At 37.4% G+C, this 576,716-nt stretch overlaps 2 protein-coding genes and 1 long non-coding RNA gene across 11 annotated transcripts; 2 read left to right on the forward strand and 1 right to left on the reverse strand.

Annotated features, from left to right (window-relative positions):
* Window positions 1–30,150: 30,150 nt before the first annotated feature.
* Window positions 30,151–139,097, reverse strand: TDRD3 (tudor domain containing 3). Of its 5 annotated transcripts, XM_055801473.1 has the most exons (16): window positions 138,881–139,097; window positions 94,943–95,027; window positions 91,708–91,773; window positions 86,599–86,646; window positions 84,119–84,279; window positions 81,850–81,991; window positions 76,192–76,263; window positions 75,505–75,654; window positions 74,674–74,814; window positions 68,347–68,503; window positions 67,855–67,980; window positions 56,259–57,097; window positions 54,149–54,274; window positions 48,981–49,046; window positions 34,367–34,503; window positions 30,151–30,397 (listed from the first exon to the last, which is right to left on the reverse strand). In XM_055801473.1, the coding sequence occupies exons 1-15, from the start codon at window positions 138,919–138,921 to the stop codon at window positions 34,384–34,386; spliced, it is 2,340 nt and encodes a 779-aa protein (XP_055657448.1). In that variant the 5' UTR covers window positions 138,922–139,097; the 3' UTR covers window positions 30,151–30,397; window positions 34,367–34,383. The 5 variants fall into 5 exon arrangements, with proteins under 5 accessions (XP_055657448.1, XP_013155398.1, XP_027643906.1 ...); XM_013299944.3 differs by lacking the exon at window positions 86,599–86,646; XM_027788105.2 differs by lacking the exon at window positions 86,599–86,646 and having other exon boundaries at window positions 91,708–91,769; window positions 138,881–138,896.
* A 163-nt stretch (window positions 139,098–139,260) lies between these two features.
* On the forward strand, window positions 139,261–159,263 carry LOC114012435 (uncharacterized). 2 transcript variants are annotated; one of them, XR_008746776.1, is made up of 5 exons: window positions 139,261–139,927; window positions 140,307–140,379; window positions 150,131–150,197; window positions 153,050–153,163; window positions 154,904–159,263. It is a non-coding gene; the product is annotated as an uncharacterized LOC114012435 (long non-coding RNA). The 2 variants fall into 2 exon arrangements; XR_003554866.2 differs by lacking the exons at window positions 150,131–150,197; window positions 153,050–153,163; window positions 154,904–159,263 and having other exon boundaries at window positions 140,307–140,481.
* Window positions 159,264–212,452: 53,189 nt separating this feature from the next.
* On the forward strand, window positions 212,453–458,480 carry DIAPH3 (diaphanous related formin 3). Of its 4 annotated transcripts, XM_055802327.1 has the most exons (30): window positions 212,453–212,942; window positions 224,524–224,556; window positions 236,415–236,588; window positions 242,214–242,318; window positions 249,798–249,928; window positions 254,918–254,992; window positions 255,076–255,145; window positions 255,524–255,660; window positions 256,118–256,223; window positions 271,082–271,192; window positions 271,622–271,740; window positions 271,891–272,007; window positions 273,237–273,355; window positions 273,492–273,556; window positions 274,169–274,273; window positions 276,572–276,910; window positions 277,879–277,993; window positions 317,500–317,532; window positions 320,265–320,360; window positions 321,253–321,347; window positions 328,157–328,258; window positions 348,557–348,796; window positions 353,892–354,021; window positions 367,758–367,882; window positions 376,702–376,866; window positions 382,008–382,143; window positions 396,418–396,513; window positions 396,949–397,008; window positions 453,228–453,273; window positions 456,977–457,197. In XM_055802327.1, the coding sequence occupies exons 1-30, from the start codon at window positions 212,787–212,789 to the stop codon at window positions 457,068–457,070; spliced, it is 3,495 nt and encodes a 1,164-aa protein (XP_055658302.1). In that variant the 5' UTR covers window positions 212,453–212,786; the 3' UTR covers window positions 457,071–457,197. The 4 variants fall into 4 exon arrangements, with proteins under 4 accessions (XP_055658302.1, XP_055658299.1, XP_055658300.1 ...); XM_055802324.1 differs by lacking the exon at window positions 453,228–453,273 and having other exon boundaries at window positions 456,977–458,480; XM_055802325.1 differs by lacking the exons at window positions 317,500–317,532; window positions 453,228–453,273 and having other exon boundaries at window positions 456,977–458,480.
* Window positions 458,481–576,716: the final 118,236 nt, after the last annotated feature.

Below are 576,716 nucleotides of genomic sequence, written 5' to 3' on the forward strand. Positions count from 1 at the left end.
AAAAGTAACTAGGTATATTAGCTAAATTACAAGGTAAGCCAGTATAAAAGACAGTCTGAACATAGAATAATGTATTTATAAATAAAATATAGAAATTGCCAAGAATTAACACTTTTAAGAGCAGCTGAAAAGTTACAATAGTCACAGAAGTCCATTTGCAATTACTGAAATTTTCAAACGTGTGCTGCCACATCTAACTCATTTCAGATGAAATGGAGGGGTATAAAAAGCTATACCAATTCTGCACACAAAAACAGACCACTAACTTGCTTTCATGCGCTTTCCTGCAAAATCACTTGAGCTTTCTAGTCAGAGTATCTTCCTAAAGCACTTGGCTCCTTAAGACCCACCAACCACCTGAAATCTGAAAAGAAACTTAAATCTGTTCATGAATTAAATTGAGCAATGATTTTATTTTAACTCTAAATGAAATTAAAAGCAACACGACAGAGAAAGAGCAAAGCAGCCAACTTCAAGTGTAGTCACTTCCCTTTAGAGTACTTCTAAGTAGCCGGATTGTACTGAAGTACTGGAATAATACTGAAGTATTAGAAACTGAAGCACAGTAAAGGGAACAATTCCAGAATAATTGCCATTATCTTTCTAAAGCTGTAATCAGTTAAGAAGCAGTGAAGATATTTAGCCAACCTCACTCAGAAATCAACACAAAATTCAAAATGTAATGATCAACACTAAATTCTGAGTTGCATTTAGCACGTCATTTGCTTGATAACAATATTGAAGGCAGTGATTAGAAACAGACATAGGGGAGCGCAGGAATGAGTCTTGTGCCCCCCTCCCTCCCCCCCATCTCTAAACCCTTTCTTCTGCTGCAGGGAAGCAGCCCTGCATTGCACTGCAGGCAAGAGCTCTAAAACTGACATAGCTATTAAAAAGGATTACTCCAAGTGCTGGGGAGCCCTCCAGTGGGACAGAGTTATCATGACGATTTCTCCACTGCCTCTGGCTCCAACTTGGAGTGAACTACACTGATGTTTGCTGGGCAGATGAACACTCTGGGGAGTCAATCTCACCTAGAACAATAAGCATGTTGTTCCAAACCATACGGGCAATTGTCCAGCACATGTAGAAACCAGCATGGAAGAAAAATGAAAGAAAACCATCCATTTATATTAAAGCTACATGTCTGCGAGAAACACAAGCTCTTTGGTTAAAGCATGTCTTTGAGTTATGAGAGCCAAGTTCAAGCCCCAGACCTACCATGGGGTTAAGCAAATCATTGTCTGATCTACTACAGGGTTAGGGCAGACCCCCCTCCCAGTCCCCACTGCCCCACCCCCACTGAAGGATGGGGATCCAGCTACACAGGGTAGGTTTTTAAATAAATACGTTCAAGGCAGTTGAAGCCAGACTGCAAACATGTATAACTACACAAATACTACAGAAGTTTCAAAGAACAGACAGACAGCTCTCCTCTGGTTCCTCTGTGAGTCCTGGCCTCATTTCCCAGCTATTCCTGCTGCATTTCTCAGTAAAGGCCATTAACTGTAATGACCCAGAGCAGCATCATGGAAGACAGAATTTTTTTGTTAGAAATGCCTGTGGATTAATGCAACATTGATCAGCATTGATCAAAGCGTGGATCAGCTGCTATAACCCTCCGGCATCAGGGCACTTTATGAAGCCTCAGTTGAGGTCCTAAGCCACAAGAGATATCTCCAGCAACAAGGGAGATTTCCCTAAGAGAGATCAAAATACTGTATCAGTCAGCTGGCATTACCAGGTAAATTGACAAGTGTTCACAGCCCAAGGACAAGTGCTCCTATGAGGGTATTTCATCACAAAGCAAATCTGATACCTTCTGGTTGCTCAATCTGTTCCCATTCAACTTCGATTTTGCTTCATACTGACTGCAGCTTTGGGAAGTTGTGTCTAAATATCCAAGAACAAATTAGGTCAAAGAAATAGAATTTGAGATTGTTTGCTTCTCACGTGTTTGGAAGCATGCTATTTTCATAAAGTAGTCCATGCAGTAGCATCAAGCTAACTTTTTTGTGCTCCATTTCTTCTGTAATTCCATAGATTTCAGTTTGACCAACAAGTTCTGTAGTCACTTCAGAATATAAAGCCTTCCACTAGCGTACATCACACAACTTTCAGTCCTCATGCAGACATTCTCTTGACTTTAACGTAAAGTACAAGTACATTCAAGTGGCAACAGAAGTAAATCTCTGTCTGTTGTTGCAGTTTAAATTGCACAGTTTACAAAGTAGAAAAGCATATTAAATTGTTCCTGAATGTTATATTTCTAAAATATATACGATTGAGCCTGGCTCAATCATTTGCATTTTTTTGTAAAACATTGAAAATGTTGTTAAATTCTAAGAGCAAAGTGGTGGAACATTGGCATTTCAAAAAGGCGGCAAAGACTAATTACTAAGAAGTCAAAGCAAAAATATGGGTTTGTTCTGTGCTTTCATTCTCTTCCATTCAGCAAGAACGAGAGCTGATTGTACTAAAATATTACATTAAGCCTTGAATTTTCAAAGGTTGAAACAAGCTGTTCAGTGTTTAAATGCTCACAATACAGGAAAAAGAGTGTAATCAGCATAATTACTGAGGAAGACAAAAGAAGATTTTCTTTCACTGATGCCAAACAAAATATAACTTGTTCAAGACAAATGGCTGCATCATCACTGTATCAATTTACTAATATTAAATTAGAACACATAAGATCAAATTTATATAATTAATCTCTTCCAAAAAGAACCAAAACCCAAGGAAATACAAAAATGTAAATTATAGGGGGAGAAAAAAAGAGCCTTATTTCACTGTACAACAGGAACTTCCTATTTCTTATCATATTCTCACTACATGCATGTAACAACACTCTTGCCCATAGCTTTTGCTTATAGAATAATTAATAGCTATTAATGGATGGTTATGCTGCATAGCTTCCCATTGTTACTGTAATAGAAGAGTACTCTAATATACAGTAGATTGTTCTAATAGAAGACTATACTTTAATGGAAGAGTATTTAAAATAGAAATTAAGGTAAATACATGCATTATTTAAAAGAAAGATATAAACTTACTAACTAGTTAGTTTCCAAATTAATCTCACAATAAGAAGTGTCTGATTAGTTTTAAAGAGTGACTTCTCTGCAAAGGAGGGGAACTAGGGCAGTCCAGTTCAGCCACCAGACCCAGCGGGAAATGAGCATGCACTCACATGTAAACTCTGTAGCCCTGGGGTAAAAACCATCATCTAACCATGGATGAAATGCCAAAAATGTTTAACTTCATTAAGCTACTGAATATACCTGTCATGGGTAGAGATCAAGAAAGGGAGATTTGGCATAGACTGGTTTGGTCCTTTAAGGACCAACTGGGCATTTCAACAAAAATTCAGTAGCACCTGGTGAATTCACGTGATATGTTCCTGAATGACATTCTGGTTTTACCCGTTTTGAGGTCTGTACATAGAGATGTCCTGCGCCTACAAAATATAATTACCATAAGGAAGTAGTTTACCATGCACCTAAGGTTCAGACTCTGCCTGCTGCAAATATAGGAAACAACCCACACCGAAACATTTCTTGGACTAAGTGGAGGAATCACAGGCCTAATTCAGTAAGTATTTAAGTTTTATGAGCTACTAGCATGAAAATAATCATGTAAGTAAGAAATTTCTTAGACAAAAATGTTTCTAGAAGCTAACTGTAATTATCAAAAATCTACCACTCTTTTGACAAACAGAATGGCTTTTCCAGACTTCATATCACTAAAATTTAAATTCAAATGGATGCTTGCAGCATCATTTGTTAAATGTTTTTCAGACAGAAAAGAGAAAAATAATCTGCCTATTTAAAAAAAAAAAATTAAACATAACACAATATGCCACAAAAAAAACATAGTGCTGGGTCAAACACTGAGGATGGTAGTCATCTGACAAAGCACAGCATTCCCCCAGCTATACATCTGATCCAAACTGTTGTTAGGTGGTAACTCCCTTGCAGACTGAATGGTTACATCATATGTTGTCTTAATACTTCATCAATTTACTAATATTAAATGGAGTCCTGTTAGTAGGAGCATTTTGGAAATGCTGGTGCTTTCACTGGATGAACTGCTCTCTGAAAGTCCTTTAAGGTAGATGAGATGATTCGTAGTCTTGAATACGCCGAGTTTCCAACTTTTATTTGTTATACACAGTAAACCAATATATGCTAAAGTGATTCTGATTTAATCCCAGATCAGGGTCAGGCAGGAGCAGGAGAGAGGCTGCAGGGAATCAAGTTCTGGGAGTGCATGAGGCCATCATTATGGTATAACTCATGTGGAAACAGCTCGGAGTTGATCTGTGCTCTTATTTTATTCATGACCTGCTCTGCCCCCCAACAGAATAATTTGGTCAAAAAGTTCACTTGGAGTCTTCTCATTTCAAAATCAGCAACAAAACAAGAAAGAAATGCATAACCTCAGGGACTGTCAGTTGGTTAAACTGCTTTTGCTATACTCACTTCAACGGAGTGATGAAAATTTACACCAGCTGAGAATCTGCCCTGATTTGTTTCATTTACTCTTGAAGTCTTTTATAAAACATACCAAGTTCATGTGGTAATTTTCCCCAAACTTTTGAGGTCAGTTACCCCTACCTACTTCTGAACATCTCTTTGAATCAAAATGGGAATTATAGTGTTTCTGTGCATGGAAAGAGATCGATTCCTCCTAATTTTCAAAGATTTCAGTGAACAAAGTAATGATTCTATCTACTGTGACACCCCACAAATAAACATAACAGCAGAACCAGTGCTGTTGCCAGTTGTTCCACAGGAAGCTATCATCCTTACTAACAATATGTCAATATGCTTAATTAAGGACTAGAAAGCCAATGAAAGCTCAAGTTCATGGCAGGTTTTTAACCCAAAATTCACAAATGTGTGTTTGCATCCCAGGATACAAAGGAATTAATTAAAACGTAGCAAGGCACACATAAAGAAAAACTACTTTAAGACAAACAGTGATATAACCCATGCAAAACCCACTTAAAAATACTAAGTCATTCTACTAGTACGTACATGGAGAACAGATTTTCCTATTGAACGGCAAGGGGGCAGAAGAAAAAGAGGATAATAAAAAAAAATATAAACCTAGAAACTTATAGAAGCTCAGTCTCAGTGAGACTGACAAATAGAATTCTCTCTATGCTATAAAAATATTTTTAAAGTAACATGCAGTTTTCAGGAAAAAAATAGGAAACTTTCTTAGGTCTAGAGATAATGACTGATTTAGGCAAATGAATATAATGAAAAGCTTTCTGCCAAAACAAAATACAGTTTTGTGTTTTGTATCACCTGTGGTGACTAGCATTTTACTGCTTAAATTACATTACCTATAAACAAATAATCATCAGTGTATCAAAGGCAAGAAAAAAATTTCATACAGACTGAAACTGCCTTTAAACTGCAAAAGATTCTGGAGAGAGCTATGTCACACACTGCTTCATAACCTTCTGTAATACCCCTGGATGTGGATTAGAAAGACTTCTTGGATTAAGGACAGCATCTCCTAATGGAGTCATAGAATCACAGAGTGATTTGGGTTTGAATGGACCTTAAAAATCATCTGGTTCTAATCTGTTTCCATCACCTTCCCCTAGACCAGGCTGCTCCAAGCCCCATCCAACATGGTCTTGAACGCTTCCAGGGATGGGGCATCCACAACTTCTCTGGGTAACCTGTTCCAGTGTCTCAACACCCTCACAGTAAAGAATTTCTTCCTCAATATCTAATCTAAATCTACCCTCTTTCAGTTTAAAGCCATTATTCCTTGTCCTGTTGCTACAGGCCCTACTAAAAAGTCTGTTCCCATCTTTCTAATAAGCACCTTTTTAATTATTGAAAGGTTGCAATAAGGTCTTTCCAGAACCTTCTCTTCTCCAGGCTGAACAACTCCAAACTCTCTCAGCCTGTCTCCATAGGAGAGGTGCTCCAGCCCTCTGATGAATCAAGCTTTTTCACCGTTAGTAAACACATCCAAACCCTACACCCTTCTGAAGGTTAGTAACCTTCTTGTGATTTCTAACCTGATTTTACCCATGGAAAAATGAATACATCTCTGGCCATGAGCTCCCACCTCCCTCCTTTACCACCTGACCTTTATTCCATAACAATGCTCAAGTGACAACTATCAGTGGTGGTTGTAAAGTAATAGATGCTCTGGTCATGGCGACTGCCTCTGACTCAAAGTGGATTCCAGGGAGACTGATAACACCACAATAGCCAAGAGTTAGTTTGAACAATGCTCCCATCTAACAGTGCTGGTCAAGGTCCAACTCAAGCCAAGTCTGAAAGAAACTAGCTTCTGTACTTGGTATGCAAATATGACAGTGAGTCAATTGCCTTACTCCATAAATAGTGGACAGCCCGGGGCCTGTTGACCATTCCTGCACAGCAGTGGGCTGCATGACAGGATCTCCCCTGAGCAGGGACACCTCTCAAATTTACTCCTGGAGGCTGAGAGATTCCTTGCTGCAACACGTTCTCAGTAAGCAATTAATAGCATGCTAAACTTTGAAATCTTAGCAAAGGGGTATAAAGGATTGCTAGTGCACATTTAACCCTTTAAATATAAACCATTGACCAAGTCTGAGACTAAGCCTGGACCCAGCCACACCTAAAGTCCCCTCTGAGAAGGAGTTCAGGGCACAAGGGGGTCCTTTCTGAGCCTCATGACTCAACAGGAGGGTCTCCCAGACAGTTTTGTCTGACCCTGTCCTCTGTGCAGTAAATAAGTGTACCTCACCACTGAAACTTTTGAAACCACTGTCACATATACCATCAAACTTTGTTAAATTGCTGTTTTATAGCAATAAAACCATTGCTTCCTTTTTTTTTTTTTTTTTTTTTTTTTTTTGGTGTGTGAAGTCCATCACTCATTCCACAACATCTGGCTTCTCTTCTACCATTCTCCTTTAACACATTTCCTAGCATTTATCTGGATACAAATCAGACCTTCTATTGCTAGACTGAACAAACTTATTCCTTTTTACTTGTTCTGGAAAGATTGGCTCTCCATTCCCAACCTAGTACCACTTTCCTGCAGCTTTTTGCATTTTGAAATAACCTGAAGTCAAGGTGGTTATATGAGAGTAAATCTGTAGTAGAAAGAAATAGGAGATGGTCTATGGCTGGGGTCCTCAAACTTTTTAAATGGGGGGCCGGCGCGTGGATGAAGTGGCAGGCAGTCATCTGCGGCTGCTTGGTTTCCCCCCCCAACCCCCAGCAGGGAGGGGGGGGGGATTCTGTAAATACCTGGGGCCAGATTGAGGACCCTGGGGGGCTGTATCCGGCCCGCGGGCCGTAGTTTGAGGACCCTTGGTCTATGGTATAGACTTAATGGCACCTGCGTGCCCTAGACTATATTTGCTGCTTATACGGGGTGAAATAACATTGCGCTAATAACTTGGCCTCTCTAGTCTCATTGTTTGTTTCTTCTCAAACTGCTTTATTATTAATTGCAAAGAACATATCAAAATAAAATTGGAATGCAGAAACTAGTCTGTGCCAAAAAAACCTCTCCCTAACTTCAAGGACATTTTGCCATTAGCAAATGCCTCATATAAAACTAAAAATAAATGCATGGACTCAGCTTACAAAACTGAATTTCCAGCACCCTCCTCACACTGCCAAACCAGACAAGGGCAATAGAGCCTAGGGTGCTCTGTTTCCTCTCCCTGAAGGTTATAATTGCTTACACATTAGCTTATGCTTCAGGAATTTATAGTGTAGAGTGATAAACTCATCATTATTTCTGCCTAGCTTTTTCATTTTTCCAGTTATTCCTGGATTTACATGGAAATGTATACCAACACACATAATTTCATATTTCATTGGGCTGATCCCTGAAGGCTTATAATTTTATATGTGGCAACATATGTGAAATAACCTCAAATGTCACAGCCAAAGTCTCAGGTCTTCTTATTTTTCTTGTCTTCTAAAAGACTGAACTAAATTTTGCAGAAAATGTCAAAAACACACGAATGAGCACTGTTGCTAACTAGGGTTCCACCACTAGGTCAAAATCTACCATGTGAGAAAGGCAATTTCAACCGCAGAGACAAAACATGGCAAGCAGACTTTACTGAATTCTATAGTATTTTCATAGACTGAAGGACTCAGATTTTAACCAGTCTCAGGTTGAATCTTTCCTATTTGTTCCTACCAATATGAGACAATACAGTCTAGATTCATCCAATCGAAAAAAGTTACTGTCTTTACCAGTTCCCTCATCACATACTTGCAAAACCGCAGATGTGATAGGACAAAAACATTAATTTGCACATTAGTAGCAATGACTAAGGAGATAGTAACCACTTATATCAACTTAGACAGCCTTACTATGCAACAGGTAACAGCCCTAGACTTAGAAAAATGTTCACAATTTTTCAGTTAGATAATTTGCTGACTGCATTAGTGGCAGTATGGCCTGAGAAGGCTGGATCTCAGTCAGCACAAGCATCAGGATTATTTCTTCATGAGTGTTTCAGAATTATATACTAATTTAAGTTGAAAGGGACATGAGAAGGTCATCTGGTCTAACCACACATGTGAAGCTTTGCCATTAGATAAGGTAGCTCACAGCTTTATCCAATTGAGTCCATTTTAAGCATCTTGCACAACTTTTTAGAGGTAACCTATTCCAATATCTGATTGCCTTAACTATGATTTTGTTTTTCCTTAATGTCTAATTAGGATTTTCCCTGAGGAAGCCTGTGTCCTTTGTCCCCCCCGCCCCCCGCCATCCTTTACTTGTGTACTACTTAAAAGAGACTGGCTCCATCTTCTTTATAGAAGGAAAAAATCCTCCTCCCAGTATATAGCTGAAGACATCAGTTTATGCACAGGAAATAGGGAGAAAGGTGAACATCACCATTTTAACACTTGTGACATGTCAGAATACTGAAATAGTCTGTTATCCAAGAACTGGAAAAGACAGGTTCAACCTATGAATAAAAATATGTGTTGGTGATCTTAAGCTAACATCAGTAAGATTAACCTTCTCAAGAATGGGAAAACATTTTGTTGAGATAGAAAGCCCTGTAAAATGTTTTTATAAATGGTTTAGACTGGCTATCTTCTCTCTGTGAACTCCAAAATTATATTTCCATCACATGAAAAGTGAAAAACAATGAAAAAAGATTTAAATGATTCACTGAACTTTGGCATGAACATTACTGAGATAAAACTCATACTCTACATTCAGTCAAGCCTTAATGACTTGCAAATTTTTCCCCTGAAGGAACAGTGATTGGATATAAATTTAGAAAAGGTAAAGGGATGTGATTAAAAAACAAACTACAACAGAATCAAATTACAACAATGTGGAATCTCATTGTATGATGAAATGTAACTACCCTATATACACTACTCAGCATGGGAAGAAGAAAAAAAAATTGCATGGTTCTTCATCTCAGAGGAAGCACAGTATAGATAGAAAAGTCATCATGCATTGCAGAACAGGCAAAATCCATCCCTGGAGTGAGTTACCTGAGCTCTTTCTCAGTCTCCAGATGGATTTTATTAAGCCTTCTATTTCATTCTGCTCAAATGATACAGGAAAAACTTAAGTTTTATTCATTTCAGAACCAGCATTATTCTAGAGCTTGCTCTGTACAAAGAGTAACAAGATCCAGTGTGTGCTGTGTGGGTGGCTTGAATACCGCCTCTGTGTCTGTTTACAGACAGTTGGTTAAATGCAGAGACTAATGAATTGGAAAGTACCCTTAAATTATGATGGTGATTCAGTTTTAAGGAAATAGGTACATTGAGCTGAAGTGACGTATGCAAATCTAGAAGAATTTAATTTCATTTTCCTATTTGATTTCAGCTCACCTGTCTCTTTAATGTCTCCCCCTCCCTCAGTATTTCAGTAGACATGAGGTTTTATGCCATATTATCTCCATCCCAAACCTAACCCTAATCTCAAAACAACATCCCAGAACTAACTCTGCCTTACCAGAACATGAATCTATCTTAACCCTGCAAAGCTTGCAGGATCCATCAATAAATCAAGTTCTTCAGATTCTGGTACCCCTAAACTTTATCCCAGCCCTGACTATTAAAACTATTACACTGGCTCCTGTCCATCCCAGGTCTAGTCAGAGGTCACGTGCCCCCTATCCTAGCATTCTGAGTCATCTAAACTTCCAGGTCACCATGATCCCAAGAGGGAGTGTGCGCCTCAGTTGGGCTGGTCATGTCCTGTTCTTCATGTATTACCTGCATTTCCCCCTTCCTTCACCTTACAGAGAAGACTCACACCTTCCTCTATTAATAAAAAACAAAACAAAACAAAACTGTACATATATATCTATGTTTTCTAGAGGCTGAAAGTTGTCTGCACATGTAAACATATACACAAAGGTGAAGCCTACATTGCTGTGGAGAAAAGAGGTCTGGGGACTGATCCATAGCTCTGAAGTCAAATGGCACTGACTGTCTTACACCTACGCACTACACAGTGCTTGTGGAAGAGAGGGTCCATCTCTCTCTTTCTCACACCCATCCCTCCTGTTATTGTTCCAACCAAAGAACTTACTCTGAAGTCACTTGCTAGGTCTCCTCCTGTAACTTCTCCTACATTCTATAAGTTTACTTCTGCTACCCACCTTCCTCTGTTCACAGCCCTGTGTTGTTTTTCAAATGCTTTCCCTTCACCTATCCTAATCAGAGCTGAACTACTGAGCTTTAAATGTTTCACACACACCCTTGATTCCTTTCCTGTTGATCCTTCCTCATTATCTCATTAGGTATCCTTGTCCCATCATTCCTCCTTCAGTGCAGCCAGAGGAGCTAGCATCCATTTTCCTTTTCCCTACACCTACATGGTTATAATTCCCTTAAATAATTCTCCATCATCTGACTGAATTACCTCACTAGTCACTCTCTTTTTCCAGATTATGTATGGTATGTTAAACAGTACAGATCTATTTCATAACACCTTATTATGACATTCCTCCTTTTGGAAAACTGATTATTCCTGTTCCTCACTTCATGGTCTTCTAACCTCTCCCAAAGGTACATTTTTTTCTGATAGCAGCTTAGTTTTATGAAGGTTAAATCAGGTCAAAGATTTGTTTTGACTTCCATGTACACTGTGTAACAAGATGATATTTAGTTATGCATTTGTTGATTTTTTCAAACTTACACATTTAAAAGATGCAATACACTAATGTAGTAGAGAAGAAACAGTACTTTGTAGAGGGAGGTTAAATCTTGTGGAAAGAAATAAGATGGTGCAGGGCCAGGGGGAAGAGTGTGAAGAGAGATTTGTTGACAGATTTTTGAAGACTAATAATGGATAATGCAAGAGCGGTTGTCACAGAGATGTTGCAGTTGATCCAGGGGTAGGTAGGGATGCCTAGGTAAGTACAGGGGTAGGGCTATCCAAGTCTTGAGACAGAAGAGTCTGGAAAACGATCTTTAATATTAACTATTTGTTGTAGTATTCTACATTGTCCATAGCAGTAGTATAAGGGTCAGAGCTGGTAAAAAATAATGATATTTGGTTATTTTTGAGGTATACACATCAGAGATGAGAGAAGACCTGCACGGCATATTGATAGTTCTTGCCTCAATTCTAGCCAAGAAAAGATGAGATCGGTAGTCTGCGAGGTTAGGCTCTTATAAGTCTGGAATGGAAGAATTAAATGTCCTGGTGAATCATGCACAGCACACAAGCTAAGATGACTTACACCACCAACAAGGACAACTAACTGGGACAGATCACTCTGTCTGGTCATAGTAGTTGTACTCAAGGAACAGTTAGGAAACTGCTGCAACTTTTGAGGATAACCCAGATAGAAAATAGGGTAACATAAATGCCTTATTGCAAGGCTCTTCAGAGAATTGCGAATTAGAAGATATAAATTAGAAAATTAGATTATGGTCAGAATTGTGGCTAGGATGGGAGGGGAAAAGCTAAACTCCCTGCACATCATTAATCCAGCCCAGTGAGCAGTTAGAAGTCTGTATAATGGCAGGTGTTCTAGTGAGAAATCTAGCTAGAATTAAGCTAAAATGGGATTAAGATTTGGGCCACTGTGAGTAAAAAAAAGTTAGATCCTCCGAGACCAACATGGCTAGAATGAAAGAAGGTACTGGCAGAAACAAGGCTATGGTTACTGATAACCTCAGATGAGGACAGCATGTATTTCAAGTATGGGTATTCTAGGGGTTCAGCTGAATTAAGATGAGTGATAGAAGCCGGACAGCTAGGTGCTTACACTGAATTGCGCACACCTTGAAGCTGACAGCTTCTGCCAGGGAGGGAGAATGGCTGAGATGACTGCTGATGCAGGAAATGCACAACAAACCCTAGTGTTAAGCCACAGAGTCAAGGTTAAGTGTATCTTAACCTTCAAGACATCTGGGAGTCTGGTAGCTCAGCGAATTTCACAGGGGTCAGAATGAACTTGAGAACGGTACATTACCGGGCTGTTTCAAATCTAATTTGGGTAACTCCTAGTTTCCAGCCTACGTGTATTCACAGCCAATTTATATTAATTTGTTGTTGCAGTTAGTTAATGATCTAGCGATATAGGAATCCCTGTGCCCATGTCCAAGTTATTATGCAATTAAAACCCACTTCTCACATAAATAACCTTGCCTAACTCTTCAAACCAGATGGAGGGTCTGTGTGGGTCTTACAGTCTGTGAAGGTTATTTCGCAGCTGAGCCATCAGCTTTACCTATTTATGTTAGTCAGCAGAGCCATTCACCTTTTCAAGACCCATCTAGTAGGTTAATACACTCTATTCCATAACCCTAATTCCTTTCTGTCATACCTGAGGAACAGACCTTTAACAATCTCCTCCCCAGCATTACCCCCTTCTGATTAAAGGTCTGTATCTTCAACAAGAATGCACCTTCCTCTTCAATAGGTTGCTCCACTCAATATATTTGCCAGTTACATTAAACTTGCCCTTGTCTCTCTAATAAAAATGGAAAACTTGACAAACTGAAAAAAAATAACTAAGAGCACTAAATCCTGCTGTACATCCAAGGGAAAACAAAAAACAAACCCACACCACCAACAACAAAACCACAGAGTTCCTAGCATGCGCTCAATCGACTGACTCACAGTCATATTGGCTGAAACTGAAGATCAGATCCAAAGCTCCAAGGGTTAAACAGTAAGGTTTTGCTCAGCCATGTCTCAGGGCATGCTCGGGCAGCAGCTGTTAGAAATAGAGAAGAGTAGATGGGCTTGAACAGCAGTCCATCTCAGATTCTTCTGACTTAATTGGAGGCTTTCTGTGTTAGCTCAGGAATGACAACACCTATGATGGACCTGGAATAGGAATGCATAATCACGCAATTCTCCTTCCAGGCATAATAGTACAGCCTCCTTCTACGGACAACTTCCAGTACCTAGAGAGAGCTGAGAAGAGCCGTATGCCACTCTTCTGACTCAGCCCATGGCTTTTATTTTCTGTGGGCACTGACCCAAACAGAACTTGCCAGTTAAGAGCCCCTTTTTGTTATTACAGGTCAATCTGACAAGACTCCATAAGAATCAGTGTAAGTTTTTTCACATAAACATGGAGTCTGCACATAGCAAGAGGGGCTACGGGAGAAAAAGAGAACGTGAAGAATGAAGGATGGAATGCCAGCAGGTCCAAGCCCAGCATTAAAGAATTTTACTCCACTTGCCACAAAACTTAAGGACAGGTCTAATCCTGTGTAATCTTCACTTTATTTATATAAGAAAGTGAACCTGTCTCTCACACACACTCTTTCACACTATTTCTTTTTTCCTAATGCTCTCAAACCTCTACCTTTAGTCAGTCAACCTTACTGTAAATCTCTTTAAACTGTAATTGCATCAACGCCCAGTTCTGGGGTGCTCCTTTGTCACAGGAATTCCTGGGGAAACGGCTCCTATCTGAGGAAATTATTTGTACATTCATGCTCCTGTAATTTACTTTCTGTCAAATTAGACTCTGAGTTTATGAATACTGTGATCTGTGTGTGTAGGAATTCAGATCTTAGCCTGTGCGCTTGCCACCCCCAGCCTTAGAGATCTCATACATCTAGGCACCGTTTGACTGATTTTCCACAATCAGTTTCTTTTTTCACTCTGTGTACCTATAATCCTTAGTCACATGCAAAAGCCCTGCACGTAACAAAAAAACATGCTACTGAAGCCACCAGCACTGTATAAACCCATGTAGTTTCCAACGAGTATAGCTGCATGGAGAAAATGCAAAATTACTGTAGTATTTCCATGGCATGTATAGATTATTTGATTTTCCCTGCTGTATCTTGCATTGCTGCTTACCACAGCAGCAGGGGTGAACAGCTTTGTTGTGAGGTGGGGTCTAGTCCTTTCTGTAGCTGCCTCTATCAGGAAGAGGTATCTATCACATCAGAATGCATTCAAGGAGCTACTCTGGAGATGTGGTAAGGAACAGCAATTGAGCCAGTAATATAGGAATACTACTGAGCTGAAAAGCCACCTTTCTGCAGGTCCTCTCCTGTTCCTGAGAAGAGAGTGCAGGAGTTATCCCCCTGAACTCCCTGACATTTTGAGCCAAAGAGTGAAAGTAAGCATTAGCTGTGATACACACAGTGCTGCCTGGGGCAAAGGAAACGAAACCCTATGTGTCTGTGATACATTAAACAGCAGGGTGCATCAAAATGCACCTGTACATCTTAATTTTTTGTTCTAGCCAAAGAACTCCATATACCATGTCCCCCAGACTAACAAGTACCACCCTGCACAGATTTATACACTGGCTGGTTGCCTTGCTCCCCAGACAGCTGTGCTTCTGAAAAGAAACCAAATTATCTGGTAGGGGAGAACCTTGGTGAGAAAGAGAGGAGGTGAAGCTGAGCTCTGTCTCGTGGCAGTGGAGCTACTATGGCCACTCTGCAGAGCAGAAGACTATGCCTGTATCTGAAAAGGGTATGCTGCCAGAGGTACTAATTAAACATCTGAAAACTCACAGCAATTCATTATAGTCACATTGATACAATCAGCAAACTTCCATTTGCACGACTTGGTTCTAACTGTAAAATTTATTAAATTCTCTCCCTTTGAATGCAGACAAAAAAGGCAAATTAAATAGAAGGTAAGGTTTTCCCTGCAATATAAAAGAAAATTTGAACAGAGAGCCAGTATTAGATGAAAACAAGAGAGGCAATGGGAAAAGCAGTCCTTTGCTGTGGAACTTCACTCTATTTTATAAACCAATAAAAATACAAATTAATAGATTCCTTGTGCAATTAAAAAGGCAATAGGACAGATATATTTCATCCTCACAATCCATTTAACCAGAAACTTCTGCACTGTTCTGCGAGAAGTACCTTCTAAGGACAGAAAGAGAAGGAATGCAAAGAAAGGCAAAATTTTGTGTAACAGAAACCCAGCAAATTATCCAAACTGTACATGATTCCTGGAACTAATAACAAAGAAAGATAAACATACTTTTGGAGTAAGAGGTACTGCTCTATTAAGAGAAAAAGACAGTAATCTTAAATACAGGATCGACAAAGCAACTAGCAATTACACTGGACTACATCAGTTCCTTCACATCACATTACAAATAGAACGTGTTGAAAAAAACACAAGGAAACAAGGAATATAAATCATTCTATGAAAAAAACATTATGACAACTCAAACTGAGACCTTAAAGCAGTATTATACACCTCAGCTGGACATAAAGACATTCAACTGCAAGTATTTATTCACCATTTTGTCCATTATTGCCTGCAATTACAATCTTGCCTTTCACAGAAAGGTACCATCAGTTTAAGAGGTTAAACCATGCTGGAAAGTCAATTAGCCTCCACTGCTTCATCTTAGCTTTCAGGCTAACAAGAGGCCCAGTGACATGGGGAGTGGGGAGCAGAAAATTCACAAATACCCATTTTAAGAACCTCCTCATGGGCATCCACTAGGACATTCTGCCCCATAACTGAAATGGCCAAGGAATGAATGGCCTCCAACTACAATCCACCTGTGAGTTCCTATGGCTAGGTCTGTACAAGCAGACGTCACCATCCACCACATGCTTCTAGTGTCCCTCGCTGGACAGTCAACGTAAACCACATTGCTAGACCTTCTTCAATTCACAGAACTCTGTCTTAAAAGTTCAAGCACTTCACTCAGTCAGTATCAGGTTATAATAAATTTATCTGTGAAAGTCTAAGCTCTTCTCCCAAAACTTACACACTCAACAATCAATCACCTCCATGTGGATGCTTTGGGGATTGTTTCTTTGCTGTCAGGAAGATCTAGAATGCTGACTTCACTCCTAACGTTCCCTCCCTGGGATGGGAGGCAGGGAGGAAGAAGGGATGGCTCTCAAGGTAGCCATGAAGACATGACTGTAGTTCACAGATTCCAACTCATATTTGCCAACAAACCATTAAATATTCTTACTAAATGCAGCTCTGCTAATCAACAAACTGCTTATAAATGACAACAAAGGATACTAAACTTCCTTGAAAATAAAATGCTGAAATAATTCCTTGAAAATGCAAATTAAAGGCTGAAATCAAGACCAATTTGGAAAAGACAACTACTGTACTTGCAGTGATGCAGTGAGGACAATGACTATGTTTAGATAAACCATAAACATAGACTCCAAGGATCTGGGAGGAGCTTTCAAACAGATCAGCAGACACAAGCCTGTTAAGGTCATAGATTGAACTGTGAGCATCTCTGGTTAAAATACAATGCAGTGCAATTTTAGCCAGCATGGATAGAGGTGTAACATACCGCATTTATTAATGAAAACAAACATAACCGAAATCAGAAATAAAACCAGTTAGGTTTTTTTCATGCTTTTGTACCTTCTGTTTCAAAGAAGTTTGCTCTAGAAGTCAATGCTTCTAGAGAAAGCCATTACAGAAACATAACGTCTGAAAAGGAAATTGCAGTTGTCAGTCACGTTCCTCCCCATCGTTGTAAGCAGCATCTGCTTGAAATTATCCCTAATAAGCAAGTTGTATTCTTAAATTTCTGCACAATCTGAAAAACTTGATTTAGACATTTTTCATTCAGAACTGGAGGGATTCAGTTTAAAAGACTGCCTGGATGTTTCTCAAAGTAATTACCAGTTCTTGAAGTAATTACCAGAGAATCACTGTCAAGAGGTGCAAAAAATTCAAGTAATCAACATAAGCACATTGAAGAGTACACATCACAGGCAGAAGTTTAGATATTCTTAATGTAAGTATCACTGAAGAATTAAGATCCAGCTTTTACTGACTCCAGAAAGTCCTTTAAATCCCCTTCCCTCAAAGATGGAAAAGCAAAGCATACCGTGTGAGGAGTTTTGAGACAAAGTCTCTGTATTTGCCTGAATGCAAGTGCTTTCTGTCAAAAAAACCCATAATTACCCCTTTCTTCTACCCGTGAAAATACAGGCTATCCTAAGCTCTCACATTAACAGGATTCAGCTGTCAAGGGCAAAGGGATTTTTCTCATTATATGCAGATTCAATGGTATTCCTTATGCAGCATTCAGATGCTCTGTAAGAAGGAATTTTAGGTCTGGATCCCTCAAAAGGATTCAGGATTATAATATTTTTTTTCAGGTAATGAAACCTTTCAATTGGAATACAGAATGATTAGATGTTTAAAAACGGAGCTTTGCTGTAGAAGCTTCCAAATAACAAAACCTTAACCATGTGAGAAAAATAATTCATGCAACCTGCAAAAAACTTCGCAGTTCAGGGGTGTTAATAAGAACAGGAATGATTCCTTTCCAGTTCATGGAAACCACACTTTTTTGGCAGTAGGCAATGCACACATGAACACATGTATTAAAGTCATCTTAGCTATTGGTAATTACTCTAGTCTTCAATACATACTGACACAGAGTGGTTACCGAGAACTAGAATGAGCAAAAATTTCTCAATTTCCCATGTATCTCGGGGTGGGTGGGGTGGGGTGGGGAAGAGAGGAGTTTTGTATATTTAGAATAAGCACTTACTAATTAAAAATATAAAAAGAAATTAGCATACAGTGCTTCTCCTCATATGAACACTAATTTTGAATATTATTTTGTAAGTAAAACATTAGAGAAAAATATTTCTGTATTTTGCAAGCTTATTTAGTGAATCTGTCAGCATTCATAATCAGTGACACCTTTTCACTCTGTTTTGAGCACAGCACATACAGAAAGCTCATTTCAAATGTTTTATTAGAACATATATTTCAAAAGCCACAAAGGCAAGAAGCCACAAAAGGATAATGCAGGAAATTGTTTTGGTTTCGTTTCGTGTGTTTTATGTTTGTTTGATTTAGGAAAAAAAAGTTATCTACTCGTTACTGTATCATAGAAATGTGAGCTTTGAGCTAGTCTAGCTCAACATACAAATTCCATGAGCTTCCTGTCATTCAAGCTGACCTCCCAAGTCGAGGAATACAAGTGCCATTAAGGTTTCCTTGCAGAATCAAGCCCTAATTTTTATTATATAAATAAGAAAGTCTCTAATTAGTGTTTCTGTATATCCTGGACCGACCTTAATTTCAGACCTAAATTAAACTGATTTAAAACTGAAATTTAGGGATATCAGCATACAGAGAAATCTTAATCCCTAGGAAAAGTATCTTATAAACCATAGTGAATATCAGAATTACTTTAACAGAGAAACAGAAAAGCCACAATTCAAAACAAAGGTATCAAACCAGAGTAAAAATAATGTTAGAACTTATGCTAGAACCCAAAGCAATTAAATATTATTTCTGAAAGCAACGATTTTTATTCTCATATAAGTAACAATTTCAACAATATATCTGCAGTTTTAAAACTGGTTTTGAGACAGATACTTGCAATTGTGACACTAATTTAGTATGTTTTTACATTACACCATATAGCCTTCCAATACAGTAATTTTCCTGCACTGCAAAAAAAATGTCTTCAGTACATGGACATCGTTTTCTAGGGATTCAAAACTCTGTTCTGCTTGTAGAGGGTTTAAAACATTTTTCTAGTGCAAAAGTTAATCCTTAGTGCTTGTTAGAAGAAATGCAGTTCTGCATGGCTTTAAAAGAGCACTTAAGCCTATTAGCACAAACCTGGATTCCTGTAAAATGACTGACAAAAATGCAAAATGTGGGCAAAGACAATGTACAGAAGTAGCACAGCAAATCAAGAATATGCAGAGCACACAGAGATGAATAGCATTTCACGTCTGGCTGCTCTAGATTTACCATTATTTGCTGTAATAAAAGTAGCAGCAGTTTCTCTGTTTTCTTTCTCAGGTACAAGATGAGTGAAATACAGCCAGCATTCACTCCAACCGACTGCCAATTTATATCCTAATTGCGATGTAAAATTGTAAGAATCGCCAGGTAAAAGGTCCATTGACTACAACAGGCTCTGTTGACAGCAGGATTGCTTGCCTGTGTAGAATTAAAAAATAAAACTAAAAATAAATCATACTAGGTTAGTACAATCCACACAATGAAACAGGGTGAGTGGGGCAAGACAAAAAAATGTCAGCTCTTCTTGGACAGCTGTTACCATATAGACAAAAGTATGTGAGGTGATGTATGGGCAGAATTTTCACTGGAAAAAGGTTGCATGGAGTACTGCGTTTCTTACTGTGTTTATACAGTAAGGAGGAAAAAGGGGGACGTGATGTCCGTTCACATTCTCTGCGTCAAACAGTAGCACAGACCCCTGTTTTTCCATAGTGCAGAGGCAGCCACCTCCAACCGTCTGGAGCAGGGCATCTTCTAACACTTCCTGAAGGTGGTGAGCCAGCCTGTTTCAAACATTGCCCAGCAAACATTCAAGAACAAGTCCTTATGCTGCTCATACGGTAGAAGACATGGACACATGACACAAAGACATGAATAAAAATCATTCTGTTTTGGCTATACTGGTACAGTAGCAGTGTTTATATACTGCAATCTGGTCCCATAAGGGAAAAGGAATGACTCTAAATGATCATAAATCTGTAATAGGAGTATTTCTACCAGTATAATTAGCTCTGGAAGGAAAAAGTATACCCTTATGTGATCTAGTTATTAGGCAGAGAACACATTTAAATGTATTCTAGGCCCAGGTTTAACTGTGCCAAGATATTTATAAAGAACTCTGTTCTAGAACAACTGCTAGGCTCCAAGTCACGCATTTCCCTAACAATGTAAATATTAAATGAAAGGCCTTAGGTGAATGAACAATGATCTTAATCACGCTCAATGGACCATAGTATCATAATTTGATCTTGCTCATTACGTATTACTTGGCATTAGATAAACTGGAAGTACTTTTTGAATTTGCCAAGCACAGCTGAGGTATCTCCTCTATAACCCCTTCTATTAATCAGATATAAATGTTGACTTTTATATCATACTTTGGGTTATTTATCTTCACAGCATATCATAACTCATAATAAATGAACTCGCAGTATAAATCTCCATGCAAAGTTTCAAATATAATAACCATTTTTGTATTTGGTACATTCAAATAAGCAGATGGAGGAACTGAACCAAAAAAAAGCTCAATAAATGTAGAGTCTTCAAAATGTACTCTCACATAAATCCTCAGGTGATGCTTTAATTCTGCATTCCACAGGCAAACTCAGAGGAGGAGATGTACCTGAAGTGATGTGGCAATCTAACAGAAAATAAGATATTCTGATCTTTCAGATTACTCTGTAACCAGCACAGTCTATGCCAGGTTTTATGGGATAAACAGACATGTTACAGCTCCTGCTAGTAACTGTTAGCAATAAAACATACCCATTGAAAGCAAGTCCTGGAGAAAATGAGCATTTATTTTTCATTAAATGGGCGCTTCAGGATATGCTGACCCTTTTTTATTTGTCCAGTTCCAAGTTTCTTTGAAGGCAGTTTGGAGACCATGCCAGGAGCTACATGTTCCTCAGGTCCTGCTGCTGGGAATAGACTCATTAGTCCAGCCTTTCTGTTGCCAAGTCAGTGTTCGTCAGACTTTGTTCATCTTGTGCTCAAGGCCAGCCCTGCTCCTGACACTAAGACACTAATTTCTATTCCACACTGGAAACACAAGTAGCGAGCACAGAGATTTTACTCTGACAGCATAGACCATTTTGCTTCTGGATGCCACCATACTACATAACTTATTGCTGTCAGCAGATGGCTTCCCTGCCCTACTTCAAGCACTCCAAACAGCATATTTAAGATAAAGAAGTTGCTTCATACTGATAACATCAACATAATAAGCAGCCTCTTCTTCCCCAGGCTCAGTTACTACTGTCTGAGTTTCTGTGTCAGGTGTACTCAATTCTTCACCTGTCTTTATATTCAGGGTGGAGTTTAACAAGCAGTCAGGTCAACACCTTGTCAAGAAACATCAGCAGGTTGACACAAAACTCCCAATATCTGCCAGCAGAGCATGGTTTTGCTCTGAGCAACAGTCATCTGGCATACAAAGAGTATGAGTCAAACTATTTTAGAAACATATTAGAGCAAATTCACAGTAGCAGCATTAGATCAGCCAGGCTTATGAATTATACAATCCAGGCCATTCTTTCTGTCACAATTATATCCTTACCTTTGCTTTCTTTAAATTATTTTTAAAATAGCCTATTTTTTGATCTTCCTAAGATTGTACAAGATGAGACTTCGTAAGATGGAAAAAATGCATGGAAATTGTAATTAGAATAATAACTGTCACATGGCATGCTGCAGCAAAAGGTACTCCCTGCCATATAGTCTGACTGCAGATCCCCCTTACTGAGCAAAGGTTTCACTTGTCTTTTGAAGCACAGATCATTACTGTTTGACAAGCCCCCAGTTAGTAATAAAAAGAGGTAATTATTTAACTAACTAAGCCTTATCCTACCAAGTTCCTTTGTAATCCTTTAATCCAAGGATTAAGGAGACAGAAGATGATTCAAGGACCTGAGCAGTCACCAAGTGCTGATACGCTATGTCTTTGCGGAAGACCAACAAACCTACTGGCCTGGAGGTTAGTAACCACAGGAGTACCACAGAGGTCTGCCCTGGGATCTGTCCTGTTTAACATCTTCACCGTTGACCTGAAAGAGGCTATGAAGTAGTTACTCATAAAGTTTGCAATGATACCAAACTGGAGGTGGGGTGGGAAGAGAAAAAATTATATGGTTGAAGACAGGGCTACCATTCAGGCAGACCTAGACAGGCTGGAGGAATGGGCTGACAGGAATCTCATGAAACAAAGGACAAATAAAAGGTCCAACACCTGGGAAGGAAGAACCCCTTGTAGTGCTACAGAGGCTGGGCACTGACTGACTGGGGAGCAGCTCTGTGGAAAAAGACCCATGGGTACTAGTAGACAGCAAGTTGAATACAAGCCAGTGATATGCTCAGGCAGCAAGGCAGGTGAACAATATCCTGGGCTGTATCGACAGGAGCACAAGCAGCAGATCAAGGGAAACCATCATCCTTCATCACTGAGGACTCATTAGACCCCACCCTAGAATATCACATACAGTTTTGGATTTGGCAATATAAGGAAGACATCAATAAATTGCAATGAGTTCAGTGGAGAACTATACTGCAATGATCCTTGCTCCCTGAAGAGAGGCCCAGGAAATGGGGCTTGTTGAGCCTGGAAAAGAGACAGCTGCAGGGGATCTAGCAGCAGCCTTCCCGTAGGCAGATTTATCAAGGCAGGGCCAGGCTCTTCACAGTGGTGCACGGCAGGAGGACAAAAGACAGTGAGCAGGCATTGAAACAGGACAGGTTCAGACTGTAAGGAAAGACATTTTTCCCCATGAGGGCAGTCAGTCAAGCACTGTAGCAGGCTGCACTGAAAGGTTACACATCTGCATCCCCAAATGTTTTCAAGACCTGACAGAATAAAGCCCTGCGCAATCTTATAACCCTGTCATGAGAAGGCTGGCCTAGAGATACACTTCCTGAGGTCCCCTCTAACCTGAGCTGTTCTGTAATATAGTCTTTTTCCCTGATCACTAGAAGAAAGGCACACGAAACTACAAGTTTAAAGCATTCATCAATTCAATGAAGGCACATACAGCTGAACAAATTACTGCACACAGTATAAGCCTGAAGGACCACGTAAGTCATAGAACCTTCTGTGACAGCATGCTGCCACACCACAAACGGTCATCGAAGGGGATTGGCAGAATATTGTTCTTCCATGCCTTCATTCAGCATAGTTCACAACTACCCCAAGGGTCAGGTAAGAGCACTTTACAGTCAAGGTCAATGGCGACAGAAGCACCAGTGTGTATAACTGAATACATTTAGGCTGTAATTAGAAGATTTTTAGCTTTCTGAGGAATTTAATTCTCTAACAATCTGGTAATAGGAGTAATTGGGGGTAACAGCTAGAGCTCCTTCAAGAGCTAAGGAACTTTACGAAAGAACTAAGTTAATCAATCTCCACAAAAATTAACAAAGTTCTTATATGCAGAGGACTCAGGAGATTCCTATTTGCTATGTTGAAGGAATGTCTGGATAAAAGCCCACAGCCTATGTGATGAAAGTCAGAACTGCCTTAAAAGTGTGGCATTGTAATGTAAAGTAGTACTGACAAGCAGTCTTTGATGAAAGGATCTGAGACAAAAGTACATAGTAGTATCAATCCTGCCTAGTTAATCCCCTACCAAAACCCTTTTCCCTGTTTTACAGTACTCTGTTTTGCCTTTTTTTTTTTTTCCCCTAGGAAAAAGCAACATAGCGAAACCAAACCAATTTTCATTACTTTTCTGCATTACGCCGGCTTTGAATTGTAGGTGTTATGTTACCTAGGGAAAAGGCACAGAAACAGCTAATGCAATGGTTATGAGTTTACAGACTACAGGTCAGAAATGGCCCAACTGAACAGCGTGGTTCAGGTAAACACTCTGGACACACATTTTTCTTGAGATACATATGGATGACCCCATGCACACTTGTTCCACAAAGAGAATGTAATTGCACCTAACAAAGAAACAATGTGACTCACCATTCACTAATGTTTCTCTACAGTAGGAGGTACAAAATTACTGGAGGACACATCAATGTTTTGGTCGGATAAGGACACAAATTCAGTTACACAGATTGGCTAGGGTTCAGCATGGCCCCCCAATTCCTCCGTAAGAGGCTATAGGGCCTGCTCTTACTAAAAGATCAGTGTCCATTACTATCAAGGAAATAACAATGTGTAGCTATTGTTATTTCTAACCATCATCGAAAAGAGAAAACAAATAATCTAGTGGCAGACTATTTTTATTGGCCTACTAGAAAATAACAGCATCTTACCTACCACCTTAGGTAAACAGTGTTAAAGGCCTTCTTAACATACACATCAAAATAATGACCCTATTGCAAAACAGAAAAGTCAAACAAATGGCGCAACATGGATGACACATTCAAAGAATCTTAATTTTTATATTATTTCTGTAAATTTATATTATTTCTGTAAATACTGTACATTCTACCCATTCGTGGCTGCATTTCAAGATGCTAAGTGCTTTGCAGATGGCATACTTTATTTGGCAAAAATGTTACTGTATCACCACTTAAAGTTATTTTTCCCACCTCTCATGTTCTTGTTCAAGTACACACAACTCCAGTTTGCAACATGTTAACGATGTAGCATTCCTCCTTAACAACTATTTAACCACAGTGTCCCAGCATCTTCCATGCTTTCCAAGCAGAGTACAGCTGCTCACATGGTTAGAAGGAACTCATAAACCACTGTCAGTAACCTGTCTATCAACTTCTATCTGAGATTCCCAACTGCTGTCTGGCTCCTTGCAAAGCGCTGTGAGAAAGCTAGAGTGCCAGAGGCAACTAAAGCCAGGTTTCTCATAGAGTACAGAGACTGAACGAAATGCTGGGGTCGGTTCTCTTCAAATATGACATTCTATATCAGAATTTTTAAGACCTTTAATATTTTTGAAAAAATGCCATATTCCACAGCCACCGAGCGCAAAGGTTCTTGGCTGATGTGCATAGCACATTTTCACATTTCATGACTCTTGCAACTTTATTTCTTTCTATAGATGCAGTAGGCATCAACTTCTTTTTTTAAGGTCTGTCACATTTTCAGTGTTTTATGTAGAGCTGCAAGAATTTATTCGTTATTTTTCCTTCTGAAAATGAGAGTTCAAAGTTAGGCAACTAAGTAAAATGGAGCAGGACATGTTGAATCCTATTGTCATTTCTGCAGCTGTAGTACGCTGAAACTTAGGTATAACTCCTACTCCTGATTAACGTCTGCATGACATTACCTCAACTCTGCCATGTACAATGCTAAATAAAGTTTTGATATACATTTTAATCCACCCAAGTGAAGTAAAAACCACACTTAATAGCTGGGCATCAAGAATACCTATTATTGGGAGCATTTGATCATAATATACCCAAGGATACTGATATGTCAAAAGCAGTGAAATGCCAGAGTAGATCATCTGCCTTATCCCATCAATTAAACTGGCATTAAATCTTTTTTTAATTGGGGGCATATCGAATTCACACATTAAAATATTTCACTTTTGAAGAAAGCTATTTCACTCATTCAAATAGCACATGGAACACTTGCATATGCTATTCTAGTCCCTTAGTATAAAACCCACTCAATGTTTAATTTGTGGCACGTCAAAATGATAGAGCATTCCTTATTTATTCTGCTTTTTACTTTTATTATTATTGTAAACAAACTGAATTCCTTTTCTAAATAGCTACACAAAAATAATCAGCACAAAATTGATGGTAGAGATTTAAACGTGTGCACAGACATGTAAGATTACAGCTGTTTTAGCAGAGGCATAGCCATTTATCTAGTCACTTACAGAATATACTTGGGTTGAAGACTACATTGACTGTAAACCAAGTATAAAATATTTATGTTCTTTAACCTTTGCAGTTTAGAAATATATGGTATAAAAGCAAAGCAAAGCATTCCAGATCTCATGACATACGTAATTTTCAGGCAGTTTAGTATCTTCTGCACAGTACTTATCTATGCATCCATTTTAAGATAGAAATAATTAGTCAAGCTGCATGAAATATTGCAAGGCACTATAATGACTGCAAACATTTTCCTTAGAAGCAGTTGCAGAATTTTTTTAGAACACCTATAGTGCTATGTTGCCATTATACACCTAATCATTTGCCTTCCCACAGTTTCTATGTATTTGAATACATGTAAAGATTTATTTTTAATATATATTAGGATTCACTTATACAACCATAATTTTGAGAATATAATTATGGCCCTCAACAGCCCATGTATCTGCAAGGAAACTGACTTTTTATGGTCTCTCAACCTTGTGAGGAAAATTAAGTATTGATGTAATTTTTATCTTCACTTTTAAATTATTTGTAATCATTCCCAAAACAAAATTGGAATTTAAAGCCAGAACAGACGAATAAATGCAACTGATATGAAATTAATATCAAACCCAAAAAGGCAATTGGGAGTCTTTTACGAGTGCTTTGAACAGTATTACCAATACAGAAAGCTTTTCATAGAAATATCATAGAATGGTTTGGGTTGGAAAGGACCATAAAAATCATCTAGTTCCAACCCCCCTGCCACAGGCAGGTTCACCTTCCACTGGAGTCCAGGCTGCTCAAAGCCCCATCCAACCTGGCCTTGATGATGCTATGAGAAGGTACCTACATATCTGGAGTACCTTCTGTAGTGTAGCTGCTCTCCTACAATAGGTTGCTCTAGAACCTTTCAGAAACAAAAATAAAAACAAGAAAACACCTCAATAGTTGTGTATCAAGTAAAAAGCTAAACCAAGCTAGCCAAATTGTGCAATTAGTCATTCTTGATGCTTATACAGTTCTCAAGAAAGTTAAAGATTTTACTGGAGCTGGATCAAGTCACGTGATGAAAGGACAATCAAACTAGGATTCTTGAAGAAGCATCTACAGACAGTAATTCTGAACCATATGTTCCTCTGTATGCACAAGCACTGGGGATTTTTCTGTATGAAGTCTCCTCTAACCTCAATGCTATAAAGGGACTGTTTAAGCTATGCTGCCAATTCTTTCAGCTACCTGGCTAACATTAGACCAACCTTCATTAGCTAGCGTGGCTGTTTGGGAGTTCTCTTCCAAATGAACCTTCAGATTTACGTCAAACTAAATCTTTATCTTCCATTAAGCTTTTACTTATTCTGTATCCAATGCCAAGTGCATCTCATGGGTAAGATTTGTCCTTCTACCACCCTTCAATACTGCCTTGGAAAGCCATATTCCCAACCAGTTCCATCTGCATAAGGCTCAAGTCATTACAGAGAGATTCTGCAGAGACAATTCCAGCAGTTTCTTGGAAGAGCGACCTTGACAAGCGATCCTCAAAATGCTTTGTACAGTTGTTGCCAGAGACTTAATAAGTGCCTGTTAGTGACAAAAGGAAAAGCTATATTAATATATATTAAAAATAGGTATGAATATCTATCAAGATGTTAATCCAAGGAAGAATTTTAAATGAAAACAAAACTCTGAAAACACATAAGAGAAACACAGAACATTTCCACTCTTTGTTTCAAAATGATGTTATATCTCAACGGGGGGGAATAAAATTTTATTCAATGATAGCATTACCAACTTGGCACATTGGCACATAACTTTTAGAATAATTTAAATCAGAAATTCTGCCTTTTTTTAAATTCCTGTTATCTAAAAATGTTGTATACAAGTCCAGGGACAATGAAAACATCTCATTAAAATTCCATTCCTAAATTCAAGACAGAAATGCTCAGAAGCTGTATCTATTACCCTAGTGAGGACAGCCATGGACCAGGGACCTACTGGTTCACAGGTCAAGAAGCACAGATGGCTCATGTCACACCTGCCAAGGGCAAAGGTTCTTTATGACAGGTTTGTCTTAGAAACAGCTAGTCAAGAACACTCCAAAATAGACTCAGAAATCAAGCAAGCTAGTAAATAGTGTGGGTGATCAGGATCCAGTGCTCCTCATCAGCCTTTTTTCTTTAACCACATGGATGTTGCCCCACAAAGTTCAGGAGCTTTCTTTTGACAACCCAGAAGTTAATTTTTACATCAGTTTTGAAGATCTTCCTAGTCATGATTACTTTTCCTGGACATAAAAGCTAAATAAAGTTGTTCTTGTGTATATAAACTCTACTACATTGTGACTGACAAATTATTATATTTGTGGTTTTGATGGATTATGCAAATCAAGAAAATAATCTATATACATACCTAGTTCATCATCATGTTGTTTCCAGATACAAGAATCAATGAGGACAAATATATGAATTCTTGCTTTTCAGAACACATTGATACAAATAGTTTTTATCTACTCAGTCACTGCTCTTCAGATCCTAAATAGGCAGAGCTTTTAAGAGAAGTTATTGCAGAATCGTAAAGCACACAAAACCAACAGGTCTCTTCAAGGAAACTCTCCAGCTGTTTGCTTACTCTGGCTCTCCAGTTCCTCAGCACCAGTGAGAAGACCAGGACCTCATCTCTACTGTTTTACAAAGAAAACCAACATTCTTGAATATTTAATTTGCCTAGAGACAGCTGCAGATACACGTAGCAATTTCAGAATGCCACAATCACTACATAGGAATGCTGCATTGGATTGCTACAGTCTTAAAATTTTCTTAAGTAGGCTTTATTTTTCAAAGTTCACTACATCAGACTGCATTTTTCTGAATTTTATGATTTAGTTCACAGCAAGTATGAAATCTCAAAAGAACACCAAAGTTATTTTGACTTCACAAGTTGCTTTGGTACACTGATTGTAGGGCTCGTTTAGCGCACAGTCTATTTGCAAAGAAAAATCAAAACTGCTTTTTCAAATGAAGCTACGGCTGCACTGCTTTATGAAGCTGAATAGCTGCTATCAGTGGTCTCAGCAATAATTCTGGAAGTAAAGCATCCAACATCCAATGTATTAGATCTACAATTTATTTATTTTCTGGTACAATTTAGCAGAACTCACCAGGATGATTCATAGTATTTGGAAAGTGGTTTCTAATTTAAATCTAACAAAATATGTTGTCTGCCAGTTGACAGTGAAGGACTTAAACATTATACAGCTCATGGTTTAAGCTTCTAAAATTCTTTAGAATTATTAGTGAGTTGCATTATAATTCTCAAGAAGCCGCTTAGGATCCACTAAGGCAGCAAACCATTTGATTCCTTACTATCCTGAAAATATTTATATGATGGGTAAGATTTGACTGCATTCGGACAGTAATCCACATTATGTACTGCAAATACATTCAATTACATCCTCAATATTAAACTTCTTTTCATCCAAATAAACGGGGTTCTATCCAAAAAGAATTTTGTAAGGAGCACTCAAGAGAGAAATTCAGTAGAATTAATTGTACAATTTATACCAATGTCAGATAGAATTCTGTCTTTACAGAACTACCTCAAAACATAAGTGCTATTTCAGTCTTAAATGGTCAGAATAAAGCTTAGAAGGGATTTGCATGGTACATAGATCTTGAGTGCTTCTATGCTAAAGATATAGTGAAATTTCAGCTATTTGTCATAATCACTTAAGTCTCAAAGATACAGCTTGGAATGAAAAGTAGTTTGACATAAGATTCTTTCAAGCATCAATGATAAGTGAAAAAAATTCTAATTCTATGAAACAATAAAAACAGAATTTAAAGTTACAAGAAAGTTAGAACCTACGATCCAACAGGTTGCAGATGTGTGCATGTATACACAGATTTACGTTTAAAATACTCATATGCATCTTGCATTATTTTTTGTTTAAACTAATTTCCTGTACCTTCTAGAAACATTTCTATTTCTGTAATATAAATATTCCTAAAAAGAAAATATGTACCTAAAATTATTTAGAAAATGACTACTGAAACGGATATTTTTTTTTCTCCCCTTCAACTTTTTAGTCACAGATCATGAAAAACATTAATAGGCAAACTTGTAATTTGGCCTTTAGCAACTTTGGAAAATAAACATGGAAAACAGTCAAAACCTATTCAGAATTTCACTGTACAATAATCAACTGAAATTTTTTAACACGTTTCACTAATGCTAGCCTCAAATCTAAATTAAAGGCCCAATCCTGTCTGCTTTTGAGAAAATATAAGTTTTACTTTTACTTTAATAGAAACAATATTAAAACCAAAATCAATTCAAAATGAATAAAAATCATGATACATTAGTATTATATTAACTAACAATGGAGGCTCAATAAAAGGAATGCAAGGCAAAGAATAGAATAGTGCACTGTGGTTTTATTGATGGCAGCAATGACAATTTGCCTCTCACATGTAAAAAGTATTCAGCTTCACATAACTAACAACTTTTAAAAAAGTCTCTTGTGATGTCAGGTCCAAATTCCTTCTGCTCACATGAGCTTTCTTTGATCCACCCCTGTTTACTTGGAAAAAGACAGCAATTCTTCTAGAGTCTTCAGCAAGTTGGAGCTGCCAGTGAATCTCTCCCCACTGTGAGGTGGTTTCTAAATGAAAAAAAAAAAAAATACAGTAGATAAGCATAAAAACTCTCTGCTCTTTGTGCAACACATGCTTTACTGTTCATTCATCTTCTTCCTCCAAAAGAGCAGGTATCTGCTTTTCAGCACTCACAGAGACACAAGTCTTTAAAAGCATAAATCAGAAGGTTGCATTTCAATGCAATAAACACAATCAGTATAATAAAAAGAAAGAATGCTTTCTAGCAATGACTTCTCACAAAAATTGCAGCTTCTCCAGTGGTAAAGACTTCAATACAGATTTTATAGCAAGTGTGACAAGGTGTAGATTAATTCTGCCCTGTTGCAAAGGAACACCCAAGAAACAGATAACGACCAAGCACCCGTAAGTTCACACTCTTCAGTTCTTTCAAGCTCCTCCAAAAGCTACGATACTTCAAAACACTCCTTTCCGATTACTTGTTCCCCCTTCTTTTTCATACTGTCAGGACATTCTATACAGGAAGTGTAAGCTCAGGATGTATTTTTATTATTGTTAGATTCTAATTCTTATATCTTGATTCTCTAGGAGGAATATCTTATTTTACAGACCTGTTTAAAGACAGTATTTAACTCATACCCTAAACAACCTAGACTGAGTTCAAGGGCTCTCAATGCAGTACTTTAATAAAATTCTGAGTTAATGTTCTCTGCTTCACACTGCTGGATATTAATAAATGGTCATTTCTAGGTCAACTGCAACCGTGGTGGGGCACTGACTAGCCCATACTTCTCTTACTTCACCTTAACATGACTACTCTATTGCTCTATCTTCATAATAAACACCAAGTGAAGACTTCCTGCAAGTCTGCAGCAATTGTTCTTAACTCAAGCACAGAACAGTGTGGCATGAAGCCCTTCAGAAAGACAAAATCATAAAATGGTTTGGATTGGAAAGGTCCTTTAAAAGTCATCTAGTCCAAACAGCCTGCCATGGGCAGGGACACCTTCCACTAGATCGGGTTGCTCAGAGCCCTGTCCAGCCATCAGGACTGAACATTTCCAGGGCTGGAGCGTCTACCATCTCTCTGGGCAACCTGTTAAATATTCCACCACCCTCATCATAAAAAAATTCTTTCTTGTATCTGGTCTGAATGTCCCCTCTTCTAGTTTAAAACCATTACCCCCTGTTGTTTTGACTGGAATCTGATAAAGGAGCTGATTAAAATAGCCAGATTTAGCAAATCATTTTAGTATCAAATACACAAATACTCTAATTGATTATATATTAGCTACTTAGAGTTTCCACTTAAAAGTTCAAGACAATTAAGTTATGGCAGCCAAATAAGACTGCACTGAATGTTTAGATCTAAAGGGAATGAATATTCCTATCAAGCACGATTTTCTCATGATGAATTGCTGTTTATATAAGTATATAAGTATATATATATATATATATATATATATAATATATAAGTATATATATATATAAGTAATATATATATATATAAGTAATAACTACTTAAGGTATGTATAACTCCTACAATATTTGCTATTTGTTTTGCAGAAGATAAAGTGCATAATATTCCAAAAAAGTTAAGACTTACAAAAGTAACCAAAATTTACCAGGTTTAAGCTAATGCTGGTTGTACACTGCACAGGGTAAATTCAGTTTTGGATGGCAAACTGGCACTATCTAACTTTAGCAGATGTTGAAGTAAACAGTCCTGGGCCAAAAAAGGACACAAGAAATACCTCATCTCTTCAACCGAGTTTTAAATTATAATGAAGATAAGAACATATCTGAAAATATTGTCAATAAAAGATGCACTTTTTAAAGTAAGTAGTAGCTGAAAAATTATGTTCAGCTTCATTTTCCAAAATACACCTTAATTATTCCCCGCCCCCCCCCCCCCCCCGATAAAAAGAATCCATTGCTACTTGCTGACACTACTTACCACCTGAATTTAACACCTTTATCTGGAGATGTCTGACAGAAAACAATAGTATTTGAACTGGTGCAGGGGAAGGGCTGTAACTATTTTTTATGGTAGGTAGGTTTTGATACTGAGTCTGCTATCCATTTACATCAGGGTCCTGTTAGAATCTTCAAAGCAAGGTATGAGAACACCCGCAAGGAACAACCACCTGTGCCTTAGGTTGTTCCTTACTTGCCAACAATTTGTTTGCTCTTCTTGAGATACAGGAGTTTCTATCACTCTCTCTCAATATCTGTTTTCTCCCCTCTCCCAGGTGACCAAGGCCAAAACATAGCTTTCCAGACTTATACTGTAATATTAGAGACATATAAAAAATAGTACCTAAAGACACAAAAAAATCTCCCTCGTTTTTAACTGCTGTGTATCCCGAGCCCATTTCATTTGGCTGATCACACTGACACTCCTCTGAGCAAACTGAGCTGGTTTAGAGCTCAGATCAGTGCACATGCCAGAACTATTTCTGCATAAATTATCTCATGACATGTTTATTGATACTGATTGATACACTTAAAATGAAAAAAATCAACTTATATGTGCAAAAATAGAATAATTATCACCTTGTCAAGAGTCAGGAATAAATTTTGCTCTTACATTGCCAGTACTCCCCAAAATGAAAAAGGTATTTCAGCATATGATTAAAAAAGCAAAATCATACATTATTGCATGTCAGAAATATCCAAAGCTGCAGAGATCAGAAGCACCCTGAACTTGGAAGACTAGAGCAAGGTAAGGAATGGATCTAAAAAGAGCTCTGGAAAAATAAACTGATGAGGTGGGGTGGGGGAAATGAACAACAGATTCAAAACAAAGACATACTGTAGATGTAGACCAAATAGCCTGCAACTTTACAAAGCTTTCTTTATTCAGGATAAGCTTTTAATCAACATTTGAAAAGTAAAGATTTAGACAATCCACAAGTAAAATGAAAGCAGTACAGCATGCTTGATTCTTTTAGTAAAATAATTATACTGTTTTATCTGAATGGCCATTTTAGATTTTTGAATGTTCATCTCAGGTGTATTTTCTGAGGATATATATTCCCTTCATTTCTGCTAATCGATAAAGTATAGGTGCAAGTATACCCTTAGGATTCAGAGTATTACAAATATTCCTAGGCCTTGAGCTTGCCATTGAATGAGGAGGTACACAGATTTTAGATTTTAGTGTTGCAAATTCTTCTTCCCATGTTAAGCAAAAGAATAGAAAGACTATTCACAGAAATGGCTCTTCAGAATTAGAATATGGGACCCTGGACAGAGACAGACAGTATGGCGTTCAGCAGGGACTACACCTGCTTATTTCAGCAAAGTTGGTCCAATGTATGTGAAAGAGAGATTTGCTACTGTTCTCAGGTGAAAAAAATATCAAGTAAAAGCTTGCTGACATGAGTCCTTACATAAAGCAAAGTTAAAAAGCTATTTGTCAAAGTGTTTTTATTGCCCTCTTCCCACAGGTGTGTTAAGACTCTACCTACAGCCACAAAATCCAGAGAAACAGATATCCAACTTCTATCATAAATACACCAATATCCCCAAGAAAAAATTAGAAGCAATATGCCAAACATATCTTCCATGTAGGTGATCACAAGTGGTTTCTAAATTAAAAAGACACAACCATAAAACTTCCACTTAAATTATGAGACCTGGATTTATTATCACTAAGTCTCCACTGGTGTAGCAACCACTGCTCTGTGCTTGTTCCTTATAAAGAGATTACTACTATCAAAGAAAGTACGTCACACGTGTGCTTAATTTTTTTTTAATAAAGAGTAAGTTTTTTCTAGGAATTTTAAGTTCTCTCTTTGCTTGCAAAATGGTGATTACAGTAATTTCTTTGATCAAAATATTCATCATCTGCAACCCAGTGCTGAGGGTTCTTGTACAACATACTGGAAAAGTTGCAGAAAGTTCTCTCACAAACTCCACAAAGATTGAAGAACACTGAAGTACAGAACAATCCAGATCTACTTATTTTTAAATCTAAACCCATAAATAACATGTCAATATTATATATTTACCTTTTATTTCTTATTTATTAGTTTCTAGCTCTTGGGGGTTGATAAAATTGTTGAGTAGGTCGTGTGGACCGTCTTGGCTGACCATCACCTCCTCTGCGGAATTCTAGAGTTTGCTCATATGTTTCTTCCTCCTCCTCCTGCAGGCAAACAGCATTGTTTTAAATGGAATAGTAGGAAAATACATTATGCATACATACAAACACACAGAGCTCCCCCCCCCCCACACACAAATGAATTCTTACACACATAGCAACTGCTATTTCTGTGTTGATGACCACTTCTGAAAATAATTGACATTATGGGAGTGGGTTTTTCAAGCCTAGGAAAGCTAACAAGAAGGAGAATCTCAAAACTCAATCCCTAGGGCAGAACTTATTAAATATTTGCAGGAAAAAAGCATATATATTAAAGTAAAATTATTTTCAAAGAGTCATACAGACAACAAACTCAAGAACCAAGATAACCTCAATAACATGCCAGAGCAGGAGAAATACGAGCTTTTGGGAATTTAGAAATGAGTGGGAAATGAAATAAAAGAATTAGGAAATGGAAATGCAAGGAACAGCATCTGGCAATATGCATGCTAGAAACACAGATCTGAAGCAGTAAATACAAATCTGTGATGCAGTAATAATGAAATAAGCGTACAAGTATCGTGGACAGCAATTTAGGCATGACTTTGCTAAGTGCAGCAGTAATAAATATAACCTCTAAATAATGAGTGGAGAGATAATTACATACTTCAATATGGCATTCATTCCAAGGCATCTCATTACCAGAAATATATTGACAAATTACATGGAATTGAGAGATAAAACCAACAAAAATAATCAAGGCACTGGAGAGTGATTTACAAAGAAAGATTAAAATAGCTCTGTATTTACTTTGGTCATGAAATAGTGAAATGAAAAACATTCCTATCGTGGATTATTTGAAGGTGGTGCACATTAAAGGTAGAGAAGAATTTTAAAAGCGTTAGAGTTGATAAAAAAAAAAACAGGAGGAAAAATTATAGGCTGAAAAAAATTCAAAAAGTTTCTGAACATAAGTATGATTGTCAAATGATGCCTCAGGGAAACAGTTATACTTCCATTTCTTTAATATCCTAATACTACATTGTAGCAAAGACCAGGTAGGTCCAGAGGGAACATCCTGTAAGAAATCAAAAGCACTGCGTATGTATTTCTTAATTCCCTTTCATTCACAACATAGGAACATACAGGAACACAAACCAAGAACATTAAATGATTCATTAAAAGTTCAACAATTCCAACACCCAGGAACTGTCTTAAAGACTGCAACATGCATGTAACAGTGAACAAGTCACAGCAGTAAAATTCTTACTGTAAGAGACAGAAAGGAAAATCTGCAGCCTAAGTTTCTTTCTGTCGTGAAAAGTCAGATCTTGCTCAAGAAATGTCTCTTTCTGAATCAGCTTGAATATCAATAAACATGCATTTTAAAAATAACAGTTACAGACAACCACATTCCTCATGGTATGGTCTCCTATTTACATGGCACATTTGTGGTCTTGGATATATTTCCAGAACAACAGATTAAGCCCTACTACAAAGAGTCTGCAATAACTGTAGAAGAAAACAGATTTTCAGCATGATTTAATACAGCATAATTGATTTATATCTTTTAGTTTCACTGTAGCCAAAGGCCAAGAACCATGGAATTCTGCCATGAAACTTCTCTTCTCAGTGTACCTCTTTTACTGCTTGCAGCACTATCGATTCCCTTATATAGAGGTCTGGAGACACTGATTATCCAAAAGAAAAAGAAATAGAAAAGCAGATGTCTAACAACAACAACAAAAAAATACCCACTTTGCAATACTGTTAGCCCTAGTACAAACCCTCAGCTTAGTATATGAAGTAATCTCCCATCAGTGACAATGCAAGCTTTTTTAACGTTTTAACACCAAAACGTTAAAAGGTAAGCTAGATGCCTCAAGTGTTCCAAGCACCTTTAGCTCCTTCAGTATACTCTAAGAAATGCGAATACCTGAAAATAGTTCCATATTATTTGCCAAAAGAGTAACAAAAGATGCAACTGCAAGTTTTCTTAAAATTCTTTGCCAGAGCTTCATTCTAACATAGAAGAGCTCACTCTTCAAGAATAAACTGGTGAACTTTTACGTGCTCAATATTTGGATTTCTCCAGAACTGTAAAACTAAATGGCATATATGCATAACTGAAAATTTAGCAATGCATACCAGTGTTTTCAAGAGACTGCAGCGAAATAGGCATGAATCTTTTCTTTCTAACCTTGGTAGTCTTTGCTCAAAAAGAACAGAAATTAAATAGTTTAGTGCATCACCTCCCACCTCTAACAGCCAACCCCTTTCTACAAATAAGTGTATCAGAGTAAATTTTTAGAGCAGCAAATCTTTAACTCTCAAAAGTTAATGTTGTTACTTTGAATTCAGTAAAATCAAATTAAAACTAGAATTTGTCTTACACATTTGTATTTTGGTGTAGCTGTCTTTACACATAGAAATGAAAGCTTCAGATTGCATTCCAATTTAAATATTTTTATTACAACAGGCAAGAGTGAAATGTGAAACCACATTAACTTTCTTGAGCCTCTGAATGAAATGAAAGCAAGCAATGCAGCAAATAACAGTAAGAATAAATTAGCAACAGAACACCTTCCAAATGTTCCCCCATACTTCTCTATATAGGCACAGTGGCTCCCCACACAGAGTTACTGATCACCTTGTTTAAGCCTGCCATCTCCACATCAGATGACACATCGTCATTTGCTTCTTGTGTCTCATGTATTCACATTTAATCCTAATTGGATTTAGCAAGGTGTTATTTTGGAGAATGTTAAGACATATATTTATTAAACATTGTTTCTTGTTTTGCAAGTACTTGCGTTTCTTTTCTTCCACCATTTCTTGATCACTGACCCTCAATCCACCACCACCACTGATCTTTCATCTTTCTTCTGTTGCCATTTTATTTTATTTCCATTTTAAGGATTTTTTTTTTTTTTTTTTTGGGGGGGGGGTGTCACCTTCATCTCAATTCACTTTAAAATCTCTCCACCCCATGCTCAAAACTGCAGTCTCTCTTCTGGAACAGCATCTACCCTTTGTAGGCAAAACTTACGATCTCTAATGTTCACTTCCTTGTTTTTTCTGTTCAACCTAAAAACTTCAGCTGCCTACATTTTTTCCACTATAACCTTGCAATTAGGTCACACACCTTGTCACCAACTCTATTTTTCCAATCTTTCTTGCTGCTTCCTTTCAATTTATCAGTTACTTGTGATTCATTCTAAATTGTTCCATTTCCTACTTCCTTATCCATGTAAAATCTAGATTACATTTTATAAAGCAAAGGTGGCCACAAACCTCTCTCAGATCATCTCCATTCTCCTTGTATTACCAGTAGAGGTTTCATATTAGTACATCACTCCAAAAACTTACATATATTATCTCCATCTTTCAGCTTATTATTCATTATTTATCTAATATTCCTAGATCCAGGATTGAGTTTTCTAGTACTTGCACAATGCCCACTTAGGACTCTGTACCCTGAGATTAAATGATACCAACTAAGCACAACTGCAAAAGACAGCAAAAACTGGCGGATCCTTCGGAAAAAAAGTAAAGTTTTACAGTGCAAACAATGAACCGCACAAAGAAATTACTGCAGTAACAGGTCAGAATGACAAAGAGAATGTGGAGAAGGACAGCATTCTTCAGGTATTCAAAAACCATGGCAATCAGGGAAGCATACGTCACTGGGAATTTCATCTTCTATTCACATTTTTTGCCATAAAAATTTGCTGTTAGTTTGGAAATTTTTATTCCATCACATAAGACACACAAGAACTAAAGTGTAAAATGGGTATATATGCATGCTCAGTGCATTTTGGACCCATATATTCTGAAGAGCTTGTACCACCACCACACTTTATCAGCTGAATGTAGTGAATCAGCAAGTAACTTCAGTCCAGCCAACTGACTACCACTGTGCTTTTACATAAAAAAATTCAATGGATTCCATAGCTGCAGAACAAAGTTATAAATGCAGCATTTAAAATACTTTAACTATTAATTTACTCTTAAAATTAACAATATTAGAGTAAATTTATATTTCATTAAAAACTCTCTCGTTGAATTTCAGCTACAAGACTTCTTTCAGTGCATTCAAAAGAACTGTTCAGAAACTTTTTTTTTAATGAGTCCTTGAAGTACTTACTGTATAAATTCTGAGAACAATCAATAGGTGAATGACAGTAAAGAGCAGGACAGAAGTTACGCATTATACAAAAGCTTTGCTGAATGTTCTGCTCACATACACTGAGGCTGTGGCTTGAAGTCACAGGTGAGCAGCTCCAACCGTTTGCCACCTGCAGACTAGTTACCTCTGTCCATTCCTGCTTATGAACAGAAAATTCTGCTCTATTCCATGGCCCTACTGCTAAGGCTTTTCAATCATAGCTCTCTGTGGGCTATTAAGGGATGAGCATCAGAGCTTGTGCAAGGAGGCATGAAAGAGTAGAGTGGGACCAGGAATCATGGGACAAAGAAGAGACAGAAGGCAAAGTAAGCAGAAGACATTTTCCATTTCAGTAATGTCAAACTACTGTTTCAGTTTAAAAGCTTTAGTTTTCATTTCACTCACGTAATCAATGCATGAAAAACTTGCTGGACTCAGTAAAAAGGAAGAGTGTTGGCTTCCTTGCAAAATGAGCTTTGCTTTCATGTGCATTTCAACTCCCATTTCCCGGTTCAGATTTAATGCCTCTTTGCATTGCCCACTATGCTGGCAACAGCTGTCTCCTGCTGTTAGCACACCAAGTGATCTCTTGTTTTGCTGGTTAAATTCCTCTCTTAAAACTTGCTTCTTTTGCCTTGTCATCCAGTGTTGATCACCTTGAGTACTTAATTTTTTTATTTTTGCAGCTTCTACATACCTGCACTTGTATCAATCAAAAATAGACTAAGATTTTACAGATGTATAAAAAAAAAAAAAAGAAACTAGACAATTAAATTCAACTACACTATGGCCATATGGAAAAATTCATGTTTACTAGAAAAAGCTAAACTTAAATATTTAAACTGCAATATATTACATATCCTATTATTTATAAGGGGGGGGGTGGGGTGGAATCACTGGCTAAAGTGTCTACAGTATTTCCTTAAACTTTTACTTTATCTGAATACTTAAATGGATTCTTCAAGCTCCATAATAGCTAAGAATGAAAATGGGATGCTGTGAAAAAAAGAAAATTTTTCATTTAAATAAAGTAACATTTTTAATATTCATACAATCTTAGAGCAGCTTTAGGGCACAATTTCAAAAATTACTATCAAATGAGGTGTGAAAATTCCAAGTAAAATAGAAATTGCCAGTAATACAGATTTTTCATTGTGACAAGAGCATTTTTGAAGTGTCTATTACAGAATAATTCAACATATTTGGTCTTGATCCATTTTCCTTGCAAGTTATGCTTGTTACTTAAAATATCTGTTCCCCTCACAGTAATCTTCTTGCAGAATAATCTTTGTGAGAGTGCAGATGCTCACATTTTTTTTCACAGTACACAACACATTTACATTAGACTGGGCCTACAGCCATACAAATTTCTGGGTTAAATTGTGAGTGAGAAGACAAGTGGGATTCAAGGTTATACTGCTAGACCTGCACAGAGCTGACTCCTCACTGCTGTCCGATAATTAAACTCAGCCCTATTAATGTGCCTTTAAAGGAGTCAGGGCAGAACTACATTTTTGGAAAAATATACTTATAGTATGCTCACATATCATGTAAGGCATTGCAGCAATGTATCACTGATGGCTAAAAGTACACATAACCAACTGTAAAGACAGCAATCAAAAATGTTAGTTTTTAAAAAATGTTATAATAATCATATGATAAAAGGGTTTTTTAAATTAACCTTTTAACATACCATTTAGAAGGTTAATGATATTAATTAACTTGCCCAGATCTTCTGAAGTGTATCAGAACACTACAATTAAAACTTTTGTAACTAAACAAAGGAATCAACTATGTTACACCCTCAAATTTACAACCAATTCTGACACATGGGCTGTAGTGCCATAGACAGTTGCACCAATGTAATGTCCTGCTACTAAAACTGTTTTTCTTTCTCTTCTTCAACTTTTTCAACACTCTTATTTATACTTTTCCTCTCTCTTTCTTGCTCACATGTACAGTTGCAATTTTTAAAGTAATGCAGGTTCAAAAGGCAGGAGGGTCAGGACTAGGGAGGAAGAACTGCTTGCTTCTCCCAGAGCCAACAGCTGCTCATCGGCTCAGTCCATGAAATCATACCCCTAAGTCACTCTTTTCCCTTAAACTTATCTTATGGAATGGGAAATTAGTCTGCCCTTATTCAAATGTTATGGGTGTGTGAAACAGATTCTGATATTAGAACCAATTGATTAAAAACAACCAAAAGTATCTCTGAGGAGGATACTTACTTATAAGCTGAAGTAGAACTTACACCTTCTTACCAGAATGCATGTGTATTTGCTTTTTTAAAAACACAAAGAGTTAAAACAAACCCTACTCAGGACTTTTTCATTTTTAAGTTAACCCCCACACATGATAATCCATGTCCTTCTAACAGAGAACCATTTTTATAGTATAGAGTTCATTGGTTCTATGTTCTATGTTCTCTTAGTAAACATGACTTGCTCTGATTTTTTTAAAACTTAAAAACAGTATGACAGTTTTTAAAATTTAAAATCATTGCAATGGATTGTAAGGACATTTAGGACTTAAAATAGGTTCTCCAGATTTCTAATTAATTTTAAATTATCCTAAAGACCAAAACCATTAGCTTCTAATAGAACTGGTAACTTTACATGGCACCTGTGAAAACGAAGTGAGAGAAAGGCAGAGATAATTCAAAAATAAAGGATCAGGTATTTCTTCATTCTTGAATCACGAATGAAAGGGGAAAAAAAAAAAAAAAATCACACGAGATATGAAAGGCCATATGCATTTTTTACCTCCCAAAACCAGAACAATGACATTCAAGCTACATTCTTTCTTTCTCATTCTTTCTCCCTTTCTCCATATACATATTTCTAGGTTACTGAAGTGACAAAGATCTAAAATAAACATTTTATCTTCTGTTTGGTGTAAGAAATTGTTTGCTATTTAGACTATTCTTAGAAAAGCGTATAGAAGACGTACAGAACAACGTCTTAAATTATTTAAATGCAAAACAACAATCCCAAAATGTAAAGAAAATGTTTACACGTGCTTTTTCAAATTTTTCTCTCTCATATTGAGAAAGTACTGTTTTGGCGTTGATTTCTGGATACAACCATCAAGTTGGTGAACTACAGGGTATTTAACCAATAGACTAACCAGGTTCTACTGTAACATGGAAACAGTTGCATTGTTCTGAAACAGCAACAAACAAAACAGGAAGAAAACAAAAATATTACATGCATGACGTGATGGGGCCATGTTTGGCATCATTGTCTAAACACATTTCTTTTTACAAGCAACACACTTCTATCCTGAATTGGTAAGAATCTGTAAGGTCTGCTCAAAAAGAAAATACCTTGATTTTGAAGTAAATTTTATCCATACCTTTTAAATCAATCTAATTTTAAATTTCTGTAACAGTACATGCCTAAGGCAGTATGAATTTGTCCACTTCCAGTAAGGAAGCTCAACTCCATAAGCAGTAGAGACTACATCTGACTTCAAAGATATTTCTTACCAACTACACTGATACACTGGCATTATTTTCTGTCTGTAAAGGATATGCAGGATAAACAACTGTAAAGGATATACACATGTATACACTACATTTATAGTATTCCATATGTAACTTGATTTGACTTTTATGTCAAAAGCATCCATAGCTTTGCTGAAGCTTTTAGCTTTAGCTTTACTGTAGCAAAATACTATAGTATACTGTAACAAGACAGTGGTGACAGAAATAGCAACATTAAATGTATTATGGAAACTACCCAGAGATTTACTGCAAAATCTTAAAGAGAACTTTAATTGTCTTGAAAATGATACAATTAACTTGCTGGATAGTACTGTATGATTTACTAAAAACCTCCTGAGACTTTGAACTGCAAGTATATAATTATCATTTGTTGCCATTCCATATGCAGCCAGAATAATTCCTACCCATTTATGTAACATTTTATACCATAATAGTGCCATCTTTCTCTGTTCTACTGCTTCTCGAATTGTATGGGATTTTTAAGTACCATACAAATAAGACACAATACCTTCTAGTGCTGTACATCGCCTTTCATGCAACAGAGAACTTCAGTTAATGGTTATCCTAATGCAGGAATAATCAAATCCAAAAGTTACTGACAATTCATTAAAACAAACTTGCTGAAATGTCATTAAAAAAAAAAAACACACACACACAAAAAAAACCAACAACAAAAGAACCAAAACACATATAAACCATTTGTTTCCCCTATTTACACCTAGAAAAAGGAACTGATCCTTATGAGGGTGTGTCTTTGTCTCCACTGAACACATGCAGGTCACAAGTAAATATGTTCCTAACTACGGTATGTAAAACTAGGTTGTATGGAGCTATGCCATAGTATCAGTTGCTTTTTCATTTTCAAAACAAAAATTTCAGGATGGCACAGTTTTTTCTTTACGCCATACACAAACTAATAGTAAATCTTTTGACTTTTACTAACCAAACATCAGAAGTCAAATAATTTTACATTTTCTTGACCAGTTTTTGTAAAATTCTACAAAGCATTCTTCAATGCCAGCAATTTATCAACTAAAGCCTTATTACACGCTCATTTAAGATACTAAATTTATAAGTGATTCAACAATCCTGAAAAAGTTAAGACATACACTATTAACATTTTTGAGTGAAGCAATAAACATTAGATACCAAGTGACAGAAAATTTGTAATTCTTCAGAAAAAAAAAATAATCAAGAAATGGAAAATAGATGGATGGACAAGAAAAATAATAAAATACTCTAAATCTGAGATCACTAGAAAAAATAAGAGTTAACTTGTAATCAGACATTTCTTTATCTTCAACTCTGAAAACAAAGCACTCATTTGTTTTCTAACTAGACTACATTCCAACCACATTTCCATAAAACTAGGATAATGTAAGCCTTGGGCAAGATTATCCCACAGACATTTTGCTAGCATATCTGTTCACCTTAAGGATATTGCATAGGTTATTCATACTTGCAGTATTCCCTGTGGCACATAATAAAATAAGCGTACAACTCTTCTTGTGAGGTTTGTACTTGAAACAAACATACTCTCCTGCAAGTTGTCACTATGTTCTCCATACAGAAAAAAACAATTAATTTTAAAAGTTCCTTAGAAATACGTATTTAACCCATTCACAACATATCCCTTCTATTAGTAATAGCTTTTACACTGAGTAGTATCAAACTAACATTTGAAGTTTTATTTTCCATAATTTCTAAAAGAAAGGTAGATACAATGAAGGGAGATCTATACAAATAACACACAACCAGCAGATACACTGAGCTTTCTCAATTCAGGAAGAAGAAAGCCACAAACTAGAACAGGAAATGTTTTCAACAAAACACATAAACTTAGTAACATTAAATCAGTTAACTATAACCACTATAAGGAGTTATGTGCCATAAGGAGTAATGTTATTACGAGGAGTAATTGTCCCACTTTTCAGAAAGGAGCAGCAATATAAGGATCCATCTCTATCCCTCCTCCCAACTGTCAGCTGTTCCCCCTCCCCAACATCCCCAACTTTTTTTTTTTAAATAAATAAAGTATTCATCCAGTTTTTGAGAACATCAATTTTGAATGAAAACCTCTGGAAAGATCTAGTTTACACTCATAATACAGATAGAGTCCTAAACATATAGTAAAAATGAACACTTGCGCAGATTGGGGAAAATAATTCAGCATTCTCTTCCTTTGCACTAAAGAGCACTTGTAAGCAAAACCATCTGCTTCCATATGGGGGGTGTGTGTGTGTGTGTGTGTGTAGTATCTGCTCTATTGCTGGACTTATTTTACTATGTAATAAGAAAATTCCATCAACAAAAATTTCAGAAAGAACACTAAGTAATACTACGAGAAATTATTTAATGCTTTGCTGTTAGGGAACGAAAACATAATCAAAACCTAAACAAGCAAGCAGTGACATCTGGAAACTGTTTAAGTGAAACAAAATGCTGTGTGCACACTTACTCATGACAAAATTTGGCATACAAATCCCCAAAGTCAAGCACACATACGTATATCCAATAAACAAATGCTATGTGATTTTACTTGTGAATGATGAGCTGTACAAAAAAATTATGAACTACAACATGGTAAAAGATATTTAAGTAAATACACAAAAAAAATTTAAACAAGCAAATATATCACAATTTCAATTAGAAAACAAAACAAAACTGCTTACAGGTACTGCAGGGACACAGCAATTTTGGAAAGTCTTAAAAATGAAACTGCTCATGAAGCAACTCAGAATGGCCCCATAAAAAGACGGTATCTTAACTTGAAAGTCAGGACCTCTACATTAAGTATATGCTGTATGCTTACATATTTTAAAATAAAATATGCTAAACCACACCTATTTTTTAATTACTAACCACTACTTTAAAAAATAAATAAATAGGCCATGTAATTCTACAAGCTCTACAACAGGATCAAGAGATTATGATGGGCAAAATATGCTTACAAACAGTAGGAACTTTTTAAAATGCTACAGGTTAGAAGAGTTGGTGGCCAGTCACAAGTGGTGTTCCCCAGGGCTCAGTATTGGGATCAGGTCTGTTTAATACCTTTATCGATGATCTGGACAAGGGGCTTGAGTGCACCCTCAGTAAGTTTACATATGACACCAAGTTGGAGGCGGGGGGGAGCGTTGATCTGCTCGAGGGTAGGAGGGCTTGACAGAGGGATCTGGACAGGCTGGATCGATAGGCCAAGGCCAACTGTATGAGGTTCAACACTGTTCAAGTGCCAGGTCCTGCACCTGGGTTCACAAGAAGCCCATGCAATGCAATCAGGCTGGTGAAGGGTCTAGAGACCAAATCTTATTGTGGAACAGCTGAGAGTACTGGGGTTGCTTAGCCTGGAGAAAAATAGGCTTAGGGGATACCCTATTGCTCTCTACAACTACCTGAAAGGAGGTTGCAGTGAGGTGCGTGTCAGTCTCTTCTCCCAAATAACAAGTGATAGGGCAAGAGGAAATGGCCTCAGGTTGTGCCCGGGGAGGTTTAGACTGGATGTTAGGAAAAATTTCTTCACTGGAAGGGTGGTCAAGCATGGGAACAGGCTGCCCAGGGAAGGTGGTAGAGTCATGGTTCCTGGAGGTGTTTATAAGACATGTAGATATGGCGCTTAGGAACATGTTTTAGCGGTGAATGTAGCAGTGTTATGGTAATGGTTGCACTTGATGATCTTAAAGGTCTTTTCCAACCTAAATGTTTCTATGATTCTAAAGCTCTAAAATCTAATCTTCAACAAATTTTTATGTCTACACATAATTAGTCAATAAGTTAGGAACAAAGTAAAAAAAACCAAAACCAAACAACCAAACAACAACAACAAAAAAGCCCACAAACCACCAAAATGAAAACACAGCAAGCTTCTCCATGTATAAGAAAAGCAATACATAATGAAAGTCACATACACATAGCAATCTACTCGCATTCACAGTACTTCCCTCCTTGATATGGAGGGAAGTCCTCTTCCAGGTCAAGAGATCAACTTTTGTTGAGTAGCTCCCCCCTTTAACTGTCCTGGAACTCATGGGAGACTCAAAACTCTCACTGGGGACTCTACTTCCCTCCTCTCCCTGGCCAGCGATGAAGGAACTAATATGACTCATACTGTAATTTCCAGTGGCTGGGCCCCAAAAATGCCCAGCAGGGAGGATTACTAATGTAACCTAATGTGTGTCAGACATCAAGAGGAGGCTGATTACGAGCACAGGGAAAAGAAGCAGGACAGGAATGGGCCAAGGAAAGCAAGCAAACAGAAGCCCTACCAAAGTTTGTGTTATATCGTGTAAAATTTTACTTCCAGTGCTAGCACTCAAGAAGGTTCATCATCACTGTCACAGAGTGAAAAGGTTCACTGAAGAAGCTCCATCAGGGAAAGAACAAAGGTTACCACAATAGCTAAACACCACTGGTTTCCTTTTCTCCTACATGCCATTTGACCCACAATGCAGGTCCTATATGGACAAATGCAATGTAGGGAAAGAACAAAAACATCCAGGATATCAGAAAACTGATCAACCTGAGGAGCAAATTAAAAAAGGAAACCAGATACTGTGATTTAACTACACAAACCTTTTCAGCAAAATATTTCATATCTACTGAAATGAACCTACATGAAATAAGCTCTCAACATTTCTAGTAAAAAATCAGAAATAACATTTCCAACTAGGTACTAATAGAAATGCTTAGTGCGTATAGGATAACAAAGAACAAAAACAAAAAGAAAACCGATAAATGTGCTTAATAAGCATGGGAGAACCTTAAACAATCTTTCTGAGCAATGAAGATATTCCCTGATACCCTCCTGCATGACAGCATGTCCAAAGTCAGAAGACCCTATGATTTTTGATGTTCAGTATGTGGGACATACACAATAAATGCATAAAAGCATGGAAAAAACCCAACAAACTTACACAGCCATCACATATTTATTGCTTTCCTATTAACCACCCCTGCCCTCATCAGAGAAATAGGTATTCCATTTTGGCAAAGAGCTCTTCAACACCGTACTTAATCTTTAAAAGGAATATATAATTAATCTCAAAATCTTTAACATTCTAACACCCCCACTACTAAATAAAAAACAAGTTGTCATTTCTATGCTTATAAAAAAAAAAATGCATCTTGACTAACTTAGTAAAGATACCGAATGCTTTGTGTAAGACTGAAGCAAATATTACTTCTCTAAAACTTTGAAAATCTAGATATACCAACCAAAGACAAGCACATTTTGTGGGAAAGATGTCAGATCAAAACACTTCCTCTTCTATTTATGCTCTCTAAAGATATTCTAAGACAACCTGATAAATTGCTGCTATTTGACATGAACTATTATGCGTAGCTGAAACATCCACATGCACTTATTTAATAATAGTCTATAAATGTCTCTCCTGGGACATGGAAGAAACCTGCAAATGACATTATTAATATGAGGAAAATAAAGTATGAATAGAGGCCTTGTCATTGTTACAAACCTCACAAAAAAATTACTCTAAGAAAGTAAGCCAACAGAAGCAGAAAACCACATCTCTAAAAATAACCAACCCACCCCCAAACCTCTAAAACCCCAACCAAAAAAAGTAATTAGATGTGCTTTAACATTTATGAAGAAAAACCAAATCACCTTTCTGCAAAAAACTGTCTTCACAGTCAACTTTTTTTGTTGTTCTTACATTATAGAAAATCTCTTGTTTACAGATATTATTACTGGTAACACCTGCAAGTCATGAAACAACAACAACAACAACAAAAAAAAACCAACACCCAAGCATCCCAGACATTAACTATCTCTGCACATGGAAACTTCAGTACATTGAATAACGTGTCTATGCAACAGGCACTGTATACTTAATGAGTAAGATCTGGATCATATATACACACATAACCCACTACAAATTAGGTTTGTCGTAGCTTCTCTTCTGCAATATCAAGCCAACATTATCATGACTCTCTACCTTACAAAGTAACTAGTCAAGAATACTATGCCAATTCCTCCAGTTTCCTCTTTAATTAATACCCTTTGAATTAATCTATTAAAAGCGGACAAAATCGGAACACTGAAAGGTGAAGGAGACAGGGAAATCAGAAGAGAAATGGTGATGGCACAAATGGTCCAGACATTTTTACACATCTAACTTATTTTATATACTCAACATATTCAACCTCAACACACTCAATACAATACAATCCAAGCATAAAATCCTTCAGAAGTATCAAAACGTGAGTCTGAAGAACTTTCATTGCATGACAACAGGACCAAACACTATTTAAAACAGGTTAAGCTATGCTATCTCAAAACAAAACTGCAAGTCACTTTAAAGGAAAGTGTTTTGTGAGGAACAGTTTCTCTCAAAATAAACCACCCAAGAAGCACATATGCAGTCTCCAAATAATGAATCATCATCATATACAATTACATTTAATAACAAGTGGGTGGGTGGCGGAAAGAAGAATAACTGTAATGCTCCAAGCACCCTGCTTTAACTGTCACAAATTATTTCAGTAACTACAAACTCCAAGAAGAATGTGTCCTTAATCTAATTTGAACATCTGGCAATAATTTACAATGATATTTCATAGTCTGATGAATACAAAATGCTCAAGTGGAAGACACAAACATATTTTGCACTGAAAATAGAAAGCCACTGTTTTATGTCCACTTAGCATGAATTACCTCCTCTCAACTGAAATTTGTCTGCTTTTAGTTTATTAAAAAGTAAAATGCTTTTCCTTAACCATCTTTAAACATCAGTTATAACATTTCAGCTAAAGGCCAGTAACTTTCAGAGGAACATGGAAATACCAAGCTAAAGTCTGAAAATCTATGTAGTTTCTCAGACGACAGGAGTGCTAAAGAAAAATACTTACTAGTAGTTTATCAGGGTAAGTGCTTTCCACAATGCTTGTCTCCAAATACTGCCTCTTAAAAGAAGGCTGGGGAAACAAATATAAATTTGATAAAGAACTATCCTAACACAACCTGAATGTTAATTCTGTTTAAAGGCATGTATGATGATGCACTGCAAAATATGTGATGGAATCTGAAGCAACATTTCTAGTAAGTGAAAAAAGCCTCTGGTGAAGAATATTAAAAAAAAAAATTAAAAAATGTACAGGATAGACTATGAAAAGTAACTTTTCAGCCTGGCAGAGAACAGAGGCAACTGAAATCACCACATATTGTTGAGATGGAAAATGAAGCACATCTCAACAAAATGACTGCCTAAATCTGAAGTGTTTTTATAAAGAAGACAGAAAGATAGCCTTTTGTGGAAACTAAATTCACACTAGTAACTTTTTAAATTCACACTAGTAACTTTTTAGATTAAAATTAATTAATAAATATGCACTAGCATTCAGAACGAAGAGTAGTTTGAAATACTCAGCCTTCATTTAATTCTTTTAGTCATTTAGTAATTATGAACTGTAAAATTATTCTAGAGATTTTCCTAACAGTATAGAAGCCAAAGCACTAAAGACATCAATTTCTTATCTGACCCAACCATTTAGGGACATTTTTTCTACAGTAATCTTAGAACTGATTAAGCAGACTGTACTATTCTCTTTCAACAGCCTTGGTTTTAGTATACTCTGAGGGAACAGGCGCTAGATAAGAGATTCAACCAAGACAATTTACCTACTGGACCTACTTAATTATTCAACGGGAAAGCATTCCTGCTTGACACAACACAAAAAGATGATAGTGTGATGCCAAGGCCATCCAGGCCTTAGAGCCATAAAGAAATGGCAAGTAAGTATTTGCCTGCAATAAGTCGAGACACTGGAATGGATTATAAACCGCCATAAAACATACAGGCAAGCTTTTCCCCAGAAAATGTAAACCTTTGCCATTTAGTGGTTTTCAGTGTTGCTCTTAACATTGCTGCAGAGAGGTTTGAACACCTTCAGAAAACTGACAGGAGTTTAGTTCTTCACTTACCTGAAACAGGGGACAGGTATAAGAAAGCCCTGAATTATAGTTTGATTTAAAGTAATTCAACATCTGTAGAAGGTCTAAGAGCTCTGTGAGGTAGATACAAGGCACAACGTTACCAAATTTCAGTTCTCAAAAGTCTGCTGTCATGAATAAACTGTAATCCAAGACCCTTTTCTATTTTTCTTTCCTCAGCTCATTCTTTACTGGAGGAGTGGGTTGAGGAAAGCTTCAAAGTGGATTTTCAGTCTCCACAGACCAAAACAAATTATAGAAGAAACGGGATTATGTATAATACTTCTATCTTACATAAATTTTTGCCACCTTACCTCTTTAGGTAGAAATACAATGCAAGATATAGGAAGAGGAAACTAAGCTAAACTACACGTTTGACTTCATAATACTTTTAAGTGAATTACTGCAAGTGGAGAGTTTATATGCATTCCATCTTTTTGAAAGCAATCAAAATAAGGCCATTAGAGAGAGAGAGAGAGAGAGAGAGAGAACTACAATCTTTATTCCTTTCATAAAATCATAGCAAACAAAGAAAAGAAGGGTAATTGCAGTGTCAACGGCAGAACAAGTCCTACCACGTGACTAAGGAAACACAGAATGGAAAAGGGAATGCAAGGACTTGGCTTTGGGGGAAAAACGTCACAAGATAAGCGCTTAAGACTACACACTTTCATAACTTAGTAAGGAAAAAAACCCCTACTAGTTAGAGAATAAAACTAAGACTTAAAGTTTATAGTATTATCTTGACTTTATTTATTTCTTTATTTCCACAGAACAAACTATTAAGTGAGTCAGGAAGGCCCTTAACGTTCCATGCTTTTTGGTCGTTAGTATTATCTTACATATTTTACAAAGGAAAAAACAAGCAGTTCTTATTTCTACAATGGCTTTTCAGTGAATTTTTCATTGGGGTTATACCATTTTCATTAAGTGGCCTCTGCTACATTGAGAGAAACAGGAATACAGTATTGTAGTGTTACATCCAAGATACTTAGAAGAACTCTAAAACAGTGGCATCCAAATGTAACTTTATTATTAAAAATATTTATGAACTGCATACCTGAGACACATTTTGCAATCACTAAGAAAAAAAATAATCAGTTTTAGTACTCTTAAATATATTTATATGGGTATTGTACATGAGTATTAAAAAATAAATCCCCACTAGCTTTTTTATTTAACTTATGTAATAGAAAACTTTATCTTCTGTACTTCCAGCCATCAGAAAGATAAGTAGCAGCATATTAGGTGTGAGAGGGTCTGAAACCTTATAGGACTCGGGGAAAACTGTGTGATAGACAATATACAATTATCAAGGAGTCTTAAAATCACCTAGTAACATTTCTTCCATTAAAGGGGAAAGTACAATGTACCCTGAGAATATCAGGCAGATTCAATCTACAGTCAAGGAAAAAAACCAAAATAAACCCACAAAAAAACCCGAAGAAACCTCACCAAAACCACAAAACTTGTAGTAATGCAGTACAGTTCAGCATTAAAAAGACAGGAGGAACAGAAAGAAGAATGTTAACTAGCAGGGACTAAAGAGAAAACAAGATTATATTAAACCCACTGATAACGTCAAGGTTTTTAATTAATTTACCATTTTTAATAATTGTCAGAGTTGCCAAAAGTAGAGCAGAAGCTCACATGCTTAAATAATAGGTCATGCCATCATCAAAGTAATGTCACTGTGATATCTTGGATATTTTTCAAGTGACTAGTTAAGCAACTTTATGTTATGCTTTTCTTTTTTTTCCCCTTTGCTTCCTCCCAGTGGCATACTCTTATCAGTTTATATTTGTTGGGGAAAAAAATTAAATTCAATACATGAGTACCAGAAAGCATGCTGGAGAAAACAGTAAAAAATAAGCAGTTTAACACAGACAAATTTATGTCTTTAACTGAATTCATTTAGTATCAAGAACTCTTTCAAAAAGGCATCTGAAAAACTGGCAATATTAGGGCATTACAACTCACATACAGTATATTTCTACATCAGTAACAAGTCTTCAGTAGAGACAGCTAAGAAAGACTTAGCTATCTGGAAGAACTGAAATAAAACTCAGCATAACACTCCTAACAAGTTCATTGCTGCTGATAACATCAAGCAGTGAAAAAAAAAGTAATTATTCAAGTCAGTTCAAAATCTGTTTTTTTCTCTTGTAAAGAAGAAGCCACAAAGTTACCTAAATCTTATGACAAAGTATTAAGCAGCATGAGAACTTAATTTTGCATTTGTGTGTGCTATCAAGATTTACATATTAACATGAACACAGACAGAAATGTGATCAGAAGTGTTCAGCTTAAAAGATAAACCTGAGTATCAGAGCACGACTCCAAGAGGTGATTAAGAACTGCAAATGCATGATAACAACTAGAGTTAGCATGCAAACACAAAAAAGTGAAGAGCAAGTTCCTAATCAACTTTCTACTGCAAAAATCCTACAGCTGCAAGGATCTTTCAGCAACAAACCAGCAAAACCTTGGAAATAAACCATAAAAACTTTTACTGTGAAGATGTTGGTTGGCATTTATCTCATATAACTATAATGATCTCAATTTAGTTGTTGGAATTCACCTAGGCTCCCTTGAGAGAAAAAAGAACCTTGAGAAAGGTATCTTTCATTTCTGAATGGACTGAAAGGTCCTTGGAAAATCCTTATTTCTCCCCAGTAACAACTGGGGAAGCCTCAGTGACTAGATCAGGATGTAGCAGATGTTAGCACTATGTTAACTTCATTGGCAGAATCTCCTCTCCATACATTGTCCCACCATCTTCTATCAGATTTAACAAACTAACTCTGAAATAAACAAGCCTGGAGGGAGCCAAAAAGAGGTCCATCTCACTTGACTTATCCTGTGGCTACATGACTGATGATCCAACATAGGTGGAGAGGAAAAAGGAAGAATATGTGGTCAAAGACAGGCAGAAGAGGCAGGAAGAATAATCACTGCTCCAGGTTGGCACCTTGCTACTAGACCAACAAAGTCATAACGCCAGGCCAAGTTCTTAGAATGTGAGAGCTAACTTTTGGAGGGTTAAAATAAGTAAAAGCAAATCCTCAAGACTGTAATCAAAAACATGAAGAAAATGGTGATTATTAACCCAGATAAAGGATCAAAATAAGTACAATTATATAGAAAAAATCTAGCTCCTTACAGCTCAGCTAGTGGGATAAAAAGAAGGAAAAAGGTAAATTATCATAGAAACAGCAATGCATCAGCTGGGAAGAGTTTCAGGTATCTTTAATACAAAATGGCCATCTGAGAGCTACTGGCGACAATACAAGTTAAAAGACCACTGGCAGAAACAGCAGTTGACTGTTCAGCCTCTGAAACAGTAGTAACATGGTGGCATGATCCAGAGGTAAGAAATTAAAATAAGCACAGTCAACTCTTCATTAAGGAATCAATATGCAAATATGAGTACTTTTTGTGCAGCTCTTTAGTGTAAAAGTAAACAAAGAAATGCGCACTCATTTTTTTAAACTAAAATGTACCTCTATTTCCATGACATCCACAGAGCCTTTTGAAATTTCCAACTTTCATAAGGCTAATACATTCTAAACCTCAAAACAGATTTTGAGGCGAGCACCTCCACCACAATATTTGGCAAAGTCGTCATTGAAACAAGCATAAAATCATGACACAAAATAAAGTGATACAGGTGTCTTTTAGCCATACATAAGCACGTAGTAAAAATCTTCAGAATACATATTTTAAAAGACTGTTTTCTAACCTTTACAGAACAGCATACATGAACTAAAACAGAAAACGGTGTTAGATAGAGCAAGCAACAAGTTTTAGAAAGAAGATTTTCATAAAATTGTTTTGGCTAACAGGTCAATTATTCATTTTCAAAACATACAATTGAAATTTATTATACAGGAAGAATACCAAATCACAATACAGTTCTATGCAGTTTCATATAAACAACTAGAAGTTGAGATTTTGTTCATGTATTCACTTAATTATTACATGCAACTAGCAATCTTTGCATGAGTAGGCATATATTTCTGAAGGGTTACAAATTTTGTACAGACTACGTAGTTTGTATTTTTTAATACAATTTTTTATCACATACCCACGTGTCTGCATGAACAGGCCTGATGTTGCTGAGAAGTACCTCTTCGTAATTTCCATAATCACTGAATTTAACAACTGCAGTTGTCCCAGAAGAATGAAGAGCTTCAATTTCTGCCCGATAAAACTTAAAAAAGAAATTTTCAAAGGTCAAAACTTGAAATATCACAAACAGCTTAACAATAACCTTGTTTATATGTGTGTGTGCATATATGTGTGTGTATATATGTGTGTGTGCATATATATGTAGTCTTAGTATTATATTTTGAATAAGATTTGTACCAGATATTAAACTAGAAACATTAAACTTGCACACAGTAGACTGCAAGGACACAGCAGAATGTATTTAGAATACTCACTGAGAAAATAGGCAGCTTATGAAAGCAGACTGACATTTGAAATACTTGTTTTCATTTCTCAGCGATGAATTGGTTCTGCTTTCAAACACAAATGCTGTTGTATACAGAGAACTGTTACTCTAAAACTATCTTAAAATACATGCATCAATATGTGCCTACCAGCCATATACACTGCATATACTAATACATACCTATTTAGCTCATAATAAAATATGGTAAACATGATAGAACTGCCCCATCAAAAAGTCCTTTTTCTAAACACAAAACTTGGACTTTTTTGACATTTATGCAAACATAAATCAGCTTTCTTGAAGATGTTCAATCACTTTTATGACATTGAACAAAATAAATTGCTGTCTCCTAACATGGTTAAGCTCGGTACTGAATTTTATCACCTCATTTCAAAGTTGTCCTAGATGTGAGCAGCAGCATTTATTGTAACTACCAAAACCCAGTAACTCTCAAAAACCCCTCTTTTATGTGATGAATACTTCACAGGTAACAGTCTGGGATTACCTCATATCTAGTTATTTTGCAAGTTTCATACTTTCCAGAATTTAAAAAACCTATCTCACAGTAATGTAAATATGCTTCTCAAAACAGAAAACAATTCCATTATATGCCATGGTATTTCACACTAATCCATCCACCCAAGCTACATATTCCTATTTCAGAGTCAACTTACTGTATGTTACCATGATGAAAATTTTCCATATCTTACCATCTGTTTTAGTCATATAAACAAAAGAGAAAAATAAGTCATGCTGCTAAGCTATCTTATATAAACACTATCTGCTTCTTGTAAAAAACAAACAAACAAACAAAAAAAAAACAAAAAAAAGGAGAAAACTTAAATAAGCAACATAAAATAAGCAACAACAAAACAAGAAAGAAAATGGCGGGAGTAAAGCTATTCAAAGAATAATAATATTTAAGGTAGTACTCAGAATATCAGAAAGGGTCAAAAACTGAAGAAAGTATCCATGAGTGACACAGAACTCCTGAACAGATAGTAACAAATCAAAAAAATTAGCCTAAAACTTTTTTAGCAAAGGAGAAGATGAAAGGAAAGTGTCTGGCTCCAACAGAAATCTTATTACTTGGAAAAACAGATGAAGAGGAAGTATTTAAACTTTTAAAAATCATTAAAACAAAACTATCGTGTAGCATAACTCATTTGTTTCACAAATTCTTCAGCTAAGAATCTACTAGGAAAATAAGCCTTTTGTTGTTTTATTTCAATCATTACAGAAGGGAAAAGAAGGGAGGGTTTTTTAACAGCCCCATTCCTGCAGACTCTGCTCTTTCCTTTTACTAGTAAAGGCTGTATGCTAACTTATTCTAGAAAAAGGCGTTACACATTTAACTATTACAGACTATTCTAGATAGCACACCATCCCCTTTGTTGTTCCTTGGAAAACAATATAGGCACCTAGATCCATATTCATCCCTTCAAAATTTCAGCACTTCACTTACAAGCTTAGTCATCCCAAAATCAAAAATCCACCTAAACGAGAGAAACAATCACCTTCAATCAAGATGACTTAATTTAAGCACTTAGTTTCATGCAATGAATATAAGCGACATACCTGATAAATAAAATTAAAAAATAGAACAAGAAGCTAGCCAAGAAGCACACCACATACCTATGAACAAAACCTATGTCACTGCAGTAGCACGCTGTCTCCCACACGTACGTAAGAAAACATTAAAGGTACAATTTGAGGTACTTCTCATTTGACAAAGGCATACCTTATTGTCTTCCCAATAAAGGGCAAAACATTCATCCCCTGGTCTCCAGCTTTTTCCATATTCCATATGAATTGATGATTCTAGTATTTTCTCTGGTTTGATGGGCCCAGATCTCCTCTTGGGACCAGTGTTGTAACACAACATTTTATCATCAAAAGATGGGATCGTAGCGGGTCCTGATGATTTGATAGGTCCTACTCGTCTTCCTTTCTGATGATGCTCAGTATCTCCATTTGGTACAGCATTAAAATTATCAGTTCTACCAGGATTTTGGTAATCATTATTAACACCAAAATGCTGCTCACTTTTTACCATAAAGGACTCACTACTAATTGTTCGTGCCTTCCTACCACAAAAATTTTCAGAATTGTGTATTTGGTTTTCCCTTTTCCCACGTTTCTGGTTATTGTTGTCTGTGTTATCTTGAGCAGCAGAGTTCTCCTTGAATTCTGTGAAAGACACCCCTTTTCCTACTCTGTTTTGCATATTGTTATCCCTTTTTTTGAAAGTAATATCGCTCTGGTGAGTGGCTATGGGATAACCCAAATCCTTCGGCCTATCATTTCTAGAATAATGTCTGTCACTTTTATTTTTTTCATCTGTCCAATGTTCTAAAGAACTGTGCCTTTCAGGACCTCTGTTTCTTGGTAACCCAACACTTTCAAAAGCCTGCCTTGAATTTTGAATATCCCTTTGAAAACGAGGGGGTTTCTCATTCCTTGGCTGTCTCATGTCATTGCGAGACATGTGTCTTGAATGATTCTCTTTGATGCCATTCTGTTCTGCATTCATAACTTTGTGCTGTACTTGATGTGGTTGCTGAAATAGCAATTTTGGTTCTACAAAGAAAAAAAATTTCAATTATTAACATATGTCACACAAATATATTTTAGAAATACTGTTTCAGATGCTAACTGATAAAGTAACAGGATTATTTAGAAAAGTATGCAGTGTTTACCTTTGCTAAATTTTCTGTGTACCATTCCATTTCTGTATCACAGAGACATTTGAACTGTAATTCCTAGTCATTGGAAAACATGCACTACTGTGGCCTGTACTTAGAACCAAACCACTTAACAGTATGAGAAAAGCTGAGCATAGATTTCCACATACTCATTTCTCCATACATACATCAATAACTCACTTGAGTAACAGTTGTTTAAGACAAAAAAAAAAAAAAAAATCAACATGGAGAAAGGAAGAGGGAGGAAAGTGAGGAGAAAAGAGTCATACTTTTAATCTGAATTGAAACTTTCTATAAAAATAACTTGTTAACAGCTGTTCAGCATAAAAAACAATTGCAAGAAATAGACATGATAAAATGAACACGGTTGAAAAAATACAGATAACAGGAACAGTAACGAAGCCCAGAACTCTGGAGAACTTGATCAATGCGACATAATGGGAACTGCTCAAGCATTACCTTCAAGAAATTCAACCAGATGGACCTCACGAGAAAAAGCAAACCTGCTATGGGATGCTGAAGAAGAAGGGAACTGCGGGTATATGTGAAGCTTTTTATAGAACTGTATTTTTTTAGACAAGTATGGGATTATTAATGGGGTATTTCGGTGAAGAACCAAATGAGAGGAAGGATCAAGATGAACCCAGGAGGAGCAAGCACGAAAAAATGAAGAAGGAAGGAGATTAAACAGGACAGAGGAAAGTTGCAAATAAGCAGGCTCTTGCTCAATATACTTGCCAGGCCAACTCCTGCACATTATCACTGTAGCCTGTCTCACCTCCTTATTAAATTCTGTTTCTAAAAATCTTCTGTGTGATTAATTTCTCTATTGTGTGCGTGAGAGGACACATTTTTTAATCTGCTGGCAAACTTGAGACAGGATAAAATGGTTTAAGTTGGACAAGAAAGACCTGGAAGCTGAATACTGGAAAGACCATGGGTCTGAAGGCCATCTACCAGACAGACCACAGGTCTGGGCTCAGATACTGGACAGACCTACGTTACATACACTCATGTAACCCTCCTGCAAACTTCAGGTCGTACTAGCTAAGCTGGTCAAGAGGCATCTGAGGTGGGTACCAGAGATCAAGGGTCTTGGGGCCAAGAAAGACTCACATGAGTGTGCGCACGTGCATGGCTGTGTATGAGATCGGTAACAGACTTTGAACCTGATTGAAACTGAAAGCATAAACCCATTAGAGTGACTCAGGTTTGTAAGAGCAATTTTGTGTCATGTGGGTGCCTGCAGCTGTGTCCTTCTCTTGCCTGTGCCCGTCCATGGCAGTTGGCCATGTATGTATTGTACGCATGAGTGTGGGGTGTGTGCATGGGCCTGGTGGGACTATGTACTCAGCTCTGCTACCTGGCCCTCAGTACACTCCTATGGGTAGGAAAAACTAAGAACTTTAGTTCACATGTTACCACTAGAAATAATGAATGCTGATCCTCGACAACAAATGTATAAATTTTCCTACCTACTTGCTACATGGTAAGAATTAAAAAGCAAATTTTAGCCTTAAAAAAAATACTTCCAAGCATCACATTATTAATAGCTCACAGAATGCTTATCAATTTGACTAAATTGGATAATGGGAATCTAGTTTTATTTTTACATACACTTGATTTACCCTAACTTTTAGAAGTCAAAAACGTTTGACTAAAATGACCGAGTGGCAGGTTTTTTGTGACATAGGCATACATGAGGCTTAGCATGTTTGTAATCTTGACAAAAACATATCTTACTGTAAAATTTATGATTTTGAAACCAATAATGTTTTTAATGCATGAATACATGTGAATGTGTATTACTCAGAAAGACCCAGGAGTTTCATAAATATTTTCTTTTTAAAAATGAAAATATGACTTTTTGAGTCTTGTAACATTTAAATTTCTTTTTTTAGATTAAATTCTTAAAGCTTAAAAATACCTCCATCTCTTCTTTACAAATGGAACATGAGAATACTGGGTTTTTTTATTTATATTTCTAACTTTTCTGTATCTTCATTATACTTTCTCACTTCTGTATAATACATACCAATCTTCTAGATTTTCTATCACCTAGAAAGGTTTATCTTCCTAATGAATTAAAAATCTTCCTTCATGACATTCGTAATTTATACCTCTTCTCCTCTGATAGTAAAATCCTTGGACTTCCACTCTTTCTATTCCCAGCCTCAACTCTCATGTCTTAATGGTAATGACACATGAAATGATTGAACTGTTTGATGACCTCTGAATGTTTGCTGTCTTGTATACACCATTAAAGAAAAATGTGCATAAAATTCTAAAGTACTTCATTATAAATCATCTTATTTAATATTTTAATATCAAAATAATTAAAGTCACTCGCACAGGGGAAAGTTGCTCTAACGGTAAAATTAGAAATGAGCAGAAGACTAGACTGGGCATGTGAATACACTGCTAGGTGGCAGGATTTCAGGACTGGCTAAGAATTTAAGTGTCTCCTCTCAAGGGGTGTCCTTTAACCATCTTCTTAATTAAAAAATACTTTCTGAGCTGAGATGGATAGTCACCTCAGACAGCATCTAGTACATACAAGGACTCGGAACAACTTCAAGACTTATTCCCAAAGCATGCAGAGCAGTTGTAGTACTTCAATTTAAAGCCTTGAGGAAACACTGAAACATACACATATTCTTCTATAATTGGAAAAAGTTTACTGAAATTTCTATTCAATTTCACAGCATGTAGTGATTTTAGCTGTTGCCTAGGCACCTTAATGAAAATAGGTAGTTTTACTAGACACCAAAAAATCTGGATATAATAGATCTCCAAGCAACCTGCTTCTGTCACAGCTGCAGAGATTATCTCTTTCTACCCTTCTTCCACCTCTTTGACCTGCTTTCCAATAAGAAGTTATAACCATTCTCAAATGAGACAGTATTTTCTGTCTTTAGAAAGGCAATATTAATCTTCAAAATCTAGAAAGATGTAATTAAGAACTAAAATGACATTCATCTACTTAACAAGGATTACCTGTAAAATAGGACTTTAAGAAGTTTCATTTAGTTATAACCCACTATTCCACAAAGCAGCATGGAGAACTAAAACAGAGTAACTGCTAAGAAAAAATAACAACACATTTAAACATCGGCATGAATAACTCCACACAAAGCCAAGTAGTTAGGACGAATTCTTATTATCTCCTTTTCCCAGGCAACAGAAATTTTAGCAGTATGTTAATAGAAAAGGCCATCTGTTGCACATCTATTTTAACAATAAATTTCTAATGTATCAGTTGCAGAAGTAGGACTATTGGATGATCAAATAAATTATTTCTACTCTACATAATGTGATCATAATATAAATGCAACAAGGGGACTTTGAAGTGTGTTGAAACTTTCAGTTACAGAATTTTTGTTTAATAGTATGGGAAAATTAAAGTAATAGTAAGTGTTAGCACAGAAAGAAAGCAGAGAATTTCAAAACAGTGAACATGAGCATCTTTTTTTTCCAGGTCTATTTACTGTGACATCCAAAAGCTGCTCACAAAACACCTCACATCTATTCTAACCTTAAGGTATGTAAAATCTAGTAAACTTATGTTTTCCATGAAGAAGATGATATTGTGCTAAAAGCTTCCCAGGGGAATACATCACACGCAACAGTCTGGAACGAGGAGGACATGCTAACCGACTGTTTAACATTCAAGCACAATCCATTCCAAATGAAAACTGCCAAATAACAGTAAGCATTACTTTGTCAACAGTAGTCAATGACAAAAACCCAGAGATGAGAAAACTACAGATTCTTCTTGAATTTGTGCTGTTTGGCCTGATCACCAAGAAACTGAAGGGAATCTACAGCTTCTTCAACAGAAAAAGTTAAGTGATGAGAGATTGTCTATTGCAGCTACTGTTCTTTGCTTCTACTTCTTCTTGTCACACCTCCTATGAACCATTGCTAACGTTCCCAGAAAAGCAACAGTTCCTACAGGGCAGTAACAAACAAATATTAATTTGGCATTAAACAAGAATATATTGTACGCTACTCTGCCAAACAGCAAGACGCATCAGCCAGTCATCATCATTGTAACTGGACATTCGGGAACGCGGCTTGAAAAATCAATTTTGAAATTAATGACAAGGCTTTTATCATCTACTTGGTAGCTTTAAGATGACTACTAGCATTTCTCAGTTTGAAACCATCACTCAGTTGTTATACTTATTTTAGCTTTTGTATGTGATGACCCAAGAAAACCATACAGAACCAGTCACATTCCCCTGCTTACAAGAAATCAGCAGGACCTGCTGCAGTTGGAAATGCCAGCCAACACAATTTAAAAAGAACTGCTCTATGCACAATGGAATTTAAGTAGTACGGTTTCCTGTCCCTCTCTGCTGTGGATTTTATCATGTTCAATAACATGGTTAAAACTCAGACAGTGGCCCTTCCCACACCGGTGGCAATGATTTGGGTTTCTCCTTACAACTTGAATTGTATTTTTATGAAACTTTATGGAAGCATGTCTTTGAGAGAGCTACCCCACAATGTCAGTACCTCTTTTGTCACATATCTCCTGCAGACAACACTGGTGGCAGAGAACATAAGGGTAACTGCAGCAAAATCAGGTGAGATGCTCAGATGCAGAGGGAACAGAAGCAAGAGTCTATGTGATACTGATGTTACACAGCATCATTCAAACCACTACAAAACTATGGTCTGCAGTTATGGGATGCATATTTGAAGAAGAAAACTGACCAATTAATTTCTTGAGAAAAGAAAAAGTAGTTTGAGAAAAAAAGTCTTTGACAGAGGCTAAAAAAGCTCAATCCACACAGCTGATGGCTAAAATATAGGTCAATTATGTCTTATACATAGCTACTAGGAATGCAAATTTTGATAGCTGTCTATACGGCAAGAAAGACAATATTACACAGCAGTTAGAAGCTGAGTATAGAAAATTCATATCAGAAACGAAAATATTTTTTTAATGCTCATCTTTAATTGCTGAAACAATTAACCTTACAGTAGAATTACTTCACCACCACTAAATCAAAACTGCATGTCTAAATTCCTCTTCCAGTCAAAGCCTAGCTGATGGAGCAAGAAACAGAGACTACAGCCCATGACTTTCTCCCTTCAACTGAAATGGCCCTATTAACAGACTACACAGACATGCCACCTCTCACTTGCTTTTTCTGTGACCCTGTTAATGCTGTAGCTCGCTGCACAGGAGGTTCAGTTTAGCAGAAAGAGCAGAAATGTCCACCCCAAGCACAGCCTGTCTCCTGCGAGAACTGAAGAGGCAATTCTGCACAATCTGAAACTGAAAAGTTTTTGGCCTTCTATGTGCTGGGTCAATGCTCTAACAAAAACCATTGTTATGTTTCTCACCACATACCACATTTAATAACAAATAAATATACAATTACTAAAAAGTTAGTCTCTGAGTCTTTCCAAGATGTAGATGACTTCCAAAACCTTTAGCGGCTTTGGACCCTGAGTGGATGGAAGCAGCATCCTGTTCTCAGTCCCTAAGAACAAAAGAGAGCAAAAAATTTCTAAAACATGCCTGGTTCTCAGCATTTCGTCCATTATTCTTTATAGTCAAAGCTCTCAGCACTGTTTTGTTCTTCCCAATAATCCTTGTGTTTACTTATTTAAACTGGCACAGATGGATGAATTGTTCCTCGTAACAGAAGAAAAATAAGAGGATTAATGGAAAAAATCTTTTGTATTCGGTAGCAGAAATAATCCAAGTGCAAGCAAAGGCAGCTAGTTAACAGCAATTTTGTCTACTGCTTTTGTTATCTCTCAGAGTCAGCAGGTTTCTCTTGCCAACCAAAATTGGAACTACTTAATTTCAACACAGAAATATTTTCATTGGTGACACCAATCATTCACAGTTAAAAATAATCAAATAGATACGCAGTATAAAACAATGGGTTTGTTTGTTAGTTTTAATTCTTTGCATTTCATTTAAATAAAGTACGTTTACTATACGCAATGTTTTACAATTAAAGAACTAGCAGATCATGGAGCCAGGTATTTAATAGTTTTGACAGATGTAATTACTTACAATAATTAACCGAAAACTTTGAAATCAGGAGATGAAATGTAAAAACCCCTCACAAGACACTATGTACAGGGCAAAAGACTAACATCTTACTTTATAACTATTTTGTACTACTTTTTTTTAAAAAAATTATCTTCTTTTCAGACACTATCCCCTCCAGATCACACAAGTAATTTTTGAAGAAAAGGTGGCTTGACAAAGGATTAAAAAATACTTAGCTCAGCTCAGTGAAACTGTCTTTTGTTTTTGCTTCCACACAGACTCAGTCATTTAAGAAGAAAACAACCTCTCCAAAGTGTAAAGAAACCTAATGCTTGCAATAATGATTCAATTTTAACCATCACGGGTAATCATATGCTCCTAATCATATATATGGATTAGTGTGATAGTAGAGGTGTACTCATTTATTCAAAGTCACTATTCCTATATAAAGGCCATATCTCTGAATATTTAAAAAACAAACCTGGATTTAAGAGACCATATGAGACAGCAAGGGGCCAAAAATACTGCAAAAAAAATCAATCAAACTTCTTTTACATTCAGTGGAAGCTGTACTACACTACACATAAATGCAGAAAAACCTGTCTGCCTGGGCCCTCCCCTAGTAGAGTTACTCTGTGGAAAAATCCATGAAGAGACCTTACTCTTGACTATGTAATGTTTCAAATTTGTTTCTAGAAGTTTCCCCGATGTGCCTTTAATTTTTGACCACTACTTTTATAATCCTAAGACAGAACTACATTTCTACTGTTAACAACCGACAGGATAAAATGTAATCAAAAAGGTGTTCGTAATACATATCCTGTTTTCTGCAAACACTGGGATGCAGACTTCATGATGAAAGAGTTCACAATCATAAGTATCATCACTGTGCAAACACCATTAATGATCACATCATCGCAGTTTGCATGGAACTTAAGACAACTAACAAATAAGAACTTGAAGGAGACTACAACCACAGATGCATAAAAAATTGCAGAAAAATAACACTTGCAATAAGTGATATTTAAGATGTGTTTGAATTAACCAGACTGCACAGGTTCTCTCAAACCTAACAAAGGAAAAAAGCAGTTTTAAAGACACAAATAGCCTGCAATTCAGCATATGCCTATGTATTTCTTGAAAAAATCCATTTAAAGTAGACTACAAGATAAAAATAAAACCTGACATACACAGGCACAATCCTATAGGCTACACACATTCAGTAAGGGAAATAAATAAAAAAAAAAGACAGCCCACTGACTTCCAAATAACAGAAAGTACAAGAAGGTGTATTATTATTTCTTCAGATGGAAATAAAAAATATGACAGAAATACTAAGAAATATTCAAAAACAATTAGAACACTTTCTGAACGCTTAAAAAATAGTATTTTTGAAGAAGTTTGGGGGGTTTTGGTTTTGGCTTTTTTTTCTTCAGAAAAGTGTGACTCGGGAATAGTACACCAGGCTGCATACTGATCATTCAGATAATGCTAAAAAAAACAACATAGTGTTAAACAACACAACGCCAAAACCCTTGTGTCATGTTAGGAAATATACCAGAACTTCACCAACTGAAGGAGTACAAAGCCTTTATAAAGTTCTCATAGAATTATGTTTTTCTTCTTATGACATTTATGGAATCTTTTTATTTAAGAGGGAAAGAATACACAAAAGCAAAGTATAATTATCTTTAAAACACAATATTGAAGATTATAAACTGAAGCATAACACTGTTTTTTACACCACATTATGTTGGCTAGATACATGTACTAAAACCCAAAGGATCATAAAAGTTCCCCTAAGCAAACGCTATCAATCAGTAATATCATTTTAAAAGAAGCAATTCACTCATTTCACAATTCTTGGTAAGCTACTATAACTTACTTATTGTTGGTAGTTTTGTAGTAAGAAAGGCATATAACCACAGTGATTATTTCTATTATTTTTTCTTTAAATGTCTTTCAGTCACACATAAAAGCATTCTTTGTCTTTCAATATAAGCACCAAATTTATTCAAAGAAAAACCAGTGTCCATAATGTGAGAGAAAACTCTACCACCGTTTTCATTTTCTGTTCACTGTAAATATCTAACTCAACTTTGTTAAGCAAAATGAGTTGCCAAAAGATGTACTTCAAGCATAATTCCCTACACAGGCTTTTGAAAATGTGATTATATTCATTACCTGAAGAGTTCACAAAACTGCATCAGCTAATTCAGAATACTGGTGTATTTGAAAGGGATTTTCTTTAAGTATTTTAAATTTCTGAGAAATACAGTGAAGACTCATGACAAATTTTTAATCTACACCTAGCTGCATTTCATAAAGAAAGCCATAACTTGTGGATACTCACCATAAACAAACTATAAACAACATACGTAAGAAAAGGAACACTATCATAACTTTTTTGTTCGCTTTCTACAAACTGTTTTAGTAAGACCTAGACCCAACTAAAACATAAAACATTTAGCTATTTAAAATCACTTATTTTGCATGCCAAAAAAGACACTGTTGCAATGAAATACAACCTAGGTACAGCAAAAATATAGTATTTACTATCAAAAAAACCTATAAGCCAACATTTAAAAGCAAATGCTTTTCTGTTGTCTTATAACTTAGCATGTCATAAAAATGTTTAGTAAAATTTGAATGGCTCACAGCGCACCTAATTCTACCAGCTGCAGCAAGAGGCCCCTGGTTTGATAGCAGGCTCACTAGCTCCTAAGCCCACCTGCCTAGGCAAGTTTTCTATGACAAAACATGTGTAATTTTCTTTGTTGCTCTTTCCTCTTTTTGTGGATAAAGGTATCCTCTGCACAGCTCCAAGAACTGTATTTCTGACTGCTGCATTTCCTTCCATTTGAATATGCTGACCTTTAGTTGCTACACGCTGCAAAAAATTTTCCGACTAATGCAAAATGCTACAGTGCTTATTGCAAGTAGCAACCACAAATGTGCAGCTTCAAAGCTCCAAAAGATCTAACAAAATAATTCTTGAAAAAAAATATGCTATGCATTTAATGGAAAGCGAATGGTCCTAATAATTGTCACAGAAAACTGGGGTTTTCATGCACTGACAGAGCCTACGTGGCTTTAAGTTCTCATTTCTAATCAGAACATTCAGCAATGACTCTCAAACTCAACTAACCTTAATTTCACTCCTAAAGCAAAAAAAGACAAGTATTTATACAATTTTAATACATATAAGCTACAAACAAAAATAATACATTCAACAAAAGATCTGTCACACACTAACCAGAGTGATGGGGATGTTCTATTTCCGATGCAGGTGCCTACTGACATTGCAGCCATTCACACCTTTCCCAACAGGGCAGCCTGTTCACTTTCCTTTACTACAAGCTTATTTTCCACTTTCTCCATGTTACTTTTCTTTTTAAATCCCAAATCCATTGAAAATATGCAAAGCAAGAATTTGTTATTAACAATCAACAAAGAGTATTTTGGGACTTAAGTTAAAAAGTAATCATGTATAAAAACCAGTCATTCCTTAAATGCACTCATTCTTTAAATGTACTCATTCTTTAGACAACTCCAAAATACCAAACGGTTCATATAAACTAATACGAACTTTTTCCATCCTTTATGAATATATGTCATTTTATAGGGGAAAAAAAAATTACAACTCCATCACAAAACCTTCATGTTAAATAATGGAAGCAGATATTTTCATTTCACGTTGGCCACTGAAACACCTCCAAGGCCATACCCAGAAGAAAAAATTATCTCCATTTACTACTCAGCTTACTGCGAGTAATATTACAGCAGCCTCTTGAGACCTCAAGGTGCATGGAGTTTCCTCTTTTTTTCTTTTAATGCATCTGTCAAAGTTTCCAAAGTACTGAATAATTTAGACCTAAACAGGCATCCTGGTGCATAGACTACACTCTCATATGGCTTCTTCAGAAAAAAAGTAACTAAAAGGACATTAAAGAAAAATCCCAGATCTTTTGCACTCAATCTGAGGGATTATTTGACTTCCGTCTTTCTAAAATCCTTCCTTTCCTTCAGTCCTTACAGGTATTAAACAGGAAAACCAGGTGGGAATGTGCTTAAGTATTTTACAGCAGCCAAAACCCTCCATGCTCTCCCCCTCCCTCTTCCTTCCCCCCCACCCCCAAGAGGAGGAATACAAAAACAATTAAGCTTACCACAATTACTAGATTCTTAAATGGGCAGCATGCAAAATATTCTGTTTATAAACTGAGGAAGAAGGACTACAATTATGGCTTTTATCTTTATAAACTCAGCAACAAAGAAGTCAATTAAAGTTGCAAGAGCTTTTATCAAATTAAATTAATCAACTGGGATTTATGTCACCTTATTTCAAAATTACTGACTTTCAGACATCTAAGCCTGAATCACACACTCTTAAGCTCTTCTGTAATCAAGACAAGTATGAACGACCACAGTGCAATTTATTTGACCTTTCTTCAAAGGATAGTAATAGCTCTCTCTAGCACTCGGGTATTTTTACAGCCAACTGCGAAAGAAGCTCTAAGAATCCTCTTTTTAGATGACAAAGTTAGGGAAAAGTATTCCACTAACACTGTCCAATATTGAATGCAGACACATTACTTTCAATAACTTACCCTCTACTGTTAGAGTACCCATTTTGGATTCCAAGAAATCAAACAGTGTGCTTGGTGCAGATGGTCTGGCATTTCCTAGCTCCTCTTCATCTTCAGGTCTTATTCGGCCTCGGCCCTTTCCTTTACCTGTAAAGTAAAGCAAAAGTTATTTGTGAGTGGGGAATGAAAAAATAAATTTTAAAAGTGTATAGACTTTTAAATTTGATTTCTGAATTATATTTTCTATCTTTAAAAAATTCTTTCATAGACAAAACAGATGCAGATATTCTCCATTTAAGGCTATTCAGATCTACGACTTCAAATTCCAAAAATCTGACAAGGCCATAATACACAGAGGCTTTTTTAAGTATTTGCTTTCAGGTTTGCAAAGCGTTCTAGCTTGCAGGAAAAAACCATGCAGATACACCCTTCCACAACTATGGTAATAATCCACCATACACAAACTCCTTTGCTCGTAAACACTGTTTTAAAGCATTTCATTGCAAGTTTTACCTCGAGGTGGTGGTCCCTGAATGGGTTTTTGTTTACTGCTGTTCAGGAGAAAATTTAATGCTGCCTCTAGGCTGTTACTGTTATCCATAAGTGCCTGTCTTGCTGCTTCTTTGCTGAAACCCATCTCTGTTATGTGTTTTAGAGCCTTTTCATCAACCTGAAATAAAAGTTACACAAAGAACTGATCATAAGATACAACACAGACTCTATAAAACCACCAGATTTTACTTTAATTTTTCATTATTTTTAACTGAAATATTTTATATTTCATTGTGATAAATATTTAAGTTTTTACATAAAATCTTCACATATGATCTTTCATGTGCAAACAACTTGCTAGTAGAGGGTGTTTTAATATTATGATGATGATGATTAATTCATCAGTTCTTAGTTCTAATATTATGTGGTTTCAAGCAAAATTTTCCCCTAGACTACCTCTTCCTCTGCTGTACACAGGAATAGTACAACAGGCTAATATACTTTCTCTGAGATGAAAACTAAAAGGAATCTCACAAAGTAATACCAGTATAAAAACTAGCTATTTGTTCCTGTTTGAATGCTTTCATAACTTTTACAGACAATTATCTCAGTTATACACTCAGGTATACACTTCTTAAAACATGCAGAAAATGTAATTGCTAAAGGTTCTGTAGAAGAAAGCAAAGAAATACAAACAACTTCCTCAGGAAAACAAACTTTCTTCTTTTAAACGGTGTAAAGCATGACGGCAAGAGGCAAAGCAGGAATCAGAGTAGTAATTACAGAAAATAACCTTACTTCTGCACTGTGCTTTAAAACACTGAAGCAAGAACTGCCTCTTTCAGTGCAGACAGACCTACATGCAGTAAACATGAAATGGGACTAGGCCCTCTGTTCTGCCTCATTCCACACCCAAACAAAACTATGCCAGTTATTAATCTACAGCAACAGTTGCAACCAAATACATTCTTAACTCAAGCCCCATAAATAACATTTTGCCTACAGGTTCCAAAATAGTTATATTGTGACCTTCCCCACCCCCCCCAAAAAAAAAACCCAACAACAAACCAAAAACACAATGGAAAAACACCACCAACTCCCAAAAACACCCACAAAACCAAAAAACAACCAAACCCAACAGAGTCTAACCTCCAAGATATACAACCCCTTCTTTTTCCCACTGCTTAGAAGAACACGAAGTTTAATTGCTAGAATGAATTAAATTACAATCGTATGACAGTTGTATAGCAAATAACATTTAGCCCTTCCTGTTGAATTTTCTACAGACTTGTGATGTAATTTCTCCAATTACGATTTCTCCTGATGTTTTAATACATTCACTTTTTGTCTTAATTCCTGCTACACACTGTGCTCTGGGACAACAGACAGGAGAAGGTCTCCTTTTCGGGGCAGAGACACAAAATCAGTGCTTGTGGTTGCTATATCTATACAGAGGTACTTCAATACAGTAAGCCACAATACGTAACAACTCAAGTAACTTTCCTAACTATGCTTAGCTATGCAAGAATCGCTGTAATGGTGCACGGCACAACTTTGCAGCACTTGACTACAACTCCCACGTGCTCAGCAATGTTAACTCCAATGCTTTCACGTAGCCGCCTTCATTCCCAAACTCAACAACACTCTTAATTTAACTGTTCAAAAACTAAGTAAAGGAATAGCAATTTAAAAGGTCTTTGAAGATCAATAGGGCAGAAATATGACCTCAGCGTCTACAGCAAATCATCATCCCACTTGAGTCTGACTTCAAGTTGCATAACTAATGTCTTATTTTTAATAGGCCATTCTCGTAGATTCTTCTGTATGGCAACAAGGGTCCAACTGAGAGTACTTGCTCAGCAAATCTGCTTCACTCATCTTTGTAGGTATGCAGCTGGTTTGGATGAGAACCTCTAGCCATTACTCCTGCTCCACCTCCTTTCAATGGTGGAAATTCTGTGCATGACAGCTACATTCAAAGACCAGTAGGAACTGAAGACTCATAGATACAGTACCTGTACTCTCAGCTATGGATTAAAAAAAAATCTTGGATAGGTCACAAATGGAGACCCAAGGGAATGGCAACTTCCCAGATACAAAGACTGTCTGTGAAAAAAGGTAGCATCCTAAGTATCTTTGGGTGTCAAAAACTCTCTCTTCAACTTCATTTACACAGCACAAAACTTGTTTCTCCTATACAAAACTGGAAAGGCAAAGAAAACTGTAGGAAATATCCTACAAGGATTATTAAGAGAGGAGGATGATTGACCTCCACAGTCTATTGTCTGCCTATGAATAAAAAGAGAAAAATCACATCTTTATTTCTTGTTTTGTAGGTATAGCGCTTCAGGTTTCTTGGAAGGTAACACACCAAATGGATTACAAACATTTAACTGTTTCCAAATACAGACACAAGTCAACAATATACATGAAAGTCAACATCAAACCTATTTGATGTCACAATTCTAAAATGACAAAGTAAGTTATCCATTGCTTTAAGATCTTAAAATCATTAGTTTGAAGACAGCTTTCTGTACAGGCTTGGTGGGTTCACATTTGCTTCTTTTAAACAGCACCTAGGTATGTTAAATGACTTAATACTAAGTTTTGATAAATTGAAAGTATTACCATTTTATATCAGTAATATAAGACATTACTTACAATGTAACACAAACTTCTTGCAACTCATAGAAAAAACAAAAGATAATACTTTAAACAACTAATTTAAATGGGGAGGGGGGCACGGTGTTGCAGTTGGCATTTTTACCTGTTTGGTTGTTGGGTTTTTAAATCTATTTAGGTTGAGACACAGCTGTCAAGAATGTACCGGGCAGAGGGATAACTAAATGACCTCTTGAGGCCCTTTCAGGCTGTGTTTCTACAATTCTATATTGACATTTCTGAGCACAGTGCTGAAGGCAGCACTGCTGGAGGTTCTCCTTGCTGTGAGATGACAACAGACACTATTAGGACAAAATTGTAACAGGCAGTTACTGTTCCTAAATATCTTTTCTTCTCATTCTTAAACCTTCGTTAAAGGTAAACAAGTTGAAAAATATTCAACAATAAATTATATTTATAATTAATATTTTAATACTGGTTCACTGAATTACTATATTGTTGTGATAGCTCTTTCAGTCTTTCATCATTCAAATCAGAATCATTGTTATTACATACTTGGAAATTCCTCTCCAGAGTTGTTCTTGATAAAAATATTTCCTCCATCATAAACTTTTAGATTACTGAAGTAATCAAAACAATCATCAATAACTTCTCATTTTATACCCACCTAATTCAATGCAGTGATCCCAAAGAACACTTCTCAGTAAGTATAAAGTTAAGAAATACATTGGAAGGTGATATTTCGGGTTAAGGGGAAAAATTCAGATTCTCCAATGGTAACCTGCCTTACTCAAAAGGGAACAGTACTTGTTACCATGTAAGCATGACATTCTCATGTCACAACAGTATTTCTACTTGGTCGTTTTAAGTGTCAGAGCACCACTTGGTTTTCTTGATGTCAAAGCAACAGTTGAAAACAGATTCTTAAAATAAATATTAAATTAATTCAGAAGAAAAGCTACATTAAAATTAATTAATAAATCACAGAATGGTGTGGGCTGGAAGGGACCTTAAAGACCATCTGGTTCCAACCCCACTGCCATGGGCAAGGACACCTTCCACTAAAGCAGGTTGCTCAAAACCCCACCCAGCCTGGCCATGAACATGTCCAGGGATGGGGCATCCACAGCTTCTCTGGGCAACCTGTTCCAGTGCCTCATCACCCTCACAGTAAAGAATTTCTTCCTAATACCTAATCTAAATCTACCCTCTTTCAGTTTAAAACTATTACCCCTTGTCCTATCACTAATATTCCCTGGTAAAAAGTCCCTCTCCAGCTTTCTTGTAGAGCTCCCTTAGGTACTGGCAGGCTGCTACAAGGTCTTCCCAGAGCCTTCTCTTCTCCAGGCTGAACAACCCCAACTGTCTCAGCCTGTCTTGATAGGAGAGGTGCTCCAGCCCTCTGATCATCTCTGTGGCCCTCCTCTGGGCTCACTCCAACAGGTTCATATCCTTGTTATGCTGGGGGCTCCAGAGCTGAACACAGTACTCCAGGTGGGGTCTCATAAGAGTAGAGTAGAGGGGGAGAACCACCTCCTTCGATCTGCTGGGCCACACTTCTGATGCAGCCCAGGATATGGCTGGTTTTCTAGACTGCAAATGCACGTTGCCAGGTCATATTGAGGTTTTTGTCCACCAGCAACCCCAAGTCCTTCCTCCCCAGGGTCACTCCCAATCCATTCTCCATCCAGCCTGTACTGATAGTGGGTGTTGTCCCAACCCACATGCAGGACCTTGCACTTGGCCTTCTTGAACTTCATGAGGTTCACTTGGGCCTAGCTCTCTCAAGGTCTCTCTGGACAGCCTTCCTTCCTTCCAGCATGTCAACCACACCACACAGCTTGGTGTCACTGGCAAACTTGCTGAGGGTGTACTCCATCCCACTGTCCATGACACCAACAAAGATGCTGAACAGCACCAGATCCAGTACAGACCCCTGAGAAGCGCCACTCGTCACCAGTCTCCACTTGGACATTGAGCTGTTGACCACAAGTCTTTCAGTGTGACCATCCAGCCAATTCCTTATCCATCAGGTAGTCCACCGACTGAATCCATGTCTCTCCAGTTTCGAGACAAGGACATCATGTGGGTCAGAGTCAAATGTTTTGCACTAGTCAAGGTAGATGACATCAGCTGCTGTTCCCTCATCCACTAACACTGTAACCTCGCTGCAGAACTCCACCAAATTGTCAGGCATGATGTGCCCTTAGTGAAGCCATGCTGGCTGTCACCAATCACCTCCTCATTTTCCATGTCCCTTAAAATAGCTTCCAGGAGAATCTGCTCCATGATCTTACCAGGCACCAAGCTGAGACTGACCAGCCTGTAGATTTTCGGGTTTTCCTTATTTCCCTTTTTAAAAAACGAGGATTATGTTTCTCCTTTTCCAGTCCATGGCAACTTCACTGGACTGCTACAGCTTCTCAGGTATGAGGGACAGTGGCTTAGCCACTTCATCCACCAGTTCCCTCTGGACCCTCTGAATCCATTTCACCAGGTCTCATGGATTTGTGCGGCTTCAGTTTCCTTAGTTGGTCTTGAACCAGATCTTCTCCTACATTGGGCAGTTCTTCACTCTCCTAGTCCTTGCCTTTTCTTTCCATGACTTGGGCAGCGTGGCTGGAACACTTACCAGTGAAGACTTTGGCAAAAAAAGTCATCGAGTACCTCAGCCTTCTTCATATCCCAGGTAACCAGATACCCCATTTCCTTCTGGAGAGGGCCCACATTCTTTCTGCTCTTGCTTTTATCACCAACATACCTACAGAAGCTTTCCTTGTTGACTTTGATGTCCATAGCCAGATTTAATTCCATCAGGGCTTTAGCTTTCCTAACCCGATCCCTGGATGCTGAGACAGTTTCTCTGTATTCCCCCCAGACTACCTGCCCTTGGTTTCTGCTCTCTGTAGGCTTCCTATTTGTGTGGAACTCCTTGTGCAACCATGCAGGCCTCCTGGCTTTTTTGCACAACTTTGCTGGAACACACTGCTGCTGAACACAGAAGAGGTGATCCGTGAATATTAACCAGCTTTTTGGGCACTTCTTCCCTCCATGGCTCTATCCCATGGTATTCTATCAAGCAGATCCCTGAAGAGGCCAAAGTCTGCTCTCCAGAATTCCAGATAGCAATCTTGTTGCACACCCTCCTCACTGCCCTAAGGATCCTGAAGTCCACCATTTTGTGGTCACTGCACCCAAGGCTGCTCTTAAGCTTCACATTCCCCACCAGCCCCTCCCCGCTGGTCACAGGGTCCAGCGTGGCACCTCTACTTGTTGGCTCCTCTATCACTTGGAGGAGGAGGTTATTGCCAAATCATTCCAAGAACCTCCTAGATTGCCTATGCCCTGCTGTGTTGTCCCTCCAACAGATATCAAGGTGGTTCAAACCCCCCATTAACATGCAAGACTGTTGAGCTTATCTAAACAAGAAAATAAAACTATACTGTTATGTCCTGTTCCACACACACTACTACTTTTCTTTTGCAAGGACTTGGTTTTAGAACTTACTAGGTAAGACATCAATTTATTATTACTTGATTTTTTTTTTACAAAAAATCACATTGAAACTCATATATAACTCAGTAAAGTATAAAAATACCTTAAGTATTCCAAACAGACTTCAAACTAAATTGAAAGGTCAGGGCCTCTTGGTTTTATTTTTGTTATATTTGTTTTTTGTTTCTTAACAGTACATGTTTAAGGTTCCATTTAAGTCTTCCACCTTACCAGTTCTCGGTAGACACCTTCATTCTTTCCCTCAGGTTTTGTTATCTTCTCTTTCTGGAACAGTTCCCTGTTTCGATTCCCTCCAGCACTCACACTGAGATTACTTCTGCTACTACCACCACCTCCTCCAAATGTCTTAGTCTTCAGAGAAGCACAGAAAAAAAAAACATTTCAGTAAACAGAAATTATGAAAATAAGCCTTAATATTTAGCTAGTAGCAAAAGTGCAGTAAATTTGATGCAGTGATATTTTTATGATTATACTTGCATCAACAAATAAAGGACTAATTTACACATACAAAAAAGATTAATTTATTAGGTAGGTATTTTTTCCCCCTATGCCCAAATGAGGCTGTAAAAAGGGTATATAATTCTAGTTTTTATGACTTCCCAAGCAAACCTTGGGAAAAATAAACTAAAAAGAAAACCAAGGAAGGGCATAAAACCCTGACATGTTAGAACTGAACTTCCTAGGTATTCGTTCTGACTGAATGCAGGGAATCATGAGGTTTTGAGAACTGAAAAAAAGCAGTTGAAAATCAATAACCTGTATTTATTACTTAACTCTCTTTAGCTAAATTGTAAAAAACACTTTTTTTAATACTTGCACCAAATAAAAATCGTATCTACAATAAAACATTTAATATACATTTATTAGCTTTATTAAAATAAGAACATACTCATCAATCCAAAGGACACAGTTTGATTCCTCTTTTTAAAGATATATGTAGAATTATAAGAATGCAAACATCAGAAAGCTCTTGTCATTTAAGAAATACTTAAGAAAAGATCAATCACAGTAAGTAAAATGCTGTAACACATGCATTCTAACCTCCTTGCTCTTTGCTACTTCTGCAATAGCAGCTGTTCTCTGCTTTTCAAATTCATCATTGTCCACAACAGTTTTTACAGTATTTGTCATTTGCAGAGTCTTTCTGCGATCAAGCTCTCTACTGTCCACTTGCACATGAGATGCGCATTTCTGAAAAAGCAAAAGAAAGTTTGAATTCACTCTTCTGCCTACCCTCAATTGAAAAAAAAAAAAAGGATTACTCTATTACAGTAGCACAACTTTATCTAAAGAACATGATAATAAAAGCATACACCTAGGACATCTAACATGCCTTAGCGGAAAGCACACTCCTCAGGTCCAATAGAAAGGCCAAAAAGAATGACTAATGTTTTAAGCTTAGTTCATGGTGTAGCTCATATAATTCTTGTAAATAGCTTCAGCATTTAAGGAAGGACTATGTTACTGTCTACAAGATCTGACCAAAGAATCAAAGGCTCCACATACTAAATAAATTTTAATTTGAAATTGAGAGGAAAAATGTTAAATTTTTAAATAAAATAGCAAATTGACAAGGATCAACATTTTTTTTCAACAGGCACATTTTTTAGATCCAAGTCATCATGACCTAAGATGTACTGATAGTCTTTATCTACCTGGAACCAGGTCCCCTAGATAACATGATACAGGGTATTTTTGCAAAATAGCAGAAAGAGAAGTACACTGTACCTGTCCAAAAGGTACAAAAGGGGGAGGGCCACCTTCTGTCCCAATGTTACTCCTATTGTGTTTTGCTAAGCTCTGTAAAAGAAAGTTGTTGATTCATAAATTGCAAGATAAACATTTTCAGCATAAAAAATAAGGATATACTGGAAAACCTGGAGCACTTAAGGATAATGCTGGATGAGGGGCAGGGAAACAAAGAAAGTAATGAAAATTTGCAAAGTCACATACGCAACACATACAGCAAGTGCAGAAAAACCAGCTATATACCAAAATCTACACTAACAGAACAAAGGGGCACACAAATAGGCATCAGATGTTCCTTTACACAGTGCCCAGTGAACTTGCTGCCACTAGCCATTGTAAAAGGCGTAGTTCCAGCATGTTTAAAAAGAGATTGGACCAATTCAGCCTAGAGAAGGCTCAGTGGGATCTTGCCAATCTACACAAATACCTGAAGAGAGACTGTAAAGAAGATGGAGTCAGACCCTTTCCACTGGTGCCCACTGACAGGACAAGAAACCATTGGCACAAACTGAAACACAGGAGGCTCCTTCTGAACATTAGAAAAACTTTTTTAACCATGAGGGTGACTAAGTGCTGGCACAGGTTGCCCAGGGAGGTTGTGGACTCCCCATCCCTGGAGATATTCAAAAGCTGCCTGGACACTGGCCTGGGTAACAGGCTCTAGGTGGCCCTGCTTGAGCAGGGAGGGTTGGACTAGATGACCACAGAGGTTCCTTCCAACCTCAACCATTCTGTGAAATTCATGAATTCATGCATAAGCAAATACTGAAAGGATTAGTCAGGATTGTATCCCCTGATAAAGCATAATACAACAATTCTGGATGCCAAGGCTGTACAAGAGCTCGGGCTGTGTGCTATCCTTAAAAATCATGTCTTTTTGACACTGTTGGAAACAAAATGCTGTGCCACTAGGAGATTTCCCCTATGGCTTTATGAGAAATACAGTGCCTGTGCTAAATTGATCAGCAGATCTTTGAATCTCAAAGAACGTAACAATAAACATAACAATTACTGATACATAAGAGCTACAGATGTCTCTAAACTCTTAGCCACAATCAGGTAATTGGTAACATAGGCCTGAAAATAAAGCATTCACAATACAAATTACTAGTTGCCAACAGTAAAAAAAAAAAAAAAAAAAAGAAAAAAACAAACCACAAAACAGAAAAACCCAAAAAACTCCATTAAAATATCTGTTCATAGTTGATACACTTTTTCTTTCTTTACAAACTGTAGCAACAGCAGCAACCTGCAAGAGTGAAATTCACTGAAATCAATATATTGGTTATTTTGTATTACACAAATATTTTGTTTCAAAAGTGGAAAAAGGAAGAACAGGGTTCTTAATGCTTCAAAATTGCATTCCGTATAATGCATCTCTTTTATCGGGTTCTTAATGCTTCAAAATTGCATTCTGTATAATGCATCTCTTATCATCTTCATTTCTTGTTGTCCCTTCCTTGCCCACTAGGATACGCATGCATGATTATATACTTCATTTACTACACCCCATCAGCAGAGAAAGTTTCGATTACTTAAGACTCTATTTAACCATTTACCTATATATTTATTATCCTGATGTAAAATTGATTTAATTCCATCAGGTGAGAGCTGTAGTATAAATGTGAATATGCTTTAACCCAATATTTTAAGAAATTCTCACATAGTATGGGAGATTAATTTGGCTAATCAATACCCAAATCAAAACTTCTGGTCCACTTTTTGTAAGTTAACTACTTCCATTCAGGAACCAAAGGCCATTTTCTATATTAGTTATGGCTCCTTTCAAGGGTCAAGAAAAAAAAATAAAATAATCATAAATCATAAAAAAATTCTGCTTTAGTTTCAATCACATCACTTGAAGTGCTGCCTTAGAATTATGAGCTAACCAAGGGCTGACCACTGTAGCACACTCATAACCTTCTGTAATCTATTAAATGAAGCAGCAGGGTTCAACAGTGATTTCATGGCGAAGCCGCTTCGCTGACCCAAGGTAGGCACGCTAGGTCCAATAAACCCTACTACACTTTTTGTTTTGTTTGGATCTAGAGAAATGTAGGCAATTCTGGAATAAACTCCAGCACTGAATCAAATTATAATAAAAATATTTATAAGATAGCCTAAGAACTCAAACATTTGATCATCGTTAATTCCTCATGTCCTACAATCAGGGAGAACATGTTTAAGTTTAAGGTCAACCTTTATTTCTTTTCTTTCCCAAATCAGAATGAAGGAAACACATACAAGAAAAAGACTGTTTCAAACTACTGCTCAAACATGTAATTTGACAAATAGCTAAAAAGCATTTAAGAACAGACTCCATATTTACTAACATTTAGCTGTTTTTGAATCATATATTTGAATCATCAAATAACAATCTATTGCATAAAATTGTTATCCAAAATGAAAGAACTCTGCCTAATAGTAAAAAACAGCCTTGACACCTTCCTCTCAGGTAGCCAGCTGAGAAGTGAGAACAACTGTTCTGGAAATTAAATTTCACTTTGCACCAAATAAAAAGCAAACTGGCAACAGTATTTTTTTAACCTTATGGTTAAATTTGCCCATAGCACAGCAGCAGCAGCTACCACTTAGAATAAACTCTTTTAAAATACATTTAGCATGTCTTTCCCTTTCTGCTGTATTTCGATTGTGACATTAAAAAATTTTCCGAGGGACTCTCTTAAGATACAAAGGCTTACAATAGGAGACTGAACTTATAGATATTATATACTGTTATACCCTCAGACTTTCTAATATGAATTTTGAAGTATACATAAACTACCCCCTTTTCCCACAAGGCAAACTCAGTATTTAGCCTCACCTTCACTAAAATTGAAGAATCATTAAGTATACTAGAGAACTTTACTTTCAGATAAAATGTGATTTCACGGATTATGCATTTTTAAAATATAAAAGCCTACCAGTCTCCCCAATCATCTCAGCAAAATTTGCTTCAACCTTCACTTTACATATGACCTCCTATTCTGATTAATAGCAATACAAAGTACTCTTCCTTCATAAGAAGGGTGCCAGCAACCTCTTGCAGATATGGATCCTCACTGACTTAAATTCTTACCGACTAAAACACCAATCAACACCAGAAAACTATGAAAGACAAGTTATTTGGAACTATATTCGCACCTAAAGAAATCCATGACATATTTCCTTATATTTCCAAATAATCTAGAAGATCACACAGGAACATTCTCATTAACTCCTTATTTATTGACCATCACTTAAACAGCGACACTTAAAAAAATCAAAATTTCTAGGCAAGAACTAGCTTATGGTAAAATTGAATGCTACAAGGAATACCACATTCATTCCACATGCAGTGTAATAATATCACATTCATTCCACATGCACTATATTTTAGCGTGAGTCTCCCATTACTAAAACTTGATTCTTCCCAAAAGCAAATTTCAAATGTCATTCTGAATGGAACAAAACGGTAAGGTAATGCAACTACACAACTAGAAGCTGACAGGTAGGTGCAAGGGTAATAATTTAAGACTGGATAAACAACTTCAATTCTAAAGTTCTGCAATACTATTTGACTTTATAGCACTAACTTTTTTACTAAAAGACATTTATTTCATCACCTACACAAGAAGCCCAATTAACACTTCTCAGACACTGTAGTGGAGAGAAAAAAACCTGGCTTCAAAACAAGTAATTTCAAGTAGTCACCCAAATACAATTTTTCTTTATTTTTATGCTACCACAGTTTAGCATTTCATTTAAGCTTCAGTGGCAAGATTAAACAAGGAGTGGCAATGTCCTAAGTTAAATATCATCAAGAGTTGACAGTCTTGCTTATTTGTCAACCGTTTGCCTCTGTAAAGCTTTCTGAACAAGACAGAAACATAGAGTTCATAAGGAAACTGCTATGAAAGTAGCACTTCACTTCTATAGATTTGTTTGAGCCCTATATGCCTAGCTGTCAGTCTGGATATAGAACTTGAACTACGATTTCCAGTGGTCACAGTTCACCTGTCCAAACTGATTTCTTGTCACCCACAAGTTTTCTGACACAGCCACATTCATGCTGGGAACCTGACCATGTGCCGTCAGCTGGGCAACGAGAAAAAGAAAACAATACTCTGGCAAATTGCAAGATGGAACCAGAGAATTGAGCAGATAGCAATAAGCAATAGTTACCTTTCTATACTTAATGTTACCAGAGTAAATCAGTGAAAATTTACTTACCTCTCTTTTAAACATTACATAAAGCCAACAGAACTGGCTAACAAGTGTTGAGAGTTGCTGTAGTCAGCAGCACTCCAATGTTATTAAATTATTTGCTTTCTTGTAAAGAACATGTTTCAAATTATTTCTTGACATTGACCTCAAAAACAAATTAATATGTATAAAGTAGCATTCATTTACTGAAGACTGGAAAGAACAAAAATGAGGACTGTCCAAATTATCACCAAGAAAGCTAACTGATTCTACTGACCCTTCCCTTACAAATTATATGTCATCCTTCAGGACACATTAGTTCTATGTGTGTCTCTCCTGTCCCCATCAATCTCAAAACTTAAGTGTTTTTTGACTGGAGAGAGAACTCACAAGACTTTAAAACCAATAAAATGGGATGTTTCTGCTGTTGGCCCCAGAAACTTCTTTTTAATCAGACAGCTTCACTTAAAACCAGGAATGTTTTTTAAAAAGTATTTTCAACTACAAAAGCACGAAAAGGATGCCAGAATCTAATAGAATGGACACTGTGTAACCCAAATGTTCAAACAGATTTTGGGCCAGTTTGCTCAAATTTGTAAGATGCAAACAAACACCAAAGATGGCTAGCCGTAACAAAAGCAACTTTGCCAAACTCAGCATCACCAACAATAAAAGTAGTACTTTACACAGAAATGACCATCATGTTCATAAGCAGCTACTCTGTTCTGGAGATGCGGATGTAAAAATAGAGAGCTATGTTTGGTAGTAGTAGTGAGAGTTCATCTGACAAGTATTTAGGATTGATGGCAGCAGGGTCAAAACTTCCTGCCCTAGGAATTTGTGAGGAAATGTATGGAAAAGTCTTCCTGCAGCAACTTTTGTTCTATTGAAACAGGAACCAAGCTAAAACAGAGCAAAGATGTTTAGAAGTATTTATAGCTTTTTGAAAGATGTTATACCCTCCAATTTGTCTCTCTAATCACAAATTTACCTAAAGAACTGATAAAATCTGCAATACAGAATTCATACTTAAGGTTAACAACTTCAATGCTTTCCACACACTAACTGTTATTTTTTTGCCTCAAAAATACAGAGCCTGCAGATGGTAATAGTAAAAGGCATCACACCATATTTTGGTACTGAACATACTGTTTAGGAAAGCAACCACCCATGACTGTAATAAAATAAATTTTATACATTTGATTAATGTTTTCAGTCCCTGCAGACTATGAAATCAATCAGTTCCCACGGAGGACCACTTATCATTTCCTCATTTGCAACACTATACATAAGGCCTAATTTACATATATTTGGCTGCATCCCTAAAACTATTGGGACAGTGAAGTTCCAAAAGCTCATCATATGAAAATTCACAGTCAACACATTAAGGTTGATATCATTAAATGTAATATGCATCCTGCAAGACAAGCATTTCCAGTGGTGTTACCTCACCCTTTGTAATTCCCACTTTTCTATCAGATGCTCCACTTCACCTCCAAGAACTGCTGTGTTACTGTCATCCAACAGCAAGAATCCATTTCTCACTTCAACTATTCCTGAAAGCTTAACTTTTGTTCCAGGTGGAGTGTTCAGGCTAGAAGCAGAAACAAAGCCAAATGTTTCAAATACAGTTATTAATATTCTGCTACCAAAAACATACAGAAGTCTCTCATACTTCCAACATTGTCATATTTTATAATAAAAAATAAGCATCAAAAACCTTTGCAATAATTCCTTCAGTATGCACAGTACTTTTCAATAGCTTTATTGGAATACTTCCTACTCATCACACAAAAATGCCATATTGCAAATTAGATTCTAAGAGAGATTAATGTTTGCAAATTGTCTGTTTGGTTAAAATCCAATTTAACAATACCAAATGAAGGATATGACTAGTTTAGACTAACAGAAGATATCTCAAAGTTAGTTGTCTACGAGTAAATTCCTCATCCTAGGTTGTATTTATAGTTAATAAATAGAGGATCTCCAGACGGTTAATGATCTCATTTGTTTTAGCTGTTTAACTCAGAAGAAAACAAAGAGCTGTTAGAAAAGAAGCTTTCTATACATTACTAACAGCCAGGACTGTACCACAATAAATACAAAAAGTATGCATCTTGCAGTGCTGCTTCTCTCATTACTCTATCATTTTAAAACATATGGATGCTCTCTGTGGTCACCTCCCAAAAGGAGGCGCCTTGCCTTCTTGTCATGTGAATCTACCCAGTGAAAAACAACAGCAGATGCATAAAAGAATCACACATCTCCAACCCATAATTGGAAGGTAAGACAAGCAGCACAATCTGGAAACTGATTGTTCTTGTGAGAAACAGGACACAGTCAGATGTAACCTTTCAACTGAGACACAATGAGCTCTTTAAAATATGCTAAATCTGTTGTTGGAATCACAGGACCATACCACATGGTGAGGAACATTCACAATGGAGTAAGCCAATTTCAGCACCAGTGGCATTAACCTTAGCAATATTAATGGCTTTTCACTATTGTTCTGATAAAAGCAAAGAAAATGAGATTGTAAAAATTAGACAAGACAAGAAATATAGAAAAAATGAAAATTGTGCAAAGGAGGGGTAGGGTAAATGAAAACCCTAACCATTAAGAACTTTCCATTGGAAAGAAAACTTCAGGGTTTATTTATTTAAAGAAACACTATGTACTGAAACAGCGTATTATTCCATGTTAACAGTCTAACTTCAAACCTGAAATAACCACACACAGCAGAAATTAAATTTCTGTACAACATTACTTGAAAAGAGCTCACACCATTACTAGAGTGATGAGTTCTCTGACTTGTTTGAAATTTTATCTAAAACCTTTTAAATTATGTCTCCTTCTGGGTTTTGTTCTTTATTTTGTGATCTAGAATCTACTTACACAGGAGCCTGTTTGCTCTTCTCTTTATATTCACATTGGAATATGATATTCCAAGTTCTGCTGGCTGAAGCTAAAATTAAAGTATCATTAAGTGTTCTACCTTTTAAGACAGCACCACACTAAACTGCAAGCTGGCTCCTGCTGAGAAGGAGCATTTTAATAGTAAAATATGATATTAAAAAATGAAGTGTATATCTGTATCTAACTGTTGCAGCTAGCAGAGAGAGGAAGATTATTTTTTTTTTTTTACATTGTCATCTGAACTAAAGCAAAGTGCACCGTGACTCCAGAGACTAAACACTATAAAGAGAATTTTCAGCACCTTCATAACCAAACACACAAAAAATCCCCATCTTCAACAGTGATTAGTGCTCTTAGTCTTCACTTTTAATTGAAGAAATATTTACTAATTCAACCCAAGTTAAAGCTTTGCCCATGGTAAAGCAGCACTAGTTGCACTAACTTAGGTATGTCAGATCTGTGACGTTCCTGCTACCAAAGTCAGGCAAAAGCTCTGCTACTCCTAAAAACTGGGAATTTGGGTCAAGTCTGCACACACTGAAAATGCTGCAAGCTGTGTCAACACAGACTCAGCAGATAGCTGCAAAAATCCACTTTCTTCCATTATGTACTTCAGCATACACGGTATTGTATATTACATTCATATACACCTTTGCATGCTGAATTCAAGGTCCTCCTTTATGTACAGAATTTGAGAAGGAAGCTTGTTTTGCCGAGCAATTTTTTCCAGATATCACTAAGACACTTTCATTATTTAAAGGACATTTAAGTATCACAGTAAAATTTGAAAAGAAACGTTTTTCACCTTATTTTTGACATGCTACTGTATTCTATAGCTGTGCAGCTTGTGTGTCCGTCAGTCATCTGTAAACGTAACATTCTGGGAGCAGCCTGAGATTCTTCATTATCCTTTGGTGCAGCAACATTGCGTATTTTCTGTATTTGCAGAACACATGGCCCTTCCAGCTACATATGCAAAGCAGAAAAGACAAAACTGTTAACACCATTAAGCAAACACACTGTAATACCTAGACACACTAACAGATGCCCCCAGGCAAAGAGAAGTGTAATTTGATCAGGCAGTCATGTCCAATATCTATTACTCATACACTATATATTCTAAAGCATAACAAAACCAGCTTTTTTAGAGACACAGTTGTGATACTTCATACATCTCTGCAATACCAATTACGGAAAAAAGTTAATGAAGCTGAGGCAAAACAAACCAACCCACAAATATTATCACTTCCAACATACTATGCAGTTCCAGTAAGATTTCACATGCTGTACCACACTGTCTCATTGACAAAACGTTCTAAAGAAAGAAAAAAAAAATAGGCCTGAAGACTGGTTGCATCAAGCATGCATTTCAAGTACAATCTCTTTGTAAACACTAAGTAGAAACACAGCTTCTTCAGAGGTGCAATCAGAACGTAAGAACCTCAAGGGACGTCACCTAAAAATGCAGCATGCTCCACTTTACACACCACAGTTTATGTTGAGAAAAAAAAAAACCCACAACACAAAGAAAAAGCCAAAATGAACTGACCAATCCACTTCACATTTCAGTTATAGCTGAGTACAAAGTAATTCTAATCCCCATGAGAAACAAAAATGAATAATCTGTTACTGCTCAAGTGATTTCTAGTACTGAAGAGACAGCAGAAAAGATGAAAAAGTGCACATTTCATCAGCTTCTTCCCTTTGAGAAACAGAGCAGGTAGCCCAGAATAACGCTAAATGAGAGCAGATAACCAGGAGGTAAACATACATAAAGAAAAAAGAAATTAGTAAAGGAACAGAAGCAGTGAAACTAGATAAATCAGAAGATAAGGAAACAGAAACTTTATTTAGGATGAGAACAAAAGAAAAAGGAAAATACTTTGGAATATCAACAAAGCATGAAATTGTACTAGGAGGAGGAAGAAAACAGTCACTAAAAGGAGCAAAAGCAGCATCCTACAAAGGTCACTTCTTACATGGTTTTGTGATCTTGAGACAATAGCCAGTAATATAAGCTAAATTTTCTGATTTTCCTATTCTTGACACTTTCAAGTAAATTTAAAATTTGAAGGCACCTGCATTGTCTATGACTTCAAATCAAACCATGGAAAATACAGTATTGGGATGGAGGATTACTCAAAAGCTGAAGAACTCCTTTATTTGGAATCTACTGAAAATTGAAGCTTTCTTATCTTTTTCCTTCAATCCTGAATGTTCGAAGAAAAGAGCATAAATAAGAACAGCAGTATTTTTAGTAAATGCTGACTGAACATTATTTCTTTCAATAACAATTAAAAGACCAATTCTGTTTCTCATACACATTGAAATTTTTTCCCCTTTATTTCAACACAAGCAAAACCAGATAAACTAAAGTATACTATGAAAACAAGTTTCCGTCCTCTATCAATTAACTACAGCAAAGCCACCACACAAAAAAATTCCCTTTAAATTTTTGTATGGAAAGATTCTTTCTATAGTAGTGAATGAACCACAATGCCACAGTCACTAGTTGCTTCAACAAAAATTTATGCTTGTCATAAATTAACACTAATAGTTTTTAACATTATACAATGTCTTCAAAGATGAAGAAACACTAGGCAACTAAGAAGCATTTCTAGTTAACCAAACTAGGTTTGTCAGCCAGCTGAATAGTAGCTTTACTACAGTGGCAATTTCTTTCACAAATGTTGAGCAGGTTCTAGTTCTGGATACTTGCTTTTGGTTTTAAACAATTGTTTGGTAGATCCCTTAAAATCTGGAGTGCAAAGATACGCAGGCTAGGCTAACTATGAACATACAAGCCAGTACATTCAGGGCTTTTTGTCTGCAGCATCAAACATGCACTACAATAAAGCAGAGCTGTGCATGCGTTGAGCTTGGACAGTAGGTTCTGCTTCCTTAACACAGAAAATTACATGTCACTTCGGAAAATAGGTGTAAAAGAAGAATGAAAGTGTGTAGTTTCCTCAAACGTACCACATTAACACAACTATTTTTATAGACTTAATCAAGACGTTAGAGCATCAACATCCCCCAGTTCCAATTCAGCTCATTTCCCCTCTCACCACATAAAATGAGCACATAGTGACACCATAAACAGGAGTCAGTCTTCCTGCAGGAGGAGGACAGCCATCACTGGATTCCAAGTGAATCCAGAAGGCCTATGCCAGTCCTCCTTGTGTGGACTATTTTAAAGCACCATTGTGAGAATCATGGCAGGAAAAAAAAAAAATAAATTAACAAACAAAAATCAGATCAGTTATGGTCAACAGGTAAACTTACACATTTAATCAGAGTCAGCCAATCTGAAACTTCTTCAGCAGTCAGGTGCTGAATGTCATATAGAGAATGGTGAGGCAAATTTCTAGTAAATTACCAAGTATCTTAAGTAGTAAGGCTGGTTCTATCCCAATGATTAAGGTTTTGTGTCACTTCCCATTATAAAAATGCAACTTGCAGTTCCCTTACTAACACTTTGAATAATTTGAACAGTTCATACAGTTACGTTGAATACATCAAACAATTTCTACATCAGCTAGGGTCCAGCTCCTCCCTGCAGGAAGTGGAAGAAAAAACATGTCACGACATCAGCTAGATCAATTTAATTCCTTCTCAGAATGGACAATATGTTTGGATCATGATTAAAATGGGTTCTTTCAACACTTCTACAAGCCCTACCCTTTAAAAAAAAAAGGATTTCATTTGACAAAACTGTAATAATACCTGGAATGAAAGGATATGTGTTTTGTAAAAATTAATGGTTTTATAAAGATTTGTACATTTTACAACGTTTTGTAAAAGTTAATGGCTATTCAGCATATGAAACAGATGAGAGGATGAAAAAGTAATAAATTAAATTCACAGATACAGAAACCCTAACGAACAGCCCATAATGGAGACAGTAGTGAAGTCCAGAACTCTTAAAATACTGACTGATGGACCACTGCAGTGTAACTCAATGGCTCATCGAGTCTAATCTTTTCATGGATCTCATAGAAAAGACCAAACTTCCTACAGGATGGACACCAACGTTAGACACAAAGGGGCACAGACGTGATGATGGGACTGGAACATCTCTCCTATGAGGAAAGGCTGAGAGAACTAGGACTGTTCAGCCTGGAGAATGCACAAAGCAAAATACAGGAAACACTTTTTTACTCTGAAGGTGATTAAGCACTGAAACAGGCTGCCCAAGAAGATTGCAGACTCTTCACCTTAGAAGACACTGAAAAGCTGTCTGGACATGGTCCTGGGCACCCAGTTCTAGGTGGCCCTGCTTGAGCAGGGATGTTGGACCTGATGACCTCATCAGGTCCCTTCCAACCTCAACCACTCTGTGATCCTGTAACTGTTCTCTTATATACAAAACTGTATTATTGAGGTAATGCCTTCATTCTAAAGTTCCAAATAGTACAGCTGCAGCTTGCTCTCTCCAGAAGTATCTTCTAACGGGACCAGCAACTGCACACATTAAGGCTGGAATGCTATGAAAAGCAGTTCAGATGACTAATTAATAATTGTTAAAAAAAAAAAAAACAAACTAAAATAAAAGAAACAGTAGAATAATAAAAGAAATATTATGTGCCATAAAAGAAGCACTAAGCTTTAACTACTTAGAGTCTAAAGGATGGAAATAAGAGTACATAACATAGGCTAAATGAGTTGAGGAATGAACACTAGTTTTATCCATCATTAATCTCATAATTAATGCTCTGTCTCCTTTTTCAAGGTGAAAAATGTAACAATAATAATAATAATATCTTATACTACATAATGCCATTTATACTGTAGGTTTTACATTAATGTATGTGAAAACTGCTGGGTAAATCAGAGTCTGAAACGTGAAACAGCAGAAAGAGGGATAAGAGGAATGACTAGAAATAGAAGTTTAATGTCATTGAGACATACCATGTCACCTTCCTCTTTATCCACAAAACCTAGCAGTGCTAATTCCAGAACATACATGACTCTTCGAAAGGGGAAAAAAAAGAAACAAACAAAACCAAAAAACACACAAACAAAAAAACCCACCACAAAACCAGAAGCAAACAAATATCTACATATCATATGATAAAATATACTCAGCTCTTTCTGGACACAGGTTAAATTAATTAAAAGATCATTCAGTCATGCAGTTAGCTTATAAGCTACTTCAATATGAATAAACAAATCTAAGCACATCATGTTCAGAAAAAAAGTATTTCTGAATTACTAACTACACACACGGACTGGAGGGGACTAACTGATCAACAGTTGGAAACATGGAAATACTACCTCTTTCTACAACGAATCAATAGCCTTTCCAGGAAATCCAGGATGTCAGTAAAACTACTTTGTAGCAGTACTTTCCAAACAGTACACTTACACCTGCCTCAATGCCTGCCAATTAAGACATTACAGCTCAAAAACAGGAATTAAGCAACTACTGCCATCCTTAGAATGAGGGGAGATGCTCCAGATAAAGCTAGCCACAAAATATCTATAAGCATACTCGCCAATGTGATCAACGTAGAAAACAATGTTCTAATAAATCTATCTCTTTAGATCTCTACCTTAAAGATAAGATCTCATGCAATGCCCAATAACTGGTGAGTAATTTTCAACCAGTTTTGCAATATAGCAACTAGACTATATTCTACTGTTTTCAAGACTGTTATTGGACCATCTTCTATGGGCACTGCTTTGACACACTCGAAGTGTGGTCTGAAACCAAAAACTAGTCAGCCTCTCACAAATATTTAGCTTATTGTATCTAACATTATTTACTTTTTCTCAAAAATCATGCCTTTTTAAAAGCTTCTGAAGTAGGCATTAGGAGCTAAGAACACAATCAAAACACTCATCAAGGTGAAGAGCTCAAGGCCCACAGCTTACCTAAAGCTGGCAAAGAGCTGTTTCTAAAAAGACTACAACTTAGTTTGATCTGTCAGCATTACCACATGCATAGTCTTGACAAAGCCATCTCAACTAGAAAAGAAACAAACAACTAAAAATGTATAGGATAATTTCTGACACTTGGAGTTTCAAACACAGTTACATCAGGAGATCTGTTATAGCAATCACTCTCACTGGACGATAAAGATGAGCACCTCAAGATTGGAGGGTTGTTTGGTTTTTTTTAAATGCTAGTCAGTTGTAACTGGAACAGCAAATCTGATCATCCCTTTAACAACAACAAAATATAAAAAATGCACACCTGTAGAAAACCAAAATCCACATTCAAAGAGACACTAAAAGGCAACAAAGCACAGTTAGTTGTACTAAAGTAATGAGACAGAAATTGGGAGGTGTATGAGTAACCTTAAACAGGAATTAGAATCACTGGTAACTCATGTTGTAACTGCTTATCATCCATCTGTCAGTACTCTTAGCATGTCTCTGAGCTCGGAAAGGAAATCCTTTCTGAATGCTTCTTCTGCAATGAATGTTTCCATTGTAATGAAACATAAATACTCAGAAGAAAATCAGTTATGCCTTAAAAGTAACAGCATTACTAAATCATATATTATAACTTTATAGCCTCCTTTGCATTTTTATTGCATTAAGAACACTTAACATGTATTTATAGTATATAGCAGCCATCTAGATGGAAATGGGAGGGTTCAGCTTTTTCAAATCCTATGCAAATGTGGCCATCTTGTGGCTAATGCTGGTAATATTGATTTTTTTAAAACTACGTAACACAGACAAATGAGTGAATACAACATTTCTGTGTATTGAATACTGAAGTTAATAACCACCTATAAACGGTCAAACACCCACATCGTTTCACACTAGGACATCATCTCAGCTTTTATGCAAATATTTGCCACTAATACAAAATAAGTTATTTTCTATGCAATATGGAAATACATATGTTCTCAAGTTAAATAATACTGAACCTAGTCTTGGATGACAGGAAAAACAGTAGCATGTAATTTATATTGTTTTCTGAAGCATTGCTGAACCACAAATAACTGTTTTCTACTGAGAGATTATATTTAGAAGTTACTCCTGTCTCAACCGTATCCTTACTTGCATATAAAGCAAATACAGAAATATGTGTTGGTAAATGACAGTAACATAAAGTATTTATATACATTGCAAGCTTAATAGCAGCATATATTAAGTAGTCAGATTTGCTTAATTTTACTTAAAAAAGGAAACAGGAGTTAAAAAAAAGCAGAGTCAGTACACTAGCAGTCTGGACTAAAAACTATAAATAAGAGACAAACACTGACTTTTTCTGTGCAATCATTACTTCTCAAAACCTGAACTATTATCATCCTTCAGCAAACAGTTTGCAGGTGTTTGTTTTGATTTGGGCTTTTGGGGGCAGGGGAGGTTGACTAATTTGCTAAGATCTGTGATCCAAATAAAAACAGTAATTTCACTAGAAGTTCACATGTAAAAACTCCTGGCTCCTTAATGATAATGACAGATGTACGTCTCTAGAATTTAAAAATTGCCATTTTTTAAACAAACATTTCTCATTAATGAAGACCATTAGGGGCCATAGTTTTCTTCTGTTCTGTTTCCTCCAGCTTCTCAAAATTCCTGCCCCTGTTGTCAGAAGTCATTACCTAAGAGAAAAAAAAATTACCCTTTTCCTTGTATTTTCAGTCTTCAATGATTAAAAATGGAAAAAGCCTGCAAGGACTGATCTCTCTCAACTATCTGACAAACTGGGAAACAGAAATACCTTGAACCAAACTTTCAAAAAAGTTTGGATTGGATCAGATTCCTGCAGCATTCAATCTTCTTATCCAGTCCTCCGTCTCCATCAATTGTAAGACAATCCCATGTGGAAATTTATCCAGCTCCATTCAGTAATGGTCCCTGTTTTCTTATTTAGGATCCTACATATATACTGTTTTGTACTGTCAGTAACAAAAATGAGAATCCTCAAAAGGACACACAGTAACACAAGGAAGCACATACTCTGAGGGGACAGCAGCAAACTTAACAGGGATCCTATAAAATTAAATTGATTTTCCCACTTTTTCTGAGATGTTCAGTTTTACAAAATAGAAATTTATTTCTTACAGCTGCTTGGCTTTTTCTAACCTGCTTTGCTGCCCTCACAAGAACAAAGGAGAGGGAAAAAATGAACTTCTGATACCATGTCAAGATCAAACAGGTTAAATAACCTTTGAGTGATAAATCAAGCGGCTAGGATTCTTGACATTCATTTAAGCATTTCAAAGCTGAGAAATAAAGAAAGAGTCCTTTCTTTATGAAGCCTAGTGGGCAAACTAATATGTTCATATATTTATCCTACAACATACTCAGGTATTAGTTTCTTTTGTATATGAAATGATGACAAAACCAGACTAATGCACCAGAGAAGGTTGTCATTACACAGAAATCACAGAACACAAAAAAAAAAAGTTAAGTAAAAATATTGTCTACCTTTTCCACCTTTCCGCCATTGATGTCACTGGGGAGGAACTTCTTGCCAATCGTTCTTAAATCTGTCTGAAATTAATATAGGAGACAAGAGAATATTAACCCAAAATACCCTGTTTAAAAAAAAAAAAAAAAAAAAAAGGAAAAAGAAGGGTATTTTTCTTCTATAACGCCAACTATTTCTTAAAAAAAAAAAATAAATCACTAACTGCATATGCTGCAAAAAAATCAATTAAAGAGTTCACAGAATTAGTCTTTTACCTTTTTAAATTAATTTTTGTTTTAAGCACATTTTCAAGGATGATTAAATGCTTTTAATAGAGGAAATGAAACAACTAAGTAACGTTTTATTATTAGACATAGCTCCAAAGTTTAACTGGAATAAACTTCTTTCTTCACTCTCCATCTGGCACTTACAGAAAAGCATTTTTAGTCTGTATGGTTTTACATATGCAAATCCTTCAAAAAGATTTAGATGATTTTTGCAATTATACCTGGAATAAAAGCTTCAATTTTATTTCCATTAAATGCTTTTTAACTGAAATGTCTGATTACTTCTTTTCAAGTGAGGTAGACAGCTGCACGCCATTATTCAGCAACTGCACAACGTAGCCACTGACAATATTAAACTAAAGAATTTGTATGATTGAACAAAGGAATCTCTACAGAAACACTTTTCTCACCTAACACTTTGGACAAGCATACCAATCAGGGCGATGTGTGACAAAAGGATGCACTGGATGGCTAAAAGATCAAACATGAAAATAGGAAATGGAATAAAACCCAATTAAACTTTACACATTACGTTTTTACTGCATTTACATGTGTTCCTTTCCCCTTCTCCTCCCCCTTTTCATACTAATTGTTATTAGAATTACTATTATTATTTTGTGGGTTTCTCCTATTTTAATTATTAAATTGTTCTTACCTCAACTCTCAGAGTTTACATGCCTTCCCAATTCTCTACTCCATCCCTCCAGGGGACAGGGAAGTGGGTGAGTAAGCAGCATGGTACTCCATTTCTGGCTGGTATTAAACCACACAGCACAGAAGTGCAGCCTAAATCACCAGTGTTTTCTAAAATTTTCTAAATTTCATTACTTGAAATAAGCCTGCTGTTTTAAATATGACAGGCTGGTGCAGACTACTGTACTGAAGGTGAAAACACTCCTTATTTATCATGACCATTAACACTTCCAAAAGGAGGGCTAAATGTAATTACTACTACAGCTTGTACACTAACTTGCCATTAATATATACCAATGGACTGCTGTTTCAGCATTCCAATCTAGAGCTGAGCAGTGCTACATTTTAGTATCTAAAACATCATAAACAAGTGGTTTATTCTGTTTTTCAATGAGAAATATTGGTACCCTACAACAAAAAACTAAATGTAGGTATGGTCTTCAAGTGTATTTACTCTGAGTAGCTCCGAATAGCACACATGCTCCTATAAACTGTTCCCACATGTTCCATATGCATATAATTGACCGGTCTCCAGCAAAATGCTTTGCAATCAGCAGCAGAAGGGGACACAACTTCTACAAAGTCTTTGCAATATTTTATACAAAATAAAAACATCTGAAGGACTGGAAGTACATTCATGTCTATTTCATACTCATTTAAGCAATTCACACAGAAAATAAAAGGTCAGTTAACATTTTGGTTTCTTCCGCCTGAAATGTGTCTCTAGCAGTCAAGGAAAGAATTTGTGAATTTCTAAGAAGTGGAATCTAAATTCACTGAAATCCTGCCATTCAAGCCACACTGATATTCCCTAGTTACCTAACAAGCAACTTAATCTTCTGGGCATCAAAAAAAACTGACTTAACAAAAATTTGATAAGCAATTAAAACCGGCTTTGGAGTACTTGTGCAACATTTCTATCTTATTTTAATTATCCACCAAACAAACCTGAAATACAATACATATATGTATATATGATTATGTTAGTGCTTGTTCCAGCATATAATTTACATGTTGGGGAAAACCCAGCATGTATTTAATTTTTATTTTTTTTTTTATAAAGCAGTAATGCACTCTCAAGATACATATAGCCATGCAACTACAGTCCAGAAACCAAATGCTTGCCCTCTGCATGTATTCTGTTACATTCTTTACATTTTTGCATTGTAATTTTGCTTTACTTCTTTTCAAATTCATTACATGAATTTATGCAGGTGTACATACGAGTGACTGAACACAATGCTTCAAAGAATAAAATAAAGGAGCAGAGGGGATACTCTTTCCAAAGCATCATCTCAAGCCAGCAGCTTGGCTGAATCTCAAAGATGAGCAAAATAATCTGTAACAACTCTCATCCACAACTTCGTTAGGAAAGAATACTTTTTTCAAGCGCTCTACTATGTTATTTTTCCCCTTGGAAAATATAAGTCCATATACAGCGCATACAAGTTGTAAAATTTTTGAGTATGGATGACTAAGAAGTTTTAAACAAAGAAAATGTAAAATTCTCAAAAATCTCCTTCATAATTTTGATATAATAAATTAAAAATAAGTAACAAATGCATGGATTGAGTAGCTGCCCTCTTTTTATTGTTACTGAAAAGGAGCAGACTTACTAGTGTGTACCAACAATGTATATACTAGAACTATGAAAAACAGGAATTCATATGCACACTTGTCGAGTCCTTATAAGTATTAAGGTTTATTGCTTCTAAGTTGTTTCTCTATATTCTATATTTTTGTATTTATTTGTAGGCAGGAACAACTATTACTAATCCAGATTTCTACAGTAAATAAAAAAACCTGTTTGTAGTTACATAAATATGTACACAACACAGGAAAATTCACCATTAGTTTGAATATGCTTTAACGAGTATAACATTCAAAAGTCAAACTAAGTAAGGGTGTTTTATTCATCTCCAAAAAATTAATATTTTGTACTACAATTTCATACTCCTGTCAGTACATAGCACTTCTGACTTTATTACTGCTTTTACTTCAACTTTAGATTTACATTTCATGAACAAAAAGTTTTTTCCTAGTGCAAATTACATTCATTTTTCTCCTCCAGGCTTCACAGTTTGGATTAGGTGTTAATTCCAAATAAAATTCACAACTCATACACACAAGGAGAAAGTATATGTATTCTGTCCTTTCTGTAAATCACACAGACAACAGTACACTTAATTAGCTACACAAACCTACACTTGAGCCATCAGATATATCATTTTTAGCATGATTTGTCAGGAAAGTTTTCACAATCATAACTTACATTAAGGGCAACTAGGACAATGTCATTCGTATTAACTTTTTCAGAGGAACTTATGCAAGCTTCAATTCCTTCATCTGAAAGATACCTGTTAAAGAAAAAAATATTACAGTATCACATGATGTATCTTATTAGGAAAACTTTTTTTCTGTATATAAGATTATGCCTCTCTATCTTCTGTGCTGGTGAAGCACAGATTTAAAAATACTTGGAAAATTACTTCATGTAATCAGTTTCCTTACAACAAGATGAAATCGAGTAAAAGATTTCTTATATAATTTCTAAACAAAAAAACTAAAAAAAAACAACCACAAAAGCTCTACTTACAAAGTAACAGAAGGCATCATTCCATTATTTCAGAGTAACACTGCTCTCCTCATGCCCCTCCGCTCCCCCAAACTACAGGAAACTGGTTACAAGATCAACTATTTGTGCTTGATTTCATTTAAGTGTTATAATTTCACTCATGCACTTCCAAGAAAAAAAAATCCCCGTCCCACACACAACAAACAACACAACCACATCTTTTTCTAAAGAGCAAGACTGTATGGTTAAGCCCTCAAGGGCTGGGGCACCTAACATTGCTATCCTATAAAATTTATTCTTGCTTGCCTAGGCTACAAAGACACTCATATAAATGGAAGCACATTATAGTGGATCAATACTGTCAAATACCATGAAAAAGTTAAAATTAGAATAGAACATCTCCTCCACAATCACATTTGGAAACAGCATTTGTGACCCTTGTGGTGGTAGTCCAGGATCAGTATCTTTCTGCAGAAATTCTGTAAGCATACAATAAACTTGTTCATATGAAAACCAAGCAGGTTTTAAATGGATTCAGCTAATCAATTCACAAGGGCTGACCTATTCAAACCTCCAAAAACACTTGGAAATAAAAGGAAGATAATTTTAACTTGAGTGGTCAGAAATTGTGACATTTGCTATTCGAAGCCCCAGTCTTCATTTTTATGCAGCTGGCAATCTGCCTTCTCTGTATAGCTCTTCATTTTATTTAAATATATCACAGCAATCATTAAATAATTGGTATTTGCTAGATACTCAGTCTGAAACAGAGTACTTGCCCAAATAACATTTGAATCACTACTTACCAAGAAATCATTTCCCAAAGAATAGAGGAATGACTTAAGAAATAAAGCTTATTATACATTAAGAAATATTTAAATATTCATGAGTGCTTCAAGACATATTTCTTTTAGAAAAAAATAACATCCACAGTGTAACTTATAAGCCATGCAAAACATCTGAAGGCAAGTACACTTGATAGGCCCAGGTAACATTAACATCACTCTCTCAAGCTCTGCCAGTGTTCCCAGACTATCGATCCCAGGTGGGCTCTAACCCAGACACTTGATGGGATCGAACGTTCAAGTCAAAGTCGGACACTGACATCTAGCAAATCCTGAGGGACTACACCACCATCACCATCGCGCACACACAAACAAAAAAACCCCACAACCCAAAACCCACATGCATGGAATGAGATATCTAAAAACGTAAGAGGAAACCATCCTTTTTTATATATAAAAGGCAGACACTTGAGAAGAATAAGGTGGCAAGATTTGGTAGCTTGCATAGGAGTGCAGGATTTCCCAGCTGAGTGACTCTGAGCTCGCTCGAATACTATGACCTGTGAAGATTCAGGTAACTACTGTGAACTAGCAGATCTTGTTAGCTGGAGTAGGAAGGTAAAGCAGAACAGCATTCCCACTCTGTGCCAGAGAAAAGTAGAACAGATACATTCAACAGGCACTATCCTACTCTAAGGCTTCAACTGTGGTTTAATTACACCAACAGACCTCCTAGAAAGAGCAGCATCGTAGCTCCACAAGTTAACTTTTTGTCATCTTCAGCATAATATTGAAGACAAGTCCCACACCAGGGGTTAGGGGCAGTACAAAATCCATAAGCTAAGTTTTAGACTGTCAGGCAAGTCATGGAAAGATTTCTCTTCTGCTCCCAACGTAAATTGAGTCATTCTTCAATTCTACCGAAGCTAAAGGGATTGCACTTCTCTTACAGTTACTTAGCCTGGTATTTAGATGTAACAAATACTGTTCTGCAGCAAGAAAAAAATGTTTTTAAAGAATGAATAAACAAGAATCTGACCTAAAATTAAGTTTTCCCTATATAGGACAAGATCAATTCTGCTGCCACTAAATTCACTTCTGAGTCATGTTTTTACTTTCTCACTTCAAAGTGAAGACTGAATCACAGCTGTCAAAATCCCACTCTACTTTAGTCAAAATTTTCAGTTTATAACTTACATATAAATTTATATTTAAAAAAAACTTTCTGGTTTGTTTTTCTCATTACTTTGGAGGGGGTTTTTTGAGACAGAAGGATAAAAAAAAACCCACTGGAAAAGACTATTCACTTCTGACTTTGTGCCAATTTAAACAACAACGCTTAGCAGAAACATTGCCCACCTGACAGAAATCCCTGCCAATGTAACAGAGGCACCAATCATGAAATGCCATTGGGGACATCTGTTAGTTTGATTTGAACAAACACTAAAGGTTTTCAGCAGAAGATCGATTAATATGGTTATTTAAACAGTCTTCAAAAAAGCAAAATCTGTGAACATCAAAGTGGGTGGGATATTTTATAGTTTGGGGTTGGTTGGTTTGGTTTTTATAGATACTTGTTACATGAAAGCATAAATTACTTGAATGCATAAGAACAGGATTAGAATTATTTTCGGTAAAAAAGATCAACAACTATGTCAGAAAAATTATGCTGAAGAACTTCAGAGAAAAAAATGGACATTAACAGAACTTTCCAGTAGCATGTCAGGTGTTGCTTCTGTGCAACAGGACATAAGAGTGCAGATTTCATCAGGAATTGGTGGGGAAACAAACCACAACCAGAAAACATTGCACAACAGAATTAGCCACAGTATAGAGCTCTCTTTTAATAGAATCTTGGAGCTAGTCTACATCAAGTCAGTCTTTTCCATTTTGCCCTAATAACTTTCTTACACAGACTATAAAGCAATGAGTACTCAAAACATGTTTACATTTTCTTTACAACCTTACAGAAAGTTCTAATTTAAAATAAATTATTTTCTCCTCACTGTCTGTACAGTCTCTCCTACTAGACCTACCTAAATTTTAGTTTTTAGTATTTCCTGCTACAGGCCCACAAATTACTTGGAGGGGGGGGAATAGTATTTTTAGGAATTTGTTTTATTATAAGTTTATTTATACAGAAAAACTTACATGTGTATCTCTAAGTATGGAGAGGGAGTTACAACAAGCACAAATAACTTTTCATCTGGCATGATCCTTCCCCCCCACAACATACAGATCATTGAATTAGAAATTAAAGGAAAGAGACCCCTTTTCTATCTGCTCTTAATAAGGGCATGTGATATGCTGAAGGTAGGACCTTTACAGCCACTCAATCTTTCTGTTCTCTGTATTAGACGACAGAAAAAAATTCTGACCCTGAACAAAACCAAAGACAGGAAAAACCTCCTCCAGAATCAAAGAGAACAGCCCTGCAGCTGTGTCTCTATTACATTCATTTAAGTACCTCACATCTACATTACCCCTTCTATCCATTTCGCAAAATAACATGACCTATCACAACCTTAGATAATGAAAGGTGAACCACACTGTGATCCTATTACATTAATCCAACATATTTCCTATTGCCAAGGGGTAGGAAGCAATCCTAAACCACCCACAAACCAGAGCACACTGCTGGATGCAGCTCATGAGCTCCCAATCCCCAAGAGGTACCCTGGTCGTACTGTACAAGCAGTGTCCTCATCAGTTCTTGCTCTCCATACTTCTTTTAAGGGGTAAGGGGGCACGGGGAACAACCTGGCACAGAAACACTGCTGCCACAGTCAATAAATATTTCCCTTTGTCCTTCCAGTACACAAACATATCAGAAATATGCACTTCTGCTTAAGGTGAAGGAGCAAACAAATAAATAGTAAAATAAATGGTGAGAAGCACAGAGTGAGAAGCAGCCAAGCTCCACAAAGCTGTCAAAGGACAGCCACTAGCTGACCACTGATACCTTACACTGATAGCAACAAAACAAATTATTTCCTTAACAAAATGCAGATACTACTACCCTGGAAGATGAGTCAGAAAGACTTAAAAAGGGGACAACTGTGTTCCAACTGGCAGCTTAATTTTTGGCTCTATCCACCAAAATCTTAAGCATCCTGAAGAGAGGTGTATATTTTTTAAGATTTTTTTTTTTAAAAAAGTTTAAAGCCACCACACAAAAAAACCTTAACACACACACACACACAAAACCACACGGAGGATTGGCAACTACAGCAACATACACTGCAAGCACCTTTGGTTTCCAAGAAAAAAAAAGTACTCACTAAACTTCTTTGTTGCACGCATGTTGTTTTAAAACAATCTCAAAAGCTATAAATTGAGATAATGCAGACAATTAAATTTATTTCAAAGGAATTAAAGCAAGTAATGCTGCATGAGTCACTGAGGGATTTTGTGACCTTAGAACATTAATACAATTAAAAAAAAAAAAAAAAAAAAAAAAAAAAAAACACCACATTAGTTTACAACCAAATAAGCACAAAGCTGCTGCAAATGGTTGAGATGGTTATTTGTGGAGCATTCTATCGAGAGGGGAGACCAGAGGAGAGGGGGGGAAAAAAAGTGTTTCTACTGCAATTCTTCCACGTTATGCTTGCTGAAACCTGAGGTATCTCTCACCTATTCCCCCCCCAGCTCCACTTGTCTGAGACATGTAGCAGTACAATCCTCTTAGCAACAGCTTTTGTCAGAAGTATGTCTCTTAGAAAGTACCTAGTTTCTTACCTTCAAAGTAAGCATTAAAACAAAGCCATTAGTAATGAATCAGCATTTTTATGTGAACAATTCACATAAAAATCCAGATCTGCAATTTTTCTGTCAACATGTTCTGAATAAGCTTCTATGAAAAACAGATTACAGTAATTCTTCCTTTGTAATACACAGAAAAACATACTACATCAATGACAGGGGAGCTGTTTGCCCACTGCTCCTTGATACCAAGTATGATAGCAATTTAATAACCCCCTTTGGCACATTCTAGGTATGCACATTCTCCTTTTTGGTATTTCCCATTGCTAAAGGCTGTAACTCTCTAGTACCAATTTCACCTGCACCTCTCTACTTCCCTCATTTTATCTTCTACTTTACTTCATCAAGAACAGATTAGGCCTGACACGGCCCACACAGACAGACTGCTGTACTGATACATTATTACCAACTATGTCTGAAACACTGACTGAATTGACCCTATCGAAGGAAGATGTGGTGCTTGTCTGTTCTGTACTGCTGGATCAAATACTTCATCTGCAGACAAACATGCACATGTACACACACACACACACACACACACTTTAAAACATTTAAACTAACTTTATTCTAGAATCAAACCTACCAGGTAAACAACTTGCCTAATAATATTTATTTTTCACAACCAACTTTGTTGAAAAACTTGTTTTCTCTATTTGTAACTAACAGTTCATGCACAAACACAAACTCTCAATCTTCCATCCTTTTTCTATCCCACATTAACTTTTCTAGAAATACTCTGTAATTTTCTCCTATCGTCTCTACAATTAATATTTCTTTTAAGGAAAAGCTTTGTTTAAGGAAAGAAATAAATAAGGAAAATTAACATTAATAAACCTTCTTATAAAATTTACTATTTCAGATTCACAGCTCTTCACAGGATAATTGTGATATTAGCAGAAAAAACAAACTGAACTAACTCTACTTTTTTTAATTCTGTGCCAGCCACATGGAACAGTGTAGAAGTTTTATAGCACATTTTATATAGCTATTTTCAACATGTGTATACAGAAATCAGAACGTTCCTTCCTTTACCTCACCAGTCACACACATTTCTATACAATCCCGTCATACAAAAGACAAAGTTTTAAAAGGAAAAAAAAATTGCAGAGAGCGTTCAAGTTTCTCATACTTGGTGACACCACAAAAGAAGAGAGAACAGTTTTAGCAATAACGCAGAGTACAACGTCAAAGAATGCAGTAGTAGGAGGCTACCACTGGGTGCCAGTATTGTTCCATAATAGAACAGCAGCTCCTATATTGGCTCTTCGGGAGTTCTCTTAACAGGGTTTCAAAACGTTCTGCTGAATTTCAGTTGTATAGAGAAATTACGCTGCAGTGTTACAAATTTTATTGAGGGGCTATCATCAGAGTTGTTTAAAAAAAACCAACACATTTTAAAATACTATTATGCTAGATATGAAAATCAGGTTTTAAAGAAGGTTTCTTCACACCCTATAAGCTGCGTAACAATACTGGGAACGCACCTGAAACCGTTCCCTCCAACTTCTGAGCTTTTCATTTCAAGAATAATGTAGTATTATACAAACTACCATATATAAAAAATACTTAAGGGTAAAAAGAATAGAGAAGATTTTAGAAAGATTCAAAAGACCTGCCAAAATCAGGGCCAACTGCTCCTTTATATGCAAAGCAAACATCTGTAAGGAATGACAAATGTAGATTCAGAGGCATTCTTGGCAATTTTGCTATTAATATTCTCACATACAGAAAAGTGGTGTTTTTCTTAATATCTAACCTCACTACATTAGCTTCCGTTGCCTCCTGTTTTCTCCACAACTGTGGAGAAGTGAGTGTGCCTTTCATTTTTGCAATCACATTTGAAGACTTACTTCCTATGCCTTGTACACCTTGCGCTGTAACTTGTACATCTGGTATATCTTTCCCTGTATCTTGTACTTACACCAATGATTATTGCTATCCAAGTGCAGTTTTGTCCTATTGCTTCTCCAATTCATCAACAGCACTCTGAATTCTGTCCCTGAGCACTCACAGCTTTGCATTCCTAAGGAGTTTTTTCTGGTGTTTAACCTTAGTACTTCATGCTCCATCATCCAGATGTTCAAGAAGAGTTTCAAATAAAACTTGACCTAGAAGATGCCTTCATGCAGCCTCAAATTTTGATAGTGAATCATCCGTATCCATTCCTTCTAGTACAGTCAAACCAGTTTTATAATTGCCTTATTAGATTACTAAACTGTTTCCCTATGTCACTCCTTAAAGATGCAATACTAAAATATTAAGATAATGTATTATATCATTATTAAAAACTCACTAAGTTTTAAGTGGAATTATGCTAGCAAAAGCTTATTTGCACCATGCAGAAGGAATACTGAGAATTACATAAATTTGGTTGTAACTAGGTAAGCATTTAGATGAACAGACACCAAGATACTTAAGTCCATCTTTAAAAATATTACTGACATTCCTAAAACTGATGCACAGACACTACAATACACAGTTGCCCAGGCAATTAACCTTGCATCCCACCACAGCTACTTAACTTTCCACTCCTAGGGATAAACCACTTCTTTAAGTTCAGTCTCCAACCCAGGTCAAGCTGAAATCCCAGAAAAGAATTCATAAAATATCCATTCCCAAACTCACATTCTCACAGGTTTAGCTGACAAAATTTAAGGCCTAAACCTCTCTCAGATGTCTATGACACTTGACTTTCAATAAAAACACCAGCTAAGAGAGCCTCCCTATTTTCAGAACGAAACAATAAAAGGGCGAGTTGGGCTTTTTTTCACATTACATAGTAAAAACAGAACATCTGTCATTACTGCCCCACCTCTTTTTTTAAAGGTCTGGAGGCAACCATGAGTTAATTATCTAGCTGTAAAATCTATTCTATCAGTGAAATCATGACCTAAGGAAAGCACAGCAAATGCTCAGAGCCAAGGAAAAGGGTTTTTTTAAAACAACAAAAAAAAAGTGCAGTGCTTTAAGCAAAACCAATGCATTAGCTTTTTCCCTAAGTTACTTCTACCTGAATCTTTCAGTAGGAATGGGATAAAGACCAATAATTTAGGAGCGTTACAGTCCTAAACTGCATTTAGTCCAGCCAGCATGGGTTTGTGAAAGGCAGGTCCTGCCTGATGAACCTAATGTCCTTCTTTGACAAGACAACCTGCCTAGTGGATGAGGGTCAGTCTGTGGATGTTGTGTATCTGGGTAAAAAAAAGCAAAGGTAAAAGCCTTTGACACCATCCCCCACAGCATTCTCCTGGAGAAACTGGCTGCTTGTGGCTTGGACAGTTGTAATGGATGCTGGGTAAAAAATGGCTGGATGGCCAAGCCCAAAGAGTGGTACTAAATGGAGTAACATCCAGCTCACAAGCGGTGTTCCCCAGGGCTCGGTATTGGGGCCAGTCCCGTTTACTGTCTCTATCGACAACCTGGATGAGGGGATTGAATACACCTTCAGTACGTTTGCAGACAGCAGCAAGGGGGGGGGGGGGACACGACTGCTGATCTGTTTGAGGGCAGGAAGGCTCTGGGTAGGGACCTGGACAGGCTGGATTGATGGGCTGAGGCCAATTGTATGAGGTTCAACAAGGAGAAGTGCTGGGTCCTGCACCTGGGTCACAGCAACCCCACACAACACTACAGGCTTGGGGCAGAGTGGCTGGAAAGCTGCCTGGAGGAAAAGGACCTGGGGGTGTTGGTTGACAGCCAGCTGAATATGACCCAGCAGTGTGCCCAGGTGGCCAGGAGGGCCAACAGCATCCTGGCTTGTATCACAAACAGTGTGGCCAGCAGGACTAGGGAAATGATTGTCCCACTATACTGGGCACTGCTGAGGCTGCACCACGAATACTGTGTTCAGTTTTGGGGCCTTCACTTAGGAAGGGGCACTGAGGTGCTGGAGTGTGTTCAGAGAAGGGCAACGAAGCTGGTGAAAGATGTGGAGCACAAGTCTTATAAGGAGCGGCTGAGGAAACTAGGGTTGTTTAGTCTGGAGGAGACTCAGGGGGGATCTTACTGCTTTCTACAACTAACTGAAAGGACGTTTTAGGCAGGTGGGGGCAGATCTCCTGCATAACAAGTGACAGGACAAGAGGAAACAGCCCCAAGTTAAGGCTTAGGTTGGATATTAGGAACAATTTCTTCACTTAAAAGGGCAGTCAAGCATTGGAACGGGCCACCCAGGAAGGTGGTAGAATCACCTTCCCTGGAGGCATTTAAAAAATGCCAAGATGCGGTGCTTAGGGACACAGTTTAGTGATGAACATGCCAGTCCTGGGTTAATGACTGAACCTGACAATCTCAAAGATGTTTTCCAACCTGAATGACTCTATGAAACACATGCAATACTGACCACCACAGAATTTTTTTCACAGAAGAACAGCAGAAACTATACTAGTCCAGCATCAGACAGCAAGGCCCGATGCAAGCACTGACTGCACTTTTCCTTCACGAACCCTGTGCTCCCCACCCAGCCTACCTGATCTTGTTGCAGAGCCAGTTCCTTCACCTCCTACCAACAGCTGAGAGGCAAAGGGTCAGGACATCACTGCTCTCCCTAACAAGCAGCGGTTTTCCCCTCTCCTACAATAATATGGGACTGGAGAGCTGTCTTGTACCTGGGTCAGTAGGTCCTAAGACAGGATTTGGTGGTAAGGAGATTTCTGCTAGGGGTTACCAAAGACAGATGGCACCCCGGCACTCCCTGCAATACTTCAAGTGCTTCAAAGCCTGTATTTGTGTCATGATTTTTTAGTCACCTTTACTAATCCAGCTTCTCATCCATTCCAAAAAAAACAAGGACTATTTTTATACAAAAGCCTGACTAACCACTTAGAGTTTTAGAGTTATTCTTTAGCATGTTTGACATGCAAACAGAAGTATAAGTCTATTATTAGGTTAGCCTGACAGTCCGTCGTTCTCTCTCACACTTACATATACCCCCACACCATTGTTCTCTTTGATTACTGGCACATGTATTTCCCACCCACCACCCTCCGTGAAATTACTCTGTTCCAAAAATTAACTACTAACAGCAAGTTTTCAGCATATTCTTCATGAAGTTCTTACACAGAGAACATGCATTTTAAGACATTTTAACACTTACATCAATTGTTGCTGTAGTACCTCCCATAGTGTGACATGTAATGTGACACATGCTTTTTCAAATCGTTTTCTTCTACAAGAATCCTATTGCTGGGAATGCAATTTTTTTTAAACGCAAAAATGTATACAACTATATTATGAGACTGTCAGCACATCTTTCACAAGCATTTTGCAACAGAAAAACAGAAAATTTTCTGCTTGAACCAAACATAAAACTTTTAATACCTTTAACAGCCAAGTTACCTATCTCCAATAATGCGACCATCAAAAATCTCACTCTATGCTTGCTCCTTCCCAAATGCAATATATTTCAGTCACCAAATGCTTTATCTAAACTGTGTAAGCAAAACTAAAAACCAGAATCAGTGTCCACTTACAATCTCAGTTCCCAACAGAAGAACATCAAATAATCACTTGTAACACCCTGAACAAGAGTCAGGAATCTTAAAAATTAGATAATGTCTCATCACACAGTACTACAAGAGGCTGGTTTGAGGACACTCACCGTTCTTCTCCAAGCAAGTGACTGGGAAAGGGAAAAATGCATGTGGAGGAGCCTTACTTGAATAGACGAGAAACTACTAAGCAGGGTACTCTCTGAAAGGGCTGCGCAGCTGTGGATTTACTTCATTATGCTTTCGAAAAGCTCAAATTAGATGGCCTTCACCGAATGCTGTAATGCTCATGTCTTTTCATTGGCATCTGTAAACAGGGTAAGAAATCACTGAAGGACAGGATAAAAGCTACAAATTAAGTTGTCAGATCTGCATGTGGTAGATTTTAATAAATTGTACAGCTGCACTTTTAGAGTATTATTTGTGATATACTTTTAAATTGCATTAGCAGCACTGTAAGTATAGACAAAGGTAACTACCCTCAAGGCTTACAGAAGTAAACAGCCAATCTATTTTCAACTTTAAAACAACTGCAAAAGCTACTGATAAATACTTTGACAGGTGGCATATATTCAAAGATTAGCTAACAAAATATGTATTCTTTCATACTGAAGATATCAAAATCTGAAGCACTTGTTAGCAAGTAGGGAATGAAGTGGATGAAAAGATTAAAGAGAACAGAATTTTCCAAAAGATTGCAACCAGCAGCTGCTTAGCATCAGTCTAGAAGGAACTTTTGCCTGTCTCACCCGTGACTGTATTTCCACTTCTTCAGTCCTGCATGAACACAGGAGAGACAGAGCATAACTTCCTCTACTGTCAGTAAACAACCAAGTTCCGTAACTCAGGGGTAACCATCAATCACATTGAAATGCAAACACAGGAATCATTTACTTTACAACCATGAATGTAAGAGTAGGAGTGTCTGAGTCAAACAGAGAACTTTATTCTGCTTCATTGGCTGCATACCATCTTTTTATTATGAAAATTAGAAACATATATAGCTCTTGCTTCACCATGTTGTAGTTAATATATAGAATCTTATTGACAGAATGAGTTGCTATCAAGTTCAAGAAAACAGCCAAAATCTCAGCAAAAACAGGCTTAAGATACTATAAAAAATATTTTTTAAACTGTGAGGAATTACTATTTCATTAAGAAAAAGGTTATGGTTTTGTGACTTCCCAGAGAACCTTATTCCAAGACCATTACTACTGATGGCTTAAGCGTAACAGTAAAGGGTAGTAAATTTGGTATTTAAACCCTCAGATTAATGGACATGCTTCAAAGGAAAAAGAGAGGTTAATTATACAAACCAAAAAAAAAGTCAAAAGACAGACTCACAAAAATTATTCTGGAGAATCAATTTAAGAAACCTGATAGATGACAAGGCTGATATATGACTGAGATACAAAGTACTGATAAAGAAAGAAAAAGCTGCAGTATGTAAGCTCTTTTTTTAAATTATTTCTAAACTAAGTATCTACAACAGAGATTCAGAAGGTTTCCAAACTAAAGCTATTGCTGAAATATGTAGCTAAGCAAGTTTCTCAAACTGGTATTACCGTATAAAAGGTCTAGAATAAATACAGCAATGAGAACAAAACCCACAAGGACCAGCAAGTATGCATCCAAGAGCTCTACAACACCCAAAATACAAGACTACTGACATGCTTTAAACCAACACCTCTATCAGAAGAATGGAAAGCAGTAAAACATCACACAGTATTTTTAAAAGTAGCAATCATGTGAAATCCTAGGACTTACATAGACCCTTATGATCAAACTCATATAAACTGTAACAGAGACTTGGATCTGTAGGCTCATGAGAACCCTGTGAGCTTTCAGGTGATGATGATACTTCTGGCAGATAGATGTCCCACCCACAGGTATTAGACTTCTCTGAAAGCTGAATAAAATTAGCAGAGTGGGGAAGAAGGCAGGGAGGAAGGGGTGGACAGACTTGCTAGAAGAGCTTTGGCAAGATCCTTCACCAAAAGTTCTTAAAGAAAATAAATTGTTAAGGCACAAGTAGAAAGAATAATCTCTTCTCATATACTAAAACATGGGAAAGGAAGAGTATGAATACAACCCCTCTTCCAGAGGATTAGTTAACAGTAGATATATTCCAATGGTCTGCACTGCCTACCACAAATGTTAAGACAAAGCACTGGTTAGCAAAGTGGCAACTGGTGATGATTATACATAGTTCTAGATGACACCAAAATCTAAAGCTCACTGCCCTTTGTGACCATAGGATAAGAAGTCAGGTGAACTTCAACATTAATAAACACAAAGTACTTTGGAAGGAGAAAAAAATAACCATAATGTAACCTGCTGAGTCCTGAGCTCTAACACAGTTATCATTCACGAAAAATATGCAGTCATGTGATTATTTTCTTGGCACTAACTCATGACTCAGTAGCAGTCTAAAACACACCAAGAATATCAGAATCTTTTTTCAAAACAACGTAAGACACAACATTATAAAACAATGCAAATTGAATCAGAATTACTAAGTAACAGTGCGGCCGTACATAAATTTCATTATAAAAGCTGAAACTTACATTTAATTTTTAACGCAGACCTCCACCACAGGTCACGCAGTGCAGCACACAAAACCCAAAATGGCTGCTGAACCTTCATCCTTGGACTTCAAGACACCGCTAGGCAAAGCTACAGCTGACCTGATCTAGAGTCCTTGCTGAACCAAAAGCTTTCATTAAGGTGACTTTCAGGGATGTCATTCAATCAACATTTCTATTATTTCAGGAACTCAACCCAATTTGCAACTACACCTGAACACTGCATTTTAATATGCAAATATAAAGGCTTAAACAACCTAAAGTCTTTCTGCCTTCAATTAATGCATTTTACTTATATTTTTACATATAAATGTATATAAACACAACGTAAGTATTTTTACTTTTAATTCCATAGTTTTAATTTCAACTGGAATTTTGGCATAATTTCACAGATGTTGTTCTAGACCCTTCAGGTCCTGTGTTCTTTCATACCTCAGAGCAAAAGCTATTTAGCTTCTATGAATTGATTTGGTAATTCTTTAGCAAATAATTAACATACACATTTTAAATTTCTCTTAATGTAATTCTTACATAAATGTAAAGTCAGTTGCTAACACTGGTAAAAAGAGATAAAGATACCAAATCCCTGTTCAGAATACATCTAATACTCTATGTGGTACACGTTCCACCCTTCTGAGAACATGAAGTGTAGTCATAGGTTCAAGGTGTTTCCCTTCAAATATTACATTTCTTTTGTAATTTATTGTCCTGATTTACTAACATTTATAAGACAAAGCAAACAGTTGATACGTATGTGGCCTCTGTGTAAGCAAGATGATTACATGACAGATTACAGAGCTCAGCTTTCTATAAAAAGCCATACAAGAATTAACCAAGACAAGCTCCGAGCATATACAACACAGCTAATGAAGTGGTAATTTACTGTACAGGAATTTAGTATGTATTTTCATCAACTAATGACTTGGGGAGGAGCTGAGAATCAATAATGCCTCCAATACTGAAACAGTTTTGTAAGAAACTACCACACAGATAAATGGAGGCAACTGAGTCTTTGTGTTACTGATATTGATTTGGTTTTTCCCCCAAAATCAGTCACAACTACAAGTTTTAAGCGTTATATAACCACTTTTAAGAACCTGCATGCAATTTTGTGACTGATACTTAAAGATTTTATTTGGCAGGATTTTTTTTAAGGCTGCTTTGCTCAATACCTGGCAGGAACACAGCAATGCATTCTGGTCTACCAACATGATCAGTCATCCAAAGTTAAGATATCACCACCACTTAGTTGACTAAATGATAGAAGTCTACAGTTTGGTGACACAGAGCATCCCTGAAACCACCATCTTTGATGGCTCTAGTTGTGTATCAGCACTGAAAAACTTGACCAGACGCAAGCCCTTCACCCACAGAAATCATTCTTTTTTTCCAGACAGGCACAACATAAAGACAGGATTAGAATAAGGATGCGGAGAAAGATGATAGTAAGGCTACTTAGTAATTAACTGTTACCTACAGTAACCTGATAAATACGACATTAAAAAAAAAAAAAAAACACAACTGACTGGGTGTAAAACAGCATGAATTTTAAGTCATCAGTCATCATCTTGCTGTTCAATTTCATCTTCATAAGCATGTATTTGTCAATATGTAGTTCCAGAACCGCCTTGGTTATTTCAATTTTTAATCAGTTTAGTACTGTTGTATTTTCCTCCTGCACTCAAACTGATGTTACTGCCTTCTAAATTCATGTGATTTATAACGGTGTTTTTCCAACTTGTAAAATGAAGGTAAATACAGCATTTATAATATTTATGCCAAATTATTACAGTAAGGTACAAAGTGAGGCTGTGATGCTTCTGGCATTTTGCTGCATAGAAAACCCAAGTCTACCATCAGACAACCACCAGTTCTCAGCCAAAACAAAAAGAAACTTTTAAAAAATTGAAACACAAAGCATGGCAGCAAAAAAGTAAATTCCACTGACCATACCAAAAATTCATACAAAGGAAAAGCAGCTCCAACAAACACAGGGTTTTTTTCCTTATAAAATAATCACTGAAGTATTTGTTATTGCTGAAGTCTATTAACTGTTTTTCAGAAACACTTCCTAATCATCAAAATCAACTTTTTTATTTCAGTCTTCTGAACTGCAAAGCAAATACTGGGAAAGTAACTGAGTTTATCATCAACACTAGATAAAAACTGCTGCAAAAACCTTATTACATGTTTTGAGATTTCACCTTACAATGACTGCTACAAAAGCAAGGATCTCTGTAAATGCTCTCCTTTCTAGCCTGCCAGCGTTTTGTTCATTTTGTCTCCAAATAGTGACCTTATAGGTATAGCCACTTTTGTCAACACTTTTAATTAACCCACAAGGATGGTGTTTCGTCATTTATCTAAAGTAACTGAAGCTTTAAGATAAGCATACATAGCACCTTCAGTGGCAGAAGAGTTCATTCCTATTTCTTTCCCTTCCCTATCTTCCTCCTTCCCATGGATCTAAGCAGTTATTACTCTCAAACTGAAGGACTGTAGAAAAAAGGTAAGCTGATCTCATGTAACAATATGCAAGACGACATGTAAGGTAACAGGCCTTTACAACAAAGATGTGACAACTTTTGAATAGGCAGTTCACATTATTCTCAGAGAAAACAGCCACAGTATAAATACGTTTCCTTGAAAGTACACAGTTCTCCATGTTACTGCAGTATAATTACACTCACATATAGAGGATTTATATGCTAGCCTATAAATCATATAGTAACTTACCTACTCAACACTGTTTTTATTTTTGGTATTGGTCACATCAATCCTACAAGCAAAATAAATTTACCCAAATATACTTTGTAGAGGTAGGTGCAAAGCAGGTGTAGAAGTCGGGTGTGTTTCTTGACCACACTTCAATCAGTACTGCCCTTAAAGTATTATAGACAGCTATGAGAGAAGAAGATAGTTTTCAAATATTTCAAGACCGAATTTCCTCGGCTTCTTTTTTAAACTACCCAACTCTTTTAGCCTTTCCCTAAAAGTTCATGTTGTTTTCTGGTTCTCTCTTTTTCTCTCTTTCCTTCTCCCTACCCACACAGCTTTTACACAGTGCTGCACCCAAACCGGATACTGACTCTAGCTAATGCCTTACAGCACTGACCAAAGTGAAAGAACATTTTCACATATCTTACAAACACCATATTTTAACAACCACAACAGTTGTTGTCTATACCTCAATCAACAGCATGATACTGCATCATACTATGTATGGTGTGTAACAAAACAGGAAAAACCCTCAAAATATTTTTCTGCAGAGCTGCCTCTTACGAACCCTATGACATGCAGGTGACTAATCCTGCCTCCACTACAGCATAATCTGCACTAAACCTATTGAGATAGATTGCCTTTGTTTTCCCTTCCATTCCATACAGTTTTCAAAGCAGATTTTAAATTCTAAAGACTTGCCATTGAAGTGCTTTCAAGCCTTCAGGTCAGATATTGTCTCATATTTTAAGCAGTCCCCCATCTCACAAGCAACTGTGTCTGCTGTGTATAAATTTACTACATTTTCTCTTAAGTACCTAAAAAAAACCCAAAGAAACAAAAGCTTCATTAAAGATACAAGACAGTACTGCTTTTCCTTGTCAAAACTTGTCATGCCTTGTTTCTTTAAATTTCTGTTTGTAGTTGCTTGTCATCCTATTATATTTGTTTATAAAAACACTGAAAAATTATTAAACTATTTACAGAATATAATGTTAGCCTGAGGGTTTTGAGAATTTCATTTTTACAGGAAAAAAAAAATATCTAAAGGAGCAGTACCAATGGCTAAAGCCCATGAATCTTTTCTACCAGTGTTCTTCTGGTGCCACATTTACAAAAAGCGTGAGGTGTGAATCATTCAGTGTTACATCTAGTGAAAAGCAGGCGTTCTGGAGGTAATGTTGCTACCCAACTGCAGGCCAACAATTTTAATCTAAACCTGGATGGAGATAATCCAGATGAATAGATCAAAGACACAAAATGAGAAAGGAGGAGTACTTCATACAGTAAAACCCTAACCTTAATCTGTTCCTTGTGATACTACTTCATTATAGTGGGAGAGAATTCTTTCTCTTCTGGAAAGAAAGGCCTCTTTCTCACACCTAATTAAATCAAGTAGAAAGGGGGGGTGGGGGCTACACGACAACACAGGACACCAAACATTTACCAACTCTTCTCTCAAGAAGATTTTTCTTTATTGTTCAGATTTTTTGAGAAGTGCTAGCATTCAACTATGGCACCTGAAATTTAACTGGAGTCAGTTTACACTATGCTTTGCAGTGTTTACAGTCCTCCCATGGCATCCTGGATCACAGGTCACAACGTTTTACACTTAAATGTTGCTGGTTACCACTCATGTCATAGGTCAGATGAAAGTGAACAGACATCTACTGTAACTTGTTCCTGCACATGACACTATTTCAGCAACAGACACCTTACTGATACTTACATATGCAATGATTCAGTCATGCAGAATCTTAAGGTGAAAAAAGGATTTACTGTCTACAAGAGGAGTTTCTCACACTGCCTTACAGTGGGGAAGCTTCTCAGCAACAACTGCTAAAGGCATTAATTGCATAGTTTGCATGTAAGCTATCTAATACAGGCAGAGTGCTATTATAAATAGGCCAGACTTGTTCCCTGGAGACAGTGCATGCTGATTTGAGATGGGTTGCAAAGGTTAACCTACATGATTTGGCATCAAGACTTGGATGCAGGCTATTCTTGTTTTGGGATGGCAGCCAAGTAGCTGTTGGCAGCATCTTACAACTTTTTTGCCTTGACAAATTCAGGTGGCTGCACCAATAATAGCGAAGAATGAATCTATCTTTTCTGGGGAGGGGGTGGGGAATTATGCCTATCTGTATATCCTGGTTTCAGCTGGGATAGAATTAGTTTCCTTCTTAGAAGTGAATGAGGGGCTGGGTGGTACTTAGTTGCCATCTGGGGTTAAACCTCTACAGTAGTGAAATTCAGGGCAAAGATTATCTGGAAGCTCTCAGTGGCAGTCCCAATCCTTTCTATGGAAATGTGGTAGCTTTGCCATCAGAAGAGCAGCCTGCAGGTAGTTCAAGCAGCTACAACCACCTTCAGTTACACTTTCGTTATAAAAGGTAGATCTATTCCCTTCTTTCATTTAACAAAGCAGTGTATTTGTGCTATAAAATATCTTAGCTAGGAAAAACACTTTTGTGACCTTTTTAGGCAATTCAGCACATTTCCCCAGCCCCAGTCCCTACAAACTCCCCAGGAGGTAACTGTGTTTTACTGGAAGTACAGAGGCTTCACAACCTTCCTGAAGTACGTTTGTCAAGCTTTTTAATCAAGTTGTATGAAATATGCTGGTTCTAATGTGCCCTCTTACAGCCTATGAAGAAAAATGCTCACTTGTTAGCCCAAGCTGTGTTACAGCAAAGGGCTATTTTTATTCTCGTCGTACTAAATCAGGAATGGAATAAACTAAAAGCAAGTTAATTTTCAGCATACTGCCAACAGCTTTGCATTGCTGGATATATGCACCTGTATACCGATGTTTATCTCCTTCTGCTAAGTACAGGCTAACATCATGCTGTGGCAAAATATTTCAGAACACAATTTCCCAATTGTACACACAGATGGGGCATTTATTAAGATTTATCCAATTCCTAAAGCCAAGACACACTAAGCATAGTATTCACATTTGACTCAATGTAATGAAAAACTTCCCAGACAAAACCAAGCTACTACACCACAGAAGGAATTCAAACAATCAGTAAGAAAAACTCCCAGACACCAAGAAAAACTTATTTCATCAATCAAATAACACATCTCAAAGTCTTAGGCATGATCTTCAAGGAAAGAGTGCCCCTGCTTCCACCTTTTCTTCCCTCTGTCTACTGGGTGCTAAATTCCCTTCTCCCCATCCCTACACTCCTGAGATCTTGAGTATAAAAGCTTAGCTGCTGATCCAGAAAAAACGTATCTACACTGATCTGTGTTTACCTTACATTTTGGTCATTGCTAAAAACCAAAAAGATTCTGAACCCAAAAGATTGTTCACTTTTTCCAAATTCATTACCTTTCCATATAAATCTTGATTCCTTTTATCTTTGGCCCATCATAGCTACAGAAAGACTACTACTGTAAATTAACAAAAAAAAGAAAAACATCACTTTCAGGCAGTCCACTGGACAGCAATGCCAACATTGTAGCAATTGTTTTTAGACCAATCAACTGTTTTCCAAAAAAGAATCTCACAGTACTTTTAAAGGTATCTCACCTTTACCCTCCTATAATGTTGTTCCACATATGCTAGCTGCAGACTGTGAATGCCCAATGAAACAACAGTTAATGGCTAAGTCACAACAAGCAATCAAGTTCAGCAGCTAGTAGGTTCCTTCATAATCTGCAAAAATGTCTTCGGGTTGACAGTAACATCCTGATCCCTGAATTGTAAGTCAACACTACAAACAGCTGATCCCCTCCAACCATTTAAGGTTACTGTAACTGCTGTTGAAGAAACTTAATTTCCTTCTACAGTTCTTCCTCTTGATGAGAGAACACATCTATGATGGCTACCAGTATTACAGCTAAAATAGTAAACTGGAAAAAAAATGGGTTATAACAAAATACAAGGTTTCAGAGCACTCAAAAAGTAAAAATCATACAGGATGAAGAAAAAAAAAAAAAAAGAGCTCATTTCTGGTCAGAACTTAAACTGGGGTGGATCCAAACCCAGGAGAAAGACAACAAAATGCCCTTACTATTATTGACAACCTGTAAGATGTGTTTTCAATGCAAGCATACAAGAAATAGTCCCCTCTTTAGGAAAGGATGTCCAGCATACAACAAACTTGACATCTAAGAATGCAGAGACTGTAAAACCTTAGATAATGCTTTGCAAGAAAACAAAATTTTTTTTGAAATTTAATTCAAGTCAATTCTTATTTTCATGTGAGTTCCCCTGGAAATACTCTGCAGGATGGGGAAGAGACACAAATGGGTGTCCCGGTACCAGAGCAGCTTTCAAAAGCCCCAAATAACTACATTTCTCAGACTTTAATGCTTCTCTGATATTTTAATACTGCTAAGTGTAACCTTCAGCTTCACATCCAGTATTCAGTATGAAATCAAATTAATTTTTATAGAATTACAGCTGAGATAATTCAGATCACTTGTTGAAAACTACTACAGAATTGACAAAAAAAACATTTTTGCTCATTGTTGTGACCCTGTTTCCACCTGCCACAACCCCAATTCAGGTAACAGCCCTAAGTTTTGGAGTTACAGTTTTATATTTCCCCATATAGAGGTTAAAACAGGAACTACACTATCCAAGTATTTGCCGCAATATAATATGGATGACTTATGAATTTAAGGTTTTGTAAAATGCCTAGCATTACCAGCCTTTTCTGAGGTAGTCAGAACCACAGCACACATTTCCTTTACAAACTTTAAGGTGTAAAGACTTCCAGAAGGTTTACCAGCACAATTATACCTGCTTAATTAGAAGTGAAACTTTCCCATTTAGATCAATCTTACGTTGTCTTCTATAACTACAGCAGAGAAACAAACAACAACAAAAAAATCTACATCTAAGCAGTGAAAATGAACTGCAATACACTAACACAAGTACAATTAAATATTCCTACATAGCTGCTACTGTATTAACAGTGTAACATCACTAATGACAACCCACAGCACAGTGAGCTACAAAAAATTTGGCACAAAGCTGTGGTGGGGTGAACTATCACTGCCCTCCTCAGCTGGGCAGGGGAGAGAAAATGTCATGAAAGGCTCATGGGTTGAGATAGAAACAGGGAGAGACCGCTCACCAATTACTGTCATGGGCGAAACAAACTCAACTTGGAGAAATTAGTTTAATTTATTACCGATCCAATTAGAGCAGGGTAATGAGAAAAAAACCCCAAATCTTAAAAACACCTTCACATCTCCCTTCTTCCCAGGCTCACCTTCACTCCCTATTTTCTCTACCTCCTACTGCGAAAATGGCACAAGAGGACAGGGAATGGGGGTTGTGGTCAGTTCATCACACGATCTCTTACTGCTCCTTCCTCCTCAGGAGGAAGACTCCTCACACTCTTCCCCTTCTCCAGTGGGGGTCCCTCCCACAGGAGACAGTCCTCCACAAACTTCTCCAACATGAGGTCTTCCCACAGGCTGCAGTTCTTCATGAACTGCTCCGGCGTGGGTCTCTTCCATGGGGTGCCATCCCTCAGGAACAGACTGCTCCAGCCCAGGCTTCCTTTGGGGTCACAGCCTCCTTTGGGCACTCATCTGCTCTGTGGTCCACGGCATGGGGTCCTCCATGGGCTGCAGGTGGGGATCTGCTCCACCATGAAGCTCCATGGGCTGCAGAGGGACAGCCTGCCTCTGAAGAACCATGGTTCTTCACCACAGGCTGCAGGGGAATCTCTTCTGCTGCCTGGAACACCTTCTCCTTCTTCTTCACTGACCTGGGTGACTGCAGGGCTATTGTTCTCACATGTTCTCACTCCTCTCAATTGCTGTTGTGCAGTTTCCCCCCCATCCCATCTTAAATGCGTTGTCACAGAGACTCTGACACCATGGCTGATGGGGTTAGCCTTGGCCAGCAGCAGGTCCATTTTGGAGCCAGCAGGCAGGGACTCTGCCAGATACAGGGGAACCTTCTAGAAGCTTCTTACAGAAGCCATCCCTGTAAACCCCCTGCTACCAAAACTTGCCATGCAAACCCAGTACACAAACCGTCATACTTTAAGTCAAACATGCAGGAACTGTAACAGGGCACGTTGCATGTTTTTTACAAATGAGAAAAGACCGTATTTACCAAAAAGTTATGTTTGTTTTCTATAAATAACTTTAGTTCTAGACATTTCCTACTTTTGGCAGCTAATGGTAATTAAGAAATCATGCAAAAAAATTTAGTTCAGACTGGAGATGTTACTTTCCCCAGGGAACTGGAGCATTCAAACACTATCAGAATATGTCAAAAATTAAGGTAGTCCGGTAACAGGCATCTTGAAATCTTTACGTGGTCAATTTAAGTGAGCTCTCTATTAAGGTACCTACCAGCACTATCTGAGACACCATCAGCTCCCAGCTCAGATGCATACCAGATTCCTGTAAACTGTCATACCTACCAGCCCTTAATCTCAACTGGCATTAGACACTTGCCTGTTGAGGCAATCTAACAGAGCCCTCGCGCCTACAGGACTTGGCATTTTGCTCGCATGGTCACGCAGTCCTGTTCGCTTACAATGAAAAAACAAAGACTCTGCCACAGCTGCCATCTACAAAAGACCAGTAGCAACATCTCTCTACCTCACAAAAGCAGTGAAGGGGAAAAGTGTATTTGAGGTAGGAAGCATTCAGAGACAGAAAGTGGATATTTTTGTGACCTAATTCAGAGACTTTTTAATTACTAACTAAATATTTGAAGCAACACAGTTATTACACGACATGTTCAGAAACACTTCAAAGACCACAAAAAAACCTACACTCCTTGCTCTGTTCATTTTCCTCCATGTCCTCCAAGGAAAAAGGCACATGAAAAAGCATATTTATTTTATATACAGTGATTTATTACATCTGTTGTTATAATTAAAAATGTAATTAAAAAGCAAAAAAAATTAATATTGTCTACAACTGTTAAAAAAAAAATCACTGGACTGTATTATACATCCATCTTAACTATAGCTACAAACCAGGAACAAAGACATACTCCTTTAAAAACATCTCAGGTGAAAGGGAACATTTTAGGAACTACCGATAACCCTCTGAACTGGGTGGGACTCCAGAACCAAAAGGTGAAGGTGAATCCAAACCTCCAGAGCCTCAAAGGCACACAGTGAGGGTCAACTTACACTTTTAAAAAATTTATATATAGAGTCCAAACATTAACCTAGCACTAACCAAGTCCACCACTAAACCATATCCCCAAAGTGCCACATCTACACATCTTTTAAATATCTCTAGGAATGGGGACTCTGCTTCCCTGGGCAGCCTGTTCCAATGCTTGACAACCCTTCTGGTGAAGAAAATTTTCCTAATATCCAGTCTGAAGTTCCCCTGGCACAACTTGAGGCCATTTCTTCTCATCCTTTAAGTTGTTAATTGGGTGAAGAGATCGACACCCACCTCACTACAACTTCCTCTCAGGTACGTGTAGAGCACCGTACGGCCTTCCCTGAATCTGCTTTTCTCCAGGCTAAGCAACCACAGTTCCCTCAGCTGCTCCTCGTAAGACTTGTTCTCTTGACCCTTCACCAGCTTTGCTGCTCTTCTTTGGACATGCTCCAACACATCCATTATTTTTATTTATACTTGTGTGTATATATATGTATATGCATACACACACACATATAAAAACTACATGGGTAGAAACAGGATGAAGCAATCTGCAACTGAACTAGTGCTATCTGAACAGTTCTGATGAGATTCAGTGACCCTCACTGCAGAGGGTAAGCTAGATATTTGAATCTCAACGAGCCACTCTGCTCCACTTATAATCACCACAGCAATTTATCTTTCTTATCTTGGACACCTAGCTTAGAAAGAGATGAATGGCCTTCTGGAGGTAATTATTTCTGTAAATTTAATGGAGACTTAAAAGTAACCAGCTCAACACAGGCACCTCAATTTTAGACAACTAAATTTGGACAGAGAATTAAAACTCGTGTCTACTGTTGGAGCATAACTCCTAGACTACACGTTCTTGACAACAGGCACCAAGACAAGAGCTATACTTTCTGAAGCACAGGCTAAGATTTACCCAATATTTGAATGCAACTGCAAGACAGGCTTTCAGTACATCAGAAAAGAGAAAGCCTCTGCACAACAGAGGAAATGTTGTGCATAATGCTAAGGAAAAAAGACTCTCATCAGAAATAACAATTAAAAATATGTATATATGTAATCAACATCATCTGAGAATCCCAAGAATTCCCCTACTTTCCTCAATATTGAAGATAAAGTCCTTAGGAGGCAGTACACCTGTGCTCCCTGCTCTGTCCTCTAACAGGAAGAAACAGCTACTACACAGTCAGTCTTGTAGAGGTCTTTCCCAAGAAGTTCACAAATCATTTGACCATCCTCCATCAATGACTAACTTGTTGGCTCATGGAAATTATACAGATTGATCTGGATGATTTCAGGGACGCTGCTACTTCATACTCTAAGATACTTTTACACCTATAGCACCACTGGCCGCAAGCACGCAGAAGAGAGACAGTGTAAGTCGGGATAACTGAATGACAGCCCTTCTGGAAATCACTATCTCCAAGCACACCCAGCACTGCAACCCTCACATCCAACACCACAGTTACAGCCATAAACTCCTTGCATAGCCTGGCCTAGAATATTTTAACACCAGATAGTAAATGACTGCCTCAACATTAAAGGAAAAAAAAAAACAAAACCAACATGACAAGCACATAACACACATAATAGCAATACCTCTGAAAATCTGCTATTGCAGGGGGTCTGTTTTCAGAAGAAAATTGCCGTTACTTTTTCAATGAAGAGACACCAACTTAAATTTCCACTTTGTGTAGCGCAAACTTGCCACAAATGGTATGCAGCCAGTCAACAGCAATAATGCAAAATCTTACAAACTCTACTGTTTCATCCTATAAGCACCATAAAAAAAGTCTTCCATCTTGCACTTTCATGATTTTCTCAAATTGATTTTATAACTGTACTTTCACATATAGATAGAAAATTCAGTAATAGAAAAGTAAAGCTCTCAATAGCTTATCTGATGGGATATCTTGAAAATCTACAGGTTGCTTTCAGATCCTATGTATTACTCTACACAAAAATTACACTAAAGACACACTAAGGCTTCAAAGACAATACCAGAAAAGAGAAAAGACAAACACTAAAGATCAAACTAGGTTTCATAAGCAGTCTTTGTATGTGTATTTACAAACACCACTCCAGGCACAGGCAATACCATAATATACAGTCACTCTTATTTTCTATAGCTACTAATTGTAGTCCATACAATATACAAAATTATGCCATCCCTTAAGATTTTTTTTTAATTAATCTGAGGATACTGTCATGAAAGAAACCAAGTGAGCAATACCAAATAATTAAACCTGCCTTCAAAGGCTTCTGTAAGGTGAGATGGCGTTACCTTCCTTTCACAATATGGAATTAAGCTCAGTTAAATTTTAGTTAAAAGTGTCAAAAAGATAAGCATTAAGTTTTAATGCCCCACTTGAAACAACTACACTTGTTTTTGTCTGACAAGTTAGCATTTTCATACAAGGTAGAGGTATGCACTGAATGTACAATAGTCATAACCTCTGCACTTCTGAAAATCCCAGTTCTAGCTTTCCTAATCGCTCTGTTTCTGTCCTAGTTAGAATCCCCACCCTCTCATTTCTCTGCCCCCTGTATCCAATGCAAAGCAATTTTCTCTCAATCACTGTCCAAAAGTAAGAAGATCCTCAGCAAAGTGTTACAGAGACACTTAATAACATGCTCAGGAAGGCAGGTAAAGAGTACTTCAATTAAGTATGCTCAGACAAAGCAACGTGGCATCTGGGTTGCCATTTTGCTGTTCTGGGAAGACCAAGCCGAGCAGCATGCATGACACATCTGAGCGACAGCATGCCATCCAGAGGGAGGACCAGCTCGAGAAGTGGGCCCATTTGAACATCGTGAGGTTCAACAAAGGCCAAGGTACTGCACCTGCGTGCTGGTAATCCCCGGTATCAAGACAGGCTGGGAGATGAAGGGATTGAGAGCAGCCCTGCAGAGAGGACTTGGTGGATGAAAAGCTGGACGTGAGCCAGTAACACAGGCCCAGAGCCCAGAAAGCCAACCACATCCTGGGATACATCAAAAAAAGAACGGCCAGCAGGTCAAGGGAGGCAATTCTGCCCTTCTACTCTGCTCTGGTGAGACAGAGAAGTTAAATTCACAATTCTGTTTTCTGACTCCCAGGGAGAGCAACCTGACTAACTTAGACTTAAGACAAGTCGTGGTGCCTCATCATAGAGTGGGGAAAAAGTAAAATTTGCAAAGCAATGCTTAGGACCATCATCTTCCTTACTTTGAAGGCATTGCCTCAAATGAAGTTAAGATTCATTGAAACTTCCACTTTCTATGAAAAGAATCTCCTTCAATTTTGTTTCTCTTATGCTCTGCATGATAATTATCTGCCAATAACTACACAGGCCCTGTAAACTAAATCGTAAGAGAAGAACGACCCTGTCAGCCATTTTTATTTTGGACAAATTCTGATAAAATCCTTGCCGCACCTGTTGAAATTTTACCTACCTCACAAGTCTTTCAGGAAATGGTCACTTCCAAACTCTTCAATTACGAGCTTAGTTTCTGCTTCTAAAAACATGAATGGATTAAAAACACTTTACTGTGGCTGCACATTCTTCTAGCAAAGAATAAATGCAGTGGATAATTGTACAACAAATAACACTGTGCACAAAAATTAGAACAAAAATCATAGCACTGCATGAACATTAGCATCTTTCCACAGTCTCAGTGCTAGGTATCTGAGCTTTTGTCAATTTTGTCAATTTAATTTGTTAAAATACACAGGGGGTGGGGGGTGTGTGTGTGTGTAAGACTGACTCACTAAGCCTATGGGGTCATTTGCCTGAGATGTTGAGGCAACTCTAGAGGAAGTTTTGATTATTTATAAAACACAGAATGGCATCAAAGACTACAGACTATTTCACCACAGTGTGTATTACAGATTCACAGACAAAGCACTCTCCTGCAGGAGGCAGACTACCTGATTCAATTCCCCAGGGCCTGAGCTGATATCCATTTCACCTATACTGAAACACTAGCTGCTGAACTAACAAGCACAAGGAGAGACACTTTTGCCAAATTTCTCCTCCCTCCTTTTGTATTCAATGTTGGGAAAAAGCAAACACTTCACAGATTGGACAAACCATTTCACATGAAGTCCAGTTTCTTAATTTTTGTTTTAGTGAACAAATCCAAAAGTTTTTAAAATGCAGTTTATTTCCATTACCCTTAGAAAACATTGCTTATGTATTATGCAATATGCCCAGCAGCCCTGTCACACCAATGAATTCTAATCACGCAGGCCAATTTCAGCCAAATTTGACAGAGAAACAGTAGTCTCAAAGATGCTGAGTTCCCCTAAGTTCACAGAAATCAGCTGCTGGGTAGAAGCAAGACATACAAATTAGCAGTTGCATTGTGGAAAGGGGAAACAGAACTTGGCGCTCTTCCATTTCAAGCAGCAGCAATCAACTGGTCAATTGAAGCACTTGCTTAGTTCCAAACCAGCCATAACACATGCTGATCCTTGCCAAATGGAGAGGGATGTGAGAGGAAGACAAATGTGTTCTAGGGTAGGACAGATCACAAGAAGGAAATGAAGGCATGATAGTACCCAGGCACTAGAGAACACCAAGGGCACTCACTACAGCAGGTAGTCACAGGAGTCAAAGGGCAAAGTTTACAGTAAGTTAGCTTTAGGAGCAGAGAGCACAAGCTTGAAGACACCCACACTTTCAGATTTCCATAGCTCTCAAAAGCTTATTTTCAGCTTGGTTTTCATTTTGTTCATAGAGTCAAGTAATCATATGATGCTATGAGCCAAAACCAGACTATTTACTTTCTTTAATGCAGGTTACTTAAGTTTATGCCCTAATATTCTGATTAAGAAATAGTGAAAATCAAGTGTGTGTCACAACAATTAGGAAGTAATATTAAGCTAAAAAGTACACAGTGAAATATACATCTGCGCTCCATAGAAAAGTATAATTCACCGTACACAATCAGGTCAGGACTCCAACAGATGCAGGAAGACAAGCAAGAGCCAGCTGAGATAAGACTTCTTAAGGAATAACCACCTCTCAGCTGAGAGGCAGTAATTGATGACACTGTTCCTCTACTAAATAGTAAAACAGGTATATCATCCTCACAGAAAGAGACAGCATGATAAAGCTAAAGCTTTTTATTCTGCATGTTTAATGAAATAGGAATATATCCACATCCAGTCACCAAGTCTCCCAGAAACCTGTGCAAGCCAAGCTCTACCTCTTAACTGCAAATGACTGTCACACTCCTACACTCATTATTCTATCCAAACTGGCAAGTATATACTGGGCTAAAAAGCACCACCCAAAGGCCACATGCCTGCAATTTTGAAACTTGCATGGAATTTATCATGCATTAAATTTAGCTTAGTAAATTGTTACTTAACTTGGTTTGGGAGCCAGGAGACTGAATAATACCACATTTGCATCACATGAAATTTTCTCAGTCATTTGGTACTTTCCTCTATAATGACAGAGATTGAATGATCAGTATCTGCAAAGTATCTCCCTTCATTTTCCTCCTTCTCCTTGTCAGATCACTTTTTTTCTAAACACTCCCTCCTTTCGCAATCCTCTGTCTTCTGTCTGCCCTGCTTTATTTAACAGTAACAAAGCAGATCAAACATACCGACACCTTTCGTTTGAAGATTAACTATGCAGAATTGGCTTCTTCACCATGAAAAAGACTGAAGAAGGGATTTAACATACCCATATGGTTGCAAGTGACATTAAAGAGATAAAAAGGGACTGGTTATTCACTGTCTTTAAATTAGCAAGTGGGAAAATCAGCAAACTTAGGAAAAGGGTGCTTCATACAGCATATAAAAGTTGTTATTCACTACTCCGTGGCTGCTAACATTTTCCATAAGTTCAAAAACCAATTGCACAGATCCATGCAGAAGAAATTCATCAAGTCTTATTTAATAGAAATGGAACATTCAGCTAAAGAAATTGCTGAAACACAAATAGTTAAAAGCTGGAGAAACATTCTGAGAAATAATCTCTGCATATTTGTCACACTTTAAAGCTTCCCTACAAACATCAGTTATTGGACTTGATTAGACGCACAGTACTGGGACAGAAACTTTGATCAACACAGCAAAGGACAGCACAAGATCATTCAGTGTAGAGACAGCAAGGAAAGATGTGCACAGCAAAAGAACATTTTAAGTTTCCTGGATCTGTAGCAAAGTTTACTCAAAATACAACTTCTGCTTAAAATGAAGATATCGTTCATCTTTCGTATTAGTCTCCATTTCACAAATTTGAGAAATCAGAAGTTTAAGTAGCTGCTAAACCAAAAAAAGCATTCTAGCAATGGTTCTTACTAAGTACTTTCTGTATACCACATTTCCTGTAATCAAGTAGTACATTACAGGTATTTTTACTATACACCAGCATAGCTTGTGCTAGCATAAGCTTGTCAAAATTATATTAACATAATCACTTTACAGCTTAAAAGAGATACACAACTTTCCATCAAGAAAAATATAACAAATAATTTTCATTTTTTCTTCTGGGGAGGGAGGGTGCAGGGGATGACAACGCTAGTAAAAACTGAACTATGTAAGAAGCACCACTGTAGCAGTTCCTTGGCCAAAAGTAAGATCATGGAGCTCAAAGGTAAGCGTCAAGCCATGTGCCTTGCAGCCACTGAGGCTGTGAACTGGCTGGACAGAAGGCAGCTCTGTGGGTTCATGGCAGAGAACAATCGCAACACAAACCAACGTGCCCATACAGCAGTAGAGACTAACAACATACTGGGCTGCATTAGCAAGACTGTAGCCAGCAAACCAAGATGGCGATTACTCCCCTCCTCCCAGCACAATCCCACATCTGAAATAGTGTCCAGTTTTGGGGGTCCCTATTATAAAAACAGGCCCCTGCAATGTTTTGGGGGCTGGAGCCCATGTCATAGGAGAAGACACTGAGAACGCAGTTTCATTTGTCAAGTTTGTTCAGCCTAAAGAAGAGCAGGCCAAAGGAAGAACTCATTCCTCTCCCCCTGGCCCCACTATCTGAAGGTGGTTTAAGGAGACAAAGCCAGTTTTGAGAGGTGTAAGGTTGTCCTGGTTTCAGCTGGGATGGTTAATTTTCTTTTTAGTAGCTAGTACAGTGCTGTTTGAGCTCTGATGTGAGAACAATGTTGATAGGACACTGATGTTTTTAGCTGTTGCTGGGTGATGTTTATACTAAGTCAAGGGCTTTTTGGTTTCTTGGGCCCTGCCACTGAGAGGGCTGGAGGGGCACGGGAAACTGGGAGGGGACACAGCCGGGGCAGCTGACCTGAACCAGCCAAAGAGGTATTGCATACCATGGGATATCATGCTTGGTATATAAACTTGGAGGGTTAGCTGGGAGGGATGTCGTTGCTCAGGGACTGGCTGGGCATTGGTCAGCAGGTGGTGAGCAGTTGTACTGTGCATCACCTGTTTTTTTCCTTTTCCCTTCCTTTGGATTTTACCCTTTTTCCTCACTTTTCCACCCTAATTGTTATTATTATTACTGTTATTGTTAACACTGTTGTTCTTACCTCTTTATTCTGTTTAAATTATTAAATTGTTCTTATCTCAACCCTAGAGTTTTACATTCCTTTCTGATTCTCCTCCCCACCCCTGCGGGGGGGGGGTGGGGGGTGGGGGGTGGAGAGCAAGCAGCTGCTTGGTGCTTCATTGCCGGTCGTGTTTGGTTGCCAGCTGGGGTTAAACCACAGCAAAGGTGAAATGATAAAGCATAAGACAAATACAGGACATAAAGGAGAGAAAAACGCTCCCAAAAAGTGGCTAAGCACTGCAGCAGGCCACCCTGGAGATATTCCAGGCTCAACTAGACAAAGCCTTCAGCAAGCTATTCTTACTTCAGAGTAAGCCTTGCTTTGAGCAAGGGCTACAACTAGGATGGCCTCTCCAGAAGTTACCATCTATAAAAAAGTTTGCTTGGACATGTTGAATAACTCAAAAGAGAAAAACCTGGCATCTTTGTAAGAATTAATTCCCAAAAATGCTTTCTCAAACAAACATTTTGCACAATTCTCCCAGTAAGGATACTTAAAATGTTGGCTTATTGAGACTGGAATATGTAACATATACTATTCATAGATATAAGTAACAACAGGCTATATTTTTAGTTGATCAAGTATAAATTTGATTTGGTTTAATCACCTTATTTAGCTTATCAACTACAGTCATGAAGGAGACTTGTTAATATTTTTCAAGCAAGCTGTAAAAATCTCACTTTATTACCACACAGAAACAGCACTGAACCATAAAACTACAAAATTAAACTTGGAAACACCATTAATTGGTATTTTGTTACTAAAGAGTGTCTTCCATATCAGTGTCAAAGACCTGGACTACTGCTTCAGGACACTTCATATTAATTTCAGAAATAGTAGAAGCTTAACATCCCCAGTGTTTACTGACTCACAAAGCAAGATTCTAAGCAAATGCCCTCAGTTTTATTTCAAATATTTAAAATAGAATTTTATCACTGAAGTCCCCAAGAATAGTTGCTGCAGGTACTATTCTTACATAGCTCTAACTAAAAAAACATAACTTTTCAAAATGCCCCAGCACATCCCTCCCTCCCACATATCAAAATTGACAAAACCCAACAAATAAAAAAAGAAGTTAGAATGTGCTCAGAAGATAAAGGTGAGTATTCACTACTAAAACAAAGAAAGTATATGCTGTAACTGAAAATGCTAGGCAGAAAATAATTTCTTTTGCAGCTGTGGTCATCGATGCTTAAAATACACACATCCCTATTACTATTATTGAATAATTTTAACTCAGCACAGCAAATTTTTCTGCATAGAGAAGTTATTTTCAACCCAGCAGAAGTGGCACATTTTTTTTATTCCACTTTATGCTAAAATAGCTATTTCTACAGCCCTTGAAAACTAGATTTATAGCATATTTACAAAAAAAAATACTCAAGCATGTGAAGGCATGCACACCCTTGCAGTGTAAAAGAACACACACTAAAACTACGACATTTTACAATTAATTTGAAAAGTTCTACAGCTACAGAGATTCATAGATATCTAAAACTAAAAAAATACTACTAGATCTGTTAAAGGGCTTCCAAGGACTGCTTCCAAGTTGCAGTCCATCACCCGTACAGTCTCATACAACCACTGACCTACAGACAAGTATAGGTCTGTAAAAAAAATTTTGTCAGCCATACTACCACAAAACCAAGTTAGGTATCTATAAATGCAGTTTGAACACACAACCAGAAGCATACTTTTCCTAACCGGTATTATTTTTTATTAAAATGCTTGTTGTTATAGCAGCGAAGTTTTACTAGAGCTAGTATTTTTTTACTAGTATTTTTTCAAAGTTAGTAAGAATTAAAAGACTAGTTTGCACAAGAGAAAAGATGCACTGCACTTCAGTGCTACCGCTATAAACAAAGAATAAAAAAGCAACATGGTAAGATACCAAATTATGTTCCCTTTCATATGGTTTGTTTAAACATTCCTTGAGATAACAGGTAAAAATCAGGTGTTGAAGTAGTTCCTTTATTACTAGGACTTATTTTCATATTCTTTGGTTAAATTAATATTTTCAATTTACTATTTAGCATTATGGCCTCAGGAAAAGGAAGGATTTAAACTAAGGGCTAAAATACTCCAGAGATCATCTAACCTCCTAGACAGGCAACGCGTAACAGGAGAGCAACATACAGCTTTTATTTTTCCTGCTTTTTTGGAATGATGCTCTAACTCAGTGGTCCTCAAACTACGGCCCGCGGGCCAGATACGGCTCCCCAGGGTCCTCATTCCGGCCCCCGGTATTTACAGACCACTCCCCCCCCCCGCCGGGGGTTGGGGGGGGGGGGGGAAACCAAGCAGCCGCAGATGGCTGCCTGCCACTTCATCCGCGCGCACCGGCCCCCTGTTTAAAAAGTTTGAGGACCCCTGATCTAACTCAAGACTACACTTCCTTTCCTTCCTAAGGCAATCACAGAAACATTTAATCTGACAGAACATTACTTTTTTCTAGGCAGCCAGTAACTGGAGGTGGGGGGAGGGGGGAAGTCAGTTTTTACTAAGTTACTGGAAGATAAAAATTATGTTATTAATTTAAGAACTGAACAACAGTGGAACACAGTAATTATTCTGCACAGAACAACAAAAATGAAAAAATTACAAACTCAAACCTAAAGAAGAAACTGGAAAACATTGAAGAGTGGAATACTGCAATCAAGCACTAAGTTGCCCTCCCTATTTCAATAGCATGAAGAAAATATGATCATAGCTAGAACAGAACAGCAATTACTATTCTAGATTAACTTAAGCTTTTTCCATTTCTTCATGTTATTATCATATGGCAACATGGTTAGGTTAGGAACTGAAAAATAAACAGGGGGAAAAAAAAAAAAAAGACAAGACATGGTAACTAATGAAGTGATTAGAAAGATGTTTCCTCTTCCCTTCTCTTCCCTATTCCCAAACTTACGAGAAAAATTACACACTAGTAAAACCCTTCAGAGCATTATCCAAGGAAATCTTTTTCCATCTCAAAACCACACAATAGAGAATCTTTTTGCCTAAGCGTCCACGACCACAATGAGCATCAACTAATTTCTGTAATAGATGTGTGATCAAGGCTGAAAACTTGGTGGATTGACAAAACTGAACACCTCAAGCATAAAAACCGCTCCAAGTTCTTCTTTCCTCATTTGCTTATTCCACAGGGATTCTCTCCAGTTTAGCCAATCCTTCAAAATAGAATTCTGAAATGTATGCAAGAAATGTTTCAGGCCAATTTCACAGTGAGAGACTTCATCAGCCATTAAAAGAAAAAATTACAAGTCTTACTATTTAATGACACAAAACCAGTTTGAAATCATTATATGCTACACATTCAAGAATAAATTTAACTATTAAAGCTCAAAGTGGTTTAGCTTAAAATATTAATTATAAATATTGATGCATACCATTCCTTCACTTACTCTGATTTTCCCAGTTACAAACAATCTGATATTATTTGGTATCTAAAATTGCAGATAGCACTCAAGTGAAAAGTTGCAGAGGTATTTGGCAAGTACTTGCCACAAGGCTGAATTACAAGCTGTTTCTCAGACTGGCTGAGCTGCAACTCTCAAGTCTATCAATAATTACATGTGTATTACACAGATGTACATCTGTGTATTATATGTTACATCTGAATTTAAAAACACAACTCTGAATAAGTTTTTTAAAACCAAGAATCATGACTGTGCTCATTAAACGTTCTGTTTCCAATGAAAAGCAGCTTGATGGATGGTATTTTTTACATGAGGATCCTCTCAGCATTCCTTAGCAGCTCACCACTTCAACACAAAATATGCCTCATTCAGAAATCACCACTCTGCACAGTCAGAACCAGACCCTTGAAAATCACCGATCTTCTCCTCAGCTCCTTCACCAACTTTTCCCCCCCCTCACAGTCTCCTCCAAATAACACTTACATGGGAACCTTAGCAGCACTTGCAAGTACTTTCAACTATAAAACAGAAAGTGTTCTAGGAAGTTGAAAAACATAATGCTTCACTAGCGTTAACATTCTAAGAAGTAATGTAGAACTGAACATCTCTGCTTTGTATTTAAAACTGTCTTGGATACAGCATCACAGTTTAACAAGCAAAAATATATGTACTTGGAACCTCCAAGTAAGCTTAATTGCGCTGATGCCTTTTGAAGTCTCCCCTACTCCCACTGTACAATGACCCTAACAGTAATTATGGCAACACCAACCAAAAGAAAGAAGTGTAAATGTGCTTCCATAATAAATGGTAATTTCTATTCCTATCATTCCATCAAACAGTATTACATAATAAGATGATATAGCTGTTGAACGTTGTATTTTCCCCACTCAGTATACTGCCATCAATATCTGAGCTAAGTGATTTCGCATCTTCACAAAATGGGAAAATAATGTTATTAATGCACTTGGTAGGGTCCTGGATAGCATACACTTTTAGCCCATGTTTTAATGGGATATCCTGATTTACATCTATGTAAGTATTTAAATGTTGAGATAACATACTGTATTTTGCAACAGTAGAAGAATACAACAGATTGAAATTTCAGCAAATTGAAAAAAATGTTAACATCAGTCTCTACAACTACTTAATAGAAGAGATTTAGTGTTAAGTACACACAGTGTTATCCAGCAGCAACAGCTGCAATGCAAAATTGTCAAACTTCTCCAGGTAACACACAGAGATGTGCCCAAGATAATCTCACCAATTTCAAACTTTGATAAGATAAGCTTTCAGCAAGCAGCACTGCTGTAATACAGCAGATGCCAGAAACAGCCCCTACAGTCAGAAAGTGCTGGACAAAAGCTCTTGCGTGCTTTGCTCCTTGACATTTGCTACTCCCCGATTCATAACAGGCCACAACAATTGAACATGCAGAAGTCACTACAAGAAGGGTTTTCTTCCTTCACCTAATGAAATACATAATTTTTTTTGCTCAGATACAAGCTGTGAATACTGTTTCTCACTCACATTTCCCCAGGAAAATATTGGTGGCCACCCTAAAGCACTAACCCGAACACAAATAATTCTAAGGTTGGGACCACGCCAAAGACACAGCTGCCATGCCACTGAAGAGTATCCTGAAGCTGTCTGAACACACATGGCTTTTTCTGCTCTGGCTTTCAACAGCTCTTTTTCAGACATGACACAGCAAAAGCAGCTCCTGGGCGTTCCTGAAGCACTATGAGACAAACAACAGAAAAGAAAAAGGTAGTCTTGACCACACTCCCCACACAGCACATTCTGACAAAGAAGCAATTTCAGCAGTCTGTTCTCTAACTCCGAGTAAGTCTTTGCTTGCCGTCCATTAATGCCATCACTCCTATTTCTAAAACCTACGTTACATTTCTCAAAGTGAAGGGCTGAAAATTATACCAATGCAAGAATATCCATCATGCTTCAATTACTCACCAGTATTACAAAAAATATTTAAACCAGTAACTTACTTTTTCCTTAAATGTGCAAAGCAGCTCAAAGGTTGTACATCAGTCCTGGAGCTGTCCGGTCTTCCTAAATTCTGACACCTGACAACTATAAATTACCTTAAGTACATAAAATTTTATTAGAAATATTCACATACCATTCATCCCCCAGAGAACCTTTCCTTCCTTCTGTCAGTTGTATTGGAATTAAATATCCTCCTTTTGCTCTAAAGTAGAAAGTGTACTACTCCTGAAAATATAAACAATACGCACAGCTTCGAGAACCACTCTTAAATTTATTTTAGTTACGACTATCACAGAATAAGCAATCTATAAGAAATTAACCAGTGTATAGGATTTTTAAAATGCAACATTTCTAAGCATAATTCTACCTAAGTTATGCTTCAGAACAGCTTCATACTTCTATACCCCTACATGATTATTTACATTAAGTTGTGTTTTATCCAGCAGTATCACTTATACAAAATATGCACATATAAAAACCTACTGAATATCAGTTCATTATCAGTATGAATGACAACAGCACCTCACTCCAAAATCACCAGCTACCCTCCCACCAGCCTGTTGCTTGGGGATTCTGGGTCTGGGAAGTGTAAGCACATAGAAACAAAAGACAGGAAAAAACCCAATCTGTCTCAAGAGTCTCACAACACGACTTCAGAATGCAAAAACTTTGCAAAGAACTTCCTCCTGAGACCTGGTTCATCTATATTCCAACATCTACTCCAAATGCCTCAAATTTCCACTCTCCAGAAGGTACAGGCTTTCTAACTAACAATTTAAATCACCAGGAACACACAAGTTAAAAAAAACCCACACCTACTTTTACTTCTGCTCAAATAGTAGAGATACCATCAGGAAAACGTAGACTTCCTAAACACACTGCTACTTTTTTTAACTCACTCTTCTATTGGGAAGTTAACTTGAGTTTGTTGGAAAAGGCAAATAATAAAAAGCATGCTGCTATTCCATCCTGCCTAAGTCCTCTCCAATCCCTACCAAAAATCACATTTTTCACATGCTCCACTTACACTATACTTGGAAGCCAAATCTGTGGGAAGTAAATCAGCCCAGAACAGTCAACCACAATTGTGTAATAAGCTCCTTGTTTAGGTGATGATATCAGTTTACCAATAGACAAATCAATAGAAAATACTGTGAAACTCAGCAGACATCTTCATCTCAGAGACACTGTGCACTGTTTAATAGGAGGTCAGTCAAAGAGCATGAGGACAAAAATAAGCAGGCAGACAGAAGGAAACTACTATGTCATTGAGTCAAATCCATTAAGTGACACTTATTCTAATAAAGTATTTGCATCTCAAAACCATGGGAAAGCCTGTGAACTATAAGTAAATAATTTCTGAAACAAGGCTCAGTACATACAAAATCTCTCTGGGCTCCAAAAACGAGACTAGCTATGGAAAGCCTGCACACTCCTACAGAACTCAGTGATTGGAGAGAATCAACCTGAGGCAACCTGTATCAATAAAAGTAAGGCCACTGAAAAGATGGATGTTAAAAAAAGGTCTGTAACAATTTAAAGGACTTTCAGCTTTCGATGTGTTGCAAACAGACTACACTTTTGTTCTTTCCTCATTTTTCTTTCTTTTATTGAGTGGTTCACAGTAGCAACATCTTCATTGCACAATTCTACCTATCAAGGACATCTTACACTAGCGCTCCAGCTTCCTAGCAGATTATTCAGGGAAACCAGCAGGTGCAGCCTGTGTCCCAAAAGTTGATGCATAAATCAATTTGCAATCTGGCATAATGAGAGAAGAGTCTTCCAGCAACTAATGAAAACCTGAAGGTTGGAGTTGCAGTAAGGCAGTGGAAATGGCAGCTGAGACTGAGTGCATAGGGGACTATCACACTTGCTTTGTCTTTTCTCTCTGCCCTGTTTCCAACAGTCTTGTTCATTTCTCTCCAGATTCCCACTCCCTCTTCCTACACCTCCAATCAAGAGTAGAATACCCTTTCTTCAGCAGAAGTACCATGTGAAGACACTTACTTAACAACGTAAAAATAAGAACATAAATGGTGCTTTTACTCATGCAGTCTACATCTAGTCTAGGCCCACCTAACACAGTTCTCTTTTTTTCAAGGGTGGCCAGAAACAGATGATTAAGTAAAGAACGTAAAACATGGCAAATAGCAAGAAGTGCTGGAAGAATTCCTAGCTTCCAGCCATTTTAAGAGCTGGTAGTCCAACTCCATTGTAAAGCTCAGTATTCAGCACACCTATCCCTACCTAAGACTTTGCCTCATTACAATTTTAACCCACTTATATTTTCTGCTCCACAATATCACGTGGCAATTAAGTTCCACAATTTAATTACACACTGCTTGAAAAGCTACTTTAGCTTTCATCGGTTTGCAGGTTTAATACAGGCCCAATTCTTGTCTAAAGAAAAGTAGCTGTTCTTGCTTTCTATTTGTCATTTCTGTATGAGCTACAGATTTTGCAGACCTCTGTCACCTCTCTCCTTATTGTTCTGTTTTCCATACTAAAAACCTTCATCTTCCCAGCACAGAGGACCTTCACATCTCTCATACACTTTTTCACTGTCTATGAAACCTTTGCTGTGCTGAGGTGATTACATTAATGCACACTGTTAATGATTTGGACACACCATTAATATACATAATGACTTAACGATTATTTTATTCTTTGTGAATAATTCCCAACAGCTTTCTGACCACTGTCCTTCTCTGAGTAAGTAACATTAGCAAATTTAGAACTCATCTCTTCGTAGATAGCTTTGCACTATTTTTCCCTGCATGAGCAACAGCTGGCATTCACCATACTGAACTACATTTGGATGTGCAAACACTAGGCAATGCTATCCTAAGATTTTGTTGCAACTACCCAACCAATTTAGATTTTACCAACCCCCACATATCAACAAACTGCTATGGTGCCACAACACTACCATTCCTTAAGACTATTTTTTAAGATGATAAACCTCTAGATCCCAGCAGAAATATACTGCTAAAATCCTTCCATCATGAAGCAATTATTTATTTATCTAGTTTCTTATCTTTTAACCAACTGTACTAATCTACAGGATAACCTCTTGTCCTTGGCAAATAAACTTTGGTTGAGGTCCTCAGTCATTTTCAAACCAGTTTGCTACTAGTTTTGGTAAGTGCTCCCTAATTCTAGTGTTGGAGCACTCAGTGAGTAATACTCTTGCAGGATTTGACGAAAGTTCTACTTCCATCTTATGTACTGCCTGCAAATTACATAAACTTCACTAAGCTCTCCCCCTTCAGTTTTCTCTTCTGCAGATTGAAGGGTTTCAAACACATTAGTCTTACACCTCCTTCCATCTCCTTGTTTTAGCTATACTTCTTCACACCTTTTTAACTATTAATTACAACCCTAAATCTGTTCCTTGTAAAAGCTGGGACAATACCATCTGATACCAGTAATTTTTTATCACCTAGCACCTTCTTTAAAAAAAAAAATTAAAAATTAAAAGCGGTATCTGCATTAGTTTCTTAAGCTTGTTTCCCTTAACAGGAAGTAAAACACTGGACCTTTTCTGCTCCTCCAGAGTGAAAATGACAAAGAATTCAGGTTCTAACCACCCATTATTCACCATCCAGCAAGAATACAAACAGAACAGACCAGCTGCCAGTAAAGGACACACCTGAGCAAACAAAAAATGCATGATGCAGTGTTTTGTTTTGTACTGGCACTTTGAGATTTCACTGTACCAATCAAACATCACAAAACAGTGTACATGACAAAAGGAGTATCAAAAACCTCAAAACATATGCTTCTCTCCTATGAATCACTGTGTTATCCCTGTGTCTAAGGAACATCTTGTATCCAGCCAGCCTAGGCTTGCCTCATATGCAGGCACCAATTTCAGCAGAGCTTTCCAAAGATATTTTAGTAGAACTGCAAAAGAACACACAGGAAAAGCAGATGATCTTGCAGGATCCTAGAACTGACTACTGTGCCAAATTCCTGCTGCACTCTTAGAAAGAGGTGTTAGATTCACCCCTGTGAGCGCTTCCTAGCATTTCCAGGCATGCACCGGCTTCCTTGGATCACATCACATGATTAGTCCTACAAGAAAACAAGTCTGAACAGACCAATCTTAAAAATTTGAAGTTATCAAGTATGCAGCACACTACTTGAAATACTTAAAATTTTGTTTAAAAGTTTAGTATACACCAACTATATAGTTTTTAACTTACAGAGTATATAAAACCAAAATTACATTGATATAAGCGTTTTCTCATGGATTACTGAGCAGTTGTTTCCAAACAACCAGTACAACTCCAATTCTTCTTCATCTCTGGGAATAGCTTTTCATAGTTGGAGCACTGTTTACATCATCTTCAAAATATTGATCTTTTATAAGACTACATGATTCTGCCACAGATTTACTAATTTTTATGGCACCACACACTGCAATTAAAAATTCTGCACTACTTTACAAGGATCTCACATGTACACTTATTTGTACTAAATAATTCTTTAGTTATCCAGTTTCCATGTCTTGCTTTCCCACATTCAGAGATCAATGAGTCACCAGGCCCAAGACATGCAGAACCACAGGCTAAACCTGCTGTAGGACATGGCATATTGTGTATTTTTGGACAACATAGAGCTACTTCCACGTAATAAATTTCCATGTCCTACAAAGTTCTAGGACACTGAAGAGGTCCTGGCTTGTCATATTCTCTTAATAATTTTCTTAATAAATGCCACCTGGGAGACTTAAAAAAAAAAACAAACCACAAGTTTCCATTGCAAGCCAGTGAGAAGTGTTCTGGATTCATTGTTTACATACTTCTAGTATGTATTTTATTTATTTATTTATTGTTTCTTACTTTTAGTAAGAAAACTGGATTCAGTAACTCAGGTTTTATTAAGGTCTCTATTTTAACGGGAACACTGGGAAATTGATTCCACAATTTATGAATGTAACTGTAACAATACAAAAAGGTACTTTTCTCTGCCCGTTAGCCTTCCTCCTCATAAGTGTCTGGTAATTAAATAAAAAGTTAACACAGAACTTCTGTTCCAAGACAGAATGCCTTTTTCACTGCAACGTAATACACTTTATCTCATTTCTGAAGTCAGAGCCAGTATCTCATTCCAACGTACAGTATAGTGCAGAATGAAGAGCTAGCCTCAAAAAATGCATACTTTTCAAAACAGCTGCAAAGACATCTCTTCAGAAAAATTACAATTCTGCATGCAGACTACAGGGGTCTTGTACCATCTTCATGAACCACCACCACCACAAACAAAAAAAAAATTATTTACTTGAAAAATAACTTGACTTTGTATTCGGAATCATAAAAAACAGAAACCAATTCCATAAATTCACATAAACAAGTGTCTATATTAACTCTTACCTTTAAAGATTTAAGAAAAAGTTATAGTAAAATCCAATCAGTACAGGCAGTATCTTGCAAGCTAGCAAATTTGCAACTATGGAAGAACAACAGTTTCTTACTTGGTTTGAAATGCTAAGCAGTGCTTCTGCAGTTTAAATGGGGACAGATTTTAAAGTATAAACTCAGCTTCCTTTTTGTACTAGAAAACATACCATTTTGAGATGAGGTGACAGCACCAGTGACAACCAATTTTATACAAAACATGATTTAACCACCAGTGTAGTCAGGCATAGTCAGAAATATACTACGTTAAATACCACTGAAGGATTACTCATGCATGTGTTAAATAACTGTAAGACCTAACAATAATATGAGAAAAGTCATAAGCATAAGAGCAACAGCAAAAGAGTTAAAAAAGTATGGGTGGGTGTATAGGTTTTTATTTTTTTTTAGAAGTGCATGAACAACTAGCTAAACAATATTCTTCAAGCATTCTTCTTCCACTTCACCTCACATTCCTCAAAAGTATATGCATTCATTCCCCCCTCTTTCATACTACCCTTCCCAACTTGGGCAAGATATAATTCCAGTGGACCTGCTAATCAGCCCATTACTTGCCCAATGATCTTTCCTGCCTGTCTTTGGGTCACAGCCTGCAGTACTGCAAGAATAACAAGTGTTTGTAGCCGTTCAAGAGTATATGCCCCTAAGGGAAAAGGCAAACACTGTGGAATAACAGATCATTTTAGAGACGCCTCATATTTGTACTGCCAAAACCTGAAACTCATTTACCAATGGCACTCGTTCAACAGATTAAGCAGTAAAACAACTAAGAAATGAAAACTGTGTGCTCAGATTTTGAATATCATTAGAAGGCAAGAAAAGAAAACTATGAAAATAAAAATATTTTCTATGGAAAGCTTTCTCCGTTTCAGAGAGCTGTTAAGTATAGAAGAGAAGGGGGGGCAAGTTTAAAGTTACTGTCAAAAATTCCCTTTAAATAAGCTAATGTTATGAAAATTTGCATAGTTACAATTCAATTCACCAATACCCAGGAATCACAAGATTGTGCACTCTAGAACTGCTTACAGCAGTTTTTTTGAAACATGACATGCTAATCTAAGAAACAGACCTCAAGACACCCATTTTCTCAATCTGATTAGTATTATCACAAAGTAACACTGTAGAAGCTAGGTAAATAAACATTATAACCAGCCAGTCAGAAGAGGCGATTACCCCACTGTATTCAGCATTGGCACAGCCTCACCTTGAGTACTGTGTGCAGTTTCTGGGCCCCACAATTTAACAAGGATGTGACAGAAGGTACTTGAACGTATCTGAAGGAGGGCAACAAAACTGGTGAATGGGCTGGAAGGAATGTCCTGTGACAAGCAGCTAAACACTCTGGGTTTGTCTAGTTTGGAAAGCAGGAGGCTGAGGGGCAACACATGGCTCTCTACAGCTTCCTGGGAAGGGCAAGTGGAGAGGGAAGGGCTGAGCTCTTCTCCCTGGTTTCCAGCGACACAATGCGTAGGGATGGTTCAAGGTGCATCAGGGGAGGTTTAGACTGGATGCCAGGAAGCATTTCTTTAGCGAGAGGGTGGTCAAACACTGAAACAGGCTTCCTAGAGAGGTGGCCGATGCCCCAAGCTTGTGTCTGTGTGTTTAAGAGGCATTTGGACAATGCCCTTAATAGTATGCTTTAATTTCTGGTCAGCCTTGCACTGCTCAGGCAGATGGACTAGATCACCATTGCAGGTCCCTTCCAACTGAACAATTCCATTTTATTCTAAATCATATAACGTCTGTTTTAATCTTTTACAACTTCGCCATACATGAAATCACAATCCAGGAGAACCACTAAGTTACACAGCAGAGTATCCACAAAATACCATTGGAAATAACTATGCTTATTGTAATTTGAGCAGTTTTTCTCAAATACAGACAAAGTAAGTAATTTTGTGTTTTGGTAGTCAGTGTTGACCTTTTGTTTTGGTGAAAGACTTGTAAGTAGTGAAGGAAAAAAAGACAAAATGTTGACTAATAAGCAAATTACTTTCATCAATTAAAAAAATTAAAAATCAATTTCCAACAGTACCAAAACACCTCCAGAATAGCAAATAAGAGTTTGCACTAGAAAAGCACAACTCACTGAAACACATTGTTCCAAAACAGATAGTAGGCCCAAAGATTAGGACTCGTTAGAAAACAACTATGTGGCTGTATGTAATACAAATACCACGTGCCCATTTACTCAACTTCACTTTTTTCACCTTATCTTCCTTGATGAAAAGAAGCACAGTGCAATCAAAAATAACAGCACTATCGAGGAAGCACCAGGCCTCCTGGCATTTGCTATGAGCGACACCCAGCCGAGAGGCAGGCCTGGGGGAGAGGGAGAGGCAGGCCGCAGCGCGGCCTCGGCCGGACCCCACCGAGCCCCGCAGGCCCCAGGGGATGGCTCACGGCCCCGCCAGCAGGAGCCTTGTCCCGCGGTGGGGTGACCGAGGAGCGCCCCTCTCCACAGAGCCAACAAGAGCGGCCGCAAGCAGCTCCCCGCGACGAGCAGAAGCCGCTCCAGAGACAGGCCTCAAGCGTACCGAGGGAGGCAGCACCCCCGTCCCACGGACACCGCGCCTGGCTCCAAGCCGGGGCTCGGCCGAGGATGTCCCCTCACCCTTGCAGGCTTCAAACACAGGAGAACCCACCCACCCAAACCCCGCCGGGCTGTTCGGACTTAACCACAAAGCTGTACTTCGCCCAGCTGTTTTACAAGTACAAAGATGTACTGGCCCCAGGGGTGGCAGACAGGCTCCGGCAGCAGGGAAGGCCGCGCTGCAGCCGAGGATGCCCCCACTTACCAGCCCGACTCGGACAGCGCCGCTCTCGTCCTGTCGGCCATGGCGCCTCCTGCTGCCGCTCACCCACAGACCTCGGGGCCGCCGAGGCGGGGCTGGGCAGGCGTGGGGCCGTCGGGCGCTGCAAGGAGCCCCAGTGCTCGGAGGGGGAACTCGGGGCCTGCTCGTTCCCCCGGCCCTCGGCCCTCTCCGGGCGCTCAGCCCGGCCAGCTCCGGCGGGGCGGGGAGGGGAAGGGAGGGGAGCGGAGGAACGGAAGGAAGGGGCGGAGGCGGCGCAGGCAGAGACGAACAAAGCCCGCGACCGGCTGCTACGGAGATGAGGGAGGCGGCTGGAGAGGCGGTTTTGCCGCCTGGCTGGAAGCCATTGCTGCCATGGCGGTGAAGGGAAGGAGTGAAAGCAGAGGAGGAGGCGCCGCAGGGCGGGGAGGCGGCGGCGTGCGGGCCCTGCCTTGTGCCTGCGGCCGGGGCTGCCCCGGGCTGCCCAGGGGCTGCCACAGCGCCGGGGACCCTCTGCCGCCCAGGGGTGGTGGGCAGTGACCCGCCTTCTTGTGATAGCGGGAAGTTTATTTTAAACGCGTTTCATTTATAAGTAATGTTTTTGCTGCTAACACGGTGTAGGGCAGTAGTCCTCCATGCCCTCAGAATGGGTGTTGTGGCTGAGGAGGGATTTGGGGCCTTTAAGAGTGGCAAGACACAAAGGCTGTTCCTGTGTTTCCTTAATGTTTTTCCCTAAAACACTGGCTACTGCCATAAGCGTTTATTTTCGTGATCTGCCTTTTTAACGGGAATGAAACTTCAAAAGAATAGCGCTGTTTCTGTACGGCCTTTGTAAGTCCGCGGTTCCCTCAGGCGCCAGCACCGGGCGGGGCGGGGTGGCCGGCGGCGCGTGCTGTGCTGCCCTCCCCTCCACGCTGCGCCCGCGCGCGCGGGAAACTGCCAGAAGGTGAACGGGAGCGGGTCAGGAAAGAAAATGCCTACCCGAGCCTTGGTGCTGAGGGTGTCTGCCTGCAGCTGAGGGCAGCTACCTTCCAGAAGAGACGGTTTGCATCGGTGAGTCACCTCCAGCTCCTTCTGTAACCCCCCTGGTACCAAATGTTAATTCTTTTTTTACTGCACTGAGGTTTCAAAACCTAGGTGGCTGCAGTGTTTGTCTGTTAAGGACATATTTTTCTTCACGGGGCATTCTTATCCTTCGGATGTTTCAGTTTTCATGCAGCACCTTCAAGTCAAATCTTGTAGGTTTTCTTTTTTTTTTTTTTTAATCCATCTGAAAACTTTTCTTTGCTATTCTCAGTAGAAAGTGTTCATTAATTTTATACACAACAAGGTGTGCTGGCCAACACTGGGTTTGGTTGTTTTTTTGTTTTTGTCTGTGGGTGGTGTTTTGCTACATGCTGCTAATTCATTTTATTCTCTTTTGCATCTATAGATAACATACTCTGGGACAGAGGTTTCATCACCAGTGTGTATGGTGTTCTGCATGGCTACTATTTTACAAGAAAGTACACATTCCTTTTTTATATCAATAATTAAAAAAAGCTTGGCACATAAGAAGAAAACAAAACATGTATTGGTCAAATTAAACCGAGCAATGTCTAACACTACACATACCCTTGAAGCTTTTCTGATCTGGAGTCTTAAGAGTGATAATGTAGTCTAACCCTAAAATAATACATTTCCTCTTAGAAGACTGAAGTATGCGATCTTTGCCAGTAAAATCTCAAAACAATCAGTATCCCATTCAGGGAAGTTTTAATCCTCATGCTGGTTATTAAAATAAAAAAATAATTAAAAATAATAATTACCAGAGGGAGCGTTATTAATTGGGAAAGTGCAACAATGTTTTTTTGATGCAAGCTCATAGAGAGCAAACACCAGAGCCATGTGCACAGAGTCCAGTAAACTGAGCCAACCCGGCCACCTGTATCGTTCTACATTGAATAGCCTCATCACTTACTTGGATTTTCAAAGGTTGTACAGTTATGTATCATGGCAAGGCTGCAGGTGAATATGAGCTTCTAAAGGAATAACATGAAAGAGAACTAATATATGAGCCCTGAAGTAGCCCTACCGTATGTCTATAGCAAAGAAACCCTTAAATTAGTGCTGAGGAATACGCTGAAGTTAAGCAGAAGAACCATGCTAAAATGTTAAGTGACCAAGTCACACCCTTGTTGAACATTTAACAACCATAGCAGCTGCTGACATGGAAGAGTACCATCAGGTAGGTGGGAATGTAGTGGCAGTTCAGGCACTTATACAAAAAAAAACCAGGAATAAAAGCACCTGGCATTTGGATTCTGACCAGGCTGCACATTATATTATCAAAAAAAGGTTTGTAAACATTGTAACTTGAAAAGGGGGGGGTGCCCATACAGCCAATTAGTAAGGGATGGAGTATGACCTAAGAGAACATAATGAAACTTATGGACTTCATGTATTACCTCATGTTAAAGTCATGGGAACTTTTGCTTACTTAAATCTTAACAGAAGTCACCAGGCAATTACACCAGTAATTTATGCCAGCTGTTGCATCTATGGCACAAAACACCATCTATAAAGAAAATGTAGTACTCTGCACTGTCCTTAAAGGTCTGCAGTGCAGGCATTTGTTCTAACAAATTAATAATATGTAAGCTGAGGGGGGTGGGGGTGTGTGGAGAGATGCACATCCTTTTGTACATGAGAAGTCCCCATTAATATGTGTTTCTCTTGCCACAAAGGGCATTGCCTGATCTTTGCTGTTTCTAGCTGCTGTTAGCTGTGCTGCACAGAGGTAAATAATTAGCCCCACTGTAAAACAGATGGTGATACAATGCCTGGCCAGGCAGTCAGAAAACCACAAATTGGAGGCATAAGACCCTCTCTACCAACTGTTTGTGGTAAAACATTATTGGAGTTTATCTCCATATCCATTGCCTGTAGAAGAAATCACACTGCAGAAGCTAATGGGCATCAGAGTACCCGGGGCTGTACAGGGACTAAGCCTAGGCTCCAGCACACCTGTACGGGGCTCTGTGCCTCCACAGCTTTCTCTGAAAAATGCATGTTACTCAAGATGAATCAGTGCAGCACTGTTCACAAAGTTCAAGTGGACTCCTTCTGTCCAAACCGTAATCTAGTTTGATGTGCTTCCCTCAAAGTTGAAAAGCTTTTTCCAAGTTTTTTTTCCAAGCATCTGTTTCACAGTGTTAGCCATGGAAAAATGTGAGGTTCAAATCCAAGATCTATGAGAAACAATTAACACTGCTAAGTTTCATATATGGCTTCAGGATAATTCGCGATACACAATCGTTTTTTGTAGTACCTTTAAAAGATGTCAATACCAGCCAAAAAAAAAAAAAAAGTAATTTTTAGTCATTGGGATGGTTTGCACAAAATCATCTGCATGCATGGCTAGTTGACAGTTCTCTCTAAAAATGCTACATGCGTAAATCAGCTATGTTAAAATTTAAGAAATGCCTCAACCAGTTATTCTACCGATGACACGCAGAAGTGTCATGGAACAGTGAGGGCTGGCTGCATCTTAAGGGAAGACAAGCCAGGAGTGGGACGCAGTACCATGTCAGGCAGGAGGAGCGACAAGTCCAGGTCAGACAGGGCCAGAGACAGTGGCCAGGGTCAGACACAGCCAGTGATAACCCAGCATGGCCACCAGGATGAGACAAGTCTAACCTCAGCCGTACGCCAAGTCCAAGTCAGGATGAAGGAGGTACCTGCCTGAATGCACATGTAGCTGTGACGCAGTGATGATGTAGCCTAGGTGGGGGCTGGCAGTAAGGCCACTGCTGAAATGTAGCTCCCACGGGAACGGAGAGGTAGGGCCTCGCTTTTACCTTCTGTGCAACAAGTCTTTGTGGCAACAAAATTGACCATGAACCTGACCAGCTAAACTCATTGACTCAGCTAACTAAACTCCTAGAAGGGGGATATGCTCCGGGCCCTGAGAATGACAGTTCTGCTGCTGTATTAATGTATGAACAGGTCTAATGAGAAACATACTCATTTATCCATGGTTTGTCTCTGAAGATGGATTTTTCAGTGTTTCAAGCAGAAACAGGCTTAATAGTAACAGCGTTCTGAATCATCCAAAAACCAGGCATGAGGCTTAACAGCTCTGGTACATCTTTTACAAAGGATTTCAGCTTTCAAGGAATACTGGAGAATTATCTCTATTGATCTTCCCCTTCAAAGAAATAAAATGTATCTAGTACTTGGTATCTTCGAAGTCCTGTGCATGAAGCTATTTACATTTTAATAAGGTCTTCTTAAATCAATAAGATTGTTTCATTAAGTTTTAGATCTATTAAATTTACCTTCTAGGTATTATATATGTTCAAGGTATGACATGGCTATTTACGAAGGTAGAAGGGGTAAATGGGGAAAGATTGCTTAATATGTAATCTTAAGCATGCTAACTGCAAGTATGCAACCATGTCCAATAATGTAACTTGAGACCAAGGTAAGCAGTAACGACCCTGTGCTGGGCTCTGCTTCTAAGCTGTATTTAATTATGCAGTACAACTTGTTTTCTATTACATTCAGATTATTAATCATCAAAGTCTGAAGTATTACTATTTAATGCTGTATGACTATCACTTTGCTTGCATACCTTGTTATTTATCTGCTTTACTTATTAGAAATGCAGGAGGCTAAAAGCAGAAATTGAATTTGAGCAGCAGCTAGCTCCTGTTGTTTATTTTAGCAAAGAATAACTAAATCCTGTAATTTCTTCACAAAAATCAGAATATGTACACCATGTCATCCACTGACTGAGGGAGACAACCCCTCCTCTGGAGTACCGGGTAACGACAGGCATGTAAAAACGTGCCCAAAATGCAGTTCTTTACTGCTGCTCATGTGACCTGGTGTTGCAAGGAGAGGTAATTTCCACTAAGGCCAAGGCTAGTATTTTTGTCAGGCTGCTCTAATGGCTTTTGTCATCTGACTGTCTGCTTCTGGAACCATTCAGTTTGACCACACTCCCCAGTTTCTCCTGCAAATCACTAAGTGCATGGCAGGCCGTGGTGATCTTGAAGGTATAGTCCAGACTGGTGATATGTCAGTCACAAAGACAGCATCACTGCTGTGAAGACAATGACTGAGGCACTGTGGTTGTTGGAATGGGGGCATTTATATATGGCATGATGCTATTGCCTGGTCTGTGTGTGGCTGCTTATCAAAATGTGGACAGTTCGGATCTGAAAGCATGGATGAACCACAGCAATGATCACTAGGGCACAATGGATCACTAAGGACAGCAGAATGTTATCTCGTATAATTGTGACACAGGTGGGGCCCCTTAAGGGCCAGCACAAGGGCTTATGTTTGTCAGTAATTCCGGCACAGCTCCACCTACTAGTCCCCTGGACACTGAGTTGGTAAATAGCCAGGGAGCAGAGCATCAAACAGCATATGGCTTCGCAGACTTTCACCAGGCTGCAGTAAACATCCCAGCCCTGAACAGCTGCGCCTCCTCTCTAACAAGATTACTTTTAAGACACTGATACCTTCTGGACTGGATGGAAATCTGGAAATAAGCATGCTGCTGTCAGGGCTCTGAGTGCACCGAGAGGCTCTGCAGCTTCTCCCCTCCCCACCCCCACCCCAAGGGGTTTGGCTGTCCATGCTTTATTCCTGTGATATGTGATATGGCACAGTTGTAGCCTTGGATAAGGCTGCTGGGGAAAGAGCGATGTGAGAAGGAGCTATGGGAAGCCTCAAGGGGGCCTCCTGACTTTTGCTTGGTAGCTGCGTTGAAGCTCAGGCCTCCATCCGTGAGACTTGCTTGAGGTATGTCTGTGCCTGGCCATGTCGCTTGCTGATCCTGAACCACTGATCTGACATGCTGGCTTGACCTTGCACTTGTTTCATCACTGAAGACATGTCTAGTAATCTTGAATATTGGCTGATCCTGCTCACTAGCATGGTACCTGCTCAGGTACTGTGGGATTGTGTCTGCCTAGGTGGGATCATTGCCTTGCTGTTGCCCTCAGCTCCTGGCTTCCTTCCCTTGTGGGGCATTCCATGCTGCTGCTTCCTGAGAGCTCCTACCCCAGAGCCATCAATGTGGTCTGTTACATGAAGAAGTTACTGTCCCATTGGCAGTCAGTTCATGTCTGAAATCAGTACACATGATGTAACTGAACAAAACTCAGTAATACTGGAGGGACTGCTAAAGGCCAACTGCTATCCATACAGTCACTCAATGTATAAGACAGCAAGAGTGGCCTCAAATAGAAGGAGAGCAGGTAGGGAATGCCTGGTCCATTCTGCATACTTCTGCTTCCCTTATGCTTCCTCTGCCTTTCAAGTTGAATTTGTCATTGTATGTCTCTGAAATTAAGGTCAATACTAATGAACACTGCTGGGCAGAACTCATGAAGGGCTGCATGGTGAAATCATGGTATATATATGAGCAGATGAATTAGGGAAAGCACTTGGAGGGCCTTCTCTCCATGCTAAACCTGCTGAACATGCTAAAGGCCTTGTGGAATAGGTGTCATGCAAGAGGACACCTTGCACAGTGTCAGGTATCTCTCAGGGTGACATAAAATACCTGAAGTGTGGGCATGGATGGAACACCTTTGAGTTGCCTGTCCAGCCCCAAGGATGTCCCTGTTAAAGCTAAGCCCGTTCCTCTAGGGTAGGGTAGCCATACTCAAAACACTGGAGGTGATGGAAGCCTGTAGATCAACCCTTCAGAGCAGTACAGACATAGACACCATCGTCCTGCAAAATACACAAACAGAATACGACCTTAACTGTAAACATAGATTAGATTGAAGAGTACAGCTGCGCAGCAGAGCAGCGACTACCTATTATGCAGCAATATATATGGCTGTGTAGTAACTCTGTATATTGGTTTTGCTATTATTACTATTAAAAGCCATAAAGTTTTAATTTTGTATATCCACAATACCAGAAGGCATCATATGAACAGTTCGGGGTGTAAATGATCCAGCAATCTGTGTCAGCACTTGACTTAATTGCAAGGTGGGACAAAAAGACTGAATAAATACCGTTTTCTCATGGAAATCTAAAAAGATTATTTTTGGATTATTAAAGATTCACACTGTGGTTTTCCTCAAGTGCTGTCGTATATTTGTGCTTGAGGAAAAGCAAGTTACTGGAAATCCATGCCAGGCTCCAGCTAAGCAGTTGACTTTCTATCTGTGATTGAATACACACTAAACAGGCAAGAATGTTTCTGTGTTATTTCCTGGCAGTGAAAATACACTCTGTCATGCATCTTTCCTATTCAGATGTAGCAGCTTTTGCCTACCGCTGCTTTTCCACAGTAGTCTGCAGGCCCAAACCGGCGCAGTTTGGACAAATAACTGAATATCTTAAGAACTTTGAAGAAGCAGCAAAATTAACACTTATATTAACAAACAGAAAATTAACAATCAAATGCAATAACAGACATTCTATTTACTGGCCTTCACTTATGAATGATTCAGTTCCTTTCTTTTCTGATTCTGCTTTTATTTATGTATCTTTTCTGTCTCTGTTGATTTTGGTTATTATTCTGTCCTCGGTGCTCCTTGTTTCCTGCCTGTTAGCAAAACAGGAGAAACAAAAAGAATATGAAAGAATCATCAGATCTTCATAGCAGATTTATAATCTTCTTTCAATAAAGAATTGGGCCCTATATTCTGAGTAACTGCAGAACTATGAAAGGAATTACAGATTCACCTTTAAAGCACCCATCTATATTGTAAATTTTTAAAAGGAAAATAATCTTTTTCCAGCTATATGTTTCAGGTAACTTTTAGGTTAAATTCTGATGTTCTCAAAGAATGAACAAAACCAGTAATGCTAGAGCCCTGAGCAGCTTCTCATTACTTCCAAGTATACACTTTGAGCTTCCTTGGCTTGGTTATTTATCCTGAGTGCCTAAGATATTTCAAACGGAGTCCATACGGCAATAGGGCATAAGAGTAAAGGGGAGCACCTCAGAGACCAAAAAAGCTGCATAGCCTGAAATCCACAAGTGGACTTCTGTTGCCACAATTGTTTTAAAAGCTGGAATTCCTTTAATTCAGTACAAAAGCATAAGTTCACTTTTTCCACAGTCTACAAAAAAATCCTGATTCAGTTCAGAAGCAGATATAAGTGCAAATTCAGCAAGTAGTCTATGCAGAATCCAACAGTTGACAGCCTGGGAGACACAAATACACTCCAGAAAGCACAGTGCTGTCTGCCAAATTAGTGAACCGTTGAGAACTGGCACTCACCATGAAAAATGAGCAAAAGGGGGGTGAGGGGGGTGGGGTGGGTGGAAGGGAGAAATGAGAGATCAGAAGAAAAAGTTCTAGAGGAAGGCCATAAAAAATTGAGAGAATAATGAAAAATTGGCAACAACTTGGGCCACAGCCTAGAGCAACAATTTGGGCCAGCCATGTCAACTGAAATTCAGACCAGTAAAATAAGATGCAATGAATGAAAATAAATTCTTATCATGAAACAATAATACATCAAGTAATGCTGCTAGTAAGCAAACCAAAGTAGATGCAACAGAAAACCTTATGGAAAGGTCATTAAGCACTCCCTTTTTTCTTCTCACACAAATTGCCTTTTGGCACAGAGGCTGAAAACAGTTTTTATAATTTTCTATTTTTCCCTCATCTGGCCACAAAATCAGAAATAATCAGTACTCTGTTTCACCCTCTATGAAATTTGCTGAGGCATTCCTTTAATTATGTTTACATATGCTTATGCTTGTGGAGCTACCATATGAACCAGGTACCCAGCTGAAAAAAGGGAAACTCAGAGGGAAGAGGTGCTGAGGTTTTTAACTTTAAAGTGGATCTCTTCTGATCTGATGCATATTACAGTCCTGCACCAGTTGTGTTGACATAGGGGTAGAAATTAATTAAGTCAGCGCTGATGCTGGAGACAGTATATCATCAAATCATTGCCTCTCTGGAAAAAAACAAGCCCATTATTTGTGGAGCAGTGTAGCTGCAAATTAAGAGGTGTGAGAAGAACACATAACTGAAGGCCATATGAAAGGCAGATGTGAGAGGGACAGGAAATGTGTGTGTGGGAAAAGCATATGGGAGACAACAGAGGGATGGGAAGAAGAGGGGTATAATGTGGTAGAAACAACTTGACCAACTCGGTGGCCATTTTTGTAAAGCCTAATTAAAACTTTCAAGTTTTGTTGGGTTTGTCTATTTTCAGATTTTCTTCAATTACTGCTGCAAGGCTCAGATTTACATCAGCAGAACACAAGCATGGGCTGACACACTTTTATTGCTAAAAATGAAACAGTTGTTTCCCATCAAAGCACAAAAAGCAAAACTGTAGAGCAGAATCTACCAGCAGTTTTTTATCTATTTCAGTGCTTTGCAGCCACATTCTCTTAGCCTTAGAAAGAGGGTGGCTTGCTGTTAACAAATACTGCCCAAAGCAAAACACTGAGCAATCTAAAAGAACCCTTTATACCTATTTTACATATTTCTTTCCAAACATTTCCTAACAGCTCCAGTTAATGCATTAAGGTGCCCGGTCCTTACTGGCTGCACAAATCAGTCTTTCATGTTGACGCCATCAGTATTACCCTGGTTACATTATTAGAGTGGCTTAACCTGGCAGGTGGCTTAGCAAAATGCCTAGTGCCAAAACAATCCTAGCATACAATCTACACTTTTCTGTCAATCAAATTATTATATTTCATGCTCTGTTGTCTAGATTGTGGTAGGGTGGGGGTTTTTTGCTTTGTTTGTTGTCATCGTTGTTGTTGTTTGTTGAGTTTTTTCCTCTGTAAAAATGCTATTTTACCAACTGCAAAATTGCTAACAAACTATTTTCTAAAAAACCCCAGTGTCCTATACTCCAGTTTCATAGATCTAAAAATCTCAATACAGTCAACGACGGGGGGGGGGGTGGGGGTGGGGGGTGGGGGGGGTGGAAGCACCTTCCGTAAACCACAAAAAGCCAATGTAAGTTTATATTTATAAGTGCATTTAAGGTTGGGCTTCAAATCTGGAAAGATCCCATACCAGCTGGAGGCCGGCCAGCCTTTATTTCTTTGAGAGAATTCTTTGGAAAATGCAAAGCTCTGTATTTTTTTAACTGATGGTTTCAAAACTAAGATCCTGAAGCTTTGCAGATAGATTCAGCTGTAAACAGTTGTAGTTGACAATACCAGAATGATTCCATCATGGAATGAATATATTTGGCTACCATGTATCCAGACAAAAGCATTTACATACAAATGGCAAAATGTTCCACAGGACTTAAAGCAACATGCCTTTGTGAGAGGACAAAGAGGAATACAGAAATAAAAGTGAAAGCAGAATGGGCAGATTAAACTTTGGCATTTGAGCAAGGCACTGCTAGCAGTTTTTTGGATGGAAGCTACCAGCCTTTGCAAATCACAAACTAATCCAAAGCCTTAATACCTCAGTTGATACTATTTTAGTCTTAATTCTAAAGATACTGTAACTGTTATATGTGCTACATGCTGAAACCCTTTTTTGTTCCCTCCTGTTTAGTGGGTAACAATGCTGAATAGCAAAGAGAGAATTTTCATTCTTTACACTTTTACACTGCTTGCCAAAATGCATTTTCTGATCTGAATATACAACAATGTAGTAGCTTAAATATCAATACTTAAGGTATAAAGCCACCCTGGAGTGTGTAGAAGTTTCATAGATATTTTGTAGGTTCACCTGTATCGTATTTGCATATATTTTATGTTTCATCTCCAAAAACATTGATGTGTTGTGTTTCTCAGCATGTGTGTATCTCTCCTTTCTCATGCTGATTTCACTGCTCTGTACCATAGCACTTAAGTTTAGAGACTCCGAAGCCTTGCTTAGATGTAACTCAAATAACTTGATGCAATGCAGGGAAAAGCTGAAAAGCCTTCAATATTTAAATAGAAATTTAAGTTTCAAGTGTAGTCTAAAGGCTTCAGATCTCTTAACCTCCTTCATCAATTAACATATCTGCAACAGTTGGGTTTTGATCCATATTTTCAGAGAACAGTAATGCTGCTGATACAGCATTTCCAGTTCAGTCACTGAAGCAGTTTTCAGAAGATAATTTAAAAAGTACTCAGTTGACAGGATGTTTCTTCAGGGAACCATTGATCACATTCTTAAATTGCAACAGAACCAGAGATAGTCGTCATTTTCATTTCAATATCAAGAATGCCTTAAGTGATGATCACAGCTAACCCATATTAATGACAACCCTTAACATTTAGAAACTCTGTCTATTCAATATATTTCTGTGCAGAGTAACAAGAACAGATGGATACTTCCTTAACACCTGCTGCTGTGGGAGTCTTGTGAAACACTTGCAAGTAAGAAATTATTACTGCTATAAAATGTCTCGGTTTTATTTGTTTAGAGGATTTCTATAGAACACGCATACAATTTATTTTAGGTTTCTCAGCTTAGGTTGTGCTTTTGGAAAGCTGAGGAAGTATCACTTACTGAAGGAAAGCTTATTTCTATGCCTCATAAAAAACGTTTTAGGATATAAATTGAAGATTTACTGCAAGTTGTTGTATAAGGAGGCTGAGGGGTGCACATGATATGCTACTATAGAACTGATGGAATAGCTCCAGGGACAAAAAGCCCAGTCCTGCAAAGTGGGAGGAGTCCCATGAAAAAGAGAGGGCTTTCTAGAGGAAATCACAGCAAACTGAAGCCTAATGCTTTTCTGACTAGGAGCATCACAGAAAGATGAAGTGCAGAGATTTTAGATCATAATTATCTTAATAGCTTTCCTTGGGTGATTTAAATGTTTCTCTGCTTCTACATGTAGCCAAAAGGAGAGAGACAAATTATTTCCTAGGTTTGGAACACTCTTCTCTGTTCTCTTCCGAAGTTATATACATCAGATTTATTTATTATTTGTTGTAGAGAATTTCATATGTAGTAGATTCAAAAAATAAAATCTAAGTTCAAAGGCTGTGAAAGTGGCATGTTATTAGGGATTGTAATCCACCTAGATTATTTAATGAATTTTATTTTCATTATGCCTAGTGATCAGAAATTCTCTTAAAAATCCAGTTATTTCCAATAGGAGATAGAACCCAAGTTATCTTAATTTTTTAGCTTGAATTGGTATGTTTGTCTTCCAACTACAGAACTTCTATATGTTGTTTTACTGATTTCACCATTCACTGATCTAAGTCTTATCCCAGTGTACATACTGATAGACTATGATCATGTAAGCACTGACTTTCCTGTTGGCTAAACTTATTAAATAAAACTTACTAAGTTATCTTCTGGCTTTAAGGTATGATTTCCAAGCTACCAAACTAAAAAAGATTCAGAAGAAATCTGCAAGTATTTGCTGTATGTTTTTAAAAACTAAACAGAAGAAAATAGTGTTATTTCTCACTCATCTCTGCATTAATGCCATATATAAGCATACAAATACACTTCTCAGGTTTCTTGTTAGTTTATCTAAGGATCACAGCAATTAATTCAGACACTTTAGATATTATGTTATCCTGCCAATTTACATGCATCTAGGATAAATCTTGTAATTTGTTTTGGCTCCTCTGTCTCCTGAACACAAAGATAAATTTGCTGTGTGTCTAGAACTTGAATTCCAAGAGCTGAACACTATATTGTGTTTAATGCACAAGTTTATATGAATTGTTTATCTACTCTGGGTGATTAAGAATTTAGGTCCATGACTTTAGGAGGAGAAGCTTGAAAGAACTGAGTTTGTTTAGCCTTGAGAAGGCTGGGGGAAGTTGTTGTCTACAAATGCCTATTGGGGGGTGTGGAGAAGATGAAGCTGGACTCTTATTGAGGGTGTGCAGTAAAAGCATGAGATAGTGTGAGCACAAACTGCTACAAAGGAAATTCTGATAAAATACTAAGAGAAAAAAACTACTCGTATTGAGAATAGGCAGCCGCAAGTTGCCCAAGGAGGCTGAGGAATCTCCACACTTATATATACTCAAATACTGAAAACTCAACTGAACAACCTGAGCAACCTACCAGACATACTCTAAATGGTGGATTGGACAAGGGTCCTTCCAGAGAGAAGCTCCTTGCAGTCTAAATGGCTTTAACTGTATGCCTAATTCATTAGCTCTGCTGGCCTTACTCAGTGGTGGAACCGAAGTGATGCTGTAATTTAGGCTCAAAATGCAGACCTTACATGATGCCTGACGACAACAACAGGGATTTTTATCAGGGTGCTGATTCATACAAACAAAAGGCTGTTCTGGGGACAAGAGCTGAATGTCCATCTCACCCATCTATCGTAGTTCTCTTGGACCTCCCTGTCTCTTCTGCATGAACTAAACCACTTTACACCACAACCTTGTAGGTTAAACTAGCATCAATTTCAGTTCTTTACAATAGACCAGTTTTAGTTCCTTATACTAGACCATGCTGTTATTTCCAGCAGTGCAGTAGTAGTTACTTCATAAAACACTGACTTCTCCCCACAGCATGTGGAGGGCAGATGGCTGAGAGGAAAAGGAAGCATGGGCAAAATCTATTTCTGAATCAGGAGCCTTCTTTTTTTCTTTCATTGCAACTAAAAATTGGTACAAAAAGTTATGTTCTTGACGAAACGACAAGATGTGCCAAAGGTAAATGTTACTGAGGTTGCTTATCAGACATGATAAGCAATGTGATGTATATAATATAGTTAACAACTTAATTTGTACCTGTTGTGTTCAAACAAGTCATCCTATTATCTTTACTTAACATTCTTTTACACCCAGTTAAACTAATCTAGTGAAATACACATACATAAGAATTAGGCCTTTGATATGATCAGTAAATTAAATTAACTTGACTCCAGGAAGAAAAAGATAAGAAAAAGCCTGTCCTTACAAGAAAGGTCACAAACAAAGAATGGAAAGAATGCACATTTTAAAATTCCAGAATATAAAGAAGTAATGGCCCGAGGGGTAAAGGACCTGCATTTTCTGTAAGTTTCTGTCTTTCTGACAGAATTCTTTTTACTTGACACTTTACTGTATCCCAGATTAAGGTCACTTTCTTGTTATACGTTCTAACTTGGTATACTTAAAATGCTGCACTTTTATTCCAGAAACCAAACATACTGTATTGTAGCAAAAAGTCCAAAATAAACATGTTAATAGATTGAACTACAACTACATTGGCCAGTGTTGTAAATAGACACATCTTCTTCCCCATTATCCTCTCCCTCCAGTTCGAGGCTCATGTCGAAGACACATCCCTGTATTGACAGGAGGAAAAGACTTCAGAAGTCAATACTTAACACATTGGGGAAGACAGAAGATGAAACCATGAATGTATGAGCACTGTGAGTTACTCAGTTAGGGCTGTGGATATGGAAGAATTGTCTTGCACTGGGGTGACAGCCTGGGAAGCGTTTGTTTTCCGAAATATACCTTTTGACTTAAGGAGTGTGTCTCCTTCTGCTAATTCTGCTAATTTCTTCTGCTAATGCCAAGATCAAATACAATTGAGGAAATGCATGTGCAAAACTAATCTCAGAGCTTTTTACACCTTCTCTTTCCAAAAGCCAGTGTTTTAGCTTAGCTTTCAAAAAGTCCTGTCTATAACATGATCTGCTCACGCAAGTGGGAAGTTTTAAATCGTGTGGATATGTCCTGGAAAGGGTACGGTTAAGTCGAAGTCAGGCAACTCAACTGGAAAAACAAACATTTTCTGTAGAGGAAGAAATGTCCAGTAACCTTGAAGACTGTCAGCAGTGACTATGGTGAAGTTTGTCAAGTTAATTCCTTTGAAATATTTCTGCTTCAGAAATAAAACAAAAAAAAAATTCTTCCACTTTTTGAGTGGATGCATGATTCACCCGCTGGCATCCAGCTTGAGCAAAAGAAGACATAAACTTACTTAAACTCTGTCTTTTCAAGTGTTTCTGTAGACTGTCTCAGGTGTTTCAGATTGCAAGTTTGGTTTTCTTAACTGTGTAGAACAATTTGGTTTTCATTCTTCACAAATGATAATCACTCCCAAACAGCTTTACCAGAACCTTCTCTTGCTACCACACCTCACCCACACCTTCTAACAGTCTTGCTCAGTGCCTCACCCTATTGCTACACAACTTCTCCCTTTCTCCTGAGCAGGGAACCACAGTAGTTTCACCTTTGGTTATTCATCTGAGAGTCCTTTGCAAGTCTATTGCTACTCATCTGGTTCATCTCTGTTTTCTTAATCAAAAACAGAGTTTAATGTAAAACTTTGGATGTTATTTATATATCTACTTGAAGCTCTAGAGTAATTACTGCAGAGTAAAAAAAAAAAAAAGAAATGCAAATATTATAAATCTTGCTTTATGTTTGGGGGCTGTACTAAACATAATTTGCCAGAAAGCTGCATCTTGTGTTTGCATAGTGTTTATCAGCCTTCACTATTTATAACAGATGGAACTAGGGCATTGTGAATGTTTCTATTAAACAGTAAATGACACTGCAACATAAACACAATATTGTGGAAGTTTTGTCTTGCAAATTAAATTCTAAAATCTGGCAGATAGCTTACAAATTTAAAATCGTCTTCTCTTCTGTAGACTATAACTATAGCAGATATTCATTGCCACATGCTCATTGAGGGCAAAATTATTGTTTCATACTCTGAAACACAGGAAAGGGAGGGTAATACTGATAATTCCACAGGGGCCATCACATGGATTTCATGAGGGACTATCACTTATGAAAATAAATGAATGGTCAGGCAACAAGAACAATCTCTCCTGGCAGCTAAAGAAACCTCAGTCTCATTCTGACTCTTAGGCACTTATGCACCACCGCACTTCTGGTTAAAATAGTTTTCCAAACTGATTTTGTTTTAAGTCAATAGACAAAAAACCGGTGTAATCACAACCATCCCACACTGAACAAGTGGCCATTGCTGACCTAGCAGAAACATCCTCTTCCAGTGAATAACGTACTTACAAACCTCAGACTTTGACCATCTGTGAATAATTGTTTACTCATGGGCATTTATGCAAGTCCTTCAGCTGGTAACCATCTCCTCATCCAATTTCCAACATCATCTTTTTTTTTTTTTCTCACAGGCTGAAGTGTCTTTCCTCGTGGGTCTCCATAGTACCCATCCTTGTTACAGGTCCACCCAAGACTAGAAGTAGACACTCACTCATTGCCTATTATTTCTGCCTTCATTTATTTAAACAAGCAAACAAACCAACCTCATGTGTGTGAATAAAACCATAGTACCATCGTATAAGAAGTGCCAACAACCAGTGAGTCAATGTGTTCAAATCCCCCAACCCTCATTAGTTTATAACCCTTTTGACAACTAGAACCTGGTTGTTTATTCATCTGGTTGGCCTAGATGGCCAAAAAGTGGCACTATCATCTTGTAGCTTCACTCACATAAGAAGTTATATGAGTTTCCACCTCCAAACTCTTGCAGAAGTATTAATCTGAGATCCTATTCACTATAGAGTCCAGGCTTCTAATTACTGGACTTACATAGGATTGTGTTTTATCTTGTCTGCCCCATTTTGTACCAAGAAGGTACAAAAGAGAGACACAGTCCTGCAGACACCAAGGTGAGAGAAGGAGTGAAAGGAGGTGCTCCAGGTGCCAGAACAGAGATTCCCCTGCAGCCTCTGGAAGAGACCATTGTGGATCAGGCTCCTGACAGGAACTGCAGCCCCTGGAGAGCCCATGCAAAAGCAGGTTTACTCTGAAGGACTGCAGCCCATGGAAGGACCCTTGCTGGAGCAGGAGGAAAGTGTTATGAGAAAGTGATGAGATGTTACAGACTGACCACTGCTCAGGGGTGGGGGCAGTAGGTAGAGGAGTTGGGAACGAAGGAATGATTTGGAGCCTGGGAAAAAGTGGTGTGAGAGTGGGGAGAAAGTGGTTTATTTTATGTCTTTTTTCTTATCATCTTACTCAATTTTAACTCTTGATATTAATTTTTCCGAGGTCGTCTGTTTTGCTTGTGATAGTCATTGGTGAGCAATCTCCTTGTGCTCATCTTGACACATGAGCTTTTAATCTTATTTTTAGCTCCTGTCCCACTGAGGAGGGGCAGTGAGAGAGCAGCTGGGTGGGAGTTTGAGTGCTAGCCATGGCTAACCCACCACACCAGTGTATCATCTCTATGCCATCTTTAATTTGATCTCTATCAAATGAGTCCACTCAAAAAGTCACAGTTATAAAAAATATGTGCATGCAATTTTGTGTTCTCTAGCTAAGCCCATGAAAGATTTCACTTGCCATTTTGTGGGTAAACCTGGACACTCCAGCAAAAGACACATCTATAAACCTTACCATTTTTTGATTTCTCAAAGCTTATCCTCAGTGGGTTTCCTCATTACTCATATTTCATTACAGGGCCGGGGTGGAAATGAGTCCCATTACCCTGAATAACTTCTAAAAAAATAGCTCTGGTTCTTTCTATATGTTAAATCTATAAGATGTATGCATAAGTTAGCATTTATTAAGATGTGAATATATAACCACAATTACATTAATATCTTGTCCACGAGTCCCTGAAACGTTGGGGGAGCATCACACTTGCCAAGCAGAGCTAGGCAGTCTTGGGTAGCTTCCTGTAGCTTTCTGCAGCTCAGGCTCTCTGCCACTGTCTCCTCCAACTGAGTGTGATTACATACATGGCTTCATCTGGCATTCTGACAGTTCAAGACATCAGATAATGATAAATTTAACAGTCCTCTTAGTTTCGGGAATCAATATATAAGAGGTAGTATGGCTGAACTTTGGAGCTAATGTAAGTGACATCAGTATAAGACAACACAAGGAATACTGCAAGTGGTATTAGATATTTCAGCTTAAGTATCTTTAAACTTTCCAAAAATATTCACAGTATCCAGAAGTGATTCTAGTGGATCTGAGGCACATGCAGTGTTCAGTCAAGTGGATTGCCCACGTAGTCATTATGAACACATCTGATCCATAAAACTAAGATTCCTAACTGACCTGTATTTTGCCTAGTGACACCTAATTATTTCAGCTATGAAATCTATAAGGCAGCTTAATATATTTTTTAAACTTTTCTTTAAAAAAAACTTTTATCCAATTTCAGAATAGCATTAAACAAATATGGCAATTCAAAATCTGACAAGACGTTTTTATTAAAGCAGTTGGGGTTTATACTTTTGAAATTGTCTATGGCTGTTGTCTAAGATTTTTTTGAAAAGTAGTTCTTCTATATCTGTGATAGTGGCTCATCTATTGTTATCAACCAAAGCCAAAAGGTTCAACACAATGCTAAAAATGAAGTTACAGTTTGTACCTGAGTTTCTCCAAAAAAGGTTGTGTTTTTTTAATTAAAGCGCTCCCCGTGTCTTTATATTTCAAGTTTAAGAATTCCATTTTGCCTGTGAGAGTCTTTTCTTTCTGAAACTTGGCATGACATAACTATGAAAATATTATTAATCTGTGTTGTACATATTCAAGTCTCATCTTTTCCATTACCCCAAAGTACCATAAAAACATAGGGGAGGTATATATCTTAACTGAAAAGCTTAAACTTAATGTTTTGTTTCACAATTCAGCTATTATGCAGGACGCTGAATGGCTTATAACTCTTTGGTCTTTAACTGATACAGGATCACAGCTTTTCTAAAGCTGATGCGGATAGCAAGGCCAGCTATTTCATTCAAGCCAAACAGGGAAACAGTTGCATTTCTGATTGTTTTACTAATGGCAGACAGCAATGGAAATTTAGAACACAATATTTCAGTTGGAAGGGACCTACAATGATCATCTAGTCCAGCTGCCTGACCAGCTCAGGGCTGACCAAAAGTTAAAGCATGTTATTAAGGGCATTGTCAAAATGCCTATTAAACACTGACAGGCTTGGGGCATTGACCACCTCTCTAGGAGGCCTGTTCCACTGTTTGACCACCCTCTTGGTAGAGAAATACTTCCTGGCATCCAGTCTAAACCTCCCCTGATGCACCTTGAACCATCCCTACACATTCTATCGCTGGATTCCAGGGAGGAGAGCTTAGCACCTCCATACTTCACCTCCTCAGGAAGCTGCAGAGAGCAATGAGGTTGCCCCTCAGCCTCCTGTTCTCTAAAGCACACAAGCCCAAAGTCCTTATCCACTCCTCATAGGAGTTGTGTTCAAAGTTTAGATGAAGTGGCAATACATAACCTGTTTTGAAATTACTGTGTATGCATCTGTGTACACTAGAAGGAAAACACAGGAAACAACAAGAAAATTAATTGTTGTCAGAGAGCAATCCAAACCAGCGAATTCAGAGCAAAGTGTTATCAGGTGAAAGGTATGTCTCCTGGTTTGTATTTTCCACCATATTCAGGGAAACAGAACTTCATGTACATTTTCCTCAAATAAACAAGATTACAGCAAAGACATACCTGATTGAAAAATCATTTTTTTTTTCTGAAAAGTCTCAAATATTAAAATATAAAATATATTCTGTGTAGAGGAATTATAAAGGAATGAAGGCAGGTTAATTAACATTGATAATATACCGCTGTGGGCTGGCTTCAGGTGCGGTGGGTTGGCTGACGTGGATAATATGCAGCTGTGGCTGGTTCCTGCTAAGTAGCTAAAGAGCTGTAAGGGGTAGGGAAGAAGAATACTGGGTGAAGGGGGACCCAGAAGAAGCAGAGGGAGGAGAAAGAGTACCTCAGATGTGGGAGAGGCCCCAGGAAAAGCAAAGTGAAGAAGGAGGAGGCCTGGATGAGGAGGGGCTGGCTGGAAGAGGAGCCTGGAGAAGGAAGACTCCAGATGCAGCAGAGGCAAGAAGCAGGGTGGATGGGCCTGAAGAGGATGGAGAAACAGCACAGACAGTAGATGAACTTTTGAAACCTTGTGGGGGATTGGTGCCTGTGTCGAAGCAAGGTGCAGGAGCTACTTACTGAAGTTAACCTGGTATGGGATGGTAAAAGCCTTGTTGTAGCTGGCTAGGCTTGATAGTGCTGTGACATTTCTATACTTAAATACTATATTTTTCTTGTAAAGTAATTTACCCCAAGCAAAACAGATGAAAGCCATTTTGTCATGCAGAAATGAAGTAATTTTAATTTAGTATTATCTTGATCATTCTATGATATAGCTATTCCTTTTTACTGGATTAATGTTTAATTGTTAAAATCAATCCTGTCAGAGGTAAAAGAATAGAATAGCTTTTCAAAGTTTACACTTCCCTTCTTATCAAACTAACATGTTAAAAAAAGAAAAACTTCCCAAGTTCCTAATGATAAAACATAAAGTGCATAGGGTATTCTGCTGGAATATGGGGGGGAAGCCTTGTTCCTTGCTGTCATGGTTACTGGTATTTTTAATCAAAGATGGTCTAATTTAAAGTGTGTGTTTGAGAAGCCTTGTCTGGAAATCGGAGATCTGTTCCCTCTTGAGTGATTGTCTTAAGCAAAGCCCAAATAAAGGTTTGAGGTTCTCTCTTCTTCCATGTGATCCTTGTGTGCCTAGCTATACAATGGTACATTGGTCATGACTTGACCATATCTGAAAATCGGGGTATATTTAGGGGATTTGGGTTGAGTCAAAGGAATGCCTGCCCATGTGAAGATTGCAATGGAGCATGAAGTGACAGGGAGGAACCCAGCACCAACAAATTTAAGTGCCTAGAGGATTAGACCAAGGTTGAATTTATTGCTATGGGGGATGTACTGAGTTTGCGTCATTTGAAAATTATTTAGCTAGACTAGATTCCTTCTGATCATGTCATTTTTCTTCAGATGTGCCTATTGATGTAGGCAACTACTGCCCTCTTCCCGTATTTAAAATCTGTTTATGACTTGTTGTACAATAACAGCAGTCAAAAACAGAGTGGCCCCAAAATGCGAGGTGATGAGCTGTGTGGCTTAGAGGTGTTGCTGAGACAGATTAACTCTCCTGGAGTACAACTGACCCACCTTCTGGTCGATTTTTTCTTTTTTTCCTATGGAGTGTGGCAATGCAGCAACCACAGTGAAAAGTTGTGATACAGGGAAGTAATACTGTGACATCATCATTCAAATGTCACTAAGACAAATGTCACCCGGTTTAGTACCCGGAGACCACAGAACTCTAGTAGCAATGCTTCTGTGCTTCCCTTGGCAGCTGGGGAACATCTCTCACCTTTCCCTGAGGAGGAAAATCTATGACAACAGCTCCGAAGCATGCTGAGCTTGAGAAAATCTGTCTCTTTAAATCTGCTTTACCAGCTTTGCCCATCAGAGGTTTCCTTTTGCATCAATGGTGAAAGCTAGGAACCACATTCAGGTCTTCTGAGGTCCATTTGCAGCTACCCACCTCCTCCCTGTATTCGCAGCACAGACATCTCGCATGCCTTGCATCACTCTACTTTAAGTAAAGGCTGGGCCTCTGCTTTTCAAACACCATGAAGATGTAAAAGAAACAGTCTAAATGTGGCCTTAAGTTTCCTGGGGAGTGAAAGAGACTTCTGCATCACAGTACTGCTTTGGAATATGACACTTAGGCTCAAATGACGGTGCACATTTGAAGATTCTTCAAGTCAAAATTAACTGTGTCCAGGAAGTGAAAATTTGGCTTCTCTCCTACTGTACAGGAAATCGCTACAAGCTTTTTTCAGGGTCCAAAACTAAAACAGAGTTTGAGTTCAGATGCAAGATTGTAATAAAAATAAAACCCAGGGATATTCTTTCTGAAAACAAATTTCTAAGTATGCAAAGTACAAACATTCCAACATGCAATTACATAAACTATTTAATTTTGCAATAAACCTCAGTAAAATATTAAATTTTTAATGTTCCTTTATCATAGAATATGCAAATAATTACAAGTCTACATTTGCCAACAATAGATGGCACTAGTAATTCCTGCATTCACCACAACATTATTTAATGTTAGTGTTTTAACATATGCAAACCGAATCATAACTGCCTAAGCAATATAAAATGATCAGCTCTGCTCTAAAACATTTATATAGATTTTTTTTCTCATAGCAAAACAGACAGTTATGATGGCAGGAGCAACATCTCAAAAATATTTTACTACTTAAAATGATTTATCTTAACTGGGAAGTAGGAAAATATTCCACTCTCAATTACATTGGTGTAAATCACAATGTTCAATGCCGAAGAATAAGAAGAGGATTCTGTTTATTAGCACCCATAACGCCTGTTGTGTACTTACATAGGAGCAGTAATATTATTTTTACCTTTAATTTAAAAATCAGCAAAGTAATTTTAGACATAGGTCTACCTTAGAACAGTGCAAAAGTCACTTTTAAGTGGACACAAAGCTTTCTGGTGTGGTTTTTTTTTTGGTTGGGTTTTGTTTGGGTTTTTTTTTTTGTGTAACAGGAACATGCCTGCGCCTTCAGGAGAGGAACCACATGGGTTTTCCTTTACGGAATCCAGCCTCAAGGGCTAGTTAGTGTGAGAGGTGCTGCAAAAACACCACGCTAAGAATGCTGCTGTAGTTTATGAGGGATTTGGACTATGACATGCACACCTTAACACAGCCCTAGGTTAGACAACCAGGCTGTTATTTAGCAATGCCAGAAGGCTATTAATCTCTGTATAAGATGATATATACGCTACATTCCCTATGTTCTTTAGCAAGGTGAAGGTAGGATTGAAATCAGCTGACTAGCAGCTGGTGCGAGAAGACTAGGCACAAGATTTATAGGTCTGAAGTACTGAACAGAGCACAGAGGACAATTTACTTATGGCATATAAGGATTCATGTATTAGCAAATCAATCTTCTTGTGTCTATGGTTTCCATGATAGAACAATTCTTCATTAGCATGTGGATTGTTGAAGTGTCTTTGGCAGACCAAAAGAAAAGGAGGAGGGGGGCAGGAATGTGGACTTCACATGAAAACGGTTATTCGTGCTGATATTACAGAGATGTAAGAATAACATCGGGATGACTGATCTCTGTCTAAACTGGAATAGCCACAGGCTATTTGCCATCAAATGTCTTCCTTAGTATAGACCAGCACCAGCTTAGATCTTCACCGTCATTACAGGGCATTATAATGAAAACTGCTTTGTAAGTCTTTAGGTGGTAAAAAACATGACTTCAGAAATGAAAAAAGGTGTGATGTAACAGTGTAGTAACTACAGTTTCAGGTTACTTTTGCCATTATTCCCCCACTCACCCATTATCAAAACGCACTGTTGGGCATCACAACTTAATAACTGTTGAATCTCAGTGACAGTCCTGGGAGGAAAGCGCCATGAGGTGAGTCAGGGAGTCCTGCATGCACCTCTGAAATATAGTCCTCCTTCTCTAAGTAATACAGAGAGTTCATTGCATGTACTGTGGCAAATATCCAAGCTTCATGCAGTGTTGAACTTTAGATGAAGTCAGCATGTTTGTAACAGCCAGGCTTAATCAGTCCCATTGTTTCGAAAAATCAGCTCTAAACAGACCTTAGAAATAACCATTCAATTTCTCGTTTAATATCTTTATTTTTAATTGGCTTGTTGCATTCTTTATGTGCATTGAAATCCTAGTATGCTAGCTCCTGTGGGAAGATAGTACTCAGCAATTTGAAGTCATTAGCCGCTCTGAACACTGGGGATCTGGTTCTCATTTATGTTACAGTCGCTTTATATTGCTCAGGCAATAAATTGCATTTACACCCAGTAAATGAGCAACTGGAGTAGTGTAAAGTAACTTTAGCACGAACGAGAATTAGGCCCAAAACCTTCGAAGTTTTTATAGCAACTGTGTTATTCATCTCAATTGGTGAGACAGGGATTGATTGACAAGCAAATAGCAACACGGTATTACCTACTTTGGATGAAGAATTGAGCCAGGGATTAGAAAACTCCAATTCAGTGAAGGAAATCAGACTGGCTATTAAAATCTGAAGTCCAACAAAACACTAAGGCCAGATGGTTTCAGCATACATTTTTACAATCAGCTAAGTATAAAAGATGAAATAGCTCCCCTGCTAGTTAAAGTATTTCAAAATTATTTACAGAGGGGAATTAATGCTAATGAGTCGTGTAGCTAACTCCCTACATACCAGACTGAAAATTTACCACCCTCAAGTTTAGTCCCAGCCAATGCACCAGAAAGTTTCATCTTTTGAAAATGGAAATAGGTTTTCCTTGTTTTACCATGTACAACTAACCATTTCAATTTCACATTGAAGAGGCTTAAAGGGAAGTAGGATAATAAGGGACAGAGCTAATACCAGAAACGTCCTCAACCTGAAGGTTATTTTCATTGTAATTCCCACAGCTGGAAGATTTACTGATAAAACATAACATACAGTAGAAGTGTATTATGGAGAGGAATGATATTAAAGGTATATGCAAGAGTGGTTCAGGGGAATACAGACCTCTTATCTCTAGGTGAGTGGCTTGAAACCATGTTGGGACAAAATGCAGATTTCGCCATTTGACGATCCTGTGAGGCAGCCACTGACAAGATAAAAGTACTAATGGGCCACCTAACTGCATGTGTAGGTGAAAGACTGAGAATATTCTGTTCTCTTTACCTGAACATATTTATCAACCATTTTCCCAGACATAATTGAGTAGAACTAACCCAATCAGGACTTTATAATAAAGAACAAAGGAAAGAAAATTACCCCACTATGGACTTTTAGTTAGCTTAGCCAACTCAGTTGGTAGAACCATGATTTTATAAGGACTTTTTCCATTGCATGCATATAAAGGAATACAATGTACTCTGTGGCTATTAATTGAAGATTGGATAACATTCCTGATCCTTCAAAAAAACATTGATTTGGGGTAGGGGAGAGCAGAAGATTAACGTTTCTTTTCAGAATATTTTTTTCTTGAAAACAAGAAACTTGACTAACCAATTAGTAACTTGGGTGTTCTATCACACAAAGAAAAGGTGAGATAATTAATTTTTTTATCACATTTAGAGCGGGCTGGATATCTGATGAGTTAGATGAACAGCCTTGGGTGAGACACTTCTTGACGCAGATGCTAACTCAGATCCAGGCTATAAGCAAGTGTTGGTATTTCAGGACTCCCCATTTGTTTCCATGGTATAGGAAAAATACTCACCCCAGCCCTGGTCTGCTCTCCAGATGCTGAACTAGTGCAGTGAGCTAGCTCAATGCAAAGGGGGGTGTGTGTGTGTGTGTGTGTTGGGTTGGGTGTTGGTGTTTGAGGTGGAATAGAGTCACCATTAACTGCCTTAGGCCAGCTTTCACCATGTGGCCCATAGAAGAGATGGGTTTAGACAAGAGAGGATTTGGCAACAGCATTTGGATATAAGGTATATTGAATATGTCACATCCTCTCACCCACCACATCTGGATCTATAATCCCTTTTCTTCAGCCTGAGAACCTAAGTCAGTAAACTGCAGTGTCAAAGTAGGGTCGACACTATCTTTTCTCTCATTTCACTGTTACAGCTGCATTTTAGCTACTGCTGCTTGTTTGGCTCAATTAATAGAGGCTTAGAAACACAATTTTTTGCTTAAGTTTGAGCTGTAGCTATCCAGATAAGTGAGACTGTTTGGCGCACACTGTTTGGCCTCAAAATGCCACACTGACTAGATTAACTTTCTTCAAATTTAACAACAATGAACTTACCACCAGTCTATCTATTTTTTGTTGTTGTTTTGTTTGTTTTGATAAAACCTTAATTTCAAATGAAGTTTCTGCAGTACTAAATGTAGAATTCCAAATGGGGCCCATTTTCCAACAGCCACTATACAGCTGTAGCTTCTACTACTACCTTCTAAATTGATACAGTGCCTTTATTGGAAAAAAAACAACTACAGTGATCAGAGTGATTTTTAGCAAGTGGCAAAGGATATCTACAAAACCAACTGTGTTGAAATGTCATCAGGTGCAACTGGGGAATGCAGGAATGTGACATATTTATTCCTGTAATCTCAGAAGTGTTTAAATGTAAATACAAAGTGTGTGTGTACAAGCTTATATGTTTTTATATATATATATTTATTTATATATATAAGTATGAAAAAAAAAATCACAAACTTTGCCTCCAAGCTGGTTTTATTCAGAAAAGTATTGAACAAATCTTAAGGACAGGACCTGCAGCAATGCCTTAGTATGCATTCAGGGTTTTTTCTGTTGTCACTCACAAGGGGATTATTACTTCTTTGAATGTATCAGCCCTGTCACTCCCAAGGGTCCAGCTAAAGATTGCTGTGAACCTGCTTCCCAACAGAGGGACTTGGTTTTGCATTTGGTAATGTGTCCCATTCTAAATTAATGCAGAATTTCTGTATACAAATTTAAAATTAAGCTTTTGTCTCACTAAGTGGCACAGGTAAAGTAGACTGAAATCTGAATGAACAGATTTATATTTCTCTCCTCTCCACAGATAAAAATCTCACTAATAATTGCACTCCCTTAACTGATTCATTTCTCTTAGGTACAACTAGCTTATCATTTGATCTGTATTCTCTCTTCCATTAAACTGCAAACAATTTAAATATACGGCTTGATCAAGGTCTTTTCAATTGCTCATCTTACAAATAGAGGTAATCCAAAATGAATGAGACCTAGAATAAATTTCTGCTATTAGTCATATATAATTACAGCCAGACAAATGCTACTTTTTTCTAAGACTGCATTCTGGATCTGTGCTAGCAACACAGGTTAATATAGCATTCAATTTCTGCTTTTGCTTTGTTTCAATTTGACTTCAGTTACAATTCTGTGGTATATAACAGCAACTGACCTAACCACTTCTATATTCAAAGAAACTACTATCAGATACATCATTTTAATAGTCTGGACTTGGAGGAAGGTCAAGGCATTAAAGCTTCTGCAGAAATCACTAAATGATTTTAGCCTGGGTGAGAGAAAACAAACAAAAAAACCTCAGTTGTACAGAGAAACATGTTTTTAAAATACATCTTCAGAAAAGGTAAGAGGTTTCCTTCTGGTCATTTCCTGAACAACCCTCTCCTGACTTTCCCTTCATTGAGTTATTCTCCTTGGCTTTTCAAACTCTTCTTCAACCTACCCGCATCTTCAATTTTGAAGTAAGTCTGATGTCTCTAATACCAGACAGCTCTGGATTTTCTTTCTTTTAGCACCAGCACTGCCTAAAGTGGAAAAAAGGAGAAAACAGAAAGAAAAAGCAAAGGGGTATTACTGAAGGAAATTGAACTTACATTTGGAGGGAAGTTGTCATCATGAGAACTGATGGCAGCTAGGTTCAGTATTAGGTTTCTACCACTTCCGTGACTTATGCATGGGCTGCTAAATGACTAAAGGCCAAACAGCAGGACGTACGAGTAAGTACTGAGCAGCACTGTTGTACCAGTTATGGGTCCAAATTAGCAAAGCTCAGCTAACAGCTGATTCACTTGTGTCAGTAATAAGCAGAGTCACTGAAAAGCCTGGGGGAAATTCTCTAAAATCCACTTTATAATCCAAAACATGAGATATAATTCCTGACAGTAGCAGCATGCACAGCCAGCAATCAACTGGCACTAACTGCAAGGAATCGCACATGTGCAACCCCTTGCAAACAGCAAATAAAGGCACATTCCTCAGCGATATCCACCAACGATAACTGTCATTAATATTTACTGCCTAAGTTAATAACAAAATCATGTTAACTATTAGGAAAAGTCCATTTCCACTTCTATGTTTTCAGTGTACCTCAGCTTAAATATCTTAACTGCACGCAGTATTGAAACCCATCAGATTCTAGTGCATCTTCTGAGACTTGGTTAATCAAAATCTTTTTTTGTATAAAAATTCAGTAAACTGGAAAGTAGCTGTTCAGGAAAATAAAACATTTGGTATATGCTGCTTCCTAAATCATGGAGAGGAGGAAGAGGGGAGGAAAAGGCATTAACAGTCTTGACTGCTGGGGCAGTCACATTTAGGGCTGTGAGCAATCAGGGGCTGATTCTGTTCACAGTGATGTTTTAAGGTCTACAGAAGTAGAAGAATGAAGCCATCAGAGCAGTAACTTTTCAAAACTAAGACATGAGACTTGTGGGGTGAATTCAGTCTTCACTCTGCACTGTGGCAAATCAAGTACTGTTATCTCACCAGCCCCCAATATATTGTCCCTTTTCCATGAGAGGGGATTTCCTACAAAGCCATTTGTATCAGCTGTTTCTGTCTGCTGATCTCTTCATTTTCACTGGAAACACTTTCTCTTCTCAACAGATAGAGGTTTCCTTCCTCTCAGTTCCTTTCTTTTTGAACATTTTCATTAGAAGAATGAGAAATAACTGGTACGCAAATACTGTAGCTGATCCTACTTTCACTCTTGACATGCAGAAACAGATACAGTTTGAAAGAACAAATTAGTTTGTACAGTTTTCCTTATTGCATATTAAAAAAAATGGACAGCAAATATAACAATTTAACAAACACATTAAGACTGACATACCATTACTTACTAAACTAAAACTGTGGTATTACAACCACCAAATTAAAAATATCATTGCAAATAAAATCAGCAAGTTGATGGTGGTTTGATCTAGATTATCAGATTAATCCAACTAGGAGTCAAACCCAGTTATAAGGCTGAGACAAGAAAAAACTAATTTTTCCTAGTCCTGTGTTGTGAAAAAAATAGTTGTATCTCAGTTTAATCCAACTATTTTGTTTCCATTTTTTCCATAGAAGTAGGGATTTTCTGACAGTGATTCAACTGTTGTGACTGCTTTCACAGAGTTATGTGTAGACTGGATATTCTCAAGGAAGTACAGAGACCAAATAGGCTTCCTTAGCTACAGTTTCACTGCTGTTTTGCCGCCTTCTTAAATGTCATAAGTGTTCTAGTAGCTATTCCTTTGCTATTCTTATTACCTTCCCTATTGCACATAACATAAAAAGTAAGCAACAGAAATAAAACAAAATTTACTGCAACAGGTTGCTACACACAACAGTTGCTCCAGCAAAGCACTTCTGTAACTTTAGTAGCACTTGCTAACATGAAAGACCAATTTGGTAACTCATTTTAAGGTTTCAGAAAGTATTATCAGAGCTGTTTTTTCACAAGCACATAAACGCATTCTTTGCGCTTTCACGCACCGGCAGAACAAGAAAGCAGTATTCCTTAACATGAAACAGGAAAAAAAGTAATAGAAGGATACACATTGCATTTCTTGGTCTTGAGATCTTTGTTTTATGCAGGTGCTGCATAGAATAGCTGATACAGTAGCTTGCTTAAATTTTTTGAAACCCACATGCATCTAATAGAAAGCAGCAGTTTTGTCTACCTGGCAGAGCCAGGCCAGCCGGTTCTCACCTACACTTGCAAAGGGTGCAGTACCCAAGAGGAGAGAGGGACGCTTCTTTTATCTGTTTTAGTTAAGGGCTACATATCCATCTTATGTCTTTGATCACCTCTAGAAGTGATTGTCTTATATGCAGTCTTTGATAAAATTGCTGGGCTTCTTAAATATCTGATTAAGTATCTCAACCTTCATACCGGGTTGTATGCTCTACATACAGTTGTTTCGCAGTTGAGAGGCTGTAGAGCTGAGATCACTTTGGGGTCATAAGCTACACAGGAACCACCCTTGGAAAAATTCCCTCTTGCATCTGCTAGTGAGGTAAGCTTCAAAAATGTTACGGATAACTTCTCCAATAACTGGGGTCTAACTAGCCAAACTAATGTCAATCCCCCAAAACACAACAAGCAGGAAATACAGTGTGGACATACTGAAGAAGCAGCACAAGAGTCAACCAGTGTTTGGCATGAGATGGAGCTGAGAACAAAACAGATCCAGTCTCCTCACTGTGCTCTCTAGCACCCTCTGATCAATGGTTTCTGGCACACAGCCCCAGATCTGAGCTGACTCTCTGCTCCCAAAGTGCTGCTGAGGAAGTTAATAAACCTCCCGAAATTCACAGCCCTGGGAGGAATAATGTGAAGCGGTGAGGGTAGCTCTGTGGCGTTCAGCGGGGTGCTGGGACCGAGCCAGAGCAAATGAGCCCAGCTGATTCTGCTGAGGGACAGTTAATTGCCTCTGAAACATGCACACCAGGACTCGCTGTTCACTGTAAGGAGCAGGCTCAGGCTTGTAGGAGTCATTAATTGATCAATCAGCCGTGGAGCTGTTGCTAAAACGGCTTTTGACTTACTAGTGCTGACCCTGGCAGCACGGCGGTTGTGCTCATGCGGCGCTGTGCCTGGGCCTGTAGGCTCTGCGGGTCTGACCCAGACCTGCACAGAGCCAGCTGCCGTGCCCCCCTCCCCCTGCCAGGGCAACCCACCAGCTGCACACTCCCCCACAATAACCGAGGGTTAAACATACCGGCTGCATGCAAACCCCAGGCAGAAGAGGTGGCATAAGTCTTTCTACCTTCTCTTATCAAAAAAACTGTATTTGAATAATTCTTTAAAAATTACTAACGACCTTGTGAACTCCCTACACTCACACTGATTCATCTTTTTACCAGCAGATGCCAGGTCATATATCTTTGCATGAGGGAAATATGTTACAAGATCTTATCAAGGGGCATTTCCATGATCTGCTCAGTAATTTGTTATCTAAGCAGAAATTGCTTCTACAGCTTCTTACACTAAATTTTATTTAACATCAGATAATTCCACTTAAATGTAAGGTATTTCTTTAACAGACAGCTTTTCCCCCATTCCTCATGGACTCTTTAGCACTTGCATTTACTGCAACTGCTGGTAGCAAATTTAATAGAACTGCTGGCAGCAGTTTTTCAACAGAAAATACTTGCCTGCAAGAAACCTCTTCCTCATCTCCTTTCTGTTTTTTTCTTATTTAGGAGGACAGGAATTTAGTAGCTTCCTCCATGCTTTGCAGTTCTTTCTCTAGACCACCTGCTGGAGTTTGTTACAGCTCCGCCATTACACGTATGACATTTATTTCTGCAGAATCTTCCTTAAAAACTGTGTCTATGGTTCTATTAGATGGAAGTAATTCCATATTTGCAGTCTCACTGACATGAAATTCGATTAATTTTGTATTATGATCAGAAACATGGAATAGATTTGATTTTGCAGGAAGTTGACATTTCAGCCAAGAGAGATGTCTGTTATACTGATTTATCTGATTAGGGCAAAATACTGTGAAACATTTTTCCATTATGGTACTTATCTGCAAGACAGAGATTTCTTATTTATGTATCAGCAGAGGGAAAGCGCTTTGACCTAGGGATTAAGAAACTGGATTGTCCCCTCTTCACATTGCTATATGTCTGTGTACCTCAGAAAGCTTACTGTGTAGCAAATGCTCAGACTTTTCATTAGAAATTTGGCAATTAACACCCCCAAATTCATCATAAAGTGGCACTGCATACTAACTCTTTGCTAACGTTTTGGCAGAGCTGGACAAAATCCCTCTCTCTTTTATGGCAGACTGGAGCTTCACCTGCTCTGGCAGAGTCCTGATGGAATGAACACAGCAAACAGGAATTCAGATATTTGCTAGGAGGGCTGAAAAGAATTCAAACTCTGCTGATGGCCTATGAAAATTAACCCTGTGGTCATATAATAGTCATGACCCCCTCCAGTTTTCTTTTAGAATATGTGTTGTTTAATTTGTATGCCTCTTGGTATAGGACTTCTAATTAAGCAAGTATAATCTGTCAATGATGGCATCACATGCTAAGCGTATTTTTTGATCTCATTTATAAAATATTTCACTTCTATCACTTTAATAGCATTTCACACTTTATTGATAAGTCTTATGACATAGTGGCAATATTGGAAGTTGAGAAACTTATATAGTGTATTGGTATTTGAATAACAAAGCAAACATTGTGAATCTCTGCCTGCCTTTTATGCCACCTTCCATTCAAGGATTATTTTCTTTTGTTACAACACTTCCATGAGTTTCCATGGGATTACACAAGTATTGCAGAAAAACATGGTCTTTCATTATTTTCCATTTTGGTCTAGGCAATTTGGTCAGTTGGGGTCAGCTGTTCCAGCTGTGTCCCCTCCCAGCCTCTTGCCCACCCTCAGCCTACTGGCCTTTGGAGGAACGGGGAGAAGGTAAGAGATAAGAGACAGCCTTGGTGATGTGGGAGCACTGCTCAGCAATAGGCAGTGCACTGGCAAGTTATCAAAACTAGTTTATCCCCAGATGTGAAGCACAGTGCCATACAGGCCTCTATCAAGACAGTTAACTCCATCCCAGCCAGACCTGATACAGTGAGCTTCTTACCGGCTTCTGTATATGTGAAATCTCCTATGGTACTTCCCAAAAGATCTGATGTTTCCTTCCTTCTGCTACAAGTTTCCTAAGGCTGGCAAGCATTCAATGTCTGCATCTGTGTTTTCTTACTCACTATGCCACTAGGTATATATTACTTCACTTTCAAAAGAATGGCTTATATTTATTATAAGCAATTTAATATAAAGACAAAGATTTATTTTTTTTCCTCAAGCCAGACTGTTTGCAAAGATCATGAAAGGATACTTTGGATCTACAGCTCTTCACGCATTTTAGGAATTCAGTTTTTACAATCACCTGTCAAAGATAACCGTAAAAGCTATAACCTATTAAAAAAGAAAACTTAAGAGACAAATTTCTTTGATATGGCAAATAGTTCTTGGCAGTGAAAGAAAGAAGCTGTGATGTGAGCAGTTCTCTTATTTTGCTTGTTATAATAAATGTCATCCTACAGATGGAATCCAAGCAGTAATTCCAAAAATATTAAATTATCTACTTTAAAAAATGAGTCAAGTGAGTCCTCCCTTTTTAAAGACTGTGAAAAATAAATTATCTTTTTTTCAAACTTGCCAGTAGAGAAGGGGATAAGCAGGAAGTACAACTGATCTCATCTAAAGTCTTACAGTCAAGAACATTTATTACAGGGTAAGGCAGAAAATGAGAGATGCTTATAAATGAAATCCAACTGTCTCTGCAGATGCATTTCACTGAAATACTATTCAAATTGAAATTTTAAAACCTGAGTTTGGAAAGCATAAGCCATGCTAAAATAAATCTAAGCTGATATATTCATTTGTAACAAAACGAATGTGACACATCATGGCTATGACGATATGTAATTTCACCCTGAGAATTCGGTTTTCAGGGGTGATTTAATTTTCTTTAAAACATTATTGAAAACTACAAGACAGATTAGAATAAATATCCTTGCCTCATATGGATATTAATTTTGACAATGTTCACCCTACAACTGAAATCAATAGGCAAATCCACTATTTGCTAAGTCATCTCTGATGGAAGGTGTTGATACATAATTATTTAAATGCTCAGTAGGATTATCACTGTAATGTTTAAAGACTGAGCAGGAGATAGGATAAAAGGTAGGAAAGTCAGATGATTTATACCTGCTTCATTATATATTTTTTCTGGCATTAATACAATCCACAAGAAGGACGCTAACTCAACCTAATGCTTTCTGTAAAGTTTGTACATAAGGTATAAGACATGGTAAAGCTAAACTGCAGTGAGAGGTGTGTCCATGGTATGGAGCTGTTTGATAAACGCTGTTGCAGTATCTGTCTTAGACAGTCCCCAAACTGTGCCTATTAAAGTCAGTGTAAATTTCTTACTGCATCTATAAGCAATGGAGAAGGCCTAGATTCTTTACACCTACTTTTACAATCTGCTTGATACTCTCAGATACAGTACTGTCCTCCCTACAATTGTGTGCGTTTATGCAAATGCACACAGACACACATGCAATTAAGACCTAGATGTGGGATTGAATTTTGTGCCTTCACACTCAGATATCTACCAGAATGAGATACTGTGCACCTTTCAAATGACCGGAATGTATAGTCTTCATTAACTAAGCTTCATTAAAATCACAGCTCCAATATTTTCCTTCAGCAAAGCATTTAATCCTGTGCCAACTTTAAGCATGTAGGTAGTCCTGTTGAGCTGACGGTGCTCCTCACATGCTGAACTTAAGCATATACTTAATTGCTTGATTTGGGGCCAGAATCCTGAGAACCCAGTGGTAGGGAGCTGTGGGTGGGTGAATGCACTCTGCTAAGCCAGACACTGCTCAGGTTGTAATGGCTTAATTCAAAACTCCTTCTTTCCAACAGGCCGAAACTTTGAAGAAGCCAAAAGTTTGTGCGGTTGTTTGAAAGGATCATCATGGCTCAAAACTGGAGACAACAGGGGGAGCGAGGTAGCAGTATGGACTGGATATAAACCAGAAAAAAATAGGATCAGAAAGAACAAGAAGATTATGAGATACAGCAAAATGTCAAAACTAATAAGAGGAGATTTCAGCTACCCAGACACAAAGGCACAGGGACACAATGAGAGAAATAAATCAAGCAAGTCATGTACTATATTCTCAATGTATTAAAAGGTGGCAAGACGAAAGTTCTGACTTTCAACAGTGCAGCTGTTAGGAGACAGAGGTGGAGGACTCACTAATGACCATAATCCAGCTGGATTCATTACTGCAGACTGAACCTGCAAGAGGAATAAGAAACCCCCGAGGACTTTGAATGTAGAAGAATGGGGAAGTGCTGGAGAGGATCCAGTGGGTTAAGTGTCTAATGGGGGGAGTGGGAGGAGGGAAGGACACAGAGGAAATGGAAACTGTTCAGAAAGCAATTACTGCATATCCAAGGGTGATGTGTATTATCCAACAATATGTACACTAGGAGGAGAAAAAGAGCATAGCAAATAAACACAGAATTGAAAAAGATATTGAGAGATAAATAAAAAAGATACATAAGAAGCGTAAAATTTCAGGTGCAGAGGAAGAACAGAAAATATATACAATTAATTTAAGATAAAAGAAAGCAAAGGTACAAAAAGTGCAAGCAGATAATGAAATGAAGATAGAAGTAGACTAATATCAGAGTATATGCCTAGCATATGAAAGAAAAACTGCAAAGAAAGCAGCAAGTTTTCAGGGTGAAACCAAGGCAGCATGATAGTATGAGCTAGTTCAAGCCTCAATCCTCATGGCTCATTTTAATATTACTGAAAGGGTTAAAACAATCAAGAAATTGGCAACACTTGCTTTTAGACAAAGTTTTCTCCATTTACAACATACCAGGAAAGGGACAATCCTGATATCCCCATCTCGCAGCCCAGCTGACATCAAGACAAGTAAATTCACAGCATTATCCCAGACCTTCCCCCACAACCTTTCACCTTTCCCACAGTGCCCCAGTGAACAAAAAGTAACTGCATATCATCCTTAGCAGTACCTATATATCATCCTTAGCAGACACTGCACAGTGCTTATAGTTGTGTCTTCCATTGCCATTCCACCTCCACCTTGCACAAGCCAGAAATTGAAAAATATAGGAAGCACTGGGTTTGAAGAGTTCTAAACAGGATACATTCACACTTTCAGGCCAGTTCCACTATTACAATCATCATTAAGATGGGAAATGTATTTTGGGTGTAATTATGTTTGTTATGGATTTGAAGTCATTGCATCGTTGCCATTGAAATTATATTTCCACTGGGTTTGCTTCTTTACTATGGGTGACATTTTAGTGCCTTACTTCCATCGTAAGTCCTATCAAAGTAGGGTAAAAGTTGTCCTATCAACTTACAGTCTTCAATACTTCTAAAAGTTGGCTTCTACGCGTGACCTCTCAAGCAGCTTGGCAGAAATCCTGCAATGAAGATGACTCTAGAGGCTTGTTCTTGTCCTGTGCTGCCATCACCATAGCTAAGCAGAATTACTTAAATGATTTTTAATTCTTCAGCTTTCAGATGCCTTTTATACTGTCCAGGAGGCAACTTAGGCTACATCTATGTGAATATGTAAGTTATCCTGGGAACATTTTTTCACACTGAAACCTGGTGCAAAAGGGCCCACCTCCACAATGTTAAACTCTTCATCCCTCAAAACCAGGACAGCTGCATGCAAACTCTCTATTGAAAATGGTCCCATAGGTTCTGAACTGTGCCTGGGAAATTTTGGAGAGACAGTTAGTTTGCCTGGGCCAAAAACATTCCCAGAAGCATCCTGAAAAATATAAATATCTACAGTTAAGCTGCCATGCCAGGCAGCGTTCCTCAATATTACTTAAGACTGTTGACATGGGCCTTTGTGAAGAACTTCGTTCTAAAGACACTTCTCCTTCTGTCGCTCTACTAACTGAGGAAATCTATGGACACTTTCCTCCCCAAGTCAGTCTTTGGCCTCTTCTCCACCCCCCAGCTAACAGTCTAAGCTCATACTACCAAAATAAGGCAAAGCAGGATGGTTCAGGTCAAAGGACTTGTAATTTCTTGGAAGTATTATAGTTTACAGCATTAGGATCTACAGTCTTTCACATCTACTTGGTAGAGTCTCATAGGACTGTATTAACCTACTTCCTAGGCTTTTGAGCTGCCCAAAGTGATGTTCCTAGAGCCAACCCTTCCTACGTAAACATGTTTTCTCTGTGGCAACATATTTCTGCCCCAAAACTACAATTGTAATTTAAAAGCAATTGGAAAAAGCATCAAAAAAATAGACAAATATCCCACAAAATCACCCCACCCCTATATTAACAAGTGAAGTCAACAACAGAAAATCTTTGGCGAAGAGCAGAAGGCTATGTCTCCTAATTTCCTCCTATATTTGAACCACAGTAATAAACTGGATAGGACAGTGTTGTTACTTTAATGACTTCTGTTTAGATGTTTCATTTTGTTAAGCAGATTTTCTCCAAGATTTTTCATTCAAGATTCTGTACTGGTTTGGAAAGCAAAATACAACATAGCCAAAGCCAGCAACGTTAAATGACAGGTGGCAATCGGAGCAAGGTTGTATAATTTGCAAAACTGTTCCAGTAAATCAAATGTTGCATTTGGAAATAATAGATAGGAGGGCAGATACTTGCTTATCACCATTCATAGTGGAAGTACAACTGCAGCTCCAGTTCTGTTTGAGATGGTGCAGCACACAGTGGGATACAGACAGAAAAGTAATAGTCAGAGATGCCGCTTCAAGCCACAAGAGAAATCATGGATTGATTTAACAGACACAAAAAGCCCTTGATATTCATGAGTTTCAGTAAATGCTGATAAAAAACTTCTGATGTTTAACCCTTTGTAACTGAGGGTTGGTTTTGTTCTTGCTGCAGTATATGTGCACACTCTTTTGTGGAACAAAGCTAGTGAAAACATCCACTGGGGAAAAAGATGAGAACCATATACACCAGGTTTTGTAATGTACCACTTCTGTACAGTGTAGTGCAATTAATTCCCTCATGACAGGTTCTGAAATGAGGAAATATGTAAAATATGTATAAAATATTTGGACGTATTTTATTATCTCTGTGACAACAGAATTCTTGTGCTCAAGCATCTCCAAGTTCACCCTGTTCATTCAGAAAAATAATGTTTGTCTCATTAGAGTTTTCTTTAAGACAAAACAAAACCTGAAAGCAATCCAGATCTCTTATTTTAAAATTGCAATGTTGAGAAGAAATCCAAACTTGTACTTCATTGATGGTTATACTAAATTACTTTGTTCATTTGCTTACATATAAAACATGTTCACTGCAGTTCAACACATGAGAAATCTAATGTACAGAGAGGCTGTTGCCTTTTATACTACTTTAACGTGAAAAAAAATATATGTAATAGTATAACACAAATCTATTGATCTCAATCACAACAAAATACATTTGACTAAAGATATCTCTGTTCATTGAATTGTGAGGCTATAAACCAATGTGTGTATGTACAGTCCTTTATAATTCCAGTCAGTAGCACACATACTGTATAGAAATGGGTCTTCATTTTTACTTGCTGTTCTTTAAAGTTCTACATCTGTAAGAATCCTCAGTAACAGAAGTAAAGCACTTAAAGCACTCTGGACTCCTCTGCACCTTCAAGCAATAAATAAGTAAGACCCCAGCCCTGAAAGTTAGGCTAAAACCTTGCTCTTGCAAGGACACCTTCTGATTTCAGTAGTGTTTCACATAGATCAAGTTTAAAGATAAAGGTTTAAATCACTAATTGCAATAATTTGCCCATTTTATTTGCATAACTCTTTTTGCTACAAAGTACACTGAATTTCACGACATGGAAAACTAGGACATTTGGAATAAACTTTTTATTTGATTTTTTTTTTTAAACAGTTGAACATATATTTTATTTCTTCAAAAGAAAAGCATTTGAAAAAAAATACTTTGTTAAAACTGTAAGTATAAAAAATATATTTTTCCTGAAAGTTTTTTGGGTGAACTAAATTATACTGGACATATATAAATAAAAAAAAAAGCAAAGAAGAACGTGAAAATATATTACTAGTGTAATTCATCAAAAACAGTTGACACTTCAATCTAATCCAGAAATGAAAACACAGAACTTTATAGAGTTATAGGAAGTAAGCAATTTAAACATACCATGGCACAAGGTCATCTAACAATAAAGCCAGGAAGATGTTCTCTTTTTATTCACTCTCCTTCACTCCTTTAATCCTTCTGAATCTATCAAGTACAGATTAATATAAATCTTTTTAACAGCCAGAGGTGATCTTCAAATCAGATAATTAATAGTAGTGGTCCAAGAGTTGTATAACAGGTCCATCTTTCCATTTTAATATAAAATGAAAGAGCATTGTATGTAACTAAGCTGTCACTCTGGGAAAGGTTTCTTTTTATATAATAGAGTAATACATGTCTTAACTAATTAGCTTATTATTTTAAAATGTAATTTTTGGTAAAACTCACTGAGATAGTTCATCTTCCTCAAAAGGGTGCTGATGTGGAAAAAACCAATTTTCAGAATACACTCACCGCTGCTCATTCAAAACACTCACTTGCCAAATCATTCCAAAAGTAGTCAAAGCTAAATCTATGAGGCAGAGGAAATACACTCAATTTGTTTTGGAAGTAAACCTCCAAGGCCATTTCATAAGCAAAAATCATATTCATGTCATACAGATACTGTGGTTAAGTTTAGGATTCCAATTAGGCCTGTAGAGCTTTCAATACTCTAGAAAAAATTACTTCACTAATCTGTATGTAAATACTTCAGTAAAACCACTGAACAGTGATCAAGTTCAGTATTAACATCAGAAATTACAGATGGCACCTGAAAACATACTGTCTAGAAGAATGATCTGAGTTCAAGCAGATGAATAATCTTTGATTTCAGCAGCCTATAAGCACCAAGGAAACAACTGCAGTGTTGTATCCATTAAATCTTAGTGTTATATATAAGAAAAATGCTGAATATTGAAATACAGCTAGTGGTCTGGCGACAGCAGGGTAGGTGGTAGACAGTCTGCTGAAAATGGCAGCTTGAAGAAGCTCATGTTAGGACTATCAGACCTATGCTGTACAGTTCAAATTGGCAATTAAGATACTACCTGTGGTTGCACTTCCATTACAAACTGTTAAACAAGGAAAAAACCCCACCTAAATAATGCCTCTATTTCTAATGATATGGTTGTCTTACTGAAAGCATGTTTAGGTAGATGCAACAGCACATTTGCTTGCACCAGTGGGCAGAATTAGCAAAATACCCTGTTGAAGTCCTATCAAGAGACAAAAGTAGTTGTATTGGAGGAAGGCACAACCATCCCCACTCTTTCCAATGTGTTTTGTAGCTCCAGAACATATGAACTGTCACTTCTTTACACCACTGCCTACCTCCCTGTAGACCAGCATTGTTCTGCCTCTGGACTCAGCTTTCACACAGCAGCATAGAGACAAGTCAGCTGAAATGGGCAAGTCCATGGTAAGAGCTCATGACTCTTCCTGTTCTTGCTTCTCTTCCTTGGCTTCACTGTCTTATATTGAGCCTTATGGATGTGCAACACAGATTTAGACAGTATAACTTTTAGACACACTCGCTCAATTGGCATGTAAGTTAGGTATGAGACATATGGGGCAGGATTCAGGGCCACACCATAGATACATAAATACAGGTGACTGACTACCTAGGCACTAGATACATAAGGTCTCACCTAGGTCAACAAAGGTTAATTTGGTGCCCACACATAGCTGCTCAGTTTCATTTTAGATGGGTGCCCTAAGGTCTCAAAGACATCATCCAAAGGTTAGCAGATGTAGTACAGAACTTACAGGAGATCCTCAATTGCAAATGGTATTAGGAATGGCAAATGGTATTGGAGCAGTACCCTACAGTGTCTCAAATGACACTGTATGCCTATGTGTAAGCAAATGTGTAAGCAAAAATCAGTGCAGTCAGTGATGGGTGATCTATTTAATTTATCCTTTGGCAGGCACCTGAGCTCGCCAACTTCCCTTCTACCTTCCCCTACTGCAAAATAATTAGAATATATTTTTGATGCTGTCTTATGTGCAGCTAACATGGAAATATTACTCCCTCTTCCACTCTCTGATTTCCAGCAGATGAACATTTTTTAAAGCCTCTTCATCTTAAAATGAGGATCATTCTGGTAATGGGTTCATAGTAATGTCACATTTCCCTGCCACTCATAAACCTTGTCACTGTACAACCTATGACCTAAACTGTACTCCAGAAATAGTGTAATCACAAAAAGAAATGGCTCATCCATCCACAGTTCATGATTGTTGGACCTTGTTGGACCATGCGCAGCATAAAGAGCAGGAAGCACCTGAGTTCAGTAAGCGTACTGCCCAATAAGGCGATTTTCACATAGGGACCTAGAAGAAAAAGGAGGATGCTCCACTGTTCATGCAAGCTAATTCTAAAATGGTTTTAAATTGCAAAGTACTAAGAACCTGGGGCATTCTCCTCAAGAGCCGAGCTGCCACGTCTCTCACTGCTGTGTCAGAGTGGAGGTAGGGACGCAGGGAAGAGCTTTGGGCAGCTCTGCCATTTGGATGGTCACAAGAGACCTCAACATGCAGTAGACGCCAGAGGACAGGACATATCTCTGCAGCAAAGATTAAGAACAAAAAATTAATAAACAAAAGTGAGTAGTGGAAAAAAGTATTTCCTGTCACTTTTCATAGCTTAAATTAATGAATAAGATATTTCTCTAACTGCTGTTGTGCCTAGGCATTACATATCTGGTAATTTTTGGTATGACCTATGAAAGAGCTGAGCAGGAGGAGGAGAATGTCATCATAACCTTCTGACCCGTTTCAAAAAAAGGGTTATTCTGTATGCTGTCAGTTATGTGGGATTTAGTGTGAAGATAAGCTGGGAGCGAAGTAGGAAAATGGATACTGCAAACAGCAAAGCCAGAGGGAAAACTGTAATATAAAAGCCAACAAACCTGTGCATGGACATGAAGGTCCCTTAATGTGCAAAAAGCAAATCTAAACCTGATGCCAAAGTCTAGTGCCATCAAGTGTCAGTTATCATGGTAATTAAGCAAACCCGATGAAAGTGGAAACGAGCAGGAACCAATCTACCTTACTTAAATACTAACAGTATAGACAATCCCATTTGGAAGAGGACCAATCAGCTGCAATCTCTTCTCTGTTTTCTCCCATCACCCATGTGGCAAAGGAAATGTAACAAAACATAGCTCAGAAGGTAAAACAATTTGCACCCACAGATATGAGATAGGAAGACCTGTATAGTCACCCTGTGATGTGGGAGAAGAGGTCTCTGTCATCCCGTAATTTATATCTGATAAACAGAGACAGGAGAGATGGCAGCCAGGAAGCACACAAAATATATTTACCACGAAGTACAAATTCTATTTGCCATTATATTGTAACTGCCTTCAGCTGACTTCAGTCTTCTCCAACTGGAATTCACCCAAACAATACAGTACAAAGTATTTTATAAATGTCATCTAGAACTGGAAATTGTGGCACCTATCCATGGCCAGTATGCAAGGCATGTGTGATGGGGATGACCATTTGTCTTCATGAAAACCATTTGACCTCAATATGTTACAACAGGTTATGAAACTGCAGGTTTTTAATACTTTACATAATTGCCCAGATTTCCCTGTGATTCCAGATCTTCATTTTGAACTCACTATTTCATAAAAGCACAAAGGGAATTTAGCTTGTCAAGTGGCTGGTAAAGCTGAAAATTAAATATCATAAGAAAATATGTCTGGGGTAGACCTTTCTGACCCAAACTTCTCTTTTGCCAGCAGAACAATTTGTCTTACCAGTCACTGTATGGGCTTCATCAATTGTACAGCTGATGTTTTTTCTGGAATTGCATCAAACAACCCAGCACATCGATCAGGACGTTTTTAAATCTCTGTACTTTGACGCTAAATCTACAAGTTCCCTTTTCATGTGCACTCAACAAATAGACCTTGATAAACTCATAACATACCAAACCAATGTAATGGATTTTATCTTAAAGGACCTAGAATAATTAAATGTGACTGACTTGTTTCTGAAAGGTTTCTGAAAGGTTTCCTTCAGCTCTGCCTCAAGGATGTGACATATTTGCTGGTTTTTCTCAGTTTTTGATTTCTTTTGCTTTGTCTGGGAAAGCAATGCTGTTATATATCACACAAAGTAAGGAGTGATGAGTGACAAAATCCAGCAGAGAGAAAGAATTCAAATAAAAGCGTTTCGTATCTTAATCTATACAGGATTTTGCCAATAATGTAAACATTTAAAGACTTGGGAGATACCATTAACCAGGATTTGTCTTCCTAAAAGACTAGAAATTGTCTTTCCTTCTAAAAGCAGGAGAAATTAACAAAAAACCTCATTATCATTAGTAATGGAAATACAGGGTAAATTAATGCAATTACTTTACTGAAGAAAAATTGTGAAAGTCGAAGTCTGGAAGTGAAAGACACAAAATTCATGCTTGTCATGGTTTAACCCCAGCCAGCGACCAAGCACCACGCAGCTGCTCACTCACTCTCCCCTCACCCAGAGGGATGGGGAGGACAATTGGAAATGAATGTAAAACTCAGGGGTTGAGAGAAGAATAATTTGATAGGTAAAGCAAAAGCCGTGCATGCAAGCAAAGCAAAACAAGGAATTCATTCACCACTTCCCATGGGCAGGCAGGTGCTCAGCCATCCCCAGGAAAGCCGGGCTGCAGCACGCTTAACGGTTACTTGGGAAGACAGATGCCATGATGCCAGATGTCCCCCCCTGCTTCTTCTTCCCCCAGTTTACATACTTAGCATGACACCATATGGTATGAAATATCCCTCTCACTAGTTCAGGTCACCTGTCCTGGCTGTGTCCCCTCCCAGTTTCCCGTGCCCCTCCAGCCCTCTCGCTGGCAGGGCCCAGGAAACTGTAAAGTCCTTGACTGAGTATAAACATGACCCAGCAACAACCAAACCCACCAGTGTGCTGTCAGCATTGATCTCACATCAGAGCCAAAACACAGCACTGCACCAGCTACAGCTACTAACAAGAAAACTACCTCTATCCCAGCTGAAACCAGGACAATACTGTTGTCCATTTTCCCTTTTTACATTTGTTTAATTTCACCTTATGGGTCTGCATAATTATGTGGTTTCTGCCATCACTGTATCCAACAACCTCCTAAATACTCTCAATAGTGACCAGGACAAGAGGCAATGGGCATGAGGTGAAACACATGAAATTCCATCTGAACACAAGACAATACTTCTTTTACTGTGACGTGATCAAACACTGGCACAGGTGGCCCAGGGAGGTTGTAAGGTCTCTGTCTGTGGAGATATTTACACTGTGACTGACACGGACCTGGGCAGACTGCTGTACCTGACCCTGCTCTGAGCTGGGAGTTGAACTAGATAATCTCCAGAGGTCCCTTCCTATCCAAATGATTCTGTGACTCTGAATCAGTCGAGATCTTCGTGTTACAGACTGCAATACAGGAGAACTGACACTGAGTTAAAATACAAGTTCTACAAACATAGGCAAAAGTTTATCTGAAATTCTATATTGTGTATTTTTTATATATATACAGGAAATTGTAACAGATATAAACAGAAATGTAACTTTTGTGGGTAGAGGTCTATGAGAGATAAAACCAGCTAAAATTGTGGTGAGAACACTTTTCCTATGTAGGTATCAATTTTTTGCCAGATATCCTAAATCCTGTTTTAAAATCAGCTATTATCAAATAGAAGCAATTTATCTCTTTTGTAAAGTTAGGCAAATAATCCGTTCAGAATTAACATGCAGCTTCTATCCCCAAGAATATTTTGTAGGAAATTATTTTAAAATAAGATTCAAATCTTTATAATTAAGAAGGGCAAATACATTAGTAAGGATAAAGGGATACATTTCTCATCTCCAAGTTATGCAAATTACTCTGTGATTTTTTTTCATTTACTTCAGAAACAGCAGAACAATGGTTTTTTTTTCACACGCATGACAATCCTTCTCGTTTATGTGCTTGACACATAGCAATTGAATATTTATTCTTACATGCCCAGCTAATGGCATCGAGACTCTAAGTGCATATCTTTTATTTAAGTACAGTCACCCTTTTAAAACCACAATGTTTGTAAATATTTTGCTTTACAAATAGCCTTTACACAGCTCTCAGATTTCAGCCTATTATCATTCAAATAATTTGCTAGGTACATAATTACAGGTGATTAAGGGGACAGCTTTGCCACAAACAAAATTTCCTGCTTCCTTTTTGCCTTTGCTTTTTTTGACCACATGCCAAATACTGGACTAGCCAAATACCAAATAGGTTTGAACCCTGCTGTTAACAGATACATCAAATAGTTTTTATGCCTAGAAGAGAGCTATACAAATTCAGTTTGTTGTTGCCTCTCTTCCTTTTCACTGAGCTAACATAACAAGGAAGAACCACTTGATAATACAAGATCGGGCTAATCATCATTACTGCACAGTGTGTATACAGCACACTGAGACTCTCCCTGTGCTCCGTTGAGGGATTAGACAGAGTATGCCCAGATAACACAGTGCAGCAGTGTAGGGAGATGCCTTAGCTAGCTCAGAACAGGATGAGGGCAAGTAACTTGCTAATGCAGCTTCACTGCTTTAAATAAGCAGTTCCTCTATAGACAGGGGAGCTCTACACACTCCCTGGTTTTCTAGAATATGTTCCTGCACCTGTCATACCACCTACCTGATGGTTCTCATGCTGAGAGGCACATCCGGGAAAATGCTTCACAGGCTAAGAGATAGGGAAGAGGAGTTTTGCCAGGGAGCTGTGGGTGGCAGAGCAAGGATTGGAATCTGTAGTGCTGTGGCCAGAGGAATGCAACGGCAGTTGGGAGGGCTAAGTAGTGCAAGCAGATGATACAGAAGAAATGTGCGGGTGCTAGGCATCCATTTAGCCTTTCTGAAGAATCCTTAGACGTAAAACTGTCACTGTGATGAACGATGGTCTACTGCTTTTTCTTTTTGTGCTCTCTCCCTACCTTCAACTACTGTCGTCTCAGCACCACGCTATTCCCCATCCTTGTTGTTTGTCTCTTGGGTGCCCTCACTGTGCTGCTTTTACAGGCTCCCCAATAACATGTCTTCCTCAGATGTACTCTTTATTTCCAAAAAAAAGGGAGCGCATTTCCTGTTCTGGTATTTCTACTTACCAAAACCCCACACCAATAAGCTCACATTCATTTCTGCATATGATGTCCAAAATTCATTTGGCTTTAGTAACTCTCCATTTTACATACCCAAAACCACACCTATATATTGGAGCAGCTGCCTAATTTGCACTACTATAGGGAAACATGATAGCTTTTCAAATGTAACTGATCTTATGTAATGATAGAAATATCGGAAAGGTTGATCCAGGGAGGACTCCCATAGACTGCATTTTCTCGGCAATATCACTTTCCTGGAGTCAGAAACCTTCATTACAGTCATGGCTAACAGGCAATATTTCTTCACACTGAAGGAGTACACTGTTCTGTTTCTTAAGGTATAGAGCACAAGGGATGGTGGAAAGACGGATGGTGGAAAGACAGAAAGAGTCCCAAGTAAATGAGTATTTTCTACTCTTTGTCACAAAGCTTTGGAAAAACTAAAAACAGATATTGAAAAAAAAGGTCTCACACAAGAAACAACTTGCTCTTAGTAATTTGTTGCCCTTTGGTTTAAATCTCAGATAGTAAATGAAGAAATTTTCAGGTATTTGTACAGAAAAATGAAGGCAAGTTTGAAAGAAAGACACTCTTAATGATACTTTTGTTAATGCTGCTGGTATTAGTGCCAGTGTCCCAAGCTTCAGGATAGACTAGCAAACTCAGTAGGTCAAGGCATGTACTTTATGTACACACTAAGACTGCATAGTTCAACTGATGACAAGGGCACCTACTCCTTTGTGAAGCAGACTGAATGCAGCTTGTTACAGAAAACACATATGATTGTCTTAAAGGGAGACATTTTCCTTTGTCACACACTCAGTTCACCTGAAAGCCACTCAAGGTGGAAACTGTGACCATTCTGCATATGGCTATAGATGAGATCACAAGGCCCCAGTTCTGTAAAAAGTTCACATAAATAAAAGTAATGATGTGAATAGGCCCACTTAAATATAAACATATTTTTCATGTGCAAAACTCCTTACTTTATAAGTAAATAAATACTTGATCTACAAATAATGTGACTAATGATGAGAAGCATTTGACAAAGATCTGAAAGCTCAGCTTTCCTTTTTTTTTCTCCAGAGGTTTTAGAACAGAGGAGTTACTTAAAGTGAATCACTCTAGTCAGCAGTTTCCAGTAATATCATGAAAACCATACTTTAAAGCATAACCACTACCTAGATTGCCATATTCGTCAAACCTTGGCTAACTAGCTGACAGAACTTACAAAAGCTACTGGGATTTCTTGTTAGCTTACTTTTCAGCTCCCTTTTGCAGATCTGTTTGGGTCCATGCAGCTAACAAATTTCAAAATGTAAGCAGAGCTGCTGAATAACTTGTTGTCATGTGAAACCAGAAGCTCTTCTATGTGCCTGAGAGAGAAAGGATTCTCAATTGCTGAACAAGAGTTTACATGAGACACAGAAACCACAGCACCACTTGCAGAACATAAACCTACATGTAATATCCTACCGTAAAGCTACATGTAATATCCTCTGCAAACTTACCTAACACTTAAATCCAGAAGTCAGCAAATGAAAATATCAAGTGCAAGAAAGGTAAAACTCATTGTACATGATGAAATATTCCAAATTATATTTATTTATATATATGTGTGTAAATACTGAGATATTTTGAGATAAATTATTTCACAAAAATATACTTAAAAAATTAAGTAAATTTGAAAATACACCATTTCAGTTTTTAATCTTTTTTTTTTTCCCAGAAGACCTCTAACTTAGAGGAAGTTTGCAGCTAAGCAAGCCTCAGAGTGTAAAAGAAAGACAGAAAAAAGAAATCTATGACTGTGCAGACATATTGGGTCCACGTACTACCTCATACATATTGGTGACTGCAGAAGAAATCACCTCCATGCAAGAGTGGCTTTTAGCCTGGGGAAGAGGATCGATTGCCACCAGAACATTACAACTTTCCATAAAATCTTTGAGGCTTATTCCCTTGCTGCACAAAGAGCAGAGAGTACATGTGTCAGAACCAAGACCCACATCAAAACAGGATGTGCCATATACACTAAGACCAGATATACATACTGGAAAAGGAAATATGTTGACCTGGCATAGCAGCCCTCATTTGCCTGTCCTTTTTCCAGTCGCATGAATACAGAGGACTAGAGTGACTGCTGCCTCCATAATGAATCTATCTTCACTCTTTTTTCAGAAAGTGTCAATAAAAAAAGGTTAACCTGATACTAATCAAGTAGTGGGCTAGTACTGTATTCAAAGCATGAGCTCTCCCTATTTTGTTTCACAGAAGCTAATCAGAGAACACTGACTGGTAACTATTTTTGTTTAATTCTGAGTGCATAAAGCAAAGTAGCAAAGGTGAAGATATTTATGTCCTTCAAGACTTTGGTTTTTGTGGACTTTACTCATCTTCTCCAAATCGCCATTGATCTCATGTCATCATCTCAAAAACTCAATAGGACATTACTACCTAGAACAAATAGCAATTGCACCTAAATACAATTAATCTTGTGAGTGTCTTAAAATGCCTTGGAAATAATGGCTAGGCTGATCATTAAAAAGGAAGCTGGATCATCAGAATTGTAATGGCATCATTAATTAGCATCAATATCTGGTATTAATTCTTAATAATAAAAGCAATCATACTGCTTTTAAGTGGATAATAATTTTGTCAATAGTCAAGTAACAGATGTTAACCAAGGGGCATATCCTGGCACATTTTTACTTGAAATACTTTCTTTCTGAAGTCTGCATTTGTGATATTGCTGATTGTTTAAAAAAATACATTCAACTCACTATTACGCTTATTACATGCTATTTATTCACTGCATAATTATGGAGAGTAACAAGGAGGTAACATTTTACAGACAAGAGCTACTTAATGCCTGTGGTGCTATGGCAAGAGAAGTATTGCAGGTCTCTCACTCAGAGGAAATAGTTATGTCTAGTCAGCCAGTGACAGAACTAGAGACCACGTATAATTCTGTGTTGTAGGTGTGGCGGGTTAGCTGCGGCTAACAGCCAGACGCCCACCCAGCTGCTCACTCAAACCTCTTCTCAGTTGGACAGGGGAGAATATAGGATGAAAAAACTCGTGGGTTGAGATGAGAACAGGGAGATGGCTCACCAATTACTGTCACAAGCAAAACAGACTCAATTTGAAGAAAATTAATTTAATTTATTGACAATTAAAATAGAGTAGGGTGGTGAGAAACAAAACCAAAACCTAAAAATACCTGCCCCCCACCCAACCCTGCCTTTTTCCCAGACTTCACATGACTCCTTCATTTGCAGTTCCTCTATCTCTCCACCCATGAGTGGTGTGGGAGGATGGGGGAATGGGGGGCTGGGGTCAGTCCGTAACAGCTCCTCTTTGCCGCTTCTTCCTCCTCACACTTCACACTCTTCCCATGCCCCACCATGGCCTCCTCCAGGGGCTGCAGAGGAATTTCTGCTCCTGCCCCTGCAGCACCTCCTCCCCCTCCTTCCTCTCTCACTTTGGTGTGTGCAGGGCTGTTTCTCTCATATTTTTCCCTCAATCCTCACTGCCCGTGCAGTGCTTGGCCCTTCTTAAAATATGTTTTCCCTGAGGTGGCACCCCGGTGAGCCCAGCCGTGCCCTGCGGTGGGTGGGCCAGAGCCAGCTGGAACCGGCTGTGCCCGGCCCGGGGCAGCCCCAGCCGCCTCACAGGCTGCCAGCGCCTCACTAGGGACACCCAGTACAGGATAACACCAGCATATGTGATGGGCATCTCTGCTCAAGGGGAAAGGAGAGAATCAGTCTCCCAGCTCCCATTCCCTGGTACGATCCATGGTATCTAATTGTACAGATGTGAGAAAAACAGAAGAGAGATTGAAAACACAAAGCCTGTCCCAGCTAGATTCAGATCCTGCTCCTCAAAATACCCTTCTCAGAGGGTCATCCTAGTTCCACCTCTTTTTCCTTGAGCACCAGAACCTTAGGGAGGGTTGAATTTATCTTCCCGTTTCAAAACGTGTAGACTGGACCAGTCCTATCCTGTGAAGAGCAGCATCACCTCTAATGCTTTTCAGCAGGTGAGGATGCTGCTGCCTTCACTGAGAGCTATGGTGTAGACCTATACTTTTCCCCATGTGTATACTTTCTTCTAGTGCAATGCTTTGCCAGGGCTGGTGCTAGCTTGTCTGCTACCATGCTTATTGCAGAAGAAAATAAAGATTTAGAAAATTTTTCCCAGTTGTTATGAAGTTCTGGTGGAGATGGACCCTAGTACCCCAAAGGTAAGAGCTCCCTCTGATGGAGACCACTGTATCACATACTCCTACTGAATCTGCTGTACCTGGGACTACAGGAAACAGGTATTCAATCTGTGTGGCTCAAGTTCTTCTTCAGGTTTCCCTCCTTCAAGTAATTCTCCGCATTTAGAATTTCCCCACCCCCTTCTGCCCCTCACCTGACACCTAATGCTCACCAACTATTCTACAAGTGAACTGCTGTAATTAATTTTACAGAAAGAAAAACTGCAGAAAAAGTTCAGAATTAGGAGATTTGCGACAACTGGCTATGCTTATTACCTATGGAAATATAAATGCCCAAAGAAGATAAAATTCTCATCATAATAATTGAGAAATGTGAGAGAAGATCAATTTACAATTCCAGTAGTTATTAACTAAACAATGCAAGTGAGGGAATAAAAATTCACATGAAATAATTAGAGATACTAAGTATTCTTGAAAATCTCAAAATACGTTTTAAGAGTGAAAAGTTCATGCTTCCCCATAAAATATTATTATGAAAAAATGATTTCAATATTAAAATCCTATCAGTGCAATGCATATGTCATTTTTTGTTGCTGTAATATAGCTTTTTACAGTGATCAATTCCCAATTATTAGCCTGAAAAGCATCTCAACAGACAGAAATAGAGATGAATACCTCATTGCTATACAGCCAACATTATGTACTTTCATCATTTTTTCCTTTTTCTTCTGAAGGAGGAAATTAAACCTCTGCTTATAAGATTTAGTGGTCCTTCAAAAAACAAAGCCATTAGAATGAGTGGCACATGATCAGAAAAAGCGTATTCTGAGTGTCTGAGCAGTTAATAAGCTGTTGGACTTTGAGATATTAAAACAATAAATTTAAAATACAAATTCATGAACAAGAAAAGTTGTAAAGTGTGTAGGCAAGTGCTCTATAGGATTCCATTTATTTGCTTCATGACAGTGAGTCCCTGTATATTATAGTTCAAATCAAAATCCATAATGGAGACAGAGAGAAAGAAGGTGGGGGAGCAGGACACTGCTTTAGAGGACAGGCTGTAAGAGGGCACAGATAAAGTAAGGAAAAAGAATAAAATGGAATTAAGGTGTCAGACTTCACCTTGGTCATTTTGCTTGTATGTCTCCCCTCAGCCTATCAATTTGCATTTAGCTGTTGGGTTAAGGATTAATCTCTGAAGTACATATAACATCCACCAGTTACTTTTATTACTTATTCTTCTATGTAAAAAGCATACATACAGAGCAGGATTAGTCAATCATGTTGATGTTGCTTGCATTATAAAAATCAGATACCTGATTGCATTTTCCTAATTCATTATTATCACACAGAGTCACTGATGATCATGGTATCATACTGGGGAAGGCAGTATAGAAAAATATTATACAAAAATATTCCTGAAGAAAATGTCATCAAAAGCTTTTTTAAAAGAAAAAAAAAAAAAAAAAAGGCATGGATGGATATGAGCAGTTCGTTGCTTTAAAACTTTGAAACTAATGAAACAATGTTTGTCAACCAAATCAGTGGGGTTCTAAAATACAAGCTGTTCAACAATTTTCAAAAATATGTAGACTTCACAATAGAAGAAATAAATCTTTGGAGGAATTAAGGAATGATAATGAGCTGAATTTGCAAGTGTTACCCAGAAGATACCCCTAGATGAGATGAGAGCATGAGAAAAAACACAAAAGGTGCTTGTTTGAAAACTTTAAAAGTAAGCAGTGAATATAGGTTTCACTGAAGATTAGAAGGAAACTCTGAGGGAGGATAATCAAGGTGATAGAAAAGATGCAATAACAAGTTAAATATCTTTCCTGAAAAAAAATGTCAATTTCAAACTCTTTCTCTTTTTTGCAGGTACATTCTTAACACCAGAACTCCTCCCAGCAATAGTAAGGGGAATGAGGCTCTAAGATTGGTAGTGACCATGTGAAATTACTGCCTCTTTAAAATGTGGGCTAGGGGGAAGGTTAATTAATTGGTGAAAACCAAACCTCAGTAATGAAGATCACAGTACTCAATTGCATAACATTGCCTCAGAAAAGGGCTTCAAATTTTCTTCTTCATCTATGGGAATACAATTGCAGATTATATACAGTTATTACTCTCTAATAAATAAAGCATCAAACAAAACACAATGAAAAATAAATGGATCAATTGCTGTGTGAGGTCAAAAAACCTGCTTTACCCTTTGACTTTAATAGTATTGCACTGGGTGCAAATTAGGATTCGTATTTGAATAATTCTGTACCAGACAGTCAATTTGTATGATGAAAATAGAACTTGCCTACTCAATACTCTATTTACAATTGCAAATGAAGGATAAGATTGATAAATCATCCAATTTCTGCCAACTTTACACAAATAAGTTACCTATAGGCCAGAATTAATTTGTTGCAATGACATTGCAAGGTCAGGAGTTCTAAGAAAGTATTGTGCTAACCCCTCCACAAAGGGATGATGGCAGTCATCTATTTGTCCTCTGGGTTTTAGAACTGATGTCTTTAGCAAGTTTTTTTGACATGAAAAGGTGATGGCAGGCCAGAGGAGGAGCTTCTGAACCAGCAGTTTTACAGTGACCTGCATACTGAATGGAGAAGAGCAGTAGTTGTATTCCCAGTATTACTGCTGGTTCAAAGACTGTGAAAATGGAATTTAGTTAACAAATCTGGATCCCCACATAATCTCACACGTCAGGTTCTTGTGGGGAATAGGTGAATATAAAATTCCTATCTGCATTATTCACATGTAATTTTAACATACACTTTTCACCTAGGAAGTCTGGTCCAATGAATCACTTGTCTTATCTAGACTCTTCTACCTTAAAGGTTTTATGAAGAAATACGAAAAAATACAAAATCTCTCTGCATGAAGAGGAAAAACAAAACTAAATAAAAAGTTAAAGAAGAGAGAAGTTTTTCTTTAGGTACTGCCAAGTATCAAATTAGTTTCTGTTCATTTGAAGACTCATTTTGTATTAACTTTTCTTCTGACATTACAGGAAACAGAACTTGCCTGAGGCTTCATCCTTTAAAGACTATTTCTAAGATGTTTTGCCTGTAATTGTTAGTTGTCATGAGGTTGCCTTGCTCTTGGATCACAGTTTGTGAAGAGAGAAATCTGAACAAACATATTATTTTTAAAACCATGATGATACAAGATAGCAAAATGTCATTCATGTTCCACTTCTGCATAGTGATCTTTTCTCTGCATACATGAGATATATAAATAATGATATGCTTAAAGGGAAAAATATGTATTTGAAAGAAAAAAAATCCCTGTTCGAAGTTTAAAATGCAAAACAAACCTTATTTACCCAAAACAGAAATCCATATCAATCCCTATGATTTCCTTGCCTCCAGGCTGTGATGGAAAAATGAAGCAGTTAAAAGAAAAATAGGAAGTTTTTTTAAGCCTGCTTGGAGCATTGAGACTGAAGGACAGTAGAGTGGTAAGACTTACCAATTAATCCTGATTCTGTTCCTTACTGGACACACTGACAAGTCAGTGAGGATCTGTACACACGGCTCTTAACTGAATTTATGACCAAGTAATGAAATTGTTGACCCTGAACACAGCTTCTTCTAAATACTGCTGAGGAGCAACTGTTTGTTAGTAACCATAAATAGTAATTTTAGAAAACCATATTTCATGCTGTGAAAAAAACCCCAAAACCCTAAGTATGAGACTTACTTTGCACCTGTCACAACTTTAAAGTTAGAAGGAAGCAATACTGAAGTAAGTGTTCAGGTTCCTTCTATAGTCAATGTAGAGAAGTGTGGGCTTCAAAACACCCCTAAAGGGAAATTTCAGGCACCTTATTTTGGGGTCTAAAACTAAGTGCTTAGGAGCATTTCATGACTTACCTGTGGATTACATTATTATTGAAGGTAGCACCTTGTAACTCATTTTGCATAGTCTGAGAGACGCAAGAAGAGGAAGGCTGCCTTTCTTTCACTTTTTCAGCGGAGGACATCCCAAGGCAATCTGACTCAGACACAACTTACCATCCTTCTAGGAACATTTTCTCCAAAAACACATACTCTGGTCAGCACCTGTGAAACTGTATGAAAGAATATTAATACAAACATAACCAAATAGTTCCAGCTGCAAATAGAGCCTTGAATGAAACCTTTGTTTTCTTCCCACTGGAACAACTAACTAACCAAATGTGCAGGTACCAGAGGAGACATGCCACCCTTCGGGCGTCAAACCACAGCAAACTCACAGCTGTGTTGTTTACTGTTCCTTTAGGCAATTAGGGAAAATAGTTTTGTTTCTGAGCAGTGCCAGAGAATCCTCACTTAGAAGATGGGTATGATATTATGCATTCTTATCTGACATAATTGATGAAATATTTAGCTATGGCTTTAGCTATCCTGCACAATTAAGACCGATAGCTGAAAGTAATTCCTTTATAAGAGCTGTTAGGCCAGTGAAGATTATTAAATATATGAATTGTCTCTATAAAAAGCAGACTTCTATGAGTGGAAAAAATAGTTCCAAGTCTTGTATTTTTTTTTTACCTTAAATAAGGTATCTGAGAAAGCACATTTGAAAATGCTAGGGCTTGTGCAATATCATGTAACTTTTCAAATTACAAGTTACGAATTTATACTGCAAGGTTAAACATTTTTTTGTAGCTTTTCAGTCTGACAGTACAAAGTGCTAGTTATACATGACATAATGAAGTCATACAAGACAGAAATGAATTATTCATGAAACTGATCATACTTAGTCTGAAAAATTTTGCATGTTTTATTTTGAATGTATTATTCAACATAAGTGCAAAGAAAAGCTGGGAACAAAATGGGTGGAAGATCTTCACAGAGAAATAACCCAAACCACATGAACTTTTCTAACTGACACCATTTCTCAGACTGGTGAGGCTCAATCTCATCCTTTCAAATTCAGATCTAACAACCAGCTGTTGTTTGAGATAGTTAGGACGACAAAGTAGTCTCTTAGCATGTTTGAGATGGATATAATAGCAAAATAAACTGTTAGCATGCTGCAAGAACTTGAAAAAAGGGACACAATAGATCTTTTTCTCAGAGCTACCATATTGTAGAATATAGAGCATCTACTGAATCTAACCTCCACGCCTGAACCTTATGATGACACTTTCTTCCCCTTTAAAATGATACCTGAATTACTTGTGTCTCTATCTTTAAGTTAATATAGAAGAAAAAAGAATATTAACTAAATTATTCCCAAATTGCTTGGTGAAACTTGGTGGTTGTAAGGTGAGCAAACAATAAGTTTATCTTTTTCATATAATGTCATCACATATTAAATCTATTTATTTCACTATTGAAAGTGAGGGCTTTTTCCAATAGAGGTGACTCTTCAGTGATTTCTGTGCATGTATTCTTTCTCTGTTCCTGAACAACATTCCATTTATGAGACAAAAAAAGTAAAGAACTGTTTTATGAATTCAATTATAACAATGGAGGAAAGAATGAGCAAAGCAAAATGTTAGAGTAGAAAAATTTCCTTGCAATGGGCAAGGCCCTACAAATACACCTAGTGCACTTGAAAGTATAATTTTTGTTCTCTGTAATGAACAAAAATGCATAAGGCAATTCAGTCCTTTAGAGGTCTGAATTTTGTCTGCTTTGATATGAATACTGTGACAACTGTTTGGAGTGCTGTTCCTGATAAGAAATAAAGTGAAGTAGGAGAAGGCATTTGAACAGCACAGGGATAGTCACACTTGTAATGATTAAACACAGTTTCATGCAGAGTAATTTCAAAAGCAACATCATTACAAAGGGAACAAAATGTATTTTTACAAGAGCTTTATCTGACAACACTATTCTAATATTAGTAACATGCTAGTTACAAAGTCTGTTTTGATTGTTTATACAATCTACTATCTGTGCCAAATAATTGCAAAACTAAGTATAAGATGTTTCTGCATTTGTATCCTTTTCCTTTCTCATCTATATTCTCAATTTTAAAATGTTTTGAAGTTACTATGTTTACTCTTAACTTCCAAAGAGAAGGATCATGTATGAGTAGAAAGCAAGAGTGGGAAGGTGAACCTTAGTGGACTGAGAAGGAGGTATGGAAAGTCAACAAACTGCAGATTTTTGAAGACCCAAAAAGGCTAAGACACCATTCTAGGGAATAGTTTCAACATGGGTTTGTTTCAAAGTTCTCTGAATCACTTTGCTGTTTCACCTCACACAATCACATGCTAGTGATCTGCAATGCAAGAGGAAAAACTCCATGCAACAGTACAGGCAGGGCTAGAAAACAGTTTTGCTGAAAAGGACCAGCGAGGGAGCTATCTTGATGGTCCATAAGTTCAACATGAGTCAGCAACGTGTGACAAAGATTAACCATGTACCAGGCAGGCTGCATTAGCAGCAGCTTAGCCAGCAGGTCAACAAAGTTGATTATTTCCCTTTATTCAGCACTATGGTGGCTGCATTTGAAATACAGTGATCAGGTCAGGGCTCCCCAAGATGAAAGATGTCAAAATAAACTCCAGTTGGACATAAGGAAAAAAATACTTCCAAAGAGGGGTTAAGAATTGGAACAGGCTGCCCAAAGATGGTGTGTCATCTCCACCGTGGAAACATTCAAAACCCAGCTGAGCAAGGCCCTGAACAACTTCAAAGACCATTGAAGCAAGCTCTCCTCTGACCAGGAGTTGGGACTAGGTAACCTTCAGAGGTCTTTTCCGACTGACTTACGTAGTGAACTATGAGGAAATCCATTTTCCTGCTTATCCACAGAGCAATTACAACGCCATAATTCTGCAGTCATTTTTATGCAGCATAGACCAGCTGAATAGATCCATTCCTATTCCCTTGCTCAGCCATTCATTCCCATCCTTGTATGAGCTCCTCGCTTGTGCCAACATAAAAGCTTGTGCTTCCAGGTGGTAAACTAGGCAGAGAAACTGGTCCAAGTTAAAAATGGAATGTTTATTTCGCTTGCCCCTCTGCCATCACCTCCCTTTGTCCAGCACAACTGTTTGTGTGAGTGCAGCAGCAGGAAAAATAATCTGGGGAAGGCTGAAATGCCTCTTTTGGCAGCTTCAGGAGTTTAAAGTGATGGTTAAACTACAGCATAAATTTCTCTAGCTTATTCACAGCCAATGCCCTTCAGCTCTCTTATAATAAACTGTTCCTGTGGATATAATCTCTCCTTGTGCTTTCTGCTCAGTTAGCTCACCTCAGCTAGTGAGCTGTGGCCTCTGTGGCATGTTACATCTGCTGTGTGATATTAACCATGCCATAAGCCAAATTTTCAAAAGTGTCAAACAATTTTTCATCCCTCATTTTTTAAAATTCCTTATTTACAGTGCATTAAGAACCCCATGTGCACTAGAGGTGCTCTAGCTTTATTAGCTACAACATTACGACAAGATTCAAACCCAATGAAAGTGATTTAAGCTGGAATTTTTTCTTTAAGTGGAGGAACCTAAAAGGACTAGTCACTGAAAATATTGCTCTTAATCACTGTGGTCCATGTCTCTATAAGCATAGTAACTCTGTAACTTTAAATGACAGTATGAGAAAAAAGATAGTTTTGGGAAGTACCCAGACAACATGGTGATAAAAAAGCAAAATGCTAAGGGCTATTACAAGTGGCCACCACCTCCAGCAGCTCCAGGCCTGGGGATTCTTTCTGCCCAGCCACTGGAGCCCAGCCTGGGGACCCGGGGTCTCTGCCCAGGCTGAGGGACATGGCTGATGCTTTCCCCTTTGGTGAAGCTGAGCACATTTCCCAGACACACACAGACACAGACACAGAGGACACAGAGAGGGTCGGTCGCACAGATAGCCGCACAAGGCACTGCCCCAGCAGCCCCCACGTTCAGGTCTCACACCAGACACAGGCACAGGCAGCCACGTCCCCGCCTCCTCTGGGGCTGGCAGAGGCAGAAGGTCACTAGTGCAGCACACATCACACTCTCCAGGTTCACAAGCACACGCATGCTTGTGGATCCTCTGAGCACTGCCACAGCGCCTCTGCCCACCCAGCACCCCTGCCTGTATCCCAGCCCCCCTTACCCACCCCATGGGTCCCCAACCCACTGGCTGGCCCAGGGCGTGCTCGCTGCACACACGCAGCACTCACACACTTGTCCCACAAGCACCCCATGCCCGTGTCACTCCCTGAATACCAGCACAGACCCTCTGCCTGCCTGACACCCCTGCCAGGACCCAGGGCCCCCTACCCTCCGGCTGATCCAGCTTGGAGTTTGACAGCAAATCCACACGCACCCCCCACACGCACCCGGTTGAGAAAAGTACAGCATTTAGGACTGAAGTTTTTGCTCAGCCACAGATTCAGTGTGCAGCCACTGAGAAGTCATTTGAACTACTTTAGATCTCAAAGGTTCCTTTTTCTCTGAGACAGTGGAGAGCCTGCCCCCGCTTCACAGTGCTGTTCTAAAGATCAACGCACTTGAGTTTTGAGGTGGTCAGACATTTGAGTCGGAAGGCCTAAAAAAAAAAAAAAAAAAAAAAAAAAGGGAGAGAAAACTTTGATGAAGATACTGAATAAAAGCTCTCTTCAAGCAAAAGGAAGGAACACGGAAGATTCAAAAAGGCACCTTGCCTAACAGGTTCAAAGCACCGAAGAGGAGGGAATTCCTTTTAGCTAGCCTCAGTCAGGTGCCCACATTAACAGACTATCACAGAGGTAAAAAAGAATCAGCCTACATAATGTTCAGAAAGCAATTTATGTTACGTGTCATTACTTGTTAGAGGCACTTCTCCAGCCACATCTACAGTAAGAAGCCTTCCCTGGTCCAGGTGTACGCTGACACTCTAGCAGAGCTAGACTTAATGCACATACCAACCTCTCATCTACCACCGGGCACTCACAGAAAAGGGGTGCACATCTGGGGAGGACAGCCACAGAACATTTCAGTTATCCCCTTATTTAGAAGGCTGCGAATGACATTAAAATGAACTACACTAGAGAAGTGTAAACACAGCCTTTGTTTTTACAGCCTTCACTTGCATTTTCATAGTCACTATGGATCTATATCTGAGTAAAAACTGAACATGGGTCCTAAACCCCTTTCCAGGAACGTATTCATATCCTTCGTCCCATGAAACACTACAAAACCCAAAAGCTTCTAAGAATTTCTGTTCTTAGTCTAGGTTGCCTTGGTCTGTGCACATACTAAGACTAGGTTAGGATCACCGAGAAAAGCATGCACACTACCTGCCTCTGAAGAATAGGAGATACTCACACTATCACCCCTGGCTCTTAACCCTTCTCTAGTTCCCTTCTCATATGATTGCTGTTGGCTGAATGTTCAGCGTAGTCTGTGGTTTTCAGTTTGTGAGTTGTCTAGGATTTCTCTACCCCTTGAAAGAGATTTAGGGGCTGCCTCATGAGAGCACAGGGGGCCTTAGTGATTAGCCTCCTTACTTGGGTAGCATAAATCTCCAAGCAGAAAGGCAATTGAGAAATAAGGTGTATAGCACTACAGGACTTCCTACTGTGGCTGCTACATAATGACATGACTTCTCAGAAGCTTTTAATAAATTCAGGGAAAATTGATTGCAGTGATTGGTGCCCCAGAAGGCACAATGAGTTTTATAAGGAATTTTTGCAGACTTTGGACACCTTGGTCTTCCTATGATACTCAGATATATTCTTACATTGATTTAGGCTAATTTCCATTAAACCTATCCCTTTATAAAGAAAAAGAATATTATATTTTATTTGAGGAATAAAATATACTGAAACTTCAAATTCCCTTACCATGTAAGCAATTCAGTTTTCTTTGTTTCTTTATTAAGATTGTTTAGGTTGGACATGTCTTTCCAGTAGGCATCTCTATTAAGGTTGCCTACCTATGCCCAGTATTTAGCAGCTCCACAGACTTTTAGAGTTTGTCACTTGGCTAACATTGAAGGCTTTAAAGAAGAACATAGCAACTCAGAGGAACACTTTATATTCTCTAACCATTTGGTAATGCATAGGTGTAAAAACAGTTTTAAACTTTTAAAAACTTTTTAAAGACTTTTAAAACTGCATTACTAGTCTTCACTTCCTCTTTTATTGCTTTCAGCTAATCTTCTGCTGAATACAGAGAGTAAGCTGGTACAACGGGAAGAAACAGAAGAGGACTCATGAAACATATGGACTACATTTTTCAAAATTAGGCATGATCTAGTGTGTATTTCTAAATTACGCATATAGAAACTTAACAGTTGGTAACCGATCATGTGCAACAGCAATACCTGACTTGTACTGCACAGCAAGCATTGGATCTGTGAATTATCTGCATCTTTCAAGTTGTATCTAGCTTTTAAATTCTGGCTCATATATCCATTTACTACAAGTAACAGTAACAAGTAAATGATTTTTACTCTTCTTGTTTAAATGCTACTTACCCAAGGAAAGTTGACAGACATTTTTACATGGCTGTGTTAGCTCCTTTCCTATCCATCTACAGACATGTATTCCATAAATACAAGAACAGAGGGTACCAAAACCAGTTAACATACTGGAGTATGAAATGTTCTCTGTTGGGGGAAAAAAAAAGAAAACTCACAGACAGCTTGTTTATGACTAGAGGAGTGTAAACACACATCTATTTTATTTAACTCAGTAATCCTCTGACACAACTTGTGTTGTGTTTGATCAGCAGGATTCTTGTTCATCTTCCATCATAGAAGTATCTCTGTTTTCCTCAGGGGTATTGACAGCTGGCAGCAATCAAAGCCATCTAACTGCCAGTATCTCATTTAAAGGGAATGACATTCAGCTACAAAACTCAAAAATGCCTTTAATTCACTGTACGTTACTGTGAATCTAAATGAAAAAATCCATCCTTTCTTAGATAAGGAGACATTAAGACCCTTTTTTCTAGGGAAAGTTTTGTTCATTAATCAGTAATTCAGAGGTATGTAGCACATGGCATCACTTGCTCTTGAGCAGACCACAGACATACGGCCGCCTTGTCTATCATAATCTACTTTGGATATGTCATCTTGGAGTGATGAAGTCATCATATGAAGTCATCTTCTTTAGAATTATTGATTGGTCTACCTGTGGCCTTTCAAACAGAAGAAGCATATATCATCAAATCACACTTCACTAACAAATCATTCCACCTGTCTGGCTTTTCAGCCTGTTTATGGCAAGTCAAATGTAAGTTATCCCATAATGTGCTGGAGTACAGTCCCGTGTAATTTTCCTTCTTACTTCTATCTCATTTTCTAGGATTCTCAAAGAAGAAAAGTCAAACCAACAAGGATTTTAATGACAGAGGTAGAAGGTGGAAGAACTTTTCCTGAGAACTGCAAATGGTATCAAGCTCTGCCAGAGTCTTGTCCTGACTTTGGAAAATGGTGAGAGTTTTGTCTCCTAACCTGGCATATATTAAATAGCCTGGAACTACCAAGTGGTGTTCCAGCAGTTCCCAGCCTGTCCCAGTGTCAGGTTCTGATATAGTGTGGAAAATCGAAAAGGCCAACCTGAATGCCCTATTACTCTAGAGAACTTTATATATTCCTGTACTGACAGACTAACCAGGATTAGTGACAGGACTGGCACAATCATTTTCTGTGACATACACACATTGCCACCACTTATACCTTCTGCAGAGTAGTGAGGTCAATGTTTTTTTACCTAACATGCTGGTAATTGTTCTGGTTACCAGAATATGAACAGATGTGTCTCTCTATCATATGCCTATCATCTTTTTTGTCCTTCAAGTCTGTAGTGTCAAAGCACTGTTGACCCTCCTTAAGCCTATTTTGGCCCTCCTAAATTCAGTTTCCAGACAAATGCTAGCTACATCATGCTTTTATGTATTAATTCTGTATTTTCAGCTGTGTATTCCAGCTTCTAATTTCAATCTGGATTTTTATCAGATGTCTGTCTTTCCTGGCATTATACATTTGGCCTCTGCATCACTCACAAATTCTTGTATATTTTCAGATTTTTTTTAAATGCATCCTTCATGCTTTCATACTTGTGTGGAAGGCCTCATTCTCAGTAAGGCTTCATAGTGTATTATCATGATGAAGTTATTTTACAATTAGCTTGAGTTAATTAAAAACTATGAAGCATAACAAGTGACACAGAACCAGATATAGTCAGACATCGAGGACCTTCTGACTGTCTTCCTCCTCATTCAGCGCTTAGATGGCAATGTAAATGTTCCTTAATTTTTTTGTTTTCCTTTCACAATCCAGGTGAAAGTCCTAGTGATCTTTCACATGTCCTATTTTTCAACTCAGACTTTTTCCTCTACCATTTATTCATTGTACTTATGTTCAGCAGCCACAGTAGGGCAAAGCACATAAATGAGATCTTGATGAGTTCTAAATGCTTCTCCATAACAGCATAGAAGTTATTGTAGTTACTTCTTTGGGTCCCTAATTCAAAACCAGCCATTTATAATGACAGGTCCTAATTCTTCACATTTCTCTCTCTCTTAACATGATGTATTTACTATACTCTGAAGAAATTGATTTTAAAAAGCAACAAACAAAACAACTTGAATTTACAGGTCAGGTCAGTTCAAAAAGTTGAATATACCTTCTATTTCATATTCATTGCATAACCTACTGGTCAGACTCACCCAGCTGATGAACTATAAATTATGAGTCTTTTTTTGTGCTAAAAGTCCACACTGAAAGAGATACACAACACCATGAAATGCCTGAAGCTATGAGTTTTCCAACATCAAAATGGGCAAAAGACCAATTCTGGGTACAGAATTCACATTGACTCAGCTTGTTTCCATGGAATATTCTATGAAATAATTTATCCAGCAAAACCTTGGAGTAGGGGAGTGTTGGTACTGCTATCTACTCACACCCAGAATAAATAACTCCATTGATCCAGAAACTGACTACATTTCTTGCAGCTATAAAAATTAATCAAAATCTTATCTGTACGCTTTTACAATACTAATTTTAAAATTGTGATTCCTCTGCCATTTTTTCTTGTATCTGTAAGCTTTCCCAAACCTATTTTGCAACAAGTTAAATTTTGCACATAGGATTAGAAGTCATGCATAGAGCAGTTAAATAATAGTTATGCATTTTTTTTCCCAGTTCCATTTCTGATCCTCTTGTGCATTTTTATACCTTGGTATTGTAGAAGGTCTGTGCCTTTCTACAGTTATCCAAAGCTGACTATTTTATCAGTCAAACCCTAGGTAAATCAAGAGTAGAGAGATTAAAAAATGTCATTACTGCAGCTGTTTATTATTTTTCCCTTGAGGTGACATCAGATATCAAACCCCTGCAGCTTAAAACTGAGCCAAGGTATATACTGCAGCAGGTTGACTTCAGAATATTAAAAACTCCTGCAGGCTATCAGCACAAGGACCAGTCAAAATCTTTGCAATCATCCAGACATCTTATTTCACACTACACAGAGTTGTGTGATCTCCAAGATGTTAAAAATCTTAATTTTAGCTTGTGAGGAATGTTGATCCTATCACCCAACCACAACAATTCTGCATTTCATCTGTAACTGTCCGGCTAATATGTAGTTACTGAAACAAGGTTTTCACTGTGATCCAGAATATTACAGGAAATCAAGAACTGTCATTTACAAAGTGTAAAATCAAACAACTTTCTAGACATTGTTGCACACTGTCACTGTAGATTAATGTGATACATCTCCTAAGTGATTGCAAAGCCATGATTTACATAAGACGGGATCTGAATAATATAGCTTGTATAAACTCCCCATTTAAAAGAAATTGTTATACAATAACAGATTTTGGTTCTAGATACACAGGGCAAGTTTTTCTGTGTTTCCACCTAAAACATAAATGGATAATTATATCCATCCCCATCTCTTCTTACAAGCCATACTAATAGACATGGGGTTAAAACATTCAGTTCTGAGGTTGTGCGCATTTATAGTTCAAAGCTATAAAACACCAAAAGACTGAGAGTTTTATTGAACAATGTGAACTATAAAATATGGAAATTAGTAAATATGGTGAACATTGACAAATTACAACAAGTACTTAGTGATCTTTTTCTCCTATTTGAAGAGTGGTATGTTAAGTTTGGAAAGTGAGTAATTTTTATTCTGAAATATCTGGTGAATTTTGCCATGCAAATGGAGGCAAAAACTCAGAGGGAAAGCATAGAAATCAAATATAGCTTAGGTGTTCTAGTTTTTGCATGTATCAAGCTCTGTATATTAATCAAGATGTTTATTATTCTAAAATGCCAGGGTCCTAAAGCTGTAAGTGTTTTGAATGAAAACAAGGTAATGCCCCAAAAGCTTGCTGTCACGTTGCAGAGAGATGGGAGATACAGATCAAATCAGAAGCAACACCTAACAGTGAGAGGCTGTAATTAAAATCTACTTTTCTGTGGGCATACTGGCAAAGGAGAATTCTAAAGAAAGATTCAAAAAGGAGTAATTAAATTGCTCATGGATGCTTACAGATGACTTATTCATAGAGTGAATGCCATCTAGGGAGAATGCACAAAGGTACCTGTTGAAATCTAACAAATTAATGATGGGACTGCTGTCATGTACTGATTAGAGAGTTAATTTCTTCATATTCCAAAATTTCCAAGGTTGAAGGAGAAGTTTTGAAAGTCACGAAACCCAATATATTGTAACACAAAAGTGAGGGGGAAAAGATGAAACAGAACGACTGAATAAATTTTGTCAAGAAAATGTGCTAGAACATTATAGGATGGTAGCAGCATCAATCCTTTTAATCACTGTCCAAGTAAGTCTACACAATGGGAGAATATGTTTGCAACTTAACAATTCCCACAGTTTTTGAAGAAGTTTAATATCCATAATGATAACAGACCGCAGCAAAAGGAGTAAGGGAAGTAGTCATTAATCCTTTTTGGGAAAAAAAAAAAATATCTGTCTTCAATTTTCAGACTATCAAAAACTATTGTCAAAGCTCTGCTGATTATCTTGGAAGTATGATTATTCAAAGTTTTATTCTCTGAGGATCACAAAAGAATTTTCTTGTTAATTCCAAGGAGTTCTTAACATTACTATTTAAATATTTCTGTTTTCTGAATTAATATGAATATGTCTAATAAAATCTAGTGAAAGAAGGTGAATTTATTGACTGCAAATGGCTGAAATCCCCAGAACAGTTTGAGAAAATGAGATTCACCTCACCTACCTTCAGCATATGAAAGGTACTCATCTAGTCTAAGCCAGTACTGAAGCATCTTCTATAGTCAGTGAAGACAGAGAAGGATCTCCAGAGGGTCTTCTTTCCATTTGCTTTAGATTCATATTATAAGAGTGGATGAACTGCCTTTCGTAGGTGCTAGTTTCTCTCCACTAGCTAAAATGAGATTTTAACTTAAGCATTATTTCATTAATCATAGAAACAGGTTAGCTTAGGTCTTTACTTTTTAGATTGCCCTAAACTGAAGACTATGAAATCTCCCCTATGTGTAAATGCTACAAACTTCCCAACCTGTCCTGTGACATGTTATTTGTGTTATGGAACCATAGTACTCGGAATGCTTTCTTATTTCAGGTGTACTGACACTCATCCCCAGTATCATTACTGACTTGTGACATGCAGTGCCACAGGAAAGTCACATCACCTACGTAGAACTGGAAGTAATCATTACAGGAGCAAGGGGACTTACAATGAATGACACTGCTGTCAGGGGGTGGAGGGTTCACAATATGCATAAGCAACGCAGGTTTATCTGGGATCAGTACCTTTTAACACTCAGTTCTCAGCATCATTCCATACATAAGCCTGCCTGTTGCTCTTGCTGTTGAGCTCTTTGCCCCACACGCTGCTCTTGCTTCTGTGCATGCTGTTCTTCGAGAATCCTGTATCTTGGTGCTCTATTCTTACTTCTAGTGAAGAATGCAAAAGAGTTGATCGGTGTACTGCTCTTAATCGTGTATGCTTTGAACCACCTTTGGGACAACATTCTTTCTGTTTCCATGTTGTAGTTAATCTAAAGCTGTTTTGAAATTACATATCATCCACCCAAATCACATATCTGGATTATCACAGCTTGGCTGCCTTTATTAATCCCCCAGTACAGTCAGCATCTGCAAGCTTGTGCAGGTCTTCATATTCCTTCTCTCTAATGGACGAAAAGACGTCTCTTTTGACATTTTCTAGCTGGAAAACATGCATCTATCTGATGTCCAGATTTTAAACTCACACAACATAACGGTAAATGACAACTTTATAAGCACTTAGTAGGGTACAGTGATTGACTCCCTGATGACTCCCTACTTGGATTTTTAATCTTGTCAAAGGTTACCCTAACTTCTTTGAGGAGATTTCCTCTTCATTGGTACCAGCACGGTTGTTCAAAACAATGGAAAATTAACTCATGAATGAAAAGGAATGCTGTTTTGTAGATAGATAGGGATAAGGAATTATGGGTTTTTTCGAAGACTTACGGACACATAATAATGGAATTTTTTAAGATTAATGGTGGCTGCAGAAGTAACAAAGATCTTGAGCCTCACAAGGCGACTCATGGGATACACAAACAGGATGGATTCTAGCACGTACCACGCCATATTACAGCAAAGAGGACAGACCTTTACTCTGCCAGATATGAACCCTGCTGATCCTGATCTGCAATATGACTTCCAAGCTTCACCTGGCTCACCACTGTGGACATACCCACTCACCCCTTGTTTGTGTCTAACCCTCGTTACCTTCACTGGACACGATCCTGACCCTGACTTTTGGCCTGACTTCCTGGCTGGACCTCAGGCCTTCCTCATCATTACAAAGTGGCCTGATGGTCTGGATATTGTTTGAACCTGGCTACCATCCCTGGGCTGGTCTTGCTTTCCTTGCCTGGGGGCAGTGGGATGGGCCCTGGCTAGTGACGCCCCTTGTCCTACTGGCCGTGGTAACTCCCACAGCTTCCCATCCCTTAGGGAGAGCTATCCCTCACTATGCCCTGACATTTACACAGAGGTTGAGATTTTTCTCTCTCTAATTTTTTTTTATTTATTGGGTAACTGAAACCATGTCAACTGGCCTGTGTTTTTCTTGGCAAATATGTTTGGTTTCAGAAGTCTTCATTCCGTCAGGTTGTGGTACAATGAACCAAAACCATCCTGAGAGGCTATTGTCAACTACCGCCAGCTGAGAGGCACTCCTGTGATGATTACAATTTCTCCTGTCTGCCTTCCCTCCCAAATCAAATACCTGACAGTTAATTACATCTCTTAAGTTCTACAGGATAACCTCTGTATCACAATTCAACATAATCATCTCCCTCGTTTCTGCAGAAATAATTTGTAAAAGTAAAGGAAAGCATGCGTTTTTCTTAACCAACAGCTTTTGTTTATTATAACAGAGGTGAAGGAAAATGGAAACTTGCAAAGTTTGTTCTGATTCACTCCTGTCATCAAACTGCCACTTCAGAAACTTCTCAGAAGAATCTTAGCTCAGTAGCTATGCTGCACTGGAGGAGTACTTGTGATACAAAGTACGCCTTCCAATTACGTTCTTCATCTTCCTATGGCAAAAGCCGAAGCTTCTGTATAACATAACAAAGGCAGCACATTGCATTCTGTAGAAGCACATGACTACGTGTGCTAAAGAGCCATTAAAAATCAGCTTGTTCACTGAAACACGCCAAGGAAGAGAGGATCAAAAAGTAATACACAGACTGGATAGCAACAGAGTGACTTGTATTTCCCACAGAATTGCTGATTATGTTTCACATAGAATATATTTCAGGAATTTCCCAAAATTATTTTTTATTTTTTAAATGAGAGGAAGCATTTTTCTTAATGTACTGTACAGTACTTACTGTATAACTATAGAATATTAAGTTGCAATAAGCATGATATGATTATGTCCATTATTCTTGCAACAGGAAAAAATAGAATGAGAAACATAAAGATGGATTAGAGTAAGAAAATCAGTCAGGAGAGAAATAAAAGCTATACAAACAAATTATAGTCAATTTTGAGACTTCCTCGATATATAACTAACTCATAAAAAGCATTACATATGCACATACATATATGTGTTTATATATCTCAAAAATTAATCACCTGTGAAAATAAGGGATTTTTGAAAGGAGACAGTATCACGCCTTAGGAGAAAGTGATATAAATTATCACAAGTAAAAATGAAAGGAAGAATCTTGGAAAGTGAATTTTAAAAATCAGACAGAAGTATATTAAAAAACAAAAGCTATGAGGAATTCAGAGAGTTATCAGGAAGTAGTGGAAAATAATTACATCCCAGCATTCTGACATAAGCCTTAAAAACTTTATAGTAATGCCCTGAAAAATCTCTATGCCTGATCACACTACTATGGACCCCTGTAGTCACAAAAAACTTCATCTCAGCTGCCTCCTCTGGAAACTCTCTTGGGTAAAATTAACTGTTTGCAATAATTTTACTAGAACCATTAAATAGCATAACAGTAGAATAGACAAGGTTTGAGCAACCCAATTCTTTAGGTGGCTCTGAAAATCACATATGAAGTATAAAATTATGTAGCAGCCTTTATTGCAGCCCATGATACTCAGACCACTTACAATTTATAATTTATATCAGCTGTCAGGCTTGGCCTAGCCACTTCAACTAAAGTTAGAACTGAAGATAATTGGGCCCATAATTAAATTACAAACCTGAACTTTATAATAATGTAGTATGCAATGTATCCTAAATAGTGCCACAAATCACATTTCCAATATCCTCATAAAGATCCATTTGATGAACTGTATAATGGACTTCTTTACTGTTTTTTCCCATCTAGGCAGTATCTTGAAGGTGGCATATTAAATTTCCTCAGCTGGATGAGAGGCTAGCCTAAAATATTTTGTGAAAAATTATTGGCAACATGTAATCCACAATAAATTGATGAAGCAAACTACTTTCCTACTTCTTATATCCTCATCTTTAAAAGGGTGACTTTGAAAGCTCAAAAAGGAGAATGGTGCTATTCAGACTACCACTACTTCTGGAAGACCTTAATATAAATTCTAGCTAGAAAAGAGGCACAATAAATCCATTGCATGTAAAATTTTGTTTGACATTTCAAAGAGCTATGACTGATAAAATCAGTAACAGGTTTGTGACATATGCTGTCTCCAGGGATGTCTTTCTCACCTGTACATTCTTGAGTAGACAGCTATACAGCTTTAATGTCAGAATTCTACTAAAATAATTTGCTTTGTTGTTGTCTTCAGTAATAACTCCCATAGAATAATTAAAAATGTGTAAACATATTTTAAAGACAAATCTCATTGAAAGCTTCATTTCAGCCTGAGTCCTCTACTTACAACTTTTTTAAGTGCCTGGAACTTACTGCCATGCATAACTCAAAAAGAACCCTGATGTCCTTTGTGTTTCTCCAAAACCTGAATATTTTTTATAACTGGTAAAAGATACATATTACATTGACACATAACATTAATACTTAGCATTGTGCAGGTGTGACTGACCAAGATGCTTAGCAATAAAGAATTGGGATCAAAGTCAACAAGCTTCTGGTTTCCAAAAGTATTTCTGTTGGTAGCAGAAATGAATTGCAAGAAATGTGACCATAATCCTTTTTTTTTTTTTTTTTTTAATGAGAAAAGGAAGAAAACAACGGTTTTCAGAAGATGCTAGTTCAGAGACTTTTAAAAGACAAGAAATATATGTGCCAAGAGGTCTGACTAATTCAACTTTACAAAGTCTGTGATCCAAATGCCTCAAAGCTACCTGTCTCTACAGACAATTCAACATAGCAGGTAAGACAGCATTTTCTTTAATTATGTCCTGTCGTAGGGCCTTACTTCCACCTAAAATATTAAAAAAGTATGAGACAGTAATTATTATACACATACTTGTCTGCCGTATTACCAGTGAATGATGGTAAAGAAATGTTTTAATTACTTCTGACTGTATATCATACACTGGGCATTTAGATGATAGTAGGAGCAGGGTTTTTTTAAAAGAAGCATTTTAAGACAAGTAACATCATACATTCTTAAAGCATTGCATGAGTAAAATGATCTTGTTACGAAAAAAGAACCCAAGGATTCTCAACAAAAATTACTGATTTTTGGGGGTTAGCCTAAATGCAGTTCTCAGATTCCCTTTAAGCAGATTCATAACAAACAGAAGTTTTCTTGATGACAATCTTAAGCAAAGGAAAAATTCAACCCTTTATGAAAAGACTATTAAACCCCAGACTCCTTTTTGTCACATTTTAGTAGCCTTTTAATTCTGTAACTGTTCATAACTAAGCTCATAACCATAACTGCACATCAAACAATGACTAGTAGCTTTTTCCTTTGTAAGAACTTCAAGCTAGTGTCTTATCAGACTGTAAATTTCTAGTTGTTTCCTTTTTCTGATTGATAAAAATGATCTTCCAGCATAGAATTCTAGCTATAGATTTTCATTTTTCCTAGCCTGTGACCCAAACACATAGCAGAGATGACATATTCTAGTACAGTGGCAGTGACAGTGACTGAATGATAACAAAACCATGTCCAAAGAGACACAAGAATTCTAGCTGTTTGTTTGGGCTTTTGGACAGTTTAGAAATTAAGTACCATTTTCTTCAGTACATCTTTATTATTTGAACAGAGCATGAACTTTCTAATAACTTTAATTTTTTTCATTTATTAGTATGATAAACTTGTTTACAGGTTCCTTAGCAAAGTTAATAGACTAAACTAGACTAGAAGAATTTGAGTTTTTTATCTACCCATTATATTAATAATAGAATAATATGCTTTGTGAACCATCCATGCTGTGAAAATTAAGTAATATCTTATCCATAGGTTACATTTAAGGATATTATATAGCAATACATTTAAATTATTACTGATTGCTTTTGCAATATGAAAACGCAACTGTTAAAAGAGCTTCTTAGATGAAACAGCATCAATTGTCTCTATGAGATGAAGACAGGCCGTGCTTTTCCAACCTGATTTTAATTGGCGTTATGAGATAACAATCCTGTAACTTGGTGTAACTACTTTATTAACTGTTTGAAAAGGATGTTAAGAAATATGTAAGACACATATTCAATTGGTATGACTTACGCATAGCTATGCAAGTTTGAGGGATTTGGGATAAAATGGCCTGTTTGGCATTTTTCATGAGAGAAAGAAGAAACCATTTTCCTGAAAAGACACATTGATCTGCCATTTGCCTTGCTTCTGCCAAGCCACAGGAACCATGTCTCTGCAAGGTTTTGCTTGTTAGAATACTTAAATAGGGTTAGTATTAAACTTGTATGATTGTTGTATAAAATCAACAGCAATGCTCACAAAATCCTTCATAACTTTTATGTGACAGTTTAAGAGGATGAACCTAATAAAAGAACAGTTAATTGTTTTGTTTTATTGTGGGAAAGAACTATGCATCTCCAAATGAAATACGGAGAACTGCCTAAACTCAGTCAAAAGCCAGCTTACAAACAATGCACACAGGGGTTTATTTGAAAAACTGCCTCCATGGAGCAATGAATATTAGGAAAGCATTCTTTTTTTTTTTTAAATTTTTTTATTAAGACTTGAGTTACAGTATATATATATATAAAAAGAGATGGAACAATGGGAAGAGCCTAATTAAATCCATCAATCTAAAGGACTAGCTTTGCAAATATCCATATGTTTAACTTTATGTACTTACTTTGTCTCAGACTTTTATAATTGAAAAATTCTCATTCCAGAACAAAACAAATGCAAAATTGCCAAGCTATATGCATACCCTAGACAATATGCATGCTATGACTAAGTATAATCTCTGCGCAATTATAGTATTACTGATTCATTTCTTTCTCACATTTTTTTCCTCAGTCATGATTAATCTTGGCCAGCTAAGCTGCTGGAAGAGTGTATTTGTTCTGTGAAGCACCTAATAAGCACAAGAGGAGTAGTATAAAATAATAATAATTGATCAAAAGTACTAACATTTACTTTTGGCTTAGTAAAACTGTCTGATAAATTATTCCCTTTAGTGTTTCTCTATTATTGCAATACAGGGCCTTGAAAGTGATGTATTGGCAGAAGCCATTGTGTTCTACCACAGTGCAATTAGGAAGTCCATTTAAACAGCTTTATCATATGCATACATAGGCTGATTAATTTTCTAATCAAATGTTCCAGGAAATCATTAACCATGACATTAAACAGTGTTGTGCTAATTATACTCTCCACAAAGAATTCCAATATAAATTTACAAAACATCTATAGAAATGTGCCAAAGGACAAACAGTTTAACCTATACAAATAATTCTAGCATCTAGTCTACATATCCCCACAGCTCCCCAGCTTTAAACCCCAGTCCTGGAAAGGTTCAGTTTGGGGCTGAATTCTGCTACACATCACTGGAGCTCCATGCACCGGTATTCATTGTGTTCTGTAGGCCACACAGGAGGATCAAGATCTTTATTCTTTTGTTGTCATTGCATTGGAATGAAAGCCCCTCAAATTATGTGGAAAAAGTGAATGCAATCGTTGGAGGGAGCATTTTATTTTCACTGTATTCAAGACAACACAAAATGATAAAAACAGTATTGAAAACTGAGCATCTTTCTTACTGAATGACATAAGGAAGAAAGAAACCTGTTCTGTTTTAGAAAATAGAGATATAAATGCTAAGTGTTGGCCTTCTTTTCCTTAATGATTTATAACACTGAAATGTGGAAATAGATTTTCCCCTACCCAAGTGTCCAGTTTGCACCATTATTCTAACTAATGTTAATTTAACATAAATGCAAGATATTGATTGTAGCAATTAGGATTCAATTACTTTCTAAGGCATATAAAATTTGCTAGTCTATAGCATAATGAAATCTCTATTTGTGTATTTCCCCATAAACCAAAGTCTTGGAGGTCTCTCTGCAGCAGAAAACACAGACTGCATAAACAAATACACAATGTAGCATGCCTGCTCCTTTGGCTTTGCTAGCACAGTTAGCACCTCCTCTGCAAAGTCTGTGTGGGTCACAAACCGAAATCCTGGCCTGAAGAAGTCGATGTAAGTAGTCCTATTGCTTTGATTAGGGCCTGAGCGTCTCCTGTGTTCTGCTTTCTTAACACAGCACCAGGAAAATGGGATAAGACTCTTATTATAAAAATACATAAAATATAGGAAAACGTGTATTTACATCTAAAAAATCAGGGCTCTAAATTTAGAAACAAATTACACAAAAACAGAGGAACCAGTTTTCACCTAGGCACGGAATTGGAATTTTTAACCAAACCAGGTTTTGGAAAACGGCACCCGAGGGCCAGCAGGTGAGGGGCTCGTCCCGCCCTTCGGCTGCGTGATCAGATCCTTTAGACCAGGGGTCCTCAAACTTTTTAAACAGGGGGCTGGCACGCGTGTGAAGTGGCAGGCAGTCACCTGCGGCTGCTTGGTTTCCCCCCCAAACCCCCCCGGCGGGGGGGTTCTGTAAATACGGGGGGCCGGATTGAGGACCCCTGCTTTAGAAGAAAAGGCAAGACCTGGGAGACAAGGAAACAAAACCTCCCTGAAAGGGCAGAAGGCATATCTTGACCCCTCAGGTGGAGGCAGCTGTAGCTCAGCCCACCGGGATTTCCCCGTGTTCCGCCGGTGTTTCACAGAGCGACAGAGGCAGACCTCCTCCCCTCAGCCTGAGGGAACAGCACCCTCCGCCCTGCGAACGGTAACTGGGCCGCGCACTCGCTGTTCGCTGGAAGGGGAACCGCCCTGCCAGGGCGGAGCGTAGCCGCAGCGGCTACGTGGCAGCATGAACCTTCCTGGGCGGCCAAAACAAAACAAGACACCCCAGACCCTGAGGAAAGCTCTTGTACACCCACCATACCGGCCCCAGAGGCGGCCGCTCTCCCCGCCCGCGCGGGGGCCGCGCAGGCCCGTCTCCCTCCGCGGCTGGGGGCCGCGCTGCTCCCTGGGAGATGTAGTCCGGAGGGTTGGAAGCGGGGGCGGGGCGAACAAACAGGTGCGGTCACTGGGGTTCCTCGCCGGCGCCTCGCTGAGCACAGCTGATTCACCGCAGATTGGCAGAAGGCCAGCCAACCGGGAAACGACATTTCCATTCTCCCGCTGTGGATTGGCTAGCTCTGGCAGCCCGGGGCGGGACCAGCAGTGGCGGGACGATTCGGACGGCGGGACATTCCTGGACTCTGACGGGCGCTGGGGAGCGGCCGTTAGGAGCGCGCGCTACTGCCCCTCTTCTTCGCTCCGCGCTGCGGCGTGGCGGTGTCGCGGCCGGGGGCAGCCGCCACACACGTCCGCGCCGGGATTAGGGATCTTCGCTAAATCCTTTGCTGCGCTGAGGCGGCGGCTTTAGCCCTGAGTCCCCCTCCTCCCCCCGCGGCGGCCTGCCCGGCCGAGCCCAGCTAAGCCGCGCTAATCGCAGGCGCCCGGCTCGGCCAGGGCTGCCGGACCTGGGCCCATCGCGGGCAGCGGTCTGCCCTCGTCTTCCCTCCCCTTCCCCCCTCTCCTCTGCCGGGCGCCGCCATGGAGCCGCGGCAGCCGCGGCCTCGTTACCGCGCCCCGTCCTCACCGCCGGGTCGCGGCGGGTGGGAGAACAAGGGGCTCCGTCGGAAGGCCCCGCCGGGGACCGGGAGCGCCGGCGGCTCGGAGGAGGCGGCGGATGGCAGGAAGCCCAAATTCGTAAGTACGAGTCGATCCCAGGCTGCCCCCGTCCCGGCTGGGGCGGTTGCGGCGGGGCTGCCTAAGGTGTGGGCCTGTCTGCGGGGCGCCCCCCCTGCCGGGCCTGTGCCGGAGGGGCCCGGCGGTGCGGGGGGCCCGGTCGCCCGCCCGGGGCCGCACCGATCTGGGCTGCACCGACCCGGAGCCCCCTGAGAGACAGGGGGCCACGTGGGCGTACGTGGGCTACTAAACGGCGCCGTTGACTTCAGCTGGGCTTCAAAGAGCGAGCCAGCTTGCTCCAGCTCGCCGCTTCTCTGCGTGCCTGGAAGGACCTGGCTTCATTTTGCAGCAAGTTTTCACATCTGTCCTCTTATTCATAAAACTTTGTCTTACTCGCTGTTTGACAGCTGTATGTGTAAGGGATACAGAACACGCTTCTAGCTCTTAAATGATGTTACTTTGAATAGACCTGGATTTTTTTTTTTTTTAGTTTTGGTAGTATAAAGTGTATTGTGGAAAACTGAGTCTTTGCTTTTAAGGGATATAGTAGTTCTCACTCCTAGCCCTGCTTTTACAAACTTTGGCCAGCACACCAAGAAATTGTGAAACTCGCAATGGCTAATCATTGTCCACAATGTGTCAGTAAGATGTGCTCTAACTAAAAAACACCCAGAAATGAACAGATACTGGTTGAACATCAGGACATTTTCAGGTATTAAAGCTTGGACAAACATATTCTACAGGTCTTGTATCCACCACATGCAGAGCAAATGCATCCCATGGTTATGTTTGTGATATACATGTTAGTGTTTGTTCAGCCAGCTCTGAGCCTACCTGCTCTAAGCTTTATTATGTGCTTGGAAAATAGATACTATAACATACAGTAAATTCTTGATTCTAAGGCATCTTTGTGCAATATTCAGTACTTGAGTGTCTGGCAGTTGAGTGCGGGTTCAAAAAAGTTAGTTTGGTATCACTTACCAGCTGTAGGTTGGCCTAACCTATTCTAGAAGGTCATAACTTGCTCCTTGACATCCTGTTTCCTGGGATCCTGTTCATATTGTGGCTGCACAAACAGATTGCTGTTTGAACCAACTCCTTGTGCTTATTTTTGCATGTTACTAGAATGGGCATATAGGAAAATGTGACCAAGAGCTGTTTGCTTGTCTTCATAAATGTCTGTATCTACTGGGGGTCCGTGCATTTTAGTCATGCAGGTGACACGGCTGGACATGCTTTTGTCTGCCCCATCTGAAAAGTTGGATAGTGTTACTGGTGTATGACTTGATGGCTGGATTATTCCAGTGGTGACTGGGAGACATGGATTTGTGTGTGTTTGAGACTGACAAGAGTGCTGAGTCAAGAGGTTTTACTTACTATTGATATTGTAACTGCTGATTTTTTTATGCAGATAAGGTATGCAATAATCTTTTTCCCCTAGCTGTGTTAAAACAGAAACAGGGTGTTGCCATCATGTTAATTTTTTTTTTTTTTTTCCTGACCATGTGTTAAAATAGAAATACAATAATTTATAGGGAGCACAACCCTGCCAGATATGTGATGCCATTAAGATTTTTCTTAGATGAAGTCTGCTTGGTTTTTCAGTGAAAGGAGGCCTTCTCTTTCGTGGAGAGGAGCTTGTTTGGTACATGTGTACGCCTCTCAGACTAGGCAAGAGTGGTTTTGAGCATGTGTGGATGTGGGCATCAGTTGACTGGCTTTTTGAGGTCAGTGTTGATTTTTGAGTCAGCTACAGAAAGTAAAGGCAGTTGAATTTGGGTATCAACTTAGCTTTGTAGGGAATAGGATCATCATGTAGATGTTTGTGGTGGTTTTTTTTTGTTTTTTTTTTCATTTTCCTATCCCTGTTCCCCCTGCCCAGGTTCTGAAACTCTTTAACCAAGGATGACAGAGAATATCCTTAATTTATGAGAATGCCTTGCCAAACTGCAGCTTTCGAAAACATTTGACGTTAAATAGTAGCCCTGTTTCTCTTTTTTAAGTAGTGTGGTAAAGCAAAGATTTTGCGCTGGGGTGTTGATAGGTGATTGAAGAATGATAGTTCTCCAAACCTGGATTGCTTTCTAGGTATGCCATTAGCTCGCTGAGTGACCTTGTTAACGAAAACCGTAACAAGGAAAACTCTCCAACGCAAATGATAGTTTAGAAAGCTGACATTGGTTTATTACAGCCCTAGGTTCACGGGGGATTTTTCCTCCTAACATGCACACCAAGTTACTCAAGGGTACACATTATATACAGTAGAGTACTTGCATATTCACAATACCTTACATACTCATTTTCATTCCCGTGTAAGGTTTGGTTACAAATTTCCCTCTTCTAATACAAATTGTTACACATCCTCAGATAGCACTGCTGAAGTTTTTAACTAATGAAGCATGCTCCCCAAGTAGGGGTTTGCCTTCTTTCTGGGGGCTGTTTGAGTTTGGGGGTCATGATCTCCCATTACCACAATTACCTTTGTCCTACTTTCAACTAATTTTCTGTGGGTTGATACACCTTATCAGCTTGTCTCCTCTTGCAGCCAGAATTTTCTCACTTGGAGGCTTCTTTCTGCATAATGTATGTAACAGTGTTCTTTTCACCATCCGTTCTTTGTTTCCCAAGGATGACTCGCGTGCTTAGAAGTCCTTTCATTCATTGATTTTGATGACTTGAGAAGGTGGGTCAGCTTGACCTAAACTTTGTCCACGTATTTGTTTAACATATAGTTAAACACTAAATTAGAGCTCCATAACTCGGGTGATTAGGCAACAACCTTAAGAAGAATCAGAAGTGAATATTTCTTGAATAGAGTTTAGGATTTTGTCTCTGTCTTAATGTAAACTGCTGTGAGTGGTATAGTTTACAGGTGTGATCTGTGGATTTTAGTGGTTACTCTAGAGCAGCAGGCAGCTCCATGCCATGAAACCTAAGGAGCTTCTGTATGTACTAGACTGCAGCTCAAATCTGTGGCTTGTCCTGGCTAATAGTTTTTGTTGAGAAACATACACAGTACAGGCAGAATTACTTCAGTAGTTGTAGATACTGACCAGCTTCTTTGATTGGGGTAGTTCACTTGAAGGGTAGGATGTTACACTTTTCATTCTGTTGCTTCCTAAATTTCTACCCTAAGATACTGCAACACAGAATATTTATCACTCGGCTATTAAATCTGAAGTTGGTAAACTCTCCTTCCTGTCTTCCTCCTGTTATCTTACAAGACTGGTTTGGTTTTTTTGAGAGCGAGATGGTATATCTTCCCTCAGAAAATGGGGGGATGGATTGAGTGCACCCTCAGTAAGTTTGCAGACAACTCCAAGTTGGGTGGGAGTCTTGATCTGCTGGAGGGCAGGAAGGCTCTGCAGAGGGATCAGGATAGGCTGGACCATCGGCCAAGGTCAATTGTATGACGTTCAACAAGGAGAAGTGCTGGGTCCTGCACTTGGGTCACAGCAACCCCATGCAATGTTGCAGGCTTGGGGAAATGGCTGGGAAGTTGCTTGGCTAGAAAAAGACCTGGGGGTGCTGGTTGATGGCTGGCTGAACATAAGCCAGCAGGGTGGCCAGGAGGGCCAACAGCATCCTGGCTTGTATCTGAAATGGTGTGGCCAGCAGGACTAGGGAAGTGATTGTCCTCCTGGACTCGGCACTGGTGAGGTCGAACCTCAAATACTGCGTTCAGTTTTGTGCCCCCTCACTGCAAGATGCACAGCAGTGTGTCCAGAGAAGGGTGCTGCAGCGTGTCCAGAGACGGGCAATGAAGCTGGTGAAGGGTCTGGAGTACAAGTCATATGAGGAGTGGCTGAGGGAACTGGGGTTGTTTAGCGTGGAGAGAAGGAAGCTCAAGGAAGACCTTACTGTTCTTTGCAACTACGTGAAAGGTTGTAGTGAGGTGGATGTAGGTCTCTTCTCCCAGATAACTAGCGAAAGGGTAAGTGGAAACAGTCCCAAGTTGTGCCAGGGACGGTTTAGACCTGATATTAGGAATAATTTCTTCACTGAAAAAGGTGGTGAAGCCTTGGAACAGGCTGCCCAGGGAAGTGGTCAAGTCCCTGTCCCTGGAGGTATTTTTAAGATGTGTGGATGTGGTGCTCTAAGGACATGTTTTTAGTGGTGGACTTGACAGCGTTAGGTTACGGTTGGACTTCATGATATTAAAAGTCTTTTCCAACCCAAATGATTCTATTCTGTCTGTGTTGAGTTGTTTGCATCTAACTCTTACTGTACTAAATGTTGAATATAATTTTGTTACTTCAATTAGTTTTGTGTCAGAATACATAAAACTTCCCTCACCCCTTTGAATTCTCTGCAATCCAGTCTTAGATATAGGTTGTAGCCTTTTCTGTGCCTGGGTTACTTGCAGTGCCATACTTCATGTCACCTGAGTTGTTTTTGATCTTTTGTATGTTTCTCAAATGTAGATGAATCTGTCTGTTATATTCAGTGAACTCAAGTCATCCAGATTGTATTAGTTTAATTTTCCTCAAGTGTGGAAGGCCTGAAAAGAAGTTGCAGATTGGACCCTTCCAATCAATGCGACATACTGATCTGTCACAGCAGATAAGCTAATCTGAAAGATCGCTTGAATCCCTGACAGACCTCGAGGTGAAATTGGATTGCCGGTTGTCAAAGTTGACATCGTTAATATGTACCTTCTTTTTTAATTTTCTTTTTTTTTTTTTTTTTAATCTTCCAGATAAAATTCTTGTTTAGCAGGAGGAAAATCTCTCTTTAAAACCTAGTTCATTTGGAGGGAGGAGGACGAGTCTTTGGGCTAAACAGTTGTAGTGGTTGATTCCAATCAAATTTCATCTTGAAGTACTGCCTTTCAGAGTAAACTAACTTCTCAGATGACGTGAATGAGTTGTAAGCCTCCGTTCCCTCTGTTCTTTTACAGAATTGTTAAAAACTTTTTTTTTTTTTTTTTTTTTTAATAAAGAGTGATGGCTAATTTTGAAGGATATACCAGCTTGACTTTGTTTAGCATGTCCAAGGTTTTGGAAGAGTGGAACCCTTAAAAGGGTGAAAGATATTCTATGGTACTGTGGTACTTCAGTTTATTGAAAGCTCTTACCTTCACCCTTGAGGTTTAGGACTTGGTAAAAACAGGAAATGAATTGAAGGATGGCAGAGGTGATACCTGTTTTCTATGTGTACATTGACTGGGCAAGAAACTTTTGAAATCTGTTCATGGTGGTGGTGGGTGTTGTAAAAAGCTGTTGTTTGCCACTTCCTCTCCTTGGGGGTATGTGTGTGTATGTGTTGGTTTTTTTTTTTTTTTTTTTTTTTTCTCCTTAGAAATATTTGGATATTATGTAAGTGAGTGGTAGAATATGTGATTTTTAATTGCACTTCACTGAGAGTACATCTTGTAGATGCTAGTCCTCAAAAGATCAACTCCAAATTCTAGCTCAAGGTAAAGGTGTTTCTGTTAATTTCAGTATACTATGACCTGTCTTCAGTGACTTTCACATTATGGTTTTGATTAAATTCTTTATGAAATGTATGAGTCAAGGAAGCTTTCTTGTTTGCATCTATCTGTTAAAAATAGATAAATTAACATTTGCATTTAACAGTGTCTGTAAATCAAAGAAACATGTAGTTAAGAGCAAAAGCACTTCCATTTCTCTGGCATAGAGTAGAAAGGTAAGATCGATCTGTGTCAATATCTTTAATTACAAAGTGACTGAATTATTGCTGCAGTTATGCTGCAGTGTAAGACCTTGAATTTAAATTAGCGTTTTAAAGAAATGATTGTTGAACAGATGTTACCTAAAACACTTTATTGCAGCTTTGTAAAACTGTGAATTCCTCATGCTGTTATTTTTGTTGGCATGAATTAACACTGTGGGTTATGATATTAAATTTTAGTGCTCTGTTCTGGCACTTTGTTATATAATCTTACCTGTAAGCACCAATTTTGAGTTTAACTCGTCAATGTCTAAATAATATCGCTGTGTAGAAACTGTCATGTTAAGATAATTTTGCCCTGATTGCTTTTCAGACTGCTTTCCAAGCAACAGAAAGTGTGTGATAAAGCCATTAAATAAATGCTGAAGTAGTATATTGGAAATTAAAAGTAGGTAATTCTGTGGGGTTATGCAGCAGTTTCCAAATTGCGCTTACAGATGGAGATAGCAAAATTACTGAGGAAATATGACAAAGGAGATCCTAAAGTAAGAGCATTCACTGTAGTCATCCAAGTCACATCTCCTCCAAGTCTACAGGTTTCCTTGTAATCCCTGCTTTTGTCTTCTGGTTGTGTTTCTGCTAGAGAAAAGCCTTTGGGGAAAAAACAGCTAGTGTTGAATCTTTTTGGTGATAGAATTAATGGTAGTGTGTGATGAGTTCTTTCTCGTTTTCTAATTTAAAAAGGTACAGAGGAGATTATGTGTTTATATGTACATCCTTAGTTTTCATTTATCTGGTTTCAGCATTCAGGCTGAAGTTGGACAGTTTTTCTAAAACTCACTGCATCTTGCTTAAAACTACCCTTTTTTCTTTTTTTTCTTTTTTTTTTTTTTCTTTTTTTTTTGTTTTCTTATAGCTCTAAGATCTTAATATATCAAAGGCACTGCATATGTATGTGGTGGTTTGGAGAGTGTGTTATATGTGGTTTTGTTGCTTTGTTTTCTTCTGCAAAGGAGATAAAAATGGAGACCCCCAAGAGGATTTAGATACCAGGCTGTGGGATTTTTTAGTTTTTGTAAATGGAAGCGCTTCAGTGTGGTGGAGAATGTGGAGGACATTCATGCTGAAATTCTTTTTTAGCTTCCTGTGATCCTGTTACTTCGCATGCCTAAAACTCCTTTCATATCGGGAGTGTATGGCTGGGTACTTGTCTCTGTCCTGATTCTAGTTATGATCAACAAATCAGACTTTGTCTGCCTCTCTGGCATACCAACAATGTCCATCCCTACCAGGCATGGTCTGAGTTCATGTACCAAACATGCTGGTTTGATTCCGAAAGTCAGACAAGCAATGTCACTCTGTGTTTATGTGATAGTGAAAAGAGTACTTGCGGAGAATTTAGATGCAGCCATTTTGCTAGAGTGCCAAAACTTTTTTAGATGATACAGACTATACCCTATATTGTACTAGGGTATTGTTCATTGTGCCCAAGTCACACTGAGTTGTGGTGCTGGTGGAAAAAATGCTGAAGTCATGAGACCAGAACCCCATGTGAGAAGGTGACATTCTGCTGAATTCTGGTCCTGTTTGCTGGGACTACTTGTACCACTTTTAGATAGAATTAGGTTTATCAATGTGCATATGCAAAGATAGAGAAATGAATATAATGACGTAAAAGACCCAACTAGTACTGTTGATCGAATTAAGTGGCATTTCTCATTTCTTTGTTTTATTTCACTCTGTCTACTGGGAATGGACTGGGGTAATTACGTAGACAATGACTCAACCTGTTAAACTCTGTCTTGCAGATTAACTTTCAATATATGCTACTGTTCGTATATGCAACATAAAACCATCATCTTGTGTATGACAATAAGGCTTTGTACTGTGAATATGTATGAAGCCAAATAGCATTTGGCTTACTTTCCCTAGCTGAGTGGTGCAGAAGTTGCATCACATGTGGCTTCATAATATATGACCTTTTCAAGAGACACAGTACTCTTTCTGTTTTGTGAGTTTGTTTCTGTTGCTGTGCATGTGTTGTGAACCTCAGTTGTTGTGTTCTGTTGTACCTTGCGGTGTCTAAGGCTGTAAGTATCTTCAACGTTTTTGAGATCCGGCCTTTTGACAGCTTATCAAGAAAACTGTAAAATACACTGAATGTATGTTTAGGTCCTGTGTCCAATGAAATCAGCTATTTATCAGTATGCTTGAGGGATGTAATCTTCAATAAGAGTTAATTCTATTTCAGATTGCTTGCTTTCTTCAAAAATTATACATCTATACACTTCTTTTTAATTGTGACTTAGCTTTAACTAAACTGCTTCTACTGAATTGCAAAACAAAATGTCATCTTCCTCTGTGTCCCAGACTAAAAACTAAGCTACCCTGGAGAATGTAACTTCAAAATGTTAGCTGTTTATAAATATGTTTCTATAGCTGAAGACTAAGTAATGGTGATACTTCTGCTTTTCCAACTGTAGATGCTACTGATAAATCTGGACTTCGGAAGTATCCTAATTAACTCCTTAATCTCTTCATGGTTTTGTATCTCTTTGACTAGAAAACTGGATATTGATGTACTTAAAAACAAATGAAGGATATTTTAAATATTGAGTATCTACTTTCTACATGATAAACAGACTAGAGCAGGGGTCCTCAAACTTTTTAAACAGAGGGCCAGTGCACGGATGAAGTGGCAGGCAGTCATCTGCAGCTGCTTGGTTTCCCCCCCAACCCCCGGCAGGGGTGGGAGGGGTGGGGGCGGGGGGGTCTGTAAATACCGGGGGCCGGATTGAGGACCCTGGGGGGCTGTATCTGGACTGCGGGCCATAGTTTGAGGACCCCTGGACTAGAGGAATACTCGTATGTAGCTCCTCTGTTCTCAAAGCAATAATTTTGTTAGTCTGAAGTAGTTCATAGAAGACACAGAATAGAATATTAGTGTTTTAATCCATTGCAAAGCAGTATTCTGTAAGATTATATAATGTTTTTAGCAGTAACAGAATACTACAGGAATATTACTTAACCCAGATATATTTACTTGCAGCCCTATGTTTAAGTCTACCTGTTCACTTGAGCAGAATGTCTTACTAATGTGGACTGATATATCCAGGCCTGAAAATAAAAGTATGTTCCTGTGGTATTAACACGCTTCAACTTATACCTAACTGTGGTCTAGTTATTTTTTCCCCTCATTAGAAATGTGTTTGTCTTGTTTGTTTGGCCTGGCAAGAATGAAACTATGCTCCTGTCCTTCAGTCACAGCACCCATCTAATGTTAATTGTTAATGTTAAAAGACCCATTGTGGTAAAATTTACTTATTTCTTGTGTTGGTATTTTTCTTTTTTTAAAGATTACCTGCAGTGTTCCACATCTCTGTATCCCTGAGTACTGCATAAGACCAGGAAAGCTGGCAACTGTTTTACATTGCACGGCCTTGCCAGAAGATAAGGACTTGGTGAGGGAGAAGGGAAAAAGTTCTCATGTTTTAACCGCTCTTCTGACTGAGAGATATTATAACATAAAATTCCTGGAGTAAGTCTTTTGAGATGTCTTACTGCAAGTCAGATAGCCCTTTAATATTAGAGTGTGAAAAGATCTGAACATTAATTGTAGTCTGATTGAAGTTTCTCCTCCTTTATAAAGAAATCTCCAAATATGTCACCAGTGTTAATAGATGAGTGCTGTTTAAGTAGGTTCACTTCCTTGTAGCAGACCCCACAACATTGTCTGAAAGGGGTCGTCTTATGCTGGTGTTTTTAGACTCCCATACTGTAGGTAGCCAGTAAGATGAAGACTTAAAAGACTTACATCTTATATAGAGTTTTTTTGTACTATTATGGTGTTCTTAATTGGTTGCGTGGTATTTCCCCCCCAATTAGTCAGATGACCTGGGTCATTGAGGTGCTCTGATATACAGAATGAGGAACTTTTCACCCTTTACCACAGTAAATTCCCTTGCTGAATTTCACAGGTTAATTGAAAGGTACAACACTGGCTTGAACTATCCCGTTAACTTTTGCCTTTTTCAAAGAACAAAGCCAGAATCTGAAAAATATTGCCTTGACTCCATGGATGATGTTGGTGTCTTGTACAGAGCAGTTGCGGAACACCCAGCTTCTGTTCCTAAGTGGAAGTGAACCTGATGTTGTGCTTCCTGTGTCTGTGCTGTGGCATGCGCATGCGTTTGACATGAATCTTGAAGTTCCACATCAAAGCATGTAATACAGAACATTTTCATTCTAATCAGATTACTCTGTCTCTTGCCACGTTAGAGGAGCTTCACAGTGGTATCTGCACATTGCTTAAGGCATAATGATTTAAGTCATGTGTTTGAAAAAGGAATAAATTTTTATGTTCTTTGCTACTAAGTTGCAGTGTAAGACCATATGCTTGTTTTTTTCTCCTGCAGCTTTGATCGTTTAAGGATAGAGGTACTACACCAACAACTTGCTAAATGTGAAGTTGTGAGCTCTTGCAAATGACAGAAACTAACACTCATGCTGTCTTTGTAGCTGTTTAGCAGAATGCGAAGAACATGTCATAAAACCTAGCTCCACAGCTGTGTGGGACTACTCCTGCAGCAAAACACCAATGGGAATACTGGGATACAGATTTTCAGTCTCCTGACTGGACTGAAATATTTTCATTTTGTTGTTGTTAAGCTATTTATTAAAAATTCTCATCTATTAGAACATGGAATGGGATTGTCATAAAAGTTCAGTACTGACCTAGCTTCTTTTTTTTCTTTTTTTGAATTTTTGATGGTAGCACTTACACTATGTCACTGTTTTCCTCACATGTCACTGAGTGTTTTCCTTACATGTCACTTACTGTTTTTTAATTTCATAGCCATTCATCAGATGCTTCTTCCTCAGTTTTTTTGACAAAATTCAGAGTAGAGCTGTCATGGGGTAACATTTTACTTAACACAAATTGTTCTTCAATTTTGAGGGTCAAGCCAGGAAAGATGTCATAAGTAATGATGCCTAAGTGTTGTTGACTTGGTGAAGACAAAGTAAGAGTTTCCAAATCTGATTAATTTGGATATAGTCATTGACAATCGCTGTGGCTGCTGCTAAGCTTTGTATACTAGGCAGTGAGAGGAGTCTAAGAAATAGAAGAATTCATCTCACTAAGTATGTGACTTCACATTCTTCCCATTTCCCTGTCAAGTCTGTTCTCAGCCTCTTCATAAAAATGATAAATGGGATCTCTGCAATGCTGACTCATCACCACTGTTCTTCAGTGCTGCTCTTTGGTTTTGTGCAAGAGCTGTGTGTCTTAGTGCTTGCAGTGTTTGTAAATGTGCCATGGAGAGCAGAAGAGTTGGTTCAGTAACTGTTGTTTCACACAGCAAGTGATCATCTATAGAATTTTGGAATCATTAATAATAAATGCTTATGTCAGTTTCTACTCATGACTTCATGCTCTGCTTCTTCACATAGAGGGTAGTCAACAGTCTTGATTGTTTGAATGTTGCAACTTGGCGGCTAGTTTGAACTGCTGGGGAACTCCATGTTCTTCTATTGATTTTAGAATCTGGATCGATTCCTTGATGGTTTGCTCCCAGACATTTTGAGAAGACACAAGTATAGTAGCTGAATTACGAACATGTCTTCTTTTGTAGTATATTTAGCTATAAAATATAATAAACCACAACTCATTTCAAACTGTGCTTGATTTATATTTTTCTGCTATTATTCTGCCGAAGGATAAGATTACAGGTTTGTTTGGTTGGTTTTTTTTATCTACACTGTACTCCCTGTGTAACTTGCTGTGTACTGTAAGCCAGCAAAGTACAGCTTGCCAAGACATTTATTACTTCAAGTGGCATGATTCAACACAGTTTAACTCGCATCTTATTTTGAATAACAGCAACTATAACTGAGACTTGCTTTTTTTTTTGTTTGTTTTTTTTTACTGCACAATTGTGACATAACTGGTTTCCTGTTTGATTTACAGCACTTAAATATCAAGACATTGACAGATGATGTGGTAAGATAACTTAAGTTTTGCTTTGGCTGTGCTAAGCTAATAACCTTATTGCTAATGCAATACAAATAACCTTATTAATACAAAAACTGTCTTAATTGTGAAGTTAATTTAGTTCATTAGCAAAGTCTCACTAAACTGTTAATTATCTGTAACAGTGGGAGAAGCAAAAATCTATGGTTGGCTTTGAAGTATGCTCTAATCATGGCTAAATGAGCTTGACAGGTAATTGTGTCAATTTACATGCAATATAGTTAAGATATCTGATCATGTGTTTAATGCTAAAGTTACTTAGGCTGCATGGCTAGCTTAAAATGCTATGTTTAACAAACTAACAGCTGCTTGTAATAATTATTAATGGGTTGAAACAATGTTAGGTATATTCAGTGTCATGGGAACACTTTTCAGAACTTTGTCTCTTGAACAGCTGATGAGTTTCTGTATCACAAAGCAGATTTTTTTTTTCTTGCTGTTGAAGTTACCTATTTCATTGTCTGTACTATTCTTTTGTAGGTAAGGATAGTTTTTCTTAAAGTGGATCATTTTACAAGGTCCTTGAATTTACCTAGGAAGTAGGCATCTAAAGATCAGCTGTAAAGACTTCAGTGCTGTACAGAGTTCTTGCTGAAGTACATTTGTGTGTGAGTGCTTAAGTGTAGAGAGTTTTATGCTGGACAGCATGCAACACACTTGTGCTAAGAAACACTGCTGTTTCCTAGCTTAGGAACCAAAGGTCTGGTTATTCTTGATTAGGTATGTGAAGTTAGTAGCGTTGAGCATAATGCCTCCACTTATCATTCCTAGATTGACTTAAATCACCTGTTGCTATTTCTTTAGCAGAATTTCATGGGCTGGAAATGGTTATTAAAAAAATTGAGTCTGATGGGTTGATAATACAACCTTCATTCTATAAGCTTTATCTCGGAGAGCTGAGGAAATGTTCACAGTTCTATCAAAGCAAAAGTATTTTTTGGTAACCAGAACTTAATTTTGGTCGTGTTATGTAAGGGTGTAGTAGCCGTTTGTGTGCTGTGGTGTGTATGTTTGGTGGGTGCGGTTTGTTGTGGTTTTTTTTTGTTTTGTTTTTTTTTGTTTTTTTTTTTTTTGTTAAAGAGGCTAGCTCACTGCCTTATTGCAGTTGTCCTTTCCTTAGCCTATTGGACTTGTCTAACTTGTAACGGTAGCCACTATAAGTCAGTAGGTTTATTGCATTTACTTCCAAAAATACTGAAATAAATTGATGCAACTCATATTCTCCTGTGTGTTCCCCATCCACCAAGAATAATTGTTTCAAATGAAGACATGGGCTTTGTCCAACTTGAATTCTCCTTCTTTCCTGAGTAGTTAATGTTCTACTGATTCTTTGTCGTGTGTTAATATCAGTGTCATGATTTAACGTCAGCTGGTAACTAAGTGCCGCTCAGCCACTGGCTCATTCCACCCTCACCCAGAGGGATGGGGAGGAGAATCAGAAAGGAATGTAAAACTTGAGGGTTTAGATAAGAACAATTTAACAGATAAAGCAAAAGCTGTGCATGCAGGCAAAGCAAAACAAGGAATTCATTCACTGCTTCCCATGGGCAGGCAGGTGTTTGGCCATCCCCAGGAAAGCCGGGCTCCATCATGCATAACGGTTACTTGGGAAGATAAATGCCATGATGCCAGATGTCCCCCCCTTCCTTCTTCTTCCCCCAGTTAATATACTCAGCATGACATCATATGGTATGGAATACCTCTTTGGCTAGTTCAGGTCACCTGTCCTGGCTGTGTCCCCTCCCAATTTCCCATGTCCCTCCAGCCCTCTCGCTGGCAGGGCCCAAAAAACTGAAAAGTCCTTGACTGAGTATAAACATGACCCAGCAACAACCACAAACATTGGTGTCCTGCCAACATTGTTCTCACATCAAATCCAAAACACAGCACTGCCCCAGCTACTAAGAGTAAAATTAACTCTATCCCAGCTGAAACCAGGACAATCAGGGTGTTACAGTAGGCTTTCATGACTGAGCTGTTGACTTCTTTTACTAAAATGACCAGCAAAATGTCTGGGAGATTGAGATGTGCCATAGTATTTGAGCAGATTTTCCAGATGTGAAATTGTGTTTACTGAGTATATAAATAGGGGGCAGTCAAAAACATGTGAACTTGAAAATTGAAGGTGGCAGTACTTTTTGTCCTACAGATCTGTAAGGCAAAGTGAGAAAGACACCTAGAGGAAGAGCCAAGCTATAAGCAATACTGTTGCCTTTATGCCGTCAGCCAGGAAATGAAGATTTCATACCTGTAGTATTTCACATCAGAACTCTACTGAAAAATTGTGCTTAGTGATCATCAGTGTCTTGATGGTCCATATATATATGTATATGTATGTGTGTGCTTCTTCATGAGAATGGGAGCAGGGAGAGGGAGAAAGAAGACTGCAGTACTTCTAGTAATGCAGTTCAGGCTAAAATGTAACAATTCTGTAATCCTGTCTCTTCATCATGAGGTATCAGAAGTTGTGATACCTCATTTATGGCAAACAACACCTTTCATGTAGTCGGGACTTTTCTCTGACACTGGGTTGCCTACTTTTTTAGAATAAAGATTTTCCTGTAGTGCAGTGACATCCTCTAGTTGTATATATGCCCTTAACTTACCTTGGGTGGAAGTTTTGGTGTTCACCTGATGAAGAAGACAAAGAGCCAAGCCAATTGTTACAATGTAACTTTTTGATCTGGAGCCTTCAGGTTAATTTTCATCACTAGGAATATCCTGGAGTTTTGCACAGGGATTTGGGATGGCTACAGAGGACAATATTTTACTGGTTTTGTCTTATGAAATCAGTGTAGGTTGATGTGGTTTGTACAGCTCAAGAAACAGAATTCTGTGAAGAGTTACAGTAGTGGTTCTTATTCTTGTTTCAGGGGCATCAAATCTGTTTGCCTCAGCCCTAACGTGAGAGGATTTTGCATGACTTGATTTATATGCTTTACATGTTCCAGACATCACTGTTCTTTGTGCTAAACCAAAGCACAGGAGTCACAGAGCTAGTGCCAGAAATGTCAAATCCACATGGTGTGCTGCAGCTGTTGAGTTGATATGTTAACTTGTATCCAGATTGATGTAGTTTATGTGTAATCTGGTAAGCCCTGTCTCCAAGAATGAAAAAAGAAAGGAAAAGCCAAGGAATCAAAGGCTGTGATGGACAAAGGAACTTTAGTCCATTGTATCTACACAGTCCAGTGTAACTTCTACAGCAAAGCCGCTGTACTGTGCTACTGTTTACCTTGAAAAAGGATAGCTTTGTTGTTAATTCTTGTAAGATTTTTTTTTTGTTACTTTAGCTAATGTTTCAGCTATAAACTAATTTTGCTGTTGTTGTGAAAGTGGGCCTCTCATATCCTGAATAAATGTAACTAATTCTTCCATCTGCTCTCTGTTAATTTGGTACAGCTGCTATTTTTTTCTAAATGCTGGGATCCAAACACCACAGTAAATACAGTCTAAGCAGTATTTATAAAGAAATATAGCTTATATTTATAGTGTTTGTGTACTTAACAAAATTTAGGTTGCTCAGCCAGTGATGAGACGTTTGATTAGGTCTACCACTTCGAATATGGTTAGCATCCCTTTCCAGATCAAATCCTCCGGGCTAGATATGGGACAGTGTGCACGGTAACTTAACTTCAGAGATCTAGAAGATGTTGCACAGAAGCTTTTGCTCCAAATATGGGCAATAGGAAACACACTTTATATGCAAAGTAAAAAATACATTTTTAGTCCCATTTTATGTATCTAATCTGTATATAATACACAGCTGTTTAGTCAAGTTGCATTGATACCAGCATTCGTAGTACAAATTATCTCAGTGAAAGTCACATTAAACTCTGTTGGAAGCTGTTCTCCAAAAACCTCCTAGTACTTATTCTTTTTTTTTTCTTTTTCTTTTTTTTTTTTTTTCTTTTTTTTCTGGCATTGTGCTTACTGTTCTGTTTTCTGTTTGGGTCTGAGGGCTTCAATCTGGATATGGGGAAGAAAGGTAAAACCCAGATAATGTAATATTCTGTCCTTGATGTAGTAGCCTCTGCTGCTAGATAATTTCCCTTATTCCCCACCCACTTCCGCTCTGTGTTTTTACGTAAGACCAGCCATGCTAGTCAATTCAGCTTCATTTGTTGGTTCCCACAACATTCAGAAAATTAAGGTGTTAGCAGCATTCTTCGGAAAGTTACTGTTATCTCCTGTGTTGTTCTAGGAGTTATCATCTGTAAACTGTTAATCACCTTCCACCTAAACTGTTCAGTTAAGTGGAAACTGAGTGTAAGCACCACAGTTTTGAGAGTTAAAACAATAACTTGAAGTAAAATATAATCGAGAATCTATTGTGGTATTTGGTTTTTACATTTGGTTCAAATTCAGCAACATAAAGCAATTAAAACTCTGCTTTTAAATAGAGCATCTGTGTTTATAAGAATGATACTGACAAGGTGTCCTGCATGTGTCAGTTTTGTGTTAAATGTGAACAGCCTCAAAGATGGATAGCCCTTTGAGAATTCACTTAGCTAGTCTTGTTCCCTCATTAGTGGCTGATGCTATCAGGTTGTTCCGTGGATGTCCCATTCTCATCTGATAGGTTGTCCCCTGTTACTGAGAAATGCGTTGAATGAAGGTTGGAGCAGAGCATTGGCAGAACTAGGGAATTCTTTCAGTGATCGTGATCATAGTTACACATGTATGTGGTAGATTTTATTTTTGAGGAGTTTATTAATATAGAGATAAATGATCTAATGTGTGAATTAAGAGGGGGAGGGGAGGGAGATGAGGGAGACAGGATGGCAGGGAAGTAATACCTTTCATTCCTGCATGCATAGCAGCTCTGTTAGGAGGTGATGTCTTGGTAAGCTGTTGAGCCAGCGGTTAGACTAGCAATAACTAATCCATTGATTCCTGCAGTATCAAGTGTGTACATTCAATAGACATCATTGTTTTACAGAAGAATGGTATAAGAAATCTTCACTAAGATCAAAATGGGAGCATAAATGTATGTACTTTTTAGGGATCTGATCAGAAGGTGTGATGAGCCAGAAGGTTTGTATTGTGGATCTCTTCGTAACTTTGATTTTCAGATCCATCGTGTGTGCATAAAATCACTTCCTTATTTTCTACGCTCTCAGTGTAGTGATAGAGCCTATGAAATAAGAACTAAATAAAACTTTGCCATTCATCCTGTGACTGTTGTTTCATTTTAGCTCTTACAGCTATTACTCTTGCTATCAGTGAATCAGGTTCTGATACCCAATTTGCAGTCAGTCCAAAATCAACTCTGAAGGGGTGAATACTGCTTATCAAGAGTTGTCATTTTACGTCTTTCCTTAGTGTACTATATGTCGTGGCTTTCTACATATTTTGGGAGTGCCTAGAATACCAATAATAGTTTCAAACAGTGAAGAAGATAATTGTATAATGCTTGATAGCAGGTTTGTGGGTTTATAGCCTACTTAAACTCAATGATCTTAAGGGTCAACCAAGATGACTATGAAAAATTCTAGCATTTTTTTTTAAGTAGCAAAAATTGTTCCTACACTAACAATATCTGATCTTACTTGCAACGTGGCTCTGAGTGTGTGAGCCTTGTTGGGTAAAATAAATCCTTTGTTCTGTGAGGGAGGGGAAAATGTAAGAGAGAAGATGAATTCTGTCACCCAACAGACAAGGCTGCTGTAACTCCATGCCTGGCAGGTCCCACCAGTAGTGAGGCTGAGAGTGTATTCCTAGTAGGCACCTGCGCAATCACATGCATGCAACATGCATGTATGTGCGTGGCAGGCAACAAAAGTCAACACAAACAGCACAGTGGGTGTCATCCTGTTGTACTCTTTGGCTGATGAAGTTGAAGATCCATTGGGGGAAACATATGATGTGAATCCCTCCAACAGGTGGGCTCACAAGCTCACTACCTGGTTGCTGGCCCCCAGATCCCAGTCTTCCATGTGGCTGGCACCTGGGTACTGTGAGACCCTGAGCCTGCAGGCTCACTTCGGTTGCAGACAAAGACCTCCTTGCTCATGGATTCATGTGTGTGTGCATACACAGATAGAGCTCTTTGGCAGCTGGTGGGGCTCCCCTGGCCCCTCTGATAGGCAACTCTCCTTGTGGCCTTGTCTCTAAGAAACACCGACGTGCACACACAGACAAAAATCTCCATTGGTCGGCTAGGTTTCCCTTCAGCTGTGTGGAATTGAACTTCCCCAGTGGCCTCCCCTTAGAGACTCTTGGGCACAGAGAGGTGCGTTTCCCAATTGACACCTACTCGCCCCCAGACCCCTGAGCCTATGGTCTCTCTGGCAGCTATCCAGAACTTCATTATTCCTTCTTTAGCCAGCTTGTCTGTCATCTTGCCCTTACAGATACACATTCCCCACTTCCAGGCCATTTTGCCTTTTCACTAGCTGGTCCAGCTTGATAGTTGCTAGTGATCATTTGCTTGCCACCCTCACTGATTGTAGTTGCTGGCACCATGGACACAACTGAGGTCCTACCCAAGTTTGCTGGTACTTAAGTTCTCTTGCTCTGGTCTTTCCAGTTGCTGAGCTGTGGTTCTTCTGACTCGCGGTCTGATCCGGTTGCTGACACATGGGCCTGCATACACACACGTGCACATGAAGTAGAGGGTCTCACCTGGGAAAATAGTTGGAAATAGGATATAATTTAAAGATAGGACAGACTGTGCTGGTTTGGTACAAGGCATAGCCAGACAAATGTGCCAACTAGCGAACTGTTTAGACACAACTGGCCCTTTATTCTATCATGTGTCCATGCTTCTTCCTCTTCAAATCACTGAGATCCATCCTTTTCCCTGCCTTTGGTTCTTCTCCTAAACATGTAAAGTAAGTCTTGCACAAAATATTTTTCCTCTTCATCCCATAATATGTCTTATACCCGTAAGCAGTAACCCCTCAGTGTGAAAGGTGTCCTGGAGAGCTGATTGTGTTGGCTTATGGTGTGGCTGTCAGACCTGGACCACAGGTCAGAGGTTTTGCTGGGGTAGTCTTGGGATGAACCTAGACAGCACATCCCTTCCTCGGAATCAATAATTTGGGTTCCTCCTACCTGCTATCGTGCTTCTGTATTTATCTGGGCTTGTGGAGATAAGCCTTTGATGAGCTAATGGTTCCTGTGATGAGACCAGTGAAAGTATTATTTCAGTTCCACCACCCACCATTCTCTTTCTGTGGTTTTCTGTTTGTGTGCAGATGGACTTCTTAGCACATAGCCTTAAGAGACAGTCCTATCCTTTAGTCTTTATCCAGCTGCATACATCTCCTTTCCCCTTTTCCTTCATAAGGATTATGGGCATTGAAGAAAGCTTTTGATGCGTCCTACCTGTGTCATTTGCTTTCTTTTGAGTCATTTAATGTGGCTCTGTTGAAAATATATTCATTAAAAATTAAATCTTTATAGAATTTGAATATTGCTCTGATGATACCATTTGAAATAAGCAGTCATATTTTCTTGTACTTCTACTAATAAAAAGGTGTAGCTCAGATCTTTTTGGCATTGTGTGCACAATGTTTTATATTTAAAGTCATGTGAGAACAACATCATTCAATAATCACTTGGCAGACAAGATGTGTGAGACAACTTTTCCCTGTGTGGATGCTGTCAGCATTGCTCCTGTGTATATACAGTAATTTGCTTTGTACCTTATATGTTGCTAGAGCTTGTCAGTAGGGTTTAGCTGCTGTACTTCTGAAGCTGTAGTTCAGGAAGCTTTGTGATGGAGCAAAGCAGTGGAAGGAACACTACTGTTAGACAGTTTTAAACCCTATTACAGTGCAAAGGGGCCATAATAATAGTTTCTACCAAGGAGAATCTTCAGGCTGGTAAATGTAAAATGTTACGAAAAAGCAGTCTCATGATAACTCATTTTGAGGTGTTGACCATAGTTTATTCACTGTGTTTCACTTCTGATGTTAAGAGTTTTTCAGTTGCCTTGCCATTTTTGTTTCATAGAGGATTCAGATTGGCAGAATAAACTATACTTAACAGATGCTCCAGTCTCTGGAAGTGGGAGGCATAAAGACATAAAAGCTAAAATATATGCAAACAGCCCATTGCTTTAAGTTCATGAGAAAAGACTCCTGGGGGGATCTAGTCTTAGGAATGAAAATTGTGTGAATTATATTTTTAATAGTGTCTCTGATGCCCTAGTTAATTTTTGCTTATCTTTTCCCTCCTCTTCCTCTTCTTTCCCACCAAAGATACCAAACCCGCCCCCCCCCCCCCCCCCCCCCCCCCCAAAACCCCACCCACACCAAAAAACAACAAACCAAACCCAAAGCTAACCAGACCAAACCCACCTGCATTTTGACCAGAAGGACTTAGGACTGTCTTGGTTAGATTTTGCTAACAAAATTGTGGTGTCTCTGCATTATTTGTAGAATTATGCTTACCTCTGGATAGGAAAATCTTTCTATCTTTGAAAGTTTTTTTTTCTTTTTAGTTACTTTCACTTCTTTCAATATCACATAATTTTTAAACTTAAGATGACTATGGAGCCTATATTGTGGTTATGTGAGCAGTTCAGGTTTTTTGGTTTTTGTTTTTTTTTACAATTTAGAATAGTTTTTAGTGAATATTTCACAAGTATTTTTATACTCTAATTATTTTACTATTGTTTCTTTTTAGATTATCTGTCTGAAATACAGTTTTCCTCATCTTCAGTAACACTGTGCTGTGATGGTAGAAATAGATTGTTGATTGAATTAATGAGGTGGTTAGAGATTCCTTGTAATGTTTTCATATAGTGTATTAAGAGTAATTCTAGCTTTCTCTTTTGAGTGCCCAGAAGTATTTAGTTGTACTCCTATTTTCTTCTTATTGCCTTTGAACTCTTAACTCTGGATAATTGACTCTGAGTTCCATCAGTGCATCAAAACAGATGTTAGGAGAATTTCAGAGACTTTACTGTGGAAATAATTTTCTATCAGGAATATACGAAACACTTAATTTTTTGGTTAATTTGAATGTTGGCCCTATAAAGACCTTCAGGGAAAAGTTTGTCCATTTAGGGGAATTCTTGTCCTAAAGCACTGTTCCTGTATGGGTCTATATGTATTTATTGGTAAAATTAAAAAAAGGCAGACATCTTTAGAAAAGGTAGAAGATCAGACCTGCTTTAAATTGTAGTGACACTTTGTAGCAAAGCTAACTAATTATTCTTCATTGGTTAGCCTGAATTAAAATGTTTTTGATGTAGCATGGAAGATTATTGAACTATATTTTTGCTGTTTCCTCCTCTCTGGACTTGCATTGCCAGCAGTATCAGTAATAGATTTCATTACAGCCAAGCAATGAAATTTCTGTTCTTTTTGTATTGTGCTTTCTGTGGACCGTGAAATTATTCACCTATATGGAATATTGAGAGGTGCTAACTTTTTTGAAACATTATCAATGTGTAATTCAAGAGAGAAGTGTCTGTAAAATACCCACACTGTACTGCTGTCCAGGTCTTGTTGTGAATTTCCTTTTTTTAATGTATGGAAATCTTATCTTTAGACTGCATTGTTTTAAAGTAATTTTTTTGACAAATATTTAAATGTGCTTATAATCCTAGTATCTCACTTTGTCTTCCATATTCTACCTGATGAAATATATTCCAAGAGTGTGCTTCCCTTGTTTGGGATGAGAGGTATAGGATATGGTAAATATGGGGAATATGAATTTTATGGTCTAATCTGTAATGTTGCAAAACATCTGCCATACAGTCTAGCATTCAAGAGGAGCTTAATAAGAAAGCATAAACTAAAAATGTGAACAACTTAAATAATCGCTTTTCAAGGTTCTTATCCCTGAATTGGTGTTGCCTGTTCCTAGTGGAGGAAGAATAGCTCTGGGACTGCATGGGGTATTTCATGGCAGAGACTAGCGTGGTTCTTCTGTCTGGCCAGAACCTGCTATTGCTGCTGCTGCATGGAGCAGGGGAAGGCAGGCAGGACATGGGGAATATGGACTATAAGGAAGGGTCTGAAATCTTGCAGGAGAGATGCAATAAGAAGTGTAGGGCACACCCCTCAAACATAATTTAGTCAATTCTTTGCTGACTGAACCATGGGCTGAAATTTTTTTTCTCAACCAATACGTCTTCCTTCTACTCCTGATTCAAGTCAGTGTACGAAGAATCTTCAAATACAGTGGTTTGTTTCTTAGGTTATGTACTTGATAGCTAACAGCAGGGCATGGAGAAGCTACTGACTAACTTGTTTTTTGGAGCAGATGTGTTGCTTTTCATCAGTGCTCTGTGAAAGCCATTATTTGAGAAGAAAAACCTCTTATGATTTTTTTTTAAAAGATTTCAGTCCAATTGAAGTTTGCAGTCTGGCTTCATTCCGCCTTGCTTACCATATACTTCTGATTTTTAAAGACATAAGGGAAATTGCTGTCTGGTCAAGATGTAAGATGGTTTTTGCCACTGATGACTCTATACTTTACTTCTAATGTTGCTACCCTCCCTTTTGCTTTTGTTACATTCTCTTTCTTCCTCGGTCTTGCCTATGTAATTATTCCTGTAGTGTGCTTTCCTCATTGCCTGCTGGTTTGATGTGACACTGAAGGGCCCCATCATAGATGCTGGGCTCTTTTATGTTAATGTTATTTTAATTTTCTGCTTTTGCATGTTCTACAACAATGTGTGAGTGGCTTACAGTCTATTTCTGAGTTCCAAAACCTGTTTCTTTTCAGTTTTGAACAGGAAGGATTAAAGTCTTACTGTTTTTCCTCTAAACCTCTCTTCATGTATGTCTCAGTCGATTCTTGCTCTGACTAAAGTGGAACACTTGTACCCAATTTTTGCTACTAATTTTCTTGGCGCTCTCTGATCTTAATTCCACAGACAATATAATAACTTTACTTGTCATTTAGCTTGGTAACTTTGATGTATTTATTAAGTGATACCTCAAGATACTTATCTTCAAAACATACTGAAGCCTCGAATTATTTTTTTCATAGTATTTCAACAATGTAAGTCTATTGATATGGTTGAAGTCTTGTCTGAAATCTCTTAGGCATCAAATGCTGCCATAACTTCCTTCTGTGTTGATAAGCATAATATTGCTGTTCACATCTGTTCAAAAGGCTGCTACAAAGATAATTAATATTTAGCACATCTCATTGAGTGTCAGCTGCTTTTGTGCTCTGTTGGTCCTTGCCCATATACATTAAAATACATAAGCTGTAACAGTGAACATGTTTAAAATTTCACTTAGTAAGTTGTTATTGAAAAGTTGATAAATATGTAACCATTTAAAACCCCCCCCCAAATCCAAACCACTTTTTCAAAGACATTTTTTTTGGCCCTTGAAAGGGTAAGGTCAGAGTGATTATCATGTTAGTGATAAATCCTAAGGATTATTAATGAGTGTATCCTACTTAGCTTTATTAAAGAAGCTGATGTTTTTTATGCTTCTCTTAAATGACTTTCTAAAGAATTGGAACACAGAAAGGCACTAAGTTTTGGATCATATTTTCATAATATGTTTTTTCATAATATGATTAAAATATTTCATATTTTACACGTAATGGTTGGGAAGAACACTTCATAAATTGGTTTTGTAGATATCTTTTCCTCCAAACTTTCTCTAAAATTCTCATGTTCTGCATGACTTCTCCATAATGTAATGGGATTCGGGTCTGTGAACTGAAGTGCTAGACAACTGACTGTTACATGTATCTTTAGGAGAACCCTTCCAAATTAGGCAGTTAAATAACAGGCAATTTACCACAGAAAAATGAGGATGTTTTCCTTCTAAGAACACCCATTTTAATTAGGGTTACATAGAATGGAAACAATATGTGATATGTTATACCTTTTCTGTTTTCAGTTGGATAGATTTGCCAGTATAAGAATTCCAGGAAGTAAAAAGGAAAGGCCTCCTCTGTTGCATATGAAGCAGTCACATTCTATGGAGTCGTCATCCACACCTATGGATACGGAAGATTTTGCTCCAAAACCCCTGTCGGAAAGAGAAATCATAGCATTGTTTGAAAAAATGATGGTAAGAGTCTTATGCTGATTTCTTTTGCTTAAAGAATGCCAACATGGCTAACTGACAGGTGGAGCCTTCTTTTGTGCATGTGTTCTGATCTTTACCTGAATTATTGTTGTTGTTGTGAGTTTTTTAGGGTGTTTTTCGGGGGATGAAGTCTTTGAGTTATTTTGACAAGGTTTTGCTCTGAATATACTTAAAATGGAAACTAGAAGTTTCTGGTTATTAGAAGTGAGTTTATGCAACCGATTTTCAGGAGGAACAAGAAACAGGGAATCCTGCTTGTTTTCAAGATGATGTGAAATGTTTACAGAGGGATTTTATGCCTTTGAATTTCACGACAGGGTTTTGTTCTGAACTTATATTCCATGTCACTCTGGCACAAAAAAACCTTAAGATTCTTGCCTCCAAAGCAGTATTTGTCTGCACATGCAGTCTCAAATTTGCTTTCTTCCTTAGCTGTCATTAACTGTGCTACAAAAGAGCAGTCACTTGCTGGAAAGATCATGTGGCATAGTTACCACCTCAGTAGGTTGAGGTTTTTTGTCATGATGATGATGATGATGATGACATTTTGGGCAATTGAAAACTAAACATGGAAAAGCCGTGAGGGAAGAGAGTGACTGCAATCTGAAGAGCACAAGAAGGCATTAAAAGAGGAGTGATGTCCAGATTACTATTTCTTTCTCTACCTCACAGCAAGTAACAAGTAACTTTTGAAACACAAAGGGACAACCAGATGCTGGGATGTGGAGGAAATTAAATGTGCTATGAGAGAAGTACCATTATGGAATTTTTATTTCTTAGTACTCAATAATGTTATATTAGTTTTGAAGGTTCTTTTGCACCACTATTGAGAGCTATGACTGAAAGGTAGTATTCAGTATTTTCATGGTTAAGCTGATGAAGGAGGGGAGTAACTTACTATATCAACTTTAGTATTTGTACTTGTTCTCACATAGTCCATTTTTCTTGGTGTGCTTTGGTGTCTAGGGTATTTTACTTCTGTTAAAAAATTCACTGTGAATGGCAGTTGCTCAAATGTTTGGAAATGGGAGAGTTGTTTGTTTTGGTTTTTTTTAGAAGTTGAAGGTATGCCTCCCTGTGCACGCTCCCTGCTACATAACTGTAGGTTGTATTTCTTTACCATCCCACAGAGATTCTGGTGTAGGATAGTGTGTGATGTTGAGACTATGTTTTAAAAAATGTAAACTTTCAGTAAATCCTCAGAAACCTATTATTGTGTGTCTAGGTAAACAGAAATTCTTATACCCTTGGACCCTGAAATAATGAATTCCAATTTTGTAACTACTTTGCAAAAATATGACGTAATGATGACATCTTGGATAATGTGAATGTTTTCCTATTTTCATTGAATAATGAAGCATTTCAACTGTCTTTGGTAAACTACTTTATCAATGTTATTTTAGCTATAACATGTAATCCAGAAAGAATTCTTCAAATTATCTACACTTGAATGGTCTAGAATAAAGCTAGTTTTGTCACAGTAGATTACATAGTTATTATATATTATATCCTCTAGTTTGCTGTTCTGATCAAATTAAGTGATTTGGGGGGTAGGCCAGTGAATAATTTAAATGTTGTAGCCAGGCTTTTAGAACTAATTTTGCACAAAATAAAAATAGTCAGGTGAGCAGTTTCCAAATTCTGAAGTTTCACTGAATGTGTTACATGATACTTTGGGTTTTCCTGGATGCATACTGCTTCTTTCTCTCACTCTTCTATGTAGTGGTATCCTAAGTGGTTTTGATGGCAAAAATTATGAAATTGCTCATAAAACCAGATAGTTAAACCTAATAATAATAATAGTAACTCTTATTTAGCTCCTTTTGTTTCTGTCAGTGCTACAAGGAAAATATCCATATGAAATGACTAATGCACATTTTCCAAAGAGGTATTGCTCACCTGTAGAATAACTTTAAATGATTTAAGAAAAAAAATATAAAATAATTGACTGGAAGTATTTTATAAACTAAGCCATGTCTGATGTACCCCTTTTACCATTGAATATTTCTAATACGTAGAAATCAATTGCTTCAATGATTTTTCATTTGTTAAAAACAATGTAGAAATTACTTCTTAGTGCATGCACAAAGACAGTATTTCCTGTAAATAAATCAGCCATTTCATCTAGGATTATGGAATGTAGTTTGTACTGATAGGTTTCTTACTTCTCCCCCTTCTCTTCCCCCTTTCTTTTCTTTTTTCTAATGTGATTAGAAGTTAGGTATTTCTTGCAGGAAAAACAAGCCCTTTGTTTTCTCTTTGTTGTTTAAGTTGAAGGTTTTTTTCAGAAAACTTAATTGCAAGACTGCAAAGTACAAAACTGCTTTAAACAGAAGAATGAACTTTGCAGTAGCTACAGGCTAATGTGGAAAGCTTTATTTTTATTTGCTTTTCTTCCCCTTTAGGTAGGATATACATGCATTTCAATGTTGTTACAAAAAAGCCCCAAACTGTGGCATATTGCAGGCAAGGTACTGAAGATGTGGTAATTCTCAGAAAACACTGAGAAAGATCTAGCCATATATTTTTGTGAGACTTAAAATGGAATACTTTGGTTTCAGTGTTCTTACATTTCTATTTATGTAGGTTTTAAAAATACAATTTAAGTATTAAATAAAATACAGCTACTCTTATTTAATATACAAGTAAAGAGTATTTTCATTTGAAGCCAGTGTTGCTATACAATTCTGTCCCTGGGGAAAGGAATCCTGAGGCACAGCATTCCAAAGACTTTTATTGGATCTTGAAGGAAAAACCCAAATTTATTTGGTAATGTCAAGCTGGGCTTGGGTTTAGTAAATCATAGTATGGGTTGTTCTATGCATATCTCCACGGAGGTGTTGCCTGGTAATAAAAATAGGCATAAATATATTGTTGGGCATTTAATAGAATTAATGAATTAAACTGAAATGTTACATAAAATGAGAAATACCTGTAACAAGATAAGATAACAAATGAAAGGCTAGAGGGAATACTAACATTGTAGCAATCTGACTTGATTTCAATTATACCCCCCCCATCCCCCATTTTAAAGCTAAGGAAATGTTTTAGATAAGGCGTAAAGATTTCTGAGCAGTTGATGAGAATTTTAAGTTGTAGTATTTTTCTGGCTCTGAAAGAATTTGTTATTGAAAAAATATTTATAAAAGTTCTTATTTTAAATGCCTTTTAGCAGTCCCCAGATCTTTACTGATAATATATCTATGTCAGAATTAATTGTTGAATTGTAAAAGTCTTGGCTAGTTGTGTAATTAAAGACTGAATGCTTGACTAGTAAATTAAAATATTCAGATTTGTTGTGTAACTGTTTTAAATTTTAAGGTGTCCACCTGACCTTTTAACTGCATGTTTAACAGCCTTCATGTACCCTTCCTTTGAGCAAGTGGTTACTTTAAGTTTTTGATTTTGAAATACTGAAGACACAACTTTTTGTGCTTGATGATATGTTCTTTCTCATAAAAAAAAAAAAAAAAAAAGTGCAGTGACATTTGTAAGCTTTGACAGAGACAGGTAAATATTTTTCACTTTTCTTCTAAATGGTGTGTACATACCAAAAAAAATTCCAATTTTTTATGTGTCTTGGAAGAAAATGATCTCTTTGCAGATAATACAAGATCCCAACTGTTTTTAAAGTACCTGTACCTGTATTTAAGCCTGTTTTTTTTAATTATTATTATTTTTATTTTAGTATGGATATTCGAGTCTGTCCACCATTTTTGGATCACACCAGGTTTCCCATCATGAAGTAAATCATAGTAGTTTCTTGTTTCACTTTCATCCAAGCAAAACTAGAAAATGCAGCATGCCCTTTCAAGATAGTGTCCCTGACACTTGATTTAGCATGTGGCAAGTTGCAAAATATTCAGGAATGCGTGTGTCTTTGTGGACTGCTGGAATTTTGGTTTAGGCATAAAGCAAATAGTTTCTCTATGAATTTTTTGATGATAGAAATGCAGTATTTTGAAGAACAGAACAATGAGAAAAGATGAAGCATGTGTAGCCTTCTTTCTTCCAGCCTGTTTAGACAAAGTTGTTTTGCATTTGTTTTCAGATGTATGAAGTAACACCAGTATACAAGTTGCCAAAGAGGCAAAAGATTGTGTTGTTACTGCTTGAATAAAAGAATTTTTTACAAGCATCCTGTACTTATTTGATACCAAAAATATAAAATAATATATTGTATATATAGTATCAAATATAAAAATATGCTATAAATACACTATATAGTATCAAATAAATAATAAAAATACTCATTTAATAATAAGTAAGAATTGTAATAATTTAAATGCATACTGGACTGAAGTGAGGAACTCTTTCTAGTCCTTAAGGAAAGGAAACAGTAACATGGTGGGTGGGGTGGGGTGGCGTGGGTGGCTGGGAATCCAGAATCTACACAAAATTGCCCTAATTGTATTTTGGAAGAAGTTCAACTTAAGGGGTCAGTTGTCTTCTTGCAGCTCAGATTTATGCAAAACTAAATGTTTCTAGGAACTGTCCTGGATTTTGTGCTATTCATTAGGAAAACTAGTGAAACACAAGGGAAGTAAAGTTTTAGTGTAGTATAAAATGTTGGTCTTCAGCTTTTTTTAGAATTCTAAGGTTATGAGTTTGTTTGCTCTTTGTCATTAATTTTTGCTTAGGTAAAATAGCTTTGATATCAAGATGGTTACCCACTGATTTTGTAGCATTGTTCCTGCCAAAGCTGCTGGGGATTCACCTCGTGAGTCTTAGCTGAAAATAACAAAACTGTGGTAATCCTGGCTGAGCTTGGGTGACCATAGTAGTACTGTATGCACTTGTATGTGTGAGTGCTTGAATTGTTTCTTAAAGCAATTTTTATTTATTTAAACCTCTAGTGTAATAGGAAATGTCATTTCTCACAGATGTGGAACTGATTGCAGTGATCAGAGCATTTCTAGGCAAGAGCAGTCCCTGTGTCAGAAATGTCAATGAATAGCTGCTATGTGGCTTTGAATGTAGTTCTGCATCTGTTCTTTTTGACCTCTGCATTTACGTTGGAATGAATGAATTGTGATGAGGTTTTGATAGCAGTTAAAGCTGTTGATTTAATGATGAAATCATCGAGAATTTGGCCCTTAACCTTTTGCAAAGGTGAATATTATTTTGGAACCAATCTCAGTGCAAAGCAGATTCTGCTGCCTAGGATTAAGTATTTGGGAATTGAGGAACAGAATTATGGATCAAATGCATATATCACTAAAAAGATCTTTCTAATAGACCAGTTTGAGTATGTTTATAAATTATTTAGGTAGTGTTAAATAACTCTTTTATGTACTTTAGTTAGTGCGTGTGAAACTCTCCGTGATTTCTAGGAAGACATTATGCTAGCAATGGTTGTGATAGACTGGTTTATCCTGGCATACTTAACTGTTTTTGTCTGAGTTGCTAGGGAAGATGGATAAGGATTTTATGGTTTTGAGTGTCATCTAACTTATGAAAAGGTTGTATAAGAGCTTTCAGTTGCTCAGATTCACGTTGTAAGAAATTTTTGTGTCTTAATTTTGTAAAAATAAGTTTCATAGTTAAACAACTCTGTCATTGGATGGCATTTAAAATTACTTTTTTTCTTCCCCCTCCCTATTCTAGGAAGATATGAATTTAAATGAAGACAAGAAAATGCCACTGAGAGAGAAGGATTTTAATACCAAAAAAGAAATGGTGATGCAATATATTAGCACTGCTTCAAAGTCTGTAAGTAAATTTCTCTGAAGTACACAAAAAATGACCTAATGTTTGATTTATTTCCTATTGGAGGGAAAGGTTTGACTAACTTGTTTCTCATAAATGCAAACATTTTTAAAGGACATTATTATGTTGTTATTTTAGAAGCTGCAATGAAAGATACTCACTTGTACTTGAGGTGTATCTTCTGTACACAGAGCAGAACAGCATTTCTTTTTGCTAAAGATATGCGGCTATTAGTGGAGATGGAAAGATTCTCTAGAAAACTTCTTGAAAATGTTTGATGTGAACCTTTTTTCTTCTCTAGCTCTGTTTAAAAAGAATTCCTTTACTTAGCCTTTTTTATACTTCAGCACAGAATTAATGTTGTGATCCTATGTAGTAGTTGATAAATGAAAGTGTTGCACATGAACCCAATTAGTGTTCATTTTTTAGTTCTAGTGATAATTACTGATTGCTTTAGAGAAGTGCAAGGGGTTGTATACTGGGCAATTTAAGGATTAAGTTGACGTAAGAAAAACCGCTTTGTTTTTGCAAAGTGGGGACTGGCTGCAGTGCTAAATGCTGCAGTGCTAATACTGGTCTCAGATCTTTTGTTTGTTTTAGGATTCATGTATTTGATTCTCTGATTCTCACTGCTCCATGCACGTAGAGATACCAGTAAAAATTGTCCATATGTAAGTATAACTAAATACTGAGAAAAGAAGACATTAAATATAGTAATTTAAATGAGGTACACTTATTAGTGTGGTACGCTAGCACTTTTAGGAAGGTAGATGTCTAGTGCAGGACCTAACTGTCTAGAGATTGTTTTAAGATGAGCTTATCAAAACTAAGTCCTTTTATAGCATGAAAGTTCCTTTACACCAGAAGATTAAGAGGTATAGCCTGGTTTTATTTTTTTAGAGATATTTAATGGGAAATCAGGAAGCTTCAGGCTGGTAAATCTCACAACATTCTTGTAGTTTCTCAACGCAAACCAGCGTGTCATTCCCACACACTGTTGTCTTGCTTGTTTTCATAAAGCCCTCAACAGCATATTTTCCCTTCCATTCCCCTTCTCTGGTGCCAGCCCGTGTATCCCCCTTTCTGCTGTAGGAGATCACTGAAGAGTAATTTGTGCAGGGAAACTCTTGTCTTTACTGAACTCTGTTTCTACTGTTGTGTCCTTACTGGAAATGACATTCACCCATTGTATAACTGGGAGGAGCAGTTTCTGTGATGCAGATTCAGCTGTTTGATACAGTAGTGCTGCAGACAAATTCAGCTTGGTGCTGGAGCTACTGGGATGGGAAACTCATTCTGTCACCCTTGCAAAATCTTTGTTCCTGGCATGCTCTTTCATGCTTTAAGTGTGTTGGACTGTTCCAGTGCCTTCTCAGTCTAGGGAGAATAGTGTACTTGGTTAATGTTTTGGTGTACCTTTGATTTCATAGAAGAGTGTCATACTTATTCAGAAGAGCTAAAGTGCCGTATAGCTCCTAACTACTAAGTACAACTAATCCCATCTCAGATGGCTCTTCCTATGAGTGCTACTGCAGTAACATCTTTTGATAGTTCATACTTCTTCAGCTTTAGGGAGACAGGTACTAAGCTATATTGTGTTGGGACAAATATTCTCATTCACAATTGCAGGTTTCATTTAAAGCAATTATCATTAGCAAACCTATTATAATTAAGAACAGAGGCTGCACCTCTAATAAATTGCTGAAAATGAAGCAGCCTCCAGTGATCAAAGTGGACTCCACTACAGTCAAAGCTTCATCATTGACCTCAGTATCAGGGTTTCTGTTTCTTAGAAATGCACAACCCCTTTCCAATATTCACAAAGTACAACTCTGTTACTGATACATCTAGAAATTATGCTGGGTTTGGTGGGGCTGTGCTCAGGTGCTTATTTATATACAGAATACTGTGACCCGCTTCTGTGTATGCATGCGATATTTAGAATGAATGCATCTTTTAAGGACTCAAAGTAACTTCAAAGTAACCAGAGTTCTACTGATGTGCATCGTCCAATATTCATTTCACTCCACTTTGCTTAGAGACTTATTAAACAGTTGGCTGAAAGTATGCTTCTGTATATACGTTTGTCTGTAAGTATGCTCTTAGCATCACTCTTTATAACAAGTTCAGGGGCTCCCTGTAGAAGAATTGCTCAGAATAAACAGTCTTGGGGCTTGGGATACTAGTAGTACTTGCTGGAAATTTGAAAGGTAGCCAAACATATGCTTGGAAGTATCATGCTAGTACTTTCTTGTTTTCTTGTAATGTATAGTGCTTAAATGAAACCTTTATTTCTTCCCTTAAAAACATTATCTTAGAGGTGTCTATCGCATATATAAACCATCATGGCTAGGAAATCCTAAATGAAATTTTTGCCTGTTGTGCTGTCATGTCTTATTTATCAGAAAACAGCGGGAGAAGGGAACAACAGTTGTAGTTAAAGGCTATTATGTGAGTGTGAATTCACATATATCAAAAGCAGTGTGGTTCTGTTTTTAGAGATTATGTCCAATGTATTTTCTGTGGTTTTTTGTTTGTTTGTATTCTGTTTGTATGCATTATTATTATTTGAGGTTAAAAGCTATCATATTTTTAAGTGCTATATAAACACAAAGTTGTTCCAGCTCAGAAAAGTTTTAAAAATCAGTTTCCATGTTATGGAGTTAATACTCAAGTGGAAGTAAAAGCAGTAGTTCTATAATGTTACTCTGCCATAAGTTTTGCTGTTCTGTATGTTGAACACACGCAAACTGGGGTTTTAAAGTGAGTTTTCTTCACAAGATTTCATTTACATTGTGCAGCTTACTCCCTTGTAATGTTTTAACTGAATTAATTAATGCTGACTTCATACTGCATCTGCTCACAGACCAGTTGTTCTTCAGCTGAGCAATTAAATTTCTAGAGGCAATGATGCCTCAAGATATTTCCTGTTTCTCAGTTAACTCGAGCGTTTTGAACTTAAGCAGCTTTTCCCATGCTGAAACATAGCTAATATAATCAGTTTCACAATTGCTACCAAATGCAGCCCTCATTTTATTTAAGCACTGGCAGATGTATCATATTCTTACTATGTTGCAAAACCTTGGTGTTAACTATGAATAAGTGGTACTTGGTACTGTGGGTGTGTTGTACAGACATTCACAGTTTATTGGCATCTTTTGCATATGGTAATGTTCAGGTGGGCAACTGTTGTTAATGTCTGGATGTTGATGTGGCTCTACATTGCTTGTGACACTGTCTTCAGAAAGGCCAGATGAGACTCTCTGAAATGTCATTCTAGTGAATTATAGTCTGGCTGGGCTTTTGTCCCATGTGACCTTTCCACTGTGCACATTGTTATTGATTATATGAAATTACTTTCCAAATATCTTCTAACCATCTTAACTATATGACTGTTGATGCATGGAAAGAAAGCAAGTTTACTGACTACTTATAAGTATTTTAGTTATATCCAACTTGGTCAATTTTACAGCAGGAACTACTGTGGGAAGTCACTGGAAATGACAGTTTCTCCACCCAGGATATTAATCCATATGCTTAGGCATACAAGTAGTGCTTATCAACTAGTCTATGCACTGCAGGAGCTGCCAGAAGAATTTCTGGGACTTTTTGAAATTTCCAGCTGGAGAGCTCCTGTAACGTTCAGTTAAATACTCTGTCATGAAGGCTGCTAGGAGTTTGTTTGGTCATCTTGTCTCTAGTCCGTCTGTTATCTCATCTGTGCAGAGACCAGCTGAGAAGATCCAAGATCACGTAGGGAACTGTATATGCTGCATATGCATGTAGGCACCGCCCTGATCCCCTATTACACCACAGTTGTAACAATTTCCCCCTCCTATTGCAGCTGTAACTCAGTTTCCCCTGATTGTGCCTCAGGAGTATGTCTTGTCTACTCTTAAAATGTTTGCGGATTGTTGCAACAGGATGGATATGCTCTGTATATAAGCTCTTGAATAACCAGAGAGAAACCTTTGTTGCCAATTGTGTGCTTAGCCAGTGAATTTGTAGTGTTTTGGGCAACTCATGGTGAAGTGGCTTTTACATTTAATATTTCATCAAGTCTGATGTTTAGTTCTTAATGTTATGAATGCTTTTTTGTTTTCTTTAGGATCTTCTACATTTAGCTGGGAGATTCTCTCCAGTTATTTTTTCATTCCTCTTTAGACATAGCTGTGTCAAAGCTGTAGGGGAGCTGAGCTTTCTTGCCTTACGGAAGTGCAAGCAATTATATCATCTTGGTGAGGAGCGTAAATTGTTTATGGAATAAGTTTGCCAACTAGATGTTTTTTGAGGAGGTAGTGTTCTGTTCCTGACATTTGCGGCGAATGAAGAGACAGGATGCAGCTTGATGCAAGCAAATGTCAATTTATTGTACAGAAGCACGCGTTTTTATACACTTTCAGAAGCTGCGCGTTTTAAACAGATTGGTTCTTGAAGCTAAGCATTGCATACTAGGCAATCCCTGACTGGTGGTTAACTACCATCCGTTAACAGCAAGGTGTTACCTTTCCTTGGCGCCATCCTTGGCGCCATCCGTCTCCCGCTCCCCTGTGCTCTGTAAACATGCCTCATCATGTTAATTGTTGTCTAGACAAGCTCGAGCACATTCCCCTCAGCTAACTGATTGCCATGCATGGTCCTAGTTTCCAGCCCGCTCCTGCAGACATTACCAATGCATGCTGTTAACTCTTGGACCCAGAGAATATCTAAAGACATTAAAGTTAGTTCCCTTGCTGTGGGGCCTTTCTTACTTGAGTATTATGTGCCTATGAACTAAACACAGAACATGAAAGAAAGCTGAAAACACTGAGTTTCTTTTTGTCTGTGGGAACATTAGTTGTTACAGGAGTGGGTTTTTTTTTTGGTGTCTGGGTTTCCTAGGTCTCTAATTATAAGACTCCCCTCAACCCTCATCCCTTCCTGGCCATCTTAAATACTTTTTTGTGGAACAGAGTTATTGGAAGTGACTCTAAGTAAATAGGTATCTCCACTGATTCAGAGGCATGTTTGGAATGACATTCCATGTACCATGTGTACCAAAATACAGCATGATATGCTATATTTTCAGGGTGCTTCCAGGCAGTAGTCTGTTTTTTGGCATCTGGAACATCTGTTTCTCAAGCCTGAGGAAATATAGTTGGAACAGAGGTAGTACAGCTCCTGCAATGTTAAGTTATCACAGAGTCATAGAATAGAATGATTGAGGCTGGAAGAGACCTCTGGAGATCATTTTGTCCAACCCCTTATTTAGTCCATTTTGTAATATCTGACAAAGGAGACTGTACAGTCAGCCTGGGCAACCTGTTCCAGTGCTTGAGGAGCCTCATGGTAAAAAGAAACCACCAAGAGGGGAGGGGGGAAGTTTGTGTTTGTCTTGTTTAACCTATTTCCTCTATTTCAATTTGTGCCTCTTGTCCTTTCACTGATAGGGTTCCCCTAAGCCTTTTCTTCTTGGGGCTAAACAATCCCAGTTCTACCAGCCTCTCCTTGTACAACAGATGCTCCTTTAATTGTGTCCACAGCCCTTTCTGGACTCGTTCCAATATGCCCATGTCTCTCTCATGCTGGGGAGATCAGAACTGGACACAGTACTCCAGATATGTCTCGCCACCACTGAGCTGAGGAGAAGGATCATTTCCCTTGACCTTGACTTCACTATGGTCAACTTATCACCCATCAGGACCCCCAATTTTTCCTACAAATGTGCTTTCCAGCTGGTTGGCCCCAATGTGTTGGTGCATGGGATTGTTTTTCCCCAGGTTCAGGTTTTGCTGTTTCCTGTCCCGGAAATTCCTCTGCCCATTTCTCCTGCCTGTTGAGGTCCCTCTGAATGGCAGCACAGCAGTCTAGTCTGTCAGCCACTCTTGACAATTTTTAACTTCACCTCTCTGCTAGAAACTATTTCATTATCTTATACTTCAGGAGCAAAAAAGTTTATTTTTCAACACTTAATCTACCAAAGTGAAAAAAATCTCTGTAAAGCTCTGTACAATAACATAATGAGACTATCTCATCATTTACTGTGGATAATTTCAAGTTGTTATTGCACTGCAAGTCTAATTCCCTTCAACTTCTGAATTAAGCCACTAGATAATCAAGTATTATTTAGCAACTCTCTTTAGTTCTATATGACAGAATAGCTGTGCTTCTGCTCTCAAAAAAAGGAGCCTTTCCAATGAAGTAAGTCAAATGTACGTTGCATATGCCATTGTAGACCTCTTTTTTTTTTTTTTTTTTTTTGTTTTGTTTTGGAATTCAGGTATGTTCTGTAGAAAATGTATCAGTCCTTCATGTCATAAATGGGCATTAGGTGGAGTACATTTTTTATCACCTCCAAAATTTTGTCTTTGCTACTACTTAAAAAAAAAGGGGGGGAGGAGAGGGTATGAGGATACACTTCAGAATAGGGTTAATGCCTCTTAGATTTGCTATTTTAGTTGTAAATTGGAGAGCTTCATTAGTTCAGCATAAGCACTGCTTTGTTTAAAACAATGGAAACTATATATCCTCCAGAAGAATCATTAATATCTTGAGTTTATTTTAAGCAACATTTGGTAACACAGATACAATGATGAGTCAAAGCTGGTGTCTTTCAACCTGTATTGCTAGGAACATAAAATATTTTTTTGCAAAACTACTTTTGCAGTGCTGCATTAGCTTGCTATTGCATTTTTCCTTTCCATCTACCTGTTCTCTATGTCTCATTTGCCTCCCCACCTGCCAAGAAGAGCAAAACCCAAAAACCAAGGCAATATCCAAATGCGAAGGTTGAGTAAGTGTTATTATGTTATTTCATCAAGTCACATTTGTATTGCACTGCATTCTTACAGATGGCAAACACAACACATGAGGAGCTGGGATTTGTCTTTAGAACTTCAGTGGTTCTAAATAAGTCTTTATTTTTTTTTTCAATTTTTATTTTTTATGTTCTTTTGCTTTAGCTTTTACAGCTAAAGCTAGTCTGTTTTTATAATCCCACCCTCATATACTCCTTGTCTGAAGGATGCAAGGGAAAAGCGTTTTGTAACATTATCTGCAAGAACTCAAGCTGCTACAATAATATCCTGAGTACTCTACTGGTGCACTTGTTCTTCCCTCTGTGTTCTCATATGACTGCAGTCACCCTTCTGGACACATGCCCTGTGATCATTTCAGAGCATCTCAGAAGTGTTATTTTTTTGTTTTTTTTCTTCTGTTGAGTATTGAAAATTAAGCTGTTTGCAATGCATAAACAAAATCCATTCATTACAAAAATTGTATTTCACAGAGCGTGCGTGATACACTTGTACGTTTGATGCCTGCTGCTTTTGATTACCGATTATGAATTTGTTCCTAAATTGATAAATGAAGTCAGAATTTAGCATATATAGTAGATGGACAACAAACAGTTACAGGTTTGGGTACCTGTTCCTCCCCCCCGTTTTTTCAAGGAACAGAAACGAAGACAAAATAAAAAAAATGAATGTATTTTCTGTATTTCAGGGAAGTCTCAAGAAGAGTCGGAAGATTTCACCACAGGAGTTTATTCAGGAATTGAAATCTGGGTCAACAGATGAAAGACTAGTCACTTGCTTAGAATCTCTCCGTGTGTCCTTGACTAGTAATCCTGTCAGGTAACATCATTAACATGTATTGCAAAGATTAATCATATTCTTATTTGTTAATGGATTAAAATTAATGGATCTGTAGATGTATGCCACAAGGTTTTGCAGTTAATGAATATGCATGCATTAGTGAATGATTATACCTTTTTTAAAATTGATAATGTATCTTCTGTAGATCTATTTCTCAGTAGAGTATCTGTACAAGGTAATACTAAAAGAATGTAAAACAAGTGCAGTGAAGAGCAGTTTACCTTGTTTTCTAGTGCTAAATAGTCAAAAAGGTACTTTTATTTTCGAGATTCTCTCCTTAATCTTTTAACTTTGTCAGAGTAATCAATAATGGGAGATAGGCACCTTGGGGTAAGTTTGTTAGCCAGAAAACATTTCTATTTTTAATTGTCCAGTGTGCATCTGGCTTGGCGGAGTTGTTGATGTGGGTTGTGTATGTATTTTCTGTGTAGATGTTTGCTTCTTTCCTTCTATTAATTTGTTTTTGAATTGTATTGTCTTATTTAGAATACATAGTGGTTCACATGGGAAGAAACATGCTTTACATTAACCTGAGTTCTTCTGACAGAATACTTTACAGAAGATACATTCCCCATGAGTGCAAAGCTACTTTTTGATACAGTGTTGCTTTCCCTTTGTTTAAAAAAAAAAAACCAAACAAACCCAAAACAATAACCCACAACCCCAATTTTTTTTTTATTGACACCTTGATTTTTAACAAAGAAAACTTTTCTTGTGAGTATGCATTTGGAGACAGAAATGCAGAATGTAAGAAACGTGTAAACAAGTTTAAAGCAATCTCTCCTATCTGTTCTTGATATGACTGGATAGTTTTGTCTTTCTGTATGTGATCCCCTTTGCTGCCCCTTTCAAACATGCCAAGAGCAAAGTTAATCCCCCTCCCCCCAAAACTGATACAAACCAAACCCCATGATCTTGGTGAGGTACTAGTTCTGTCTGACAGCATAGTAAAATGTGGTAGAACATGAAGGAGTGAGGAAGGTGGAGAAATGGTATCGGAATAAGAAATGTGGAGGTCAATAGGAGAGTGGTGTTGGTCCACAATTAAGCCATTTGATAGAGGATGCAAGTTGAACCAGACTATGATGTTATAATAGAGCATCTGATCAATACCAAAAGTGTGGTGATCAATATTATCTGGAAGAACAAAGCACAGAAACTTAAAAGTATTATAGCATAATAAGAAATTTTGGACTAGGTAGGTTTTCCACAAATGTTTCCGTTTGAATAAGGAAAGGTTTAGAAATCTAAGGATATATGAGTACAGGGAAAACAGTAAGTGCTTTTGTGTATAGAGAAAAGGAAAAAAGAATGTTTTCATTTTTATAAGCTTAGTGCATTTTATGTCAGTCCTTCAAAGCATTGTTGATATTGAAGTTTTACATTGATGCTTTTGAGAGATTTGTACCAATAAGTTAAAGAAACTACTATTTCTAGATGGCAACACTGGCTTTAACTTTGTTCAGCTAAATATAAACTATGGTAGATAGAAAATTTGACAGTTGAACCTAAGTCCTAACTTGACCATAATTTATTAGAATTTAACTCCAATTTGAAACATTAAACAGAATGTAAGAGACAACAGAAGAGAACTGTAATGTCTGGATTTTAGTGAGACTCATTATTATGTTAATGGATGTATGACCTAAGAATAGGTCTGAGTTTGAGAGGTTAGAATTGGAAGGATAGTGACTGTGGCTTGTAAAAACATGAGAGAAGAACTATTTAAGTAGGCAGCAGTTTTATAAAAAAAATAAAATAAAAATATCTCTACTACTTGACTGTAAATGCATTTTAGTCTACAAGTCAAAAGAAAGGTCACAGCCAATAGAACTTACAGGTTCTGAAACAGGGCTTCTTGTTTATTGACTGGTGTTGAAAAAGACTGTTAAGATAGAATTCACTAGGCTTAATCAGAGCATTAATAGCCTTGATAAAAAAACTAAGGTTTTTCCATAGGGCTTACGTACAAAAATAGTAAAAATGTAACTGTGGCACACTGTTCTTCATACTGAAAATTTGTGGAGTAAATATTTGTAAACCACATCCCCTTCTTTCTAATGAGTAACAACAATTTATGTTGATTGGATGCACATACTGGTGACCCTGATTTTCCTATCAGCAACCAGACCTTTAAGTAAGAATTTGCTTTGACACATAAATACTGAACTCCAGTCCAGCTGCTATAAATCCATGATTATTTTTATCTCCAACTTCATCTGATATGGACAATGAGAAATAGGTGATGAAATGTTGGGATTTTATTTTGTGCATGTATACTACTTAAGAATAATTTCATGCTGTTTTAACAGGATGAGAATTAAAGTTAATTTGATCTAGCCTGACAATCTTCACATTTGTAGGCTGTGATCTTTTTGACAATATATAATTTAGGGGTTTTTTTCTCTTTTTCCAATTACTATACTTTAATCAAGTTTTTAGTGTTGTTGACATTACAGTTTCTAATGCAAGAACTGGTTCTACAACATTGTTTCCAATTAATCCTTTATGTAAAATGTATTTTTAGGTCACAGAGAATATCTGAATCGAGTGATATTGATTAGTTTGATCCTGTTACTTAGAAAAATATATTGAACTGTATGGCTTACTGCAAAATGTAGTGTTTATTTTCCACGAGTATAAAAAGAAAGCCTCAACAGGAAAATGTGTCCACTGAACTTGGTTAGTATTCTTCAGGTAAATAAATGGGGTGTTTTTACCTCCCAGTTGCGAACACAATTCATCAAAAGTGGTTCAGTGATCTAACTTTACATAGTATTACAGATAACTAGTTATCTACAAGTATTTCTTCTCCTTTTGTTCTAATACTTGCAATGGAATTAGCTTTTTTCATTACGAGGACATTTTTAATAAATTGAAAATAGGGGCACTGATAACTTGGTGTTTTCAGACTGACAAAAACCTGAGTCTTTGCTTTGGATAGCGTAAGTAATCTTTGTTCAGCTGTGGAAACGGAGGAAATGGCAGTAATAATTCAACAGTATTTTAGGCACTTGATCATTATCAGCATCCTCAGCTGCTGAATTTATGACAAAGTGGTTGTGCACAATTCTGTCTAACACAAAATGTGCTAAGAAACATCTCATAGCATCATCTTTAGGTCAGATATGGCCACTTATACCAAAAACAATTGATAGTTATTTGCCTAATCTGTTTAAAAACACCCATCCAGTAAGGAGAGAATATATTTCATATATATTTTACTTTTAGGATAAAAACATATAAAAGCATCTGATCTGATTCTCTCTTCTTATAATTTTAAGTCCGTCATAGTTCTATATCTAGCAGATATGAAGAACTGTTTAATCCCATTATAGGATGGGATTGGAAGTACTATGCATTTCAAATGAGTGTTGCATCTCCCTTGTGTTATTTCCAGCAGAATAGCTTATTATTTGTCACTGGTAAGGTCCCACCATTGTTGGAGTATCTAATTATTCTGGTTACTAATCAAAAGTGGTGATAAATACATTTTACCCAATATGTACAATGGCGTGCAAATAGATGTAACAGAACAAATGGTGAGTGGAGAGGCTATAATACAAATAAAGTGAATGTTCTAATTCTTTTACTAATTCTGATCAATGTCTTGATGTTGAACTTCTGATGCGGCAGAGCGGATGCTTCCTTTTTCTGTAAAAGACTTTATTTTGTTAATACATGACAAGAGATTTCATCAGCTGAAGTTTTTTTGAAGAAACTATTAGTACTACAGCCACAACAGAATCTGTATTTTGATGATGAAGATAATGAGAAGTATTACATGTTCATCATGCTAACTGTATCTGTTCTAAATAGAGATGGTTTTGTAATCACTTATTAGATAAAATTAATACTCTAATTTAGAACTGGGAAAGGTATTGAAGAGATACCCGTTATGAAATAATTTTCTGTCTTGTTAGCCAAAGACAATAAGAAATCCAAGGACTTGTCTTAACAGCAGTAGCATGGAAAGCATGGAGCTGTCAGGAAATATTTCTGCCTCTTATGGAAAGAGAAAAGTATTCACGTACTTGTGAATTAATTCCATAATGGACTGTTATAACTTCATCCTTTATAAAAGGAATTTCCTGAGCAAATACTCTACAGTTTTTCTGCTGTATGTGTGTTTTTGTTGCTTCTGCAGCCAACTTCTTCCAGTGGGATTTTGTTAGAAGTTTGAAATTTAAAATATCTGTGCCTGATACAGACATTGAAGTTTAAAAAGCAAATTATTCTTTCTGTTATGACTATGAATGACAGTGTTGTCCATGAGCTTTAGGGTTAGATAATTGACCAAACATTCTAGTTTCAGCAAGACCAACATCTACTGTCAAAGGCATGGCTGCAGTACTGCTGCCACTCATGCAATTACTTGTATTTGCCATCAAGGAGTTTTGAGCAATAGTAAACAGAACTGTGAAGCAGCTGTCTGGTAGAAACAACATGCCAAGGTTTAACCTCACCGAAAGATATCTTTGGCAATAGCTGAAATTTAAAATGTCTATTGTGTTTATGTGGAGATATTCCTATGTATTAATATCTCAAGTAACCACTTCTGCAACTGCCTTAGGTTTTCCCTTCCTTCTCTGCCATTTACGGTTAGATTCTGACCTTTCCAGGAGACCCTAAAACAGTATGCAGTAGGTATTTGTTTGTTTTCTTTCCTTATTTTGCAAGGGGTTTTTAATTACAGTTCTGTGCCAAAGAATGCTTAACTGTTAGTTTAAAAATTACAATTACTAAATTTAATGGCTACTATGATTTTAAAATCTTTTTTAGTTTAGGGTTATCTAATTGTGTCAATGAGTGAATGTAATGCCTCTTGATCTTCTGTTGAGTAAAGAGTTGATTTTGGGTTTTAAAATGATCCAGTTATATTGCTTTTATTTATGTTGACAATTTTCATTCATTTTCATTAGTCTTTGAAATATCAAATTTTTTCATGTCTATTTTCTTCCTCCCTAGCTGGGTTGAAAACTTTGGCCGAGAAGGTCTGGGGCTGCTGTTGGATGTTTTGGAAAGATTGGTTGAGACAAAAAAGTAAGGATGATTTCATATCAAATTGTCAGCTGTTGTTAATATGTAAACATTGTTTAATTACACTAAACTTTTCATCTATTCAGCCAGGACAAAGTTGTGAAGAGGAGTCAGCATAAGGTTGTACAGTGTTTGAGAGCCTTCATGAATAATAAGGTATGGGATTTTATTTAATCTAGAAATCTAAATTACTACAGTTCAATTAGATAATGTACATGATCAGTGGGTATAAGCCTGTGCAATCTGGAGAAGAGGTGTGCTGGTCAGCTGTGGTTTGAAGTTCTTTCTGCTGCCACTTCCCCTCTGTGGAAATATACTCAGAGAATAGTGTAAATTTTTGATGCTGATGTATGCCCTTATTACAGAGTAAGTGACCCATTTTGGACTTTTCTGTCACTTATTTTTTTTAATTAAGTCTTTGACAGCCATTTGAAATATTTACTTGAGGGAACTGTTGCTGTCTTTTGCTAGACGTTAGACGCAGTCATTTGGACTCCCTCCAACTCTCCTTACAACTGTTCTTCTGTTGTTTAGTATGGCTTGGAAAGAATTTTGGGAGAAGAGAGGAGCCTTCTGTTGCTCATCAAAGCAATTGATCCCAAGCAAACTAACATGATGACGGATATAGTTAAACTCCTTTCTGCAATGTGCATTGTTGGAGAGGAAAACATGTAAGTACTGTCTTTAGCCAGGAATAGGTAATTTTATGATATCCAAAACTATAGTTATACCTGAATAAAATGCAAAAATTCTTAACTTAGTACAGATATTCCTTTCAAACCTATATTGTCAGTTTTCAGAATAGCTTTGTCTGTGATTTTTGTTATGGTCATGTTAGTAAGAGTTTTCTGTTTGACATGTGGATGTACTGGTTAGGTGGAACCAGTTATGCAGCCATTCTTTTGCTTAAAATTTATTAGCATTACTTTTAAGGTATCTTAACCATTGTAATCCAATAAGTCATTTTTTGGCTACAAAAGTCTCCAAGGAAACAAGTAATGCTTAAACCTCTAAATTTATACACAACAAGTCGAGGCAGGTGAGTGCCTTGGCAGCATGGCTCTTCAGATAACAAATGAACAGCAAGGTTAACTATCTCCTGAGTGGAATGCTTTTATTTTCTTTCAGCCTTGAAAAAATTTTGGAAGCTGTAACAGCAGCTGCAGAGGAAAGGAATATTGATAGATTCTCTCCTATTGTAGAAGGTCTTCAGGATAACTCAGTTCAGCTGCAAGTAAGCAAATTTTCTTCACAAACCTCTGCAACAAGTAAAAATAAGATTACTTGTTTTTCTGTATTGAACAAACCATTACAATAAAAAGGAGAAGGGATACTGTTTCAAATAAGGGTCAATTTTTGGAATGCTGTCTATAATGTTATCTTTTAAAATGTGGTGTGGGAAGATTCAGAGCTGAGAAACACAGCAGTGTTGAAGATTAATTTGTTGATTTCTACTCACCCAAATCTTACAGACTTTGGGAATTACATTTGTATTGCCTTTGAAAATAAAGCATATGTTAAATATTCAGATGCAAAAATATTATCTCATTTCTGGTGAAATTTGTTGAAACTTAAAGATTAATAGTAAAAAAGCAACTTTTTAGACAACTGCTTTTTATAATTAGTGTTTAGATCAGCAGGAAATCTGTCCCTCTTTATGGTTTCAGAAAACTGCACCCATAGAGTCTGAGGAAAGAAATCTTTCCCTTATTTTCAGTTTGCTTCAGTTGGATATAGAGTTTACCACAGATATTCATGAAGAATAGTGCATTTCAATGGTCATTATAAATCATTTGTTAGAATATAAATATTAACTCACTGATTTTCATGAGATTCAGTTGAACTGAATGCTGTTCATATTTGTTATTCTCTGTGAATATTACAAAAATGTTAAAAGTTTGAAAGAAAGTTTGTGTTGCTCCAGTGTCACCTTTTGTATTAAATAGTCCATGCCTGACAGTAAAGATTACTGTTTGTTTCATCTGGGTCACAGAAAGCCTAACCATAAAGAAATATTGGAAGGTGGAGAGTAATTTGTAGTTGAATTATGCTGGTACCGATGGGATTCTCCTTTGAAAACTTGTTCCTCCTTTTTTATTCTTTCTTTCTTATAATGATAGTGGGGTTTGGGATGGAAGGGACATTTAAAGGTCATCTAGTTCCAATCCCTGTACTGTGAAGGGAGCATCTTTCGCTAGATCAGGCTTCTCAAAGCCCCATCCGACTTGATCTTGAACACTTCCTGGGGCATCCACAACTTCTCAGGATGCAATTGGCTCTCTGGGCTGCAAGCACATATTGCTGGCTCGTATCTAATTTTTCGGTATCTCCAGGTCCTTCTCTGAAGGGCTGCTGTCAACCTGTTCATTGCTTAGCCTGCACTGATGCTGGTTATTGCCCCAACCCAGGTGCAAGAAGTTGTACTTGGCCTTGAAACTCACGAGGTTCACTTGGACCTACTTCTCCAGCTTGTCGAGGTCCCTCTGGATGGCATCCCTTGATGTGCCCATCTTCAGCTTCCTAATATGTGATTTCATGTCTCTTCATTCTAGAATAGAGCTTTTTACAGTTACAGTTACTTATTTAGCTTTTTTATTTGTAGCCTCTGAATAAGTTGCTTTCTAACCCTTTTTAGTAGTCTAGATATTAACTTATAGTATAACTTACTGAGTAAACAGTCTGTCTTTTTTACCCAGTACTGTGAAAAACACTACCAGAACACTTTATTTTCTGAAGTGCATTCTAGAATACGTATTCTAGGAGTGCTAAACTGAGGCCAAACGATTATCATACAAAAGATGGAGGCAGAAAATTATTATTTGACATGAAATCAGTTAAATTCAGTTACTTTGATTTGACAAAGAAATAGTTGTCTTCTGTTTCTTTTATTTGTTTGGTTTCTTTGGATTTTTTTGTTATAGTGTGCATAGGTATCTTTGTGTTACCTGCCCTGAGCAAGAGATCTGATAGCAAGACTGGTTTTTTTTCTTCTTTTCTTTAAATCTTGCTGTCATAGCCATAGTGCGAATCAGTTACTGTGATAGGATAAGTTCAGCTTTGAATTACTGCTCAGTTTTCTGGCAGTAGGAATACATAGCCATGGCGTAGTTTGCCAGGTGAGTTGACAACTGAGGGAAGCACGATCCTCTAATATTTTTTTTCCTTTAATCTTGTAGGTGTTTGTTTATCTTGGCATGGATTTATTACTGAGTTAGAAATTTTTGACTGTAAACCAAATCAAAGAGTTTATGGATTCTCTAGTTCCTTCCTTTGCTTCAACCTTGAAGATTTCTAAATGCCTGTAATACATATAGCACTCCATTACCAATGATGATAGTCAGAGTTGCTTAGGAACCTCAGTCAGTCAAATTCAGGGTCAAGTAAGCTCTCCCCCAAGTAATAATTTTTATTGACTGGAAATGTAGGTTATTTTGTTTGTTCTTGCGTTTCATTTGTTGTTTGTTTTTAAAAGTGTGTCAGGTTGGTATTGGCTTCATATAGAAGATGTTGCTTCTGACTTGGCACAGAAAGATTGTCTTCCCCCACTCCTCCCTTTATTTGTTTTTTTTTCTTTAGAATTTTTTATTTTGCTAATGTATTGAAAGTCATAGTAATTGCCTTTAAGGGTCAAAAAAGAGACTTTATATTGGCAAGGCTGGAGTGGGACTGGAAAGGGGCAGTAAGGAGAAATGCAGAGTAATAATTTTTTTTCTTTGAGCAGTGGCTGGGAGGCTCAAACTACGGTTATGATTAGCCAGGACAGGGAGAAAAAGCTTTGAGCTCCAGTTGTACTGGGACTAGAAGGGGGCTGCAGAAGGAAAATGTAGGCTATAAGACAACAAATTTCCTGTTTTCCATGGCTTTTGAGTCTGCATTTTCCAGACTGGACATAAATTTCTTGTAATAATGGATCCTTACCTTAGGCATTTTTGCAAGAATCGTTGCTGTTCTTCAGTATTAAATTTAAATATATGATCTCATTTATTTCTGTTCTCCTTTGGGGTCTGTGTTTCATTTAGAATTTGAGATTAATGTTGTTCAGTTAACCAGTTCATATTCAATATTTTTTTGTTGTTGTTGTTGTTGCATGTTTTAACACCCTTGAGATAGTAGGCAGTCTGGATTTGGGCCAGATGTGCAAGCTTGGGCATGTCAGTCTTTCAGGACTATAACATTTGGCTCACTGCATTTGGGGCTTTTTTAACATTTGCATGGTTTTTAAGTCCTCAGTTCACTTATTTTAATTGTCTGGTTTACTTTGATATTGGGTCATGTTAAAGTAAAAAAAAAATTGTTATTATTGATCAACTTGAAAAACAAAAATATGAGAAGTTTGATATTAAGTTATGCTCATTTTTATTTATGTTTTAGTACATTAAGGTAAAAATGGCTAGATATTAAGAAAATTTTATTCATAGATATAATCAATCAAAGAATTAAAGAAAGAAGTCCAAATGCAGAAGTTAATTTTAATGTTGAATAATGGTAGTTCAGTGTCTCTTTACATTGGCTGAGCAGCTTTCTTCTTTATTTGGCATGAACAAGGGTATCAGTCAATTTTAAAAAATATCTTTATTTGGTAGGGAGAAATGGTTTAGATCATAGAAATTATGTAGTCCAATTTCAGGATATTGTATCTAACTTAAGAGCTAGTATTCTCTATAGAGCATGTAAGAGTTTGAAAACTTCCAGGTCCTTCACAGCACTTACATGAGATACCTAAATTTTAATAGTATGAAGGGTAGTATTTCTGTGACTGTTCTTTACTAGCTTGTAGGTATTCAGTCCTGAAATTAACCGCACTTTGTTTTGAGTGCCAGGCTTCCAAATGTGATCCTGAATTTTTGGGAGTTGCATATATTTGCATGTAAAGGAAAAAAGTTATGTACAAATCCCTTTGCTATACAGTTCAAAAAGCACAGGAAAACTTCCTTAAAAGCAACCCCTTCATTTGAAGCAACAGGTAAATTAAATTAATCTATGTCCTCCCCTTGTCCATGATGGGTACCAAAATGTGCATTTCAACCTTCTGTCTTTTTAAAAATTAAATAAATTTATAAGGGTCTCTAAGTCTATTAATATGCCTGGCAGAGTAAACTGAAGATGAACAGATAGTAGCTCTTTTGGATCAACGTTTAGGAATAGCCTTCAGAAATTATAATCCTTCGTGAACAGTGTTGGTAAGCAGCCCCTTTAAGAAACAGGTAGATACCAATATTAATGGTAGCTGTGACAGTTGATATTCAGGGAAAAAAAGTCATAACTGATTAACCACTTAAATCTTTCTCACAAATATAAGCACTTTCATGTTTACCATTTACAGCGACACTCAACTCCATTGGTGAGATACCACTGATGAGGTAACTGGAACAGTGCAGAAAACTTCAGCCCGGTTGTTAACTGTACAATAACAACTTTTATTTTTCTAGGACTACTGTTCAGATACTAAACAAGTACTTTTCTACTAGTTATGCCTTGTCATGATTCTGCTATATCTCCATTTGGTATTTGATTATCCTCTGATACAGAAGATAGGAGCATTGTTAAAACTGAGAATTTACTCTAAATGTTATAATTGTGACATTTAAGCTAAACATATTAATTTGGCTTTACTGAGAGTGTTACCTGTATTTCCTGAATATAGGTAACATTTCGCTGTTTCACTTGCTGTATCTTATGTAGGCATGGAAACCGTTAATGAAAGTTCTCTCTCTCCACCACCACCATGACCCCCCAAGTTAAACTTGTATTTGAACACATTTTTTTTTCATTAAGCCTTTTTTTTTTCCTTTTTTGGACTCCACAAATACTTTCTAGATTTCCTTTTTTAAGACCAGAAAAATCAAAGTTCTTCATGTGAATCAGTTGTAAACTTTTATAAGAATGACATTGACCTGGTGCTTAATTTGACAGTGTTTTAATGAGACAAAAGTTTACAGTTGTCAATTACTTGGTGTACTTGCCTTGATTATCTGCTTGATATGCGTAGGCTTGTTTTGTGGCGGTTCAATTTGACATTAACAACTGACCTTTTCAATTTTGATTTGACTAACGTTTCTGTTACTTATTGGGGCCTTTTACATATTCAGCCTTTATGATGACTTTTGTATTTTTAGTGGAAACTCTAGTATCTACTTTTTCCATTTGTTGAAAGCAAAGGATATTCTCCCTCTTGTCTTTGAGAAAATCCAAAATTATGGAAAGCATACTTAAATGGTTTTGATTCAAGACAAGATTGGTGATTTTAGTTTGAGAATATAACTATAGTCAGTAGTACTACTGAGTTTCTGGTTTTGTTAAAGTAAATGTACTTTATCATCTTAAGCCTGTATTCAAGAAAATGCATACAAGGAAATCTGGTACCTTGTATATTTATGACAACAACTGAAAAAGTCTAATACTTTGGTTGTTCAAGTCACAGGGGCAGGAAATACAGCTCTTCTGACAAAACCCATTTTGATGTATTTAAGACAATGATGAATACAACAACAAATTGTGTATTGCCCAGTTCTTCTCATTCTTCTCATAGAATCAAACGAATACTTCTACTCTCTAATCTTCATCTTTCATCACTGTTCCTCAAGCAGGTGTTTTAACTAATAGAAGAGTGTTATTCTTCTGTACAGTTCTAGTTGCAGCCAGCTCCTTCAAATTTTCCAGTTAGAACTGAGAAGAGGTATGATGTTGAGGGAAAGGTGCAATTCTGACTTTTCCAATTAGATTCCTGAAAAAATTGAAAATTTACCACTGTGGAAACCTGCAGGTGTTTCATGCCTGTCTAAGGAGAAGCACTTTTGTGAGAAAGTAAAAGGCCTTGTCTATTAATCAGCAGATTACGTTCTCTGTTTTTAGTTGTCACGGAATACCATTTCATCTCTCTTTTTAATCTAATAATATCAGAATGTGAGATGGTGTGGTCTGTGATATTTTGGTTAGCTGAATCACTTAATGACTATTGGCTGTTCTCTGCTAATGAGATCCTTTCCATAACTGTGTATGTAATAGGATGAATCAGAGCAAAGGTCACCTTATGTGGACACTGATAATAAGTATTTAAAAGCCATGTAAATATACATGTGTGTTGATGGTACATCTCAAAGTCATTACTAAGAATTTTTGTTATTAGCAAGGGTAAATAATTGATGAGCATCAATATAGTGTCTGTACTAAAGCCAAATCTGCAGCCAGTTTAATGCTGGCAAGCAGAATTTAACTAAATACACATAATCTTTACAGCCTTTTTTACAAATGCATACTTGCACTAAGAGTAACAAAGTGAAGCAGAAAAATCTTACTGCAGTTTTGCTTATTTAAATGGGCAATATATGGGAGAAGATGATACTTACCACATAGTATTGATTGTCTTGTCTATGCAAGGAAAGTACTGCTCTGAGCTGATGAGAGATACCTGACATTTTCCACCAGAAGAGGACCAGGTATAGTCTGTCTACTCTTCAACTGGGAAGAATGCAAGTTTAAAATACAGACTGTGGAATCCTCAAAAGAATGTATCTTGTAACTTGATAGGTATCCCTGGTTAGAATTGTGGAGGATTAGAATTTGAAGCTGTAATTTCTCACTTAGCAGAATATATCTGATTGCATTGGTCTAGTTCCTCATGGAGGAAAACATTCAGAACTTTGAGTTCCCAGGCAAAGTTCTTCTCTACCAAAAATAATATGTGTGTATCCATCAGCATATGTTGATCTCTTAGATAAACATACTAAGTCAAATATCGTAATTTCCCTTCCATGTGGTAGTAGGGTGTTAAAAGCATTCCAGACGGAATATATGTGCAGATTCAAAACCCCTCTGAAAACTAACGTGGTGGACTGCACTTAGCTTCAGTTCTTTAGGAATGAAGAAGGGAAGGAAGTGTTTAACTAAACTGCCAGGTGAAGTGAAATGTTTGCTCTTCACTTTTCCTTGAAGAAAGGAAAGTGCCTCTACACACCTTCACTGCATGCCTGTTGTAAACAGCAAGATACTCTCAAGATGTAATTACTCTCTGGGTTTGAGGTGCCCCTCAGGAAACAGTACTTAGAAATTGCAGTCCTCAGCACCACGACAGAATTTTAGAAGATACACCAAGAGAGCTGTGTATTACCGTATGCCTTTTGCTGTTGGACCCTGAAATAATTTTACTTTTTCAGGCATTTTCTCAGGGGCAAACGGACAAAATACCTCCACCTACAGAATCTAGAATTCCTTATGAATTGGTTTTGGATGTAGACCATTTGCCCAGAATGTTTTGCTTGCAGATTTTTGCCGCCTTAAGAAGATAATTTACCTATATTCACTAAACCTCATACTACCTCAGCAGAAGTACCTCTTCATTTGTTGAAGATGAGACATCTTTTGATGACACAGCTTTCCCACCTTGTGTCCATGCCTGCAAATACAAAAGACTGTCAGTCTGTTTATGGAATCTTATCCCAGGTAATTGATAGTAAAAGCATGTAGTTAGGGCCCACTCAGAGTGCAAGCAGTGACTGATAGTTCTGTTTCCCAAGAGCTGACATTTATAGAGTTTTCAACTGGAGTGTCACGGGCATTTTCCTTACATGTTACGTACTTTGAGAATTGTCAAGGAACGATGTTACAGTTGGGATAACTGTTCTTCAATTTTTTCTTAATTAGGAACGTTGAAGACAAATAATTGAGTGGATACTCATTGGAATTGTGTCTAGTATGAGTGCATTTAGAAACAAGCACTTGAAAAGAATTAGTTATCTGTAGCTTCCTTTCTCCCTTGAGAAGTTCTTTCAACTCTTTGGACGCTGTTTTCTTTTTGGTTTGACCCTTTGTTAGCAGAATTAGAGAGTGAACGGTCTCTTTTTGTGGAATAAATTACCATATCTGTTATTTCTATTGTGTTTCTTTTGATTAGTAGCCACACTTCAGAAGCAGGAAACAAACTCGCTGTTTGGCTTTTGTTATATTTGAAGTCAGTAGTACTTTCTTGGTAGTTTAATAATTCTAAATATCAATCTGTATTTGAATGTTCAAAATTTTTTAACCATGTTGTTAAGCGGTTTTAGTACTACTCTAAGATGAGAAAGTCATAATCTGGGATTTCTAAACAAAGGCCACATACCCCTATCTTTGTAATTTAAAAAAAAAAAAAAAAAGTCATGACAGACTTTATTTTTTGTTTTTCTGAGGCATTTTTGTGGTTGAGACTTTCTTCCTAAGCAAATAGACACAGATAGAGGTAAAATACCAGACTTGCTTAAAACTTTGTAAATTGGGAGCAAAGACCTTTCTAAGCCAGTGGCAGATCTTTCTCTTTAGCAATGTAAGACACTGAATAGGATTCAGTCTGCAAGTAAAACAACCCATCAAGCATTTCAGCTAGATATCTAAATTCAAGTAAACTATGGAAGTCCAAAGCTCAGTTTAGTTGTCTATGCATGAACTTCAAATGTCATTTTAGATGCCTTTGTAGATATGATGTGGTTCTTTTAGGAGATTCCCACCCTTCTGGATTGGCATTTGTAAGCCAGATGTGAGACGCTGCAGCAGCTGTAATGATACTCTGTATACTTTGTGTTCATGTTTAAACTGATGAATTAGGTCCCTAGTCAGTAAAGACAATGGATCCTGGAGTGCCCTCGTCACTCCGTGTGCGTTGCAAAGAAGATCATTTAGAATCCAGAATGTTAAAGAAGAAGCTTTAAGGAAGAATCTAGGAGACTACTGATTAACAAGAATGGGAGTTTAGCTATCTATATAGCTACATATAGATATCTGTCTACATATGGGCATCTACATGCAGGTATCTGAAGCATGAACTTTGCTGTCTTGGTAAACTCTCAAGAATTCTGGTTGAGTTTATTCTTGTGCATTACACAGATAGTAATTTAACAAAGCTTCCTAATTTTTCTTAAATTGGCTTACTGTCAAGCATAGGGTAATACTAATATATTGGTTTTCCAACTGCAAAGTTTAGGATAGCAAAAATTTTCTTTGCTCTTGAATCGTCCCTGGGTTATTGCTTAAAACTGCTTTTTAATAAGCCAGTCAGATGATGATCATCAAGTTTAAGAGGGCTATTTTTCTCTTTATCTTGGTTTTGGTGCGTTCCGCCAAAATCTAACTTTCCGGAATGCAGTGTTACTAGACTGTTCACAGGCTTGTTTCCTCTTCTTGATAGAATTTATCACATTTTTTTCCTTATGGGTTTTAGGTTTGCTAAGCAGGTCTACCTTGCTGTAATTTACTAGTGAATGAACTGATTTCAAATTACTAACATCATGCCTGATTTAAGTATTATATGCTAACTGCTATACTTTATAGTTTCATTTGGAGCATGTTTTAAATGTTTGTGATCTAGTAACAACAGGTTCTTTGTCTTTATCATCAGTCATCTGTAATTTTTAATCTTTTTTTTTTAAGTTTTCACAAAGTTAACTACTCAAACATAGATTGCTTAGACTTGTGTTTACTTCCTCTTGTATAACCTTTTCTCATTCTGCTTTTTGTAGACTTCTGTTTGGAATTTTCATTATTACTTTGTCTTTGTATTCCTTTAGAAATAGTTCACTACATAATCCAGTAGATTTTTGCCTTGTTTATTCCAGGAAAAATAAAGTATGTTCTGGTTATGAACTACAATTGAATTCCTACTTGATTAAATTTGACTAAAGTACTAGAATAACAGTACTTTTTACTGATGTGTTTATTGCTTTCCATTGTTGTATCTTGTCTCTGTTCTATTTGAATAGCACATGTACACATGTACTTGTTGGTTCGGCAAATTAGAAGAAAAAAATTGTTTTTTTTTTTTTGGGGGGGGGCAGCAATTACATCTGTAGACATCCTTTCATCTAAAATGCATTACTTTCTCAATGATAAAACTGTAGTTTGATCAGGATTTTCACAGTAGCATGCTTTGTTCAGTCTCTGATTGCCTCTTCATTGGTAGTTTAAATCAAGTGCGATAAATGCCGATTCCTAACTTAGTAATTCAGTCACATAAAGTTTTGCATGAAAATATACCATATTTTAAATTTCTGATAACAATGATGAAGTTTCCAGTTCTGTTGTAATCACACAACGTGGAGTTTGAATTTATTTGAAACGTAAATGTAACCTTGCAGTGCTGTCTTTATTACTGATGGTATGATAGTGTTGTCCAGTGAAGTCTGCAATCATTGAAATGCCTCACTGATGGTAACAAGAGTACAGGTGTTGATAGCATCTGTCAGTGTACAGAATTACTGGTTTTGAATGGCAGAGCTAATTCAATCAAGAAATTGCAATTGAATGAAAGACTCAGTACCTCAAGGAGATAAATAGGTAATGGTGTAACAGTTTTCAACTAAATAAACTCAAAATTAAGGGAAGAAAAATTTTTGTCGTGGCTGCTGAAGAAAAAATTCAAGTACTGGTGAAGCGGATCCATACCAAAGCAAATGCAAAAAGCTTTAAGAGTGAAGAATGCAGTCCACGCTTATCTAAGTGTGATAAGATTAGAATATATTATGTAAGGTATTGTTGCACTACATTTTAATTATTTTAGTTGCCTGCACTTTCTACCATTTGGTGCATCCAAATTCTTCACCATATTTTGACACTGCAATTTGTGCAGTGTCTGCGTCTAAAAAATACACCTCCTATTCAAAGCGAAGAATTTGTTTTAGGTCTAAATGAAGTCTTAATAGTCTAATCAAATTAGTCTCAGCAGTGCTAACACATGTCTTTCCTCACATCCCGTGCCTCTACTTCCCTATGTTGCATTTTAATTAGGATCATATTACTATCTGCTAGTTATATAAATGTATTTAACAGTAAACTTTATGCCACAAGCTTCTACAAGGCTAGTGGGGTGGTAGTCATTCTGTTACTAGACAAATCCTGTTGCAACTAAATAAGCCGAAACAGAGCTCCAGGCAGGCAAGCCAAGTCTCAAGTTAGGAAGCATGTTGTGTTAGCTTAACACAAAGCCTGTAGCATGCTACTAACAAAAATAGCTGGGCTGCAAGGCCATGTGTTCTGAACAATATTGTAAAGGACATGACAGAAAAATATTGAATATGAGAAGCTTTTTCAGTGTCCAAAAAGACTTGGTTGGGCAACAGGAAGGTCCTAATTTATTTTCTGTTGGATGCTGTAAGGCAATTACTGGAAGGTTTTATTCAGTCCACTTCTGAAAAGTGGACTGGACATCTTAGGCAGTTTGAAATTTTTTGTTGGTGTGTGGGGTTTAACTGTAGGCAACTCTTCAGAATTTTCCTTTAATTTATCTTTTGGTATTTTTAGTTTTGGGTTTTTTAGGGTTAGTGCCACTTTTTGTTACCTAGTGTAGAGCAATGCTTCAGTAGTAACAAACTACTAGAATAACTCTTAGAAATAGTACATGCACAGGAACAAGGTTTAGGAGTAGTACAAAGGTTTTGTTTGGATTTATTTGAAGAAAATAAATAAGTTAACTAATATTTTCCTTTTAGGTTTCTAAAATACTGTAGGCACACGTACAGAATCAAATTGCATAAAATTAGGGAAATAACAGATTTCAGGGAGAAGTGTAAATAAGAATTGTTCTGACAGGCACTAACTACAAAGATGAAGAATCCACCGTGTCATTTAAAGGCCCAAACTGTTATAAATTTAGCAGCTTTCCAAGTTGGCTGTTCAGAGGAGAATAACTGAGGATCGTTTCTTATTTATGATATTAAAGAAGCCCTGAATTTGAAAGATATTTTTCAAGGAAACATACCTTATTTAAGACAGAATGATTAAGATTGTGGTCCTGTTACCTGTATTCCTATTTGAGTTCTTTTAAAATTGACTGCCAGTAATGTAGTGCCAATATCTTTCTGAAAGAAAAGTACCAGAATTCCTCTTTAATATGTGTAAGGTTTTTCTTGTTACTCAATTAGATGATGGTCTAAGTGATCTCGCTGTAAAGAGTATGGAGAAAGGACAGGAACAGGCTTTCATTGCCTTGTGGTTTCTAGCTTTAGAAGTGCTTTACCTTTTTTTGTTTTATTAGTATTTTTATTAATTTTTTACATGTTACAAACTTTGCTGGCATAAAATATAAATACAGCTTTACGGGGGGAGGGAAATAAAAAAGTAGCAAGGAAACATTGCTTTGATAGACCTTAATACAGCCAAATAATCTTTAAGCCCTGAAAGCCTTTTTTTTAAAAAAAAAATTTAAACAAAAAATTTAATACTATTTTGTAGTTGGCTACTTAACATGCTGTTTTGTAAATTTTTTCTAAATGGCTTTGACATTTTGCAAACTTTTTTATTTTTATAAACTTTTATTTTATTAAACTTTTTTATTTTTATTATTTTATCCAGACTTAGACCAATCTGAGCATTCTTGTCTGTTACTTGAACCTTTCAAACACCTTCCATAGGTTTATGAAGCAAAACTTTGATTTACAAAGCCATGAGCCATGTTGCATTTTTTCATACTGTCCATTTATTCAACTTGCATTTTTTACATTACTCAGTAATTTTGTTATCTATTATACTTTTAATATATTTGCAGTGTAGTAAAGTCAAGCTTGCCAGTCTGTAGTTGTCCAGATCTTCCTGAAAACGTCCTTGTAAATATCAATATTATTTCTGACATCTTCCTTTTCTTGGGTGTCAACATGCTTTTCAGGATGAACTTCAATGCTGTAGCAAGTACTAAAGTTATTTTGTCCTCAGTTTCCTTCAAAACTCTAATATTTGAAGAGTGAATACTCTTTTGACTTCTTATTGTTGGCTTTCATCTTTAAGTTCTGTTGCCAGCCCCTGAACGTGTTTGTGTGTCTGTTCTACTTTGGGAACATCTCTCACACACCAGTAGAACATTTGATGAAGTGTTGCTATGGCTTTTATTTTCTTTGCGTACTCCTTTTCACTGTTGTCTTTTACTGACCCTACAGATTCTTTGGTTGTCTTCCTTGTTTCGTTATCTTTGAGAAAAAAGATGGTTAATCAGAGATGCTTTTTGCAAATTGTCCCTCAAACTTATTTTTTATTCTTTTTTTTTCTCTTTTTTTTTTTTTTTTGTCGTCTTAATACAGACAGCTTCATGCTCAATCAGCTGAGGTTTTGAGTCATCCCCCTACCTTGTGTTGTTTTATTTTGTTTAGTTGTCATAACTTGAATAATTGTCCTAGACTGGAATAAGTTACAGAAGTCTATCTTAACATTTTTATGCAGTTGATTTAAATAAGTGAATTTAGTGTGCTTTGTCCTATTGTGTCAATAAAGTAAAAACAATGCTTTTCGTTTTTATTATTATGCAGATCTAGGTATTTGCATGTACTGAGTTTCATAGAAGTTCTGAGGGCGTAGAACTTAATTTCAGCTCTTCATTCAAGTAAGAGGAATGATGAAAGCTTACTCCCTCCTATTACTGTTGGAAAGTTATTGATGCAAAGTATGTTGCATGACAGAGTAATGTAAGAATAGATGCTCTCATGGCAGTTTTTCTCCAGGAGAGGTGTCAGATGGGTTAGTATGGTGGTTTCAACCACACCATGCCACAGCACCGTCCCTTGAGTATTCTTGTCCTCTTCAGCATCTCCAGAAGTTGGAGAGATGGTCCTAACTCCTGCTGCAGAGTTGTGGAACCCTTGGGGGTTCTCTCTTCAAGTGACTCCAAATACCTCCATTTATGGGACTGGGTGGAGAATGCCTGATGCTTCATTGGGTCATTGTAACACTCTGTCCCCAACAACCTGCTGGAGCTCACAGTCTGCTTGACTTGATTTTTCAACAGCTTCACAGCTCTCACATTCATTAACAGGCTGTTTACACTTGTTACATCTCTGTTCTTATAACTAAGCTATTCCCTTCTCCTACAGTGTTAACTTGAAGTTAATCTATGTATACTAAGAGGTCTAAATTATGCTGATTGCCATGCACCCCCAAAACAGTTCAGCTAAAATAATATATAAAACTACTTTCATACTTGTATTTTTTTGTGGTAGGATAAATGTAGAATCATGGTTGCAGTCTGTGCTACCATTTAATCTTAGCATGTTCCTCTTGGAAACCTAATAGTCCTGTTGTTTCTTAAAAGTAAATCAAAGTAGCTTGGCCATCCAGTTCTTCTGGTGGCCGTATGTAAATTCAGCACTTGGAATTATATGTACTTTGAAGATGACTGATGCTTTATGTTCCTGGTATTGCCTTTTGCCTGAACACAGCATGCTACATCATCATTTTTTTGACAATAAAAGGCTTTACAACAAAGAAAGTATGTGAAACAGATTGCTTTAATTGTTTACATAGTATGTTAGGCCAGAAGACAATCCTAATCAGCTTTTAAAAAAACCCTTACAATGCTGGAAATACATGAATAACTTACTTCATGTGCATTGAAGCAAGATGTGCAAACAATAAAGAGTAAAAAAAGGAAATAATGGCTGTTGTCACCCTTACTTATGATTAATAACAAGTTGCCATTGTTCTGAGGACTTGTGAATCTGGTCAGTGGATTCCAGCTGCTCCTTGCTCTGGGTTTTCAAGATGAATCGGTTGATTCTTCAGAAGAGAGACTACTCACTAGTTGATTTGATGCTTACTTTTGAGCTGAAGTACTGGTTCCCATGAAGTATTCTATCACACTCAAAATATTTAAAAAGGGAAGATTTTTAAAAAGAGAAAGAAATCCATTCTTTTCTTCAGGCTCAATTTAGTTTAATCAGCATTTTTTCTTCTGTTTCCCACTGTTTACACAGACTTTTGCCTTTACCATTTCTATTATGTCACTAACTTTTAATGTATATATATAGATAAATATTTATTTACATTGATTTTCCTGTGTTGAGAATTATGTTATCAAGGTATTTACTATGTGCTAAAGTTCATTTACTAAAGGAACTTGCTCTTTTTATAAAATGACAAAATTAAATGGAGTGAGAAAATATTTCATTTTAATGGAAATTTGTGAACTAGTGTTTGGTATTTATAACTCATGCGGCTGATAAGAAATTTAAGTATCTTAATTATAAGATTATAGTAGATTGATAATTAGATATGATGCAATGTCTGGTTAGTGGTTTGTTATGTCTTTTTGACTGATGCATATTGAAATCTGAGAAATAAAATAGTTTAATATTTCCTCTGTTATAGGTAGCTTGCATGCAGCTCATCAATGCTCTTGTTACGTCTCCTGATGACTTGGATTTCAGGCTTCACATCAGAAATGAATTTATGCGTAGTGGATTGAAAGAGATATTGCCAGTAAGCGTCTTGTAGTCTGTCTTTGCATTACTATTTAAATTATTGGACTATTTGAGCTTGAGAGAGGGAATGGGACAGCAAGTTCTAATAAATTATTCTCAAAGGCATTTTATTAAGTCTGGGTGTAAGCAGTTAGATATGAGAATCAGTCTTAACATAAGAATGAAAAGGTGAAGTGTGCACTCTGAACTTTATGCCTGTTCCTCAGCATCTTAGGACTTTGATTTAGAACATGTGATGTGCTGTTGTGCAGACATTTGTTATGTCAGGCTGAAGTTGTGTTCACCTTTTGAATATTTAAATTAATTAATGTATTGTCACTTTAAATTTTAAAATAGCGTAGACTTACGGAAGTTATTAGAAAGATAAGGTTTATTTACATATGGAAATGATAATTTTGCAAGCCTTTCTGCTGTTTCTTCTTTGCAGCAATTGAAATGTATAAAGAATGAAGCACTAGATATTCAGCTGAAAGTGTTCAATGAGCATAAGGAAGAAGACATGATTGAATTCTCTCATCGTTTAGAAGATATTAGATCTGAACTAGAATATCCTTTTGATATTAGCAAGAGAAACATGAACAAAATAAAGTGTATAATGGACATTTTTCTGGTATAATTCCTGTTTTAAAAAGTTATCAGTCAACATTTGACTGAAATATTTTTTTTCCTTACTGTTATTCTCCTTAACGCTTTTACTGAAGTAAATGATGTTTACAACATGGTGTGGAATACAGTTAAGGACACTAGTGCTGAAGGATATTTTCTTTCTATTCTCCAACATCTTTTGCTGATAAGAAATGATTATTTTATACGGTATGTTTAATGCTATGTTAAATGTTAATTATGGGTTTTGTTGTCATTTAGTCATTAATAGAACATTTCTTCCATAAATTTAATGATAAATGCAATTTAGTCTCTTTCTGTGTGGACTGCAATTCATAAGTAATACTTTGTGAACTCATGTTCGAAAGTATCAGCTTTGAATAAAAATGCTGTCTATATATTTTGTCTCTTCTGCTTAGGCCACAGTTTTCTATATAAATAAAGAAAATTATTTTTGTTGAGATCTGAACCTTATTGACTGCAAACATAAGTGATTCAGGACAGGTCTCTTAATCAGTTATAAATCATGGTAGTAGCATTGCAATTTTGTGGTGTATTTGAGTCAATAGACAAAACCAAGTATGCACAAAAGAGCCCTTTGTACAGAAATCTGACCATAGGCTTATTTTAGAGCAACTTTTGGTTGGGAATTGAGTATTCTCAATATACATTATAGGTCAGTGTGAACTTATAGGTGTCTCTTAAATAACTTGTCAGATAAATTACAGCAAAATAGTTAATAAAATGTTAGATGTTTGAAGCTGCCAAATAATTTATTTTCTAAAATCTGCTTGTGTTGTTTTTGAGGAAACACTGGAGGAACCAGATACAAATTAATAGGGAAGGAAAGTCATCTGTTTTCTACATAACATTCTGCACAACCTTGTTTTCAAGCAAGGTCTAGTACAGGTGTACACTTAAAGGTTAAGAGTGTTTGCTGACGTGGGTACACCAGTGCTAGACGTCTTCTACCTGAAAGGTTTTGAATTCACAGCTTGAATGTTCTGGGCAAGTGAACTAGCTGTCATATCCCCCCAACATTTTAGAAAAAGTTTTTTTCCATTCCTCTTACTGAAGGAGGGCTGTAGTACATCTATAGTTAACAACAATCACAAAAACAGAAGGGGCCAAGCTGAAGGAATAGCCTTCTCTTTACTGGGAGGAACAGGAAGGTTTCCTTCCTTCCTGTATTTCCTCAGGGGGAGAGATGCAGAGTTTATAAGAATCATATATCTTTAGGTCCACTGTTTTTTTCCAGTGTTGTGTAAACTGTTCTTGTGTAATAAACTGCCAGATGTATTTGTGCTTTGAGTTTTGGGAGTTGTACCTACCCTTCAACCATATAAATCAGTGCAAATCTTTTGACCTTACTGTGTTCATAGATTTAAATATACATTGATAAATAAATATGCTGTAAAATAACTTATCTCTGTCTTTAGTCCACAGTATTTCAAATTAATTGAAGAGTGCGTGTCCCAGATAGTGTTACATCGAAGTGGAACAGACCCAGATTTCACTTACCGTAAAAGATTAGATATAAATTTCAGCCATTTAGTGGGTAAGTACTATGTTTGGAAGTGATTACAGCATCAGACTTATTTGTATTTTCCAAAAAAACAGCTTAAAATTATGCACATGGTTAAGAATCTTCTGTTCCCTTTATATGTGCATGTGTGTTTGTTTATTTTTTCAAGATATTTGTGTAGATAAAGCAAGATTAGAAGAATGTGAAGAGAGAGCTTCTGAACTTTCCAGAAAAGTAAGTAATTTTTAAGTTACGTGATCATAAGATGGACACAGGGAGTTAATTAATAGTTTCATGAATGAACGTGGCATAGTTTCTAACTTCAAGTTACCAGTAGTTCTACGCTTAAGTGGGAATGTGGATGTTTCTTGTGGCCTAGGAAGCATAGAAAAGTGGTGTAAAGTAGTTAACCTTAATTGAGTCTTTCTGTTATTTATTTTAAGGTTTCATATACAAATCTCCCAAAAATCAGCTGAGTATTTAATTTGAGCAGTTACCAGTTTCTTCAACAAGATAAACAGTGGGAGAATAAGAATTGACTCATTTGTATCTACAGACTGTATTACTGTGCATCAGGATTTTTAAGCTGCTCTAATTCCAACTCAAAATACATTAATACTTGATGCTATTTCATATAGTAAGGACTTGTAGTGGTAATAGAGTTAGTATTTCCACTCTGGATATATGGATATAGTGGATATATGGAAGTTAAAATAGCAGATACGTTATCTGTGTCCTTAGTATTGCGTGAGTTTTAACAAACACAAAAGGAAATGATGGAATGTGAAGAAACTATGCTGAACTGACTAGTATCAACAGTTGTCTTTTTCTCTTTTTCTTTCTTAGCTCGAAAAAGATTTTGTAGCTCACCAGGAGACCCAGGCCCTATTGCAAAAAAAAGAAGAAAGAATCAATGAACTTGAAGCAGAATTACAAGCTTTTAAATCACAGGTATAAGACAATTTAAATGAATATATAAAGTATTGTTTTTGAAAGGGACTTTGTTTTGCATCTTTTGCAGATTCTGGTGATAAAGTTGAGGATTTTTTTTCAAAGTATCCTTGGTATTGATTATTACTGACTTTGTTTCCTTTATTTCTGTTTAGTACAAAGAATTTTAGTGTGACATTAATTAGCTGTTTGAGTTCCCAGATGATCCTTTTTGTGCCTGAGCTCTGTTAATTAAACTAGTTTCTTATGTTTCATTTGGATTTTTCTTTCAGTGTCATATATTTCCAAAGTAATTAGCCACATAGGGTAATAAGTCTTATGCTTTTAGATTAGCATTCATCACTGTGATCTTTATCCCCCCCCAAGAAATTATTCATTTCGCAATTTGCTCTGCTGAAGCCTTACCATGGATATCCAGCAGTGAAAGAAATAACCTGTGGCTGGATAAGAACATTTCCTGATAATTTTTCAATTTTCAAGCATAAATAGATATTTTAAAATGTGATGAGAGAGGAACAGTGCAGATTTTTGAGAGTAATACTTGAGTTGACCTGTAACCACTTTGGCTCTAAAATCTGAGTGAGAAGACTGTGTGACCAAGTGATTTTTCCTGTGTCTTATTTCCTGCCATAAGAAGGACAGTCTAAAAATGGCAAAAGGCAGACAGCAGCAGCAAGACATGCATATAGGAAGGTGATAAAATATATGTTTTGATCATAGAGGGTTTTTTTTATACTTTAGAGCTTGTTTGGTTTTCTTAGTGAGGAAAATTAATTTAGCTGTGCTTTGGTCTGTTTAAAAGTATTCTAATTCAGGTTTCTGGTCAGAATTAACTGTTAATATCAAAGTCAAACAGGCTTTAAAAAAAGCGATTACAAAAATCGTTGCATTGTGGAAAAGTAATTTTAGTGAGAGCTGTGTATCATTCGTTAAGAAAGCATTTTTATGTGTATATCTTGAAAACATACTTTTTGTCAGTGACATAGATTTTCCCTCCTATTGTATTCTTTCTCTAGTTCACTGTATTAAATAAAACTTTCTTTTATATGCAGACAATAACATATGATTATGCTCACTAATTAGAATACCATGAATTATCCCACTATTAATGGGACACTTGGGATGTTTCGTAAAAGTCAAGTATTTGATTGCTGCAGCTTTAGTACTCTTAAATCTGTCTTAAGAGGGATCTTTGGTTTCCATATGATGTCAGTTTCTACTTAGCACAATACTGCCTCCTCATATGGCTGTTTTTCTCCTAGTCTCGTTCCTTTACTCATTTTGTTGTATTTGGTATTTGTTCATGTATTTCTTTTGTTATTAGAATCTAATTGTTCAGTGTCATATTGTCAGTGTAAACAATGTGTTGAGAAATGCAAAACAATACTACCATTGTGCATATACTTATTTGTATTTATTAATATTCAGCTATTTTCTTTTAAGAATAGTAAATCCTTTACTTATTCTATTTCCCCTCGTTTTTAAAAATAAAATGGACTGTTTCAGATCATAATTATTGTTGAAAAGTTAATGCTATCACCAGTGGATATTTATTTATTCATTCATTTATTTATTTATTTATTTATTATTTCATTGGTTTTGTCAGGTGACTGTTTATTGTTTGAAGGCCTATGATAGAAATTCTTCAAATAGTAGAAATAAAAAAAATGTTTTTAGACTTACTAAATGCTAATAAGACTATCTTGATACAGTATAGATGACCTTGGTATATAGAATAAGAAATCTGTGTGTAACGCAGCAGCATTTTTTTTGAAAGAATTTTTTTTCATCATTACTTTGTGCTTTCAGTTCTGTAGAATGAGAATGCTGCTATATTGGAAAATATCTTTTTTTCAACAGAATTACTAATCTCTTCAGATTCTGCTCTTATGTCCTTGGAATGTTCCTCTGTAATCTTTAGGATAAGGACATTAGAGGCTATGATGTTATTTTTTTAATTTGAGCTCAACTGTGGTAGTCTAGATAAAATTTCATCAAGATACCTATCAGACCCTTCTTAGATCATGATCAGTGAAATAGGACAAGCGGGATGTAGCATTTCAGTTTGTCGTTTTTGGCATACGCCCTCCTGGTCTGAATATCTGCTTCAAATGTTGAGACTTTCGATTATGAAATCAAAAGCATGTTGGCTTCGTTATAATTCATATTTAATTGTCCTATACAAGAAAAATGGCACTGACTTTCAACTGGCTTGCTGGATTTAAACTATAAACTATGATTGTTATAGCATTTTGTTGATAAAAATGTGAAGCTGAATAATAGTACTTTCCTTATCAGTATGGCTCCTTGCCACCTGGTTTTCTACCATCCACATGTGGAGATGCATCTGTCATTCCACTGGAAGCTACAGGACCACATCAACTTCTGTTACCGCCTCCACCACCACAGCCTTCTAATGGAGCAATTCCACCACCACCACCTCCCCCTCCTCCTCCTCCACCATATTTTAATGGTTTGGGAACTCCTCTGGCTTTTGGTGGTGCTCCTCCACCACCGCCTCTACCAGGCCTGCCTGGAGCACAGCGGTTTCCACCTCCATGTACTTTGCCATTTGGAATGAAGCCTAAAAAAGAATTCAGACCTGAGGTTACCATGAAAAGACTCAACTGGTCCAAGGTAGTACTGTTTAATGATAAATACTTAATGTAAAATCTTACATAGAGATTAGGGTAAATAGATTGTCAGGGTTAAGACTATATAGAGCAATTGATACATTAGTTAAAATTATGCAAGATATGAATACTTTCTGCCTTTTAGTTTTTATTGTTTTCCAAAAACTGTGTTTTATTAATTCATGAGTCATCTGAGCAAGCGTCTGTTGACTTTCTGAGATGCCTAGAAAAGTCAGTTCTGGTCTAGAATAATACAGCCTTTGATAATAGCATGCCTCTTGGGTCCAACTACGCCTTGTCTTTTGGCAAACTGTTTATATTGCATCAGTCTCTGCACTGTACTGATAGCTATACTGATTCCAAACAAATGTCTTGCATCTGTCTAGCTTGGATTGTGGGAAGAAGCGTTACAGGTCTCTTCATTTTTCCTTAAATGTATTTATGTAAATTCAGTGGTTGAAAAAGTATAGAGCCCTTTTATTTTTTTTCTTCTCCGTTGTGACAGGATCAAGAATGCCAGGACTAGGAATCTACTAAGTTTTGGAAACTATAATTATTTAGACTAAAATAAGTCAGTAAAAAGATTTTCAGAGTTTTATGAAGCAATCAAAGCTACAATCTAAAAAGTAAGGTACTTAATATCTAGTTAAACTAGCTATGTTTAGAGGCTGTTCACCCAAGTTTTAAAACTAGACCAAAGATCACTTGCTACATTTAGACCTTAGATAACAAAGTATGTTGTCTGTATTGCTTTGTATTGTTAAAATCAGCTTGTCCAAAAGCATTTATTGCAATAATTATTATCTTCAATTAGAAATATATTAACAATTCTAAAGATGAGTTAGATACCAAATCTTCACATTTTACAGAGCTCTTAAGTGTTTGATTTGCCTTATACTCTACAGAGCACAGTCTCTGTATAGCATCAAAATAATTTTATTGTGAAGGTTTTGTTTTGTCTCTTGCTTGTAGATCAGGCCTCAGGAAATGACAGAATCCTGTTTCTGGGTTAAGGCAGAAGAGGGCAAGTATGAGAATGCTGACATGTTTTGCAAATTGGAACTTACGTTTTGTTGTCAAAAAAGGGGTAAGTAATTGATTGCTTTAATTATCAGCTTTTACAGATACCTTTAAAATTCTTGGGGCTTATATATATATATATATATATATGAAAAAAATCAGAATATAACAGTAATGTTCTGGTATTTAAGTGGAATGTTTAAAGAAAAAAGTTTGAAAAACCTGGACTGCTTCATGAAAATTGTCTTGCCTTGCATTGGTAAAGAAAACCGTACCAAAACGCCCCCAGAAATACTTCTGCATAATACATACTTTTATTTAGTCACACTTGAAAAAGTATTTATAAGATTTTGTCAGTAGACCTTAATAAAATAGTGTGACCTGATCTAGAGTCCAGAAGATGGTGTGTTTACCCTCAGAATGCATATGGTAATCCATATGTTTTGGTTACATGAAGGAGGAGAGTTTTTAATGATTTTTTTTTACTTTCTGATAAATCTGTAGCAACATAGACCTCCTTTGCGGTTTTGCTTAGCTTCTTCAGCTTTTAAAACCTTTTGGAAGAGCAAAATATTTGAAAATATTCCTGGCTTTAAACATTTTCTCCCTTTCTGGAAGTAAGTTGTCTCACTAGTAGGTTAGATTATTCTGCTCCATATATAAAATATATTTCCACTATTATTTCTTGACACATTTCTCTCCCCACCTTGATTCGTATCAGAGACTTAATACTTGGGGGCAGCCTAAGGGATGTAATGATTAATTCCTTTTCAAATTGAAAAGGCATTAATATTTTTTGTAGTTTGTTTTACAAATTTTGCTTTGATATTTTTATTTAATATAGTGCGTGGCATTCTCTAGTTTCTTCTTCAAGGTGGGGTGGGTTTTTTTTGTCGTCTTGTTTTGTTTTGGACTTCTTTTAACAATAACCAAGAACTTTATTCTGCTTTTGTCAAAGTAAGATTGGTATTTCTACTAAGATGAATATTGATACTTAATAACATTAAGAATGTTGTACAAACATAATAAGGAAAGAAAACCTCATAGACCATAGACATTTTTGCTTGAATCTATTAGAATAAGTCTAAAAGATAATTATGATGCCTTTATAATGTTAGGAGAATTCCCAAGAATGTTTGCTGAATTCATAGGTTGGAAGTTTAAAAGCCACAGGAGGAAATACTGTTTCCTGTGTGTAATTAAACAGTAAAATTTGGGAAACAAGAGGGTGTTCAGGCTAAACATGCTGATGGCTCATAAGAGGATTATGAATCTCTGCAGACAGCGAGAACATTAGAGCTAACAAGATTAACATACCTTCAAAGTTTTAACTGAATGGACTGAATACATTGTTTTGATAAAATCTAATAGAAGGTAGTTATTGGATCTACAGTTGAAAAATCAGTGAAGTATACTTTTATACAAAATGGGGGGAAAGGTTATTAAAAGGCTGTAGCTGGCAGAGACAAATTAAAATTTTTTTTACAGGTGGAGCTTACTGCTTTATCTTTTTTATTTTAAGTTTTTCTAATCTCATCTGATGTGGATGATACAACTCTGCTCTCTTCTTAATTTTTTGAAGGAAGTGTAGACACTAAATATTTATTAGAACATCAAGTAGGTGTCTAAAGGGCAACACGGAACTAAATTTCATCTTTCTTCGAGTGAGTGGTTTACAGAATTTTTCATGAATGCCTAAACACATAAACAGACAGCACCAGGCATCTCAGTGTCTCTTATTAACAGCATGAACTCTAGTACAAAAAGGACAGCAAGTGACTGGTTTTGTTCTTGTGACCACAGAGAGAGGGGTTGCATCTTCATAGCTTATGCATAGCTTACTGATTATAACAAAACTTGCCAAAGAAGTTGGAGATACCCAGTTTTCTTCACTTCCCAGTTTTGAAGGGATTTAACACCATGCTTTCTAAAGTAGAATCAACAAACTATTCACTAGACTCAATTGTCTCAAGGAAGCAGTCTTTTACTATTTCTAAAGCTTTGTCTCTAAAACCAGAAAGATGAGAAGTTGAAAATGATTCTGTACCCAAATGACGGCATGCAAAGAATGAGCTGGTTTCCACTCTGTTGAAGGGTCTGCTTATGAATTGAAGTTGTGTAAAAAGAGGTGTTTGATTGTGGAAGCAGGGACCAGAATGTTCAATGATACTTTGAATTTTATTCTGATTAAGTAAAATCAGATTGAAGTACTCAAATATGCAGTTGGAGCATTTTGCCAGCTGATGTGCCAGAAGTATTTCAGTGTTGATCCAGAAGAGGAAGTCTTATGTCTATGTAAATAATCCATTGAGGAATTTCTGCTACAAGAAGGAATACATAGCACTATAGAATAGATTTGAAGCTTTAGCAGATGTTTGTATAGAAGTTATAAACGATGTTGATTCTGAATGGGTATTGAAGCAATTGAAAAAACTGAAGATATTATGGAGGTATGAAAGAAACATTACTGCAAGAATAAAAAAGTAAAAGAGGGTCTAGCTTCAGAGTGTAGAAAAAGTAGCGAGTAGTAACATGGAGCAAAGACTGCTTGGATGAAAAAAAATCACTCTCAAGGATGTCTGGGGACACATCAGAGACATGTCCTTGAATCATGGAATTATTTACATTGGAAGGGACCTTTGAAGGTCCATTAGTCCAATCACCTTTGTAAAAGGACCAATCTAGTTCATCAAGTTGCTTGGGGCTTTGTCCATATAAGTTTCAGATATCCCTAAAGATGGAGATATATGGATGGACAACCTGTTCCTTTTTGTCACCATTGTGGTGTTTTTCGGTTTTTTTTCCATAACAGCTTCTTGGAATATCTCTTGTTGCAACTTGTGTCTGTTGCCTTTTGCTCATTGTGCACCTCCAAGAAGAATCTGGTTGCCTCTTATTTGTAGTCTCCTGTTAGGTAGTTTGAGACAGCAGTGAGAATTCCCTTGTCCTTCATACTTCTCAAGACTGACAGCTCTCTCAGCCTTTCTGTCTGCATCTTATGTTTCAGCACTCTAATCATGTTGATTTCTGTTGTACTCCTTCCCATATAACTGTATTTTATGTGAAGTGGGGAACCCCAAACTGAAAAAGTACTCCAGATCGCTCTCCCTGGGAGAGAATGGGACTAGAGGGAAATAGTCACTTCACTGATGTGCTGGCAGCAGTCTTGGTAACTTACTGGAGGAAATGTTTTCACTGTGCTGCTTGTTTAATAATAATAGTGATGGTGATAATAATGAGTCTGTTTAAGGGTTATGGGTGGTGTGGGGTATTTTCTCTTCGTTCTTTTACTTGTTAGAAAGCTGATTTTGTCACTTTAGAGAAACAACCATTTTGTGGCAGCAACATGTTTTATAAATATTAAAACTTTGAGTTGAGCTGGAACAATGAGAAGTATCAAAGCATCAATTGCTGATGATATTCTTTTAGCAGCTTACTGAAGACAAAATCTAACTTTTTTATTAACTCAGAATTTATTCTAGTCCAGAATAAATTTGTAATCTTAAAGAAATCTAAGCTTATACATGTGAAAGAAGTGGGCAAGGGCATATTTGAAAACCAACTCCTTTGTCATAAAACTGTATAGGTTTACTGCTACACAGGAAACGTGGAAGAAGAATATTAGTTTGGAATCTGGAAAGACAGGTCAGTGTGTGGATGGAATATTTTCAATGTGAACACTTGAGAAAAAAAACCGATTGTGACTGAAAAATGTACATACATTTAAAATATTTGCAAGAAAACATGAGACTTTCTTGTGAGATGCCCCAAGAAACAAACAAACAAAAGATTCTGAAACCCTCAAATCATTAGCTTTGTGTCAGCAGCTAAAAGAATAAAAATAAGAAGTGAAATCACTGCCTTAAAGACATCAGTGCGAAAGTAAGGTATGCTCCACAGTGCTCTCCCTGACTGAGAGGGGAAGAATAAAAAAAAGTAATTGAGAAGTTCTGAAAAGAAGGTGATGAATGTGAATAGTTTGCATGAATGATCTTTGGTTTTCTGATAATTTTTCATTTTAAAGGCAAAAAGAAGGATTGGTGTGAAGGGTAGTTAGAGATCTGAAAGAGAAATAAATAATAAGAAATATCAAGTGTTTTAGATTTATCAGGATTATAGTCATGGATGCAGATCACTGAAGAAAATCTGTGAAAAGCCTTTTTGGCAACAATGGTATCAAAGGAATCTCTTACTATAATTCTTTGAAAATATTAAGCTGAATATATGACTTAACTGGTATGTGAAATACTGAGTAGCAGAGCTAGACCAAACCTTATGTGTGCTTTTATATTATCTTAAGCCTAAGAGGTAAGATGAATAAACAAAAATGCTCATTATTGAATGACAGCCACTTTATAATAGATGTTCTGGAAGCCTGATGGAAAGACAATAATCACTGGTGTATGATGTTAATATGCTGCCAACTTTGCCAGAATGATTAAGCATACAGACAGGGGAGTGGCACTTCGCATAAAAGATAGTGTGAAGTGTACTAGCATGAAAATCTCATGGCGGGGGGAGGAAGCCTACCATACAAAACCTTGTGAATGGAAAATCCTTCTAATAACATAGTGTTACACTGTATTAATAGCTCTCGGATCAGATTACGTTTGTGATGATTTTGTAGCAATAAACTGTGAGATTTAACTACCTGCATAGGGGTTGAATCAATTCCTCATCAGGATGTTATGAGAAGGTAAAGCTTTGGATGCAACTAATGACTGTTTCCAATATTCCTGTAATCAGTGTGAAAAGGAACTGTTGTGGAAATGGGCTTGAGTCACACACACGACCTAGGAGGTCAGAGTAGGGGAGGAGGAGGAGGTGAGAATGATCACTCTTAATATTGTACCAGGAGAGAACAATCCAAGTAAATCTATTACACAAGTATTCAACTTCAGGACAGGGAACTGAATGAAAGGTGCAGATGGTCAAGCAAGTAACATACCCATGCCTGTTAGCAGCCCAGAGGCTATTCTGAAAATGCCATCTTAAATACTTGAGTAAACTTTGTGTTGTAGTTCAGGAAAAAAAACTCAGCTGAAGCTGTGGGATAAAAATTGCATGTGGCTCAGTAGGAAAGTTAAAGACAGTATCACAAGGAAAACGATAGCATGAAAAATGTGAAAGGACTGCCCAAATGAAGATAACAGGAAAACTCATTATATATAGCTAGATAAATGTAAACAGTCTATTCTTCATATATTCTTTTGGAATTCTGAATTTCTTGCAAAGGATTCATCAGCTGATGTTGAAAAATGCATTTAATATTTTGGAAATGAAGTTAGCTAGGGAATTGGTGGCACCATTTGGTGACAACTTCAAAACTTCAGATAAATTCAGGGGTAGTAGGTCCAAAAGAAATAGGAAAGGATGTATTGGTAGGAAGACAAGCTTCCTCTTTTGGGAAATGAGGAGAATGGATTGTAAGTAGTGATAAGGCTGAGATAGCATCTTTTTAAGTAACATCTCTTACTGCAGCTCTTGGAGAGAGTGTGCCAGGCTTGAACGATCACTGGTCAGACCCAGCAGGGCATTTATTAGGTTCTCAATCATGGATATAAGAGGCTTGTTTGCTTGGAGTAGCTTCAAGCTACTATGTTTAAGACTTGCGATGCTGAAATAAGGTAAATTTTTAAATGCAAATGCTTGGTCCTGTCACCTACAGAAGGGAGAAAAGTAATGAAGCATCTATAATAAATGTACTTAGTTTGTGGAGGTACTTTGAAGAGCACTGATGTGGAGAAGATACAGCAAGAAGTTGGTGGAAGTTTGTGAATAAGTGTAATTAATGTAGTGAGACTGTAGTAGTTACGCTCAATGTGGGATATGTGGTCAGGGTAGCTCAAGAGAATGAGCTATATGTTGCTTAAAGTCGTCCTTCAGGTGCTTGAAGTGATTTGCCAAAGGTGATTCAAAGACTTAAGAAGTTGTATGGAGTATACAAGTAAGCAAGCTCTAACCAAGAATAAATCTTTGAAAGTACTTAAATACAAAGTTACAATTTGGTTCATGTATGCAAGATATAAGAAAGGTAGTAATTTTCTGAAATACATACTTTATAATTAGTGTACTGTGTTTATAAATACCTTATTGATAAGTTTGACTTGATTGAACAAACTTTTTTTACTTATGTTTAAAGTGTTAAAGTCCGAATGAGGATTAGAAACTGCAGACTAGACATACAAGAAACCACTCCTAAATTCTTCATTATTTTTTGCAATATGGAGATATCTGCAATTAATGGAAGATGGCATGGAAAATTAGAAATTTACTCTTCTTTCTTTTCTAGATATCAAAGGGAACTGATTTAGTACACTCCAGAGAGAAAGACTGCATGTGCACGCTCTTGTGCGTGCTCCACCCCCCTTCTCCCCATCAACTAGGACAGATTTTCATCCTAATCTTATTGGAGATGGCAGTGTCTGATCCCATAACACCAGAGCTCCTGTCAGACTTGATTATTCAGAAATAAAGCACTTCTGTGGGAGTGCTATCTCTGTTGGCACTTGTCTTGAAAAGTCAATATAGCTCTTTAACTTTTTTCTTTTTCTCTTTTGATCCCCGTCTCCCCGCTGCCCTGTATACTCTGTAAGAAAAGCCGTGAAGGCCTAAACTGCTATGGTGCCAACCAAGCCTCAAACATTTTAAACCAGGAAAGACAGTAAATGCTAGCAAGAAGGTCAAATCAGCAATATAACTTAGTTTAGTGCTGTATTTGATGTGCCTCAGCCTACCCAGCATATGGAATAGAACTTGTGGTCAGCCGCCTGTATGATTAAGTGGAGACCAGTGTCCTCAAACTTCCCTCCTCTGGAGGAAGATTTACACAGAAGTTGTTCCAAACTGTGCTCATTATAGAATCTTAGTATTACAAACCTGTAAGACTGCCAAAAATATAGTCTGGTAACTTCTGCTAATAATATAGCATTGAGTAACTCAAGTTACCTTTTAATGTAACTGTGTACAAGTAGAAGTAAAACTTGCAATGTGTTTAGGTTTGGCTGCTTTGCAGTATCACCCTAACTACCCTTTAAACCAAAATTATTTTAAAAGGTTTTTGCACATAGGATGAAAAAGGAAGAAAAGTTTCTTCTTGAAGAATGCAGCAGTAAATTATAGGCATTTCTGAGAGACAGCAACCAATCACTTTTCTAAAGAACTGAAATGTCAATGGTATTTTGCAATTTCAGTATATCATTTTTCCATGGAGGGAAAGGATGGTATATTTACTGTTGCATCTGTAGTAAATATGTTAGTTGTGTCTATTCTTTGCAGATATAAAGATCTCTGGTCTTATCTTATTTACATATTTGTATCAAATATATTTGTTCTGTACAGATTGATAAATGAATATGCTTCTGTGGTGTGTTGACCCTAGCTGGCTGCCAGATGCCCACCCAGCTTCTCTCTAATAAAATGGAAAAGGTCAAACATAGAGTTAAAGATGGAGAGATCACTTACCGACTACTGTCACAAGCAAAACAGACATGATTTGGGGAAAATTAATTTATTTAATTTATTTTTTTCTAATGTCCTATCATGGATGGGAGAAACCTTCAGTTGTTCACATTGCTAGATGTATTTCAAAAAGTGGAATGTGAATAACTCCTAAAACCTGACTTTTATATCCAGATAACTCCATGAATATGTAGCAAACAAAAATTGGAAAACCCAAAGAGGACATGAACATATAAATGGCTGGAATAGTCTGACAATAGCATTTGTTTTGTAGTTTGATTCTTTTTGAAGCTATAATTTGTGGCATCTTTTTCCCTTTACTCTCTTTCTTAGGATTTTCTTAGGATGAATTCTTCCTTGAATTAATTATTACTTATTAAATGACTGTGTCATCAGTACCTTAATCTGAGTACGTAAAAAATATCGGTAACATCAGATCGTTATTCTGGTAGGACTGTAGAAAAGAGGCAGTCTGTCAGGAAGTGTTATAGTTTTAGAAAAACTTGTTGCTAGAAAGGGTTTGACTTGTATTTACAGTTAGGAAATTTTTGTCAGACAGTGGTCTTGTTGAAGAGTTTGTTATAGCACTTGTAACTAACTACTTAAGCACATATTATTTTTACCTTAATTTTAATTTATTTTAACTTATATTAACTTTATTTTTTTGCTTTACAGCAGAATTGTAGTATGTGTTATTACTAGGTGATAGGTTCTTACCTTCTACACACAGACTATTTATTATTTCCTATCAGCTTCAAAACAGATTGAGTGCTTTCCTTTCTCCTCAGTGAAGTGCCTTGAAGGAGTAGCTCCTGTAGTTCACATTTACCTTTCTCTTTCAAACAAGTGATTCTTTTTTTTTTTTTTCCCCCTCATAGTTGATTTCTACCTAAAATGCAGTATTAGTCTGCAGTCAACTCACGTTTGATGAAAATATGACAGTATATTCAGGCTAACAGAAGCTCTCCCTCCACTCCTGTTTTACAACACTGTGGTAGGAAAAGCATTTGAGGGGTTTATGTTTTAGAAGCAACAAGTGTTCCTTTATTGATTTCTGGTAGAGAATATTTTAACAATGTGAATAAGTAAAATCTTAGAGGACATACATACTGCTTTCATGTGTCCAGAGAAGGAAAAATGTCTGCTCTTTTGTAAGTCCTTAACCATAAATACCAGTGGAATAGAAAAACAGGTTTGGAACTTAAAATGCAAGTTAAAGGAGATCATCACAGTGCCCCTGCTCAGTCTAATAACTTTGTTTATTTAATGGAAAAAACTCATTTCAACAATTTATATGTTTGTCTGTATACCAGCAAGGATCTTGCAAGAATTAATTTACTAGCATTTTTATCACATGTGGCATAAAACTCTATATACCTGCTACGAGCCTATTTGCATGGATTTTACCTCCTTTTTAGTTTTCTTACATGTTTATGCACTAAATGCTTTTGATGAATTTCTAGTCTAATTACAAGTTTTTATATCTGACTAAAGGTAACGCTATATTTGAGTGTAATAAAATCTTCATTACAGCAGTGCTTTTATTGTAGCCTTTTTTCATTTTGAGCTGAGAAGTAATTTAAATGCAAGAAGAGAAATGATTAACAAACCTTATTTGGCAAACCTTCAAAGTCACTGTTGATGAAAATTATTAGCATTTAAATTTCCATAAGCACTACTTTTTTTCCTTTAGAAAATCTACCATTTAGTTCCTCAATGAATGGCTTGATTCAGAGAAAATTCATTTCAAGGACAATTCATTTTTAAAAAACAAACCCCCAAAAAATCAAATGAGATTATGTATTTAGTGGGACAGTGACTTCCAGTTAGGCAGCTGTTAGACAGTATTTGGGTAGACAGTGGTATGCCATGCAGAATATAGCAGTGTATTTGGCAGAGCCTTTGGTTCTGTTTGCATTTGATCTGGTTCTGCTGGAACAGTATTTTAATTTATTCATATGTGAAACGTGGTTATAGACATCTTTTTTCCTTACTAAGATTACATATTCCACTTACCTACATAACTTCTTTTCTTAATTAAAGCAGGGTCTTACATAAGAAACTGTAAGTTGCTTACTTCATGTGGACATTTGAGAAACAGACTTCTACTGTAGGCTGCTGTTCTCCTCTGTGATCTCTACATGATAAATTTTTCATACAGTTTCTTCATTCTAAATAGATTCCTCTAGTCTGTAAATATTTTGCCTTGGTAGTTTCCTAACAGACCTTTTAAGGGGGCTTTTTCAAAACCTTTTATGAAACAAGCATCAACATAAAGGATGCATATCTTGTAAATATCCCCTGCCCATTAATAGCAGTCAGATTTTGAAGGTTATGTAGGAATGGAGAGAACTTAATTGATCTGAATTGGTAGAATTTTTGGGGGTTAAATTAGATTTTTAACAAAATATTCTTTAAAATAGGATATGATCTCGTTCAGCATTCTGAAAATTTTTCTAATAGGACAGAACATGTTTGCATGATGTATTATGATTATTGTCTGACACAATAGTTAGTATTTACAGTGAAACAATAGTTGTGTTTTCAGATACTTTCTTCTGGATCAGTTTGTTACTTCCAGTTTTGTTTAAATTAAGAGAGTGAAGACACTGGACAATATATTCTGTAGCTTTTAACACCTCCTATTTCTGTTTTGTGGCTTTGCTACCCCACTGTTTCTACTTTTACAAGTTAGTGGGGCTATTCTTTTTAACTCACAAGATAGTTCTACAAGGTTACTCACCTCTAACAGCACCTGAGTACTGAAACTTGGAAACCTTATCTGCTGTATTACTCAGCTTAACAGTTGTTCCTGCTGCACAATCTGACTTGTCCTTTGGTACTGAAGTGCCTCTTAAAATGATAAATGCGTATGTATAGCTGGCAAGCATAACAAGGTAGAAAGAGCCTACTTAGGGTGACTGCTTATCTTTGCAGTTCCTTGGTTATGTGGTGTAATGCCTTGTGGCCCTTAAAATTTGGCTGTGATGTACTTCATAAAGTGCAGCAGGATGTTGGTTTTTGTTGTTGGCATTTCAGTGTAAGATCTTATATTGGGTCATCTATTTGAAACAGTGGGAAGATCGAAAAAAGCAACTAAATGTTCGGCAAGTTGTTTGAATGAAAGCTGCAATCAAAGCTGACAAAATGGAGGGTAGATATAACTGGAATGGGTGAAGAGAAATTGGGATTGAATGCTCAGCTGCACATTGGGGGAGAAATCTTGCCATGTGGAGTTCAACAGATCTATAACACTGCTGTGAAAAGAAACAAACCTGGATAGGTGTAGCTAAAACCAAACTGGATCATCCTAACTGCAAAAAGCCAGGAGAGAAAGTTTATTGTTAGTAGTAGTCTAGTTGTATGAACTAAATTGCTCTTCTAATGCTCTATAGAAGAGAAACAGTAGTGATAAATACAGGATTGGACTCAGTCAGACTTGAAAAAGGGGTAGATAGAATCCATTTGCTGCTGCCTGTTGACTCTCAGAAGGCACCTGTCAGTCTTAATCAGCAAAATAGTGGAAAAGGTAGTGAGGAAGTGGGGACAAATGGTGAGTTAAACTGTGGTGTGCAAATGCATGCTTTATAATAAACAGAAAGAACCTGAATAACTTGAACAAAAATAGGTTTTTTTTGAGGACTGAATACCCATATACACTGGAAGCAGACAGTTCTGATCTTCAGATTACTGTTGTTGAGAGAACCAGGGAGTATGGACCAAAACTGCAGTCCAAGTATGAAGCATATTTGGGGCTAAATAAAAGCCTTTCTGAAACAACAGTGGCAAAAATAAGTCAGTATGAAAAGAGCAAGAGAAATTAAGGACAAAGGGTTTCTTGTGTCAAGGGGATGTTGTGCTGCTCATTTGTCAGGAAAATACTGTGTTTAATTTTGTTAGAACTTGTGCCTACCTTTAGGGTGAAAAAGAAATTATTTTATGCGTAACTTCTTTAAAAATACTACATTCATGGTATTTGTCTGATGGGCCAGCTTCAGTAGGTATGCTAGATTTTCTATTATCTATTTTTAATACAGAAATATGTATCCTTTTGTAGTGTGAGAGAAGATAATTTGCAGTGAAGTTACACTCAGTTTTGTAGTATGGTGTGGTATTTATGTGTGCTCTAGCCAATAAAGATGAGAATTCAGTTGCAATTCCATTGTCACCATCGTTTAGTCTATGTTGAATAGTATGTGAGATGCAACACAGTGTTTTAGTGAGAATGAATGGTGCAGTTCTCTCCCACTTGCTTTTTAATATAATGTTCTGAAATGCTGTATCTTAAAGCTTGCTTACAATGGATGCTTTCTCAGTTTGAATCTTTCTCTGTTTACGATTGGCTGATCACTTCATTCCTTAATGTGCCACAAGAGTGTCTCATAGTACAGTAAATGATCTGTATTACTAAGTATCTATTACAGATTTGGTGAAAGATGAGAGAAAACTCTTAAGAAATGCAAACTTTGGAAGTAGCATCTGTTATACTTTTGTAATAATGCTGAAGAAACACTATTGTGTAATTGAAAGATACATAGGCGTACTTTCAACTAGAAGACTTTTTGCACTTTTTTGGAAAAGCAAGGTCAATGTTATTTCTTGCAAGTTTGTATTTTTTGTGTAATAAGCAAGTGGCATCTTGTAACCCAGAACCTAGTTTCCTTGTTGATTCCTGTTCATGTCAGTTTTCAGTATTTGTCTTTCATATTAGGAAAATATTTTAAAGAATGTTTTTATTTTAAGAAAATTGTAGTGTTTTCTTAGCTGTTTATGTAGAATAGTAAGCTGAATAATAAATCTTTTAGTATATTTAAATATTTCTAAGTACTTGAGCTGTGAAGTAATGGAAAAGGTTCTTTTGTGGGTTAGAAATCATATACCTAAATTAATACATTTACTTCACTCTTTTTTTTAAGTTTTTTTTTTTTCTTTTTAGTTTTTGGTAGCAATTAAAAGCATTTAATGTGCAAGTTGTGAACTACTGTTCTAAGATCAGAACACTGATGTGTTCTTCGAAAATTGTGCTGTGGATTCTGATATAGTCTCCAGTTACACTCTCCACTTCTGAGGAAAAACGTAAAGTGATTTGTACACATTTAGTGGGCATCCTGTTTGTTGACTTACAGAAGTTGGAACTTTTTTGTATTAAAAATAATTATAATTGTGTATTAACTAAACAAATGGGTTTTATTTCAGATTATGATTTCAGGATTTATTTCAAATTTCAGAGTTGGTAACTGCAACCCTCATTACATTTTATTTTACTGCATGTCTCATGCCACTAAGTACAAGTACACAGCATGCACCTTTTTGGGGGTTTTATGGTGCTCTGTCTTTTTTGAATAAGATAAGTAAATTCATTTGTTATTTTGAAAGGCTGTAGTTAGTGTTTTGTTAAGGTATCTGTGGCATTTTAGTGTTCTTAGTTATTTAATTTAGTTTCAGTTTTCCTGGAAAACTTGCTCTTGACTCCAGCTGTTGCTTGTACCTGTGATGTTATGAGCAATCATGAAAAATATACTGTAAAGTATGGGGAAACTGATGCAAAGGCAATGTGCAGTACAAATGCAAACATGAGAAACAATGAAGTTTCTTGGAAATATTTTTATCAGGTAGTTTTGCATTTCTGACTACAACATGTGAATATAATTTTAGGAAAATCACATGAAAATAGTATTTATTTTAAATTGTGAAGTATTTTAATGTAGATTCCTGGAAAGAGATAGGAGGAAGCAAGTACTATTTGCACAAAATCAGCCTGGAGATGTATGACAGCAATGCTAGTCTAAGCTTGCTTTGAGAATGAAGTAGATGCTTTTTGTTTCAATATCTTAGTTCTGGTACTACAGTATATCAGACTTGCAGTAATCAAGCAAGTTTTACTGCTTTTAATATATAACTGATTTTTCACATGGATTTCATTGGAGAGAAAAGATCTAAGCTGCTTGCAGCTTTTAAAAAATTTGAAAGGTGCACTACTATCGGAAGTGGCACTAAGAACACCAGATGTTACTTTTCTCTCTCTCTTTTAAGTCTGGAAAGAAGATATGTTGGCATTTTCTGTAATTAACTATATCAACCTAAACCCTTCTCTCTGCGTTATGTTCAGATATACATTGATGAATACATCAATCAATCAGAGAAGTTCTAATGGCTTGTCTCCCTTATAGATTGCTATTGAAAAATATAGTTTTCTGGTATTAGGAAGAGTATAACAAAAAGAAGCTATAACTTCTGTTTAATGAGCATTGTACGTGAGAGTCTCTGTATCTCAAAGAAAAAAACAATTTGATACCTGAATAATCTGGTGTCTAGAGGTATGTGATACCATTTCCTCATACTGTAGATGCCTTTTTGAGTATATTATGAATACAGAAATTTTACCTTTAAAGATTTTCTGATAAATGAACTTGTGACTACAGATACTAGATGGTATTTGCTTTCTTTTTTGCTTTTGTTAGGTTTTTTCTTTTTTTTCTTTTGATAGTTTTCAGCTTTCAAGGCTTTTTTCAAGAAAAGCAGAACTTTAATAGACAATCTGTAAGGTCATAAAATTAAATAAATGATCATTGACTCATTTTGTATGTTTTTCTCAGTACTTTTTATTAGTTTTTCTTCTGTATTAGACCTGTCCAATATCAATAGTTAAAATGGGTGCTCTTCTGAACAGCCTTGAATAATTGGCTTATTACAGGGTATATTAAAGCATATAATCCAAATGAAGGTATGCTCCATTTACCTTTACTTGCAGTCTTGTTATGGCTTTAGACTAAAGAATTCAATATTTAATATGATGTGCACACAGAGTCTTAACGGTATAGCTCACATGCTTAGACAATATACCCTATAATAGTGTCATCTTTTTCTTGACACACAATGCACTGAAATTTCTAAAACATCATTAAGTATTCCTAATGTCCTATTTCAGCCACTGTTAATGAACCAGGCAACTTTTAAATCCTTCTAAAGTGATCTCACATTTTGATATAAGCTGTAGTGTGTTAAGTAGAAATTTCTTATGCTAGAATATGTTGGTAAATCCAGTTGTTTCCAGCTTGAGTGTATGAGGTCATTGGATCTCTAGGCCTGTAGAAGGCTCATAGGAACAGCTATCTTTCAGAGCTGTTTAACACCTCCAGCCCACCAAGAAAAACAAACCAAACCAACACACCCCCTAACACAACAAAACAATCTACAAAACACCAAAAAAACCCCACCCCACCTGCCTTTACTTGCCATCTGTAATATTTAATCTCTTTCACTATTTGATTTTTAATACTATTTTAAGATGTACTTTGGAAGTAGGTTGAAGTTATTAATCAGATATTCTAGCAAAAATTAAGACAGAAGTCCTTAAGATAAATTTCTGATGTTTACCAGCTTCAGCCAGCCTAAATTGTATGAAATGGCATTTAATTTTATAAACATTTTGTTGTTTAAATGTTTTCGGCAATATTACTCAAGGCATCAGGAAGAGTAAGGAGGCTGAGGTGAGAAATCAGGTTTGGGTGACTGAATTACCTTCTTGTTCATTTCTACTGAGATATGACATACTTTTCAAGCCTTTGAGACAGTTTTGGTCATGCAAAACTGATGACTTAGATCTGAACACACTCACAAAACTGAGTTAAGAGTATAATACTGGTGATTACGCTGGGCCCAAAAGTTGTATGATGTTTTTGGTCTGTGGAACATGAAATCTGGAATTCATTCTCTACGTTAGATCATGGAGTTGTTCTTGGTATTCTAGTGCAGACCCTTCTGGAGTGAGAATCTGTCTTAACATCTTTTGCTAAATGCTGTAATATACTTTAATTAAAAGTGAACTAATAATCCTACCCCCTCTCCCCCAATAACTGTCTGAACAGTTATTAAAATAGTAATTATTACTTTCAGCTAGTAAATGGTTTCAAATGGCTAAATAATTATTAAGTGTATTCAAATGCTACTATACAAATAACTGCTACATCAGGAAAAGGTTTTATGGTAGCTATTAAGACCAAAAAATTTCTTGCTCTTTTTTTCTGTAAATCGTGTGCATTGTTATCTGATCTTTACATCTAAATAGTCTAAATTTAGACTCTTCACTTACTTCGTTTGTAATGTTCCCTTTTAGCTTTTGTTTTCCTGTATGAATTGTTGACAGGAATTGTTTTAATTTTTGCTGCTGGATCTTTTTTTGATGTCAAGACACTGTGGTTTGAGATCAGCTTGAGACCCCTCTTCTTTTCAATAGCATCTTGCTTCTTTCTTCATTTGATTTGGTTTTTGGTGTCAATCTAATGTTGCTATGCTGTTTAATAGAATAGAAACTCTGGTTCACCATACAGGCACCAAAATGTAATTTCAAAAGGGAGTACTGAAATTCGGGAGAAAAGTGTACCTTCCTGCTTAAAAAAAAAAAAAAAGGATAGACTGAGTCATCCCTTCAGTTTAACGAACATTTTAGAAACTCATTGTTAGTGTTTGTTCTGAAGTGCTCAAGCTGTTGTCAGAAAGTTATCTTTGATATGCAGTGTATGACTGAAAGCCTAGTATTTGTGATAGTTAATAAAATCCCATTGCAAAATATGCAAAGCTATTAATCTAGCTTATTGAGGAGTTACGGTACAGACTTGTGCAAGGCAGTTCTTTATTCTTAATTTTTTTTCTACAGAATGCAGACTATGTTGTTTATGTTCACCTATTAACAAGTTAATGCTGTTGCTAATAGCTGGATTTATTTATTAAATATGGCAACTCTATCTGCATGGTGATTTTGTGTGACCTTGATTGACACTGGCTTTAGTTATAGAGCTGTATAACTTGTTTATCCTACAAGTACTCCATTGTGCTTTAGAGATTTGTTGTTCATTAAGATTTATCTATTACACTTCAGAATTAATTAATTTGTTATTTGTTAGTTTCTAGCTACTTTGAAAGATATATTGATGCTGCTTTCAGTGAATAAATATTCTGGGTTCAGATTTTTCTCAGAAACTATTTTGACAGATTTTTATCAAGTGTAACTTTCCCTTGTGCAACTAGGAGCTCACCTGTAATGTGATCGCTATGTACATTTTAAGCTTCATATGCCAGATCAAGTTCTTTCACAGATTTTTCTCAGGAAACTGTATATGCATGCAAATATAATCTGGGTTTCAGAGGGAAAAGATACTTCCCTCTGTCTTGGACATTCAGGACTAAATGATAAGCTGCTCATGGTACGATAGCTATGCACTTAGTGTGTTCCCTTTGCAAACTGTCTGCTTTCTCCAGTTTGTATGGTATCGGTATCTACTTCCACAGTGCTAAGTAGTGTAATTTAATTTAGGTGGAATACAACTTTCTTTTAGGGAGGTGTATATGTGAAATACCAACATTCCCTTGTTAGAGCAAACCAAACTTTTTTTTGCTTTAAAATTTGCCTAATTCATGTCTTGTATTTTTCTTTAATAGCTATTTTCAGGGGGTGAGGAGCGGGAGAGTGGAATTTTCCTGAAGCAAAGTTTATGCTTTATGAAACCACATTTTGTGTGCTAGAATAAATATCAGTACTTAGATAGTTATTAAATTTTAATTATTATAATTGGAACTTCTATTGTTCATTTCTGGTTTTTAAACCTCAATCTCTTACTATGAGGAAACTACATATATACTTGTAAGAATAGGTAGATCAAAATTATATCTGTTGCTATTACTCTTGCTGTTTGATTTAAAACTAATGTAAATGTGATAGTTCAGTTACTTAGGTCTAAGATGGTAAATTTTCTGGGGTTTAGCATTTGTTTAAATCTGCATGATGATTTAATGGCTGAGATCATTTAAGTTAAATACTAAAATAAAACAGTAAAACATTTTTGTCACCTTAGGTCTTAAGGGGTTAAAAAGAAATGAAATACTGATTATTGATTATGTCATCTCAATACGATTCTGTAAATTTTATATAAGCAGTCCTTTGATAGAGAATAAGGTTATTCTCCTAACAGAAGCTCAATGAAGCTCAGGAATTATAGTTTGCACTGTCATTTTCTAATAGAAATAGTAATGGTCAGGTAAACGTTTCTGACTCAGCACTACTTTAGATTTCTCAATAAGTTTTCAGAGTATATTTCTGTCTTTGTACACATCATTCTTTAGTTTCACATATATTAATGTGAAATTGGTTTAATGTCTCGTATTGCATTCTTGCATCAAATCTTTTTGTTCTGCATCCAAATACTTTTTTAAAACTACTTATGCATGCCATTTTCACTTTCTGCTTCTTCCTGTCTTCACCATAGCAACCAGATTCTTGGATCTTTTTTCAGCTTGTAGTATGTTTTCTAATTCTTTGACCTTTGTATATTTAAAAAAGATTCCAAACTTTACTCATCTTACATTCTTACTGGAAACAGATCTTAATGTCATATTGAATAAATTACTAATTCATGCTTCTCTGTAAACCTTGTAACCTCTGCTTTTTTGATATACAGATATGTATGCTATGTTTTTAGAGACTGTGAAGTGAAGAATCTTTTTTTTCCTTCCTCTTTGTGTTGCAATTTAGAACTGTGAGTTCAGACCTATTTCAAATATCTCGTTAAAAAAATTCTAATATTTAGTATGTGTTGAAAGGAATGGCTACGCAGCTTTAGGTAAAGATTTTTTTTTTCTTCCTAACTCTACAACGGTAACAGTATTTAAAACATATTTTCCTATTGTAGTTAACCCATTTGAAATATACCCATAGAGAGGTACAGAAATACTACCTTTATAGTTCGTAACAAAGCAATATCATCTTAAACCCAAGTATTGGTTCTTCTTAGAAAAGGCTTTTATTGTGGTAGTTTCCAGAATAAAATGATAAGGTAATAGTTTGTAGATTTCTCTTAACGCATGAAAAAGAATTATTTATTTATTTTTTCATACCAGCCTTCAGATAAAATATAGGCGATTGTTTAAAAATAATTAAGCTTCTATAAAAGTGTAATATTTTGTTGTTTCCATTTACACTAAAAGCTTTCCATTGACAAAAGCATAAATTATGTCTGTAAGTGCCATGTATAGTCAGTCTAGATCTATGTGTTGGTTTTAAATTTAACTGGACAAAAAATATTTTAAACATTGAACAGCCATTTCATTATTTATTACTTGTAGACTATGTGCTTGCATCTATTTTCAGAAAGTGGATGCAAGAAGGCAACTCTGTGGATCATTTTGATGGTGAGATAGCTTTAGTAAGTACAGTTATCATGTTAAGTCTCAGTGGACTGATAATAAGGCAAATTGTAGATGTAAAGTCCATGTCACAGCCACTTAGTAATGAATTAATTATGTTGGTACTGATGATCAACAACAACAGAAATGTCAACGTTACAGAGCTAGAATAAGCTTGTGGATTTGTAGTCTCGATGTCCTGGCTTTGAGATGCTGTTGCATATAGATAATTTTAGGAATTGTAATGTCCCAAACTCCAATATTAGGGGACTTAACTTTTGAAACATTAGTGCTATCTTTTTGACTTCTAACCTAGCGGCTGTTTCAAATACTTGAAGCTTTGTGGAAAGGAATACAGCTAAAAGAACTGGAAATCTTCGGAAGCAGAGTTTTACATTTGTTCGGTGTCTAATACAGTACAGTCCTGGTTATCTACTAAGTTAGTATGAACTGTTTTGTAGTAGTCATAAAAAAACTGAAAGCTCTACTTTGAAGTGGAAGACTGCTGTGTAGCCTCATTGCTTCCTGTTACAGAGCAGTGTAAACACAGCTGCGTTTCTGTTCAGGTTGACTGGGCAAAAGACATTTGGATTCAGCTGCTGAATAAGTTTGACAAGGCAGCAGCTCCCTATTTTCTTCCTGAAAAACAAAGTCTAAATTTTGTAAGTGGATAGAAAAATCACAAGTTGGAATTACTGTGCTGATGTTGAATTTCGATTGGATCGATGAAACCTGTTCTTCTAAAGCGTCCTACCCTAATTATAAAATGTGACATGATGAATATTTTGTTATGGCACAGTAATGCTGCTTCTGTTCTTAGCCTGATTTTAGTATCAATAAGCCAAGTTTTCTAAAGCATGCTAGAAATAAGGAAATAAAGAAGAGAACTTTTTCTTTAGACGTTTATGGTTTGAACTATGAGCATCTCCATCCGTGTAATGGAGGCAGACCAGTGGATTTGGCTGTGGGCAGAGTTCAGGCTGCTTTCTTCCCTCAAGGTGTTCAGTGTTTTGTACCTCTGTGCTAGCAGAGAAGAGGGAGGGTAGGTTGGGAGAGGAGCTGACAAAGAACCTTCAGTGCTGATTGCATAATGTTTAGAAGTCTTGATTTCTGAAGACAGAAACCAGAAAATTCTCCAAATGAATACATGGTATTCTCCCATTCTTCTCGCAGTTGATTTTTGGGTAACGTTGGGCCATTGTGTAGATGCTGCCATGACACCTTTTTTGTTTTCACATGTGCAGTTTTTCTTTCTTGTGTAGAGAAATGTTCATCCATCCAGAATGCACAGATACTATAGATACAGTTGTGGGGTTTTTTGCAACATTTTTTTTCTGTTGTATTTTCTTACTGAAATTCCCTCCCCAAAGTCTGCCCAGGTAAAATTGTGGTGAGTATATGTGTTCACATCTTTGGATGCACTTGAAGTCCAGTGGAGCCCTAATAGAGAAGTTTATTGTAATGGAGAGACAAAAATTGCATCTATCTTTTCCATAAAACACTGTTAGCATTGATTTGGTCACGGTCCCGTTTTCTGGAGTAGGTTTGGGAAGTACAAGAACCTTTTGAATTTACTCTTTCCACAGTAAGCATTACAAGTGCGAGAACTGTAGAGAAACAATACATAAGTGGACAGTAAAATGTTTAAAAAGGGCAAATTTGGGGTGGGGTGGTGGTGGGGTGGAACAGAACACAAGAAAAACAACAACTGAAATGGAGATTTCTAAATACCTCTACATTCTTGCCCTTATGTTGGTCAGGTTAAACAGAAACAATATGGTGTGCTTGCAACCCAGCCATCATGATCATGTTAAATTCTGGGGTGCAGAGGCCCCAAGAGCTTCATTTGCACTTTTCAAGCATTGTTACGAGGGAAATGGGTGGGATTCAGGGTGAATAAGCACTGATTGCCATATGGAGATATCTTTATAATATAATGGGGTTGTTGGTTGCTCCAAGTGCATTTATGCTTTTATCAGCTACTCTGTTGCTGATATCTCTAAAACATCATATTGCTTTTTGAAAGAGCTGTATTTATTCTGTTAAACTCCAGGATGCTATTCCAGGAAAATGATGGTGTTATGAGTAGAGCATCTCATTGTCCACAGTGTGAACGTCTATATAAACAACTGTTTGAGAGACAGTACTTGTCAGTAATTGAAATTCATTGAGACATGTTATATAAGTGTAGGTAAGTAACCTTTCTATTCCCAATTTTGCAAGGATGAAAGTAAAGATCATGTATTACATTTGTATGGCAACATGTCCAGCTTTGGGGAAGAACATCTGGAAAGGAGCACGGTGACTTACTGTGTACCCTGAGAAATAGCAGGGCCAAAAATAGTATAGTATACTTGTGCTTTTATGCTAGAAACTGCAACTGTACATGTATGTCTGGATAACAGATCTCAAAGAACTTCAGTTACTGGCAAATTACTTTTTTTTTTTCCATAAAGTAATACTGGTGTATTACAGTATAGTGATATATGTATCACATATACAGATACATATGTATCACACACATAGTGCTTTTTTACTTGGTGCTGCCTTTGGGAGGTGGGTGCTACAGAAAATAATTCATTGATAAACAACTTGTTTTAAACTCTACTTGAAAACTTTCCTGCCTCCTGAAGGATGCTTACCACTGTTTGCCTGATGCAGAAAAGAAAACGAGGTCTTGTGTTTTCTTTAGATTTGTTTCTTTTTAATGATACTTGTCCAACTTTCTCTTTGGAATAGACACATTGCTCTGTCTGCCGTACTGTCCTTATGTATGCTCTTTCCTATGGCAGTGGGAAATTTTCATTTAAATATGTTGGTGTCCTGGTTTCAGCTGGGATAGAGTTAATTTTCTTCCTATTAGCTGGTGCAGTGCTGTGTTTTTGATTTGGTGTGAGAATAACGTTGATAACACGCTGGTGTTTCAGTTGTTGCTGAGCAGTGCTTACCCTAAGGCAAGGGCTTTTCAGTTTCCCGTGCTCTGCTGGTGAGCTGGGGCACACAAAGGGAGCAGGGCCAGGACAGCTGGCCTGAACTAGCCAAAGGGATATTCCATACCATAGAACGCCATGCTCAGTATATAAACTGGAGACAGTTGACCAGGAGCCTCCAATCGCTGCTCAGGAATTGGTTTGGCATCGTTCAGAGTGGGTGGTGAGCAATTGCATTTTGCATTGCTTGATTGTTTTTTTAGAGTGTACCCCCCCCCCTTGTGTTGAATCTTTGGGTTGAATTCTTCTCTCTCTTTCTCAACTTTTCACTGCAGTTGTGGTTGTTTTTTATTTTTATTATATGTTACTTTATTTCAGTTATGAAATTGTTAATGAGTTTTACCTTTTTTTCCGATTCTCCTCTCCATCCCACTAGGGGGAGTGGTGATGGAGGGAGGCAGGAAGTGTCTGTGTGGTATTTAGTTGCTTTGGGGTTAAACCATGATAGTTGTGTTGTTTGGTTTAAAAAAAAAAAATAAATCTTAGATAATTACCTTCTGTATAAATTCACATCACTGTCTGTTGGTGCAGTCCCATGTATTAGCTTGTTCCGAAGTGAAGAATTTGGGCAGGATATAGGTTTCTATGAAAAGGACTTTCAACTGCAGGGTTTTTTTCTGCATCTGAAGCCAGACTTGCTATTGAAAATCTTCATTCCTTTTTATAACTTTTCTTTCATCACCAAACTTATTTATTTTTTTATCTTACCAAAAAAAGTCTAGTAATTTCTGTAGATATCTGTAATTAAACACTAATAAAAAGGAAAACACATTTTTATCATGAAAACAGCCTTCTAAGTATGAATAATTTTTAAGAAATAATGTTTCTCTAGATATGGAGATTTTTCTGTTGATGAAATGGAGCACTTCCATTTTACCATCTTCCTCAGAAACTGGAGATAAGAGTACAGAAAGTTATCTTTTGATTTTCAAAATGTTTGAGTTTTGGGGCAGGAAAAGCAAGAGATAGTGCAGCATTGAATTGATTCTTGTTGAAGAGTTGGGGTACATTATCAGCACACAACAGTTTGTTAACAGGGATAGATGTCTGAGAGCTCTTTAACATATTTTTAAATAGGTAATCTTGTTAGCTTTTTTTTACTATCAGTATGTTACAATAACCATAATCTGGACTAGGTGGATTATAGTATTTTGTCACAGAAAGGCAGAGATATTGGTTTTTCCACTGATATCTCCTTTTTTGAATTAAAGCAAATTATATTTTGAGTTTTGAAGGAGGAGACTGGAAAATTGGGAGGTAACTTTTTTTCTTACCCTACAGAAAGAACAATATTAAGAAAATAAAAAGCTCTATCTTCCTTTAGCTTGTTATGAAATTCAACTGTACAGCAATGCTTTCCTTTGTGGTTTAACGCTGTGTACTTGATCTGAATTCTTTTGTTATGTTCTGAAGTATGACACTGTTTTTCTTTCAAAGGTGTACAGTAAAGTTAGTATGAGGCATAGTATTGTAAAGATGGTTTGTAGTTTGGGAAATGTATAAATTATTTTTGCGTTTTTATTAGCATTTAAATTAGATAATAATGAATGGTAAACTAAGCTGCAGTTTGTATCACATGACAATTTCATAAACGTTATATCTTCTGCTGAGCTGTGAGCTCACATATTTCAATATTTCTCATGTGATCTAGAGAAATTTCTGTCTTAGAAAATGCAATGCAATTGGGTCATTAAAGCCTAAAATATGTTAGGATTTCTTCAGTTGCTAATGAAATGTCTTCTTTTCAAAGCTGCTGGACAGGACAGATAATTTTTAAACTAATTGTAATTCACTGAGGCACCCTATAATCTATAAGAAGGTTCACCTCTGCACTGTTCATGTCCAGCTGTTGTCTTGAACAATTATCAGCAAGTTATTGTTCTGGTATGAGCCATGTCATGCTTGCAAGTGAGATAAAAAAATTAATGAGGGTGCATGAATGCCAGTTGATGAAGGTTAAGTAGATACAGTTACGCTTTACGCATTCTTTACTATGAATGTTGAGATTAAGGCAATGTACTCTAATGAGACCACACAAAGAAATGTGCTGATTGACAGCGCTTGATTTAGAAATGAAAAATGTTGTGTGAAGCCATATTTTTTCAGCCTAATACTTGGGTTGTTTGTGCACATAAGGACTTTGAATTTAACTTGTATTATGGAGCGTTATTGTGGTTTTTTTTTCCTTTATTCAATTATACAAATCCGTTTCATTGCTTTGACTAGGAAAGGTATATACATATTTTTAGTGATGATTGCAAGAGAATCATGCATCATTATGTGGTTATAGCAAGGGAATACTGAGAGGTTTTTATTTTTGCTGGGGAAGAAAGGCTTATTGCCTTTCTATAAGTTAAATTCAAAAATCTCTTTGTGTTGTAGATTTGTTAGTCCAATGTCAATGATATGCAGAAATAACGAACAGTTTGTCTACAAAATTATAATCAAAGATATAGATTTTTTTTAAAAAAAAGGGGTGTATGTGTCTGTGTCAGATAGAGCATATGAAAAGTAAATTATGTTGGACAGTTGCTAAAATCTGATTTCTTTTGAGAAGATAATTTTTCTAAGCAAAGTAAGTGTGATAGATTTAACCTGCACTGCAGTTGAATTACCACTGTGCCAGTATTAATGAAAAGTGGGATTAACTGCAGACTTGTAAAACAGGAAAGTTCAAGAGGAGGTGTAGAATATCAAAAAAGGATGCATTGGTCTGAGGCTATTACTAGAGTATCTGAAGGAACAGTTTTAGGAATAATTATTTATTAAATAGTTTCAGTGATTGGTTGCATATTTGAAACTGTGATGGCAGTTTGGAAGCACCCTCAGGTAGTAGGAGGTTAGGATGTCACAGATAAGAATGATGGATGAGTAGTAGAAGCACAATGAAATTTGGGAACAAAACCCAATACTGAAGTACGACTGGCAAATTTTGCTGTTACTTTTAAGTCCATCAATTCTGAAATAATTCTTTCTAGTTAAGTGCATTTCAAGCCGTCTCAAGATATTTATGCTGCATATATGATCTACAAATTAAGAACCATAGTAACTTTTTTGTACAAAACCCCTTAATCTGTAACTTCACTTGTCTGTGTTTAAACAGAACCTTTGACACATAAAGGAATTTCATCATGTTTAATTCCTCGTTCATGTTGCTAAATGCTACTGTATTGAACAGCGTGCTACTTATTTTACAGTGTCTGTGTCTGATGCTGGGAGGGAGCTGAGGCGCGGGGGCGGGTGGGCAGGGAGTACAGAGAGCCACTGTAGAGGAATAGCAGCTAGTAACCTTTATGTTAAAGTTTTGTATCAGTCATTAAAATGTTTCTAATAAGAAATTGTGTACCCTTGCTAGCATCCATCTGGTAATACTTTATTATAGAGACCTATAGTAGCTGACTGACTACTTAGAAAGTGGCAGAGTACCATAGAGTGGCACTGGTGTTTGTGAATGGGAAGTGTGAGTGCGAGTGTACCTGTGTCACAAGCAAACAACCTGGTAATAAATAATCTCAGAAAGTGGCTGTCTGAAATCAAATAACACTTCTCCAGTCCATTCAAATGCATTTGATATTGTATAAGAGCATAGTATCGAACTTGCCTTACCTTGTGGTCAGGGTATCAGAGTCTAAAATAAGAGGTGCTTATGCCCAAAATTTAACAGTGTAAACACAAAGTTTAGGTTAGTACTACAACCTGTGCTTTTTTTACTTGGGTTTATGTACATGTATGTATGTATATGCATATATCATTTGTATACAAAAAAAGAAAGGAAAAAAAAAAAGAAGAAAAAAGGTAAGGGAAGAAGAGCAGAACAAATACTGGATTTCACAGAATTTTTTCCGGTAGTGAAACATCGTCGTTAATATGTTTACAAGTCACGCTTTGTAACGTGACTTTCAGTTCTACTGTCCCAGACTCAAGACAGATTAAATCACAGATGCATAAAAGCTGCTGGCATCATCAGGTGAAGAGATTAAATGGATTTGAAATCTTTAATTAAGAAAAAGCAAAGATCATGTTGAGTGCTGAGATGTTTTCTTATTCTTTTAGAAGAGCATTAGGAAGGGAAAAGAACTATTTAAACCAAGAGAAATAGGTATAAAATAGTCATGAATAAATTTAAACTGCAGATTGGTTCCAGTCAGCTAGATCAGAGAGGTTCAGGTATGCTTACCTTGTGAATGCATCTTTAAGAAAAAAAGCTCAGTATTTTGACTGTAGACTGAACAAAAATATGAAAAATGTATAAGTTGTGCTTTCATATGGCAGCGACTTGGTCTCTGGACCATGAGAGTTCCTATCTTACATTTATTAGATGACATTACAGTTAGTATTACTGTTGCAAAACCTTACAAGTAAGGGATAGACTTGATTTCCTTCATCTTCTCTCCCATCCCCATACGCCACATAAGGTAAATGTTTATGAGCAGCAGATGCAGCAGTAGTGCGTGAGGGAGGTGCTGGACTGCAGACTGCAGGATGGGAAATCCCCAGTGATTTGGCTGTTTCTTGACGTGCCTCCCAGGTTTCCCGGCTTCCAGGGGTTGTAACAATGAATAAGCAGTCTTGCTCTGAAGGTTCAAATTCAAGCATTTGATGTGCAAGTCCACTGTTACTTTCAGGTTGCCATTCACCGTAATGCCATCATCTTGGAGATCTAGAGATGCTGCATTGCGTGGTTATGTACTGGTGTCTGGTATCTTAGGTTGGTAGAAGTGACCCACCCATCTAGATCTCCAGGCATACTTCAGGGTATTTCAGGTGCTTAGAGATACTTCAAGGACTGGTGTGAGGAAGTGCTATTTATTCTCTCTGATGTCCTTGGTCTCCCACTGCCTGTGTAACTTGGCAGTCCACTGCTGACCATGGCTTCCTCATTCAGTTTCATTCAGGATACGCCAGGTCCTCCCTAGTAATCCCAGTTTGCTGTTCTCTCCCCTCTACCCTTTCAGTTTGGATTCCCGTGTATTCCTCTTTCTTCCCACAAATTAATAATCAGTTCTTTGTCAGTTTAATTCTGCCCCTGCCTTTTTGGTATGTGAGGCACTGACAGTGCTATGAGGTGACAGTGATAGCTTAGTAAGTTTTTTGTCCCTCTTGTGTCAGATCATTCGTTCCTGCTCTTGCAATCCCCTGTCTGTTTTGCTGCCGTGTCCTGTTTTTTTTGTGCAGTCACTTGATGAATTAGATTGAAAACCTGATCCAGTGTTTCCCTGCTGGAAAAATCTTGAATTGTTTTAAGTTGAGATTAGAGGTTAATAAAAGAACTAAAATAATATCAGAACACATAAACTACACTTTGAAAATCTGTGTTCAGCAAAAGTACTTACAAAAGCATACTGTATAGTGCGATACGTGTTCTGTGATGAAATTACTTTTGTGTAATAAGTAGTATAAAGTGTCTCGTTTGTGAGAATACCTTGAGTATTGTTCATCCATAAGGATATGTGGTAAAATGCTGATTTTGAGAGCTGAGTTGCTGGTAAGACTTTAAAACACTGCATGGATTTATGAAGTGGTATTAAAACCATAGTTTAAGGGAAGGAGATGAGATTTTAATGGAATCTTTCTTCTGTCAGAAGCATGTTCAATTTAGCTGTACATATAGATGGTACTTGTTAACTTTACGTCCTACAGTAACAAAGATCACATCAATAATGAAAAATGTTTATGTTATTAAGTTGTTACAGTGTACTGTTATGAGAGAAACAACCCTGAAGTCAAAACAAATGTTTAATTGAAAATATGTAACATTTGTTTATAATTTAATGTGGTAGTCAGTTTAGTGATTTTTTTGTGCCTTATTTCAGTTACAAGTAAATCTGGTGCTGCTAGATGGGGGTGTGTGTCCATCCAATTCTCTTTTCTCGTTTGACATGAGTGTTTACGTGGCTATGCAGTGAGCTGAGCAGGGAAGTGGCACAACTGAAAACTGGCTTCTGGCATTCACTATACAGGTAGAAGTACGCTCGTCAGTATAAAGTGTCGGGAGAAAGGGTGGAACAGCCTCTTTGAGGTGCAGTGCCAGCTTCTGCTCAACTGGGATCATGGGATAGTGCTTTGTGAGCAACTGAGCAGATGCGTCAGTTCACTCATGCTGAGGGAAGAGACCTGAGTTACGCTTTCTGCTCTGCTCCTGATTACATGGTCTGCCCTGCTCTGGTGCCGGTTAGATTACTCCACAAGCTGTGCACACTTGCTACTTTGATAGAAAACTACCCACTATTTTGTTTTTTGCTTGATAATTTTTCTGTCCTGTTAGTGAGTTGAAGACGTTTTTGAAGCAGCCTGATTATTGTGTGAGCTTTTCAGAAAATATAGGAGCATACAGCCAAGAGAAAAGCTGGGTGTGTGAGGGGAGGGATGGACTTCCCATCTATTAGCGGCAACGCTGTACTATGTCTGCATATTGTGATTTGTGGAATCATAGAATTGTAGAACAGTTTGGGTTAGAAGGGGCCTTTAAACGTCATCTAGTCCAGCTCCCCTGCAATGAGCAGGGGACATCTTCAATTAGATCAGGGTGCTCAGAGCCCTATCCAGCCTGACCTTGAATGTTGCCAGGGATGGAATACCTACCACCTCTCCGGGTGACCTGTTGCAGTGTTTCAGCACCCTCACATTAAAAAAAAAAATAATATTTCTTATATCTAGTCTTAATCTCCCCTCTTTTGGTTTAAAAACATTACCCCTTGTCCTATCACAAAAGACCCTACTAAAAAGTCTGTCCTCATCTTTCTTAAGTATTGAAAGCCTGCAATAAGGTCTCCCTGGAGCCTTCTCGAGGTGAAACAAACCCAAACCTCTGAGCGTGTCCTTGTGGAAGAGGTGTTCCATCCCTTCGAGCAGGTCCAGAGGCAGGCCACAAAAATGATCAAACAGGTTCATGTCTTTCCTGGGCTGACAACTCCAGAGCTAGATGTAGTACTCGAGGTGGTGTCTCACCAGAGCAGATTAGAGGGACAGAATGTCCTCCCTTGACCTGTTGGCCACACTTTTTTTGATGCAGCAGGAGATACAGATGGCTTTCTGGGCTGTGAGGGCACATTGTTGACTCATATGCAGGTTTTTATCCACCAGTACCCCCCAAGTCCTTTTCTGCAGTGCTGTTCTCAACCCCTTCATCCCCAGCCTGTATTGATACTGGGGGTTGCCCTGACCCAGGTTCAGGACCTTGCACTCGGCCTTGTTGAACTTTATGAGGTTCACATGGGCCCAGTTCTCAAGCTTATCGATGTCCCTCTGGATCACATCCCCTCAGCAATGTCAACCATGCCACTCAGCTTGGTGTAATCTGCAAACTTGTTGAGGATGCACTTGATCACACAGTCTGTGTCATTGATGAAGATGTTAAATAGTGCTGGTTCCAATACAGACTGCTGCAGGATCCCACTCATCGCTGATCTCCATCCAGATATTGAGCTGCTGACCACTAACCTCTGGGTGGAACCATCCAACCAGTTCCTTATCCACCAAATAGTCCACCCATCAAATTCATATGTATCTAATTTAGGGAGAAGGATTTTGTGGGGGACTGTGTCAAAAGCCTTACAGAAGTCCAGGTAGATGACATAGAGGTGAGGCTGACAGGGACCTTCTTTCTAACCTTTTTAAAAATGGGTGCCATGTTTCCCTTTTTCCAGTCACCAGGGACTTCACCTGACTGCTGTGACTTTTCAGATATGATGGAGAGTGGCTTGGCAACTACAGTCAGTTCCCTCAGGACTTGAATGCATCTTATCAGGTTCCACAGAATTATGTATGTTCAGGTACCTCAGATGGTCATGAACTTGATCTTCTCTTACATTGGAAGGGACATTGCACCCCTAGTCCCTGCCTTGACGTCCGTCCACTTGAAAGGTGTGTGGGAGGAGAGGTTGCTAGTGATGACTGAGGCAGAAAACTTGTGGACTCTCAGCCCTCTCCTCGTTCGTTGTTACTAGCTTGCCAGTTACGTTCACCAGTGAGGGCACACTTTCTTTCACCTTCATTTTTTTTGGCTGACATACCTGTAGAAGCCCTTCTTACCATTCTTTGCGTCCTTGCCAATTTCACCTCCATCGGCACCTTGTCCTTCCTGTCTCAGTGTACACAACTGGGCAGTGTCCCTATGCTCTTCCCAGGACACCTGTCCCTGCTTCCACTGCCTGTGCGTTTCCTTCTTACCCTTTAGTTTGACCATCAGGTCTTGACTTAGCCATGCCAGCATCTTACTGCCTTTCCCTTTCTTACATCTGGCGATTGAGAGCTGTTGCAGTCTTGTGGAAAGTGTTCTTAAAGATCTGCCAGCTATGTTCTGCAGTCTTGTCCCTGAGGGCAGTGTTCCAGAGGGTCCTATTGACTAAGTCCTTAAAGAGCCAGAAGTTTCCTTTCCTAAATTTCAGGATGCTGACTTTACTCTTCACTTGAACCATATCCCTCAGGACTGTGAATTCCACCAGTGTGTGATCACTGCAACCCGGGCTGCCTCCAATCTTGATGTAGCCAAGTGGCTCACTTGTGTTGGTGACCAGCAGGTCCAGTATTGCATCCCCTGTACTAGGGCTGTCTGTTACCTGGCTTAAGATGTTATCCTCAATGCAGTCCAGGAGTCTCTTGGATTGCCTACAGCTCACCATGCTACTTTACCAGCAGATGTCAGAGTTGCTGAAATCCCCCAGGAGGGTGAAGCTGCCTCAGTGTTTCATTTGGTGATTTGTGTAGTTTTCTTAGTACAAAGTAATGCTCAGAAATCTTTTTTCTTACACATAGACACACATTTGGTGTAAATACTTACTTTTAATTAAATGGGTGGGGAAATTTACACAAGTCAAAGAGTAATTTAGAACAAAGAAATCTGTGGTTAAGGTAGCATTTTTTTCCTAATGATGGTCCAAGTATTTGGGTTTGAAGTGAGATCTGTTTAACGTGGCTTAGATAGGAAAACAGTATGTCTTTCTCAATGTGAAATGTGCCTTTGTGTATTTTAACCAAAGGACTTTTTAATTGAGATACACTAAGTAGAGTGTTTCATGTCTGTTATAAAATAAGCTCTTTGCTAGCAAACTACTACATCTCACAAAAAATGCTTTCAGCTTTGTCAGAGATTGCTATCTGAAAAATAATTGTATTCCATATTTATAAAAAGGTATTTCAACTGTAAATTTATAGTGAACTTCTTGAGTACCTTGCTAAAACTCACTCTGGAGCTGTAATCCTCCAAAATATTTTCATCTTTTAGGTTGGTCTAGCATATGACTTTAAAGACCAGCAGTAGTACAAAAAAGTTAATTCATTAATTTCCTCTATATGCTGCATAAAACCAAGATTAAAAAAGGAAGTTGTTAACATTTATGGATGTAAAAATGTACATATTATGTCTTAACTGGAAAGCATGCAGTATGTTCAATAACAGAACTATATCAGACAAGCTCTGTCTAAACCTCTGAGGGCAATTAGGTAATTTGGAAGTAATGGAATCAATGGTCATTGCATGTTGTCATTATTTACATCTGAAGGCATTCTTTTTTTAATTTTTTAATTTGGAAAAGTATTCTGACTTGTCTTTCCTTTGCACAATTATAACTTTTCTTGCTATTTAAATCAATGTAGTGAATGATAAAGATTTTTTCAGTAATGATTTTGCAGACTACTGTAATATTTTAATATTTTAAATTTGCTTCAGAATTTCAAATTTTAGGGGGGGGGGGGGGGGGAAGCTTTAAACAGGAAATGCAGGAAGATTCCGCTAACTCTTTAGTTGCTTACTCTTTTGTTGCCATACTCTGTGTTCTACAAAGTTGAGATTTGGGAACCTTTTTTTGTTTGTTTTTCCCCTTCCTTTACATTCTGTTTTGTGTGGTCCACAGATCAAAACTTGCAAAATTGTAGACTTTAGGCACTTGAATTGTTGTCTGTCTTGGAATTTTTATAATGGAAAACTTCACACTGACTTTGAGGTGAATAAGCAAAAGAGACCATGATAAGATAATTATTCTAACAAGACAGTCAAGAAGAATAGAGAAGACTTCTGCAGAACTCAGGAGGAGGAAATAAAGTGTTAAAATATATTGCACTATATATCTTTTTTTGGTATGGGACATTGTTTTCTGGTCACAGGAAGTGTTATAGAAATCCTGTTTTTAAAATCCTACTTGACTGGAGAAAATTACCTTGGGGATCTTGTCAATCACACAGTGATAAAGTAATAATGACAAGGATAAAGTAATAATGTGCAAGTAACTTGGGATTTAAGTTTGTCCAATGACTCTATGAGTGTGCTCTTGCTTTCTGTCCTGGTTTTGGACAGGACCATGCCACTTCTCTCTTGTGAAATTATTTCTTACAGCCAGTTTTCTATTGGAGTGTTAAGCGAAATGGGTAATAATAGGGATGTTTGAAAGACACGCTCTACTTCTTAGCAGCTTCTTTGTTTTTAAGAATTTAAGCTTATATTTCAGTCTGTAAGTTCCTAAGGTCTGCTTAAAGGGAACTGTAGTCATTAAGTCAACCTTTAAGTGTGTGCTTTTGAATTAAAAGCCTAACTTGAATGAAAGTGGTGCTTGTATGAGAAACTGAAGGCAAAAAAGTTGAATTGCTTTATGTTCAGTGCTGACTTTTGGTCTTTGAAACTCAAGGGCTGAAAAACATGTTTTAAATTGAAAGTAAAGATTGTAGTAAATCACTTTTGACAGTGTAGTGAACTAAGGTATAAATGGGATAAAAGATATTTTTACTTATTCTTGTGAATAAATAATGATAAATACTAACAGTTTGAAAAATTGCACAGTAAGATCTAAAATTAGTTTGTACCTTGGACTTTGGTCTAGGAACAAGTAATTGTCCAACTTTTAAAAGCTATTTCGTGAAGCTGAAAGAGTTTTGGTATCAAGCAAATAATGAATTGTTCATTAGGAGATTTAAAAAATCATAACTGTTTAACTAGTAGTCTTACTTGTAAACAACAGCAGCATAGTTAGGGAAATACAAATACTGCAGCATATTAATGATATTTAATATACCACGTAATATCTATAAGCAACAGAAGCCACATCTTGGAGTGTCTCTCATTCACATTTTACTTAAGCTTGTATTTAACATACTTCAGTATGTTTCAAATGCTGTTCTAATTTTTACTGCTTTACGGAGTTAGAGCTAGGGTGTTAAAATTTTCATACTAGTGAATTTTGAACATGGCTAAAGACTTAATAAAAGTGCAGTGCAAAAGTATGATTTACTGCTGCTTATCTGTCTTCAAAGAAAAAAAAAGTAAGTTTGAGTAACACCCCTCTTCTTACTTACAAATGCTGAAGCTTAGAATGATTTCTGTTTGTTCAACAGTTATGTTGCCTCCAAACTGGTCTTTGGCAGGAACACTGTGTTGGAGGTTGAATCACAACCTGCATGGTCAATAGAGGAAGTTTTAGGGTAGGTCGATAAAGTGGACAGTAACAGATTGCTAAGACCAGCTGGTATTCACCCCAGCTTCTATGGGTACTGAAGGATGAAAAGCTGAGATATGACCTGTGCTGTATAAACTGTTATTTGAACTTATGCCAGCATCAGAGGAAAGGAAACAAAGTGAAAAATGTGATGACAGTTTTTAAAAAAGTTTCTGGAGTTTGAGGATTGACAGTTAGCAAAGTTGATATCCACGGTAGGTATATTGTAGATAATCACTAATAGAATTAGTTAACAATTTAATAAATTACTGTTACACTGGCAAAATCTTCTCAGTCTCAGTAATGGTTGAAAGCAAATAGGATTTTGGAAACTGTTAGGAAAGAAAAACAAAATAATAATAAGTAAGTGTCACTGTACAAGTTCAAGCTGTGCCCACATCTTGCATACTTTGTGTAGGTTTGTTTCCTCTTGTTAATAAGAGGTATAGTAGAGGTACAGCAAAACTGATCAGGATTATCAAAAGAAGTAAAATAAATCTTTCTTTGTACAATGCATAATTAAGAATGGGAATGCTGTGCTGGAGGACTTCATCAGTGTTTAAAATTTACTAGGTCTTAAAAACAATTACACAAATGCATGGAAGAACAATCTGTTGAGGATTATTACATGAAAAGATTTTGCTCTGGAATTGGACAGCCTCTGAAAGGCAAGTATATGGAGACTTGCAAAGAAGTGTATGCTTGACTTGTGCTTGTACTTTTTCCTGTGCATCTTATTGATCCCTGGAAGAGGTTGACTTTTGATCCAAGAGCATAGCTGCTCTTATGAAGAGTATTCTGGAGGCAAGCAGTGTAGTTATGATTCTAACTGCTTTTTTAACTGGATCTTGCTCATTATGTTGCCTTGTCCCACTTAATCTGACCCATGCTGGCTCCTTGTCCAATAGTTTTGTGTGATTCTCTATCTCCTTTCAGATATTGGACCCAAAAAAGTGGAGCTGAACAGTTGTCATTCCATTTCACAGTGTATATAATAAGATTATGGTGCTTCTTGAATCAACTGTCCTTATCTCAGGTGTAACTGCAATTGGGTCTTGTTATTCTGCTTTTGGTAACTTCTGTCAAGTGACGGATCAGCCTTGTAAGGCCGAAGCAGCTAGGTCTTGATGGTAGGAATATATCTTAAAATGGGGAGGTCTGAAAACAACATAATTATTATGTGTTTACAGGAGCTAGACTCTTAACTTAACTGCTGGGAACACCAGTATTGTTTTGCTTTTCCCTGTTCAGCAATCTCCGTTGTAGTAGAAATTTCAAATAAACCCCTTTCCCCTCCCAGGAAAGTTAGTGAAGTTTTCAATCCTTCCAGGAGTTCTATCAGTCTTAACTTGAAACTTTCGGTTCTAGTAGGGAGCCAAGCAGGTGTTCAGATTGTAACTAAAAAACATTCTTCTGATTTGTATATGCTGTGTTTGTGAGAGGGTTTTAGATAGTTACTTCTTAAGAAATAGGATTTGAGAGCTGATTTTTTTCCTTCAGAATTTTATCAGCTGCCATTAAAAAACGTGAGAGCTTAATGTCTTTTTTTTTTTTTGTGAATGAACTAACGTTATTTAGAAACTGTTTAGTCAGTATGATAACATGTTTTCAAAATAAAATGAAGATTGTATTTCTGCTTGTCCTGGTTTCAGGTGAATAGAGTTCATTTTCTTCATAATAGCTAGTGCAGTGCCGTGTTTTAGATTTGGTGTGGGAATCCTGTGGTCGGGGACTTTTTGGTTTCTCAGACCTTGCTGGCAGGAGGGCTGGAGGGGCCCGAGGAGCTGGGAGGAGACACAGCCAGGACAGCTGAGGCAAACTAGCCAAAGGGGTATTACATACCATGGGCCGTCACATTCAATGTATAAATTGGTGGGGGGGCTGGCTGGGGCTGCTGATTATTGCTCTGGGAATGGCTGGGCATCAGTCAGTGGTTGGTGAGCAGTTCTATAGTGCATCACTAATTTTTTTTCTTTCCTCCCTTCCCTTTTGATTTCATTCCTCTCCCTGTCTCCCTCCTTTTCATTATAACTGCTATTATTATTATTATTATTATTATTATTATTATTATTATTATTATTATTATTGTTTTGGTTTTATTGCAATTGGTAAACTGTTCTTATCTCAACCCCCGAGTTTTACATTCCTTTCCAACTTTCCTCCTCATCCCTCTGGGTGAAAGGGGAGTGAGCAGGTGGCTGTGTGGTACTTAGTTACCAGCCAGGGTTAAACCATGACACTGCTTTAGAAAGCTTGGCGATTTAGTTTAGCTACTTGGCTAATTTCCAAAAAGTGTGTGTTCATGGTTATAAAAGAAGACGAAAGGTGTGGAGGCACTACTAATACAAATCTGTGTGCTTATTCACATGCTAGTTCCTGTTGTGTGATTGGTCAGCCTATGCCTGTTATTGCTGTCTTCCTTCAAAGAAGAAACTTATATATACATCTTAATTACCTGTTGCTTTTTTTAAATCTTGGACTGCCTATTCATGTCATGATTGTACAGTATTTTAATGGGCAAGTTGCATGTGCTGGCAATTGTAAAGACTGTAAACTGAAGTACTTATTTTTGTGCATGTAATGTGATGTACATACAGAAAATTAAAGACTTTATTAAATAATATAAGAGGTGCTATGTGCTAAAACTATCTGAAAAGATGTTCCAGATTTTTTGTTTTTATTTTTTACAGTGCTATTAAGAAAAATTATCAGTATATTACGCTTATTTTTGAGAGTTGGGGAATGATTATATTTACATTATATATGCTTCAGTTGGTTTTTTTTATGCAGATTATGTAATCCTACAAGTTTAATGGGATGGGTATTTTGTGGTAAGATGAAATACTTAAAAAATAGGCTGATTTGTAGAGAAGCTTTGTGTGAAAGTATCTATAAAGTAAGTCATTGAATGTATTTAATAACTGAATATAGAGGCATATTCTTCTGAATTACCTTGCATTAGTCTGTTGGAGATAAAATGCCTGATTACATTTGTACCTTTGCTGTTGTCAGTGATGCCAGTTCCTATGTAACTTGGAGAAATGTTGTGGTAAAATCTTCCATTTTGAATGAGTTACCATGACGCATGAATTTGAGTTATCATAACGCATGACTGAGTGATTATGCTGTATACATGAATTGTGCCAATTCAACAGTACCATTTTCAATATAGGAGCAACAGTGCACGTGTGCATGACTGAACACGTTTGAGGGAGGTAAGAAGTGACAATCTCTTACAAACTGCTCAGAAAACTTGGGAAATACTCACTGTTGCAGCAACTACCTTTCCAAAGATAGGAGTTACCAATGAACAGAAATTGTCAAAAAGGAGAGGCCTGAATAAACAGCAACTTAGGATACATTGGCAACCTTCCATTATGTTTTCCACGTAAGTGTTTTAGTGAGCATGAAGAATAGCAAGTACCCATACTTTCTAGGAGTTTGCAATGAAACTTAATGTAAAGTAATGGAAACACTTTTATTTTCAAAGCTGACAGTTAAAACTGTGAAACATTATTTATATTCCTATCATAGTTAATACCTTCTTCATACTGATTTTTCAAGTTTTGGATATATGTAGATGTAAAATAAGATGGAGTGTGAAAGCTTTTTCATAGTACTTGAAACATAGTCCGTACCCCATTAAAGGGCTGGGTTGGATTATTAGGGGCAACGAACAGTCCCCGAGGCTAACATTTGTGTTGCTACAACCTTAGGCTGCTCTGTTTGGAAAGAGCATTGACCAGCTTCCTGGCCTCTCAGCATTCAGGCATTCTTCCTACTGATGTGGGCTGTGCCCAGTGTCCTCATTTATGCTTGTTTTTATTAAAAAAAACCAACAGGTGTTTTCAACAACATTGTAGAATGATTTGGATCTAGTTTAGAATTTCTTTGCTGTTTTGAAGCAGATTGTCACAAATAACTGCTGGTGAACCCTGCAACTCAGTATGGAATTTTCAAGTGGAGTTGATTGATTGCACCTGTGTAGTATCAGTCTAGGAAATAGGCTTGCCGGTGTCCTTTTTCGGAGGCTAAACTTTTTGTTGCTTTGTTGCATGTCATATTGCTGAATGGTAGTTGTGGAGCAAAACCCCATGTATTCCTTGTCAGACCTCTGATTTCAACAGTGGTGAGGCGACACCTGCAGCACTGCATCCAGCTTGAGGCTCCCCAGTAAGAGAGAGACATGGACATCCTGGGGAAGGTCCAACAAAGGGTTACAAAGATGATGAAGGGACTGGAGCGTACCTCCTACAAGGAAAGGCTGAGAGAGTTGGGACTGTTTAACATGGAGAAGAGAAGGTTCAGGAGGATCTTACCAATTTATATAAATACCTGAAGGAAAGATGCAAAGAAGATGGAGCCAGGCACTTTTCAGTGGTGCCTAGGACAGACAAGAGGCAGTGGGCAGAAACTGGAACACAGGAGGTTCCTCCTGAACATGACAAAACACATTTTTTTACTGTCATGGTGACTGAGCACTGGCACAGGTTGCCTGCAGAGGTTGTGGATTCCCCTTCCATCCTTGGATATATTAAAAAGCTGCCTTAACACAGTCCTGGGCACCTGCCAGGTGACCTCCAGAGGTCCCTTCCAACCTCAGTAGTTCTGTGATTTATAGGAAATTATTCCACATTTTTGCTCTGAACAATTAAGAACTTTTTCAGCATTTTCTATTTGGCTACCACCTCATTTGCTGTTAAAGATCTCTTTGATTCCAGATAACTTTCTGGGGATAAAGAATGCATGTCTTTCACTTGAATATCCTACATTATGGGGTACAAGCTATCATTTACTTCTAAAGAAAGGAGGTAGGCATCTGCTTTCATAACAAGATTAGGTACAGGTATATCCTTTGAACCCGTGACCCCAGCCTTGCTCTTTCATTTTTCAGTGAAGACAGACTGCAAGATGACTATTGTCTTAGCTAAGAGGGTAGGAGAGGTGCAAGGTCTTGTATAATTTTCTATACACTCTGTTACAAAGTGATACAATAACTTTACTGGGTGTTCTTTAGATTTCTGTGTGATGCAGTTTTCAAGTTTCATCTGAACTAGGAATTCAGGCTTTTTAAAACAAAAATTTACACCTTCAAGTTCCTTTTGAAGCCTGTATTTCAAGGGTGTTCTGTTTTTATTTAGTATGATAATATATTTTAGAAGATTTGTTTTTCTTTGCATACAGATGCACAGACATGATTTTTCTTACAACAAAGGTAATGGGTAGCAGGTTATATCAAGTACATCAAGACCTGTGGCAGAAATGGGAATGTGTATAGCAATTCATGAATGTAGATTATTTCAGTGGCACCTACCAAGAATGTAATTGTTTCAGAGATCTGCAGAGTAGCTACATAAGTTTCAATCCATATTTTTATGAAATGCTATTCTGTAGGCTTCCAACTGTGATGTCGTATTTGTAAAACAGTCCTGTCACCACTTCCTTCAGGACTCTTAATTTCAGTCAGGTCGTCGCCACAGATGGAAGTAGTTGACTACAGTTGAATATGTGTATGGACACGTTTGATGAGACAATAAAAGCAATCTTTCCAGTAGCTGAAACTTCTTTTTGAGGTATTTGTCCATCTGTGCACTGACAACCACATCTGTTAATTTTGGAGTCATGTCCATATGGATGTGGCATCATGGAGATAAGAGGAACTGTGAATGATGGGAGATTAATTCTATGTGTTTCAAAGTGCTCTAACGCTTTGTTTCCCAGCCTGAGAGGGCAGAGCAGTTGGAGCACAAGGTGAGGCACTACTGACTAAAAATTATCTGCTTCAGATGCTGGGGCCATGTGTATGCCCCCCAGTGCAATAGATGTGGCATATAGGCAGAACTTGAAAGGATGTGTCATTCTTGATACGTAACATTCCTTTTTAGTTGTATAATGCCTGAAATAAGATGTAATTTTGAGAAAGTTAATGGTTTATTATGATGGTCCAACTTCTGGTGCCGTGAGAACTGTTTGTGCATTTTTGAGATGCCTTGGTTTAATTCTTCTCTTGTTAGTACATCATCTTACATCTATTTCCCTCAGTAGTCACCTCTTTTCTGCAACAGCTGCCCACTTTCACTAGGCTGCTTTCTCTTTTTCCAGTCTAAGCAGATGTTTCACATTTTCTATCTTCTGTATATTTTCCTCCCTGCCCCAGTGCCCTCCCCAGATAAAAATCTAATTCCTTATTTTCTTTGATTTCCAGTTAGTCTAGATATTTACTTCCCCTGTTCAGATCTTTGTATTAATTTGTTTGCTTTTTTTCACCCCAGTGCACTACTTCCCCTTTTTTTCTTGTTGGTAATAGAAAACAGTTTTCTCTTTTCTTTGTGTTTTTTTGGTTGTTGTTGTCATGTCCATCCCCCTGTCCCCCACCCCCCTTCTAAGTTAATAAGCTAATGAAGTAAAAATTTCTAGAGGCACTAGGAGGTATCACAGTTTTCATTGGAAAGTGCAACTTTTCCGATAGGGAAGACAAATAATATATATGCTCTACTTCTTATTGCTGCCAACTACATAAGGATGTGACCTGAATTCTCCTGAAGAAGTATCACGTAAGTTTGCAGTAATTTAGTTTGTTGTGCAGTTTTATCACTCTGCATACAATCCCTGCACGACTGCCTGAAGTATATATGTTCTGTGCTTATACATTTTTCTTCAGGATTGTGATGTCTTAAGTATTGCTGTAACATTGTGTGTAACCCCATCCTCAATGAAAATTCCAGAGGGAATTAGCTAGTTCATCTGCAGCTTTTTTTTTTTTCCCCTGGATTTGAAAGTTGGGAGTTAAAATAGTGCATGATTTGCTATTTTTTTCTTTTTTTATGTTTGTATATCTGTGTATTATCTCTGTTAGAAGACTTGTAATAAATAAACATTGCTTTCTAGTGCTGGAAAAGCAAACATATTTGTATTTTTTTCTACTTCACCCCTGTTAGTATCCAGTTCAAGGCTGTCAGGGCAAGTTTAAGTAAATGAATATATTCAGATAATTTAACTCTTTTTGGTTGTGACTATTAAGGAAATTGTTTTGTTTCCTGTAAAATGATGATTTGCAGAGTTCCAAGATAGCTGTAAAATATTACTGTATTTTCATTATGATTCAGATGAGTAAGACACATGGAGTCTGTGCTACAGAGATGTCCAGGTCTTCAAATGGAATCTGCATTTTTAGCATTCATAAGATAGGCAACTCAAAGTGATGCTTTTAAGAATCACTGTTTTCAGCATGTAGCTGTTAAGAAATGTCAGAGGTCAGTTAAGGTGTGTAACTGCAGGAGAAAACAGTTGTGTGATCCTGAGATCCATAGCCCCTGACATGCCCTTCTGGGTTCAGCAAGGCCTCTTCCTAAAGCATAACCAGAAAAAAGTGAAGCTTTAGTGGTAACCTCCTTTTGATCCAGCAGCTCAAATGTCTTTCTGTTCCTTTTGAACAGGGTACTGAGTTCTCACGTGGGTGGTTAAAACCTACTTCTTTTGCTTTCATGTGCATAGTGAGCAGAATGTCATTTTTCCAGGGACACGAAAATGCTAACCTTTCTGTTAAATCTGTGCTAAAAGAAATTCAAGGCCAACTGATTGTTGTGGGTAGGGTGAGGAGAAAGGCAAAAGAGGAGGGTTGTGGCTCTGTAACCTATTTGCTGGGAACTTGCCTATCAGTCCTGCTTCCAAGGTCTGCTTTATGTGTTAGCTCAGTAATTTCACTTTTCATAATACTAGGTTCTTTTCCGCATAGTAACGTGTCCTCAAGAGGAGCATTATGTTGCCTAGCAAAGGTAGAGTATTAAAACTGGTTTAGAAGGTGATTCAAATTTGTGTTTCTGCCAACTCAGAAAGGACTAGAATCTGGTTCCTTCAGTCTCTATGTGAGGTCTAAGTTCTTATCTGTGGTACTATCCTAAACAACAAAGCTCAAAGACCTCAAGAGGTCATTTAGTCTGTGTCCTAATCCTAGGCAAAATTTATTGCGCTTAGAAAAACACTTTTTGAGAATGACATAGCTCTCAAAAGATCTCTCTTAAAATTTAGAGATGTAATTTCTGTTTAGGGAAATCCTCTTGATAGTTCATGTTACATCTAGTTTTGTCAAGTGAGCTAGCAATTTTAATCCTATGTCATCTTTACAATACTTCTCATCTATATCTAACTCCTGAAGTCAGTAGCATATGTTTGTTACAACATATTTTCTACTCCCAGATAACTTGAAGGATGTATAACTTAATTTGGAACAATCTTACTGTAAAAGCTTGGAAACTAATTTAATTTGTGAAATATTATACAGAATTAGATAATAGTAATACATTGAGTGAATAACGTTTGACAGTGCAGATTTATGCTGGGGAGAAAGAAAGAAAAGGGAAAAAAGGAAGAAAATAAAAAGGACAATCAGATTGGATTTAAGGAAAGATTAGGGTGGTTTTGGTCTTCTTGTTTGTTTGCCTAGTAATTGCAGTGATTCCTACGAATACATTACCAAGCCTATGCTGTTAGTTTAAGTGAAATTTGTATGACAATGTGTGAACTATGCGAAAATAATTCAACTTACATAATACATTCCTATTCATATGAATTATTTTCTGAAAACAAAGAATAAGCTAAAATTTCCAGCCATGTTAATGTATGTTTATACAATCACTTCATTTTTGTGGCATTTTATAATAAGGTGATTACATCATAAATTTAAAATTACATCTTTTTTTGGAAGAGATAAGGAAAATAGTTGTATATTCATTTATATTCTTAGATGAAGAACCAACCCAAAATTTAAGCATTTTTAATGAGCCAGTTGTCTTTAATAATTTTGGTGCATATATTTAGACAGAAGTGGTCACAAAAATGCTTAAATTTTGGGTTGGTTCTTTATTGCTCAGTGTGGAGACATACTGAAATATCTTCTTTAAGATTTGTTATTATTAAAATCCAGTTCAGGATGCTCACCTGGCCGGGGTGACTGAGATATGTTTCATGGTATTTTAACTATGTCTTTTATGACCTTAGGCCATTTGTACAATTAACGTCAGCATCTTCACTCAGTTTCTCTCTATATACAAAAAACAATCCTGTTCTAGAAGGCTAACATGCTGACAAATTTCACTGAAGAGCAAAAATATTGAGAATGCAAAGAAAAAATGCAAAACCTGTGTTTTGTTTTTTTGTCTGTATGTTCTGATACATTTTTTCTTTGTAAATTCACTACACTTCATAGCAAATATCTTTTCTGAATTCATTAGTGTTTTCTGTTAATACTAATGGTTAACAATGAGTGTATTTATGTTTACTTTGACAGTGAAAAAAGAGGATGAGGATTTGGAAGAAAAGAAATCTGTTAAGAAACGAATCAAAGAATTAAAAGTTTTAGACCCAAAGATTGCACAGAATCTGTGTAAGTAGTTTCTGATTTTATGGCAAAGTAATGTTCCATAAAAATTTCTTTCTTGTCCAACTGCCTGGTTAGCACTTTTTGTTTAAAATGTGAGAATTTGTGCGTAGTTGTGTTAAGCCCAAATATGTGAGTTAATACAACTGAAACATGTTTTAAAAGACCCAGAAAAGAGTTAATTATCCCCTGAGATTATTCTCTTATGTATATATTGAAGTACAAGCGTACGGCTTTACAACTATTTATCTATTTATATTTTCAAAATATACATCAAGCAATGCTTCCTGTCCCCTGCCCCTGGCAAGAAAGACAATAATGTCTACAAGATATCTGGCCATCTCTTGTATACTTTATAGAAAGAAGGCAATACACAGTAATGTGCAGTAATATGCAAATAATGATGCTAACGTTTTGGCAGAGAGGAGTGCTGTAAAGAATAGGTTCCTAAATTGTGGCAGAGATAAAATAAGAAAAGATTGTATTACAGTGAATGAATAAACACTGTTTATAAGAGTATTTTGGTTTTTAACTGTTTATATGGTTTTGGCTGCTAATGGTGCTTTTTAAAGAGAAAGCTCTGGCAAGACCATTGAAGAAAAAAATGTAATTGTCACCTCAACACAAAATACCATAACAGCAGGGATTATCCTGCAAAGTAGACTTGTCACTGGCTGCTTATGGAGGTCTTCCGTGATGCTGGATGTTGTGCATAACAAATGGATGAAGGCCAAAATTGTAAAACAGTAATTAAAAATACATTTTAAATTGTTATCTCTTATCTGTATTAATTTGCATACTGTTTGTTAACCTGTACATGCTATAGCCTGTTTAATTGGTGTTTTGTGAGAGAGTTGTCATCTTGCTTTCTTCATTATGTATTAAATCTTTGTTTTAGCAATTTTCCTTGGCTCTTTCCGAGTGCCTTATGAGGAAATCAAAATGATGATATTGGAAGTAGACGAAACACAGCTGTCAGAGTCCATGATTCAGGTAAGGAAAATGACATTTCAAATCTGAATATTTCAGGGTAAGCTTCTCATTAAATAGAAACCTGTAGTTAAAAAGCCTCCTTGTGGTGACGCAAGTAGAGACGGACTCAAAACCACTATTATCTGATTGGCTGGGGTCAGACAAAATGGACCTTTATTATTTTTACATATTGCTTATATATCTTAGATAGTACCAGGTGGCAGGCGCTGATAGGCTTTCTGTCGTCTTCTTGCTTGCTGTTGCCATTACATCCGTATGCTTCGGTTTTAAGTTCCGGGTTTTCACATCCTGTTTACATACTTGACATTTTTGTGGCTGTCTTAAAGGTACACGACTAAGTCTTCAAGGTCAACTAACTCATCTGCAGATTCGCTGCAGACCCCCACACCTCCTAACATAAACTTTTGGCTAATCACTGCAAGAAGCTTTTTTTCCTGTGAACTGTAGGGGATTTTTATATTTGTAACACTATTTTTTTAATGAAAGGAAGTGAATTTAGATTCTCTGTTTTCTGCATTCATATTGTCCACATCTAAATTGAGGTTTTTGTTTGGTATATAATTGAACAGCATATGATACTCTGTTTCTTCCCTAGTTGCTATTTTTCTCTTTAATTTGTTTCTACCTCTATCTCATCTGTTCTTCTGGTTAAAATCTGTTACACAAATCTGGCACAAATCTGTTCTTCTGGTTAAAAACTAGATGGCAAAAGGTTTGGTGTTTGGTTTGGTTTGGTTTTGGTTTTGTTGGCTTTTTTTTTGTATTTTTTTTCCCGTGTCCTGTTAGAGTTGTTATGATCCAGGATCTTGCCTTAGGGCATCCACAGTGACCACTTGTCTTCTCTAGGGTTGATTTGGATGATGTTTTCCCTTTCTGTATTATTTTATTCAAAGCACAAAATCATTATGGTTCTGTGTGGAGATGAAAGAAACTGAAAGTTCCTTTTGTTGTTCTATGCACAGTGTTATTTAAGGGTTGTTAAGTTGAAGAATGTCATAAAATAATTTAAATACAAATACTTCATTATAGAACCATGGAAAAAAATAATTTGGAAGGGATGTCTGGAGGTCACGTGATCCAAGCCCCTGCTTAAAGCCAGGTCAACTAGACCAGGTTGCTCAGGGCCTTTTCCCATTAAATTTTTAATATCTCCAAGGCTGGAGGCTCTGCAGCCTTTATGGACACCTTTTCCAGTGTTGAACTACCCTCATGGTGAAAACTTTTTTTTTCTTGTTTATCTAATGGGAATTTTCATTGTGACCTTGGCCTTCTGTTGCACATCTACAAGAGGAACCTAACTGCATCTTCTCTGTACCCTCCGGTTGGGTACCTGAACACCACATTAAGTTCCCCTGACACTTCTTTTCTTACAGTTCAACAAACCCACTTCTCTTCTCCTCACCTTGCCTGTTGTGTGCCGTGTTCCCCAGTCATCTTGGTGGGCATCCATTAGATTTTCAAAGTTATGCCTTTAGACTAAGATTGTCTGTCTTTTGGACAGGACTCCTACATGTTGTGATGAATATCAAGTTATTGCTGTTGTGGCTTATAAATGTCAATTTAAAATAATTAGTATCAATCTACTAGTAATGTGGCCTAGCTTTCAATTACAGAGAATTTAAGTAGTCAGTCTCTACAGTTTACCTGGAAGTGAGGTAGAGACATGGATACTAGTCTCTACTCAAACATGCAAGAAAGGTAAATTTAGATTTTTTAGAAACATGCTTTTTGCAGGGATGTTGATTAGTGAAGAAAGAAATACAGGTAATAGTGAGGCACAGAATCAGTTCTAACCCTATGGCTCTTTGAGATTCATATGTATGACTTGTACTGCAACATGTAGCAATTTGTACTCAGAGGTCAAAATGAAGCAACTTTATATTTGTGCGCTTAGCTTGCAAAATAAATTTCCAACATATTGCAATGTCAAAATAAGGTCCAGCTGAGGAGGCTATGCAATGTTTAGAATGCTGCTGTTCTTCCCACAAGAGGGAAGTTTAAAAGATCTTTAAACATTGAGCTAATTGGACTTGACTTTCCTTTCTTCATTGAAGAATGAGATGTTTTCTCTTAAACAATGTTTGAAGTAACAAACATGAGCTGTCATCTCCAGTGATGGTATATATAATCATTATATAATTCTCTGTATTTTGTTCAAAGATGCTGTTAATATTGGCACTGAAACTATTACTTTGAGGTTATTAGCATGAACAGAGTGACTTACACCTCTAAGCTGTTTGTTTATTCTAGTTTGCACTTACATCACTTTTTCAAGGTTTTTTTCATGCTCAGAAGAAGTATGATTTGTATCTTTATTTTATTTTATTTGGAATAGTAGTAAAAATTCTCTAAAATAGCATGAAAAGCTGAGAGATGGAATATGCTATGTTGTTATGTGGCATAGTAGTTCATATAGTCCATGCTTGCTCTGAGACTCTTTCCCATGCTGTTTGACTTCAGCAATGTTTTTCAGTTGTGAAAATTTAGCTTTTTAATGAAATTAGGTCCTCAACAATATCATGAAGCAGCCTGTATATACTAAATAAATATTATATATCAAAATTATGGAAAAATGGCATCTTGATAATTTTTATACATACTAATTAAAGAACACAATACTTTTTTTTTTTTTGCGTCTAGGCGCCGGGGAAAAACATCATCAAACTGTTAATAGGTAGCTAATTAATGGCATAATTTTATGTGAACATTTGGCAAATACTCTATCAGTTGCAGTAAGTTAGGAAGAAAAACTTTACTTCCATTGAGAATTGTTTACTACTTTTTCCTCCTTTTTACTAATGTGGACTATTATTTCCATTTCAATGGTATATAACTTGGGATAAAGAATGTCTAATTTCCTGTGTATTTAAAACAGCTAACACAACCTAACCCCATCTTATTCTCTATGTAATTGGCATGGTTAACAATATTAAGAAATACTTCTTTGACACTATGCTGATAACCTTGTGGCTCTTTTAATTGGTATTAACAGTAGAGTAAATTGAAAGTCAGTGCATCCAGTAACATCTCTATATAGTTTTTGGCATCAGAATTGAGTCTTAAATATTTTTAGACAGCATTTGAGTCATCTTGTGTTGCTTTTGGAAGGGACTGAACGATTTTACTTAAGAAAAGGGTAAGAAAAGTTTAACAGCCAAATGTGAGGTGAGGAATAATGTCCTACAAGAGGACAGTGATGTCAGCAGCTACTTTGATTGAGTGAAAGTCAGCGTAATAGAATACAAGTAAAAATGCTCACAGTATCCTGTATGAGCACAGTCATAGGTATAACAAGGCATACTCTTAAAAGGATGGCAGGTCCCACGTATTGGGGATTTTTAAGGCATATAAATGATTCAAGAGTATAGATTGCATTTTTTTGACAAATGATTGAATACTTGCAAGCCTAAATCAAATGGAAAATTCAGTAGAACTTAGGCTCCAGATTTACTTTGCAAATTTGGATCTAGTCATTTTTATCAAATGATTTCATCCAAGTTTCTTGTTTCTGGGTAAAACAAGCCTGTAATAACTTTGAAAAGGGGACCATCTGAGTTTAAACTCAAAAAAGCATTTAAGACACCCATCTTCCTTTGGAAGTGGTAATTTGCTTCAAAAAATTGATATCTACCTTCACATATGCCTAGGTTACTAAATACATTTAATTATCCAGTTATATGACTCTTTCTGCCTTTAAAAACCTTCACAACTACGGGTGATGGCCACGCTATGAAAATATGGTGCTGTGTTTCTTGATTCTGAGAAGAACAAAAGCATACGCAGGTTTGCAAGCATATGACTATTTTTATTTATTTATGTAAGATACCTCAGATAGTATGGTACTCCTCCTTTCCAGAAATGTATTGCTTTCATCAATTTTGTGTAGCTTTAAATATTGCTCAGTGTGTCTTAATGTCACAGTTTCTGAAGTTAGAAAATTATTCTTAATCCTACTCTTTTTATGCTTAAGAAATAAAATATATTCTCTGCCTCTCCTCCATCTCCCTCACTCCCTGCTTTTCCCTCTCTTCCTGCCCCTGCCCCGTTAGAAATTAAATCTAGTTCTGAAAGATGTAAAAACTCCAAAAGTCATATAATCCAGATGATCATTCACTAATTACTGGAATGTTTCTTAGTCAAAATTCTTTCTCATACTTGATCTCTGATATTCAAAATATGTTTCATCTCTAGTAGTTCAAAAACTTTATCTGAACACTATAAAGCTGGCTTTGATATCAGCGGCTTCTTAATTTGTTTGTTTGTGTTTTTTGGTTGTTTTTTTTTTTCCTGACACTCAATATTGAAAACATTCATACAGCACTTGACTATTTCTCTTTTTTGAAAGTTTTGTGGGCAGTTTTTCTGTATGTGAAAATTATTTTACCATCAAACAACATTTTAATCTCAGTAAAGTTTAAGGAAATGTAGTATATTATAGAGGTGGTTATATGGATGTTGTATATCAAGATGATAAATAAGTGGGTTATAAATTTCTAATTTAAAATATATCTTTTTATGCTTTGTACCCTTTCATTTTTGCTCAATGTTACTGATTTAGTGCTGGACATCTTCATTCATAATTAACAAATGTAATCTTTTTTACAAAAATATTTTCCAAATGTAATTAAGTTAAGGATATATATGACTACTGTAATAAATCTTTCATGTTGAAAGTCAGTCTGGCCATGTCCAAATGAAGCTCCATAAAATTTATGTTTATTTTTTTTTAAGCATCATCGTTCGCACATTTTTAATAGTTCTCCTATTTCCCTACCAAAATCCTTATCAGAGCACAGACACTGTATTGAAGCAGTCTACTCTTTAGCTATAACTTACTCTTTTTTTGGTTTATTTAGACTTTTGCTCATAAGTCTATCTTTTCTTATTGCCTGACGTAACTTTTGTGATAAACTACTTGATCCTTTGCATATGACAAAATACTGTAAAACAAATGACTTGTCATAGTCCTGAGAATCAAAGTAGGGTTTCAGTTCTTAAAATAGTAGCTAGTTTTGCACTAAAACAAAACAGTGATAAAGGATTGTCTAGGTCTTTTTATCCTCTAGAAAGAAAAGGTTTGATAAATGCTAAACTATCATAAAATGACAATTGTTAAAACAGCTAAAAGACTTGAGTTATAAAAAATTAAAAGTAGTAGTATTAAAACAAAACATTCAAGCTGCTTTTAAAAACTTTAACACTTTGGATACATCTGTTCTTTAGTTACAACTCTAGTATTTTAACTCTGTAACAAGAGGAATATCTATACTGCAATCCAAGGGTGCTATTGCAACTTCAATAAACACATGGAGTTAGCTTTGAATTAGCTAATACAGCTTCTGAAGATAGTATAGCCACTGGGTTGGCCACCAGTTTAAGGATATTTTTGGGGTACTAGTTGGAGTTCAACTCTTTCTTCTTAAGTTAGGGAAGTATGTTAAGCGAAGTGTGGCTATGACTTTTCATCTCTCTGGCCCTGGAGGGAAAATCAGTATGTCCTAACTGGCTGAATTTCCTGTAGAAGAGGAAATTAGGAACTTTTGTGGTTAAAATCAAGGTTTTTTTAAGACTTTCAGATGGAGATCCTGTTCGCTACCATAAGTAAATTCTTTTTTGTGGATTGTATATCACTAAAGCTATTTATTTGAAGAATAATAAAACAGATTTTGCCTTAATTGTCGATCTCTGCCATTTCCATCAAGTAATGGGGAAGTGATGGAGTTAATCTTTCTGATAATTTCTTGAAATATTGTACTAGGTGGTGAGATAGCTGTGTTTGCTAGATCTTACTCATTGACAGAAGTATTGAATCTTTATTTCAGTTGAGAAAAGTGATCTTCCCAGTAGACCAGGGAGTGTTTTAAGAAAGAACACACTCTCTCGTTCCCTTTACTATGATGGAGGCTTAGCTACTGAGTAACCAGGAACACAAGTCATAATCTGAGAAAGAAAGCAGACTAGGGGGACCCCAACTATTATCTAGTAGTTATAGTAGTTGTCTTGGGAAGGGACAGAACTGAGCTACTGACTCAAATTATATACCATAATTAAATATTTGAGAAGCTCTCTACTTCTAGAACCTCAGAATAGCCATTTTTAGGCAACCTAGCTGATTGTAATTACAGTGGGAATTAGGGGCCTAAATTTAAGTGTCTATACATAAACATAGGTGTTGAAGTGTTCAGGAACCTCCAGGGAGTCTGAGGATTCTTCAGCTGATCAGATGGAAGTAGCATGTTTAGATTCCCTTACCTATGTTCACAAGACATTCACTTGTGTAAATGTTCAGGCTCCCCCTGGACTCCTGAATTCAGCTGAAGCTGAGTCCCACCTCTGAATTCCTACTTCTGGCAAGTTTTCAGGCTAAGTAGTGTGTAATGGGTTAAAGCTGTTGTTTTGAAATACTAGAAAATAAATTATCAATTTTCAAAATACTTTTTGTCTAGCACTAATAATTCTTGCCATCCTATAGATGGATATGTTACACTTGAAATACTTGTTCTATTTGCTTCTTGGTGTTCTGTTTGCATAGTTCCTATCAAGCATATTCCTTCTTTAAAAATAATGTTTAAAAGAAGACTACAGAAATGTTTGTGGAATCAGCAAAATATGCTTGCTAGCAGTATGGACTCACTTTTTACGCTCTCAGTTATGTTAATTTGTGTGTTGCCCATTTACATTCTGTCTTCAGGGAGGAGTGTTGTCTTCGGAGTATATGGTAATGATGTATATGTAATACCATTTGGCTACAATAATACAAGCAACATAGAATCTGAGCTTTTTTTAATCTATTTTATTTTTCTTGATAGAATTTGATAAAACATCTTCCTGGACATGAACAATTGAATGCATTGTCCAAGTTCAAGAGCGAGTATAATAATTTATCTGAGCCGGAGCAGTTTGGAGTTGTGGTGAGTTCTGTTTTGTTATCACTTTTTTATTGTCCATTCCTGAAATACAGTTGTGATATAATATTAAAGAAACAATACCAGCTGCTCCTTCAAAGATGTGAGGAGGTTCCAGACTGGCAGAAGAGTACAAGTGCTGCCTTTTAGTTGACTTTTAGTTGACATATCCATGGATGTGGAAAGCCTGATTGTTGGAATATGATTGTTGGAATTATTTGGGATTCTCTTTCTCCAAAGAAGTAATTTAGTTTTTTGTAAAAAAAAAAAAAAAAATAAAAAAAAATCAGTAGTATTTTCTGTGGCAAAGTTTCACTGGGAGACACAGAGCTATTTTTGAATTTCCACAACTAAAATAGTTTGGCTTTACTTTTGTTTGCATTAATAAGTCTTAACTTTTCAGTGATGTTTACTACACTAATGTTTTTCTTTCTATTCTCCATGTATATTAGAAGAAAATACTGTAGTTATTATCATGTTAACATATTCTGTCTCATTCCTCCTATGTTTTTATAGTACGTTTTGTCAAAGGTACTTGTAATCTTTTTTTCTATTCCCAGAAGGAAAATGCATTTATAATATCTCCCAGGTTGAATTAACAAAGGAAGACTGGAAGAGAGAAAAGAAAATGCTGCTAGTTCAGTGTTGGCAGTTGACGCTTTTTGTGGAAATACAGTTTGGAAATGATTTCTATATAGCTCATAATTAATAATTTTTAATTATTTAATCCAAACACAGAATAAGGCTATTTCTTGAGTGCATATATCTATATAAAGTCTTTGATTTCTTTCTCATCCACTCCTAGCATTTCAAGCTAAGATGGTCATTCTTAGCTTCATCTTGGAGGATTTACCTGGGAGAGAATAAATCTTTTAGTTATCTGTGGGCTTCAGGAGAGGGAGTATTGTGTCTTTGTAACAGTAGGCACTTGCTGTTGGTAATTACCTGTGTGGGTATCAAATAGCTGTACTTAACTACTGGAAAAGCTGGAGTGCATGTATGGGATATAAGAACAGCAATCACTATTATGAATCAACTTAAGAATCGTAGAATCATTTGGGTTGGAAATGACCTTTGAGATCAAGTCCAACCATTAACCCAGGACTGCTAAGTCTGTCACTAAACCATGTCGCTAAGCACCGCATGTAGGTGTTTTTTTAATACATCCAGGAACGGTGATTCCATCACCTTCCCGGATTGCCTGTTCCAATGCTTGACCACCCTTTCAGTGAAGAAGTTTTTCCTAATATCCAATCTAAACCTCCCCTGGTGCAACTTGAGGCCATTTACTCTTGTCCTATCACTTGTTATATGTGAGAAGAGACCCCATCTACTTACAACTTCCTTTTAGGTAGTTTTAGAGAGCACTAAGGTCACCCCTGAGTCTCTTGTTGTCCAGGCTAAACAACCCCAGTTCCCTCAGCTGCTCTTCATAAGACTTGTGTGCTAGATCCTTCACTGCCCTTCTCTGGACATGCTCCAGCACCTCTGCATCCCTCTTGAAGTGAGGGGCTCAAAGCTGAGCACAGTATTCGTGGTGCGGCCTCACCAGTGGCGAGTCCAGAGGCACAATTGCTTCCCTTGTCCTGCTGGCCATGCTGTTTCAGATACAAGCCAGGTTGCTGTTTGGCCACCTCAGTGCACTGCTGGCTAATGTTCAGCCAGCTGTCAACCAAGACCCCCTGGTCCTTTTCTTCTGCCAGGCAGCTTTCCAACCACTCCACCCCAAGCCTGTAGCATTGCATGGGGTTGTTGTGACCCACGTGCAGGACCTGGCACTTCTCTATGCTGAACCTCATACAGCTGGCCTCGGCCCATCAATGCAGCCTGTCCAGATCCCCCTGCAGAAGGTTGGTCTCGTTTTGAAACACCAATGCATTGAATTGGTGCTGGTTACAGATGTGACATAGGCAGTTGTCTTTGAATATAGGTACTTGTAAACCAAGGCTAGTTCTGAAGTGATGCTTTTGCTGAAAGATGTTGACCCTGTTCATTTTCCATCCATCTTAACAAGAATGACAGATATTGTACATCTAATGTAATGTTGATTTCTATGTTTTTGGGAGTCTTCTAGCTACAGTTTGGAAGCCAGAAAAAAATTAGGAACACCACCACGGTTTTTAACACTTTTATTTATTTTCCAAGGTTTTCATATATAGTTTTCTGATTAAAGCCAAATTATCAATTTCTCTTGGTCCAAATGTCTTAGTTACAAAAGGTAATGAAATATTTTGGTTTTAATTTCTTGTTGAGATTATATCACATATTCAAGGGATCTATTTATAGTTCATCCCGATCTTAACCTTACTTTATATGATTAAATTATCACCACTCTGAAAAGGTTATTGAATAAAATCCTTAGAAGTATTCTCCGTCAACAAAAAAAATCTAATCAGAATATTTGTTGTTTTATGAGATGTGAAACTAATGCTTTCAGAACTTCTGTTGCTTGCAAAGAACAACAAATGTCTAAAATGAGAGAAATTATTACCTTTTCACTTGTTTTGATGTATGTGTTTCCTCAATTCAGCAAATAGAAGTAATTTCACAAAGGTAGGTTTCACACTGGCAAGTTTTAGGTTTATTTCCAGTGTAGTTTATATTGCAGAGCTTTAGAAAGAGAGAAACAGGTTAGCAGTTCAATCTACCATGTCCAACTGTATTTAACTTTTTGGTAGTAAGAATTGGTAAGAGGCTGTGATAATGATTATTATGTTGGAAACTGTTCTCCAGGTGGAAATTTTGGTTTAAATCTGTAATTTCATAAGTGAGAGTTCCTACGTTTATTTACTCAGTTGTGCTAATCAACATAAAGTTAAGATGCATCAATATATTAATGTCTGTTAATAAAGAAGCAGAACCAGAAACCACCACCACAAGAACAAAAATCTAAACTCCAAAAGAATCACTGTAATAATTTAAAAAGATAATTTACATTAACTTAAATTGTACCTTCTGACTTGTCCGATTCTCTTGAGATTTTCCATGGTTCTGGGCTTTGAATGTTTTTGTTTTCTCACTTGCATATTATTTCTCATTCTTGAACATGAACTACTACTGCAGCTGATGTACAGCAGACATTAACTGGGCATGCTTGGAAAATATAGCCACATCTATGGTATAGAACGCCTCTTATCTGATAGAAGAGATAGTCTCACTTTCATCTTCCCTCCGCAAATTTCTTCAAAACCTGTAGGGTGAAACAGCTATGTTAGTTTCTACAAACTCCTTCCTTGTTCTCAAAGTAAGTCTTCATTTAAATGCCATTAAAAAGTCTGATGAAATTAGTAATCAAGCATACTAGGTTTAGTCTGGAGTCTTGCATGTTCAAAATGTAACTAATACATTGTAATACATACATTTCCTAAGAATATATTTCTTCATAGGCCCATATCTCAATCAGTATATGAGATTGGTGGTGCCTTAGGAATGAAATTTCCTTGTGTAATGAATAAAAGCTGTTGGTAGAGTTCCTGGCTCATTTGATCTAGAAGTTAAAATGTTTGGAGAAGAGTTGATGAAGGGCAAAAGGAAGGGGGGATAAAGATCGGTTAGGAAGAGTGAGTATAAAAAAGCAAATAAAGCAATCTCTTCCATTTCTGCCTCTACCATAGTCTTTTAATATAAATCTGGCTGACTCAGACATTTAGATAATGCTGTGAAATAGATAACACGGGATAAGAGGAGAAAGATAGTAATGAAATATTTTACAAAGACTTTGTCGAGTTCTATTTTCTGTTTTTGTTTCCTGTGGTATTTGGTGCCACAGATGGCAAGTCTTTCTGTGCTTGTCAGAACTGGACCCTCCATGTAAATATTTTGGGGTTTTATATTTAAGTTTTATGTAAAAAACAAGCATTAGTTTTTTTTTTTTAAAAAAAAAAAAAAGTGTCTGTTCTGGAATTTAGCTTTATAAATGCTGCACTAATATTAAAAGTTCATGGTTTTCCAGAAAAATTAATATTAGATAACTGAAAGAGTAGATTGCTGATGTAGAGAGATTTATATGTATCAGTCTTACTGAGAAAACTTCAAGTGCGCTGTTCTGAATAAAGTAGGCTAAATACAATGCTTGTCCCTGATAACCTTGTTTCAAACTCTGTCTGCCAGGACGACAGAGATAAACATGTCTAAACTCAGCAGCTTCATTTGAGTCCAACAAATTGCCGCAAAATGCCAGTAAAGATGGATTCACATGAGTAAATTTGACCATAAACTGGACTGGCTGAGGAGTAGACACCTATCTGACCATGCCAAATTCTTCTAACAGTAATATGTATGTAACTGTTTCATTGGGAAAATACTTATACAGGACAATTACATGCAGGGTTATGCATTTTAATTGAATTTGTAAAATACAGAGTTAAGTAGCAAGCATATTTTCTACTTTATTATCAAGAAAAAACATTGATTCAAAAAGAGGTATTTAAAAATGAATTCCACATAAGCTAAAGCTTGCTTTACTACTTTTATTTTGTATTTGAACTTCACTCAGCTGACAAATCTGGTTTTTGCTCTTTAACAATGCCAGACTTAATACAATTTGGCATACTAACAACAGTAATAAATTTGTAATTTAGTGTGTCAATTTTCCAATTGATAGGAGCCCTAATACTAAATATGAGATGTCTTTTGGAAAGAAACTTGCCTTATGGGGAAAAAAAATGTTTAATTTTTGCTGTCATTAAACCATTGTAACAGGTGTTATTTTTAATTTTAAAGAATAATCTCTAGTTTTAATTCTTTCAGAAAGACTCCTGTAGTATTTGAGCATTTATTAGCAGTATTTTTAATACCATATTATTGTCTATGCGAACAGTATTCTCACTATTTTACAACTATAGAATTGGCTATCCTGATCAGTTTTGTCTAAAAAGGTACTTTAGTTGGCAAGCAAAAAGAGGTTTGCTTAATAACCAGCCAACATTCTGTGGTCTAACTCTTTTCTGCTACATGTGTTGTTATGAGTAATAAAATTTCTGAACATAGTTACACACATTTGTGATACTCAGTTCAGTCACATTACTCCTTTAATTATTCCCATTTCAGCACTACCTATGGGTTACTTTGTAAATGAGGTTATATTTTAAAGCACCCCTGCAAGTTAATTAAAGATTTTCTTACATCTTAAGTAATCAATTTTAGTCCACTGTCCATTTGCTGTGTGTTCTGAAATTTGGTAGTATTTAAATAAATGTAAAATTATCTAGTGTAAGACATTGATTGACTTGTATTGACTGACAAGATGCAACATTATTGGTAGACATTTTTAACTGTTAGTTATTTCTTTCAGACAAACTTAGTCAGTTAGATGGGACTGTCAGTGTGATGAGAAGAGTTAGACCAGTAGCACTATAGGTCAAGTTTTGCTGGACATGGCCCAACTGATTTGATAATTTTTTCTTAAAAATTTAGGCAGTGTGATAACTCAGTAAAACATTGCATTAAATAATGAGTTCTTATATCTCAAGAGTTGGTGGAGTTTCTTCCCTGAAGGAACAACCAGGTTCCCACTGAACAGTGCAGGTGTGTGTTTTCCCTAGTTTTCCATGCAAAGCATTTAAAAACCCCCAAACAAACCATACAAAAACCAAACAAACCACCCCCCCCCCACCACCACCACCCAAAAATACACAAAAAAACCCCAAATCCTGTCATTAGGTGCAATTCTTTTATTGTCACTCCTTGTATGCTTCTAGTAGAGATGACTTCAGAGAACAAGCTACAATCACTTTTTAACAGGAAACATTCTCCATTTCTCTTGGGGGGAGTTTTGGAAAAAGTTGGTCTTTTTTACTTTTTGAATATTGTATGCATTTGCTTTTCATCAAAGTTCTTCAGTCTTGTTCAAGCTCTTCTATATTTGGTTTTATTCTGGCTGGGGAGCAGGCTGAGAACTCATTTCTTTGAGAACTCCTATTGGCTCAGATAGGAATCTTCTCAGTACAGCTGGTTTTAGTTTTGGTTGTTTTTTTGCTTAAAAATACTGGTTTATGCTTCATTTTTTGCTATGCTTTTCAAATTAGGAGAATCAAACTTAAACACACAATACAAGACTTTCAAGCTTATCTTTTAGGTGAGTAGTGTTGTGTTGTTAAAGTATTTCAGAGCATTCAGAGATCCTATGATTAACGTTCCCCTAAAATTGTGATTAACGGAATGACTAAACTATTTGTCTCCCAAGGAAGAGTCTAAGTAGTGAATAAATGGTTTATTAGTCCTTGTGTGATAATGAAAAATTTTGTAGTGGAAACCTTCCTTTATCTTTCTGGCTTAGAATTCAAATTCAAGATTTGGTACTCAGGAAGAAACAGCTAGACATGTACCGAGATACTGGCATCCTGAGACTGTTACAGTATTGTATGTTTTACTTCAACTAAAGTTAATAAACTTTTATTGTTGGCCTAAAGACATTGAGGTCATGACTCTAAACAGTTCAGGTTCCCTTCATGAGTGTGGCTTGTGGTGGTGCTTTTTTTTATTATTATTTTTTTTAATTTTATTTTGTAGTGACTCTATAGGTTCCTTCTGTGATTTCTGCAATTATTCTCTTCTTTTTACATTATTTTGCACTTTCATGTTTTCTGTTCATTCAGCAGTAAGTATAAAATAAATCCTTTATTAACCTTATCTTCTCTTCCAGACTTTAGGTTTTCTTCAGATAAGCTACTTTATTTTCCTGGACATTTTTTCTTTAACTTAGTCCAGGCTGTTGTCTCAGAACACAGATATTATCACCTGTTACTGTGGAGTTTGGTGTTTGATGTTACTGGGGTTTTTTTTATGCTTGCACACATCCAGGAGCTATTTTATGAAAGCTATTTTAAATCTGTTCATCTTACTAAGCACTTTAACTTAGCTTCATAGTGTTATCTTAAGTTGATGTTGTTTTGAGTGTGGTGTGTTGTTGCTCAGATTCTAGATGAAGTATGCTTGTACTTGTTCAAATTTAAATATACAATTGCATTTTGTTTTACTGTACGTCTGGTTTTGTACTTGGTTTTACTTAGTGCTAAAAACTTCCTCCTAAAGGAATCTAACCATATTTTCTTGGAGGTTTCATTGATTATGACTGATACTGGGTGATATATTCTATAAAATTTATTATTGGGGAAGATTATCTTTGTGTTTAGAAATGAGTAGTCATATGACAGCCTGCTTGCAATGTCAGACCCATCCGAGATGAATGGGCTTTCGGCTAGGTGGTTATCCTGGTAGGTGACTGTTGTTTGAAGATTGGATTTTTTGGTGGTTTTAATTTTTTTTTTTGTCCTCGTGCTTTCTCCAATTGGCAGTATAAGTATTATGTCACTTGAGGATTTAAAGCATAGAACAGTGTTGATTTGTTTTGCAGGTTTTTTTTTCTACTGAGAAAAAACCTATTGGTTTACAGAATATTATTTTTTAATTTTGGATTGTAGCCTCTGTCATTGTATCAAATAAACAATATTGACATTACTAAATTATCTACTCCTTGAATCTCATTTGTTTTCAGTGAAGTTGATGTAATAGTTACTAGTTAGATTTATTAATTGTGACTGATACTTTAAATGTAGTTTTCTGTTTAATGGATTTTCGTTGACGAGCTATTGCCATACCACTGTTCAAGCCTTGCTTCTGAGTACAGGTGTATAATTGGCTTTCGTCTGAAACAAAACCCAATGTATTTGCCATCAACAATGATGCTTTGCATTTCAGACATCTTTCTCCAAAGTCTTTTGTTCTTATGTAGTCTTACCCAGCCCTAGAAGTTTTCATTATACCTGGGGTATACAATATAGCCTATTTCTTCAAGTCTTTTGCATAAGAGATGATAAAGGTACTGAAACACTGAACTATTTTGCTAAAATTTACTGGGCAAAGAAATAGCTGAGTTCTTGAGGTATACTGATTAAGTATCTTTCTACTACACAAACAAGATGACAAAACACTGGAGAACCATTGCATTCCTTTTTGAATTTGTCTGTGATTCTTCCTTTTCTTTGTATTCATAGTCCAGGAGTGAACTGGAAACCACTAGCAAGCTTTTGAATATTGTAAGAATGTGGTAATTAAACTCACATCATGTATCTTCTAAGTTTTTTGAGTATTCTAGTGAAAGAAGAATTTTAATCACAGAAATAATACATTAGAAATAAATTTTGGGATGCCAAGCCAACAGTTTAGATTTTTTTTAGAAGTAAAATGAGAAGTAATAACAAAATCATGATTTATCCCAGTTTAAGAAGGTATTTTTGCTAAATAACAAATGAGATTTCTGAAGTAAATGACTGGACTCTGGAAATCATTGTTACAAATAAAGCCTTTTTTTAACCTCGCATTTTTTTGTTTGACGTTTCTAAATCAGGCCTGGGCAACTGTATGTTAGCTACAAAACTAGTATTTATTTAACTGCACTTTTTGTGCTGAACTATGCTACGTATCTTTTTTTTTTTTGCAAAAGGTTTGTAAAAGAAGATTGGGCATTCGTATAAAGAATTTCCTGCCCTATTAGAGCAGCATAAGGTAATTCCTTTGTTTGTATGACAAAAATTGAGGAGGAAATTTTCTGTAGGACAAGTCTCATGCTTCAACCATCTGCAGTATTTGTGTCTGAAACACCTAATATTTGACTCTTATGTCCATTGATTCAGGTAACAGTTGCTTTTCTCTTACTTTCTGATGATCCCAGATTTTGTTGTCAGCTCGATTTACAATTTTTAAATCTTTTTTTTTTCTCTAATGCAAACAGTTTGGCATTTAGTTTGTCTGTCTTTGCAAAATACTTATCTTTATCTCAGTTTTTTTGACAGGTAGAAACACTTTTCCATGTACTCTTATCTCCATTCATGCTTGCAGTAACTTCTTTTTCTCTGATTTTACTTCAAAACTTGGTCCGTTGCATACTCTTTAGAATACATCTCACCTGTCATTTAGACATTCACTCTGCTGTATCAATATATCCCATGACTCTTATCCAAATATAAGTGTAGCTATATTCTTACTTATCTTTATCCCTGTTACAGCAATTGTAGTTTATCGTTTTCTTGTATTCCAGTGTTGATTATGAGCTCTTTGCTGGTTTTTGTCCTTCTATCTTCATCATTTTTTGTATTTCAATTTTCTTCTCACCTTTACTCTCTAGCTGGTAAAAGTTCCTTACCTTAATTGTGTGGAATTCTTAAAGGCTGGGCTCCTTCAGAAGTGCATTGTACAAAGGAGTGGTCCTGTCTGTGTCTGGAATTCTCAATTGCTTCTTCCAAAGATGGAGGCCTACTAGCCTTGAATGTATTTATTAGTCCTGTTGCTGTGTCCTTTTACTGAAGCCCTGACAGCTTCACTGTTTCTGTTTTTGCTCATAGTTCCAAGAAATACTGGACAATTCCCTGCCAGAAGTTGAAGGATTTCTCTTATTTACTTGCACACAATTATATTGTGTGCTGTTCTAGCTGTTGCTTGATCATCTAGAGTTTCAGCTTCCTTTTGACTTTAATGGTTTTGTCTGGGTAGCATAAGATTATGTCTGTCTTCAACATTGATGACCATGCATCGTGTGTCCAGTTACAGCTGAGACAGAAACCAATATGCATGCATAGATGTTTTAGCTGTGAGGCTGGTTGCTTAGATAATGTTTGTTTTTTCCCTGTTTTAGTACAGCTGTCAGGTATTGTGTGGCTTTCCAGGAGCCACAGGGCCTTTCTCTGGCTATGTGAGCTAAACCATCTAACGTTCCTTCAGTTCTACTCCATTAGGGTATGTTTTTTCCTTTGGAGTCCAGGCATGGGCGGTGCTCTGTCTTGAGTCCACTGTTGACACACCTGGGGACAGCTCAGCTTTTCTTCTCTCTTGCTTAGGCCTTCTGAAGCTCCCATCTGACTGCCAAGTGAAGGTGCTGGTAACTTCAGAAAAAAATAATGCTCATTTAGATATTCTCTTGAGAGAAAATTAAAAGGAAAACACCACCATGGGTGATCTCAAGAGTAAAAAGCAGGTAAAATAAAGGGATTTAGACCATGGAGGTACAATTCATCTTCACAGGAAAATAACTTGCGGATGACAAAATAAAAGAAAAATATGGATATGTAGGAGATTTATTGGTAAACATGACTTGTAGAGTAGCTTTTCCAAAAGAACTCTTACAAACCTTTTTTGACAACAGATTATTGTGTAAATAGGAAGTCTAAGTTAAATGCTCTTCTGAGTTATTGTTAACAGTTGTGTAGGACTTTTTGAAAATAAGAACAAAGAGAACGGCAATCACTTGCTCAAATCATAATAAAAAATGTGATCCTATATTACATTGGTATTAATTTCAAGCAAGCAAGGTTAGGACCTTTAAAGATATATAGTGTGAGAAAAGAAATAATATATATTTATTTGAGAGACTACTGAAGAGTTCATTATAATTATTTTTAATAAAGCTATAATACATATGTGATTCAACATTTGTTCAGTGCTTTTTGAATTCAAGCGCTAAAGATTATCTTACTGTTCATCTGTATTAATTAGATCTGAGCCTGGGGATTTTTTCTGAGATACTAAAATTGTAAGCGTCATGAAGCAACTGATAAGGACATCTTATTGCTTGCTTGTTTGAAATAAACTTTCTGAACTTTCTTCTAAGTTGAAGGATAAATGCAAGAGAGAAGTTTACAGTAACTAAAGCTTTGAAGTTTCAGGTTTGCATGGGAAAATGAGCCATAGAAAAAAATCTCTTTGAGATTTTATGGAGAAGGAAAAGGGTTTTTTTATGTACAAAATCTTGATATAAATTGATTTTTACCTGCTTGGTACCTTATAGATTTAATTAACTTGTGATATCATACCCACATTCTTCAGAGCACCACCATATGCATGTCCAAGCATTCTGGCCAGGATCACAGAGGACAAGTGACTCTGAACAACTTATTATGTCTCTGTCGTTGTTCTTGATTGGTGACAGCATGCTTTTTTGGACAGATCTTACAAATGATCAGAAGTCATCAGTTGCTATGAGGTTGTCTTTTCTCAGAATCTCCCATCTTCAGCTTCTTGTAAACCTTGGCCAGGTTGCCACCTAGTGTTCTCTTTCCCTTGTTTGGAATCTATGTTTGAAATACATACTTACAGTTTGCTGGTGGGCTAATAAGTAAATGAATAATCATAGGGTATCTTGAGTTAGAAGGGACCCATAAGGTTCAACAAGTCAAACTCCCTGTTCCTCACAAGACTACCTGACACTGGATTATATGACTAAGAGCATTGCCCGGATGCTCTTTGAACTCTGACAGACATGGTACCATGTCCACTTCCCTGAGGAACATGTTCCAGTGACCAACCACCCTCTCAGTGAAGAATCTTTTCCTAATGTCCAGTTTGAACTCCCTTGGTGCAGCTTCATTCCATTTCCTTGTGTTCTATAGCTACCCTCCTTGAGGAAGTTGTCAACTGCAATAAGGTCACTCCTCAGCCTTCTCCAAGCTAAGAAACCAAGTGATCTCATCCACTCCTCAGGAGTCTTGCCAACAAGACCTTTCACCATCTTAGTGTCTCCTCTGGACACACTCTGAGAAGTTTGATGTACTTCTTACATTGAGGTGCCCAAAACTGCACACAGTACTTAAGGTGGGGCTGCACCATCATAGTGCAGAGCGGGACAGCCAGCTCCCTCAACCAGCGAGCTATGCTGTGCTTGATGTGCTGCAGGACACAGTTAGCCCTTTTGGCTGCCAGGGCACACTGTTGGCTCATATTCAACTTGCCACTGCAATTTGCTGGGAATGGTGTCCTATGAAGAAATACAGCTCATTCTATTGACCCTTGTGCTGCTGTGTTTTCTGCTGCGTACATGCGTATGTTTCTATTTGTACTAACCTTACTGTTTCTGTTAAAGAGCGATACAGCAGGAAGGAATCACATCAACCTAATGATGTAGCCAGAGCAAAAAGGGCTTTTGGTATGCTATTGGCCTGTGCAGAATTGCACTTTCCTAAACAATTTCTGGCCATGGTTTTGGACATAGCAAGAGATCTCATGAACTGTGCATCCAATCATATAGTTGAGGACTCAAGAATAAGGCAGAGGCAGATAGGCTTATTAAGACAAGTTATAATGGTTACAAAGCACATCGTCTCCTTTTCATCATGGGGAAGATGGATCAGCAAGCACATTATAGGGAAGCTAGGTACAAGCATGTTCCAGCTGTTCAGAACTGGTATCTAGCAGGCATCTCAGCACCTCTTGGACCTGACATCTCAGGGCTATTTTGGAGACACAGAGGTGCATGGTCATGTTTGGTCCCATATCCTGTGGCTCCAGCTCTTTGCCCTCACCTTCCCTAAGTTATTTTGGGATGCAGTATATATAGATGAGTGTCAGAATACTGAAAATATAATTGATTCTTTAGAGAGTTGGATGCTGTTATGATAGGTTAGGCTTTATTGGTGCTCCAGCTAAGTATGGTCTATAACTACAGTTCCCCATTAACTCCCCAGCAGCACACATCCACCTCTCTCCACACGTCTCTCCACTCTCTTGCCCACACAACGACGTTAAGGTTTCAGGCCTATCCATGCCAACCTATGATAATTGCCTGTTGCACCAGGAACTGTTCCCAAAAGTAGTTTTGGTTTGGTTATGCTGCATGGAGGGAGCTGAATCCAGTAGTAAACATGTAGGCTTAGCAGTGTCTGTAATCTTTAGCGGTGTATAATAATCCTGCACATACTTAATCTATTAATATGGATTTAAATCCATAAATGTAATTCCATTTAAAAAATAATAGTTTTGGTGTTCTTGTAAACACTTCTGATGTGAAAAGTTGCTAATACTTGTCAGGGTGCTATTGGTGGACATTTGACCTTGGGTAAGGCACCCGTACAGTCTCACACCTGAGAAGAGTGTCTCAAGAGCCGTGTGTGATAGTTTCTGCTTCATTTCTTCTTTTAAATCTTGAGATGTTTGGAAATACTTTCCCATATTGTGTGGGAATGGGGAAAAAAAGAAACAGATTTTTCCTTGATCACTTTTATTTACTCAAAGATAAAAATGAGGGAATTTTGAAATATTGTTTCAGAAATAATTAATGCCCAGACCTTGTGAAATACACTGATAGCTAACCCAAATAGAATTCGGCAAGCAATACTCATGTGGCTTCACAGCTTGTTCGTTGATGGATGTGTTTTTAATGAGTTCGTACCAAAGGAAAAGATTTCACTAGAGTAAACTGAAGATTAGAGTGAGGCCTGATGAAGGCTGGTTTGTCTTAAATAATTCAGCAGACACTTAAAATGATCAATTCCATATTCAGCTGATGGTTTCACCTGTATGTCCTCATTGAGGATAACTGAGAATGTATTAATGATCTTCACTGTTGCCTGGAAAATATCATACTACTGGTGTATCTGCATAGGGGGTACTCTGCCTTTCCCAATACTTTATGCTTGGCACAGCCATACCTGGGGACATTTCAGTTTGTTTGAAATCCTGAAGCGGTGGGGAGTATCTGTGATGTGTGATATTTTGATCGTGTTAATTTCTGTCTGTAAACCTTACCTTCTTCTGTTGTCTTCTAAAAGTCATGTGTATCTGCTGCTCTGCCTTGTCAGTGTTTTCTATCAGTAATTCCAGCCTTTCCAGGACTGTTGCCAAAGATTAACTGTCTGTTATATGGCATCTGTGAAAGTAAAAAAATCTTTATGACAAATTGTAGTCAAGTTACTTATATTGTTTAGAGGGAAAACATCCTTAACTCCTGTAATGTTGGTGTTTTTCAAATCTTGAACCTGGATAGGATGGAGAACCAGGCTCCAGAAATACCTTCTGAAAGTCACCATCATCATCTGCACTGAGCTTAGTGCTTGCAGTTGCCATTGGATTGGATTATGTTACTTCCTCTGTGTCACTGAAAGATTGTGATGCTGAACCATGAAGCAATGTTCCTGTAAAGTTTCAGTACCAGTAGGTCACACTCTTACGCCTGTTCAGTTTTGGAAAAACTATTTCAGGTAGCTAATCTTAAGAATAGGTTAAAAAAAAAAAAAAAGTCTTACTGTTGTCTGATGTTAATTCAGGTGGCTGGAAGTGTTTGGCTGTTGTTTCTTCTAGCACACACATAGGCCATCTCTTTCAGTTCTTGCCAGTATCTCTACAATTTCAGATCAATAAGGTTGTTTGTCTGAAGGGTCCTCCACCTTTTGCTTCCAGCCATTCATTTTGCAGATTCCTCTGATTGTCTCAAGAGTCTGTCCTGAATCTGATTTGATGCTTTTGCTTCACTAGAAATGTAAGGAATCTTCTAATGTACGTGTTGTGGTTTGAACATTTTAAGAAAAAAAAACTTCTGTTATGAGGAAGGACCATGATCAATACACAATCCTGCCATTTTGAATCTCAGCAGCTTCAAGGTTTTCTTGGAATTTAGCTACCAAAATAGAGCAAGTTATCCAAGTGACTGGCTAATGGAGGGCAGCTGTTCTGAAAGAATCTTGAGGCTGGTCAGTACCTCTTGGATTCCTGGAGCTTGAAATTACTATGCGGATATTTCACCTGTTCCAGCTTCAGAATTTAGAGCTCCTATGGAGCCTAGGTGTTTTAGGATTTACTTTCCCTGTGATGATTTTGTAGAACTGGGGAACTTTCTCCAAGATACGCAAGCTGTCTTCCATGTCTGCTACAGTATTCATTTATGTGACACTTCATGTCAGACTGTTTTTGCCACAGATTATCTATGGTTCCAAATACACTAAATAACTGTAGGGATAAAAATTCCATGGTCATTATTGAATTCTTTATTGACAGGACTACAGAAGATCTGCAGTAGAATGCTTTTTCCTTACCAGTACTGTCATCATCATAGACACATACCTTCCTGCTTACGAAGTTAATTTGGACACCTTGTTGGCTCAGACTATACTAAATATGAATGGGCTAGAAACATGAGCTTTTTTGAAATGGGTCATATCTGTCACATCAAAGACATCATAATCAGTTGCTACTGTGGTCTGTTACCACTGTGTATTGCTTAAATACTTACACAGCATAAAATTCCACTTTTATGTTGGAGTTGTTATGGTGGTTTAACCTGATGGAAAGTGCTAATCCTGCTGTCACGGTTTTCAGACATTCCCATCCAGACCTTCATCCTCTGTACCTTCCTGGCCTGTATGTTGGGAGACTCACAATAATAGTGTAGACTTGCTTTTCATTAGGAGCTGGATTCCTGGTAGTAGCCAGACAGATGAAGCATTTATTTTGGACCTAAGCTGATCAGATTTTTGCATCTGAAATACAGCTAGATCTGTTTTACTTTTAGAAACTTTCCTCCATTTGGTTTGATGTTATATTATTCTACTTTGAATTCCTCAATGACTTCTGCCCTTGACGTATGATATAATTTATTTTTTTTCCTATCTGGCTGAATTAGAGGTTTTACAGAGGATTTTTATGTGTATTAAACTCTTGACTTCATTTCCCATGAGGAAAGTCTAGTGGCATCTGCTCCATATGCACCTTTTAATGAAAATAGCTTCTCTGACTTACATTAGGTCTGCTAAAACTAGAAGAATTTGGGAAATTCTGACCCTCTTACTCTTGGATGATTCCTTTTTAGGAAAATATCATTATCTTAAATTCAACTTGGAGAGACAAAAGCTGTCTCTGAGTTCCATTTTGATCAAGATGTCAGTGAATCTAATTGTATTTTTTGGATAAGACAAAAAAAAAATCACCTCTTTCTTTTCATGGTACAATGTACCTATTGATGAATTTCAGCATGAAGGCTGTAAACTCAGCTTATTTTGACAGCTGTGGTGTTGCCCCCATTGGCAATTCAGACGTATTTCTTAAGACGGGTGACTTCTAGTGTGTTCAAAAGCAATGCCCCTATTTCTGACATCTGCAGACTGTCTTGCTGGTCTGTATTTGTTGAATGTAATGCCATCAAAAAGAGTGCCAGCGATTTTCTGCACTGTGCATCAGTGTGCTGTCATCCACAAAACAAGAGAAAGCTACCTGTGTGCAGGTAGGTGCTAGGAGGTGACTGATAGGTGATGTCTCTGTGTCACAGTTCACTCCCTTCTCTTCTGTCCTGCATATGATTTAGGAAAATCTTGGATTTGCAAGCATTAGTCAGTGGTGCAAATTCAAGGTGTTTATAATTGAAACTGGAGAAAATACAGGACATGCCCTCTGTCAGTGTTAGGAAGGCTGAAGAGTTATCAGTTCAATTGTTTGTGTGCACACATACCCACACTGTAAATATAAAGCCCTTCTGATTTCTTGTAAGTGATTTTAATTTTGAGTCGGCAGTTCTTGACTTTATTATCATTTATTTGGGAAAAAGAGTGTCAAAGGTGAAAAAAGATGTACTACTTCCAGATCGCCATAAAAACATCTCAACAAAAATAGCAGTCCATTATTGTGGATTGACTTCCCATACACTGAAATGATCTTTGGTCTTTCTGTTTTGCTGGTGATCTTCACTAAGATTTGGGCATGCTGACTGCTCATTTCAGATTGAGCAGGGTCCTTTTTGCTTCAAACTTGGCAAAAGGTTTGTTAATGAATCAGTTCTTCCTTACTTGATTATTTTTTTTCTGCTTTTCAAGTGCCTGAGTCTAAAGATAATTGTTAAGGATTCACCCTTTTAACTAAGCACTCTGTAGAGTTCACTGATGCTGCAATAATGAAAACCACACATTTTCCACAGGGGATGCCCTTCCACTTTATTCTTTTAGTTGGCTTGGCTGTAACTGTTATTTTACTTTTTGGATGGGAATACTTTCAGGTGGTCTGACAGCCAGCCTCAGCACTGTTGATCCTTTAAGGAAAGGTATACTGTGGAACTGGAACCCTTGCAAGTGTTTTTTCTCTACAAGCTTGTGGTAAGAATGAATCACATTCAGTGATCAAAATACGTCAGTGTAACCTCTGAGACATGTTCCTTTACTTGGCATCAACAAAACAGACAGTGAAAGTACACATTTACCAGATGGCACAGTCTTGCAGGTGCCTTCTGACTTATGCTGTATTTCAGAGAAAAGCCTCTCTCTGCTGTTGGATAAAGGACTGTGAGAGCTACTAGTGGATAGCTGGAGAAGTTGTCAATTCCCATTTGGACTTGCACATAGCAAGAATATTCTAGTGGACTGTTACTTGAAAAATAGAACAATTTGTTACCCACAGGCTGTGTTCTCTGACATGTGTAGTCCACTCGCTCTTTAGCTTTCTACTTCAACTTCCCTTTTTAGTTACTTGTATCGTCTGTTTTCAGGATTCTACTATAAGGACATAGACAGACTTACATGCTTATATGTTAAGTATAAAAAAAATATAGGGCATGAACATAAGCCTCTCAACATCACAACACAAATTCTTAGCATCTCTTGTGATGTATGGATTTTACCCTTTGAATATATTTGTAGACTACATGTCATAGAGGAAACCATATATTGCTAAAGGAACTCTCCATCTCCCTTCTCAATTACTGACTTAGCAAACAGGTAAACAAATAGTGCCAACAATGTGTTGTACATGAACTACGGATTTCAGAGTGTTTAAAAACAATAATAAAATAAGCCCAGTGGCATTTCTGTTGCGTTTCTGCCATGTGCTTCTGTTCCTGATTTTTTAGATTACATATTTCTGCATCCATCCTTAATATTGATGTACAGAACTATTTAATTTGTTGTAGTTCAACTAGTCTGATGAAAACTTTTGCATATTTCATACACATATGCTTGCTCACGATTGTGTAACACATCTTTGTAATCTACAGTACCTGATTATTTCAGTTTCAAGAATCTGCCTGTCTGAGAAGCCAAGAGTCAATAAATGATACATGATCTGCTGGTTCTGTAATATCTTGAGTTTGATACCGATTTGAAATGATTAATAAAATTAATATATTGTTAGTAGTTTGATTTTGAGAGAATTGGAACAAATGAGTTGTTAATTCAGGTTAAAAGCATTTTTTGTATGTCCTACTAAACTCTTCATCAAGCACCAGCAAATCCTTTTGTTTAGGAAAGGAACTTCACTAAGGAAGCACCCCCACAAGACAGATGAGCTGATAGGAAGCTCATCACAAGCAATGAGGTCAGCAAAATTAGGGGAAAGGTAGTTCTGTCAGGGGAAGATCAGGACCACCGACCAATTGACCACCAGTTCATGAATCCCTACCCCCCTACACACAACTCAAAAAGAAGTGGAAATTGACCATGTGAACTAATTAACACAGGAAGTGAGATAATTGCTTAACAAATAGGAAACTGAATACTAAGTAATGAAAGAGTTATATAACTTGTAACTAATGAATGCTGATGTCTTGGCTTGTTGAAATGTATAGTGTAAACTTTTGACAAGCAGGGAGCTAGGCATTTGTGGGTTACCACCTAACTCCCTTCTTTGTGCAAAGTAGAATAAAGGAATAGGAATACCTCAACTCAGTGTGTGAACTGGCACTGCACACAGAGTAATAAACGCACCTATGGGACAGCAGTACCATTTAAAATCAATGCAACTTGCACTTTATTTTGTTAGTTCCCATGGTTTAATGTTACTGATCATCTCTATTGCACCCTGAGTAGGGACAAAAACTAAAAATGTGGATAATTTCAATGGAGTTTTGTGGGTTTTTTCTAGTCTAGTATCACATTTTTCCTGGCTGAACAGAGAACAAAACTTAAGAATATTATTCTCAATATGCTGAGTAGTAGTAGTACATATATAAATATAGTAAGTGAATTGTTTCACGAAAAGGAGTTAATGTTGGTTCTTCCTGATGGAGCTGGAAGAATGGTTTTGTCACACTTGCCTCTGTTCTGTGCCTTAATATTCATGTGGGTATTTATTCTTCAATTAGGTGTTAAGTTGTAAGAGTACTATATTCATTTTAAGTGGATTTTAGGTATTTCCATTTCTATTTCACTGTGAAATGCCCTGTTTAAATTCAAGTCCCATTATCCTTGCTTACCAGTTCTTAAGTAAGAATTTTACCAAACTGCTAGATGCTATTTAGTGTATGATGAGTACAGAATATCTGCCTACAGTTGATACTGAGCCAACATTCAAAGTGCTTACATTTTAGTGTTTTACTTAAGGACCAAACTGGAGGCAGTTTGTGGACTAAAGCTCAGTAACAGAGTTGATTTTCAGCCTAATTTCATCTGAAAGACATCCTGTTTACATGCTTTGCTTGGTGATGAAAACCAAAGTGTGGTTAGTGGAAAGGATTGCTTATTTTACTTCAAGATTTCTTATCTGAAGTAAAATGCAAATGGTATGTTATCTTCTATGGGTTGCAGGTGCAGTCATCTTCCCTGGTGGTTTTGGGGTGGTCAACAGGGTCTTCAGAGTCTTCAGGTGAAGTCTTGTAGTCTTCACTGTGCCCACTGATTGACCTGCACAAACTCAATTCTGGGGCCAGAAGACCATGTCCTTCAATGCTGTTGCCATTCTCTTGTCCTGTGTATCTGTTCTCAAGACTGAGTTGTCTACTATGAGATTATCTGGGTGCCCCCTGGTTACCCCCATCCCTTATCTTACAACCATCCAGAGTCTCCTTTGCTCAACTAAGTATCTAAAATACTTACAACATCCTTGGTTTTGGGACCTTAACCCTTGCAGTATGTCTAGGGTGGGAATTCAGTGACCTGAGCTGTTTGGGAAGATTGAAACTTTTGTGGAAAATATCTGACCAGTAAATCAGAGAAAAAGCCAAGTCTTTTGCATGTGATTTACAGAAGGTACTGTTTTCCTCAGTGCATTTTGCTTTACTGAATTAAATGTATAAGGTTACTGTACAGGACTATAGTGGGGTATGAATACTGGTATATATTAACATATTGCTATATTAAGTGTTTCATAGTTGAGGTTTTTCAAAACTTATTTTCCTTCAAGTTTACAGTAAGCTCTTATTGAAATCAGCTTTTAAATATTTGCACCAGAAAATGACATTTGCCTAGTTTTGGTACATCCTGAGTTATACAAAATTTGTGAACTACTTTTATTACTTTGCAGCTACTGGGTCATAAACTTGGATTAGTTTTATAGGATTTGGTATATGAGTTGACAGATGTGATATATGATGACACTTTATCTTTTATTGCTTACACATACTAGTTATTGGGAAAGGATGGGGGCAGTTTGTATTAACCACAAGATGGGATTTCAGTTGCTTACCCAAGTGTCTCTCACTCATTCATTCATTCATTTGCTATCAGTTATAGTGGATATATTGCTTCTTCAAGCCTGTCACCAATAAATCATTTCAGATTGTATGCATTTGTACAGTGCCAAAGTGTACCATGAATTTTAAAGGAAATCTCCTATTTTCTTTTCAATCAGATGAGCAATGTGAAGAGACTACGGCCACGGCTCAGTGCTATTCTTTTTAAGCTTCAGTTTGAGGAACAGGTGAACAACATCAAACCTGACATCATGGCTGTCAGTGCTGCCTGTGAAGAGATAAAGAAGAGTAAAAGCTTTAGCAAGCTGCTGGAACTAGTATTGTTAGTGGGAAACTATATGAATGCAGGTTCTCGGAATGCACAGACCTTTGGATATAATCTCAGCTCCCTATGTAAAGTGAGTTTTGACATGTTCTTGTTGAGTATTACCTTCACTTTTCTGTTTCTTTTTATTATGCTACTTAAATACCTTGTTTTGATGTTTTTCCTGCAGTTAATTTTTTGTGAGGGGTTTTTTTCCTTCTTCATAATTCTTAGCATTTGTTGATGCTTTGAACAATACAACTAATCTGTGTACAGTCGTCTTGAGACTGGCTTGCATTTAAACTTTCGGAAGATTCCATTTTGAAAGAGTAATAAAAAAACCCGGACAAACTCATTAGGATTAAGGAAGACCATATCACTGTGATCATAGTGTAGTATTGTAGTCTTAGATGTCTGAGCATTTCTAAGACTGTCACATTTTAATCTGTTATAATACAGGTATGTTTTTTCTTTTACATCAATTTTCTCCTTAACTGATTCTCTTTTATTGTTGCTCAGTTTCAACAGTTCCCTGTTTCTTATAATTTTCCTTACATTTCCAACTTTAATAGAAGGTATATACAAGAAGACTTATACTTTTCTGAGTGTTGATTTATAATCCTTTCTAATGCTAATTGCCTTCTCATTATTAAATGATATTTTTTTCCTGTGCCCTGTGGGAGATCACTGCAAAATCTGCAGAGTATACGTGTATGTAACAGTGCTTATGAGAAAGGGATTACTTGGAAATTTGTATGTACTCTGTCTTCTCTCAGCTGCTTTATCTTTTTACACAAGAGAAAATATGGTGTGTTAATTTCTACATTCTCTAAAACAAACACCCTTATTCTGCCATGTTTCAGAAGAATTCATATAGCATAAGTTGCATACTTTCCCTAGTCTAACGCAAACATTTAAGCATGCATCAGCCACCTAGAGAAATACAGAGTAGACTAAATTATTGAGTTAAAAATATCATTTCTTGAAAAACATATTCAGAAGGAAATTACTGAAGGTTCTCTCTCCAGCTGGGTGCATTTACTTATGCATGATTTTACAAGAATCTGTCCTAAGTCTGGTTATATTCTCTGTATTTTTAAGGCACAAGGCAACAAAAAAAGAAATATACTTATGAAAAGAGTATTAAGGTAAATATTACAGGCACTTTGCAGAAATGGATCAAAATTAAAAAAATTGTCTTGGAGAAATAATTTAAATCTAGAAGATGAAAATTTTGAAGAATACCATGAAGTACTATACATAGGAAAGGGAACTGATGTGTGCAGATAATGACAGTAAGGAGTGAATGGCTAGGCAATATTCTAGAAAATTGGCTTTAAGTCCTGGCTAACTACAGTGCTCTGGCATGAAATGCATTTGATAATCTAGGATCTCATAGTTGCTTAGATTTGCATGCTTACAGGTTATTTAGCTTTACAGGAGGTTACAGCATTCGTTTTAGTGGTCCTTCTATGTGTTATAAAGATGGTAATTATCTCCTGCTTGCCTGGTGCTGATAAGTTTTAAGTGAAGTCTTGCCTGAATTACTGCAGAAAATATATAGACTGACTGGTGAGAATACAGATGATAGCAGCATTTAACACTTCTAAACTGAGAAAAAAGCATTTGGGTGTGTTTATTTTAGAAAAGAAAGAAGAGGAACATGAGGAGGATGTAACAGTGTCCTTCTATTATTAATTTATGATAAAGAAGGCATTTGAACATTTCTTTTCTATGTAGTTAAGGTAGGAGATTAAATAATTTGCTTTGCTGGTAACAAATGAAGTTTGCTTAAAAATTAAGAAAGCTTTCTGACTGTAAAGATAGTTAAGAACTCGATAGTGAAGAAGATTGTGGAAAGCTTTTGAAATCCAGGTATACTATTAATTTCCAAATAGTCTCCATCAGGCCAGATTAAGAGCTAAAATAAGTTATATTTTGAATGGAGTACTTAGTTAACTAGTTGGGAAGTGTGTGCATGTTTTTTTGAATCATGAAATAATTCAGATGGTAAAGGATGTCAGTAGGCTTCTAGTCCAACCTTTTGCTCAAGAGAGTTGCTGATCACTACCAGTAGTCTATAGGTGAAGTAGACAAAAACCTATAAAAGAGGTAATTTGCTCCCTATTATCAAAATGCTTAGTACAGTATAATTTTGGCATTGTATCATGTTATATATTTAGAAGTGGTGATACTGGTTTACTTCTTCCAGGATTTTATTAATTTATGCATAAACATACATCGTAGTACTCAATATGTTTCATTTACGTAAGAAATGTGCAAGTGAAAAATGAAGTTCCAATGACAAAGTTTTTGTATATGTTTGATTTGGCATCACTTCATGCTAGTTTGAAAAAAACAGACCAGGGTGCTAGGGGGAAGATAACGCAACCTTGACGGTTCTTGAATATGAGTGTGTTATGTCCATGCCCATGGCAGGAGCATTGGACTTAAAGGTCCTTTCCGAGTCAAACCATTCTATGATTAGGAAAGAAATAACAACTATTATAGATTTGCTAGGAGACAGAGCAACTATGACCACCTTAGAGACTAAAATTTCACATCTCTGCTACTAGATATCCCAGGACAAGTGCAACGTACAGTCAACTACTTGTTCTTTTGAAAGTTGACAGTTTTTCAGAGAGAATCACTGGGATTCTGCATTTACTATCCTGTGTGTATCATGGTACTAGTCACCAGTTCCTAATTTACCTCATCCAATTGTGGCCTCATTTAGGAAGTCCGTGAGTGCCAAGCCTTCACTGGTTATGAAATTGTGTCTTACACAGACAGATCACTATGTCTGGAAACACAGAGGTAAAATTATGTATGTGTTAATTTTGGGGATTTTCCTAACTATCTGTAGTGTCTTGGTTAATGCTTAATGTCCTCTGTTCTGAGAATAATAAACTGGTTCAACTATTAAAAATATTAGTATTAAACCAGGAAAAAAACCCCACCCAAACCAATATTCCTTCAAGGCCCCAAACTAGAAAGCTGCAAATTGCAGACTGCTTGGTTGTCTTGCACAGCAGTTTTCAGCAGGGGTTCCGAGAAATTGAGAAATTTGCAGTGGCTTTTGTCCTTCAAAGATCTTGGTTTCTGCAATATTTTTGGAATATACAATTTGTCTGTTCTTGTTCATTGGTGCCCAGCTATGCATAGGGAACTATATGGACTATCCAGTTTGCAGGATACAATTCCATACCTTGCCTTCTCCCTGCATAATGTAGAATTGAACTGTAGTAGCTCTCCCTCAGAGAACATGTGTCCATATTCTCAGAAGAGAGATACGGTATGCTAATAATTATTTATTAAATACCAATACATTAAAATGATATGCATGTTTATAACACTGGTTTACTTTTAAGACTAACTTTTGTTAACTACATATATTCTAAGCAGTGTCACATAGAAAATGTGTGATGTTTCAATTATTAAGACATTCCTCACTAATATTCCCAGTACAGTAGAATTAACTTTTTTATAACACTGCATACAGTAGTGACCCTAGAATATACTTTTTGGTTTTGATATATATGTGTTTTATTTTATCTTTATTTTTAAAATTACATCTTACATTATTATTAAGCCACTCATCTGAAGGAAAAGATAAGCATTCTGGAAGAGGATATCTCATCATATTTACTAAGATAGTATAATTTTGATCTTCGAAAATAATCACTGATTTTTTACAGTGAAGTATGAAATGCCAACCTCAGTGATAACCACCATACAGAATTCTCCATTTTAATTTACATACAGTGTGGAAAAAGCAAACAATGTACTCTAATTTGTTTTTTAAATCAGATCAATTAAATGCCCTTTAAGTGATCTCTGAGGATATTGAGGAGCACAAGAAGTGTGAAAAAGATCTCTTTATAAGAAATTTGCAACCATGGGAAAACTGGTAATATATCTACAGAAAAAAACAAGTGTACATGTATTTAAATTGGGATTGATTTTGCTCCTGGTTCCTTATTCAGAAGTAATCCCCATATAGCTCTGTGTCTGCTTTTGAATGTTCTTTGGAAAGGGAGGCATTTTGTCCTTTCTGCCTTCTTGCTGTAGTTACTCTTATACCATTGAGCATTGCTGATCACTTTAGTTTGGTTACCATGAAAAAAATACATCTTAAAGCTGAGACAAACTAACATGATTCTTCTGCTTGTGTACTATAGTGCTAGTTGTAATACCACCTTAAAGTCTCCTGGCCTGCCCCAGCCCTGCCCTTGCCCCCCGCCCCCCCCCCCCCCCCCCCCCCCAAAAAAAAAAAAAAAAAAAACCAAAACAAAACCCAAAAAAAACCCAACCCCAAACAGAAAACACCAATACCAAACTCTGATGTAGAACTTTGTGTGCAATTGTGGCAGCCCTTTAGTATGTGTGCATACTTTGTATCTGCGTAAGGACATGTGTACTTTTCCTGTTAAATTGTTTTATGCAAAAATAGATTTTAAGTAGTGAAGAAACACTTTCATATGTTATTCTGCATTTCTGAAAATCTCTCCAATGATTTAAAAGACTGGCTCAAACAGGGAGCTACAACCAAAAACCTGTAAGTGACTGTTTGCCAGTTGTCAGTTGTGTTTTCACACAAGTAGCTGCAAGTTTTAAAATGGCTGGGCTTAAAATAATTGTATATGGATAAAGGATGTAGAAAGAAAAGGTTATGCTTAAGAATTTTTGAAGTTTTTAAGCAATGAAGCCTATGAATTTGTTTGCCTTATTGAGAACTGATAGCAACAAGAATTTGTGAAGGTTGAGATTGTAGCTTCCACTACATAAATACTATTCGGCTAGAATTAGCTTCACCCATAAGGAAATCATAAAATGGAGTGGATATGTGCATCACTATTGTTAGTTTTTGCTGATTTAACTCTGATTTTTGTGGGATTTATGCTTTCATGAGTCTAATTGCCATTTTGAAAATATTGCTATATTGCTTAAATAATTACATTTTATAAAGAGAAATGTACCGGTTTCGAGTATGGAACTCAAATATTGCATAGAATTAAAAATATGTATTGTGATCTTTCTAGGGACTTTTAGCAAGGAAATTAAACAGCCCATTACTTATGGTTTTCCTTAAAAGAGTTGTACCAGTTCAACAGTTTGTTCTTACCTTTCTAGGGTTAGCAATTAGTAATATACATTAGTATTTTAACTTTTCTTTTTTTTCTCTCTAGCTGAAGGACACGAAGTCGGCAGATCAAAAAACGACGTTGCTCCATTTTCTTGTTGAAGTGTGTGAAGAAAGCTATCAGGATGTCCTGAATTTTGTTGATGAATTTCAGCATTTAGATAAAGCTAGTAAAGGTTTGTGTAACTATCTAAAACTTCTTATTCTGAGTGTATTCCCATGTCTTTTATATAAGGTGATGCTTTTTTTTACTAACATTATTTTAAAAATAGATATTAATAGTCTGTATCACAGATGGGTAATTTGAGCTGCTGCAAGTGATCTTGAAGGTATTTATTGTTTGGTCCCCTAATGCTTACTATAGGATTTCCTGTTACATTTTTTCTAACATATCATCTAGAATCATTGTCCAAAATTGATATCTTTTAAAAGTTATTTTCTAGTAATAGATCTTAAACTATTTCTGGCTTTCAATCTTTTATATGGTAAGTGTAGTACAATCACTCAGTGTCTTTTAATTCAGAAATGCAGAAAGGCTGTCATACCATCACTTGATTTTTTAATCACTTTTTGTCCCCTAAACATGAGAACAGTTTTGTCTTCCCTGTGTGGATGTTTTTCATGCAACAGTAGCACTGGAAGTCTGGAAAAATAAAATCCTCTTTTTACTGCTTCGTCATGCAATACAGAATATGGTAAACCTCAGTATAAGCAGCAGTGGTTTTTTTTTCACTTAATTTCTTAGTTAAGAGTGCCTTCTCCATATTTTATCACAGTTTAAGTAATTTAAACTGACTAAGCATGGAGTTAGAAATTGATGCCACCTCAGCACTGTCCTGCTGTTGTAGGAAAAGAAGATTGGATGGGTTGTCTCAGTTAATCATTCTTTAGTTTATGTCAGTTTGCAGAATATCACTGTTTATCAGTATTACTTTGTACAGTGTCACTCATGCCTCAATCAGCCTCCTTGCCATGAGCTACAGCTTTGCAAAACCTGCTTCTCATAGAGAACTTGAGATAGTGGTCACTCACATAGAGTTCACTTTCTGTTGTCATGGTTCTTACAATTTCCAATTTAGTTTGTGCATTATAACCATTTAGAAGTTCAAATATTTTTGAATAGCTGTCAAATGTTTCAGGCCCTTCATCTGACTGTACTGATAATAGAAGGAGTTTTTGCTGTATATAGATTTAGTATTTCATGTATTATTTTCAGTGTTAACTTTGGATTTTTTTTTTCCCGGTACTAGTACATTATTGGCTGTATTGTGGTTAAATTTTGTGTATCCGCCAGAAAAACTAAAATGTTCCTTATTAGAAACCATTATTTTTAGTGTAGGCAGTCATCCTATATGAAGCTGCTGATTGTCTTCTGGAAAGCTTCTGAGGTATAAAACACTGACCATTCAAATAGTAGCTGGTAAAATAAGTTATTCCATGCTTTCTGTTGTTTCTTAGGTATCTACTGTTGACTAGATGAATCTTTGATGTTGCTCAATATGCTGTAGGATGGAAATCAATGACAATATTTTAAAGTTTATATATGGGATTTACTTCAGTTTAATATGACATATACTTTGCATTTCTGTTTTAGTGTATGAAAAAGGCAAAGGTTTAGTATGTCTTTAACAGATTAGCATATCGGTGTGTATTTTTATATTTGTTTCCCTACCTGCAAAACCCCATTTTGTTTTGAAAGACTCCTCCTGCACTGCAATTTTGGAAAATCTAGTGGATCCCAAAGGCTGCAGCTCATGGGTCTTTTTTACAACCTTTTAGTACTTTTGCAGAAGTATATTGTTACAAAGCAGGTTGATTAAATATGCACCAAGTTTTGCAGAGTAAATTTGTAATGAAGTGGCTATTTTTGCTTGAGCTTAACAAAAAAGATCAGTTCAAAAAAAAGCTGTGGTTGTGATCAGCCATATCCAACACAATAGACTCACTAGTCTGATGTAACTTACTGATACACTGATGAAGACTGACAAGTTGACTAAGAATGATTTGCATTGAGGCTTCTACAGTGAGCTGGGGAACACAGCAGATAGTACAAGGCACCATTATGACAGCCATGGAGAGTGACAGAGGGGAAGTCATGAAGAATCTTCTATCTTGATGATGATCTGGTCAAATGTACTTCAGAAGAAATACTGGTTGTGTTAGAACAGAGTTTGGGTATTGAGGGCTTAGAGCTTCTCCTCCATTCCAAGATACTGTACTTAGTGCTTAACAAGAATAATCCATCCTGGATTGTATTTACTGGTGGCAGTTCAGACTTTCAGTGAATTTGGAAAACCGCCGGATCCAAAGGTTACCTTTAAGGGTTACAGGCTGCTGATAGTGCACAAAGAAAAAGTCAGTCTGGATTTTTCCTGTCATCTGATAGGAAGGTTCTGTTTACATATGTGCTCCTTTGTTGGTCAAAGTTGTTGGGTGAGGAGATACATCATTCTTTTCTGCTTTTGTATCATACTAATACAATGTTCAATTTTTCTGTGAACCATATAGGTTGTATTTTGTTCCAGTATTTATTTGTTTCTAAATACTTTTTTCTACCTGTTGTCCTAGCAAAGTTTAGGGGCTTGTAGAGGTGAAGGAATACCATTCCCTTCGTGGTTTCACTGAATCCTGTGCTCTGAAGTAGTTTTGAAAAGTAGTTCCCAAGAATAAATCAATTAAGTTTGCTAAGAATATTTTTTTCCATACCTTTGTTGCAAGCTATTTTTTTTTATTGAGCTGCTTTTTATTTCCTGTCTGCATATTCATTTCTTCAAATACAATAATTTTGCATTTTTTATGTGGCATAAGGTATTATTTGCAAGTGCCCTTTAAATTATAAATCAAAATTAATATGTCAGAAAGACGTGTAAATGCCATTTGAACAATATTAACTAAGTTGAACACACTATAAAAATGGAACAAAACTAGCATTCACTGGTGTTGTTTTTATCATCATCAAGTGATTGTTGAACCTTCTAACAAGTTTCTTAAAACAAGCTACTTAAAAGATGCTATTTTTAGAATTCTTCCTTGACATAATTGTCCGTGTATCAGTCAGGCCAGTTGTAGCATACCTTGTATCTTTTTTTATTTTGTACTTGCTCAGTCTTAAAACTTCTCTTTCAAGTTATTTCTGATTGAAAATGGTGAACATCAGAGCATTACAATGTTTAGGAACTCATTTTTTTAAATCCATTTTAGAAGAAAAATTCTTGCCTCTTTCATTTCATTAAATATTGTCCAGTAATTGTCATATGGTAAGCTGTTAACATAGCTTGCAAGGCATTAAGAGCAGTGACACGGTCTGTTAGTTTTGACGCTAACATGTATTTATTTTATAGTATTTTATAAATGATAAAACATTCACAATATGTAAATTAATTAATTGCATTAGAAATAATAATTATTTTTTAAAATATAACTTTGACAGGCAAGCAGCAAGGGACGTGACCTATGCAATTGCAGTTTATTTCAGGTTATTTAATTTAGGTTTTTTCTGTTATATTAAACTTCTAGTTTCTACTTTTGTAGTACTAGAAGTAAGCTTAATTCACTGTTACAGTACATGAATTAAAGATACCTTTTTGTTTTGAAGTATAACAAATCCTGTTTTTTCAGTACTCCTAGATCAGCAGGAGGAACTCTCATTGCAGCTAATGAGCATACTGATATGACAGTTCCTCAAGATTCGTGTAATTAAAGCTGTCTCTTCTCTTAAATGTAATTACTTTCCTACTTTATCTATTAGTATTCCAGACAAGAAATATTTGGGTAATTTAATACACTTTACTAATTTTTTATTTTATGGTATTCTAAAGATTTATATTGCATTTATCCAGGCCTCTTTTATTTGGTTGACTAATTTACACAGACCTTACAGGTAATGGTATATAGTCTTTCATTCTGCAATAACAATATAAACCTGCATGTTTTCTTTTCTCTAAAAGTCATTAACTCGTCACTTTGCAGGCAACTTGTCCTTTTTCTCATTTTTGAAATTTTTTTCAGATTTTTTCATAGATAAATAACTTCAGGCTTTTTTTTTAAGCTAGGAACCAAATTGTAAATATGAAGTTTAATCTATATTCATTAAAAAGTAGAACACCCCCACCTGCAATATTTGAAAAACATTAGAACAGCATGAAAAAACAGTAATAATATATATATACACACTATAAGCAAACTATATGTCATAAGGAAAGGATATTTTTTTCCCATTACAGAATTTCTAAAAGTTTATGGCCATTTTCTCAATAATATTAAATAACATACTTTCTGCTATGAATTGCTTGCACTTTTATTTTGTCTTAAGTTGCAAATTCACAGTATGTGTTTTCATGTATTCAGGATTGTTGTGTTTGTTTGGGTGGGGATTTTTGTGCTTTCAGAAAACATTACAAGCTTCATGATTTACTCCGTACTGTTTTATATTCAGTCAGTACCAAAATCAATAGATTGTTCCAGTATCTTGCTGATCATGCAGGTTTCTAAGTTCTTATAGCAGACTCTTAGTGTGGAATGGTAGACCATTCAGAGATTTACTTTGAAATATGTTTGTAACTCACATAGTAAAAATTTATCTTAATTGTTTTGGGTTTTTTAAAGTCCTTTTGTTTTTTAAAGACAAAGTTAATTTTCCAATTTTTTTATATTATGTATGGGATGTTTCTCTGCCTTAAATGATAGTTTTCAAGAATGATGGCTATGAAGAATAACCAGGAGACGTGCTACCAACCAGAAGTCTGGTTTTAGAGGTTCATTTTTTTTTATACTGTGTCTGCTACCTGAATTTTATTTTTTATTGGCTTTTCAGAAAGTGTAAAAAGAGTTCTTTGGAGTATTGAAAAAGGAACAGTATCCTTCATTCTCAGATGTTAATTAAATTAATTCAGCTATTAGGTATGTAGCTTCACTTACGATATACAATTTGTCTGTGATTTTGTTAGGTTTTTTATATGTAGATTTATGAGATACAACTGAAAGTAGCTATTCAGAGACTTCCATAAATGGCAGAGAATGTGACAAGTGGGTTATGTTCCAACTTTCTGGTACGCACAGGGCTGTAACTCAAAATCTAGTGGTAACAGTCACAAAATTTCAGGAATCAACATTATAGTGAAAACACAGGATTTATCCTCTGAGTGAAAATCACTTTATTATTTGCACCAATGAGAACTTCTGCTTTCTTTATCTGTGATCCTGTTGGTTGCATATGGAGACTGGACCAAAGGGGAGTTATCACATGTACCTTATGCTTTAGGTTATATGGAAAGAAGCTAATGTATACTTTACAAGAGCTATTGAATACTCTTGTAAATTAGTCTAGAGGCAGTTAAACTAAACATTCATTATATTAAGTGGAAAAAAAAAATCTTGAAAGAAATGTAGACTTAATTTCAGGAATTTTATCATAGTAAAGAATTGATTTTATGCCCCATGGAAAACAGCTGTTGAAGTTGGACAAAAGAGAACTAGTGAAATAAATGTTTAAACAGGAATGCAATACTTAATTTTGTAAAGGAACTTGCTCATTTGGGGAACAGTTGTAGCTATTGTGATTTCTAAAGATTTACTGTTACTTCAGTAAAGATTTACTGTTACTAGAAGTAAAAATGTCCTAGTGAAATGAGGTGATGAGGCAAAATTAAGAGCTGTTGTTAGTGGAGGGCTAAAATACCACAATCAGGAAGAGAACTAAAGCATAGGTGTGGGAGTAATAAAGAAGAGAAAAATATCTCACTTAATTACCACAAGTACAAATTAGTTTAGATATTAGATCAACTAACTATGCCTAACTATCAAAAAGAGTAAGATTACAGACTTGCCTTCTTGAGACTTGTTTTCCTTGGTGGAAAAAAGCAACTCTATGATTTAAGGCGGAGTTAGATTGCTTATAATGATGATTATATAAATGTGCTGCTGAAAATAGCAAATACTAAATTTTATGGCTTAAAGAGATTAACAGTAATGGGAATTGAAGTTTTGGGTTGATTTGGCATTCAAACAAGACTCCTATTAACTGTAAAGTAATGGTATTAACCTTAAAATAAATACTGAAGTGTAATGAAGTAATGACAGACAAAGAATTCCATATGCAAAAAGGGTTTTGAGATACCATTGTTTAAAAATAATTTTTTAAAAAAGTATTAAAAGCCATCTTTTTTTCTTGCTTTTTGTTGTCAAGACTGAGAAAACATGTAATGTTTTCAGCAATTAATTTTACAGTCTTATAGAGCACTAAGCAATAGAGGAAGTTATAAATATTTGTCCAATAATGCAGTAGTTGAGAAGACTATTTCAAGCTCTAAATTGTGTGAAAGAGATTCTTATACAAGACTGAAAAAACATGTTGTTTTGTGGCTACTGTTTTTTAATTTATTTGAAGAGAACTTGTTTTTTAGTCTTTAAAATCTTAGGCTAAAAGTATATATCTATTTACCAGAAATGTACCATTTAAGACATAAAAATGTGCTACTCCAGCATTTAGGATGCCACATCAGAGCATTAAATATTTGCAAAGAGAAATTTGTGAGATATTCTTGGTGGTGTGGTTTAAGTATACTTTTAAATAAGTCTACAGTTTTGTGTTTATTGATCTTTTCTGCACCTCTGTCTATACCTGTAATGGATCAAAAACTTTTGCGCTATTGGGACACAGGTTCAATATCAGCACACTGCAAACTTGGCACTTTCCCATCTAAACAATTTTATAATAATTTGATCTTATTAAAAATAAGTAATTAAACACACCTTGTGCTTTTTTGTTTGAGTGCATTTCACTGCACTAAAAATTTAGATTTTCAGAGCTGATGGAACATATGCAATACTATTAGGTAATTCTTGCAAATGTCATTTCTTCTAACATTTGTAGCTTTAAGTTGTGCACAGTACTGTTATCTGGAAAGTATTTTTAAGATAAGATTTGCAATGAACTACTAAAATGTAAGTGAAACATTCTCTTTCTTTAGGGCATAGAAATATATGCATCTCTTACAACTATAAGTTAACAAATCAAATATTAAACAAGAGTTTGAGTATTTGCACATTTTTGCCAAAATAACACTTTAATTTCTGATATGATATTGAAGTATGTCAGTAGTCCATGAGAAGTTTGCTTTCTGTATCATGCAGTGATTCTACAGTTAAGTATCATGGCCAATCCCTGGTGCAGTCCTTGAGCCCCCAGTTATTTAAAAATGTGGACAGTTTGATCTGTAGACCCATCAGGATTCAGATAAAGCTGTTTGATATTACTAATTTCATATATATTCAACTGGATATAAATATCTGCGTGTTACTGAGAGATTTCATTGTTGTATAGTGTTTTAAGTGATAGTGAGATTAAGACACAAAATAATACTGCTACTCTGTAGGGTAAAACTGTAGATATCTTCTAAAAGACAAAGGAAAAATATCAAATGGATTATGCAGAAATCAGTTGCAAGAACCTTAAAATGGTGGAAAGGGCAATGAAATAGAAAAGCTGAATACATTGTGAGGGTATAAACCCTTGAAGGTGAGAAAGCTTAATTTTAATGAGTAGGGAAGCGCTGCAAGCACATATACATGTATGTCTAGGCTTGAGTATCTTGCTGCCTATATATCTGTCTTGAGGAGTTAGAGATTGGAGTTGTTATCCCAAATCTGGGTTCTTTACGTGGTGTACAAGAGCAGATTCACAGAGTGTCTTGTTTTTTTCATGTCTACAGAGACATGGGTGCTAGGTGGTAAATCCACGAAGCTAGCACACCTTTTAACCCATAGTAAAATATTTTATAGACTTTGAACAATTGTTTATGTTTAATCAAACTTAATTCTCATTGGTTCTTACTAGCCTTGTATCCATTTAAAGGTAGAGCTTTTTTTTTTTTTTTTTTTTTTTTTTTTCCCCCCCACTGGCCACATTCTGCGGGGAGGGGGCTTTGTTAGTAGGGATCTTTCTTTGCTCCAGGGTGGATCTTTTAGTATGCTAATTAGGATAGTTCACACACAGTTTTCAAATAATTTCCTGTTTAGTCTGGTTAACCATTTGGTCCTCCTTGAGTTTATCTTGTTACCTCTTAGCTTGACATATTTGTGGTTTCTATTCCTTCTCCCATAGACCATGTTTTGTTAACTATAAGGATTAACATCCTCTGTTTTTGAAATTATTTCTTGTTTTTCACTATAGATATTTACATATTTATTTTTTCTAGGGTTTTTTATTTTTTTAAAAAATAAATTATTCTTGTATCACAGTGAGGGATTGTTTAGAAGACATAAATCTGGCTGGTTTTAACTTTTATTTTAAATTTTACTAGACTGAAGCTCGTTAATGTTTCATGCTAATGGTTCATTCTTAATCATTATTAATCACTATCACTGTGTATTCAAAGCAGTTAGTTACTAAAAATAACTTAATTATTCCCCATCCCTGGAAGTGTGGAAAGCCAGGCTAGCTGTGGCTTTGAGCAACCTGAACTAGTGGAAGGTGTCCCTGTCCATGGCAGGAGGATTGGAACTAGATGATCTTTAAGGTCCTTTCCAACCCAAACCATTCTGTGATTGTATGAACAGTCATATCCTAAATTAGTTGTTAAGATACAATATGCTGCAGTCCAGTACTTTATTGTCTGAGTCCCCTAGGGTTGAGGTGATGAGGCTCAAGAGCTCTTCAGTGAGGGAAGCCACAAGTGATGTGAGGGTCTTCTTTCTCTTCCCTCCTCCAAACTTATTTTCTTCTTTTATAAGATGGTTCTGTCTCTTGGCAGCTCTCTGTCCACCACTGCAATGTATCACTGTGTACATGCAGCACTGAGGGATATGACTTCTTTTTGCTGGGGCAGGTGCCATAACCTCTTGCTTGGCCATTCTTTCCCCTTGCCTTAGCAGCTGCTTTCTTCCAATAGCAATCCAGTGATGAATAATTGACCATCAGTGAATTGTTCGTTAGGGGGTTTCTGTTTTCAACTTTTTCCCATATTTTCAAGTTCTGAGCTTAGACGATATAGTGTAAAAAGAGATATGTGCTCTCAGGATGCATTTCACCTAGGAGGTTCTCAAAAGAAGTTTATAACAAGTCTAGCAGGCCAGGGCTCTTGTGTAGTAGTGTGGGGCACTGTTAGTATAAGGTCCTAGGCCTATTCCTACTGATGGCGGTAGTATTACTAGCAAACTGGGTATAAAAACACTTATACATTTACCAATTACATGACATTAGTGTGCTCATATTTGAATTCAAAGTAGGAGAAAATTAATTAAATCCTTCTTAGAGAGCTGCTTCTTTCATGTGTGCAACTAGAGCCTGCTTTGACTAGAGGAGGGGAAGTCTGGGAGCTCAAGAGGCAACGGCATTGTCAGAGTTTTGGGGAAAAAGGATTTCAGCAAGAGTATTATATATGCTTGTTACACACACACACACACAAATAAGGGGAAAAAAAGGCAAAAATGCCGAAAATGGCTGTAGAAGACAAGAAAAAATGTCATCTTGGGAGAAATAAAGCATAAAGATTGTATTTTCAGTCATCTGTGACACTATGTATATGCAACTAGATCTTATTCCACTGTTAATGGATATTTCGGGCTTTGCTGGTGTTTACAGAAACCTCCTAATACTTTGCCTCTGGAATATTTCTTTGTTAGTGCTCTAAAACCACCTGACAATACAGGGATTTTTTTGGTTGCTTTTGGGGTTGGTGTTTTTTAGGCTGTATTTAGTCATTTAACATCAATTTTAAATGCTTCATTAATAATATGTTGGCAATTAGAGATTTATTTTGTAAAGTTTGTCTATCAGTTCAGTATCAAATTCAAATGGCAAAAGAAATAGTATATTTTCAGATATTATTACTATCTGAATAATATTATATTGTGATATAATATTATTGGTGAAATTGATGAAAATATTGATGATATTGATGAAAAAACAATATTATATTGTTTTTTGCATCAGCAGCTTGTCATTGTTACACTCTTCCCTAAGAATATAGGGGAAGGAACAGCCCAAGGGAAGTGAAATATTTGTAGTCAAGACAAAGTTTCTCTTGATATGGAGATTGCGACCATCCAAGAAAATTGTCATACAGGGTGGGCAGCATGCAGGATTGCTGAAATATCAGCTGAAATGTCTGTTGCAAAAAGCAGCAGGAAGAGGTCTACAGCAATATAAATGAGAGAGCATACAAGTAGTAGTGCTTTGCTTTGGAGAATTATTTCCAGTATTTAATATAAAACCGGTATAGGCTCAAAACTAGATTAAATATTGCTTTAATTTTAAGAAAGGATAATAATCTGGGGATGGGATAGAGGGGAGAAAAATATCTCTGTAGAAATTTGTTGGGGGAAAAAAAAAAATTATCAGAGTACTGTATTCACATATTGTAAATACCGGTTTCCATTTCTGCATTCTGAGACAACCGAGATATGGAACTAAAAGTTTAGTAAGTACATTTTTTACAAAGTTTTTCTGTGGCTATAGTAATGCTGTGTGATTACGGAATACTTAAGAAACTGAGCAGAAAAGAATGGTTTGGGCTATTACACATCTCTTCATCTGACCTTACTGATAAAAAAATTTATAGAGGAAAGAATAATCAAACATGGCAATGACTGTAGCATAAAATGAAAACAAATTTATTGTTAGTAATCTGCTAGCTTTAATTATATTTTTTTTCGATCCATGGAACTTATTTTGACTTCAGGAAAACATTTGATATTATGTAAAATGGGAGAATATTCATTAGAATAAACAGTGGAGTAAAGTATCATCTGGAAGGAATATGGCAAAAAAATAAAGTTGTGGTATCTCACCAATGAGTGATGTGACAAAGGATTAGACAACTTTGCCAGCTGAGAGGGGGATTGGGTTGTCATCACTGAATGATCCTGAGGAAGCAGAGTAAAAGAAAATAAAATCGATAGTATGAAGTACAAGATCATGCATCTTGGTACTGTGATGAGAGCTATGGTCAAGAAAAAAGGATATTTTATCATAAGATAATCAGATAAGGTATTTTCAGTAGAACTGTGGAAAGACTAATGCAAACATTAAATGGGCTGGTGAATCATCACCTGAAATAGTATGCAGAAAGGTTTTAAAACAGAAGCAGGTGAAGAGGCTTCTGGAGTAATGGTGCTATTAGAAAACCTGAATCAAGAGAGGAAATTTTAAGAACAGAGTTGTTTTAACCATGAAAGGCAGAAGGTGGAGAAATCTAATTATTACCAATAAAAATATCAGGAGCCTTTTTGAAAAGGAGCGTGAGAGTTCAGAGGGTATAAGTGAGAGACTGTTCCGGCACACATGTGTTGTATTCAACAAACAACTTGGGTTTTGTGGGCTCACTGACATTTAAAACCCCAGTCTGACTTCATTTTCAGACTGTCCTATGAGTTGCCTGCTTCAATTTGGCTTGAGTTTATACCTGAATTCTCTCAGGATTAGGGGTCAAAGTTAGGAATATATATATATTTTTTTTTAATCTTCTGCCATTCTTCTATGTCCCTTCAGATTTTATAACATGTTTCCAGATGGGCATGAGGGAAGGTTGGCAGGCGCTTCATGTGATATTTTTGTTGAAGATCTGCTAATATTTACAGATATTATTTTTTTCATATGTTTTCACAAAATTGAACATTGCAAAGACAATAGTACCAAAGTAATACCATCATGTTGTGAGCTAGCCTCTGCTTGAGACTGTCACCAGAAATATAGTCTTAAAGGAAAATATATTGAGTAGTTGTGCACTGCTGAAATCAAAGGAATGCAGAATTTTTATATTCAGGAACCACTTCAGATCATGACAGAGGGGAAAAAACCCCACCCTTCAGAACAAGATAGAGATGTAAAGGTTCTTGATCAAATATGTAACTGTTCAATGTCAAAGAACTGAAGTAATAGAAATAAAAAATTGGCTTTTCTGGAAGCAAGAATTCAAAAATCTCTTGTATACAACCTGTTGATCAACTCTAGGCATTGAGTTGGCTTGGGGGTTTTTGGTGGGGTTTTTTTTTGTTTGGTTTGTTTGTTTACATTGGGGTAAAAAAATGTAGCTGTTAGCTGCTACCCACAAATGATGTAGAGGATTTTTTGGTGGGTTTGGGTTTTCTGGTTTATTTTGTTTTTAAACCTGTGTACTGGCCGAGTCTCATAATTGTGACTTTTTTTAAGTATGTCCCTTTAATTTTATGCTGTGAACTCATTTTATGCAGACTAACTACACTGTGAAGAGTCCTATTGATAGTTCTATTAACTACAAGGTATTATATTCTGTGTTTCTTAGCAGCTTTCTAAGTAAATCAGTGTCTTAAACTTGTGTGTGCTTACCGTCAAAGGCTTCTTATCACAGCAGAAGTATGACTTGATTAAAATCACGTTTGTTTCTGGATCCTGTGAAGACTGAAACACATCTGTAGTCAACATTGTCAACTTCTAATTTTAGCTCTGCTTCCTAAACAAGTCAGTTTCTTAACTACTGAAGCCAGCTGACCTACCTGGTGATGGTTTGGGTTTACCCGTTGCTGAGTGAAAATCTGCCAAATCTAACATCAAACTGGAAAATGGTATTTTTGAGTAAACAGAGGGTTTTAAAAATTGTAATTATAAACCAAGTGATGAGTTATAATGTGAACATAAATTTATATTGTCTTTTCAGAAAAGTTTACTGTCTCCAAGTTGTGTGGTGGTTGGGGTTTTTTGGGTTATATTAACATTTTAACAGGTTGCCATTGATAATTTTATAGTTGCATTAACCTTTCTGCTATGAATGAGATTGTAGTTGCTATGCAACATTTTACTCTGACAGACTTTTATGAGAGAAAGATGTGTTCAGTGTGTGTATCTTTTACATTTTCCGTCACTTAACTACTCAGTGGATAAATCATGGATCCACTCCAGCTCCTAGTGACATCATAGGGCCACCAACTTTCTCCAGGGATTTTTTTAGATTAAGTTTAAGGTAGCTTTACCTTTATAGGTACAGTATATTATGAATTAAATAAATAATGAAAAAGAAGAAAAAACCCAAGTCATTATACTAAAATTCAGAGTATGTTCATATCTATAGATATTGTTCCCACGGAACATACTTAAATGTTATGTTTACTTCATAAACAATCAGGAAATAAGTTTTTACTGATTGCAATAATATAAATCTAAGACAGAATACATGCTAACAGGAGTTATTCTCAGGTGACTCTTACAGTCTTGTTATTTTAGTTGGTTATTTACAGATCAAGTGTTCAACTTCCATGCATTGCTTCAAATGGATGAAAATTGTATTTCTCCTTTTCAGATAAGGAAAATTTGCACTTTTTCTACATTTTTCTATCAATCCCTCATGTTTCGTCTATACTCTTCTTTCTCCTAAGTCCCTGTTTTGCTCTGCTGCACCCTCTGAAATGCTTGCACTTCCCTCTAGCTTGGCAAACACTTCCGCTCTGATAAATTCTGTGGTGTGTTTTACCAGACATCATCTTTCAAACTAGGCAATTGAGTCTTAGGTTTCATGTGTATGTGTTTAATAGCCGCATTTTCTCTATGTTTTCAGGGTCTTATTTTCCTCATGATCTTCCGTACAAATTTTCATATTTTCTGTTTTAACAGGATTAGATTGAAGAAAGCTTTGTTCTTGGAGTAGCTTCAAAACTTGTCCTTTGGTTAATCAGAAAGGAGAGACAGGCATATGTGTATCTCAGGTTATTTCAAACAGACTGTTAATTACAGTGCAAGATCTTAGGCACAGAATACAGTGTTCAAACAGCACACATCTAATCAGAGTAAGGCAACTGCATAAGTGAGGGGAATTGAACATTATTAGAGTGACCCCCTCATCTTGTATTGTAGTTTGTTCAGTGTGCTTTTATTTCAGAATTAAACGTGTAAAATGTATTTTACAAACAAAGGTGTTAACGGAATGAATGTTCTGTATTTTAGTCTCGGCAGAAAACCTGGAGAAGAGCCTGAAGCATATGGAGAGGCAACTCCACCAGCTTGAGAAGGATTTGCAGACTTTTCCAGTTCCTGAAGATAAGCACGATAAGTTTGTAGCAAAAATGTCAATATCCTTTGGAGTATTCTTAAAAAAAAAAAACAAAACCAGAAGTAATTTAACTGCATTACCTTAAACATTGCATTTCTTTGCATAACTTCTGTCTATGTAGCATTTATTTTTGAAAAAAATTAACTTCCCCCCCCCCCCCCCCAAAAAAAAACCCAAACAAAACCAACCACAAACAACAACTCAACAAACAAAAACTAAATACATGTACAGTCCAATTAAAGGATTCATCTGTAGTGGAAAGGATGAGGGGGGAAAATGGTTGATGTCAGGTTTTACACTATGTAGAACGCTAAGTTTCTTTACTTAGAGAAACTTAGAATGGGAACGTTAAGCACTTTAGTGCTAAATGATATTTTTTTTTGTAATGTGTACCATAGAAAAAGATGTCTGTCACCCTGTGTTTGTTTTCTAGTGTATGTATTACCACTGTTAATGTTTTTGTACATGCAACCACAGAACTAAAAACCTTCTTTTAATTCAGAGATTATGTTCATAGTATGTGAAAACTACTTTCTGGTCTTATTTTTGCCAGAATTCCTTTTCTCACTATTTATTCCAAATCCTACAGACAACTTCACTGCCTGTCTCTCTCATAAGAAAGCCTTGTCACACGAGGGTACTCAATTAAAGCAGAAAAACACATTCTTTCGCTTAAACCTCCCTACCAGATGATAGTTGTATATACTTGGCGCCGAGACTAATCTAGAAGCAGAAATATCAGCAGAGACAGGTTGAAATTTCCTCTGTAGTCATGGTTAGATTATCACCTAGTTGGTACAAAGGCAGGGGGACTCAGGAGACAATCTTCATGATTAACTTCATGCTATTAAAGAGATGGCAAGTCGACCCTGAGGTCAAGTGGATATACCTGGTTCTTGCTGCATTAGGGCCAGTTCCATCTTCAGTAGACAGCTGCAACCAGAGTGTTTACAACTTAGCTTTAGGCCTTTTTTGGATAATGTGGGTTAGCTGTAACCTTTCAGTGTTGCTACAAAATTTTTGTGAGGTCAGGTATTTTGTTGGTGAGGTTGTTCTGTTTGTTGTTGCCGACTTTTTTCTCCAGCTCAATGTGGTTTTGAGAGATATGTTGCAGCCCACCAGCATGGTGTCTCTATAGCACAAAACATAAGTTTTGTCTCCAAATAAGACAATAGCATAACAGGAGAACTAGGAGAGGGGTCCTGAAGACAAGAGATAAAGTATTGCTAGGAAGTTAAGAGGAAAATATATCCATAATAACTTTCTCAGAAATATTGTTAGGAAATATTGTAAGTCTGTGCTTGGTTAAAAAAAAATGATGTGTAGTCTAGGAAGTTAGGACTGGGAAGCACTTATTAAGAAATCTAACCTATGAAAAAGGGCAGACTCTTCTTAATCTAATCTGTTAGAATAGAATAGACTTTCAGTCAGAAGGGACTTACAATGATCACCTAATCCAAAATAGTCATTATGATGGCACTTAAAATGCCTATAACCTTTTGCATTTTTAAGCTGAGGACTAGAGTTTGGAGTAACAGATAATTTAGTTTACAGCTTTCTTTGGAGATATGGTTATAAAACTTCGATATATTTAAAGTAGTTATGAAAGAAATTAGCAAAATTCAGTTGAGAATGAGTGAAGAATACCCTGAAAAAATTAGTCTCACTTAAGAAGGAAAGCACAGGAAAAGTAAGTTGAGGAATAAATATGTACTTCTTAGCTCATATCAAACATCTAAAATAAAAAAAAAAAATGTTTATGTAGGATGCCTCATTTCTCTTTGTGTTACTGACATATTGGGCATTTCTGAAACTTGATGGCAGGAAGTGAATGGAATACTGGGATATAAGGTTATAAATTGTATTTAAGACAGAATAAGTCACAGTTGTAGAGAAATAGTGTGAAAAATTAAAATACAATAAAAGTGAGGTAGGGTAAATAGGTGGACCTTGTCAAGTCTCATATATAAAAAGCATTAGAGCAGTTTACTGGTTGCTTAAAAAGGATAATAATCATCTTAGGAAATGCAAAGGAGGATCTACATGTTGTCTTTTTCAAGCATCTCAAAAGCTGTAATCCTGCCAGAGAAAATGTAGATTGTCAGTGTATGTCAGGAAGATAAGCCATAGCCATAAAGCTAACTTTGTTTTTTGCTTTAGTTTCCTCTAAAGGAGAAATTTGTTTGCCCGCATTGTGCAGCATTTTGAATGGAAGGATGATCTCAAATGAAGGAGTCAGTAGAAGTTTTTTTTAAAGGAAAATATGAAATAAATATCAATAAATCCCGAGGAGTAAGCAGTGGTCACAAAAGACTTGAAAATATTTTAAAATTAACTCAAATATAAACCTATTGGACTACAGATTCTTATACTAAGTTAGCCCAAGACACCAGAGGAACTAAAACTGAAAGGAAGCATCTGAGTGTTCTGAAAGGTCTGCAAGGAGCATCCGCAAGTCAAACTTCTCTGCCAGGAAAACTGATGAAGGCTAAATAAACACAGGACCAACATGTATATGTATGAGAGAAAATGTGGTGGGGAGAGTCAGCATGGGTTTTTTAAAGAGAATTCACTTCTTGCAAATCTATTACAGTGTGCAGATAAAGGTAGGACAGTAAAGCATAACTGAATTTCCATGCACCTTTCAACAAGGTGTTTTACAAAGACTTCCAAGGAAAGAAACTTCTTGGGTCAAAAGTGGAATGATTATTCTTTCTGGATTAATATAAAAAAAAAAAACAAACCCACAACCCGAACCAAAAACCTCATGTTGGAAGGGAGATACTGGCAGGTGCTGACAAAGGAGTAAGTGAACCTCAATGATTATAGAGTAATAGATCTGGAGAAAAAAACTTTATATTAGAACAATTGAGAATAATTTCAGTTAAAAGCAAGCAGAAAACATAAGTAAGTTGCTATAAAAATCAGCAATACTTGTATCTTGAGTGCTTCCATCACCCCATCTCAAAAAGTACGCTGTATACCTACTGATGTGGCAGAGAACAGTAACAATGATCAGCAGTAGGCAATAGTTTCTGCATAAGGGATATTTTGATAGATTAGGTCTCTGAAGGTGGAAAATCAAAAAACTTAGGAAAATACACTAAAAATACATGTAATTTTGTATGCCATATAGGAAGCAAGTTAGGAACATAGTCACTGTGTCTTATAAATAACCAGGGTTCATCCTGTGTAACTGTCCAGCAGGTTAAAATATACTGACAGAAATGTTTTCTTCACAACAGACAAACTGTAGCATTTACTTTTAGGATGTTGTAGAGGCTGAAAATTAAATTAATTTCATATAAGGCTTAGATAATTAGCTAAAGATGGTACACCTGGAGCTATTAAACACAGTAGTCCAGAGGTACCTCAGAAAAATCACTAAGGTGCAGACTGTTAGAAACTGAATACTACTACATTAGTTGAATTATTGTGCTATACTTGCCAATTTCCTTCTTTTTTTCCCTAATCATTGGGTATTGACTGCTGTCAGAAACAGGCTAGATAAATATTTGGTCTAATCAGAATAAATCAGTACAGTTAAATCCAACCATACTACATATTTCATTCTATTAGACTATTCAAATACAATATTTTGAACAGTAAATATTATGAACAGGAATAGTTTGCCCTCACTTACTACCTGTCCCAGCAGACAGGCAGTAGTTTCAATACAGTAAAGTTACATATGGCTTCTAGTAATGTCTACAAAAACACTAATTAAAGAAGCCCACTTTTAGAAAAAACAGGAACTTCAATAAATTACAAAGCAAAAAAGGTTTGATGTAAAGGTTAGATAATCCTGCACAGCGTGAAGAATCCTGGACCTGTCTTTACTTTTATTCCTATGACAAGGAAAGCTGAATGATGCTGATGTCTTGAAAAGCATTCAACTCATAAAAAGAAACCAGCAGGAAATCTGAAAAAGGAAGGATGGTGCTTTGTTGGAAATAATTTTTCATCCTGAGTACAATTAGGCTCCATGGACAAGCAGGCTATTACATCCTGTCGCTAAATATCACAACCCAAAGGCCCCTAATGAACTGATTAGCATTCTTGTTTCTTTAGGAAGTCAGATATATGCACAGTTGGTGCACTCTTTTATTGACAAAGTCTATAATTATGAATATTTCTCCTATATATTAGATTGTGCTAGTGTGTCAGTCATCTTATGTATGCTAGATGAAAAGAAATTATAGTTATTATTGCAGTTCTGCTTCCTTTAATTAGGAAAGTTGAAGAATGTTGAATTTATATTGATCTAGAATATTAAATCCATTCAGTGAAATGTTCAATAAAAAGCACAGTGAACAAAATACACTTGTACATTCAAAACAAAAATCTAGTGGGTTTATGGAGAGTATTTAAATTGCATATTAAAAGCTTAATTAAGTAATTTAGTCAGCGTACTCTTTATCAGTCCAGCTCACATCTTATGGTTTTCTAAGTAGCAGCTGAGAAACTCTTGACAAGTTTCAGCCTACCACTGAATGTAGTGTTGATGGTGAGTTTTACAAAAGCTTATGGAGCCAATATTTGAGAGACAATGAGTTGTTGACCATCTCTTGGCTCGGGACAGAGTCCTTACTTTTTGATTAGTTCTTTATTCCTCTTTGTTTTTTAAGTTGATTCGTTGACATTACAAAAAGAAAAGGAAGGGCCAGCACTTACCCAAGTCAGAGCCTGATTCAAGTGAGGTAGAAGAAACCCATTTCAATTGTAAGGAAGATATTACATGCTGCCTCCTAAACTGTCAGTTACTTAAGTGGCCTCATAGTTTGAGCTTCCTTCTGTGCAACATAAATAAGCTGAAGTCTGTAAGTCCTTGTATCCTACGGACTTCGGAAGATTACAGGACCTAGCTCGTTAAGTGAAAAAAGTTTGTATGTTGCTCTTTGGGAGTGCGTCAAGGTGTTGGCTGTGTGGATAGGTAATGAGATAGGGCTTTGGCACAGTGTAAATTTAATTTAAGTTTCTAATTCCTTTATACAGGTCTTTAGTAACTGATCTGAACTTCAGGCATACAGTTCCAGCTAGCGTTGGTTTTGCTGGAATGAGCAAAACACTGGATGAACAATAGAAGTACATGTCAGGGTTTTTTAGCATTATAATATAGAGATGTGCAGGAGTGGGTGAATCAAGGAAAAGGTATTATTTGACAAATAATCTTCAGAAGGTACTAATTTAAAAATCTAAACGTTTCTGTGTGTTTCATGAACTATTATATTCAGATATGGAATTTTACTGTGAACCTTGCTCTATGTATATAAAAGTATGTCTCTGACATGTATTTTTCAGACAATTGCAACTATTTTCCCCAAGAACTTGATGTGAGAAATCCTTAAGAGAGCCCTGCAACATTCACACCTCCTGACTAGCAAATCATTATTTGAAATGCTGGTTTGAAGTGACCTCAAAGTCTTTTTGTACTAGTCTTCAAAAAATTTCCCGAAATTTTACGGAGACTGTGCTAGCTAGTGTAGTGGCAGTCTCAGTTCAGTTTCGAAGATTCTGCTAAAATACTTGCTGCATCTATGCCCAGTGTTAATCTTTTGTTCTTATACAAAGGAATATTCCTTTTTCAGTTGTCTACACTTAATACACAGATTAGTTTGTTAAAAAATCAGAAGCAGTGAATATGAGATCTTTTAAGGAAATGTTTGGTACAGGCTAACATAGTTCATGATCTGTTCTAGGGTAACAGCTGCTTTTACTTGGCTTGATACTCTGCACTATATTAGTATTTTATATACCACAATATATTAAAATCGGTATAAACTTCAGACAAGCAACCCGCTATGAGAAGAGCTGCCAAGAATATGCAAAACCAAACACAGAGCAGTTAGAAATTTTGCCACAGATACATTCGTCTCAGCCCTGCATTGCTTTCTTGTTCCATTAATGAGCAGAATGATGATCTGTAGTCCTGTGGGTCCAAACAGGCAGTCCATGAAGTGAAGCTGCCTCAGAAAAAGTTAACAAATACCTAACTTCATGATTTCCTTTTCTTTCCACCTGTGTTGCAGCTCTGCTGTACTTCTGTCTTCATTCATCCAAAGCCAATGAATTGTGTAGCTGATAATGCATATATATCAACCTGTTCATAGTAATTACAGTTGGGATTGCTGTACTCCATAGTATTCCCTGTTGTCTCCACTTTAGCTGGTGCTGGCTAACAAAAGCCATGTTTAAGTAAAAAAGGAATTGGACTTATTAAAAATACCTAAATTGAAGCACAGTCTCAGCAGAATGCCAAGAGCTTAGGGTATCCCATAATGCACCAGATGGAAAATAAAAATCTCAGGATTCATCGTGCCTGGCATTCAAATACTGGATACTAAAACATTATTCAGAGTGCTGTATTTGGGGTTTAAAATTGTGCATGATTATTTTCAAGGGGAGTCAGTTTTAACAGCGTAAACTAAGCAATTTGTATGGACTCTTAAGATAGCTGTAACTTTAACTATGTCTTGCAGAATACCACAGAATTTTTGTCTCTCTCGCCTCCCTACCTCGCAAGTTTCCTTTTCAAGATAAACTGTGGCATATCATTCATTTACAGGATTAAGTATACATCTTATTGATAATTTTAACTTTTTTTTTAAAGTTTTTTTCTTCCTAGAAAACTGATAAAAGTTACTGAATGTATGGCATTTATGTGACAACAAAACAAATTTATCTAATTTTCCTTCACCTTTCCACTCTGTGGAAATAAACAGCCTCATAACTGCAAAAAGCAGTGTTGTTTTCCCTAAGTTTTGTTACTGATTTAAGAATCACAAATAATAAGTATCCTAAATTGTAGGATCGAAAATAAACAGGATATAGAAATGCTTGCTTGTAGTTTCACTCAGCATTAATTTTACTGTTTTCCTTTATTACAGTTGTTAGTTGTTTCAGTTTGTTTGGGTTATTTTTGAATTGCTGACATTTCTTTTGATGGTTCCAACTTTTGTGTTTTCATGTCTTGTTTCTTAGAATCTTTTTTTTAAGTATTTAATATTTGGTCAACTGTTACATACTGAGCTCTCATCAACTTTCCTTGGTGTCCCACCAATAACTTATTAACATCCTTAATAATTTTAAAGGAACTCAATTCTGAGGAGTAGTTTCCTCTGATTGTTGTGCCTCTTGGGAGCTAAGTGAAGGAGAGAGATTCAAATAGATATGGAAGAAAAAGTGGGCCAGCAACATCAATTCCCTTTGAGCTGTTGCTAGCCAGTCAGCACAGGCAGTCTGAAGCTGCTTCATCATGTGAAGTCATGGGAAGAAACTCATACTGGACAAGGAGCCTTGTCAGAGAAGGTCTGAAATCAAGTGGCTGGGGGGTGATAGAAGATGTATCGTTTAAAATCATCAAAATCTAGGGATTTGTTAGTGCTTTTCTACAAGACTGTCATAGTGGAGACTGTTGTGCCCTTACAGACCAAGTAAATAGCCATCATAGTGACTAATTTGAATGTTGTGAAAGTACATTATTTCTCCTTTCCTGTATGTGTCTGAGAACATTATTGTTTGACTTTCTGGCATGGATTCTAAAACACAAAAAGAAAACAATTAACTGCTTACTTGGCATTTTAAAAGCAACCTTAACAAACCCAGAAGGTAATGGTGAAATTCAAATGGCATTCAGCCTCTAAACAAAACTAAAAGAAGAGTGCATCATAAAAAACCTGGAGTGAAAGCTGTCAGTCAGCAGTAAATTGTTATTGTGTATTTGAAATATTTGAAACAGCATGGTGGACAAAAATTCTATTTGTCAAGTTTTTAATGCACTTGTTTAAAAATTCTGTGCTTCATAAAATAAAGTGACCATGGAGTGTGTATCTGTCATATAAAGTATACAGATACAGTAAATCCTCTTTTGCAGCAGTTGGGGTGGGCAATTGGGAGTAAAGGCAAAATTGCTGTTTCTTGTCTTTTGTAGTCTTTCCTGCGGCAGGAGAATAACGAAACATAAATATTTGTTTAGCTACCATTCCATTAAAGTAAGCATTTTATGAAGTTGTCCTACATAAGAAAGTGACCACACACAGTATTGCTTCTTTGAGCTTCTTTGACAAACTATTATCAGAAGTCTTGAATAAACACGGGGGGTGGGGGGGGGGGGGGGGGTATTTGATTTATGTTATGCAGTATTATGGTGCTGTTTATAAATTGTCTCTCTCTTGTTCTAGTTCTATTGTTTTCACCTCTAATTTACTTAACTTCTATTGACATTGCAGATAGCCTTAGAAAAAGCATAAATACCAGGTGCAGCCACCAGTAACAGAAATGAATGCATTGCTATTGCTACAACAGCATTTTGAACAAAAGCTGTTAAGATGAAGTTTTTAATATTTAATAGTTTTTACTTTTAATACTCGTGTTTATCAGTGTTTCTATTTGTACTCTAATTTCATAGGAGCTATACTATTTCTTGATATTTTAAAGTATTCAAGCTAGTTATTGGTATCTGTACCTAAATTCCATGTAAATTGTAATTTATATACCTAAAACTTTAGCCTCAACAAGGAGACAGTGATACTAAATAAACTATAAAGGTGCTTGAAGTTAGATTAGTCCCATCCATTTCATTTCATACGAAATTATATGGTAATGGAATAATCTTTAAAATTAAAGTGGTTGAGAAAATTTGATGAAAGCACTCTGATTTATTCATAAATCTGATATACACAGTAAATACTAGGAAGCTTATATGACATGGAAGGAATTCTTTTGATACTTCATTTGATGCAGATGAAAAGTGTGTATGAAATACAGATCAATGTGTAGTAAAAACTGTGGGTTTAACTGGATTCACTGAGTATTCTTGCAGCCTTAACAGCAGTGTACAGCTTTCTAGTTCATGCCAAAGAAGATTTTCAGAAACTTTCACGGATGCATGAGAACATGGAAAAACTCTATCAGAATGTCATGGGATATTATGCCATTGATCTGAAGAAAGTTTCGGTGGAGGAGTTTTTAACTGACTTAAACAACTTTAGGACAATGTTCATGGTACAATCTGTTTATTTTATGCCTAATGTTTGTTAGGAATTATTTTTGTAATCTTTCAGTTATTGAACAAACTAAAAATAATTTTATTCCTCCTAAAATGGTATCTGATACTCGCATCAGAAATGTTACTTTACACATCCTAAATTCTTAGGATATCGTAAGGGTAATGGACTTTTTAATTATTATTTGTGGATTATTTCTTTCTGAAAGAATTGGAAATTCCTAATAACAATGAATGTGATTTAAAACTGAACCTTTTAAATGCATGTATAATCTGAAGGGGGAAAACCTAAAACTCTACCTTTTTTAAATATAGCTGCATTTTCTGTTTAAAGGATGCTTGTTACTTACATACGTAATACATATTCTTACTATTATTCTGTGTTTATAAGGCATGCTCATTCCATGCAAAATCCAGACTCAATATTTTATTTTGTTTAATTTGTCATTTATCTGCACCACTTGATCAGTGTCGAGGTTTGTGTCTGCTATGGAAACTCAAAGCTCCTTTTCCTGGCTTAAAAAAATTGCATATTTTCCTTAAACTTGGTCAGTTTCAAAGGACCTTTACTTTTGTGACTATAGATTGTCTATGATTTTAGGCTTTATGCATTTTAAATGATTACTTTCTCCTTTTCCCTTTAAAAAGGATGTTCTTTGGAGGGAGGGACTAAGAAATATTATTTTATTATTATTTTAAGTATTTGAATTATATTTGAGAAACAGACATTAGGTTGATCCAGGTTATTGTTGTGTAGCTCCTTTAGTATAGGGCTCAGAACATAGTTGTAACCATAATTCAGACTCACTGTTAGTTAGCAGAGCTTTGCCTTAGAGTCATCTATGATACAGGTGTGGAGGTTAGCCCTGTCCTTGTATCACAGGGCAGCATCTGCATTATGTATACAAATGTTTGCACATACTAGCTCATCATAAAAGCTTGAACTATTTTGGAAAGCTAGTTTTATTTTTCTTTAAGTTATTTTTAGAGTCCATTTTCATTACGCTTACAAGTTTCAGTAATGAGTTTTTTTTGTTGTCTTGTTTGATTTTACCAAAATGTGATTTAAGAATCTTTAACAAAAGAATTTTCTGAAAGGGAAGGTAGAGATGTCTCACCAGGGTGTTTCTTTATATATTTGGAGTTGATTATATATGACTATAAACAGTCTTGGCAAATTTCAAGATAATTAGATGTTCTCCAAAATATTGCAGGTTCTTTTACCATTGTCAGTGTAGTTCTTCTGGAAAAAGAATGATTAACTTCATGATATACTTCATAATACATACTAAAGACTTGTGCATCCCTCAATTTAAAATAACCGAAGAACTTCAGGAAAGCTGATGGCTATATAAGTTCAAAATACTTTTATAGAGCTCTTATTTAGGATTAGTAGGGGGTTCTGTCTTGGTGACTTGTAACTAGGCAGAGAGAGGTGTTTGATTTTGTGTGGAGGTTGTCGTGGGTTTTGGTTGCTTTTTTAAGCTTTCTTAGCAAAAATAGTTTTTTCTTTTGGATTCTCAACACTAGGCTAGTAAGCAACTCTTTTTCAATGAAGAAATGGAAGAATAAAAAGGCAGATCCCTAACTGTGTATGAATTTATTTGTTTGGCTAATTTGGAAAGGTGACTCATGTCACATCTGGCTACCTATGATTGCATAGCTTAATGTACTGGCTATGCTCCTGCAGGAATGTTATCTGAGCATCAGTTTTGTGGCAAAATCTGAAGCAGTGATCCAACTCATGCCTATTGATCTGTAGAATGATTCAGTTTGTAATTTTACTATGTACTCCTTATTGCAGCCTCATTACAAAACACTTATTTAAGTTGCTTGAATGTTTCCCAGTCTTGTTTGGTTTTGCTTGGTTGGCTGGGTTTTTTTAATGATTTCAGACATGTCTGAGGGTGTAAAAGGGCAAAATACTTCTTTTGTAAATATTGAGGAAGGGTTTGAAATTCCTATGTCCATCTATTTTGAGGAAAGGACTTAAAATAGAACTCATATTTAGCAAACATACTGGAACATGTAAAGATTACTAAGCCTCTGCTATTTTAGAATTTAACAGTTAAAAACTTAGAAGGCACAGTCTTCAGTCAGAATAATACTGCTTGGCAAGTTACGTATGCCAGATTTTTCAACATGGACATTGATTATGTTTTCCTAACTTGACCAGTACCTAATATGAAACTCAGGAGTCTAATTTCAAAATTGCTAAATTTTATGAAATAGTTGTATTACATTAATTTCTGATATTTAAACCACAACTCCCATCCCTCAATTCTTATGTTCATTTTGAATTGGAGACTCAAAGAAGTGGTTGTGCTTTACCTTAATTTCACCATTTTTTTTTTTGTGTGTGAAAAATTAGCACTGATAATAACCCCTGCTTCACAGCGATGTTATAAAGATAGATTAATTAATGCTTTGAAACCGTTAGATATTATTGATGAGCATGATAGAAGAAACCTTGAGGAAAATTAGTAATTCTGTTTTGCAGAGCACAGTTTGAAGGCTATATGCAAAAGTTGTGTAGTTCAGGCATGAAACCCCTTATCATTCAATGACGCTAAACAATATGTTAAGTAGCTGCTCAGTTTTGAGACTGTTGAGAAGATTTTTGAGGTGCCTACTGACATAGGATGAAGAATTTGTAGTATTTCCTCTTCTGGTGTTTGGCTAATGGTTAGAGTTTTCCCACAGTTGTGGAGAGGGAATGAAGAGGCCTTGAGTCAACAATTTCTGTGTCCAGGAGAGTACGCTAATCACAGGGCTATAGAAACACCTTGCTCCCATCAGCCCCAGGTTGCTCTGCAGCGGAAACATGACTTAAAGAACCAGAAGAAGAGCAACCAAGTAAAAGTTTGTTCCCTTGACTCTAGAGTATTTTTCTTTTATGTTCAGCATATACTTAAATAAAAATCAGAAATGATCCTGGAAAGCACAAGAGAGAACCTAAGAATGCCTCCATCTCAGAAATTCTAGGCCTTGACATGGTATGCAAAAAGTTTCTATTCTGGTAATTCTGGAAGTTAACTTTGTACACTGTACCATATGGTGAACATAATGCTGCTCATATGTAGCAGATGTGGTCGGACCATGTTGAACTTTTTAGGCCTTTTGAGCAAGGAAGTGTGAAGACATTTAATCACTGAAATGCAAACAATGTGAGAGACAAGTATGTGTTTGTCTCAGTCAAGTCTGTGAGAATTCTTGCAGAACTTTAGACACCTGTGTTTTCTATTCTGTTCGGCTCTAGGGTATAGACCTCTAAATATTGTCATCTGTATGTGAGCTTGGGTGTCTAATCTTGTGTTCTAGTCAAGGGAGATGCATACTTAATAGAGTCAGTGGAATTTGGTGAGTTGTCTACCTGATGTCTCAAAGGACACAACGACAGGAGTGCCTGGTATCCTAGAGAGGTGTCTGGAACAGTAGCCAAGACATCATCAGCCTGAAATTTTAAGTTATGACACAGAACTTACGGTAGACCTGCATACTGCTAGAGAAAGGCTGGAGGCAAGGTGTGATACTCCAGAGCATCCACTCTGCACTGAATATGAAGGTGTGAGCTACTAAATCAAGCCCAGTTGATCAGTGTGATTAGAAAGGAATAGAAGCCTACAATTGGATGACTGCAATCTGAGGCTGAGTTCTACTGGTATTATTTTTGGGGGAAAATTACACGCAAAGTAGAAATTTCCTTGGTCACTCTGTTAAGAAAGTGTAATTTGTGCCGAAATTGTACTTGTGCTCAAGTCCCATTTCAGTTTTGTCCAGCAGTTTGTTTTACAGAATGCCCAGTATGAAAATCAGCAAATAATTTGTTAAAATTAATTCAGTCCAGAATTTTAGCATTTTGTAGTAGGCTTCCGCTCTCTTCCCCCCGTATCAAGCAAATTGACAGAGATAACCGTGGAAGACACTGTGCAATTATAGTTTTGCTTTGTTTAAAAAATCCACTCTGTTATCTTTTTTCATTATTGAAAGTTTATTCTTCAGTTATCAAAGACAGGTATTTTCTCACAAGATTCATGTGATTTCCACACCCACCCCACCTCACCTTTTCCTTTGGTCAGTATCTATTGCAGTGACACTACAGGCAGTGCCCGTGCAAATATTGCTGTAATCCACATTAGTCTGTGCTTTATAGCACTCTTCAGTCCATTTTTACATATGTTGGGGTTTTTTTTTCTGAATGCAGGCTAGACATTTTCCTGCTAAAAGCAACATGAGACATTAATTATCTGTGCAAACATGCAGCCTCTGCCTCAGGCTTGTGAAGATGATGTTAGCCATTTTGTAGGAGGGGACACTTTGAACTAATGTGAAAGATGGGATTTCGTTTCTAAGTGCATTCTGAAAAGAGAAACTTCCTGTGGTGAAGAATAGGTGCATGGCACTTCACATTTAACGCAAGCTGCACTAGAGCACTGAGAATTTATCAGTGTACATAGCTAACACTAAAATAATAAAAAGGTAATCCTAAAATAGCTTAGTTAAAAAAAAAATAATGGAATGTAACAGGTTTTTTGCGTAATGTCTGAATATGCAAAATAATGATTTAAAAACTCTGAAACTCATAGTTATATTTTGGCTTCATTGGAAGCTTTGGAGTGTATAGTTTGTTTTGAATTATAAATATGTTGTACAGGTATTAACCAGAAGACAAGAATTTATAAACACAGTGAATTAGTGCATATGTAGATAAGAATAAGAAAACTTCACAGTGAAGTCACCCGAGCATTGTTTTGCTTGGTGCGGTGGCAGGATGAGAAAGAATAAATGCTGAAAGTCTTCTAGAAATAAAAATAATAATAATATAATTTGAAAAAAAAAACCAAAACAACCCACCAGGTGGTTTAGATAATTTGAGTTCTTCCTACGTTAATATGCGTATTTTTTGCTGAATTTGTAATCCCCATTTGGGGGCAATTAGTATGCTTTTAATGTATTAACTCTGAATTTGCTTACTCTTCTGAAGAAAATATACTAAATATGAAATGTAAAATATTTGTGTAGCTTGGTAAATTAAGGTTAGTTAGGAGATGTGATTTTAAAGCTTTTTTCTTTGTTTTTAAGGTTCAGCTTTGTTTTTGCTAAGACTTCAGTTTTAATGGAACTATTACTTTTTTCATAGCAAGCAGTAAAGGAGAATATGAGAAGAAGGGAAGCAGAAGAAAAACAGAGGCGTGCTAAAATAGCTAAGGAGAAAGCAGAAAAAGAAAAACAAGAGAGGCAACAAAAGAAAAAGCGCTTGTTAGAAATGAAAACAGGTAAGTAATGTAGAAGACACATTTTACTTAGGTTTTTACTGGAAAGAGTGCTGCTATTCATTATCTGAATGTTCTATGAGAAAAGACAGAATAAATGAATGGTTTTCACTAATTAAAGTTTACAGAAAAGAGGTTCTTAAATTTTGTTTTGTTAATAAGCTTCTCTAATTACCTGTTTTCTGCAAGCTATTTTAGAACTTGTAATGCTGCTTTGCATTTTTCCATTAGAATATATTAAAACTTATATGACCAAGTATAAGTTCAGTTATGCTCAAACCCCCTTACCTTACCTGAGAACAGAGATTTTTCCAAATCACAAAGCCATTTTCTTTCTTTTAACTAAGGTTACGTATTCATTTTTGCTTTTCTGTGAGATTAAGCCCTTCCTGAGGTAGTACTCTGGATTTTTGTTTGAGTACATCAGTTATTATTTCAATTGAAACACCTTAAAAGAAACCTCAGCCATGCATTTTAAAGTTACTCATTTATGCTGTGTTGTCTTTTGTACCAAAAGAGACAGCAAACATGCTGAGTTCTCTGTAACTAAAAAAGATGTCTGATGATCCTCTATACTTCTACATTTTATCCCAGACTGAGATTCTGGAATCCTTCCAAATGATATGTGACTTACTGTATAAATTATTGTGAGCTACTCTCATTTATTTATTTTTTCTGAGCAGATCTTGTTAAACAGGTCCCCACTCAAACACTGATGGGCACCTTTGGCATTAATGATCATCTGTCTCTTCCACATTTCACTAATAGCCAGTATAGGTTGTTTAGTTTCAGAGGTTCTTCAGACCAAAAGTCTTTGTTTTATTTTCATAAGAGCATCCATGTGTTGAGGTGTGAGACTAAAGCACCACTCTTAAGAAACCAGGCAGCTTCCCTCTGAACACAGAATTTCTAATTCTTCAGAAATAAATTCAAGATCCAATCAGAAAACTACTAATGACAATCTTTATAAAGCTCATGAAAGACAGAGAAGGCTGCAGAAGACTAGGAAAGGGTAAAACTGGTACCTGTATTCATGCATGGTTGGAAGTGTTTCAAAAGGGATTAGATGTTCTTCTCTCAGGCATGTTGTATGTACGACCAATAGTGCTTTGGATGGACAACTGGTAGTCTTTCAGGGAAAATTAAAGCTCCTCTCAAGTCCTATTCTTTATGATCATGTTCAGGCATTCCAGAATACAGGTTAAGGGCTTCTAAGTCATATACCCACATGTGTATGTAGGCTTCTGGTATGATAGTTTAACCTACTGCTTCAGTTCATATAGTGGGGAACTGTGATCAGCTAGGTGATTGAGTAAATAGCTGCTTTGTCCCTTAGTAGCTTAGGTTTTTATTACATGGTGTAAGTGTATGGAAGGACATTTCTTGCTCTTGTTAGCAGCCACTTAAGGTTCAGTCTGGAATTACTGATCTAAACAACAGCAGATGGGAAAAAATGGTGTTAGGATCACCTGAAGCTATAAATATCTGGAGTGTCTGGTATTCACTAAATTGGCCACTGATGAGTTATTTTTCGTTATGGGGAGCCTCCTTATAAGGTTTCTTGTGCTTGTTTGCAACATCATTTTAAAAGTCTATTAGAAAACCCAAATTCTGGAAGTGGAAAGCACCTTTGGTGGATTTGTTTTGTCAGGAAGGACAGCAACAACTATATGAAAAGTGGGGGTTGTTTTTTTTTTTATTTTATTTTGGCAGACTTCTCAAAACTGTATTTACTACTTGAAGAGGCATAATGTGGCTCTGAATCTGATGGAAGAGTAACATAAGCATTCAAAAATTATTTTTTCCTTTTTTCCCTAGCTTTGTCTAGTTCATTGAAAGGCTGTCAGTTATTTTCAATTGACAAAATAATTATCAATCAATTAGTTTGATCTATCACAGTGTAAAGAATTATGTTCACTGTGATAACACCAGCTAAATTTATTGTAATGTAATTGAGAACTCCATCATTGTGGCATCTTCATTGTATCTTACTTTGAATACTGTTTAAGTAACAAGCCACTGTAATCAGTGGTTATTTACAAAGGCTGCCCTTACCCAAAAGCAGTGAAGCAATGCCAAAATGTCTTAAACATCTGATTTACAATCTAGAATATTAGTTTGTTTTCAGTGTTACTCAGTTTCAGTTTTATCACAACTAACTTTTAAAATCCATGTTTCAGATCATTTAGATAGTTATGACCTTATTTGCAGTCAATTTTGCAGCATTTATTTTTGCAGGGTTTTATATTGTTTATCTGGTTTTGGAAAAAACATTCATAACTCACAAACTTGTTAAGAGTGTTTTAGGCTGTGGTTCTTCAAACATTTATTGTTTTATTACTGTCTGCTAAGTTGTGCAATATGAATATTTTCATTAGTTCTGTAGTGTTCTGCAAAACAAAAGGACACCATGCATCCTAGCACTGACAGTTTAAGCAATGAAAATAGCAAGCATAATTAGGTAATATAGATTCTAACAGATAAAATGCCTTTGAAATAAATTAAAAAAATCCCCAAACATACTTATATTAGTAGTACCCTCAAAGACCCTGTTTTCCCTGCCTAGCTCAAGTTCGTAAGGCCTCCATTTTATTAATTTCCTCTCACTGGGAGAGGAGAATCAATACTTCTTAGTAGTATTCCTTTCCTCTGAGGGGAATGAAGGACTGCAAATGTCACAGATCATAAAAATCTGCTCATGTTCCATTACAACTTAGATGACATCAGTAGTTTCTAACATATGTTGGTAATTTGTTGTTTTAAAATGTCTGCTGGGATACTTTCCTGAAAAACACAAGTTTTAGAAAATAGTAGGTTTATTGCTAGATTTTGGGCACTTAGGTATATGTTTTGTGCAACTCATTTTACCGTGAAGGAAACAAAAAGATCTGATAGTGCTATATATGAAGAAATCCTGCAGGTATAACATTAATATCCAATAACTATTTTGTGTAAGAGCTCCTTTTGGAGCTGTGTAAGTTTTCCCTTTTGGAATTTCAAGTGCGCCATTCAACTCGGTTCCTCCTTGGTGCTGATAACTTTCCAGTTATCCCATGGCTGCCTCCACTTATCCTCAAATTGGATCCTCTTCACCAAGAGGGTTCCTGAGGTCACTTCTTGTTATTTAGATTTATTCTTAAGTATCACTTCTATTATGTGGCCAGTAGGGAATAAATCTGTTCTGTAACTGTGAGGAGCGTAACTTCCTCTTATAGTAAATAAAAATGAGCAGAAATAATTGTGGGACATTATAGAGTTGCCTACTCGTACTTATTCATGTTAATACTTTGTGCATAGTTGATGGTAAGACCATGACAAGCTTGGAGAGTAGGTCTCACTTTATGCCAGTTAAAAAAAATAAATTAAAAATTCTATATATGAGGAATGGGTTGTGACAGACATTGACCACAAGTCCATTGGATGGGAGATGTCACCTGGTATGTCACTAAGTACTCATCTGCAAGTGTATTGTTTTGACAATAAAGTGTAAATCTGAGTAAACTACTGAGAACAGATGTTCCTTCAATAGGTGAATAGGTGAATTCAAATGTGAATAGCTGTCACATTTGCACTTGAAAATGATACAGAGAATGATAAAATACAGGTATGTTTAAATAAAAAAAAACAAAACTGTCCTGAGAAACAATGTGTGATAGATCTGCAGAAGTCACAGCAAAACATGAGATACAGCAAAACCTTGTCAAGTCTCATCTCACACTGTAGGATTTTGAGAGGTGAATGGTTTTTGTGCAAAAAAAAAAAAAGTAGAACTGATCTGAATCTTTATTCTTTAAAGCCCAACAACTAGTACTCACAAGTCATGTTCTAACAAGATCTCAAAGGTGCTAAATCTTCTGAAGCATGGAGGTGTAGTTCATGCACTTGTTGGCAACCCATGGGCTCAGAATGCAGCAGCTGCTTTTTGTTTGTACTAAGTAGTAGCTCCAAAAGAACAAGATGCTTAGAAGAAACAATTATTTTTCTTTCTGAAAATTTTGCTTAGAAGTGGAACCTTTGGAGATAGCAGCTGAAAGGCCTTTGTGAAAGTGAGGTTTATACAAAGTCCCTGAAAAAATAAATAGCAGCTGTACTTGGGAGAGAGAGAAATAGTCAAAACAAACAGAACTGTTGCGAAAATTAAGGATCATTAAAGTAATGTCTGTAGATAAATATTCTCATAAGACTTGTCATTTATGTTGTGGCAGTAAAATTTCTAAACAAATGTGAAAAGAATGCTGCAAACTTAAAATGGCATTACCATGAAAAAAAATTACAATCTCTGGAGCAGTCTTTGGGATTAAGAGCTCTCATATTTATGCAAATAGTAGGTTTTGGTTTGAGTAAGCATTTCCTACTCCAAATACTAACCCACATCTCCTCCATAAGGAGGTAGACATCAGAGTCCTCTTTAAACTCTCAGTCCTGCTATGTGTAAATGTTTTTGTTCTTTGTGTTTTTAATGAATCATCAGAAGTTTCTTCTCTCAAGTTGCAGAGGAGGGGAGGAATAAATATCCTTACCAAAACATTGGAGGAGGGTATGCTTTATTTTTACTTTCCTTAGTCCAAGGTTGTAAAAGAGCCAGGAACCTTCTCTGTCATTGTTGGAAAACTAGCAGAAGAGAAGGTCATGTCTCTGAGTCTTCCTTCAAAATGATTCTGCTGCTGCTTCTATTTCTATGCTGTTCCTGTAACGCTTATCTTCACTCGGCAGTACCTCAGTGGTTGTACAGACATACAGTCTTGTTACTGCATACCAAAATGTTCTTGCTCTGAAGCTTGCTGACAGAAATTGCTTGATTTCTCTGGCAGCTTCTATCCGTTGAAAGCTATTAAATGCAAATACAAAGTCTATGAATTACAAACTACTGGAGACCAAGAGACTATGCTAGAAATGTCATTACATATTTATCCTGTCCTTTTTATAGATGTTTGCTGTTGGCTGGTAGTGTGTGAAAGATGCAGAGTTAGGTGGACCATTGATCTGATCCTCCTGGGTGTTGTGGTATCTTTATAGCCACCCAGACGAAAAGGAGCTTGCCCACCCAAAGCTGTCCAGAAGATGCCCTTTTACTAAGCTCAGTCATATAGGCCAGCCAGAACTTTCTCACTCCATGAGTGAGAAATTAGATAATTTTTAAATTTCCTTCAGCCCCTCATCTCTGTACCACAACTGTCAGTACAAGTGATCATTGTATGTATTTTCAGATTTATCATTTGTTTATAAATTTGAATGGAAATAGTAATGTCTTTCCCTGTGCTTAATAAACTCCTTCAGAGGCACCCAGTAACAAAAAGACAAGATGTTAATACACACACATACATTATATTCAGCTACATATATTCTTTTAAGAAGCTATGTTCATTTAGGAATGCTACTAGAGTGGTTCTAACTGCTTTCCAAATCAAATTGTAATTGATACATCTCAATAATAGATTTTTTTTTTTTTACCCCCTCTGTATAACAACACTAATGAAAATACTAATTTTTGTCTAGTCTAAAAAACCAAATTGGTTGGATTGGTTGCATTCTTGTCAAGTGTTGTTGGAGCTGGAGCTGTGATGTGTAAAGAAAACAGAAAAACGTGTTGACTGACTTCTTTATATGTAGCTGATTGTCCTATTAAGTTGTTTTATCAAATCTTAATCTTAGATAACTGTGGATAAGGGTGGTCAGTTTTAGTCATGAGTGATTAAATGTGAGCCACTAAAGCTTAGCATTCTGCTTAATTTAGCAGTTTTATTTTTTCTATTAAAAAGACAGAGTGTACCTAGTGAATAAAAAAAGGACTATAGGAAGATTGTGTCTGTAAATTGGCTGTTTAAAAGTATTATCAGATAATACAATATATAATGCAATATTAGAATATCCTGTGTTGTTGAGTTGGTGAGAAAGTAGATGTGTACACAGAAAAAATTTTCATTTTCACACTGTTAGTTACTGTTTCTGGGGGCTTAGTGGAATGGTGACCTCTTTTTTGTTGTAGCCATGTTTAGAGTTTTCATTCTAGATGGACAACCTGTTCTAGTGTTTGATATCTCTCAACAGGGGAAAAAAAAATCTTATGTTTGAATGCAGTTTCCTGTAATTAAATTTGTATTCTTTGCCTCTTACCCTGTCTCTGGGCACCTCTGAGATGAGTTTGGCTCAGTCATCTTTACACCCCACCCAGTCCGCCACCAGATATTTATATATATATTGATAAGATCCCCTGAACCCTCCCTTCTTTTGGCTAAATAGTCCCAGCTGTCACAGGATGTTCTCATGACAGAGATGCTGCAGTCCCTTGATCATCTTCATGGCCCTTGACTGACCTTGCTTGACCTTGTTTGTGTCTCCCTTGTACCAGAGAGCCCAAACCTAGACCCAGCACTGCAGACTTGTCTCACCAGCACTGAATAGAGGGAAAGTATGAGCACTCTTGACCTGCTGGCTATGCTTTTCTTTGGTGGTTGTTGCCATAAAGGCACCATTCTGACTCATGGTCAATATGTTGTCTACCAGAATTCCCAGTTTTTAAACTTTTTTTTTTTTCTCCTTAAAGCTACATTCCACCCATTTGGCCTTCACCTGTGCTGGTGTATGGGGTTACACCTTGCCACATGCAGGTCTTTTGATGAATTTCATTAAGATTCCCATCTGCCCATTTTTCTGACTTCTCAAGGTTCTTCTGAATGGCAGCACAACAGTGTGGTGTGGCAACCCTTACTATGAATATTGCACCATATGCAATCTCTCTTACGGTGCACTCTGTCCCATTGTCCAGGTTACGAAGGAAGATGTTATAAATATTGGCCCCAGTATTAAGTCCTGGGGTACACCACTTCAAAGGCTTCACATCCTGTTTATTCTTCTGTAAGTCCAGTTTACCTCAGGAAAACATTTTAGGAGTTTGCCTCAGAAAAGCTTGCTCTATTAAACCCTTTACTGGATCTGGAATCAATGTAAATGATCCTGGATAATCTCTGTGGAGAGTAAGTTCAGTGTCTTTCTTCTGTCATCACAGAAAGAATGGGATTTATAGACTTGTGATGAACATCAGAATTTTATACGATTTTATTACAAAGTTCAATATTAAGATGATTTCACTTTCAGTCCCATTACTTCAGTGGGTAATTGTGATGCAGGTGAGATGCAGAAATAGGCACCTTACATCACTGAATTATTTTTGTCTCCAGTGCAGAACCACCTCTAAAACCACAGTTTACCTTTTGGGGTTTATGGTATGAGTTGTCCTATGGAATTTAAATTGGTGTAGTTACCAACCTCTTAATTTCAAAAATTGGTTTGAAAGGGACAGCTGTCTTTCAGAGTTCATGAAGGATGGGTGCTTAGTTTGCATTTTATTTGTGTTGAGCTCTTTGAAACTTGAGGTAACACTTCCATTCATATGCTCAGTGACAAAGTCTTATCTTCTTCTGTACCATAAAAGCACTTTATGACAACTCAATGATTGAACAATTTCAGCAAGAACAAAAAAGGTGAAATGAAACCCACTCTCCTCAGCCAGAAGATTTATGGAATAGGTGCATCAGTCATTAGGGGAAATCATACCTTTTTATAGTACACTTGACTACGGCTCTGAAGCACTAGCAAAGGCTTACTTTGTGCTGGGCATCAGTAAGAAATATAACTCTTCTTCTGGACTAGACTGTTTATATACCTCACAGGACTCATGTACTTGTGTTTCGCTTTTGTGAAGGCCTGGTATATTTTTCACCTGAAGTTACTGCTGAGGAAAGACAAGTGAATATTGACATTTCTGGCTGAATTTGGATTTAAAACTTTTTAAATCTAAAAGGAACTGTCCTTTCAGCCAGTCCATCCAATAGCTTCCAGGCTTGGCAGCTATTTCTGCTTTGCGTTTGTACATTGGAAATATTTTTTTTTTCCTCCCTGTAATCTAGCAAGGTTCTTGCAGAACTTGCAGACTTGCAGAGTCAGAGGAACCCCTATGTTATGTTACAAGTCACAGCTAGCCCGTGCACTGTTATTGGAATACATGGCTATCAGTTTGAGTTTCTTTTAGTCAAACAAGAATAAAAAAGTATTTGTTCTGGTAATTACTGAATTGTGATATCAGGACTTAATTCTTTACACAAGGAAAACAAATCCAATAGCTTCAGCACTCCAAGTTTGGTTTTAGTTTGGTTTTAAATTGTATAAAAAATTGAGTGCCACCATGGAATTACTTTGAAGGTGATATAAAGATAATTAAAGTCTTTGCTAGTTCAGATAACATGATGAGTAGCGCTTGAATTTTTGCACCCTTTTCTTTCTGTTACAGCTATGAAATATTAAGATCTGTTTTCAATAAATACGTTTATCTTCACTGTGTAATTTTAATTGCAGATGAGGCTTAGTATTCAGAGGTTGCCTTTAGGAGCAGACCCTTTCCAGTACTTATGGTATAACAGAAAGCTGTGTGTAAGTAAATAGAACCTAGTGGAAAATGACAGTCAAAGTCCCTGTAGATAAATCCCTTAAGTGTACCAACTGAGTAGGCGACATCAACACAAATCATGGTAAAGAACTCTTGGTCTGGTTTTTCTGAAGCGCCTTAGTATTACCTTCATTTAAAAAAACCCACACCACCACCACCATCAAAAAAAAAAAAAAAAAAGTGTTGTTTTTTTTTTTTTTAAAGGAAGTAGCTGAATAAAGCTTTGATTCCTTGAAAGAGGAAAGAGACATCTTATTACATGTTTTTCTCCTGGTAAAGTGAACTTCTGGAGTCCCAGTGTTGAGTGTAATGTTTTACTTTATATTGGACAGATGCAGGGGAACTGTCAAAATATTTTTCATCCAAAGTAATCTTGTTGCACCACTCTTATTTTAAAACCATATTGCTAATTATGTTTGTGATTCTGTAATGTCAGTGGACTACTGCTCCTGAAATTATGATACATATCATTTCTTCCTTAAGTACATAAAATGAAGGAGTCATTACCAACTGCAGTATCTGTTGCTATCATTCTAAGACGTATTAAAGTTGCACTATAAAGCTTATGATACTCAGGACACTAAATGAGAAGGGTCTTTAATAGTCTTAGCATTTCTAAAGACGCAATTATGAAATTAGGTAGTTTATATCTGACTTGGCACTGAAATGTCAAGGGCAAAACTTGCCAGTTATTTTGTCAAGTTTACTTCTGCTTTAGTTGGTATTTAAGATACTTGTATGAGTTTTAAATAGGTATGATATTAAAAAGTATTTAAATCTCCTCTTCTGCAATTAAAGGAAAAGAGATCATTTAAATCATGGAAGGGTATGTTTCTCAAAGGACTTTTTGTGGGTTATGTAGCTATCTGCAAGCCAACTGGAGTTACTAGTTCTAGGATGTCAAAAGATTGATATACTTGACTAATTAGGAAGCCAGCTGGGATTGGTGGCAGCAGTCTGCAGCAGCTTGTGGAAGCCAATTTAAAGGTCCCATAGGAAGTGTTAATATTGAACAATATTTTCAACTCTTACGCTATCACTGTAGCAATGTTGTATGCAGTTCTCCCAGGGCAGTTTAAAAGATTTCTAAAATTCTGCATGGTAGACTTCCATTTCTTAAACTTTCCATCATACAAACTTGGACAATATTATAGATAGTATGGGTATTAATAGTTAGCTATGTAACTTCATAGAAGGTGTCACAGTCAGCTGTTGACGTAGGCATCAAAAAAACAGCGTTTGGAACCGAACTGAAGGTGTAGGAGTTTGAAAAACAGGCTTTCTACATGCTTTGTGTATCTTCAAATCACAGAATTGTTTGGGTTGGAAGGGACCTTAAAGATCATCTAGTTCCAACCCCCCTGCCATGGGCAGGGACACCTTCCACTAGACCAGGCTGCTCAAAACCCCATCCATCCCAGCCTTGAATACTTCCAGGGATGGGGCATCCACCGCTTCTCTGGGCAACCTGCTTCAGTGCCTCACCACCCTCACAGTAAAGAATTTCTTCTTTATATCTAATCTAAATTTACCCTCTTTCCATTTAAAGCCATTCCCCCTTGTCCTGTCACTGCATGACCTTGTAAAAAAAATCCCTCTCCAGCTTTCTGGTAGACTCCCTTTAGGTACTGGCAGGCTGCTATAAGGTCTTTCTGGAGCCTTCTTTTCTCCAGACTGAACAACCCCAACTCTCTCAGCCTGACTTGAAACGAGAGGTGTTCCAGCCCTCTCACCATCTTCATGGCCCTTCTCTGGACGCACTCCAACAGGTCCATGTCCTCCTTATGCTGGGGGCTCCAGAGCTGAACACAGTACTCCAGGTGGGGTACATAGATTATTAACTATGTATGTTTTTATTTGCAGTGGTTAACTTTTTTCAGTACATCCATGCATACAGGAAAACTACTAGAGGAATTTTTTAGTTCAAGTTTCTATATACTCCACTTATTGTTCTGTTAACTTGGAAGCACTAACCTATAATCCAGTTTGTGACTACAGTATATTTCAGATAAGTATAAAAAACAGATAGAACCCATAAATGTGTTACAGCTATGCTACAAAAAGTTGTGGATTTGCAGTATTTCTATTCCATTATTTAAAATCTTTTTTTTTTTTTTTTTTTGATGGGTCTTTTTATAGTATAGCAGATTGTGCCTCAGGATTTTTTTCTACTGAAAACTCTTAAGTTCTTGAAATAACTGTGAAATCCATAGTAGTCTTGGATAGGCTTAAAAGGAAAGAGATGACATGCTGAAATAGGATTGAAATTTTTCTTCTGTTATTCCTACTTCCTAAAACAAAGCTTATGAAGTCTTTTCCATAAACATTTACCATATCATTTTGGGGACTGTGAATATTATTCCGTCTTTTTTGAATTACTATTACCCAAAATGCTTAAAACTTTCCTCCAACATTCATGTACCCTACTGTAACTAATGGCTTGGCCTCAAAATTTCTTCAAGCATCACTTTGGTTTGAAACTATTCACTGAGTGTTTTCATTCCAGACATCAGTGTTTTAGAGAATTGCATTACATCAGATGGAGAAAGGAAAGTTTAAAAACAAAACTAAAAGAGACCAACAAAAAACCTGCACCATCATAAAAAAAAACCAAACCAAAACAAACCCAGGAAACTGAATATATAATCTGAGTGATTTTTTTTTTTTTTTTTTTTTTTTTTTTGGAAGTTACATTCCAAGCCTTGTTATTTGTGGTAGGCCATAAGTCATAAGAGAGCAAACCTTTGTATAATAAAGCACAGCACGTTTTACCAAATGCAAATCGAGAAAAAATATCTGTATTTCAGTCTTCATCTTTAATCTATGTCTTGCATGTGTTGTAGAGACATGTACTTAAATATTATGCAAAATTACAAAATATTTGTTAATTTTCCATTAATACTTTTTGCATATAGCTCTTTTGTGTGAGGTTGTTAACTAGTCTGGTAGTACAGAGTGTAGAATTGGATGAGCGGATCAAGTGCACCTTCAGTAACTTTGCAAACACCAAGCTGGGTGGGAGTGTTGATCTGCTGGAGCACAGGAATGCCCTACAGAGGCATCTGGACAGGATCAATGGGCCAAGGCCAGTGGTATAAGGTTCAACAAGGTCAAGTGCTGGGTCCTGCACTTGGGTCACAACAACCCCAACCCTACAGGCTTGGGGCAGAGTGGCTGGAAAGCTGTCCAGTGGAAAAGGACCTGGGGGTGCTGATTGAGAGTTGGCTGAACATGAGCCAGCAATGTGCCCAGGTGGCCAAGAAGGCCCATAGCACCCTGACTTGTATCAGAGAGAGTGTGGCCAGCAGGACTAGGGAAGTGATTGTCCCCCTGGACTTGGCACTGCTGAGGCCTCACCTCGAACACTGTGTTCAGTTTTGGGCCCCTCACTGCAAGAAAGACATTGAGGTGCTGGAGTGTGTCCAGAGAAGGGCAACGGAGCTGGTGAAGGGTCTGGAGCACCAGTCTGATGAGGAGCAGCTGAGGGAACTGGGGTTGTTTAGCCTGGCAAAAAGGAAGCCTGGGGGTGCCTTATCATTATTTACAGCTACCTGAAAGGAGGTTGTAGTGAGGTGGATGTAGGTCTCTTCTCCCAGATAACTAGTGAAAAGGTAAGAGGAAACAGTCTCAAGTTGCACCAGGGGAGGTTTAGATTGGATATTAGGAACAATTTCTTCACTGAAAGGGTGGTGAAGCATTGGAAGAGGCTGCCCAGGGGGCAGGTGGAATCACCATCCCTGGAGGTATTTTAAAAAGATGTGGTGCTTAGAGACATGGTTTAGTGGTGGAGTTGGCAGTGGTAGGTTACCAGCTGGACTTGGTGATCTTAAAGATCTTTTCCATCTAAATGATTCTGTGATTCTAAAGGTGTTTTCAGATTACAGTTTTATTGTTTTAAGGACCAGCATCTTGGGAGAGCAGCAAATCAAATACTACAAGGGAGGAAGTGAGTTCTCCTTAGAAGATAGTTTCAGGAAATTCCAAATATTATATAAAAATCACTTTCTAAACACAAATACACGTGTAGAATTAACCGAAATTAAGGAATGGGTAAAAATGAAAATAAAAGGAACAGAAGTGCTAACTAAATGCAATTTATAATACAGTTGTACAAAACTAGATTTTAAAATAAATGTGTTTGGTCCTTCTGTACATAACAAAGTAGTTGCTGATGTAATAGGGAAAATGACAAAAACATTTATGAAAATCTAGTTTAAGTTTGTCAGTGTTAGGGATTATCTGTTGTTAGCTTTAGATATGTTTGTGTGTGTATTTATATAGAATTTTTGAATATATAAACTCTTACTGTTTTATGAGGAGATTACCACTATGTGACTTTAAATTGTATTTGAAGGACATTTTTTCTTTTAATTTGAGGGCAGGAAAGCTTAAATTTTAAGACAATACTCAATTATTTTTTTAAAAAATAATGATTTTCATATCTTGGTTCCCAAAATCTTGTGCTTCCTTTTCTTATGCTTTCCTCTTCTGCTTTTAAATGATATCCAGGCTTAGGGTTCTCAGTAGCTAAATTAGATTCAACTCTTGACTTAGGTGTAAAATCATGAGAGTAAAAATATGGTTTCTAGAACATCATATTTGTGATTTGTCCCATGATGATTTGACAGTACTTTGCCAGACCTCCTTCTCTGCAATTTTTAGGGTTTTTTGTCTGAACGGTTTTTGTTGCCCTTGAAACCACTTACCTTAGATGCTAGAAATCTGTAAAGCTTATTGAAAGATGGAATTTATTTAAAGAAGGGAAACATAGAAATAGTGTTGAAAGGCAACATCTCCCATAATAATTATCCTCCATATTCAGGTCTTGAAGATTGCCCTTCTTCCTTACTTGTAGTTCAGCACTTTAATTAGTGGTGTGGCATCTTGTTATACCCATCAGCTAGGTCAGATCCTGATTTGAATATTCACTATAAGCAATAACTGCAGAACCATGTGGCATGTCTGACTGTATCCAAAGTGTGTGTTGACCTAGGGAGTTTTTCTCAGTGAGGCGTAATGAGATTTCTATCATGTAATTCTTTATTCCTCTGTGGTGATTTTTTCATCATATAGTAAATCCTTGGAATTGCATTCTTTGTCCTCCCAGGCACAGACACAAGGGGTTAACAAGGTTAAAAAAATCTTAACATTTTCTGATAGGTTTATTTGAGGAAATAAAAGTAGGGCATTTAATGTTTGCATTTAATTATAATCTCAGAGTGACATCCGTAATTCTTTCTACTTATTGTATTGCACATGTATGTATAATATCCCCCGAATTTTCCTGAACTACATCAATTATTTAATATTGGCCAGAAGTTATTAAATACAAGCAGAAAATGGCTTTTGATTAAAGCTACCTATAGATATCGCTGTGTATCCTATCCAGTCCAATATTGTTCACTCAGCTTCCTGCTGAGAAATAATTTCAACTTTTTATAAGAATAACTGAAATGATCTCTTGTCTAATACAGCAAATCTTTTAAGGGACAGCTCTTGAAAGCTGACGTGAAACTGATTATTTGCAGTTAAAAAAGGCTACTGAAATGAAAATAAGTGAAATGACATTTCACTTAAAACTATGCTTGACTTTCAGTATGGAGAGAGGAATGTGGAATGAATGGAATAAAATTTGCCTAGTTCAATGTATAGAAGACCAAATCTGTTGTGATTAATTGCAAGAGAGCAATTTGTGAGTGTCAAAACCTGGTCTGAGTTTGAAATAGTTTTAATAATACTATTAATATCTTTTATCATGTTTTATTGTTGTTATTATTATTTATGCTTTGATATTGTTATGGTAACCTAAAAGGTTCCTTCTGTCTTCTTTACAGAAGGTGAGGAGACTGGAGTGATGGATAGCCTGTTGGAGGCCTTGCAGTCAGGTGCAGCTTTTCGAGACCGACGGAAAAGGGCACCAAGGTCTAAAGGTGAATATTCTATTTTACATTTTATTTTCCAGAGAAAGTTAAAAGCATTATGTGTTCCAGTAGGTCCAGTGCTCTTGAACTGAAATGCTATTGGGTTTAACACTTTTTTGCAATGACAAGTTTCAGGGATGTTCAGACTGCTTTGCAGATGTCAGTAGCACTTTGGAGATTAATTTATTGAGCTTGGCATAGCCTGATTATTATGACAGGACTCTTTGATATAGCCACATGTACTGCAACTTTTTAGGGTTTATAGTTGAGTGCGGGAAGTAAAAGTCATCTTGCCCTTTAAGTTAATCACATTATTTCACTGGTATGCAACTGTCAATTTGCTCCTAGAAATGCCTAACTTCTAAATATTCTTAGTAAAGTTGTTACAGTACTCCATAACTTTCAAAGATGTGTCTTATTTCCATTCTTTCCTTGCTTTTACAGATATACCACAAAATCTCAGTCCAACCACACAGCGGCCTGTCCTGAAAGCTTGTAACCATGGTAATGAACCATATTCATTAATTGCATGCTCTTCTCAGCTTATGTAGTTGATATGTGCTTTCAAAAGATTGCTGTCATTTTTTCAGTTTTCCACATTATTAAAACACTGAAACTGTATTTGAACCTGCTTTCTAAGAATCACCTGAATATTACATCCTGAAACTATATTTACTGATTACTTTGCAAATCTTTTCTATCTTTTGTGGGTTTTTTATTTATTTGAAATTCAGTTACATGTTTAAATGTAGTACTTCTATAATCCTCAAGAACAGTCATGTAAGGATTTTTGAATGTATTATGGAACTATAATAGAAAGCAGAGGTTGTGGAACATTTTATGTTGCTAAGTATTTATGATACCATATCAGAGAGCTGTTTTGCATTAATTCTATTTTTCTTTGTCTTGGTTTTCTTGATACTACAGCTGGAAACCTTTAAGCTATCATTCACCCGTCTAATTCAAAAGTGATGTTGTATCTGCAAAGTAATAGTAAATTAATCAGTTACTTCATTGCAAAATATTTTTCAAAATTTTGAGCATGAGTCTTGTGCGTATATTTATTCATAAACTCCTGAACTATCTTACTGTAATCAGTAAGACTTGTTCATATATGAAAAGTTACAGGGAGGGTGCAGTTGCTTGTTAGCTTTGTTTGTTAGACAATCTACAGAATATTGTTATACTAGCTGTGCTTTCGTTAAGCTTGAGGAGTCCAGAGTGACTGTTTTCAGTTGCTCGTAACTAGTGGTTTCAGGAAAAAAATTATATATGTACTACTTCTGTTAGAGAAAAAAAATGTGATTGAAACATGATGAAAAAAGATATCTCCTTTCTTAGTTTTTTAAGCAGAATGCATTATCCTTCGATGTTTAAATGCACTTCAGAGTTTATAAAGCAGATGCCATCAAATTGATGTTATTAATTATACCTCATGTTTAAGTGTTTATTTCTTAAGTGTATATTGCCAGAAAAAGATCATACAGAATTTGGCATTATTAAACACAAAATTAAAGAAAATAGAACTGGAAGGACAGTTTAAAGATAATTCACTTATAGGAATTGGCTCAACGAAAAATCAAGTACATCTGACAGGTTCTTGTCTAGCACATAACACTGATATTTGAATGATGACTACAGAGCACATCTGAATTTCTTCTGTAAGTGTTTCTGCTTGTAAGAGCAATTATGTTGAATGTTACTTCTTTTCATCCCATTCTATCTGTCTATCAAGCTGTCTGTGGACAGACAGTGTAGCTTCCAGTTTTCAAAGTAACAGCATTTGGTCAAATGTTAGGGCCATGTTTCAGGTTAAAAACAAAACACCAAAAACAAACAAACAAAATCCCCAAGATTTTCATTCTACAAAATTGTAGTCTAACCCAGGGACTGATTTGTTCAGCAGATGGATATAATTTGATACTGAATTTTTAAATTCAGACATTTGATTTGGAGAGAAGAGTAAAAGTAAACTCTTGGATATTTTTTTTGTGTTTGTTGTTACCAATGTCAGTTTTTTCATAGAGCATTTTGAGGTAATCAGTTTGTAAGGCATTTTGAAATAAATCCAGCTTTTCTTTCACATGTCTTGCTAGCTCAGGAACAGAATAATACACCTCTGAACTTGCTTTTAAAGAATTCTTTAGTATGTTTTTGATTTGTTGGCACCTGCCACCATATCTACATGTTTTAACTTCCTATCTTGAGATAAACAGAGCCCTGAAGTTGATGTAGATTATGGTGAGTTGACTTATCAAAGCTTTTTTGGCTTTTTGATAGAAATACATTGATTGTCATTGGTTGCTCCAAGTTCATCTTTGAGGTGAACTTCTTTATTTTTATTTTTTTTCCTTTTCAAAATCTGTGTAAATTAGTTGAGAATTTGCTTTTAATAACTTATTTTGTTATTGGGAAATCAGAAATTTTGTAGGTTGCATACTATCTAGGATGAATACTAGACTGAGTATCCAAGGTGGTTTTTTTAGATAATAACCATTATAATTCTTGCTTTGACTGGCTACATTGTTAACTTTATTATCTAGTCAGACTATACTAGATAATATAGTATATTATCTCTTAGCTGTGTTATTTTCAGTCCTACTAGATAATAAAGTTAACAATGTAGCCAGTCAAAGCAAGAATTATAATGATAAAGTTTCTTTAATTTTCTGCTTCTGAGTTCAGCAGTGTGTAATGTGAGGATTTTTTCAGGCTTGTTCTCCGTATATTTTTTCTTGCACTTTATATATAAACATAGATACATATGTAATAATCTATTATTACATGTATAGTAAGTGGTGAATACTGTATATAATGGTATATTACATATAGACTGTATAAACAAGAAGTCTGTGATTTCAGCCCACTTCAGAAAAACTGGGATAGGTCATTAGACAGAAGTATTGGCTTGCTCTTTCATTGATTTGCTGTTTTTCCCAGTCTAAAATGTCAAATGGATGCCAAATTTTGTATCATGGCAAAAACCCCACTGACTTAATCTAAGCTTAAAACATGTAGAGACAGATAAAAGTTCATACTGGTTTTGGCTGTTTGGGTTAACTGGTAACTGCTTTGGTTACTGCTTATTCTGCTGAGACTAACAGATTCACTTAGAGTAGATATATGTTAATACACACCTCAGATTCATACCTAAGATGAACTTCTTTGACTCGTCATGCAGTGGAAAAGAATTACAAGCCACGACTTGAAATGTCTGTCCTCTGAATCATTCAGAGTGTAGTGATCTGTTAGGCAGATACCATCAAGTTCTAGCTAATCCCTTCTGTTTCAAAACAAAACCAATCAAATTAAAAAAAAAACTGGTTTCATCTTTATGATTAAAGATACTTTCCTTAAAAAGTACAATACGAATCAGACCCAAGCATAGATGGGAACTGGACAGTAGTGGCTCCATATCTCTCAGATTGACAGGGGAAAGAAATACAGCCAGAATGCACACTTTTTCCTTAGCTGTAATACAAACGGAAGCAGGAAAAAAATCTCTAACCATTGCCATTGTTATCCTCAATACGGCTCAAGATACCAAATTATCACTTGCTCATGAGGCTGAGCCAGTCCCTATAAAACAAAATAATATAGAGGAGCAAGCTCTAGAACCGAGAACTGAAATTGTTTCCTTTAAGTGGACTGCTTAAGACAAAAAAAAGGAGGAATAGTAAATTTAGTGGAATATTAGCCATTGGTTAGCCATTTTTCTCTTCGTGATCTGTTGAGCTCCCCAGAAAAGTCTGTTAGTGTTCAATCAGTTGGTATGTCTGATGAAAAAGAAGTACTAGTTCTCATGCTGCATCCCAGGGTGGCCTCTTAGCTGTGTTATTTTCAGTCCTACTGCATTCTTCTTTTATTGAACAGATTGCCTCTTTCTAACATGGTATGTGTTTTTTGCCATGTTTAAATCTACTCTGTAGATTTAAATTCTGTGAGATCAGAATTACCAATTGTATTTTTTCTGCTTGTGACAAGGCCCATCAAGTCAGATAATTTCTTGCTGAGGAAATGCCCTGCTGCATAACTAATGGAAATAATATACATTTGGAATTGCTATGTCTTGGAAATGTTCTAACACCTTAAGAATACAAAAAAAAAAATCCCTAGATTTTTGTTGAGGTAGATATGATTGGTATATTTATTTCTTTTGTTTCCTTCCATGGTGTTTGTATTTTTAAATTAACAACTGAATTACATATATGTTCAAAACTACCTGTTAATGACACAATTTGCTATAACTGCAAAGAGCCATAAACTGCTGTAAATATTGTGGTATCTGCTTTTGCTGTAATTCCCATTCAGAGTACTGTATGACACAAGTATTGGTGTAGTTTTAGTGTTAAACTTCAGTAAGGTTTTGGTTCAATAGCATCTAACAGGGGAGCTTTTTTTTTATTTATTTAGGGAGCAGAAGAAAGCACTTAATTTTCAATGATCAGGATTTTGCACATTAGAAGATAACTTCAAGCAGCTAATAGCTATGGCTTATCTGAGTATAAATTATTTACAAGAACAGTCAAGGCATATTTGCAGCTTGCACATTTATTTCAGGATAGTTAAGTTCAAACACAAATAGCAGCATATTCAAGGCAGCACAGAGCCCACTACAGCACAGAAAGCTGCATTATTCACTAAGTTTTCAGTCAGGCTTTGCAGCCTGCATCAAGTTCTCTGCTGCTATGGCTACGCATTTATTTGCAGTAACATTAGCCAAGGTAATGGTATCTGAAATGCATGAATACAAATTTGAGATGCAGCTTTGATTGCATGTATATGTACCTCAAGTGCAGCAGAAAGTGTTTTTCTTCACAAATAGATTGTATTCAAAATGCTGTGAGTAAAGAAAAGCTATAATAAAATGGCAGTAAAAAAATACAGATTGCTTTTTGTGGCTGCAAAGGTTATAAGAAATCTATGTCTTGCAGTCAGTAATTGGCTTGTGGACTGTACTTCCAAAGGTAACAAAAAGCTCTTGATTCTATATTCAAATCAAACTTTCATGGTAAGAGATAGCCATAATTACCATAGCTGTTTGTTCAGTATATCTATAAACAATAGAATAATTTTCATGTCACATTTAGCCTGAAGCATTTTAAACACTTCTGTTAAATAAAATCCTTGTCAAGCAATGTCATGCTGGTCCCAATTAAGTAGAAGAAAACCTTTTTTTCGTGTTCATTGGGTTTTTTTCATCTCTTATTCATAATAGAACTGTCATCTGAGGTTCATATTAGTGCCTCTGCTACCTTATTTTTGACAATCATAGCTGACAATGAGCTCAGGCTCATCGGCTCATCTTAATTCTTGAAACCGACAGTGCAACCACTTAGAGGTCACTGTTTTATTTCATCATTGCTGTATATGACAGCAAACTATGATTGACATTTAAACCTATTTTTTACTCATTTTTTTCTTATGTCTGTGTATGTTGCTGTCTTTTCCACAATTGTACATAGCAACCATTAGGAAGTATCTAACACTGGAAAACCTGGGGAGATAACTTTTTACCCAGTACTTACCCAGAACTCAAGATGCGTTCTTGAGCACTACCAGTTCTTCATGGTAGTAATTGTGTTGAAGGCACTATGCATGTTAGCCTATTCTTCTTTTTGTAAGTGATCTAAAACCATCAGTGTTTGTAGCTGCGGTGGACAAATTTTTTGTAAGGCTTTATGAAGTTTTACTCAATAGACAAGTTTCCTCAGCAGAAGACCCAGAATGTCTGTAGGCACTGTTATGAAATGAAATCATTTAATAGGATTTCTAATAATAAACCAAAATATAGTTCTTAGTTGTTCCCAAAGCTTCACTTCAGTATTGATTTCATAGGTCAAGTAAAATTGCTGCTTATTCTAACAGAAATAATTCCCCTGAAACCATCTGCACTGTTCATAGTAAAGAGACTTTTGCTAGAGCAGGCAGCAGGGTACAAAGAAACTGTGACCATGAGTCGATTTTGCATGTGTGGAAAAAAACCCATCCAGACAAGGAAGGTGAATTTACTCATTTTTGTTTGTCTATTTAGAAGTATTTCTGCATTGCCATACTTGCATACTCATACAGTCTCTCACAGAAGTGGCCCTGAAAAATTTACATTCCAAAATATCTAGGAATAAGATTAATTTTGATGCAAAGTTTTCAGGATCTTTTTGTAGTGATCTTCCTGTCATAATTTAAAGTTGGAGCGGAGGAAGTACTTGAGTCAGAAGGGATGACAGAGACTAGTTTTGGATGAAAAATGGCATTATTTTTTTTCACAGAGTCATTGCAACAAAGTTAATAAAATTAACTTTTATAATAAAGACTGACATAGAGAGGTATAAAACATTCATTTATTTATTCATTTCCAGATTCCAAATGCTGAAAAATGAATGCAAGCTCTGTTAAGAATAGAAAAGGGTACTTTAAATTAATAGTAAATGCTCATCAGTACTGTGAAAATACTGGTATAAATGGAAAAAAATAAATGTTGTTAGTTTGCCCTTAATATAAGCCAAGCATACACTGTCAACCTTAGCACTCCCTGTATTTACAAAAGGAGAGAAGGAATTGTAATCCTACAAAAAAAGTCTGTTACTCCTTTTATAAAGTCTTGTGAGATTTCCCTTATCAACCCTATGAGTAAGGTGACATCCTCCATTCTGTCTTATCATAAAGAATTATATGTGAACATCATATACAAAAGACAAGAGAACCAAAGCTTTTTTAGAGTAAAACATTTAGGTGCCACCTTGAGACAAGGTGGACTTTATAATGGGGTTTATTCTCCAGAGGTCTGACAACTTCATTCCTCAAGTGAGACCCTTTGAAGATGTCAAATTAGGCACTCAGAAGAGCTAACTGCTTTTGTAAATACCTTGCTGGTGTTCATTGGTACTGTTATCCCACAGGTGGGCTTGTTACCCAGTGCACAGCACTAATGTACACACTGAGTAGAGGTATTTCTATTCCTTTATTCCAGTTTTCACGAAGTAGTGAGCTAGGTGGTAACCCACAAATGCCTAGCTCCCCGCTCCTGAAAGCTTTTCACTATTTATACGGTTTAGCTTACAAAGACATCGACCTTCATTGATTACAAGTTACCTAATTCATTACTTAGTATTCAGTTTCCTGTTTGTCAAATAATTCTCTTGCTTCTCATGTAATTAGTTTGCATGCTCATCCTCAACTTCTTTTTGGGGCTGGCGGATTTCTTGAGTTGGTGGTCGCAGTCTCACCCTGCGGGAATTACCTTTCCCCTCGTTTTTGCTGAGCTCATTCCTCATGATGAACTTCCAGTCAGCTCATCTATCTTGTGGGGGTGCTTCCTTTTGAAGGTACTTTTTTGGACAGAGGATTTTTTGATGCTTTACGAAGCATTTAGCAGGATATACAAAAATACTTATGTCTCGAATTAACCATTAACAACTCATTTGTTTCAATTGTCTTAAAGTCAAACTTAAAACAATACATTTGATTTTATTAATCATTCCCTTATTCATTGATGTCAGTACTAGTTGAATAAGCTCCCCTCTCTCAAGGGAGGCAAGGACATTTTCTACAAGGTAAGAACTGTGGCAAAGAGGTGATATTTGAAAGCAGTGACACTATGTATTCCGTAATTGCACATACAGTAAATGTCAGCTTCATAATTGTCTAGCTAGGTAACCAGATTTCCAAAAGCTACAGCAGGCAAGTTATATATTCAAAGCAGTCTTTTGAATATGCATCAGTGGACAATCTTAAATCTGTGAAGGGAGCTGTAAATTACCAACAATCTACCCATATGTGTCTTTTCATTGTTTAGCCACACAGAACTTCCCATTGGAAGACAATTACTGAGTTGATCTGTATAGCAAAGAGGTCTTGTCACTTTTCAGAGTACTTCTAAAGTCTCTTCCATATTTGTGAAACAAGATTTTAGGTATAAATTTACTAGAGTCTTTCACTTCTGTTTTCTGAATGTTAAGAAGAAGTAGTATCTAAACTCCTGCTTCTTGCTTCAAAGGAATTAAGAACTCTGATCTAAATAAAATAAATGATGTATTTATTAACAACAGCCACAATGCTCTTTATATTTCTTTGTTTGTTTGTTTTTCTCAAAGGGGTTATCATTCTTTAAAAAAAAAAAAAAAAAAAAGTGAAATATTGGGTAGGGAATTTTCATCAGCTAGACATTAGAAATGATTTTTCTTTGGTTAACAGACTCTACTGGGGACAAAATATGAGATGGAAACAGTGTAGCAGCCCTGACCCGAGTCTGTTTTGTGACTCAATTGATATCTGGTTAATGCAACATTGTTTAGTCAGCAATTCAAAAGATGTAGAGAAAGCACAAAACATTGCTTATTTAATTCTTTAAGCACACTTCTTAATTCATCTTTCTTTGCCGTGTAAATGAATATGTTCCCTTAATGTTCTGGGGATTTGCTTCCTTTATTGGGAGAATTGAGTTTCATTTTTTCCTGAGTGGTTGTTGCAACAGAGCAAAAATGTACAACGTAAAAGAAATACTGGAGTTATGTGTCTACCTGATTTTTTTCATTATATCATTATTAGATCTTTTTAAACAAACAGGAAAATTACCTGAAGTCCATGCAATTTCCCGGCACATTTTACTTCCTCTGGAAGTAATCTGTATTTTACTGGATTTGCAAAAACCAGGATTACTAATACATACTCCTTCTTTCTTTGAAAGACTGTAAAAATGCCTTGTTAGCATGGTCTTTCTGTTACAATGTTTTGTCATGCTATCTTAAAAAGAAGACATTTTTATAATGGGGGGTGGGGTGGGGTGTATTTTATAGGAGGAAAGAGTTTTTCTCCTGCTTTTTTGTCTCATATTTATCTAACTCTGCATATAGAGGAATCAAAGAAAAATTGTTATCTGACCCTACAAGTTTGACCATATTTGCCTTAAGTTTTCAAAAATCTAAACCCTGAGGTTTAGAAAACCAAGAGTGAATTTAATCTACTTTGTATTCAGACTTGCAGTCCTTGATTTTCTCTCTCCTTGTGGCACAGCAAAATGATAAAATAAGAAATTTAAAAGATAACATCGAGAATACTTAGTGTCATAAACAGGAGAATGGAATGAAATCTCAGCAGATTTTCAGCATGGGCAAATAATTATTGCAGAGTTTTTTCTTTTTATCTGTTTTCTTAAGCTTTATGCCTGTTTGCATTTGAAAAGAGGTGAGTGTACCTGGTATGTTACAGTACAGTGCACATACAGATATTGAATTAGTTCTGGAGAGACTACTTTGTCTACTTGAAGCAGGATAGCTTGGAGGCCAGGAACAAATTCAGGTATCACAACCCTGTTTGGGGATAAACAAATTTGAGTATCTGTGTACAGCACCTAATTGAGCTATGCAGTTTCAGGAGCTATGTCCAAGAATTTCAAGAAGCCTTGAACCGCAGAAAAGTAGGATACACTGCCACAATGAAGGATCTTTTCATAGGTTTCTTTTCTATTTCTAAAATCTGAATTAACTAATTTAATAGGTTATGTATTTTATATCTAGAATCAATTTGTCACTTGGGTTCTTCCCTGCCATTTGGGAACCTATACTGGCTAGAAAGACAGCATTTTCTGATAGTCGCTTTTCATAAACAGAAAGAAGGAAATCATTTTAAACAATCTGAAAATGGGATATGCCTCCTGTTTTACCTGATTTAGTGACAGTTTGTTTTATTTAAAATATTAGATGAATTTTTACTTTTCCAAAAGATAAGTTGTAATAGTGGGAAATTGAGAAGATTGTATTAGTATCACGGAAATTTGCCACATGGAATGGAATGAAATCACTACTGCTTTGGTATAAACACGTTGGATAAAAGAGTTTAATAGAAACACAGGTAAACTATTTGTTGGCAAGTGCTTGCCTAATGTGACACAAGCTGATAGGCTGCTGTCATGGCCAGAGCTTCCAGATGATAGTATGTATTTCACTTCAATCACTGGTTTTTTGTTGCAGGAATCATTGTCAGCCTTCCTCATTCAATATGAATATTTGAATTACTAGGCTTGGTAACATTTGTTATTTACAGTGAAATGCTGTGTGCAGGGGGATGCTAATGAACAAAAGGGAACTTTCCAAGGTTATGGAAAACATGGTTTAAACCCTTTCCCTGAGGGAATAATTGAATCTGGATAACCAGGGTCAAACACAGCTGAGTGAAACTTTTTCATACCCAGGTTGACTTTGGCACCTAAATTTCACTGGAATTTTAGTAGTGTAACTGAATTTATTAACAGCAGAAGAAATTAGTATCGGAATTGTGTGCCTTAACTGAGAGGCAGTGTTATGAGGTGCTACAGATCTCTGAGTGTCCTGGTTTCAGCTGGGATGGAGGTAATTTTCTTCTTACTAGCTGGTACAGCGCTGTGGTTTTGGATTTAGTATGAGAGTAACGTTGATAACACGCTGGTGTTTCAGTTGTTGCTGAGCAGTGCTTACCCTAAGGCAAGGGCTTTTCAGTTCCCCTGCTCTGCCGGTGAGCTGGGGCACAAGGAGCCGGGAGGGAGCAGGGCCAGGACAGCTGGCCTGAACTAGCCAAAGGGATATTCCATACCATAGAACGTCGTGCTCAGTATATAAACTGGGGCCTGCTTATCGCTGCTCGGGGACTGGCTGGGCATCTGTTGGTGGATGGTGAGCTGACCACCGGTATTGTGGATGACTTGGTTTTTGTTTACTTTCATTCCTCTGTCTTTCTTTTTCCTTTTCATTACTATTATTATTGTTGTTATGTTTTGCTTTATGTTACACTGTTCTTATCTCAACCCATGGGTTTTATCTTTTTCCAATTCTCCTCCCCATCCACTGGGGGTGCTGGGCTGTGAGTGAGCAGCTGCAGGGTACACAGTTACAGGCTGGGGTCAAACCATAACAGTCCTTTTTGGTGCCCAGCATTGGGCACAACGGGTTGAGACAAGTCTGACTAGAAATGTCAGAACAAATTTGTTGTAAGCATTCTTTAGATTAGTTTGATAATTGCTGGTCACAGCGTTGGTTTATTTGCCGTCAAAGTTGGTGTGCTTGTTCTTAAAGTTGCATCATGTAGTACCTTACTTGCAGTATATGCTCCGTGTTGTGCTGTTTATCACCTGTGGGAACTGAGCTAAGGTTGTCATGTTGTACTTTGTAACACTGGCTTATGGTATGACAGAATTGCTGGTTGTGAGGCTAATCTGGTATTTGTACTCAGCATTGCCATCATCTCCGTACTTCAGGAGCCATCTATCGGAAGCTATTAATAATTATACCTTTTAACTTTTCTCCCAGTCCATGGGGGAGACACCTCCCTTCATCTTCCCCTTCACCTCCAGGCTAATTTTAATAGCTTTTGAGAATTTTTGAGAATTAGTATCTTGGGATGTCCAAAACAGCATGTTCCTATTGCTATGTTTTCTGAATGTACACCAAGTCTTGTTTAAGGTTAAACAACTATTTAAGGATATCAACCCAGAGATCTGCCCCAAGACTGGATGAGTGGCAGGCATGCGGGATAGTATGGGCAACTACCTAGGGACAGTGCACTTCCAGTGTTTTGGAACTTCTGCTGAACAAGTGCAGAATCTGGAAAAGCTAGTAAAAAAGAAAGAAGCTTTCTTATGCATTGTGGATTTTTGGAGAATGCATGTTCCAAATTACAGTCTGGTTGTAAATACCCTCTGTCAAGTGACCTGGAAGAAGAGTGATTTCAAATGGGGCCCTGAGCAACAGCAAGCTTTTGAACAAGTTACCCAGGAGAAAGTTCATGTAGTAGCACTTGGGCCAGTCTGGGCAGGGCAAGATGTAAAAATAAAAATGTGCTCTACACCACAGCCAGGGAGAATGGCCCTGCCTGGAGCCCCTGGCAGAAAGCACCAGGGGAGACTCAAGGTTGACCCTTAGGCTTTTGGAGTCAGGGATCCAAAGGATCTGAGGCACAACTGAAAAAGAGATACTGACAGTTTGTGAAGGGGTTCAGTCTGCTTTGGATGTCATTGGTACTGAAGCACAGCTCCTCCTGGCACCCTGGCTGCAAGAGCTGAGCTGGATGTTCAGAGGGAGAGCCTCCTTTACACATCATGCAACTGCTGCTGCTGAGTTGGCTGGGAAGTGTCAATCACTGCTAAGGGGCTGGTGGGGCATCAGTCAGTGGGGGGTCAGCAGCTGTGTTGTACATCACTTGGGGTTTTTTCCGCTTTGGTTTTATTCCTCTCTCATTTTGTTATCTCCTTTTAAATTACATCATCATCGGTAGTAGTAGTAGTAGTAGTATTGAACTTTAATATACTTTATTATACTTCAATATACTTTAATATACTTTATTGTAATTATTAATCGGTTCTGATCTCAACCCACAGGTTTTACTTTTTTTTCCAAGTCTCTTCCCCATCCCACTGGTGGCAAGGATTAGGGGAGTGAGCAAGTGGCTGTGTGGTTGCTGACTGGGGTTAAACCACAACAGTTAGCCAGAGAAATAAGTCTTCAAGGTGGAGACTGATGGGATATATCGTTTTTCCAATTGTTTTCTCCAGAGGCTGGAGAAGAGATCAAAATACTTACTTATTAATACATAAAGGCTTCTGTTGCCTTTATAACTTTGTATAAGGTTGGGGGTTTGGGGAGGGTTTACTGTAATCATATCTGGTGATTTATGTTTTTTAATGTTTCCTTAGTTTCAAAAGTAGAGATTCATCCCCAATACTTTACTTCAATTTGCTTTCTGTTCTGTGCATAAGAATTGTCTATTGATAAATTTATATCTAAAGACCTATTCTTATTTTAGTAGGTGCATTTTATTGCTGTCATTGCCACAGAAGGGAGACTTAATATTTTTTTCCTACATTGTAAAATACAAATATTTTTTAATTCGCCTTTTCCATGAGAAAGTAAACTTCATGGTGTCTAATCTTTCACTCCACCATCATTAGCTTGAGAATTGGGTGAGTCAATCTAATGATTCCAAACCTGTTCATAACTCTCATGAACATAATGCCAAATTAGGCTGATGGGGGAGCTGGGGGAGGACTCTTAAATTTTGCTCAGTATTTAAAAAACAATATAAGAATAAATGAAAACTACATCAAAAGAAATGGTAGAAGCTGGTAGAGTGCCCTATTCTTTCTTCTAGTCCTAAACTATTTGTGGGGGGAGTATTGTTGGCTTTGAATTTGGGTGGTTTGATTTTTTTTCCCAATTTACATTGTGTGGTTCTGAAGTTGAGATCTACAGGGTCTGCTTTTCAGATGTACCAAGCATCTACAACTGCAGTGAAAACAGTAGGATGAAAGCACTAAACACGTAAATTAAAAAAAATTAAGCTTTTTTAGCTGATCTCCCAAAATTAATGTATGCACTTAATATCTTGAAGAGATAAAATACCTCATAAATATAGATATACAATTTAGGGAGCTTAGGCTCCTTATACTGGCTAGAGAGAGGAACTTACCCATCTTACATGGGAGTTAGCTTACATAAATTGTTAATAGTCCATGAATTCAGGCCTCTAATTTAAAGTGCTTGAGGCTGAGAGACCTGAAGAGGTTTCTCCATGTTTTAATTCTCTATTTTTAATAAAGTTAATAAAACATGGCACAGTGCACTCAATACTGAAGATAAAATAGCTTGAGTAGCTGTGCTTTAGGTTAGTACATTCCGTCCTAGGCAATGAATGGTACAAGTTCTTGGGGGGGGGGGGGCGGGGCAGGGAAGTAATTCTCTTACAATGCCTATATATAAAATTAACATTAAATTTGGATAGCTAACTTGGTCATGCTTCTAAATTCTAGTACTTTGATACACAGCTCTTTACTACAGAGTGTGTTTGTGTAATTTATGTTATACTGCTAGCTGGAATGATAATATTTTTGAGTGTACTGAAGTTTCATTAGACTAGCTGGATTAAAATTAAATTAATCAGTACTATGGCTTTAAGTTACACGACCTTCCAGGTATGTAAGATAAGTTCCTAATTTCAGCATAGAGTAAATCAGGACTGATGCATGAGTAGTTGCAAACTTCATTGTGGCTGTTCAGCACAGAATAAAAAGTACTTTGCTATCAGTTAATCCCTAGTTTTATAATTGTACTGTAGATGGTAGTCTTCCCCTTTCCCTAAGAAATATAAAATCATTTTAATTCTGTGTGATCCATCATCAGGCAACTACTCAAAAAAATAACGTTCTTAAATGCTCTCAAATGTCCAGTAGCAAAAATAAATGAAGGGCAGAGTGCATTAAGGGATTTCCAGTTGTGTCTCACTGGACAGAGAGAACTGCTGTGAGAGAGCTCTTGGGATAGCTCCTACTCTTGCTGCCTTTAGCAATAGCTTCCTGACTAATCAGTCTCCAAGCTTACCCCAGTGCTTTAAGTCTGCTCTTTCTCTGTTGCCAGCTGCTGACTGAAAACAGGACACAGCCAATTACTCTCCGCTGAGTTTACCCAGTCTCTGTTTATCCGCCTAACAGCAGTTGCTCTGAGATAATTTTGTTGAAAACTTGTTATGTAGTGAGATCTCTTACTGTAAAATGTTGGGTTTGTTTCAGTGGGGTCAAAAATACATTAATCTTATGGTCTAAGATTGGTTATATTATTTGGAATTGTTGCTTCTTATGGGGTGGAAGATGAATTATTTTCTTCCTTTTCCACATTCTAATGACAATCAATTAGAAAAAGGTTTATCTTCATTATCAAAAGTTAAAAAAATAAATGTTAATGACTTTTTAATTGAGGATACTGCTAGCTATGTCCTATATCTTAGTTTGGGATTTGATCTTCCTTTGTGGATCTTTTTTTCTGAAGCTGTGTGAGCGATACCTAATGATAGTTTTTCTTGTTCCCAGCCTCATCTTGTCACTTCCTTACTTTAAGCCCATCTTTCTTACTCATCTATCAGTGCTATAGTACATTAGCATATTCAACAGTACCAGTTAATTGTAGTATATAGAACATTTTACTCCTACTTCAGTCTGTAACTGCAGATTTAGCCCAATAAAAAGGCCATTTTTGATCTGTACCAATAAACTATAAAATGCACTGTGGCCTAAATGATAATATTACTTACTATAGAAGTCTTCTACACTCAACATGAGTCATAAAGCCACGGTGAAATCGTGCATGTTAAAGAAACTAAACAACCAGAAAGGCTGCAAAGGGATCTAATCTTTTTTGGGAAAGCTATAGTAACACAAATTACAGTATACTTTTGTTACTTTTCTAATAACTGAAAGTACAAAGGGATGCATTAAAAAATTATATTTTAGCTACTTAAGAGAAAGCTAAACAAGAGGTGGTCAGCGATAACTTCATGTACTGTCCAAACATTGTAAAATGTTTTTTAAATAAGTAGCCATACTGTTTACGTCCTTTTAAAGATCCAAGGGAAAGGTGGCAGGACAGGGTTCAAACATCATACACTTAGATCTCCCATCCAAAACTGTGTGTCACTCAGAATCTGGATTTGCTCAGAAATTTCTATAAGATGCACTTTAAAGAACTGTAGCTCTGGTATTACACCGTACAATCCCACAAAGTTTTCTTCATCTGTGCTTCTACAATGTTAGTACAAAGAGTAGTTGCAGAGTATTTTCTCGTATGCCTAACACTTCTCTGGTTTTAATTTAGCCAATTAAAAATAAACAAACAAACACACTGGATTTACTTCTTATTTTTAGTTTGCAAATCTTTATTGCCTTAGCCTGCATTGACATAGTGAAATTTATTATTCTGCAAGTGATAAGAAAACTTCTTTGGTCAAGAACACTTTTTAACTAGAATACTAACTGCATTTTGTATGGAAATAACGTTTGACTAAAATTAACCTTCTGTGGTCTGGTTTCATTGCAGTTCAACTGAGCAAGTTAGGGAGAACAAGAGGAAAATACAAGAATGGAAAGCTTTTTAAGCTGCCAGTGTGTGTGTCAGTAAAGGGCACATTGCACTGCCTTATGCTCTTGTCTTCAGTTGCAGATTTCAGCCTGTTTGTTTGTTTGTTGGTTGGTTTTTTTCTTGTTTTTTTTTTATTGATGGTGAACTCTCTTTACATCAAACTGTCCACCTTCAAATAACAGATTAAATGCAGTAAAATTTTATAATTTGTTACTTTTCTTGGAATGTGATGTCCATGCTAAGGGAGAAGACCACTTCAGGGTGCTTTATATTCAGAAAACACTGCAGCATTGCTGCCATAACAAGATTTTCAGATTTTGGAGCTAATGGTGTGCTTAGTACACTTGCATGAAGTATACCAGCAAGAACTAGAAAAACAGAAAAATATATTGCCCTCGAATTGTTTTGTTCCTTGTAGCACAGTGTATTCTGTCGTGTCAATTTCTGTTGCCTGTCTGTGGGAGAAAAAGCTTGGTGGTTATCACACCACATAACGTTAGAAGTATCATAATTGGTATTTCAAGTCCTTTTAACATGTTCTTGTTCGGTGTATCAAAGAAATCAAAATTGAGCTTTGAACCTATGCCATTTTCAATATATGTTGAAATTCTTCCTTCTTTTAAGGAAAATAATGTATACTTTAACATATGTTTTATGTGTCGCTTCTGAGCAGTTTCTTGTCTTGGAGGTATATGTGTTGGGTAGTGCAGTGTTGGATTTAATATTAGTTCTTTTGCTTGTATAGAAGTGGTGTGTGAAAGTGAAAAAATTCACCCAAATAAAGTTGAAATATCTTGCAGTTTACTCAGTAAATCAGTCCAGGCTTATTAAGTCAACCTAAGAATAGAACTTCTATCACTTAAACTTTCCACTGGGATTGGAGTGCATATAATACCTCATTACTGATCAATTCACAAGAGATGTTCTATTGTAATTTGTATTCATGGGAAGTATCTGTGCTGGTTTTCATTTTACATTTTTGTAAATAAAATTCCATTAATTATTAACTAAAAATCGAGTGAACCTTGAAACTTACTGGATCACAGTGCAGCAATCAGAAACAGTATGTTGTTTTTTGTTCAGGTATACTCTTTTATTTCAAATTTTTAGGTTTCCAATTAATATTACTTATTTCTTTCCAGTTGGTGAATTAGATTTTCAGCACTTTAAGGAAACAAGAAATAAAACGGTCTAACCAATATTTTTTGTCAAACTAAATTAAAGCTTAAAGCAAGTTAATAAGACTATCTCCCAAAGCAGCGACAAGTTAATATATAAATTATCCAAGTGCCATCACTGGCACTTGTGATGTAAACTTCCATATTTCTTTATCAAGACCAGAGTTTACCTAAGAGTTTGATTTCTAATGCAATTAATTTAAAGAAAATGTGTTTATAGGTTTTTGCTTGTTTTTAGAAATTGATTGGTTTGTGCCCATTCCTTTGCTACTTGTGAATATGGAAAGAAATAAGAAAGTAAATTATTTCACAGAAACAGTGGTGCTCAAAATAAGATTGTGTTTTATCTTTTGATAGTCTCTTTTTTTTTTTAATCTGCTCTGGTAATAGCTATTCTCTGCATGTTAAAAAAGAGGGAGAGAAACCACTTATTCTGTAGAAAGAAATCAGTAAAGTATTTTCATTTTTGCTCTTTCCCTGCATATAGGAAGCTGTCAAAAAATGTGCCAGCTAACATCGTATCCAAACTGACTCTTGCAGGCTTCAAGCGTTCTACTTTCTTGTGGGGAGTATTTAATTACTAGCCAGTTCATTGGCCCAACTGCATCAACATGAGTCAGCTGAAGGACCATTTATAGCCATTATTCTGAGTGGAGTTTGCATTTGATAAATTCATAAGTGTTATCCAAAAAGTAGTAAGTCTAAGATGTTTTAAAAGGTTTAAAAATTCACAGCAGCTTCCTGACTTAAATGTGTGGCCCAACATGAAAAAACAGCATGAGGTTTTCTGTTTTGTTTGGGTTAAAAGTTTTGAAGAGTGCTTCTGAAACACTTTACATGTTTTATTTTCTGGTACAATATTTTCAGTTAATTCAAATTCAGCTCAAATTAACAACTCCATGTGCTTTGGGATAATTAAATTACAGTCTTCTCTTATCTTGGCTCGCCATGCAGACTATTGCCCATCCCTAAAGCTGCCTTTACTCCATTGCTATAAGCAGCCCCATTATTTAGAAATAAATCTTTTCTTCTCCCCATCAGTTGTGAATGTGAACCACCTGTGAAAAAAATCAGCATATTTGGACAGACTTCTTGTGTTTGTTTTTCTGGCTGTATTCCAGGTGGTTTTGCAGCTGTGTAAGGGAAGGAGTAAGAAAGGTATTTCAGCTGTTCTGCTTATTAAAATTGACCTGGCTGTACTGTGGGCTGGGGGGGGGGGGGGGGGGGAACACAGATGAAGAAGACCATATTCTTATGAATTACAGTGGAAAATAAAGGTGGAGGGATGTGAAGTGTGGGTGAACAAGTATGTTATCCCAAGCCGCAGCCACAGTGTCGGGGAGCATCAGCCATGAGATGCCTCCGTGTCATCCGGGCAACCCGGGTTGCCGTGGTGATGGTGGCCACGGGGCAAGTATCAGTTGCAGCTGCAGCCGCTTGGCCCTCCTGGGGCTTCGGATGCCAGCTGAGCATTAGCGACCTGCCAAACCTTTGGCTGGCAAAATGCATTCATTCCTGTCTGAAGAGTCCTGGCCAAAGGCAGCTGCTGGGTTTCAAAAGCTGTTGCACATTTAGCAAAACTTTCCAGTCATGGTTGTTTCTTTCTGCTGGTTGGCAAAAAGAAGTGATACACACAGCTTAAATGGCAAATTTGGAAAACACACTAACACTGGTACTACTCCAGGGAAACTAGTGATGAAACATTTTTTTAAAAATTATTTTTTATTTATTTATGTAGGAATTCACATGGTTACTAGTAGCACAGGCACTTTAATTGCCTTCCATGAAAATGGAATAAAAATGAAATTGACTCTCTTATTTGTTAATACATAGCAATGAGCTTTGATGGTAGGTACTAACACGGTCACATCACTTATCCTGCACAAGTAGGCATTATCTGTAGTTTCAAATACATGTTGTATTTATTCACCTTTAAGTGGAGATTTTAAGCCATGTGTCTTTGCATATGAGAAAAAGTCTTAAAAATAGCCAATTACATTCAACATTAAAAATTTCATCAGAGGAAGGCATCATTTGTGCTTATTTCTGAAAGGTGAAAATTGGTTCACAGTTAAAAGCAGTTCTGTATTTTCAGGCAACTGAGATTTGTATTGCCATTATACCACATAAACTGGCATAAAAGGCAGAATGTTTACCTTTCTGCTTTTCTTTGCTGTCTGTGCACATACACCTGTTTATAACATCCAGTTGTCTCAGTTCATTCCTTCAACTCCAGAAAAATGTTTGAAACTGCTTGTAAAATGAGGATTTTATTGGGTTGGGTAGCTTTTGTTTGGTGGTTGGGGCGGGGGTGTGTGTGTTTGTCGTTTTGGTGGTGTTTTGGTCGGTTGGTTTGGTTTTGGGGTGAGGGCAGAGCATTGTTGTTAAAGTTGTGATGAGATACGAAGAAAGATTTGGGAGAAATCTGAGGCTGAAGATAAATGTGGTAGCTCTTCCTTAACTGAGTCTGCCACTGAACAGGAAGCTGACTGCCATCAAGCACTTCTGCCACTGTAGATGTATTTGGGGAATGGGGGGAGTTATGGAATGGGTTACTCACTGAGGAGTTTGTGTGTCTCATTACTAAAGAGAAATGTCTGGAGCAGAGCTGTGCATACCTCTTCTTTTTCTGGTGGGAAGACAAAGAGAGGGAAAAAATTACCAAAAAAGTACATTTTCCTGCATTGTATTGAAAACTGAAATTTCTTTCCATTTGGCATGAAGTATTTGCTTTTCTGAGAGAAAGGAAGAAAAGCAATAGAGAAAGGAGGAGATGGATGTTACTGCCTTTACTCAACACCCATATTACTTTGTCATTTAGCCAGGATATGAGAAACACAGATTCAGTTTCTTTCCTTTGCTTGAGAATATTTGTGAATTTTCTAGAAATAAACGAGTCAGCTACTTTTTCCCAATCGGTGCATGCTCTGAGTGTTGACTAATAGTGGAACAGTCCCAATGGGCTGAGAGTTTAAGTCTCAGTGAGAAATGGGTTTCACAGAGTTTCAAGACATCCAGCCACTGCATTGGATCATCAACTAACTGTTTAGGTGAAGGGACAAGGTTTATGGCCTCAGTTATTACAATTTAGATAATCCTTAGGTCACAGCATAAAATCTAAGATTTAGATTGATCTGTGGGCTTGTTTTGTGAGGTGCAGGATTTTGTGTGGACAATGTGTTAGGAAAATCAAAAAAAAAAACATACCTGCAGCCTTTCTTTTCAAATCTATTCATACAACCCTTCTTTTTGTAATAACCATTGAAAACATGCCACAATAAATGGCTGTTTCTTTTACCCATCTTTGGAGAAACACAATCCCAAGGCACCTTTCCTGAATACCTTGGGAATAAAAGATACTGTGTTTGACATAGTTCTTAAGATCATAGGACCAGTGCTACTACTTTATGCTTTTTTTCTTTCTTTTCTTTCTTCTCTTCTGCAGGTTTATGTTTTGCTAAGGATTCAAATGAGCATAGTGACTTCTGAGGAAAGCTACTGTTCTAATTTCACTTCAAATCTTTCCAGATCATCTCCCTCATTGCCCTTTTCTGGGTTCTTCATGGGAGAAATTGGTTTAAAAAGATTATGTACCAGTTTAGGTAGAAGCAAGATAAATTCTTCTACAGTTTCAGGAAAATGTTTATGGTATTTTTCTTTCAAATAATCGTCAATATGAATTAAGTTCTGGTGTGCAAGTACTAACCAGTCATTTCCTGGGTATTTTATATATTTGTACTTTTTTTCTTCTTTTCTAGCCATTAGTTATAGTTAAAATAAGCATTGAAGAGCACAGCATAGGTTTCTAATGTCCCCACCATATTTTCCTACACTAACAGAAGGTTATAAGGTAGCATTTAGGTTAAGCTTTCATCCCAAATGAAGATGTCCTTCCTGGTCTATATATTCTATGAAAAAAAGATAATCGATTCTTTCTTGGGTCTTACACTGTAATGCCTAGCATCTTCCATCATTTCATCAGCCTACTCAATTCTTGAAATTAATTCCTAGGTTTTGATACATCTGTGACAGTGAAACATAAGGGAAAAAAACCCTGGCTTTTTTGGACTGGCTATACCTTAAAGATTCGAGTAATTGGTTGGCAGTGGTAAGATACCGCTTTAGGCATAAGTGTTCATTTGGATAGCAGGTGAAGTTTTTTGACTTTCCATAATGTAAGAGAGCAGCTTGTGGTTTAATTCACCTGTGGCATTCTAAATTTGTATTTCACTTGTTCCTTTAAATCCCAAGGGTTCTTTGGTGTCTTAGTGTACCTGTTAAATACAAAATATCCAAGGCGGCTGTTAGTCCATATAATTTGCCCTAGGTACCCAGGGAAGGAAACTCAAGCGAGACAAGTCATGTGGAAACCAGTTATAATCTCTTACCTTGCTATAAATACAAGTAGAAGATCCCAATAGATGCTCAGGTTAAAAAAAAAAAAAAAAAAAAAAAAAAGAGACCCTCAAGAACATCAGAAAGGGAGTTTCAATCAGCCTGCGTGCATGACTTGTTTTTTGTTATTTTGGGGTTTTTTTGTACAGTTGGATGTCCCAAAACTTACAGAAGGAGGAACAGAATTACCTGTTGATCAATCAGTATTCTCCTCCAGAAGATAACATAATGTAATGTTCTCTTATAGAAGAGTTAGACGTTAATGGAGCTATTTCCTGATGATTTAACTACCTATTATTAATGTTATGGATCAGAAATAAACTTTCTAAGTTATTTAAATAAGGACTTATTTTTGTCAGTGCAAGTATTACTAATCCAAATAGTAACATTACTATAAAGTACCACTATAGAAGTGTCGTTGTTAATCCAAGTGGAAATATAACATTACTTGTGTCCCAAAATTCAGATATGAATCATTAAAACAGCACACATATCCCATCTCCCCCCCCCGCCCCCCCCCCCAACATCTGAACAGTGGTTTGCTGCAAAACCAAGTGTGAAATTTTTATTTCTTAAGTTTACACAATAACCTGATAAATACCATGGTTCAGAGCTTCACACACTGCAATGAAATTGAAACATTCACCAACTGCTTTACGCAAATGAAGATTGCAATTCATTTAGTGATACAATTCTTTTCAGATCAGCCCTGGAAACACTGATATGAAGCAGATCCCTGTGTTAAGATATGTAGCATCTCTGTTGCCACACAGTTCATTGTGCCACTTAGTAGATCAGTGAATTTACTAATTTATATTTGTAACTACTCATGATGTTTTAAAATATTTCAATTATTCTTTTTCATGTTTGTAGAATATTGAAGATCTACTTCTTTTTTGTATAGTATTGATATCGTAGCTGTGTGTAGTAGGAAGAATACAGAGCTCATCTATCACCTCATGCTTGAAAAGTCTGAGTTTCCTTGAAATGGTTCACTGTTCTAACTTACACGTATAATTACTGTAAGGCCATAGTAACGGGTCAGAAAAAGCAATTTCTTTTTGGATCAAATGATAGTATTACCTAATAAAGAGAGAATTCCCTGCAACGATAGGTGTAGATATATCATTAAGATTATAGAACATGATTCTCTTGGTTCCTCCTCCCATCTTTAAAAATGATTGATACTTTATATTTTTTAAATGTTGCTCTGGTGCCAGTGTATAGGAGATTCTAAAAGAAACCAGTTTTGTACATTAACCTTCCTGAATAGTTTATGAATAGTTAGAAATTTATTATGATAAAGTCAACCCAGATGGACTGAGTAGAGTTGACAGCACCTTTCTGAGTGATGAAATTGCTATTGATTTATGACAAATGCCAGTAAAAGCAGGCAGGGACTGTTTTGTTGCTGTCAGATGAGAACTGAAAGTAGGCAGGTTTTGTTATCAATCATTTGTTGTCGGTGTAAGACAGTGGCAGGCTGTTATAATTTATTTGATAGCTCCATCTGATTTGAGCAAGAGTGGCCGCTACAGATTGTGGCAATGCAGCTGTGCAGAGAATTGACATGAAAAGTAAGTGACATGACTCCTCAGAGGCAAAGTTATATGATTTAAAAGGGTATGTTTGTCAAAACATTTTATAAATCAGGATTTTCAGACTGAGATGCAATTTATTGATAGGATTCAGTTCTGAGGTTAGTCTGGAAATGGGTTTATCATATATTGTGGCATTAATTTAATAGGTGTTTTATGACCTAAAAGGATTTGCATTGGTAAAGAGACGTTTTTCTCTCTTCTTTGCCTTGAACAGCAGCTTACATGATTTCATTCAGTTTAGTCTTTTGATGAACGTTTTCCCCTGATATACTCTCTGTCCCAGTTATGCCTACTGTGACTGTAGAGTATCACTATGACACTTTGATCCTCTTTAATAGGCTGAGTTTTGTGTTTTTTTTTTAAATAAATCATGGGTATTGGAGACCTGATAGGACTATTGGATAAGGCTTTTGGGACTTAATTCTGAGGTAACTCCAAACTATTCTTTAGTGTAATGTCCAGAAAACCTTACTTGTTTCTCTGTGAATATTTGATTCCTGAACAATTTTGAAGTTTGAAGTTCCAACTACTGAGTTAATTAACAAAGACAGATTGTAGTCTTCACTGTTCCTTACAAGGGTAAGGATTATAGAATTTGAAAACACTGCAAAGAATTATCTTAAGAAATATTCAAAACATGTTTTGGTATAATTGCATGGAGGCCATGGATACTTTCCCCACTTCCTTGTTTTTCAGTATGAAGTATAATGATTAGAAACAGACTTTACTCTCAAGCAGAACTGTATTTCAATAATTATTTTATTTGTGTGAGAGCTTGAGAGATGAGAAAGCATTATATACTTTATATAAACTGGGGATTCGTGAGCTAGGGAGGTATCAGACAAGTAAGTAGGTGGAAAGATCAAACTTATTTTTAAATTCCACTGCAGTGTATCTGTAAGAAAAGTCAGCAGTTCTCTGACTAGAGTAAGGAAGGTATTTGTGCAATAAAAAAAAAAAGTGAAATAGTGATGCCATTTACCAGTGTTAAAAAATAATTCAAACAGTAAATGTAGAGCAGGGCTGCTAGGATAACACAGAAGAATACAGACTCTTTGAAATTAAGTGATTGAAACAGCATGGTTTGTTTAGTCTAACAGAACAAAGGCAAGAAGTGTATTTGTACAAATATACATGTGTGTTTAAAATACACATATATATTATATACAATGTAAGTATATACAATTGTGATTTATACAATATGTATTTTGTATATGTTTGGGAGGATAAATGTGGGAGCAGAAAAGTTGAGTTGAACAGACAGCATAAATACAAGAGCAAAGGAAGATTAGTAGGAAGTGAAGTTTTGAAAATATTCTAGTAGGATGGGTGGTCGGTCAAATGTTTTGAAATTTCATCTATTCATCAACAAGTTAAAGTATATTAGCATCATCATTGAATATAATACAGAACTGGAATTTCTTGAGACTTATATCCTATAGTTTTAACTGAGATTTTTCCATACTCATTTGTAATCTTTCCCAGTCTGTCTGTGTGCTTACAAGGCTCATCTTCTTTTTTAGATAAAATACCCTCTCAAAAAGAGATGACCATTGGTTGAGTTTGTATTACAGAAAAAAATGGGGGGGGTTTGTACTCCAAAAATCAAATATAACTAGATCTTTTAAATATATATAGCTTCCCTAAATTCTTTCAGTTTTATTAAGATCTCCATGTTATAAAAAAAAAATATATAATTGTTTTATGCTGATGGCTATTCATTTCAGAGCAGCGTTATAGATAGGATGAAGAAAGAAAAGACAACTGATGGAGGTAAAGAGGGATTATATTTCATACTGCTTCTAAAAAAATCCAGTTCAATGAGGTTGTTAGGCAGATAAGAAGTGGAAATCTGCTTCAGTTACATGGGTGTTTTGATAAAACACTTGAAGCCAAGATTTAAAGACACAAAAGGAGTATTGAAGTCTGCAAAAAACCTGGATAGAGCAAGAAAATTGAAACAACTGGGATTAAAGATGTAGGTAAAGGCAATATTAGGGGTATAATCTTGAAGAACTTGAGTTTCTACAACTGAAAAAACTTGTTGTGAGATCACTGTCCCAGCTCTTAATTATGTTACTCTAGGAACAGACACCCAAGAAACCCTGTGACAAGAAAGTTTCTGAAGAGTTGGGATCTAAAATATCTGGACTTCATGTAGTCTGTTCATCATCTCACATTTTACCTAGACGCAACTACAGCAAGGCATCAGAGCACAGGTGTAATACACTACTTGAGATTACTGAGTGACTGAAAAAAATCTAGAAATCCTGATTGAAAACCTTACACAACTTAGAAAACGATGCATTTGGTTCCTCTATTTTTATGCTACATTTATATTAAAAAGTAACACACTAAATCCAGTCAATTTAAGCTGTAAAAGAACCCTGGAAGGTCTGTCCCACAAGAAGCAGGTCTGGAACTTGCAGAAGACAATCTGGGTTAATTAGCTGCAACATTTAAGGCACTGTTCCAACATGCTGAAGTTCATGAGTTTTGATATAAGGTGGAATACTGAAATATCAAAACTGCTTGTGTCAAAGGTGATTGTGCTTAATGATGTATCTAAACCAGTGGTGCTTCTGTGTCCTTGTCTCACTTCATCTGCTACTTCATCATTAATGCTCATCTCTTTATGCTTGTTTCCACAAGCAGGGTATTTTTATATCCTGTGATTTGTTTAATACACTAAGTTCCCCAGTTGAGTAGAATACTTGCTCGTTATGGAGCTGGCGCTGCTCTGAGGACTCCTACGGAGACTTAGAAGTAAAACTGGGTGCTCTGCGCTTATGATATGCTCATTATGCTATCAGTTTCTAACCCTTACCTCCCACCTTTCCCCAGAAAAAATCTGAAAAAATCACTTCCGTTATTAAACTTGTATTTCTTTTCACCACGAATGCACAATTTTTGTTTTCCATTTGCTGTTTTAGACTTCTGTGTTCTCTCAACAAAATTTGAAGCAAGTCATTAGAATGCAACATTGATACTCCAACTTCTGATTAAAGAGTACAAATTTTAGAAATTCCTCATCTTCCCTTAGATATTGTGAGCCCTCTCTTCTTTGGGTACAACTATTTGACATGAGCCATATAAAAGGAATCATTTCCAAAACCAGTATTCATACTAAATAGATAAGAAACCATTAAAAAGTAAAATCAGGATTTGCATTAAGCTGTAAGCTTACCTGTAAGCTAAGTAAGGTGTGGCATTTGAGCTTAGTTACAGATGGCTAAAATTAATAGCTTGTTTCCGTTAATGCAATTTCACTACTTTGGCAACTTGTTATGAAGATAATGTGTAGCTACCAATTTTTCTTAGTGTATTTATTCAGAGACTCTCCTTCTGGTCACCTGCATTAGACCATTAACATTTCGGAGAGCATTTCATTAACATTTACAAAGTATGTCATCAGACTTTTCTTTGACTTGATATAACTTCAGACCAAATCACCTCTGAGATTTCCCTAGGTGCTTCCTGCTTCTGAAGCTGGCATGTCAAAAGCCCTAGGAACTTGCATGTTTTTCGATTAGAATATAATGATGGGACTGCGATTCAGGCAGAGCTTTGAAGGAAGTGCATCAAAAGACACCAAAGGCTCCCTATTTATCTTCCCATTATATAAGAATGTAAAAAAGAATAAAATAATTATGTATGTAGTGAAAAATGAGAAGTGGTGGGTGAGCCAAATGACCTTAAAAACTTCAAAACTCATTTGTATCCTGCCCTCAGTGTCCTCTGAAAAAGTGCATCTCTCCTTCATCCCCTTCCATCCTGTGTTAAGAAAGTTGGCTGAAGCTGAGCATGATTACTTCCTCAAACAAGAAGAAAACTGCCCCATCTCCAGAAGGTTCAAAATCACATGCTTTGCAATGGTCGGGAGATTGTTAAACAGGCAACCTTCCTCCGTGCTGGTATGGTCTTTTCACGAAATGGGCGTTACTGCACCCATGCAATGAACTATGAACAGACCAACTGTTGTGCATCTTTATTTTTCAGTCTTACTCCCTGTTCCTCTTTGAAGGGTAAGGCCACCCTATATTGCAGTAGATTATATATTTACAGTTTAATACTTTGTGTTAGGAGTTTTCAGGGGACGCATTTTAGCTTGAAATTTTAATTGTATGCACTTACACCTGATTATATATTCCATTTCTACTTTCTGTGGCTTTATTATTATGTTTTTAATGGTTTACTGTCCCTTATTGCTTTACAAAAGACCAATGCAAAAGAGGAAATTGGTAAGCTAAGCAAGGTAAATAATGCAGAATGTTTCCTTATAGGAGGGAAATTATTTCCTTTATTTCTTTGAATTGTGGTCGGTCAAATGTGATTCCTGTTTGCTGTGTCCTTTTTCTAAAGCACTTCAAAACATTTAACCAGATACTGATGCCTAACTAAAGCCTACCAAGTTACTGAACAATCTCCATCATTTCTGTATCTTCCTAAAACCTGATTTTCACCATATTTTGTCTGTTTTCTTGAACAGAGAGGAGAATATAAAAAATGCCCCTCCATTCTTAGAATGTTATTTAAGATTCTGTGTTCTGAAACTTCACAAATCTAACACGGTGATCACTTATCATAGTAGCTTTACATTAAGACATTTTACTAGGACTTTCACTCAGCCATTTCCCATTTGTATGCCTGCATACATAGGTGTGTACGCTTATAATATGTTAAGAACTGTAACATTTCAAAACATACATTATTGCATGATAAATATGTATGTATCTCAAAATCTGCCCTAGCCATGCCAAATTTTCTGTAGTTTGAGATGTCTTCAATTGAATATTTCAAGTATGTGACTATAATACTCATTATCTGCTTCCACATCAGTTTCAGTATGTTAATGTAATGCATGTTGTCTCCGTGTGAAGGTATATTCCAAATGAAAAGAGCTAGCTTTAGAAGTTTTGTAGGTTGTGGTATCTAACGCTGCTATGAGAATAATATATATAATTTGTATTTGTGTGTTGCTAGAAAAGGGTCTAAATACACTGTATGCGTAGTAAAAAAAGAGAGAAGGACTGTTCCTTAGTAGCCTAGTAGCCACCTGATCTATGGATAATTTAAAATGGAGTCGTATCCCAATTCAAGGAGAAAAAGTAAGGGAATACCTACCAGAAAAAACCAATAATTATTCCTAATCATCCTGTTGGGAATTCTGGGGAGCTAATAATCTGTTATTTTAGTTTGAGACTGGAATTCTAATCTAAGATAGGTAATACTAAACTATTTAGTATTTATTACTTAATTAACTATTTAGATTCCCAAATAGTTATTCTATCAGTCATAGAGGTTTAAAGAATAACTATTTGGGAAACTAAACATTAAAGTATTATAGCTGGGAATGCAAGTGGGTACGTGGCATGATTTAAACACCTGGGTGTTTAACTACCATTCTTATATTAAAAATTTTACTTCTACCAAATGTTCTGTGAGTATTTGCTTATTGCATAGCTCACCAGCTCATTCACTTATTTGCTTCTTTATAATTTCCATATTCATCACTACAGAACTTTACATTGTAGAAATCTAATGAAACAGGTTGTTAAATATAGTACTTTGAAAGAAACTCAGTAGCCAGGAAGAAAACTGCAGGGAAAAAAGGGAGAAGAGTTCTAATCAGCTCTGATAGAGCCTGACTAACATAGTAGTATATGTTGTACTTCATTTTGCACATAAATAGAATTCTAGCTTGTTCTGATGAAAATTCTTACATAGTTTTAATTTGTTTCCTTGGTTTAAAGGTCATTCAGACTTCTAATGTTACTATAGCAATCATTTCCAAACGAACTCAATATATTATTTTGTTCATATGTTGCTCAAGTTGTTTTGGAGTATTTATAAATTCTTAGAATATCACTGTATATGTATGTTCTACCATTACACAAAAAAAACCCCTGAACTTTGACTCTGTAGGAAGAAAGAGACAAAGGCTTCAATGCAGGCTGCATTGACTATAAGGCTTAAGGGAATTTCGATCACACTTTCACTAGGACTCTGCAGTACAACTCTGTTCTTCTGCCCTTGTTTTGTATCTGTCCAGCTTCCCAGAAGAATGAGTTTAAGTGAGAGTTGTTTGACTCTTTTAGATACTTAAGCAATTAACTTTAGAGTTGTCTCTCCTAACTCTATTTATTCTCACTGTGGAATTTCTGTTAATGAACACCAGAAGGAAGTTTCCTTTAAAATGCTGGCTCACAAAGATAATTTAACTGTTAGCACATTATCTTCTCATTGATGCTTTAACAAGAATTAAATGAAGTTTCATGTTCTGTGTGACAGGTGGGCCACAGGTTTTTTTCAACAAATCCATATATACCTTATTAGCAATCTTGCTGTACTACCTTGATTTTAAGTAAAACAAAATATGGAGAAATAATAAATTCACTTTTTCTCATGGTGGGTAGCTGTTCTTCCTTTCACTATACTTAAGAGTCAGAAAGCTTATGGATAGTTAAGAGTGTGTTTAATCTATTTCCCTTTCACACAGTGAGTTTGAGCATAGAGATACCATTCTTGATAGAGATTTCTAAGATAAAATTAGACAAATGCATCCAAATTGGACAAAAAGAACAGCACATTTGTTTCTTTTTTGCTTCTTTGTTCCTTTTATTTTGTTTCTTTGTATATGTTTGAACACCTATTACTGAATGGAGTCTCTTACTGTAGAAGATGACAGACAGCATTGATCTTGAGAATAAGAAAAGCTTAAGTGGCCTTTTGAAGTACCTTTATCATCCTGTGGTTTGCTTGGTATTTTGTTGTCTGTAGACTAAACAGTACAATTTATGTTTTCTGTCTGTTCTTGTACATTAAGATTTTTATTAGACTCTTGATATCTTAAACGGAACAAGTCAACGTCTTTCTTGTAGTTCAGTGTCTAACAAAGACCTGAAGTTGATGAATGGGAGAACTAAGGCATGATTTCACATATCTTAAAAGATGATGCTTTTGTTCATACCTCCTAGAAACAGCCTGACATTTTAACTTGCCTTGAGCAAGTCTCTGACACTTCTTTCTTTTGTTGTTATTAGAGTCATGACTTTTGCATTCTTCCAGTTTTCTTAAATCTCTTCTAAAAAAGTTACCAAGTATAGCTGCAATTTGCTTTGAGGTTACTTTAGTGCCCTGGGTCTGATTTTATCTGACTCAGATTTCTGTGGGGTTTCTTAGAAAATATCAGAGCTAGCTGTGCATCAGTGCTCTGTCACTGGTATTAATTATGTTCAAAATATAATTTTAGTGAACACTGAAGTAAAAGAAGTTATTAAACATTTCTGCTTTGGTGGCCTCATCCACTCAAAGCTTTCTTTCCCTTTTGAGTAATGAACTAAGTCTTTATTTGGTCTTCTTCTCCTTATCAGTATACTTAGGGTGATATTTTTTTTCTTCTTTTTCTTTCTTAGCTAGTTCTATCTCATTCTGTACACTGATAGTATTTTGTCCTTGCACAATTGCATTATTCTTTGTATATTCATCTTTAATAATTCTATCCAATTACTATGGTTTGTACTTTTCCTTTCTGAAGTCATAGAAGTCTTTGTGAATTAATCAAGTTGATTTCTTACTATCTTTTCTGTAATTTCTCTGCCTTGAGATAATGGGATTTTTTACTTTTATATTGCATTTTTAAAAACATGTCAGTATTTTTGAGCCTCCTTTCCCCTATTATTTCTTGCTATGGGAACTTTCTTCTGTGTAAAAATAACATGGGCAGTGTCTACAATGAAGCTAATAAACCTGTATTTATTTCTTCTTTTCTAAAGCATTTTTTTGACAATATAAAATATTTCTAGCATTAATCTGAATTAAAAAGTTGGTGTTCCAACTTATTTTTATTAGTAACACTAATCATTTCCCTCTTAAAGGTTGACTACAGTGCTATATCCTATGACTTAAAAATGTTCCCTTTTGAAAAGAAAAATAAAATCTTCTGGAGAAAGTTGTTTTGGTTTGGTTTTTTGTTGGGTTTTTTTTCCTTAATTACAGCTGAGAAAAGAGAATATATAGGTTGTCTGATACCAGTTCAGATTTCTGGAGTATGTCAAAAACCGTTCTCTGGTAAGATTTCTGGTTGATAAAATTTCACTTAAGCAGTTAAGATAAGTAGCTGTTCATACCATTTTTTTGGTCTTCAGATAGACCAGCATTGAAGATGGATAGCTGTCATGCTTTTACCCCAGCCACCAACTAAGCACCACGCTCACTTACTCTCTTTCTGTCCCACTGCCACCACCCCCACCAGCTGTTGGGATGGGGAGAAGAATCAAAAAAGGTAAAACCCATGGGCTGAGATAAGAATTGCTCATCACCTGCTGACCAATGCCAAGCCAGTCCCTACTCGGAGACTGGCATCCTCTGGCCAACTCCCCCCAGTTTATATACTGGGTATGACGTTCTGTGGTATGGGATATCCCTTTGGCTAGTTCAGGCCAGCTGTCCTGGCCCTGCTCCCTCCCGGCTTCTTGTGCCCCAGCTCACCGGCAGAGCCCAGGACAATGAAAAGCCCTCGCCTTAGGGTAAGCACTGCTCAGCAACAACCAAAACATCAGCGTGTTATCAATGTTATTCTCATACTAAATCCAAAACCACAGCGCTGTACCAGGTAATAGGAAGAAAATTAACTCTATCCCAGGCGAAACCAATACAATTTTATACTTTTAAATTATTTTTTAACGATTTCAAATAGCAAAAGTGAAAGAAAGATGCATTTTTAGTGGAATTTGGGAAACGCAGAACATTTTAGCTTATGAATCTGAGAACACTTGATAGTTAATGGTTAATGTGCACACCAAAAGACGCAGCTATCCTTGACTTTGACATATTATAAACTTACCTTTACTATGCTCTTCAGCATATCAAATTCAACATTTTTATTGAATATACCTAAGAACTTCCCCATCTGTACATTTCTTCTACTTTATCAGACTTACTGTTCTATGTATTCTAGCATATGTGCAGTACATTGATGGAAGTTGTTTGCCAGTTATTTTTCTGAGCTATAGGTAATCCTCTGATGCTATAGAATAAGTTTAGTGATGACATATTGGTCTCATTCTGAGTGGAAAGTATTGGAATATGTTATGCAATAACTACACAATAATTTCATTAGAGATGAAGATGTAATATTTTCCATTAAAGTTACCATATGAGAGTTTGGTAAATGAGTAACTAACTTTACAGCCACAGCAGCTGACCAGCATTAACACTATGTTCTTCATCTTCACCATGTGGAAAATGATTCTACCATTCAAGAAAAAGTCTGTAGGTTGTTTCTAGAGCTTCAATGCTAGAAAAAATTGCTTTTCAAATATTTAAAAGAATATAAAAATAACACTGCAAACAAGTTCTGCCATGGAATTAAGTAGTTATTTTGCCAAAGAGGTTACATAGACGTATTGTAGGTGTCACATTCATGATGAATCCTTCATAATCAGTTACAAGGGAAAAGAAGCCTCTTTGAGGATTGTGTTGCCAACATGTAATTGGGAAGAAAAGCAGCCAGGTGACAAACTAAATACATCTAATATCACATCAGTCAAATTAAAATTGTTTTCTACTTGCTGAAAGTTTATAGCCTGGAAAACCACAGTACAAGGTTTAGCAGCAGCAGCGTAGGTCAGGAGATGTTGAATGCAGCCTGCATTCAAGGAGATTGATATAAATTTAGCTAGACAGAGAGGAACTTGCTAAATAGAAGAGAATATGTTTGTCTGTTCATTGAAAAGATCTTTTTATTTGAACAAAAGAAGTTTAATTCCTTATTTTAGGAAGGTTAAAAATGAATTTAAAAAATACCATTGTTCCTCTTTCCAAGTACTCTATTATCTTTTTTTTCTCCTTTTTGTTGATTAAGCCTCATTGGACTTTTCCCAATTATATTATGTAAATATTATTTTTGAATCCTTGTAATGCACTTGATAAATCTTTCTTTGGAAGAATAAGTTAGGTAAAAGGTGAAATGCCTTTTCATAACTGAGTTTAGATTGCCAGCTGGGATTTTGTAAAATCACTGTTTCAAAATACTGGCATAGATTATTAACAAAACTTGTGTTGGCATTTGTGGTGGGTTCACCTTGGCTGGATGCCAGATGCCCACCAAGCTGCTTTATCACTCCACTTCTCAGCCAAATGGGGGAGGGGGAAGAAAATAACATGAAAAAAACTCTATGGGTCAAGATAAAGGCAGTTTAGTGAAAGAAATAGCAAAAGTTGCTTGTGAAAGCAAAGGTAAACAAAAGACGTTATTCTCTACATCCCATCAGCAGGCAATGCTCATCCACTTCCTGGGAAGCAGGGCTTCAGTATGTGTGATGGTTGATGTCATTAAATAACAAATGCCCCCCCTTCCTCCTCCTTTATCCCAGCTTTTATATCTGAGCAGACATCATATGGTATGGCATATCCCATTGGTGACTTTGGGTCAGCTGTCCTGGCTATCTTCCCTTCCAAGATCTTGCCCACCACCAGCCTACTGGGGAAGGGGAGAAAGTTGGAAAGACAGGTTTGATGCTGTGCGAGCACTGTTCAGCAGTAGCCAAAACACTGGTGTGTTATCACCACCCTTCTAGCTACCAATACAAGTGCAGCACTACTAATGTTGAGAGGCTCATCCAGACCCAATACAGCATTGGGTAGTACATTTAGTTGTACTAAAGCCTGTTGAGTCAGAAAAGCTGAATGTAATCTATGTGCACACATAATATCTGTGTGTACACAAAATGTGTATAGATGTTATTGTTTTTATATATATGTACATATATATTTGTTAGTGTCAGGCATTCATTTTTCAATAGTACCAAAGTTGTGGGTTTGAAGAATAAGAGTAGTGACAAATATTCTCTGTAACAGTTACTTTTCAATGTAGATATGGTTTTTGTTACTTTTATTTTTCAAATTTAGGAAAACAATTTGATAATTTTTTCTTAAGGAATGAAAAAAAAATGTGAAATTTTTCACTTTTGGATGATAAACACGCTGAATTTTGTACCTAAATCACTCAATAGAATTCAGAGCAGGTCAGTTATGTCTGAAATTCATTGACTTTAGATTGATCTGGATAAAATAATGTAGTCAAAAAGTATTTCACAAATAATTGCTACCATCAAACAGTATTTTAGGTAACAGTTATCCTCTTTTTTGACTTGCTAAAGAGTTAAGTAGAAAATGAAGGCTTTTAATGAAATGTTACTGAATATATCTAGAAAATAGTTGCATATTATGAAAATGATCCTGTTACTGATTAGTATTTAGTATTGTTCATATTTTTGTTTCATATTTTCCTAAGCTCATTTTTATGCATATTCACAGTGCTAGTTCATTTACAAGCAATAATCATTTTTTAAGCTTTGAATATCAGTTTCCCCTTGTGACAGTTTCACCAGAAGAGAAGCTCACTTTGCAAAGTCTAATTACAGTAAAATCCTGTTTCCCTTAGCCTTGTTATTGGCAAGAATTTTGGCCATGGTGGAATTATGCTTGTGGCAAAGTTGTAACATAAAAGCCACAAACCCAAAAACTTAAAGATTTGGGTTTAAGGGTTAAGGTAAAATCATGTATTAGGCATTACCAGATTATTTTTCAGCAAGCACAGAAATACCCTGAATTATTATAACGTGAAATTCTAGCTATTTGCAATAAGAATGTAAATAACATGGCACAAAGCTGTATTTATAATGACTAATAAAATCTGTTATATTGCAATCAGAGTGATGCCAGGCAACAGGGCAATTCATTAGGAGAAAAACAGTTAATGAACAGCTAAAGCATGCCAGTTTGGACCTTTTCCTGTTTAACTTCAAAATATATACTCTGGGTTTGGTCTACTATGCTAAATAATTCTTTCTAAGGAAAAGTAGGAAGTAAGGAAGGTTATAGTTGCCTGCTGATTTCCGCTAACTCACAAAAATGCATAAAGGAGATGTCATTTTTAGCTTTGTTATGGATAGATAAATCTGCTTGCCATGTTACGCTTGTTAAACATACTGTACTTGTGATTTGTTGCAATGAGATGTTGATTCAGCACAGCATATAAGCACATATGTAAGTCCCTCCTGACCTCAAGCACCTCTATTTAAATTCACTGTTCAACTAAACTAGATCAGGGAGTCAGTAATGTAAATCAGGCAATCTGGACTTAAATTATATGCTTCTAAGCTACAGCTTCTGTAATATTTACTGACATATATCTAAAAAAACCCTAGAGATGAAATTTGTGATTGATTTTTCTTTCCGTTTCCATATTTTTAAGACATGATCACAAGAAATAGAAATTATGAAAGCTGTATTTAATTTCTTTTTCTCTTTTGTACAAGCAAGATATATAGGAAAAGGAGGTGAGTGTCACAGAAACTAAATGATAAGCTTTAGAATTTTGAAGACAGGCTTCATCTGTTATTTCACGGTGGAAATAGCGAAACCAATATGAAAAATAATACTTTAAGAAACTGAGTTCACTGGTATAAAATATTCTTTTCCAAAGCCCCCTTCTTCCTAAAGAAGGAATTCAGAGAAATACAAGTACTTTCAAAGCAACTTGTTTTATTTCTTTTTTCCATCAGCATTTTGCACAAAGTTATTTTACCCAGTGCAAACTGTAAATGTCATTAATTCTAAGCATTAAAAATATTAGATACTGAAATATTAATGTGATTTTATTTGTATTTGCCATACATCATCATTTCCTGTATGTTTTCATTGAATCACATTTCAAGAAATGTAACTTATTAAAAGCTGAAACAGATTTAGCTATTAAAGCTGTGCTACCAAAGCTCATATTTTCACAAAAACTAGTAAGGTAACAGTTGCAGGGTTTGGCTACAGAGCATACCAAAGGCAACTTGAGTGGTATGAAAACCAGGTACTTTACAGGACATTTCCACTTACACTGGATTGCAGCAAAATTCTGATTAGGTTCCAGTCTGATAGGCTGCATGAGGTAATCACTTTGCTAGTAATATGTTTTATGTTTTTACAAACACATTCATGTTAAAATAAAAATACAGGAAACATGCAGCCAAGTAAAAATAATGCATTAAAAGAATGAAGAGATTTGAGCTGCTGTAGTGAATTACAGGTGCTGGGATAGGGATAGATGGTAGAATTTTGGCTGGTGGCTGCAATTTCAAGCAGCAGTTGTTCATGCAGCAGAGCAAAGGTTTAGCCTCGGAGTTGGGCTGTTACCACCCCAATGTTAATGTCATTCTCTAAAATCTGATCAGACCTTGCAAAAAATATCTCCTCATATTGTAACACCACTTGTATAGATGGACCAAAGTCGGTGTTAAAAGTCTTAAAGAAAAGCTTTATGGAATCTATACTGAGATTTCTCATCTATGGGATGATGTTTGCTGTGTGATATATTGGATTTGCAGGGCAAGGTTTTCGTAGTGGGGGGGCTACAGGGGAGGCTTCTGTGAGAAGCTGCGAGAAGCTTCCCCATGTCCAATGGAGCCAGTGCCAGCTAACTCCAAGATGGACCAACCCACTGCTTACCAAGGCCAAGCCCACCAGCAATGGTGGTAGTGCCTGGACAGGAGTGATAATACGTGAGAGGCCCATCCGCGCAGCCGCCATGGCAGCGCAGGAGGGGCAGGGGGCTCCAGGCCCGGAGCAGAGGTTCCCCCCAGCCCGCGGTGAAGCCCACGCTGAGGCAGGCTGTCCCCCTCAGCCCGGGGAGGCCCACGGAGGAGCAGATCCCCACCGGCAGCCCCTGGAGGCCCCACGCCGGAGCAGGTGGGTGCCCGAGGGAGGCTGTGACCCGTGGGCAGCCCACGCTGGAGCAGCTCCTGGCAGGGCCTGTGGCCCCGCGGGGAGAGGAGCCCGGGCTGGGGCAGGTTTGCTGGCGGGGCTGGGGACCCCGGGGGGACCCAGGCTGGAGCCGGCTGTGCCTGAAGGACGGCACCCGTGGGGGGACCCGGCTGGGGCAGGGGAGGGGTGTGAGGAGCCAGCCCTGAGCAGCCCCATTCCCCGGCCCCCGTGCTGCTGGTGGGGAGCGGGGAGAGAGATCAGGAGTGAAGTTGAGCCCGGGAGCAAGGGAAGAGTTGTGGGGGAAGGTGTTTTTAAGATTTGGTTTTATTTCTCATTTTCCTGCTCTCGTTGGATTGGTAATAAATTAAATTAATTTCGCCAAGTTGAGTCTGTTTTGTCTGTGACGGTAACTGCTAAGCGATGTCTTCCTGCCCTTATCTCGACCCATGAGCCTTTCGATATATTTTCTTTCCCCTGCCCAGCTGAGGAGGGGAGTTGTAGAGTGGCTTTGGTGGGCACCTGGCATCCAGCCAGGGTCAACCCCCCACCCCAATATGGGAACATCACTATATAAGAATATCATTCCTCTGCTTAGTGGTATGAAGTCTATGTGCTATCTACAGGTGCTTTCCCAAGTTTAGGATTCAGAAGATGCCTTCTCAGTGTAGCTTTATTTTACAATTCCTTTAAGGCAGGGGTCCTCAAACTTTTTAACCAGGGGGCCGGCGCACGGATGAAGTGGCAGGCAGTCATCTGCGGCTGCTTGGTTTCCCTCCCAACCCCCGGCGGGGGGGGGGGGGGGGAGGGGCGGGGGGGTTCTGTAAATACCGAGGGCCGGATTGAGGACCCTGGGGGGCTGTATCCAGCCTGCGGGCCGTAGTTTGAGGACCCCTGCTTTAAGGTATTTACACCTAAAATTGCTTAACTCCCAATTATTCTGTATCATTTCCAGTCCTTAATTAGCAAGCCTTTCCTCAGTGAATGCACCTGTACAGACTCTTAAGAGGGATGGGAGATAATTGTCTACACCCATTTCCAATTTCAAATGCTGCAGGTGATTCTTAACTGTAACATATCTAGGGGACAGATGAAATGTAAGTGTTTGTTTCTTTGAAAGTAAATCTTCATATCTACTGCCTATTACAGAGTACTTTGGGAACTTATTTGTAGTGAATGATTACATCAACACACATGAAGCGATCTTATCTTCATGCCATTTGAAGGACAAACTTGTTTCTTAATCATGGTGCATTTGTATGAATGTCTAAAGAAAAATCTCATATTTCAGATTGATTCCAGTATGGATAGACAGCAAAACTATAGTTTGCTTCTACAGGAGAGGGGAATAAAAGAAGGATAAAATGACCTGACTGCTGTATTTCCACCTCTTTTTCTAGACAAAGCAGGATCTTACAGTTATATGAGACTGCTGTTCAAGAAAAGGCCCTTTTCTTGTTGTCCAATTAACTGAAAATTCAAAACTTCTTGGTAACTACAGTTCATTTATGATCTTGTTCTATTTCTGTGATACACAAGTAGGTGTATTTATGAAATACTCTGTCAGATTTATTGCTAATTGTCCATGGCTATTTTTGGTAAATATGTTCAAATTCTGCCTCAGATGAGTAAATAATTTGTGTTACATGCATTGTTCAAAGTAGGTCATTATAATTTCCACAGATTGCAAGTCAGCCAGGTTTATTACAGCTTAAGACAGGTTGCTAGCAAGGAATTTCTTCCCAGTGCATGGTAAGGTAGAGCTTCTGTAAGTCTAGTTCTACAGAAATATGTATGGTCTGTTACATGCACATCAGCCTGCTAGAGCAGAGATGCTTATGCTTTCACAGAAGCAACTTTTTAGTAAGTCATACTCACTTTTGTGCTTAAATCAGAAATCCACAGTTGTGGTTTAACCCCAGCCGGCAACCCAGCCCCACGCAGCCACTTGCTCACTCCCCCCTCACCCAGAGGGATGGGGAGAAGAATCAGAAAGGAATGTAAAACTTGAGGGTTCAGATAAGAACAATTTAACAGGTAAAGCAAAAGCTGTGCATGCAGGCAAAGCAAAACAAGGAATTCATTCACTGCTTCCCATGGGCAGGCAGGTGTTTGGCCATCCCCAGGAAAGCCGGGCTCCATCATGCATAACGGTTACTTGGGAAGATAAATGCCATGATGCCAGATGTCCCCCCCTTCCTTCTTCTTCCCCCAGTTAATATACTCAGCATGACATCATATGGTATGGAATACCTCTTTGGCTAGTTCAGGTCACCTGTCCTGGCTGTGTCCCCTCCCAATTTCCCGTGTCCCTCCAGCCCTCTCGCTGGCAGGGCCCAAGGAACTGAAAAGTCCTTGACTGAGTATAAGCATCACCCAGCGACAACCAAAACCATCAGTATGCTAGCAGCATTGTTCTCACACCAAATCCAAAACACAGTACTGTACTAGCTACTAAGAAGAAAACTAACTCTATCCCAGCTCAAACCAGGACATTCAGTCTTCCACAATCATGCTGCAAGTTGTGACGCCTTCAATGACCAGCAAATCCTGACATGCTATATAGTTTTTCATACTAGTAATAACTTCATTTGTTACCACTTACGTTATGCCTGCTATCCAAAATGCCTGTCACCTTTACAGTCATCTAGTTGTTCATTCTCCATCATCTCTTTTCCCTTAGGCTATACAAGATGTTCTTATTATTTAATTTCTGCTTTTCTGCCATAAGTCAGCCTTCCAAAATGTTAGCATATGTTTGTAATGGGGGCTTTCATGGTCACTGTCCTTGTTGAAAACCTGTGATCTACTAGGTTAGATCTTAGCGTGTCTGTAATTGTTGAGTTCTTTCAAATGTTTTTATTAGCAGACCAATTCTAAGTGAGAAATCTGATTTCAGTGTTTATTGTAGTGAGAAAAAAACCCCACAACTCTTGGAATACCTGAAGGATGCAGTATGCGCATTAGCTTGGGCTGAGTTGCACATCATGTAGTCTTTCAGTCAAATGCAGGAATAGCTCATTCAGCTATGTTTTGAAGTGCTACATGGTAAATATAATACACCAAAGGGAACACTTCCTACACCAACTTTCTCAACTTAGTGACTAAATGAAGGAGATTCCACTCTCTCTAGGCTAAGGAAGGCTAAGTTTAATCTGACTTATTGTCCCAAATAATATGATTTTCTGCAATTTTCACAAATTATAAAATTACCTTTTAAAATTAGTTCTTTTTGGTTTTAATATAGTTTTAAAGAAATGTTTTAGATGTTCAAAAATTTGAAGGCAACACTGTGTAATGCAGTGTGGCAGAGCAAAACCTCTATTGAAATGGTAGACTTGGACATAAAGTTTCTCTGGTATCGCTGTGAAGAATGACAGTATTTAAAGTAAGCAGGGCTGCTAAACTAGATGGCTTCCCTGGTTGTGTTTCAGAAACAACTACAAGTTGGGATGAAATGATACTTAACAGCATTTAGAAGATGCCAACTAATTACCTGAAGAAACATTTTTGTTCCTAAGAGATTGTATTAGCTGATCTAATACAAGAAAATAATAATGCAGAATGACATGTGTTTAGCAGATTTTCCTTTTTCTTAACCCTGCTTGAGGAAAATAATCTCTTTTCTGTAGAACACTTTTCTGTAATATTTTATTTAATGTCATAGGGAAATAAATTTTATTTTCAATTGCAATCAACACAGTACTTTTAAATAATCAGTGATAGCTAATAGGTGATGACCATTCCCATTATGTTTTAAAGCAACTCCAGAAGTACCTTCTTATGATTCTGTCATCTTCTAAAATCTTCTTTACATACCAAGCTTTCATTTATTCTTTGTGTTGCAGAAACCATAAGACTTATTCAGTAGCACTTAACTTTAACAGTTCTTCTTCATCTGAGTCAGTATGATTTACAGAAATTAGCTCTTAAGCCTTTTCTTCTTTTGAAAATGGAGAGAAAAAGTGAGTATTCAAGAAAAGAAACAAGTCATATAGGAAAAAATAAAAAACCACAAGAGAAATAAAATGCTCTGTGAGCTTTATTGTTCATGAAGCCTGGGTACGACACATTTGTGTCCCTTAGTTGGTAGACTGTTTAAATTGAATTTTACTTACTACTCTATACAGACTAATCATACTGTCCTGCACGAACATTTTTTGTGTTTGACTGCTGAATTCAGCTGATGTGATTAAATGCCACCAAGGCTGAATTTTGAAGTTTGACTCTTTATATCTAACAGCACATTTTTCGAAAAATTTTATGATCCAACTTAACAACTATATCTCACTTTGAAGCTGAGTTTGAACCAGATGACCTTGAGAGAGGTCTCCTACAACATAAATTATTCTATTACCTAAGACAACTATGCCTCTGAATTACTAAATCTTGTAGAATTAAAACACATAAGCAAATTTTAAAGTTACTAGACATGCAAATGTCTCAAATGTAAAGGATTTCTTTCCATCGGAAAGTATGTAAAAAGTTCTGTTCATTAATTTTTAGTAATATTTTCATATTCATATAGAAAATCAGCAGCTTCATGATTAACATAGAGAGACATTTTGTCTTGCATTCCTCAGGTTCAGGTTTTAATGAGACACCAGACATTTCAGAGAAGCGTGTCAGGAATTTTTTTAGGGCACCTCTTCTACACTACCGAAGTCTTCTGTACTTCTGTTTCATATCAGCAGCAGCCTTGATATTTCTTTGTACCCTTTTTATTGGGGGAACCTGAAGCTTAAAAAGTTTATTTATTTTGTTCCAATTTACTTCCTTTGTAGGGTGGTAAACTAAAGTATATATTCTTTGAACTTGATTGTGATTTCATTGGTCATGTAACTAAGACACTATCTTCACATGTCTCTCCAAAATCTCACTGGAAAGTTATTTATTGGCAAATCCTCTAATCCTAAATTTTATTCTGTGATGATTAAGCAGAATCTGTTTACCATCACAGCAAGATGAGCAGTTCTGCAAATTGTACTACTGTGTTTTACCTGTTGAGGATTCACTTGTATAGCTTCAACAGATCAGAAATTTGATCGCAAAATTGAGTGGCTCTGGCCACAAGAGATGTTCCCTAAAGTACATATTGTGGTAGTTACAAGTTTTATCTCATAACTTTCTCCCCCCCTAGTAATAATAAGCATCTCAAGTAATAAAGTTGGAAAAAATGCTTTGCATTGATGGAATTAAGCTTACCATAAATTGAGTAGCCTTCCTTGTCACATTCATATTAGAAAAACAAAAAAACCACCGTAGAAAATTCAATTTAGCATTACAGAGATTACTGCAGTATAACAGCCCTTTATCTGTAGTAGTGTATAAAAGCACTTCTAACAGTGCATCAATTTTCACAGCCATTTAGTAGATTAGAAAGCAATTGTAAACAGAGTAAAACCCACATTAACTCCTGTCAACAGCCCGCCTTTTTCTCAGTTATGGATTTGTTTGAAATAACAGTGAAGTCTAAAGTGATTGCATCAACATCACAGATTGTATTATAAATATGAATGAACCCATTGTAATGGACTGCATAGTAATATATGGCAGGCATTTGTCCTCCCCATCAAAGTAACAGCTTTTATAAAGGAAGAATAGCTGTGACATAAGGAAACCTGTAACTCTACAAGAAATTATTCCTCCTGTTTTCAAACAGTAACTGCATCAAGCGACACGTTTTTAAACTGCCCCTAATTCTATACTATAGTAATGCACCATTAATAAGTGTCTTGTATTTCTTTTAACTGAAATTGGCTGAAACATATATATATATAAAAAATCAGGTATTTTTAAATGAACAGTTATTTAAACAATATTACTGTTGTTTTGGGGAAAAGAAAGCAAGCAGTTATGCATGGTTTTGTTTACTTTGGAAAATTATCTTTTCCTATTACTGATTAAAAGCAATAAATGGAGGAAGAATGAAAAGAATACTGCGTTTTTTTCTGAATAGGAAGTCATCAGGTTGCACAGTGATAATCACAATAAACTGATTTATGGTCAGTGAGGAAAGTTGATCTTCAAAGAACTGAAGATTCCTCATATACAGTATCATCCAGAGTAGGGTGTGTTTTGCATTTTTTTCATTTCTCCAGAGGGTTATTTTCCACAAGAAGATGTCTAATGTCTTTAACACTGGACACTAGACATTTCCCAGTGCCTGTTTCTAAAAGGTGTACTAGTGCATATCTTTTTAATTGCTTCTGTCTATTAGAGTATTCCTTGTAGTCTTAAATAAGGACAATTTCTCTCCTACTACTGAATTGCTTTTGTTAGAAAACTCTGGCCACCAGTGAATTATGATACAGCTACCACAGTCTTACTTGCAACGGTAAGATATTTATATAAACCTATATACTGTACACCTACTATAAATAACTGTTTCTCTGTAGTAAAAAGAACAATGCTGTATATTTGATTTCCAAATTATCAAACAGGGTATTAAACACTGAAGAACAAGTTTTCAAATGTGGATAAATGTAATGTTTCTTATTCATGGGAGTAAAACCTATCAGTAAAGTAGTTATAAGGATAAAGGTATGATTTCCTTTATATTGTGAAGATTAAACATGACAATATTTATCTTCAATCAGCTGTTGTATTTCATTGTTATTTTTTAAAATATGGTAATTATTCAATGAAACATTTTATATTAAGACTTTTTTTAATAAAGACTTTAGAGTTTGTCTTAGAAAGCTAATGATTTTCTCCACAGGTTTCATATATTGTCTTTGATAACCTATGTAAAATTGTAGCTTCTAACCTTCAAATATTTACATTTAAACAAAAACAGTTACAGGAATGGTGATTTCACATTAATGAACATTCTGCTTTACCCTGTAATAGCTTTTATATATATATATATATATATATATATAAGTAAATATTGCAAGAAGATATAATTAATGTATTTTTGAGGGTAAGATACTTAACTGATGCTATATCTAGATTTAGATTATTTCAAGCAAAAAAACCCCACAAAAATAAAAATCTCATGCTTTGATAATAATAAAGGACATTTAGTTAGACTTAGAGAAGCAATATGAAACATCAGTGAAAAAATATACAATATCAAACAGATTTTTTTATAGTCATGTCATTTCTTCATTTCTATTTTATCTACAATGTTTTTTCAAACCTAGAAAATGCATGTGATTGTGTGCTTTCTGAAACTGGACCCAGCAGTCTATTGTAATGTTACTTCTTAGTGTTAAATGGTCCTATTTAGTGGGTTAAATATCTCCAAGTCAAGTAAGTCTGCACAAAGTATTTTCAAGTTGCTTTATCATTTAATGCAGATTCATATATAGTCATTGGTTTATATAAATATATGTAATTAACTGTATCTCACAGCAATTTTATTATCATTACGTATCTTACTAATCTGTAATTTTAAAGAAGCCTTAAACACCATTTAAAACCAAGTGAAACTACAAATGAAAACAGTTGGTTGAAACTAGAACTTGGTAAAGGCTCCAGGGTTAGAAGGCAAGCCATCCTCTCATTATGGCCTGATTTAGAATGAAATCTTCACAAAAAAGAATGGCAGTTGAAACTGGTCTGTTCTTACTGAACTAACACAAGAAGTACAGTCTCCTAATAACATTCACGTTGCCCTTAAAGCAGTCAAGAATTACTGTTCTCTAAATAGGAGAAATGTCTTCCCATGGCAGTCCAGTCCAGTCTTCCCAGTCCAAGATTTACCAGTGTTTGTGGCAGGGAAGTTGTGTCAGCACATCCTCTGCAGCCAATCAGCTATCATCCACAATGCTACTCTCCATGGTGTCTGTCTGTCAGATACTACTTTTAGCTACTTCAGCCCACTTCTCTATCCAACTTACACCACTTCTGTTTGAAAAAAAACCATTTTTTAAAGAATATCAATGCCATTCAAAGCTGGCAGTTCTCAGGCAGATAGTTCACAGTCTGATGTATATATATTCTGATTAATTACATGGCACCTGATTTGCTTGCCCTCGCTATAAATAAAACTAATCTAAGCTAGACTCTCTCTAATCGAAAGAAGGCAATAGATATCTAAAGTATGTGCTTTTAATTGTGCATTGAAGATTGTCTTTTTCCCTTGACTTGTCCCTTGACAGTGCAATCTCTGCGTCATTATTGTCCTGCAGAGTCAGGCATAATGATTCTGCACCAGGGCTACCATAGTCTGCGACAATTTTATTTTAGTGAAATACAGTACTGGTGGGTGCATAGGATCTGTAGACAACATCCCACACTTTGTGTTACACTCAAAAAATATGTAGTTTTTGTAGTTAGTACAGTACAAAACAACCTCAGCCACCTACAAATACTTTATGTACTTGCCTATAAAAAAAAAAAAAAAGTGTCTCCTAAATTTTAAATACATTTCAGCTGGATCTTTGTGTATCACCATCATTTCTACATGCATGAAAGAATATGGAGCTGGGCATAATCTGATGAGAGAAATGGCATTCTATTTTTAATTCTGAAGGGCATAGATCATTTGGATTTGTTTCTGAATGAAAGATGTTAAAGTCTAGTAAATATAATGAAAAGACTAATCAGAACAGTCTTTTCAAAAGATTGAGTCCTAGGTAATTGCATGTGTTTGTTTCACACCAAAAATACCTTTCTGTGTTAGTTTTTTATTATCATTCTTGCATTTCCCATGTTGAAACCTTAATGCTTTTCTTTACTAATTCTTTAGCTTTATGTTTTATGGAATAATTCAAATTTAGCTTCATATTTAGTATGTTTACAAGTAAGAGACCAATAATCTTTCATATATGCATAAAATATGATTATTAAGATCCAGTGAAAATACTTTGTTTACTGCTTATTTTGAATGGCAATGAGACTATATGAATTAAAGTAGTGTTGAATAACAGGTGCTGTTACAGCTTTTATCACTGCATACTATTTCTATCCTTTTTTTTTTAACTTGCTGCATATTGTACATAAGCACTGTTATGGGATTATTACTTTTTTTGAGAGAGTTCATAAAATATTTTCACGGGACTCAAATCAGTTTTCCTTTAATTCTTTCATCTACTCAACTAGCTATCTTAACAAAAAATCAAACACACAGGACTCAGTAATATCTAAAAAACATAGAGCTGCCTTGCCATACAAAGCATCACATTTATATCTTCATCCCTAAAGACTAAACTTGAACACTTAGTCCTTGGGGGATGTGAGATTCTTAAGTTTGAATGTACACTATTGGAGTTTTGCATGACCAGGACTAAATCGAAGCCAACTCCAGCATAAAGCTGTGATGATTTTCATGTGAGGGTTAGGATTACATATACCAGTACAGAAGTAGGAATAATTTGTTTTATAGGCTGAATTTAAATATGTTCCAAGCTGGTCAGAAACTTGCAAAGCTGCACAGAAGTATGGCTGTCACCAATCTGTAAGAGATATGAGCCTAAGCAACCATAAGATCTAGGTCTGCTCAAGAAAAAAGTTTGTGAACATGGAGGATTTTTAAAAAGGAAAAAGTTGTGATAGCTAATTAATGGCTGAGCAGCATAATTAACAATGGCAACTTTCACATCTACAGTTCTTGTCTGTATGTTATATACAAAACAGAATTCCCCTGTTTATATCCAAACTGTTCTCTGTAGCACCCAGAATATAATTTATTTCAATTCTTTATGCAGCCAGAAGAAGCTTTGTGAAATTTTATAGTTTGTGTTAAATAAATTGTAAGGCTGATACCCTTAATGTCCTATCAGGCCTTAAAGTCACCTAATCTGCACCCAGTCCCCTTGCTCATAGAGAATGTATGATCTCTACAATCTGCTGTCACTGTTAAGACTAGGAAGTCCACCTTGTGTTCAGACTTTGCTGCAGTCAAAAGTTAGAAGCTTCCAGATACAGAAGTTACCTTTAGATGTCTGGAGTGCAGGCATTCACATCTCAGCTAGTTACCATAAGCTCTCTTTACGTGTTTAAAGTATCTACACTAGGGTGAAATGAAGTGCAGTTTAGAAGTGCTTGTTTCTCCTCATTGACTGTGAAGCAAGCCTAAGGCAACCAGCACAAATTCATTCAGTCCAGTGAATCTCACATTAGGATCAACAGCCTTTGGTCAGACACAAGGACACACAAGACTAAGCATGCTCCGGTTTCAGATGATTTTATACAACACTGAAGAAAAGAGCTGGTTTTGTTTCCGTAGCTGCAATACGTAGGTACCCATAGTCCTCAAATTATACGTTTTTCACAGTTGTAGTTATAATAAGGCCAGCTGGATTTCTGGTTTCTGTTTTGAAATTTAACTGAGAATATTTTAGAGTATTCATTACCACACACACACACACAAAAAAAAAAAAAGTTTGTTAATTTAAAGGGATACATACCAAAACAACTGTAATCAAACTTTTGGTTTAAGCTGTATACTCTTAGATAACAAAAGCATTAAATTTATACATCACTTCAGCTTATTGAAACTGTCCTGATTTTAAGCTTAACTTACAGAAAAAGATGCGTGGTTAGTAAGCTTAGAAAAAGCAAGATTTCAGATAAATTCTTGATTGCAATAACTGGATTCTTAGAGTATATTCTCTCTTCCCCACTCCCCTATTGTTTTTCTCAGTTTATATGTTTGTGGAGTAAAAATGCATAAATAGCTGGCCTACTAGTTTTGCTCCAAGATTTTTACAAATGTCTTTGGAGTCTGCTGAATTGTCATTCTTAACATTGCTAGCTAATGTTGAGAATCTAGATTTGTAAGTGATATTATTTTATTACCCCCAAAAATGAAAATTATATTTCTTCTATAGGATGTTACTTTGAAATGAATACTAACATGCTTGAGATTTGCATTTTAATAAATTCTGCTTAGAACACTCTGAGCTGCTGAATATTGGGAGATTTTTCGATAGCATTTGTTTTCCTTCTTAGTATTTAAAGCTATTTGGGTAGAGCATTACTCTTTTGAAATGAGCACTAATGAAGATGCTATAAAGACTTGAGAATATAACTAGCATATTTAGTGTGAGTGAGTAACTTAATTGATCAGCTAGCAATGTGTTTACAGAACATATTCATTCTAGAAAGAATTATTGTGTTATGTTTCCTAAAAGGTGTTTTTAGCATCCCTTTAGAACATGGTGGGAGAAAAAGAGTATGTTTTTTTAGAATTGTGCAATGATCATGCCTATATATGACATGGGAGTAACCTATGGACATCCTGGTCTGTATGAATTTGTGTACATGTAAAGTGTATTCTTACCTTGTATTCCAAAAAATCTTTTCAGGTATTCTCAGTGGTCTTAAATTTTTGAAGGGTAGCCACAGATCTTCTAATTGGCTGTCTTCCAGTATCTTCACTTACATGGGGGATAACAGGGGGAAGAAAAATGAGTGAGGAGATTTCTGAATTTATACTTCTGAGCAATCAAGTGGTTTCCATCACAGACTAACTGGTTCTGGAAATAGATTGGTTTATGGTTTTTTTTGTCTACACAGAATAGTCATCTGTAATCAGTGATTCCACACAATTGGCAAAGCTCACTCAAAAAGCAGGTTGAAAAGTACAGAGCGCAAAGAATGTTTCTGCCATGAGCAAGATTTGGTGACGGCTGGTTTAAAGGCAGTTCAAGTGTGACTGCACATTTACATGTGAGAAGGAAATGCAGAATACATTGCTTGGATGTGATCACAGAGTATGTGCTTGGAGCTAAGGTTTAGGCTTGTAGAGAGGTATATGCTAATATGAATTGGTACAGTAAAAAGCTGAACAAAAGCGTAAAGAAAAAACCATGGAATTGTGTTGAAGTCTGCCTTGAAAGTCTTTAAGTCTGTCATGTGAACAGCTTTCGTCAAATTTAGATGTACAATGGCAGCTGAGTTGTGTCAACATCTACAGTTTTACTGGGTGTGCCTGGGGTGGAGTTAGCTTTCTCCGTGGCAGCTGGGACACTGTTGTGCTTTGTAGTAGTGACTAAACCAGTGGTGATACCACACCAGTGTTTTGGCTATTGCTGAGCAGTGCTTGCACAGCATCCAGGCTTTTTCTCCCTCTGTCCTGAAAACACACAGAGCAAGAGGTTGGGAGGTGACATATCTGGCACAGCTGACCCAAACTGAAACTCTGTACCTTATGATGTCATGCTGAACAATGAAAAGTCAGGGAAAAGAAGACCAAAGGGGAATGTTTGTGGTTATGGCATTTGTCTTCCAAAGTAACTGAGGCCCTACGTTCCAGGAGGTGGCTGGGCATCTGCCTGCCAATGGAAAACAGTGAATGAACTCCTTATTTTGCTTTCCTAGCATGCACAGCTTCTGCTATTTGTATTAAACTGTCATTATCTCTATCCACAAGTCTTCTTACCTTCCTTCTATTTTCTCCTCACCCCATGGAAAAGGGGAGTGAGCAAGAGGCTGGATGAATGTTTGGCTGTTTGCCAGGGTCAACCCACCACAACAGTAATTCTTTTTTATTGTATTACACTACAACCTTAAAGATATTTTGAAAGGATTACGTTTTCCAGCTTCCTTCAGAAAGTCAGTTCACAGGTTTTATGCTTTAATGTGTCAGAGTATGAATAATATTTCAGTGAATGCCCAGAGTAACTGAAGAAAGAAAAACGTTATTGCTAATCCAGATAAACTTCAGTCATCTTTGCTATTATCTGTTGTTCTCTGAATTCTTGTGCTGTTCAAGCATTTACATTTAACATGAGAATGCATTTGACCATGCATGCTGTAAAGAAGTAAGTTAAGCATATATTTGTCTCTTTGTGACCGACTGGATTTGTGCATTATTATTTTAATTACCCCTCAGGCAAACTTCTGATGTGTGATCGTGTGCAGGTCAATGTTCTGTGAGTCCTTCAACATGACAGTTCATAGAATAATTATCCTGTCATCACACATTGATTCATTGTTACATCGTTTCTTGGGGCTTTTTCTCTTACTCACATTTGCTTAGCAACCATATCACACGTCTCTTATACTTATTATTCAAGTAATCACCCTCTGCAGCACATAGATGCATCAATTAAAGCTTTAAAATAAAGTATATTGTTCTATGTAGAATCCTCAGGTGTCAGGAAATAAAAACTGATTTTAAATGTTGCAGGCCTTCTTCAAATGGCTAATCTGTGTTTATATTAAACAAACAAGCATACTAACAATACTAAACAAAAAAAAAGTGATAGGTCACAATCAATAGGAAATGGATGATAAAATTATATTCTATTCTTAAAGTGCTTAGTCTTTTTTAGAGATATACCAATTTACATACAGCTCGGAAATGGCTGAGTGCTGAACATCTATTTTAGATATGTTTTTCTTACCTATATTCTTTGTAAACATTTTCTGGCTAATTTTCAGATTTGGCTAAATTTCACAGCAAATTATTGTTAGAATGAAACTTGAGTACCCAGAAGCTGTCAAGATGGTTCAGTGATTTAATGTTGGCATCCTGCAGCTCTGACTGTAATCAGCAGATGATCTGGCATTACCATAAATGTTTTCTTAACCATCTCTGTCAAAAAAAAAATAGAAAAAAATTTTCCTGGTTGGTTGGTGGCTGTTGTTTCTGATTGAATTTGGGTCAGTTTCTTTTGCATAATTAAAATACCATGATGATCTCTAACAATTTATTTTTAATATCACCTTTTGAGCTAAACACATTTGCAAGGCTGCTTCGTAAGTCAGAACAGACAAAGGAAAAACAAGTCTATGCATAAGAATCCCTTGTCTCAGTGGCTCAGGAGGTCTTACTGCCTTCTGCCTTGATTTCTCAGTGAGAGGGTTCCATTTTTCAGTCTCTTAGTTTTTCTAAGAGTAAAATTTTCTTTCTAAGTTCCTTTGTGAGAGCAATGTTTCTTCTGTAAGCACAAGGATGTCTTGTGACTTAGATTTCTTGAAATTAAAAAAATCCTCTTAGATAGCAAGATTAACTTCTGTTAACTGGTTACTGCTAAACGGTAATTGCATGCAATTGATTAGGAAAAGAGGAAACTGGAAATGGTACAGTTGGCTTCTGATGGTTTTTACATACCAAAGTGGCTGCTAAGAGTCAAACTGTTGGACTATAGAGCCATAAATATGTTCATCATGTGAAAAATGCATACCATTAATGATGTTAAACGCAGCATTTTGAATTCACAATGACTGGATTTAATTACCCATGACAATGTGTCTCAAATTTGTCTCATATGATAATTCAGTGGTATTTGGAAGACTTAGTAAAAAACATCTTTAAAAAATAATTCCTCTTTTAGACTCTCTTCAAATCCTGGTCCCTTTTCAAAGCAATTTGTGACACTTACAAAGTACAGTTGTTGGTGTCATATACATGTATGGCTGGATCATGTGCAGAGTAGAATTTATTTTTTTTTTTTAATATCCCATCTATTTCCACACATGAAGGCCCAATTACAGTCCATCCCGAAGAGAGGAAATAATTTAGTGAAAGCATATAGCATTAATTAGAGCTTCATATGAAGAGAAAGAAGGATTGTCAAAGGAATGTATATGGAGTCTTGCAGAATGAGAAGATGAATCACTTTTCATCTGCCTTTATTTTCCAATATTTAGTTTTGTGTGAGGATCTTCTTGAAAATGTACTATTTCCTGCTACACAGTTTCAACATCCTTGATAGCATGCTTCTGATGTTTTTTCTGTAGAGCTTTGTGAGAGGAAAGCAAGGACCATAATAATAATGCTTGAATAATGAAAGTCACATGAACTAAGATGATTCAGCTTCATCCCATCTCTAGTGTATTCATGAAGGCAATCTTGTATGTTAGTTTACACAGATTAAACTTCACAGCCAGGTTTGCTGCTGTCCTGTTGAGAAGCACCCATGCTATAAAGAAGCACTGATATCTTTAAGCTGACATCAGTGTTGTGTAAATCTTTTTTTGATCTACTTAGGATATGGAGTTCTCATAAATACTTTTCCAGGTTAGTAAATCTCACTCTCACCTGTCACAACAATGACAGCATCCAGCGCTCTCTGTCACCCTACTCCCTCCAGAGACTTGTTTTAAAATGAGAGGAGCCTGAGAGCTGTATGCTGTTCTTACAACCTTTTGGATAATAATGAATGACAGCCCACTGTGACTGTGACCTGTGTGGGCAAGAACTGCCCCAGGACATTGGTCTGGTACCTGTTACAGGAGTGTGATAAGATTATGTTTCTACTCGACTGCTTAAACTAATACCCACCTACTTCCCTTTCAGCCCTAGCCTTTCATCTTTATGCTGCTCCCAAAAACATTTGCAGTACTCTGTAGATTCCCCTTTCCCTTAGAAGCAGATTGATTCCTTAGGAGAGAAGTGCAATAGCTGATGAGAGAAAGACATTTTTTCCCATCAGTTTGATCTGACATTACAAGATATTTGTGCTCAACCTTCAGGCAATGCAACCTACCAATACTCTGACTGCTGATATAAACCTGGGAATGGAAGTTTGGGCTAAAAATAGGAAATATAAATTGTATGGTTTTCTAGCAGTTATTAGAATAGTTAGGGAATAGCTCGTAAACATTTAATATCAAGAATAGTGGATAAGAAATAATTTAGTTTTAAACTCTTAAGGCAATTACTAGACATAGTTACTAGGGGTTTTAAGTGTTTATGCTAAATAGCAAATACTTAGCAGAAACAACATTATTTAGAACTGCAGTGAGTGAAATCTCATAAATATCAGGTCAGTCTTTAAGACTTGCTTCATTGTTTGGATTTGTTGGGGGGTTTATTTCCCGTAAGTAAGAGGATTTCTACTGTGTTTTCTTTCCACAGCAATTCGTAAACGAAGACACAAATTGTGCGTTTCTTTTCCATTTTGGTTATTTTTATCACATATTACTTATCATTACCCATTTCAGCTGCCAGTGGCTTTCCTTTGATGGCAGCAATCTTTATGCATATTCCTGAAATTCTTCATCAGAGTGTACCCTGAAAGCAGTATTTATCTATAGGTAGATTCTGTGCAGACAGGTTTGGAGACTAAATGTGTCTAGTCCTCAAAGGCATCAGTGGCAGTTTAGTACGTGGGATCTACATAAATTATTGCGGGCTGAACAGAGGATAGCTTTAGACTATGGACGTCTATGTATCGTATCAAAAATCACTAACTTACACAGTCATAATTTTTGACCCTGTTAACTCTAAAGAGGATTTGGAATGACAAGTTACAATATACTTCTGAACAGAGTGAAAAAAGAAGTAATAAATCACATTTCTGAAATTTAAAATAGTCTAAATATGTTAACTTCCAGTTTCATTATTGTAATTGCCTGATCATTTCCTGACTTAGAAAAAAAGTTTATGTTTATCCTATTTGTACCTTGGGAGAAATCCCATAAACATCTAGGCTGTATTACACTTCTGGACACTGCCTGAAGACCCACTGCCACTGGTATACTGTAGATCAATATTTATCTTTTCACCCTCTTCATCCTAACATAAATAAGATTATTATTTGTTAATACTAATGCTATGCCAAATCATTTATACATTTTGAAATTGTCCTGGTTTCAGCCGGGATAGAGTTAATTTTCTTCTCAGTAGCAGGTGCAGTGCTGTGTTTTGGCTCTGATGTGAGATGAATGCTGACAGCACACTGATGGGTTTAGATGTTGCTGGGTCTTGTTTATACTCAGTCAAGGACTTTTCAGTTTCTCGGGCCCTGCCAGCGAGAGGGCTGGAGGGACAGAAGAAATTGGAATGGGACACACCCAGGACAGGTGACCCAAACTAGCCAAAGAGGTATTCCATACCATAGAGGTCGCGCTGAGTATATAAACTGGGGGTCAAATCATGACAGAAATTAAGAAACTTACACATTTATTTTTTTAGGAATGTTTCAAACCACATGCCACAAAGTAGGTTTCTATTTTGGAAGTTTCCATTTTGCAGTTTCCTAGAAACTCCCAAATGTGCCTTCATTTGGGGAAAGATGTGTGAGGAGACACGGAAGATTCACTGTAATTCAGAGGAAATAGGGAGGATGCCAAACTCCTGTCTGAATTGGCCATCAGACACCCTCAGAGGTTTCTTCTCTCACTTAGATAAAACTTCAGGTGATTTCTGTCAGTAGTCTGATCCACACTTCTGTTCTCTTTTCATCTTAACAGGCACTTAAGACTTTCATTTAAATCCCAGTAACTTAAAGTTGCATTTCTTGTAACAAAAGTCATTGCCAGATTAGAGGTGAGAATATATTAGTTTAAACAGAGAGATTAGTCCCAACTCAATGCAAATGCAAAATACATTTGGAAAAGATAGGAAGAAGATTAAATTGAGTGATCAACAGGAACTTAAAGTAGTCTTTGAGAAGATATAGGTAGGTAGGGGATTAAAAGAATTTTTAAAGGCTTTGCTTTAGGGTGTTAGGGCTGGTGCTGCAGGGTGTGACTGAAATAAGTTATAACAACACACAGCACTCCTTTTTAACATTTCAGGGATGTTCTCCAATCCTACCCTTGTCAGTCACAGAAATTGTTGAAAAAATATGAAACTCATGAAAAGTGGCAATAAAAAGTATTTAAAGTATTTTCCATTATAGTATCCAGCAAAGAGCTATCCCATTTTTTAACAAGCAGTGTTATGTAATAGATGTGGGCCTTCTAGCTATAGCCATCTTTCACATTATGTCTAAATTCTGCTTCTGGGTGGTAAGGCAGACTTTTAAGAAAGATAATTAGGTCTTGTTGCATTCTAACACCAATGCCAAGGTCTGGGAATGGATTTCAGAAGGCCAATTTTGGGCTGTATAAATGACGTTTAGGTAAGACGGGTGCCTGAAAAAACACAGAGCTCACAACTGTCCAGTATCTTACACTCTAATAGGATTTGAGGGTCAGTGTAGGAAACGAAACCCTCGTTTCATACTTAAGAGGAAAACAAGAATTAATGATTTTCTAGATGCAGCTGAAGTGGGAATTCAGAACCTCCACCTTGTCCTGAAATTAAAAACAGAGGTCCTCAAAATGTCAGCTAGCAGTGGTCATATTCAGCCTTTCACAATCAGTAAATGTCAACCATCTGAAAGATAAGCCAGTATTGCCCAGTTTACAACAGAAAAAGTAGCTCTAGAAAGTGTTTTGCTGGTTTCCTCCTATCTTCAGCAAAGGACGAGGGATGATCTATACTTTGGTATCAGCAAGAGGACCCTTTAGGAACATCTCCAGACTAATTTTTCAAGGACTTTGTTTACTTAGGTGGAGCGCAAGGGGGTATACACTCATATCCTCACAAGGCCTATGGTATATGACCATTGCTAAATATGCTTGGTAAGGTTGCATTGGGACATGCAGGATGATGCAGTCAGTGTAATTTGTGGAAGATGGACATGACTTCCAGAGACTGGACTGCTGTAAGCATTCCAGCTTGTGGGAATGCTGTACAGCTGCATCCAGATTCCACATATTGCACTGCTGTCAAAAATACATGCTCTTTTCCTCTGCTGTTTTGCTGAGAAGACATGGGAGTACAGCACCAACATGGTGATGAAGCTTTTCCCTGACTTTCAGTTCCATGCATCAGGGATGTGTACCAGAGACAAACTATGGCACCCCACTGGGGAGCCAGTGATGAGGATCATAGCTAGGGCTGTTACTTTTTCCATGCCCTCAGAGTATCTTCTAGCACAGGCCAAGTCATGACTTACAATCTACAAATAATTTGCATCACTGGTAAGGTTGGTATGTGTGGACTTTAGAAAATCTTGGCATAGACATAGTTTCAGGAATATGATTTAGCTTGTGGAGCACAAGCCAGAGATCAGAAATACTCCACTGGGGTTTTGAGCATTTTTCCCTGTTAACTTAGCAAAAGATGTAATGAGGTTGTAACTGCAATTGTTCTTTCTTATGTTATGATTTTGTCATGCCCCACATTGAGATGTATGACTGTAATACAAGCATATAATGCTGTCTAATGCAGTTCTCCTTATTGTATTTGCAGCTTTATTTTTCAATTGGTGTACAAGTATTTACATAAAAAGTAAATAAGTCCTTAGTATCAAGACTTTTATTGAGGAACTCTGCAATGAAATAAAGCTTTTCAAAGTGCTTTATTATTTTAAATATTTCTTAGTAATTTTTTAAAAATCCATATCTCTACTTTGGTGAGTCTCTTGCAATCATTATTGTTCTCTATTAAAGGTAATATATAACAGTATTAATGCAGGATTTAAAAATCTCCAACTGATCATATTTTGCTTCCACAAGTTCACAGCAGGTAGGTCTTGTACTACTGACTCTTTTTGGTTCACATGCTAGTGCACCATTTCCTTTTTCTGAATATGAAGTATGTAGCCTGTAATAGATTATAAGCATATCCTACGCTAGGACACCATTTAAATTATGGAAAGCTATTAAGCACAATTTTCTGTCAACTGAATTTCCTGAGTATTGCTGTTAATCAAAGTAATTTTAAAAGACTTTTATCTAGAGGATAGTAGCTATTTAGCTCTAGGTTATGTGAATATGATTTTGAACTGTTTTTGATTAACAGCAATGTTCAGGAAATTCATATCTGAAAAAAACTGTATTTTAATATTAGATCTGAAGGACCCACAAGAGCTAGATATTGAACAAGGGGAAAAATAATATTTAAATGTCATGGAATACAGACACTGAGACTTTAGTGGCATGCAGTGTGATCTCTGCCTAACATGTGCCTGGAAGAATTCAGTACCAGTAAAGTCAAAACTGTTATGGGTAACTGTCTTCTCAGCCCAGCATTTAGATAACTTAAATGTGAATTCAAATTTTTTGCTTTGTCATCTGCATAGTGATTCTTACGATACAGGTAAATGACAGTTTTTGATAACTAAAAGTGAGCAGACATTAGAAACCTGTCTCAACTCCTTCCAATATGTACAGCAAATTAATAAGTTCTGTCATTATCCAGTGATTCTTAACATCTGATTTTTTTGTCTTACTGCTGCTGGAAGGTACACCTTGCTACAGCAGGTGGACAAATAGCACATCACCAGAAATGTAAGCTTTCTTCTTAACAAGTCTTCATGTAGAAGTGCCTTTCCCTGAGTAGTTAGTTTTCTTTTAACCTCTCTGACTTTATTAAATTCTTTGTATATTTGAACTAATATGTATAAGTATGTAAATATATTTATTTTATTCTGCAATTTGTTTCAAATATAGTTTGCTGCCAGAAGCGCAAACCAAATTTATGTATGTTGATAATGTAATGGTTCAAAGTAGTTTAGGAAAAGGCTGTTAATATTTGTATGGTTTGTGGATTTTCTGGGGGTACCCTTGTTCTTGAAGATAGGTAGAAGATGGTGTCCAACATCCCTAAGCCATCTCCTTGCTACTGTGGCAGACATTTCAAATATTGTCTTCAGAAACAGATCAAATTCTTGCATATAACCAGTTATGGTTTTTTACTGTCACTTCTATATATGTGCATTCCAAAACTTCATTACTCTGATGGTTCAAAATTTTTTATTTCTAATAGAGATGTATTAATGACTGTTTATTCTTGTGCTTTGTCAGTTAATCTCAACTTGGGGCTTTTCGTGAAAGTAAATTAGTATATTACAGCTTTTATCAAACTGAACTAAGGAAGTCCAGCCCTCCTGCTGTTGTATGCTAACCTGTAGCAGCTTGCAGCCTTGTAATTTTAAATTCTTATGCAAGGTACATTGGCTTTTGTAAACCACCCCCCTCACCAGTTACAGGTTGAAAACACACTTCTTTTGTTTTACCACTATAGCATAGGGTTTGAGGGAGGTGTGGTAACAGTCCAAAGTAATGACAGCGGAATGGATGGGTTACCAAATCACCAATGCATGCAGGTTTTGAATCAGTTTGTAAAGCAGTACAGTGTGTTTAAGAATTTGGGGTTGAAAAATTAATTCCCAAGTGATTACAATAAAAAAATGGCAGGATGGACATTAATAATTCTGAGGAATTAGTAAGAGTTCTTACCTTGCTAGTGCCCAACTAATTTTAAACTTTGACTTAAATGGAAGTGATCTTTCACTCTGGTATGAAGAATACCACCAGCAGCAGATAAACCTCATGTATTACAGCAGTTAATTCTTCAGGTACATGTTTACCAAAATGAAATCTAGGACTGTAAATACATACATATGCTTTCCTAGTAAAGTTTAGTGTTTCTGAATGAGATTCACAACAGCCAGTTTACTCAGCAGGAAACTGCTTACCTACACACCTGGACATGCACTTATGCATAGCAATGCTACATGGACAACTTCCTCCTTGACTGAAAGAGCATACACAGTAAACATGCTACCTGAAGGAGCTGAAATAAATTTACAGTGATAAAACTGGACTGAGATAAAAAATGTGTATCCAGATCTTTTTTCCTAATTGACACTAGCTGCTCAGTACTTTTTGTAGCATGGTTGAGACCAAAGTGTTCTCATTATTTAGGAAATGCAGCTAATCACTAGCATAAAGTGTCATGTCTTAAGAATATGGCACTTTGTGATTTTTGCAGTGAATTGTGGCATTTTCACTTCACAGGAGTTACTCAGATAATGCAAGGACTACTCACATAAACTGGCCAGCGATTAAGGCACTTTACTAATCCCATTTCTTGTTGTTGCAGGACCCCTCAGAGTGAAGGGAAAGGCACTGGTTCTTCAAGTTGAATGCTCCACTCACTAGTCTATGCATAGAAAGTCACAAACTCGGGCACAATTGCTGCTGTTGTAAGGGGGAGGAGGGGCAGGGAAGACACAGCTGTACTCAACTTTACTCAGTCACTATCCCAAACAATTTCAGTTTGTAGGCAGCAAGTTACAGGACATGCTTTCCTGCAAGGCTAAATCAGTTACCAAGTTTCTAAGCAGGACAGAAGTTTAGAGAGATCCCAACATCTACTGCTTCACAATAGCAAACTTGCAGCAGTTCCCTGCTTAGGCGATTTGCTGTTCTAAATCTCACTCTAAGGGACCTTACTCTGCCCCTCGCCCACTATGAGAAACTGGGGAAAATATTGCTGAAGTTTACTTTGAGGCCTCAGTTCATAAGTGTTTACCACCTCTGTTATTCAGTCTAGTTAATCATACCCAATTGATCCTCATGCTTGAGTATTTTTGGCTTGAAAACTGCCGAAGTTTTTGCTGAACTGCAAAGTAGTTAAAATGTGGTTGTTGGTACATCTGAGGAGGTTACTGTCAGTGTCTAATTTATTTTTGCCTTTTGTAAAGTCCAACACCTATACTTAATCTCTGATTATATGATATGTTTTCTTCTACTTTAAAAAAAAAGTACTGATTTTCAAAACAGGTATTTTTCCTGCTGCCCCTAGATTGAATGTAAACAAAAAGGGCTACAGTGCAGCTAGTATCTTGTATATTGATAGAGGTAGCATACTTTTCTCACCCTGCAAATATATGTTCAGAATCAATAAATATAAACATTTAAAATGTGATATTTAAGAGTCTACGTATCAGGGATATTTTAATTACATGTTTATTGTATGTAATTATAAAGGTGTGTTCATAACCAGTCTCTGGCCTCCTGTGATTCAGTAAAACTGAATTGTGTGCTGCTGCATCTTCAGGGTCAAATTATTTTTCGTAGTATAAAATAGAAATTACATTTTTCAGTTAAGTGCAAAATTTGCCTGTTATCAAATTTTAATTAAGAATAGTTTATTTCATTTAGAATAGAAGGTATATATTTTCCTCCACTTGCCAAAAGGTGATCATACTTACAAAATTTGCTGAGGTTGTCCAAGAAAATGTGTAAAATCCTCATCCATCACTGAGAGCCCCTGGTCAGGGAATGACAGTGCAGTAAATATCTTCAGCAGCTGCCTTTTAATGTACAAGCTGTTTTCGGTAGGAATTTTCAGCACTCACATAAAACACACTGTCATGAGTGACTGCCTGTGCTCCAAAGTCATTACTATTGGGATGATGGAACATCTTTCAGCGAATAACCAAAAAACTTTAAATGTCATGTCAAGTTTGTTGAAGCCATTTTCAAGCCTTGCTCAAGGTTACATGAATATTGAGTATGTCTGTTTCTAAAAAGTTTGAGATCTATGAGGGACCACTCACGTTGGTTTTGAGAACAGTCACTTGATTGGGCAGGGGGTGGGGGTGTTAGGGAACAAAAAAAAAAAAAAAAAAAAAAGGCCGGCTATTAATACGTGTCAATCCAGCAAAGCTCCTGATACTGACTGAGTATAACTTCTTGTGACAGTCAATGCCTATGATGTTTAGCAAATAGTAGCAAGTTATACAAATTCTTAAAATTACTTAGCTGCCTACAAGATCGTAAAGGAAAGAAAAATTATTACAATGGTAATTAAATCGAAATAGATTTTTTTAGCATTTTAAAATTTGAACACTTAAATATGTAGGAATGTAACTAACCAGAAAAACTTTGGAAGACACTTGAGAGGTGCTGAATACTCTTTTCTCTTTGACTCCAGTAAGAAAGGAGGATCCCATCAAGCTCTGCCTGTGATTTTGTAGGAAATATGGGTGCTATTCTTATGAAACCATGTGAAGTCTATATCACTTCAAGGGACCAACCCCACTGATTTTGAATGATAGTATTTTTTATCTTGCCTCCTTGGCAATCATTACTCCATCTAGTACATCATCTGCATGTAAAATTTTGTCTGATCAAGAAGTCTTGTTATATTACAAAATATTGAAACTGAGATCCAAGGTTTTGGTTTTTTCATCTTTTGCAGAGAACCAGAAAGGAGAACTAGAGAAGTCATGTTCACACCACAGTGTCAGTTTAAACTTGACAAGAAGCCCAGTCACCAAAGAGGTTACTTATGATGTGGAACAGAGTTCTACGGTGTGGAACAAGGCTGCTGGGAGAAAGGAAGCCTGTCATGGAGAAGGCATCAAAGAAAACAAAATAGATCGTATCGGGTCTTCTTCTAAGGGAGAAGCCATTCCAGAAGTAGAAGCTCTCCTGGCAAGACTGCGAGCACTATAGAATAATCATATAAAGGATTAAATCAAAGCTTAAATACAAGCTATAACAGCCTCCATCAGAGATACACTGACTTTCAATTATTGGCATTACATACTTCTGAGTTTTTATCTTCTCTATAGTTGGGCGATCTACTTCTAAACTGTTTGCAAGATTGTATAATATGATGCTATAGTTTTGCATAACTACAAGATGATTTTTATTATATGTTTTGACCTGCTAAGCATACAAAAAATATCAGAAGAAAACATACTCAAGTAATCCAAGGCACAATCCTTTTAGTGGACAAACTACTGACCACATATTTTGAGAGCTTCTCAAACCAGGAATATCTTTTAAATATTGTTAAATCATCATACCTAGGAATAGGGGTCAGTAAATAACTGAAAAGGTATTCTCTACTGCAATTTCTAGCCTTAAGAGGTTTTAGCACCTATAAAGTATTTATTATAACATCCTTTGCAGTTATAGTAATAGGAAATATGTATCATATAAGTCACCCATACTCCAGTTTGAGTTCAAAGAGCACCAAAGCTTGCAGAATTATATATATATATATGTATTTACAAAATGGAAATCCATGGATAGTAAACAAAAAATCTATGCAAATAATATACTTTGTGTGATTATTATATACTGCTGTTAAGCTTTGTTATGATTATTATATCAAAATAATATATACCATATCTGTGATTGCAAGGCTTTGCAATTTTGTCCATAGCAGGGAAAATGTCTTCACAGTTGTTTACCAGTGTTGTATTTTATCTTTTCACATGTGAGTTAATATGTTTCTATAAAGGAAACATGGAATGGAAAAGGTTTTTACAATTGGTTTTTCACAAACTCATTTTCCAGTAGCCCGTGAAGTCTTATTTGCTGGCACAATAGAAATCTTGCACATAATTGCATCTCTTTTATCGCACTGTCATTGTACATTGTTACATGTTCACTATCATATTTATTAATTGCGCATCATAAAGAATCACTACCTATGTTACCAAGTAAGAAGCTACTATTAGAATCTTTGCTTCATTATTTAAAGCTTCCTTATTATAAGAGTGTATTAAGTATCTAATATCTTTCTTCTAAATTACTCTATTTTTCTTTACAGAATGCTGAAAAATGTCTTTCAATAAGAGTCTGTTACATGAAACCAGTGTTTCAATGCTCCAGTGCTTTTTATATCCTTGTTTAAGTTGCCTTCGTATTTCCTGCACTAAACATTAATAAAATTAATTAGAACTCAGAAACTGGGCCTGTTTATACATACTGCATAGAGAGTTTTTTCAGCCATTGTGGGAATCAATCTCATGTTTCTGGGGCTGTTGTAACTGTCATTATATACTCTAATTACATTTTCCGCCTTAGCTGAAAAAAAGAGGTATAAACACAAGTCAGGGAAAGATACAGAGAAAGCCTATCAGACAGTCATTTCTCCAGCTCTCCTTGCAAACAATGAGCGAAGTTGTCATAGAAGGCCCCATTTGGTAACTCGAAATTGCATAGACTAGCCACAGAATTGGGGCTTAGTGCATCTCTAGTGGATAACTAGAAATACAACCACTACTGATTGTTCCACTAAGGTCCTCTGCACCTCCACTGTTAAGACTTACTACCCCAGTTTACAGGGTGCAGTAAAGATTTCTCTCTGCAAAGTACAAATGCCTGACTAAACCAAATGGTATTTCAAACCCAAAGAAAACGTACATTGAAGGGGAAAATAAAATAACCATTCACTGAATGTCTTCAGTTGAGTACATGCTAAAATAAAAAGACAAGGAGTAGAGAACTCTTTCAAATATTAGCAGGGTGACCTACCAAGTGAAGGTGGAAGTACAAATTCATTTTCCTGAACACAGTAAATGTCTTCATTTGAATTAGTGAATAATAGTCCACAACAGAAAACTGACAGTTCAAGAGACTGCTGTGTAGTTTATCGAACAAACAGAAGTTACAAAATAATCTACTGAAATTTTCAACAAACAAACAAAAAAATGCTTCTAGCAGCCTCATCTAGCATCTTCTGATAAGTCTCTGAAGTCTGAGGTGTGCTACTGCAGCAGACGTGCTCCAGAACAGAGGATCATGCCAAGGGACCATGGGGAGCTTTCTGTGACCCAGCAAAACCAAGATGCAAGGACAGAGAGAGAGACAGAGGGTGCCCCAGTGCCACCCACCTCACAGCCCCCGAGCGAGGAGTGTTGAGGCCCTGACTAGCAGCAGAGCTCTGACCCCGCGCAGGAGCCAGCAGGAGTGAAGGCGGCCGAACCCCCGCAGGCACAAAAGCAGCCCCCGGCAAGCACGGGCGACCAGGAGCGCAGCCGCCAGGGCAGGCCACAGGCCGTGGCGGGCAGGCGGCACAGGGAGGGCAGCAGGGAGGCCATTGTCCCCCTAATGGCTCAGAGGCGACCTCCGATAGCGGTCATTGCCCCACCAGGAGAAATCGAGGTGTGGTTCCTACTCAGCCAGAAGCCAGCACCAGAAGGCATGTGGCAGCCCAGGAGCTCCCACGTAAACATGCAGCTGTCAGGTCATGGCTGCAAGGGGTGCCTGAGCCTGTGGCTTCTGCTGGCAGCAGCAGGGACAACAGCTGTGTGAGGTGCAGCCAGGTGGCAGAGCTGAAAGGGGAAGCAGGAAGGTTAAGGACTATCAGGGAGTGTGAGAAGAAGACAGACTGGTGGAGCCATTCAGCCATCACTGAGACAAACACACCACATGGACACCTCAGAAGAAGGGGAGGCTCCCCCACCTGCTCACCACCAGGCAGATGGAGGGGTCCTAAGTGACAGGGAGGAATGGAAACAGGTCCCTGCTTGGGACAGCAGGTGAGTCACCCCCTGGCCTACTTCACCTTCGCGAAAGGTGGAACCTTTCAGGAACCTACTGCCTCCCTGGGGCCCGGGTAAGGGATGTTACTAGAAAAACCCCTTGTGTGGTACAGCCCTGATTACTGCCCATCACTGGTCTTTCAAGTGGGCAATGGTGAACTCCAAATGACAAGAAGCCTGAGGGCAATCAAGAGAGGCCTCACAGCCTTGGGGTGACTGATTGAGGGATCGGGAGCACAAGCAGTGTTGTCTTCTATCCTGCCAGTTGCAGGGAATGATGTGGCCTGAAATCAGAAGATCACACGGATCAATCCCTGGCTCTGGGCCTGGTGCCAACAGCTCAGTGTTGGGGTTTGTGATCATGGGTCAGTTCACACAGCAGCAGGCCTGCTGGCAATAGATGGGGTTCACCTGTCTCAAGGGGGGAGAAGGATCCTAGGTCAGCAATTAGGAGGGCTCATTGACAGAGCTTTAAACTAGATGCAAAGGGGGAAGGGGAATAAAACCAAGCTTGTTAGAGATGAGCCTGGGGGTGGCATGCCAGGGTTGGAGGCAAGATCAATAGCACAGCTGGAGTGCATCTGTGCCAATGCTCTAAGCATGGGCAGCAAACAGGAGGAGCTGGAAGCCATCCTGCAGCAGAAAGACTATGACAATCACCATCACAGAAACATGTATTTTTTCCCCCTTCACTATTTCTTAGCACCATCATAATTTGATGTATTCAGAGTTCAAGTATACAGTCTAGTTAAAGTATACAAAGTTTTCTTTCTACCTTTCATCTTTCTGTAACTTCCCTTAGAAGCAAACAAATGCACAGGACTTTTTAATATAGAAAAAAATCATAGAATCATTAAGTGGTTTGGGTTAGAATAGACCTTAAAGATCATCAGGTCCCAACTCCACTATCATGGGCAGGGACACCTTCCACTAGACCAGGCTGCTCAAAGCCACATCCAACCTGGCCTTGAACACTTCCAGGGATGGGTAAGCCACAACTTCTCTGGGCAACTGTGGCATATGAAGGCATGGACCCCAAGGGAGATCCCCCATCGCACACATAAGTGCCAGTTATATACAATCACTTACCCACCCAGGTTCTGCCCTGGAATATGCCTACATGCAGCAAAGCACCTTTGCAGCTAGCTCACACTCGACCAAGCTGCTTACACTCTCCATGCTCATCTGACCAGGTCTCTTCTTCCCTGATACTTAAGCTGTGGGAGGCTCTGGGCACGCCCCTCATTGCAGGCAGGTGGGCACAGAATTGATTTGCAGGTGAGCTCAGAGACCCAGATTTAGTGTTAGTTGCTTCCTCACCACATTTTAATGCATAATCACTCTGCAGCCTGGCACCCAGAGAATGAGCAAAGCCTCTTCTCAGAAAGGGCCCTTACAAGCAGCGTGTTCCAGTGCCTCACCACCTTCACAGTGAAGAATTTCTTCCTAATAACTAATCTAAATTTACCCTCTTTCCATTTAAAGCCATTCCCCCTTGTCCTGTCACTGCATGTCCTTGTAAAAAAATCCCTCTCCAGCTTTCTGGTAGACTCCCTTTAGGTACTGGCAGGCTGCTATAAGGTCTTTCTGGAGCCTTCTTTTCTCCAGACTGAACAACCCCAACTCTTTCAGCCTGACTTGACACAAGAGGTGTTCCAGCCCTCTCACCATCTTCATGGCCCTTCTCTGGACGCACTCCAACAGGTCCATGTCCTCCTTATGCTGGGGGCTCCAGAGCCGAACGCAGTAGAGGAGTAGAGGGGGAGAATCACCTCCCTCAAGCTGTTGGCCATGCTTCTTTTGACACAGCCCAAGTATGGTTGGCTTTCTGGGCTGCAAGTACACATCATCAGACCATGCTGAGTTTTTATCCACTATCACCCCCAAATCCTTCTCAGTGCTGCTCTCAATCCATCCATTGATACTGGGACTTGCACAGACCCACTCAAATGTTTCCATTGCCTAATATGTTCAAGTAAAAATAACTTTAGAAGTATTAAGTCTGTATTCTATTTATATGCTTTTATGTTTTTATTAAAGCATATAACTCATCTTTGAAATTATATGGAGTAAATTGCTTTAATTAATTTTAAAATTATTTCATTTATCCAATTTAAAATTTATAGTTAAAAATTCTTAGGGTAGACCTTTACTTGTGCATGCTAGTTGTTTTTAATAAGCCAATTTTTAAGGAAGTATCGAGTCTTGAATTGAGGGATTGAGCTATATACCACTTGTGCTAGATATTGAAGGTTTCACATACCATGCAAAACCCTCTTTTCGATAATTCACACCAGAAAATTAAACCCTTATAAAAAGAGCTTCCTGATTTCTTCAAACATGACTGTTCAGATAAAAACATTTGAAGTAATCTTTCAAGGTACATTCTTCTGCTCCTTCTCTACCTGAGCAGCAGACAGAAGGCACAAACACCCATGGTTTTTCTTACCAGCAAAACTGTAAAAGTCTAACACATCTTTTTGATTGTTCACATGCATTTTGGATGGCTTTTCATTTCATTCCATAAAATAATGTTGATTACTACATCAATTTTTACTTTATATATACAAAATATTATTCATGGTGATGATCTAAATTCTTCTGTAATATTCCAATGTTTTGACCTTATCAAGATATGAATGTGATCCGTCTCTTCAAGCTGCATGCAACCAAGCTTGACACCTGGCTTATGTACCATAGTACTAGTCTCTGTAAACCGAGAGAGAAAAATGATGGTAGCAACTTTATTACAGAGCAACATCAGGAGGTGGTGGCTGCCATAAGATGTGGTACTACTCTGTATCTGGTACTTCATTAATGGAGGATGGACCAGCAAACTGAAGAAAATGTAGTTACTTTTTGTTCCCCATTAATTATGGCAACACTACTGCTTAGGAGACTAAAAAGACCACATGTTAATAAAAAAAAAAAAATAAAAATCTCAGATGCAGTTGTTATAGACAACTTTCTTCCAACACACAGTTTTCCTTGTTTTACCTCCATCCTCAGCCTGGCCCATCCAAAGTCACACTTTACAGAAGTGAACAAGTTACTGCAGCTTGTTTAGGCTTTTATTATAAAAGCTGAAAAAGAAGACATTTCCTGCTAACACTTTCCACATCCATTTCTAATGAACAGGACCAAATTATAATTTTCACACTAGTCTTCCCAAGCCTTACAATACTTGTTAACTATAAAACAAATGGGAAACAAGCAGGGGTCGATAAAACCTAAGCTAGGGCACCTAAAACATTATAATAAGCAACGAGGGTGAAGTGAAAGAGCTCAGAAAAGAAGCAATTTCATGACAACATTGTTTTCTCGAGAACAAAATAAAGCATTACTATACCAATTTTTTAAATTTTTTTTCATGTGATGTGTGGGCTTTACACAACCAAATTGCAGCAGAAAAATCACTTAAAAGTTTGAGGAACTGTTTGTCTAGTTTATGAGATACAAAGAATTAGACAAATTGCAGATTTTACCAGGTTTCACTCTAATTTTATTCCAACATTCCTAATTGTAAGAAATTCTAAAACTACCATCTGCTATTACATTAACTAAGCTACTAACTAATCATTTGATTTGCAGGTTTTTTGGCACGTGAAGCAAGCACATTTTCTTCCTTTCCACACACACTTTCTACATTGTGCTATTGTGTGTTTTACCTGAAGTATAGTATTAAGATCAGGGCTATTCTTCTCACTGTAAAACCATGCTGATAAAGCATTCTGGTCATTGTGACACCAGTGAAGAACAAGAGGTGATCTAGATACAGTTTTTCTCTCCCTCCCAGTTAGAGATAGCCATTACGTTTCATACGTTAGCTGAGTACATTTAAATCCCTCTGTACTTTGATTTCAGTAATGCAGCTTTTTCTTTTTGTGTTCCATGCAATGGGATACACTGAAGAATTATTAAGAGAACCACTTTCCAGCAGCATACCAAAAATACTCTGAGCAGATGACTCGCATGCAGCATCAGTCCTATATACTGTAGGAGGCATAACACTTGAATGGAATCCAAAGAGGCAGATAAGGTATTTCATTCCACCAAAAGAAAATAGTTCCTTTCATCTAAATGAGCTTATTCCACTGCTGATACCAGAATTGTATGTGTTTTGAAAGGGTAATATACCCCTATTTTTAAACCTGTGTTATATTAGCCAGAAAAATAAACTATGGGAAGATAGGAGTGCAGAGACTGGGAAGCAGAATTGATTAATGTGCTGCCTGATTTCACTTCTGGGACTTGAAATTGCATCTAGTGCAGAATGAAGCAACTGCAGGGAAAAAAAAACAGTCTCATCTGACATCTTTAAAGGTCATGAAGGAAATGATGGTGGGTGATCCAGAGTTGGTATGGCCACAGGTGTCTTGTCTATTCAAAGGCATATATCAGAATATCCTCAGAACAGCAATGCTATTGGGCTGTTAGTTCTCAAAGCCCTCAAATGAATAAAAGGAAGGAAAAGTTTGACAGAGATAAATATGAGCCGCCATAAAACCTAAGAATATTTTCATCTTAAATCCAACTGTCAGTCCTCCTCCTGTTCATTTTGATAGTCAAAGGAAGAGCATAAGGCGAGAGAGGAGTCCACATAATGGTCGTACCTTTCTACTGCCATGCCGGCCAATACTGCTTTTGGTAGCTACAGCGGCTGAGGCAAAGAAGGTAGCGCAGAGGCAGTCAGTCCTCCTAGGACTAGAGAAAGTCACAAGGGCCATGGTCAGCAAATATGGGCTTAAATCATGGGATCACAATAAAACACCCACAGTTCTACAGCCACACATCAAGTATAATAGAACAGACTGTCTTCTAAAATGTTCAGGTGTCAAAATGGCAGCAGAATGTGTGCACACTCTTGATGTCTCCTAAAGACAGCTATTACATCAGCTCTCCAAGTCTGATGACTCCATGCAAGCTACACATTCAGAGGGAGCTTTAATTCTCAATTATTTGTGCTTGTTATATATAGTTCAACCTTTAATTGAAATTTTCCGTCCAAAGTAAGCCGTATAAACATTGCAGTCTATAACTGTTAGTAAAAAAAATGGCTTTTGTAAAAGCTCTGCTTAATTTGTTGCATTTTAATGTGAAGGTTGTTGCACGTAGTTGAAAACATGCAGTGCAACAAGACTCTTATCCATTAAGCAAGACAGAAATGGCAATTATGCAGTCTGTTGATCGGATTTTTTACTAATGATGGGTACTTTCTGCTAATGGATAGGAGAGTAAAGCAGTCCAGTCAAACAAGTCACCTTGATACTATAATGCAAGAGCCATCAATTTTGCACACAACTTCTTCAGTAATGAATCTTGGAGCACAACCCATCAGCATTGCTCCTGAAAGACAACCACTGAGGTAGAGGAACCACAAAAAGTGGTTTGAAATGAAAAATGGGATGAGAACTTTCCACCCCTTTAACAGTGGAATTGATTATGACGAATTTATCTCCAAGGTGCCTGAGCACTGCATTAAAAATGCTTCGACAGAAAAAAATATGATCCCGCTGTGCAGTTGGTGGCATCTCGCCATTTCATGCTGCAGCATCACAGTAAGAGAACTCAAGACCTATCTTCACATCTATCCTTGAATCCACAGACATTGTGGAGAATCAGAAAGAATAGTAACTATAGTAGCAAGAGAATTTTTTTCACTTGGGGTGTTACAGGTTCCAACCTGCAATCCCATGCTACACGTTAACTGCTGAAGCCTCAGGATGACAGGGGAGAAGAGCCAGCTTTCTCCCTGTCCTGTCTGCAGTGAACGTAGAGCACCCTGGTCCATGAGGAATGGAATGAGCTCTCATTAACTTCAGCTCCAGAATAAAATTTTCTATTCCTTGATTACCAAATCCCCAAAGAGGGTCAAGAAGTTTTTATTATTCTCAGAGACGTTGCGCTATGGTAAATCTTTCCACAAACTAAAAACAGTTAAAATTCAATAGCACCTAGGTAAAGCATCAAAATCAGCAGGCAAGAACAAATTAAGCCCTTCCTGAGAAAGGCTGTGCAGGATCATTTATTCCCTTTCTGTCTCCAATAACTTTAATACTAAATACACAGATCTATATTAAAGTAAAGTTAGAATTGCTTTTAATTAGATAAAACCAAGAAGTTTCAGTGCTCATTCTGCACCTTTTACTAGGATGCTTTGATTAGCACAGTTTCAGCACCTTGTCTCAAAGAATTAACCTGTCCAATTTTTCAACTCAGAACAGAAGCCCAATATATGAACACAGATGGCCAAAATAAGGACCTAATCCTATGAGGTCCCCTGCATGTCCTCCCAAGTACTCATCATCATCAGACTGCTCAAAATCATTCCAAGCAGAGGGCTAGTATAGCCTTTCAGGATCATGCCCTAATGAATAAAATATACAAAGGTGACTTGAGTAAAATCCTGTTCAATGTGCTGACAACAGTAAAACAGCATATTCCTCTCAGGACATTTTCCTGGCAGAATAACCTGACCCCTGGGTGACTGGCTTTGAGAAAGAAATGGGTAATGATCTAACTAAGCAATTCATCCAACTGGTCTTTTGGGCAATTTTTTACCAAATGATTGACGTGTTGCACCGTATATACAGTAGATAACATCACTGTAAAGTTTTAGATGAGTGTATAATACCTTTTTTAACTTCAAACACCTTGCATGCAAACTGCACTGTTAATTGTTATGTTTTTATTTCTAAATGCTGTCCAGTTTCCAACCATGGAGTTGTTTTTACAAGTCTCTCCCATGCTGTACACCAGGCATTACCACAGAAATTTGGCTTTGACCTTGCTTGCTGATGAATTTTTACTATTATATAGTAATTGCAGTGCCCCAAACTCTTATCCCCCTGCAAATTTAATGTTCCTCCAAAGGGAGTGGTTCTTAAAATTATAGTATTTTATCCATACAGTGTAGCTCAGTAAACTTGCCTTTTGGCCCCTTGTTCTTAAACTTTAAAAGGAGGCTATAGCAATTAGATCCAGCACCTACTGAGAAGAAATCGAAGGCTCCTGTTGACTTCAGTAACTGCTGCAGACAGCTCCTAAATGGGACAACTTGAAGTGCAGCTCTAGCCTAGAGGCAGCTATACAGCTGGTATTGTGGGGCTTTATTGTCTCATTGGTTCCAGATCCAATCTGTGCAGTTTTAAACTACAATTATTATTTTCTAGTTGCCAGCCTAATAAATGTGATGTGAGTTGAATTCCTGCCTGAAATTTTAACAAGCAAAAATGTTCCTGCAGTCAGATGTCACATAACAGTTAAGTGTAGCCATCATGCTGGTTTCTCAAGGAAAGAAAAGAAAGAATGTCGAGCAAGAGTGAGGATGGGTCTCGTGTACAGTTCTCACTTCCCTTCAATGAGCCACAGCTATTAAGTGCACTCAGCAGAAGACACATGGTCTACAAGGCAGCATTTCCAGTTAGTGGCTGAACCAGCTGAGGGACAACTCAGACATACATTACTGACTAGGAGGAAGAAATCTCTGAGTGAAAATTTCTCTGTATCACTGAGACTGGTCATGCTGGACAGAATAACTCCTACCTTTAGCATATGCCAAGTCGCTAGTGCATGGCACAGTACATACATAACCTTGGCAAGCAATAGTCACCACCATTAATTTGTGTGTGTGGTCATCACTAAGAAGTGGAAGAAAGTTAATCATGGTAAAGTTAAATTAACATGAAATGCCTGACTTGTCTCATTCACATTTGTTTTACTGTGGCATATGCTCCTGCTTTACACATGAAAGCTTAATCACAACATTTCAGGTGGCAAACCAGTTAATTATATAAAAACGAGGCCCAGAAGTCTGTGATATGACACCTCTCTATACTTCCTTGGGAGACGTCATGCATGAAAGAAGATGCTATTGTTAGCAACATCAGACTGAGGGCTGCAGGAGAGCACTGCTGCTGAAATCTAGGGTCCCTGCCCATAGCCCCGCTATAACGGAGAGAAAATGCATTTTATACAGATTGCTCTTGCTAATAATGGAAGTGAAAGGAAAGCTTTTTTTTTGCCTGGAACAATGCACAATCTCTTGTGCAAGCTTCATATCACCTAACTTCAGATGTTACTGATGTAAAAATCCCCAACAGAGATAATCATTCATCCTGGCTTTTCTTTATCACTCATTCTGGCTTTCTTCGTATATAGAACAGGCCAATTTGAACTCTTTCAACTGCATATGCTGGGGAGAGACAAACCAGTCTGCAGTCATACCTATTCCCTCCCTTCACTAGAAAGAAAGCCTGAGGGGACCAGCTCAGAAGTGGGCAGGTGAATCTGAACATTTGCAAATTATTAGAGAAACCAGTGTGCTACCTAAATCTAGGACAAAGGGAAGATGGAGCCCCTGCTCAGTATTGTGTCACAAACTTCACATACTTTGTCTTTCTTGCCAGGCTTGAAATAGCAGCTGTCTCTCCTGCTCTCAAGAGGAAGAGGTGAACTAAGTTCTCTTGCCAGAAAATTCTCTCTTTGATTGGCATTAGACCAGCTTTTTTTCTTCCAGAACCTAAAAAAAATACCTGAATGATTTGTTTCCCCATGGCCCTTCCACCTGCCATGCAGTTGACAGTATGCTGGATATACAACCTGTAAGGCTGAAGCCCTAACCATGATCCAATACAGCATACATTTTAATCTGGACCTTGACGCTATGGTGTTGCCTGTGTCTCATGGATTTTCTGCTCAGTTTAGCCCTTGAAATTAAATGCCCACCTTTGACCCACCCACCAATACTCACTCATTAAGCATATAGCAAAACAACAAATCACTTTAAACCAATCCATCAAGAAAACAGCAGGCACTGCAGGTTGAAGAAAACAGCAGCAGCAGCTTTGTAGCACTCACAGGACAAGGAGGTATCTTCTTTTAATTTTCCTCCTGCATGTTTCTGTGCCTTGAATCAGCCTTTGTCTGGTACAACAGCTATCCACAGCCTTGATTATACTTGTAATAAGCAACTTCTGCAAATGTCTCCGCTTTGCACCTGTGTGCAGTCACCTGTAAAACCTGTTTGCCATCCCATATTCTACACCTATGAAAATTCTCTTAAAAATAGTATATATAAAATACACAGTGCAAGGCTGTATTTTCACCTCAGGCTTTTGATGACAAGAACAGCTCCTTGAACTTCTTGCAGGTTCTTTATAAAAATAAAAAGAAAATATAACTGAAGTATTACATAGCAAAGGCCTTGGTATCTGCGCTTTTTAGAGACTTTATCTCAGAAAACCCTGTGAACAAAACAGGATGAATTACTTAAGCTTGCAAAAACAATGACATCCCAGAATGCTGACAACCCAGTTTCACCTTTATCTCACCTAATGATATCGACATGCAGAACTGCATAATCCCCTGCCACACTATTCCAGAATGCTTTGTAGATCATAGGTACAGCAGCACACTAAAAGCCTCTAGTTTTGTGGCAGATTTGCACCATCTCAGGGAAGGCAAGGGGGGATTGTCTAGTGCCACATTCCAAAAGGATGAAGAGTGTCACTTCTGAAAGGCACAGCTGCTATCAGATAGCAAAATACTTAGTGTAGATATGCTTTTTCTTTTCTCATAATTGGAAAAGTAAAACATGTAATCCTCCAAAATTGCAGCAAACACATGGCATCAAGAAAAAAAGCAATGAGTTTTTATTCCAAAGCAAAGATCTTTGTATTACTGAAGGCAGAGAGCCCTTTATGCCAGCAGCTCACATAAAACCATGAGATTTTCCAGAGATAACTGAAATAGTATTAAGCATAGCAAAACCAACAACCCATCTCTGATCCCCGAAGGGGAATGTATGCAGGGACTTACTGTGTCTATCAGCCTACATATTCCACTGTGGGAAGCTGTGTACTAGGGAAACAATTCAGTTCTGTAAACATGTCTAGCACCCAGCTGATCTCTCTTTCTGCAGTTTGGCTAGTCATGTAAACATCTTCCATACACAGCATTCCCTAGCAAGGAATTCACCTTTTTTTGCTTCCCTTCTGCATCTCCTTTTATTTATTTTGAACCTGGCTCTTACCGATGCCATGGGCTGTCCCTCATTCTTGTGTTGCAGGTGCAGTACAAACCTCACTGGCAGTTTAGGAAAAGCTGCACACTCCAAAGGCTCGGCAATTCATCATAATTTCCAGAAAGAAGCAGAAAAGCGGTGGTGGTGATTGCTGCCTCTTTCCTAAAGGCAACAGAGGAACGTATCTGTCAACCAGACATAGCATCCAGTGAAAGTTAGCACCAATTGCTACCCTATGCTGCTCATCCATATAGTATTAATAATACTTAATAAACAAAACAAAAACAAACAAAAAAACACCCAAAAAACACAAAACAAAACAACCATGAGTGACCATGGCAGACCAAAAGTGACTACTAGGAATAAGAGCGTGAGTGGAAAACCTTGCCTGTGCCAGTTGTCTCTAACAAGAATCATATTTCAGGTAAAAAACAGAGTAGGCTTTTGGAAGTGGCACTGGGGTACTGACTTTCTCATCTGTAGGCTGTTTTTTGATGACCAATTGGGAAAAGATTAAGTTAACTTTATGAGTGTTAATAACACTCATTTAATAGATGGTAGCGAAAGGAGGAAAAACCTACCTGGAGTACTGCATCTAGCTCGAATCCTTAGTACAGTGACCTGTTAGAACAGGTCCAGAGGAGGGCTGCAAAGATCATCAGAGAGATGGAACACCTCCTCTATGAGGAAAGGCTGAGAGAGTTGGGATTGTTCAGCCTGGAGAAGAGAAGGCTCTGGGGAGACCTTATTTGGCCTTTCAACACTTACAGGGGGCTTATAAGAAACATGAGGACAGACATTTTAGTAGGACCTGTTGCAACAGGACAAGGGGTGATGGTTTTAAAGTAAAAGAGAGCAGATGCAGACTAGTTATAAGGAAGAAATTTTTTATTATGAGGGTGGTGGAACAGATTGCCCTCATCCCTGGAAACGTTCAAGATCAGGCTGCACAGGGCTCTGAGCAACCTGATCTAGTTGAGGATGTTCCTGCTTGTTACACGGGGTTTGGGCTAGATGACCTTTAAAGGTCCCTTCCAACCTAAGCTGTTCTATGATTCTATAAAGAGACTGCCTAAAAAATGAGGGTCCATAGAGGCGGATGCTAAATCAGTCCCCAGAGCAATTCAGTTACTGTATCCTAATGCAAGTAAACAGGAGATGGTAGAAAACTAGATACACAATCAAGTCTGTAACTGAATGAGCATAACACGATTAGGTGGATAATGCTTATCCGTGGAAGAATAACAACAAAACAAAATATTACAGTTATGGAAGGGAGAGTTCAATGAATTCAGAGATTTGCATGGTGAAATCATCTGTGGATCTGATCCAAATAAGAGTTAAAGTTGGCATTTCCTAAAACAATAATCCAACAAACCAAACCAAACCATGGGGATAGGTACAAATCTGTAGAGGAAAAGATTGTCAGCTACAAATATGAGTAAAATGGATTTGGGAGCCAGAAAGGTTTCACAATGAGACAAATACAAGTTAGGCTTCCAAGGGCAAAAGAAAAACAATGAAGACACAAAGGAAATAAAACGAGCACTGGAACATGAAATTCAACTAACAAGGAAGATAACAAGAAATTGGTTTGTAAGAATACTGGCATTAACACAGATTAAGAAAAGTATTGGTCTGATATTCAACAGAGAAGAAAGACTATCAAGAGACAGCTTCGGGAAAGATCTTTAACTTTTTTGCATGCCTTCCCTATAAAGAGAAACTGTGATCAAATGACTGTCAGTTCAGAGGTGCAAGTAAGGGACAAGGCCTCATTTTTTAATAGAGAAACATAGGCTAGGGAGCTTTGAAGACATAAAAAGGTTAAAAAATTTCACATCAGCTGGGTCTCAACAGTTTTATTCCAGTTCATTTAGTGGCCATCCTTGAGAACTCCTGAGAGTTTAGGAGGTGAAAAAGGATAGGAAACAGTGATCATGGTACCTAACGGAAAACAGGGAGAAGCCATAGAGCAATACCTTGCAAAGTCATATACCCTAGCATCCACATGGTGTTTTACATTATGCTTCACATGGACTACACAAAACCAGTCACAAATAGTTATGAAGCTGGTTAGAAGAATATATTCTGTTGTAGGCAGAAATAATCTGTTGTGCAAATAGAAAAAAAAAAGAATTGTAAGTATCTATGTCGAAAAATGTACTGAGGACTTTTTAGAACTGAAGCAAGCGCAAGTGAACACCATCACACTGTCTCAAAAAAAAGTAATCATCCTACTAGGATGATAGATATTTGTACAGCATGACACACTCTTCAAGTAACCAAGTCTTTTTATTCAGTCCTGGTAAAACATCCCTGGAAAGCTGTGTTCAGTTCTGCAGCACTTTGTTTCAGTAATAAATCCAGTCACAAATCCTGAGAAGAGCAAGGAGAATAAAGATCTAGCAAATGTGACCTAGAAAGAAAGATTGAAAGATTTGGGATTGTTTACCTAGAGGAAAATGAGGAGGGATATAAAACAATGTAGGGAAATGGATCACAAAGAGAAGAAGAATGCTCTGTTCTTGATGCCTTTTGTGGTCAGGGTAAAAGTCACAGACAAACTGAAGTGACAGTGACTCAGGCAGACAATAAAGAAAATTTCCTGGCCATATGGGAGAAGGGCAGCAATTCCACCTACATCCTGCTTCCACCGCATACACCCCTCATTGCCAGAGGTTGTGCAGTCCCTACATTGCATGTCTTTTAACTGCTTAATCAAGCATCTATCAGGATTTCAAGAATTAGTTGAACCTGCCATATGGCAGGGTGATGGACTAAGCAAGCAATCTCTTAAGGTCCCCTCTTGCTCTTTCATTTTTTGTTCACTTGAGAAAACGTGACTTTTATCCTCCTCCTCTGTGATATGGTAGTCAGAGTAATCCTCTGACACCTAAGCCGATCAGCCAGTGCTAACACCGAGATGTGTGGCCCACACGCTATTCTTTCTCTGGAACCTAACATCATATTTGACCACCTTGCATTGAGGAGATGCAATGTTAATGCAGAGCCCTGTCCATGGCATGTGAATACTGGGAGGGAAATGGGAACAGAGAATTCTGTTTCTGTCAGAAAAGACAGCAAACGGTCCTGCACCCCAGCTATGGTGAAGGCTTTCACTGAATTCATTTCAAATACCTAAAGGTGAGAGTGGAGATTTTAATTTCCATACCTAATTTTTGCCTGCTAGAATTCCCTTCCTTTTCTTTCCAAAGTTCAGTATGAGCAGAAGGCTGCAAGAAAAAAGGTCTGTGTGAAACAAAAGAGACAAAGGATAAGACAGCAATAGAGCGCTGAACACCACCTAATCCTGCTCAGACAAATCTGTTATTTTGGATATTTAAAGAAAAAAACCTGTCTACTTGACAAGCCAGAGTGGTTCTAAAGAAACGATTACAACCTGTCATATCAGGACAGCCTGAAAAGAGTTTCCATACAGCCAATGATTCTATAAATTACATTTACAGTCACTTCATTTCCCAATCTGAAGCAGCACAGACCAGGGCAAAATGAACAGTGACAAAAATGTGCAGGTTTTACACAGTGGGATTGTAAAGAGTAATATGGAGATGGGAATGAACTTGATCGAATCGCAATGAAAGTTTAATTGTGTGACGTGTGAGTAATTGGTTAATGGGACTGGGTCAGCACCTAGTGTCTGTTGGTTTGAAAAGAGAATGAGAATGCAGCTTCAGCTATCTAAAAAAGGTTTTGCAGGCCAAAACGTTCCCAGCTCTGTAACTTGCAGAGTCCAAGAAATTACATAAATCTAAATGTAAATTACAGAGTTGTCTGATAGGCAGAGATATTTTTTGCTTTGAGACTGATATTCATATTGACAGTGTCTGAGGCCCAGAGAGGCCAGAACGGGCATCCAGAAGGGAAAAATGTGGCCTGGGCAAACGAGCCTGAATGAAAAGTGATGCATTAACCTGGAAGTAATTAAAAAGAAAGGGCAGGGGGGTAGCCTTGTTAGCAACTACTCAGTGTATAACAGAGAGCCATTATGATAATATAGGACTGTAAAAAATGAGGCCTTGTCTGCTCTGCAAGGACATTAAAGAATGAGTGACACTTTTCTCATGAAAAGAAGGATTGCCCTGTTGTCCCTCAGTAACATTTTCTCTGCCTCATCAACAGCCTGCCTGGCTATTGCCCTTCACTGTGGAGTTGGCTGCATTTCAGTTGTGCTACACTTGTATGCTTTGGAAAGGTAATGTATAAACTCAAAACAACTCTAAGAAAATTATAACGTAAAGATTATTCCATTTGGTATTTAATAGTTGACTTTCCAAGATTACTTAGGAAACTTTTTTTTTTTTTTTTTAACTACAGTATGTTAAGTCCCATCATATCTGTAGGAAATAAAAAAATTCCAGGTGAGTGAAAACAATTTTGTTTAAGCACTAAAGATCACACTCCTCATGGCATTTGGTGCTTCCTGAGAAAAGGTTGGAACTGAAGACTTCCATCTCAATACCTTGCAGAGATGGGATTTTATATCTAGACTTCCACGTTTGCCTACAGTAATAAAGAAGTAACACCCTATTTTTAGTACTACAGGCAAGAACCTACCACTTTGATCACACTAGTATTACGGAATCAGCAAGGCATGCCAGGATCAAATCAGAAAAAGTGGTTTCCAAAATGCTTTTGAAGTAGAAAAGGACATAAATGGAAGCTAGGAAAGGTTTTACAAATAAAATAAAAGTGTGAAAAAGACAAAGGAAAATATAGGTTGATTATTCAAATCAGAGGAGAGCAATAACTAATGGTATAGAGATGTCTGAAAAATTTAGTCTTTTTTGCATCAGTCTTCATAAAAACCATTATGTGTGATCAGCTACTCAGAGCAATGGTTTTACAAGGAGATAGAAACATAGAAGGATAAAATAAAGCAATAACACTTCAATAGTTTAGCTGAATTCTTGTCAGCATTCCTCAAAGAAATGTCTCTTAAGGTACCGAAGAAGTGAGTCAAAGCAGAGTCTGAACTATAGGTTCTGAAATCTTCATGGTCTTCAAGAACTTGTGGATACAAGGAAGGTCCAAGTGATGAGGAGGAAGGTAAATATACCCCCTGTCTGCTTAAAAAAAAAAAAAAAAAAAAGCCTAGGGAACAAAGATTAATTAAATTTTTAAACATGGTGACACACAAGAACAAATTATCACATAGCAACTTACAAGCACTGAAAGTAGCATTCCTGAGCCTTGTGACCTCCTTAGACATGCAGCAGACAGGTCTGAGGTGACACTTGGCAGGCTGGATGGTGGAGAAGAGGACAACAAACTAATGTGGCCTCTTCAAGGGCAGACGTCAACCATGTATCAGCTCCAGGAGACTTACAACAGCCTCCTGGACCACGAGCAGTTTGACAGACACTGGCTTGAGGGTTGAGGCTAAGATGAACAGCCAACATAGAGCTGTGAAGAATAAACGGTGGCAGACCTATCATTTCTTTGAAGGGATTTGGTGGATCAGAAAGGGTAGCCAGATCTTTTGAGACACTCTGACTTTACCAGGGCTTCTGACATTAATCCAGATGACTTTTTATTTTACCAAACCCTATGTAATTTATCTTAATGAAATTGCCATGCAGTAACTACATAGCTGTTCAAAAAGGCCTCACCCAGTGAGAAGCTGTAAGTAAATCACTGGTAAAATAGGGAGAACATTTTGCACCACAGCCTGAGAGAGTGATCATGGATCCACTTCTGTTCCAGGTTTACTTTGAATTGGTTGGATTCCAGAAGAGATTATATTTGGAAAATGTACAGGTGGTACCTGGCCATGAGGCCTTGTGAGTATTTGGGATAGTAGGTTTCTTCAATTACTCTGTAAATTGGAGATAGAGTAGGAAATAAGCATAATGCTATTCAATAGACAATAAATGGTAATACTTAAAAGGATAAACATAACAAAAAAAAATGTGGAAGGCTTGATTAATTCAGTAGTATACTGTCAAGCAATCCTAATGTGAGACAACACGTTACCATTGTGATTTGCCTTTTTTTGCATATTGGTATGTATTCACAGTAACCTTTGTGTAACCATACGCAAACTCTTGTGCTCTGCGTGACCACACTCTACCCAGACCACTATGTCCAGCTTCACGCAGCACACTTCAGCAGAGAGCTAGAAAGAATGCAGAATAGTCAGTGGGAAAACACAACTGAAACAACAAAGACAACACTTTTGGAAACAGAAGATCTGCAAGGAATGGTTAAAGGACTCTCTGTCCAAGAGAATCAGTTGTGGGGAAATAACATATATATATATATGTATGTATGTATGTATGTATATGTATATATTTTTATAGATATATTCACAAACACACACATTATGCATATATATACTTTATGCTTTCTTATACATACACACATACACACACACACGGCAGAAATGCCAGTCGTTGTCCAAAGTCACTAAAAAGCAAGCCAGGGTGCAATCCGCTTAGTTCACAGCACAGAAAAGTGGAGTTGAATATCACCAAATTATTAGGTTATGATGGTAGTGGTGCAGTTCCCACTGTGCCCCCACACCAGAGAAGGTGAAGGAACAGCCTGCCTTTAAAGACAAGTCAAGAGAGAATATCTGTTCCTGTGGTACCTTTTTAATGATAAAAACCTGATAATATGCTGCAGGACACTGACACAATTCAACATATGTACACTTTGGCAATACACCATGCACTGAGTGCTGTAAATCTGAAAGTTTTTAAAGACAGGTATGACTCTTCTAGGCAGAAAAGCAGCTAATCCTGAAACATAGTTGTCTTCTGCTAAAAAGAGGGGAAACAGGAGACAGTCTGCATCCCAGGCCAGTAGTACAACAAGGAATGCATCCCATTGTTAAGCTGACTTTTACTTCACTTGTAATCTTTTTTCATTCAGCCTTTGTATCTATTCCTTTGACGTATGAAGCCTGGATAATTACACTTGTAATTTGTTTCATTAAAAAGACAGCCTAGTTTCATGGGATGAGCTGAGTGTCATGAGATGAGCCAGGGTGGAGATGATAAACTGGGATGCACTGCCTCCGTGGAAATGACGGATCAGTCTAAGGCAGTTTGCAGAGATCTGAGTCCTGAAGAGGTTCAGAGGCTGGTGAATACACATTGCAGGGAGGCAGCACAGGATGCTTGTGCTGCAAGTTGTCACACTTGGAGATAAAAAATATCAGACAAGTGGGCAACAGCTACCCCTCCCCCAGGCATGTCACCTATCATCAAGGATTTTCAAGGAAAAGGTCAAACAAATATCAGTGCAAGGTAGTCTAGGTATGGTGGACTCTTCCTCAGAGCATGAGGATGAACACACTTCCCTACTTACACTTATCTGACGATTTACCATGTGGCACTCCACAGGACTGACAAAAACACCTCCAGGAACTTCTACCAGTCCAATACTTCCAGCAGTCCCCCAGCTTCCTCAGTGGTCCTACCTGGCCAATTTATCACATTTTATACCCTGAGAGGGTCCTTGTTAAATGAAGGAACTCACGGCCAATTAACAATATAGGCATAGTTATACCAAAGTGCCATCCACTCGACCACACTAGGGAAGTGATATCCTGTTTCCCAGCTGGTCTAAATTGGCCTTCAGGTTCTTTTTACCCTGAGAACAAAAATAATTGGTCTTGTGGCTAGACCTTCTCCTGGATATACACTCCACATTTTATACTCTGTGACATCCATAATTCTGCTTGAATGAATGAATAGCTGACACTGACTGTTTCCAGACTGCGGGTGCAAACAGGATTCCAGTTCACTTCTTATTCTTGCCATCTTTTCCCTTGTGATAACAAGATAGTTAAGTTTTTATTTTGCCTTTTTTTATTACACATGGAATGTATAATAAGCATGTATCACCAGGTTTTCTAACATATACTCAAAGAGTGGAGGGTGCCTATTTACTAGAGTTTTCAGTCCCGCTCTGCACTGTTGTGGTGCATCTTCACAGATCATAGCAGCTCACATATGCTGTAGAGATCATTCAGCTCCACTGATACATGGTAATGCATCACTTCCATCTTCTTTTGAGCATTGCAACACGTGCATTTCATTTCCTCAGAGCCATCTGATTTAGTCCTCTTCCAACCCGGCTTCAGAAAACATTGAAAAGAGATTTTTGCTTTTCTCTGCCCTCCCTGCCCTCACCCCAGTGTCCCGATTTTAAGCATTTTGGCCATTAATTTTGGTTTCAAAATCTGCAGTGGATGATTTCCTCAGAAACATGAATTCTTGTCAGCTGGTCCTCCCATTTTGTCTGTTTGCATCAGGTTGATGTGCTGTGAACAGACATTACAAAGCTTAAGTCTTCCAATGTTGTCTCTGTTCCAATGTTGTTACCAAAGCAGAACTGCACTGATCACATTCCCCTCTAGCAGCTACTATGCAAGAATACTCTTATTTCTGAATAGCACAGATTAATCTATTTTACAGTATTTCCTTTATGCCAATGATTTTCATACTGCTTTTCCCTATCGACCACCATGTCGTTGGTGAGGTCTGTTCAGCACAGCACAATATAACCTCAAAGTGGAGCTGCGTGCGTCTGCAGCGATAGCTTACATGCTGTAGGAGGATTCCACATTTCATTTCACTGAAGAAATGATCTCACTGAAATTCTCTAAATGCTGCAGCTAGCATAATGCAGACTCTATCACAAAGTAGGCTATTACCTTTTCTGTATTTTCTTCTTGCTGGGTGTTCCTGTGTTGCCACTGATAGCACAGCCCCACTTCGCCACTGTTAGTCCTCACAGCAGCCTCCAGCCCATCAGCTCTGATGCCTGCTGTGTCAGCCACAGAAAATAAAGAACAAGGATGAAAAAAGAGAGTGCTGTCACTTTCTGCTCAGTCCACAACAACTACAGGAGAAGGTAGAGTAAAGGGATGGGAGAGAGAAGAGTAGATAGTGGTGATAAACTGAGTTTGTTAGTCCAGTGCAGACCAAGGTCTCATACACCCACCCTGCTCAGGATTCAGTGCCTGCAGCCCTCTCTGCAGGTAGGGGAGGAGAGCACCATGACAGGAGTACGAAGCTTCTGCACAGAGGTCTCACTTCCAAGGAGATGGTGAGGTCCTCAGACTCTAAACTCAACAGGAAGAAATATAATTTCCCCTAGAGATGTGATCACTAGTGGGGTGTTCTCAGCACCTCTTGTAGCTGGACTTCTGTGCAGTCAGGACTACAAAGGCACTAGATCTGCTGGTAGACATGAAAAGGCAATCCAGTGTTAACTCAGGGCACTCCACTAGACAGACAGATTTCAGGGTCTGCTTCAGCTATATAGCTGTCTAACACTTTTGTAAACCAGGTTAGCTCCAACACAATGTGAATACCTCCTCCACCTCCTTCAATGACTCTGCTTATGTGGCCAGTGAACTACAGCTGTCTTGTGGTGGAACAGCTGGTATCCGCAATTGTTGGTGATTTTGTGATTCCTAATTCTGTGCTTAGACGCTTCATATTTTATGTCTGGACCAATCCTTAATGCAGAAGTTTATTACTAGCAGCACTTTACTCCATCAGGCGTGACCCGCCTCCAAACTGGCCTCTGCAGCCACAATCCACCTACCTTAAAACAGCCGCTCAACACACATGCTATGCTGCAAAACAGCTCATTGAAGAGTTTCTATCAATTAAGCTTTAACATCCTTTTGAACCACAGATGATCCATTCACCGCTATTCCCTGCAGCACTCGTGGTGTTTGGAAGCAGCCAGGAGTCTTGTAAGTAAAACCAGACTTACCATTTTAAGCACATCAATGAAGTCTTGGGCGAACAGAGCCTAGTACCAGGTCTCTGTAAACAATTGCAGCTTTGTTGTTGCCCTTAATTCTTAACTGAAATGGAAGTTACCCAATTTTCCAAAGTAATAAGCATACCCAGCAGCTTGCAAGGGCTCACTCCTAATGTAATCCTAACCTTGTTCTCCAAATCTACATTTGCCAGGTTTCAGAGGGACAATTTGATGTACAAAGTTTTTTTCCTCCTGTTCAAAATCTTGTCAACTGTTACAAAGCCAAACTTGGGGGCATTTTTGAAGAGAGATTCTATCCAAAAACCACTGCAGCTTGGAAAGCTCAGATAAAAATTCAAATGAATTTCAATCTACTGAAGTTCCATTTTTTATTGCAGAAATGCCACTCAGAGAGTCCTACAGGCAGAACTGAACTTTACAATACACATATTTCTTAAAAGAAGAAAAGATACAGATTAAGTACAAAACTAAGTTCTAAAGACTGCAGAATCAAGTACTTATTTCAATATTGAGTCAACCACAGTTCACACAAATACAAATGTTCCCCCTTGTGTGAGTCTCATTAGACACTCAAATTGGATATTACTATTTGGCACCAAGTAAGTCAAAGTAATATTTCAACAAGATTGTCATATAAGATGAATAAATTCCTATCTTCCTTGTAAACAAGAAATGTGAGTGCAGTGAAATAACTTGCCATCATTACGAAACAGAGAGTGCTAGCTAGCAGCATCTGCAGGGGTATTCTCAACTATGTATTTCTAAAATTATGCAAAGAGGTATGGGACACTGCAATCAAATCTTCTGGCATTTTCTGTGGCACAGAGAGCATTGGACAGAACCAGCATATGGGAGGTAAGTGTTGACAATTGTGGAAAGAAAATGAGGAAAGCCATAACTACTACCTATGCTGGGGAAGCAAAATGACTATCTGAAATGAGAGTAAATCTGAAATGCCATCTTCCAAGAGAACCCAGCTTACAATGCCATGCTCTGCATAGTGAAGCACACAGACTACTGATCTGAATTTGGCAGTAAAGACTAGGCTACAAATGATCTAATTTATCTCAATTCGTATCAGCTTAGCAAATTTGGAAGAGGTTATATGAAAATAGCTAACAAGGGAATCACAAAAGCATGGATTTTAAAGTCTTTAAGCAATAATGACTTTTCATAATGCCTGATCTTTTTAATTGATGTCCCTCTGGTAAACCGCAAGGAAATCATGAAGACCAGAATGGGACCTTTGCTTAGGAAAGATAAAAAATAAAAGAAGCATGCAAACAGTTTTTATATTTCTTTACCAAAAGGAAAATCACTCCCAATTTCACTGACGAGGTGAAATACAAAGAGAGGTACCTGTGTGCCTGTTTAGAGCAGGAAACAGTAATCAGTCAATCATCAGAAATAAGTGATTGTATACTTTGATATACAACCATTAAGCATAAAACTCAAATGCCATAAAATGATTCTGCTGACATAATTTGCAAAGACAAAGCCCTTATGGCAACAAGAATGATTTTTAAAGGAAAAAAATCTCAAAATAGAATAGAATTTTTAATGTAAAAGCATTTAAATCACAAAGGATGAAAGAAATAATAGTGTAAATAATGAAAAGTGTAAAGAAAGATAATTGCTATCTTCTTTTTTCTTTTCTCAGGATAAGACTAAAATGACATCCAGATACACTGAAAGACAGCAAACCTAAATTTGAATAAAGAATAACAGATTGATTTAGTAGGCAAAACAAAAAACTGTAACCAGCCTGTGGAATGGATTATCACAGGATGCTCTTGAGATTAATAAACCAGCAAAATTAAAGAAAAACTACACATAATCCGATTAATAAACTTGTCCAGCTATAATGTCAACCAGCAAAACTAAACAAAATTAAAAAGGTGAAATTTAAAGTTTAGGGTCCAATCTGTAAGGAGAAAACATATTAGGAACCATATGACATCCTACCCGCATTTGGTATCCTACAAACATTTGGTACTAGCTGCTATGTGATAAAGACTACCCTCCAAACACAGACACACAGGTGCCCAAAATCACAGTCTCAATACCTTCAGTATGGTAATTCCTAAAATAGTAATCTGCGTCTACATTTCATCACAGTTTACAAGTTATTGTTTCCAATAGTTGCATAAAATGTAATTTTTCTTAAAGACCTGTCAAAAGAAAGGGTGTTTTTTTAAGTAACAAGGAAACCAAAGAAGGCTCTTGTGGCAAGAATAACACTGGCAGCAGCTGGAGGGAGGTGATCTTTCCCTTCTGTCCAGCCCTGGTGAGGCATACCTGGAGTGCTGGCTCCAGTGTTGGGCTCCCCAGTACAAGGCTGACATAGACATGCTGGAGTGAGTCCAGTGAAGGGCCATGGAGGTGATTAAGAGACTGGAGCACCTGTCAACGTGGAGAGGCTGAGAGCACTGAGGATGGTCAGCCTCAAGACAAGAAGGCTCAGGGCAAAACTTTAAGCAAAATAAATGTCACATAAACTATTGATATAGACTGTAATTTTTACAAACTAGTGTTGGTTAGGATACACAGCTACCATAAAAAACTTAACACATACAAGTAGTTACAGAACAGTGTCTGGGACACTGAAGGTATTATTATTTCAATAGTCTGTATCAGTAATTTGTGTGAGATTTGTTCTGCTTATAGTCTCTATTGGCTCTAGATTTCCTACTATATGTTGTAATTTCAAGGAAGCTACATCATGTCATTAATTCTAGTGGAGACAGAAAGACTGCATGGACTTTTACTGTTCTCCTAGGAAAAACAGAGTTTAGGTATTACAAACTGCACACAGAGAGATGCCTGCTCAAAAGCACGTGTTTCAGTCATTCCCAAAGCAGAGCATCCCAGGGACCTCATTCACTAAATGGTTCATTTCTTTCCATTAACATCTCTACTGGCAGCCTCACTATTTCCACAGTATGTACGTATGTACAAACACACACACCCATACACCACCACCACCCCACCACCCATGTTATGCTGTTATTTATGTGCTCAATTGTAAATCAGTTGAGGCTTTACCAAAAAGGGACTTGAATAAGAAAAGACACAGGTCTACAGGGCTAACTACCTTAAACCTAAACCAGAGATTAGAGGGTTGTTTGTTTATTTTCTTTCTCTTTCTTTCTTTTTTTTTGTACATGTGGTGAAATATGTTGCATGGCCTTCAACTGCCAGTCACTGCTTTTTATTATCCTTGGATTTATTGCTTGTTTTGCACTTCGACACTTCTATCATTTTTCTGTCTCAGTATGTTTGTAACATGACTAAAGTTGTATGAAGAAATTCTCATCTTGTGCTTTTTTCTGAACACTTTCTCTCTAAATAGCAACTCATATCCTGCCTTTCACCATTCATTACTGTTAGATAGTAGATAACTGGCCTATGTGAACTGACTTACAGGTCTCGGTCCCATCCTAGCAAAGTGCAGAAATGCTGTCACAACTGTCATTGGTTGGCACCTTATTTATAGACTCAATAGCATATTAATCAATATCTCATTGAAAACTGCACCACAGCATTCCCTTTAAAAATGTCAGTAGTTTTTCAGTATATGTGGTGACACCACATAATATGTTGTCAAAGAGCCATCTGATATTGCTTCAGTGGTTTTATGCTGTACTTCATACAATATAAAAGGTACACCCCAGGTCATACCCCTACCCATGTATAAGAATAAGATTTTGATTAGCTCCAAACTAATTGGCTTTCTTATTCTGAGCTTTTCTGTAAATGAATGCAATTTGTGGCATGCAAGCAAAAAATCAGAAGTATTATATGCTTTCAGAAAAAGATAACTTCTTCACTTTCTTGACAAAACAAAGCTGTGTCCACATTGATTCCATGCTCTTTTAACCGTATCTGCCCACATCTATGACAGACCATCAACCAATATATGGTGTAACTTAGAATCACATGCAACAATTTGCAATACATGGCCAGCCCCAGTGCACACTGTGAGCAAAGTGAGCGTCACAGGGGTGTGTAAACCACACTGGCTGAGCGGGCTGAAAGGGTGCCTACTCCATTCCCCAACTGTAGCTGTTCCCTCAGAGCTTAACACTGCAGTCTGTCTTCCTCTTTGTAATGCCCAAGTGTGTCTGAGTGGCCATGCTGACGTGGTGGTCAGAAGAGTGACCAGATGAGATGTAAAGAAGTTCCCAGTCCAGGTTCGTTGGTGTCTTTTCAGCCTGATGGTTTTGCTGCTCCAGGTTGCAGTGTAGCCTCAGTAAAAGTAATGTTTGCAAAACTGACGGGCTAGTAAGCTGTAGAACAAGTGCCTGGGGACAGAGATTTCTTCAGCTGTGTTTGTCACCAGCTAAGAATGGTCACTGAACCACATTGAGCGTTGTCATGTTTGGGAGAGCTTCCCTTTGGACTGTTTCAATCTTTCTTCCATGCAGCCAGTGACCAGGCCAATGTCTCAAAAGATGAAACCTGAAATGGATCACTGGTCAGACATTCCCATTTCTCCACTCTGGTAGCGCGACAAGTGCATCTGGCATCTGTGAACCCTTCTTCCTTCAGGGATTTGTGACTACTGAGCTGACTGCAGGTTTTTCAGAATGGCTTTTTCAGAACAAAGCACTCCCTTTTTTCAAAGGTGCACACATGCAGAGCAGAGAGTTAAAAATAATCTTTGGATATTCCCTTCCTCTATCGAAGTAAATTTTTCTTGAAGCTTTGATACATTCCAGTCAGCCCAGTACATGCAATCTGCTTCCTTCAGTTTATATACCCCTTTCTCTGTCAGAGAAAAACTCTTATCCAGCTGCCGGTAACAACTCATTCATCTTTATTCCCAGTAAACCCTGCCATCTTTAAGGCTTCATTATCTCCTCTGAAACTAGGTCTAGCCTGGCAGACTAAAATTTCCCATCCTAGCTAAACTACTCCTCCAAAACTAACTTCTCCAGAGAGGAACCCTATAGTGTAATACTGTATCTTTTCCGCGTCCCATAGCTTTCCCTATTCTCCTAGTTTTACCTCTTAAAACCTTTAACTCTGTCTAGGCAGGCAGGATAATCTCTGCCTGTTAATGGAGGTGTACAGGGTACGGATAACTAATCAGATCACTATGTTAACATTTTCTGCCAAGTGGCATTAGTATAAAACACTGTTCAGATACAGTTTTGAAGTAAATGGGAACAAAGCTCCGATTTACTAGCAGGGCTCCAGTTACTACTAATTCAGCATCTGTGCTGTGTGAAAAGAAATCATAAGGAAATATCCAAAAGAATGCAATTTCCTGTGTTCTCAGGAGATCTAGATGGCAATAAGCATATGCATATAGTCGCTTCTACTTCATACCTCCCCAAACCAGCAGGGGACCACATTTACTTAGGATGTGGTTAGGCTTGGGTTAAGTTCCTTCCTTTGAAAGGGTTTGAAGCCAGTGCCATTACCTTATAAAAAAATTGTCCAGTGAGGAAAAGCAGAAGATTATGATAACAGAGAATAAGACATCTCAGCACCTTACTACTTGCATCTAAGTCTTTGTTCCAGTTCATGTTCAATTAACAATAAATGCAAAATGGAGTTTCTTGGGAAATTACAGTTCAAGTCCCTCCAAGCAAAGGAAGAAACTGAGCCAGTTTTTCTGCATTTCGAGAATGTTCTAACCACTGCTTCACTGCAGAAAAGCTGTTGGTTACTTTCAGCTTTATGACTATCAGCTGCTGGAAAATCAATTACCGGCACAGCCCTAACTTTAATATAGAGATCATGATGGGCCACAGTGCTGAGATCTAGATTTTGTTTTGCCAAAGTGCATGAAGGTGGCAATTTCTCCATAACAGGAATGCAGACTTCAGTTTTCACTTAATTATAATGGATGTATTCCTGAACAGGACTGTGGGATTTGGTTTATACATAATGATGACTTTTGTTTTGTGATGCTGATAGTAAATCTGCTGTTGATGGCAATTTGCAGATTTCATGTGAATTCTATTTTTAAAAAAAATGTTCTGATCTAAACCTAAATGAATATATTTACCAATCTCACTGATAAATTTTCATTTAGAATCCTCGTGTGAGTCACACTATATAAACAATGGCCTTTAGTAGGTAACATTAATATATGGGAATTACATTTAGAAAGTGCATATCTTTTGACATGATCAAACACAGAGCTTAGTCACATTAATATAAATGAAAACCTGATTGCATTACTGTTTGCAGCTGCAAAGTGTACTGCACTGATAACAGACATGCTTGTGCACACACTATAGGTTATGCAGGACAAAGAATGATTTTGCTTTGTGAGTCTTTGTTACTGAATATGTTACAGAAAACAGAGACTTTGGTTAGTAATGCCATTTTTTTATTAAAAGTCTGAAAAAATTGTGGAAACTGTTAAGAGGTAAATGGAGAAGATGAAGAGGCATATCTCTTCCTCATATTTATCTAGAGTCTTTGGGTCAAAAGAAAAGAATCCAAACAAGTCTTTGCCCCCCTCCTCATCCTTAAAAAACTTCTTTCTGCAGCACATGATTAGTTGTTATGTCCATAGACCCTAGGTGGCCATGATTTTGATAACTGTAGCAAAGACATACATATAGCAGAAAAAGTGCTCACAACTAATTGCTGATAAAGATTTTCAGTAACAGATGATTTTTTTCCCTTTCAACATTTAAGGATCCTAAGCATTGGTTATTATTTACTTGATGAACTCTTACTTTATGTTCTTTTTCAAAAAATGAAAGCATTCCCACAGACAGCTGTAAGAAAACCTACAATGTTTCTGGATACATATTTATCAATATATTTATCCTGTAGTCTTTAAAATCTGGTCTTTTTCCAAAAATGTCTTGTACTCTATTCTGCCTAGTTTAGATTTCCAAAAAGTACCAGATTTACAGGCTAAAGTTCATTTTCAAAAGGGTCAGGCATTTTAAATCATGTCTCCTTGACAGTTAATGTCATTTTGATCCTAAACTACTTCTGAGAACAGGATTTAGAAGTGCAAATCAATAAGATTGTTATGAGGATTATTTTTTTCCTGACTGACAGGAGGAAACGGAAAAGCTTGAACAGAAATACTAAAACTAACCTATTCTGATTGCTTGCAAGAAACTATGGATTTTATTATTTGGCATGCCTGGTGCAAGACTTCTCATCTCTGTAGACAAAGCTGAATTTTGCCACCTTGAGGTTCTCAAAAAAATCTTTTAGTTTGTATGTCCAGATACAATCAAATTTGCAGCCTTCAGTCAAGCAATGCTCTAAACAGTTAAGCAATGCTATAAACATGATGGAGCCTGGCAAACTTCACCTAATAACAGCAAACACGAGTCCTTGGTTAACAATCCCCATTTTTGTTTCTAAACCATTTTTTATCTTAGGGTCACCTAAATAAAGGGATAATAATACTTAAAAAATGAAAGTTTACGTGTGAAGTTGGATATATTTTCTCACTCCTTTCCCTAAAGCAGGTAAACCGGCCATTTTGTAGCAGCCATTTTTACTTACCAAGGCAGATACCAGGATGAAATACTGTTCAATATATTAAAAAAAATGAATTAACAAATGGTCTGAGTATTAAAGTAAATCACAACTCCAGCTTAAAAATGGAATTGGCTAAGAAAAAAATGTTCAAGATATATAATTTGATGGATTCCCGTGTTGATGAGCTATGAGCTATCCTGCTCAGCATTTGTCAATAAATAAGAAGTTATGACTACCCTGCTATTCTTCCGAAGGATTGGACTTGGATGTTTAACCAAAAGAGAAATCTTTCCTGATTTTACTTAGAAAGACTGCATTTTTGAGGACCATGTATTTTAGAAGAGTACTTGCACCTGTCTGGAAGAAATGTCTAAGAGAAGAGACAATATCTCAAGAATTATATGCATTACAAGGCTAATTTGAGTCTACTAGCTGGAAATGAAATTTGAAATTTACTCTTTGCAGTCAGGATTATTGATGTGACCTGAGGATATATGGTATTTGGTACCAGTCATTGAGAGATTTGGTTTTGCCCTCAGGTTTTGGACTGGCAGAAGTAGCCTTGTTCTCAGCTTATCCAGATACATACCGGGCTGAGCATAGCATTAGTGTATTCACCTGTAAGGACGTACTCATATGATATGGAGCTACCAGGCAAAAGCTGGAAATGGTACCCAACTAAAGCTTTATAAATGCAAATTTTGTCTCGTTACATCACTTTCAAGTTCAGAAGCACATGGAATTTTTACTGGAGAATATAAGAGCAAAATCAAACTGTTCCTTACAAACTGAGCTAAATTCCCTTTTTGGATGTATGAATTTCAGCATCCTGCAATCCTTGCAATCTTTTGCTGATGAACTGAAGGGAAATATGGTCACATAAGAGCTTGGTAAAAATAAAAATCAGGTAGCATTCTTTCTTAACACCTTTAGGGGCTGGCAAGGAAACACTGAAAACTATTTTTATTGCTTGAAGATAGAAGTCCACAAGGAAATCCTTGTAACTGAACAGTATAACTAAACAGGAAATCCTATGAATTCCAGAAAGGTATCAGAATACACCACTGAAATAAGTATTGGTCTAAAAATAAAAAATCCATCTACTCACTAGGGTTACCATAATAGCTGGGATCATTTTAAAGTAGGTCATTAAAAAACCCTACAAAAATTTTATGAAAATCATGGATGATTTAAATTTAGTATCGGTAAACAACTCATTTACATAGAAAGAAGAAACAGGTTTTAGTAATCCTGAGACAGCTGGAGATATTTCTTAAAGCTAGACTGAAGATTACGATTTTTTTGATTAACCATTATTATTTGCGGTACTTTATCAGATATAAAACTGAATTGCTTCCTTAATACCAAAGATAAATACTAAGGTGCTTTACAGATAAATGCAAAATGACAGGCACCCTGCTTTAAAGAACTTGCATCTGGTTTATTTATATATAGTTAGAAACAGAAAAGCCCAAGAGACAGTATCACTGCATTTAAGTTATTCACAGGGTAGTGGATGGGGGAGAAAAATGTGTTTTTTCTGTTAAGCCAAAAGGAGCTGTCAGCTGTTAGGACTCTGACCTGTGTATTTGCTTTGAAGGTGCAGCAAGTAATAGAGAAAGAAATCCAGACAAGGGACAATCTAAATAGCTAGAACAAATGAAACAACTGAAATAAACATCCCCTAGAGGACTCAGTAGTTTCCACAGCTACTCCAGACACACTGACACTTGTGATTATAATGAATTTCATAACAGTGCTGACTTTTCCTACTAGAGTTTACAAAAGCAAAATAGAATAACAACAGACTCTTACACTTTTTGCCTCTGAACAAGGCCTGGTAAAATGGGAGTACTTGACCAAGTCTTCTGTTCTGTGGTCTGGTGTGCTCTTAAGGCAAAGAAGGACAATAGAATGTGGAAGCACTTCTTATCTTCAATCAATTTAAAGTTTTTCAGTAGAGAATGCAAGAAATGTTGGGCACATTCCCATCAAAATGACCTTACTGTTGCTTTAGAACACTTTTTGTTAATGTTGCACGTTTAATTTTTAGCCTGGATTCATTAGGTTATGGGGTGGTTAGGATCAAAATGTGTGCAAGTAGTGATGTACATCTTTCTGTCCTTTCCCTTACCGTTTTGGAATATAGTGATATATTTTAGCAAAATCTTATGAAAGTAAGGGACTGAGTAAAGAAGGATCTCCACTACTGTCCCCTCTCTTCCAAGGGAAAAGCTATAGATATTACTCAACAAAAAATGAATTTCTGCAGTGAAAATAACACATTAGGAATGTTGCAAAAAGCAAAAAGGTTTAGTTGAATTAGATCAAATAATTCAATGAGAAGACTGATTTCCTTTGCATACCAAGCTTCTTTATCTCTGCTGCTGATAAAGTGATTTTTTTCCTTGCTTACTTTGAAATACAGTGGTCTACAAGTGTTCTTGAATGCTTAGACGGCCTCATTTTTAGAGGTTGTCCTGGTTTTGACTGGGTGTTTCAGTTGTTGCTGAGCAGTGCTTACCCTAAGGCAAGGGCTTTTCATTGTCCCCTGCTCTGCCGGTGAGCTGGGGCACAAGGAGCCAGGAGGGAGCAGGGCCAGGACAGCTGGCCTGAACTAGCCGAAGGGATATTCCATACCATAGAACGTCATGCTCAGTATATAAACTGGGGGGAGTTGGCCAGGCGCTGCTGATCACTGCTCAGGGACTGGCTGGGCATCGTTCAGGGTTGGTGGTAAGCAACTTTATTGTGCAATGCTTTTTTTTTTTTTTTTTTTTTTTTTTTTTGGGTGGGCTGGGGTTTATTCCTCTTTCTGCCTCCCCTTTTCATTACAATGTAAATCGTTAGTGGTTTTTATTTTTTACTTTATTTTAATTCTTAAACCATTCCTATCTCAAGCCATGTTTCTTAGCTTTTTTGATTCTCCTCCCCATCCTACCGGGGGAGGGCTGGGGAAAGGAGTGAGCAAGCAGTTGCATGATAGTTGCTTGCTGGGATTAGACTGTAACAGGTTAAGGCAGATTCCTGATTTCTACAAAAGCAGAAGAGTGCAGTTTCATGATAATTAACAGGAAATCACTAGTTGCATACCATAAGACATTGTTAACTGACTAACTATTATAAACAGTGATATTCAATGGACAGTTTAAAGTTAATACTGTAAATATTGTTTACCACCTTTCAAATGTGACAGTGAAAAGTCAATCTGAGCTGTGAACCCGGGGGATGGCCTACTGACTATTCCTGTGAGGTGCTGACCTCTAGCTAGGAGGAGCATGAAGTCCACACAATTGAAGTCATACCTGCAGAAGCGATAAGCCTGTTTGGTTTAGAGCTAGAAGACTGTATGGGTACACACAAACGTACACTTATATGCTCATCACTGTGGATTGTTGGAAAAGGTTTTGGTTAATAAATCTTAATTATTTCTTCAAAGTAATGCACCTAAATCAAAGGTAATTTTTCAAAAATAGTCATGGTACGGTAAAAACAATACAAGATTAATAGCTTTCCTCAGTTGCCAACACCTCCCAACATCATGCAGATTTGATGAAAAAGCCTCTGATAAAACAGTCTAAGACTAATTTACATATCCTCTGCCCTGATGTGAAATCCCTTTTGGTTGATAAATTCGTTTTTCCCCTCTAATGCTGTGTGAACTCTAAAAATGAAGAGTTCCTTCATGACGCTTGATGAAGACCTCCCCGTTAAAATATCTGCCTTTTTCAGTTTTCCAAGAGCTACTGTAGATACATTTCTTTTCATTTGTGTTGGGGTAATGCCAAAGGAATCTACCTATGAAACAGCAGGCTGTATGAGGGCAGAGGATAATGCGAAGTCTCCACCTACCAAGTGCCCTGGCTGACTTCTGTTATTCCTGCAGTACGTGTGTGCAGAGTTGCAAACAGCAAGCTAAACTCACAATTGCTAAGTCAGCAAGAGTGGATCACTGAACAACTTTCTCCCTAAACCTCTCTTGTGAAGGGCGAAAGAGGATCCCACCCAACAAAGGTGATAGTTGATGACCTGAGAAAGGGGATGGCTCGAGAGGGACAAAGACACCTTAACTGTGCTTCTCGAGGTCATCTTTACAATGACTTTTGACTGAAGTATAGCTAGGTATAGACTTGGCGTGCTTAGAGCTCTAAGCACTTGGGCTTAAGTATTAACTAGTTGACAGTCATGAGCTGAAATGTACCTCAATGCAGCTAAGTTACCTCAATAAATATCAATATTTTACCCACACCACTCATTTGCAATATGTATTACAAGTCCCATTTGTAGAGCTCCTTAAACACTCCATAAAAATAAATTTCCTATGGGGAAAAGGAAACAAATCAATGGCTTCCTAGCAAAACAAAGCTCTCTCCCCATAAATGAAATGAAACAGAACAGTTGCCAGTGCTGCCTGACAGGATTTCACAAAAAGTTGGTTAAAAGACTGGCAGATGCTGGCACCCAAATAGGAACAGGGCACTTCCACCTCAGCCATGCTTACCTCTGTAATTTGCATTTCAATATACCCTTTCAACCAAACACCTCAAAGCACCTGAAAACCATTAAATTTGTCAATTAAAAGCTTCCAGCGTATTATCTTCCTGGTACCTGAAAGGAAACTGAGCCACAGTATGATTAATCGAAGTTTTCACAGAAATAAATAAAGAAATAAATAAACCATATACACACCCCACCCTCCCACTGCCCCCCCCACCCCCCCAAACACTACAGAGATGGAAACATGATCTCAGGTAACTGTCTTTCAGTCCTGTACCTTAATCATCAGCCAAAAAGTTCTTTTTTAAATGAGATATCTTCGCCTTCCCAATGACCCGACAGAGTGCAGCAATTCTGATTATCACAGCACAACAGTTACTGTTGAGTTATGCTGGCATTTCTGCACAGCTGCTAAGCTGAAAGATACACAGGAATTTAAGCTAACACTATAGCAACCTCTCTTGTACTCTGCTATCACACATTAGATGTTAAGCAAGTTGTTGAGCTAATGGGGCCTATGGAGATTAGCATCAGTTTCTCCTACTATTACTTTATTTTTAAACTCTGAAATTCCAACTGTGAGAGACATGTATATCTGTTAAGGAACAATAGAGGAGGCTGACACTGTCAAAAGTCTCCCTACTCACTTTCCTCAGGGAACCCTCATAGAAAATATCTTCATGAGGGTTTTGCAGTCCTGGACCTGTTTGGCTGGAATAGGAACACTAGCAGGTATGTGAGTGCTTCTGCACTGTGGGCAAACCTCTTCTGTAACAAGCTGCTGCTGGGAAAAAAAGGGTTAGTTAACATGTTTCTGTGAACTGAGCACTTGTATATTCTTGAAGCAAGCAAAGCATCTTTGACAGGCTCCCACACAGGCTCTCCTCCTGGATGCAATCCTTTACCATTAGATTGAGCTCGAAAAAGCTGGAACGATATTTAATTACTTGGGAAAAAATGAAGCAGCTTGTCACCATTCTGCCATGATCAGACAACAGATAAAAATTCATATGAAGATTTAAGGTCACTGATGTCCTGTGTGATTTCTTTACTCCTTTCAGAAAACTATTTTTAAATGCAGACATTTCAGGGTTTTTGAAAAATCCCAGAGTCTGAAAATTAGTGACTGCTGTGAAGTCTCATCACTGAGATAGTGTAATTTTCTTTTTTTTTCCTATTTTTTCCTATCATTTTTAGATTAATTTAATTTCTGTTGAATCCAGAAATACTTCAGAAAATATCTTCTTGAGGAAAAGCACAGACATCAACTTTGTTATTAGGAAATTATAAATTATTGATAGAAACATTGCCTTTTTGACTTCAAGGAGGTGTGCTTAGGATCTCTCCCCATTCCAAAAAAACAAATGTATACTTTACATAGGAATATACTGGTATAGAGTGGCCTGTGAACATGTAACTTTATGTGAAAACTGAGGCTGGAATCAACATCTCTGTAAAAAGTTTTGATCTGTGTCTTTGAGTGACTAGCTTTGACACATGCAGGGATGGATAAGGGAGAAAATATGAGGCTGGCAGAATGTGAATGGGTGTACAGCTGTATAACCAATAACATGCTCTGTGACCAAAGGCTTTACAACCCCCTTTGCCTCCCCACCTATGGTAGTCAGGCCTGAAGTAACAAAAAAATGAGATTTGTAGAGGCAGTTTTCAAACCTGGCCCTTAATCTCCTTCCTGCCAGACCTACTCAGGTTTTCAGCAAAGCCTTTCAAATACAGAGCACTTGGAGCAAGTTTTCATACCCAGCTCCTTCCCCACCTCCCTTTCGCACACCAGTGTCTCTCCCTGCAGGGAGGTGGAAAGGGTCAGGGGCACTTGCTCCTCTCCTGCGTCAGGGGCCACGTCAGGGAAGACAAAACAGTTTCATGCCACGTTCCCCAGCTGTGGGAGTCTAAAGAGCAGTCTGGCTCTTCAGTCACTGTCTTGGCAGAAAAGAAGAACTCATACTTACCGTCTGAGAAAGAAGGGAGCTCTGTTCACCAAGTTTGATGATCTCAAGCTTTAAGAAAGTAAGACTAATCTAGAAGCTTTCCAGGCAAACACTGTCTCAGGATTATTGTACCTCACTCGACATCTGTCATTCCCTACATCTTCGCCTGCCCAGAAGTCTTGGTGTGGGACAAAACAGCCCCTCTGGCTTAAATGTCTGGTATAGCTCAAGAGAGAGAAAAACCCCTATCAATGTATTGTAGGTTTCAACTATTCAAAAACTTTTATACCATATCTCTCAGTACTTCAAAAGGAAGCAATTCCAGTAATAGCAGAGGAACATTTTACTAATAATCCTAGTAATGTAAGAAAGCCCTATTTCATCCTAGTCAATAGAGCCATGTTTGTGATAACTGAACACTGGCAGAAAGGGACACTGGAGGTTTAGCTGTATCCAAATGTGAACGGCATTTTAAATCTAAATAGTATCAGAATGTATTAAGAAAAAATTCAGAAGGGTACACAGAGAACCGCAGTGTTTAAAAGTCAGGTAAAAATCTGAACTGAACCTTTCTTTTCTTTCATCTTGAGTTTTGTATATGACCTGTCTGTCAGTACATAGTCTGTATTTGTCCACCACTGTCCAGACAAGAACAAGTCTAATGCCTGCTGATCAGTTCAGTTCTGTTAACTCTTACCCATTTTAGCACTCATTAGGGTAACGGAACAATTTCAGACTGATGATAAGGATATGAGAAAGAGTCTTCATTGGTCAGAGCTAGTGTTTGTACAAGCAACAGGAAAAAATCAGACTGGCAGTCTCACAAAGAGAATATTTTCAGTTCATTTTTTCAGGGAATTTGTTGAAGACTGAGCAATATTCTCCTATTTCTGTCTCTGCAGTATGGATGTAGGCACTTGAATAATACTATTTTCTTCTAAGAAAAGAGGGCAGAAAAGGAAGTGTTCTGAACAAGTATTTATCAGAAAAAAATAAATGTGCTGTTATAGAGGTGGTGAAATATTAGACTTTAATAGTGGGAGAGCTGTCTGAGCAGATGTAAATAAAAGTGTGTATATAAAATACAGCTGTGCTAAATCAATTGGCCAAGCATTGAACTGATGTAGGCCCAGAGACTAAATGCATTTGGTTTTCTTTAAGTTTGAGCATTTGGGTTGAGAAACTCTCTTTCCATATGTGCGGCACAGGTGCCATCAGCATTCAGTGCTGCGGATGGAGGAATATCGATACTACATAAGCATAATAGATCTTTAATATTTTCAATGGGTTAATTACATTTTGCTTTTATTACCCCAGTTGTCTCAGGGACATTTCTTTGCCTTTTTTATTTGTCTTTCCTATGAGCCCCTTTATTATATTACCACATTTTGTACTGTACTGATTATGAACAAAAAATGGACTACAAAATGGCATTTAAGACACCAGAAGAGCAGAGTAGGATGAACTGATCTATTTAAAAAGCAACCATTTTACTTCACAGAACAGCTACAATTGATATTGCAACAGCACTCTCATGTTGAAAAATGCTCTGCTCTCACAGGTACTGTACACAATGAAAATATCTTACAAGAAGAGATCTTACGAGAAAGCTTAAACAACCCATTAGAAACACATATTTTAAATTAAGCATTTCAGAAATCAAATGGCAAAAAAATCATGGTATTTTCTATAGCAAAGAATCCAATTTGCTTTTTAATTCAACAGCTAAGCTTCCAAAGCCAACATTATGTGACTGTACAAGTGCATGAGATTAGAATTTCAAAAACTTCATACTTTGAAAGTTCTTGAGCATTGCTTGGTTTATACCAAACAAAGTAACTTAATGCAATACCATGAAAGAGTGAAAAAAAAGTATTCTGTAAATATCTGATATTGATATGCTTTTCCATCAAGCATGTCAAAGTCTGTTTTAATATACTTGAGCCAGATTAATATGCAAATGAAACCAGCTTTCCATTAGCAGGCATGAAATGCAAAAGACACCAGGTTTGCAGAATTACTCTATGGAAAATAAAATAAATCAGAAATTAACTTCAAGAAAAAGCATCATTTTGACAAAAGTGCATTACAATTAGCATTAACTGTATTGATTGGTCTATAACACTGCACTATTTACCAATGCAATCTAAAAACATCTGCTGTTCGCTAACTGCTTATTTAGGTGGAAGTTTATGTGTTTTCTATGCTAAGTGTCTCTCTTTAAATCACTTTTTCTTCCAAGTTATTGAATGAAGGAAGAATACCTCTATCTTTTAATTAGTGCCATGACCAGAAAACATCAAGATGGCAATAATAAAGCTTTAAGGGAAAGCATGTCACAATAAAAAGAGAAGCAAGTACTATTAAAGTTCCTCATTGCAACTAAATAATAAAACTATTTTAAGAAAATTCAAAAATGTCTGGAAAGTAAGTGGCTATTATTAGTTGTTATAGTCAGGCCTGATTAGAAAAATTCATACCGTATATACTGCTCTGTATCACTGAACCTCATGAAGTGGAGGTCTGTAGTTACAGGTAGATTCATTGTCTTTATTTGATGGTCTCTGCTTGAAACAAAGATCAGAGGTAAAAAAATACCATTATTTAAACAGAAGGTAGCCTTTTTGTCTTCTGAAGAGAACAAACTGCAGATAATAGGTGTGAGGAAATGATGGAGACTGCATTTTGCACCGCTGTATCTCTCAAGACATATTTTCAAAGTAATCACTTGATTTTAGTTCTTGTAAAAGCATAAATTGAGCAATCACCCCCAAAGAAATCAGAGACTCCATCATAAAAATCAAATGGAATACAACACCCTTACATTCCTCTAATTTCTGTTCTTGCCCCTTGCTCTGGAGAAAGTCATTTTTATTTCTTAGCATTAAAGTGGAAATTCACTACAATTGAGTGGACAGACCATGGACAAGAAAGGATAGCTATTAAATGAACACAAAAGTTTGCACAAGATCAAAATGGGAAAGAAATGGACAGGATAATTATTTATTCAATGTGGAAACAAATGAATTACATTTTAAAACATTTGATTAAGAATCAGACTCTAAAGCAACTGTGGTTTACCGTCCAGCTCTATACAAGGTAATGGACAGTGACTACTTGAAGGACCCTTGGGCAAAAATTGTGAAGAAACATCATATCCAGAAATATCATAAAGCAATACTGATGAAGACAGATCCAGAACTGAATGTCACATTTTTCCATTATTTTTATATACATTATCCAGGAAAACCAGCTAATTCATAAAGGACTATGACCACCTAAATGAAAGCAATCATTGATGAATAATAAGTTAGGAAAATAATCTACTTCTGATTAAATATGCTCACAAGTGAAAAATGTCAAACTGGTCCCAATGTAATTTTAAATAACTAAAACATATATATGATATAGGAGAGGCAATCTTGAAACATGTTTGTGAAATCTAGTTCACATCTGAGTATAGCTGAGCAAGTTTGCTGGACAGTAAGTATAGTTTGAATACTAGGATGATACTGTGGATACTGAGACGGCTGGATTAATAATATGTGTTTCAAAATTGTTCGGACTGACGACATTTTGTAAATTGAGTTTCTTCACAGCTTGCACTTCTGATGACAATACTTCACAAAAACTGACTACTTTTCTGATTTTTTTTCTATATTTTTTACATTTAAATTTAATTTTAATTTCTGTATCTTTGGAATTTCCTTAAGCCTGATTCAACATAATGTGATCTGTATCATTTAAATACATATATAATGTGACCAGAGTAATGCTTGTATCATTCCAATCGATATAAACAGAAGCAGAAAATCAATCATTCTCTTCTTATAAGCGAAAAGAAAAAACTTGCACCTGTATTTTAATGGGTATGGTTGTGTCCACAGCTCTTCCTATGGCATTTTGCATTTAGACTTGAATGGCAAAGCAATAGCCGCTTCATCAAACCTTGTGATGATTTTATATTTTAGAGTATGAACTTCTGCCAAACAAATATCCCATTCTCATACCTGAAATGCATGAGCAATATCTACCGGAAAGTAATCTCAGGGCTCAGAGACTACATGTGTTATCTAAGGGGACTTCACAGAAAGTTGCACACACCAGTAGAATCTTTATAATGTAGTATCAGGTTATAAAGTGGGGAAAGCAGGTAGAAACTCAAAAAGTTAAAAAGTATTGCGGCATTGTGGTGGGTTGACCCTGGCTGGATGCCAGGTGCTCACCAAAGTTGCTTGATCACTCCCCTGTCCACTAGACAGGGGAGAGAAAAGACAGGGGAGAGAAAATGTAATGAAAGGCTCATGGGTTGAGATAAGGGCAGGGAGACATCGCTCAGCAGTGACTGTCATGGGCAGGGCAGGCTCCGCTTGGGGAAATTAATTTAATTTATTGCCAACCCTAGTAGAGTGGTATAATGAGAAAGAAAACCAAACCTTAAAACACCTTCCCCCACAACTCCTCCCTTGTTCTGAACCTCAACTTTACTCCTGAATTCTCTACCTCCTCCCCTCACAGTGGCACAGGGGGTCAGGGAATGGGGCTGCAGTCAGTCCCTCTGCTCCTTCCCCTCAGGGGCGGCTCCTCACACCCCTCCCCTGCCCCAGCCGGGTCCCCCCACGGGTGCCGTCCTTCAGGCCCAGCCGGCTCCAGCCTGGGTCCCCCCGGGGTCCCCAGCCCCGCCAGCAAACCTGCCCCAGCCCGGGCTCCTCTCCCCGCGGGGCCACAGGCCCTGCCAGGAGCTGCTCCAGCGTGGGCTGCCCACGGGTCACAGCCTCCCTCGGGCACCCACCTGCTCCGGCGTGGGGCCTCCAGGGGCTGCCGGTGGGGATCTGCTCCTCCGTGGGCCTCCCCGGGCTGAGGGGGACAGCCTGCCTCAGCGTGGGCTTCACCGCGGGCTGGGGGGAACCTCTGCTCCGGGCCTGGAGCCCCCTGCCCCTCCTGCCTGCCATGGCGGCTGCGCGGATGGGCCTCTCACGTATTATCACTCCTCTCCCTTGGCTGCAATTGCTGCTGCTGCAAAGCTTTTCCCCCCCCTTCCTAAATATGTTATCTCACTAGCACTACCACCATGCCTGATGGGTTCAGCCTTGGCCAGCAGTCGGCCCATCTTGGAGCCGGCTGGCATTGGCCCTGTCCAGACATTCGGGAAGCTTCTGGCATCTTCTCACAGAAGCCATCCCTGTAGCCCCCCGGCTACCAAAACATTGCCATGCAAACCCAAGTAAAATAAGGTTATAAAATGGGTAAAGCAGGTAGAAATGCTAAAATTTAAAAGGCATTGTGACATTTTTAATGACTTGATTAAAAAAAACCCCACACAAACCCAGACCCACAAAAAATTAGATTTCAAATAAAACAGCTGAACTGAAAAAAGCCCACCCAAAAAAACATTAACTGTGACATCTTGAGATGGAAAAACACCTAAAAAAGACATATTAGCACCACATGAAATGTGAATTGAGTGTAACCTGCTGGGTCACTGATCTGTGGCAATTACATCATATAGCTAGTTCCCTCTGTGAAATGATTGTATCATCTCTGTTGGAGGCTTATGAAATATGACATCATCCTTAGAAAGTATACCATGCATAATAACCCTGGTTATCAGACTATTATAATGACATTATGTACAAAAAAGAACCTGCAAAAAACATCTTCTTCACTTCACCTATTTATCTCCCCACAAAATACACCAGGACCAGAAACAGACATGATTCAAGTGACTGAAAGAAAGCAAAAGTGGATCATACTCAGCCTCTGTGCAAATTGTTCTAAATCACCCTAAAATACTGGTCAAGCTTGTCAGTTTTTATTTTTCCCCCAAGCTATATCAGTAAGTTTAATCGAAGTTGCCACATCTCCCTGAAAAACTTACCTCATTTATAACCCTTGAATCATCACAGCTACAACGTTCTTTCTACATGCAAGCCAGGTATTTTTGCTTCTCCTGGATAAAAGATAGCAGGCAGCTGGTATGTCATTCCTGCTACATCTCTAATTTGTTTTGAAGTTCTATTTGATGAAGTAAAAAGTCCAGTTACAACACTTTAAGTAAATGAGTCTGTGTTCAACTATGTTCATGCTAGCAAGGAATTCCATGATCTTTATTGATGCTTGATTATGTTTAAATCTGAATGGGTATGCACAGTACCTGTAGAAAATTATTTTTGTTGTGATACAGCCATTACACAATTATTTACATTTCTTACTTGCTTGAGTGGAGAAAAAGCACAGCCCGCAGCACAACTGGCATTCACTGAAGAATATTCAAGGACCAAATTATCCACTAGTATAAATGCCATTGAACCACCCAGTCCAAATGAAGACTAGTTTAGAATATCTAAAGAAAAGATGTTCAGGATTTTGACCTATTGTTAATAGGTCCATTGTTAATAAATTGAACTGTATCCTTGTGTGCCAGATAGTTTTAACTAACCTCTTCCTGATTATATAAGGCTAAAGTCCTTCTGACCCAAGTTATTAATTCGTTTGGTTCTGGAAGTATGAGCTTGCCAACTCTGTAGAGTGAGGGACTGAATAAATGAGTTGGAGAAAGGAAAGATAAGAGAAAAGAATTGAACAGGAAAGAGTCAATAAATACATTGAAACATATTATTACAGAGAAGAGGGAAATAAGGACAAAAGAATTAAACAATAATTTAAAAAGAATTAAATGATAAGATGAAAATAAGCAGATGAAAGATGAAAGGATGCACAATAGGTCAGGGGATGGAAACGTTTTGGATTCGCCAATTCATCCTCACAAAACAGAGCTTGAAGAAAGGTTTGATAAGCAACTGATTAAATTCACTGAATAGTTACGTTGCATATTCCACGCACTGTGTAGGCTCATAAGAGCACAGAGTTAACTAGTCAGGGGACATAAACAGAATTAGGTATGAGAAGCTGTAGGGCTGACACTCACAAAGTTGATGTTAAGCAACGGAAATCCTTTTCAAACATTAACAGTTCACTCTTAGCATATGTCACATATCTAATGTATGTGTCTCATGACTCCAAGACAGCAAGAGTGACATGCAGCAAACAACATATGCCTGGCACTTTTCAAGTACTGACATACTGAGTGAAACAGCAAGTACAAGGTGAAGAACAGCATGAGTGTATTAGCATCTTCCATTCTTCTGGAAGCTGAGAGTGAGAGACATTCTGTAGTTGCCAAAGGCAATATCAGCTTTACACAGGGACTCTAAGGCACACAGGATGTGCACTGCGTGTGTTACTGGAGAAACACTGTATATGCAAAGCTGGATGCCTAGCCAGGTACCAAAATACTTAATCGACCCTCCACCAGTACATATTCTGTTTGTTCAAATGTGAAATTTTTAGACATAATAGCCAAATCATGCCTATTTTTACAAACAGTCATTGTGCCAATGTACCGGTCGACGAACAATGTAAACCCCACGTACAGAATGCACTAGAGGAGATCCTGACAGCTACAGGCTGGACTGGTGATTCTGGCTTCCACTGTTATTAAGATAGTAGTATTTAAAACACAGAATAAGATTACTGAGAGCTCAGATAAACATGGGCTGCTATGAAAAGTGTCAAAGCAACTTCTGTAAAGTGGAATCTTGCAACATTAATCTGCTGCTACCTGAACAGAGTGTCAAGAGGTACCTGAACAAAAGAAATCTCTCTACATAATATATTTAGTTTCTTAAAAGTATTTTATAAGATTCTACATCAAAGATTATGAAAAAAACCAAGATGCTGCTGGGAGTGCTGGAAAGCCTCTTTCATGGACTGAAAGCTGGTTAAAGAATAGATGCTTTACAGAGGGGTTAATGGTCACTTTTCTAAATGAAGAATCATCATCAGTTGAGTCTCCCAGAAATCAGCAGGGGAACTGTTTTTACTGATATCTTCAGCAGTGCCCTGGAGAAGGGAATGAATAGTGACATTTCCTAGCCTGCAGAAAGCAAGGCCATCTAAGGCAAAAAGTTGGCAGGTAATCTTCACTGTAGACTGACATGAAGTGATGTACCTAGAAAAAAAAGAATCTATACCCTGTCTACACGGTGCTTACTTCAGAACGGATATTAAAACTAATGAAAAAGACTTTGAAGTAACAGAGTTGACAGTTTTCTGAATCATTGACTCAGTGTGCAGTGGCAGCCAAAAAAGCCTGCAAAATCTTGATCATCACCAGGATGGGTGCTGCAGACCAGATAGCAAGGATAACACTTTGCTGCTATACAAAAGCTCTGCTGTGCACACGCTGAGTCCTGTGTGTCATTCTGTTCTCTGCATCTCAAAGAAAGGTGTAGTGGAGTTAGAGACAGTACAGTAAAGGACAGTTAAAGTGGTCTAAGGTGAGAAGCAGCAGCTTTATAAGGAGTAGAGCCTGAGGCTCTTCAGGTTGGAGAGGGTAAGCAGGAGAGGGGATATGGCCAAGCTTTGCAAAATAATGAAAGGAATAGCAGAACTGTTATTTACCAAATCTCGCATACTAAACCTGGATTGAACTGCAGGAGTTAAGTTTAAACTGAATAAAATAAGGTATTTTTTTTGTGCAGCAGATAGTGTTCCGACGACAGAGACTGTGGAAACAGACAGTATCAGCACCATTTTAAGAGGTTAGATAAATTCATAGACAGCACATGTGTTAAGGGGTACTAAAAGGACTAGACAGGGATATACTCTTTAACAACTAACTAATAGAACATTTGTAGAGGCCAGAGGTGTATAAGGGGAAGAATAATAGAAAGAAGCCGGGCCCATGTGCTGTTCCTTTAGAACATCCTCTTTCGCCACCAGCAGAAACAGAATGCTGGTCCTTCTACACCTTTTCTTGCCACCTAAAAGTTAGACACAGCTCAGAGGTACCCTGCCTTGGGAGACAGGTACCTATCTCTTGCCAAAGTCCCAAAGTCCCAGGCAGAGATGGTTAGGTTTCATATACAGAATCACAGAATGGTCAGGGTTGGAAGGGACCTCTGGAGATCATCTAGTCCAACCCTCGGCTAAATTAGGTTCACCTAGAACAGGTTACACAGTTGCATCCAGACAGGTTTTGAATGTCTTTAGAGACGGAGACTCCACAGCCTCTCTGGGCAGCCTGCTCCAGTGCTCTGTCCCCCTCAAAGTAAACAAATTCTTCCTCATATTCAGTTGGAATAGATGCTGAATCTGAAAAATGTCTAAAAGGTATCAACAGAATTAGGTTAATTAAAACAAAATACAGCTAATACTGGTGATGTTGAGTGGTACCAGCACAGAACTGAGTTAAAGCACAGCATGGCTTTCATACTGGCACTGGCCCATGCTTGTCTGACTCAGAGAAGTGAAACTACATTGCATCTGTCTACAAATGATCTTGTAAGGTCTGTCTTAGAGGCAACTAGTAGGAGCAGTGCAATGCACAGAAAAGGACAATGCCAATAATTACACAGTGACTATCAAGATCCAGTGCTCAAGCTTGCTCCTTGGCCCACTTTTGTATAGCAACAGACATATTGTTGCTGAATTTTTTCATCAGACCCACTGAAACAGGCCAGACCAGGAATGACTTTGCCCTAGTCGCTATACTCTTAACTACAAAATTATGAGAGTGGCTCATACTGTTGTATCAGAGACTGCTTTAACACTAGTTAAGCTGGGTCCTGCTAGCTGTGTCATGAGGGCAGATGGGAACTCAGCATGGTTCTATCTCCTTGTTATATACCTCAGGTCTGCACAGGTTTCTTCTGCAAGCTTTAAGCTCCATGTTGTTTTTACTATGTTTTGTTGTAGCACAGCTGGTAGTCCACAGGATTTGCACTGCATTTTTGCCTACAGCATAGGCACATCTGAAACAGAAAAGGAGGGAAAAACTACTGAGGTCACTCACTGTCTGTAATTTATCATGTACAAGCCTCCTTTTCCCTGCACACACTTTAAAATGTAGATAGGAAGGGGAAAATATCACTTTGTCATTTCAGCCAGGAGAGAAACTTACCCCTGCAGTTCTTTGTTGCTGCTTTTCCTGGCACAAATTTGTGTCACATTTGCTGTCAAGTGATTTGCCAACAACTAGGAGCAGTCACATTTAGAAGAAATAGGCTCACTCCATCTCAAGACTAACAGACATTGATTCCCATCTTCATTAAAAATCATTCTCACCCTAGAGAACCGTAGCAGTGAACACTAACTGGCTTAGATTCATGTCAGTGCCTATCAGAAGGACCTGTTGCATGAAGTTTCTATATATTTTACGTTCCCTCCCCTGAAACGGCAACTGCATCAACTTACAAACTTCAAGGTTCTATGATGTTCACAGAAAACCTTTTATTTAATAGCAAAACAACAAAAACTTTACAAGATGCTGTATATGCAAGACAAAGCATTTTTTTCTGGCGGGGAAAATCTCACTATATGCAGGGAAATCAAAACTACAAGAAATCCCCAAGTTAATCAAGTTGCACAGAGTAAGCCCATAGATAGGGGGCTCTGCAGGACTGGAGATAGAAGAGTTTCATTTTCTAGCAAAGACTTTCATAAATCTAACACGAACTTTTTGCGCTCATGTCACAAGTACAGTAGAATTTGTCACCTTGTTCAGATGATAAGATGTGATAGATACCCTCCTTAATGCATTTATGGATTATTTTTTTTTTAAATACAAAATAATTTACTTCTAGGTGGTGTAAATAAGGCTATAGTTTAACTGATTAAGAGAACAACTATACCATATAACCAACAATCTTGTTGTTACCATAGTTTATAGCAGTTTATAGCCCCTCAATCTGCTTATAATACTTCATTTTAATCACAAACTTTGCAACCTCATGTACATGCTGCTCTACTGTTCTGTATTTTACAGTGTGATGCCATGAACCTTAATGATGCTCTGTACTGTTGCAGAGGATAACTGCAAATCTAGGACACTAAATGTTTAAAATCACTTTACTTCTCAGACTGCAGCACATGCTCTTTAAACTTGCTTAGCTAAGGGTGATATGGCACAATAAAGAAAACAGCACCAGACAGGATCTCCCTGTTTTTTTCTTAGTAGCAAATCTCCTTCTTGAACATTTAGAAGACTGTTTTCTGGCAGCAAGCCTCTCAGTGGCCACAATACACAGCAGCATCAAATCTACCTCAGTTGAGCACACATACTATGTGCACCCTGCTCATTTTGTACCATCATTTTGCTTCGCAAATCACCAGATATTTGAGTTAGATTATTCCATAAATCCTTCACTCATTCCTGTGCCAGCTACCACCTCACCCCATTTTTCTATCTTGCAACTTGTCCTATGTCATTTCTGACCTCCAAAAACATCACTTCATTATCCTCCACCAACAGTGTCTGCATCCTGCCTTTCCACTTGCCTCTTCTAACCTAATATCACCACACATATCTTTCTACAACCGTTCTAATTGCCTGGCTTCTTCCTGCCCACTGAATGAACTACCTTTCTGATAATCACAACCCTCCCATTCATTCTCCTTTACCATAAATATTTGGCATTGCCCTCACCCAACCCTCTCCTTAGCATATTAGCCTTTCTTACATAGTCAAAGCACTCTCATCTGCCATCCGCTCACTGGTGGCTATCCATACATCTCTTATGCCTACCTTTCCTCTATGACTCCCACCATGTCACATCAAGTTCTTAAGATCATGCTGTATTTGTTTCCTTTCATTAATATTTCTTCTCCAGCATTTCTTCCAGCTAATGTTTAAGCTCCCTGTTAAGCTGTCTGATGGGCTTCTCCTTCCCTCTCTGCTCTCAAAATATACCAAATATTGCCAAGTCCATAGGATCCAGGAAGATTCAAAGTATCCAGCAGCATTGCTTGAATGGCTCATCAGGTGCGACTGTGCCACACGCTTACCTGAGCTGCAACCTGATATTTTCTGTGGCTGTCAAACTCTCAGTCACGTCATGCACAAGCAAGGTTTCTGGGCAACAGGCAAGCTTTCCCATATGCATATCCTTCCCACTACTAATGACTTTTGATGAAGCAGCAAGAAATTCCTTCATTCCCTAACCCAAGCATTTGACTCTGCCTCGCTCTTCCTGCTGAAGAAAGAAGCTGCACCAGGAAAGCACAGAAGGATCTGAGGAGAAATGAACGTTAGTCGGCTTGGATGGTAAAAAATCAGTTCATGATACAAGAATGTTTTTTTAATTGATCTTAAAATAATCTATTGAGATACTTTTTACTTATAATGTGTACTTTAAAAAATAAAAAAATACCTGTGCAACAATTTTATTTAATTATATATAATATTGTGTGATACTCTTTCCTCCCTCTGTGTAGTGTGTGTGTCTTTCATAACAGTCCATGGTAATTCTTCTGGTTTTATCTTGAAATCTGATTACTTTATCATATAGAGATTAATCCATCTTGTTTGCCTCCTGGTAATAGCTTTTCTATCCCTTTGTCTTTTAGGCATTTGTACTTTAAATAACACAAGTAAAACATCAGATAGATAAGAAACCAAAGAGTACCCATTGAAAGGAGAGAAAAAAACCATCCCAAAACCTAAGAAAGAAGCAATCAAACAGGAAAGAAAGCATCTAATACCTGCAATACTGAGAAGAAACAGTGCCACCTCACTACCTACAGCTTGGAGATCATGGCTTAGATATGACTCTGTCCAGCAATTTATTTGTTAAATGGCTGGGTCACAGAGTGGGCAGACATCTTAGTAAGGACATAATGAGGTAGAAAGATTGCTTAATGCATTCAAACGAATGTTTATTTAAAGGAAAAAGACAAGAGAAAATTCATTTCCTAGCTAAGAAATTATTGGCCACTGAAGAGACAGGAAACATTTTAGGAGGGAATGAATTTTGCTAACACTTTTCTCCCAGAAATGCACAACAGTTGCAATGAAATGTTTAAATGTTTTGATGGCTTCCTATGTTTGTAGAAACTTTTCACTGCAACATTGCCTTTATAGACAGATTTGTCCAACAAGCGATTAGTTGCCAGTTATTTATCGGTCTATCAAGCATTACCTTGAAATATCTCCTTTTTGTTTGATGAAAAATCCAATTTCCCATGAATATAAAAACTGCTCCTTTAAAATCACTTCACATTTAAACTTGTCCTTTTAAATTATGATTTTGAATAACCAGCTACTGGGGTTTTTTTGAGGTGTACGGTACATGTAAATTTGAGAAAATCCATTCATTTGTTCAACAGACTTCTGAAAGCTGTCCTTGATTACAGATTATGAGCTGATGGCCTAAAATGTGAATTAGTTTAGAATTTGCTGTTAGAAGTTGTAGTTACAATTGGTTTTGCCATCCAGTGTAACAAGGTGCTTTTTAGTCCAAAAAAATGTCTTATCTCTGTGGACTGCTGCATTTCTCTTATTGTTGCCTACAGATAGTGCAGGGAGAATTCTGGATAGAATTACATCTGCTAGTAAGACCTCTACTGTTCCCTGTACAAATGTGCCTTGCCTCCAAATAAAGGGAGAGGAAGCAGCTTTTCAGATGCACATTAATTAAGCCTTGTTATCAGTCTACCTGGAAAGTAGAAGCTGATTTGCAACTCATGATACAGTTCAACAGAAATCAAATATCCATTTGGATGAGTTGATACGCACACTCACTGTGGTGGAAAGACCTTTCTTCTCTGGCTTACTACGGATGTGACTTACATACACTTAGGAATCTGCTTTTTATATCTACTTGCTGTACAACACAGGCAAGCACAGCTATGAAAAGCACCGTGAAACTCTATTTCTGATTACATTGTCTCCCTCCCCTATAGTCTTGGGTAATACAAAATTGATCTGGAGAACAGATCAGACAGCAGTGTCTGGACAAGCAGTAGGAAGAGGTGGTGTGTACAATTTCTGTTATGTTTCTGATCTCTATTATACCTCTTTGACCTCATATAAGAAGACTCAGATTAGTTAATTACAGAAATTTCCTAAGAATTATTAATGGAAAAAATGGTAGGGAGCTATTGTTTTCCCATTTCTAGCTGCTCCATAATGGCACATCAGAGCAGATATCACTGGTGTGTGTCAAAGGTTATACCAGCCTCTACCTATCACCGTCATCTTTCAACCTTCACCTTGATTATGCAGGAGACAAATATAATCATTTTCTTTTCAAGTCTGTAGGAAAAGATGACATACATGATAAAACTGGAACAATTGGATTACAAGGTAAAACTGCACACATATCAATAAATTTGAGACTTGGATGTTCTTGGGGAGACTTGTGCAGTCAAGTTAGTAATCTGTGTTAACATCTCATCTCTGAAATGTTGACCCTGGTTTGAATCAGTGTTTCTAGAAAAAAGATTTACTCCTTCTTAGTTTCAATCTGATTATTTGGCTTAGAAAATAACTGCTTTAAACAGGAGACTTTATACTTGTCCGGGTAAATTTTGTTCCAATTTTTATTTTGGCCACAAGTCAAAGATAACAGCTGTATGCTTGTGGGTTCACTGAACTTTATGTGCTTCTTGGCTGCATCACCAACTAGAGGGAATAACCAATAATTAGAACATTTCAGGTCATCTTGAGAAGAACAGAGTTTTCCCATGTTTGGAAAGGTCATGTGACCTCTTTTTTGCATGTTCCCAAATGTGGAACTGTCAACCATAGAGCACAGAGCTGCATAAACAAATAAAACTGCTGTTATTGTTTTGAGCCCAAGAAAAAAACAACACAAGGACCTACATCCGATCATGAATATTGTGCAGAGATTTTAAACTACATATAACAATTTCAATTTTTAACTCTCTAAGTTCATAGTAGACCTAAGCAATATTAGCAGAACTCATTCACATATTCTTTGTACATAGGCAGCCCTGGTCATAATGATTTGCAGCACAGCACTGAAAGCCTTAGCTTCTGTTTATTGTTGTTTTTTTTGTTTTGTTTTGTTTAAAGTTGAATCAATACCAGTTTATATAAATATATGTTCCTGTTTTCCAATTGTTCCTGCAACAGCATTTATGCCTATCCAGTGACAAGAAAAACAACAATAAATGTAGTAGGATGAAAGCAGAAAGGATAAGAAAATAGAGATGATTCAGATTAAATGGCTTTAGATGTGTGCAAATTTTTTTCTTTCTGTTAGAAGTGTAAATATTTTTTGGCACTTTGAGATTATTATAAAGGAAAATAAGAGGTACCAATCTTTGAAAAACTTAACTGACAAAACTATGCTTTTCTTTTTACTAACAGCATAGACCCCTCCTAATATGGAAAGGAATGAAAACCATTTTTGTGTCACATCTTTTAATCCCCAGGTTTCCTAAAGCTGTTTGTAGAAGCTATACCTAGTAGTTCATGCTGTAGACGGGTAATTTATTTGACAATATTGGAGAAATTATGGATATTAGAAAGTATACGTATGTTTGAAGGGTTGAATAAGAGGTGAATTCTTGCAAAGCTACTACAGTTATCTCTTTATCACTATAAAATATGCCCTGGGAGCTGTCAGTTATAATTGGTCTACCATTAGAGAAAAGGAATTGCTTGCTACAACCAAATGATAGTACCACTGTAAAGGAAACCCCTTCTACCCTATGCATACCTATGGATATGCAGTGTGGGTTTAAATGCCAGGCTGAGGATATGCAAAATGCAGAGTACTGTGGATTCCTTATACTCTATGAAATTTCCCAGTACACGTGACATTGTGGCCAATACCAGCAAATATGGAGAACCTCACACATTTGTGTGCTCACCTAAGGTAAGAAAGACTAAAATTCCAGTGATTATTCTAGGTAAGCGAGTCTAGCAATTGAAATGTCAGTCTCTGATTCCTGGATGAATGTCTTGCCCACTAGGCTACTAAGCAGTTGAGGAAACCGAAGGGTTTTCTACTATCTCTTGTTGGAGCTTGCTGGATAAATTAATGTCCTTCAGAACAGGTATCTGATCTTTCATCACCTGAACCCAAAAGCAGTGCTGAAACTAGTGTGTCTCATTTCCCTCAATGTATTATTAATACAAAGCAGGACATGTACAAAAGGAAAGATACATCCACAGTAGATGAAATGTGTGACAATCAGGCCACTCATCTAAGAATGGAAAGTCTGGGATTAAATCCCTCTTCTGAATCACACAGAACAGCATCTTTATACTGATCTCCAACCTCATCCTCAAGAGCTCAGGCCTACCACCTCTTCTGGTGAATGAAAGTCTTTCCTGTTGTGATCATAAATTCCACCACTGTTGAAACTAACATATGTATTCCTGCAATTTTAAAATTATTACCTTCAAAGAACTTCTTCCATAAAATAAAAATTTTCCATTGGAAAAATCCTCACCTGTCCTATTTATGGCAACTATAAACTCACTGTTTTATATTTTAAACATACTAACACTGTGCATATATTAACAATATGACAAATGATACATATACTGTTAATAAGTGCAAAGGTAAGTCCATTGCTTACAAGATGCTACTAAAATGCACTGTTGAGGCTATTTGGTACGCATTGTGCTCTCATGTTATTCCATAAATGCTGTCTGTATTTCTTTGTATTCCTAGAAACTGTATCTCCTTGTGGTATATCACACAATTGCTCTAGTCTTTTAAAAATTTGAGTGCATGAAGCCCCCACAAACACTGTGAAATATGTAGAATTGTGATAACAGCTCCCTGAAAGGCACACTCCCAGTTTGCCTTGGGGACAGTCAACTGTCCGATTAACACTTGCAAGACACTGCCCATCTCCTGATGCCTTTTTGAGGGACAAGTCTCAAACACAGTGAAGAACCGAGCTGGTGGTCTACAGAAAACGTGGGCAATGTAATTCCTCCTAATGCCTCTGAGGTGAGCTTTCATGTCTGCTGGTTTATTTTTCAATCAATTGAAAATGAATAACTATTCATTAAGACTCCAGGGTAAGATAGGAGGGAGAATGAATCTGGATAGGAATAGGCAAAATAACAAATAAATATACCTAAGGCTGCCAATTCCATTTAGAAGCGTTAGCCTATATTGTCCAGCTTTTAAACAGCAGTTTCTAGGTGCCTGCTTGTCTACAAATCCATGATAAGAAGATGGTAAAATTAGTTTTGCAGAAGTCTGCCAGTCTTTCAATAATATTTATGCCTAAGACTACAGCTCTTCTGAAAACCCACTTGAACAGCAAGGAAGGGGGACAGTTGTTCACTAACCTCTGCACAGGGTAGACTCAGGAGAGCATGAGATTTATGGGAATTAATTTTATATCCTGACACAAGTCTAAAAAGCTCAACCTATGTAAGTAAGTTTGATATTGAGGTTGCTGAAGAAAAGACATACAACAGGATGCCATCAGGATATAATGCTAATTTTTATCAGACACTGGAGTCTGTGTTTTGGGTAGTTCTTACTCCTGCCAGCAACCTGTTAGTAAAACAAGAGAAAGGTTACCACTGTGCTGGAGGTACAACAGTTCTTTTGAGGCGCTATTGACTGGTCCTTAAAATGCAACAGTTGAAAATACTGGAATGGATGCAAAGATGAACTTGAACTTGCTATACAGCAAATAAGAGTCACCTTTGACTAGTTTAGATCAACAGTAGAAGCCATTAATTATTACCTGAGCCACATGTCTAGTCATTCACAGCCTTTCTTAGTTCAAACTGCACGCTTAGAGGATGCATGCACTGACTAAAGAAACAACTAGCTCTTCCAGTTGCTGGATGTAGTGGAAAGGAAGAACTATAAATATAACTCCACTACCATTTTTATCAAGAGAGCAATATTATTCCCCAGTCCACCTCTTCTTCACTTTAAATATTTGCTGTTTCTTTTTTTTTTCTTTTTCTGAGTGTTGCCTCATTTCCCAGTTGTGTAATATCCATAGAACATTTGTGGAGCTTTAACATTTTGTTATAATTAAAGGGATTTATTTTACTCACAAAATGTCGAGATGTGGCTGTGACTCCTAAATCTGCTGAAAAGAACAGCTGAAATATTGGTCTTACTGAAGTCAGCACCCAAACTACCATGAAGAGGACCACATTTCCACCTAACGAGAGTGGAGTCCTGAACCTTTTAAAAGGGCAAGGTACTGTATTACCAAAGCAGAATATACTTCATCAGTGATTTATATTTTCTTATGATCTGTAAGTTATTATCTACAACACAGTAAATTATTCTGGTCATTTGTAATCAAGAAAAACTGCAGCTGGTTTAGACATAAGGTGTTAGGATAAGGACTGAAAATGCAAACCCTTCAAGTGAAGGCTGTTTTTCTTTAGCCCAGCAAGATGAAAGCTGTGAGGCAATATCACCTGTTTCTAAAAGTGCATTACAAAAATGGGAAGGGAAAACTCTTTAAATTAAAGGATGAGGTTGGCACAAAAACTAACTGTGTAAACATAATTAAGCTGTGAATTAGGCAAGGGTTTGTAACCTTTACAGAAATGAGGTTTTGAACAGCCATCCAGTAGAAGTAATGAGACTAAAATCCCACTCTCTAATATGGAACTTGATAAATGAAATTTATAAAGTCATGTGTGTGGTTTCTTGCAAAAGAAGTTTTGATTTATGACCTAGGAGATTCTTATCAGACCTATGCAGAACACTAGAATCCCATAGCTATAAAAATATGTCCCTGAGGGACAGATTTCCTGGAGTTTTATTAGTTCTGTATATTTGTGCATATATTTATCAATTCAGGAAGTGGGACAGATTTAATAGTCCAGTAAGTATCAAAAAAGGTATAACAGTTCTGAAACTAGTATTTTTATGGCAAGATAACAAAAAAACCCCAAAAACCAAAACCAAAAAAACCCCAACAAAACACCCTCCCAGACAAACCAGAAAGACACACAGGATGCAGAATTGCTTTGTGAGCACTGAAACTCTGAGCACAAAATGTTGTGCTTTAGCCACCGAGCAAACACTGTATAGTAAAAGCGCGACTCCAGTTGACATCTTACTGTATGTCCCCTCCTATTGCGCTTGGGTGTATGTAATGAATTTTAAACATGTTGCTTGCTTTTGGCCAGGTAAAGGTCTAGTGTAAGGCTTTTCTCAGTCAAATAACAAACCTCTGCAAACCAGGAAGGCTTCCTTTCAGTAATCTAACTAGTGAAGGCTCATTAGACTGTGGAAAATCTCCTCATAGAAGTCATGGAAACAGGCACTAGATTACTTCAAACTGGAAACTGATTACCTCATAGCAAAGTCAAGAGTTGAGCTCCTTGTGCCTCAGGTTCTCAAAACCAGGGATGCAGCAAAGGCCGGTGGCTTGCTAGGGGACAGGGAGATGCAGGGACTCCCCATGGGCCTGTCCCACCCCCCAGGCAGGAGCAGGGCAGCCAGGGGGGCACTAGGGCAGCCCCAGCCCCGGGCATCAGGCACCTCCCCGGGGAGAGGGACAGGCTGAGGATGGGCTGGGACATGGGCCTCTGGATGGGCCTGGCTTGGGGCAATCTGTAGCTGGGCAGGGCAGTGCAGGGCTGTGGGGACCTGGAGACTGGTCCTGCTATGGCACCATTCAGGCAGGGGCCAATGGCCCTGGGGTTTGAAATGGGGTCCTGAGCCATGGGCAGGGTGGGGGCAGTGCCATGGGGTAGGCAGGAATAGGCAGGCCTCCCAGGCCCTGGCATTGTGTAATTCCCCATACTTTTTTTTCTCACACCCTTCTGAATGCAAATCAATGAGGGAAGAAACACAATGCTATAGCTTAAATTCTTTTTGTGCACTGGTATGAATAATAAACACTGAGAAATTACTGGAAAAAGTCTTTTTTCTCTCTTTTGTTTACATACAGCAGCAGCGACTGCCAGTCTGGTGTTGTCTTTGTCCCTTGCTGTCTCCTAGATTCTAGTTCTATCTTTGTGCCCTCACTGAGAAGTAAATTTTTTTCCACAAATTTCATGGTCTGGACTGCTAGGACCCTCCCAATTAGTTAAAGTATTTAGATACTCCTGATCACCAGAAGACCAGTGCTTGCTTAGCTTGAATGAGACAGGTATTTCCTATCTGTTTCTTGGAGAAAAAGTAGAATCTCGTCAGTGTCTTCTCTCCAGTTAAGAACCACTCCTTTTTTAAAATTCCCCACTTATTTATAGTCAACAGAGATCTTCATAAACTGGTGATGGAAACTTCTCTGCACTTCAGCAGGGATTCTTTCATGAGTGCTGTTTTGTTTACCTGCTGCTCTTGTATTGTCAGATTCCCTATCCTGTCTTCATATCCAGGGCATTAAGCAGCAGATCACATTTAATGGATTTTGACAGGCCTCAGTAGCTGGTACCTCCTACAGTGACAGCCCCAGAGACTAACACAAGGCTATGACAAGATTTAACATCTCTGTGTTTAATGACTAGAGCTCACATAATTCCTCTGCCTACTTGACATGAAACCACTTGTGTGATAAATAATATGCTTAGTTAAAAATTGGAAAGAAAAATATACCCCCCTTTCACAGTAATTTTGGGAAATGATTTTGCATATTATATCCTATAGATTCTACTTGTTCATCACATGGGAAACCTTTTGTCCACACTTGCTTGAACTTCGACATTGTACATATCTGGATTCAAAGAAGCTAGGCAAGGATTTTTGCAGGTCAAGCTTCCGCAGTCCCACTTCACATCAGTGCTGTACAGTAAACAGTAAAAAAACCTTTCTGAGATGCTTTATGCAGAAGACCTTGAAATCCAACTGTGAAACTAAAACTTTAGAATCCATTTCCATTTTTTGAGGAGCTTCCTTTGGGAAAAGTGAATTTGTCTGCCATTGTCAAGAGCCTGTGCCAACCAGTGGCATTGGTCAATAGGTTAAGAAATGGCATGCTACATTATCTCTTAACAGAGTGGAGGCACCCAGGTCAATTCCTAAAGAGCTGGGCAAGAGGATCTGTGAAGCATTGAAGCCGATTACATGGCAGTAAAGACAGAAAAGATTATAGACATTTAATTTCTTTAATTTTAAAAAGAAATATTTCTCACTCATTCAGGATATAACCTTAAAATATAACACTTACTTTTACATAGCTAAAAGTGTCCTTCAGCGTCTAAGCATCTCCTCTCTATTATCTTTAAGTCAGCAGTAAAAGATTTGTCTTATGAAAGAGATTAAAAATCCTGCTATTAGAATTTATGGTTTCCAGTTGTTTAAAATCTATTATTTAACACTAACACTCTTCTGGAAGTGCAATGTAGTAGCAAAAAAAAAAAAAAAAAATAAAAAAAAATCATACATCTAGATATGTATGATAGCTGGAAAAAACTTTAAGTTTGGCACTTTTATGAAACTATAGCCACCTATTTCGGCAATTACAACGTCCAGTGAAAAGATGCACATCTTTTCATATAAGAGAAAACAGAAAGTTCCCCAGATTCACAGAAAAAGAAATCAGTGCAGCCATTCAAGCAACATCATAATTCTTCAAAGATTTTATTAATATATTTGTTATTAGCATAATGCCTTTTCTACTGCTTAGGTGAAAATTAAATTTCTGAGCACGTTACAGCACTATTTAAAAAGAGACAGGGAGATATGCAAAGTTTCAGGAGTAGAAAGTCCACCCAAGCTAGCTGCAAATACAAGCCTTCTGCAGATCATTAATAGAAGTAATAATTGTTAATACATGATTGCCTCATTATAATAGTGACATTCCAATTAATTGTTTCAGCACCTTTCAAACTGAACAAATTTCTTTCTGACATCCTTTATTGTGCCCTTCATATTCCCTTGTAAGCGAAAAACCACTGATATGCTTGAAAAGAAAACAAGAAGGAACTTTGCAAGTCCTATTTTTTCAAGCAAGTTAGTGGATTTCCTCTTTTAGAAGAAATCATAAGCAGTATAAATCATATCCTCACTCACCTAAGAGCAGCCATGTATTTTTCAGCATCTGAATACATTTCAGATTTCTACACCACTTCCTTTAAAATGCGCAGTTCTTTAATAACCATTAAGTATCTGCCAACTAGAGGAAAATCATAACCTATGCAGTGTGCATCAGAGCCATATCATTAAAGGGCTGTATTTTTACACATATGAAATATGATTTGCTCTTCCTTTTCAGCTAGAATTTGAAAACAGTTGACAAAAAAACCAGCAATTAAGTTAACGCAATTATTTAATAATTTAGAGGGGTTTATATTTAGTATTTAATTAATTTAGTTAATGTTTAATTATAATAGTTTAAAGTTATTAATCAATTAATTTAAAGTTAATAATTAATAAAATACAAGTAGCAATCATTTATTTGCCTTCTGGTTTCAGCCCAGTGCTTGCATATGGAAGTTTGCATGTGCAGGACATTAACACACTAACGGTGTTTGAAAGGGAATTCTTTAAAATATCTTAAACACAACTTTCTTCACACCATTCCCCTTGGCAGACAGTGCAAATAAATATTTGAATTATTGATGTGTGATACCAGCAGCCTATTTCAGCATCTAGATATTTATACAATAACCAAAGGTACATTTGGTATTGGTTTCAGTAAGAGCCATAATTAAAGGCAGATGTGAGTTTGAAATTTGGTCCAAATTCCTAGACAGCTAATGCGCAAAATGAAGAACATACTGATGATAACAGTCATATACACACCTTGCAAGAGAAGATTACTATGTATTCATAAATTTGGAGTAGCTTAATAGGTTATAGCTCAACTTCTCCACAAAATATTAAACCCAGCATATTTAGTCCTCTTCTGCCATATTATTCCTATTTCTCTTATTCTTCAGCTTAACCAGATCTCCTCTCATGATACTGCAGAAGTGATCAACTAAAATAAGCATTATTCAAAGCAGTAGTTTCATTGTAGCATACCAATGGCAAGGCCTGACCAAGCTGCAAGAACACATGTCCCATCACAGGAGCTCTCTGCTCCAAGATAAACTGCCCTTTCATCCACCCCAAGTACATACATGCATGTCTCGGACAAAATATCATTTTTCAAATTGCAATGATAAGCATATATAAAATAGGAAATGTTGGATTCAGTCGCTTTGTGCACATAGGTAAATAACCACTGATTATTTTTCATGATCACTTGTTTTTTACTGAACTCCTGGCCGTTTCAACTCGAAAGATAGATAATGCTCAAAGAGTGAGCAGATGCTAGTTTTTTGCTTTTATCCTTAGGATTTGCTGTGTAGCCTCAGGCCCTATTTGCTGCATGCTATTCAAATGTCATTCTGATGATTGAATTATTACTTTCCACATGAGTATTCCCTATGGCATCTATTATTATTGTATCTGAATACTTCAGAAATGAGCAGTTAACCATCCTCCACTTTACCTCTGTAAGCTCTTTATACAGCTGAGCCACTAGTGACCTTCTCAGTACTGTTTAATGTCTTCATCAATGACTTGGGCAATGGGACAGAAAGCATCTTTGTCAAGTTCTCAGATGACACTAGACAAGGTGAAGCACTTGATCTGCTGGAGGGCAGGGCTGCAATACTTCCACAGCCTGGAGGAATGAGCAAACAGGAACCTCAGGAAACCCAACAAAGACAAATTAAAAGTCCTTTACCTGGGATGGAATTAGCCCATGTAGTATAGGTGGGGCCTGAATGAACAGGCAGCAGCAATGCAGAATAGCATTGGTCGAGGAGGTGCAATCCTTGAACAAATGGAACATAAATCAGGAGCAAGGCTTCTTGGAGAAGAAGGCTTACCACATACTAGGATGCTTTAGCAAGAGGGTAGCCAGCAGGTCAAGGGAAGGGAAGTGATTATTTCCTTCTACTCCACCCTTCTGAGGTTTGGAGCACAATGTCCAGCTTTGAGGTCCTCAGTACAGAAGAAGCATTGACAAACTGGAAAGGATCCAGTTCAGAGTTACTAAGATGCTTGATTAGGTCACCTAGTGACTGGGTGTGTAGAGCATTTGGTATGCAGAAAAAGCCAGAGGAAGCTATGCTTGTTTAGCCTGCAGAAGTGAAGGCTAAATGTAAATCCAATTCCTGCTTTCAACTTCTAAAAGGGCAGTCATGGAGAAGATGAAGCTAGACTCTTCTCAGACGTGCAGAGTCAAGGACAAGAAGCAATACTCACAGGCTGCAGCAAGGGAAATTCTGGCTGGATAATCTGGATAAAATTCTTCACAGTGAGTTCTATTGAGTATTGGAAAAGGTGCCCAGAAAAGCTGTTGGACACTCTCTTTGAAGATTTTCAAAACTGAGCTGGACAAGGTCCCAAGAGATCTGACCTTACTTTGAAGTTAACCCTGCTTTGAAAAGGAATGTGGACTAGATGCTCTCCTGAGTCTCCTGCCAATCTGAATTATTTTGTGATTCTGTGATTTCCAAATAATTTTCCATCACTACTGCATAAAAAGGACTGTCTACTTGTGCATTAGGGAGAGAAAAAGGAAGAAGCTTGACTTTGTAGCAGTGTAATGAGAACACTTCTCTGGAGGGGAAGACATCTGAGTTTACCTCTCATGAAGATTGCTCTGCTACATTACTAGATGTTACATAAACCTTAATATCCTTGCACAAAACTTGCAGAAAATGATTGGGGAGGGTTTGAAATGTAAGATAAAATGGAAGTAAAGATCTGTATTAAAATTCAGTTATTTTGAGTAGTTTTGATTTGGAGAAGAGCAGCTACCTCTAGTAAGGCAAACAGCTTATTAGCAAGTCCTCCAAAAAGTACTTTGCTTCTTTCTGTTACAGATAATTTCCCACTACTTGAATTTTATTCATGTCAGTCTCAAAGTCATCTGTTCTGAGAAGTTCCCAAGTTGATAAAACATTTATTAGGGTTGTGCCAGAAAGATTTTTATTAACGCTAGCAGTATTTAGAGAGCAATCGGTGCAGAACTCTAAACAGTAATAAAGTACATTTTAAAGGTATGAAAGAGGTGCTTTCATTAGAACAAACACAGTCAATCTTTCAATCTTTGCCAACTTAATATGGTCTTTTAAAGTCATGCAACAATGGAATAAGATTCATTTTCTAAGATAATTGTGAAGTGAGCAAAACAAATATAAAAAGATTATATAGCAATTTATAAAGAATGCTGAGAACCAAGAAGGGACCATATTTTAATTCTGTCATTGGGCCAGCCGTAGTCAAATATCACATTATAGGCCTCCAGACAAGATGCCTGTGAAGGAATTCCACTGATAGGTTATCAATACATCTCCCATAAGATCCTTAACAGAGGAAAGTGCAAAGTGCTGCACCCAGGGGGGAACAATCCCTGGCACCTATATATGCTGGGGGCTGATCAGCTGGAAAAATGCTTTGCAGAAAAAGACTTAGGGGTCCTGGGGGACACCATGTTGAACATGAGTCAGCAGTGTGACCTTGCAGCAAAGCTGGTGGTATCCTGGGCTGCATTAGAAGAAGTGCTGCCAGCAGGTGGAGAAAGGTGATCCTTCCCTGCTGTTCAGCCCTGGTGAGGCCACTTCTGGAGCACTGTGACCCGCTCTGTGCTCCCCAGCATGAGAGAGACACAGACATACTGGAGAGACTCACACAAAGGGCCACAAGGTTGATTAAGGGACTGGAGTACCTCTTATGAGGAGAGGCTGAAATAGCTGGGGCAGTTTATCTTAGACGAGAGAAGGCTCAGGGGGATCTTATCAACGTATACAAATACCTGAGGGGAGACTGTAAAGAAGATGGAACCAGGATATTTTCAGTCATGCTCAGTAACAGGATCAGAGGCAATGGGAACACAGTGAAGTACAGGATGCTCCATCTGAAGATCAGGAAACACTTTTTACTGTGAGGGTGACTGAGCACTGGCACAGGTTGCCCAGGGAGGTTGTGGAGTCTCAATCCTTGGAGATATTCAAAAGCCACCTGGACATGGTCCTGGGCAGCCTGCTGTATGTGTCCCTGCTTGAGTAGGGGGACTGGATAAGATGATCTCCAGAGATTCCTTCCATCCTCAAATATTCTGTGGTTTATTCTGTGATTCTGTGACATTATGATGTCCCTGCCTTATAAGCAAAGTTAGAATTGATCTTATAATTAGTGTGTTGTGGAATTCTTTATACCTTACACTAATACCTTTCCAGCCCCAGTAAAATAGTTCTGCTGCTTATCTGAAATGCAAGAATATTAATAAAGGCATATGCAAGATTTGAGCTTGTATGTATGTTTGGATGTGAGCAGTCATACATAGCTGCTAAGGTTCAACAAGGGTTAGCAGCTGGAGCTAGATCCACATACCATGATCAGGGTAAACCGAGAGCAGAATTTGGAAAATCCGAAACCACTGGGCAAGGTTACACTGTAGTTAAAAGTCTGCTGAAGATTAGCAGCAAAGTCTTAATGCAGAATTCAGGTGGCAGGAAGAAAAAGCACAATGAGGAAGCGCAGTTTCTACCAAATGGCATTGTCATAGAATGTCAGATAGCAGATAGGTGCTTGCCCACTATGCTAGCTCATAAGCTGTCAGTCTGGAGTCTTCTGGAGCTTGACTGCTAAGACAAAACTTTCCACTGTGGAAGCCATTAGTTGGAACAGTTTCGGTGCTTCTGTTGAGTTCAAGAACAATGAAATGTATGTCTGGATGAACCAAAGTACCACAACATTCAAAGCAATAAATTCAGCTTTGAATTTACTGCAGTCAGTAGCTTCTCTAGAAATAAAAAACAAAACTCACCTTCAAACTGAGTTCAGCCATGCAATATCAAGTTTCCTTTCTACCTTCATTCTCCCAGTTCACCACTTTTAACTAATTCACTGCATTTACCAGATTTGAAGCACGTCTCAACAAATATCTATGCAGAAACTCGATTTCTATTTCTTGTGGCTGTAGTAATGGAAAATACTCTGCTAGACAAACAGAAAAGTGGATCCATAATATCTAAATTTTATAATGTTTTCAGGAATTATAGGAATGCATAAAATATGCCTCCATCATAATGGAAAGGCAAATTTGTCCTCCAGGCTGTGTCTTACCCAGTATATTCTGAAAACATAAAAAGAAAAATCACAAGGGAGTTGGAAAAGCCCTGAAGTTTTTCCTGCTGGCATATTTTTTAAATCACTTTTGAATTTCCTTAGCTTCAAAAGGACAGTCTAACCTGGCCTTTTATTCTGCTGAGTAACTAGACATAGCCTTCACAATCTGACCTTTCATCTCCAGAGACCTGTATTTTGCAAGTAGAAAGGTGTTAATAAAAATCTTCAAAGAGTTCACAAATTTCTTTTGTTTCATATTTCATAGCTCCAGTACGGATCCTAATTGCTAAAATAGATCTTTTTTTTTTTTTTTTCCTGTCTAAGACTGTAAGCTAGCAGTATATGAGCTTTATTGCTTCTTTCGAGAAAATGTTGCTTTAGCCATTCAAAGTCTGCCAGGTTCTGCCCACAGTCCCCTGAGATTAGTATTTAACTGCCCTCAAAAGGTAGCTCAATTTATAATTTTCAAAGCTGCTGTTTAAACAGGATTTTTCTGATTTTAGGTGTCTCTCTGAAGTTTATGACCAGCAGCTCCTTTCTCTCTTCCCTTCCCTCAATCCCCCCAAAGCTGTATTAGCAACTTACATTAATGCAGTTTCAGATGTTTGCCAGGCAATATCTGATGTTCCATAACCTATCATTCTGCATTCTCCTTCTTTTTCTTCTCGCAGAAAGTATCCTGCCTTATTAAGGAGCTGTTCATTCTGTGGACAGACAGATTTTGGTGCCATCCTGCCAGGTTATCTAGACAGTGAGCAGGTTCAAGGGGAGACTTCAAGTGGAAAAGAAATCCACTGAGAGCCATGAAGCCTTCGGCCGCTGCGGGGGACTGCACGACCCTTTGGTCTGCTCTAGTATGATGGCTTTTAGGATTAGATCAAATTAAAGTCCCACATATTCAAAGCGTTTTATGTCAAGTACTATCAAAGGATGAAGAGTTCCATTGAATTTAGAGGGCTGGGGGGAGTTTAGGTTTCACCTTTGAAGATCACATAAGGAACTGAACCACAGTGATATCAGAACAAGTGTTTAATCATAGTATATGTGAAAAGCAGAGTGATCCTTCACATAGGGGAGGCTGTGCAGTTTCCATAGTTTCTTTTCCTTGTGGAAAAATAAAATGTGTGGTTTTAAGTTTTTGCCCTCAGATAATGAGCAAAGGTGCAGATGATGAAGACCCTCTTGGAGGAGGGCCGGGTGCCACAGCAGCTGCTGCCTGTGCCACAGTAGCTGGGGACACCCCATAGGGACCTGCAGCCATGTTGTTCCTCCCCACCGCAGCCACCCTGGGCCAGAAGCGAAACAGGGGACAGGAATAAAAATATTGCTCCTGTCTCGCCTTCTTTTACTGGCAACATCCAGCTCTGAGGAGACAAGGGAACAGAGCTGTATAAGCCAGGGGCTGTGGAGGTGTAGTGCTAAGAGGATGATGGGCACTCTCTGTGTGAGAAGCTGGCCTGGCAATGAGCGGCTGGCTGCAGCCTGCCCAGGGTATGCCATCACTGCTTGTTAGGCAGATTTGGGTCACTTGGAAACCCTCGATGGTAGGGCATCTGTGCCGGTAGACTGAGTGCTGGTAGAAACCAAGATGGCTGACTGTTTGGGCTACCAAAGCAGTTCTCTAGGCATGGCTGTGGTCTAGGTGGGCTAGATCTTCAGCTGTTCCATCATGTGGTGAGTCTCTGAGGAGAGTCTCCCTGAGAGGGGCTTGTGCCATGGCAGTCCAGTCTGGTTTGGCTTTGAATGAAAACAAGGCATTGAGTTAAAAGGCAATCAAACAAGGCAGCAAAAATTCAGTCCTTGAGGCCAATCAGGATTTAGGGTTTTATTATCAGTGGGTTTTTTTCTAGTTGTTGAGAATCTGTTGAACTGGTTTTGGTTGCTGATGAACTGTCTCCTTCCTTTCACATGAGGTAGTACTCTTGCCTTTGCCACAGACTGCTGAAAGTGCTAGACTGACTACACCAACAAGTAATGTTTGTCAATATTACCTTAGGAGGGATTAATTTAAGCTTCCTCATATCACTAAATCTCCTTCTATCACATCTCAGTTTAGCTATAATTGATCTTTTCTGTCTCTAAAGAGCATGCTGTAGAATAATCTATATTACATCCTTGTTAAAATATACACCTCTTTTAGCCCTAACACACCCCGCAACCCCACCCCCCTGTCTCAGAATGTCTTTGTTTACTTCATTAAAGAAGATGTCAGAAATCCTGCATTTCAATCCAGCTATGGGACTGCTTTCTTTACCTTCAAAGGCCTCAGTTCTAGCATAAAAGAAAACACTGATTTGTCACATGATCAGTAATGGAGGATATATAACACCTCCCAACATCCTGCCGTATTAATTTCATGACTGCTGTGGGTCAAAGTCTCAAGAGAGAATTTTTTGTGTAACTCTACCAAAAGCAATAGAGCTATTCCTACTTGCACCAAGCTACATTTTAGGTCTCTTAAGTTCTCTCTTGGCATCTATACATGGCAGAATTTATATAACAACACAGCTAAGAGAGCAAGCATTTTATCCTACAGAGTTATCTTCAACGCTAGTCCCTAATCAAGCAAACTGTGTCAGCAGCACTGCAAATTAAAAAGACACATACTGTATAGGAGGAGACATGAGACCTGGAGCTCCTACAACAAGCTCCATTTCACTGTACAGTTGTACACATAACAGCAGTTGTAAATTGTTTGAACTACTGACATAAAATAGAGTTAGAAAGGTAAGGAATATTTCATAAATGTCTTCAATATTATCCAGCGCTGGCCTACAAGGCCACCAACAATAAATATAATAGTGGTAAATCATACAACAGTTCCTGAAGACTTATTATAAGGCTGCTGCCAATCTTCAATTCTAAGCAAAATATAATCCTGCACATTGTGTTAATGTTTTGTTTAGTATAAGACACTTTCAGGGTGTACCACTTGGCCAGAGCTTTTCCCTCAGTGCCACAAACAGCAGCCATGCAAGCCATTATCTGAAACTAGCATTTCTGTCATTGAAATTTGTATTTGAAAGCATTGCTACTGTGGTAACAGTGGTTTGGATTTTTTTACAATCTGGATTATACAACCTGCAAATTCAGGAAAGATACCACTCACATTGAAACTACTCAGAATGCTTACTCTTCTGAAAATTAAGTGGGACAGCAAGTCAGGATTCTACATTTAAAGAGGTGGGGAATGCATATGCTGAACCCAGAGGGTTTAACCTGTGGCTGTGTGAAGAACAATTTTACTGGTTTGAAAGATTCAGTGGAATTTGCCTCTTTAAGCACATTACATGTTAAAACTGGTTGAACATTTCATGCTAGCACAAAACCAACTATTACTGCTGTTTAATCCTGTATCTGTAAATACTAACAACTTGTCCCCTAAAAAAGGTTTTGCATTTTATCCTTATTTGCTAGCATTGACAATAATCCCAGGCAGAATTTTACTGTTTTAACATAGTTGGTTAAGATCCTGATAAACTTGAGGATGTTTTAAAACACTCACTAAACACATTTTAGTTTATGTCACTTCTTTAAAATTCAGTTCCATGTTGCTGTTGTGAGTTACCATTTTTTATCTTGTTCTTACTAGTGCTGGCAGTCATGTGTAAACAGACATATTTTGGATTCAGTCAATCTCCATCACTGCCTTGGAAAGAAAATTTTAATGATAGAATGTTTCCGTTAATCTACTTTATCTCTAAACTTTTATTGTCTTTCTTGCTTACTTTTTTACTATTTTTTTTCTTTCAGGAAGAAATACAATCAAAATTACATTAGGCTTAGTCCTAAAAGATTTTGAACACCTATCATTTTAATTTAATCTGACAGGATCTGACAATACTTGGCACCATTTATCATGTCCATCAAGGAACAGACAGAGAGGTTTGGCAGAGCAGTGGATTGAGTTCCCTTTTGTTAATGAAAACAATGCTGCCAACAATCCATTAAAAACATCCCATTTCTTTTTAATATTCCTCAAGTAGTAAGAATAAAGCCAGAGGGAAAGCTGAAATTGGAAGAATTGTTTAGACTTTGCTTGCCTCATTTGTGTTTAGACCTATATGGCACTGGGTCCTCCTGATAATTTTTTATTCTAATCTCTGTGGCAGAAGATAAAACAAGGAATGGAAATGATCCAGAAACTTGCTTTAGACATACTATCCTGGTTTTGGCTGGGATAGAGTTAATTTTCTTCTATTAGCTGGTACAGTCCTGTGTTCTGGATTTACTATGAGAATAACGTTGATAACACGCTGGTGTTTCAGTTGTTGCTGAGCAGTGCTTACCCTAAGGCAAGGGCTTTTCAGTTTCCCGTGCTCTGCCAGTGAGCTGGGGCACAAGAAGCCGGGAGGGAGCAGGGCCAGGACAGCTGGCCTGAACTAGCCAAAGGGATATTCCATACCATAGAACGTCATGCTCAGTATATAAACTGGGCCAGGAGGCACCGATCCCTGCTTGTGGACTGGCCGGGCATCATTCAGGGTGGGTGGTGAGCAATTGTATTGTGCATCACTTGGTTTTTCTTGAGTTCCATTCCTCTCTCTCTTTTTGTTATCTGCTTTTTCATTACTATTGTTGTTGTTGTTATTATTCTTAATACGTTTTTCCTTATTTCAGTCATTAAACTGTTCTGATCTCAACCCATCGGTTTTACCTTTTTTTCTGATTCTCCTCCCCATCCCACAAGGGGGGTGTGTGTGTGAGTGAGCAGCTGCAGGGTACTCAGTTGCCAGCTGGGGTCAAACCAAGACAGTCCTTTTTGGCGCGCAGCGGGGAGACATGATGGATTGAGATAAGGACAAATCTGACTAGAATGCATTAAACCAACTTTGTGATAAGCTTTCATTATATTAGTTTAATAGTCGCTGGTCACAATGTTGATGTCTTTGTTCTCAAAGTTGGTGTGCTTGTTCTTAAGGTTGCATCATGTAATACCTTACTTGCAGTATATGCTCCCTGTTCTACCCTTCATCACCTGTGGGAACTGAGCTAAGGTTATTGTGTTGTACTTTGTAACACTGACTTATGGTACGACAGAATTGTTGGTTGTGAGGCTAATCTGGTATTTGTACTCAGCATTGCCATCATCTCCGTACTTCAGGAGTCATATCAGAAACTATTAATAATTACACCTTTAACATTTTCTCCTCAGAAAGCTAACCTGTGGAGGAGACATCTTCCCCTATCTTCCTTTTCCCTGCCAGGCTAATTACAGTAGCATTTGAGAATTCTGAAAATTTTGACTATCCTTGGGATGTTGAAACCAGCATGGTCCTGTTCCTAGGAACCAGCACGTTGCTGAATGTGTTCCAGATCTTGTTTAAGGTTAAATAACTGTTTAAGAATACCACTCAGAGATCTGCTCTGAGGTTGAATAGCTATAAGAGGCAGGGTGCGTGGCATAGTATGCTCAAATACCTAGGACAGAGGGTACCTCCAATGTACCTCCAATACTTCACTCCTGAACAAGTGCAGATCCTGAAAAACTAGTAAAATATTTGGAAAAGGTATGCTGTCACCCTGGCAATTCCAGAGAGACATAAATCACTGCAATGTGCTGGGGCCTGGCCCATGCCTACCAAGCCCTGCTCAACACTATTCATACCCTCAAGGGGAAAAGAAGGTCTCTGGATCTGACAGCAAAGTGACAGGCACTGCAGCTTCTCCAAGCCCAGCGACAGGCACTGCGGCTACTCCAACCCTGGCGACAGGCACTGCAACTACTCCAACCCCTGCAACAGGCACTGCAGCTGAACTAGAGAGCCAACCCGTGCCAGTATCAGTCACCCTTATAAACAAGAAAAAATGGCCATGAAAGTCAGCTCATTTAGTAAAGGAGGACAAAGCAGGGCCATCATGAAGACAGGAGGAAGAGACAGAACAAGAAGTAACCTCCTGATCCCTATCCTTGAGTGAGTCATGGGATATGCAAAAATATCTCAGCTGTTGTCCAGATAAGCATATTACCACCTGGCTGCTTTAATGCTGGAATAATTGAGCTAATAGTTTGGAATTCAAGGGTAGGGAAGCCAAGCAGCTGTGATCACTTTCTAGGGAAGGGGGCATTGGCAAGGCAGTTGGAAAAGAGGCACAAGTCCTCAGCCTTTTGAGTTGACTCCTGTTAAGAGTGAAGGAAAGGCATCCCTTCAAGGAAGATGCTATATATCACCCAGGCAAGGGGACCACCATGGAGAAAGTACCCAGTACCTGAGGGAATTAGCCATGCTAGAGATGATTTATTATGACCCAAACAACATGCAGTTACCCACAGATCTGGACAAAGTCCAATGCACATGACCCCTGTGGTGGAAATCTGTATGGAGAGCATATTTGTTGTACACCAACTCATTGACAGTAATGACCTGGAGAGACAGGCACTGATGGTGGATGAAGTGGCTCACCAGCTCTGGCAATATGAAGAAAATACCTTTCTTCCTACAGACTTGCATCTTGGCTGTGGAAAAACTGTCTGAAGAGTGTGAAAAAGTGCTCCAGGAGTTCCAGCAACAGAAAGAGGATATGTCCTACCCTTGACCTGTACAGACCAGTATCTCAGCTATTAACAGTAAGCATTTTTTTTGGCTAAGAGAGGGCATATAGAGGGTACACACCACTGGGTTCCCTGTGATTTTACCTGCAGGACCATGGAGGAAATGGGATGGAAAATCTACTTTGATCCTAGAGTCATGGGTATGTGAATTACAAGGAAAAACAATCACAATGAAGCATCTTCCGAGAAAATCACTGCTCCAGTCTCCAATGGGCAGTTCCTCAGGCAGAGTGGAAGGGCTGTTCTTACTCCTGATCCTATGGAAAGGAATTCTTTTCCATTTTTACAAGAACTAAGTGGAAAATTCTTTGATCAGTACTAGGAGGTCCTTGCTCCGAGCCAGGTGGAGAGGGACAACTGAGTTTACTGGACTGTGTGGATCAGACGGTCTGGCACACCAGATGCACAGGAGTATAAGGCTCTAGTAGACACCAATGCACAGTGTACCCTAATGCCATCAAGCTATGAGGGGGCAGAACCCATTTGTATTTCTGGAGGGACACGGAGATCCCAGAGGCTAACTGTATTGAAGGCTGAAATAAGCCTGATTGAGAATGAGTGCAAAAGCACCCAGTTGTGATTGGCTCAGAGGCTCCATGCATCCTTGGCATAGATTATCTCAGGAGAGGGTATTTCATTGACTGAAAAGGGTACACATGGGCTTTTGGTGTAGCTACCTTGGAAATGGAGGAAATAAGTAGTTGTCTACCTTGGCTGGTCTCTCAGAGGACCCTTAAGTTGTGGAGCAGCTGAGTGTTGAAAAGCAACAGGTGCAAATTGCTACCACAACAGTGCACAAGCAGTAATATTGCACTGCCTGAGATTCATTGATTCCATCCATAAGCTGATTCACTGACTGGAGAGCCAAGGAGTGATCAGCAGGACCTGGTCACCCTTTAATAGCCCCGTATAGCCAGTGTGAAAGTTTAATGGAGAATGGAGAATAACAGTAGATTATTGTGGCTTGAATGAAGTCATGCTGCCACTGAGTGCTGTTGTGCTGGACGTACTAGAACTTCAACATGAAACGGAGTCAAAGGCAGCCGAGTGGTATGCCACAACTGATATCACTAATGCATTTTTCTCAATCCATCTGGCAGCAGAGTGCAGGTCACAGTTTGATTTCACTTGGAGGGGCATCCAGTACGCCTGGAATTGACTAATCCAGGGGTGGAAACACATCCCTACCATTTACCATGGACTGATCCAGACTGCACTGGAACAGGGTGAAGCAGAAACACCTGCAATGCATTGACGATATCATTGTATGGGGTAAGACAGCAGAAGATGTTTTTGAGAAAGGGGAGAAAATAATCCAAATCCTTCCAAAATCCAGTTTTGCCATAAAACAAAGATAAAGGGACCTGCATAGAAGATCCAGTTTTTAGGAATAAAATGGCAAGATGGATGTTGTCAGATCCCAGTGGATGTGATCAAAAAAATAACAGCTATGTCTCCACCAACTAGTAAGAAAGAAACACAAGATTTCTTAGGTGTTATGGATTCTGGGAAAATGCGTATTTCAAATTACAGACTGATTGTAAACCCTTTCTATCAAATGACCCAGAAGAAGAATGATTTCAGATGGACTGCTGAGCAATGACAAGCCTTTGAACAAACTGAACAGGAGATAGTTCCTGCAGTAACACTTGGGCAAGTTTGGGCAGGACAAGATGTAAAAAATGTGCTCTACACCATAGCTGCAGAGAATGGCCCTGCCTGAAGCCCCTGGCAGAAAGCACTGGGGGAGACTTGAGGTCAGCCCCTAGGCTTTTGGAGTCAGGGATACAGAAGATCTGATGCCTGCTATACTCCAACTGAAAAAGATGTACTGGCACCTTATGAAGGGATGCAAGCTGCTTAACAAGTGACTGCTGCTGAAGCACAGCTTCTTCTGGCACATTGGTTGCCATTGCTGGGCTGGATTTTCAAAGGGAGCGTCTCCTCCACAAGCATTGCCACGGTTTGACCTCAGCTGGCAAATAAGTACCATATAGCCAAGTGCTTATGCCTGACCTCATCAGTGGGATAGGGAGGAGAATCAGAAAAAAAGGTAAAACCGATGGGTTGAGATCAGAACAGTTTAATGACTGAAATAAGGAAAAACGTATTAAGAATAATAGCAACAATAGTAATGAAAAAGAGAGAGAGGAATGGAACTCAAGAAAAACCAAGTGATGCACAATACAATTGCTCACCACCCACCCTGAATGATGCCTGGCCAGTCCACAAGCAGGGATCGGTGCCTCCTGGCCCAGTTTATATACTGAGCATGACGTTCTATGGTATGGAATATCCCTTTGGCTAGTTCAGGCCAGCTGTCCTGGCCCTGCTCCCTCCCGGCTTCTTGTGCCCCAGCTCACTGGCAGAGCACGGGAAACTGAAAAGCCCTTGCCTTAGGGTAAGCACTGCTCAGCAACAACTGAAACACCAGCGTGTTATCAACGTTATTCTCATAGTAAATCCAGAACACAGGACTGTACCAGCTAATAGAAGAAAATTAACTCTATCCCAGCCAAAACTAGGACACATTCAAAAGTAGCTGTGCCAGCCCTGCTGTCTAAACATGTAGCCACTATTAAAATAGATTTTAGGTTTTGTTCCTACTGCAAAGAATATCTGGTGTCCAGGCTTATCTACTACGCACATTTTCAAAAGTTACATTTATATACCTTTAAAAAAAATCAGTCATATGTGAATTTTAAATGTACAGTTTTAAAAACAGAATACATTTGGATTTCATTGATATGATATACTGATTTTTGAGTCATCATCGTACTTCATTTGTATCTTTAAAGGGGCTTGTATAACCACAAAGGATGGAATACCTTTATTTTTTTTTCAATTGAAAAACTATTACTAGTATAGATTGAACATGAAATTTTATAAGATCAGATCTGGATCAGAACTTTTTAGCAAAAGTATGCACCTAGAATTTAGCTTGCTGATTTACATGTCCTCCATCCTCTTCACAGCATTTCAGCAAAAATAGAAGAAACAGCAATAACTTGCTGCTCTGTTTACCAATTATATATTTTCTTAAATCTAATCCAAAAAGAAATCAATTATGCATTTTGATTTGCTTCAGTGTTTAGCTTCTAACACAAAGAAATCTAATTAAAGGTGCAATATATATCTGCTACATAATAGCTTAAAGTATGTCAGCCTTTTTTAAAGAAAATTTTATGTATAGATGTAACTTTTTGTCCTCTTTTCTCTTAGCACTCTGACCTTATGAATCCCAGAATACACATAGCTGTTCTTCTGCTCTGTCACTCCCTCTCTGACAGTGTTTCTTGGGGACGTCATGCAGTCTTTTCCATCTGTGATGGGTACCCAAATCTAATCCACAGCTGAGTTGTAACATTTGCTAAAAAGATAACCTTGAACTCTGCTGACCTGCCAAACAGTACACAACAAAACTGTTCCAGATCCTCTCCTTCAGTTTTTATTGTCTTTGATTCTTTGCAATTGTGAAATAATTGCACAAAATAGAGATAAATGAGAGGTTTCATTAGCATAAACAAAATCTATGTAAATTATTCATGGAGATTTACCATTTTCAGCCTCACTCTGGGTTCATTTAAACTTTTTTTATAGCAATAAGTTTAGTTAGATTTTAATGCAAATGAAGCTATTCTAAATTAAGGCTTGGTTCTCAAATACTTACTGCAAACAAGCAGCATACACCCTATCCTCTTACTTTGCAGAACAGTAATTTGAAAACAAAGGTAGAACAGATAAATCAACTCAGATTTAATTTATTCATTAAATATCACTTATGTCCACATATGCTTCTTATTTGGGTTGCAAAGCATAAACTGACTAAGACACCATAAAAATAACACAATAACAGCACATTACAAGAAATGAAAAGCAAATGTATTTGGAATTGCTAAATAAAAAGAAAGACATAAATTTGTAAGCTGATTTAGATATATTTTTTAAAAATTCAGGAATCAGCTTAAAACTTACCATTTTCTCCCAGGTTTAGGAAAACCAAACAGTTGTTCTTTTTTTGGGTTCTAGTTTTGTTTTTCTTTTTTTTCCTCACCCAGTAAGCAATTTTGTTAAAATCTGACGATATAGAGCAATTATCTAGTGAGTCAGCAGGACTCTTATTCAGTTTCCTTCAAATTTATTTTGGTGGCAGGCAATTCTTGTTACATTTTTTTTTCTCAGCCTTGAATTAATAACATGCAGACTAGGAACCTGTTTTTTCAAGTATTTCCGGGCCAGGAATCCCTCCATTTGGGAGATTCAGTGAGACTACTTGTGGCACAGAGAACTACACCAGAAATCAGGGTGTTTTAAGACTACAGAAGAATAATACACTTTTAAAAACAATAGAGTACAGTATAAATATAAATAAACAGGATATATCAAACAAAATTTTATCCAGAGACTGTGCAAAAAAACCCTAAAATGCTTTTCATTTTAAGATGGACTTTACTAGTTTATAAACTTATGACTAATAAAATAGAAAATATACCTTAAGAAAAAAAAAAAAAAAGTTCTGTACTGAAATAGGGAAACCTGTTTGTAATGAATATTCACACTGATATTTTGCTATCACGGTGAGGAGTTGTGCAGGATATCACATTCAAAGTGCGATGTCCAGGAAAAAAACACTAACAAACCTCTATTAAAATGCTGACACAAATTGTGTATTTGTTTTCAGACTGTTCTTAAAATATTTCCTCATGCCTATCAAAATGGAAACTAAATTTTTTTGATTTATACTAAATTTTGCTTTACCCATATGTGAACCTAAAGGCAAAATCCAGCCTTTATGAAAGCTTTGGCTTCTGAGGGCTTGTTTGCAATTTATACCAAAGTGAATTTCTCTGAAGTAAATATTTTAGGTAGGGAATCTATCCTCTATGAGCACTAGCATTATTGTCTTCATATCTGTCTCAGCAAAGTGGATATCTAGCACTTGGCAGTAAAACTAGCTTCTGGTTTTCTTCTTTTTCTACAGGAAGTCTCTTTCTTGGTTTTTTGGTTTTGTTTTGGTTTGGTTGGTTGGTTTTTTTACAGATGTGTACACAAACACATACATACACATACTATTACAGAATCTTGTCCCTTGAAGAAAAATGTCTTGTATAGACATGTTAAGTAATATTCAGACTTATTAGACTTTTACACAATTTTTCTTAAAATAATTTTGGATGCATCTGGTAAGTCCAGATATTTTTTTCTTCCCTGTATTTCTTTAATTTCTTTCTTCTGACAGTATTGAATTTTCTATCACTTAAGTCAAAAACACTGAATTTTTCTAGTGTTTTGTTGTCATATTTGTTAAAAATAAAGTGAATTTGGTTATTTTTTGTTAGTTTATGTTGTTTTGCTTGGCTTTCTTATATATTTCTGTAGAATTCTGTACTACTGTATTTTAAATTTTGGCTTTGTGCAATTTTTAATCATTTATCTGAATTATCTTTTCAAAATTTATATGCATTCCTTAACATCTACAGCAATCAGTTTGGTGTGGTTGTGGTGTTAGCAGTACTCTGTTTTTCTCAATTAATGCAAATTTCTTGCATTGTGTAAAATTTTAAGTATAAGAAATCTTAGAAGTACAGTTTGAAACAGTGTAATTTAACAAGTTTTAAAACTTTAAAAAAAACCCATAAGGTATCTTGGAAATATCAAAAGCTGTACTTGAACTTAAATTTCAAGTAACACCTTAGAAATTGAACTTGGCACAAGTTTAGGTGAAGGCAGGTAAGTTTTGACTTGGGCCATCATGGTCTTAAAACTTTTTCTGAGCTTTTGGTTCAGAAGTATTTAAACAAGGCTTCTCCTCAAAGACAATTGTATAGTTACCTTCGATGCATCTAAAATGAATAATTTGAAATGTAAAGGAAAAAAAGGGAACACAGTATGGAAGGATGTGTATTTCACATATGCCCTGAGAAAGGAGGGGAATCTAGAACTAAATGTATTGTAAATTCACAGAAACTTTTACATACAGTACAACAACAAATCTGTTGACATTATTGAAGACCAATTTGTAGAGAAATCAGGCATCTCTAGTACAACTTAGTGAGTGTTATTAGAATTAGAGCTAACTTTACAGAAAACTATTATTAATTGCTATCCAAATTGAATTTGATATGGCAGAATCTGAAATATTTGCTCAAGAAAATACAGAGCATGTCTGTCTATTAATTCATTAAGAGTGCAATCTTCCAAACATTGGCAGAACACTGACAGAAAAATTGTGGTTAATGTCATACAGTTCACTGGAGCTAGTAAGCACCAGCTTTACAGTACCTTCTTTACATTAATATAAAGCAATGCTTTATGATGCAAATGATCAGCTCTTCTGGATTTCTCATAAAATATTTTTAGGGACATAGCTTTAAAAAAATGGATATTTGGTGATGGCTATTTTGTTTCTTTTTACTACAGTCAGACACAGAAGACATTATTCACCTGTCTAGAGGCTGACTTCTACAGTATTGGTAAATCAGTTGCCATACTGTCTTTATAATCGGTAGAGAGACACAGGTATATGTAGGACATGCACTCTCATCCTAATTAGGTCAAATGATGCTGATGTAAATCTTAATATATGTATTTGTCTCTCCTGAATAGAAAACCCTAAGGTCACTAGCTCAGGATCCCCCAGGCAGAAGTGTTTAACGTGACACAATGTAATTGCACTTTACTGTTTATTTATCTTTGTTTATATAACTTTTGTCCTGTTAGACTGACATTTGCACCCCTGTATTACAGTTACAGTCTGCTTGGTTAAAACTGTATATTAATCCAGTGGCCCTTGGCTCGTACTCAATGTTGTCATACTTCTCAGGTTACAGAATATACAGTGTTTTTACTGATTTATACCAGGAATAAATGATTTTAAAATATACAGAAGATAAATATGAATATTTTTTATATGAACAACACTTTCATAAGGCTAATGAACAATTATTAATGATTGCCCAAATGTAATTCCCTCTTGCACTGTGTTTCACCGACTGAAAAACATTAGTCTTCATAAAAAACATTTTGTATGGAACAAAACATGTAGGGACGTGTTACTTATTATTTATGTGTTTCTATGTGCATGGCATTTGAGTTTGGTTGACCCTGACTGGATGACAGGTGCCCACGAAAGCCACTCTATCACTGCCCTCTTCAACTAGAAGGAGAGGAAATATAACAAAAAGCTCATGGGTCGAGATAAGGGCAGGGAGAGATCGCTCAGCAGTTACTGTCACAGACAAAACAGATTCAACTGGGGAAATTAATTTAATTTATTATCAATCCAAAGAGAGCAGGAAAATGAGAAATAAAACCAAATCTTAAAAACAACTTCCTCCTATACTTCTTCCCAGGCTTAACTCCACTCCTAATTTTCTTTACTTCCTCCCCCCACAGTGATGGAGCAGGATGGGGAATAGGACTGCAGTCAGTCCCTCACAGGCTGCCTCTGCCGCTCCTTCCCCTCAGGGGCGGCTCCTCACACCCCTCCCCTGCCCCAGCCGGGTCCCCCCACGGGTGCCGTCCTTCAGGCACAGCCGGCTCCAGCCTGGGTCCCCCCGGGGTCCCCAGCCCCGCCAGCAAACCTGCCCCAGCCCGGGCTCCTCTCCCCGCGGGGCCACAGGCCCTGCCAGGAGCTGCTCCAGCGTGGGCTGCCCACGGGTCACAGCCTCCCTCGGGCACCCACCTGCTCCGGCGTGGGGCCTCCAGGGGCTGCCGGTGGGGATCTGCTCCTCCGTGGGCCTCCCCGGGCTGAGGGGGACAGCCTGCCTCAGCGTGGGCTTCACCGCGGGCTGGGGGGAACCTCTGCTCCGGGCCTGGAGCCCCCTGCCCCTCCTGCCTGCCATGGCGGCTGCGCGGATGGGCCTCTCACATTCTCACTCCTCTCACTCAGCTGCAGTTGCTGCTGCAAAGCTTTTTTCCCCCTTCTATAATACGCTATCTCACAGGCACTACCACCATTGCTGGTGGCCTTGGCCTTGGTGAGTAGTGGGTAGGTCGATCTTGGAGCCAGCTGGCACTGGCTCTGTTGGACATGGGGAAGCTTCTAACATCTTCTCACAGAAGCCATCCTTGTAGCCCCCTGCTACCAAAATCTTGCCATGCAAAACCAGTACAGCATTTTACCAAAAGTTAAGGAGGGAAGATTTCTGTCATAAGGACCTTGCAATTAGCTAAGGTTTTTATCTGTCTGCTGGTGTTGGCTGAGACAGTTAATTTTCTTTATAGTAGTTGGTATGGGGCTATGTTTTAGACTTGTGTTGAAAAAAGGTGCTGATAATACAAGGATGTGTTATCGCTGATTAGGGCTCACACAGAGCCAAGGGCTTTTCTGCTTCTCACCCCACCCCACCAGCGAAAGGCTGGTGGGGTACAAGAAATTGGGAAGGGGCTTTGAGTCCCTTGCTTTGCTTTGCTTGTGTGCATGGCTTTTGTTTCACCTGTTAAACTGTCTCTAAGTAAGAAATGACATGCCTCGTGTATTCTGGAAGGCTATATTAGGACTAAAACGGACTGCACTTTGGATGAATAAAGTAAGATACTAGCAGAGAGGTACTGCAGCCTGAAATACCAGAGTTTTAGCATGTTTTTTTTTCAAATAAGTTTAGCCCTTTTTCTGAATAAAACTTAAAAACTACAGTCCAATTCCAATGGAAGATGATGGTACTGCTACATATGAATTAACAATTGGGAAATTATGAAACAGTATAGCATTGCGCTTTTATATTAGGAATGGAAATTTCATATTTCTGGTTCTGTTGATGGATCCACGCCAAATTCATGGAAGTGGGATAATAACCAAGGTGGCAGAAGAAGCATAACAGCTGAATGAATCTAAAATTACTCTTATAGAAAAAGAACTGGAGAATTAAATAGAGAATAATCACCTTTCTCCAGGAACTGTAAACCTCTCTATAGCAAGGATGTAATTCTCTATTAAATTCTATAGACTGGATTAAACCTTGAACGGAAAGAACCTAATTTCTTGTTAAATTTCTTAACTTTGTAGAGGAATTTTTTTATAACTGTATTTCATTCTACAGAACCTATAGAAATAGATTTTCCACTTCACTAGGTCTACTGCATACTGCATTTCCTGACTTTTTAAAAGGCAAAGATCATCCTTTGTAAAAAGGAACATTTATGCTTCTACTGACCAAACCAATCTCTCTTTTTAGTGTCAAAGGGTGAAAGGATTAGATGTCAAGGATCCTGAGATCTTCTGCAGAGGGACAAAAGAACACATTGGAACCAAAGTCCATTATACATAATCTGCACAAGAGAGGGTACATAGTCACTTGGCTTAGGACCATGGTTGCCACTAATACTGTATATAGCTGTGCTTGACTCTAATGGACAATTAAGGTAAAAGACTTCAGTCTGCAGCTATCTTGTGACACACAGGTTTATCCTACACTTGTCATATGCATTTTGTCATCTGGATGGCTCTCCAGACTATTCTGACTGATTGACCAGAAGCGGGATAAATATCTCAATCTCTGAGGTGCCCTAGGGTGTCTGACATAACTACATACTACTGACAGATCTGATGTAAGACCTATGGTAGACCTGTGTCCTTCTGAAAGGCCAGGAAGGAGATCACAGAGAGGCTTAAATGACACTGGACCTTGTGTATGGATTGTTGAATAAAGCCATAGATTACAAATGAATATAATGAAAACTTGGACAACTAGTTCACATGTACCTCTCTACCTACAAACACTTACCTTTGGTCTTCCCAACCTGTAAGGTAAATTCCACCCACTTTGTCTCATTAAGTTTTGTTCAGTTGCCTAAACATAATTGTTGAGTGCTGTTCAAAATTTTCTAGGATGTCTGGGAAATGCCTGAGACTGGGACATTTGGACTGGAAGAAACAGGAGGACACACACTCTTCTGGGCCAGCACCTAGATGCCAGCAGGAATACCCCAGGATCTCTGTTTAGCTATCTGCCAATGTTACACAGCTGTGTTGAAACTATATCATAGAATTTAACATTATTTTGGGCTATTTTATTTCTGGATGTGTAGAAACATTTTATAGAATATGGTAAAAGAATAAGTAAAAGGGATCTTTAGTAAAGTGTCCTGGAGTAACTGTCACTTGTCTAAGAATAAATTCAGAGAGTCAAGGGGTCCTCTTCAGTCCTGTGTTCCTAACTAAAGAATTTTTTTATTGTTAGTTTAAATGTTTGTGGTTTTGAAGCCAATATATATATAGATCAACCTATGCTATCAATCCTTTGACTAACATGTCTATATCGTTAAGTTTTATACTTTCCAACAAACTAAATCAGTCATGTTCAGATAGCTTTCCCAATATTTTTCTTATATGATGATTGCGTGTCTTTTGGAGTGTCAGTTCTTCATGCCAAAAGTTCTATATTAGGAATGGAAATTAATCCTATCTCAACTTTCTGTGTGTGCACGTGTTTGTAAATATTGTGAGGCATCAGCCCAATCCTGTAAAATAGGTTCAGAATGTCCTGAGGAACCATGATACTAATTGGGTGCACTGTCAGTCCAAAAGTGCTCTGGCCATGTTACTTCAAGAAGCCTGAGGAAGACAGACAATGCAAGCAGGAGAATTTCTGAATAGCATGTTAAGCCAGCTGGTTTGAGGCTTAGCAATACATTTTATTTCATCACCAAGCATTATATAGACACGATTAAAAATAATGACAGCAAACAGATGGTCACTGTTCATGGAATTATACTGAAGACATTTGTGGACTATTTTTTCTATGAATGTTTTGCAACAAAATAATATATTCAACAATAATGCAGTCTCTTAAAAAGTGAAGAAATTTTAATGATGTTCTAGTCAGCTTGTTCAGTATGAACCTTTCTCCTAAAGAGATGGTGGAAATGAAACACAAACATGCTTCCAAATATTTTGGACATTAGGTATAAGAAACATTAGTTGAAAATGTTTGTAAAAACCCAATGTAACAACGCATGTTAATAGTGTTCGGAAATATTATCTTTCTTTTTCAGGAATATATACATATTGTCCAGTAAAGAAATACACAGATGTATTTAAAAGCTTTAATCTCATGAAAAGCTTCATTGGACAGAGTACATTAGCCTTAAGTTGTTTTCGGGATAAATAATCTTTATATAAACAAAAATTTTTAATAGTGATGAAAGGCAAGCTGGTAACAAAGGGTTATTGAGAAAGACCTGTGAATAATCTTATCATATGCATCAATCTTACACATGCCACGAGCAGGTCTCTTCACTTATTTCCCTACAGTGTACTGTTAAGGTCTCGTCATGAATTTTTGTGTCAGGTTCTATCCTATTGACTTCAGCTTTGTCTGATTGAAGAGTATATGCTTGGTCTTAATTGTGTAAACAATATGTAAGTTTTGAAAGAAACCCTTCTCTCCATATATTTCAGCTGAACCTTGTCACTTTTCTGCTATCTTTGCTTATACCAGATGTTGCTGAAAATAAGAGGCAGGACTACAAAATTGTGGTATTGTACTGTCAGCCAATCTCTGTGAAACCTCACTAGTGTTGTGTGTAAGCACACAAAATGTGTGCTTTCTCCCCTTTGGATATGTGTCCCAAATGAAGGAAGGCTGTGTGTGGCAGCATCTGTGGTTATTCCAATAGCTCAAGGGAAAGAGACCTGCACTACAGAGCACAGATTCCACCTCTCCTGATGGCTCCTTTGAGTGGTCTGTGCAGTTCTCTCCAGTGGAAAATCAACCTTATTTTCAATTTGATTCTGCTAGAAATTGGTAATTATGGATTTGAAAATCCTGATCTTACAGTGTTTTTTTTTATGTTCTTCAGCTACCAGAACATGAGCTGCAAAGTCAAGCACTTAAATTATCAAATGCATTATTTAAGGTGCCTAAAAAATCTTAAATCTGCCTCTGTTTCAATGTACTCTTTTGATATGAGATCACATTATATTTTTCAGGTGGTTCCCTTGCTTCATTTGATAAAAAGCTGGATATTATTGATACTACCTGAAAGAATCGTACTGGTAGAATTCATAAGGTTTTACACTTAAGAGCTCTACCTTGTTTACTACAGAGACTGGTGTGTTGGTAATACATTCGGTAGGGAATGGAGGATCATAAGAAATTTTTTCTTGTGGTTAATGTATTCAAACTTCATCCTGGACATACTTATGCCTCAAGTGCCCTTAAATGAGAAACGATGCAATAAATGTTTCTCATTCATTCCCTATTTGATTAGGAGAATGGAATTCTATTAATTTACTTTGAATGACTGGACTCATCTTACTTTAGAATCATAAAATCATTTAGATTGAAACAGACCTTTGAGATCATTGAGTCCAACAGTTAACCTAGCACCGCCAAGCCCACCATTAGACCATGTCACTAAGCACCACACTAACATGTTTTGAAAAACCTCCAGGGATAGTGATTCCACCACCTCCCTGGGCAGCCTGTTCCAATGCTTCACCCCCCTTTCAGTGAAGAAATGGTTCCTAATATCAAGTCTAAACCTCCCCTGGAGTAACTTGGCACTGTTTCCTCTTGTCCTGTTGCTTGTTGTGTAGGAGAAGAGACCTACCCTCACCTGCCTACAACCGCTTTCAGGTGGTTGTAGAAAACAATAAGATCCCCTCCTGGCTCTCCTCTTCTGCAGACTAAACAACCCTAGAGTTCCCTCAGCCACTTCTGATCAGACTTGTGCTCCAGACCCTTCACCAACTTTGTTAGCCTTCTCTGGACATGCTCGAGCACCTCAATGTCCCTCTTGCGGTGAGGGGGCCCAAAACTGAACACAGTGTTTGAGGTGTAGCCTCACCAGTGTGGAGTCCAGGGGGACAATCACTTGCCCTGTCCTGCTGGCCACACTGTTTCTAGTACAAGCCAGGATACTATTGGCCTTCTTGGCCACCTGGGCACACTGCTGGCTCATGTTAAGCCAACCACCAACCAGCACCCTGAGGTCCTTTTCTGCCGGGCAGCTTTCCAGACACTCTTCCCCAAGCCTGTAGCACTGGGTGGGTTGTTGTGACCCAAGTGCTGGATCAGGCATTTCTCCTTGTTGAACCTCATGCAATGGCCTCAGCCCACTGGTCCAGCCTGTCCAGGTCCCTACCCAGAGACTTCCTACCCTCAAGCAGATCAACAGACCCCCCCGAACTTGCTTTTGTCTGCAAATGTGCTGAGAGTGCATTCAATCCCCTCATCCGGGTTGCCGATAAAGCCATTAAACGGGACTGGCCCCAATATTGACCCTTGGGAACACCGCTTGTGAGCTGGATGTTACTGCATTCACTGCCACTCTTTGGGCTTGGCCATCCAGCCAGCTTTTAACCCAGCATGGATTACAACTGTCCAAGCCATGAGCAGCCAGCTTCTCCAGGAGAATGCTGTGGGGGATGGTGTCAAAGGTTTTGCTAAGGTCCAGGTAGACAACATCCACAGCCTTTCCCTCATCCACTAGGCAAGTTATCTTGTCATAGAAGAATATAAGGTTTGTCAAGCAGGACCTGCCTTTCATAAACCCATGCTGACCATGCCTGATCCCTGGATTGCGCTGCACATGCCACGTGATGGCTCTTTACAGACAATGGAAAGGAGTAGACTTTACTATATTGTCATCCCCTTTACCTTTCTTGTTCTTCATTTTGAGATTGACTGGAGGAATTCTAAAACCTACAAATTGCAAATGAAATCAAAAGAAGCTGCATTTTTCTTGTATAAAATCAGGTTCTATATATTTCATATGTGGCACAAAATATTAATAGAAACTTGTGTTGGGCTTCATGGATGTGTCAGCTTAGCTCTGGTAACAATTTATACATATAGAAGAAGGAATCTTTCCCATTTCAAACCTCCATACACTCTTCGGCATGACAGGTCATTGGCTCAAGAGTCTCTGCATCAGATGATATTCCCAGTAGTGGAGTGTAGGGTATGTCTTCATGTAGGCAAGTCTTCAATGTGACTTTAACTTAGTGGTCCAGTTGGGCAATGGCATAATCTGTATTTTGCACATACAGTATTTTAAATTTCTGAAATACAAGAACAATATTAAAAAAAAATGAGAAGAATCATGCATGATAAATGTGATACATAAAGACTTGAATATAAAATATCATTCAATAGTTATGAGTTTAGAGCTAAATCCCATGTCCAGTAGAAATCCCATTGTGGATCTTTGTGAGTATTTAATCAGCTTGCCAATTCCTTGTGTGTGTAAGCACAGAATAACTAATATGATTTAATCTATGTATATCAAGAGGCCAGTTTATCTTGACAGTTTTGATAGCTTGAGTATCTGGGTGGAGCAGGAAAGAGAGAAAGACCCTCAGCTGGTATGTATAACTTGGCTACAATGGTTACAACTATTTTTACCAGCTGAGAATTTACTTGCTCTTATTATTCCATTATCATATGCCGTAAATCTTACAGACCACACACTATACCATTATACATGTTGTTTATGCTGTACATTTTTTGGGAAAAAAAAATTAGAAATATTTTAGTTCTTTTTTATTATTATTACTATTTTTCATGCCCTTCTACTTTGTCAGGTTGGCTTCTTTACCATGCCCTCCAGAGCATGGGATACAGAAGGAGAGAAAAATGATAGCTAATAAATTTTTGAAGCCTCTAAAAATTACCTTCTGTAAAATATCTTTTCTATACATAATAATGTCACTGTTTTATGGCCTGATGGTGCCTGACCTTCCATTATGAGGAGCTGAGGCTCCTTTTCAATGGTGTAAAGCTCATGTTTATAGCCTTATGTGGTTGTAAGATATTGGCCCTTAAACATGTTACTTACAGGATAGAAAGAATTGCCTGTTTGGGGGCTCAGTATTATTCGAATGCATAGGAAGGGAAAGAGGGAAAGCGTGATTTTGATAGTGTCTGAAAATATACACTTCAGAAATACATTTAAAACTAAATATAAAATTTTGATGCTAAAAGCCCCAACGTATCACTGCCTACCAGGATTTGACTCCACTGTATTGATTCATTACCATGGTTCTGTGTGGGAATACAATAGTAGCTGGAGTAGAAGTAATTTGGAAACAATTCTAAAGAATTTATTCCAACATCCATTGAGTTAATAAGGTATTTAATGAAACAGAGTAAGAGCAGTAGCAAACTTTAACTGGGTAGTTTTCCAAAGTGATGCATGCTTAAGTTTACTCACAAATTAGGTTTATTTAAGAAAATCCAATCACTAGTTTTCTAAAATCCACAAAGCTATTAAAACACTGTTAATCAGAAAGTGTCAGGTTCCCTGTTTCTATTGTAAGTGTAAAAGTGTGTATTTGTGATATCTGAAAGATCCAGTTCCTCAAAATATTTCAGTGAAAGCGCTAGAAATGTTTGATTTCGAATGGCTGGGGTTTTTTATTGTTTTTGTAATGTATTTATCACCTGTGGTTATTAACCCTCAGCATTAATGAATTCAGGATTGCAAACACCTGCTACTGCTACTAGTTTAGTCTCTTACTAGGCTCAAACTTTACATTGTTGGAAGGGGAATTTCATCTTTCACTGCAGAATTTATGCACATATTTTATTTGGTCAAAAATACGGGAATCCCATTCCTTTACTGGAATTCTGCTTGTAGTTTGTAAACCTGATATTTGTGTTCACAGTTCAGAGCAGATGATGAATAAATATGAAGTGGGTAGGATGGAAAAAAGGGTTAGAGACTTTAGCTATTTCTTTTATTGGGTAACTTATTGGCAACTATAAAATCTGTATTGTGCTCTTGAACCATATTAAGATGCAAGGAGTTCACATTTACTCTATCTATGTGGGAAAGAGCTTATGTTATATTTGAACACTCTCTGCCTGTTGGATTTTTAGAACACACGTTTCCAACCTCAGTGACATTAGATTGGATCTTTTCATATGGTTACTTTAGCTTGAAAATCTTTTTTTACTTAGTAAAATCTTGTGTTTAAAAGTGCTGCTGGAGCTGCACATGAGTTTTATCTGTAGTAAATCATCACGAAAGATCACAATATTGAGCCTCAGAAGTTTTAGATATATTAACATTCCAATAGGCTGCTAAAGATCTTTTTTTACTAGCAAGAACTTGATGTAGCTTGACCTTATAATAGGAAAATAGGATTTTTCTATTAAGGTTTTCTAAATGCAGTATCAGTGAAGATATGGAGAGAAAGACCTCATAGTGTTTTAAACACCTCTTACAGTAACTACATTTGCAGTGCTGGTAAGGAAGCTGTATTTAAGTTTTCCTTTTAGAAAATCAAAATTAAGTGCTCCTATTGTCTCCTCTTCATATCTCTCACATGTGCATTGTATTAGGCTCTTCTTTTGGAAATATTGCAGAGGAATGAACATTTTGTGAAAGATTCTCTGAATGCTTTAGTTCAGTTAATTTAAGGAAAGAGATTAATAGAAATTTCAGCTGAACACAAAAGCATCCCAGAAACCTTGAGACAGTTGCTTGAAAATTACTTTTTCATGATTGCTGAAGACTACATTCCTATTCTTATTTTTTGAAAAAATCCAGTGTGTTGCTCTAGTATGATCAATCCTCTTATCCAGTATGAGTATTTTAATATTGTCTTCTTTTAGATTTTAAGTTATTATTCAAATGCAGATTTTGTTAAGTATAACAAAAGAACCTTAATAAACAAATAATAATGGATTAGGTGGACAGACTATGAACACAGGACGTGGGATAACTACAGGAGTAATAGTGGTTATCAGATTGTGCCTACCAAAAGTAGAATCTTCATGCAAAGAAAAGAAAAGTGACTGATACACTAGAAGGCTAATGGTGTGCCAGACACTAAGAGAATATTAGAAGGCAATATTGAGAAAAATGCAAAAGCTTGCTTTAAATGTTCTTCTAGCTCAAAAGCACTCCAAAGTCTTTGGGAAGCAAAAGACTTTTATGTAGTGCTTTAATTTGTTTCTTTTCTTTTTTTTTATTCTGCTGCCACAAGGGCAAGAATAGCTAACTCTCAGGGTCATGGCAAATTGATTTTGTGTTGTACACTTAAAAGGAGATTTCTAAAGTTTTATTTTACTACTGCTTGTTCTGAGAGATTTCCATTTTTATTATTGATTTTATTTTTTTTTCTTTACTGTGAGATGTTTTTGAAACAAATGACATAATTTCTGCAGAGCAAAAGCATACTCCTAAATGTAATACCTGTGAGCATTTTGGTGTTGTACACCAAATTTGAAACAAACCAGACCAGACCCCCTAATGCATAAGAAAAGAGCTGCAATGACTATTGTATGGGGGTTTCTGTTAACTGTAACAGATCTGCTGCTTTAAAGGGCATAACCCTCAACATAAGAGGTGGGGGTTGGAGGGCAGAGAGCTAATCGTGGGATTAATGTAGATTTTGTTTATAATCCCTCCTGTGTTTATATGCTTTTATCCACTGTAAGTGTGGAAACAGGACAAATCCCCTTTTAAATCTTGTTATTAATGAAGATTTGTCCAAAGACTTTATTGTGCCTTCAGTGGAAGCCTTGTGCTTGGGAAATGCGTAAGCTTACCAATGCAGCTGGAGGACTTAAGAGATATTATTCCTCTGGGACTTGCAATGCCACCTCATGTTCAAGATATTCAGGGTGAGAGCACATCTGTTGATAAACCACATCATGTTTCATTCTGTTCTGATACAGATAGGAGCATAGCTGAATTCAAGGACGTGAAGAGCAGTACTTGCCACCAGTCCTATGCTGTCATCCAAACTGGCTCATGACCATTATAGAATCATAAAATCATTTAGGTTGGAAAAGACCTTTGAGATCTTTGAGTCCAACAGTTAACCTAGCACCGCCAAGCTCACCATTAGACCATGTCACTAAGCACCACACTAACATGTTTTGAAAAACCTCCAGGGATAGTGATTCCACCACCTCCCTGGGCAGCCTGTTCCAATGCTTCACCCCCCTTTCAGTGAAGAAATGGTTCCTAATATCAAGTCTAAACCTCCCCTGGAGTAACTTGGCACTGTTTCCTCTTGTCCTGTTGCTTGTTGTGTAGGAGAAGAGACCTACCCTCACCTGCCTACAACCGCTTTCAGGTGGTTGTAGAAAACAATAAGATCCCCTCCTGGCTCTCCTCTTCTGCAGACTAAACAACCCTAGAGTTCCCTCAGCCACTTCTGATCAGACTTGTGCTCCAGACCCTTCACCAACTTTGTTAGCCTTCTCTGGACATGCTCGAGCACCTCAATGTCCCTCTTGCGGTGAGGGGGCCCAAAACTGAACACAGTGTTTGAGGTGTAGCCTCACCAGTGTGGAGTCCAGGGGGACAATCACTTGCCCTGTCCTGCTGGCCACACTGTTTCTAGTACAAGCCAGGATACTATTGGCCTTCTTGGCCACCTGGGCACACTGCTGGCTCATGTTAAGCCAACCACCAACCAGCACCCTGAGGTCCTTTTCTGCCGGGCAGCTTTCCAGACACTCTTCCCCAAGCCTGTAGCACTGGGTGGGTTGTTGTGACCCAAGTGCTGGATCAGGCATTTCTCCTTGTTGAACCTCATGCAATGGCCTCAGCCCACTGGTCCAGCCTGTCCAGGTCCCTACCCAGAGACTTCCTACCCTCAAGCAGATCAACAGACCCCCCTGAACTTGCTTTTGTCTGCAAATGTGCTGAGAGTGCATTCAATCCCCTCATCCGGGTTGCCGATAAAGCCATTAAACGGGACTGGCCCCAATATTGACCCTTGGGAACACCGCTTGTGAGCTGGATGTTACTGCATTCACTGCCACTCTTTGGGCTTGGCCATCCAGCCAGCTTTTAACCCAGCATGGATTACAACTGTCCAAGCCATGAGCAGCCAGCTTCTCCAGGAGAATGCTGTGGGGGATGGTGTCAAAGGCTTTGCTAAGGTCCAGGTAGACAACATCCACAGCCTTTCCCTCATCCACTAGGCAAGTTATCTTGTCATAGAAGAATATAAGGTTTGTCAAGCAGGACCTGCCTTTCATAAACCCATGCTGACCATGCCTGTTTCCCTAGTTTTCCTGGATGTGCCATGTGATATTCTCCATAGCCTTTCCCATCATCTCCAGGGTGATCTTCTCCATAGCCTTTCCCAGCACCAAGGTCAGTCTGGCAGACCTGTAGTTCCCCGAATCTTTCTTCCTGCCCTTCTTTAGATGGGCATCACATTGGCTAACCTCCAGTGTTCTGGGACCTCTCCAGTTTGCCAGGTATGTTGGTAAACGATGGACAGTGGCTTGGCAAGCTCCTCTGGCATCTCCCTCGGTACCCTCAGGTGGATCCTATCGGGCCCCATTGTCACAGAGTTATACTGAACTGCATCAAGTTACTCTGAAGTGTGTATAAAACCTGAGCGGCCATATGTCGGCTCAGTACTATTTGAACAGGACACCTAAGTTTTGCCCCAGCTTCTTTTTGCCCATTTAAAGTTTTTGATCATATTTAACATGGTAATGTGTGAACTCAGAAGAGAAGATGATAACTGTTGTGAATGATGTTGTCATGGTTTGACTCCAGCCAGCAACCAAACATCATATAGCCGCTTACTCACTTCTCCCTCACCCAGAGGGATGGGGAGGAGAATTAGGAACGAATATAAAACTTGAGGTTTGAGACAAGAACAAGTAGAGCAAAAGCTGTGCATGTAAGCAAAGCAAAACAAGAAATTCATTCACTACTCCCCATCGGCAGGCATGTGCTCAGCCATCCCCAGGTAAACAGGGCTCCATCATGTGTGATAGTCACTTGGGAAGATAAACACCATAATGCCAGATGTCCCCACCTTCCTTCTTCTTCCCTCAGTTTATATACTCAGCATGACACCATATGGTATGGAATATCCCTTTGGCTAGTTCAGGTCACCTGTCCTGGCTGTGTCCCCTCCCAATTTCCCGTGCCCCTCCAGCCCTCTCACTGGCAGGGCCCCAGAAACTGAAAAGTCCTTGACTGAGTATAAACATGACCCAGCAACAACCAAACCCACCAATGTGCTGTCAACACTGTTCTCACACTAAATCCAAAACACAGTGTTGCATCAGCTGCTAAGAAGAAAATTAACTCTATCCTAGACAAAACCAGGACAGATGTGAGAAAAGGGATAAATAGTACATACAATAATTTCACCAATGTTAACCATTCCAGCTATGTGCCTTCTTGGCCAGAGCCAAATTACTTAAGTATCTTTTTTCAAATACTAAAGAAAAAAAACCCCCAAACTCAGCTGAGTGTTGCACAGTCGTTCGCCATACTTTCTGGTTGGAAGCACTTGGTTCTAGGACTCACACACCACCTCTACCATTGAAACTTCCTAGAATGTACTTTTGAGCATTTATTTTTTTTTGTTACCTTTTGGAACATGCCTTACTCTCTTTGCTGATTATACAGATGCTGAGGTCTGTAGCTTGAAGTTCTGATACAAGGTACCCATATTTTAGTGCTGTGTAAGAAAGACAGCTTATATAAATTGAACAGCCTTTGCTTTTTGTTCTTGATTGACAGCCTCAGTACAGGACTGTCTGAAACTTGTGTCTCTGAATCCTAACCAGTTCATCTTGGAGGCTATGTTATAATCAAATGTTTCATTATCTTTGTTTCTGTTGACATTCTATCAGATAATATAGTGTTGGAAGCTTGTGCCTAACCAATGTACAACACTAATAAATAGACTATCTGCCCTTCCTTGTGATCTGAGTCAGCACTGTGTAGTGTGCAATCTAAGGTACAAAAGGAACATGGAAGAAAAAAAAAAAGCAAAACACCCAACCCCAAATATTCACAAAATTATAACAAGAATGAGTCAAAATATGAGTGAGAGAAATCTTACAAAGGTTTTGTTGACGAACTTACTTTTTTCACTGCATGAAAATTAAAGAATCCTTGGACCCAAACCCCTTTAATACCACCAAAAAGGCTCTTGCCACCACAGGAAGTCAATTATCTCCATGGTAACCAAAACAAATAGTCACTATTGCCTTAGCAGCCACAAAGAATAAAAGGTGTATCTAAAATTAATTTATGTCTTGGGATCAGACACCTAGGATGAAAGAACTAGTCCATAAAGTACCCCAGAGGATCTAGTAAAAGAAAAAGTCAGTTCCTTGTTGTGTTTTCAAGGGAGCTGTGCTTGGAATGCAAAAATTTGCTTTTCCTTTTATTTAAAAGAAGATTGTCAACGTGTCCATATTTATAGGGACACTCCCTTAAGTGTCCTAATCTAATTCTTCACAAAGAAGGTTTGGTAATAATTGGCTGAAAAGGCAGTTACTTAGCAATCTCCCTCATTCTGCAGAAGGATCTGTTTATTATTGTGTAAATTAATTTGGTATGAATGACTTCCTGTTTCCCTCCCTGTCTAAAACACACCCAGAATCTTTTTCATAAATATTCCAGTATAATTAAAAAAAAAAAAATTGCATGCAGACCTGGAACTATATAAAGACTCCATTACATTTCTAAAATGAGAAGACAAACTCATGATATATTTACTTGTAACATAAATCAGAATAGGGAAAAGGCCACCAAAATCATACAACTTTTGCGTAACAGTGCAGCTACTCTAAATATTTGTGCATTTCCAGCCAACACCAATACCATATTTTTCCTCAGAATCCTCCTTTTCTAGACAGCTTCTTACTGCTGCAGGATGCACTGTTCCTGCTGTAAAATAAATTGCATTGTATATGTCTGATTGTATGTGAGCTTTGGTTCATGATGCAGGACCTATGGAATAGCATCTGTGTAAGAAATAGCCTAAATCATTGAGATTTAGGAAGATCTAGCTAAGACGAGATCACTTATCGTGTATACCCTGTTTCTTGTACTAGTCCCTAAGCAACTCTGTTGGCCACATAGTTAGAGTACTGGGTAAGGTAAGCCTTTTGGTGTATTAGGGCATTTCTCGTGTTCTTACAGTAACCGTAAACATTGCCCAGAGTTTCAAAATATTTCAGCCTGACATCTCCTTCTATAACACCCAAATAGATCAATTTTCAAGATTTTTCTCGGGTAGATCTGCTATGTATTGAACTTTTTCAAAGTCTGGCCCTTTGCCTGATTATTTTTTGTAGATTTTTACTTCTTTGTGTATTATGAAAAGTGAAATTTAGCTTTGCCTTGAAAGTATATTTCCCCACGACCTTGAAAATGCAGTGTTATGGTATTTGTATTGTCAAAGTGGTTTAAAAAAAAAAGACTTTGAGCCATTAGAAAAATTATACAGACAGAGTAGAATTGCTATTGTTTAAATTCAGTAATACTTTCTATGCATTTCAGCTTTTGCTGTGAGTTTAATCTTTCTATAGTATAATACAAAGAAAAAAGGTAGTATAGAATTTTGATTCATCTGCTTTCCACAGCTGATGACATTTCCTCAAATATAACAAAATTAGAAAGTTAAAGAGGACTTCTTTCCATTTGAATATTATTACCAATTGTTAAATGATCAAAGGACATTACAGCCAGCTGTAAGATGTCCTTAAAGAGAAGGGGCTGTGCTTGGTACATTTTCTTCCTTTAGTTCAGTTATTAAGAATAGAAAATAAAACCACTGTATTAGGAATATTTTCAGATAGTGGTCTGTGGGCTAAAGTTGACTGCAGAGTGCAGTCACCGAAAATAATTCATTACACTTTTCCCTGTTAGCTAGAAGAGAAGACTCATCTTCTATCCTGGATAGCTCGGTTAGTAACTAAAGCCAGACATGGTGAATCTGAACTTTGGCTGCTGGTACTTTTGTTTTCATTCATTAAATTTCATTAAAGAGAATACAAATGTTTAAAACAAAATCCTGCTGTACTTCAGCAATTGCTTTCATGAAAAGGGGACTCTGTGTGATTGTAATTGTAATGCAAAATACGGCCATGAGATAATTTTTTTCTCAAGTAATTTAAAGTCTAGACATCTAGGCTATATTTGTCAGAACATTAATTAGAATTGAGGATGCATAATGCCCTGAACCTTTGCTAGTAAACTGTTGTGGTCCCAAAACCATATGGCCACCTGGGACACACCTGTTGTGAATAGTCCCTAGTACACTCTAGTTTCTGAACTGTGCCCAGGAGCTATTTGGGAAAGTGGTAACTGGCATTGCCTAAAATCATGCAAGGCAAAGTCTGAGTAGATTAACACCAGAATGGTCTAGTGCCAGTGCCCAAAAGGGACACTGTACATTGTTTACTTTTTTAGCATACACCTATCCCTAACTTAGGCACTTGTCTTAGGACAGGAAGAATCCCGTCCCTGTGTGGAAATTCCTGTCTTTCTCCACTTATTAATGAAGGACCATAAATGACCAGTTAGGACCATTTGCCTTTAGTTTAGAGGGCTGAATCCAGAGTGCCTGAATTTAATTCCCACAGATATTTATTGTGTTTGAAATGTTTTCTTCAGATGTTATTGTACACTTCCTTATCACAATAGATCCACACAGGACCTCAAAAAGCAGAACAAGAAGCTTTTATATAAACTGATATGAAAACATGTTCCTATATACTCTGTCTTGGACCAACCAGGAAACCTAGAAAAGAATCAGAGTATGTAGTAAAAGAAAACAAATGAAGGCAAACTCTTACATGATACTTTTATTTATTTATTAAGGACAGCATCTCAAAAACAAATCTGGAATACTAAGGTTCATGTTAGTAACTGTACTGTAAATATTAAGTCAGTGCTCTAAAGAGGTTGCATAATTAAATATTGAGACCTTGAACAATATTCTGCTATGAAACCTTAGGTCTTTTAAAAGTCATTGGTAAGAAATCTGTTCAAATCATCCCCTACAAGATTAACTTAACTAGCCCTTTTTGTAACACTAGAGCACTGTTGTTCAGTGTGATCTAACAAACATTGGAAAATTCTTGAATATAAAATGCAAAACAGTGGCAGGTAAATACAAAATTGTGAATAAGGAAAAAAGGAACAATTCAGAACATGGACATATGTCTTCATGCTAAGAAGGGGTTAAGATATAGAAGATATAACAAGACCTAATAAACAAACCAGGAAAATTAGGGAACTTGGACAGAATTAATGTATTTCATAAAAAGATAAATGAACAAATGGAATAAATCACCAGTGAAGGCAATTGAAACAAAGATTATAAATAAAGTATGAAGTATAAAGTATAAATGAGGTTGGAAGACTTAGATTTATTTCCTGAGAAAAAGGAAAGTGAATGATCACAGTAAAGTAGGAAGGTAAGACTAGTACATTAAAAATGGAAGGCTGCAAGTGCATACAGTAAGTTATTTTTCCTACTTCATTGAGTAATTATTAAAGATAATTTAAAATATATAATTAATAAAAAGTACTCAAGGTGAGCTTTTTTTTAAACTTGTAATTCTGGAAGACCCATTGACAAAATGGAAAACAGTCAAGGAGCACAAATAATGAGCATTAAGTATAAGCTAAGCACCTGGTACTTTACCTGGAGAAGTTACAATGTAAATATTTAAAGAGAACAGATGAATGTGAGGACTCCCACCATAAAATAAAATGGGAATAATAAATACCTTGCAAGTCTGAAAGGTCAAAAGTCTCTCAGACAGAGATTAAATTTTCATGTTGTTTTTACTAGAAATATGACTGTGTTCCCCTAACAGAAACATGACCTCAATTAATTTGTGTTCTAAATAGAGCATAAGCAATACAGAAGAGGCTTTTTATTTTTGTAAAATAAAAATAAGTATGCTAAAAATCTTCCATATATAATAGACAATTCATATAATGTAATGAATATGAAGTTTTTCCTCAATTCCTGTTGCATATTCAGTAGCAGAATCTTTAAGAGTAAAAAGATTTTCTGTGAAACATATGTAAATATCCATTAGGTAACCACATTCATGGTTTTAAAAAAAATATTTTTGTAGTTAAAGAGAGCCACAGCCCTATGTAAGGATATGCAGCATTGTTTCAAAATAAGAAAATAGGGACCTAACACTGAAACAACCTGACTTTAGTGGGACTGCCTGTGTGTAAAGATACTTCTGTTCTAAATCCTGGTAGCATTAGTGCCTTGGGCAATATGTTATAGAAGACAAAGACTTTCACTTTTGCTGGCAGTGCCACAATACTAAGACATCAAGAACACTAACCTCAGCCAAATCTTTTAAAGCCGATGTTCTTTATCTCAGTGTTTTGACAATGGCTTTCTCAAGGGCATATCCCTTTTAATGTTAATTTATTTGCAGTCTTTTATCTCCATAGGAAGAATCAATGCCATTTAATACTCAAACCTCCTGGGGGGGAAACAGCAGAAGCTGGGTTAGGTCAAGTCCAGAATGAACTTTCAATCAGCATAGCATGAAAGTGTATGAAGACCCTGAATTAATTTCTGCCTCCTCACAATTGGTGGCCTACACCATGAAGATTAGTTTTCTGTGGTCACCTTTTTCTCAAAAGAAATGTGTAACAGTCCAGTGCTTTCCCTGCTCCTGTGTAGTCCTGTATTCACCACCCACGCCATTCTCAGTGGGAGGAGTAAGAAGGTAGCTGGAAGGCTCCTGTCTTGTAAATGTGAGTGACTCAGTAGAGAACACTGAGCTAAGTCAGCAGGAAAAGAGCACAACTGAGATTCCTTTACCTTAGCTACAGCGTATTTCTAGCCCTGTGATTTAAATGGGAGCCCATCATATACAACAGAGATTACAGCAGTTAAAGGTGGAACTAAAGCTTGCAGAAGACACACTAGAACTCGAATCTGGTCTAGTGGCATTGAGTTGCTAGTGTTTTGGTATAGATGTTCATTATCGCTTAATGTGTAACCCTTAAGGCAAGAAAAATGGAAATATTGCCAAAAGTTAGATTTAGATGACTCAGATTGTTTTACCAAGGCTGCTTTTACAGACAGTGGAGTGGAGCAGTTCTGATGGGGCTTATTTCAAGTGTTTAAAATTAGATTTTTCTCTAAATCAACTACAGCAGAAACATCTCCTTTTACTGACTGTAGACAAAGCCTACATAACCTTCTCTTGGTAACACTAAAGACAGACATTGTGAATACTTTGTACAGTCTCCTCTTGAAGAGTCATAATTTGGATGCCTTAGCTGTAGGTCTGGGTTTCATTTACTCTGCGCTGGTGTATTATTTGTTACAGAAAGTGTTCGTTGTGCCATTGAAGCCCTTGGAAATAACTTGCAATTTTAAACGCTTGAAATATTTACCTATAAAGGCTTTTCAGACCAGATGTTTCAAAAATTTGAAATAAAAATAATCATTTGCATCAAGGACTGTGGAATGAGCAAGACTAGAAAGATACATATGAAAACATACAGTAATTACAGTAGGCACTGTAACTCCTCTGTGGAGTACACAGAAAGTCCACTTTAGTAGAAAATTATTTTAGAATATTCCCATCATACGAAAGTAAAATATAAAATTAGTTAAAAAGATATGGATATCACTAAAGTTGTATTAAAATAGGACTTAATTGAGAAGTATTATCTTAGTAGTATTTTTTCCACGTGTGTAAAGGCAAAAAAGGGAAAGCGAAACACCCCCAATCAGCAGTTCTATTGCCTAGAAGAAATAAACCTATAGATTTCACAGATTATTTCACACAGCCATCAACTGTCCATTAAATTTGGCAACCATGTGGAACTGTAGCAAAATATTCACATCTTTGAAATTGTTGTGTGCTTTAGAAGTTGACTGTTTTTTCCTGTATATTTCCTTCACAGACATCACCAAACTCTACAAATAATAAGGAAACCTTATTCCACTACACTACATCCCATTCCTTTGATGGACTAGAATACTCTATCTGCCTTGTGTGGCAAGATTTTGGTAGCAGGGGGCTACAAGGATGGCTTCTGTGAGAAGATGTTAGAAGCTTCCCCATGTCCAACAGAGCCAGTGCCAGCTGGCTCCAAGATCGACCTACCCACTACTCACCAAGGCCAAGGCCACCAGCAATGGTGGTAGTGCCTGTGAGATAGCGTATTATAGAAGGGGGAAAAAAGCTTTGCAGCAGCAACTGCAGCTGAGTGAGAGGAGTGAGAATGTGAGAGGCCCATCCGCGCAGCCGCCATGGCAGGCAGGAGGGGCAGGGGGCTCCAGGCCCGGAGCAGAGGTTCCCCCCAGCCCGCGGTGAAGCCCACGCTGAGGCAGGCTGTCCCCCTCAGCCCGGGGAGGCCCACGGAGGAGCAGATCCCCACCGGCAGCCCCTGGAGGCCCCACGCCGGAGCAGGTGGGTGCCCGAGGGAGGCTGTGACCCGTGGGCAGCCCACGCTGGAGCAGCTCCTGGCAGGGCCTGTGGCCCCGCGGGGAGAGGAGCCCGGGCTGGGGCAGGTTTGCTGGCGGGGCTGGGGACCCCGGGGGGACCCAGGCTGGAGCCGGCTGTGCCTGAAGGACGGCACCCATGGGGGGACCCGGCTGGGGCAGTCCATGAAGAACTGCAGCCTGTGGAAAGACTCTCACTGAGAAGGTTGTGGAGGACTGTCTCCTGTGGGAGGGAACCTATGCTAGAGCAGGAGAGGAGTGTGAGGAGCCTCCCCCTGAGGAGGAAGGAGCAGCAGAGACAATGTGTCATGAAGTGACCACAAGCCTCCATTCCCCATCCTGCTCCATCGCTGTGGGGGGACGGGGAGTGAAGTTAATCTCAGGAAGAAAGGAAGTGTGGGAGGAAGATGTTTTTAAGATTTGGTTTTATTTCTCTTTGTCCTACTCTGATTGGACTGGTAATAAATTGTTCCCCATGTCGAGTGTTTCGCCTGTGATGGTAATGGGTGAGAAATCTCTCCCTGTCCTTATCTTGACCCAGGAGCCTTTCATTATAGTTTCTCTACCCTGTCCAGTTGAGAAAGGGAGTCGTAGAGCAGCTTTGGTGGGCACCTGGCCTGGTCAACTCACCACGAACAGTTTCATAGAATAATGGAACTGTTTGGGTTGGAAAGGACCTTTGAAAGTCATCTAGTCCATGCCCTTTGCAATGAGCAGAGACATCTACAATGAGATCAGGTTGCTAAAAGCGCCGTCCAACCTGACCTTGAACATTTCCAGAGACAGGGCATCTACCATTTCTGTAAGCAACTTTTTCCAACATTTACCACCCTGGTTGTAAACAATGTCTTCCTTATAGCTAGTCTGAATTCCCTCTTGTATTTCAAAATCATTACCCCTTGCCCTGTTGCTACAGGCCCTATTCAAAAGTCTGCCCCTGTCTTTTTTATAAGCCCCCTGTAAGTATTGAAAGGCTGCAAGAAGGTCTCCCCAAAGCCTTCTCTTCAGGCTGAACAACTCCAACTCTCTTAGCATGTCTTCACAGAAGAGGTGTTCCAGACCTCTGAACACTTTTGTGACCTGCGTCTGGACCTGCTGCAACAGGTCCATGTCTTTCTTGTACAGAGAACTCCAGAGCTGAATGCTGTACTCCAGATGCTGTTTCACAAAAGCAGAGCAAAGAGAGACAATCACTGTGCTCAGCCTGCTGGCCATACTTCTTTTAATGCAGCCCAGGATATAGATGGATACTGGGCTGCAAGTGCAAATTGCCAGCTTCTGTCCAGTTTTTGACCTACCAGTACCCCCAAGCCCTTCTTCACAGGGCTAGTCTCAATCCCTTCACCCCCCGTATGCAGGCCCTTCTATTTGGCTTTGTTGAATCTCATGAGGTTCACAAGGGCCCACTTCTCCAGCTTGTCCAGGTCCCTCTGGATTACATTCTTTCCTCAGGCACATCAACTGCACTATGCAGTTTAATGTCATCTGCTGAGGGTGCACTTGATCTTACTGGCTATGTCATTGATAAAGATATTTAACAGTACTGGTCCCAATACAGACCCCTGTATGACACCACTCACCAATGATCTCCATCTGGACATTAAGCTGTTGACTACTACTCTCAGGATGTGACCATCCAACCAATTCCTCATCCATCAAACAGTCCACCTATCAAATCCATGTCTCTCTAATTTAGAGAGAAGGATGTGGTGGGGACCATGTCAAAGGCCTTACAGAAGTCCAGCTAGATGAGATCTGTAGCTCTTCCCTTGTCCACTGATATAGCCACTTCATCACAGAAGGCCACTAGGTTGGTCAGACAAGACTTGCCCTTCATGAAGCCATGCTGGCTGTCTCGAATCACCTCCCTGTCCTCCCTGTGCCTTAGCATAGCTTCTAGAAGGATCCATTCCATGGTCTTCCCAGGCACAGAGGTGAGGCTGACAAGTCAGTAGTTCCCAGGGTCTTCCTTTCTATCCTTTTTAGCCAGTTTGAATAGTTTAAAGCATTTCTTGCTATTACTTCACTGAAAAGTGTGATTTTAACTTTTGAGTTAGGTGTCAAAACACGGACACCTCATACCATTTCAGATTGCCCAGGCATCCAAAACAGACAGATGTGACATGCAGCAAATCTGCTCCCTGATGGAGTTAGCCATAAGGGAAGAAGGACACTCCACAGAGCCATGTAACGCCACAGGTTTTTGTTTAGCCAGTTGATTTTTACTGCAGGTATCTACAAGGGTTCAGGTTTGGAATGCAGGTGCCCACAAGTAGCTGTCTTAAAGTGAATAGTCCAGAAGCCTCCAGTGACTGTTAATGAGTTCTGCGTTGTCTGTAATAGAAGCTTAGGTAACTGTCTGTATAGTTGTTTTCTATTACAAAAAAGTGAAGACAAATGCACAACCATAGTAAGAGGAAATTCTTCCATTTATTTTAGAGGTCTACCTTAGGATAAGATGAAACACACCACTAAGATCCTATTTCCATACACCGTCAATAACAGGAAATCAGCAGATTAGCTCAGGTTTAAATATTTACATCTTAGTGCTTGAAGTAAACAAAAGTTCAGCTGAGCTTGGTGTAAGGCCTGTCCATGAATCCCTGTCTCTGACTTGGCTTAGAGGCTCGCCCTGTGTTTACGTCTTATAGGCTTGCCGCTCTTGAGACCAGACCTTTGTTTTGTTCCTGGCAGGGAAACTCATGAAGATCTATGTATTCATGATGAATATATTTACATTGTTTGAAGGGTGTGTTGTAGGAGAATCTGTATTCTCTATGCTAATAGCACTCTTGTCATGCTCAATAAGCTTTTGTTTCAGAGCCCCAGAAATCTTTCCTATGCAAATCAATTCACAGGGGCACTTTAACATGTAAATCGCAATCTGCCTCACATGTAAGGCATTGATGGATTTTTAAATTCCTTTTCTGTGGGGAAGTAATGAATGGTACTTATTTAACATATACTACTACACTAGGTGCATCTCCAGTACTTAGTGGCAGTGCTGTACCAAGTCTAATATAGCATTCATAGTTTCAGGATTACAAGAGAGAAGGACAAGAAATCTATGATAAATATACTTCTTTTTATCTTTTATGTACCAAAAGTTGTCATCCTGATAAAATGTTCAGTGGTCTAGGATCTTGACCGAGAATATGATACTATTCTTTCATTGCGGAGTGAATACTAACTCCTACAGGAAAACATTACTGAGAATTTTTAACTGAATCAAAGACATTTAACATTAAAAATGAAAAGCTATAAATTTTTTCAAGTCAGAAGAGAACTGATTTACTAAATAACAATATGAAATAAACAAAACCAGACATATAAAAAGAGTTAGACAAGTTAAATAGGAGAAAATTAGGCATAGGGATACTAAAATTTAAACACATAGAAACTACTGATTATAAACAACATGCATCTTGGTGTAGAAAAGCAATTAGTAAAATCATATCATCCAAAATTTTTGTGAAAAAACAAGCAGACTGCAGGAGAATGTGGGGGGTTGCAAGGTAAAAAAACAACTGATATTTGAAGTGATATCAAAAGATAGTAACATCCTGAGGACTGTACTTACCAGAGAAAGGTCACAGACAACTGATCCTATGCATGTCTCTGGATCAATATGAATGTGTTACTCTGGAAAAGATAGACTGTCTTTCTTAACATGAAAATAGAGTTTGTTTTGGTTTGATTTGATTTGGTTAAAGCAGAAGACTGAAATTTAACCTAAAGAAACAGAACATGAAATGGTAGAGTTCTGCACACTCGATTCTTGCCATATTCTGTGTCTGTGGTCCTTTTAATGAAAAAGTTCATCACATTCATTTCTGCCTCAATTTGTACTTTATTCTGTCTGTTTACACTAAAGAATGACACATGACAAAGTTGGTTTTTAGAAATATGATGGTCTAGATGATTTTGGTTGGTTGTAAAGACCATAGCTTTAATGATTACAGTACAATATAACTATCTAGGTACATTTTACAGTGCAAAATTGCAAGGTAACTTATTTCAGCACTTCAACTGGAAGGACTTCCTTTTTTAAAAAGCCTATAAAAATCAACAGCATGCCTTTTCTGAAGTCTTCTTTTTTCAAAAGACAAAAGTGTGGTACAGTGCTGTTTAGATTAGAAAACAATTTACAAGTCAAAAGAATCTGACCTGACATGCTTGGCAGGCCAGAAGAATTAACAATATGTACCAGTTTCTGAGAAACTCTATGCTCAAACCATCTCAGAAGGAAATTAAGTCCAGGTAAAACTAAAATCCAAATAATCTTTGGAATTATATATGCATACATGCGCACCATTCTCCCACCCCCAAATACAGAAATAGTCCTTCTCATCTCTTAGTGATATATAACCAAAGCCACAATGCTTAATTTTCAGATCTCCTTTAATTCTCCAGGTTAAGGAAACAATGCAGAAACACTTCAAGGGATGGTAGCCAGCTTACTGAATGTAAGTATAGAATGTGAAGAAATACATTCAAGTTAGTCATCTTAATTTCCCTTTATGAGGGGAAATAGGCATTTGTAGGATATGAATAATCTCTTTCTAAAATAGGTCAAAAGACTTGTGCTTTCAAATGCCCATTTTTCTTCTTTGACTGAAACCGGAATGTCAGGTGAGTGATTCAGTTGTAACTGTCTGCACCACAGATGTCTAAAATGAGGTGAAATGTATATTGCGCAAAATGATTTTCATGAAACTACTAATTTGAAAAATATTTATATGAAGCTGAAGTTGCATTATCATCTCATACTTGTCATACAAGTATATCTAAGGATATCTAACACTTTTCTGTTAGTTTAAAACTATAACATATTTTAAAATGACTGTTTAAAATGATAAAATTTTAAATTATTAGGCTGGGTGAATTATTATATTCATCATTCTCTAAAGGCTGCTATGGTACAAAGACCTTTTCCCACATTTAGTTAAAGACCAAATGTAGAACTTGCATGTATATAAACCATAGTACTCTTTCTGAAATTGGTTGAACTTGTGCACACATTTGACAGGACATCTCTTTTTTTTTTTTTTACTTTAGAAGAAACATGCTTGAATTTTTATCTCGTCCTCCTTTTCTCCATGTAGCAGCTTTACCTAGATGAATGGGAGCAAACAGAATCTTCAAAGAACCTTTTCCTCTGTGGTTTAGCATCCACAGAGGGGAGACTTACTTCACCTAACTTTAGGTGTCACTGCTGCAATTTTCTGTAGCTCAGCTAGTTGCTATACCCTTCCTTTGTAATCAGTGGTGAGAAATAGGTGTTTAAAGGCATGATTAATGTTAAATATTAAACTCCTGTTACTCCTGAGAAGTACCTATTGTCAATCATTGGAAAGAAATGTAGTGTGCCAGTCTCAGTCAAAAGGCAATTCTACAGTGCTCACCAAAAGTGATCCAAGGAGCAAACCTCTGAGCACCAGTTCGTTGCTATCTCAGTTCTTGGCTCTGTTTTGGGTTGGACTCTTCTATCTAGCTCTCCCTTGCCAGAGAAGCAGTCATCTGTACATAGCTGAATAGGAGCTAGGCAGTGTCAATAAGTCTTGGGGGCCAGGCCACAGTTTCTTACCTTGACATATCCATAAATGTTTACATTCTAGATGTCTGCATTTAGTCAAATGAGTCAAACCTAAAGTCTTGTTTTTATATTGCCTTGGACAACAGGGCAAATCAAAATTGCTTATCTTCCCAGAGCAGAAGAAAAAAATAATAAAAATAAATTCACTCAGTCCAGTGTGTAGGGAATTTTTTAATATGATGGCTTTAATTCATACAGTACAGTTGGCACTACTTATTTTCTAGATGGAGTCTATCTGGAAATACGACACCTATGAAGAAACAGACCTTTCTTCACATCAGTAATTGCAAGCATGGGGGAAACCAGAAAGAAATGCAAGACTGCAGTAAAGCAGAAGACATTTAGTGGCATGAAGTGGTTGTTGTATGTGCAATATGTGATTAGGAAATAATGAAAATAATGGAAAAATGACTGTTGGAGTACAAATAAATTCACAGTTGCAAAGTTTTGGCTGCTCCTGGCATGGAATTTCCCCTGCCTTTTTTTAGCATACTAGCTTATATATAGCTGCAATTAAAGAATAAAATGCATAGCATTTTCAAATAAACAGCTTGAGGATAAGTGCGGCATCCAGTGGAAATTTAAGCTTTGGTGGTGATGCAGTAGTTAGAAACGTTCGAGAATCACTAGTTGTAGACAGTGATCTTAAATATGTAGTGCTATTTAATGTGCCATCCAACTCTTGTGATGTATACTAATTTCTTCATTTAACATTTGTATGGTGCTACTCCAGTAATGACCAGTTTTGTTTTGCTATATGTTGCTTATGAACACAATAAAATTATATTTTGTGCCCTTTTCACTGATACTTATGGCAAAGTCATAATGTCAGTAAATCACTCTTTTTCTACACTTGCGTAATTGTTTCCCTTCTGCAGTAAGACAAAGCTGTAAAAGGTTTGATAATTCATTTAAGAATGATATTTTTTGGCTTCCATTAGAGTTCTTCAGAGTCCAACTTTACTAGGATACCTGTTTTGTATTATATCCATTGTGGCTTTTTTGACTAGTCTGAAAAAGTGTCTATGCGTATTTTCAGTTTTCTTGCAGAAATGTTCACACTCCTGTCTCCAAAATGAGAGTGAAAAATACAAAAGCAGTGGTGAATTATCATTCCATCAACTTCTAAGGAAATTCTAGTTGCCTGCAAAGGAAACTGAATGAAATGCTATGGCTTTTGAAACCATTTAAAGTACCTTTTGTAGGTCAACTGCAGTGTATGAAAAGGTGGTAACAGTACAAAGAAGTGACCTTTATTCATGATCTTTAAATGTTCTTGATATTTCTAAAATAAGTCTCACAGTTTCAGTGATTTAGTGGGAGAGTTTTGTTTTGTTTTGTTTTGTTTTCTAGTGTTTGAAGGTTTAGACAATATAAGGTCAATAAGGCACTTGTTCTGACTCTGTACCCCTTCATTTCTGCTGATATTAGCAATATTGAGACTTCTGCCCTTTATAGAAAATAGAGACATGTTTTTAAAATCACAATATAACATGCACACAATTTTTGAGCCTGTGTTTTTCATGTTTACATCTTTAAAAAAGAATGTGCTTTATAGTCTCCAAAAGACACAGAGAGGGCAAATAAAATGCCTTCCAAATAAATAAATACATGCTGAAGTATATTTACAGCATCTTTTGAAAAGATACTCCAATTATTTTTATCTCAGCTTCAGATTAATTCTGTTTGCTTATATATACCTGGGAATTGTTGAAGAACGTCAGTGTGTAAGAAGAGTTTTTTTCTGTTGCCACAGCTTTGATACCTATTCATCAGTCCATAGAGCTTTGTTTGGTTTTGGTTTTATTTTCTGGGGTTGTAGAAATCATAGTACAATGAGAATATATGTGCTTGTGCATGTTTACTTATTTGTGTATATTTTAGTAAGGGGATTATTTTGCTTGGGCAGGCCAGAGAACACCTGCTTGCTGACATGAAAATGTCTCTGTATCTCTTTGTTGCCAGCATGGGGTTAAAGCGTATTTCTATGGAAATGAGCTCCTACTATTTATATTTGCTGGCTCTCAAATGATTCATTAATAGTATCACCTTATGTAGCTTGGCACAACTATACCTTCTTGTGTGAACAAAGTGCTATTGCATCAATAAAACCAGCAAAAGTGCTGTTCATTATACTTCAACAAATGAGGAATTTAAAATCCATCAGATTGTCATGTGTGAGACAATAACGTGATTTACATATTAAAATGCCCCTGTGGGTGGATTACCATAGAAAAGATCATTACATAGTAGAGCTGTTTTTCCCCTTCATCAAAATCTCTTTTTAAATGTCTCTAAGAGAAACAAGTGAAGTGAAAACTGTCTTGATTATATATCTCATTTCATTTCTCTTGTCTTTAAAAATCAGAGAAGTTGAAGAGCCAAATAAATAAATAAATAAATAAAAACACCAAAAAAAACCCCCAAACACACACATACACACACACAAAACAACAGCTTAAGAAATAGGAGAAAAAATCCTTGACAGACTGAAAACAGTTATGGAAAGAGGAGGCAAAGGTGGAGCAGAGAGCGAGAGAGGAATATATTCTTAGTCTGCCAATACATTAGATGGGTTTGCACAAGCAGCATAGGCTTTGAGGATTTTATGTCAAAAAAACCCCAGAATGATTGTTCCAAGATCAGCTGCTGTCACATGTACAAGTAAAAAAAAACAAAGACCCATTTATTCTACAAACCAATTAATTCTATGAATACATTTTCTTTTTCACTCATATTAACAGTACAGGACCAATATGTTTGCGTGATTAGACAAAAGATGCCTACAGTATATAGAAATTAAGGCTATGATTGAAAGAAAATTTCAGGGTAGGACTCACTCATGCACCTAGAATTTTGTGCTCTTATATTTGCAGAATGATATTTTTGCATGACAGATAAATGCTAACACCAACAGCTGCTGGAGTTAGAATTTCCACATGTAAAATGTGTCCACATATATTGGCATTTTCATGCAAATGTAGTCCTTGGACCTCTGCGGAACTGATACTAGAAAAGCATCCAGGCAAGTGTCCGTACATGGCAAGGTCTTTTAAATACAAGAAGCAACCAATTTGAGAATTAGACTATGAAGATTTAAATTGCCACACACACACACTTTTATTTAGTATTTTGTGGCAAAAATACACCTACTGGTGATTTTTGATTCTCAGCATGGGCTACATTTTTTCTCACAATACAGACTGCATTGCTTTTCCTGTGATTTACGCCTGCTGCCTCTAATGAAGCAATGTAATGATGCTTTGTGGCACAGCATCAGCTTGAACAATTTACTGAACTGTAGCTTGTGGACTGCCCGTGATTTGAAAAAAAACTTGCTTTGTCTATAGACATAGTTGCTGATCACATAGTCTTATTTTTCTTCTTTCTTATAAGTCATATTTAAAAAAAATTAGAAAATATCATCAGATAATTTCTTAATATTATGCTTTCATGCAAATGATTGCTACTGTGTGCAATCATTAGTTAGTTGTTAGTGGTCAGTGTAAGCAGGGGGTGGTCCATGAGACAGATTCTATGTTTAAAACACATCCCACAAAGAAGTTTCTGGAAACCTTATCTTTACAAAATTAAATTGGAGTTGACAAAATGTCTCTGTGCTGGCTGCCACAAATTCCTAAAGCCTCTAGCTGCTGATTTAGAGATTTTTGGTGAGATTGTATGTTCTTTAAGCAAGTTTAATAAAAGCATTCTGGTTTTGTATAACCAATCTCTTTGTCTGTGTGTTTGCTGTGATCCAAAACCTATTAAAGTCAATTAGAGTGACTGTGTAAATGAAGTGATGTAATGATAATGTAAGAATCATTGTGCTGTGACTTGCATTAAGCTCTAAGCCAACCTCTTGTGACTCAACTATTTCCATACACCTCAGCACATTTGGGCTGACCGAGTTGTTATTTTATTAATGAAAATGTCATACTTTATCTGTTGATAAACACATGTGAAATAGTTTCCAATATTACAGAGTTTATTCCACATCTTTGCCTCTAAAGTTCCTTTTGTTTGTGGATTATTAGTGGTCTATATCAAGCAGCACTGACATTTTTTGACATGTTTTCAAGCAAAATTTATATTGAACATATAAAATTATTGTTAATACTATGCTGAAGACATAAGAAATGAAGAAATCTTCATTATGTTCCTTTGGTTTAGTGCATATAAACTTCGTCTAGTACATGCTTAGGGAAAAATAGTAATTTTTTACCCTAATTTTGAATAAAAGAATAGAGTTAATTTAAATTGGTTGTTCCTCTGCTTTTTTGTTTTGAAACCTGGCATTTACTCTTAGAAGAATACAAGATATACACACAAACCCAGAGAGAAGAAAACAGGAGAAGGTAAGAAATTGGAATCTGAAGATGTGTGTCGATTAATTTGCTAAGAGATCACAAGGATGTGTGACAAGACCACTGCTACCATGTCACGGTTCCTAGGCTTTGCAAAATGTTTGGGGTTTTTTGTTTGTTTTTATTTTTTCCAATCTTTTGCAGAAAAATCTTTTTCTGTATGTTTTAGCATGAAATCAAAGTGAAAAGAAGGTAGAAAAGTAAATGGCAAAATCGGAACATGAAAGATTAATAGAGTAATAGAAAAAAGAGAGTACTAGAAAGAAGGCTGGGTTTCCATTTCTTTTCAGAGAACATACTGAAAGAAGTTCTGTTATTTGGTTCTTTCTTTTAGTTTATTCTAAGCAGAGCATCTTTAGCGACCAAAGAATTGAGGAAAAGATGCAGACAATAGCACTGTTATCTTGGGGTGGTAATGTTGACTGAAGTTCCCTAAAAGGTGAGAGTGAGATATAAGCTACCAAATGGTGGTATTTTTTAGAAATGTTTTATTGAAATAGCTACCTCTTACCTCTCAGAACTATCCACCAGATCAATAATATAGCAGTGCAAACATGTCCCATTGTGACGTGTCAATAATATAGCAGTGCACACATGTCCCATTGTGACAGCACTGTGGTCTGTTTGCTTTAGCAGTCCTGTAACCTTGCCTGGGTGTGTAAGCATGTAGTCAACAGTCCTAATTTTGTCTGTCCCCATCCTTTTTATTTGTTTGATCCAATTTTTCTGTATTTTCTTTCAACATTATTACTCCTATCATGTAATTTTCTAAAGTCGATGATGTTGTCATGATCGTTTCTTTAAAAACAAAAGGGCTTTTATTGACTTTTATGAAAGTAACAACAAGCCCAAACTTCATATACATGAAAACTTTACATCTTCAAATCTTTCTGCGATCCTCAACCTCCTTACAGGTCACTTATAGCTGCTTAGGACTTCTACCCCAATGTTCTTTACACTCTAAAACAAAAATCAAGTGCTGCAAGTAGCTGTTACTCATCTCATATACCTCAGACAGGGAAAAGTTAAATATTTGATCTGACCTAGATGCCAGCCTCTGTAGCAAACACTTTATCTGTGGAGGATCTTCTTAGATCCTAACAGGTTTAGGCTAGTTGTTTTGAATTTCCATTTTTAATGGCGCATTTCACCTCTTTAATAATGCTTATTTCTATTCTTTGACTCTGAAATCAAACTTTAGTTAGATGTGTAATTAATAGACAGTTACAGCTAAGTGAAAAATTCTGTTGCTTGGGAAGAATTTGATTTCTCTTCATGTATGTATCCACTATAAAGTATCAGTATTACCAAGGTTAAGATTGCTCATGGTTTCCCAGTCAGGAGCTTTTCTCTCAGTGTTACAACTGACAAAGGAATAATTTCTTGAGATTTATCAACCAGAGGCAGAATGCAAAGGAGCACCTCACAGCACCTTAGAGTCCTATTACTTTTCAATGGAAATTGTAAGCTTCAGTCCCTTCAGATTTTTTTTTATAGATTGCATTCAAGAGATTCTATGGTACAATTAAAAGTATTGTAAAAAAATATTAGAACAAGAAAGTAAGATGAATATTACTTGCAGTAATAATCTTGAAATCAAACTGGGTAAGATAGAGTGCCTGCTAGCAGAATTTGTGCCTGTCTAATGGACAGCTATCTTCTGCCTGTCTAGTACCGCTGGTGTGCTGATACTAAGGACTTGCTCACTCACTCACTCCTTCAATAAGCATCTTGTCTGAACATGGAGGATTAGGCCACAATACACATTATAATATTATTTAAGTTTGTCTTCATCATATTACTTACCTTTGTCTGTTATCAAGAAATGACATGTAAAGAAAGACACAAAACAAAGGCTTCAAAATTTGAGACAGGACACTTTTTAATAGTGTAGCAAATTAGGGCTAATTATTGTACAGTGCCAAAATCATTCTTTTCAGGAACATGATGAAATTCTTTCCCCACTCTCCCATTAACTCCTTCTTACCTCTGTGTAGTTTCTGCTAATGTTGTTGTGACTTCTTTAACCAACTCAAAAGAACACTGACCCACACCACCTCAGGAGAAATGCTTGAAGGTTTTCTGCAAAACTCTTCAAAATTTTCTGTGTATGCATAGAATATGTGTTTGCAACTGCAACACCTTTGAAAGTGTCTATTAATTTCACTCAGATAGGTTTTATTTTGTGAGGAGTTAGTCATATCCCCATCTTCTTCATATCTTTTCCTTTAGAAGCTCTGGGGCTCCTGGAAGAGCAAAGAAGGGTCAGTCTGTACACCTAACAATTCTGTTTGTTTTTTATTTATGCAGAATAATCATAGAATCATAGACTATCAAGTTGGAAGGGAACTCAAGGATCATCTGGTCCAACCTTTCTTGGCAAAAGCATGATCTAGAAAAGATGGTCCAACACCTGTTTCAGCTGAATCTTAAAAGTGTCCAATGTTGGGGAATCCACCACTTCCCTGGGGTGGATTATTCCAACAGCTGATTGTTCTTATTGTGAAAAATGTTCCTCTTGTGTCCAATTGGAATATCCCCAGGAGTAACTTGTACTCATTACCCCTTGTCTTTTCCGTGTGACTCCTTGTAGAAAGGGAGTCTCCTTCTTTGTAGCCTTTGCTTTGTTTGGTGATAAGGTGTCCCCTAAACCTTCTTTTCTCAAGGCAGTTCTCTCAGCCTTTCCTCATATGGCAGGCTTCCCAGTCTTTCCATCACCTTTGTGGCCCTTCTCTGAACCCTGTCCAGCCTGTCCACATCTTTTTTGTATAGCAGGGACAAAAACTCAACACGGTATTCAAGGTGTAGCCTGACAAGCACGTAGAGTGGAATAATGACGTCTTTACCTTTGCTAGTGATGCCCTTGTTGATGCAACCCAGCATTCTGTTGACTTTCTTTGCTGCAGCAGCACACTGTTCACTCATACTGAGCTTGTTGTGCACTGTGACCCTCAGGTCCCTTTCCATAGAGCTGTGCCTCAGCTGGGTACATCCCAGCCTGTGCTGCCCTCCTGGATTATTTTTCCACAGGTGCAAGACCTTACATTTGTCTTTGCTGAACTTCAAAAGGTCCTTGTCAGCCTACTATTGCATCCTATCCAAAGTCTTGCTGCAGGGTGGCTCTCCCTTCCAAAGTGTCTACTTCACCATTCAGTTTGGTACCATTGGTACACTTCATCAGGGTACACTCGATCCCATCATCCACATCACTTATGAAGATATTAAAAAGCGTTGGGCCCAGTATGGATCCCTGGGGGCCCCCACTTGTGACAAATTGCCAGTTTGAAAAGGAGCTATTTATCATCACCCTCTGTGTGTGGCCAGTCAACCAGTTCCCCACCCACTGCATGGACCACTTGCCTAGACCACAGTGCATCAATTTCTCTAGGAGGAGGCTGTGAGAAACCATATCAAAAGCCTTGGAGAAATCCAGGTAGACAGTGTCTACTGCTTGCCCCACGTCAACTGATCAGTTTACTTTTTTGTAGGCTATCAGACTTGTCAAGCACAATTTGGCCTTGGTGAATCTGTGCTGGCTTTTCCCAGTCATGTTTCATTTGACTTGTGATAGATCCCAGTAGGATTTTTTCCATAACCTTCCCAGGGCCTGAAGTAAGATTGATGGGCCTGTAATTTCCTGGATCCTCCTTTAAGCCCTTCTGAGGGTGACATTAGCCTTCTTCCGGTTTTCTGGGATGTCCCCTGATGATCACAACTTCTCAAAGTTTATAGAAAGCAGCCTCACAGTGATGTCAGCCAGCTCTTCTAACACCCTCAGGCAGATTATTGTCAGGGCCCATTGATTTGTAGCGATCAAGCTCCTGTAATAGTTCAAAACTGACTCTTCCTTCACTGACAGTGTGTCTGTGTTTGCATCAACCTGAGTTTTTGTTCCTGAGGCCTGGGGCCCAACAGTGCTGGTAAAGACAGAGGTGAAGAAAGTATTGAGACCCTCAGCCTTTTTGGTGTTGTTGGTGACTAATTCACCTCTCCTGTTTAACAGTGGGTCAATATTTTCTTTCTGATTCTGCTTGCTTATGTACCTGAAGAACACTTATACTTTTTGACATGTCTGGCCACTTTCAATTTGAGCTGAGCTTTTGCTTTTCTAACTGCATCTCTGCATCCCCTGGCAATGCTCTTGTAGTTCTTTACGGGTATTCATCTGCTTTTCCATCTCTGGTACACTTTTCTTTTTGTTTTGAGCAGACTCAGAAGCCTGCAGTTAAACCAAGAGGGTGTCTTGCTCTGCCTACTTCCCTTACCTTTAAAGGGGATGAACTCTTGCTTTGTGCTTCCAGAACAGCATTCTTGCTAGCTTCTTTATCCTCCATGGAAGCTTCTCACAGAATCCCTCCCAGCTGAGCTCTGAGCAAGCTGAAGTTTGCTCTTCTAAAATCTAAAAACTAGTATTAAACTTCAGCATGCTTTGCAGGATCTCAGATTCCAAGATATTGTGTTCACTGCAGCCAAGGCTGTTGCTAACTGAGATATTACAAAGCAGGTCTTTTTGGTTTGTAGCAAGTCCAGCAGTGCTTGATTCCTGGTTGGCACATGTAAGATTTTTATGAGGAAGCAGGTCCTCTATGCATTCCAGGAACTTAGTGAATGGCATGTGAGCTGCTGTGTTGTTCTTCCAACAAATGTCCCAGTAGTTTAAGTCACCCATAAGAACTAGGTTTTGTTGACCCAAAGCTTGCTTAAGGGACCCAAATATTGCTTTGTTGACCTTACTGTCTTGGTTTGGAGGTCAGTAGCTGATGCCTACTGTAAGATCCCCTTTGGAGACGATCCCTCTGATCCTGACCCAGAGATCTTTGGTAGGACTTCCACAGTCACTCTAACTGACTTGTATACATTCAAGGTTCTCCTTAATGTGGAGTGTGACTCCTTCTCTTCTTTCCTGCCTTTACAAAACAGCCTATAGCCATCTGTTGTGATCTTCCAGTCATGTGAGTTGTTCCACCACGTTTCAGTTATTCCTATGATATAATTTTCTGGTTGGGCATGGAGCTCCAGTTCCTTCTGTTTGTTCCTCAGACTGTGTGCACTGGTACTCGTACACTTGAGGTATCTATTTCTCATCTTAGGAGGCAGCTAAAGAACTTTTCACTTTTTTTGTTGGCCTGGCTTATTTCCCAGTTGGATGCAGTGCTATGAGCGTTGTCACTTTTAACAGTGCCCCCGCGTCCTTCATTTTAAAGTCCACCTCACCAAGCTGGCCAGCCTCCTGCCAAAGATTGTCTTGCCATCCATCTTAAAATAGGTGAAAATATAATACTAGCTTTTCCACAATTTGACATGGAGACCAAGCCAAATTTTCCCCTATATAATAATTGCCATATATAGAAAACAGATAACTATTAATATTGCATGCTCAAAGACAGAAGAGAGAAGCAGCAAAAAATGAAAATATATGTACCTAAAAATATCTCCCCTGAGTTCATATGTTTCTAAATATCACACTTAGTAATAAAACAAGATTTTCATTTTACTTGTCTCCTAATCAGCTATCAGAAGTAACTCCCAGAAGCTTTTGTGTTGACATTCAAAGGCGTCGTAGGCTGCTAAAGCTGCACATACTTTTCTAGAAGATAGGAATTATATGCCTTACAAGCCAAGTTTTTGCTGGTGCCAACTGGGGCTAGCTGTAGAGTTGCTGTGCGAGATATCTGTAATAAAATTTTACTCACCTGCGGGGACAGTTGAACCACAGGTTTCCATCCTTCTTCTGTTTCTTTTGCTCTGTGTGTGATCTCTAGTGCATCTGTTTTTGTTGACATGAGCATAGCTTACCAAAGAAGTATCTTCAGTAAGTATTGTAGAGCAGGCTAATAAAGTGTCTATCTCAGTATTTCTTTAAAATTGGATTCTAGGCTTCTGAGTGACACCAAAGTAAACAAATCCATTTTGTTTCTGTGAATCAAATAAGTGAAATACCCTAATTCATATAAAAATAGTGGTAACTGAGTTTTCCCTACACCTCAAACTCCCCTTAATTTGCTTTTTAGGGAAGACTTCACAGCAGCAATTTTAGAAGATGCACAGCTGAAACGTGAGAGTAATTTCATTTGACTGTTGAAATAAAACTGTGGTGACACATATTTGGGTGGAAAAGCATAGAGGCAGATTCTAACCATACCGAGGCTATCTCACTTGAAATCTAGAATTACTCTACAAATCCAAAACTGAAACCGAAACCAAACCCAAAACCAACCACAACAAAAAGCCCCAAAACAAAACCCCCCACCATTCTTGTTTCTGATTTGCTGCACTGTAATTAAAACCAAACTTCTGCTTGGATTTTGTGGATTGAACAATTCATGCCATTGGAAGCCAGTTTTAGGTTACCAAAATGGCACCAAAAATGTGTTGAGATGGAAGATAGGATGTAGTTTGTGACAGCTCTGTTAAATAGCTTCTGCAATTTCTCAGCCATACAGATAACATATTGCACACTATTTTTACTTTTAGGCCTTCTAAAGATAGATGGAATGATAATGACTTACATGTATAAACATACTTTTCATTGAGAAAGATTAAAAATGCATTCAATAAAATGAACATATAAAATAGCTTGACAAACTGCAGACACACAGCCACACCTGTATTACAAATTCAGTAAATGCTTAACAACACACAGTACGACTACAAAAATGCATAGTGGGAAGTAGAAATTATTGTATCATCTAATTGAAAAACTGTAACAAGGAATCTGGTTTGACTGTAATTACTTGGATTGGAATTTTCTGCTTTCTTCTACCCAGGTTCTTATACAGCCCTCACCAGTGTAATATGTGAGTGTATCCCAGAAGATCATTAACTGATGTGACTAGTATTTGTCACATCTTGTTCTCACTCCTGTCCTTCAAGTGGAAAATTATCTGAAGTTCTTTGATCTAGGAAGATACATATATAATTTGTGCTTGAGATACAGTGGCTATTTGTGATTGAAAGTAAGATCAAGTAAAGGCTTACTGGATTTGAAAAGGCAGCTGCTGAAATCATGTAATGATCATGATATCTGGGAATTTCTTTGGCACTTTTGAGAGGGGACCATAGATAGCTTTGCTCAAACATACTGTCTTCCAGAGTAGAACTGCTGCTTTGTTTGCTTGGTTTTGCTACTTTGTTTTTTGTTTTGTGTGTATGTGTTGGTTTTAAGTACTGTTCCCTTATTTACAGTAGCATAAGAGTTTCACTGTGCAATAATGCAATAAGCTTCACTGCTGTTTACTTCATAGAAGTATATGAACTATGGATAATCACAGTGGTTACTAGAAATCAGCAATGTTATCAACTTTCCACTATAACAGAATAATACTAAAAAAGGGAATATAATGCATGTATATTACTATATTTCTCATTTTTTAGGTTCATGTTAAGGTGTCCTTTACATATCTGAGAGTTTTTGAGGACCCTTTCATATTCAACCATATTGACTTCCACTGCTTTTATGAGTAACTGAAAAGACCAAATTACTGGCATAGAATGGTTAATTGTAAGAGTTTCCTTGGTGTATGTGGCCAGCAGAATATTTGTTTTAATTCCATCTTTGGTTCGTAGTTAAATATTTGTGACTCCAGAATCTACCAGGAAATGTGAGATTAATTATTACCTTTTCTCCCATAACATGGTAATTTGAGAAGCTGCTGAGGAAGCACTGGAAAAGAAAATGAGAAATTGGAGAGGTGTGCTGGAAAATACAGAGATATCAGGCAGATCTTGCAAGAAAGACTCAAGAAATAGATTTTATGAGATAAACAGAGCAACATAAGAAAAAGATCTCATTAATCTCTCATGTTTTTCTCTCTTTACAGATTGAGCACTAAAACAGAAATAATGCAGCTGGTTTGAGATCAGCAGTTTTGTTGCAAATAGAGGTCTGAGAAAACAGATCAGTGAGCACCAGAGTGTTGTAGGGAAAAGGATGCAGATTTTCCCTTAGCTCAGCCTTTCAAACCATTCCAACCTACTATGATTTTTCTTGAAAGGATAAGAGAGGCAGGACCCCAGCCCCATAAATCATTTAGGAAGGTCAGCTATATCAAATTTAAAAAGGAGGACCCCCCTGCACATACTTCCTGTGTTGCAGTAACTCTACTCCATTGTTGATTTACTGTATTCTGGCTTTAGAATGAGGTCCTGCACACTGTTTTGAATTTCACCATTTGATGGAATGTACTGTAGGGAGGAATTTTTTTCCTTTGCATTTAAAAAAATGCATGGAAAATGGTCATTACTTTTTCTCTAATAAAATAATAGTGGTAAACTTAAAAGATATAATTACTTTAAAATCATATTTGATATTTCCACATTTATTTAGAAGTTTTTCATAAAAATTCAAAATTTAGTGTTTTTCATAACACTTCAAAGGTCAAGTAGCAACTAAGAATGGATATATGCATTCTAATGATATTCTCTGAAATGTGGATATCTGTTTTATTGTTATCTTGTGGATTGTGTTGTCCTTCAGAGCTGGTCACTCCTCCTTTCCTCCCCTGCCCTGCAGTTACCCTGGGAGTCATCCAGACTTTAAGATTCTTTTCAGGGTCAAGGCTAATTACAAAACCACCTTATCCCTCTTCATTACTTCAGTATCTATGTAGTCCCTCACCTCAAAGACATAAAACACTTCTGCAATAGAAATTGTCACTGGCTGCTCTGCTCAGAACCCAAGTACCATGATGCTGTTGACAGCCAAAGGTACGTGTTGGTTAGCATGTTTGGAGGATGGCTGGTTACTATGACACAGTCTGAATTGGCTCTAGCAGGCCTGAGGAGAGATGTGATACTGTCCTTGAGCTAGCTTCTCTCTATATATATTGCTACTGTCAGAACATCTGTAGCTGCCATAGCCCTGGCATGTTGATTTTGAACAATAAGCCTTCAATAGTGCTTTCTATTTGCATTTTGACAGACTACATCCATGGTTCTCAAATGAAGACTCTGGATTTTGTGGTGATGTTGCAGTCAATTTCAGCAACCTCAAGAGTCTTTGTCCTTTTACCATGAAAGTAAGCTTACACTTTACACTAGTGAGGTGTAATCCTGGATATTCTTTCTTTAATGCTCCTCAAAGTTGTGTTGTGTCCATTTCTAAGAAAGAAGGCACATCTATAAATTGTGACAGTGAACTGGGTTTGGATGTGAAATACAGTATGGACTAGCTTAGACAAAGAGTAAGGTCCCTTTTGGGATGCATATTGCAAAAAATCTTTATGGCCTTATGGAAGGATGGCAAGAAACAGAACAATGCTGTGTAGAAAATGTGAAGAAAAAAGTCCCAAAGCTAAGAAATTCATGAAATCGTATGAGATGTAAACAAAGCAAATTACTTCTAAGTATTCTTAGATTTTTACATAAATTTCAGTAAGAAATACAAGATTCCTGTAATAATCAAAATATCCTAATCTTTAAAATGAAGTTAATTCACTAAAAAATGGGCTTAATTTATTGCTTCCTAGAGAAATATTCTAAAAAGAGCTGTAGCAACTAAAAAACGCTGAACTGAATCAGGCTTTGAGGTGTGCAGAGAACTGCATTCAGCCTGTAGCAGCCCCATTGTATCAAATTTAATTCAGAGGATTTAATACATTACTTTTTTTGCTTGTCCTCAGTTTCATGCATCTTCTCTGTAGACATTCAAATGAATATAAAATATGTCATTCGTTTCAATCTGAGAGACATGAGACAGTTGCTTCAGTGATGCTCTGTTTTATTCTTAAAAAGAACAACTGTCTGATGCACGTTCTCATCTGGCATGTATATTGTCATTATTAAATGGATATGAAGGTGTTATCACACTCATCCTCTCCTCTCCCCTTCATATTGATCTTTACAATAGACAAAAAGTCTTAACCCTTGGAATTTATCACAATGGCTTTTCCTGCCTTATCAATTCTAGTGGGTTGAGCTCTCTGTATCTGCATTGAGATCTTTCCTATCTTCCTGCTTTTCTCACATTTCAAGAAGTCTGTCTAGTTGCAAAACTCTTGTTAGAAGACACATATAAATGTTTTGGGGTTTCTAATCTGTTTGAAAAAGAAGTGGCTACACTCTGAGGAATTAAAATTATGTCTCAAAAGGAAATAGCTCTTCTTTAGAAAACTCTATGTGTAAAGAAAGATGATTATCTCTGACCTGATCCCTTTCCTCCCATCCCATTTAATGCTTTCCTTCTCTCTTCAGAATTCAGATTTGATCGCATTGCTGCCAGAACATTTAGTTTTATTTAAATGCAATGACAGAAACATTGCTAATCTGGTTTTCCTTCATTCGTTTGCATACTTGCTGTCAACAATGGTTTTATCAACCATCAAAATCTAATTGAAATGGCAGTGCTTCATGTAGTCATCCAATAATTATGAAATAAATAGACTGAACATTCAAATGCATTTGAGAAAACAGCCCCTAAAGTAACATAAACAGAAAAAGGTAATTAAAGAGCTCCCTCTATATATTTTTTAAAATTCATATTTATCTGAAGACATCACTTCTAAGCTCCAGAGGTAGATTACTATGCATTGTTTCTGTATTACAGAAAGAAGACTGACTGGATGGAGTTAATATGGAAGATTGTTCTAGTAAATAGTACAAAAAAGCACTTCATCATCGTACCACCAAAAACATGCTTTGCTTTCTCTTCAGAGAACTCCTGCAGTAATACACACACGACAGTTAATAATAGATTATAAAAAGCAGTGCCCTTTATCATCTAAACACCAAATCTTTAGAGGCTTGCAAATAGAACAGTCTGTTCAGTGACTGTAGAAATGTGACGTCAAAAGGCTGTTCTGTTCCTTATTTGAAATCTCATCATGTTATTCTATAAACTCCACACTCTACCTTAAAAATCAAGGCTGCAAATTTTCTGCAGATTACAGTTTTGCCTTAATGGAAACAATATAGCAGTGGTGTTTTTAAACTTTTGAAAGAAAGGGTAACAGAGCTCTCAAAATAAGCCCTGGTCATGAATTTATATATATAGTCCTGTGATGTGTTGGCATAGCAACTATTTCTTAGAACTCTGTTTCTGCCTAAGTAAACAGCTAAAGCACCAGGCATGTCTCTTCTAAGCTGTGTCTTTGTAGTACAAACATGTATTGTACATGAATATTTTCTTCCATAGATGGGGAAATTTTAGTGGTGCTCACTTATACTGCCATTGTTGCCAGTGTTTTTATCATAAAATCTTATTTGCTTACTAATTTAGTGATGTTATTGAACTGATGATTCTAATTTAAGTTTGGTTTTGGTTGTTGGTTGTGGTTTTTTTTTAACCCAGAACAAAGCTTGGCATAAATAGTCCCAGTCTAGATGCTATTTTATGACCTTGGTTTGTGTAATTTTTTAATAACATTTTTTCAGAATGCCAGCAAAAGCTAAATATGAACAAAAATTAGTCATGGCAATCACTTAAATTTGTGGCATACCAGACTGCACATATCATGAAAGGCTACTGCATAATTTAATATTTTTATGTGTATTTGTGGCAATTTTTATTCAATGTGTTACCCTAATATATATTTGAAATGGCTATTGTTTAACCTGGCAGCCTTTCTTAACTGCAAAACATGCATTTAGATGTACATAATCTGATCTTGAAAAACAAATGAAGCTTGTGATCCTTTAAATAAAGATTCATTTATGATTGGTTTATAATGAGTTTACAAAATGATTCTTTAAAATGGTTAATCATTTATAATAAAGTCTAACTGAGTTATATGTGTCTTATAATCGGTTCAAACACCTATCAACATGGTTATAACTATCTGCAACAGATGGTACTAATGTCCATAATATACTGGTAAACTATTAGTAAATACTTTGTAGATGGCAATAATCTGTTCAGTAGAAATTATTATTGATAGATACAAGCTCTCTACTATTTTGTTAGTTTTTAAATAATGACTAACCATTTCAGTTAATAAACCTTTGCAAATTATTTATGCATTTTTAATGAATGAAAGAATGTTGCAATTAGTAAATTCTAAGTGTCTGGTTCCTGGAGTGGAATGTTAGATTCTTTTTGATGTGGTTTCCCTGAACACTTTGCTCTGCACCTCTCTCCCCAGTGAGTTTGACAATTTGTGCCATCAAGGTTCAATAACACACTCTCCTTCTTCTGCTTTCATTTATCTTTCTTAGGAACTTTTTATGGGTCCTCTTTTTCTTCTGCTTCTTAGAAAAATGTAATGCATGGGAGAAAGCCCTCATGTCTCACTTGAGGACATGTGGGCACAGATGATGACAGGGAACCAAAATTGCTCTGCTCCTGTTCCAGTATATTTAAATATAAGATGCAATGCCTGTTAAAATACTTCACTACAGCATTGATAGAGACTATGGTATTGTCTTGGGGCTGGGGGGATTTCTCTTACTTCCCATTAGTTCTCCCTAGTTGCCTTCAGTAG

Source organism: Falco peregrinus, chromosome 4 (assembly GCF_023634155.1).
Source record: "Falco peregrinus isolate bFalPer1 chromosome 4, bFalPer1.pri, whole genome shotgun sequence".
NCBI lineage: Eukaryota > Metazoa > Chordata > Aves > Falconiformes > Falconidae > Falco > Falco peregrinus.

Coding starts and splice junctions, on each gene's coding strand:
- TDRD3 (XM_055801473.1), bottom strand. CDS start 138,921: ATGGCCGACAGGACGAGAGCGGCGCTGTCCGAGTCGGGCTG. Junction 84,280..86,598: donor GGCTGACTCTGATTAAATGT/GTAAGTTTACCT, acceptor TTGCATATGTAG/CTGGAAGGGCCATGTGTTCT. Junction 76,264..81,849: donor AAAAGTGGGAATTACAAAGG/GTGAGGTAACAC, acceptor TTTCTTTTACAG/AGCTTAGCAAAACACAATAG.
- DIAPH3 (XM_055802324.1), top strand. CDS start 212,787: ATGGAGCCGCGGCAGCCGCGGCCTCGTTACCGCGCCCCGTCCTCACCG. Junction 236,589..242,213: donor CATTGTTTGAAAAAATGATG/GTAAGAGTCTTA, acceptor TCCCTATTCTAG/GAAGATATGAATTTAAATGA. Junction 255,146..255,523: donor GAGCCTTCATGAATAATAAG/GTATGGGATTTT, acceptor TCTGTTGTTTAG/TATGGCTTGGAAAGAATTTT.